Below are 551258 nucleotides of genomic sequence, written 5' to 3'. Positions count from 1 at the left end.
TGTATTCATGATTGACTTTTAACATTAATATGCTCTATTAACACTTTCTTCATCATTTTCTTTAATCTAGACAATCACAAAAAACCAAATAAATCGAATCCTGATCCATAGTTTTTGCTAATTCCTAAAGTACAAATGTTGACTCTGAAAATTAACCAGTCATCTCTAGCCTTTTTTATTTGGCTCCAGGATACTTCTGACAATAGTTGTTTATAATTCAGAATAATTAATAGGTCTGGAGATATTACAAATTTCGAACTGCAAGAGGCCTTACAAGTCAATTAGTCCAACTTGCTTATTTTAAAGACAGAGTGCAGAGAGTTTAAGTGGTTTATCCATGGTCCACAAAAAGGGAAAGAGCAGAGGTTTATCCTAGGCCCTCTGACCCCATAGTTAGTATTCTTTCTGCTTACCACAGTGCCTCACTAGCTCTGGTGGGATCAGAGTTCAAATGTAATAATTGCCTATGGTGCAAGAGGCAGCTAGGTGTTGCAGTGGATAGAGCGTTGGGCCTAGAGTCAGCAAGATTCATCTTCCTGAGTTCAAATCAACTAAGAATGGCAAGCAGGAACCTTAGAAAGAAAGAATCACACTTTTGAGAAAGAACAAATGAATGGCTAAAGATACAGGGTGATTTTCTGTTGATGAGAAGGGTGTGGAAGTAGAGACATTTGAGGAAGAGAAAATCCTAGGGCGTTTTCTCAAGGTTTCCTTGACCATAGTAAATGGGAAGGACAGATCATCTGCTGAGACAGAAGGGATGGACTAGAAGGAAAGGAGATGGTAGAAAAGGTTTATAATACCTGCTATGGCAAACGTGATACAGAATCAATAGGGAATGAATTAAAGCACCCATAAAGGTTCAATTGAAGTTAGATGGCATTAATCTTCTGTGGACACAATCAATAAACTTGTATGGTATTCTACAACAACTCAGGAGCATGGAGATTCTCAAACCCAATTCAGAGGTTCTGATCAACAGTAAAAATATCAGTAACTTAGTATTTCCTATGATCATAACACTGAATTTGAAGTCCAATGACTGTCTAAATTTCAGTTCTATCACTGTTGAGGGGGAAAATCAATAAATCATTTCTTTGTGCCAGCCACTGTACTAGGTACTACGGATACAAAAATAAAGAACATTCAGACAACAAACTTTTTTTTTTCAGAGCAATGAGGGTTAAGTGACTTGCCCAGGGTCACACCAATAGTAAGTGTCAAGGGTCAAGTGGACTTGAACTCAGGTCCTCCTGAATCCAAGGCCAGTGCTTTATCTCCTGCACCACCTAGAGCTGCCCTGACAATAAACATTTTAAGAGCCTACTATGTGTCAAACACTTTGCTAAACATTGGGGATATAAAAAGAGACAAAAGACAGTCCCTGCCCTCAAGGAGCTGACAATCTAGTGGAAAAGACAAATATATACAAATAGTCTATATACAGGATAAATAATTAATAGAGGGGAAGCACTGGAATGAAGAAGGATTGGGAAAGGCTTCCTCTGGAAGAAGGCATTTTAACTGGCCTTTAAATGAAGCTAATAGGTAGAGATGAGGAGCAAGAAAATTCTAGGTAGAAAAATTTCCTTGAGCTGAAACGTGGAATGTCTTGTTCTTAGAAGAGGAAGAAGGCAAGTGTCACTGGATTGAAGCGTAGTAGGTGTAAGTCGACTGCAATGGTAGGAGGGCAGTAGAATAAAATAATTCCTACTCTGAAGGAGCTTACATTCTACTGGGGAGCGGGGAGTGGTATCACAAGGACATAATAAGAATATTCAGAATAAATAAATGTAAGATAGGTAAGTAATTAGGTAATTAGGGAGGGAGAGCAATAACATTTGGAAGGATCAGAAAAGGCTTCATATAAAAGATGGTGCTTGGGCAGCATCTTGAAGGAAGAGAGGAATTCTACAAGCTATGTGTAAAACTACACTTCCAGGCTTGTGGTGCAACCAATGTATAGGCACAGAAATGGGAGACTGGGAAGCCATGTGAGAATAACAGAACAGGTCACCTAATATCTCAGAATATCAGGTTCCTCACTTATAAAATGAGGGGGTTAGACTGGATCACCCTTCCAGCTCCAGACTGATGATTCTAACTGTCTTTGGGCAAGTTTTTTTTTTAAGTGGGGCAATTGGGGTTAAGTGACTTGCCCAGGGTCACACAGCTAGTAAGTGTTAAGTGTCTGAGGCCAGATTTGAACTCAGGTACTCCTGACTCCAGGGCCAGTGCTCTATCCACTGCACCACCTAGCTACCCCTTGGGCAAGTTTTTGAAAAACAGTTTCCTTTTCCAGAAAAATAGGGGATAACAAGGCTTGCATACTTCCATCCAAAGGTTTTGTACTGTGTACGCCTCAGAGCGCTAGATATTTAGAAAGGAAAAGTTTTATTACTACCACATTTTTTACCAGATTTTTGCCACATAGAATAAAGACTACCATTCTCATAGAAACTAACTACTCACTTCTGGCACCTCAAAGCCTCCAACAGGCACCCAAGTCAAGAAAGCCATGATTATTTTCTTTCTCTTCATTATATCAGGTCTCAATTCCTCCCATGGGAATACAGAGCCACATTCTAATGCTAATTCTGTAGGAGGGAACCTAATTTCACTGGGCATCATTTAAAAATAGAACCCTTGTTACATGCTACTTACTATAAAGGTGAAAAAAATTACAGTGGCATTATTAAGCTTTTTCACAGGAAAACTTTCATCCTCAATAAGTTTTCTAGGGAGTGATGGAGTCGGGGTGGGGGGGTGCATCTGCAGAGTCCAAAGACCTGGGATCAAATCTCATGTGTAATTCTTACTATGTTCTGGAGGAAATCCCCATACTGCCCTTGACATAATTTTCCTCACTTCTAAAATGAGGGCAGATTAGACAACCTCTGAGATTTCACCCAACTCTGTATTTATGATGTTGCATTCCTATGACCTTCTATTTTTTACCTGTCATTAAATGAAGTATGTAGAGCAGGTTAAGTTGTTACCTAGGAAAACATGCTAGTTAGTCTGCAAACATTTATCAAAGACTTATGATGTGCTAAGCACTGGAAAGACAAATAAAAAATAACAAATGTGGGGCAATTGAGGTTAAGTGACTTGCCCAGGGTCACACGGCTAGTAAGTGTTAAGTGTCTGAGGCCGGATTTGAACTCAGGTCCTCCTGACTCCAGGGCCGGTGCTCTTTCCACTGCGCCACCTAGCTGCCCCTCATATCTTTTTTTAATCAGAAATCTACTCTGGAAACTGTAACCGTTATTCAACAAGCAATTAGAGCAAATATGTTAAAAATCTGTCCCTTTGCATGGTTGTTATTCTATGGATGCCAATATAAGATGAGTAATCCATTTTTTTTTGGAACAAACACTTATTAAAATCATTTTCCTCAAACAGCCAGCCTTTTATTTTGAATTTTTATTGTATTATCTATAATAATTAGGTATACCTAATAGCAATAGGTTTTATCCATAAGAAAATTTCATGAGAAAGAGTGTGATGTAGATGCTCACAGATGACAGCAACAATGATATAGACAGGATCAAGTGAAATTTAAAGGGGATGGACCCACTGCTAGGTCTGTACCCCAAAGAGAGCATAGAAAAGGGAAAAAGACCCACATGTACAAAAATATTTATGGCAGCTCTCTTTGTGGTGGCCAAGAATTGGAAATCAAGGGAATGCCCTTCAATAGGGTAATGGCTAAACAAATTGTGGTATATGAATGTAATGGAATATTATTGTGCTATAAGAAACAATGAACAGGAGGAGTTCAGAGAAACCTGGAAGGACTTACATGAACTGATGCTGACTGAGAGGAGCAGAACCAGGAGAACATTGTACACAGTAACAGCAACATTGTATGATGAACAATTGGGATAGACTTGGCTCTTCTCAGCAGTGCAACAATACAAAACAGTTTCAAAGAACTTGTGATAGAAAATTTTCTCAACATCTAGAAAAAAGAACTGTGAATTATGAATGCAGATTGAATCATACTATTTATAATTTTGGACTGCTTTTTTATTTTTCTTCTTATTTGAGGTTTTTCTTTTGTGCTCTGATTCTTTTTTCACAAGATGACATGTAGAAATATGTTTGCTGTGACTGTACATATACAACCTATATCAGACTGCTTTCCATCTTGGGGAGGAGGGAGAGAAGGGGGGGAGAAAAGAAAAATTTGGAACTAAAAATCCAGTGTAAACAAATGTAGAAAACTATCCTTATATGTAATATGTGCCTGGAAAATAATAAAACAAAAGGTTTTTTTAAGAAATTTAAAGGGGAAGAGAGAGTTACTGAGTGATGGTAGCAAAGGAAAGAATCAAAAAGTGGCATTGGGGAACAAGGAGATTAAGGATCCAGCGCTCCAACTCCTCTTGGTTCAATGTTTCAGGGTGTGCGAGGTAGCCTCAGAAAGGGAACCAAGAGATGTGGGGACCTCATATGAAAACTAAATTTCAGTTATCCCAAGAAGACGTAAGGAACATGAGAAGAAATCTAGAATGAAGATTTTGGCCAGAGGATATATACATTCATAGATCCACTTTATAGAACTGGAAGGGAGCTTAGAAGTTATTTTGTCTAACTCCCATATTTTGCTGCTAAGGAATCTGAGGACACGAAAAGTAAATACTGGTGCATGCTGCCATTACCATTAACCCCTACTTTTCCTCCTCCCTCATTCCATGCTTGATCCCATGTGAACAAGGTAACTTGACCCCAGGTCAAGCCAATTTGCCAAAGTTAGAAGGTGGGACAAGGAGAGGGGCCAGTTAGCAACAATACCCCATGACTCCAGAGTTCAGGTAAAGGAGAGGACTAGCTAAGATATGAAATCCATCAAATCAAAGAAGTCTCATTGACCCCATCTCTAACCCCTCAAAATCAGCATAAGTGGGACAAAGTCCCATCTTTTGGTCCTAAAGTCAATGAATATCACATAATACTTCCATTATCTAAGGATTACATAGGCAAATAATTTCTTCTTCTGTAAGTTAGACTTTAATTAGAGTAGAGTAGTAACCTCCCTCTAATTGGGTCTGTGAGGCATTGTCCCTGAAGCATCACAAAGTTTCAAGGTTCCTCCATTTCACTTTCTATCAACTTTAAATTACTTCAGGGATTAGAACTTTCCCTTAAAGGAGGATTTAAATTACCTTTGATTCCAGTAGCTGATCCTTTGGAGAATGGAACTGGAACTTGGAAAGGACAAAAATGCATCAGAGAACTAGACTTTCATTTTCTGGAAACTGGCTCAATTTTAATTGAGATCTGCATTGGCGGATAGCTCTGTTATATGCTGATGCATCCTGCCACACTGGTATTTTCTTGATTCATTAACTCACAGAGAATGAAGGCAGAAAATTCATGAGACCAACTACCCTAAAATCTCAAATGGCTTCCCATACAACCACATTATCATCTTCTTAGATGAATATTCTATCAGCGAATCTTGAAGAAAATATCAAAAATATTTACTACATTATACTGATCAATGTTCTATATGCTGGCAAAAACAGTTTCCTAATACTTAGTATTAGAGCCGCTGGAAGTAAAAAAGAAATCTGTTTCTAAACAAGAAGGAAGCTATTTCTTAGACTTAGAGGATAAAGAGGTAAATGAAGCTCCCTCCCTGTTATAATGAATCTTGCATGTTTGGAAATAGAACTCGAGATTATGTGCTCAAAGGGAGATCATACATGGCTGGAGTTATCGCAGGTGTCAAGTCTCCTTCTGCTACACTATTTAAGGAGGAGCATTAAATCTTTTTTTTTTGGGGGGGGGGGAGGCAATTGGGGTTAAGTGACTTGCCCAAGGCCACACAGCTAGTTGTGTCGAGTGTCTGAAGCCAGATTTGAACTCAGGTCCTCCTGAATTCAGGGCTGGTGCTCTATCTACTGCGCCACCTAGCTGCCCCGGAGTATTAAATCTTTCTGCACACTATAGTTACCTGGTTAGTGTGACAAGGACTTCGTTGAAGAAGTAAGACAACCACAATTCTCTGCAATGGTATGGATTTTTTCTCAGATTATTTGAGACTCTGGGTTATGAGGCTTTAGAAAATGGGCCAATTTAGTTTTCATATGTACCTCTCTGATACACAATCAAGTGATAAAAATAGATGTTATTTGTAAAGATTCCTATGGGGACAGATTTTAACTTAAGATACAAACTAAAGCCATTGGTCATAATGACTTCCATTTATATAGTGTTTAATGGATTATAAAATGTATGTACAACAATTATCTCATTTGAGTCTCACAAGAAGTCTTTGAGGCAATTAGTATGTATTTCCTAATTTCTCTTTTACATATAACTACATGTGAATCTGAGGTTTAGAGAAGCACTTAACCCAGGTCACACAGGGAGTACTTGGCAGAGTCTGGATTCTTGACTCCAGTCTCTAAATCCATTTTTGTTTACACTACCTATCCTGCAGGAATACGAAATACCACCTAACATTCTGTTTTACTGATGGAGGAATCATTCCTGCAATTCCTTAAATAATGGGAGCCTCAGTGGTGAAATGACCTCTTGTTAGTAGATATGTCATATCCTGTTATCAATATTAGGGAGACACTATTATCTCTATGTAAAAAATAGTCAGCCACAGTTGCTTTGGATGCTCTTTCATCTATTTTATTATCATAGATGGTAGAAAGAATTTAGAGCTTTTCATATTGAGTTCAACTTTATACTTTACAGGGGAGGAAAATAAGGCCCAGAGAAGGTGATTTGATCTGTCCAATGCTACAAAGCTAATAAATAGATGAACCAGGACTTAGACCCAGGTCTTCTCTGAATCTAATCTGGGTTCTTTCTATTAGAACCTCTATCTGGCCTGATTTATTTAGTCTAAATTTTATTAGTCAAGTTGCCCTCAAAATTATGATCAAATTGAAATTGAAAATGTAAATGTAACATTTCAACTCAGCAATGATATAGGAGTTTTAAACTAGCTCTAACCACACCTCTTTTTTTTAATTATCAGAAATCTATTTTCTCTCCCTCCACCCCCTAACTCACTGAAAAAGAAAAGAAAATAATAAATAAATTATTTGTAACAAATATATTTAATCAAGCAAAATCAATTCCTACAGTGGCTATATACATAATATATATGTATATATACACATATATGTGTACATATATATACATATATGTGTGTGTCTCATTCTTCACCCAAAATCCATGTAATAAATAGCATGTTTCATTATTGGTCTTCTAGAATCATGAATGATCATTGTATTAATCAAAGTCCCTACAGCTATCAAAATAATTCCTTTTTACATCATTGTTATATAAATTGTTCTCCTGCTTCTACTCACTTCATTTTCTTTGGTTTATAAAAGTTCTTGATTTGGGGGGGGGCGGGGCAATGGGGCTTAAGTGACTTGACCAGGGTCACACAGCTAGTGTCAAGTGTCTGAGGCTGGATTTGAACTCAGTTATTCCTGAATCCAAGGCTGGTGCTTTATCCACTGCACCACCTAGCTGCCCCCGAAATTTTTCATTATAATATTGATACCATAGCATAAACTGTTCTTCTGGTTCTGCCAACTTCACTATGGATCAGTTTATATAACTTTCCCTATCTCTTTGCAATAATCTGTTTCCTCCTTTCTTACAGCATTAGTGTGCCAGATATCCTTACACCACAAATTATTTAGATATTCCTCACTTAATGGGTATCTCCTTAATTTCCAGTTTTATTACCCCTACCAAAAAAAAGGCTGCTGTAAATATTTTTGTACATAACACACCTTTCAATATTTCTTTTATATTTTGGGGGTTATTGGCTTAGCAGCCACATAGCTAAATCAAAGGGCATGCATTGTTTAGTAATTTTTCTGTATAATTCCAAATTGCTTTCCAGAATAGTTGTACCTATTCACAGTTCCACCAAAAATGCATTAATGTGCCTGTTTTCCCACAGCCCCTCCAACATTCATCACTTGATTTTTTTTGTTATCTTTGCCACTCTGATGAATATGAGTGAGGTAGGATCTTAGAATTGCTTTAATTTGAATTTCTCTAATTGGTAGTGACTTTTTTTTCAGATAGCTATAGCCTCAGTTTCTTCCTTAAGAACTACTTGATCACATCCTTAGATCAGGGCTTCTTAAACTTTTTCCACTTGTGACCCTTTTCACCTGAGAAATTTATATCCAATCTGGGGTATATAGGTATATAAAATAGGTATACATAACCTGTTACTATTGCCAAATTTTTGCAACCCCCACATTCAGTTACATGACCTTGGATGGGGTTATAACTCACAGTTTAAGAAGCTGGGCCTTAAACTATGTATCCAGTAGGGAATGGCTTTTATTCTTATGAGTTTAAATATATTCTTTATATATCTTGGAAACTTATATATCTTGGAGACATAAATTTCCAGGTAATTGTTTCCCTTTTAAACTTAGCTTTATTGAATATTTTTTTGTACAAAAGAACACTTTTAAATTTTATGCAATCAAAATTTTGTATTTTATCTTCTATGGTCCTCTCTATTACTTGTTTGGTCATGAACTTTTCTCCTCATAGATCTCATAGGAATTGTTTTCTACTTTTCTCTAATTTGTTTATGATGTGACCTTATATCTAACTCATGTACTCATTTGGAGTTTATCTTGGTATTAAGTGTGATCTAGATCCCATTTCTTCCATACTATTATCTAGTTTTCACAAATATTTTTGTCAAATAGAGAGTTCTTAACCCAGTACTAGGATTTTTGTATTTATCAAATACTAGGGTATTAGATATATTTTCTTCTGTATGATGAATAGCTAATCTGTTCCAATAATTGATTTCTCAGTATTTTTAACCAGTAGCAAACTGTTTTAATTACTGCTTTATAATACAGTTTGAGATCTGGCACTGTTTGTCTCCCATTAATACTATTTCTTTATTTTCTTGAGATTCTTGAACATTTTCCCCTCCATATAGATTTTATTATTTTTTTTCCCATTTCTCTTGTTTGATTGAAATCACATAGAATAAGATTTTTTTTCATTTTTTAAGCATAATTCCAAATTGGCTTCCAGAGTAATGGGGCAAATTTACCCCTCTGCCATTTGCACCCTCAAGCAATGAATACTCCCATCTTTGATCACTTTGACAATTTACTGGATGTAAGGTAAACGCTCAAAACTGTTTTGGCTTGCATTTCTCTTATAATTAGTGATGTAAGGAAATCTTCTACACTGTTAATAATTTGCAGTTATTCTTTTTTTTTCTTTTTGGTGAGGCAATGAGAGTTAAGTGACTTGCACAGGGTCACACAGCTAGTAAGTGTCAGGTATCTGAAGCCGGATTTGAGCTCAAGTCCTCCTGACTCCAGGGCTGGTGCTCTATCCACTGCGCCACCTTGCTGCCCCTGCAATTATTCTTTAGATAACTATTTATTCAAGTCTTTTGACAATTTATTCGCTGTAGAATGACTCTTGATGTTATACATTGCAATATATACCCATATTCATACACACAAGATTGCAGTTTACATGATATATCTTGAGGGAGAAAGATACTTACTGACACCTATGGAATAAAACCATCTATTCTCTGTTTGCCTCAGAATCCCTGAGACTGAAAGAGAACTTCAAAAATGAATGAGACCAATCAAACCACTGTGAAAGAATTCATCCTGCTGGGCCTTTCGGGCCACCCAAAGCTGGAGACCATTTTGTTTGTACTGATCCTGTTTATGTATTTGGTAATCTTGCTGGGAAATGGAGTCCTCATCACAGTAACCATCTGTGACTCCCACCTGCACACACCCATGTATTTTTTTCTCAGTAATCTCTCTTTTCTGGATATTTGCTATACAACCTCCTGTGTGCCCCTAATTCTGGACGTCTTCCTCACTCCAAGGAAAATTATTTCCTTCTCCAGCTGTGCAGTACAGATGTTTCTGTCTTTTGGCATGGGAGCAACTGAGTGTATGCTCCTTAGCCTAATGGCTTTTGACCGCTATGTGGCCATCTGCAACCCTCTGAGATATCCTGTCATCATGAACAAGGGTACTTATGTGTCAATGGCATCTGTGTCCTGGGCAGCAGGGGCTGTAGATTCCATAATACAAACATCCCTTGCAGTCCAGTTACCATTTTGTGGTGCCAATGTCATTGACCATTTTACCTGTGAGATTCTGGCCATCCTAAAATTGGCCTGTGGAGATATTAAAATTAATGTTCTTAGCATGATGGTATCAAACCTCATTTTTCTAGTTATTCCTCTGATGTCAATTTCCATCTCTTATATTTTCATCCTTGCCACCATTCTGAGGATCCCTTCAGCAGAGGGGAGACATAAAGCCTTTTCTACCTGCTCAGCCCACCTAACTGTGGTGATTATCTTCTATGGAACAATCTTCTTCATGTATGCAAAACCCAAAGCCAAAGATTCAATTAATGCAGACAAACAAGATATTACAGATATACTCATTTCTCTGTTCTATGGTGTGGTAACACCCATGCTCAATCCCATCATTTATAGCCTAAGGAACAAGGATGTAAAAAGAGCTGTAAAGAATATGTTGAGTCAAAAATGCTTCCCTGAGAAGATGTGAAAGACACCTGAGAAAGCACATTTGGGAAATTTGTATTGATTTTTGTTTTGTTTTTCCTAAATATACCCCCTAAATTCCCCCTTCTCCACTACCATTCCCCAGAGAGCAATGACATATAACAAAGAATATTTTCATAGAAAAAATGAAAAAAGAGGAATTTATCAAGTCTATTCAACAGGATTTTATTTAAAATTTTTAAATTTATGTTCATTAATTATATTTTCGTATGTAATCCTCCTTATTTGCTCTTTAATTCTCTGGCATCTAGACTATATATGCTTCACAAAATTGGTTTGATACAGTATTCTCAATTTTTGAAAATGATTTATGTAGTATTAGTACTAACTTGTCTTTAAAGGTTTGATAAAATTCTCCCATAGTTCCATCAGGACCAGGAAATGTCCCCACCCTCAACTTACCCTTCCTGTACACACATATTTCAAAATTCTTTATTTAACATCTCTTTTTGATCTCCTGTTATGGTTATTTTACAGTTTTTAATGTAATCCTCTTGTTCTATGTTCTTAGTTTCATTAGCATGTAACTACAAACTAGATTCTGACTTTTTTTTATTTCTTTAGATTTTTTTATTTCACCTTGCTCATTTACTGTTTTATTATTTCTTTTCTCAATTTTATTAGTCTTTTTGTGAATAACCACTTTTTTTCCTTTTTTGAAGAACCACTTTTTAGTTCTATTGATAATTTCTATAGTTTTTATTCTAATTTTTCTATTTCAGCTCTAATTTTCAATATCTCTTCTTTATTTCTTATTTTATGTTTGTTTATTGTTTAACTTAATTGTTTAATTTTCTTTTTAAAATGAGTGACAGAGTGGATTAAAAAAATTCTAGTCTGCTGCTTTCAGGAAAAACATCTAAAAGCAAAAATATACAAAAAATGAATATGAGTCTTAAATAAAATTTTCTAAGCATGACATGAATCCAAAAAAGAAGGTTCAACCATACTATCAGCAAAGCAAAAACAAAAACAAAAATACAATGTAAGTAAAGCTAAATAAGGAAATCATATTATTCTGTAAAGAACAATAGGAAATTAAATATCAATTGAACATTTTGAATTTGGAAATTTGAAAAATTAGCTAAATTGCAAGAAGACATAAATAGTAACACAAAAATAGTAGGAGATTTTAATGTCCATGTCTCAGATTTAGACAAATATAACAGAAAAAAGAAAAAAGAAAAATTTTTTAAATTGCTAGAAAAATTAGACCTAAAAGAATTGTGGTATCTTATAAATGGGACCATTAAAGAATTGTGTATTTCTCAGCACCACATGAAACTCTTAGAAAAATTGACTGGGTATTAGGGAAGAGAGATATTCATAAAAAATTATGAAGTTTTTCCATCATTTGACCTGAATCACATAGTCAGTATGTCAAATCTTGCCATTGAATCCAGGTATTTCTGGCTCTGAGTCCTTCATTCTATCTATAACACACCGATGCTATAATTAACTATGCATATATGAGCACATGGAAGGAGCTATGCACACAAAACATGAATAAATTCAAGTTGTAAGGATCCTCAAAGACAATCCAATCTGAATTATATCTGAAACATGTATCCTTTCTGCAATAACAGCAACCAGGGGGCAGCTAGGTGGCGCAGTGGGTAAAGCACTGGCCCTGGATTCAGGAGGACCTGAGATCAAATCTGGCCTCAGACACTTGACACTTACTAGCTGTGTGACCCTGGGCAAATCACTTAACCCTCATTGACCCGCCAAAAAAAAAAAATAACAGCAACCAGACTTCAATTAAAGACTGATTGATAGAAAACTTCAATTTTAGATCTCTCTAATCATTAGGAGAATATAGCTTTATTATTTTGAGTTCAAATCATGCCTTTCTGTACTTTTTAATTTCTGTTCCTCTGAAGTCAAGAAAAATAAAAACTAATTATTCTTCCATATGTGGTTCCTTCAAAATTCTAAAATGAAATCACTCCAAGAGGGATGAGATAGATGTCTTTAATGATTAAATTCTGATGCAGAAATCCCAACTGTTAAAAATGGGATTTTTTAAATAAAAAATAGTAAGCTGTCTAAAGAGACCAAAGTGGACATTGAGGGAATATCCATGACCAGATTACATTTTATAAAATACATACATAAGTGGGGAACAGAATATGGTAGGCCTGTCTGAACGAATTATCCATATACAGTCATCAATTTGTTAGAACAAAGATAAAGATCAATAGCACCTAAGAAGAAATAAAATGCATACATAAGCAGGATGTATATTGGGGAGTCCTTTCTAAATCGATTATCTACATAGAATCAATCCATCATCAACCTGTTAGAATAAAGATAAATGTCAATAACACAGTAGAAGAAATAATTACAAGGTGTCATATAATGAAACATAATATGACCTATTTAAATAAAATATAGATGTTGAAAAGGGTAATACAGAATTTGTTTGTGTATCAACACTCACTTTATATAACTATTTGCTACAGAAGTTGAACTGATGCAAATCAATTACCATAATAAACAAAGAGCAAAATAACTTACAAAGAGTTTTAGCTAGCACTCAGCTGCCCTACCAAGCAGAGACTTCCACAGAAGCCAAGGCAATATTGATTTACAACATAAGCCTTTTAAAAATATTTTTCTCTCTCCCTTTCTCCTTATAAATTGTAATGTGGCTAGGTCATGTTTTACCAAGTTTCTCAAAATGAATGGTCCATCTGTTGATAGAAAATGATCAATTGTTTTTCCCATTGAAATTATAAATATTTACCAAATCAGCATTAAAATAAATACATCCCCTTGGTTATTTTCATAGGGATGACAGATTTCAGATTGTGAGATCCACATGTACTCTAACATTAATTGATCTTAGAACTAAAAGGTCACCAGGGTTTTTTATAAGAAAATAACTCCATAAAGAAACTTCCATTTCATTTTATATAGTAATAGAAGTGGGATAACAACAGGGTCTTCTACCACTTACTGTATTGTAGTCCAAAAGGACTAGAAACTCTATTGGAGTTAGTCTGTAATCCCAGGACAGTAGAGAGTGGGATAGGGGCTACAGATAACACACTGTTAAGTTGAATATACATCATTGACATTTTTCCATCACATAATAAATAAATCTGTGATTTGATACATTTGCTAAATTCTAAGGTATAAATTTTACAATTGGTTCAAACGAGCCAATACATGCTGGCAACAGCACACCTCCAGAAAGGTGGCAGGAAAGTGAGCATCCCAGCAATGGGAAGGCAGTCCCTACAAGAGCAATGCCATGGTATGAGATCCTGCAAGTCCTTGACTCATGTGACTGATGGAGGACCACGAGGCATGGCAATTATAGGTCAGGAAACTTCAATAGAGAGCAAGTGTGCCCCGCCCCATATCCACCCCAAGACAAAACCTTGAGGGAACTTGATGTCTGGGGGCTTGATATCAGCATTAGATGAATCACATAACCCCTAAGAGTAGGTAGAGTAATAGTCACCTTTCCTGGGAGACTGACTGCTAGTATGGGTGAGGAAAGGAGCTCAAGAGGATATATACGAACCACACAGATAAGGAAGCTGACACCAACAGATGTCTAAATGATTGGCCCATAGTCACAAAAGTTGCAAGTAGCAGCACCAGAATTTGATACAAGATTCTCTGATTCTTCTTTTTTTTAGGCAATCAGGGTTAAGTGACTTGTCTAGGGTCACACAGCTAGTAAGTGTCTGAGGCCATATTTGAACTCAAGTAATCCTGACTCTAGGGCCATTGCTCTATCCACTGCACTCCCTATCTGCCTCTCTCTGATTCTTCTAACTCTAAATCCAATACTCCCTATCACATCATGTTGCCCTTCTTTTTACCAGTACAGGAAAATTTGGGAGCAGCTAGGTGGTGTAGTGGATAAAGCACAGAGCCTAAAATTGGGAAGACCTGAGTTCAAATCTCACCTCCAGGCACTTACCAGCTATGTGACCCTACACAAGTCACTTAACCCCAATTGCCTTAAATATTTCGAGCCATTTCCAGTTATCTTGATATCTATCTTGCCACTGGACCCAGATGGCTCTGGAGGAGAGAGTAAGGTTGGTCACCTTACACAGCCCTCCCTCACTTAAAGCCAATTCACTGCAAGTCATGACATCACCCCCAATGTCATGGTCCTCTTTTAGAAGGAAGGACAAACAGCAACAAATAAACAACAAAGGAGAATTCCAGAGAGCACATGGAAAAGGAAGACAGAATGAGAGAAGAAGGGGAAGCCTAGTATTGAGTGCATTATGGAGAGGGGAGAAACAGTATCATTGCATACTACCTCCACAGTACATCCTTCCTGACCCCCAGCCCCTCAACCCCAGCCTCTACTGATCTGATAGTCCCAAGGTCAGGGACAATCAGCCAAAGCTGGAAGGTTGACCAAGGAGAAAGGACAATTGATCACAGCACCTGATGACCCCAGGGGTCAAATGAGGGAGTGGACCAGTATAATATTGGATCCCCCATCCCTGTGTCAGTATCCTCATCTAATACAAAGTTCCAATGTGCTAGTTCTGGATCTTATCCAGAAGTTAAGGAACAATGCTTCCACTTTCAAATTACTCCATAGACACAAAAATAGTTTCTCATTATGTAAGTTCAACTTCAATTAAAACAGAGTAGTAACTTTACTCTAATTAGGTCTGTGAGATCCCTACCTTTCCCTTTCTATAAACTTTAAATTGCCTTAGGGATTATAACTTTCCCTTAATGCAACAAGGGATTTAAATTGCCTTTGGTTCCAATAGTTGATCCTTTGGACAATGGATCTGGAATCTGAAATGGACAGAAACACTGTAGAGAACTGAACTGGAAAGTTTTGTTTTTTCAGGGAATTGGATCGGTTCTAATAGAGATCTGCGCTGGTCAAGAGCTCTGTTGTGTATCTTGTATCCATGTGTTGCCACACTGATTTTTCTTTATTTCATTAACTAACAGAAAATGAAGACAGAAAACTCATAATGCTGAAAATATGAACATTTCCCAAGGCTTCTTCAGCAGGCACTTTTTCAACTTTCTGATATATACTCTCAGTGAAACCTGAAAAAAATAACTGTCACATGTATTTGTCCATAGTATATTGTTCATCACTCCATATGCTGGGGAAAGGATTTTTCTAACTCAGAATATCAGAGCCACTGGAAGTCAGGTAAAAACTTCTTTCTGAGCAAGGAGGATACTATTTCTCAGACTTAGAGGTAAATGGACATCCCTGTTACTCAGTCTTAAATATTTAGAAATAGAACTTTCTGGACTTGTGCACTCATAAGTAGAATATACATTATTTGAGTTGTGCATACCAGAATATTTCTGGTGTCGGGGCAACTAGGTGGCGCAGTGGATAGAGCACCGGCCCTGGAGTCAGGAGGACCTGAGTTCAAATCCGGCCTCAGACATTTAACACTTACTAGCTGTGTGACCCTGGGCAAGTCACTTAACCCCAATTGCCTCACTAAAAAAAAAAAAAGAGAGAGAGAATATTTCTGGTGTCAAATCCCCTTCTCCTACATATTTTAAGAGTTCGTTTAATATTTATGGAGACAACAAATACTTAGTTACAATGATATTGAGTTAGTAAGAAGATCACAATTATCAACAAATGGTGCCTTGTTTCACAAATGTGAGTGATTTTTATTGTTCAGTTGTTTCAATTGTGTCTGACTCTTTGTGATGCCATTTGGGGTTTTCTTGGCAAAGATACTGAAGTGATTTGCCATTTCCTTCTCCAGCTCATTTTACAGATGAGAAAACTAAGGCAAACAGGGTTAAGTGACTTACATAGGGTCACATAGCTGGTAAGTGTCTGAGGCCTTATTTGAACTCAGGTCTTCCTTGCTCGAAGCCTGGTACTTTATCTATTGTGCCAGCTACCTGTCCAATATTAATGATATTCTGATTCAATCTTCTTTGGAACAATCTCCTAAGATAGCTTCCAAATGTACCTCAATTTTGCATAGAGCAAACTAATAAAAATGGGTGGTACTTACAAAGACTAATATCAGGATAGATTCTTATTTAATACATAAACTAAAGTCACTGGCCATAATCACTTCTACTTACATAGCACTTTACAGCTTATAAAGTATGTACAACCATGATCTCCTTTGAACTTTATAACAAGTTTTGTAAACCCTGTTTTATCCCCAACTGTGTGAAACTGAAGTTCAGAGAAGCAAAAGCAATTGAACCCACTCTAGTTCACAACCATAGAACCAGGACTCTGACGCACGTCTCTCTAAAGGCAATCAAATCTTGGAACCACTCTGCATTCTACACTAATAGAGAGGCATGGATCTTACTCTGTTTTGATAACTGAGGAAGAAACTATGATATTGTAATTGATGCAAATATCAATGGTGGTATAATCTCCTATTAATAGAAATAGTCTCTTTTGTTTTAAGTGTATGGATACAATGTGACCTGAAGGTTTATGATGGTCAACTGGCCAACACCTTTAAATATTTTATAATCATGAATTATATGATTTCGAAGGCTCCTTAGAGATTATTGAATTGAATTCTACACTTCGCAGATGAAAAAATAGGATACAAAGAAATTAATTTGATTTTGCCCATGGTCACATGGTCACATAGGGCAAGTCTTTTCTGCCTCCAAAATCTGGGCTCTCTTTATTAAATGATCTATTTGCTCTGAATTGCTTAGTATCTAAGCTCCATTAATGAAGTCATATCCAAAGTAATAATCAAATATACATGTGAATTACTACTTCAACCCAGTTTTGTGTGAACTTTAAACTGGCTCTCCAATAATCAGATATTGGCTTAGCTCTGAAGTCTCTGTTCTAGGATTTCTAAGTAGATCTTCTAATGCTGATTATCATTGCAACAAGGAAATAAGCATGTTTTGTGCTAGAGTATTTTTTAATGTTTAATCTTCTTAATAGTTTTTGTTTTTACATCACGTTTTTTTCTGAATATATGCCCCTTCTAGCCTCTGTTCAGTGACCTATCCCCTGTAACAATGACTTAAAAAGACAAAGAAGTGAGTCAGCAAAACTAGCCAACATATAAACCAAGTTTGAAAGTATATTTGTAAATCCAACGTTCCACACCTGCAAAGAAGGGAGACAGTTGTGCTTTCTTATTTCACTGGCTAAGCAAGAACATTATAAATACATAGTATTCCATTTCTTTTGAAGATTGTCATTCCTTACATTTGCATTGTCTTATTCATTGTGCATATTTTTTCCAGTTCTTTCTCTATGCATCAGTGCACATATCATCTCTTCTATGAAATTGAAATATTGATCATTTTTATTCTGCTGTAATATTTTGTTACATTCATTCACCATTATGTGTCCCCTAATTCTCCAATTACATTCCCTAATTCACAAATAGCACAGCTAGATGGCACAGTGGATAGAGTGCTGTCCCTGAGTTCAAGAGAACTTATCTTTCTCAGTTCAAATAGAGCCCCAGATACCTACTAGCTATGTGTGACCCTGGGCAAGTCACTTAACACTGCCTCATTTTTTCATGTGTAAAATGATCAGGAGAAGGAAAGGCAAACCACTCCCATTATTTTCAATGGGGTCACAAAGAGTCAGCCATGACTGAACAACAATGAAATTCACAAGTAGCTACTTTGTTTTCAGTTCTTTGCTGTTGCAGAAAGGCAGCTGTAGATATTTAGAAGTTCATGGAAATTTCTCTCTCTCTATGACCTCCTTGAATGTGAAATGGAAACTCTGGAAAGAATATAGATATTTGCTTCATTTTAGCTTAATTTTAAATTGCTTCCCAGACAGTTTAGACCAATATGAAGCTCTAATACCCCACCTTACCTCTGCTTCTCAAGCAATGAATATCCCCATCATTTAACATTTTTGCCAATCTGTTGGATATAATATGAAACCTAAGTTTTATTGATTTGCCTTTTCCATACAAATAATGATCTTGTGCACTGTTTGATATGGTTGTTAATAATTGCAAGTCCTTTCACCACTAGGAAATGGATCTTAGTCTCTTATATTGTAATATATTTCCATATTCAAAAAAGGTTAACGGTTTACTGGAGATGTAATCTTGGGAAAAGATAAATACTTACTGGCACTAATACAATAAAACTATGTTCTGTTCTCCTCAGAATCTACACAAGTGAAAGAGAACTTTAAAATGGAGGGAACCAATCAAACCACTGTGACAGAATTTATCCTCTTGGGACTTTCTAACTATCCAAAGCTAGAAACCATTTTCTTTGTGCTGGTCCTGTGGATGTACCTGGTAATCCTGGTGGGCAATGGAGTACTGATCATAGTAACCATCTATGACTCCCACCTGCACACACCCATGTACTTCTTCCTAGGTAATCTCTCCTTCCTGGATATTTGCTACACAACCTCTACTGTGCCCTTAACTCTAGACAGCTTCCTCACTCCAAGGAAAGCCATTTCCTTCTCCAGTTGTGCAGTGCAGATGTTTCTATCCTTTGCCACGGGAGCAACTGAATGTATGCTCCTGAGCATGATGGCATTTGACCGTTATGTGGCTATCTGCAAGCCCCTGAGATATCCTGTCATCATGAGCAAGGGTACTTATGTGTCAATGGCATCTGTGTCCTGGGCAGCAGGAGTTCTTGACTCAGTCGTACAAACATCTCTTGCAGTTCAGTTAACATTTTGTGTGGACATCATTGATCATTTTATTTGTGAGATCTTGGCTGTCCTGAAGTTGGCCTGTGGAGATATTTCCATCAATGTGCTTAGCATGGCAGGATCAAACTTCATCTTTCTAGTTATTCCTCTGATATCAATTTCTATCTCTTACATTTTCATACTTATTGCAATCCTCAAGATTCCTTCTACTAAAGGAAGATACAAAGCCTTTTCTACCTGCTCAGCCCACCTGACTGTGGTGATTATATTCTATGGAACAATCTTCTTCATGTATGCAAAACCCAAATCGAACGATTCTCTTAGAAAAGTCAATGACATCACAGACAAATTTATCACACTGTTCTACAGTGTGGTGACTCCCATGCTCAATCCCATCATTTATAGTTTGAGGAACAAAGATGTTAAGGCAGCTGTGAAGAATATTTTAAATAAAAAAACATTTCACTGAGTCTATGTGATATAGTGTAATGACTTACACCTGAAAATATAGATTTGCTAATGGTTAGATTTTTCTTTTAAAAATTGTTAGTATTTAGAATCATATTGTGGAGTAGGTATTTAAACTCCCTCTTCAAAGTCTCGAGTGTTGAATGATTAAATTAATAATTACTTATCCAAAATTCATGTCTTGAAAGTCATATATCACTTGAATGCAGAAAATCAGATGTCTAACTCTTTCTTCATCTGTAAAATAAGGATAATAATAGCATATACCTCCCAAGGTTACCATGAAGACAGCATTAATTAAGATTTGTAAAGAGCTTTGCAAATCTTAAAGTAATATATAAGTGCTAGCTATTTTTGGTTTTTTTAGGCAAAGGTAGTTATCTAGAGAAAAATGTTAGCAATCCTTTTGCCACTGCTGGGACCATAAAATAATTGGGTAATATTTCATACTCCAAGTGAATGGCAAGACACACAATGGGTTAGCATCAGATCTCAAGGTATGTATATTTGGCAGTTTGATTAAACTAGAAAATTGGCTTGCCAAAGACAGGAGGGGGGTTTTGAGGAGAAACAAGGTTTCTATGCTTCCTCTTACCCTTACTCCTTGAAATTAACCATATTATCCCAAACTTGATGAACTAGAAGCCAGAAATAATGGAGATAAATACTTCCCCCCCCCCCAATTCTTTAAGGAAGATTTGGGGAGAAGGAAATAAAAAACATTTAGTATCTAATGATAAGAAGAGTAAAAGAAATGAAGGACCCATGCTATCCATCCTCTTCTCTATTTCTCTCCCTGATATCCCTCAATAAAATCATGACAGAAGAAGGAATTGTTGAGACAGAAAACTTTGTTGAAACAGAAGATGTTGTGAGAAATGTAATATTTTATATTCTAAAATAATATAAGCGGGCTGGAAATAATAGGAGCACTGGACAGGTTTTGTCTTATTAATGTTCTTTCTAAAGGGTTGTACTTAGGTCTGGAAACATTCCAGTTGCATTCTAATGATGGAAAAATAGAGTGAGACTATTACCTCTGTAAGAATTGATTTGGGGACCCCCATCTTTGGCTAAAATTAGAAAGCCTTGGGGTGCCCCGCATGGCTCCCTGCACCCCCCACCACCCCTGGCATGCAAGCCTCAAGCACGTCAGGCCCTGGGTTCCTCCACCTAGTAGGGATATGCACGGAGACCCTGAGCACTGGCTTGCTCTGCCAGGCAGGAATGTGCATGGAAGCTCCATGCTCCAGCTGGCCTTGGATGCCACCCTGGGAGGTACCAGAAAATTGGCTTGCAGTGTGTGGGCAGTTGGCCCGAGTTTCCTGGGAGAGAAGGGTTTTTTAAGGGGGGATGTAAAGGAGAACAGAGGGAAGGAAGTGACAGAGCGACTAAGAAAGGAGATGGGTGGAGGAGAGGAGATGAGAGGAAGCGCAGGCAATGGTGGTGGTGGCAGTGGCCAGCCACAGCCACAGGTGAGAGACAGAGCAAGGGGATAGTGAATCCAGAGTATCAGGTTCACAGGTCAAATATCTTGCTTTTCTTTGTCATTATTTCTAAGTTTATTCTTATCAATAAACCCTGTTTTTTGCTTTAATTCTTGTTAGTCTGGGAGAAGCAGTTGGAGAGGGGGCAGGCCCTTACAGATTGGCCCACATGGGGTTTAACAAACCTGGGAGATTTTTTAAACCCCCTTTACAGATTAGAAGTTCCAGCCATCCAGGAGTTTATGGACTGGCAAGGCAGATAGGAGCTTACACATCCTTCATTGTGGATATTATACTTCTATTAGCTCAGTCTAAAATGGCATTGAATTTGGGGGATGTCATTTCTTACTCAACAGCATCTCCAAAAAGTGGACATAAAGCCCTTATTATGAGAAATCCAGTGACAAGGAACCCACAACCTGTTAATTCAGAGGAAAGAAACCCCTATGTGGAAGAAAGAAAGGAGGTGTGGTTTTTTTTTCCCAATGGAAAAATGCTTTTCCTTGTACCAGTCATGCTCCAGCCTATCATCGTCTTTTCTAAAGTGTGGCACCTAGTGCAATAAATAATATTCAAGAAAAAATCTGAGTATGGCAGAGTACAGGGGTACTGTTACCTCATATATTATAGGCATTATGTTTCTATCAATGAAGCCCCATATCACATTAGCTTTTCTTACCATATTACTCTCTATAGCATCTCTAATATATATCAAGTCTTCTCTTCCTCAGAATAAAAGGTCATGATTCCTTCAGCATCCACTCATGCTGCATGATTTCAAGCTTTGACTCTGAGCTTTCTGAACAGCTCCATAAAAGCACATTTCCTGAGCTGCTATAGCAAACTATTTGCTAGAATCATTGAGGTTAAATATTCTCTAAGCTGCTTGTTTCCAAGTTAGACAAAAATCTGTTGAGGACCTGGAAAAAGTATAATTCCCATCCATCTTATCTCCTTTTTATGTTCATTTGCACATGAATAGTTAGTTGGGATTTTTGTGTTGGCATTAAAATTCCCCCAAAAAAAGTTATTTAATGTCTTAGTGTTTTATTTGCTTACGGATATAAATGTCCCTCAAATCATAAATGCATATTTTGTCCAATGTATTTTTATCCTATGTAGTTGATAAATACCCACTTTTGTTTCCAAGAAGAAATCTGCATGTGTGGTTTATAAAAGGGCTTCTTAAACTTTTTCCACTCCCAATCCCTTTTCAGAAATTTTTATGCAACCCCAGGTTTATAGGTATACAAATAAGTATATACCACCTTTTACTGTTGCCAATTTTTTGTGACCCCCCCATATTCAGTTACATGACCTTATTTGGGGTCACAACCCACAGTTTCAGAAACTGGAGTTTGGAGAATGCCATCTGCCAATAGCCAACATCAGACATTTTCGACTTTAAAAGTGTAGTTTAATGGAGAACCTGAAGTGCAGGTGTTCTATGAAACATCTTTAGACTAGAAATGATGAGTTTTTAAAATTACATAATAAAAAAGTTTAAATGTAATTCAGAGACTATTTAGTTTGACCATACCCAAAACATGAGTTTTCTTTACGATATCTACAAGTTGTCATCTCTGCCTTGAAGTTTTAAGAATATCACTAATAGGAGACTTGTATTTTGAATAGCTCTACTCATCGCAAACCTTTCTTTTATATTGAGTTAAAGTCTTCCTTTTTGCAACTTACACCGATCCTCTGAGGTCAAGTTAATTCTTCATGCATATATATTTGAAAACTGTAGCCAAGCTCCCCCTGACCCAAGTCTTGCCTTGTCTTCTTTTTTTAACCAGTATAATGCATTTTTGATAATTAGCATTTTATAGTTATAATTTGAGATTTTGTAAGGAAGTCTTCACACATTTTTCACTCCTCTCCCCCCTCCCATAATGTCACTTGGGACTTCTGCATAGTTTCATTTTCATAAATGAATTTGTTATAATTTTATCTAATGAAATATTGCATTGATATTTTTTGCAATAGCATTAAATTCATATTAATGTCAACATATTTTTCCACTGAGGCCCAGGATTCTCAAAAGCTATGTCAATAGATCTATATTTATGTCAGGTTCTACATATCTGGTAAGACATTGAGTTTGATCCCAATAGTCAATAAATACTTATTAAGCAACTACAGAATACATGAGTTAGACATAAAGAGTGACATCATAAGCAAATCAGTGGAACATAGAAAAAATTATCTGTCAGATCTAGGATATGAGAAGAGTTCATGACCAAACAAGACATAGAAAAGTAAATGAGTAATTCTTAATACATAAAATTTAAAAGGTTTTGCACAAATAAAATCAATGAAGCTAAAATTAGAAGGAAAGCAGAAAACTATAAAAATATTTTTGTAACAAATTTTTCTGGTAAAGGTCTCATTTCTAAGGTGTATAGGGAATTGTGCCAAACTTACAAGAATAAAAGTTATTCTCCAATTGATAGTCAAAGGATATGAATAGGCAGCATTCAGAGAAATCCAAATTCTTATAGGACATATGGAAAAATGCTCTAAATCACTAATAATTAGAAAAACACAAGTTAAAACATCTCTAAGGTACCACCTCACACCATCTGATTAGCTAAGATTGCCAAAGAAAAATTACAAATCCTGGAAGGGATGTGTGAAAACAGGTACACGATAGTACTATAGGTAGAGTTGTCAATTAATCCAAACATTCTGGAAAGCAATTTGGAACTATGCTCCTAAAGCTATTAAACCATGCATACTCTTTGACTCAGTGATGCTACTATAAGATTAATACCCCAAAAAGATCAAAGGAAGAGGGAAAGTAAGCCATATGTACAAAAATATTTATAGTATCTCTTTTTATAATGTCAAAGAATTGGAAACTGAAGGGATGCCCATTATTTTGGGGAATGGCTGAAAAAAGCATGGTATATGAATGTGGTAGAGTACTACTATGCTATAAGAAATGATGAAAGGTATGGTTTCAGAAAAAAAGGAAGGATTTATATGAACTGATACAAAGTGAAGTGAGCAGAACCAGAACAATTTCTACAATAACAGCAATATTGTAATCAATTTTGAAAGATTTACTAATTCTAATCAAAACAATGACCACCCACAATTCCAGAGGACTCATAATGAAACATGTTATCCACTTCCCATTAGAGATACGGATTCTAGAATGTTGACTGGAATCTCTGTAGAAAACTTATAGAAGGAATAAATAAGAGCCACATGGAATGGGCAGACAAGGATGTGTTGCAATCTTCATCACTGGAGGGAATATCCACACTGATGAGATCACAGAATCAATGGTGTATTGCAATATTGCTAAAACAAGCACTTCTAAAACTGAATGGAAAAGCAGTGGTGATTGTATACAAAGAATTTTTCTCTGTTCTTAGCGGAAATACTTCTAATGTTTCACTGTTGCATATAATGTTCCCCCTTAATTTCAAATGAATACTTTATATCATGTTAAGAAAAAATTTTCATTATAAGTCTTTTCAGAGCTTTTATTATAAGAGAGATAATCAAAGGGGCAGCTAGGTGGCACAGTGGATAAAGCACCGGCCCTGGATTCAGGAGTACCTGAGTTCAAATCCGGCCTCAGACACTTGACACTTACTAACTGTGTGACCCTAGGTAAGTCACTTAAACCCCATTGCCCCACAAAAAAAAGAGAGGTAATCAAGAAACACCCCCCCAACCCTCATACCTCTCTACACCAGCACCATCAGATGGACTGGACCACAACCCTTAACTCTCTAAGTATGTACCTTGGATCCTTCTTGCAGACAGTCTCCTTGTTAAATGACTTCTGAAATAACAAGTTTCTGGTTCACTCCATGTGTCTCCAGTGCTTCCATAATATGGCACTGAGTTGAAGAGGAGTGGGGACTAAGCATCAAGATATACACACTCAGTAGACTTTTAAAGGAGTAGTGTATTTTTCTCAAAGCTATATTCTGAATCTTTGATATCACATAGCTATCACAGTTTTCTTAATATGGTTTATTTTACTGATTTCTAGGCAAGTAAGAATCCTATAAGTGGAGAATTTTAGCGGTTTCTGTTACCTTTGTAGGAACACTCAGATGCAGAGGAGACTCCAGGATTCACAAAGGGAAGCTTCATTATCAAGATTACCAGAAGCCTTGCTAACAAAATCATGACTCTATTTGTCTCTCCCAGAATACTAACCTTTAGAAGGGCAACTAGGGAAGCTCTGTGTGTGTCTGTGTGTATCTGTGTGTGTGTGTGTGTGTGTCCATGTCTGTGTCTGTGTATTTTTATCCACTGATTATTCTATGTGCTGTCCCAATACTTCATACCTCTCAAAGGCCTGGAACTCAGCCTCCTGATATTACAGGATTAGAGGATGATAAAGTCTTACTGTCTCAGCCTAGTTTAATATCATATGAGACTCTGCTTCATGAAGCTCAGAAGTGATTTGGAAACACAATACATAATAGTATTATTACCAGCATGGATCCCATTCCTCCACCTTCTCATCTCATTAAAGAGCTTGGCCTACATTTTTCACAATGATTGAGTTTGTCAAGATTAGTGTTAGCATTTTTAGATCATGTATTTCATCCTTGAAATCCTCACTAGGATTTTATACATCTAGAACTCCCAACCCCAACCGAGCTTGCTTTCATACTGAAATCATCAAGTGAAAGTTGGAACATACACTATAATTAATAGTAATAACACCTACCATTTATCTAGCACTTTAAAATTTGCCAAGTGCTTTACCACATCAAATTTTACCCTCACAAACCTCTTGGATAAGTGTAATTATTATCCCCATTTTATGAGGAAATGAAGGCAGAGAGAGAGGAGAAGTGATTTGCCCAGATTCACCAAGCTAGTAAATATGTAAGGCCAGATTGAATTCAGGTTTTCCTGTCTCCAGGTCTAACATTCCATCCATTGTGCCATTTAGCTTCCTTGAAGACTAGAATGTCCAACAGAGGCTTCCTAAAAAGGCCTTAGTCAATTAAGTAGGTAGGGAAGAATAAGGTGGAGATGTTTGATCCAGAGGAAGAAAGATAAAAAGCAAGATAAAAAGCAAGACAGAAAGAAAGGTTCCTGCCATGATTACCCTTAGGGGTGAAATGGTTCATGACCCAGTCACAGTGAAAAGGAGGAGAAATCTAAAGATAACTAATCACCGTCCAAATAATCTAAAAAGTCATTTAGAATTATGCTAATGAAGTGACTTAAATGTCAATGTCTTTGACCCAGAGACTCTACCCCAAGGAATTCAAAAACAGAAAGAGCCCATATACACCAACATATGTTCAGCTATATTTTTTTCAGTAGTGGAAAATTGGAACAAAGCACATGATGAATGGTTGGTGGCAGGGAGAGATGGTTAAACAAATTGTGGTACATGAATAAAATAGAATATGACCACACAATAGAAACCAATGAATAGAAAGAATTCAGAAAAATATAAAATATTTATATGAACTGATACAATATAAAGTAATCAAACCTTGGAAAAATTTACACCTGACTACAACAATGGAAATGGAAAGACAACAATAAAAATTAATGAAACTGCATGTTGTGCTATTATAATGGCAGATATAAACCCCAGAGAATAAATGAGAAAATGAATTACTCTTTTCTTTTTAGGGATGGGAGACTATGAGTAAAGAAGATTGCATATTCAGTCAGACTCAGGTCAATTGGTTGGCAAGTTTTACAGAACTGCTTTTTCCCCTATATTTTTTTATCATTTTACAAATTACTTCTCTCTGGGTTGGAAAAGAAATTATGTTTGGAAGTGAAAGTCAGTGAAAATCAAGAATATCAATAATAAAGCTGGAAAAATCATTATTATCCCCAATTATCCCCAATATGTGGTAGGAAGAAGAATAGATTTGGCATATGGATCTGGCTAGATTAGACATGACTAGAACTCAGGTGATATTTTGGTTTCCATAACTTGAGAAGAAAGGCATTCAGGCCACTGTAGACATCATGTTCAAGAAATCCTACTGCTAACTATTTAAGTCACCAACAACTACTTATTTGAAAACTTAAGGCATGTTTCTGTCCTTTGTCATGAGAGCAACTGAGTTTATAACTCCTGAGCATGATGGTATTTGACCACTATGTGGCCATGTGCAAGCTCCTGAGATGCCCACTCCAGAATCATAACATTTATGTGTAAAGGGCTGCTGGATCCTGGACAGCAGAGGGGATCAGCTCTACAATGCAAATCTCTCTTGCAATTAAATTGCCTTTTTTGTTTGTTTGTTTGATTTTTGGTGAGGCAATTGGGGTTAAGTGACTTGCCCAGGGTCACACAGCTTGTAAGTGTCAAGAGTCCAAGGCCGGATTTGAACTCAGGTCCTCCTGAATCCAGGGCCAGTGCACTATCCACTGCGCCACCTAGCTACCCCTAAATTGCCTTTTTAATGAAGATAATGTCATCAATTATTTCCCATGTGAAATCCTGGCTATTCTCAAATGGGCCCATGTACATATCTTACCCAATGTGATTAGCCGCCCTCACTTGTGTATCTGTCCTTCCTCCATTCCCTACCTGAAAAGCCAACACTTGTTTTAAAAAAGAAAAGAAAGTAGGTTAACAAAAAGAACCAATAAATCAATTGTATTTGATATTATGTAACATACTCTACACTCAGAATAACTTCAAAAAGAGGACAATGAATTTTCTCAAGTCTTCACCTAACCAAGCTTGGTCATCATAATTACAATATTCCATTTCTTTTTTCCTTTCCATTGCACTTTTGTAATCATTATTTATGGAGTTTTCCTGGTCCTACTTACTTCACTCTGTATCAGTTTATATGTCTTGCCCTTCTTGCCTGAATTCATCACACTTGTAGGTTCTGATGGCATAAGACTATCCCATTATATTCAGATCCCACTATTTGTTTAGTTATTCCTTGAAGTCTGGGCAACTAAACCCATTCTCTTTTAACTTATTTTTTTAACTTATTTTAAATTATGTAATCTTTCAGGCTTAAATTATATTTAAAAATTACTTTTAAAGAACTATTCTTTTAACAAATTATTTCTTTAGGCACTACAGTTTTAAAATGTCTACTCAAATAATATTAATAAATATCTAATTAAAACACAAGTAGTTTTCATAATTTTATCATGAATTTGATCTTCAATCTTTAATTATAAAGGAATCATACATTTCTGTCACCTGACAATTAGTTTTCATAGTATTTAACATTCAAGTGCCATTAAAATAAATTATATAAAAGACAACCATTTTACTGGGATTTTATTTTAAGGTATACAATATTAAAAATTATATTCTATATCTACAAGGGTCAAAGAGAGAAAAGATTTATGTAGAATTTAATTCTAATTAATACATTAAAAAACCTACTATATACTAGGTAATAAGATACAATCCTTGGGGCAGCTAGGTGGGACAGTGGATAAAGCACTGGCCCTGGATTCAGGAATACCTGGGTTCAAATCTAGCCTCAGACACTTGACACTTATTAGCTGTGTGACCCTGGGCAAATCACTTAACCCTCATTGCCCTGCAAAAAAAAAAAAAAAGATACAATTCTATCTCTTTCAGAGTTCAACTTTCTTTGCCCTCTTTTCTTTCCAAGTGTTCTTGCTGAGAGCTCTCAGACCCATGTACCTCCCTGTTATTTAAGTTAAGTGGGGGGTTTGTAATTTTATATAGGCTTTTATATTGGTCAGATTGGAATAATTAAGGTAAGCAACATGAATAAAATTGAAAAATAATGAAAGAAAAAGACAACTGAAGATGAATTTTTTTTCTTCAGGGTCAAATAATAGAACAATACAGCTCTTTCCATCACTATCCATACTTTGTATACCATAGAAATATGTAACTTCATTAGAAAGTACTTCTTTTTTGTATTCTAAAAAATCTAGGTAAAATATATTTATCGTAGGCCACTATTCTAGTAACCCTATCAAAAACATAAGTGACTTGTATAAACTATTCTTTTTTTAATGATAAACATTTTTATTTAAAGTTTTGAATTCCAAATTCTATCCCTCCTTCCCCTCCTTTCTTGAGACAATAAGTAATCAGATATAGGTAGCAAATTATGTAAAATATTACCATATTTGTCTTTTCGTATAAGAAAACTTGAATAAAAGAAAAAATGAAAGAAAGTAAAAAATAGCATGCTTCAGTCTGTGTTCAATCAATATCAGTTCTTCCTTTGGAGATGAATAGTATGCTTCATCATTAGTCCTTTGAGATTGTCTTGGATCATTGTATTGCTGAGAATAATTGTCATTCACAGTTCTTCATCAAATGATATTGCTGTCACTGCAAACAATGTTCTCCTGGTTCTGCTCACTTCACTATACATCAGTTCATATAAGTTGAGAAAGTACTACATGGGCTAGCTCTAGAGATTGAGTTTGTTGCCTAGAATAGCAGTTGTTAATGAGTGGTAAACCAAACAGGTTCTTTGTTTTGTTGTACAAAACCTTGCTGTTTAAAAGGATTTTTTCTGTTATAAATATTTCTCAAGTTCATCTTTGCATGAATGTTTTTTCTTTCCAGAGGATCAGATATAAGTTGTCTGAATTCACCCAGTAAAGAGCTTTTGACTCAGCAAATTCTTCACTGCTGTCTTCACATTTTTGTTCCTCAGGCTATAGATCAAGGGATTGAGCATGGGAGTCACCACACCATAAAACAAGGAGATTAACTTGTCTGTAATATTCTCTTTGCTTACTCCAAGAGAGTCCTTAGATTTGGGTTTCACATACATAAAGAAAATTGTTCCATAGAAGACAATCACCACAGTCAGGTGGGCTGAACAGGTGGAAAAGGCTTTGCGTCTCCCCTCTGCTGAAGGGATCCTCAGGATGGTGGAAAGGATAAAAACATAAGAAGTAAAAATGAACAGCACTGGTAAAACTAGAAAAATTACATCAGCAACTGTCATGCTAATCACATTAGGTAAGATATCTGCACAGGCCAATTTGAGGACAGTCAGGATTTCACATGTGAAATGATTGATGACATTATCTCCACAAAAGGGCAATCTCATTGCAAGAGAGGTTTGCACTGTAGAGGTGATGCCCCCTGCTATCCATGACCCAGCAGCCATTGACACATATGTACCCTTGTTCATGATAACAGGGTATCTTAGGGGTTTGCAGATTGCCACATAGCGGTCAAATGCCATCATGCTCAGGAGTACACATTCAGTTGCTCCCATAGCAAACGATAGAAACATTTGTACTGCACAGCCAGAAAAGGAAACAATTTTCCTTGGGGTGAGGAAGCTGTCTAGAATTAGGGGCACAGAGGAGGTTGTGTAGCAAATGTCCAGGAAGGAGAGATTTCTAAGGAAGAAGTACATGGGTGTATGCAGGTGGGAATCATAGATAGTTACTATGATGAGGATACCATTGCCCAGAAGGATTACCAGGTACATCCACAAGACCAGTACAAAGAAAATTATCTCCATATTTGGGTGGCCAGACAGGCCCAGCAGGACAAATACTGTTGCAGCGGTTTGATTAGCCCTTTCCATTTTTTTAAAGTTCTCTTTTGCTTTCAATCATCCTGAAGGAAACAGAGCAAAAGAGATTTTGTTATATCAGTGCCATTAAGAATTATTCATTCCCACAGATTGGGGGAGGGGGCAGTAAAAGGCAAAACACTTTTGAGAAAGGATAGGATGAAAGTAGAAAATAGAGTATATATCAAGGGGAGTGAATAGGATGGAGGGTAATACAGTTAGCAATAGTAACTATGAAAGAAATGATGAGCAAGATGCCATCAGAAGGACATAAGAAAAATGCAAACCATCAACAGAGGAAGAACTGATGGTATCTGAATACAGATTGAAGTATAATTGTATTTGTTAGTTCCTCTTTCTAAAGTTATTTTGTCTATTTTCTTTCACAACCTGACTAATGTGAAGATGTTTTGCATGACTACATATGTATGACTTATATTGAGTTGCTTGATTTCTTGGGGATGGTTGAGGAGGGAGGAGGAAGAAAATTTAGAACATAAAGTTTTTTTTAAAAATCAGTGTGGAAAAAATTTGGGGTTTTTTCTTTACATGTAACTTGGGGAAAATTCTAAATAAATCAAATAATGAAGGAAAAAAGAATTACGAATTCCCATTATTATATCTCCATTGTATAACTGTAAACCTACTATTGAATACCACAATATATTTCAACATCTAACACCAGGACTCATTTTCCAATGCATAAATTGGAAGAAACTATTTTCAAAGAAATATTGATCATATATGTATAGCCCATATTAGATTGTTTACCACCTTGGGGAGGGGGGAGGGAAGGGAGGGAAGGAAAAATAGAGATTGGAACAGAAAAATCTAAATAAAAATGTTTAATCTGGAAAAAAAAATTTTTTTAAAGGTGGGAGAGGGGTGTGCTGGGAAGGCTTCAGGAGGTATATATGTATTTATATATACATACATAAATATATATGTCACACATATATGAGTTATTTAGGTATTATTTTTTTTTACTGAGGCAATTAGGGTTAAGTGACTTGCCCAGGGTCACACAGCTAGTAAGTGTTAAGTGTCTGAGGCCAGATTTGAACTCAGGTACTCCTGACTCCAGGGCCAGTGCTCTATCCACTGCACCACCTAGCTGCCCCTAACTATTTTTTATATAATAATTATATTTAAACAAATTTGTCATATATATTATTTACATAATATGTATACATTATTTATAAAACAGTTATTTAAAGATTCAAAATACTAAGTTATATATATTCAGATATATCTAGGTATATCTAAATGTATTAATGTAGAAAATTTACATTATATATGTGTGTAGGCATATATTTATGTTTGATATATGTATAAAATATAAGTATATATCACAAATAAAAATAAAATTTTTAAAATAAATAAATGGAACAAAAAGTAGTATTGAAAACTATAACTATATGGAAGCAAGAAGGAGGCAAGATGATATAGTGTTAGGGAACAGTGTGGTGAGCTTCCATCTACAAACTCCTCCAAACATGTTTAGAAAATGTATCTGACCAAATCTTGATAAAGAAATCCAGAAAAAGTCAAAATGAGTCCTTTGTTCAGCCCAGATTGGCATAAAGAGAAAGACAAGGAGGACTGTGGAAATTAGGGACAAAGTTAGGACAGGAGTGCATCATAGAAGCATACCAGTAACTTAGAAGAATCCATTGATCACCTTCGAAAAGAAACTCTATGATGAAATAATGTGGAGGAAGCTATGTGCCAAGGCAAGAAGAATTCAGAGATACATACTGAGATAGCCCTAGATCTATACACAAAACTTTGCTTAAGCACAAATTCCCTGGAAATTAAAATAGACTAAATAGGAGCTAATGACCTCATGAGGCAACAGGAAATATTAAAACAAGCTAAAAGACCAAAAATAGAGGAAAATGGAAGGTATCCCATAGCAAAAACAACAGACCTAGAAAACAGGTCAAGGATCAAAAATTATGAATCAATGGACTAGTGGTATATGAACGTAAATGGAATACTATTGTGCTGTAAGAAACGATGAGCAAGAGGAGTTCAGAGAAACTTGGAGAGTCTTGCATGGGCTAATGATGAGTGAGATGAACAGAACCAAGAGAACATTGTGCACAGTATCATCAACATTGTGTGTTGATCAACTGTGATAGACTAGATTCTTCTCACCAATCCAATGGTACAAGAAAGTTCCAAAGGACTCATGATGAAAAAGGCTCTCCAAATCCAGAAAAAACAAAAAGAAAAGAAACTGCGGAATATGGACGCTGATTGGACCATACTATCTCTTTTGGTTTTGGTGCTGTTGTTTTTCTTTTTTGAGGTTTTTCCTTCTTGCTCTGATTCTTCTTGTATAACATGACTAATGCAGAAATATGTTTAATGTTATATATCAGATTACCTGCTGTCGAGGGGAGGGAGGGAGAAAAAAAATTTGAAATTGGAAATCTTATCTAAACAAAGGTGAAAACTTTAATTAATTATTTTTTTAAAAAAAGAATCAATGGACTATCTTTTTCCCCCCTTGGCCTTTTAGAATGAGATTTTGGGGGGGGGGGGAGAATGAGGGTTAAGTGACTTGCCCAGGGTCACACAGCTAGTAAGTGTCAAGTGTCTGAGGCCAGATTTGAACTCAGGTCCTCCTGAATCCAGGGCCAGTGCTCTATCCATTGCACCACCTAGCTGCCCCTCATGTAGTTGTATATAAAACAGAGATTATAAAATGAGCCCAGAGTTCTTGTGAGGCTCCAATGAGTTAATGGTTGTACAAAGATTTTACATGTAATAAAGTGCCATGTATGTAGAAAGGATGATGACCTCTGCCTTTAGTTTATATCTTGGCTAAAGGGCTGTTTTGATAAAAAGCCCTTACAAGTAAGATTTGTTGTCATTAACAATAACTCTCATTTATAAAGAGTTTTAGAGTTTGCAGAGTGCTTTGCATATATTGATCTATTTCATCCTCACAACTTTCTAAAATAAGGGTTATTATCCCCATTTTACAAATTTGAAAACTGAGGCACATGGAGATTAAGTGATTTGCCCAGGGTCCCATAGATGATATCTAAGGTAGAATTTAAGCTTAGGTCTTCCTGCCCCCCCCAGTCCCACTAGCTACCATGTCATATTCTGTTCAAAACAGAGGCATTTTTATATATTAAGCTGTTTTTTAAAAGAATAACATGAATCAACACTAATATTGTTCCCAAAAAAAAGTCATATCTTTAGGAAAAATTGTGGTTACTTCACTTCTTTCATACAACTCTGGTCAATTTAAATAAGTAACAATAGTGACCCAAAAATATTTAAGGTACATCCTTAAATATTTAATAGAAAGTGACTTGACACCAGCAATATTCTGACCCAAACAACTCAAACTACATATGATCTACCCCGAGCACATAAGTTCAGAAATGTTTATTTCCAAAGACAGAAGGTTCTACATAACAGTGAGCATTTATTTACCTCTAAGTCTGGGAAATAATCTTCTTGAGTCAGGAGCAGAATATTACTTGACTTCCAGCTGACATGATATTCTGAATCAGAAACTTGCCTCCCACAAGCATACAAGGCAGTGATCAGGATAATGTGGGTGATTTTTGTGTGGTTCTTTTAATTGTTACACTAAAAATAGTATCAAAAATAAAGAAAAAAACCAATAACTGTCTAAAAAGTTCAAAATGCAGTGGTAGAGAAAAATGTCTGAAATTTTCACATTCTTGTGGTCATCAGTTCCTTCCATTCACTATAAGTCAAAGGAATAAAGAAATAAAGACATGAAAGAGTCTGAGTATCAGCCTATACCAGAGCTTTAAGGAATACTGATCCCTCACTTTTAACACTGAGATAATCCACAGGAAAAATAAGACTGTAAAGTTCTGTTCTTTTCAGTATTTCCCTACATTCCAGGTTCTAGATTCATTCTCTAATGTATCAGGTGGTATAGTCACAAAGCAATTTAAAATCCCTTGTTGATTTAAGGAGAGGTTTTAATCCCAGAAGCAATTTAAAGTTTTTGGAAAGTGAAATATGGTATGAGGTTTTTGAAAGTTTCTGATACTTCAGGGACAATATCCCATAGACCCAATTAGAATGAAATTTTGTTATTGCATTCTAATTGAAGTACAACTCACACAAAAAGAAAATAATAATCTGTTGATATTAGAAAGTAGAGGGCAGAGGAGAGGCTGTGACTCTAGATAAACAAGCTCTAGATAAACCTGTCCACTCACTCCCAAATAGTGCCATAAAAAAGAAAGTAGAAGTGTTAGGCATTGACATTAGGTTCAGAGACAGAAGTAGCATGGTATTGACTTTAAGCATGCTTCCACTTGTGATCAACATAGAAAGGGGAAAGAGGAATAGAATTATCAGTGAAGACTGCATGTATGGACTTCTACTCTCTCTCTAGCCCTCCCTATTTTCCTGTATCATCTCTTTCCTAGGTGTTCCCTAAAACTCTCCCCTTTGGTAGGGAAGATCAGCATAGTATAGTCAGAAAAATGAGTAGATTTGGAACAAGAGGAGTCAGATGAGCATGGATCCCATCCTTTTGGAATTGCTGTGTAATTATGGGCAAGTTGCTGAATCTCTCTGGGCCTCAGTTTCCTCATCTGTGAGTAGTAGGAGGAAAACTAGATAACCTCCAAGAACTGTTTAAGCTCTAGTTCTAGCACTGTCTGATCATAAAATAAATTCACTTGATTCCTAGATAGTTTGTTCTCATTTTCTCTCCATTTCGTGGTGCTCACTGAAACCTAGATTTCTCCTGATGATACCACATTTCATAGTACAATCGCCAAGCCTAGTTCACATCCTCTGACACACAGGGCAAAGAGGACTTGGAATGCCCCAGTGCCACTTGCAGACTGTCCATATAGCACCACTACTCAGATATCCAGACCCCTTTAAGGTTCTCTCCATTTTGTCCATGTTCTTTTTGTTGTCATCTGTTCAAATCCAGGGCACTTTCTATCCTCCTTAATAAGAATGAAGTACGGTTCACAGAACCTTTTATACCCCCAACCATGTCTTCCCAACTCTTCAATGTCTCCAACTTCCAAACTGTCTCCAATCTATCTCAACCAAGCTCAGGAGTTTTCATATCATAGACCACTCCATACACCTCAAACCCATCCAGCTGAATTTGCCCCAGTTACTTCTTATTTTGGTTTTGATTAGAACTGCTTATCAACCAAGCTACTTAATTCATGGTAGGTCACTAAGATTTGATCTTCATCTATCAATAAATAGGGGTGACACATACAAAGGTAAATAATGAGACAGTGTAATGTGGTAGGAAGACTACAGGACTTGAATTCAAGAGATCTGTGTTTAAGCTGTGGCTCTGTTACTCATTAGCTATGTGGCCATGAGCCAAATCATTGACTTTTCTCATCCATATGATGGAAATAATACTGGAAGTAACTATTGTGGGGCTGCTGTGGTGATCAAATAAGAAAATGGATGTGAAATCACTTTGGAACTATACTATATATGTGTGTGTGTGTGTAAGTTATTCTTATTTATTGAAATAAACCCCAGTGGCCTCTCTTCTCTTGAATTTCTATACCATTCATCTATCCCTCATACTACAACACTTTCATCTCAACTCTCTGAGCCTCAATTATTCTATTTATAAAACTGTAACTCTTTTACCACCTAACTCACAGGATTGTAGAGTGGAATGCCTTAGTGGACTATATAAAAGTATTATTATGACTATTATCAGTATCAGTACTATTATCATGTTGGTTGTTTTTATAGAAATATTCATTTTTTGTCTCTTCAACTAGACAATAAACTTGAGGGCAAGGACTATTTTTTCTATTTATTTGTATCTACAGTAGCCAGCACATTATTATATATACAATAGATTTGCTATACATGGGCTTATATAAGAGATTCACTTAAAAGAAAAGTTTTAATTCCTAACAAGAATAGTTCTAGTGTATTGGTGGTAAGTCTAAAGCCAGTACTCTTTTAGGTCAGGCTCAATGTTGGGACAAAATAAAATACTCAAGAGAAGCATAAAAATGTAAACATTTTGGGAATGACTTGGATTCTTATGAATTTGATTTAGTTCCCTATATATTTTAGGAAACTAAATCAAATTTATAAGAATCCAAGTCATTCCCCAATTGAGAAATGGTCAAAGGATATGAACAGGCAGTTTTCTGATGAAGAAATCAAACCTATCTATTCCCATATGAAAAAAAAAATGCTCTAAATCACTATTGATTAGAGAGATGCAAATTAAAACAACTCTGAGGTACCTGTCAGATTGGCTAATATGACAAAACAGGAAAATAATAAATGTTGGAGAAGCTGTGGAAAAATTGGAACACTAAGACATTGTTGGTGGAGCTGTGAACTGATCCAACCATTCTGGAGAGCAGTTTGGAATTATGCCCAAAGGGCTATAAAGCTGTACATACCCTTTCACCCAGCAATACAACTGTTGGGTCTTCTTCCCAAGGAGATCATAGAAAAGGGAAAAGGACCCACATGTTCAAAAATATTTATAGCTGCTCTTTTTGTGGTGGCAAAAAATTGGAAATTGAGGGGTTGCCCATCAGTTGGGGAAAGGCTGAACAAGTTGTGGTATATGAATGTAATGGAATTCTATTGTGCTGTGAAAAATGATGAGCAGGAGAAGTTCAGGGAAACCTGGAAGTACTTGCATGGGCTGATGATGAGTGAGATGAGCAGAACCAGAAGAACATTCATTGTACACAGTATCATCAACATTGTGTGTTGACCTACTGTGATGGACTATATTCTTCTCACCAATGCAATGGTACAGGAGGGTTCCAGGGGACTCATGATGGAAGGGGCTCTCCAAATCCAGAAAAAAAAAACTGTGGAATATAGATGCTGATTGAACCATGCTATTTCTTTTCTTTTTGGTGCTGTTGTTTTTCTATTTTGAGGTTTTTCCTTATTGCTCTGATTCTTCTCTTATGGCATGACCGATGCAGAAATATATTTAATGTTGTTATGTATGTGTATATATATATATATATATATATATATATGTGTGTGTGTGTGTATAACATATATATATATATAACATATATTGACATATATTGGATTACTTGCTGTCTGGGGAAGAGGGGGAGGGAGGGGAGGGAAGGAGAAAAATTGGAAATTGGAAATCTTATGTAAACAAATGCTAAAAGCTATCTCTACATGTAACTGGAAAATAATAAAATACTTTTATTTAAAAAAAAGAAAAAATGTAAACATTGAAGAAAAATCATAAGGGACTCAATAAGCTTAAACTGCTTACATTCCTATTCACAACAATGACATATGTAACTCCTAATGACTTTTATCATTACTAGGGCAGTTAGAATGATTCTGTATAGACAGAGGGCACTGGAGTAAGTCGATTATGTTGGGATGATAAAAAAATGTATGTGAAAGAAATAGGGGTGCCCTGGCCTGGGAGAAGGGAAAGGAAGAATGGGGAAAATTATCTTACATAAAAGAGGTGTGCAAGAAAGAACTTTTACAGTGAAGGGGGAAATGGTGGAGGTAGGCATTTTTGAAAACAATAATAATAAAATTGTATTTATTTTATTTTTAATTTGTGAAATAAAACAAGCATTTCCATAATAGTAGAATAAAGAAGATGATTGCACATGAAACTGCAAATCTATTATTTACAACTTTCTATTCTTTTTAAATATAAAATAATCATGTAACTTTTTTCCTTTTTTTTCTTCTCTCCCCCTGCCCTAGAGATGGCTACCATTAGACACAAATATATGTGTGTATATTTATACGCACATATATATACACATACACATACACACATATATACATAAAATCATTCTATACATATTTCTATTTATCTGTTCTTTCTCTGATTTTTTTACTTAATCCCGGTGGTAATAGAAATACACTGGAGTTTATTGATTAGGGGGTGACACAGTCACACTTGCACTTTAGGAAGATCATTTTGATAGCTGAGTGGAAGATGGATGAGAGTGAGGAGAGACTTGAGGAAGGGAGACCAACTAGAAATTATCATTCACTCTCTTTTTCATAACCACTCAAGATGGAGAAATCACTACAACCTGAGACTTTTACTTTCAGATTACTCTATTTAGCAAGTTTTTCTCTTCATTGGTCTGATGGCAATATTAATATATCAATTAATATAATTATATGACACTTTTATTATATGATGTATAATTATATGATGTAATTATTGATATATCAAAAAGAGCTTTTCTATCTATAATAATCTTTCCTGCCTAATAAGGTATTTTTCAGTTACTTTCAGTGATTTTTCAGTTACTTTCCCCCATTAAATTCCATCTTTATTACATCTAAATTTTTTTTTTGATGAGGCAATTGGGGTTAAAAGTGATTTGCCCAGGGTCACACAGCCAGCAAGTGTCAAGTGTCTGAGATTCAATTTGAACTCAGGTCCTCCTAACTCCAGGGCCAGTGCTACATCCACTGCACAACCCAGCTGCCCCACATCCAAATTTTTATAAGATTTTTTCAGTATGGATTCTAGAGACAGGCATTGCATGCACTTTTAATAATTTAAAATAAGGGGGGGGGGCAGCTAGATGGCGCAGTGGATAGAGCTCCGGCCCTGGATTCAGGAGTACCTGAGTTCAAATCTGACCTCAGACACTTACCACTTACTAGCTGTGTGACCCTGGGCAAGTCACTGGGCCCCAATTGCCTCACCAAAAAAAAAAAAAACAATAAGAGGGGGTAGCAAGGTGGCGCAGTGGATAAAGCACTGCCCCTGGATTCAAGAGGACGTGAGTTCAAATCCACCCTCAGACACTTGACACTTGACACTTACTAGCTGTGTGACCCTGGGCAAGTCACTTAACCCTCATTGCCCCCCTAAAAAAATGTAAATAACAAACACAAAGTTTATCACAACGGACAATACTGGCTACAAGGGCAAAAAAATAAACCAAGCTTTTTCTTACCCTTAAAATATTTTCAACTCTTCCACGGGTAAGTTAGTGTAGCTTTTCCTTTGGCCAATAAAGCATCTGTTTATCCTCCTGCCCTTTAATAACCTTTCTGCATTCTCTTTTCTCTGAGGGTTTTCATTGTTGGCAGCTTGCTCAAGTGGAAATAGGAATTAATCTGGTATTAGTTTTATACCTATTTGAAAGTCATACAAATCTATAAACTCCTCTGCCTCTCAGAAAAGAAATTCAACAAGTGCAGTATAAAAGAGCAGTGACAAATAGAATAACATATAGCCACTGTAGATCATTCAACAAGACGTTTTAACAAAAGATGCTCATTATCCAAATCTCTTTTGTGTCAATATGGTGATCAAGGAACAATTTAAATAAGAAGGAAATTCCTGTAGCTTTTTCTACTTGTTAGGGAGAGCAGAAGCTACAACTGGCATAGGGTAAATCCTTTAAAAAATACTTATTGAACTGACTTCACTTCCACTGGTTGGTAGCATGCCTAGAGAGTATGGCAATAAGTTAGTTTCTGTGAATCCCACTAGTCCTTTGGATTTTGTCTTTTTAAGATTAAGAGAACAAGTCCCCATAAGCAAGCTTGTGCCTTTTGAAACTGTCACAGGGAAATTGGAGGGGGGGGGCATTCCTTAGGTATTCCTCTTTAAAGAATTATACCCTCTCACACACAAATCCAATTAGAATAAAATAATCTTTTATTTGGGCACTAGAGAAAGGAGACCAAGTCAAAGACTTCTCTCAAGGGGAGATGGTTCAGAGTCATGATTCTCTAAAACACCTATCTCCTTAAACAGAAGAAAGGTAGATGGGGTTGACTGATGAGGTGACCACCTGACAATGGAAGTTAATTTTGGGTGTGCAGAAAGAAAGGCTTGAATGAGAGGTGGTGGTCAGAACTTCTGGAGTTATCTCTGTGCCCTGGCATCCATCAAACAGCAGCCACACCTACTAGGCTTATCTCCCTTACTTCTTAAGATGTCACAAATTCCTTGATATGGCCCAACCCCATATCAGAAACCATCCTGGAGGTGGGCAATTCTTGAATCTCACTATCATATAAATAGGTTCAAAGAGGGAAATGTGCATGCACTCACACACACACACACACACACACACACACTCAATTGGGTATAGAAATCTCTCTCACCCAAAGAGAAGTAAAAGGCAAAGGAGATAAGAGAAAAATGGGAAAGCATGATAAAAGGAAAGGCAGGTAAATAAAGGCATTGGTCTGGAGCAAAATAGACCTTAGGGAAGACTTAGGATAAACACAGAGAGAAGGACAAACAGAAGAAAATAGGATAAAGGGGAATACACAGTTAGTAATCATAACTGTGAATATGAACAAGATGAATTTACCCATAAAACAGTAGCAGATTGCAGAATGGATTAGAAACCAGAATCCAACAATATATTATTTATAAAAAACATGCCTAATATAGAGAAACATACACAGAGTTAAAATAAGGGGCTGGAGCAGGATCTATTATGCTTCAAGGAAGAGGTAGTAATCATGATCTCAGACAAAGAAAAAGCAAAAATAGACCTAATTAGAAGAGACATGCAGCAAAACTATATCTTGCTAAAAGGCACCACAGACAATGAAGTAATATCAGGGCTAAACATATAAGCTCCAAAAGGTATAACATCCAAATTCCTAAAGAAAAAGTTAAATTAATTTCCCCTCTCAGAGACAGATAAATCTAACCATAAAATAAATAAGAAAGAAGTTAGGGAGATGAATAGAATCTTAGAAAAGTTATATAAGATATACCTCTGGAGAAAACTGAAGGGGAATAGGAAGGAGAATAGTTTTTTCTCAGATGTACATGCCACCTTAACAAAAATTGACCACATATTAGAACACAAAATCTTCACAAATAAATGAAAAAGCAGAATTATTGAATTTACCCTTTCTAGAGCAGAATGTAAAAATTACATTCAATAAAGAACCATGGAAAATAGATTACATATTACTTGGAAACTAAATAATCGAATCCTAAAGAATGAATGTGTCAAAGAACAAATCATAGAAGCAAACAAGAATTTTATTTATATTTATTTTGGGGCTGTGGATATGGGTTTGATTGAGTGTTCTGGAGTCCAGAAAGAAGAGAATCAGATAATTAAAGATTGTTCTCCATTTTGAGAATGAAGTCAATGGAGGAATATTGTTGATAATACCTTACCACATACTTGTGGGACTCATTAATGCCCATCAGAGGAATCATACACTTTCTGCCAAATGTAATAGTTTTTTTGCAGGGCAATGAGGGTTAAGTGACTTGCCTAGGGTCACACAGCTAGTAAGTGCCAAGTGTCTGAGGCTGGATTCGAACTCAGGTCCTCCTGAATCCAGGGCCAGTGCTTTATCCACTGTGCCACCTAGCTGCCCCCCAAATGTAATATCATTTTTGATAGTTTCTAAAACAGTACAGACTCAGATTTAGTCTATCAACAACCTGAATATGGGGACTATGATGCTAGGATGTAGTTTAAGAAGGACCATATGATTTTCTTTTTTTTTTTTTACTTTTCTTTTTTTTTAATTTTATATATAAGGTATTTTATTTTTTCTGTTACATGTAAAGATAGTTCTCAACTTTTGTTTATACAAGCTTTACAATTTCAGATTTTTCTCCCTCCCTCCCCTCCCTCCCCCCTCCCTTAGACAGTCGGTAATCTGATATAGGTTATATCTATATATCTATAGAGATAGAGATAGAGATAGAGATAGAGATAGAGATAGAGATAGAGATAGAGATAGAGATAGAGATAGAGATAGAGATAGAGATATACACACATAGACCATATGATTTTCTAACAGGCCCTTCTACTCAAAAATGTTCCTCACGACAATCGATGCATTTTCTTTGAAAGGTTCAAATTTAGGTTTAATGTCATGTTATTCTCAAGCTACCTCTACTCAGCAATTTGATTGTAATGACCTTTTTACTCCAACACAAGACAAAAGGTTTGCCCCCATAGCAGTTGATATGTGTTCAGTATATGGGATTGTAATGAGAATTAAGTCTGCTACTACAGTAGCCACTATCAAGGCCTTGATAGAACGAATAACTGAATGAGTGAGTGAGTGAGTGAAGAGTGAGTGAGGAGTGAGGAGTGACTGAGTGAGTGAAAAGGCATTTATTATGGCTTACTATCCTTTGACTAACTTCCTAATAATTTTAAGTCACTGAAAGAAGGTGAAAGTGAAGCCTCTTCAAGCTCCCGTAGAAAGTGGCAGCCTTTTGGTAGACACCTCTAAATATTTCAGAATGTGGAATCATCCTCCTTATGGCATTTTTAAGAAAGGAGATGATTGGTGAACTTAGAAGTACTGAATGTGTGATGGTATGACATGAGTCCCAGTATCTACTTAGAGCTTGGGACAGGTTGCATGCAAAAGATCTATGACCTCTTAGCTATTTTAATTCAAATTATATAGATTCAAAGCATAGAGATGATATAGATTGAGATACACTGATTGCTATAATAGTGATGAGGGAAGACTGTGGAAGAATAGGCATTTATACCTGATGTTTCTTGTGTTTTTTCTGGCCATTATTATTGTTTTTACCTTGGAAGACTTATATGAAGTGCCTCTGACTTTACCCTCATATTTTAAAAAATTATTTATATTCTTTTATGTTTATATTGTTGGTATTAATCTCTTTCTCCAGTTGTTGTCATTGTTTTAGTGGTAGAAGGTCCCCTAGAAAATTTTGGTAACTTTACCACCAAAGGATAAGATGTGGCAGGAGCTGGGCTACTCTGAAACTCTACATACTAGCTACCATATTATGTGCTAAGCTAATTCTTTGAAGGGGTTGGAAGGCTATTTGGATGCATGGTCCTTTCAATTATAAAAGGCTTAGCCAAGGAGGGAATTGTGTCAGAGTTTTTTCCTTAGCTTTCACTGCCTCTTGGTCACTTTCATAAGTTCCCAACCTGGTGATTGTAGACAGAATTAACATTTTATATCCCCTTAACTTTGGAGCATATTCTTTTAATTTCTAATCGGTAAAGTGGTTTTTGATTGCCGTTTTCATGTACCATGAACATTGCATTTTAAATCTTATGTTTAAATCTTTCATCTTGCCTGAAATAAGAAGTACATTTAGAGAAAATAAAGTATCAATAAATGGAGACTCTCAGGATCTGTGTTTGATATGGGCTAGGAAAGTGGAAGTGAAGAGGTGAGTACTATATGCATATCTGAGTCCAAGATTAGATCAATACCAACCTTGTCATTAAAACCAGCAATATAAGAGGATGTGGTAATGGCAAAACAAAACAAAACAACCTTGAATATAAAGGATTGAGTTCACTAATAAAAAATAAAAATTATTTAAAAACAGAATCAAAAACATAATTCAATATATGCATCTAAAACATACATGGGTATTGTGAGTGACTATAATAAACTTTGTTATGATTCAGCTAAATATAAAATAAGTAGAAATTAAAAACCTAATTTCTAGCTTCCAGTTAACTCATGAACCGAATGAATAGATGGATGGGTGGATGGATAGATGAATTTAAAAGCATTTATTAAATTGCTCCTATGTGCCAGGCACAGTTCTACTATTGTGTATATTGTGCACTGGAGGAAGACAGAAATGTTAAATAAGATATGATTCCTATCCTTATGGAGAGTGAGGTAATTAAACGAATGAATAGCCATGAACAGGAAAGAAAGCAGCATTAAATATAACCATATGGCAAGCTATCTGCTTTCCTAGATCCTTTCAAATTTAGAGTTCACTTCTTTCTAATATCCGACAGTGATTTATATCTGGTTCTTTATCTCTGTTCACACCACTGGTCAACCCCCTTGATCCTCAAACCTGGTTTTGACATTTAGGATGTCTGTCTCTTCCTGATTCTACTTCAAGTCAATATTTATGAGATAACCTAAGATCAATAGCCTAGGTTTTCATCATCTCAATTTCTTTCCTGTTCTTGAATTAATAGTTCACTATAATAGAAAATGAAAGAATACCCACAATGATCTTTCTTCCCAGTCTCTAGAATTGCCCCTTTATTTTGATTGGCTTTTCCCTCCCCACTACTCAGCCAAATATTTTTGTTTTGTTTTGGATACTTGGTTTTTGTTTTATGATTATCTCAATATAAACATATTCAGTAACATGTCACTAGTGTACACTAGTTAGTGAGAGCAGTTTGGAATATATAATATATTTAAAGAAAACTAGCTGTCTTTCAATTAACATATGTAGTCAGCTGGGCATGGCATCACAAAACTACAATCCCTGATTCCAGGGAGGCTAAGGCTTGAGGATTGCTATAATTCAAGAATTGTGAGCTGCAAAAGGACTAAGTCAGGTGGGTGTCTACACTAAACCCAGCACCACAATGGTAAACCTCAAGACAGGGGACCACTAAGCTACTTGAGTAAAGGCATACTGGCCTAGGCATGAAAAGGAGTAAGTCAAAGCTTCAAAGCCATTTAGTAATGGGATCAGAGCTATGAGTGATGGCTGCATTCTAAGCAGGGATGACATATGGATACCCATACTCATAAAAACAAAAAAAAAACCCCGAATCATATATTTAGAGAAAACAAAGAGATGTCAATAGATATGTGACTAGCACTGCCTTGATAAATTAGATAAGAAGCCATTGTAGCTATCACATTCAAATAGATACTACTAATTTGGTTTAAAGGTTTAATTACATTAAGTATTATGATAATTCTCCCAGAATTCCTATTTACATGAGATATGAATAAAAATGTTTACTAATTTTTAATTTTATTATCATTCTGACGAGAGCTGTTGGGATTTCCTTTAATTCTCTTAAAAAGCTTATCAGGGGGGCAGCTAGGTGGCACGGTGGATAGAGCACCGGCCCTGGATTCAGGAGGACCTGAGTTCAAATCTGGCCTCAGACACAACACTTAATAGCTGTGTGACCCTGGGCAAGTCACTTAACCTTCATTGCCCTGCCAAAAAAAATTTTTTTTAATAAATTTTAAAAATTAAAAATTAAAAAAAATTTAAATCTTATCATAATTTAAATTAATAAAGTTTTTTGGTACTAACTTTTAACCTAATAGGATCTTTGGGACATTATCTCAGCAATATAAAAAGTCCCTCAATTTTATTTATCAGCTTCAAAACCAAATCACTTCAAGGACCAAAATGATCCCAAATAGCAAGAAAAGGTTTTTATTGCCTTTTAGATACAAAACCATGTCTTTAGATATTGCATCTGAAATAAGATATTAAATTATATATTTATAAATGGTGAGCTTGCTATTTCAATAATTACTTGGGAATAAGTCTTTATTCAAATATTTTCAAATCTAATATTATTTCTTCCAGGTGGCATATTTCCACATTTTAACCTTTCTACCTATCACAATTTGACTCATAAAGGAAGTAGAAATTAATATTTAGTTAGTATAGCCAAATGCGTAAAATGCCAAATTGCTTATGAAAAATCACTAAAAGAATGTCTTGTTTGCAATCAGGTATTTAGTTGGCTATTCAGAAACTATTCTACAGTTATAATATTACTTGTAATACCAGGAAATGTATGAGATTATTTCTTCATTTATCTGAATCAGGTTTCTCCTTTCCTCAACCAAAGGAGTCGAGATTTGGGTTTAATGTTCAGATGCTATGTTAAATCTTTTAAAGTATGACAATGCACAGTAGAACTTATAAGAATTCAAATAATGACAGTACTAACATTAACTCTATGAAACAATTTTCTTAGTAAAGACTAGAGCACTGGTTATATATGACTTAAAGAGTGATGCCAAAATGAAAAAGTAAATGCATGTATATTCTTGTATCCCCTGAACTCCTTTGCTTCTATCAGCATATACACCTCATTGTGCACTGGAATTTATTATTTATTTTATAATTTTAACTTTAACAATCTGTGATTTCATTAGTATTGGTACTCCCTCCATTCCTGCAAGTTATAGCTACTCTACATCTTAGTTGATGATCTTTGAGAGTTTTGTGGTTTAAAACTGTTTGTTTACAGTCAAGTAAATTTGAAATCTCCAAAGTTAGCTAAACTACCTCTCAGACAATGGACATACACGTGTCAATGGACCTGAGCTGGAGGTCTGTCCAGATTGGTAAGGCTTGCCAGAATTTGTTCTCATCAGGTATAGTTCTTTAAAACTCAGGGTCATGGATATACATGGATATATATGGATATACAATGATTAATTTAAGTTAGATTTTACTCAAGAAAGAAAAAGCATTAAGTATAACAGACTGATTCCTTGAGAAGTCTACATCCATTTCAATATTTTAATATTCAAATTAATATTTAGAAAAATAAAATGACCAAGTGCCTTCAGCTTCTTTAAAAGTCACTGTGTATCATGGCTAGCTTGTTTGTGAAGAATACTGCACAATAATCATTGAAAGAACAATTGTGGGGCAGCTAGGTGGTGCAGTGGATAGAGCACCGGCCCTGGAGTCATGAGTACCTGAGTTCAAGTCCGGCCTCAGACACTTAACACTTATTAGCTGTGTGACCCTGGGCAAGTCACTTAACCCCAATTGCCTCAGTAAAAAAAAAAAAAAAAATTGAAAAAAAGAAAAAAAAACAAAGAATAATTGTGTCAGAAATTTCTATCATAATTATTTTCTTTAAATCATATTTCATTGTCTAGGTAGTGAGTGATTATCAAAGTAAAATTTTCATTATTTTTCCTGGGGGGGGGGGGTGGGTTTGCTTGTTGTTTTGTTTTAAGGTATAGTTTATCATGTTAATACATGATAATCACAATTAATTGGGAAAATAGAGATTTACAACTTGGTAGTTCTCCATGGTGCTGGAGTCAAACTAGGATTTAATAAATTATGTGCATATGACTGAGACTGAGAAAAACATAGGAAGCAAGGAAGAAGTCACCATCACAATAAACAGATGCCCCGCCAATGATCTTGATAAAACTAACTTTTCAAGAATTTAAATTGCAATAGGATTTATTTTTCTCCTTAAGTCCCTCCTTTCCCCTAACTTCACTGTAGAATAGAAATGATCCTAGTTGATCACAGATTATGAAATACAGGTCTGGGAGGTCCTAACTGCCTAGAAGGAAAGAATATCAATATCAGAAAGTTTTTCACCAGGATAAGATATGATGATGGTGGGGGTGGGGGGTGATGATGATGATGATGATGATGTACTAAGGCATGAAAGGATTGTTTTCTGTATCTTGGGAGGGAATACCCACATTGGTGAAATAATGGATATTTTGAAATATTTTTCAAGTCTTTTAACATAGCATTTGGCTCAATTTAATTGAGATAATTTTTTTTTATTTCTCCCCTAAAATATGCATAACATCTTTATTTCTATGATGATTTACAATTTACAAGTCCCTTTATTCATTCAATATGATCATGACAACAATCCTGTGAAGTAAAAAGAGTAAAGTATCATTATTCTCACTTTAGAAATAAGGTACCAGAGTCAGAAAGATTGTGGCTTACCCAAGGTTAACCAGGTCAGTAATGGAGTGGACTTTTACTCCCAGCTTAATGCCCGTTCCCCTATACCAAAATGTTTCTTGGAACATGTTCCTAAATAGATCATTGACAAAGGTATGAAATAAGCCATTGATCATGCCTTAAAGTATATTTAGGTTTTTTTTAATATCCCTTAAATATTCATCAATGTCATGGGGAAAAAATAAGTTGTTATCTAAGGAGCTTCAGTGGATCCATATGAAAAATACAATGGAGATATTAGAGAAGAAATAGAGGGAATCCAAAATGAGTGAAATAGTATTCTAATGCATTCAACAAGCTTTAATTAAATGCTAACTTTGTACAAAGCACTGTTCTAGGTATTAAAGATACAAAGATGAAAAAGCTATTTCCCTGAAAGAGCCTACATACCTTTGGATGTATTCATTCTGGAATTCAAAATTTTAAAGAATATGATCAAGAAATAATATGAGAATTGACACAAAAGGAAAGGGGTTAGTTTTACTGAAGTCATAAAGAGGAAGGTTATCAGTGTCTGTGACTATAGATAATAAGGGGGTTGAGTGTTGAGATAAAAAAAAATGCTAGGCCCATTTAGCCTAGACAAGAGAAGACTTAGGAGATAAATTGATTGATTGTCTTAAAGTATTTGAAGGGCTATTGTAGAAAAGAGGATTAATTTTATTCTTCTTGCCCCAAGTGGAAAAATTAGAATAATGGTTAGAAACTTCAGAAAAGTCCATTTCAGGTCAGCATAAGGAAAAATTTCCTAAAATTAGAATTAAAAATAAAATGCCCCACCTTGGAAAAGAAAATGAAGGCTAAAGGGGGAAAGGATTATTTTCAATACTGATCCAAAAATATCTATGTTTTAGAAAGCTTAACCAAAATCTAATAATATGGAATTTTAATATGATAAATAGGAAATCTTGTGCTTAGATTTTAAAACTTCACAAACAAAAGATAGGGACAGTTTGATAAGATAGCAGTTCATCTAAAAAGCAATCTGGGATCTTAGTGTAATTCAAGTTCAATATGGCTCAACATTTGTGATATAGCAACCAAAAGAGTCAACAGTAGCTTCAGTTTACTTAAGAGAGGTATCACATCCAAAACTAGGAAAGTGACAGTGCTAACAATATTTTGTCTTGATCAGGCAACATCAAGAATATATTGTTCAGTCTGGGTGCTAAATTTTAAAAAGACATTAATTGACTGGATAATGTTCAGGTGAAGATGACTAAGATGATGAAACTCCTTAGATCATTTTATGCGAGGACTTGTTGAAGGAGCTAGAGGTGTTTGGCTTTGAGAAATGAAGACATGGGGAGCTGGGAGACAGAGGACACAATAGCTATCCACAAGTATTTGAGAATTGTCACATGATGGGGAAAAGATTCAATTTGTTATGATTAGACATTTGTTATGATTAGATGGAAATTAAGGAAAAGTAGATTTGGGGTGGATGACAGGCAAAACTTCTTCATTAGTACACCATTCGAAAGTAGAATGGGTTACCTTGGGAGTTAGAGTGGTTGGTCCTCATAGGACTTCTTTTTTAAAGTATTTTTATTGTAAATTTAATTTATACAAACATTTCCATTTAAGATTTTAAAATAAAAAGGCTTTTTATAAGTGAGAATTTTTCTTATATTTTTAAAAGGACATATAGATACAAAGTGAAATATATATAGAAAGATCTAATATATAATGTATTTCATATAATATACATAATTATAACATTTAATGTAAAATAATGTTATAATAATATATTTATTTTATATATAAATAAACTGTGATATAATGAACATTTATAATAATGTATTAACAAAAAACAAACAAAAATAATGTATTAACAAGCCTGTCATATTTATATTCCCTTCTGAATTTTTTTGTTTTCTTCTGGGCTTCTCAAAAAAATTGTATTAGTGCTTTTATCTTTCTTATCTATCACTACTCACCAACATAGAACCCCTACCTCCCCTAGTAAAGCCTTTCCTTCTAACAAATATGAATGGTTCAGAAAATAAATCAGCATATTAGCCATATCTTAGAATATATATATATATACATACATGTATATGTACATTTGTATACATGTATATGCACATATACGTGTATATGTATATAATTGTTTATCTCAAGACCATTCCTGCTTTGTCAATGGGTGTGAGGTTTGCTTCATCTTCAATCTTTTCAAATCACTATTTTTTCCTCCTTCAGAGTTCTGAGGTATTTTCAAAGTTGTTTTTCTTCATATTATTGTTGTTGTTCTCATCATGTTAATTGTTCTCCTTTGTACTGCCCCTTTCACTTTGTATTAGTGCAAACAAATCTATGCATGTTTCTTTGAATCTATCATTTGTCATGTTTTATGACTCAATAATATTTTGTTAAATTCATAGCCATTCCCCAATTTATTGGTAACTATTTTGTTTCTAACACAATGCCTTGAACATAAGTGCTTAATAAATGAGTATTGACTATTACTACAAAAAGTACTGCTATAAATATCCTTGCACATATATGTATATATCTTTGTACATATGTGTAAACACAGATACATATACATATACATAGTTTAATTATTTGAGGGATATAGTTTGCAAATTATTATTGTCCAAAATGTTTAAACCAATTCACGGGTCTACCAAAAGAATAATAGTATGCCCGTTTGCCCACAAATCTCCAACAATTGTTACTATCCTTTTGTCATCTTTTCCAACCCAATGGATGTAAGCTGGAATCTATTATGATTTTAGTTCCATGACAGTAAGGACTACACTGCTTTTATCTTTCTCCCCCAGCATCTAGCAACATGTAATATGTTGTTTTGTGTGTTTTTTCAAGGAACTCACATTTTATTTTATTTTTGTAAATAGTATTTTCCCCAATTATACATCAAGGCAATTTTTAGCATTCATTTTACAAGATTTTGAGTTCCATATTTTTCTCCTTCTCTCCCTCCGCTCCCCTCTTCCTAAAATGGTAGGCAATTTGATATAGGTTATGTATGTGTTATCATGTAAAACATATTTCCATATTAGTCAGAGCTGTGAAAGAAAAAACAGATCAAAAAAAAAAACAAAAAATATAAAGTAAGTTTAAAAAGTATGCTTTGGGGGCAGCTAAGTGGCACAGTGGATAAAGCACCAGCCCTGGATTCAGGATCACCTGTGTTCAAATCCAGCCTGACACTTGACACTAGCTGTGTGCCCCTGGGCAAGTCACTTAACCCCCATTGCCCCGCAAAAGAGAAAAAAAAAAGTATGCCTTGAAGAGTCTCTCTTATCCAGGTTAAATAACCCCAGTTCCTTCAATTGAGGCTCATATGACATGAACTAAAAATGCATAATATCCAAGTTGATGGAAAGACAGTACATGTGCTTTCAGTAGACAAAAACTTCCTTATATTACAGATCTGAGAGGGGAAAATGTCCTGTCATAAGTTATCATAATAAAATAATGGCTTTTAGCTTAAAGTTCATGATTGGTCTGTAGCTTATCTAAACTTTACATTCCCTCTGCCCCCTGGTCTAAAATAGTATTATAGAATATACTTCAGTACTTAATAAATACTTACTGAATGAATACTAAACTGAACAACTATATTGCAGGCCAGTAGGGTAAAGGTTAACCTGGCCTATCTTTATACCAAAATGCTTTAAAGACATTACTTGAAGAGCCATGTTTTAACCAAAGTAAAAAATGCAATGTCTTAACTTCAATCAGCTATATTTTATAATCACATGACATTTCAAAGTTTGTGAGATGTTTCAATTAATCTATAAATTCATTTCTTTAATTATCTGTTTTCTTGATTTTCAAAAGCAGAGGGGGAAACTTACTTTTGTTCAATAAATATGCTTACTCATCTAAAACATGTGTAATTGCACAAAATGGAAGTCCTAAGATTAAAAAAGAATGGTTTATTACTCTGGATTCTTATACATGATAGAAAAGAAAAAATACAAGTGAACAAATGGAAATAAATGAAGGAATAGATCAGACCATCTACATCACTAGATTTGTTCTCCTGAGAATTTCTTTCTATCCAAGACATGAGAAAATTTTCTTTGTGCTAATCACAGTGATGTACTTGATAATCTGATAATCTTTTTGAGCAAAGTGGCCTTATCACTGTAACTATCTATGACCCCCCCCCAACCTGCCCACACACCCATGTATTTCTGCTCACCTAACTACAGTCACTATACTCTTTGGAACCTGCCCAGGAAAACATAAACCAGAGTGACCTTCAGCAAAGGTGAGACAAAGTTTGGTCACTAGGTGGCGCCTCAGAGCTTTTTCCTTATTGTGTAAATCCATTGGGGGGGGGGGGGGGACTAGACAACTAAACACTGACCCAGAAAGCTAAGGAAGAGAATTTACTAGGCACTTTCTCAGAATTTTTAGCCAGCAGGCACATTATCAAACACCCAGAGTAAGCTTGGGAATTGCCAGGACTGATATCCTTTTTTAGTAAATAGGTTTGGGTCTAAGTCTCACCTGGTGGTTAAAACATTAATAAAATACAAAAAGGTTTATAAAGTGGTGTCCTCATGACATTATCATCCACATTTTGTGAATAATCATAAAGTTGAGCATTTATTAAGTGCTTACTATGTGCCAGGCACTGTACTAAGTGCCAGGGATACAAAGAAAGGCAAAAACATGATTTCTTCCCTCTGAGGGGGAAATGCTCACTCTGAGGGGAGTTATTTGTCCATTTCACTGACCCAGGATTGAGCATCAGGTCTCCTGATTCCAAACACAGTGCCCTTTCCACTACATCCTATGGCAATGTTAGGTGCTTGCTACTTCCAGAACTTTCTATCTCTCTTCTTAAAGAAAAGATACTACAACCTCTTCCTTCCTAGTTGTAGCATTTTTAGCCCTTCTCATTGTGGTGAGTATTTTGTATTATTTATGTATCACTATGAAACGAGAATGATCAGTCAATGCTTTTCCTTTTGTCATTTCTTTTTTGGAAAAGACAAATTTTTCAAGCCGGTAAGATTTGGTTTTATTGCTAACTGATTTAGTTAGCAATTTCTCTCCTATGATTTTTCTGAGCATCCCTACTGCCATTCTTCTTGTATTGTAACCATATGGCAGCTAGATAGCATAATCAATCAGTCAGTCAATAAATTGTGTATAGAGTGCTAGACTTAGGCAAATCACAACTTCTTTCTGTCTCAGTTTCCTAATCTATAAAACTGAGCTAATAACACCTACCTCCCAGAGTTATGAGGTAAAAACAAGAATATGTGCATATATAAGATACTTTGAAAATTTTAAAGTGCTATATAAATGTTAGGTATTATTATTATTACTCTCTGTGGTATTTGTATTGGTGCATACAAATAGGTGGTTTTCTCCCTACAACTTCCTTTTTAGTTTACAACATTTTGGTTAAAATTGCAGGACTCCAGATAAATACATTTTTACCAACCTGTTTCATGTACTTCCTTCATTGGTCAAAAGCCCACCCAAAGAGAAAAAAGGAACTACTTATTTGGGGACATCTTCTGGAAATGTAACAATGTGGAAATCCCCCAACCACCTAATGATCTAATATTAGAAAGTTCCCAACACCTGTGCAAAGATATAATAAAGCAGATGGTCTCATCCACTGTTATAATTACTACTTGCTGAACTTCAATAAGAAACCCTACAGTTTTATCTAAAAGGATTACTTTCACACTCATAAAATTCTCTTCCCCTTGTCTCCTACCCTTGAAGAGGGAACTTTTTCTTATTGTGACAATAAATCTTTCCACTTTTGTTCCAAATAATCTCCTTTTCTTCATTAACTAATGCATTTCTTTCTCTATCTTTCCCTCCCCAGTGAGATGCTTTACTTATCTTGAGTTGCTGAAGAATGATGCTTATTTCTTGTTTACTCTAAGTAGGACTGAAAGATTATAATAGCCTAATCTCTACATGAGTAATTTGAATTTACTATAAGTGTATAACATGTTACTAAATCTCTTTACTTATTGTATGGGAGGGGGAAGGAGGGATAAAATTTGGAACTCAAAAATTTAAATAAAAAATGTTTATTATTTTTTAAATCTATTTTTAAATAAATAAATATCTCTCTTCACTTTCAGTTTAATTTTCTATCCTTTTACCCACAGTGATGGGATAGATGATGTCCTTCGACAATACCCAACACCATGTTGTGGCAGACAGTCTTCTTAACCAGCTACTCATCTCCAAAATCTGCAAATTTTGGTAGTAAACTGCCTAGAACTTAATGAAGCATTTGGTAATAGAAAAAAACAATTAAATTAAATAAAGAATATAGAAATAAAAACAAATGTGTAGGATAGTAATATTTGTTAAAACTCAAATAATAAAACTTTAAAGAAAATAAATCATCTTCAATAAAAAAACTTTTGGAAAATTTGGATACCAATTGGCTCAAAATCAATGTTTACATATACCTCAAAGCATTTACTGTAATAAATTATAATTGGATCAATAATCTGAAGCCTGGCTCCTTAAACTGTGGGAATTGACTCCATATGGTCATAAAAAAATTGACAATAATCAAAGATTATATATACCTATTTTATACTCTATATACCTATAGACCTCAGGTCATGTAAAAATTTCTCAAATGAAAATGGGTCATGAGTGGTAAAAGTTTAAGAAGTCCTAATCTAAAGTATTTTCTTGATCATTTTAATATTGGCAGAAAGGACATAATATATTTTTCTTAATTTCAAGGAGTAAAACATTGTTGAATGGGAAGAAATTATTCAAGATCGATACATTCAGGTATATCAAAAGACAAATATTTTGTCTATAAAAATCTAACTGAAAACAAAAAAAAAAGAAAAGAAAAAGAAAAATTTTTGAGGTAATTTGATTCTGCCACATAGATTCTATAGGAAACTGATACAACTTCATAATACTAAGGCTTATCCCCCCAATGGATAAATTGTCAGTTTTCTGAACAGATAATTTTCAAAAGAGATGGCACAGATTGCAAGAAATCAATTTACTTATATTCTGAGGGGAGAGAGAGAAAAGGAAGAAGGAGGGGAGGGGTAGGCAAAAAGAAAGGGAAGGAGAAGGAAAACAACAGAGCCACAGTACCCATTGGGATAGTAGCAGAAACAACATCTAGTAGGAAAAAGGTCCAGAGGAGCAGGACCACATCACAAACCCCAGAACATTTAAAGTTGTGCTTCAAAGGGTTAGTATATCTTGCCACTGGACCCAAATGGCTCCAAGGGAGAGAGTGAGTTGGTGACCTTACACAGCCCAGACTCATTTCAATCCAATTCACTGCAAGTCATGACAATCCCTTTATGATGTCATGATCCTTTTCAAGAAAGAAGTACAAACAATTCCCTTGTACATCTACTTTTCCCATTGATAGTGTTTATATATGTGGGACAGTGGGACCTTGGGCTGGGTAAGCAGGAGAGGGCAGGGAATGTTTTATTGCTACTTTTCTTACCATGCTATTTTATTAAATGTCTTCTTTGAGAAAATGGTGTCCTCTAGTTGACTAATAAAAGTTAAAAAAATTATTGGAGAGTTATGAGCTAAGGCTTTGAGTGGACACAAGAATAAGGTAGCTAAGTGGTAAAGTGAATAAAGCACTGGTCCCTGGATTCAGAAAGATCTGAGTTCAAATCCAGCTTCAGACATTTCCTTGCTGTGTGATCCTGGGCAACTAAATTAATTTCTCTAAGCCTTAGTTTCCTCATTTGTAAAATGGGGATAATAATAGCATCTACCTCCCAAGGTCCATGTGAAGACACAATGAGTTAATTTTCATAAAGTGCTTTGCCATCCTTGAAGCACTATATAAATGCTAGCAAGCAATTATTCTTATTACTCTTAAAACGTAGAATTAGGTTGATGGTATCCTGGAGAGAAAAGAACTAAAACTGAAACCCTCTGGAGCTGCAGCTTTGTTCACAGTGACAAAAAGTTACAGGACAATGATCCTGCCAAACTGAAGTTCTCCCTCCATCATCTGAATTTAGAGCGTGGTATGGAAAGTATAGTTTGGGAAATGGATGGTGAAATGCAGAGCCTGACTTTGTATAATTTATTCAGCAAATATCCATAGATGTTTTTGTTACAACCAATGTTTTTCAGGGAATTTAATTGTGAGTTTATGATTGTCTGCTCTGTTAAAAACAAAATTTATCAATTAAAAAGTATTATCCCCTTTTAAGAGATGGGGAAATAGAGGTTAGTTGATAATCTGCTAGTTAAATTTCAATTCAAAGATTCCACCTTTCCTGTCATGCTCAGAGTACTTTCCACTGTCCTCACTTGAGAGAACTCAACAAGTTGTATAATTCACCCCGTTTCTTTCATGCCACAAGGTTGTCTGACATGACCTTGAGTGATTTCAGTGAAAGAGATACCAAGTCTTTTTTTTTTTTTTTTTTGAGCCAAAATTAAATAACTTGCCCAGGATTACACAGCTAGTAAGTGTCTGAGGCCACATTTGAACTGAGGTCCTCCTGACTCCAGGACCATTCCTCTATCCACCTAGCGGCCCCTAGAGATACCAAATCTTCCCAAAATATCCTACATAAATGTCTGATTCCCACTTTTCTAGATTATTTCCAGATCGATAATCATAAGAAGCTAGAGGTTCCTTGTCTGTAAAAAAAAAAAAATCCATCTCCTTTTTATCTACTTGCAGTTTTCACTAAATCAACAAACATCAAGGTTTCTACCCTAACTATAGTCCCTGGAAGTAGAGAAGAGGGAAGATAGAGAGTATAGATAAAATATGATCGCTACTCTCAAGAAATATATTGTCTAGGATAGAACAGTTAAAAAGAACACCATACAAAACATTGTAGCAGCACCAAGAAAGCAGGGGCAAGTACTTGTTATAAATCTTACAATGTCTATTTGGCTGGGTTCTCTTGGTCATGGTATAGTTTTTCCTGGTATGTGAAACTGACTTGTGCCTGATCCTTTATCTCATCTTGTCCACTGCTCTGATTGACCTGTTTGATCCTCAGATCTGATTTTGACATTCAGAACATCATTTTCTGTTTCCTCTTCAACATCCAGATTCCTAGCACTAAGAGCAATATTCTATGTTACTGGGATCACAGTTTCCTCCCTGTTCCTGACTACCTGTCGACCATTACAGGCAAGCACACATTACACACCAAAGTCTGACCCAAGTCTCTGGCATCATCAATTAATCTCTGACAACGCCTCTCCTCGTCATCATGTCAAATAAACCTCATTGCTGTTTCTTCAACACCTATGTATTTGTTTTATAAAACAACACTGTGTGCTTAGCAAAATGCTTGGTACATAGTAAGTACTTAATAAATCCTTGTTGATTTTTATGTATGTCTTCATTAAAGCATGTGCAATAAGATATCAGTGTTATCTGAATTATGGAATATTTAAAAATAAATATACCTTTGTTTATTTCCAATAATGTATGTAAACAACTAGTATATGACCAAGAAGTTGCCAAATAAGCATAAGGTTGACCCTCTTTTAACTAGTAAATGAGGATTATTTGCTTTCACATTCAAATGGATATCATTAAGCTGATGGGAAAAGGAAACACACTCTATTAAATGTGTTGATTATTTCCTTCCTCTATCCCCCCTCCCCCCAAATACTCTTTCATAGGCTACAAATAAAGATGTTTACTAATTTGCAATTTGTGATAATTTATACAGGACCTAGGAGAAGTTTCCAGTAATGCTCTTAAGAGGTTTATCAGAGTTACACAACTTAACAAATTTAACTATACTAACATAATTCTAATTGGATCTTTGGGGCATTATCCCAGAAGCATAAAAAGTTCCTAAACTTTATACAATTCAATTTTGAAACTTTAAATCACTTCAGGGACCAAAAACAGTCCCAAAAAACAAGGAAAGATTTAAATTGGCTTTTGTATTCAGTGGTTGATCCTTTGATGATTGCATCTTGAAATATGGAATGAAATTATACATTGAGAAGAGTTGCACTTGAAGCCTTAACAATTCCATGGGACAATCCCTTATTTGAGCATTTATAGATCCAATATTATTATTTCTGCCATGTAGCAGATTAGCAAACTTTAATCTTTCTCTAGTTATTTCACTGATAAAGGTAAGTGGGGATTCAAAGTAATAGGAATTAGAAATTCTCAATTAATTCAGTCATATTTCTAATATTCTATTCAGGCACAATTAACCTATGTGAAGAACACAAATAAGAAAAGTCCAGTGAATTAAGACGTCACATCTGAAAGTCTAGGGTACGTACCCAGGCATCCAGAAAGTGGTTCACAGTATGAAGAGAGAAATACGTAATTACTTAGTCTTTCTATAGAAACAGGCTTTTTTTTCATCTACTATAGCCATCTCAAGTCTTGGATATGATGTTCAAATTATTTTTTAATCTATTAAAAGGTATTGCACCAATGATTATAGATTCAGTTGACAGACAACAACTTAAGGTGCTACATAAATGATATCATTATCATTACTTTTATTGTTGTTATTATGATATTACCTCTGTGGCACTGTTTTTGGAGGACAGGTTCTTTGTGGTCTCCAGCAGTGATGCAAATGTGGAGAATCAAGAAAATTATTCCAGTCTTGGGTGCTGTATGCTGTTTTTGCTCCATCAGTATATGTACTGATTTTTTTATTAACTCATTTTATACATCTCTGTTTTAAGGATTTATGTTTTCAGTTGTATGAATGTGGCTTCCACAATTCCAAATTAGTTGCAACCTAGTAAAGTCTTTAGAATTGCTGAGCTAAGTAATTCATTACCTTACATTCACCTTTGGGCTGAGCTCCCCACCACCACCAAATGCTCCAGCAACAGAGAGCCTGTGACCAGGCCCATGTCAGAAGTCTCTCAAGGTGCTAAAGCTAGCCAAAGCTTGTGTTCAGTCCGCATAGAATTAGAGAACTAGGTCCCCTCCCTGTCATAAAAAAGCATCTGAGTAGTATTTTGGTGGGGCATTCACTTAATAAAAATAAAAAAGAAAGCATCAGGAATAAGAAAGTTATATCTTTTTTAAACGGTGAAGTCCATGATAACATACACCAAAAAAACCCATCTGCAGCACTAAAGAATAGTCAATATGGTTTCCCATGTTCAAGTCTATGCATGTTCCAAACCATCCTTCACATAGCTACAGTGATTTTCCTAAAGTGCAATTCTGACTATATCACTGCCCTACTCAATAAACTCCAATAATTCCCTATTACCTCTAAGATCAATGATAAAATCATCCATTTGCAGTTAAAGCTCTTCACAACCTAATCCTTTCCAGCTTTATTATGCATTACTGTATCCACATACTCTATAGTCTGGACAAACTGACCTTCTTTCTGTTCCTCACAAATGACATTCCATCTTTCATTTCCATGCCTTTGTACTTAAGTGTCTGCCAAGCCTAGTATTATCTCCTACTTCACCTCTGCCTCTTGGAATCCCTGGTTCCCTTCAAGACTCATCTCAGGTGCCACCTTTTGCATGCCACCTTTTCTGCCCTGTCTCCCACCCAATACCATCTGTCAATGCCTTCCCTACCACAAGTTACCTTTCTGTTTTGTTTTGGTTTTTATGGGTTGTTTATACCAATATATGTGTGTCTTGTCTCTAGCATCAGAATGTAAGCTCCTTAAAGAAAGGGACTGTTTCACTTTTGTATTTCTATCCCCTGTGACAAATGTAGTACCTGGTACATAGTAGGCACTTCACAAATGCATGTTAATTGATTTATTGACATGGGATTTTCAGCTATATTTAAAACAATAGTGACTATACTGAATAGGTATGAAACATACTCCTGAGCTGCTGAACCAGATTAAAATGTAACTGGAAAATATCTAACAAAATAAATAAAAATATAATAAAACATAGACATCACATTTTAAAATTAAGTCACTATGAAGCCCGTAGAGATCCTTATATATAGATTAATGGCTGGTTCTATTTATAGAGTTTGACAGCACTGCTCTACTGTACAACTTGTTTATTTGCATAGAAATATCAATCATTCCAAAGAATAATTTTGCCTAGTTAGGTATGGTACTACACACAAAATAATTTTGTCTCTTTGGGTGTGTGATCCCTGCTCCTGGGAAAGCTGAGGCTGATGTTGATGAATCCCTTGATCTCAGAAGCTCTGAGTTGCAGTAGAGCACACTAAATCTGGCACCAATATGGTGAGTCCCAGGAAGCAGGAGGCTGACATAATTCATTACCCCTACTTTACAACTATTGAGATAGCTATATATGGACATGACCTAAGCAATAAATAAGTCTTCTGTCTTCCCAGTACAAGTATCTAAGAAATTTTGGAGAACCTTCCACAATTTGTCTCACCTCATTACCCACCTGTGTGGAATCATAAGGGCACAATAGCTCCAACAGGAAACAAGAAAACATTGATAAGAATTAAAGAATTTCTGTCATTAACTTTTCATCCCCAAATTTTTCAATGTTCTCCCTAAGACCCCAGAAAATTCATAGATATGTCTAGCACATAAAATTTTTTCAGTGGAAAAATAAAACACAGGAACAGAAACAAACAAGGAAGGCCACTTAAGAACACCATATTGAGGGGGGGAACTAAAGCAGTAAGAAATTAATAAGCACCAAAGACAAGAAATGAGTACTAAGGAGCATGTAATATTTTAACTAGTAACTGAAGGCAGCATTTTCAGAGAAAACAGCACATATAGGAAGTGAACAATTTGTTAAGAGGATGATTCCAAGAATGGGTTTCAGATTTATGAACCATAGTTTCAAATTCAGGAATAGTAGGTTCTTGGCCAGGAATGTACTATACCTAACAATGACTGATAAAATTATTTGTTTGGAGGCTTATAAATTTAGTCAAGGAATTCTAAATGGAAAAGGAAGTGAAAAGGAAAAATTGCCTGAATGTATCTCCCATACTAAATACCACAAAAATTAAATACAAGATTGAGGATAAATTATAATAAAAGCCCAGAAAATCCATTATAGAAAAAAATGCAAAAAAGGATCTAGCAACACAATTCATATCTGTATACATGAAGTATGGGGCAATAAGAAAGAAAAATTAGACATCCTAATAAAAGAATACAAATTCAAACTTGTGAGGATCCCTGCACGTTGGCCAGAAAAAGAACAAAATAGATAAAGAAGGGAGGGGCAAAGAAGGATTATATTTTAAGAAGATATGTTCATGTGAGAAAATTCAGGAATAAGGAAAAACGTGGTGGCAAAGATATGGATGAATTTTGACAGAATAAAAACCAGAAGTAATACTGTTACTACAGTATATGCAGTATAGCTGAATAGACAGAGGAAGAGGGTAAATTCAGGAAGTAGATCATAAGCCTGACACAGACAGGATATAGTTGGCTTGGAGAAGGTCAATTATCAGAAATCTTTTGGAGATCTCGTTGCCCAAAACAGAGAAGTTAATTATTTCTTAGCTTCCCTTAATGATAATGTCCTAGTTTAAAAGGTAAGTGAAATAGCATGGGAGCTGGTATCCTAACCCTGATTCTCATCAACAAGGAGAAGCAGGTTGCTGGAGTAGAAAGGATCATTAAAGGACATCTTATAATTTCTAATAGAGAAAAGAAAACCCAGGAATAGAATTGAACACACATATTTTTTGTTGTTGTTTACTCATGACCAGTTCTTTGTAGTCCTATTTGAGGTTTTCTTGGTAAAGACACAACTCATTTTATAGGTGAGGAGCTGAGGCAAACAAGGTTAAGTGACGCCCAAGGTCACAGAGCTAGTAAATGTGTGAAGCCAGATTTGAAGATGAGTCTTCCTCACTTCAAGCCTGACACTATCTACTGTACCACGTAGCTGTCCACTCAACATTTGGGAAGACTCAATTACTAGGATTCAAAGACTGCATAGGTAAGAATGTGTGGTATACAATTCTATAAGGGAAGTCCATGCAGAAAGGAAACAAAGCTTTCAAAAATGAATTTCTGATTTGACAAGGATAGACTCATATGAAATAATGGAGAGCAAAATGAGCAGAACCAAGGGAACATTATATACAATAACAGCAATATTGTTTTAAGAGCAACTCTGAGACAATTCCAAAAGACTCATGATGGAAAATGTTGTCCATATCCAGAGAAAGAACTATGGAGTCTGAATACAGATCAAAGCATACTACTTTCACTTTTTGTTTGTTTTTTGGTATTTTTCTTTCTTTTGGTTTTTCCCTTTTGTTCTTATTCTTCTTTCACAACATGATTAATGTGGAAATTTGTTTAACATGATTGTGCATGTATAACCTTAAAAAAAAGAACAACTTTGAGTGACTAAGTCATTTTGGCTTTTATAAATACCCAAATTAACTATAGAGGACATATGAAGGAAGATGCTTTCTGCAGCCAGAGAAAGAACTGATAAATAGAAGTATGGAAAGAATGATTTTACACACGTATACATATTTGACATACTTATGTCTAATGGTAATCATCTCTAGGGCAGGGGAGAAAAGAGAGAAGAAAAAAGAGGAAAAAAGAAATTCACATGATAACTTTATTATATATTTAAAAGGAATAGCAAGTTGTACATAATAGATTTAGTTTCATGTGCAATGATCTTTTTTTCTACTATGATATGGAAATGCTTGTTTTATTTCACAAATAAAATAAAAAATTTTTAAAAGAATGAATTTCTGTAGATGAAAAGACTCAATTCTGATTAGAAAGATGGAAGTTGGCAAAGAGATTTCAACTCTAGGTTAGGAAAACACCCAGATAATTAGAACTATTTAGAATGGAAGAGATTCCTTGAAAGTTGGTGGTTTTCCTTTCATTGGAAGTTTTCAAGGAAAGGCTGTATGATAGTTTGTCACATATGCTATAGAGGAGAAGATCATTCAGATTGTACTAGATTCCTGTCCCAGCTGCATCTGTCCTTCAGATTTTGCCACCCTGCCTCAGTTGACTTCTCACCATGGAACTAACCTCAGCCCCTGTATTTTTCTCATGCTAGAGCATATCCTTACACTCGTGACCCCTTTCTCCCATTGGTGAGTTCCTCTCAGAACCTTAAGGTTGCATAAGGGCCTTAAACCAGCCATTCTTCTCTTTTGTCTATTGCACTTCTGACTTTTCAGACTGTATCACCATGCCCTGATGTGGGTACCATCCCTTCTCCCCTCATTTTTAGCTTCCTTATGTGCTATTACCCTCCATTAGAATGTAAGCGCTTTGAGGCAAGAGCTGTCTTTCTTTTTACTAGTATTTGTATTTCCAGTGCTAAGCATAATGACAGTGCTTAGCACAAAGTAAATGCTTATTAAAAGCTTATTGTTGATAACCAGATGACCTCTGGGGTCCCTTCCAACTCTGAGAGTCTATGATTCTGAGATTAAAGGTATATATGTTAGTCTTTATAAGCCTGCATTATGGGTCTCCTTTAGGAACTTTTATGGGCTAAAACACTATGAGTTATCTGAAGTCTTAGATAGAAATGAGATAAAGAATCTGTGTCACAAGATGATGACCATCTGCAACCTTGACATCAGATTCACTCCTTTTTTCTCAGGCGTCCCAGTATCAAGAGATCACAGGACCCTAGAAAGTAGATATGAATCTCTGAAAGATTCAGTCTAATGGGTTCAGTAGCTGTCATCAGAATAGACACGGGCAAATGTAAGCAGTCCCTTTGCAACCAACACAATCAGATAGAGAAGAAACACATGTGAAAATGCTAAGGACTCACAATCAAAGGAGACTTCATAGAAAGAAAGCAAAATGGAGGTAAGAGCTCTTATCACTTTCTTTGTTTTAAACATGATAATCAGTCTAGGTTATTTCTTCTGCAGATAGGATAAATTCTGACTAGTATTTATTCCTTACCCAGAACAACTTTCCGTTTTTCATAGAGATTAATCCACTGAATCCATTCCTAATTGCATACAGGTATACATACTCAGGGGCTGGGAAAGAGGGAGATGCCTTTTCACTGTAAATTACTTCATTGTGCAGTTGATAAAAGAGAAGAGCCCTCTTTCTGAGTACCATATTTAGGTCCTAGAGTTTGCCATTATAACAATGCCTGTTGACTAACTGATTTAGTCTTGCATGGTGAGTTAAAAATAGTTATGTCCTTGAGACCCAGTCACATGTGAGTTAGTCAGTATTTTAGTCAGTTAACAAAAACCAATGAGTTCCTGTGATGTAGAGAGCATGTTTCTAGTCATGAGAGGTAAAATATACAAACAAAATAAGCAGTAGATGTTACCCTTTCCTTCAAGGAGTTAAAAATCATCAGTGAGTATAGAAAAGACAAATCCAAAGTGAACTATACCAGGACATATATAACTTATATTTCTGGACATCTGTAGTCTAATTTTTATATGAGGAAAGTGGCAAGCGACTTTTAGAGTGATTGAATATAGGTACAGTTAGTCTGAGAAAAGGACTGGAGGAATTGGTGAAGAACTTTAACACTGTTAATTAGAAGTTGAGATACAATTTACATTAACTTGAAGCCATCAGTGAAGGGACAGAAGCATTAACTAATACAAGGTGAACAAACTTTGCCCTAGGATGCCAAAATTAGCATGATCAGGAAGAGAGATTGTACATCTTCCCCAAAGTATTGCTCCATACCTTACAATCATCTACCACCCATGTACTATGCAGGACAAATGTCCCCTATTTCCTTTCCTGGTCCCAGGCCATGTCCCTTACCAAGGGTTCTGTCACTTGCATGCACCTATCTGGGACTAATTTTTTTTACTAGTATGCCAGAATGACTACCCTAATATCAAGGATGATTTGCATTAGGCCACCAAGACTAAGAACCCATGCAATATGGTTTACTCACAATCAGCTAGCATTGTAGGCATATACCAGCCTTCTCAGTAACAGTCTCAGGGTCTCTGTCTTTCTCTTTCCACCAATTAATTTTGCCCCAGGTACCAGAATGTCTAGTCATCACTCTGTTAAGGGGAACATCATGATAAAAGCAAAGCTAGATGAAAATATTTTTGTGCCTCCAAGATAGTTTAGAATAGGCAATATTAAGGCTGACTAAAAGGTTGTTGTATCAGAGTAGGCATAAAATGGTTAGAGCCTGAGATAGATCTAAGGTTGGAAAAATTGAGACCTGAGAGAGTGAAAGTACCATGTATGTTAATTGGGAAGGGGTGAGTGGTCAGTGTCTAAGGGAAAAAAAGAACATGCTTACCAACTCTACTTTAGACATGCTTAATTTTAGATAGTAGGAATTCATTTGCGAAATATAGTACTTAAGGGAACATAAGGATCAGGTTTGAATGATAGCTAGAGTCATTAATAACAAGGAATAGTTCAAAAATAATGAGGTTCCCAAGGTATCAAAGGTTGAGAGAGGAGGGTAGAAAGAGATTCCTGCCATAGTTAAATAAAAAGCAGTACAAGAGAAACAGAAGTGGATAGTGTCACAGGCATCTCTAGCACTTAACACTTGTTGACGACTCTTTTCTTGATATTTTTCCCTTTGTTTCTGACTTTGCTCTATGATTCTCCTCTCACGAGACAACTTCTCCATCCCCATGATTGGTTCATTGTCTTTTTCTCATATCAAGAGTATGAGTACCCTTAAGATGCTGTGCTTGGACTCTCTCTCTCTCTCTCTCTCTCTCTCTCTCTCTCTCTCTCTCTCTCTCTCTCTCTCTCTCTCTGTTCAATATGTGTATGTGTGTGTTCTTATCTATTCCCATAGCTTCAATTACCATCTCTATACAGGTGACTTTTAAATTTATATGCCTAACCCTGAGCTCTCCTTGAGTTCCAATCATATAATTCCAAGTGTCTTTTGGACACCTGAATATCCTTCTAACACTTCAAAATCAACATGTCCCAAATTGGCCTTTTCATCTTCCCAAAAATATGCCTCTCTTCCCATCTTCTTTATTTATGATGATTATACCACTATCCCTCCAGTTACTTAGGCTCAAAACCTCAGAATTATCCATAACTCTTCCATCTCACTCATACCCACAGTCACCAAATCCAGACAATTCTCCCTCCTTAATACCTCTCAAAACTGCTTTTCCACTTAGTTTGCCACCACCCTATTTTAACAACCTCCTTATTCATCTTTCTTTCTCCAGCATCTTCCATCTCTAATCTATCCTCCCCATAGCTTCCCCCAAAATCTTCCTTGTATATGTCTGACCATGTCATTTCCCTGATCAAAAATATTTAGTGGTTCTCTGTTGCCTATAGTATAAAATGCAAAATTCCTTAGCTTGGAATTTAAGACCCTACAAAATGCAGTTCCAGTTTACCTTTCTAATCCTGTTTCACTACACTAAACCCATCACATATTCTACGTTCTGTCCATATTTTTCTTTGCCCTTTCCCAACACCATACATTTATAGAGAGCATCTGCTATTCCTTGGTTCTCCTTCCACATCACTATCTATTTGAAATCCTCATCTTCCTTCAAGTCCCAACTCAAGTACCACATCCTCCATGAAAATCTATGGTACACCACCCCAACTAAAGTTATTCCTCCTATCTTTAAATTTTCTTTGATTTGATCTCCCTTTTGGCTTTATTACATTCTGTTTCACATTATATTGGTCTGTGTATTTGTCATATCTTCCCTGTTAGCTTCTTGTGGGAAAGGACTGGGTCATGAATTCCATCTCTAGAATTCATTCACTCCTCATGTCTGCTGTACAGAATATCTCCCTACAAAGCTCAGGTCAAGTGCCACTATCCTATCCTGTTCCACAAGTTGCTCCCCCAAATAACTTTTAATTCATTATATATGCACACCCATGGACATATATAGTGAATAAACATGTATATATAGATGTGTGTATGTATGTATGAATATAAAATCTACTTCTCTGGGCTCATGATGTTTCCTCCTAATAGAATATACACTCCTTGATAGCAGGTACTGTTTCATCTTTGGTTTTGTATCCCCAGCACCTATCACAATTCCTGGAATGAAGGAGGCACTTAATGAATATTAATTGATGAATGAATGAATTAATTAATTAATTAGTCATTTTTCTGCTATCTGTTGGCATAATTCTTAAAAGGGTTAGTGAAAACAGCAAATGCAGACCCAGAAATTTCAAACTTCATCCAAATATAAAGCAGTGGTGATCCTGTAATACTGAAAGAATGATATGCTTGGTACTCTGAATTCTTGCAGGTGACAAACAGGAAATAAATGGAAGGAGCAAATGAGACCACCTATGTTACAAGATTTGTTCTCCTAGGACTTTCTGCCCATCCAAAACTTGAGAAAATTTTCTTTGTGCTAATCCTAGTGATGTACTTCATAATTCTTCTGGGAAATGGTATTCTTATCATAGTAACTATCTATGACTCCCACCTGCACACACCCATGTACTTCTTCCTCGGTAATCTCTCCTTCCTGGACATTTGCTATACAACCTCTTCTGTCCCTTTAATTCTAGACAGCTTCCTCACCCCAAGGAAAACAATTTCCTTCTCTGGCTGTACAGTGCAAATGTTTCTATCCTTCGCTATGGGAGCAACTGAGTGTGTCCTCCTGAGCATGATGGCATTTGATCGCTATGTGGCCATCTGCAATCCCCTGAGATATCCCATCATCATGAGCAAAGTTGCCTATGTGCCAATGGCAATGGGATCCTGGATAGCAGGAGCTGTCAACTCAGTTGTGCAGACATCTCTTGCAATGCAATTGCCTTTTTGTGGTGACAATGTCATCAATCATTTCACTTGTGAGATTCTAGCTGTCCTCAAACTGGCCTGTGCAGATATCATAACCAATGTGATTAGCATGGTAGTGGCAAATATGATTTTTCTAGTTATGCCAGTTCTCTTCATTTTTGTTTCCTATGTTTTCATCATTTCCACCATTCTGAGGATCCCTTCTGCAGAAGGAAAACGCAAAGCTTTCTCCACCTGCTCTGCCCATTTGACTGTGGTTATTATATTCTATGGGACCATCCTCTTCATGTATGCAAAACCTAAGTCTAAAGATTCTCTTGGAGTGGATAAACAACAAATATCAGACAAACTCATCTCCCTGTTCTATGGTGTGGTGACTCCCATGCTCAACCCCTTGATCTACAGTCTGAGGAATAAGGATGTGAAAACAGCTGTGAAGAATATGTTAACTCAAAAGCTCTTCACTGAGTGAATATCATCAAATCATAGAACAAGAGAACTAGAAAGAACATTAGAGGTCATCTCATCCAACACATACCCCCTCCACCATTGTTTTTTTTTAACAGATGAAGAATTGAACCTAGAGTGAGGATTAGGGCAAAGGCTTTGGCACCTTGCCCTAAATCTTATAACTACTTTGTAGCTGGTTCTTAACTAGAACATTAAATATATTTAAAAATTCAAAATAAAAACAAGTTGCTTGCAACTAGGAGCTGTTTCATTCTTTGTCTTTGTATCCTCAGCATCTAGTACATTGCCTGACACATAGTAGGTACTTAATAAATACTTGTTAATTGATTGATTTACATCTGAAACCCCAAAAGAAAGAATTTGATATGACATATTTGCCAAAAAGTTTTCATTATGCAAAACTAGAATGTAAAATAATACCATCCTTTCAAAATTCTTTATCTTGATCACAAAATTACAGTTTTAGCACATAGCAAGTAGCATTTGTGCAAAATAGTTAGTAGCTAAAGAGCCACATGCCATCTGAATACAGATGTTTGTATTATTATTTTTAACTCTTCAATAGAATAAATAATAGTATTTTAAAATGAATTTATTTCCCTAGAATGACATTCTCTTATTAGTCATTGTCTTTTTAGGTGTTCTTCAGAAATTCTTACAATTTTTTTTCATTTACTACCTACTGATATTGAACTCTGAAATTTCAACTCCTGTAACTCATGCCTGTGAAACTTAGTCTATCAGTGCCATGCCAGAAAACTGAATCATTTCCACTCGAATTGTCTTAGGAAGATTCTGAAGATTACTTGGCAAGATAAGGTACCAGACACTAAGATCCACTCTTTTGAGCTGAAAAAACAAGCATTCAAACTCTACTGCAGAGAGAACAACTCTGAGGACCTGGCCACATATACCAAATGCCAAACTCACACTTACCCAAAAGACTATTTTATGAATAACTCACACAATGCAAGCACTCACATGATGGTAAGAAGAAACTGTACAAGGGCCATTTTGAAGAACTTTGATATCAACTGTGAGACATGGAAAATGTGGGCACAGGATCTTCCAGTCTGGAGTACCTGAATCAAAGAAGGTGCTGTATGTACTCTATGAGCAGAGCAGAATTAGTACAACAGAAACATGAGATGTGCAAATCTGGATACATCTCTGTCCCAAATGTTTAAATGCACTACTTGGGGTAGAGCCTTCCAAACTCATATTGGACTGTTCATTGACAGCTGAACACACTGTACCCTTACCTCAATATCATGTTGTTGTTTGGCATCTTTGAAAACAAAGGATGAACAATATGTGTGTATGTATGTATGTATGTGTATGTATATATTAGTATGTGTGTATGAGTGTATTATGTATGCATATACATGCCTCATCCCCCACCCTAAAACTATCATCTCACTACCAAGTGGTAGAATTTCATCATCAGTCCCCTAGAATCATGAGTGGTCATTAATCATAGTTCTTACAACTTTAAAAAGGTATTTGTCTTTACATTTATATAATATTTTATTTTTAGTTTTGCTGTGTAGGGACCAATTTTTAATTGGGGAGTGTTAGCTAGGCAGCTCACTACAATATTGGGGCAAGGAAGGAGACAGACAATCTCCCTCAAAACAGAGCAAGATTTATTTAACAAGAACAAACTTAAAAAAACACAAACAGAATCAGTAGGATTAAGGGAAAGGAAATAAAATGGGGAAAGGGAAATTATACAACCTGAACAATACCACTGTCCAGGAATCAGCTGAGAACACACAGCAGCGTCCTGTCGCCTTCCAGCTTCAAGCTAGAATGGCAAAAAACCTCCCTTCTTCCCAGCAGACCCCAGGCTGACCACACACAGCCCCCAGCCAATTGGCTGGCCACTCTGACAGTCACATGACTGCCCTCACTGGGCTTCCAATCATTATAATTTTGCCAGGCCCATGTAAGCATCAGTGAGTAGTGATGATGTGAGGTGTCAGTGCCATGGCGAAAGCTACAACTAGTGGGTGGAGGACTGTGCGGCTTGCGGAGCCCCAGGCCAGTGTGAGTGCCGAGGTTGTCGTTTTTTTAATTCTAGCCAAAAGATGGGGTCATAAAAACCTCAAATAACAATTTTTGCCACCACAAAAAGAGCTATGATAAATATTTCTGTTTATCATGGGTAAAATTTAACAAGTTAAGGTAATTTTTTGACCAAGATAACATTTATTAAAAGGAGCATGTTGCCTGTCAATAAATGAGTACATTTATTTATGCCAAAGACCCCAAACAGATTAAAAACTGCCCTTTTATAGCTTTTGAGAAATAGAAAACAAAGAACAAAACAGGTTTACAAAGCTGAGGTGAAGGAAACAACATGATTGCTTAGAAATTTCATAATGGGGTCTAGCACCAACTCCTTCCTTCCCTGTGACAAAGGAGTATTCATTGTTCAAGTCTACCTTCGAGATTACTGATAATGGCCCAGACTTTTGGACATCAAAACAGACATCCTCAAAGAATAGCTTTGTGGTAGAAAGATTTGTTTCCTTGATCCCTGGCACATAGCAGGCGCTTAATAAATGCTTGTCGATTGATTGGCTGAAGGACAGGTGTAGTTCCAGATATGGCCACAAGGTGAAAACAAAGGATACTATAATGGTACCTGTTTGAATTGACCAAATGATTCATTCAAAACAATTTTTTTATGAAATATTATACCTGACACTGTGGGGATATAGAAATATGAAACAATTCCTCTCCTTGAGGAAATTACAATCTACATTCACAGATAAGAACACATGAAATAAGTGAATGACTAAACTGTATATTTCTATAATGACCAAATCAAACATGTTTTTAATTGACCATCTATCCAAGGCATTGTGCTGAGTGTCATGGGGATACAAAGTATAAAACAAATACCTACATTCAAGGACAAGTTGTGGGGTTAAGATACAGAAAAGAAGTAAAGGAAATTTAAATATAATTTTTAGGGCTGGAAGGAACCATAAAGATTGAAACTCTCATAGTACAATCTTCTCACTTTCCTTGAGGAAAGTGAGATTCTTAAAAGGAAAGTGACTAATTCTACATCACACATAATTGGTGGAAGAGCAGATACTAGACTCCAGATCCAAACATGTTCTGGAATGTTAAGGAACTGGTAACTGCTGGAGTTTTGTATTAGTTATTTTTTGTTGTTGTTGTTCAGTTATTTCAATCATGCCCAACTCTTCATGACCCCATTTGGGGTTTTCTGGGCAAAGGCATTAGTTATTATTTTATGTCTAATCCCTCTGTTGGACAGTAAGCCCCTGGAGGGCAGGGAACATGTCATTTTTTCTTTTTTCCATTTCTAATACCTAATTTAGGATCTTACAGTTAATCTACACTTTATGTTGAAATGAACTGGAATAAGACTGGAGACATAGGTTGAAGTCTGATTATAAAGGGCCTGGAATGGCAAACTAAGAAGCTTAAACTTTATCCCTTAAATAGTGAGGAATCATCGAACAATTCTGGGCACGTTAGAGACATGGTCAGATCTGTATGTTAGGAAGATTAGTCTAGTAGCTGTATGAGTGAACTGCAGCAGAAAGAGACCAGTTGTAAATAGGAAGCTATTACAATCATGTAGGCAGGTAGTGGTCACAAAATAAATGTTTGTGTAGGGGAGTTAGTGGAGTGAAAACTCAGTAAGATAACTGTGTGACATTTCAATATTTGAAGTATCTTCCACCTCAAACTTAACAGCTAAGTGGCCCAGTGAATAGAGTGCAGGGCCTGGAGTAAAGAAGACATCTTCCTGAAGTCAAATATGGCCTCAAACACTTAGAGCAGTATGACCTTGGGCAAGTCATTTAACACTGTTTGCTCCAGTTTCCTAATCTGTAAAATGAGCTGAAGAAAACCCCAAACGGGGTCACGAAAAGTCTGACACAACTGAACAACAATCACCTCAAACGCATTGCAATATATCCATAATTTGAGTTTTCAAGAGTTACTGTGGGTCATCACCCATTAGCCAATCTGAATCTTAGTGAATAAAAGTCCTGAAAGATGATAATATTAGCTGTCATTTACAAAGTGTTTTAGTGTATAAAGTGTTTTTATATGTTATTTGAATCTCCTAAAAAACCATGTTGAAATTCACTATCCATGAGGGTAGGTACTTTGGGGACTGACACTTCCCAGATGAGGAAACTGAATCAAACACATCACTACTGCCAGAAATAAGACTTGAACCTAGGTTTTTCCTGATTCTAAAAGTTCAACACTCTTTTTGCTTTTGCAAACTCCTTGAGAAGTGATAAACCTCTCCAAACTTAGATAGGTTGGTCCTCAGACAAGAGGTCCGCAGTGTGGTTTAGAAGACAAAAAAGTAATGCTAGCCTTGACTGTGTTGAGAAGTAGTGTCCAGAAGGTGGGAGGTCTGGCTATACCCTGCCCAGATCAAACTATATCTGGAATACTATAGTCAATTCTGGGAGATCCACATTTTAGCAAAAACATTGACAAAACAGAACAAAGACATCCTGAAAGATTAGAACTAGGATCGTAAGAGGTTGGAGACCATTCCAGACAAAAAAAGGAATTTGTCCGGAGAGAAAAAAAAAAGTTAAATCAACTGGAGACCTTCCTTCAAATCCTGGGGAAGGATTTTTCAACTTGACCCACAGCGAGTAAAGAACTAGAAGCCATCCTACCAAATTGCAAAGAAACAGATCTCAGATATTTCAGATTTTCAACTCCCTTCAACCCAATGAAAACCCCTTGAGGGAAAGGTTTTGTTTTTCGTTTTATTTGTATTCCCAGCCTTAGCACGGGTTCCTGGTTTAAAGCAAAAGCTTAATAAATGTTTTGTCTCATCAGATTTGTAAATAAGGACTTCCTAACGATCAGAGCCATTCAAAAACAAAGGGGGCTCCAGTGGAAGGGGAGAGTCGCCTGGCCCTCACAGGGTCTTCAGGCCTGGATAACCCAGTCAGGGATGTCATCAGAGGGATCCGTGTTCTGATGCTGGTTGGAGTAATCCTCCTGCCCTTGCCCAACGACTCAAGACATTTTGTGAAATGGAGCATCGGCTTCTCAAAATTAGGGCTGCGGCTCAGATTACGACACTCTCCCAGACCAGTCATGGCACCCCTTCCTCAAGAGCCTGCCACGCCCGCCCGCACTAAAGGTATGTAACTCCCCAGGTCAGTCACAAGGGAAGGAATGGCAGGTGCCCACGTGGGCTCCGGAATGTTCCACACTGAGAAAGCCCCGGCCCTCCCGACGGGGCGGGGAAAGGGACAATCTTCCTTTTCTACGCTTTGTTCTCCTTAGGATTTTGAGAAAAGGTGTGGAGAATTTGGAGTCTTGAAAGGAGGGTGGGGAGAAGCACCGGTGAGCACCGCCCCCAGAGGGGGCTGGAAGAGTTAGCCTTGTTTCCCTACTCCAAGTCCGCTCCTAGAGGAGGAACCCCGCGCCAGTGGCAAAAATGGCGTAGCTGCCGGCCGGAAGAGGGCGTGGTCTGGCGCGCCTTGGGCAGGGGAGGGGCGGGGCTAGACAGTTTAGAGGCGGAGCCTCTCAGGGGGCGCGGCAGTTGGTGGAGCCTCTGTCCCAGTGCTCCCTGGGTCGGGGGTGAGGCTGGTGGTCTTGCTGTTGCAGCTCGGCTGCCCCGATCCGCCCAGGGCCCTGTCGACCTCGCGTCACATTCCAGAGCTGCGGGGTCCGCACGGGATACCCCGACCCCCTAAGTATCCACTCCCGCCGCGCGCCCCTGGGGCCAGCCGTGAATGAAGCTTGGCTCACCTGGCGGTTTGGGGGTTGCCCCTGAGCGGCGGCCGCGCCCCCTTTTGCACTAAACCCGGAGATGGAGGAGGAATCCTCGGAGGAGCCCGGGCCTCCGGCTCCCGACGAGGCTCCCCCAGATCCTAATAGCGGAGATGACCCCATCCCCGCGTCGGAGAAAGGTGCGACGTTCCCGGAGGACTCAGAGGCTCCGCTGCCCAAGCCCGGAAAAGAAGCAAAGGACGGGGCCGCCAAGAAGCTCTGCGGGTATTTGCTTAAATTCGGTGGCAAAGGGCCTATCAAGGGCTGGAAATCCCGCTGGTTCTTCTATGAGGAGAGAAAGTGCCACTTGTTTTACTCCAGGACGGCTCTGGATGCTAATCCCCTGGGGAGTATCGACCTTTCCACTGCTACCTTTGATTGCAAAGTGGAAGCCGAGGAGGGGATTTTTGAGATCAAAACTCCAAGTCGAGTTATTACCCTGAAGGTAAATGGAATTGTTGTTATTGGCTTGCCTTCAAGTCCAGGTAAAATTCCACATTCTACTGGAAGCCTGTCCCGATCCCCCTTAATTCTAGTGTTTTCCCTCTGTTTACTTATAATATATCCTATATATGGCTTGTTTTTACCTCAATCAATAAACATCTATTAAGTGCCTATTATATACGTACTTGTTTTCGAATTGTCCTCCCCATTAGCCTGAGCTCCTAGAGAAATGGGACTATCTTTTACCACTTCCTTTCTATCTCCAGCAGTTATCTAAGTGCTTGGCACTCTATAGGTGCTTAATAACCGTTTATTGACCTATCTTTGATCTGTAAAATTTGGCTTTGGGTATATAACAAAATCAATGCCATGGGTCAAACTTTTTACTTTTTGGAAAGGATTGTTAATAAGAGGACTGTGCATTTCTCTTTCCTAATTAAAAGTGAGACCTCGTGGAGATAAGAGGTGGAGATTGGAATTTTTATTCTTGTCTGCCTTCCTGCCTTTTGTCTCTACCGGAAAGGTACTTCCTGCTGAGAGTCTGTGGGGAAAGCAGAGCTCCTTAGAGCCTTTGATTTCTTTGACTGTCACTGGTAATTTGATTGTTTTCTCTTGATCTTCGCTGCTGCAGTTGTTTAATTTGCATAATGTCCCTCCTGGGAATATTCTGAGGGATATCTGTAGAAGTTTAATTTACCTACGTGACTAGGGTGTGGTGGTTTAGGGATCGGGTGCTCCTTGGGATCAAATTGATTTAGGAGGGGTTCTGATTACGAGAGCTGGGACTCTGAGCACACTCTTTAGATTGGTTATTAAATGGTACTTCAGAGTCATAGTCACTTGCATTTATAGAGGCATTTAGCTGTACAAAGTACTTTAAACTACCCTATGAGATGGCTAGTACAAACTATAATTATTCAATAAAAATCTTTATGGGTACTTCTTTCACAGATGATAACTCCTATGCATTGTAGTAATAATATAATATCGTGAAATAATAATCTTCAAAGAGAGGTGAGGGTTGAAAAATTCAGTTTCCCATTGTCAACCTTATGATAAGCCTCTTAGAAACTTTATCTTGGTCACTTCTCAGACAAGAAACTTTCAATCTGCCCCTTGGCCCTGTATTCAGTCTTTACATCTTGGTTTGGTATATGCCCAAGCTTGGGCTCTGTTGGCTTAGCTTTCAAGAATGCTGGTTCAAGTTTAATGCTAATGCCTTCCTTATATTGATTATCTCTGATTTACCCTACATACTTATTGTTTGGACCTAGTTGTTTTCATGATACCTCCCAGTTAGAAGATGAATAGTAGATACATAATAGGTGCTTATTAAAGTGCTTATTGACTAACTCACTGGCTCACTAGCATACAGTGATCAGACTTTAGAGTAGGAGCTCAAAAAATATACAGATATTATAAACAAAGCTCAGCCTATTAAATGGAGTTTGAACTTAGCTCTTTTGATTATAGGCAATACAATATCCAGGACTCTATCCAGAATGATAGTCCCACTGGGAACCCTGGTCATAGGATCATAAATTTAGAATTTAGGAGTCATCTACTCTAACCTCCCTCATTTTACAGAGGAGAAACTGAGACTCAGAGGTTAAATAATTTGCATAAGGTCACACCACAGCAGAGCCAGAGCATCCTTCGACAAATTCAAATACAATGTTCTTTCTACTTTATCCATCCATACTGCCTTGTGCTTTGTTCCAGGAACCATATTTCAGCAACCAATTCAACACACATTTAAATACCTGGCTATGTTCAAGGCCAGGGACTGACCATATATATAATTTTCCTGGTCAGAAACCTTTAGTGATTTTTCTATTGCCTATAGGATAAAATACAAAATCCTTAGCTTGGCATTTAAGGCCCTCTACATTATGACTCTCATCCACTTTTCCAGCCTTATTTCATGCTACTCCCCATCACAGACTCTTGTATTCCATTTAAACTGGTGTAGTGAAATAAGCACTTTGGAAATAGAAAACATGGACAGAAATCCCACCTCAGTGACATTTTCTGCTTGTATGACCTTAGGCAAGTCACTTAACTTCTCTGGCCCTCAGTTTCTTCCTCTGTAAAATGAAGACATTGGACTACATTGTCATAAATTCCCTTCTACCTCTAGATCTATGGTCCTATACTAGACCTCATTTCTTCACTAACACAAGCCAGTCCCCATGCACTCCTTCCTCAACTCTGCCTCTCAGGTTCATTTTCTTCTTTCAAGGTTCCAATTAGGTTCCAATTCCTCTGTGAAGCCTTCCATCATTCCTCCCCATCCCCTAAAAAACTTATTACTACTTTTTCTACTTTTCATTGTATGACATCTGTTTGTGAATACGTTAACTCCTTCCAGTAGAATGTTCTCTCATGCATGGTAGGGACTGTTTTGTTTTGCTCTTTCTGCCACTAGCAGAGTGCCTGTAGTAGGAGAGGAGAATATAGGGAAGGGAAATGGAAGGAATGCACATTTATTATATTATTATTACATATCTGGGACTCTCTGCCCCATCCCCACCTTCAGAGTGTGAATTTCAGAACTATGTGCCTTACACTGACAGAGAAAAGCTATCACTTAACCACTAGATCTTATAAGGACTATCTGAACTAAAAAGATTGTATATGGAACTAATGTTTATGTCTGAATTTTAAATTATGTGAAAGAGAAACTTTTGTATTCCTGGTAATTTCTGTATATTTTGTGTCTCACCCCACTCTTTTTAAACATAAAATATTAGTTCTGGCAATTCCTCAGTTGACTGGAACCAAACTAAGCAGAAACCCTCTATTTCATACCTGTGTGACCTTGGGCAAGTCACTTACCTTTCTGGGCCTCAATTTCCTTGTTTGTAAAAGGAAGAGTAGGACCAACTAATCTCTGAGGTCCCTTCCAAATCCAACTCTATGATTTTATGTTGGAATTTAAGTTATCCTAAAAAGAGGTAGTTACCATGCCTTTCTCCTGTCTCTTACTGCTTCCTTTAAAGAATATAGAGATAACAAGAACCAGCTTGCTTTACAGGAATCAAGTATTAAATCTAATTTTTGTAACTTCTTAGGCTGTCAACAAACAAACCATGATGTACTGGTTGCAGCAGCTTCAGTTGAAGCGTTGGGAGTATAACAACAGTCAGCCTGGAATCCTGGTCTCAGGGGACACTGATGAAGCTTTGCCTGGAAATGTCTCTCCTCTGCACATCACACTAGGTATCAAAAGATAATTTTTCTTCTGTAGTGTGCCCTTACCTTTTTACCACATTCTACAATTGGACTCTATAATTATGTTGTCATTATAAAAATACTGGGAATTAGGAGAACTCTTGGCAGCAGAAACAGTGCCTACATTTTAAGGCAAGTCAAGTCAACAAGCATTTTTTAGGTTCCTACAAAATATGCTAGGCATTGTGCTAAGCACCGGGATTTTTTGTTGTTGTTTTGTTGTTGGTGGTTTTTTTTAACACAAAAACAGCCCCTGACTTCTGGGAGGCATTCTAATGAAAGAGACAACCTGCAATAACTATGTACAAAGAAGATTGTACCGGATAATTTGGAAATAATCCAAGAAGGAAGGCACTAGCATTAAGGGAAATTAGGAAAGGCTTCTTTCAGAAGGTAGGATTTTAGCTGAAACTTGAAGGAAGCCAGGAAGCAAAGGTGAGGAAGGAAAGTGTACTAGGCATGAAGGACAGCCATTGAAATTGCACAGATTCCAGAGAATGAAAACTTGGAGGAGCAGCAAGGAGACTAATGTCACTGGATCATAATTCAATCCAAAAAACCTTGATTAATTGCCTATAATATGTCAGGCACTGTGCTAAGCTCTACAATTAATAAATAAAAAGACAGTCCCTTGTCCTCAAAGGTCTTATAATCTAATAGTGGGGAGAAAACACAGAAAAGGAGGCTGGGGGTGGGGGTAGGGTGACACATGAGGGGATATCTTGTTCCATGGAGGGTAGTGGATGCAGAGTGACATGAGTATCAATCCCATATCCCAGTCAGAGGACAGAGGGGTGGTGTCTAACAAGGCTTCTATTAGCAGCATGGAGATGAGATTAGAGGAGATGTACTTAACATGGAAGAGGCATCTTTGTGGAAACCAGGCAGAGCAGCAGATGCAGAATAGAAGGGCTCATAAAAGAAGTGTATTGTTGTTTGTCTTTCTAGGAGACAATGGCTTTGGGAGTTGATATCATGACTTGCAATGAATTGGATTTAAGTGAAGAAGGGCAAAGCAAGGTCATTAACTCACTCCTCCAGAGCCATCTGAGTCCATTGGCAAGATATAGATAAGGATGACTGGAGATGGCCCTAGATGTTTAAGGCAATTTGGATTAAGTGACTTGCCCAGGGCCACACAGCTAGTAAGTATCTGAGGTGAGATTGAACTCAGGTTCTCCCAACTTCAGTGCTGGTGCTCTATCCACTGCCATCTAGCTGCTGGGTAATATACCTGTGCTTTAGGCAGAACACTTTGGCAGCTGAGTAGAGGATGGAATTGGGGGGGGGTGGCGGGGAAGGGGCAGGTTTGAGGAAGAAAAACCAATCAGAAGGCTATTACAGTAGTCCAAATGTGCGATGATGAACACCTTCATGTGAGTGGTGGCAGCAGCATCAGAGGAGAGAAGAGACCTTATGTGAGAGATGCTACAAAAGTAGAATCAATGGGACTTACTATTGAAGTCACCCTCTAGGTTGGTGAGAGCACATCCCTTGGATATGTAATAGGTTTATTAGATAGGACAGGATCTTCTTTGTAAAATATAGCCCTGCAGCAGAGCAAAGCCAACTGGCATTTATAAGGATCAACCTATGACCTTGACCTCTTTACCACCATATTCTAGAAGTGATATAAACTTTTTCACTCTAAGAGTTGATGAATTAGAAAGGGGGAAAGAAAACATTGTTATTAACTGTTACTGATAGGCAAAGTCATAGTTCCATATATGATATTAACTTGACATTGTCAGATTGCCACTTGACTCATTGCTGTGTATTTAATTTTATCTTCCTGAGCTTTATAGCCATCTAGAGTTAATTGTGATTTTTCTCATTAGTAAATTTGTAAACCTTTTAACTAATTAGCTGGAGCTTTATCCCACCTCATGAAATATTAGTTATTTAATGAAATGAAAGAAGTCTCAAATCAATAAATATTTATTTAAGCACCTACTATGTGCAGGCACTGTGCTAAGCTCTAGGGAATACAAAGAAAGGCAAAAACTGTCCCTGCTTTCAAGGAGCTCACAATATAACAGAGGAGCTCAAAATCTAATGTAGAATCATCCTTGCCTAATAGTTATTACTCTTAATTATATATAATTAAATAAATATTAAAATTACTGCATGTATACAATTTATTAATGAATGAAAAGATCAATAGACATTTAACTACCTAGAGTGTTTTGGTTATGATCATTGTCACATATCATGACCTCTCAGACTCTTTATAACAATAGTTGACCACTCTTCACTTATTTGGAAACTCAAGTCTTACTTTGGTTCGATCCAGATACTGATCAAAGTCTCTTAAGAATCTTCTTAATATTTCTGTTCAATATTAGTCATTTCTTTGTTTTTTCTTCATTGATCTTAGTTTTTCCAAAGTACACTATACTTACCAGTTCTTCACAGACGTTTCATAGGATTCAGTTCATAAAGTTTCTTTATAACATATCAAAACAAGATAAGGAAGAAGTTCCACATCAGCTTCTTCCTCTTTGTATTCTTCACAGATTCCTCCTACATCATGGGTCAAAGAGAAAATATACACCTCCCTGACTCCACAGGGAGAAGTACTTTACATTAAGTGATGTTCTCAACTTCATAACTGCCAATACAAACATCCCATCCCACTTACTTCTATATTTTTAAAGAGAAGATAATAATTTCCATAGCCTCTGAAAAATAGATATTAGATATGAGTTACGCTAACAACAATGTTATATAAATATTATGTGTTTTTTGAAATTTCCTTTATCAAAAATAGAACATCTTCACTTATTTTACCCCGTTTTCTGTCCTGTTATTTGCAAGTCACCTATCATAAACCCAACAAGGAAGCCTTCTATAGCTTAACACAGAAGTTGGAGAAATTTTCTCACCTGAAAGTGAATCCATTTTCCATGGGCCTACTTCATTCTTAGTTCTTACAAGAAATATAGGAACCCTCCCAGGGGACAAGCTACTCCAACTCTATCAACATATTGTACCATGAAAGAGAATGTTCAGAAAACATGTTATATGTGTTTAAAAGTTAGGGCCTCAAAATAAATTATATATTACTTCGATAACAATAATCATATACTTTTTAATACAAGGAAATATAAATACCTTATCCACAGTCACATAGGAAGTTAGTTTTCAAACACACATGTCAGTTTAAAAGCTTTTTTAGCCTTAGCCACATGTAATTAATATGTTATATTTACATATAGATTTATTTTCAAAATGATTTATATATTTCATTTTATCCCCATAGCGCCTCTGTGAAATAGGTGAGCAAATACTACTCCTATTTTGTAGCTGGAAAATAGGCCATTCTCTTAACTTTCTAAGCTTAAGTAGATACAGCTAGAAGTACTTGATCTACCACTGGCACTTGAGTCTAGGCTTTCTGGCTTGACATCCAGTGGTCTTTCTAATGTATCATGCTGCCTCTCCAATTTTGGTTTCTGGCCATGGTACAGATTATAGCTGCTTGACACTTGAGATGTCCTTTGAGGCTGCCCCATCATCAATTACTTTGAAGTATATTTCCAGTAGTGGTAGTGAATTTGTGGTTACCTGTCCTAAAGCTTTGTGATGAAAAGTGTACATTTGTGAGACAGAAGACTTAGCTGGGGTTAGAAGTTCACAGTGTGGCACTGAACAGAGCAAAGCCATCTGGCTTTTATAAGAACCTACCAATGACCTTGGCCCCTTTACCACCATATTCTAGAATGGGTGTCAATTTTTTCACTCTTAAGAGTTGATGGGTTAGAAAGGGGGAAAAAAAATTTCATCATTGTTATTAAGTAGCAAAGTCATAGTTCCATATGTGATACTAGCTTGACACTGTCAGCTTCTAATGTGCTTGAGCTATGTCCAAAGTTGTATTTGTGCACCTTAAGTCACTCAGGGATCCTCTTACACATGTGCAGGTTGACTGAATTTCAGTATTGTGACTCCTACCTGCATTTCCCCCTTCCCTCACCTAGATTACTTAGCTGCTCTCCTCCAACCCCAACCTAGTGTGTGCTCCAGGCTACTTCTGACACTGATGGGCAGGAGCCAGAGACTAGAAGGAGAAAGAGAGCCAGCCAGGGAAGGCAGCCTCACAGCAGCAGTCTCTTGGCAGCTGTTTCACTGTTGCTATGAGGCCACAGTGTAATGGCATACAAGTGTTGAAAACTAGTTGGGGCCTCCTGACCTCAAGTAGAAAGATAAAAGAAATCTGCAAGAAAAGTGTATCACCTTTTGAATCTAATTTGAAATAGGTTTAAAAACAACTACACACACACATTCATGACCTTTATATAACTACTGGAAAAATGCATATGCAGTTAAACTCTTAAAACAATTTCCTTTTATGACTAAATCCAACTCACTTGAAAATGAGAAGAGAAAACTTTGGAGCTACATAGCATTGGATTGGCATTTAGAGCAAAACTTCATCTGTTTGGGGCAGCTAGGTGTCACAGTGGATAAAGCATCAGCCCTGGATTCAGGAGGACCTGAGTTCAAATGTGGTCTCAGACACTTGACACTTAACTAGCTATTGTGACCCTGAGCAAGTCACTTAACCCCAATTGCCCTGCTCCCCCCCAAAAAAATTTCATTTGATTTTGTTGTTGTTGTTGTTGTGAATCTTTCTAAAGTTTTAAGTCCCTAGAGACTTTCACTAATAAAGATTCTTTTTACTAGGATGTCTCCTTTTTCCCACTTCCTTAACTGTCTCATCTCCTAAATTCCAACCCTGGTTTCATAGACGATTGCGTAATATGTTTGAACAATTCCAGATGATTAGAATGAGACTGGTGACAACTGAAAAGCCTTGAGATAGCTGAGACTTATACTGGAAACTGACTAACCAGAAGAATCAGAATATTCTTAGTTTTCATACCCATTTTTCTACTGTTTTAACAGGCCCCCTTAATTTATGTGTCATTTTACTTAGAACATCCTCATGTAATTGATGTTCTCTTGTACAATATCTAAATAGTATGAAGAGAGTGTATACTGTGTTGCTTTGTCTCATTAAGCCTAATCATAATTATAAACCATACATACATTTAAGGCTTTAGGACATGTTCACAATCCCTTTTAATCTTACTAGGCATTCTAAAGTCATGTAACCTTTCCTTCCTCCCTGTCTCCAAGAAGTCATACTCTAATGCTTCATCCTGATCCGGAGGTGACACAGGGCTCTTGGCAGTTTTACCAGCTTCAAAATTATACCAGTCAGTGTCACAAGTGGGATTTACGCCCTGATCTGCATGCCTCCAGAATCTATCTCTCTCTCCACTAGAGCAGGAATCCCCTCTTCAGGACCCTAGCAAGTGTCTCTCCAGTACCCACTTAAAGACCTCTAGTGCCTAGAATCTCATTTACCTCCTGAGACTGTCCATTTCACTTCTAGTTAGTTCTGATTGTTAGGATTTTTCCTTATTTCAAGTAAAAATGTGCCCAACTGTAGCGATTGTTCTAGTTCTGATCTCTGGAGCCAGACAAAACCATTCTAATCCCTTCTCCACATGACTACCTTTCCCATATTTGAAGGCAGCTACTGTGTCTCCCATAAGTGTACTTAGGAATGGAGTCAGAACGTGATAAGTGGAATAAACAAGGACCTAGAAGAGGGAGAGCTTGTAGCTTGGGTGATCTGGAAAGGCTCCATGAAGGAAGTGGAATTTGGTGGTTGTGCAATGACAGTGAATTAGTCAGATTGTCAGCTCTTACAGGTAGGATTGCATGAGTCTCCTTCCCTTCCCCCCAACCTCATTCTTATACTTAGTTCAGTTGGCCTTCCAAAAACACTATTTCTTCTTATATCATAATATCTTTTTTTTGGGGGGGGGTGGGTTGAGGCAATTGGGGTTAAGTGACTTGCCCAGGGTTACACTAGTGACCTGTGCTAGTAAGTGTCAAGTGTCCAAGGCCGAATTTGAACTCAGGTCCTCCTGACTCCAGGGCCGGTGCTCTATCCACTGCGCCACCTAGCTGCACCTATATCATAATATCTTGAATACTTTCTTATTGCTGCTATTTAGTCCCCTTTGGGTGGATCCCCACTCACTTGCACTTAAATTGTGTGTATATCTCAAGTACATATGTCTGATCTCCTGTAACTAGGAATTTATACCACTTACTCACCTCATCTGTTTTACCTGTCTCTGGCAGAAAAGCCATTTTCATATTTTTCTACTCTTCTCTATGTCTTGCTATACCCTTAAGATTTATGTTGAATTTCAGGTGCCTCTATGTCATGCATGTACAAATATTCCACAAATAGTTGTGAATCAGGGGCTAGCGCTCAGAGGAGGGAGAGGGAGAGTTCACAATTTAAAATAAAAGTATGTGAATTATCTACATTGGTTTAATAATAATAATAATAACTAAAGCCAATGCAACAGATGAGATCAGTGAGAGTGTATGGAGAAACAAGAGAAGGTTAAGAATAAAACCGGGAATGTTTAGATAGGCTTCTGGAGGTCAGGAACACCAGGCTTATTCATTATGTCTCCTCCAGCATCTCGCACAGTGACATAACATATTAGGCATCTAATAAATGTTTGTTGAGTAAATGAATATTGAATGTAGGATGTGCAAGAAAGAATAACAGCCGGATGAACAGAAAGAAGCAACTACCAAAAATGTAAGGGGTTAAAGAGAGTGAGGTAAGAGAAACAAGGGGTTTGAAGTTCTTCCAGGTTCTGATAGTAGGTTTTTACTAGAATCAGGTTTTGACCATAATCTTAATAACAAAGAATTCTTTCTCACCATCACTTCATTCCACAGGTGTTGGATTCCTAGAATAATAGATATGGAGGAATGTGAAAGTAGATCAGAAGTTAGATGCATCTACTGTGCCAATACACATTTAGTGTCAATTAGAGTAGACCAGATGGGAGCATAAAATTTAGTAAAATATTATATGGTTTAGGGAAGCACTGGAAATGGAACGTTTTTCTCAGGAAAGCCATGATAATAAAGGAACAAAGTGTGAGATAAACTTCGCAGTTCCTATGATGAGCTTTAAAAACTTTGCAGTTTTGCAGATAGTAGACAGTGCTAGAGATGGGCTAGAACAGTTCACATAAGCTATTTGGGGAGACTGTGGGAAAAAATGGATTCTATGTGATTATTGAGAGTAGAACCATGGCTTTAGCTTCCAAGGCACTAAAAGCATGGTTGATCAATAAAGAGTCCATGGAGGATCATAGGGTCATAAATCTACAGCTGGAAAGGACCTTGGAGATCCTGTGATCCAATCCCCTTATTTTATAGATGAGGAAGCTGTGACCTAGAAAGTTTAAGTGACTTTCCCATGGTCACTCATATTTAGGAACAGAACAAGGATTAGAGTCAGGACTTGAAGAATGGTTAGTATTTCAAAAGTCAAAAGTAGGAAAAGGGCACCCCAAGCAGAAGGTACAGGAGGAGGACAGAGACAGTAAGTAGTGTCTGGAGTATGTAAAAGGGACAATAAGTAGGAGTTTTTCTTTAGCTTAGTGCATGTAAAAGGTAGTCATAAGACTGGAAATGAAGAGAGGCAACCAGTTATGAAGAGCTTTGATTGACATCCTAAAGATTTTGATTTTATTTGGTAACCAGTGTGAGAAACCACTGATGGGATAGAATGGTCAAGGAAAGGGTGCGTTGTGGGGGGAGGGGGGAATGACTTGCTCAATAATTTTCTGGAACTCGGTGGCGATGTGTCAAAGGCTCATTTATTTTCATTCTCATGAGAATGGACACTTACTTATAAGTGCTACAGCCAGCAAGTGCAGAGTGCAGGTTTACAGGCCCCATTTTAATCCCTAGTCCCTAACTCTAAATGGACCCTCCCCTTGTTCCTTACTGGCCGATTACTTAAGGGTTACAATCTATGGGGAAAGCTAGCTAGCCAGAATGCAGTATTCTTAACCCTAATTTCAATAATTATTCTTTGGGTTCTCAGCTAATGGGGGAGATGACACAGGGACATTTCTTCAATCTTCCCTTATATGGACACAGCCCAGAAGAGGACTTCATTGAGACCAGCTCAGGGCTACTTGAACCATGTGATCTGTTTGCTGGAGGGGAGGGAAGGTGGTCTGAGACCATTGTCCTCAAACAGGTCCAGAGGAGTGTAATTTGAATGGTGACAGTTATATCCTTATTGAGAGGAGACCATTTCCATTTCCTTTCCTCACTCTGTGTGTGTGTGTGTGTGTGTGTGTGTGTGTGTGTGTGTGTGTTTCAAGATTAGGGAAATCTGAGCATGGCTATATAACAAGATGAGAAGGAATCAGTAGAAAGGGAGAGATTCAAGATGCACAAGAAAGAAAGGATGATTGATTGATAAAATAGGAGGAAGTAATAAGAGATAAATGCATAAGTGAATGGGGTTGGCTTTGCCAAGAAATAGGGCTACCCTTTCCTCTGAAACTAGAGGGAGGAAAGAGGAAAAAAAGGTGAAAATACTTAGGATTTTAAAGGTATAACAAGTAAAAGATATCACAAAATATGACCTTGATCTCAGTAAGGGAAATTGATGTCATTGACTGAGCATAAAGGGTAGAGAGAAATTTTAGGCTTGAGAAAAGAATTTAGATTTTGAACTGAGAAAAATAAAATAATAAGATTTCTGAGTAGTAGTGAGTATACAATTGATGTTAAAGTGTTCAAAATAGAGTTCAGTATCTTTCCCACAAAACCTTCCCCTCCTCTAGACTCCCCTGTTTCTGTCAAGAGCACCACCATCTTCCCAGTCTCCCAACCAGATTTCATTTTAGGCTCCTTACTCACACTTACCCAAAGCATCCAGTCTGTTGCCAAACTTTGTGGTTTCTACCCTCACAACAGGTTATCTACATCCCTTTCTTACCATTCACAGTCAACCCCCTGGTCCCGGTCCTTATCACCCCACCCCTGGACCATTGTAGCAGCCTGCTGGTTGGTGTCTCTGCATCAGGTCTCTTCCCACTCCAGTCCATCTCCGCCCAGCTGCCAGTGATTTCCCTGAAGCAGATCTGACTCTGTCCCCCAACTACACAATAAAACTCGGCGGCTCCCTATTATTTCCAGGGTTAAATGAAAGCATCCATTTGGCTTTTGAATCCCTTCCTACCTTTCCAGTTCTATCATGGCTTATTCCCCTCCTCTTAGTAAACTATGCAGCGGTACTGTCCTTCCTGTTCCTCACATATGACTCAACACCTTTTTCCTGCTTGTCTCTATGCTTGGAATGCTCTCTCTCCTCACCTCTACTTCCTGGCTTCTCTAGCTTCTGTCAAGGTTAAGCTGAAATCCCATCTTCTGCCCGAGCCCTTTTCTGGTCCCTTCTTTGCCCCTCATGCCTCCTCTCACTGATCAGCAGTCCCTTCCCTTTGAGATTACCTCCCATTTATGCTGTATACATCTGGCATGTACATAGTTTGTTTGCATGTTTTCTTACCCAGCACTACATGAGCTTCTTGTATTTGTCTTTTTCTCAGTTCTTAGCCCAGAGTAAACACTTAATAAATACTTGATGATGGACTGACAAATTTGTAATAAATGAAATGGGGTCAGTTTTGAGATCGTATCTATCAGCACTCAGCAGCAAGAACCACAAAGTCAAATGAGGGGACTTGAAGAGTTGAAAATGAGCTGAATAGGAATCAAAGAAGGTCAGAGAGATGATGGAGTCCAACTTGATGGCTGGGGAATTTTTTAAGTAGGCCATTTGGTTAAGACTGAGGAAAGGGGATAAGTGAAGCCAGAGTTGGGCGAAGGGAGAAGGAAGGAATTAAAAGGAGAGGATAGACTGGAAGAAGTTGAAGGACTAGAAGTGAGGAGGGCAAGGAGTAGGTTCAGCATGAGGGAGTTGGATGGTAGAGGGATAAGAGAGTGTTGTCTATGCAATTTTTGAATTTGGGATTTTGGAACAGACAGTGCCACATAATGGTCGGGTCTAAAGAGTGGCCCTGCTGGTATACAGCTACAGTAGAGTAGAGATAGAGCTCTTCAAAAGAGGTCAGCTAGTCCAAAGTGTAATTCCCATACACACTGAAGTATGGGAGATTGATAGCCAGGATAGGGAGAAGAAGAGAACTGTGAACCAGGTGCCAGTATCATTGAGGAAAGTCAGGAAGGCAGCTGCAATCCTGAGGATCGGAGGATGTCACCTGATGACATAACCTTTGAAGAGGGAAGTATTCTTTGGGGGGGGGGGCGGGGTGTAGCAATGTGGGAGTATCATTGGGAAGCAGAGTATCCAGACCCCTGCTTCAGGCCTTCATAACCAGGAGGAGTAGGTGGATAGACAGCCTCTCGAAGGAAAGCCAGGCAGATAAAAAATAATTAACATTCAACATGCATCTAAACATGGGCTTTTCAAAGGACTATAACATTGGATCTATTTGTTTCACTTTTCTTTTGTTCTTCTCTGGAACTAGATGATACAGAAACTGATGAATTTTTCTGCCCTGTGAAAACACCAACTGGTCTAGTAGGCATAGCAGCTGCTTCTCAACCTGTTCCAGAGATGCCCACTACCCTCCCAAATATTTCCCTCAAACACCTAGGAACTGAAATACAGTAAGTATTCAGAGAACTGGGATAACTAATCTATAGACTGTTACCTTCTGATACTGCTAAAAACTGTAATACATGTTTATATTAAATGAACTTCACAATTACATCTGGGTGATGGAGCGAACAGAGTGCCAGGCCTAGAGTCAAGAAGATTGGAATTCAAATATTACATCAGACACTTACTAGCTGTGCGACCTTGGGAAAACAACTTAATCTCTGTTTGCTTCAGTTTCCTCATCTGTCAAATGAGGATAATAAGGGGCAGCTAGATGGTGCAGTGGTTAAAGCACTGGCCCTGGATTCAGGAGTACCTGAGTTCAAATCTGTCCTCAGACACTTGACACTTACTAGCTGTGTGACCCTGGGCAAGTCACTTAACCCCCACTGCCCCGCAAAAAAAAAAAAAAAATGAGGATAATAATAACATCTACCATGCAGGGTTGTTGTGAGGATTAAATGAGATCGTAATTGTAAAGTACTTAGCAAAGTGTCTGGCACATAGACACTATCTATCAGCATCATCATCATTGTCGTCATCACTTTCATTTGCTATAGTCACAGAGTTTTTATAATAAATTTTACAAGTAGAAAAACTACCAAAATTACAATGCAGCAAATAAAGCAATAAAAAAATTAAAATGAATAAAATTCGTATTTGGGGGTGAGAAGGCAGAATAGTGCACTGGGCTTGGAATTACAAGATCTGGGTCCAAATTCTCCCATAGAAACCAGCTATGTAAGCATGAATAAATCACTTAACTCAAGGGTTCTTAACCTTGTTTATGTCATTATTCTCAGAATGTTTTCAATTGCATGAAATAAGATACATATAAAGGAGACTGACTACTGAAACAGTTATCAAAATATCAAAAAACAAATTCATGGATGTCAGGTTAAGAACGCCCCTGACTTGATTTCTTAGAGCCTGTTTCATCTTTAAAATGAGAAAGATAATAATTTTACTACCTAACTTACTTGTTATGAGAACACTTTGCAAACCTTAAAGGACTCTATAAAATTGTAAGTTATTATTATTTTCCCTGAACAACCCATCACATCAGTCTTTAAATACTCTCATTCAGTCACTTAACCCCAATTGCCTCACCAAAAAACAAAAAGGGGGGGGTGGGAGGCAGCTGGGTGGCGCAGTGGATAGAGCTCCGGCCCTGGATTCAGGAGGACCTGAGTTCAAATCCGGCCTCAGACACTTAACACTTACTAACTGTGTGACCCTGGGCAAGTCACTTAACCCCAATTGCCTCACCAAAAAAAAAATAAAATACTCTCAATCGTACCTCTGGAGGATTTCAGTATTTCTCTCTTTTGTTGATTTCCATTGCCATCAGCCCAGTTTGGGCCCTCATCATCACTGGCCTGGACTCACACTAAACTTCTAACTGGTCTACCTTCTTTAGGTCACTTTACCTGCCAGTTCATCCAGGCTATCCCCAGTAATCTTCCCAAAGCACCTCTCATCACTGGAAGCACTCTTCCTTTTGCTCTCTCCTCCAGTAATGCTCCATGGCCGACCAAATGAAGTGTAACTTTGGCATTTATGCTTGGCCATAATTTGGCTCTGACCTGCTATTTCAGCCTTATCTTGGAATCAAGAAGATGTGGGTTTGACTACATCAAACACTGACTAGCAATAGAAACATGGAAAATCTCTCTGAGATGCCTCAGTTTACTCATCTGTAAAATGGGGATGATAATACTTGTAGTACCCACCTTACAGGTTCTCATGAGAATCAGATGAAATAGTTGGCCTAAACCAGGGCTTCTTAAACTTTTTCCACTCATGACCCCTTTTTACCCAAGAAAATTTTTATGTGACTCTGGGAATATAGGTATATAGAATAGGTGTACGTAACCTTTTACTGTTGTCAAATTTTTCTCAACTCCCACATTCAGTTATGCCACCCCACTTGGGGTCTTGACCCACAGTTTAAGAAGCTTTGCCCTAAACAATATGACAAACCTTAAAATGTTCTTTGTGGCAGCTAGGAATATTACATAAAATTAGAAATAACTATAGCACTTTATGTGGCTTAGTCGGCAAGCCAAGAGGCCGAGGTTCTAATCCCGGCTGTCCTACTAATTAGCCGCACACACAAAACTGCTGGCCGGGTGGGCTGCAGAGTTAGGTTGCATGTTCTCATCCCAGTTTTGTGTGTGCAGGAAAAACTCTCCCAGGCAGAGTTTTTACACGTCTAGAATCCATTTGTTCTACCACTCTCTACAATGGCTGTTCCATTCTTGTCTCTCCTCAAGCTTCCCACCCTCTCAGCATAAGGACCTTGACTCACACCTCACCAGAAACATTGAGTCCATTTAATGAGCGCTTCCTCTCCTTGTCTCATGTCACTCACATGTATTCCCCCGCAATCTCCTCTTTAACCCATCTCATATGAAGGGGTGGTCCTTTTTTGCCAAAACAAACCTCCCATTGCCTCCCATCTTCTCTAGAAGATTATCTTTGCTGTCATTCCCACTCTCTAGTCTTCAATCTCTTCCCAAGGTATTGGCTCCTTTCCTGCTACCTACAAATATCCTTAGAAAACCCTGTCCTCATCCTGCCATCCCAGCTAGTTATACCTTTCCTCCTCTTCTGTGCTAAACAAATTGAGAAAACCACTGTCTCCACTTCTCACTTTTTTTCTAAACCCTCAGCAGTCTGATTTCTGACCTTATCATTCAACTGAAACAGCTCTGAAAAGTTACCAATGTTCTAACCACCAAATCTGTTTTCAATCCTCAATAGAACAAAACTTTGCCTTGCAGGCTCTTTTACAACAAGGTATCTCCCATCTATTTATCATTCTTAGATGTAACAATGGAAGTAATTCTATTCAGTGACCCTCTCATAATGAACTTCAGGCAGGGCAAAAAATAAGGCTACACAAAGAGGAATTCCCTGTGAATAGTGAAGTCTTCAAGCTATTTCTGTTTGTAAATGACATTGTATTGTTTACATGAAGCCTTGAGACCCTGCAGAGTCTCCAGGGAGGGATCTGTAATTATTCAAAGGACTTAGTCCTAACCATTCAAATGGGGAAGACCAAATGTGGGTCAAGAATGTCTCCTGAATTTCAACATGCATCTGAATGGACACCCCACAGACCTTGTCCAGCAGTATCTATATCTGACAGTACAAATGAACAATGAATTGGGTCCAGAGTTGAAAAGGAGAGTTGACTGGATTGCTTGTGGTAGAGTAAAAAGTACTTTTACTGACTTTAAGCTTCCCAGAAAGCAAAGATCCTTCTTTTCAGTATAAACATTTAGCTGGTGCTTCTTTGTGGCAGTGAGGCTTATAACACTACTGTTTCTGAATAACTAAACAATGATGAAGAAAGAAGAAAATGATGACAAGAAGAGATAGAGACTGGTCACATGATGAGTGAGGGATCATGAGCAGGTGGCCAGAGTACTCATGCTGTCCTCTTCGTGTTGAGAGAAATCAAAAAACGATTTGAACATACTGGTAGACTTCTCTAGGGAGGAGTCACACAGCATAGTTTGTGATCTGTATGTTGTTGGAGAGAACTCTCAAATCAGTGAGATCACAGATTGGACTGCATTTTAGATTTAGATTAGGTTTTTTTTGCATCTAAATAAACATTTTATGAAGTGAAGCAATTAAATATAATTTATAAGAATTATAATTTCAGCAAGGTGATGAGGTTGTACAGTGGATAGAGCACTGGGCCTGGAGTCAGGAAGACCTGAGTTCAAATCTGGCCTCAGACACTTCCTAGGTATATGACCCTGGGAAAGTCATTTCACCCTGCTTGCCTCAGTTTCCTCTTCTGTAAAATGAGCTAGAGAAAGAATGGCAAATCACTCCAAGTATCTCTGCCAAGAAAACCTCAAATGGAGTCACAAAGAGTCAGACACAACGGGAAAAAAAAACCAACAACAAATTTGAATAAATGTTTTAATATGGCTAGGAATTCTATTTGAGTCTTGTGTTTTCATTTCTCATGAAATCAGATTAATAACTCCCCCTTTCAATAAGATGACTCTCAGTCCTCCACTAAAGTGATTCACTGTGGTGTGAAAATGAGCTTGTGTTTTCAAAGATGGCATGGGCAGAATTCCTACCAAGATAGCAAGGCTTTGAATAAAGGCCTATCAATGAAATAATAGTAGCTGAGATGATAGTGATGACAAAGAGAGCTAGCATTTACACAGCATTTTAAAGTTGGTAAAGCACTGTAAAAATAATATCTTATTTAATCTTCACAATATTCCTGAAAGGTAAGTGCTTTTGTTATACCCATTTTACAGATGAGGAAATAGATATAGGTGCAGATGAAGTGACTTTCCCAGAACATAAGGCTTCCAAACTTAGATGATCCTGGATTTGAACTCACCTCTTCCTGACTCCCAGGTCCAGGAACTAGCCTAACTAACTCACTAGGGAAGATACTCATCACCAAAGTTTTGACTACCAAGTGATTTTATTTTGGCTATGTTGTTAATTAAAGCACCTACTAAGTTGTGGAAGGGTTGTGAGCTACATCAGTAGAAGGAATATCGACAGAGATGAAATCATGGACTCCTAAAGTAGTACAGAAGTACGTACATGGTTCCTTCTCCCTCTTTTCCCCTTGGTGCTGTCCTTTGAGGATTCTGCTACCTCTTGGCTGGCAACAAGCCTGCTTTCAGATCCCTTGCAAAGTCCACAGTGATCAAGAAGGGAACCAGAAAGTTCACTGGACATCAGCCAAATCAGTGTATCAAGATCAAGAGGAACTTGGAGAAACCAAGAGTCAGGTAGGGTAAAGTTAATCAAAGGGAAGGTCTCTGGGGTCTTGATGCCTATAATTAGTTATTAAATCAATAAGGGCCCAAAGCATATGCCACCCAGCTGTTCAGGATGCTCCTGATGTGTAACCAGTCTTACTGTGAGGAGATTGTTCAGTGTTTCTTCTAAAAGTCGGGGAGAGAGCACCCTGGTGGGCCATCACAGTCACTCATCCCATTTGTTAGATGGTTCCATAAAGAATCCTAATCTTACTGTTTATTATCTCTATTATTAATCCTAATCATTCTAAAAGTTTGTCCTATTTTTAATTTAAATTGATAGCTTTTGATGCTGTAGATGTTTCTGTGAATTGTTGATCAGTACAGCCATCTCTGTAGTCTGATGATTCATTTATGTTCTTTCATAGCTACATGCAAAGTGAGATCTCCTTTAATGCCATGTTTAAGTAAATCCAGCCAGTGTCAGTAAGGCAATTTAAAAGTGGAACTCACAAAAGAAAAAGAAAGGAAGGAAGAAAAGGAAGGAAATCTTTGGTGATAAGTCACTTCCTCTTAAGCCATTTCTAATAAGCCACAAGAAAACTGGGGCAAGAATGTAAAGGCTAAAGTACTCTGGACAAGAAATGAGCACTTTGCACCCTTGTTCATATCTCCGGAGTGTGTAACTAAGCAAGAACCTATTAATTGATAAATTTCAGCAATCTTAATATATACTTTTGCACAGAGAAACCTCCAGGCAAATATTCATTTATTCAAGAATTCACACATTTATATGCACAGAGTTCATAGTTAACAAGGACGGAGTTCTTTAAGGAAATATAAAACAAAAAATTATTGATGGAGTTGAAACCCCAGATAAATGAGGAAATCGTAAGATCTTGGTGTTTTCATGAGTTATATCACCAGACCTTAGGTAAACTGCATCCCAGGATGCTGAAAGAACTTGAATATATGATTCCTGAGTTGATGAAATTATGGGAGAGGAGCTCTTGTGGAAGGGAATAAGCACTTATATAGCACCTACTGTATATCCCAGTCGTTGTACTAAGCACTTTACAAATATTATCTCATTTGAGCCTCACAGCAAGCCTAAAAGGTAGGTGATATCATTGCCCTCATTTACAGTTGAGGACACTAAAGCAAACAGGTTAAGTTACTTGCTCAGGGGCATGGAACAGATAAGCAAAGTCTACTTGAACTCAGGTCTCCCTGACTCCAGGCCCAGCACTACCTAGATGCCTTGTAGCATATATTTTTATAGGAAGATTTCATAGGATCATTGCTCTCAAGTTGGAAAGGACATCAAAGGCCATATAGTCCAACCCCTCATCCTACAGATGAAAAAACTAAACCCCAGAGAGATTGTCCAGATTCACAGAGGTAGGATTTGAATAAAAAGGGGAATAGCAACTACTATCTAGGATGGTTTCATCAAGAACCATTTCATTGAAAAAAGATGTTAATAAGCTGGAGAGGGTTCATAAGAAGGCAAATTAGAGAAGGTCTCAGCTTCATGCCATATGAGAATCAAAAGAAAGAACTGGGGGGCAGCTAGGTGGCACAGTGGATAAAGCACTGGCCCTGGATTCAGGAGGACCTAAGTTCAAATCTGGCCTCAGACACTTGATATTTACTAGCTGTGTAACCCTGGGCAAGTCACTTAACCCTCATTTCCCACCCACCCCACCCCCCCCAAAAAAGAGAGAAAGAACTGGTTGTTTATCTTGGAGAAGAGAAGATGGGAGTTGGGATAGTAGGGAGAAAACATGATAGCTATCATCAAATATTGGACATGGGCTCGTGAAGAATTGATTTCCTCTGCTGTGCTCCAGAGTACTGAACTACAAACTTGAAACCAGGTCTTATACCTGGCTACTTTAAAATTAGAGCTATCCAAAATTGAAATGGTTTGCCTAGAAGTAGTGAGTTCCCATCAGTGTGGGCATAGGCTTTAGGCATAGGCTGGATAATGATTTGTCAGAGATGCTCTAAAGGGAAAATATCTTCAGTTGTGGGTTGGACTAAATGACCACTGGAGACTCTTCCAATTCAGAGATTCTACGGATTACGCCAGAGCTGTGCTCACATAGATTGCCAATCCCTGATGCTGTCATGATAAAGTGGACAAATTGCAGAATGCTCAACAGTTCCTGTTGTGTGGTGAAACTTTCCAAACTAGATCAACATGTTAGCCATGTCTGAAAACATATGCCTCTTTCCATACTCACAGTCCATCATCTCTCAACTAAGAGACATTAGACATACATGATCATCAATCCTTTGAAGCTCACTTGGTCACTGCAAATTGTTCTCTCAGTTCTCTATGTCCTTCTTTCCACATTAGTTCATGTAAGCCTTAAGTTTTTCTGAATTCTTCACCTTCATTTCTTACAATGCAGTAAGATCCATTATACTGATTTGCCACAATTGGTTCAGTCATCCCCCTGGTTGAAGAGCATCCGCTTTCTTTCCTTCTACTTCTTGGCTACTATAAAATGTGCTGCTATGAATATTTTTGAACATGTGAGACCTTTTCCCTGTAGCGTGTAAAATTGTATGTGGTCGCTTTGACCTACTTGATCTAGTAATTATGAGGGGAAAGGATATACACAGTTTATTGACTTTTATGAATCTAATTGGTATTTTAAGACACCTTTCACACAGTCTAACAAATATTATTAGCACTATCATACTTTTACTACATGTCATCTTATTTCAATGAGATTGGACTTTGATTTGCTCTTGCAGTTATTTATTGCATCAATGTAATAAGTTATACTTCAGTTATTCAGATAGCTAAAATACTTTATTAATGACAATAGCAGACATAAAGTGCTTCAATCAGTTTACTTTCTCTCTTCTGTACCTCAAAATAACAACATAAGGTAAGTTATACAGATATTATTACCTGAGTTTTACTCAAGAGGAAATTACAGCTCACAGGATTTAAGTGACCTGCCTAATATCATACCACTAATGAGCCTAAGGAAAGAGATTTATACCCTTTCTCACCTGGTTTAAAATCCATTGTTCATTGATTCATTAATGTAGAAATTGTTTTTATTTTACTGTTCCATTATTACTAAAATTATTTGGCTGTTTCTCAATAAATCATAGGTAGCAAAGTACAGAAAAACAACTTTTTTAAAGAGGATTCAGATCTGTGATTTTATCAATGTGGGGAGATCCTAGTGTGGAAAATCCTTCTACCAATGATGCAATTTATCCTTTCATTCCTCAGATAGCTAGTATGCCTCAAATCTTTCCCCTTCCATTCTGTCCTCCACTTAGCTGCCAAAGTCATTATCTGAAAACGTTTGTCAGATGATGTCAACTTTTACTTGATGAGTTCCACTCATTCCCCATTACCTCCAGGATCAAATATAAAGTCCTCTGGCATTTAAAGCTCTTTACACCCTGACCCCTTCTTACTGTACAGTCATTACACTTCATTTTAAATCCCCATTACATCACTTTCTTCTGTGCACTCTGTGACCCATCTACACTGACTTCATTGTGGTGCCTTTACATTAGCCATGCCCCATGACTGGAATGCTCTTACTCCTCCCCTCCACCTCCTATATTCCTGAGCTTTCTTCAAGATTCAGCTCAAATTCCATCTTCTGCTGAGGTGGGGGTGGGGGCACGAGGGTTCCTAGTCCCCCTAGCCATTATAGATTTGCCTTCTAATATTAGCTATCATTTTCTTCATGTATCTCAAATATAGCTATTTGTTTATATGTTGTATCACCCATTAGAGTATAAGTTCCTTAAGAGCAAGGGACTATTTTTGCCCTTTTTGTAACAGTGCTTTGCTCAGTATTTTGCTTAGTAAATGCTTGTTGACTGACTAAATGTGACTTTTTCTCTAGGCCATTGGCCCTTAATAGGGAAGAAAAAAGTGCCATGCCATATTGATACTGCCTTTTTCATTCATACTTTTTTTTGGGGGGGGAGTGAGGCAATTCGGGTTAAGTGACTTGCTTGGGGTCACACAGTTAGTAAGTGTCAAATGTCTGAGGCTGCATTTGAACTTAGGTCCCCCTGAATCCAGGGCTGGTACTTTATCCACTGTGCCACCTAGCTGCCCCTCATTCATACATTTTAAAAAATATTTTTGGACCATCTACTCTATATGTTATATTGTTTCTTCCTATGCGCAAGGATCTTGGTTAAATTTGAGACTCACTTCACTTTCCTTTTGTTATTGTTTTGCTTTCAGAAACACAGTGTATAACATCTGTAGCAACAAGCAGTCCAGGGGAAATGGCCGTGTTTCCCAGGGGGATGAATCCCAGAAGTTTGGGGAGAATCAGAATGAGGAACAACACCTACAAGTAGACCCAGGACTTGCTGGTGCTCATCTCTATAAGCTTTCTTTCATGTGTCTGTTTCTTACCTCTTTAGGTTGCAGACAGCACAACTACCTTTACTAGCGTTATTTGGTAGTGGGTCCAAGGGAACCTACAATCAGTCCATCAACAAGCAATTATTCAGTCCTTACTGTATGCCGGGCACTGTTTTCAGGGCTGGGGACACAAAACATGAGCTGTTGTGCACTTTTAGATGAACTCAAGATTTACTTGGTTGGCAATCACTTAAGAAACAGCTCTGTTTTCTTCTGTCGTAGCCTCCCTGGTTTCTTTTGACTCTGTCCAGAAGATCTCAGTGGATTTTTAATGATTATCAAGGTTAATTGAATCCTTTATTTGGATGTTGTTAAGAAAAGGATAAATAGTGCTCTTTGTAAGGGGAGGGGTGATTTAAAATGAGACTTACTTGAAGACAGGAAGAAGAACTGAATGACTTTTATGTATCTATTCAAGTCCAAGGATTTAATGACTTATTAGTGAGAATGTGGGTTACTGATAACCTTCAGTAGAGGTAAGAGGGTTTAGTTTACTTATTCATTCATTATCTATTTATTGTGAAGCTGAGTGTCCTTATTTCTCCCAGACTGGAAGTACAGTGGCTACTCTTGGTCACCAATATGCTACTGATCACAGAAGCTTTAATTTATTCCATTTCTGCCTTGATCCAGTTCACCCCTTTTCATAGGCCCTCCAGATTAGTGCCAGACCTGATTCCTTTAGCCCTTCTATAGCTCAGAACTCCTAAGCAACCCACCAGACTCAGACTCCCCAGCAGCAGGGATTGTAGGTGTGCACCACCATGCCCAGCAGGTTAGCTTCCTTGCAGAACCATTTTAAGCTTCAAGTAAAGCTGGTACTTCTACATAGAAAGATGGGATAGTGGTAAGAAAAGGACTATAAAGGTTATTTAAAGGGCCCTAGACATCACAGGAAAAACTATTGACATGTGGGTTCCATTGCCTACATTATGGAGAAATCTCAATAGTCCAGGATCTTAATAGTGTTTTATAAGCATTGATTCACTCACCATCCTAATGCCCAACGGGAGTTTGGATTAACTTCTTTCTTAATCAGATTAATAGCTGCCTCTCAGCAGTTTATACATAAGAAGTCTATGATTAGAAAAATAACATTTATAATTGTTATTAAAGGGAAGTTACTAGATATTCACATTACATCTCCAACTTAATTTCATACATCTTAACACACAGCTTTCTTACCCACTTGGCCTGAAAAGAGAGTTCCTCAGAGTGCTTGGCACATAATGGGATCCTAATAAATACTTGATGGATTGATCACCTGATTGATCATGTATTTTTCCAGTCCAAGAGATACCAACAGCTTGGGTAGTGGTGGAAAAGGAAGAATTCTTGCCAAAGTACATAAAAGAGGTAGACACATAATTGTCCATGTGGCCAGAGAGCTCAGGTTTAGGATTATGTTCTATTAAATCTATGAAAGGAAGAAAGAATTTTCTAGGCAGTGTGCACCCAGAATAGAGAAGGAAGATTTCTTGGGCAGTGCCAAGAATGGGAGTAGCCTCAAGAATGAGCTTCCCTTTTAATAGAAAAAGTTAAGCAAAACCAGCTGACAAAATGATCATGTTTGACAATGAATGCACCATTCTACATCTGTAATCTCTTAGTTGTCTAAGGAAAGGAGGGAGGTGCTAGTCCTCAGTCTCTTCTCCAAGTCCAAGATTGGCCATGACAGTTTGCCCACAAAGTTGTATCTGTTTTATATATACAACTATATATTTGTGTGTTATCCACTGCCTCCCAGCCCCCTTAGAATATAAACTCCTCAAAGAAGAAAAGTAGCTTTCACAACTATGGATAAGGGAAACATTCGTTACCAAAAAACGGATAGAGCAGATCACAGAAGACAAAATGGACACTTTTGATAAAGTTAAAAAGTAAAATTTTTAAGGTGACTTCCTGGTATCACAGAGCAGAGAGGGAATTTAGAGATCACTTAGTGCAGCCTCTTCATTCTAGAAATGAAGACACTGAGCTCCACAGATAGGAAATTATTTGCCCCAGCCCCATAGCTACTTTTTAAGGTCACTGTCATTGAGGATGACAACCCCCTTTCACATTAAACACCAATTGGTAAAGTACTGCAGCAGAGACAAAATTTTGGTCTAATTTAGAGCATGGGGCTGAAAAGTATGGCTTTTCTTATGTGGTTATTAATATATTTTAATCATGCAGCAGTAGAAGTCAAAGGGCCTATCTAGAACACGCACTTGGCTCTCTGAGATTGCATTTAACAATACTTCAAATAGTTTTTCAAAACTGCAGAAACTCAGTTTAGCCTAAAAATTTTTCATTTCTCATATTTTCTGATCTTCCCCTCCCTTTTCTTCTCATTTCCAGCTTTTCCTTCTCTTTCTTTACATCATTTGATAAAGAAACTGTCACATCTCTCCAGAGCAAATATGTATGTGGGTCCCTATAAAGACTCCTATGAACACAGGAGAATTTTTTTTAATAGAGAGAGACTGTTTTAGCCTTTTAGATTTACTGGCATTATTTTAAGCCTTTGAGAATAAGGGCCTTTTTGTCGACTGTTCAGCAAAAATAGAGAATATCTGGTTACTATCTTCCACTCAACCTTGTATATAGGAAAATACTGTGATTACTAAGTCAATCCAGAGGCTTTTCACAAATGAAATCATCTGTTACTTCAGTTCTTCCTTCTTAGTGCAGGACATTTCAAATAATTTGTTACCTTTCCCTAACCCAGTAGCATATCTTCTGCTTTGTAGTGTTACCCTAGTAGTATTACTAACTTCTAAATGTCCCCTCTTAAACAGGGAAAGAAACAGAGGAATATTCAAGATCTACCCAGAAGTCAGGTCTGACAGCAAATTTTATTCAGAAAGCCAAAAAGCAGAACAGTAATTTCCCTGTCTTTACTGAAGGCTTACGTGAAAAAAATGCTCAGGATAAAGTGGGGGCCCTTCAGCAGCAGGTTCTGATGCTCACAGAGGATTTAAAGTCTCAGAAGGTAAGTTTTAGCTCCATAAATGTCTTTTGGCATATTTGTAACCTTCTAACTTGGTTACCAACAAATAAGTCTGTTACAACAATGTTGAAAGAACATTTTCCCTTGTCTCTCTCTTTACTTGGAATTCTGTCCCTCGTCCCTATACCTACTGAATTCCCACCCAGCCTTTGTAACCCAACTCCAATGTGATCCCTTTCATGAACATGTTCTTTTTCTTCCTAGTCAATTCTGACCTTCCCTCTTTGACCTCACATGACTTTATTTTGTAACTGTCTAATGCATTATCTCTTGGAAGGTTAAAATAGTGCCATGCATAATGTCATATATATAATTAATGATGTCTCTGTACTATCCTCTGGCTAGACTCTAGGTTCCACAAGGGCAGTAACTGTTTTATTCATGCTGAATATCTTCTTTATCACCTAGCACAATGCTCTGTATACTGTATACTTAATAAATATCCCATGAATAAATGAATGACTTCAGCCAAATGAAGGAAAAAATCATTCTAAATTATTTTAAAATCTTATTTCTAAAATATTTGAAAAATTATGTAGTATATTAATACTTCCAGGAATATAAAGTTAATCAGTCACCAAGTATTTATTAAGCACTATCTATATGCCTGACACTGTGAGCAGTGCTGGGAATACAAATGCATTGAACTAAATAATCCCCATTCAAAAGGAAATTCTAAGGATGGAGCACTTGAACAAGGCTTAAAAATGTGTTTTCAAGGACAGGTCCTTTTCAGGAACTGCCTTAATAAGCAGTGTTGTATCCTTATAGAAACCCCTGATGTAGCAGTACCTGGGATATTGCTTACATCCCTGATCACCGACAAACCATAACAGATCTAGGAAAGAAAACAACTTAAAATGCCTAAAGAATCCTAACAATATTGTGACATTTTCATTGCGAAAAAACGGAAAATAGAGTCGTAATTGAAGTATATAAATCACGAAGGGACAGGAACAGACTTCTTCATCAAATCTGAGAATTTGAGAACTATGGGCAACCCCTTGGAAACTGAAGGGGAAGTAGTTTTAAGACAAAAAAAATCTGAAAGAGGAGGATCAGTAAGTCATGTTTTTTCTAATTTTCATATAGTATTCCCATTTCTACATATTCTCATTACTAAGTAAGGATATATAATACTCATAGTTTCTACAAAATAAAGTTTACTACAGTTCACTTCAGTTTTCTTCTTCCTCTGTCAAAGCTTTCCCTCAGAGTCTCAGTGTAGCCTAGAGGTTTTTACAGCACCTGACTGTAAAGCAGTGCTCATCTATACAATATAGAGCCTGGCCTCAACTAATTTTGTGTGTCTGAAGATACACTTACATTAAGTTTATTTTTCATTGCTTTTCATCTGCTACAGAGTCAGTAATAAACATAAATTGTTGTCTCCCAGAGAACGTACAGGCTGAAGATGTCTTAGATAAATTAATGGCAATTGATCTGTACCATGTTTGAAGGGAAAATTATGTCCTCAACCTTAGGAACCTGACATTGTGGAAAACAACACAAATTTCATGCATTTGTTAAAAGACTAAATACTGGATAGTTCATGGGGTCCAACTCAATTTAGCATTTGTCATGTTTATATGTAAAAATTATTTGTAATTAGCATATTTATAGCATGTTTATAAAATGCTTGAAATTTTTTTCTCTTAACCACATAAGCATTCTCTCTAATAACTCATTTATAGTGTTATTTTTTTCTAAAATAATTTTTTCATAGATAATTCAAAACCATGTTTTAATGCTAGTCCTGTCCAGATTGTCACAGATCCTAATAATGAAAGGGTCCCAAGCTTTGCATGAGGAAGATCTGCCTGGTCCTCTCAGAGAATACAGAGAGATCACTAATAAAATGTAGGAGTTACCTGCTTTCTTTACACTCTCTAAAATGCTAGAAAAGATCTATGATGTGAATTAAGTATCACTGTTGCATTCAGCCAGTACCAAGCCCTATGGCAGGGACTCCTGATACAAGGACAAAAACAGGAGTCCCCACCCTTGAGATGTGCGCCTTTTCCTGGAGGGAATATCCTCCTGTACACAGACAAGTAAATGCAAAGTAACTGGAGGGAGAAAGGAATCACTACCGACTGGAGAGACCAGGACAAGCTTCCTCTAGGAGTTGACTGGTCCTCATAAATCTTGTATAGAGCAAGGATTCCAGGGACAGGGAACAAACAGCTAGGCTGGACAAAGTCCCAGAAGCAAGAGATGAAAGGCTGAATAAGGAGAACAGCAAAAAGACAAGCTGGACAGAACAGAATATAAGCGGGACAATTATATGAAATAAGGCTGAAAAGATATGACACAAATCACAACTCCTATTTACCTTTGTCTTTTAAAAAAAAATACTGTTTGTTATATGAGATGGCTTTCTGAGAGGAGGGAAGAAGAATACTGGAGGAAACTATGGTGATAGAAAAAACAATAAAAACGTGCTTTTATTTTTTTTTTCCAGTGAGGCAATTGGGGTTAAGTGACTTGCCCAGGGTCACACAGCTAGTAAGTGTTAAGTGTCTGAGGCCAATAAAAACTCATTTTTAAAAAAGGTGCTATTTAGCAGGTGAGGAGCAAGATCAAGGGGAAGAAAGCTGAGGAACACACTTTTAGACATGTTAGATTTGAAAGTAAGACATCCTGTTGAGATGGTCAATACATAGATGGAAACGTAGAGAGTTAGAGACACAGATTTGAGGGTATCTTCATAGAGGAGATTATTGAAATACCTCTGCCTCAGTTTCCTTATCTGTAAAATGAGAATAATACTCGCCCCTACCTCTCAAGCTTGTGAGATTAAAATGAGATCTTTGTAAAGTTTTTTGCAAATTTTTAGTACTATTGTTATCACCATCATTTCAGAGCTCTTTTTCTTCTACCACGTCAGGAGAAAGGAACATAGAAGTTAAGACCATTCTTTTACTGGGTGGTTAAATTGGGTTTTGTTTTTTGTTTTTTCTAAAAAGTATAATATGACTGTGGTATCCAAGCTGGTTTGGGGAGGAGTTTGGAGTTTAGGAAACCAGTTAGTAGCTCTTATACTAATCAGGTCAGAGGTGATAAACACCTGAACAGTCCTTGCCTGGTCAAAATATGTTCTGAGTTCAAATATGCCAAACTTATTACTCAGTATCAAATTGAATTCGTTCCATGATCAGTGTGTGTGTGTCTGTATGCATGTGTGTGTGCATATGTGTACATGTGTGTGTTGTGTATCTCTGTGTGCACATGTGTGTTTGTGTAGGCACACGTGTATGTGTGAACTTTTCAAGATTAGGGAATTGTTTCAGTCGTGTCCAACTCTTCATGACCCCATTTGGGGTTTTCTTGGCAAAGATACAGGAGGGGTTTGTCATTTCCTTCTCCAGCTCATTTCACACATGAGGAAATTGAGGCAAACAGTGTTAAGTGACTTGCCCAGGGTCAAATAGCTAATAAGTGTCTGAGACTTGATTTGAACTTAGGTCTTCCTGATTCTGGGCCCAGAATTCTATCCACTGTACCACCTAGCTGCCTCTTAGAATTTACTTATTCTCAAAATAAAGATACTCAATAAATGCTCATTAAACAAATGAATGAATTCTTATTATATGAACAGTGTTTTCTATATCGAGAATCTGACTGTACCTTGGCTACTATAGACATTCTTAGTGGTTATGCTGAAAAGGAAGAGACTTGTCTAGAGTCCAATGGATATAAGCAGTTGATATTTTAAATACAAATAATCTAAATCAATGAGAGAATAGAAATCATACCTGTCCCTGACTTCCATCTGTTTAGCCATATGGAAAGCTATTGTGGCTCTGTTGGACATATGTCAATTGAAGGAAATAATTAAACCATGTACCATGCCTAGAGAAAAACATGAATTAACATATGGTTCAGGATATGGATCATCTAATAAGAACGTAGTTCATTGGAGACTACATCTGTTTAGGAAATATGATGAGGTAGTCACTCGGTCTTATTCTTAGTTCCTCAAAACAGTTTCCTGCTCTTCCCTACAGAGACAAATGAAACTCACGATTTCTGGGAATGTATGTTACTGGAGTTCTTTATAAAATATTCACATCAGGGATGTTTGCAAGTGAATTTGCCCTTAACGTGATGTACTCTTCGTGGGCAGGAACTGGATAGCCTAGATTCTATTACACAACTAATCTATGTTCCTTTTTCATTTTAATTTTGGTCTCTCTACTAAAATAATTTGAAAAGCTGTCACTTTTAATCCTACATAGAGATCTGCCTATCTCTGTAATATATGTATAGTATTTTAATAGTTGACTCTCTTCTAGCATTTTTTCCCATTCCTTCCTGTAAAGTAATTGACTTTGAGTAAATGAGTTGAGATCAGAAAATTTGGGTTCAAATCCTGACCCTTTCACCTACGTGAACTTCAGCAAGTTTCTTTACTTCTCTTGGGCCTCAATTTTTCTTCTGTGTAAAAAAAAGGATTTGGACTAGGTGAACTCTAAATCTGTGCCTCTTTAATCCTATTAAAATACTGAAAAGTGATTCACACTCAAGCGTTTTTGCCCCCAAGGAACGTATATTTTTCATATCTATAGTTTTTTTAAGATGAGAGCATTTATTTTAGTTTTAAAACTCTAAACTGAGGACCTCTAGAAAACATTCCTTCTCCTTTTTTACTCCTTTCTGAATACTCTTGTTGAGTGCTTAGATTTGTTCTAAATTAAACCAGAAAATAAGAAGCTGCTAAATGGTTCCATTTTTAGAATTTGTCAGCTGCATAGGGCATTTTTCCCAGGAGAAGATTCCTTCTGTGGCATCAAATGTTACCTGCTTATTATGTTTTGAGCAGATAGGCTAAAAGTAGTCCTCTTTCTGCCAGTTATTGCCACTCGGCACACACAGATAGGCCTCTGCAAGTCTTATCCGAGCTCTAAGAAACTCTAAGGGACCAAGTATCTCTTCTTAATGAACTCCTTTTTCTGCCATATTCTGACTGACAGTCCTATTTTAGGATCTGCTGGAATTTTAATCACTATCAGCCTGCCAATGAAAAGGGTAACCCAGACAAACGAGTCCTTGCAAAGCGTAATAGCAGACATTCTTTGCCTGATTTTTATTGCGTTCAGAAGATTTCGAGTGGTGGTGAAACTGCTGCCTAATCAGATTGCTTCAGTAACTAGGAAATCGTTCCCAGAATTTACATATTACCAAGCCAAACATGATGAAAAAGCTGCCCCTCCCAGTTCCTGAATAATAGTTTCTCCAGAATTGTATTTAAAGTAAGAAACTCAAAATTTTTGGTTTTTGCATAATTAACTCTGGTGGTAGGAAAGGGATATGATGATCCTAATTGTTAGGACCCCATGCTGTTTCCACAAATGTCTGTGCCATTTGGAAAATAACGACAACAATAATGATGAGTAAATTTGTTTTTGCAAACTTAAGTTTACAAAATCTATACTCCACAACAACCTTCTGTGGCAAGTACTACAAATACTGTTATCCCCATTTTCAAAGCCAAGAAACTAAGGCTCAGAGGGGTTTGTTGACCTGCCCATAGTAACACAGTTGGCTTCAGAGGCAGAATTTAAAGTCCCCAAATTTACAGTCCAACATTCTGTCCTCTAGTTCCCATGGCCATGTAATACAACTACACAGCAGAACCCCAGTCCCAACATGGCAATACCTAAGAGTTCATAAACCTTAACGATCTCTCTGATCATAAAGATCTCTAACAAAGGGTATTTTTTTTAATCATAATGCTTTATGAGGCAGCTAGATGGCACAGAGGATAGAGCACTGGCCCTGGAGTCAGGAGTACCTGAGTTCAAATCCGGCCTCAGACACTTAACACTTACTGGCTGTGTGACCCTGGGCAAGTCACTTAACCCCAATTGCCTCACCAAAAAAAAAAAATCATAATACTTTACGTACTATGTCCTCGTCTCAGTGCAGCTGCTTCCCAAGAAACCACATTCAGGGTCACCCAAGCCCTAGACTGATATTCTAAAAGACAAAAAGGAATGTGTTTTGGGGGCAGCTAGATGGCACAATGGATAAAGCACCAGCCCTGGATTCAGGGGGACCTGAGTTCAAATCCAGCCTCAGACATTTGATACTTACTAGCTGTGTGACCCTGGGCAAGTCACTTAACCCTCATTTCTCCACAAAAAAAAAATAAATGTGTTTTACAACCAAGAGAAACTAACCCTGTAAACCTCAGTATGATCAGGTAGGGCCAGGGATAGGTGGAGGGAGAAATGGACTGTTAGTGGACTAGTGAGAAGATTTGTAATCATTTCTATTTTTTAAAAAAATCTGTAGGAATTTTAAAGTACAAATTCAAGAGTCAAGAGAAACCTCGAAAGATATTTATTTGTGCAAAAAGCTATATGATGATATAGTGTTAACTTTTAAAAGGAGAAGAAGAAATAAGTGTCCCTTCTTTATTTTTAGTCTAAGAGAGTGGCCTATAGCCCCAAGAGATTGAGTGATTTGCCCAGGTCAATAAACTCCATATGTGTCAGAGCCAGCCCTTGGATCCATATCTTCCAGGGTCTGGAGCCAGCTCTCTATCTACTATACCACTACAATAAACAGCAAAACAATTAACAATACAAGGTAGCATATACTAAGAGCCAAACAAATGGTACAAAAAATTCATGCTTTAGAAATTCATAAGAGGTTACTATTACTGTTGGCTGGGGTACTTAAAGGGGGCTTCATGAAGGAGTTGAGACTTAGTCTGGACCCTAAAGATAAACCAGATTTATAGAGGACAATGGAAGGCATTCCAATCAAGGGAAATGTGAGAAGGAACATGAATTTTTGTCTGGGAGAGAGAAGTGGCACAAATAATCCTCCTGAACTCTTCTTTATGTTCATTCAGACCCCAGTAGTCTGGTCCTCTTTTTATGCAAATGTATATATATGTATATTCATGTGTGTGTCTGTGTCTGTGTCTGTGTCTGTGCCTGTGTCTGTGTCTGTGTTTTCAGCCAGTCAGTAATATTGTATCTGCCTTCCTTGCCATCCCATCAACATTAGGTGATTCGGTTAGTCATGGTTCTTCCACTAACTGGCTATGAAGTCCTGTGTTAGCCCCGTAATTTTTGATGGACTCAATTTCTTCATATGTAAGTGATCAACTTGAGCACAGGGGAGAAGAATAAGGACTTAGTTGTTAGAATCCAGGACGAGGTGGGAATTGGATTATAAGACATGAGCCTGGTTACTCTGTGAGGTGCAGGTTCAAAGCCTGGGTTGAGGCCAACTAGATCCTGATCTCCCAAAGGACAACTCCAATTTTGTTTTGATGCCCCCTGCCAGGCAAGTATCTCATGTCTGGAATGTGGGTATATGTGGTTATAGTAGAAGGGGTTTGACGCAAGAAGATTTGATTTGCTTTGGGGGTTTTTTACCCCACAGGAACTTGTGAAGATTCTCCATAAAGCTCTTGAAGCAGCCCAACAGGAAAAGCGGGCATGCAGCACCTACCTCACTGCCGCCGAAGATAAAGACCGTCTAGAGCTGGTTCGGCACAAGGTGAGACAAATTGCTGAGCTCAGAAAACATGTGGAAAGCCTCGAACAAGACAAGAAGGCCCTTGAGGAGACCCTGGGCTTGAGGGAGGAGCATATTAAGGAACTACAACAGCATGTACAGCTATTAATGGAAAAGAACCATGCCAAGCAGCAAGTTATCTCCAAGCTCACAGAGAAAGTGACTAAGGATTTCATGGAGCCACCACAGGTAGCAGATGGGCTTGACTCTGGGACCCTCCTAAATCCTCAGGAAAAGGCTGAGTATTTGAAGGTATGTACAAACTCTACTGCATTATAACCCCAAAACAGCAGTGCCCAGCATTTCCCAGCCTATCATATTCCATTTGCCCTATTAGTTTGTTTACTGACCACAGACACATGACTCCTTGGTAGTCTTGGGTTATAAATTAAATAGAGTAAAGCCTCAACTATTCATAATTCTTAGAGATTGAGTTATTCTCAATAGCTGAGTTTTTCAAATAATTACAGACCTTTTCTTTAAATTGAAAAACTTTTTATTAGCTTATTAAAAAAATCTTTCTAAAATCTGCCTTCTTGGAATATACTTGAAACTTAGAAAATAGAATATACTGCATGTAATTTTTTTTCTTAATGATGTAATGACTATAGTGAACCTCAATTATTACACCATGTGATAAAGGTAGCCTGAATATTAGCTTTTCCCTGTATATAGGGTATCCTAGATCAGTTTTAAGGGTTAATATCTTAAAATTACCCTAGGACCTTTGGAATACCCCTATATAATAAATGTTTTCCCAGACTACTGAACTTTGTTGGCTTCAATGTGCATTTCACACTGATGTACTTTGGGGATCACTGTGGATAGAAAGAATTTAAGAGGAGGAAGTTTAATATGAAGGGAAGTTTGTTAATGATAGAAATGAATCCCAGAAGACAAAATGATAAGGGAGGACCGAATAGCATAGGAGGGGAAGGGAAGAAACAGCTAGGGATGAGAAAGCAGAGAGTGGTAGCAGGCAAAGGGAATTTTTCCCTAGGAAGGTGGTGACTGAATCATGTAGATAAGGGTTGGGGGTTTACTAGCAGGTTATCATTTGACTGTTGCTCCCACCCTTAAAGTCCTGTGATGCTATTGAGCAGCATCATTCTTTCAAATACCAAAGGAGGGAAACTGAATGAGGTTTCTGAATTGGTAAATATTGGGTGATTAGGCATATAGGGACCTGTCTAAACATTGGTTCCTCCATCACTGCAACAGCATCCTCCCAGGGTCTGAGCAAGAGCCAAGAAAGAACTTTCTACATCCTAAATTCAGTGATGGACAGTCCAGAGAGTAGGTCTTGGGGCAAGAGGCTTGATGTGAGAGGACAGATATCCCTGTCTGCTTGGGCGCTTGCTGGTAATGGAAGGTGTTGTTGCAGTGACTATGAGGTCCAGAGTAGGTATAGCCTCCATCCATGGCAGTATATTCCTTGAGGGAGAGGCCTTCATGCTAAACCCCTGAGTACCCACTCACTGATCAAACACTGCAGCAGAGTAGTTCCCAGCACTGACAATCAACCAAATAATGAATCAAGTGCTGCTTTGTAGCATTGACTGATTTCCATAGTGTAAATGCTCACACTGAAAATTTAACAATTGGCTCCCACAAGTTGGTCCAAACCAGCCCCAGTGATCTTGGGTAAGTCGCATCACCGGTCCAAACCTCCCTGGGCCTTTATTTCCTCATCTGTAAAATGAGGAAGTTGGACTAGAGGAACCTGGAGCTTTGATCCTAAGACAGCTCTACTTTGTCTTCTGAAGCAATGGTCACTTACTGGGCTTCTTAGTGTGGAGGGGATTCTTGTTCAAGTACAGGGTTGAATCTGATTATCCCATCCCACTCTGAGATTCTATACATTGTGGTTCCTGGTTCCCACCTATGATCATGCTCAGTTCCCATTAGATATGATTATCATCATATATGACTTCCAGTGCTGATCTCTCCCCTTGTTTTTCTTTCTTATCTCTTCTGTTTCCTGTCACTTCTCCTGTGCTTCTCAGCTTTCAAATAAGCAGCCTGGCTTTTTATAGACATCACCAAGCAATCAGAATACTCCTTTCCTTCTGCCCAGAAAACCAACCAATTACAAGAGAATCAGGTATAATAAGGGTCTTCAAGTCTCTATTAAGTTTTCTTCAGGATTCTCCAAAGTTGCCTTTTATCCGCTCAACAGATTTTTTTGATGGAAGGTTGTTGGGGGAAGGAGGGAAAGCTATTATAGAAGGCTGAGGATTCCAAGGGTGCTGATCCCTGATTATTCAAATTTTTACTATATGAGCAAGCAGGTCATGACTCTGAATAAAGCCATGCATGCAAACAATAGCATGTGAACAGCTGCTGTGGGAATTGAAGTGAGAAAATAAGAGAGAAAGGAAAGATGTGGTGGAAGCAGCTTGGGGATGGGGTGGAGGAGGGGAAGGCATGCATCTGATCCCAGGAGACTGCTTCCAGAAGGGCTAGCCTGATTATGGAGTAGGCCCTTTGTTTAAAAAAAGTCTCCAGCAGCAAGTTGTGGTTTAAAGTTAGGGTTAGAAATGTTGCCATTTTTCAGACTTTAGTCCCTTATTGTAGCAAATAGCCAGAAAGGGTCCGGGATGTCTGAATTTACTTAAGTATGCACCTCTGTGCTTTGTGATTAAGGTTACCTACTTAAGTAAAATCTTCTCTTCCTTTGGCTCTTGTTGGCATTTTTTTTTCTATTTTTTTTTTTTGGGTGAGGCAATTGGGGTTAAGTGACTTGCCCAGGGTCACACAGCTAGTAAGTGTTAAGTGTCTGAGGCCGAATTTGAACTCAGGTCCTCCTGACTCCAGGACCCGGTGCTCTATCCACTGTGCCATCTAGCTGCCCCTCTTGTTGGCATTTTAAAAGTAGCCAACTAGCCAGGTCTAGCTCTGCCTCAGGGTGCTGTGGGAAATAATTGAAGGAAAAAAACTTTGTGTAGAATCTAAAACACTTTCTCCCCCCTTCCATTCATTCAACCATTAAACAAACATGTGTTAATCACTTAATAAAGTGCAGAATACTGTGCACAATATACAACTGTATAATATGCAAAGATAAAATGCTATTGGTTCCTCTCAGTCTTCTGTCCTGCTGGACCTTTCAAACAGCTTTGTCTACCACCTAAGGTTTTCTGCTTGCTTCACCACCCTGCTCAGCAGTGAAGAATACTGTTGGCAGGCAGACAGGTTTCTCGTGAACCCCACCCCCACCCTGATCCCTGATCACTTTACCTTCTTATATCATTAATTCTGTTTCTAATTGTTGAGGTTGTATGGTCTGTTTGAGCAAAAAAAAAGATTACTGTTTATGCTGGATATAATAAAAATAGTTATGCAAACTAGTTCTGGATAATGAGTCACCAACCCCATGACACTTCAGTTCATGGGTGGTGGTGGTGATTGTTATTATTGTGTCTAGAATCATCATTCAGAGATGTAGAATTAAGGTTCCCATACAAATATTAACCAAGCTTGAGGCTTAGATAATAAAAATCTGACATAAGGCAGTGTACATGTATAATAAATATGGTGTCTTTTGGTTTGGAACTTCAAGCAGATCTGATGGCTAATATTGGGACCAAGTTTCAGCAGACATCAACATTTGGAAACCTCACTAGTCTTTTAACCATCTCAGATTCCTAAATTCTTTGAAAGTATTCTCATCAGATAATTTGAAATGAAACCTTTTTCCAGTAGTAAAACTTGTAGTAGAACCTTTCTAGCAACATAGGTCCTCAATGGATAACTGAAAGTGACTTAAAATAGATTTTCAGTTGAGAATAATAGAAGTGAAACACTTGAAAGTTAAAATATATCTATTTCATCAGGTCCTTTTGACTGTTCTCTTACATTTTTTGCTAAGTGGGTGTTTAAGAACAAAAACCAATACATATATCATTCTATTCCAGTAACCTTTAATTTTATTTTAAGAGTAAGCTGAACTCTCCCCTTTCAGTACCATCTTTTAAGAAGATATGGGGGGGAGGCGGAGCCAAGATGGCGGAGGAGAGGCTGTGACTCCCACAAGCTCCAGACAAACCCATCCATTCACGCCCAAATAATGAAGTAAAAATCAAAACCCAGAACAGCCTAATGCACATAAGAACAGAGTGAGACTGTTTCTCTGCAAAAGAGGGCAATTCTGATCACCTACTGATCAGGCTGAACAGCTCAGCGCGCGGTCCGGACTCAGCCAGGGACACTGCTTCCAGCGCATGTCAGAGTATTCTGTACCAGCAGCTTCTGAGGCTCCAATCACGGACTGGTGAGGGGGTTCGGCCATAGGCCGGGGTGAAGTGGAGGCCCCAACTCTACTAGAGTTGGGGCAAAGCGCCCTGGGTCTGAACCAGTGGGCTGAATCGAGTGGTGGTGGCCCAGTGGGGGAGGGGTAAAAGCACGCCAAGCTTCTGACCATAGAGAATCAGAGTTCAATCAGACTTCTGTTTCCGGGTCAAAGAGAAAGCGCCTGTGATTACTCACAAGCCAGGCAGGCTGAGAAGAAGCCCAATCACCCCCTGGGCCACGCTGTAGCACGAACAGTGTGTCCTGGAAGCAGCGCTACACTTTAAGGAGTAAAAAGCCAAGAAACAGTAAGCCAGGATGAATAGGCAGAGAAAGCAGAAGACCATCGAAAACTTCTTTGGGGGAAAGGTAGATCACAATACATCCTCAGAAGAAGAAGAAGATAATAATAGGGTCAAAGCTCCAACATCCAAAGCTTCCAAGAAAAATATGAACTGGTCTCAGGCCATGGAAGCTCTCAAAAGGGACTTTGAAGAGAAAGTAGGAGAGATAGAACAAAGATGTAGAGAAAGAGAGGAAGGAATGGAAAGAGAAATGAGAGCAATGCAGGAGAGTCATGAGAAAAAAGTCAACAGTTTGAAAAGCCAAATGGAAAAGGAGATTAAAAAACTGTCTGCTGAAAATAATTGCCTAAGAATTAGGATTGAACAAATGGAAGCTAGTGACCTTATGAGAAACCAAGACACAGTAAAGCAAATCCAATTGAATGAAAAAATAGAGGGCAATGTGAAATATCTCCTTGGAAAAACAGCTGACCTAGAAAATAAATCTAGGAGAGATAACTTGAAAATCATTGGACTACCTGAAAACCATGACCAAAACAAGAGCTTAGACACCATCCTCCAAGAGATTGTGAGGGAAAATTGCCCTGATATTCTAGAAGCAGAAGCTAAAATAGAAATTGAAAGAATCCACCGATCACCTCCTGAAAGAGATCCCAAAAGGAAAAGCTCCAGGAATATTATAGCCAAATTCCAGAACTCCCAGGTCAAGGAGAAAATATTGCAAGCAGCTAGAAAAAAGGAATTTAAATACTGTGGAGCTCCAATAAGGATAAAAAATTAAAAAAAAAAAAAGAAGATATCAGAGCAACTGTCGCCACTATTTTCAAGAGTCTTTTGGTATGATTCTTCCCTTACTGCTTGGAGACTGGTCAATAACCAAATGTCACTGCTTATCCTAAGATTTATAGAGGGGTGTGTGTGTGTGTGTGTCTGTGTCTGTGTCTGTGTCTGTGTGTCTGTGAATATGTGTGTGAATGAAGCCTTCAAATATTTGAAGGGTTATCATGTAGAAGAGAGATTTGAATTTGTGTAGCTAAAGAGGGCAGGACTAAAAGCAATAGATAAATATTTCAGGGAGATCGACTTAGGTTTGCTGGTTGGTAAAACTTCCCAGCCAGAAATGGGGTGGGCCTGCTCAAGAGATAGTGAAATCTCCAACACTGTAGTTCTTTTGTTGTATTTAAAATTTTTTTTTATTCTTGACAAACATCAAGTAAAATGAACATTTCCAGATTCAAAGGAGAACAGAAAAAAGGCATTTTTTATAACCCTATCACTAGCACTTTTTCTTTTCCTTCCACCAATTGGAAAAACAAAAGATTTATAACAAATAGATATAGTTAAGCAAAACAAATGACTACATCAATTGTGTTTTTAAAAAACGTCTTATTTTGCACATGGAGTCCATCATCTCTCCATCAAGGGTGGTGGAAAGCATGCTTCATCATCACCCCCTCTAGAATCATGGTTGCTTTTTGCATTGATCAGAATTTATTATTTTTCAAAGTTGTTTGCCTTTATAGTATTGTTCTTATACTACTTATTCTCCTGGTTCTATTCATTTCATTTTGTATCAATCCCTAAGTCCTTCCAGGTTTCTCTGAACCATCCTTCTCATCACATCTTATATCATAGTTATACTTCGTTGCATTCATATGCCATAATTTGTTCAGCCTTACCCAATTGATGGGCCCTCCCTTAGTTTCTAGTCCTCTTTTACAACAAACAGAACTGCTATAAATGGTTTTTAGTATGTATGAATCATTTCCTTCTTTGGTCTTTTTGGGGCATAGACACAGTACTGATATCTCTGGGTCAAAGGGTATGCATAGTTTAGTGACATCATTACAATCTTGCACATCTCGTAGCAGGGGCTAGATGATCACTATCAGAGACATTATAGAAGATATTCCTGTTCTGGTACAGTTTAGACTAAATTACTTCAAAGCTCCCTTTCACCTCTGGGATTCAGATTTGTGATTTGTTCAGTCCAACTGACTAGGCTTTCCCCAGGTGTGGGATACTGAGTTAAAGCAGAAATAAAAGCATACAATCTGGTAAACTGCCAAGTTTTTTTCTAATAAAACATAACCAGTGGGGAATATGGTATAGTGAGTCAACTAGCATTTAAGTGCCTGTCACACTCCAGGCACCACATTAAGCCCTGGGAATATAAAGAAAGGCAAAAGAAAGACTTTGCTTTCAAGAACCTTCACTCTAATGGGAGAAGTAGTAGAAAGAACCCTGAGTTTAGGTCAGAGAACCTGAATTCAAATCCTGGTTTTGTCACTTAAACTCTCTAGGCCTCAATTCCTTTTCTGTAAAATTAAGGGATTGAATTAAATGACATCTATAATCCCTTCTAATCTCTAATTCTATGAGTAAGGTATTCCACACTTTAGAACATCTATAGGCATACATCAGAGAAAGGCAAGGACTGAAAGGGAAAAGGGGGAAAAAACACCTTTATCTCATAGGAGCCAGCAAAAAGTCCAGAGATTGGAATGGTGAAAATGTTTTGGACTGGGCATTAAAAGTAGTGTGTTAGTGAACATGATTACTACTGAGCTAAAGAGTTAGAAGTTTATTAAAAAAGTAATAAACCTTTAAAAAGTTGGGATATGGTATCAGAGTTTGAATGTCCATATGGTTGTTAGATATTTACAGCTTCATTAAATAGACAAAATACCTTTCTTTCCAGGATGACATAGAAGCCTACAGGACCCAGAACCGATTCCTGAACTCTGAAATCCACCAGGTCACAAAGATCTGGAGAAATGCTGCTGAGAAGGAGAAAGTCCTTTTGATGAAAGTAAGAGTTGCATTCTCCTATAGGCAGCTTTCAATTATCCTGTCACCCTAGGAGCCTCTCTCTGTTCCTCAGCTGCAATCGCTCCTTCTCCCTTAGTAATATCCTCTTCTTCCACCTTGCTTTCCAGACCATCTTGCAAAGTTCGCTTGCATTCTCTATTCCATTGCTACAGCTTTCTCTTTGTTTCCTAAGAACTATTCACTGCCAAATTCTAACCTTAGAGGTGTAACGATTGAAATGACGCCACCTGCTGGAGACTTACTGTAGGAAAGCTCCACCATGAGGAGAAGGCCTCTGAGGGCAAGGCCATGTGGCTTTTCTTTGGCGTCAGGAAGTGACGTTTGCTCGTGGGTACTTAGACAGCCAATCAACTTGAGGAGCCTCCCATTTCTGGGAGGAGGGCACGAAGTAGGAAGTGGACGCTGGCGGAGGGGTTCAGTCTCTTTTGGTTCCTGACCTCGCCATGGTGGGTCAGATGATAGGGTCTCTTAGAAATAGTTAGATTTTTGCCTTTCTTTCTGATCCTAATGCTCTGTAATAAATACTTAAACACTTAAATACTCTTGCTAAAGCTTATAGTTTATTGGCGACCACTCATTAGATTTTAGACAGTATGGCTAGAATTTTAGCCCTTACAGAGGGCATCATATACATGATAAGCCAGCAAAGGAGAAGCAGTCAGACTTCTAGGAAAAGAACCAGGGAACAGAAACTTAGAAAGGAGAAAATGTCCAGAAAAAGACGTTGCTCAGTAGTGTCTAAGGCCAGAGAAGTGTGGGAATCTCTTTGGCTGAACTATGAATGCATGTATCAAGGGGTTGTTGTTGTTGTTGTTACTGTTGTTGTTTTGCTTAGTAGGAGTAATGGCAGGGACAGATTCATTTTTTTAACTTAAAAAAGCATGGGGTTACATAACTTAAATTTGTAGTGTATACAGTTAGCATAGTTGTGTGACTGGTTTCATTCAGCAGTATGGAAGTAGTTTTTGATCAAGGCAAAAATTAGAGGGAATTCAGGGCTAGAATCTTTCAAGGGATGAGCATTTAGAAGCCTAAGGGGCAAAGGACTGAAAAGAAAAGTGTAGAGATGAATTCATTCATTATGGGGTCAAGATTGTCAAAAAAGGAAAACATAGTCAAAGCAGTAGCAATGGCCTGAGAATGTCCTCAGGGATTGAGGGATAAGACATTGTTGTAAGGGGAGAAGTAACTTTAGGAGGATGGAGGTGTGGAGAAAGGTTTAATAATAGAAGTTTATGGTCAAATGGAAGAATGTCAAAGCTTCTTTGTTTTGGTTTGCTTTTAATTTTATTAAGGAAGTGGATCAGTTGTGGGTAATGGTGAAATCCAGGGTGTGACTATCCCTTTGTGGGATTGAGATGAAGTGGAGAAGTCTTAGGACTTGAGGAACTGAGAGTTGAGGGTGCTTGTGGAAGCATCAACATGAATGTCAGCATCCTCTAGTTAAGGGCAGGAGTTGAGGCGAAGAGGAAAGCAGTTAGGTAGGGGCTAAAATCCTTAAGAAAGGAGGAAAAATCACTTGGGTGCTTGTAGACTACAGATGCCATGATCTGTATAAAATGGGGCAGGGGAGGAGTTTTAATGGATTTTTACCAATATTTTTTGTTTTCACATTTTTACTTTAATAACATTTTTAATTAAAATTTTAATCATCTCAACCCTGCTGTCTCAACATGATTTCAGTGACAATAGACAAAGGCAATCCAGGAAAGGCCAAGTCCAGGAACTAAATTGCAGAGGGTCCCCGTTGCCTCCAGAATCAGAAACAGTCTATTATTTGGCTCTCTTAAAGCCCTTCATAATCTGACCTCCTCCTAACTTTGTAGTCTTCATAGAACTTGCTCTCCTCCATGCACACTGCCTTCCAGGGACACAGGCCTCCTTGCTGTTCCTCTCCCATCTTACTACTCCTCCTAACTCCAGGCATTTTCACTAGCTTCCTCCCTCAAATGAAGTTCTGTCCCTCCTCATCTCTACCTCCCTCCTGGTTTCCCTCAAGACTCAGCTCAGATCCCACCTTCTGCAAGAAGCCTTTCCCAGCCCCTCTGAATGCTCCCCTCTGTGATTATCTCCAATTTATATCATAGATATATCTTGTTTGTTATATAGTTGTTTATATGTTGTTTCCCATGTTAGATTGAGAGGTCCTTCACAGCAGGGACTGTTTTTTTTTCTTTCTTTTTATAAGCACTTAACAATGCATGTTGATTTAACTTGAGTGAAGATAATCAAGATTTAACAGTATTTCGATATTAGTATTATGGCTAGGCAAGTTGCTATCCAAATCAGTGATTTTAAGGAAATTGATTTTTTTTTTTTTGGTGAATTGGAAATTCAGAGAGTTCATTAATCTCTGCCTGATAAATCCAAAGAAAACTAGAAGTATAGTTAATGAAAGATTGTGAGCTGATTAGTTTAGAAAGTTAATAACATGTAGGCTACTATTAGAGCGCATTTTAATATAATACTGGAATCCTGAGTTAGGAAGAAAATGGCTTGAAGTTTGCAGTTGCCTATTTCTGATCTGGATTCCAAGTATGACCCCCCTGACCTTCCTACCTTGTCTCCTCTTCCAGTGTGCCTATCTCCAAGCAAAGAATTGTCAAATTGAAAGCAAATACCTCACTGTGTTGCGAAAGCTACAAGACACGTTGCCCAGTGAGGATAGTGAATGTGGGGAGATGTTAAAGAAACTGGTTCATGAAGCTCTACAATGGGATGTAAAGGAGGGAGCAGCTGACTCCATGAAATTGAATCCTATCAGGTGAGAAGGACCATGCTCTGCTCCTTCCTGTCTTTATATCTCAGAAATCCCAAAACAAATCAGACAAATCCTCCCCCATGACCCAAGGTAGACTTTGACAAAGGCAGACTCCTCAGTGGTGGCATCTAGGAAACTGATGCTCTTGTGTGAAGAGCTCCTCAGCCTCTGCCTACCAAAAAAGGCTGGAAGACAATGACCCTACAGGAGCCCGAGGGCTTAGTGTTAGGGATGGTCTGCAGATGGGACTTGACTGAGAACTGGTATTAGCCACTGTCCTTCCATATCTCAAGGACATTAAAGGTGTCAAGTGGACAGATACTAGAACTCTAATAATATGCCCAGAAGTGTGATCAGTGGCACCTGATCTGATGTTAAAAAGAAATTCAAGAATAAAGCACCAGCCCTGGATTCAAGAGGACCTGAGTTCAAATCCGGCCTCAGACACTTGAGACTTACTAGCTGTGTGACCCTGGGCAAGTCACTTAATCCTCATTGCCCCACCAAAAAAAACAAAAAAGAAATTCAAGAATTTCATAGCAAACCAGTTTTTATTTCCCAAAGAGAAGCAGAAATGTATTGGACACAACTAATAGATATACACATTTTAGGGTATGTGTCAGTTGTAAAAGACAGGCCTGGCCTCTGATTTGAATGTTAGCCAGGATCAGGATCCTGGTCTATTCTATAAGCCCTGGGCTGGCAATACTGCACATAGGGAAGCAGTGAGGTACAGTGGAACGACTCCTGACTCTGGACTCTGATCTCCCTTTTGATGCTGCCTGTAGGACTTGGGCAAATCACCTTCCCTCCACGAGCTTGAGTTTTCTTATCTGTAAAATGAGAAGGTTGGACTACAGGGTCTCCGAGGGCTCTTCTAGATCTGGATCTGTGATCCTACACACAGTGAAAGAGCTGCCTATAGACCATGATAATAATACCACAGGTTGAGATAGGATTGCATGTAAACCCACAGAACTGTAGACCTGAAAGGACCCTTGGAATGCAGAACACTGAGTCTTAGAGATGGAAGGGGCTCTAGAGGGTCAAAATTGGAGAGATCCTCTCATCCAACTCACTCATTCTACAGAGTGAGAAACTAAGGCTGGGATGAGAATTCCACTACTCCTTTCATAGCCTTTAGTGATTAGTACCATTGGTCTAGATAATTAATAAATGTATTGTCCTTCTGTCTGGCCCCAAAGACAAGCTTGGGTATGGAAATAGCACTAGTTGCCAAGAACTATGAAAATCACAGAGTTAAAGGTCTATGTTCTTAGTCTTTTGAAATATGTGAAACTATAGCCCTACCTATATAATGATACACTGCCAACTTTGTGTCTTCCCAACAGTGAATATGATGACTACGGATTCATGACTGTCCCTGATTATGAAGTTGAGGACTTAAAACTTCTGGCAAAAATCCAGGCTCTAGAGATAAAATCTAATAATCTCTTGAACCATGAGGCAGTAGAGAAACCCCTTCGTGAGAAATGGAATAGTATTGGGGAACTTATGCCTTCTGCAGACCTGAAGCATCTGATCCGGAGTGGCATCCCCGCTCAGCACCGCCAGCGGGTCTGGAAGTGGATGATAACTCTCCGAGTCAGACCCATCCAAGCAGCCAACCATTATGACATACTCCTCAAAAAGTGTGAAACCATGGAGCACCCAGCCTTTCGGCAGATTGAGTTAGACTTAAATCGCACCTTAACTAACAACAAGCACTTTACAAGCCCCTCTTCTAAATTTATCTCCAAACTCCGAAGAGTACTACTAGCATTCTCCTGGCAGAACCCTACAATTGGCTATTGTCAAGGGCTGAACAGGTGAGCTTATTTGCCCACAAACACTAGTAAGCCCCAAAACACACAGCTGAGTTGAGCTGTACTACTTAGTCCCTTGATTCATAAGAATGTAAAAAATTAACAAGTACTTTTAATAAGAACTCTGAATTCTGATAGATAGTGACTTGAGGGCCCTCACAATCTCTAGGCATTCTCAGCATCAGGTCCCTCTAACTATCTCAAGGAAGCTCGCAAAATTTTTCTCTAAACAGAATTTACTTAAAATCATTAGCTTAGAAATTAGCTTTAAAATTTGAGATACCATTCAAGAGTTTTCAGAAGAAGGTTGCCAGGCATCAGAATAAAAGGCTATCATACTTTCCTAAGTTCATCACTATACTGTATCCTTGTGTAATTACTTCTATTCTTGGTATATGCTTCAAGGAAGCAAAATGCACTGAGGAATGATCTTTGTCCTAAAGCCTTAGGTCATGTGGCAGCATTGAACAGCAGGTAGAGTCTTGGACTTGGAATCAGGAAGACCTAGCTTGGAATATCACTTAATACTTAATAACACCATCACTTAATATCTATATACTCATGAACAAATCATTTCACTGTCAGCTTCCATTTCCTCATCTTTGAAATCAGGATATTAATCTTATTCTCCACACACCCCATTGTGGCAAAGGTGAGATTCAAGATAGACCTTTAAAAAATAGCTGGATTGGGGCAGCTAGGTGGCGCAGTGGATAGAGCACTGTCCCTGGATTCAGGAGGACCTGAGTTCAAATACAGCCTCAGACACTTGACACTTACTAGCTGTGTGACCCTGGGCAAGTCATTTAACCCCCACTGCCCCACAAAAAAAACAAACAAACAAAAAAAAAAAAAACAGCTGAATTGGCAGAAGATGGGGAAGGACATTCCATAAAAGAAAAACAGCATGAACGAAGCTACCAAAAGCAAGAAATAAACATGGAAAATATAGGGACAGTGAGGTCATCAGCCTGACCTGCAGCAGAGGTTTTATATTTAAGTCTAATGAGAAATAAGGGTGCCTGGAAACGGTAGGGCCAGATGATAGGAGCCTTGATCGCCAGGCTAAGGCATGTAGCTTTGATCTGATGGGTATTCACTGTGGCCATTAACAGCAAAAGAACCTGCCCCCCTTCTACAGAATGGGTTAGAGGTCAAAGGAAGACTAGTGGCAATGAGCCCAATTACAAGCTAATCCAGATATAAGATGATCAAGTCTTGGACAAGACAGGGTATTGGCAGTGGATGTGGAGAAGAGGCAGACTGGCAAGTGGCAGGGCTTGGTGACTGGACCTTTAAAATGAAAGAAGGGCTTTGAAGGTCCTTCCCAAGCTTTTGAGTCTTGGTGATAGTGGTAACAGAAATAAGGAAATTGCAAAGGATTTCAGGCCTAGTATGGTTCTCTTTTCTGGAAAGTAAGAAAGGATTGTTACTCCTTTGCCAGAGATCTGAATTCATTAATCCCTGTAAGAGCTCTTTTTAATTTTTTTTAAACTTAATTTAATTTAATTTTAATTTTTAATTTTCCCCATTACATAGGGCTCTTTTTTATTGACTTCCTTTGGCAAGAATTGTTTTGTTTATTACTGTTACTAGGTTTGAAGTTACTCCATTTGGCTTCCTTACCCAGTAAGTTCAAATTAGTAATTTAGTTGGCATGACCCAGGAAGGATTTGTCTAAGGAGATGACTCATAAATGTTATCTTACCATTTTCCATGATGGTCTGCCATATGGTGCCAGAAGTAATAAAGAAATAGGATAGATTTTTCTTTCACTTAGTCATTCAGCAAGTTTTTATTATATCCCTACAATGCACAGTGTTTCTCTTTCTTCAAAAAAGAGGTAGAGGCAACAGCAGGACAAGGCTTAATTTTCTGTAAATAGCAAATAAAAGTGGTAATAATGGGAAGCAAGACAACTTTATATCTAGATTTTATGCTTTATATATTTTTCCAAATTATATTTTCACTTTAATTTTCTGTGCAAATATAGACAATTCTTATTTAGGTATTCATAATTGTACTTTAATAAAGTAGTATTTTTTTAAAATAGAAAACATTTCAAGTATGGGAATATGCGAATTATCTTGAGACATCAGTTATTCATATGCCTGCAATAAAGCTGCTCTTTGGGTAGACAGTAACTTAACTAGCACCACCTAGTGGCAGCTACCAGCATCACTGGCTTAGTGTTTCAAAACGGACTTTATTGGGCTTTTGAGAATGGAGGGTTAGGGTAGGGAGTATAATAACTGAAATTATATAGCTCCTGCTTTGTTCCAGGCATTGCGATTAGAACTTTTCATAGATTATCTCATTTGATATCGCCAATTACAGTTAAGGCAACCAAGGCAAACCGAGCTTACATGACTTGCCTGAAATCACACAACTAGCAGGTGTCCGTGTGCTGATTTGAGCTCAGGTCTTCCCAGTGCCAGGCCTGCACTGTACTACCTTGCTGCCTCGTTCCAAGTGTCCCGTGTGCAAGGCTACTTCTTGGCTATTGTTTGTACATTTAGCACCTTTGGTTTTTTCAGTTGTAAATCTCTTAATCACTGAGTAGATTTGTATTCCATCAGGCCTTCAGTCTCCTAGTGACTCACACACCTACTCCCTTGTCCAGGGCTCCTCTGCTGGAAAACTGGTATTTTTTTCTCCTCCTGATTTGCCTGTTGCCCCATCTCTGTTGGAAAGCTTTCTGTGTAAATATCAAACTCCCAGCCAGTTGTGTCTACCTAAAAGGCAGTATGTAGAGACTTAGTATTGCCACTGTCTTTCTGGCCTCAGTTTCATGTCTGTAAAATGGATGATTTTTAAATATAAATCTAAAATGGAGTCGAGGAGGCAGCATGGTATAGTGGAATGCATGCTATTTTTGGAATGAAAGGACCTGGGTTCAAATTCGAGGTCTACTACTTAATACCTGTGTGACCTTGGGCCAATCATTTAATCTCTCAGGGCCTCATCTTCCTCCATAAAATGAAGAGGTCGAACTAGATGATCCCTTGGGTTCCTTATAGCCCCAAATTCTATGACCCTTCCTTCTTAGCCCCCAAATTCTCTGACTCTAAGGAAATAATGGGAGATCAACAAGTCCTTTCCTGAAATCCAGGCGCAGTTGTATCTAGGGCATTTGCTAATCATGGGAGCCAAAAGGGAGGCTATCTAACCCCCTAGAGACTTGAAGTGATTTCAAGCATCTAATAAATAAACAAGCAACCGTGTGCTCTCACTATCTCTTTACTGTCATTGGGCTTCAGTTCCCTTTTTATGTTCTCCTTGCACCCTTTTGAATCTGGAAACCATTCCTTTCTGCTGAACAAGACAGAAACAACCTAGGTTTTAAGTGGTTTGACTTTCTCCCTCTCATCTGTTAACATTACAGCAGCTTCATCCAAGCAGTTGGTCTCCAACTCCAAACATAGTTCTTTATCCCTTTTGTCTGTTTTTAGCACTTTTACAAGCCTTAGCTCACTTTGACCTTTAATTTCCTTGACCCTGTTTTCACAGATTCTTGCTACTATTTTGTATTCATCCCAGGCAAAGTACTGCAACTACCTTTGTTTGGCATGTTTTAAAAAACATAAATTGTCAGTAGAAAAATTTTAAATTCTCTCATTTTCCCCCAAAACTGAACAGTCTAGTCAGATTTACACAGGTAGAAATCTATAAATATCTCGTTAGTCAATTTTCCAACCTTGCAAGTAATTCTAACCAAAAGAACTGAGTTTTTTTCGTCGATTTAAATTGCCTGGATATGTGTGTGTGTGTGTGTGTGTGTGTGTGTGTACGTACGTACGTACACATACATATATGTATATATACATCTATTTATATGTACATGCATATACTTGTTTTTGTGTATATGAATAGATAGATATGAACCTTCATTTGACTTTGGTTATATATCTCTAGCCTCCAAAACAGAATTGTCACAAACCTATAGTGCATAAATGCTAAACAATAAGTAAAGTCTCCATATCATTTTCCAAGTAACCCCTGGTCAGAGACCAGCTGAAAATTATTCACCCTAACAATACTGCATAACCAGGAGATAACTAACATTTTCTCCCTATTTTGTCCAAAGGAAAGTCACGTCTTGCTCCAGATTGTATCTTGGGGACTGTTGCTCTTTCATTTTTAACATATAGTATTTGTGTTTGTTTCTTCATGATACAGATTGGCAGCCATTGCCCTCTTGATTCTAGAGGAGGAAGAAAGCGCTTTCTGGTGCCTAGTTTGTATTGTTGAGACCATAATGCCAGCAGATTACTACAGCAAAACTTTAATAGCATCTCAGGTGAGTAAGGAGGTCTTAATGGTGCATATTCAACCTAAACTGAACATGTGGATTTTTTTGTCTTCCTTGTTAGGGACCACAGAGCCTTGGGCATGGTAGGGTCCTTTAGTCCTCAGCAGTATCCTTGAATTTTAGAAATTGTGTCCTCAGGCATCAGCCTCCATGTAGGAATCTATATCATTTTCCCCAGAGACTTCCCAGAACCCTTCCCAGGTTTCTCAGACACAATATTTCTGTTATTAGGAAATGGTGGAAAAGTTATAGGACAGCAAGGTAGTGCAATGAATAGAGTGCTGGGCCTGGAGTCAAGAAGATTCATCTTCCTGAGTTTAAATCTGGCCTCAGATAACTTACTAGCTCTGTGACCCTGGGCAAGTCACTTAACCTTGTTTGCCTTATTTCCTCATCTATAAAATTAGCTGGAGAAGGAAATAGCAAACCACTCTAGTATCTTTGCCAAGAAAACCCCAAATGAGGTCACAAAGAGTCAGACACAACTGAAAACAACTGAACAACAACAACAAAAAATTTGAACCGTTTGAGGGAAAGAGGAGGATTGATTTATATACAAAAAATATCACAAATTCAAAGTTAAACTTTAAAAAGTAATCCCACTAAAAGTCAATTACTTTAAACAGCTAAAGTAGGTGAAAACAGATTGGTTCAGAAAATTCAACTGCCATCTCTTACTGCTCACTAACTAGGAGACTTCTGATCAGAAATTAGAAAATGGTAAGGAAAAGAATGGCTGAGCTCTATCAGTTTTAGTGCTCTTAGCCCCCATTTTTTTCACCCTGGAGATGTGGATTTCCCTACTTTTCTAAAGACTAGAACCGAGGTGAGGTAGAGAGAAGGATCAAGAAATACCTGCCTCAGACAGAAGGAAAACACACTTGATTTTTTCCTAGAGGCTTTGATTTTATAGTAGAAATGTTAGAAATCTCAGAAGTCAATTATCCAACATCACCTAATATGCCCAGAAGTTGATTAAAAAAAAAAGAGGTCGTCCCTGGCACAGAAGAAAGGGACTATTGACTAACTTTTCAAAAGATTTTAGCCTATTAAATTATCTCATTTGATCCTCATAAGTTTTTGAAGTAGTTCCCATAAGTATTATATTTCCCATTTTATAAAGAAACTGAGCTTTGGAAAGCTTCAGTGATTTCTCCAAGGTTATACAATGTGAGGGCCAAAATTTAATATACGGAGCATTAATTGGATGATTCGCCAAAATATTAGGGTCCCGGAAATATGAAGGACTTTTAGGTTCAAAGTTCCCGTCCCTCTGAACTGCCCTTTTAGATATTTCTCCCAGGCCAAAAAGAAAGGAGCCTTACAGCTTCTTTTCCACAAAAGGATCAGATTTTATTACTTGGGAATTAATTAAACAACAAAAGTAAAATTAATAAAAAATTGAAGACAAGGAAGTAGGAAAAAGAAAATACAGATAAATTCTCTTAACTCTAAACTTAGCCTATGCAATCCCCAGATCATTTCCAATTAAGCTAATTCAAAGGAATTTAGGGTTTTCCGTGTTCACTCACCAAAACCTGGAAAGTCTGCAGTTGCTCACGCCACCGGAAAAGCAGAAGCCAGAGAGAATGCTAGCATTCTGGAAGCACCTCCACCTCCCCTCAGGGAGCATTCAATCTTCCTCCTCCAAAAGGGGAGGTCCTTCAAAAACTACCTATGGAGAGTTCTCCTTCTGACCTCAGTAGCACACGTAACTTCAGGGTGGGCCAGGTGTGGCCCCTCCCAAATGAGTCAGCTAAAACTCCAATAATTTTTTACCACAAATAATTGTGGGCAGAGGGGAGTTTCAGGGCATCTAGGAGGTCCTTGATAAGGTCCCCATTGGCAATGGCCTTGCCTGAAGATGTAAGAAAGCCCCTCTGCCCTAGCCATTATACAGCAAATAGAAGAAAGTGGTCAAGGCAGTTCTTATCTTCTGACTTCAAGACTAGCACTCCTTCTACAGCTATCGAACCTTGTGGTCCTCTCTCATCTCTTTCTCCCTGTATCTCTCCATATTTCTCACTTGCTTCCCCTCATCTTCTTTTATTTAATGCCCTTTCATTTTCCTTCTCTGGAATTCAAACAGCTCATGAGTTTAATGTTTTAGATTTTTCCTTCAAAAAATGCATTGCCTTTGTGTGTGATATATAAGTGATTTTTTTTCTACTATGGGCCATTGGCTCTTAGTGGGAAAAGATATAAGGACTTTAGTTTCCAACCCATCTATTCCTTTATAATGATAATCTTTGCCATCTGCCTGTTTTACAGGCTCATGTAAGCATTAAAAAAAAAGTATTGCTTTGAACTCCAGAAATGAATGGGCTGAAAAACCATATGGAAATTCAAAATTCACCTAAATTGCTAAATTCCAGTAGATCAGGGACTCTGTTTTGATTATCTTCCTGATCCCACTGGACCTAGCTCATCCCTGAGCATTTTTGTAAGTGCTCAGTGGATGTTTATTGAATGAATACACCATGCAACAACCTGTAAATAAATGAGCCTCAATAGTTCCTCACAAAAAGAAATAACAGACAGAATACAGAAGTATTACATGTCACATGACTCATCTACTATAATAAAAGCTGTTCTGTTCTACTTGACTTTTTTATTAGTGACTTGTACAGCAACATGGGTGGCATACATATTAGATCCACAAATGGCAAGAAGCTGCAAGAGATTCCTAATGCATTGGATGGTTCAGGAGAATCCAAAAAGATCTCACTGGGCTGGAACTACCAGCTAAATGTGTAATATGAAATTGGATATGAATAAGTGTGGAGTCTTGCCCTTTGGTTCACAAAATAGCTATAGCTGGATAAGCTGGAGGACTTATGGCTAGATTACAGTTGGGGGAAAAAAGAAAAACTCTGGAATTTTAGTAGGCCACATTTTCCATGTGAGACAACACATAGGCACATAGACACTATCTATAAAGGGGTCAGAAGCCAAGCATAAAGGGGATGCTATACCAGGATACTTCTTTCTTCTTATTTCAAAAGATTTTCTTGACATGGCTTCTCCCTCTAGCGATCCATGGAGACGTGATCTTTCTTGCAGCGTGGGACCCATGCCATTCTGTGTCTGGGAGCCAACCTTCTGTCCTCACTATATTCAGCTACTCTGGTCCTTGAATGACAGATACACTCTCCACTGCCACCCCAACTTGAATAATTTTCAGCCTGAGTAGGACCTTCTAGAACTTCTATCCTGGTGGCATGGTCCTTAAGAGCCTCCACACTAAAGAGATATCAGAGAAGGACACGAGTGGAGAAAGAAGGACCTAGTAATTCTGAATGCCATGTAGACTGTGAAACTTTAACACCAGCAGGAGTATTTAAGGATCATCCTACACATTCATTTGGCCTAGACTGCATGCTCTGACTGACTACCAATTAAGGCTGACCCTGACATATTAACACTAAGTTGTCTGGTCTCTGACATCTGATCTGTTCTGCAATAAATGCAGCCAACACCTGGATTCCCTCACCATTGCAGCAAAACCTTCCTGTTTTCAAAAGCTTCCCTTTAGAAACCCAAACAACCAGCCACGTTTAAAAAAAAAAAACTCACTGCTTTGGCAATCCATTCATTCAGCAAGCATACATTATACACTGACTAGGCACAAGGGGGAATTTGTGCTTTGGGTAGGTGTAATCACCTCTGAAGAGACTCCCTGCTCTTGAGATAACATGATTCTTTGAAAAGCCTTCATGCCCACTAGGCATTCTGAATACCATCAAAGGAACAATATAGATAGCAGGGCCTTCCCAGAGTTATGGGAGATGGGTAACGTGTAGTTTTTTGGCTCACTCTAGGTAGATCAAAGGGTTCTCCAAGATTTTTTATCAGAGAAGCTTCCCAGGTTGATGGCCCACTTAGAGCAACACAAAATCGACCTGTCACTGATCACCTTCAACTGGTTCCTCGTGATTTTTGTGGACAGCCTTATCAGCGATATACTGCTCAGAATCTGGGATGCCTTCCTGTATGAAGGAATTAAGGTAGGAGCTGCTCTCCTTTGCTACCTCTGGCTTTAAAGTTTTCCTCAATCCGGTGAGCAATAATGAAAGAATTGTTTCATTCACCTCCTCCATCTAGTGCCCACTCGCTTCATCCTTGTTTTCCCTAGGAACTATTTCTAAGAAGTTTTTAATGTACCAACTGCTATGCCATAGTCAGGAAAGTGGCTGACTTTTCCCAGTTCTGCATTCTGCTGCTGTAGCAAGAAAGCCATTCCACTATTCCCTAACAGCCAGATAGATTCACTTTCCTCTGAAGTGACCCAGTGAAAGTATGAAGATTAGGCAACTAGCATTCTCTCTTACCCACTTGGGCCTGTGAGGGTACCTTTAAAATGATGGATGAAACAAGCTTTTCTTCACTTTCCACAATACCCTTTTAAAGTCTGTAGTACAAGAGTTATTTTACAGATGAGAAAACTGAGGCCCAGAGAGGTCAGGGCAAGCCCTTAGTTTCCCAATTAGTGGATATTGGAGCCAGAACTTAAACCTAAGTCTTAAAAGCACATCCACGGGGGCAGCTAGGTGGCGCAGTGCATAAAGCACCGGCCTTGGATTCAGGAAGACCTGAGTTCAAATCCGGCCTCAGACACTTGACACTTAACTAGATATGTGACCTTGGGCAAATCACTTAACCCTCATTGCCCCATCAAAAAACAAAAAGCACGTCCAGTGCTTGTTTCCCCACCAGACGGTGGTACTAAGGCTAACCAGAAGGACTGAAGAAAGATGAGTCAAAGGAGAGACTTATGGCCTCTGATCAAGAAAGGGTAAAAAATAGGCTTTTTTCAGGTCATTTCTTTAGCATCCTTAACCCAAAGAAATGATATTGTGGGGGTTAAGCTCTTTGGAAGAGGAGATTTAAAGCTAAGGAAAGCCATTAGAGACCTTTGTGTCACTCTACTCAGGTAGTTTTCTTCTCTGTGCCTATGTAGTACCTACCTGTGGCCTAGTAGGTAGAACTTTTTTACAAAGTTAGACATAAGATTGTTCTGTTAAGTATTTCCCTACACTTGTTTGTCACTGATATTTCTTAAGACACATTTGAACCTATTTCAGGTGATATTCCGATACGCCCTTGCTATATTTAAGTACAATGAAGAAGCAATACTAAGGATTCATGACAGTCTTGAGATCTACCAATATCTTCGATTCTTCACCAAAACAATATGTAATGGCCGGTAAGAGCTTTAATGTTAACATTCAGTAGATAAGTGTTTGTCAAACACCTGCTCTGAGCCCAGCACTGTGCTAGATGCTGTGGATAGCCCCAAACAGCCCTTGCCCCTAAAGCGTTTCCTTTGTAGTTAAGACTACAAGAGTTTTTAAAAACCACAAAACAAGAAATATAAGGTGGCATACGTATATTAAATGCCAGGGCGTAGCTTATGAGAGCTATGGAAATGGAAATTGGAACCAGATTTTAGAGGGCCAAGAAAGCTAGAAGCTGAAGCTTAGCCTCAACTAACATACCTGGCTAAAAGTAATTTACATTTGATGTCATGGGAAATTGGGAGCCTTTTTTGGGTTCTTAAGCGGGCTAATGGCGTGTGAAATGAAAGTGATACACAATATTGATTGGAGGCGTTAGAGACTAAATAGCCAGGCCTTCCATCAGCCAATCCAACTAACTGATGTGTACCTTCCCCTTGAATCAGTGATAAAGTGGCCATGAGAATCTCCAAAATTTGTAAAAGGATGGGACTACATGCCCACAGTCAGCTTCTGCCACCACCAAAGGCAACAACTGTTGTTTAAAATCAAGGATCCTAAGAATGGTTGACTAATTGACTCCTTCCTATCTAAAAACATTCTGTTCTAGTGTTTTTTTTTCTGTTTTTTTTTGTGGGGCAATGAGGGTTAAGTGACTTGCCCAAGGTTGCACTGCTAGTAAGTGTTGAGTGGAGTATCTGAGACTGGATTTGAACTCAGGTCCTCATGAATCCGGGGTGCTTTATTCACTGCACCACCCAGCTGCCCCTTGTTCTAGTGTTTATAATCTCCCTCCTGCTGCCCAAAGGCCCAGGAAACAGCCATCATAAAAACAGGCCACCAGGCAAATGAGTTTTGAAAAGAAACCTTTTAGACACACTGACATATTGTTGTAAGTGGATATGTGAATTAATCCAACCGTTCTGGAAAGAAAATTGGAATTATGTTTTTAAAAAATGATTAAAATGTCCATTCTCTGTGACTGAGAGGTCCCACTGCTAATCACATACTTCAAAACAGCCAAAGATAGATGTGCCAAAATATTTATAGTAGCACTCTTTGCATTAGCAAAGTGCTGGAAACAAAGTAGATGCCCATCAATTGGAGAATGGGTACACAAATTTTGATACATGAATGTGATACAATATAATTTCAACTTAAGCTATGAATATGAATGAGAATAGAGAGGCAAGCAAAGATTTGATGAACAAATCCAGAGTAAAATAAGCAGAACCAGGAATGCAGTAAACCAAATGACCACAACAATGCTAACATAAAATACAACAAAAAAGTAAAAATTGAACACGGTGCAATTAATAATGACCATGTCTGATCCTCAAGATGACCCCTTTCTTTGCAGGAAGGGGATTTGGGAGGTTTGGGAGTTGGGGGCAAGGCTAGAATGGCTATGGAACATTGCATGGATAGTTGGCCTTGATTGACATTATTTTGTTTTGCTAAACTGCTCCCATACCTGGACTGTACTCCCTCCTTTCCTCCATCCAGCTCCCCTAGATGTTCACCTTAAGTGCTGTTGCCTATATGAGGCCACTCCTGATTTACACACACACACACACACACACACACACACACACACACACACACAAACTATCAATATCTACTCTCAAAAAAACTCCTGATTCTCCCCCCCCCCACACCCTTAGCTATTAGTGCATGGCCTGAAAAATCTATTTTGTACTTGCCTTCTATAAAAAGAGACAGCTTGGTGTAGCAGATAGAGTGCTGGCTTCAAAGCTAAGAAGACCTGGATTCAGGCCCCACTTTGGCCACATGCTGGCTATGTGACCCCGGGCAAATCCCATAACCCCTCAGTAAAAATGTAAGTTACAACAGAAAAGCCAACCTGTACTGGGAGAAGACATTTCCTCACCTGGGAGTTCTCTATACCTGTGAAGTCACAAGACCAAGCCCTGCCCCCAGACTTTGTAGTTAATTATTTTGACAAACAAACTTTCTCCTATCAGAATGTAAGCTGCTGGAGGTCACTGACTGTTTGCTTTTGTCTTTGGATCTCCTAGACCCAACACAGTGCCTTGTATGCAGCCAGTGCTCAGTAAATGCTCACAGATTGCTCTTTCCTCTTCCTCCCTGCCTCCTGGGTTCCATCAGGTCTCAGCAGAAATCTGACCATCAGCAAGAAATCTTTCCCAGTTCTCCTTAATGTTAGTGCTCTTCTTCTGAGATTATCCTCAATTTTCCTTGTATTTCTCTTGTTTCCGCCACCTCAGATGTGAGCTCCTCCAGGGCAGAGGCTGTTTTTGCCTTTCTTTGTGTACCCAGCACTTAACACGTGGAAATCGCTTAATAAATGCTTACTGACTGTAGAGCAGCTTTCCAGAAAGTTCTTTAACAGCATGAAAGCTATGAACCTTCAGTCACAAAGCATTGCCAAAAGAGACCAATTCCATTCCTTATGTTTGTGGAAGGCTCTTCTGCCATTGCATTTCTCAGCCTTCTGTGACTGTGCCCTATGTTAGGGCATGTACTTCAGGGAAATCCTCAATTTATTTCTCTGACTGAGCTCACACTACAATTCAAAATCATATACATACATTAAGAGTCTAATATGTCATTGGAGTTTGATGAAGGCATTCATCCTATCAGCAGTTTCATAAACATGTTCTCATTTTATTAATTTGTTCGTATAAGTTTAAACAATTCCTTCTTGTTTGCCATCACCATTCTCATGAAGAACGTTCAGACTCTGTCCTGCCTTTTCATATTGGCTAAATAATTAACTGACCTTGGGTCCCACCCATCCCTCTCTCTCTTTCACAGTAAACTGATGAATATTGCCTTCAATGACATGAACCCCTTTCCCATGAAGCAACTCAGAAATCGGCGGGCAGTGCACAGGGAAAAGCTTGAGACTGAGCTGAGGGAGCTGGAGCACATCAAAGCAGAATTCCTGAAAGAGAGAGCCATGCAAGGAAGCAAGTCACTGGAAGGTTCCGTGAGTGAGGATGAGGAAGAGACTTAACGAGGAGCTCCTTGATTCACTCGTCTTCTGGCTGGGCAATTTGGTGTGTCATTAGGTTGTTTGGGGTTTTTTCTTTCTCAAAGCTCTTTATGATTTTCTAACCAAAAATGCATCTAAAAAAGGAGTCAATAGCAGCAGGAGAGTGATAAGGATGAGGCCCTTTGAATTCAGGGGATTGCTGGAAACGTTTTCTCCCAGCCATGTTGCCCAGCCCCCTGTTTGCTGCACCCCTCTTTTCGGCCTCAGGATCACTCCACTTCACTCTCTCTACTTTCCAGACAGTGCTTTGGGCACCGTGATCAAAGTCAAATGGGAGTTCTTAGGATCATCAGTTTGGAGCTGGAAGGGACTTTAGTGATGGCATCTGGCCCCTTTTCAAAAAGAGGTTAGTTAACTTGCCCAGCGTCAACGCAAGGAGTGACCAGCAAATTTGATATTTGACTCCAGATCTCATGGTTTTTTCCATTGAATTCAGATCCAACACTGACACTTGTGTGTGTCCCTGAGTAAGTCACTTAGCCTCTCTCAGCTTCAGTTTCCTCTTCTATAAAAAAGAGGGTGATAATAGTGATAGCTTCTACCTCCCAGGGTTCACATGAGGATCCAATGAGATAACAGCACTTTGCAAAGCCTTAAAGTGCTATATAAATAAATACTAACTATTATTGTTGTACCTTGGAATTGGTGTTGTTGTAAACTGGTAGACCTGCTTTCATCATCCAATTGAGCCTGTTCTTGGCCTCATCTCACTATGTTTACTCAAAACTCAGAGCAGAGACCACAGGAAATACCACCTATTGAAGCCTAGTCCATAACCATACTCGCTGTTCCATGCCTACTTCTGAGGACTTGGGGGTGAAGTGGGCCTCACGGAACACTGTGTGTTCTATGACAGGGAAAGCAATTCCATGTCTTCCCACTCCTGCTTCAGCCCCAAAGTTATGTTTAATGTCACATGAAAGGATTTTGTACATTTATTTCTATGCAAAGCTAGTCAGGTAACCTACATTTTATATCTAATGTGATATGCCTGTTTTGATTGTTGAAGCACTTCAATTGATGATTTAATAATCGTTTGCCTACTTAAAAACTGACCTCTTTGGAGAGGAGAAAGATGAGCAAATTTATGATACATGTTTAATAATGTCACATGTTTAATAGAGAAGCACACCTAATACACACAGCTCACCAAAATGATTCTTTGGGGGGGGGGCAATAAGGGTTAAGTGAGCTACTAAGTGTCAAGTGTCTGAGGCTGGATTTGAACTCAGGTCCTCCTGAATCCAGGGCCGGTGCTCTATCCACTGTACCACCTAGCTGCCCTAGAATGATTCTAAATGATAAATTTAACTTCAGTTTTCTTTTTCCTCTGCCCAGGAAAGGTCACTGTGAAACTGTTGGCTAGGATACGTTTTCTGCTCCCTTCAAGTTGTATCAAAATCATTGATTAATACTAATGATCTATATTCAGAATCTTGTGGCTCAGATCTCTCAATCTAGTTCATACTGATCCTCCTAACCTTGTATCCTCCATAAGACATTGTTACAGTCCATTCTAGCCATGAAGCTAAGCCATTGGCCAGGTGAGGCAGGTAAACAGTCTCCTTTGTTAAGTATTTTCTTGGATTGGAAGGCAGATGAATGCTTGCCTGAGTGTCTCTGAGTGTCTTCTGTTGCTTGGGAGCTTCCAGGTGGGTTTAAGCTTTTCAAATAATGATTCATTAGGAGGCCCCTCCTCTCTTAAGTCTTCACTCGCCTGTTGCTCTCATTATACTTGAGAGCATCATAGGACTTTGGGTGCCCTCTTTAGGAGGAGTCATGCATGGCAGACACTGATCACACTGACTCAATCAGTAGAGACCCACACACACACACACACACACACACCCTTAACCTTGTGGGCAGCATACTAAGTGGAAAAGTTCACTTCACCTCTCAGCCTCAGTTTCTGTTCAATGGTCTTTTCAGTCTGGTAAATGGTATTAATAATGCTATCCTGCCTACCTCACAGGGTTGTTGTGAGGAAAGATGAAATGATGGGTGCTCACCATAACTAGAATGTTTGCTATGCAGCCAAGGGCCTGGCCAGTTCAAAAATGGTTTTGCTGATATTTTGCCCTCCCTAACATGTCTATCACCCAAAAAAGATCAGAGAAACTCATCCTGACTTTATCTCCCTAGAAGAGGGCTTGTGTTCCCTAACTACTTGTTGAACTGACCCTGCCTATAGATTCTCATAGAATCATTGGTAAATTTGCCTCTGGAATTCCCAATGCACTTTGCGATAGTTGGCTGAAAAGCTCAGTTACAGCACTAAGTACCCAGGATGTGATGTAACCATTGGAACGTCTCACAAAGCTGGCAGGAACTTTATGAGGTGGCTATAGAAATTTTTTTTCAATAAATCATTTCAACATATAAATCAATACACATAGTCTGGAGACTTCTGATATCCCTTTTTCTGCAAAACAGACTTAAAGAGAGATAGCAAGGGGCAGCTAGGTGGTGCAGTGGATAGAGCACCAGCCCTGGAGTCAGGAGGACCTGCGTTCACATCTGGCCTTAGACACTTAACACTTACTAGCTGTGACCCTGGGCAAGCCACTTAACCCCAATTGCCTCACAAAAAAAAGAGAGAGAGAGAGAGAGAGAGCAAATCAACCATTTGTTGCCAAAAACTAGAATGCTTTTCCCAGAATTTAGAAGCAACTTCCAGTATATAAAAAAAAAAAGCTATGCAATGTGACCTTCTATATACTATAAAATTATAGGCCTGAAAAGGTCTTGTAAAGGTTCTCTTATTCTTCTATCCATAGATAAGACTGCACAGAAATTATCCTAGATAGAATAGCATCAATTCTTTCTAAAAAATTTAAAAGATAGTTTACTCTGGCTTAAAACAGTACTCATATAATAATGATAATTTATTGATCAATCACTTAAGTGTTTATGCAGCATTATGCCTTATGTGCCTTATTTCATATTTGTATCTTCACCAGCACCTATAAGAGTCCCCTCCACATAGTAGGAACATCATAATTATTTGTTGAAGCTGAAGTTATAGTTCCTCCCTTCCAAATGAACTCCAAAGAGAGCTCATGTTCTAGCTGAGGTGTGTCATAGGCTTACAAACACACAATAACCGTGTAATAGCTAAGTACAAATGAAAAACAAGATATATACATTTATTACTTTTTCAAAAGATCTATAATTTTATCATTATGGGTACTCTCTACATTAACATGGATAGCAACCTCTCCTTCCACATTGAGTTTCTACTACCAAAAAAAGGCATCACTTGGTGGCCAACTTTTTGGGGATGTCTCTCTGCACACGGTGAGCCTTGGACATTAAGCCATCACCAATGCCATTCATACTTAAGATTTTTCTAGCTTTGTGGGAGCTGCCAAGATATGCCTAGTGGTGGAGAATACCTTTTTCATGAGCTATATTTTTGTAGTTAGCAGACTTAAAGAAAACTCATTGACAACATGTTATTTGTTTTTAAAACTGATTTGCTCTTTACACCAAATGTTTACATTACACATTAGAGTTTGAAAGGTGGGAGTACAGTATTTATATTACAGAATAAATAAAATATAGCAATTGTTTTCATTATGTTGTTTGTGTTTGTGTTTGTTATTTTCTCCAAAAAAATGACAAGATATCTTATAAAGTTGAACAGATATTTTGTGACAATTCTACTACTAAAAATAGCTTTTCAATCTATTTTATTTTGCACGTGAGTATTTTTTAAATACTGTTGTGTCCCCTGGAAATTCTGCCTAGTGGTATGATATGACCCTGTCCATCCTTCCTCTTCAGCCATGTTTTTGGAAAATGTAGCTGTGAGGTTAAGCTTTTGCTTGGATGCATCCATCTTGAGGCATCATATTTATAGCATTGGTCAACACATACTGGATGGAAAAGTTTTCTCTCTGCCCTCAAGCAAAACTTGGCAATGTTTGAGACACAGGCATGAGGAAACACAGGAGCCAGTTCCAGTGATAACCAAGGAGGAGGCTGAGAGCTGGGACCTCTGGTGGGTTGCTTGTAGTTTTTAGCCATGGGTATTCCTAATTTGTTGACCTCATAATTTGATTGGTAGTTTATAATAGTGACCTGTCTTATTAAAGGGTCCACATAACACTTGTCTCTTGTTCACTCATCATCCCACACAAATGCTTAACATATTGAAACACAGCTTTCCGCACTACCCAGAAGAGGGATCCATACAGCGTTGTACTCAGTTTCCATCGCAACTTTAAAGGGAAACTTCCACAATGTCCGGAGCCCTGGATGTCTTGCAGATGAAGGAAGAGGATGTCCTCAAATTCCTCGCTGCAGGAACCCATTTGGGTGGCACTAATTTGGACTTCCAGATGGAACAGTACATTTACAAAAGGAAGAGTGATGGCATCTACATCATTAATTTGAAGAGAACTTGGGAAAAGCTTCTGCTCGCTGCTCGCACCATTGCTGCCATTGAAAACCCTGCTGATGTTAGTGTTATCTCATTCAGGAACACTGGCCAGCGAGCTGTTCTGAAATGTGTTGCTGCCACTGGCGCTACACCTATTGCTGGACGTTTCACCCCAGGCACCTTCACTAACCAGATTCAGGCAGCTTTCCGGGAACCTCGCCTCTTGGTGGTCACTGATCCTCGGGCAGATCACCAGCCTCTGACTGAAGCATCATATGTTAACCTCCCAACCATTGCATTGTGCAACACAGATTCTCCACTTCGCTATGTAGACATTGCCATTCCATGCAACAACAAGGGAGCTCACTCTGTGGGTCTGATGTGGTGGATGCTGGCCCGTGAAGTCCTACATATGTGTGGTACCATCTCCCGTGAACACCTGTGGGAAGTGATGCCTGATCTTTACTTCTACAGGGATCCAAAGGAGATTGAGAAGGAAGAGCAGGCCGCAGCTGAGAAGGCAGTGACAAAGGAGGAATTTCAGGGTGAATGGACTGCCCCTGCCCCAGAATTCACTGCTGCTCAACCAGAGGTGGCTGATTGGTCTAAGGGAGTGCAGGTGCCATCTGTGCCCATTCAGCAGTTCCCTACTGAAGACTGGAGTGCTCAGCCTGCTACTGAGGACTGGTCTGCAGCTCCTACTGCTCAGGCCACTGAGTGGGTAGGGACTACCACAGAGTGGTCCTAAATTTTATCCCAGGTGCTCTAATAGAGAAAGAAAAGATTCTTAAAGGAAAATAAATCTTGATTTCTTATTTAAAAAACATATTGAAACGCAGGTTAGTCAAAACAACTCAGTCACAAAACAGAAGCTTAAAACAAAATGGAGCTATGCTCACTATACTGCCTCACCTTTAAAAGATTCCTTCCCAATTGGAACACTAATGCATTGTTGGTGGAGCTGTGAACTGATCCAACCATTCTGGAGAGCAATTTGGAATTATGCCCAAAGGGCGATAAAGCTGTGCATACCCTTTGACCCAGCAATTCCACTTTTAGGTCTTTTTCCCAAAGAAATCATGGAAGGGGGAAAGGGACCCACATGTACAAAAGTATTTATAGCTGCTCTTTACGTGGTAGCAAGGAATTGGAAGTTGAGGGGTGCCCATCAATTGGGGAATGGCTGGACAAGTTGTGGTATATGAATACAATGGAATACTATTGTGCTGTAAGAAATGATGAGCAGGAGGAGTTCAGAGAAACCTGGAGGGTCTTACGTGAGCTGGTGATGAGTGAGATGAGCAGAACCAGAAGAACATTGTACACAGTATCATCAACATTGAGTGTTGACCTACTGTGATGGACTATATTCTTCTCACCAATGCAATGGTACAGAAGAGTTCCAGGGAACTCATGATAGAAGAGGATCTCCAAATCCAAGAAAAAAAAAAAAAGAACTGTGGAGTATAGATGCTGATTGAACCATACTATTTCTTTTGTTTTGGGTGCTGTTGTTTTTTTTTTCTATTTTGAGGTTTTACATCACTGCTCTGATTTTTCTCTTGTAACAGGATTAATGCAGAAATAGGATTAATGTTATTATGTGTATATATATATATGTGTGTGTATATATCTATATCTATATAGATATATAGATATAACCTATATCAGATTACCTGCTGTCTAGGGGAGGGGGGAGGGAGAAAAATCTGAAATTGTAAAGCTTGTATAAACAAAAGTTGAGAACTATCTTTACATGTAACGGAAAAAATAAAATACCTTATACATAAAAAAAAAGATTCCTTCCCATAAGAGCTATCTATAATCATGGGGAAATGCTCTAGATCACAATTGAGAAGAAAACTTCAAATTAAAAGAACTCTGAGGTATCACCTCACACCTATCAGAGTGGCAAATATAACAAAAATGGAAAATATTGCATGTTGGAGGGGATGTGGAAAAGCAGGGATGCTAATCCACTGTTGGTGAAGTTGTGAAAAGATCCAACCATTCTGGAGAGAAATTTGGAACTATGCCCAAAAGGCTATTGAACTGTGTATACCGTTTGATCCAGCAGTACCACTTCTAGGTTTATATCCCAAAGACATCCCCAAAAAGAGAAAAACACCTAGTTGTACCAAAATATTTATAGCAGCTCTTTTTGTAGTGGCTAAGAATTGGAAATCAAAGGAATGCCCATCAACTGGGGAATGGCTAAACAAGCTGTGGTATATGATGGTAATGGAATATTATTGTGCTATAAGAAATGACAAACAGGATGATTTCAGAAAGGCCTGGAAAGACATGTATGAAATGATGTATAGTGAAATAAGCAGAACCAAGAGAACATTGTGCACAGAGATAGCAATATTGTTTGATGAAGAACTGTGAATGACTTAACTATTCTCAACAATACAATGATCCGAGATAATCCCAAAGGATAATTGATGAAACATACTATCCACCTCCAAAGAAAGAACTGATATTGATGGAACACAGACTGAAGCATGCTATTTTTCACTTCATTTTTTCTTTTATTCAAGTTTTCTTGTAAAAAATAACTAATATGGTAACATTTTACATAATCGCACATATATAACCCATATCTGATTGCTTACAGCCTCAAGGAGAGGGGTAGGGAAGGAGGGATAAAATTTGGATCTCAAAACTATAAATAAAAATGTTCATTATTTATTTTAAATATTCCTTCCCCAACTCACTGTTAGAAAGGTAGCTGGACACTTAACCCCAATTGCCTCGCTAAAAAAAAAAAAAAAAAAAAAAAAATTTAATTAAAAAAAAAGGTAGCTGGAAAAAAGAAGTGATTGAAATTCTGTAAGGAAGTATTTAGAGATATCAGAGTTGGTCACATGTCTACTACAAGATGGTTGGAATAGAATTTGATCAAATGAAATAATATTTGTAAAGCACTTAGCACAGTGCCTGGCACATGATAGATTATATATAAATATTTTTTTTTAAAGTGTATTGAATGTGTTTCAGCACAAGATCAAAGAAGAACAGGAAATAGGAGTCCCCCTCACCAGTCTTCTCTCCCCTCATATAGCCACTACCCCAGTTCAGACCCTCTTATAGTTTCCTGGACAATTGGCAATCACATTCTACTTGGCAACCCTCCTTCCAGTCTCTCCCCTCTCCAATCCATCCTCCACACAACTGCCATGTGATATTCTAAAGCACAGTTCACACTTGTTACCCCACTGGTCAGGAAACTCAAAGGGTTCCTTCTTGCCTCGAAAAAAAAATCCAAAGTTCTCTGTTTGGCTTTGTAGAATGTTCTCTTTTTTTCAGTGAATTTAACATCAATAAACATGAACATATCAATATACAAACAAAAGAAATTGTATATGAAAGTTTTTGTTCAAGTTCAAATATATTGAAATGTATCAGGAGAACCCTGGGAAGCCTAAAATTGCGTGATAGGGTCATGAGCAGTGGTTAACATAGATGTTTCTGATGTTTCTTTGGCTCAGAGACCTCATTGCTTGGAGGAGGAACAAATGTCATTCCTATGTCTATTTCCATTCCCTATTCCCTGGATTGCCACAGCTGTTTCCAAGCCATAGTAGCTCCTACCTTAACCCTGATCTTGAAGCTTAATGGATGGTCAGTGCCCACTTGCCAGATCTTAAGATGGCCAACAATCCCCACCGGTCTAGCTGCCTGTTGACTGATCCCTGACTCATGCTTGCAAATCAGTTTCTGAAACCTGTCTCATGATTCCCAATACCATTAACCTTCTGTGACTCCTGCAACTTGATGGTTTCTTGAGCTAATAACAGTTCCTGCTTTTCACACTGAATACACAGCAAAGTGATTGTAAGTTCAGAAAACTGACTTGAGTGCCCTAGGCACATACTATATTTCATGAGGGCTCTACTGATTCCTAAAAATTGGATCTTTCAGGTTTCAAGCCCAGGGCTTAATCTACTGAACCATCTAGCTGCACTTCTAGCTGGGGCAAGATAGGGAGACCCCATTTAAAAAAAATACAAAGAGAAATTTCCCATAGAGACAAAAAAAATATTTGTAGAAGTCCATTTTGTAGTAGCAAAGAAGTTGGGGGGAAAGCAATTTCTGTAGATTCAATCAATAAATTGCAGTATTATTTCACTGGAAGAAATTATGAATATGAAGAATACAGAGGAACTTAAAAAGACCAGTATACACTAATACAGAGAAAAGTAACAAGAAAAGGGAAACAATTTGCATAATGGTCCCTCTAATGTGAAGGAAAACATCGGAAGACCAGAACATTCATTAGGGCAATGTGATTGCTCCCTTCTTTGTTAAATTTAACATGCATTTTAAAAAAACAACAACAATCTAACAAAAGTTCATGGTTTCATATGTAATGTACCTTTTTGGTTGATCTTTGTATATTGAAATATGTATGCTTGTTGGCAATTGTTAAATTCATATTTTTTTTTAAATAGAGGAAAAAAGGCTTCAGAACTCTAATCAATGCAGTGACCAGTCATGACTTAAAGAGGACCCAGAGCAGAGAAGGCCCTTCTCTATAGAGAATAGGCTCTCAATAGAGAATGGTGAACCATGGGTTCCTATGTTGAGTCCTACATTGCCAGACATGGCCAGTGGATGGATTTATTTTGCTTAACTATACATCTTTGTTACAAGGGAAAGTTGTCTTGGGGGAAGGGAAATTCTTGGAAATTTATACCACTATTTAATGAACAAAGACTAGCAATGAAACTTTTTTGGGGAGGGCGGGACAATGGGGGTTATGTGATTTGCCCAGGGTCACACGGCTAGTAAGTGTCAAGTGTCTGAGGCCGGATTTGAACTCAGATATTCCTGAATCCAAGGCTGGTGCTTTATCCACTGTGTCACCTAGCTGCCCCCAGCAATGAAACATTTAAAAAAATATTTCGTGAATATCATGACAACACTTGGGCTGGCTATCCATCACTCACTTTTTTTGGGGGGGTGGGGCAATAAGGGTTAAGTGACTTGCCCAGGGTCACACAGCTAGTAAGTGTCAAGTGTCTGAGATCGGATTTGAACTCAGGTCCTTCTGAATCCAGAACCAGTGCTTTTATCCACTGTGCCACCTAGCTGCCCCCATCACTCACTTTCAATACATGACTTCATCTTCCAGTCATACATGAACTTCATTAAGTCTTTTATGCTGATTCTTGCATTTTTGCCCACCAAATATACACTGACTATATGTATGTAAAATATACATATAGATGCATGTAGCAAACATGTATGCATATACCTCTCCCCTACATGTATGAATAACACAGTGCCCTCTACATTCTTGTTGTTCAGTTGTTCGATCATGTCTGATTCTTTGTGACCCTGTATGGGTTTTTCTTGGCAAAGATATTAGAGTAGTTTGCCATTTCCTTCTCCAGTGAAGTATGGCAAACAAAGATTTAAGTGACTTGTCCAGGATCATACAGCTAGTGAATGTCTATGATCAAATTTGAACACAGGTCTTCCTGACTCCAGGTCTAGTGCTCGCTATTCACTAAACCACCTAGCTGCCTCCTAGTGCCATGCACACAGTAGGTACCTAATGTTGATTGAGACTGTTATAAAGTGAGTTATTAATACTGATAAGCCACTGATGCTTAGTAGTTATTTTTAAAAGTTGACAACACAAACTTTAAAAACCCAACAATTTTTGGATTTAAAGTAATGTTTTGTTGACTGAGTGTAGGAGTGATGAGTGATAACCCACGACCTCCATATTCAGCTGGAGTAAGGCCCAAAGAATACCAGATGGCATTTCACTCATGCTAATAAAAATGGAAAACGAGATACTGCAGCATTGGCATTGAACGTTTTTGGCCATTACTGAGCTCTTCTCTCAGTTCATTACTATTATTAACACTGACAGGTCTGAACTCCATAAAGGAAATACTGGGAGCAGAGATGCTCTGTAAGACTTACCAAGGCCCTAGAGAGTAAAGCTTTAATGAGCACCTATGTCCCTGTTCTGTGTTTTTATGCTTTGCTGGATAGGGGCAACTGAACAAAGTTAGCTCCAGGGGTGCATTATTTAAAGAATCTCCCTAAGAATAGGAGCTTCTTGAAGGCCTGGACAGTTTCAGGGCTGGCTTTGTATTCCCAGCACTTAGTAGTCATTTCAGTTGTTTCCAACACCTGCAATTAGGATAAACTTCTACTATGTGAACAGTGCTACCTGAGTCATCATCATATGGCCTGAAGGGTTGTTTCCCAAAAATATGATTGTGTCTAATATTCTATAGCACATGTCTCCCAATTATTCTTGCTCTACTGGGGAAAAAAATAACCCTTTACTGAAGTGAGTTATTAATATAAATATTATTAGTATTATCATTCATCAAAATATCCATAATTTCATTGATATGAGGACCCCTCCACTAACCCAGATATCAAGCTTCCACAACAGAGGTTCTTAATCCTTTTGGTGTAAGGAACCCCTTTGGAAGTCTGGTGAAGTCTCTGGACCGCTTCTCAGAATAATGTTCTTAAATGCATAAAATAAAACACAGGATTGAAAAGAAAATCAAACATAATGAAATAAAGTTATCAAAATAGATATTTTTTGAAGTTCCTGGACCCCAGATTAAGGACATCTGACTTAGAGAATATCTATTTTTTTAAGGGCGTGTCCGTTCTTCTGAACCAAGTTAGCCTGATTCCATTCAGCTTTATGGAAAACTTCCTTAGGCCTGGTACAAAGATGCCCTCTGATTCTTCCAAACTTTCATTTATTTATTTATTTTTGGTGAGGTAATTGGGGTTAAGTGACTTGCTCAGGATCACACAGCTAGTAAGTGTCAAGTGTCTGAGGTCAGATTTGAACTCAGGTCCTCCTGAATCCAGGGCTGGTGCTTTATCCACTGCGCCACCTAGCTGCCCCTGATTCTTCCAAACTTTATGAGGAACTTTCTTTATGCATTCTTCCTAGGCCATGTTAAACTCTCTCTACCAGACACTCCCTCTATGTCTCTTTGCAGAAGAAAAGTGGGGGTTTTTGTCCCACATATCTTGGTCAAGCTGGTGAAGAGATCAAGAGTCATTTCACCTCTAAGCTTCAGTTTTCTGCTCTTTAAATGAGTCTAACCCCCTTCACCCTACCAAAAAAAAAAAAAAAAGCTGAAGAGATTTTCGGCAATTTTTTTTGCAGGGCAATGAGGGTTAAGTGATTTACCCAGAGTCACACAGCTAGTAAGTGTCAAGTGTTTGAGGCCGGATTTGAATTTAGGTCCTCCTGAATCCAGGGCCAGTGCTTTATCCACTGCTAGCTGCCCCTGATCTTAGGCTATTTTGAGACACAAATTCTTCAGAATGAAGGAGGTATTACTATACTGCCCAGATCAGAATAGCACCTGGATTATTGTGTTCACTGGGAACCACATTTTAGAAGGATATTGACAAACGAGGGCATGCCCAGAAGGAAACGAGATTATCGAATTATCTAGATTATCTGAGACCGAACTCCATAAGCATCAACTAAAGGAATATTTTTCCTTTTAAAGAAAAGGCTTAGGGGCAGAGGTATGCTGGTAAATGTTTAACAACCAGTTCTCTGAAAATGCATGACACACTTTTAAGTATAATTTGCATTTTTAACCTTTTCTCCATCTCAACAAAACAATAAATGAAGCCAAGATTTCTAGCATTGTCCAATTTCTGTGGTATAAATGCTCATGTTGAAAATTTAACAATCAGCTCTCTGGAAGCCAGAATGAGCTGGCTCTAGCACACCCCTTGCTAAAAGGGGACATGCCAACTAACTTCAAAATTCTGAAGGGTTCTACTACTTGGGGGGGTGTGACTTTTTAGTTTCTTAGAACTTCATTCTCTTCAATCAGTAAAATGAAAGATTTTGGCTAACTGATCTCTTCAGGGCCTTTTAAGGTCCTAGGTTTCTAGAGTGGTGAACCTTTCCCTACTTAGTCCACATGGCTGTTTTGAGGCTCAAATTAGATGAGGTTCAAATTAAATTGATACATGTGAAAGTCTTTTGAAAGTACTTCATAATGCCTGATCTAAAATTAAGGTATTATTAGAGGTAACTTAATTAGTATTGATGATAATGATAAAAATAATAACAACCGCAACATATAGGCTTCCTTGCAGTTTTATAGCCTGGCTTCTGGGAGAGAACACTAACAGTCTTATTTCTTTCTTTAAAGAACCTGAGACCTTTTTTTTCCTTCAGAATATTTAAAAAGCCAGGTCAACCAGAATATATAGGTTTTATCCATACTGATGCTATTATTGTTCATATTTTTTTTTTGCAGGCAATGGGGGTTAATTGACTTGCCCAGGGTCACACAGCTAGTAAGTGTCAAGTGTCTGAATTCATATGGTTTTGTAGGGGCAGGGATGGGAGAGGCAGAAGCAAAAGCAGAGGGGATTGGGGGGGGGGTGTCAGAAAGGAGTATATTGATGTTGCCCTCAACCTGCAAAATGTCTGGGTTGTATTCCTTTCACCCTTCCTCTGACTACTCTGTACATTTCACCATTCTACCTGATAGCTGTAAAGTGCTTAGCACAATCCCCAGGCAGCTAGGTGATGCAACTCCCTGAAGTTGGGAGGACCTAAATTCAAATCTCATCTCAGACACTGACTAGCTGTGTGACCCTGAGCAAGTCACATAAGCCCGATTACCTTAAACATCTGGGGTCATCTCCAGTTGTCCTGATGCATTTCCTGCCACTGGACCCAGCTGGCTCTGGAGGAGAGAGTGAGGTTACTGACCTTGCACAGCCCTCCCTCATTTAAATCCAATTCACTGTAAGTCATGACATCACCTCCCAATGTCATGATCCTCTTTGAGAAGGAAGGGCAAACAACTGTACAGTAAAGCAGTAAGAGAGATATTGCCTGGGCACCTTGGGTCCTAAGAGGTGGTGGGGATGAGGGATGAGGGATGAGGAGGATAATAGTTTATCCTACAATTGACAGAAGACAAAGAGACTTTCTGATTTTTTTTTTGCTTTGGGTCCCAGTAAAGGTGTTTTCTAAAATGGAAATTGCTTTCTTGCTTTTCACATGAAATCAATTCATGTAAAGTGCCATTTTTTATTATATGCATTGTAGGGTCATAGATACATTACAATATTTTTTTCCTAAACTCATATTTGCTGTTTCTCTGTGAGAGAGGGATAACTTTTAAAAAATCATTTTTTTTTTATTTTGAAGTAATTTATTTTAGATTACCTCGGAGGTCAGGTGGTTAACCACACAAAAACCCCACAATACAGAGTGACATAAAAATGAACTAACCTCCAAGTATGCAGTGCAAAATGCTTCTTTACATCCTTTAATGAAAATTTCCATCCACCCTATTGAAGAAATGAATTGATGTAGTTGAGAATGCAAGAGAGAGAACTGGGAGCAAGGTTAAAACAAGGGAAATGGGTATCTAAATGTGTTGAGATATGCACTCCTCCTAACTTTATTTTAACTTTCAAATTAAAACATACAATGCCCACATAAATGTGCAACATTTGATGTTTTCTGCTATACACTGACTGCTAGTGGAACATACTGATTATCATGATTATTATTAACTTCGTTTTGCTAGAAATTAAGACAGTAGATGTGCCTCTGGGGGAGGCTGTGTGTCAGAGTAAAAGGAAATGAGGCCTTCTCTCTCATCCAAAACCTCTTTTTCTATCACCATCAGATTATTTGACATGAATTGGCCGCACTAGGTACAGTAAGCATCATTTGATTTATGTATGAAAAGTTTATGGGTTGGGTTGGGGTAAAATTGAGGACGACCTTCTCTGACTCTTACTCATAACTTTAAAATATCAACATATGGGCAAAGAGTTTTCCATTGCCTTGGAATGAGTGTGCCATATTTGGGAATTCCATTCAATTCAACATTGGCAGAAGGTGGCGCTAGAGAACTAGGCTGTCAGTCATTTGCTTTTGAGCCTTTGGAAAGACTGAATTGTGCTTGTAAACCCATCCCCTCTCCACTTTTAATGGGTAGAGCTTCCCAATAGCTCATTCTCCTTCAAGGGCCTGGTTCCCCTTTCCAAGTAGCTCTCCTGCAGGGACACCTGACCAGTTTTGCGAAATCCAGCAAAATGACTAGTGTCAGCAAAAAATAAATAAATAAATAAAGATACTGGGAAGATGATGTTCACTTTGCTCTGTTGGGCAAATGTTTTGTCTCACCAGAATAAAGAACATGTTCTCTGCTTCTGGCTTTCTCTTCCCTCTCTCCCTTCCTTCCTCTTCGTTCCTCCCCACTGCCCCCTTTTTCCTCTCCCTCCATTCTTCCCTTCCCCCTCCCTTTCTCTGTCTCTCTATCTCGCCCTCTCTTTTCTCTCACTGTCTTCTCTCTGTGTGTCTCACTTTAAGACAAATAAAATGCACACACAGCTGAGCATTTCTGGTCAACAAATTTTATAGCAGATAAATGAAATTCAAATTGAAAAACAATAGGTAAGAAACAAAAAAATTTGTCTACCTGGCTAACCAGAAAAGGGACAAGTGACTTTAAGAGGAAGAAGGGTCATTGGATCAACCCAGTCTTTTTTTGGTCATGGTGAAGGCAAAGAATAGGTTCAGTGTGAGCAAGGGGGTAGTAGAGCTGAAACAGACCTTTGAGGTTATATGTTAAATGGAGTTCAGTTACCAGAGGGAGGGAAAAAGCATTTATTAAAGACCTACTATGTGCCAGCCACTGTGCCGATTGCTTTATAAATATTATCTCATTTGGCCTTCACAACAACCCTAGAAGGTAGGTGCACTTACTATCATCCCCATTTTGAAGTTGAGGAAACTGAGGCAGACAGGTGACTTGCCCAGGGTCACAAAGCCAGCAAGTATCTGAGACCAGATTTAAACTGAGGTCTTCATGACACAAGGCCCAGTATTCTATCCAATAGAGCCACCCATCTGCCTCTGAGCAGCATAGTATCATGGAGAGATTGCAGAAGCCAAAAGGCATCATGGTCCTATGAAAAGAATGATAGGTCTAGAATCAGTAGAACTGAATTTGAATTTCAGCTCTGCCACCTACTACCTGTGTGAGTCCAGGTGAGCTACGTGACCCCTAGTCCTCATTTATGTCCTCTCTAAAACAAGAGATTGGACTGAACGATACCCAAAGTCCCTTTTGGCTCTAATGCTCTATGATGTTCATGATTATGGTAGGGCTTTGATAGGCAGATAGAGAAGACAGCAGACCTTGGAGTCAGGAACACTGCCTCTGACAGATGGGATATGTGGCTGTATGACAATGGTCTTGCTCAGAACAAGGCCACCAGACCACTTTCTAACCATTTCCAAATCATGCTTGCTGCACTCTCACCATCCTTCTCATCCTCCTCCCACCAGAACTCCTCCTCTGCCCCTGGGACCCTGGGCTCAGATAAGTGAATTTTGCCTCCTCCCCCAGCTCTCTCCTTTATGTGTACCCACCGCAGAATGTAAGTTACTTGAGGTCAAGACTTGCTTGTATTTGTATTTGTATTCTTGGCCCTTAGCAAATGCCTGTCACATAGTAAGTACTTAATAAATACATTTTCATTCATTTATTCATTCATTCATTTAATCTCTCAATATTCCACAGGTAACAAAAACTGTGAATTGTAGAGCAGCTGCTGATTTGGATTGATGGAAATGGAAATGTTGAAAGTTTCCGCCACTAATTAAACTGCATGTTAATTCCCCACCTCAAATCCACACCTCTGCTGCCTCATCTCCCTACCCCCAAGAGGACTTCAAGTGAAAAGAACTTCTTGGAGAGTTTAGGTTTTTGCTAGTGGCGGTTTTTGTTGGTTTTTTTATACAATCCCTTTTTTTCTATTCTTCTTTGTATAGGGAAATGTCCATTTTGTTGATGTCTGTCAAGTCCAAAAAATTTAAATCCTGAAAAAACTTTATATCTAGTGAGGGGAAACCCAAGACCCCCTGAAGAAGCCCATTCCACTTATGAATAGGTCTGATTGTTAAAGTTTATCTCGAAAGTTGGATTGTCTGGTATCCTGGCAGACTTGTTCAAGAGGGGTTTTAGAACAAGGCCTTTGCTAGGGTACCTTTTTTTCTGGCAAAATATGCCACTGGCCTTTGAGAATACCTTCCTAGACTAGCCTTTCATCCTAAAATAAAAATGCAAGAAAGGCTTTCCTGTTTCTAATTTGGCAACCAAAGTGGATTAGATAGAAGGCTGCCCCTATTGATTAGATGGATGCTGTCCAGAGACCAAATACAGGCCTGGAAGCCAGGAGGTAATTTTTCACTAGGACTAAATAAGTTCTATAGAAGAATACTTAAGGTTTTTCTAAGGTCACTCCTATATAGGTCAGCTTTTGGCAAGGAAATAAAGAGAAAATAATTTGAGAGGAAAAAAAAAGTGAGAATGGGTGGCCATACAATCTCTACTAGTAGAATTGGAATCAAATGTTATAGAATATTTTAGAGCAGGTTATTGAACAGTACATTTTTTGATATGTTATCATCATATAGATAGTTGGTGATAGCTTCCCAAAGAACAAACCATGTTTGACTAAACTGATCCTAAAGTCCTTTCTGGCTTTAAAATAATAAAATTCTACCATGGCATGATTTTTTAAAATAAGGTTAACTTATCAAGCATGGAATTGACATAGACAAATATGCCTGAATTTCAGCAAGGTCTTTGATAAAGTACTAGTAGGTTATAAAAAATGTTTCAAAAAGCCAATTTCATAAATACAGGAGTGGGAAGACCTGTTCAGGTGAATAAGATCTTGTTGGTTTTACCATAAGCTTGAACTAAGCTTCCTTAGAGATAATATAGACAAAAGATTTCAGGAACAAGAGTGTAGAGAGAGAAGGCTAAGAATAGAATCTTGAAGATCACCAGCATTAGAAAGTTCCAATGAGGAAGGAAAAGAGGAGGAAGGGAGAAGGAGGATGAGGAGAAAGAGGAAGAGGAGGAAAAGGAGAAGGAAGAGGAAGAGAAAGAGGAGGAGGAGTTGGAGAAGGAGAAATTGGAGACGGTGAAAACACAGAAGCCAAAAGCCAATAGGGCTGAGAGGAAGTCAGTCAACCATGTCAAATGCAGCAAAAAAAGGTGGAGAATGACTGAGGAAAGGATATTGGACTGATAGAAAGGCCCTTGGTGACCTTTGAGAGAGTAGTTTCAGTTGAGCAATACAGATAGAGCATTAGCAAGAGGAGATGGGAAAAAATTTGTGAAGGCTGGAGATTATTGTCAGATTCTCACTGTAGTTTGGTTAGCATCATTATCATTCAGAGTAGAAACATCAGAAACATTTTTCAATCACCAATTGTCTTCTCAGTCTCTTCTTCTCTGGGCTGCACGTTTGACTTTCTTGAATGTCATGGCACTATACATGTTATGGAGAGTATTTTTGTGTTTTTCTGATACTTATGTAGGACATGATATCTAACAGGAAGACTGTTTGTTCTGACTCAAATTCATTAGCACACAAAGCCAAAGAGAATCTTTGGAAAATCAAACCCTAAATTAGTTGTCTGCAATGAGGACTTTGATGCCCACTCACTGTGGTGACTGAGGGCCATCAACAATAAAGAAGTATCAAGAAGATTTGGCCATTCTTTTCACCTCTCTCACTCAGGTCTCCTATGTGAAGGTGCCTGATTTTCCCAGTTAGAGATGCCCTCTGATTCCTCAATTTACCTTCTACTGTTCACATGATATATCCCCTAATAGGAATACTTGAATCATTGAGGTTAACTGTTTCATTTTATCTTTGTATACCTAGCACTTAAAAGATGCTTGTTGAATTTAATTGAATAAGTTCGTAGAATTCATTTCTATACATATCACTCAGATGTTTTCTAGCAAGTCTACTAACTGAGTTTAATTAGGTCATTTTACCTCTTTGAGTTCAACGAAAGAAACAAATTAGAAAATCTCTTACTGTTCAGTCATTTTTCAGTCATGTCCAACTCATCATAATGCCATTTGGGATTTTCTTGGCAAAGATACTAGGATGGTTTGCTATTTCCTTCTCTAGCTCATTTTACAGATGAGGAAACTAAGACAAGCAGGCTTAAGTGACTTGCCCAGAGTTACACAACTAGTAAATGTCTGAGGCTGGATTTGAACTCAGAAAGATGAGTCTTCCTGACTCCAGGCCTGGTACTCTATCTACTGTGCCACATAGCTCTCTAAGGTCTTTTAAATCACTAATATGCTATGAAATCAGACCTTCTGTATTCTATAGTCTTTTCTCCCACCCCCATGTTATTCCCATTCCCTACTACTCAAGTGACAAGAGTGTAAGACTTGAGAATTTCAACCAATGCATGCATGACTAGCCACAATTGCAGAGAAGTAATGATGAAACATGCTACTCATCTCTTGAAAGAGAGATGATGAATTCAAGTGCAGATTAAGATATTTTCAGACACAGTAAGGATATTTGTTTTTCTTGACTATGCATGTTTGTTAAAAGGACTGTTTCTCTCCTTTTTTATTTTCCAATTGAGGGAGAGATTGGAGGGAGAATAATTATAGGATAATTTTTTAAAGGAAGATAGAAAAGATGGCAATTGAGGTATCTTTTTGTTAAAAATGCAAAGAACCAAAGGAAGGACAGAAAAAAGTACAAACAGGACAGTTTTGAAAGCTACAGGTTGAATTTATCATCTACTTAAAAAGAAAAGCAAGCTATTCATAATATACATCTGCAATTTCATGTATATTCTTTTTTACTATGATGTATATGAAAATGGACATTTTATTTGGTATTCATTAAATACAGAATTAATTTTTTAAAGCAAAAATATGATGAAGTATGTGTATTTAAACACTTTCTTTGAGTTGGCTTATCCTCCACTCCATTCTTATAACACTTAGTTCTTAACACTATTCTGGGAATGTGGTAGGAGCTTGATAAATACTCAATTAATTAAATGCTTCTTGAATCTGTCCCCTTGCTTGACCTGAAATAGAATGGAAAGAACAAGCTTGAGTTTGCATGGGGATTTTTGTTTTAACAGTCTGACAAGTTTATGTAAAAATGATATGTGGGATTTATTGAACTGTGAGCTCAATATTAGCCAAAAGTATGATATTTAGCTACATTACAGCGGCAAGGCATGGCTGGAAAAGGGAAATAAATGATGGTCCCTTTGTGGACTCCACTCTGGTCATATCATATCTGAAGTCTTTTTTTAGTCCTGAGTACTATCTTAAGAATGAACACTAATAAGTTGCAAATGTTTCAGAGGAAGATAACCAGACTAATAATAAGTATAATAAGACCATGTCAAATGAGCAGTAGTTGAAAGACTTTTAAGAGGAACCTAAAGAAGAGAAACTTTAGGTAGATACATGGTAAGAGTCATCAGGCATTTCATGACCTATCTTGAAGAACAAGGATTAGAAGCTGGAATGAGACAGATTTAGGCTTCATGTAAGGAAAAACTAACAATTAAGGTTATCAAGAAGTGGAATAAGTTACCTTGGGATATAGTGGGTTCACTCCCATCGGAGGCCAAGCATTAGTTGGGTATGATGGAGAAGGCGTAGATAAAACAAGGTGGCTTCTGAAGTTCCCTCCAAATCCTAGATTCCAGAGGATTCTGGGAAGATAGCCAAGTAGCACAGAAAACTTTCAGCTCTTCAAATTTCCTTCCCCCAAAAAAAGACCGAACATCACCTCAGAGGGAACTAGAGCAGAGGAAATAATCAAAAGTCAGGGTAAAGCAGTTGTTCCCCAAAAACAACTTGAGAAGGCCCCCACCTCTGAGGGTAGAGATTCAGCCTGGGTGAAGTGCAAACACCTCCAGGCCAATTCTGTGGAATCAATAAACAATGAACCCTGGGGACAGTTGGGGTTCATCTAATGAATACTGTGGGGGTCTGGGATAGTTGGATGGCATAATGGATGGCATAGCCCTGAATTTGGGAGGATCTGAGTTCAAATATCACCTCAGACACTTAGTAGCTATGTTTCCTTGGGTAAGTCACAACCCCAATTGCCTTAAATACCAGGACCATCTTCAGTCATCCTGATAGATAGAAAGATAGAAAGATAGATAGATAGATAGATAGATAGATAGATAGATAGATAGATAGATAGATAGATAGATAGATAGATAGATAGATCTTGCCACTGGACCCAAATGACTCTGGAGGAGAGAATGAGGCTGGTAACTTTGCACAGCCCTCCCTCACTTAAATCCAGTTCACTGCAAGTCATGACATCACCTCCTGATGTCATGGTCATCTTTGAAAATGAAGAACAAGCAACAACAGTGAGGGGGTCTGATAGCTGAGTGGGAGAAGATTGAATGACCTTCCACTGTTGAGGGATACCAAGCATAGCTGTGCTGACCATATGTGTCCCAGGCTGGACTGTGGCTATAGAGGAGAAGGAGGAGCTAGCACATACCTGCTGACTGAGGTAGCCATGAAATGGAGATCCTGTTGCTTGTGGGCACTTGCAGGAAAGCAGATTCCCTGGTTTCAGTCCCAGGGCATAGAAGACAAGTGTAGTTTGCAGCCACCAGAGGGACTACAGGGAGCAAGATCATTTGCAGGATAGTGTGTCTGGGGACCCTAGCCATGGCTTAGGAGTGGAGAGGAGAGTCCAAGGTTGAGCCCTAGGATAGACCTTAGAAAAATAACAGTAAAAAGAACCTGAGGTTTGGGGTATCATTCCCCATACCTCAAACTGGACTATAATAATAGCTACTAAAACAAATAAATAAATGAGCTAGTGAGTAAATAAATAAATAGGTGAGTGAATGGGTGAAGAAATAAATAAATAAATTGATGAATGAATGAATTAATAGATAAGTAAATGAATGAATAAATAAATATGAGTAAGCAAAGGGAAAAGAACCCATCCATAGATAGCTACTATGGGGATAGAGAAGATCTGGGTTGATATTCAAAGGAAGATCATGAAGCTAAAAAAATTGTTTTAAGCCACTCCTTTTTCAGAAATATCAAAAGGCCCCGAGCACAAAAAGTTATTTGCATAACTTTAAAAAGGATTTTAAAAATCAAACAAGAGAAATTGAGAAAAAAACAGGAAAAATTTTTTTAAAAATAAGAGCAATCCAAGAAAATCAAGAAAATTATGAAAAGAAAGTCAACTAACTTGAAATAGAGAACCAAAAACTTAAGGAAGAAAATAATTTCTTGAAAACTAGAACTGGGCAAAAGGAAACTAATGGTGTTCTAAGATACCAATAAATAATGAAATCAAAACAATGAAAAAATAGAAGAGAATATGAAACATGTCATCAGAAAAACAACTGATCTGAGAACAGATGGAGGAGAAATAATGTAAGAATAGTCAGACCACCTGAAAATTACAATTAAAACAATTTTATACAATATTACAGGAAATTATCAATGAAAATTGCCCTGAAGTTCTAGAATAAGAAGGCAAAGCAAAAATAGAAAAAAAAATCCACCAATCAACACCTGAAAGAGATCCCAGGAGGAAAAGTTATAGGAATATAGCCTAGTTTCAAAGCTCCCAAGTTAAGGAGAAAATATTAGAAGCAACAAGAAAAAAAAATTTAAATATCATGGAGCTGTGTACAATAAGGATTACACAAGACCTACTACTATGTTGAAGGATAGTAGGTTTTGGAATGCTATATTCTGTAGAGCAAAAGAGTTGGGGTTACAAGTCAGGGTAATTTGCCCATCAAACTTCCCTGAGTGGGGGGGAAATGGGCACTTAATGAACTGGAAGACTTTAAGGTAGTTGTGGGGAAAAAAAGAACAGAACTTAAGGGGAAATTCAACATAATACATCCAGGAGAAATATAAGGTAAACATTAAAAGTCAATTATAAGGGACTCAATAAGGTCAAACTGTTTACTTCTTATATGTAAAAATATTATCAGTATTTATTATCAGTCATAAGGCTGTCATTATTTGGGTAGTTTGAAAAAAAGGCTTCGACTGAACTGAGTGTGATAGGGGGATTCTAAAAAAATTAAAACTGTAGAGAAAAATAAAAAGGAATAATTATCTCATATGAATGAGGCTTAAAGAGTAAAATTGATATTGAAGAAGCTAATGGGGGAGGGTGGGTAGTGTTGGAAGCTAACTCTCATCAGGAATGGGTTAAAGAGGGAACAACATAAATATCTAGAAGGGTATAAACCTCTTCCAAATTCAGAAAGAAATGAGGACAAGGGGATACGGTGAAGGGAGAGGATAAGGGAGGGACTTTGAGGAGGGCAAGGTAGTGGGTAGAAGTAAAGCAGAGAAGTGAGGAGAAATAGGAATAGAGTGAGAAGGATAATGAGAAAAAATAGAAAGGAGGAAAACACAAGTAATTATATCTTAGATTGTGAATGGGACGAATTTAGTCATAAAATAGAAACTGATAGCAGATAAAAAATTTGAATTCAGGGGCAGCTAGGTGGCACAGTGGATACAGCACCAGCCCTGGAGTCAGGAGTACCTGAGTTCAAATCCGGCCTCAGACACTTAACACTTACTAGCTGTGTGACCCTGGGCAAGTCACTTAACCCCAATTGCCTCACTTAAAAAAAAAATTTGAATTCAACAATCTATTGCTTTCAGGAAATGCTATAAAAGTGAGACATACACACAAAGATAAAACAAAGGTCAGGAGTAGCATTTATTATGTAAAAAAAGCAGGAGTAGTATTCATAATCTCAGACAAAGTTAAAGCTAAAATAGATTTAACCAAAAGAGAAAAATAGGGAAACTACACTATGTGTCAGCAATATTATTCAATATGGTTTTAGACCATTTAAAATAACTAGACAGTAAAAAATAATAATAAAATAAAATAACTAGACAGTATAAAATATCTGAAAGTATGCCTGCCAAAACAGACACAAGAACTATAAGAACATAAACAGAAAACACTTTTTAAACAAAATCAGATCTAAATAATTGAAATAATATTTACTGGGGCAGCTAGGTAGTGCAGTGGATAAAGCACTGGCCCTGATTCAGAAGAACCTGAGTTCAAATTTGGCCTTAGACACTAGACACTTACTAGCTGTGTGACCCTGGGCAAGTCACTTAACCCTCATTGCCCCAGGGGAATAAAAGGAAGAAAGAAAAGAAGTAATATTTATTCTTCATGGGTAGGTAAAGCCAATATAACAAAAAATTTGACAATTTTACCTAGCTAATCCATTTAATGTCCTCCCGATTAAATTACTAAAATTATCTTACTGAATTAGAAAAAATAATAACAAAAAGTTCATTTGCAAGAACAAAAGGTCATACTAGTAATGTAGTGTTTGATAAACCCAAAGACTCCAGCTACTGGGATAGGAACTCAGTATTTAACAAAAGCTGCTGGGAAAACTGGAAGATAGTATGGCAGAAATTAGGCATAGACCAACATCTTATACCTTATACTAAAATAAGGTCAAAATGGATACATGATTTAGACATAAGAAGTGATACCATAGGTAAATTAGGAGAGAAATGAATAGTCTACCTTTCAGATCTTTGGAAAGGAAAACAGTTTATGACCAAACAAGAGAGAGAGAATATTATAAAATGCAAAATGATGATTTTGATTACATTAAATTAAAAAATGTTTTATAAACAGAAGCAATGCATCCAAAATTAGAAGGGAGGAAGAAAGCTGAGAAACAATTTTTATGGCCAGTACTTCTGATAAAGGCCTCATTTCTAAAATATATAGGGAAATAAATCAAATTTATAAGAATCCAAGTCATTCCCCAATTGAGAAATGGTCAAAGGATATGAACAGGCAGTTTTCTGATGAAGAAATCAAAGTTATCTATTCCCATATGAAAAAATGCTCTAAATCACTCATGATTAGAGAGATGCAAATTAAAACAATTCTGAGGTACCACCTGACACCTATCAGATTGGCTAAAATGACAAAAAAGGAAAATAATAAATGTTGGAGAAGCTGTGGAAAAATTGGAACACTAATGCATTGTTGGTGGAGCTGTGAACTGATCCAACCATTCTGGAGAGAAATTTGGAATTATGCCCAAAGGGCTGTGAAGCTGTGCATAACCTTTGACCCAGTAATACCACTTTTGGGTCTTTTTCCCAAAGAGATCACGGAAAGGGGAGAAGGACCCACATGTACAAAGATATTTATAGCTGCTCTGTACGTGGTGGCAAGGAATTGGAAGTTGAGGGGATGCCCACCAATTGGGGAATGGCTGCACAAGTTGTGCTATATGAATGTAATGGAATACTGTTGTGCTATAAGAAACAATGAACAGGAGGAGTTCAGAGAAACCTGGAAGGTCTTACGTGGACTGATGATGAGTGAGATGAGCAGAACCAGAAGAACATTCATTGTACACAGTATCATCAACATTGTGTGTTGACCTACTGTGATGGACTATATTCTTCTCACCAATGCAATGGTACAGAAGGGTTCCAGGGAACTCATGATGGAGGAGGATCTCCAAATCCAGGGGGAAAAAAAAAAAGAACTGTGGAGTATAGATGCTGAATGAACCGTACTATTTCTTTTGTTTTTGGTGCTGTTGTATTTCTATTTTGAGGTTTTTCCTCATTGCTCTGATTTTTCTCTTATAACATGACTAATGCAGAAATATATTTAATGTTTTATATATATATAACCTATATCAGATTACCTGCTGTCTATGGGAGGGGGGAGGGAGAAGAGGGAGGGAGAAAAATCTGAAATTGGAAAGCTTGTATAAACAAAAGTTGAGAACTATCTTTACATGTAATGGGAAAAAATAAATAAATAAAATTTTTAAAATTTAAAATTTAAAAAAAATTTTAAATAACAAAAGGTCAGGAACTTCAAAGAAACCAGGAGGAAAGTATGTAAAAGAAGTAGATTCAGTAGTATCAGATCTGTTGAAGAGTAAAATGGATACTTTTGATTACTTTAAATTAAAATGTTATTTTCTATATAAAACCTATGCAGCCAAGAATAGAAGGAATGCAGAAAACTAGGGGAGGAAAGCTGTGATAGATAATCTCTTGGATAAAATGTGATTGGGTTGGAATATTATTGTGGTGTAGGAAAAGATGAGCTGATTGATTTAGAAAAACATGGAAAGATTTGAATTTATGGAGGAAGATGCTATCCACCTTCAGAGAAACAGATGACAAGTGGAAATAAGCACAGTATGGTCTTACATACATATGTATGAGTGTCTATATGTGTGTGTGTGTGTATACATAAACACATGGCTACAATTATGCTCAGATATATCTATCTATGATCTATCTATCTATGCTTGGGGATATATACATATACACATGCATACACATATACACACATATGTACCTATGCTTATATATACATATATATATATGAGCATAATTATATCCTTTTTTAGGGCAGGGGGTGTGTGGGGGAGAGAGAGAGAGAGAGGAAAAAATAAAAAATACACAGCAAAGAAGAAAAGAAAATCTACAAGGAAGCAAAAGAAAAGCTGGGCAGCTTTGAAAACAATATGTAGTATTTATTATATAGGTATTTTTGAAATGAAAATTTATTGTTTTATATTGAATCCTCTCTAATGTTCTTCTGTGTACATGGAAATTTTTTTTTCTTTCTCATTTTGTATTTAAGTCTAAAATAAATTTTTTAATTTATAAAAAAAAAACAAATATGAGATTTTATGATGATTCTTTAGCTTCAAGACTACAGCTGACAAATAATAATACCTGCAATAATGATAATACCTGAAAAACTTTGCTGAATTGGAAGAGTGAACAAAGACAGGCAGGAACTGAGATATAAAGGAGAGCATCTCGTTTAGCACAGAGACTATTGATTCATTTGGGGGAGTATTTTTTTGAGAACCTCCTACCCAACCCTCCTCCATTCTCTGTTCTGTCTCCCTCTACGGCCACCTTCTGTTCTGTTCACACTGGAAGACTGAAACTAGCCTTGGGACCAACATACCCAGAGGCCTCAGAGATGCTACTAACAGTATTCAGGGTCACATCAGGAGAAGCTGCAATTCTCCAATTCAAATAATCAAATAGAATAGCTGGAAACTTTTTTTTTTTTTTAGTGAGGCAATTGGGGTTAAGTGACTTGCCCAGGGTCACACAGCTAGTAAGTGTTAAGTGTCTGAGGCCAGATTTGAACTCAGGTACTCCTGACTCCAGGGCCGGTGCTCTATCCACTGCGCCACCTAGCTGCCCCTTAGCTGGAAACTTTTGCTCAGAGAGGATACAGGCCCCCTCAAATAAAACATGTCTTTAGGATATCTATCTAAAGCGCTCCAGCTCCTCTGTCTCTCTTCTTCCTCCTATTTTGCTGGTCTCAGAGTATGTCCAATCCTGACTACCTTCATCAGAACATGTTATGTGGTGACTGGCCCTTCTCCCTATACTTAACTACTCTGATAGTCATTAGAGGGAGTTGATTGGCTCTGTACCCAAGCACTTTTCCAATCTTAAAACACTACATAAATATATGACTATTGCATTATTATTATTTCTTAATGTAGGTAGAGTTGATAACTGTTCCATTTGAGGAGTTATGAAAAGCTGTGCTCTAAAACCCCCCTCTCGCACTAACAAGTCTGCCAGGGTACCAGACATTCCCACTTTCAAGTTAAACTTTCCAACAATCAGAGCTATCCATAAGCAGAATGGGCTTTCTCAGTGGTTTATGGGTTTCCCCTCACTCGAGATATTTTTTCAAGATTTTAATTTTAAATTTTTTAACTTGACAGGCATCAACAAACTGGACATTTCTCTATACAAAGAAGAATAGAAAAGGGGGGGGTTGTATATGAAACCACCAATCTCTGTTACAAAGCTTGTTAGGTTTTATCTATATAATAAATTCAATCTATTAGTTCCAAAACTGACCTGCTTGTCTGCCTCCCTCCTAACTTTCTTTTGCTCTCTTTGTATATTTTGGAAGCAGTGTAATCACTAGCTTCCTCTCCCCATCCCTATTTTATATTCCTGCCCCCAAAATCCTTACCTTGGAATGAATAAGCATAATTAAGCAAAACATATCCATAAATTGGCCATGTCTGAAAATGTATGTCTCATTCTATACCTCTAGGTCATTACCTCTCAGTACAATTTTTTGGGGGGCGGGGCAATTGGGGTTAAGTGACTTGCCCAGGGTCACACAGCTAGTAAGTGTTAAGTGTCTGAGGCTGGATTTGAACTCAGGTCCTCCTGAATCCAGGGCCGGTGCTTTATCCACTGTGCCACCTAGCAGCCCCTTCTCAGTACATTTTCACTGGCTGTCCCCCACGCCTAAAATGCTCTCCCTCCTCATCTCTTTCTCCTGGTTTCCCTGGTTTCTTTCATGTCCCATACAAAATTCCACTTTTTGAAAGAAGCCTTTCCCAAGCCCCCTTAATGCCAGTTCCTTTCCTTTGTTGATTATCTCCAGTTTATCCCACGTCTTGTCTGTACATAGTTATTTCCCCCATTAGATTATGAGCTCCTTGAGAGCAGGGACTTTTGTCTGTTATCTTTCTTTGTATACCCAGGACCTGGCACATAGCAGGCATTTAATATGTGCTTGCTGACCGAATGACTGACATCTCCATCAAGGAGTAAAAAGCATGTTTCATCATCAGTCTTCTGGAGTCATGGGTGGTCATTGTATTGATAAGAAATTTTAAGTCTTTAAAAGTTGTTTTTCTTTACAATGATATAATAATTACACAAATTTCATCCTTGTTCTACTCACTTCACTCCTGCATCAGTGTGAGCAAGTTTTTCTAGATTTTTCTAAATCTGTGCTTTTTTATCATTTTTATAGCACAATAATATTCCATCATAATCATACATAATTTGTTCAGCCATTGCCCAGCTGATAGGCACACCAATAGTTTCCAGTTGTTTGTTACAATAAAAAATTCACTGGAGATATTTCAGCAAAGGCTAGATGACCTCTTGACTAATACTTTGTAGAGGGGATTCTTTGATATGGATGGAAGTAAAGGTCTCCTGAGGTCCCTTGTAACTGAAATTCTTTTTCTCTGTGTTACTCCTTTGAGCTTAGACCATTGTGTTTCTAAAAGGTCCTTTTAGTATTTATATGTTACCTGGGGAGGATAAGGGTAGGACATTAACCTTTTGGTAACCAATAGTCTCTTTAACACCTTAGAATCAGTTAATTAACCAAATTAGTGTACCTGGGCTAGTAGAGAATAAGGAAATGGGACAAAAGACAGGTTAAGTGTAGACAGTGGGAAGGGGAGACATCAAGAAATTCAATTCAGCAAACACAGTGCCTAGCACATGCTTGATAAATGTTTATTGAATTAAATTGAATCAACAGGACTGAGAAAAGAACCTTGCAGCATGACACTGGAGACTCCTCTCCAGGATGATACTGATTTAGTTACCAACAATATTGGGCACAGCTAATCAACCATTTACCAGTCTTCCTTTTCATACTATCATCTAGCCTGTGTCTCTATATATGGCCATGAAACTAAAGAGATTTTTGTCAGATTCCTCGATGATATTCAGATATACTCTATTGATAGCATTTCCTTTGTCTGTCAGCCTAATAACCTCATCATAAAATAAAATGAAGTCAGTTTGCCCTGGTTTGCTCTTAGCTTCAGTAGCAAAAAATATACTATATTTTGTCTCACTTGATATCAGCCATCAAACAGGGTAATCTCTAGCGTTATATTCATCAAGGAATTTTGTATAAACAGCATGTTCATTAAAAAAGCCTGCAAAGAAAGACTTTAAGGCTGAATGTTATTCTACTGAGTCAAATGCCTTTTTAAAATCAATAAACAATAAATGAATTAGGTTCCAAGTTGCTTTCTAGAATATTGTTGGACCAATTCACACTTCCACCAACCACACCAACTAGCGTGCTTCTTTCCCCACAGTCCTAGTATTTGTCATTCCTTCTTGCCCACCATTCTCTTGCCAATTTGATAGATGGGGGTAGAGTCTCAGAATTTTGGTTAAATTTTCATTTCTCAATTGCCATATTTTTAAATGATCCAAATCACCAACAGAGAAATGCAAATTTAAACAAAGTTCACCTGGGGTGAAGGTGTAAATTCACCCAGCTATTCTAGAAAGCAATTTGGAACCATCCTTTAAAAGTTATTAAACTGTGCATACCATTTAACCCAGTGATACCCCTAAAAAAATCAATGAAAGAGCAAAAATACAAATGTAGAAAAAATATTTATAGCCAATTTTTTGTGGTTGCAATAAACTGGAAACTAAAGGAGTGTCCATGAATTAAGGAATGGCCAAACAAATTTATGATATATGAATGTAGTAGAAAACTACTGTGTTGTAAGAGATGAAGAGGACAGTTTCAGATAACTTGAGAAGACTTATATGGACTGATACAGAGTGAAAAGTACAGAACCAAGAGAAAAATGTATATAATGACACCACTGTAAAAACAAACAACTTTGAAGGATTAAGAACTCTGATCAACAAAATGAGAGAGAAAGGAGAAAAAGAAGGGAGAAGGAAGAGAAAGGGACAGAGAGAGGAGAGAGAGAAGAGAGAGAGGGAGGGGGGAGGCAGTCAATATGAACATTTGTTTTGCTGAATTTATGGATATTTGTTACAAGGATTTTGCTTCAGATTCCCCCCCCCCTCAATAACAGTGACCTGCGGAGCTTAAGGGGGTGGAGGCTATAGGGGAGTTGGAGAGGGAGAGAAATTAGATTTTTGTTCATTGAAAAAAAATAATTAAAATTTTTAAAATTATGTTTCAAATTATGTTTCTACCTCCACACTATCTCTCACTTTTGTTCCTTTCTCTCTACTTCCCAATCACCATTCCAGTTCAGGTTTTTATCACCTCTCCTGAACTACTCTAATAGCCTACTAATTGTTCTCTCTGCTTCCAGGCTCTCTTGTCTCCAATCCATCCCTCACACAGCAGCCAAAGTGGTTCTCCTTAAGCACAGGTCTGACCGCATCATCCTGTGTTCAGTAAACAACAACAGCTTCATACTGCCTCTAGGATAAAATATAAACACCTCTGTTTGGCTTTTGAAACCCTTCATCACTTGTTCCTAACCTATATTTCCAACCTCATTATCCATTGCTCCCCTTCCCACACTCCATGAGCCAGCCAAACTGGTCTCTTTATTCCTTACACACTATACTTCATGTCCCATTCCTCTGTGCCAGGAAGGCACTCCCTTCTGACCTCAGCCTCATCGAATCCCTTGATTCCATCAAGATTCAAGTCGAGTACAGTACCTACTGTCTTCTGCCTAAAGTCTTTCCTAATCTGCCCAACTGTTAGTACCCTCCCTCTCTAAGTACCTTGCAACTCATACACATTTTTGTACTTGTTTTACATATAATTACATATACACATATATGTGTATATATGTATACATACATATATTTTTCTATGTCCCCAGTGGAACTCAAGTTCCTTAAGAGCAAGGACTATTTCATTTTTTATCTTTGTCTTTGTGAAAACCAAGTCCAAAAAGTCAGTCTGCCCTGCCCCTCACAGGTGCAGAGCATTGATCTCCACCAATGAGGAGAGAGTGCCATACCAATGAACTTCAAGACTTGGGTTACATTGGCATTTCTAGCACCCAACACAGTTCATACCACCTTTTAAGCACTCAATAAATATTTATTTGTTGACTGGATAATTGGTCAATCAATTCCTCACCTCTGTGCATTTGCCTAGCAGACACTCTTTCCTTATCTCTGCCTTTCAGAATCTTCATCTTCCTTCATGGTTCAACTAATGTGCTAGGTCCTTGATGAAGCCTTTAAAAAAAAAACCCACCCAAAAATGTTAGTGCTGTCTTTTATTAAATTACCTTGTGCTTACTTATCTTTGTAAGAATTATGTCATCTTATGATACTTTTATAGAACCACCTCCCTCCTTCCCCAGTCATTATATCAAGCATATAACTGAGCACAAAGAGTTGAATGCACTTGAATAGAATTGGATTGGTATACTTCTATTACAGACCTCAGAGGGTAGTGGTAAGGAAAATACTGTACATTGTATAAATGTGATGAACTTTTATTATTTGAATTAGGAAGAACTAAATAGGATTGTGGAAGGGAAGAAAGTATGTTATGACAATAATAAAAATAATTGGTATGTATATCTGTTTTGCCTCCTTACAACAGCCCTGGGGCAGCTAGGTGGTGCAGTGGATAAAGCACTGGCCCTGGAGTCAGGAGGACCTGAGTTCAAATCTCAACTCACACACTTACTAGCCATGGGACCCTGGGCAAGTCACATAAGCCCAACTGCCTTAAACATTCCCCAGTCCTGATATATATTTTGCCACTAGACCCAGATGACTCTGGAGGAGAAAGTAAGGTTGGTGACCTTGCACAGCCCTCCCTCACTTAAATCCAATTCACTGCAAGTCATGACATCGTTTCCCCATATCAGGGTCCCCTTCAAGAATGAAGGACCAAGAACAAGAAAGCTTATAGTGGTCCCAGTGCCCAAAGAGAACCAGGATATGGGTAAATCTGAATGCTATACCTTACACCTATCAAATTGGCTAATATTACAAAAAAGGAAAATAATAAATGTTGGAGAAGCCGTGGAAAAATTGGAACACTAATGCATTGTTGGTGGAGCTGTGAACTGATCCAACCATTCTGGAGAGCAATTTGGAATTATACCCAAAGGACTATAAAGCTGTGCATACCCTTTCACCCAGCAATACCACTGTTGGGTCTTTTTCCCAAAGAGATCATAAAAAAGGGAAAAGGACCCACATGTACAAAAATATTTATAGCTGCTCTTTTTGTGGTGGCAAGGAATTGGAAATTGAGGGGCTGCCCATCAATTGGGGAATGGCTGAACAAGTTGTGGTATATGAATATAATGGAATTCTACTGTGCTGTAAGAAACAATGAGCAGGAGGAGTTCAGAGAAACCTGGAAGGACTTGCATGAACTGATGATGAGTGAGTTGAGCAGAACCAGAAGAACATTGTACACAGTATCATCAACATTATGTGTTGATCAACTGTGATAGACTAGATTCTTCTCACCAATACAATGGTACAAGAAAGTTCCAAAGGACTCATCTAGAAAAGAAAAAAAAGAACTGTGGAATATGGATGCTGATTAAACCATACTATTTCTTTTGGTTTTGGTGCTGTTGTTTTTCTTTTTTGAGGTTTTTTATTTTTGCTCTGATTCTTCTCTTATAACAGGACTAATGCAGAAATATGTTTAATGTTATTGTACATATATAACCTATATAAGATTACCTGCTATCTTTGGGGGGGGAGGGGAAGGAGGGAGAAAAATTTGAAATCAGAAATCTTATAAAAACAAATGTTGAAAACTATCTCTACATATAACTGATAAATAATAAAATACTTTTATTAAAAATGTGAATGCAACCCATCTACAGAGAAAGAAGTGATAGTATCTGAAATAGTTGGAAACACATTTTTTTTTCTTTTCTCTTTTTTTTTTCTTTTTTGGTGAGGCAATTGGGGTTGGGTGGCTTGCCCGGGGTCATGTGGCTGGTGGGTGTTGGGTGTGTGGGGCCGGATTTGGGCTCGGGTGCTCCTGGTTCCAGGGCCGGTGCTCTGTCCGCTGCGCCACCTAGCTGCCCCTGGAAACACATTTTTTAAAAAAATGTTTTTTCTCTTTGACAATTCCTCAATCTGAAGTTTTGGGAGTTTTTTGACTGTTTTTTCCTCACAACCTAGCTAACGTGGGAATGTTTTCCATGACTACTCATGTATAATTTATTTTGAAATGCTTGAGTTCTAGTGGGTGGGGGTGGGAATAGAGGAGGAAGAGAAGGTGGAACAATTTTTTTTTAATTGATGTTAAAATTTGTTTTTACATATATTTTGGAAAATAAAATTCTATTCTTAAAAAAAAATAAAGAAATACTTCCAAAAAAAAATGTGAATGCTGTGGGTCAAATTTCAATATTTAATATATAAAGGTTGGAGAAAGGGGAATGGTGAAGGTATTAACACAGTGTCCCCCCAAAAAATCCCCTTAATGTGAAAGAATTCATAGGCTATATATCCATAGACCATAATAAAGGACAAACAAGCATGATTAGTAAAATTTGTGACATGCTTGTATTTGATTTCTTTAAACTAGTGATCAAAATGTCCTTTTGCCTATGAGAATAGATTACCGAAGCTCTAAGATGGGCCTGGTGGTTCTGAGTATGGTAATTATTGCATTTTCAAAATTCAAATTTAACAAAGATTTATTAACCCCCTATCATGTATTCAGCAGCCATGGTGGAAGGGATATAGATCTGGCCTTGCAACCAGAAAGACTTGTATATGCCTCTGGCTGTGTGACCTGGATCAAGTTATTTCATCTCTTGGTGTATTAAACATCTCTCTAACACTAAAAATTGAAGAGAAAGTGCTGCCCTGAATCAGTGCAGGGGGGTTCCTCATGCAAGAATTTACTATGTCAATGAAATAAATCACGGTAGAGCCCCGATGCTTATCCTTTGATGCTCTAGGCTCTGGGGAGGGTGAATTGGAGTTGGGAATTTGTCGGTCCTGTGATGTGCAAGGGTCTGGGGAGTGGGATGGAGAATGGGGTTATTTTAAAGAGGGTGGCCACGATCCCTCTAAATCATAATACAGAGGACTAGTGGAACCAGAGGGCCAGCCTATAACATCACCTGACTATATGGACCCACCCTGGCCCAGGCCAGAGAACTTTCCCTACAGACTCTGGGTTGGCAGCAGGTTTCCCCGCAGTTTAGCCCCGGGAATGATCCCTGAGACAGTACCCTTTCCCTGCGGCTACAGCAGCTGCTCCAGAGCCAGGGACTCCCTCCCCTTAAGTGCCGCAGACCTTCCCCTCCCCAGGGGAACCAAGGCGGGAGGGGTGCAGAATCAGGATGGAAAAAGAACCATCTGTTGGAAAAGAGAGACTTGGGCAGGGCCCCCGTGGTCACCCCTACGTCACTCGATGCAGGGGGACAGGTTGTTTTAGGTAGGAAGGGGACTAGGATTAGGTGTCTTCCGGTCTCCGCCCTCTGCTCATGAATATGCAGTTTGTCCCTGCAGAGGCTCCTATTTCTGCCTTTCACACAAAAGGAAGGGAATCTCTTATTTTCTCTCCTCCTCTCTCCTTGTTTCTCCACCCACACCCCGTGTCTGCCTGCTTGCTAGTGTACATTGCAGTGCCTCTGTGTGTGTGCGCGCGCGTGAGAGAGAGAGAGAGAGAGAGAGAGAGAGAGAGAGAGAGAGAGAGAGAGAGAGGTTTGCATTGACTGTTAGCAGAATTGTTTTCAGGTGGTTTTTCTGTTGGACCCTCCCAAATCTCTCCTGCTTCCACCGGCAGGGAAAAGCAAGAAATAGTTCAGTCATGATTTATGAATGAATGTGACTCCCTCTGCCAAGGGATATTGTCTCTGGTTTCGAAGAGGGAGAGGCAGGAGATCGACAAAGGGGTGTGAGGACCAGGACGGAAGAAAGGCTGGAGTGGACTCTTATGACTTGGTGGAAAAAATCTAAAATCAGGACTGATTGAGGAGAGAGCTGACCCCGGCTTCTACCCACTCCGTATACCAGGAGTCACTCTGCATGGTCTTCACAAAGGTAAATAAGCCTTCTGGAAAGACTTGGGGATGGAAATGAGGATGGGAATGGGAATGGGAAACATGGTACACCTGTTCAGCATCCCAGGGCCACGAGAGGATGAAGGAGTTCTATATCCACCCTGAGGTTCTTTCTTGCCAGAGATGTTTCTTTTTAATTCTCTAGCTCTAGGAAGAGAGGAAGAACAATGGAGTCAAACTTGCTGGAGGCTTAGATATGATGTTGGGCTTTGGTCATCTTTCTCAAACTTTGAACCTCTCCACTGGGATGCAGCAGCTTTGGGGAGGGCCACACTGCCCTAAGGGAACTTGGGTCCTTCTAGGACAACACCACCATCCGGGCTCTTTCAATTACTCTGCCAGAGAAGGATTTGTGTCCCCTTTGCTCTAAACCAAATCATAGCCAAGATAAATCTGCCTTTTATAATCCATGTATACCATTGGTTGGTCCCTGACTCAGAGGAGCAGGCTTTGCAGTGCGGTTTGTGGTGGTTTTTCGGGTACTATGTGGTTAAATTAAACCACATGTGGCCCTGAATCTGGGGCAGGTTGTTCAGCTACATAAACCCTAGAAAGAGGCTTGCTCCCCAATCCTGAAGTACCGAAGACAAGCCAAGATTCTGCTGATTCTCACTGAAACCCTGGGCCTGGTCTATGATAGTTGCTTTGAGCTGGGGAGAGGGAAGGGTGTTGTTTGGAAAGCGGTCCCTTAGACATTCAGCCCTGGAAGTTGGCTGAGGATAAGAGGGGTGCAGTAGTAAACTGAGGAGGCCTAAGATTAAAATTGTAGAGGTTTGTTGGAGCAGCATATACCTTCTGCTGTGTCACTGTGGCCTGCATTATCAAGGGGAGAGGCCAGGAGAGGGAGTGTGCAGGGAAGCTAATGTGCCCTGTGTAAACTTGGGATGGCTTTTGAATTTCCTTCAGCCAAACACCTTGACTTTAATCTGGGTACTTGTGAGCCAGAGGCAGACAAAGCAAACTAGAAGGTCCCCTTTCCCCTTTATGAAATGAATGCACACTTCTTATCGTTGGTCCATGTTACCCCCTCAAAGATATCCTGGAATTGTGTAAGATCCCACCATATTTAAGTTCTGGCTACATTGATAGGTAGATTGGTAGACTGACAGATGTGTGTGTGTGTGTGTGTGTGTGTGTGTGTGTGTGTTGTATTCTAGAGTCAGGCTTCTCAATTTTCTTGAAATCCATTAACTCACTGGAATGGCTATCATCACCTTCATTACTGTTGTTATTTATTAATAATTTACATTTATGTGGTGCTTTGTACTTTATAAAAAAAAGTTTCATACATTATTCCATTTGTCTGATAGCTTTTGCCATCAGTCTTAAAAGAAAGCTTTGGAAACTCATTTTGGGCTGGGTGGGAGAAAGTCAAGGGAACAGCAAAGAGACCTCTGTTTTCATGCCTTCCTCGATCACCTCCTATCAGCTAAGTCAGATTCCAGCTAAGAATAAAGAGTAAGTTCCTTTAGATCCTTTACCTCACAGATCATGCATGAGTAAGTCAGGCAACAAACTCATGGCTCTATGTCTGGTGTTCTTTCCACAGGGCTCTCTATGATATAGCACAGGTAAACTGAAATTCCATTTTTCTTCCTTCATGCCCCATCACAGAATAAGGATGACAGTCTAGTTAGTTTCTGGAGAAACTCAAGTTGCTTCTGACACAGTTATGCCAGCAGTTAGTAAATGTGGCCTCTTCTGATGGGAACAAAGTTTGGGGCAAGCTCGGTAATAACTCATAGAGTATATGGGGATACATTGACCAATGTTCTGATGACTTTGGTGAGGCTATGCCTTGGCACAAGAAGAATACATAGCTTCCTTGGCCAGGAGTGGCCCAGCTCTATTTGAACACAGACACAGACTAGAAACACTCACCAGGAACTAACTTGTTTTCTTCTCTCACATGAGTAGAGATGGGGGGAAGGGAAGGAGAAGAAACAGAATCTACTCACCCAACAGGAAGCATCTTCTCCATGCTCCCCATGACTCTGGGGGAGAAGCAAAGTTGTTTTTAGGGACTACTTGTGGGGCAGGACTCTGTAGCATGGCTTTTCCCTGCTTTGGTAGATTGTGTATGTTTTTTCCTTATAAAAACAGAGTTTCCCCATTTCACCAGCTTTTCCATGTGGCTTGGCCCTCCCTACACCTTAGGTTTAGTTTTTGCCTCTAAAAAAGGCTAAACACAGAACCTAGAATAAGGGTAGGCAAGGTAGGGGCCTCAGGAAGGAAGTGGGGTCAACAATGAGGCATACCTTCTACAGTGATTTTTTTAAACCCACACAGAATTTATTGATATATTTTGTTTTTATATGACCTAAATTTTCTCCTGTTTCCTTCCCCCTTCCCCTCTTCAAGAGCCATCCTATATAGCAAAAAAATTAGTTTAAAAAATTCAACAAAACTAATCAATACATTAAAAAATTCCAACGTTATATGTAATGTTCCACACCCAGCGATCCCCTCCCCCCTCACCTCTTTGAAGGAGTGGGAAGAAGCACCTTCTTATTTCTTTTCTTTGGGGCCAAACTTGTTCTTTGTAATTTTCAGTATGAATTTTCAATGATTTTGTGATTTTTCTTTCCATTTCCTCTACTATGACTTTTAATAATCAGTCAGATCCTTATTGCCAGAATTCTACTCTCTTTGGCATATAGGTGTTTATTTTGTGAGATATCAAATAACACACATGACAGTGAAGGTTTAAAGACTCTGATGACCAGTAACTGAAAGGGAACATGATTTTCCCGAGACACTCAAGTGCCTTGCCCAGATTTCTCAGTGTACAGGATCCATCTGTTGGTTTAACACTTTTTCCTGATAAACAGGCACTTGGAAAAGTGCAATGGAATTATCATTTCCCTTCTAATAGGTAGAGTGGGTGGAAAAAAATGAATGGAAAGTATTCCTATAACTGAACCAGTGTCATTCTTCTCTTCAAACTTAGAAGTATGCAAGATAACAAACCTATCTCCATGCTCTCCCTCCAAGGAACACAAGAAGTATTGATAAGTCAGAGCTACTCCAAAGGTACAGGAAGATTGACTGGGGGGCTCCAGAAAATTACTTGCTATCTCCCAATCCCCTACCGCTATCTGATACTCCCTTTTGTGGGTACAGGCCTAAGATTGAGCTTGGTTCCAGGATTATTCTGGAGCAGTGCTTTTCCCAGTCTTGAGATTTCCCCAGGATTGAGAGGGGAACAAAGAAAGTTTTGGTATGCTCAGACTTTCCATCAAGTCTGAACCCCATTTGGGGCTTTGGGGGGATGTAGAAAAGAAGTTGAGGGGATTTTAGAGGAAAAAGATAACATACCTTTTGGGAAATTGTGACTCATCATGAAAACCGCCAAAAGATGCCCTACTGTCCACACCTCCCCCTCCCCATCATATATACATGTTTGTTTGTGTTTATTGTTGTTTATCCTTTGTTCTTTTTCTTTTCTTTTTTCTTTTTTAGGCAATTGGGGTTAAGTGATTTGCCCAGGGTCACACAGCTAGTAAGTGTCAAGTGTCTGAGGCCAGATTTAAACTCAGGTCCTCCTGACTCCAGGGCTGGTGCTCTATCCACTGCACCACCTAGCTGCCCCCTATCCTTTGTTCTTGAAGAGGATCAATGGCATAAGGAAAGTGATGTCTTGACTTGCAAGTGAATTGGATTTAAGTAAGGCATGGTTGTGCAAAGTCATCGGCCTCACTCTCTCCTCCAGAGTCACTGGAGTCCAGTGGCAAGACATAGGTCAGGATGACTGGAGATGGTCCCAATGAAGTAAGAGACCTTGAACTCCACCTCCGATGTCAACAAATATTAAATACTGTAGCATCTTACACTAGGAGCTGGTACAGATATAAACGCTAGAAAACATACAATCACTGTCTTCATGGAGACTGCAGTCTAGCAATCTAGCTCACCCTTTCAAGTAGCCTTCAGTATAGAACTGAAACCAGGAATTAAAATATGAACCTCACCTACCAGTCACTATAAAATATTTGGCCTCTGAAATTCTTTCAGGTTGAGGGGAACTTATGGAGAAAGAGGAAAGAAAATTATCCTTCCTCAATTTGTTTTCTGCCACTTCCCTAAACAAACAAGAGAATGCCATCTCCATTTCCTACTTCCTCCCACATCCTCCCCAGCTGACTTGCCACTGGACCAGAACCCATGCCCCAAGGACTTAACCCAAATGAAAATCTTTCAGGGCCCTGCTGGTCTGTTTGATGACCCCCTCTCAGACCCCACTATCTTTTCACTAGCTGCCTTGATGGTGTTTGCATTGCCCCATCTCATTTTCCAGTTCTGGAACAATAATCAAATTAGTAAAGCCATTACTCCTAGAAAGGGTTTGTCAATCTATTCCCACATGGCTTCATTCACCAACCTAGTAATTTTCCAAATCAAAATATCTCTCCTTAGTTAACAATCCCACATATTCATTGCCTCTTTCTATTAAGAGGTAAGCTTCTTGAGGCAGCTAGGTGGCTCAGTGGATAGAGGATCAGTCCTGAACTCAGGAGGATATGAGTTCAAATCCAGCCTCAGACACTTACTAGCTATGTGACCCTGGGGAAGTCACTTAACCTCTACTGCCTTCCCCCAAAAGTAAGCTTCTTAAGGGCAGACACTGTCCTCACTCTTGCTTTTTTATATCCCCACTTTTTAGTACTTGGCACATAGTAAGTGCTTAATAAATGATTTTGTATTCTTTTCATCCATTCATCTCACCTTGCAAATGGCCAAGGTTCTGTTGAGAGGCATGAGAAGGTCAAAAAGCACCCACAGAAAATACAGTGTGAGACTGAGAGAAGAATTCATGTGCTCCTTCTGAGGTCCCTTCACTAATGTTGTTCTTGGGATACTAGTCTAGTAGACAATGGCAGAGGGAAGGGCACTGAAGAGCCTGAAGAGAGATTTCCTTCTTCTTTGTAGGACCAGTGATGGTTCTTCCTTCCAGGATTATGACAGCCCTCTGTGCAATGGTGGGAAGAGATCAAGTGCCTTAGCATACTAGGGTCTGCACAAGTACATTTTAAGTATAGTTCTCACTAAACCACAACTGTTGTTCTTGTGGACTTGAGGTATAAATAGGGGGCATGGGGAAGGACTGCTACATTGTCCTTATCTCTCTGCTCACTATTCACAAATTCTGGTATAACAGACCTAAGAGAGGATATAGCAGAAAGGGGTTCTCTTAAGATTGTCCTGTTCCCTTCCCTTCTCAAGCACTTCAGCAGTACAGTTTAAATGGAGAGGCCAAGGAAAAATGTTTGAGAGTACCTTTTAGTCTATAAAGGAATCCTACTATTAATATGCTAAGTCTTTTGCTTAGAAAAACCCTTTGTCATTCAGCCTATGCTACCACTCACAATTTCTTTTTTCACTCCCTTCATAATAAAAATTCTTTCTAGGTTTTCTTGGATGATCAGATCTTTAAAATGGATTATGACACCTCCTTTGGTTATGAATGATGCCATATAGTATAAGGACCTAGTCTTTCTAGGTGAGTGCTGAAGCCATGACATAATCATTTCCAGAGGGAATGAGAATGTATTTCCAGTATCCTTGGTAGAAATTTTCTAAGGATATGTGTAAGGATAAATTGCATCCATTTAAATCCACTCACCCTTAGATGATTGTACCCCAGATGAAATGCATCCTTTTAATTGAGAGCAGGGAAGCACATGAATAGTTTGGTATGGGTTTGGTTTTTTTTTTTTCATTTTAAACACCAAAAAAAAAAGAGTATTTCCATATAGAAAGCAAATGTAAAAATAGGATTCTATATCTGAGAAAGTATGAATCTCCATTTCATTCTACTTAACCTTAAAAAATTTTAATAAATTCTACATGTTACTTTCAAAACTGTCTTACTTGTCTGTGCTCTCTTCTAAACTTCTGTTCTCTTCTGTGCATTTGAAGAATCATTATAATGGCACTCTTTGATGAGGGGGTGTGGGTGTGGTATCACTATCATCAATGTCTCCTTTCCTAGTACTGCCCCCTACAAGTCCCTCCCCAATTTATTGAAAGAAAGAAACCCTTGTAACAAGTAAACATAGTCAAACAAAATGAATCCACACAGTGGACAAAAATGCATCTTTTTTAGGATGAACATGAGAATCTCATGTTCTAAGAGAACCATCTTAACCAGACAAAAAAATTATAACAACTTTGACCTCCTACAGTGAATTTCTGAGTTAGACTAGACTTCAAACACCAGCCAGCCCAACAAAAATACCCTCTGTAGGATCCCTAACAAGTTGGCAATTGAAGATCATCAGACTGAAGACATCAATGAGGAACTCTGTCTCCTGATACAGACTATTTTCTCACTCTGAACACTAGGATTCTATTTATGCAACCTAAACTAACTAGCATTAGTTCTTTTTTTATTTGGTTACCCTATCACATTGTTGACTGATATTGAGCTTGTAGGCTGCTGGATGCTTTAGAGATAAATTGCAAATTGGTTGTTATCCCCTTATAAATGTGCACTAACTGTATATGCTGTCACCCTAATATAAGCAAATGCAAATGATTTATGTGCTATACTAATCTTGTACCATCTCTCTACCCTTGAGATCTTGCCTAGATTCAGCCACTTGGGCCTGTTTTTAGCACATGGTATATTTTAGCTGTTGAGCTACAGCATTATTTGCTGAAATAATAGCCACAGTGTGGTGGCTAGAGTCAGAACTAGCCTCTCAGTCAATAAGACCTGGGTTCAAGTCTTACCTCTGACACATACAAGTTGTGTGATCCTAAGCAAATCACTCAACCTTTCCGTACCCAGCATAACTCTCTAAGACTCAAGTTGTAGAACAATTGCTGATTGCCATCAATAAAGACGATTTCCTTGATAGGAATTCTCTCCACCAATAAAATCATAGGTATAGACCAGAGTCATCTTTTAATATTATGTATCTAGTGGATAGAATGCTGGGCCTGGAATCAGGAATATTCATCTTCATGAGTTCAAATACGGCCTTAGACACTTAATAGCTGCCTGACCCTGGACCCTGTTTGCCTCAGTTTCCTCATCTGTGAAATGAGCTGGAAAAGGAAGAGGCAAAATACTCCATTATCTCTGCTGAAAAACACTCATCTCCTCCAACCCTCTCATTTTACAGATGAGGAAACTCAGACCCACATAGTTGAAGTGACTTGCCTACATCACACATGAGGTCATAAATGCCAGCCCTAGGACTTGAATCTAAGTCTTTTGACTCCAAATCCCACCCTTAAATTTTTCATAACACTTTATTAGAATCTCTATCTTACTTTATTACACTTCCTTGCATGATAGTTATTTGTGTTTCTCTTTCCGTTCTTTTATCATAAACACCTAGAAAACAGCATAGAATAGGGGTAAGAATGATGGGTTTCATTCTCGGCTCTGATCCCAGCTATGTGGTACTAGATAAATCACTTTATTTCCTCTCTAAGCCTCAGTTTCTTAATCTACAAAATGAAACTTAAAACACTTTGCTGCCGAATTTATTGGTTGTTGTAAGGAAAGCATTTTGTAAACCTTGAGGTACTATAAAAATGTGAGGTGTTATTGTTAATGGATATCTTTTTATTATCTGGGAGCTACCACAAAGCCATGAACATAGTAGGTGCTTATAAATGTTCCTTGAATTGAATTAGGTTGAATTGATTGTTTTGTAGATTGACAGCTCTTAGCCTGTAAACCCTTGAACAGCAGAGTCTGTGTGGTATTTGGGTGCCCTTATATAACAGTGCTCAGCATAAGGACACCATGCATAATCAGTGTCTAGTATTCTGTTATAGCTCTTTTCCCCCTGTTCTCACTTTCCCTCCCAACACCTATCTGGTTGGTGACCTGAGTATAATGATTGCCTACCCAACTACATAGAAGGGCCAGAAGCTAGGAGACCCTAGTTTATCTTCTATTGAATAAGCCATTCAATGTAGTTTTGTTTTAAAGAAAAGAAAAAAAAATTCAAGGAGCTTTGAAGATTGCAGTCATAAGGGGCCCACTGACAGAGGTAAAGCCATGCAAAGTTCCCTTTTGTCTGTCCCTTGGTGTTGTCTCATGGATGCATTTACTGTATTACATTTTGACTCTCTGGAAAGCAAATTAGATGCTCTGCATCTTCCAACAGGGCCCTTTAAGATGAAAAACCTGTGACTGTACAGAAAATGGAGACTGAGAGGTTTTGAGTGTAGTTTGCATGATCATTCTGTGACCCCAATCTTGTTGCTTTTCCACACATTCCTCCCTCTGCCCCCACAACTCCCCTACTTCTACCTTTCTCTTCTCCTCCCCCCCCCCTTCCCTTTTCCATTCAGAGCCAAAGCGTTGCTGGAAACAGGGCCCATTCCACCTGGTTAATTAAGCTTGCAAGGCCTTCCCTGTGACAGCTGCAGAGCCGGTCCCCTTGCAGGGTGAGAGTGAAGGGAATTGTCCCCTTCATCATTAAGGCAGCAACAACAAGCTGTTTGCCAGTCAGGCCCAACAGTGTTGAACAAGCCTCCTGCTGTATGTTTGCTCTGACAACCTCTGAACATGCTCTCACTGATGCGTGTTCATTAAGCAAGTGAATAAGATGAAGCCTTTCCTTGAAGATGCAAAGCACAGCGCTGAGGAATTATCTCTGGCATTGAAATGGTTTCACATCTGGGAACTGAGTTGGTCCCATGAGGCAATGGGAAAACTATTGTGTTGTTGTTAGCATGGAATCCTGGAGATCTGTGTTAGAGCCTAGCTAGGCAAAAAAACAGATTTTTTTTTTAAGCCCCTGCAGCTAATTAGAGTTGAGAGTTATTTTTCCCTAAAGTCTCATCCCGAATACTAAGTTTAAAAAATACACACACACACACACACACACACACACACACACACACACACACACACACACATACACACATACCTGCCTTAATCCACAAGCATTTATTAAGCACTTACTAAGTACCAGGCACTGTGGTTAGAAGAAGGCCTGGACCTATGATTTCCCTGGTTTAGGGAACTATTGCAGAAACATCTACCTGTGCAGGTCAGTATCTTTTCTGCAATTTAGATTCTAAAAGAGTTGTCTAAAATACTGAAAGAAGAAGTGATTTGCCTAGGATTATGTATGTAGATGATAAGGATCAGAAATGGGAATGGAATCAAAGTCTTGCTGGTTTTAAGGCCAGCTCTCTATCCACCACACCAAGTTCCTTTATAAGTACTGGAGTTAGAAACACAAAAATGAAACAGTTCATGTTCTTGTTAAGGGGCCCCCTGAACTTGTCTTCTTGAGTTGCCATATTTTCCAGAAACACTGGACTCCTAGGATGAAGGAGGCCCAAAAAATGTCAAGAAGGAAGCCTCCCCTGAGCTGACATAAGTAGTTATTTGCGCCTCAAGCTGGACTCCCTGTGTGTCCTTGGGAGTCAAGACAGTTGGTTAACACTCTCAAGAAGCCTACGGGGTAAACAACACATAACCATAAGAGTATATATAGAATATATATAATTAATACATGGTATATGGGGAGAGCGATATCCTAGCAGTTGGGGGAAACCAAGACAACTTCATGAGGAAAGTCCCAAACTTTCTGTCTCTTAGGTTCACTTCATTCTTGTCATCTCTTCCTGAACCTATGATACAGGAAGTTTGGGAGTTCCTCCACTCCCCATTTTGAAGGAAGAATAAAATCCAAAGGGAGGGTTTAGGGTTAATTATATTCTGTGTCACCATGACACCTTCTGAGAAGCTAAAGAACTGTGCTGTGTGCTCTGAAGTCATGTAGCCTCCCTCCAGATTAAGGCTGTTCTGATAAAGTTAAGTAAAGCTATTTGGATTTAGGGCCAGAAGACCTGCATTCAGGCCTCCAACTTTTCAATAGAAATGTGTGGTCTGTTTGGGACTTGTCCAAAGGATTTAGTTAATGCAACCATAAGGATAATAAGATCATAGCCTTTCAGCTGAAAGTGACCTCAGAGACCATCTGGCTCAACCCCCTCATTTTACAGGTGAAGGACCTGAGGCCAAAGGAGGTTATAAGTAACAAATAGCAGAATCAGGATTGAACCCAGGTCTTCTATCTCTAGAACCAGTATTTTTTTCTTCCATTTTAAGCTATCTTCTACTTTGATCTGGATTCCAAGGACAGCCGTATGCAAGTGACAAGTAACTATACATAGTTACAACATGATTTTTGTTTTTCTTTCACAATTGAGAGGGGAAGGTGAGAGGGAGACAAAGTGGATTTCTGTTGGTTGAAAAAAAAATAATAAATTTACAACTACAAGGTTAAGGATAAGGAATCTTTTTTCCATCCAAGGTCTCTGACTCACTGAAAGCAAAGTTCATGTAAGTGAAAATCAATGTAATTTAGTTGTGTGGTGGTTTGTTTTGTGTTCTGTTTTTATAGAGAGAGGTATAAAACGTTCTATCCACCCACTTTAAAAATTAAGGACAAGGAACACAAAATTCCATTTACCAAACATAACAAATAACCATATACTTCATCCCTGTGTAATGGTGAGTTAAGAGAGAAGGTAGAAGATGGAAGGGACAGGGAAAAGGAAAAGGGGAAGGGAGAGCTCAAGATACAATGTCCAATTTGTCAAAGCCCTTAGAAACACAATTATCATTTGTTTATTAATTTGACTTTTTAAAATTATTTTAATTATCCATCATTTTTGCCTCCTTCCGATATTCCCTACCCTCCCCCCCAAAAAACAAAAACAAAAACAAAAAACCCTTGCTACAAATAAACAGTCCAGCAAAACAAATTCCAACACTGGCTATATCAAAAAATCTATATCTCATTGTGCATATGCCAGTCACCTCTCTGTCAGGTAACATTCATCATCATTGGCCTTCTGGAATCATGTTTGATTGTTGCATTGTTCAGAATTCTTAAGTCTTTCAAAATCTTTCATTTTTATAGTGTTGTTGTTATAGTATAACTTGATCTCCTGGTTCTGCCCATTTCACTCTACATCTGTTCATTTAAGTCTTCCCAGATTTCTCCGAAACTATCTCTTTCATAATTTCTTATAGCATTATATTATATTATATTATATTACATTATGTTGTGTTGTGTTGTGATATGATGTGATGTGATGTGATGTGATATTATACTTCTTATATTCCGCTACATTCATATACCTTAATTTGTTCAACCATTCCCCAACTGATATATTGTATCCCTTTAGTTTCCAGTTCTTTGCCATTTCAAAAGGAGATACTATTAATTTTTTTGTACATTACAGGAGTTTTTCCTCTTGCTTTGATCACTTTGGGGCATTGAACTAGTAATGGTATCATTTGGTCAAAAGATATGCACAGGTTAATAACTTTGGGGAGCATAGTTACAAATTGCATTCCAGAATTGCTGTACCAATTCATAGCAGTACTAACAGTGTATCAATGTGCCCCTCTAACTTCTTCCTTCATTGTGGCTTTTAAACAATAGCAATAAGAAAAAAAATACTAATGGTTTCTGTAGTACCTACCTCATTGAGTGATTATGAAACTCAGACTATAAGCTCTTTGAAGGCAGGGGCTGGTTTTCTTTTTATCTTTATATTCTCCATTCTCCACCCCCAGCATTTAGCACATTACCTTATTTGTAGATATTTAATAAAAGCTTCTTGGATTGGATAATGTACGTTAAGCTCTTTGCAAACCTTTAAACATGATTTAATTATCAGATATTGCTGTGTACAGACTTGGATTTCAAAGGCTTTTATTTCTTCCTAGTCACTAAGTCTACCTACAGTTCAAGAAAACTGTTACCAAATGGATTGTCCCAAGACTCTGGTCGTGTGATCCAAATGCACGGGCTTATTATGTAAATAAGATGAATCTAGATTATAGTGCATATTTCCACATGTGATTTTTCTATACAAAGTCAATATATAGGGGGCAGCTAGGTGGATAAAGCACTGGCCCTGGATTCAGGAAGACCTGAGTTCAAATACGACCTCAGACACTTGACAATTACTAGCTGTGTGACCTTGGGCACATCACTTAACCCTCATTGCCCTGAAAATTTTTTTTTAAAAAGAAAAAAAAAGACAATATATAGCAGAGATTAATAGTTACCTACTTTTAAAGGTGATACCATAGGGTAAGAATAACAAATACACATTGTTAGCCATATTGAAATATTAGAAGGAAGCATGGTATAGTGGGAAAGGTATTGGATCTGACACCAAAGTACCTGAGTTCAAATCCCAGTTCTATCATTTACTACCCATATGACTTCAAACAAGTCAGTTAAGCTTTTTGAGCCTCAGTTGCTCATCTGGAAAATGAGGTGAAACTACATGGTTTCAAAGGCCTCTTCCAACTGTAAATCTATAATCCTGTGATCTTACTAGCCTCTAACTTTAAAGAGACCAAAAAAAAACCCCTTTATCCTTTCCTTCATTCTTTATTCCACTATCAAGCAAAATTTCCAACTCTTTCCATAATATATTTCAGTACCTGGTACTCTCTTAGGAGATTTCTACATAGCTTTGCAGTGCTTAGAGTCAAAATTTCCCATGCAATCTTTCTCATGCTACCAGTTTTCATTCCCCAACAAAAGAAACTTATCTGCTCCTATTTTCTGATATCCCCAGAAAAGACCTTAGCTCATCTTTCCTTGCGGGTGACCAGAGCGAGCTCCTTGCTTCCTTTCTCTCTCTTTTGGCAAGAGTAAAAAGTCAGGTTTCTGTTCTGCACAACTTGATAAAAATCTAGAAAAGGAAGAGAATGATGACCTGGGTGTGTGGCTACTCTCTCTGCTTCCAGTACCTGGAATTTTCCCAACAGGGTATTACACTATGCCATAGGGGGCAGCAGGAGAGGAATAATGGGCAAGAATTGGAAAAGAAGAGGCAAGATTACTATAGAGAGACAGGATTTGTTGAGCTGAGCTGAGCTGGGATGAAAAGCTCAAGTGAAGACCAGATAGGTTAACTGGATTCAGGGCATACAGAAAGGATGATGGACCAGGGAAACTGTGGATTGCATGACTAGAACCTACAAGACAAAAACACCAGGGGGTAGGAAGTCCACAGGGAATGTGGTGAGAGTGATAAGAGTGTTAGAACCTAAGTTAAAGAATTTGCATTCAGACTTTGCCATTCACCATACTGCAAGTCACTTTAGCTCTGGAATCTCATTTTTCTCATCAGTAGAAAAAGAGAGGTTTGGCATTGGGAAATGTAAGTAAAACAGAATTAAAAACAATACTAACAATAACAATAAATAATTAAAGACAATGAGAGGGCTGGATCAGATGATCTCTGAGGTTCTTTCCAGCTCTAAATTCTATGATTCTATGAAAGTTTAAGCAAAAAGACACCAAGAAATCTTTAGGAACCAAAAGAAAAAAAGGAAGAGCACCACTCTGAGGAGTTATTGGCAGAAAAGAGCTTGATAATTGAGGTACAGGCTTGTCTCATGCCAGCTGTTTCTATAGGATTCCTGGAGAGGGGATCTGAATGTGGATCAGGGCTTGCAAGCAGAGGTCATTAAGGATACCTTACAGGTGTGGAGATAAAAGGACAGAGAAAAAACAGTTCCTTTCTTCTCTTACTGGATATATCCCCACTCATTTTCAAGGTTTGGGTTCATCTAGGTGTACCTGAGAAATTTTATTAGCAGTATGGATGCATCTCCCAAATCTGCCACCCCAAATTATCAGGCATAACCCCCTCCAGTTCACAAATTTTCCAATTGATAATCAAGAACCCCACTCATAAGCCCTACATGAAGAAATAATATAGAAACCTAATCAGTCTTTGAACAAATACATTTTTTTTCTAATTTGACATAGAAATTTTACCCCCTGAAGTGTTGGAAGACTTACCCTAATAATAACTCCTATAGAGTGTTTTAAAGAGTATTAGACTTGGAATCAGAAGAGGTGGGTTCAAATCCAGACTATAACATTGACTATCTGTGTGACCTCAGGCAAATCACTTTCCTTATCTTAATCTATTTCCTCATCTGAATAAGGCAAATACTCATATTTACACTACTTATCAACATTGTTCTGTGGAAAGCATTTTGTAAATCTTAAAATACTATTAAACATAAAGTATATAGGATCAGAGCTAAAAGGTACCTTGGAGGTCCATGAGTTCAACTCTCTCATTTCATAGGTGAAGAAACTGAGGCACAGAGAGGTTAAGTAACTTCCCCAGGGTCACACAGTCAACTAGCATTTATTAGGTGCCTATGTGCCAGGCACTGTGCTAAGTTTGAGGATTAAAAAAACACACACACACACAGTCCCTATTCTCAAAGAGCTCAGTGTAATGGGGGAGGCAACATACAAACAATTATGTACAAATCCTAAATACTCCTGATAAATTAGGGGTAGCCTCAGAGGGAAAGCACTAAGATTAGAGAGGACTGGGAAAGGCTTCTGGCCCAGGGCAGAACTTTAGCTGAAACTTAAAGGAAGCCAAAGAAGCTTGCTAGTAAGTTCCCAAGATAGAATTTGGACCCAAATTTTCCTGACTTCAAGTCTAGTGTGCTCTATACTCTACTTCATCACCTCTATTAACAAGCACTTGACTAGAGAGTCAGGGTGACTGGCTCCAGAGTCAGTCTGGCCTGGGTTCCATTCTGACCATACTATGTGGCCCTGGGTATTTCTCTTCACTTCTCAGTTCCCCAGGCAACACAGTCGTTGCTTAGTCTTGTCCGACTCTTCATGACCCCATGAACCATAGCATGCCAGGCCCTTCTATCCTCCACTATCTCTCAAAGTCTGTCTGTGTTCATGTTTTTTGTTGTTTCCACAATACTATCTATTCATCTCATCCTCTGTCCATTGTCTGCTTTTCCTTTTGCCTTCAATCTTTCCCAGCATCAGGGTCTTTTCCAGTGAGTCCCATCTTCTCATTATGTGGCCAGAGTATTTAAGCTTCATCTTCAATATTTGACCTCCTAGTGAAAAGTCTAAATTAATTTCTTTATGCATGGACTGACTAGCTGTATGACCCTGGGCAAGTCACTTAACCCTCATTGCCCTACCAAAAAAAATGTATGGACTGATTTGATCTCCTTGCTATCTCAGGGACTCTGAAAAGTCCTCCCCAGCACCACAATTCAAAAGCAGTGATTTTGTGGTGCTTGACTTTCCTTAATCTGACTCTCACAGCCATACTTTGTCACTGGAAAAACTATAGCTTTGACTCTACAGACCTTTGTCAGCAAGGCAGTGTCTCTGCTTTTTAGTGTGTTGTCCAGATTTGCCATAGCTTTCCTTCCAAGGAGCAATAGGCTTTTAATTTCATGGCTGCTGTTGCTGTCTGCAGTGATCTTTGAGCCCAAGAATATAAAAGCTGACACTGCTTCCATTTCTTCTCCCTCCATTTGCCAGGAAGTGATAGGAAAAGCTGCCAAGATCTTAGGTTTTGTGGGGGTTTTTTAAATGTTAAGTTTCAAGTCAGCTTTTAAACTTTCCTCTTTCACCCTCATCAAGAAGCTTCTTAATTCCTCTTCACTTTCTTCCATCAGAGTGGTATCATCTACATATCTGAGATTATTGATATTTCTCTTAGCAATCTTAATTCCTGTTTTTGATTCATCCAGCCTGACATTTCACATGATGTACTCTTCATATAAGTTAAATAAATAGACAATATACAGCTTTCTTATATTCCTCCAATCTTAAACCAATCAGTTGTCCCATGGAAGGTTCCAACTATTGCTTCTTTGCCCACATTACAGGTTCCTCAGGAGACAAGTAAAATAATCTGATATTCCCATCTCTTTGAGGACTTGCCACAATTTGTTGTGACCAACACAGTCAAAGGCTTTAGTGTAATCAATGAAGTAGAAGGAGATTTTTTTCTGGAACTGCCTCTCTTTCTCTCTAATCTAGCAAAGGTTGGCAATTTGATCTCTAGTTCCTCTTCCTCTTCAAAAACCAGCCTACTCTTCTGGTAATTCTTGGTTCAGAAAGTGCTGAAGCCTAGCTTGCAAAAGCTTAAGCATAACCTTGCTGCTGTGATGAGAGTAATTGTTTGACAATTTGAATATTCTTTGGCATTGCTCTTCATTGAGATGTAAATTGATCTTTTCCAATCTAGTGGCCACTGTTGAGTTTTCTAAATTTCCTGCCATAGTGAATACAGCAACAGCATCATCTTTTAGGGTTTTAAAGGCAACAATGTGTAATGGTGGAAAAATGGGGTACAGTGTTGGTAGGGGTTGGGGTTCTTGGGAATTCCTCTTTAAAGAATTACACCCTCTTGCACACAAAACTTAGTTAGAATAAGGTGATAGTTTATTTAGGAGCAAGGGAAAGGAAGGGTGGGGGGGAGGGAAACCATGAAAGAAATCCTTGGACTTTTCGTGGGGAGATTTGGCATAAAGCACATGGCTCAGAGGTACCAAATCTCCTCGAACAGGAGACTGGAAGGTACTTTTATAGAGGCCTGATGGGGGTGGACCATCTGCCTGTGGAAAGTTCCTTTAGTGAAGGTGGACCATCCCCCACTGCTGGTAGCTGGGGGAATTGGGTGAAGAGTGGAGGACCATCCCCCACTGGTAGTGACTAAAGGAATTGGGTGAGGGGTGGCTACAGATCCCTCTTCAGAACAAAGGCCTCAGTCACACCCAAACTTATCTCCCCAGGGTAAGGGAGACCAGAATGAAGGGTGGGAATCCGAAGCTAGCTCAGTCCGATTTGGTTCAGCTTATCTCTCTAGGCGTTATCAGTCCTCTGGTTTAGTTTCTCAAGGAGAAGATTCCTTGGTGTGCCCCAGAGAAATTCTGGGGTGCTCTGTGTCCCATGACAAATGTATGCTACAAAATCACAGATTTTACATTAGTAGTAGGAATTTCCTTATCAAGAGTTCCCCATACCAATGAAAATATGGGTCAGGCCCAAAATAAATAAATAACACATTTCCTAATATCCCAATATGAAACACAGTGAAAGTATTATCATCTCACTTTACACCAAGGCTAAGTGATATGCCTCCAAAGATATCCAATCAGTGTCAGAACTAAGCATCAAATCTAGGTATCCTAACTCTGAGTCCAGAGTTTTTTCCACTAAACTGTGGATTGTGTTGTCCAGTCATTTTTCAATTGTGTTCAACTCTTCATGACCCTCTCTGGGGTTTTCTTAGCAAAGATACTGGAATGGTTTGCCATTTCCTTTTCCAGCTCATTTTACAGATGAGGAAACTGAGGCAAATAGGATTAAGGCACTAGCTCAAGGTTGTCTGAGGTCAGATTTGAACTCAAGAAGAGTCTTCTGGACTCAAGGCCCAGTGCTCTATCTACTGTACCACCTAGCTGCCCCAAACTATGGATTATCAATTACTGAAACTATTCCTTGCATCCTGCTACTGAAAGGGCTGAAAACAACAAATATTACCCTGGTTATAGAAGAACAAAGAGCATGTGCTTCTCCTGTCTTGAGGTAGTAGATTTTGGGGAGACAAATAGGTTTGCAAAGTAAAGTCACAAAACCAGGAAAATAAAATATACAATGACCACAACAAGGTACTTGAGAAGAAAAAACTATCAAAAATGAATATTGCAAAATTATAAAGAATAAGCTTAATCCTAAAAGAAAGCTTTCAGAAGACACCTCAGTCTGTTCTTTTGCAAAGGTAGGGAGGGTAGTCCATGGATGAAGAACATTTTACATAATGATGATATATCAATCAGTTTTGCTAAAAAAAAAAACAAAACACCTTTTTTTTCTTCTCTTATTTTTATTTTTTTTTGAAAAATTCTTTATTATAAAGATGCCTCATGGGGAGAAAAAAGGTAGGGAGGACATTGGGAATATATAAGCAATGTAAAAATCAATAAAATCCATTTTTAAAATACTGTATCGATTTAACTCTGAGCTATTTAAAACTTTGAAAAAATTAATGAAAAAAATTAGTAAGTGTTTACTCTTTGCCAGGGATTGTGCCAAGTCCTGGGGATGCATTTTTTTTTAGAGACAGTCTTTGTCCTTAAGGAGCTCAGCTAAGTGGCACAGTGGATATAGCACTGGTCCTGAAATTAGTAGGACCTGAGTTCAAATCTCAGCTCAGACACTTACTAGCTATGTGACTTTGGGCAAGTCACTTAACACTGAATTATTTTAAAACATCTGGGGCCATCTCCAGTCCTCTGGATATACACATACACATATACATGTACATGCACATGCACATACATATACACATACACATACACATGCACATGCACATGCACATGCACATACACATACACATACACATATAAATATAAATATATCTTGCCACTGGACCCAAATGGCTCTGGAGAAGAGAGTGAGGTTGATGACCTTGCATGGCCCTCCTTTACTTATATCCAATTAATTGCAAGTGGTGACATTACCTTGATGTCCTCTTCAAGACCAAATGACAAAAAAGAAATCAAGGGAAAGACATCACATATGGAGAATGGTGAGCTAGGGAGAGGGAGGGAGTTTTATTTTCAGAAGGTGGAAATAGTAGGGAATGGAGGGAAAGCTGTTCAACAGCAGTTAGGCAGATGGTCAGATGACCTGGGGGCATGACTAGATACTACAGGAAGCTGAAGCCTTTCCAATTGATTCTCAGAGGGAAGATCTCTCTTCTAAAAATTATTCATTGGGATCTTCAGACAGTTCAGGGCTAGGTGATTAGAGCTTACTTGGCATGTACTCTAAGTTAGCTAGTTAAGAAAACTTCCTAGTGCTCATAAACATTTCATAACCTTTCCTTTCCTAAGGGGGAAATGGGCAAATTGCAGAAGAGGTCATTAATTAGAGGAGTGAAATTGGCATCCTCATAAATTGATATCTCTCTGATCACTTGTTTGAGACTTGGAATGAATTAGTATAGGGAGAGTAGCCTGTTTTCTCTTTAGATCTCATAGCATACAGGGTGTTATAGATAATGAGACCTAAGAATGAAGAACTTTCATCACTGACCTTACCTCTCATCTATACAAAGTTTGGGGGGGATTTTTAAAAATTACACTAAGACCCAAAAGAAGCATAGGAGCACAGAATATAGAGGCAGATGATTCCTTAGAAATCATCGTGTTCTAATCTCTCATCTTGTAGAAGACAAGACTGAGAGCCAGAGAGGTTAAGTTCCTTGCCCAAGGTCACACAGGTGTCAGAACCTGAAGGAGAATCCAAGTCCTTTGTCCCTAAATCCTTCTGCTTCGTTCACTACAGCTGCCTCAAAACTGTTATTTCTTTTGTCCCTGAAGGGAGAAGGTAGTAATTAGGCAAATGGTCTGAGTAAGATTCAGAGTTAGTGCTCATGGAACCCTAGGGATAGCTTTCCCATTTAGCTTGCCCCAGAGGTGAGGGTGTCAGGGAATCTCAACGAATCGCTACCTCTCCATGTTGGATTTGATATCACTCTCATCTTCCAAGAATGCTAAAAAGCTTGAAGAGGGTTGTTTATAAAATATGGTGATGTGTCTGAATGGGAGATGAGAAAGAACAAATGGGATCATTATTACAGTTCTGTGTGGCTGCCCATCTAGCGTGTTCCAGCTGTCTACAAATTCCCTTCCAGGATGAATGGCAGACAATGGCCTCTTTTAGACCAGGGTTCCAAACAGTGATATAGCCTGCCAAAAGCAAATATTCTGGTCAATAAACATGTTACTTCAAGGGAAAGGTAGTAGAGGATATGGGAATAAGGGAGGCAGAAAATAAGCAGAATCAATAATCCAGGATTGAAACTAAAGGAAGTCACTAAAAGAATATTGAGGGGACAGCTAGGTGGCGCAGTGGATAAAGCATTGGCCCTGGATTCAGGAGGACTGGGCCTCAGACACTTGACACTTACTAGATGTGTGACCCTGGGCAAGTCACTTAACCCTCATTGCCCTGCAAAAAAAAAAACAAAAACAAAAACAAAAAATAATAGTATTTACCTTGCAGGGTTATAGTGAGGATAAAATGAGAGAATATTTTGAATGGTTTTGCAAGTCTTAAAGAGCTATACAAATGCTAGCTATTACATTATTATTATTCTATGTGGATCTTGATCCTCTCTATAATTTCATAAGAACATAGGTTTCAGGATTGCAAGGCTTGAAATATGATATTCCAGAAGGCAAAGGAGTATGGATTGCAACCAAGCATCAACTACCCAGCAAAATTGAGCATTCTCTTTCAGGGAAAAAGATGGACATTCAATGAAATAGGAGACTTTCAAGATTTCCTGATGAAAAGACCAAAACTGAATAGAAAATTCGATCTTAAAATACAAGACTCAAGAGAAGTTTAAAAAGGTAAACAGGGGGAAAAGGTTATTCAATAAGGTTAAACTGTTTACATCCCTACAGGGGAAGATAATACTCATAACTCTTGAGAACTATATCTCTATTTGGGCAGACAGAAGGAATATACATAGAGGGTATAAATATAAATTGTCTTTGATGTGATGATATAAAGAAAATTAAGGGGTGGAAAAAAGGAGCTTATGGGGAGAAGAGGAAATGGGAGGTGGAATGCGTTTAATTACATCATATGAAGAGATGCAAAAAACCTACTACAATAGGGGAAGCTAGGTGGCACAGTGGATAGAGCACCAGCCCTGGATTCAGGAACACCTGAGATCAAATCTGGCCTCAGACCCTTGACACTTACTAGCTGTGTGACCCTGGGCAAGTCACTTAACCCTAGTGACCTCACAAAAACAAACAAACAAACAAAAACCCCAAAACCTACTACAATGGAGGGAAAGAAGGGAGGGGTGAGCATTGTTTCAACCTTACTCTCATCAGATTTGGTTCAAAGAGGGAATAACATATATGTTCATTTGGATAAAGAAATTTACCCTATTCTCTAGGGAAGTAAAAGGGTAAGGGGAAAAGGGAGGGCACTGATCGAAGGGAGGGCAGAAGCAGGGGAGAAAAGGGTAAAGAAAAGGGAGAGGGGCTGATAAAAGGGGGAGCAGATTGGGGGAGGCAGGGGTGAGAAGCAAAACATTGGTGAGGAGGAATAGGGTGAAAGAAGGGGGAAAAATTACAAAGGGGGTAAATAGAATGGAGGGAAATAGACAGTAATAATAACTGTGAATGTGAATGGGATGAACTCTGCCATAAAATGGAAGTGAATAGCAGGGTGGATTAAAAAACAGAATCATACAATATGCTGTTTATAAGAAACACATCTGAAGCAGAGAGATACACACAGAGTAAAGGTAAAAGGTTGGAGCAGAATATATTATGCTTCAGCTGAAGCAAAAAAAAAAAAAAAGCAGGGGTAGCAATCTTTACCTCAGACAAAGCAAAGGCAAAAATAGATCTAGTTAAAAGAGATAAGGAAGGAAACTACATCTTGCTAAAAGGTAAGATAGATAATGAAGTAATATCAATACTAAACAAGTGGTATAGCATCCAAATTCTTAGAGGAGAAGTTAAATTAGTTACAAGAGGAAATAGACAGCAAAACTATACTAGTGAGGGATCTGAATCTTCCCCTCTCAGAATTAGATAAATCTAGCCACAAAATAATTTAAAAAGAAGTTAAAGAGGTGAATAGAATGTTAGAAAAGTTAGATATGATAGGTATCTGGAGAAAAATTAATGGGGATAGAAAGGAATATACCTTTTTCTCAGTGGTACATGGCACATATTAAAAAATTGACCATGTATTAGGGCACAAAAACTTCATAGTCAAATGTAGAAAGACAGAAATAGTAAATGCATCCTCAGATCATGATGAAATAAAAATTGCATGTAATAAAGAGCCATGAAAAGATTGACTGAAAATTAATCGGTACCTAAATAATCTCATTCTAAAGAATTAGTGGGTCAAACAACAAATCATAGAAACAATCCATAACTTCATCCAAGGGAATAACGATAATGAGACAACATACCAAAATCTATGGGATGCAGCCAAAGCAGTGCTTAGAGGAAATCTTCTATCTCTAAATACTTACATGAATAAAAAAGAGAAAGAAGAGATCAATGAATTGGGCATGCAACTTAAAAAGCTAGAAAAAGAACAAATTAAAAATCCCCAACTAAATACTAAATTAGAAATCCTGAAAATCAAAGGAGAAATTAATCAAATTGAAAGCAAGAAAACTATAGAATTAATCAATAAAACTAAGAGGTGGTTTTATGAAAAAAAAACAATAAAATAGATAAACCTTTGGTTAATTTAACTTTAAAAAAAGAAAGAAGAAAACCAAATTACCAGTATCAAAAATGAAAGGGGTGATTTCACCACCAATGAAGTGGAAATTAAAGCAATAATTAGGAACTATTTTACCCAACTGTATGCCAACAAATTTGACAATCTAAATGAAATGGATAAATATTTACAAAAATACAAATTGCCCAGGTTAACTGAAGAGGAAATACAATTCTTAAATAAGCCCATATTAGAAAAAGAAATTGAACAAGCCATGAATGAACTCCCTAAGAACATAGATTTCAAATCAGAAGGAACCACAAAGACCATTTAGCCTAAGCCTCTCATTTGAAAGATGAGGAAACCAAGGTTTGCAGAAACTTAGTCATTTAGCCAGTCATAGCACTAGGAAACAGCCCAGAGATGATCTTCACCACTTGGGAGGCCTTCCTCTGGCGCTTTTAATATTTCATGGATGCTAGCACAGCACTCAAGCTGCCCATCTGTTATCCCTCCTCCTTGCTATATGACCAGTCTATCTCCTTCCCTGGTTATTTTTGTGTTTCATGTCTTATATGACACTGAGTACCATAGAATGATAGATCTAGAGACACAAAGGACCTCAGAGGTCATCTGGTCTTCTCAGGTCATTGGCAGTATTGATTTTTTCTCAAATCATGGGGTTCTGTGACTCATATAGCATCACTAAATCTGGTGTTTTGTTTAAAGGGAATTTTTCTCCGATAAAAGCTGAAACTAATGCTTACACAGATTTTCAAAACTGCCTTGGACAGACCCTTCTTAGCCTTGCCAATTGCTAGGGCCTTGGCCTGTACTCAGTACCCACAATCAGGGTGAGTGACAGATGGTCTTTAACTAGTGAGTATACTGTGGTCAGGCTATTGGCCCATGACTCAGGAAGACAGGTGAAGAAGGAAAGGAAAAAAGGAGTTCTACCATTGGCCATAAAAAACCAGATAAACAAAACTCCAAGCTTAAAGTCTAGCAACCATATATAAATACATCCTATTAACTACTACCACCCCTGCTTACAACCCCACTCCCTACCCCAGAATAACACTAAGGGCAAAGCAGGGGACTGCCCTATCTCCCTCTCAAACAGCTTCCTTAGCTGTGGTTTCTTTTTTCTTTTTTTCCTTTTTTTTTTTTTTTTTTTCAGGGCAATTGGGGTTAAGTGGACTTGCCCAGGGTCACACAGCTAGTAAGTGTCAAGTGTCTGAGGACCCGGATTTGTAACTCAGGTCCTCCTGAATCCAGGGCTGGTGTTTTATCCACTGCGCCACCTGGCTGCCCCTAGGCTGTGGTTTCTTTTCCACTATAAAGCTGCCCTTCATATTTACTTTAACCTGACTTCACCAAGATAGAAATGGAGACAGAAGGATGGCATAGTTTGATTTCCTTAGGCTTAGTGATAATGATGATGATGATTAGTATGAGCCCTCAGTGACTGCTGATGAGATGGATGTTTGATGAGAAGATTACATAATGAAACAACAGCTCAGCACTCTGTAACGATTGGAATGACGCCACCTGCTGGAGACTTACTGTAGAAGAGTTCTGCCCATGAAGCGAAGGTCTTTGAGGGCAAGATGAGGAGTCAGGAAGTGACGCAGGCTAGTGGGAGGAGGAAGGAAGAGACTGGCGCTCAGTCTCGCGCTCTCTTTCCTTTGGACTCTGGTGGAGAGCGGAGCTAGAAATGTGCTCTCCCTTTAATAGATAGGAATCTAGGCCTTTCTCTCTCTCTTTACCAAATTCTTATTCTCCTTAATAAATGCTTAAAAGTCTAACTCTTGCTAAAGCTTATAATTTATTGGCGACCACTCATTAGATATTTTAGACAGACTAGCTAGAATTTTAGCCCTTAACAACTCCCAGTGTTAGGTCAAGGTTGGGAAAGATCAAAGTGGAAGAGGCTGGATCTATAGTATCTGGAGTTATAAGACCCCAGAAGCTATTGTGCAACACTGACCTGATATGATTTCTACCCCCTCTAAATCATTCCTTACCTGATAATAGAGAACTCATTACTTTATACAATGACCCATTCCATTGACGTGAATTATTACAAAAAATATCCTTATATTGAGAAAATACCTTATATTACATTCAATCAAATTTAATTTAATGAGCATTTATTTTTTCTTCTATATGTTAAGCAGTAGAACAGTAATTAGCTGCATTAATTGATATCATTTTTAATTGGTACCAGTGATAACTGTAAAGCATGGAAGAACACAGTATCTGAAGAATTAGTCATCCCCCCAAAAGGGCAATGAAGAGATGTGTGGTGAGCCTGAAATAGGCTGTGGCATATTATCATTGATGAACTGCAGAGGAGAGCAGCTTAAAGACTACTGGAGGAGAGGGGGCAGCTAGGTGGCACAGTGGATAAAGCACTGACCTTGGATTCAGGAGGACCTGAGTTCAAATCGAGCCTCAGACACTTGACACTTACTAGCTGTGTGACTGTGGACAACTCACAACCCTTATTGCCCCACAATTAAAAAAAAAAAAAACTACTTGAGGAAACCAGAAAAGGTCACATAGCAAGAATGAGGGAGAGCCAGTGGAACACCCAAGTACTCCATTGGTACCCAGGCAATATCAGTTGACCCCCATGAAGGCTATATAGGAGAAAGTGGACAAGAGTCACGCACAGGATTAGAGGGGATGGATAGGTTGGTATCTACATCGTTGGATGGAGTGCCAACATTTCTGAGATCACAGATTAATTGAAGTATCCAGTTATCAAAAGAAAAACTCCTTATCTGTAAGTCCAGAACAGACCAGGACATATTCATATATTCATTCATTCATGTATGCATGCATTCAATAAACGCTTATTAGCTTCATAAATTGTTCCTCCCCACCCCCATGCCTGACCTTTTCAGGACCTATGACTTCATTAGTAGGAAAAGCAGACAAAATCATTAGGAATTAGTCCCCAGGGAGCGCAAGCTTCCTCTTATGAGTCTGTCATTGATTTTTTAAACCCATAAATACAGGATTGTAAAATGAGGGGGACTAAAGACCATAAAGGTTTCTTTTAGGTCTGAGTCCTATGATCTTATGATTCAATATTTATTCTTGTCTGCTCTGATCTGTGGGGCTCAATCACCCACTAATGGCAGCTTGTGTTGTTTAGTCATTTTCAGCTATGTTTGACTCTTCATGACCCCGTTTGGGGTTTTCTTGGCAAAGATACTGGAGTGGTTTGCATTCCTTCTTCAGTTCATTTTATAGATGAGGAAACTGAGGCAAACAGGAATAAGTGACTTGCCCAGGGTCACATAGCTAGTAAGTGTCTGTGGCTGGACTTGAATTCAAATCTTCTTACCCCCAGGCCTGGCACTCTATCCACTGCACCACCCAACTGCCCACCATGGCATATAGGTGGTGTCATTGTGCACAGCGAGTCTAGAGTCATGAAGACCTGGATTCAGATGTGATCTTACATGTTTACTGGCTGTGTGACCCTGGGCAAATCACTTAAAATCTCAGTCTCTTCAACTGTAAAATGGGAATAATAATAGCACCTACCCCCAGGGTTATTTTGAGAATCAAATGAGATAATATTTGTTAAGTGCCTGGCACATCACCAACACTTAACAAATGTTTGTTTACTTTCTTCTTTGGGGTCTCAATCCTTTATTTTATCACATCAGTCACCCTTCCTAGTTTTGTGTCATCCACAAATGTGAAAGGATACTTCTGAAGTCATTGATAAAAATGTTAACAGGACAGGGTCAAGGACTGGCCCTTCAAAAAGTCTGTCCTTGACCTGCCAATGGATTCCATACACATCATCTAATCGAAGCAGAGACCCAACCTAGATTGTCTGATGTAGTTAAATGGAAGGTCTTTGTGTGTCCATCCATCTTGATTCTTTGTCATCTATGGAAGGTCTGAACTTCTTTCCCTGTGATGAAACAAGAAATCTACTAACCATAATAAGCCAATTAAGTGTCTCTTTATGCTGAAAACACAACACAACACACACACACCTATTTCTTTCTTCCCATTACAGGCCTCTCTCCACTTGACTGCTTTTGAAGCTAATTCTGTGGTATTTGTTTTTCCTTCTTGGGTGAGTCCTGTCCTCCCCTGCATTGGGCCTTTGCCTTGTGTCAATATATATAAAGGTTCCTCTTACCTGTGTACCATTGCATTTACACAATCACCAACTAGCTGCAAATTAAAACTTAATGTACTTTGACTTTGATACAGTCTGATTTCTGAAAGAGAGCCTAATATTGTTTTAATACCGACATTTGGAAAGACATTTTTAAACCAAAACCTTAGCACAAATGACAATATGACAAGCAAATGGTGGTGCAGTGGATAGAGTGCTGTGCCTGGAGTCATGACTATGAGTCTTTCTAAGTTTAAATGTGGCCTCTAGGGGCAGGTAGGTGGTGCAGTGGATAAAGCACTGGCCCTGGATTCAGGAGTACCTGAGTTCAAATCCGGCCTCAGACACTTAACACTTACTAGCTGTGTGACCCTGGGCAAGTCACTTAACCCCAATTGCCTCACCAAAAAAATTTAAAAAACAAAAACAAAAAATGTGGCCTCTGACACTTAGTAACTGTGTGACCCTGGAAAAGTCCTTCGACCCTGTTTGTTTCAGTTTCCCCATCTATACTATCACTAAAACTATTTTACTATTGTACTGGATAGTGGAGGCCTTTGGAATATCCTTCAGAACATACCAACAGAGATAGGCACCCACAAACTAGAGCCCCCTTTTCCCTTTCCCCATTAAATCAGTCAACAAGCATTTATTCCATTGCTGTTGTGTGGTGGCTCTGTCCTAGGCCCCAGAGATACCATTTGGTTGAAACAGAATTGCTCTTCATAGGAGGCTGAAACCCCACAATATGGGGTGGCAGAAAGAACACTAGACTAGAGATGCTTCTTTCCTTCTAATTTTTTCTTCCCTCCCTCTCTCCTTTGTGACCTTTTATAGTGTAAGTCAATCCAGACAGCTGTACAAATAAAGAAATTCAACTAGATGACACCTTCTAGCTCTAGCATTCTATGTTCTACGGCAGGGGTATCAAACCCAAATCGAAACGGGGACCATTAAACCCTATAGAAGGATCCCAGTGAGCCACCTATTGACTTAGGAAACCACATATTAATATTATGTTTAATTTTATTTGTATTTATATTGTTAAATATGTCCTAACTACATTTTCACTTGCTTTGTTTTTCTTTTTTTGGTGAGGCAGTTGGGGTTAAGTGACTTGCCCAGGGTCACACAGCTAGTGTTAAGTGTCTGAGGCTGCATTTGAATTCAGGTCCTCCTGAGCCCAGGGCCAGTGCTCTATCCACTGTGCCACCTAGCTGCCCCCCAACAACATTTTAATGTGGTTCAGGCTCCAGTGGGGAGTTTTGTGGGCTGCAAAGTGGCCAATGGACTGGTGGACCTCTGCTCTAAGGCACCTACATTTAGTATGTTCTGTTATTCAGTTGGGTAGAGAAATTAGGAAGATCAGAGTTCAAATCTTGCTTCAGACACCAGTGGTGTGATCTTGGACAAGTCACTTAATCTCTGCCTCAGTTTCCTTACATCAAAAATGGAGATAATAATGTCATAATAGGCTGTTGTTCTTTGTTCTCAAAGAGAACCAAAATGGCATTACTATGGTGGAGTCAAGATACAGCTGTGTCTGATGGTGGCTGATCAGACCAGTACAAACTTGGAATGCTCTACCGCGGGTCGGGCACAAATAATCAATGTGAACATCTGGAGTGGAGATGGCTCTAAATCTGCACATCTCATTTTTCTTTTAAGGTGCTGCAATTCTTCTTTGCTCTTAGAGTACGGCGCTTTCTTTGATGCAGGCACACCATGCCAGGCAGTCCTTTGCCAGTGTCCCATGTCATGCGATCAATTCCAAAGTTCTTCAGAGAGACCTTGAGTATAGCTACTTCTGACCACCATGTGAGCACCTGCCCCTTGTGAGTTCCCTGTAAAATACATAATGGACAGGTAGGTGGCACAGTGGATAGAGTGCTGGATCTGAGGTGAGGAAGATTCACCTTCCTGAGTTCAAATCTGGCCTTAGATACTGACTAGCTATATGAATTTCAGTTTAATTTCCATCCCTAGAATGTATATTTCAGATTGATCTGGTCAGGGCAGAATGTAGATGAACTGTCACTTCTTTCATTTTTATTATTGTGTTTCTCATGCCTAAACTTTTTCTGGAGGTCATCTGAAGCTGTTGATTTCTATTGAGCTTTAATCTATCAAAGCAGTTAAGTGGCAAGGTGGGTAGAACTCTGGGCCTGGAGTCATGAGGACCTGACTTTAAATCTGTCCTTAGAAACTTACTAGCTATGTGACCCTGGGGAAGTCACTTAACTCTGTTTGTCTTAGTTTCCTCATCTGTAAAATGAGCTGGAGAAGGAAATGGCAAACCACTCCAGTATTTTTGCCAAGGAAAACCCAAATGGCATCATGAAGAATTGGACTCTACTGAACAACAACATGGTCAAAATATTTCATCAGCAACTTGGCACAGAACTTTTAAAAACCATACTGTGAGGGGCAGCTAGGTGGTGCAGTATATAAAGCACTGGCCCTGGAGTCAGGAGGACCTGAGTTCAAATCCGGCCTCAGACACTTGACACTTACTAGCTGTGTGACCTTGGGCAAGTCACTTAACCCCAACTGCCTCACTTTTTAAAAAGAGCCTACTGTGTGATTCAGTGAAGGGAAAAATTGCAGAGTTGTATAGGAAAAAGGAGACTATATTGGGCCTTAGTGCTCTCCCATGCAGTGTCATACAGAACCTTGAAGAGCAAGAATGAGAAGTTATTAACTGGACTTGATTTCATAGACCTTGGAGATCTTCCTAGGTTGTTTTAGGGGAAAGAATGCCCCCAGAAGAGGGCACAAGGGAGCCTAGAATACAGGAGCTAAGTGACTGCCAGTGAAAAGAGTTGTGACAAACAACTTCAACATTTCATTCTCTGCTCACATATTTATTGCTCTAATTCATAGTTGCGCAACATGAAGGGGTGTGATGGGAGGAAGTGGGGAAAGGAGAGGAGGATGGAGCAAAAGGTTAATATACAAACTTCCTAGGACTTAGCTACTCCATACCTGCCTTAATCAGAAGCATGTAGAATCCTCTGGCAGCAAATATCTACAGCCCTCAGCCCTGGCCTACCCACATATATCCCACAAGTATAACAACAGGTGGAGAATCTCTGTCTTTGAATTAGAGTTCACCCTAATGTCTCTTCTCTGTTAGTGTTGCTCTCTCCAAATGCTTCCAGATGGTAACTGGACTTTGTACATTCCCTTTCTTTATCTTTGAGACATAAACCATGATTTTTATCATAGTTGCTTCACTATATTTAATCTGTCTGGCCTGTGGTGTTTACCCAATCTTTCCATCCTTGTTGACCTATAACACCTGCTAGATCAATCTTGCCTAGCCCAACTCCCATCCCTAGACACTCCTGGTCATTCTTGTCCTGTTGTGTCATGGGGCCTCAGCAGGACAACTGGAGCATTTAATCTGTTCAGATTGAGATGCAATAGATAGAGTGGATAAAATGATGGGCTCTGAATCAAATGACCTGGTTTGGAATCCTACCTCCTACACCTGCTGTGTGATCATGAGCAAGTCACTTTAACTTCTCTAGCCTCAGTTTCCTCATCTGTAAAAGAAAGTGAAAGAGGGAAATATTACTTTTAGTACTACCTTATTGCTTATCTTTACAAGGAAAGAGCTTGGTAAAATGCAAAGTGCTATGTAAGTACCGCTTATTAGTTTTAAAGCACACCCAATTATGGCATAGAGGTGTGTGAAGAGGAAGATGCAGGAAATATATCCTTTCCCCCACATATTTCTCAACTATGAATTGAAGCAATAAATATGTGAGCTGAGAATTCATATGGATAGAATATTAAATCACTCCTACACTGGGTATAACCAAGAACACCATGACGTGGTCCATTGAGCAGAATTCAGTGAGAAAAGATAGCAAAGCCCCTGTTAGGAAGAGATAGGGTTTTGTTTGGGTTTCTTGAAAATTTTATTTTCACAGATTTTCAATCTCCTTTTGTCACAATTCTTTACTCCTAAGCTTTTCCCCAGGACGTGAGCAGCCACCTTTAAAAAAAAGGGGAGTGGTGAACCACCTTCTGTTGCTTATGGACAACTCTGAATCTTATTCAAGTGAAGCTTGGCCCTTGGATTCAAGCCCATCAGTTTGTTCTCCTGCTCTGACCCTCCCTTTTCTGGAAAGGTCAAAGGGCATAGCACTATACAGTACAGGCCTTCTGGAGTACAGGGACATGGGTATGAAAATGGAAACAAACAATCTATATAGAGGATAAATTGGAAATAATCAACAGAGAGAAGAATTAAGTGAGGTTGGAAAAGGCTTCCTGTAGAGGATGGGGTTTTTAGTCAAAAATTAAAGCAAGCCAGGGAAGTCAGTAGGTAGAGTTGAGGAGGGAGAGCGTTCCAGGCATGGAGAGATAACCAGGGAAAATGCTTAGAATCTCAGCCAGTGTCACTGGGATCCTGCCTTTAAATGGCATGGGATAGATAGTCCCCATCCAACTGTGTATAAAGACAGGGGCTCTGTGATTTCCATTTCTACTATTTTAACCATCCTCTTCCAACACTTACCCATTAGGATAAAACAGACTTATTGGGAGGGAAACAAATAACAATGATCAAAAACAAGTTAGGGTAAGAAGGAAGTAACATGGACAAAAAAAAAATTTGGATTTGACTTCAGAAATGGGGGTGGAGGGGAGAGAGGGAGAAGAGTGCCTACTGGCACCCAAGTTCTAACAGAACAGAGGGATGAGCTAAGGAAGGATTCTCCAGCCCACATTTCAAGAATTCTAGGCCTAATGATATCAATGCTGTATCTTCTGCCCTAGGAGAAATCCCTGGGTACTGGAGACTGGACCTTTCTATTGGAGCCACGTTGGCTATGAGTCTTTCCAAACTCATTTAGAGTGTGTTCCCTCCTGTGTTGTAATTATCCTTAAAACTCTTCAGCTCTAGGAATTATTTACTTCTTTTACTCTTCTTGTTGGAGGGCAAATACATGACCTAGATAGTTGTTGGGGAAGCAACTTCAGGAAACCGTGTCAGATCCTTAGTGGCTGACTGGGACCTCCCACCATAGGCTTCAGTGGTGGTGTCCAGTTCACTCTGTGCTTCCTGATAGTACAACCCAGGCAGAGATATTGGCCCCATGGTGAGTTGCATCATAGCCATGTAGCTAGGTATCAAGGAGGGCCCTGAGGTCATTCTTCAAGGGAGTACTTGTGTTTCAAAGCTCCAGAAGATAGGAGTGGAATGTGTGATAGGAACATTGAGAAGTGAAGAAGCCAGCCTTCTGAATGGAATGGGGTCTCAGAGACACAGATGACGTCCAACACTTTCATCCTGTAAAGGTCATCATGCAGGTCATCAGCTAACCATCTCTAGATGCAGTAGTCTGTCGCCATTACTCTTCAAGAAATGGGATTCACACTTTCTGTCCTGGACCTTGCATAATCAGATGTCAGTCTTTTTCTCAGATCCTTCAAGGTGCTGTGTCCTACAGGCATGTGAGGGTCTCTTCCAGTTTTTCATAGCAAATCTCTCCACAAAAAATATGGACAGTTTCACAAAACACTAAACTCCCATAAGCCACCACCCTGAATCACCAGTCACTGCTAGACCCCATGGCCTCTCTCCAACTTTGTTAACTTGGGCTCTGGAGCACTGATCCTCAGCCCTCCAGCATTGCCTTACAAGGAAGTGGGGGCTGGGCTACTCAGAAAACATGGTGGCTGGTGGGAGCATAAGGTGTGGGAGGAAATGACAAGAGCTTACATTCTACTGGGGAAGACTAAGCAAACAGAGGATTAATGACTGGGGAAGGAGTTATGGCATAGGAAGTCACTAAGTTTTTGTCCCAACTTATACAAGGTCACTCCTTGCTCCTTTGGGTACTGGCTATAAAATCCAGCCTAGACTCTGACTTCTCGATTCTTATGGTTTGCTCTCCTAACCTTTTGAAACTCCTAGATTTAGAGACTTCAATCTTTTAAAAATGGAAAAGAACCAACTCAAGGCCAAGGACCAGGCCTCAGAGCAGGAGAATGGCCTCAGACTGAGTGAAAGAATGGCCAGATGAGGCCTAGAGGGAATGAGGCAAAAGAGAAATAGCTAAGGATGATAGACTTTCTTTTCCCATCCCTGCAGTTTTATTTTATGACAGAAAAGGAAAAAGACATATCTTTTTAAATGTCTCTACAGCCAACCAAAGAGCCTTCTCTCCAACACATAGTTATATGAGTAAAACCAGTTATAGAACATCCACACATGCTCCACAGTCTTTCCGTGGTACTTCCTTCACATGAGGCAACTTGGTAGCATTGTAGATAGAGTGCTGGGCCTGGAGCCAGGAGACCCATGTTCAAATCCAGATTCAGACACTTACTGACTTTTTGATCCTGGGCAAGTCACTAAACGTCTACCCATCTCAGTTTCCTCAACTGTGAAATTAGGATAATAATAGTACCTACCTCACAGAGTGGGAATGAAAATCAAATGAGATAATATTTGTAAAGCACTATATGAGGCACTATATAAATGCTATATAAATCCTCCCTTGCTTTACATCCATTCTAATTTTACTAAATGCAGTCTATCAATATGGAGAAAATGCTGTCCCAGTTGCTCTATGCACGCGGGAGACCTCAGTTGCAGTAAGGCACTGGCACAGGGGTAAGATGGTAAATGGCCAGGGTAAAGATGAGATCACATGGTCCAGGGTGAGCCCCTACCAGGCAAGAGTAGGATTGAAAGAACAGGAGTGGCAGCAGGACCTAGGATAGATATGTATGGGATATGGATTTGTGTGCATAGCAATAGGATATGTGTGTATGTCTATATAATATATGTAAGTGTGTATACACGTAGAGGTACATGTATAGGTATGCATACAGCATACAATGAATACATAATATATATTATCGTATCATGTGCATGTATGTGTATATATACAGTTTACATATTTTTATGAGTATGTAAGTATATATTTAAATTCATATACATATACATGTGTGTATGAATTTGTGTATATATACACGCATAGCCCCTTCCCTCACCCAGACACAAGTCACAAGTACATAACCTGGGGCAGCTAGGTGGCACAATGGATAGAGTACTGGCCATGGAGTCAGGAGTACCTGAGTTCAAATCCAGCCTCAGACACTTAACACTTACTAGCTGTGTGACCCTGGGCAAGTCACTTAACCCCAATTGCCTCACTAAAAAAAAAAAATTTTAATTAAAGAAAAAACACAAGTACATAACCTATATTTATGCAGGGAGGAAGGAAGGCTATTTCCCACCAGTTTTGAGTCATCCTTATGCTTTCAAAGGAAGATAGATATAGATATATGTGTGCATGTATATATGAGTATGATATGAAATCTATATTGTAGGGATATAGATATATGTGTGTATAGATACACACACACACACACACACACACACACACATATATATATATATATATATATATATATATATATATATATATATATATATATATATATATATATATATATATATATATATATATATATAAAATATGTCTAGACCCACTTGCTCTTATATAACATGTTGTTGCTGTTCAGTCATGTCCTACTCTTTGTGACCCCATTTGGGATTTATCTTGGCAAAGATTCTGAAGTGGTTTACCATTTCCTTCTTCAGCTCATTTTTCAGATAAGGAACTGAGGCAAATTTTGCCTATAGTTAAATACCTACCACCAGATTTGAACTCACAAAGATGAGTCCTGCTGACTTCAGGCCTAGCACCCTATCCACTGCGCCCCCTAGCTGCCCCCTTCTACTACATACCAAGAAGAATTCTATCTTATAAACTAGTAGGACTATAAATAGCTGAAATTCTTCCATGTTCCCATTAACTACTCAATGTTCCTTTCATATAGACTCTGAAAGGAATGTGGAGGCCAAAACCACTCAGACACACACCCTGATCTGCAAACTAATAGCTGTTTCTAGCCCAGCAGAGAGTAAATGAAGATAATTAATTAGGTTAGCTAATATGTCTCCCTGCCATTATCTATCCCATGTGTTAATGGATTCTGAGATTGTATAACCCTCTGGAGAGAAGGGCAAGTGAAGTCAAGTCAACAGGCATTTATTAAATTCTGACCATGTGCCAGGCACTGTGCTAAGTGCTGCCAATATCAAGAAAGGGAAAAATAGCCCCTTCCCTCAAGGAGCTCAGAGTTGAATGAAAGGACACAACATTCTAACAACCATGTAGAAACAAGATCTCTCTCTCTCTCTCTCTCTCTCTCTCTCTCTCTCTCTAGCTATCTATGCAGATAGATATATGTGTGTATAAATTATATCTATACATATATATGTCTTGATATATATGTGCATATATACACACATATACATAGAGAGAGAGTTGGCAGATATAGGTATAGATATAGCTCTATTTCTATATCAATCTGAAATAATTGCAGATAATCTCAAAGGGAAAGCATTAACATTAAGGAAGACCAAGAAAGGCTTCTTATAGAATGTGAGATTTTTATGAGACCCAAAGGGAAGCCAGGAGGTGGAGATGAGGGAGGAGAGAATTCCAGGCATGGGGGACACCCCTGTCCCTGAAGTGTTATAGACTCTGTACACTAAGAAGCCCTGATTTCATCATCATGGATCCACCCCCACTGACTAGAAGATTGTACCTTTAGAAATTGATCTTCTTGAGTTGTACCTGAAACATCTCTTTAGCTGACAGCCAACCTTTTTGGTGATGAACCTTTCTGAGGTCAGCTAGGCTGGTCCTCAGGACACATGGATGTCTAAGCCCGTACTCAAAGCTTTTCCAACAAGAAACCAGGTCATCTTTACGCCATGATTGTGCCTTAGAGGAGGGTGTTAATAGAATAATAATCAACACTGACAATTTTACAGCTATTTACAATTTGCATAGTGACTTGCGTGCATTATCTCAGCAGAGCCTGACAATTGTAGAAAAGAGTAAGGACCCTGATCCTACTCAACCAATAAGCATTTATTAAGTGTCTTCTAAGCACCAAGCACTGTGCTAGGTGATGGGCATACCAAGCCGAAAATGAAATTGTTCTTGCCCTCAAGGGACTTACATTCAATAAGGGGAAGCAGCATGTACATATATATATATATATATGTTTTATGTATGTATATGCATATATCTAATATACTGTGTATGCACATATACAAAAATAAACACAAAAATACAAGATAATTTAGAGGGAAGGGGGAAATAGTAGTTAGGGAGATCATGAAAGACCTAAAGAAATAAAGGACTTGGAAGTAGTGGGAAACATGGTTATTTTTGTTTTGTTTTGTTTTGTTTTTTGCGGAGCAATGGGGGTTAAGTGACTTGCCCAAGGTCACACAGCTAGTAAGTGTCAAGTGTCTGAGGCCGGATTTGAACTCAGGAACTCCTGAATCCAGGGCTGGTGCTCTATCTATTGCGCCACCTAGCCGCCCCCAAAACGTGGTTATTTTAATGGAGGCCTTCCCTTCCTAACTCCTATAGATATTCTCTGCCTGATTCCAATGGGACATACAGGACCTGTGAGCATCCAGTATCTAGCCACAAACATATGAGTCACTGCTGGTTGAGGCAGTTAGGTGGTACAATAGATAGAGCTCTGGACCTGGAGTCAGAAAGACCTAAGTTCAGAATCAACCTCAGATGCTTAGCTGGGTGACCCTGGACAAGTCACTTCACTTCTGTTTACCTCAATTTCCTTAACTGTTTAAGTATTTTATTTCCTCTTCTGTTAATCTGGGCAATTTATATTTTTGTAAATCTTCACCTATTTCATTTAGATTGTCAAATTTATTGTCATACAGTTGGGCAAAATAGCTCCTAATTATTGCTTTAATTGCCTCTTCATTGGTGGTGAATTCACCCTTTTCATTTTTGATACAGATAATCTGGCATTCTTCATTCTTTTTTATAGTTTATTGTTTTTTCATGAAATCAGCTCTTAGTTTTATTTATTAATTCAATGGTTTTCTTATTTTCAATTTTATTAATCTCTCCTTTGATTTTCAGAATTTCTTATTTAGTATTTATTTGGGTATTTTTAATTTGTTTTTTTCCTAGAGTTTCCTTATCTATAAGATGCGGATTCTAATAGCATCTATTTTCCAGGGTTGTTATGAGGATAAAATGAGATAATAAAGCACTTTGCAAACCTTCAAATTCTATATAAATGCTAATTATTGAGAGCCCATAACTGATTAGTGGATATATTAACAGGGGTCCTGCCCTTCTGCTGCTTCTCTTGTTTTCAGGGAATAACAATAACTCAAAACTGGTAGGGGATACCCTTCCCTAAATGTATATAGGATATGCACTCATGGTTTGTATCCAAGTTGGGGAAAGGGCACCCCACCTGATTCTCGGGTCAATTCTGAATTGCCTTCATGCTTCAAAATTGAAAAGAAGAAGAACATCCAAGGGACAGGTTGCTCCTTTAGTTCATACACAGAGTTCCAGCTCAGTAGCAAATCATAGAGTCTCAACCCAGTGATGAATGAATGAATGAATCATACATAACCATAAGCTGCTCCCCCAACCCCGTACATGATCCACTGGAAGTATGCAGAGAATACCTGCACATGTTAAATGCAATGTAGGGTGGGGAGAAAAGGCCCTTATTAGACTCTGTAGAGAGGATAGAGTTAGATGATAAATGACCTTGAAAGCCAGGCAGAACAGTTTATACTTCACAAGCTAGGGAAGAGGGAGCTATTATAGATTCTAGAGTAGAGAAATGGCATGATGAAAGTGGTATTTTGAGAAAGAATAATCAGATGAGAAATGACAAAAGTAATGAGGATCTGGACAAGTAGTGGTAGAAAGGAGAAAGGAAGAAAGGAGAAAGGAGAAAGGAAGAAAGCTGTATTTAAAGATTAACTGGGCATAGAGAATGGAGGACGGGAAAGTGTCATAGATGACTTTGAGGTTTTGTGTTTCAGTTCCTGAAAAAAGGCTAATATCACTGACTGGGGAAGCAGTCAATTTTTCAGGGAAGATAATGAGTTCAGCTTTTGATGCACAAGAAATTTGAAGTGATAGCCAGATATCCCCAGGAGCGTCCTTATGGTAATTGGTAGAATGAACCTAGAACTGGAGTAAGAGGTCAGGGCTGAAGATGCATATATGTAAATGTGTGTATATATGTACATATGTATATATAGATATATCACTGGCAATGAGGTGATAGTTTAGAATCAAAGACTTTTTGAGGTAGAAGAAACCTTCAACCTTTTCATTTTATGGATGGAGAAATGGAAGCCCAGAAATGTGAAGTGTCCAAGGACACACAAAGTTTCAGATATACACAAAATTTCCTGATGCCTATTCCAATCATTTCACTCATACTATACTTGACACTGCCATAAGAGTAACTAAGTATTCCCAGGGAAAGGGTCGTGTAGTGAGAAGACAAGAGAGCCTAAGTCAGAGTCTTATAGGGCATCTAAATGTAGGAGGCAAGAATCTCTAGACCTTTAAAGAAAAATTGCCTGGGTTTCTCTCTGAATAAAATGCCTCTGTTTATCCATGAACAGTTGCAGAACCAGACTCACCCTAGTAAATGAGGTGGGAAATATTTACCATTTTCCTAATACACTTTCAATTTTTCCATTATTTTATTTCTAGTTCCTCCAATGGCTCTTAGTCCTGGATGCTTTGATTACCTTGAGTTCCAGTGACGTAACTGGAGACTTGAGAAAGGTAAAGTTGTCCTGGTGCCAGGAGCAGGAGTGAGATTGGAACACTAAGAGATTTCATGTCTACCCATGCTTTTCCCCAGAACTCCTTGCTTCAGAGCTCACCTGTTTCATGACTGCTCTACTGTCCCGGGCTGTCTTTGCAAGTAAATGGACTTCAGCTGAGGGGAGCAATATGGCATCTTCCATTGCTAGAGCTAGCATGACCATGAGTTCTTATGTACTGTGTGCCACACACACACTAACATTCTACCTCTTAGGGTAAGGAACAAAGAAGGAGGCAGCAGAGTAAAGGGCACAAGTGAAGGAGTTGGCCTAAGGAGGCAGTTGTAGGAGAGTGGCTTGGATACTGGATCTGAAGTCAAAAGATGCCAGGTCAAATCTCCTATCTTCTACTTGCTACATAAGTGACTGACTATGGGCAAATTTCTTCTTTTCTCTGAGCTTCAGTTTTCTCATCTGTAAATTGAGGAGCTCTAAATAGATGATCCCTAGACTCCCTTTTGTTGTTGCTGCTCACTCGTTCAGTTATGTCTGACTCTTTGTGACCCCATGGACCACATTATCCACAGGGTTTTCTTGGCAAAGATGTCTGGAGTCCTATACAGATCTGAATCCTATGATTCCATAAACTGAAATACCATGAGCTCCAAAGACTCTCATCTTTTTATCTCATGTGTGGAAATGTTTGTCCTCTGCAAACCAGTTTCCACTCTCCAGAGCAGTTCCTATGACACATTTCAGGAGCTGTTATTGTTGTTGTTGTCGTTGTCGTTGAACTATTTTATTTGTCCAACTCTTCATGACCCCATGAACCACAGCACACCAGTCCCTACTATCCTCCACTATCTCTATAAGTCTGTCCAATTTCATGTTGACTGTTTCCATGACACTATCCATCTCATCCTCTGCCGTCCCCTTTTCTTTTTGCCTTCAATCTTTCCCAACATCAGGATCTTTTCCAATGTGTCTTATCTTCTCATTATGTGGCCAAAGTATTTGAGCTTCAGCTTCAGTATTTGACCTTCCAGTGAATAGACTGAATTAATTTTAAGTATTGACCGATTTAATTTCCTTGCTGTCCAAGGGACTCTCAAAAGTCTTCTCCAGCACCACAATTCAAAAGCAGTGATTCTTTGGCTCTTGGCTTTCCTTCTAGTCCAATTCTCACAGCTATACGTTGCTACTGGAAAAACTCTAGCTTTGACCTATGTGGACTTTTGTCAGCAAGGTGATGTCTCTGCTTTTTAGTATGCTATCCAAATTTGCCTTAGCTTTCCTTCTAAGGAGCAAGTGTCTTTTAATTTTATGGCTGCAGTCACTGTCTGCAGTGATCCTTGAGCCCCCCCAAGAATATAAAATCTGACACTGCTTCTATTTCTTCTCCCTCTATTTGCCAGGAAGTGATAGGAACAGTCACCAAGATCTTAGGGTTTTTTTGTTTGGTTGGTTTTTGACGTTAAGCTTCAAACCAGCTTTTATGCTCTCCTCTTTCACCCTCATCAAAAAGCTTCTTAATTCTTCACTTTCCTCTTCAGGAACATAGTTTCCTCCTTTGTTTGCTTTTTTTTTTATCAAGAAAATAATCTCAATTGTTCTGTATTGAGCTGAATGAAAGATATGGTTCAGGGAATCATGGTGGTTTAAAACTTCCTAGAGGGCAGCTAGGTGGCGCAGTGGATAGAGCACCGGCCCTGGAGTCAGGAGGACCTGAGTTCAAATCCAGCCTCAGACACTTAACTAGCTGTGTGACCCTGGGCAAGTCACTTAACCCAATTGCCTCACTAAAAAAAAAAAAAATTAATTAAAAAAAAAAAACTTCCTAGAGATAGCTAAACAGTACAGGGGATAGAGTATCAGGACTGGAACCAGGAAGACCTGAGTTCAAATCCAGCCTCAGACTAGTTATGTGACCCTGGGCAAGTCACTTAACCTCTGTTTGCTTCTGTTTCCTCATCTTTAAAAAATGGGCATTATAATAGCACCTGCCTGCCAGGTAGGTAAGGATCAAATGAAACAATGATTGTAAAGTATCTGGCACATAGTAAGTGTTTTATAAATGTTTTTTATTATTATTATTATTATATTACTCTCTTTGGGTCATTCAGAAATTCCAGAATTGCAAATCCTAATCAAGGGGCTACAAATTCATGTCAAATAATATTTCATGTCAAATCTAATTTCTTTCTTTTTTCATTTGTTTCCCCTTTATTCACATTCATTTTCATTAACTTGGAGGGGCCTTTAGTATTTTTCTTCCCTCACCGTGGTGGTTTCTCTTTTCTCTTCCAATATGAGCTCACAATCTTTCATTGAATAAATGACTTTCTGGAAGTAAATTACTCATCTGTGTGAAGTAAGATTGACCTCTCAAGAGCCCTGGAAGGGGTAAATAACTCAATAACACTCCACCTGATTGATTGCAAAGCTTTTTTTCTCCCAGACAATGAGATGGAATTTGTCCTGTCATTGAATATAGCTTACATGGTTACTTGCAGCAAAGCTGATAAGGACAGAAACATTTGGTGTGGTTACTAGGCAAAGGAGTGAGAATGAAAGAGGGGTATTGTTCTCTCCTGGTGTAATCCAAAGATAACTGGATAGAGTCAGGGGGCCTGGATACTAGTCCATGTTCTGCCACTAACAGTGGGAACTTTGATCTCCCTTCTCAAGGCCTTCATTTCTCCATCTGTAAAATTAGTTGATTCAGCTTGGTGGTGAACTCTAAGATCCCTTCCGGCTTCAAAATTCTACTGCTTCTTGAATTAAGAATGGTTTGGTTCTCATTTGTTGAATCTCTCAGATAGCAAAGTCCTATCATTTGAGAATGTAATGAGAGAGAAGAAAAATAATCCAGTATAGAATTTCTGTGATTGTACAGTCATACATAAAGGGTCATGGTCCTCACACTTTATAACTTTTAAGAATGATCTCCATGAGACCTTTAGGAGAGGAATAGAACCTTAGACATCATTCAGGTATCTGGATTGGCCCCTACCTGCCTTTCTCATCTTTTTACAACTTATATTCCTCCCCAACCCCACCCACCCCACCCAAGACACCCCCATACATACTCTTGGACCCGGTGATTTGGGCCTTCTTGCCATTCCTCCCACTTGACACTCCATCTCCTAATTCCTGGCATTTTCACTGGCTGTCCTTCATACCTGGAATTCCCTCCCTCCTGAGTTCCATCTCCTGACTTCTGGCTTCCTTCAATTCTCAGCTAAAGTCAGCTAAAGTCTAATGAAGCCTTTCTCAGTCCTCCATAATCTGAATGCCCGCCATCACAGATAATCTCCCATTTACCCTGTTGGTACATGACTATTTGCCTCTTGTTTTCTCCACTACACTGTGTGCTCCTTAAGGGCAGGGACTGGTTTTTTGTTTGTTTGTTTGTTTTGGGGTTTGGTTTTGTTTTCAAGTCTTTCTTTGCATCTCTATCACTTAGCACATGCTAAGTGACTAGTAGTTGCTTAATAATTTTTTTTTTTTTTGGTGAGGCAATTGGGGTTAAGTGACTTGCCCAGGGTCACACAGCTAGTAAGTGTTAAGTGTCTGAGATCAGATTTGAATTCAGGTCCTCCTGACTCCTGGGCCAGTGCTCTATCCACTGCACCACCTAGCTTCCCCTTAATAAATATTTTTGACTGACTCAAAATGCGGCAATGGAATTGTTTTAGAACTCTGAAACAAGCATGTTGCTTTCCAATTTAAAGAAACTATCCTGAAATATGTTTGACTACTTCGAAGCATGACTGAGATGACTGAGGGGGTTGGACTAGATGATCTTTAAAGGGGTTTTTTTCCAGTTCTGAATCAGGGTGGCCAGGCCTCTGTCACACCAGGCCAGTCAAGGTTAGGAATGTGAGACTGGGAATAATATAAGAGAGAGTGAACTTTCTCTGATGGAGGAAAATAAAGAGCTTCTGCTCTGTTACAACTGCTGGAAGTCCGCCACTACCCAACCTGTTATACAGGGTATATCCAACACACCACTGGAGTCTTCTTGCTACTAATTTAGCTTGTTATAGTTTTTGTGTCTTGAGAGTAGTTTATACAGGCTAGTTAACTCTGCTCTATTCCATAGCCATAGACTAGGAGAGTAAGTTCTGGGGGTTGATAGAAAGAGTATGGAAAGATTTGGAGTAAGAAAACCTATGTTCACATACCAATTCTGTTGCTTACCTGATATGTGACTTACCAACTCAACTTTACCACAGTACTTGTTTCTTTACTTGTAAATTGGGGGAGTTCAACTAGACTCTAGCTTCTTAAACTGTGGGTCTCAACCCCATATGGGGTCATGTAACTGAATATGGGGGTGGCAAAAATTTGGCAACAGTAAAAGGTTATGTATACCTATTTTATATACCTATATACCCAGAATGGGTAAAAATTTCTCAGGGAAAAAGGGATGGCGAGTGGAAAAAATGTGAGAAGTCCTGAACTAGATAGATAACCTTGGGGGTCCTTTGCAGCTCTGAGTCCTATAATTGTAGGGCAAGATTTGCACTTGTGGTTTTAAAAAATATCCATGTACATTTTTGCTTCAAATCTATTTTGTTTAAATGTTTTATCAATAATAATAATAACTAGTATTTATAAAACACTTAAGGGTTTGCATAGTACTTTACATATTATATAATTTAATAATGATTCATTAAGTTGTAAAGAACATTGTCGTTTTCAAATCACTTTCACATATATCATTATTTCATTTTATCCTCACAACAGTACTGTGAGCTTTTTATTCATTGATTCATTAATTGAATGAACGAAAAAGTGTTTAGACATTTTATTGGGGGCTGGGGTTCAATCAAACAACAATCACTTCTTTAGTGCCTACTCTATGGTAAACACTACAGGTAGATTCAAAGACTAAAAAAGTATCCGTTGCTGGCCTAAAGGAGCTTAGTCTATTGGGAGACTTGAGTCATAAATTCATGAAGTCCTTGAGGATGGTGGCAAGGGAGTTGAAGAATGTTTGCCTGCATAAGGGAAGGCCAACAGACCAATCTTAAAATCAATGCATTGATTCACATGGACATGTACAAGGTAATATAAAATTATACAAAGTGAATAGGTCATTTGCAGGCAGGGGAGCACTAGCAGCTAGGGAAATAATAACATGTTATGTTAAGTAAAAGTAAAGTTCCGTAAAGTAAGCAAAAGTGCCTTAAAATGCCTTAATTGAATTGGAAGGCATGCTAATTAATCCCCCTTCAAGTTAAACAGACCTACTAGAATCACAGCTGTTTTGAATCAGGCAGCCATACCCAAACCTCCAGCAATTTACCTAATTTCAACACTACCTAAAAAGAAATAGGGGCGGCTAGGTGGTGCAGTGGATAAAGTACCGGCCCTAGATTCAGGAGTACCTAAGTTCAAATCCGGTCTCAGACACTTGACACTTACTAGCTGTGTGACCCTAGGCAAGTCTCTTAACCCCCATTGCCCCACCAAAAAAAGGAAAAAAAAGAAATAAACTGTCCCTTGGGGACTGGTCATACAACTCAAACCTATCAAGTGACAATAATGTTTTAGTACTTTTCAACTTGAAAGTGGGGGAAAAAGAATGCTGCTGGCATTTATTCATTCTGCAAACATTTATTAAATACCTACTAAATGAAAAACACTGTTATGGTATGGAGACATAACATAAAGACTTGTTTCCTGCCCCCAAGAAGTTTATAAACTAGTGGAAGAACCAAGACATCCACACAAATAATTGTGAATTAGAATATTGTAAGTGCATAATGATTGGGAGCACAAAGTACTGTGAGATTTAATAATTCAATTCAACAATCCAATCAGTCAATAAACATTTATTAAGTGTCTACTATATATGCCAAGCACTGTGCTAAACCCTGGGCAAATGTTAAAGCTCTGGAGTATACATAGCAATGGGATAAGCACTAGAAATACAAGGATAAAAATAAAATCACATTTGCCCTCCAGGAGTCTACATCCTACTGAGGAAGACAATATGCACACACAGATAAGGAAATCCAAATGATTTGCGGAGGAAAAAGACAACCTGGAGAGAGGCAGAGATCGTGCAAAGTAATTAGGAGGAGGTAGCACCTGAGTGAAGCCTTAAAAAAAGACAAATTCAGAAAAGTGGAATTAGGTCTAAGTGTGTTTCAGGCCTAGGGTACTGCTTGAGTGAATGCATGGAGGCAAGAGAAATATAATCACACTTGGAAATCATGTGTAGTCTAAACTGGCTGGTATATAAAGTATAAGAAGTATGAAATATACCTACAATAAGGCTAGAAAGGTATGAATCAGTGGAGTTGGGTGGGGTGAGGTTTAAATGCCAGTGGATGTTGTTTTTTTATCTGAGTGACAATAAGAAGCCACTAACAGTTTTTTGAGCAAGGGAAGGATACAATCTATGTCTTAGAAAGAGTATTCTAACAGCTACATGGAGGATGAATTAGAGGAGGAAAGATCAATTAACAGGTCATTTCCAGAGACCAGGTAAGAGATGATGAGGGCCTGAATGAGGGTGATAACCACATGAATGGAAGGAAGGGAAAAAAGAGGCGAGAGATGTGGAAGTGAATTGCATGGGAAGCACTGGAGAGGGAAGAATCCAGGATTATTGCAAATTACAAACCTGGACTACCAGAAAGATAGTACTCTCACCACCAATTAGGACATGGAAGGAAGGAAGGAAGGAAGGAAGGAAGGAAGGAAGGAAGGAAGGAAGGAAGGAACAAAAAGCTGATTTAGCAGGAAAAAAAGCTGATTTCTTTGATGATAGGTCCTGTTTTGGACATCCAGGTGTTGATGGCCAGCGAGCAATTAGCAGTGGGTGATGGGGGGGAGAGAGAGAGAGATTAAGGCTAAATATATAGATCTGAGGGTCAAAATCAGATAAGGGAGAGAACATAGTATTTGAGTAGGGCCTTGAAGAATGGGTGAGATGTCACTAGGCAGAAATATCTGAGAGGAAGGAGTGCCAGAATAAGGAAAGTTACCAGTCTGACTTCCTCTTGATTATACTTTCTCCATGGTTCTTCACCCTTTTTAAAAAATTCTGTGTCTGCTGAGATACCTCATTTCACAACCATGATAAGATTTACACATTAAACAGTTCTCTCCATTCCTTTAGCAAAGTCTCCAGTTGGCTTCCTGGGGTTCCCACCAATCTCTACCTGCTTTAAGTCCCAATCTAACTTTATCAGATAATAACCTTCACAACACCTTTAAAGCAAACACATCAAGGCTTATAAACAGAGATGTACCATGATCTCTCTGTAGCATCTGTTTTCTCTTTCCTTTTCTGGCAGCTGTTTTCAATACTTGTAGAAAGCCGTGTCTGGGGAATTAATTAGCTGAACAGTAAAGCATAAAACCATGTCAAGTTGTTGTTGGGGTTTGGGTTTTGTTTTTTTTTTAAAGACATATCTAGTGAGGTAGTGGAGGAGGGACAGGAGAAGGGACTCCTAGTTTTGGAATCAGAGAACATTTGGTTTTGGAAACAAACTCTAAGAAAAAGAAGGAAAGGAAAGGAAAACAACCTCTAACCCTTACTCACTTAGGTGACCCTGGAAAAGTCCCTTTTTTTCCCCTTAGCTTCAAAGAATCAGAGAAAATCAGTCACAAAATACCTGAGGAACCATCCAGCCTTCCTCACTCATGGTTGAAAAAAGAATTCCCACCCAACACACCCCACAACTATGGTGGTCCAGCTGTGAATGGAAGCTCTCCAGTGAGGGAGAAGCCCCTCCTCTGTTTCCCTTATCCCTCCCTCCCAGAGATCAGCCTGACTTCCCTTTTAGGTAGCTCTAATGATTAGGACATTTTGCTTTGCAGCAAACCTACACTTTGCCTTTCTGCAATTTCAGTTGTTTGATTTGTTCCTAGTTCTGCCTTCTGGGGCCAAGGAGAATGCGTCTAATCCTTCTTCCAGACAGTTTTTGAAATACCTGAAGACAGGTATTGAGTTCCCCTAATCTACTCTTTTTCTACCCTTTCTTCTCTTTTTCTCATCTGTAAAAAGAGGGTAGCAATAATGCCTCCAGGACTTATTTCACAGACTTCTTGTGAGAGTCAAATGAGATAATATACATAAAGTACTTTGTAAACCTGAAAGACCACATATATGTGGGTTATTATCAATAGTTTCCAAATAAAATGGTTTCCTTTTATTCACTAATTTGGACAATGGTTAATAAAGTTCTCATAGGTCATGAGCAGGTTGCTTAATCTCTTGGTGTATCTTATAATGAAGGAAAATGGATTGAATAATAAGATGAAACTATTTTCTAATTAAAAATCTGAATCTTGGCCAAGGTAGCGACATTTGGAATCCAATTCCATGAGTCACCAGTGCCTTTCCCCTCCCTCTATAGGACTGCCAGCCACAAAAGCTTCTCATCCAAAATGACTGGCCTTTTTCCCATAAGAGAAAACCAGGTCTCTTAAACTCCAAGCAAGTCCCAACATCATGAATGGAAAATGATTTTCCCAAGCTAAATGTTCTTAAAGTCACTTAGAAAAATGATTCTGGCAGGAATAAATGAGTCTATCAGGGCCCAAACCATGTGGCCATATCAATCAATCAATCATTTGTTAATTATCTACCATGTGCCAGGCACTGTGCTAAACTCTGGGGATACAAAAAGAAGTAAAAGGCAACCCCTGCCCTCAAGAAGCTTACAGTCTAATGGGAGAGACAGCATTCAAACAAATATATACAAAGCAAGCTATACACAGGATAAATGACAACTAATGGACAGTGGTAAGACACTAGAGTTAAGAGGGGTTGAAGATCCAGTAAGAGATGGGATTTAACTGAGACTTAAAAGAAGCCAAGGAGGTAAGTAGACAGAGCAGAAGAGGGAGAGAGTTCCAGGTACTAGGGACAACCAGAGAAAATGTCCAGAGCTAAGAGATCCCCTTGTGTGAAAGGACCAGAGACTTTGTATGCAACATCCTCCCATCTTAACTGAATTCCAGCTGTCCCCCAAGTACCTTCCTACTTTCCTAATAGTAGCTGACATTGGAATACAGGCTTTAATAATTGTGAAGCTTTTCAATGCTCCCATTTGAGTCTCACAACAACCCCATCAGGGACATTATGCCCATCTTTCAGAGGAGGAAACTGAATCTCAGAGAAGTAAATGGCCCCATAGTCAGTAAAATGTGGGAGGCAGGATTTGAACTTTTATCCTCCTCATGCCAAGATCAGTCTTTTGCTTTCAACTTGAAAAGACCTGAGAAAATATACATGTTATTTGATGATTATTAATGTCATCTACTGAATTTCTCCACTCAGAGATGTTAAGTGATTTGCCTGTGGCAATGCAACCAGTAAACAGAAGATGCAGGATTTGAACTCTCAACTTCCTTGACTCCAAAGATGAACTTGAACTCATCTTATGGTAACCTTGAACCTCCTATGGTAGCCTTTTTCTGATCTACTCAGCTTTGAATGCTTCTCCTCAAAATTACCTTGAATTTATTTTGTATCTAATAATAGCTAATGATCACTATCATAATATACAAAATTTATTCTGTGCATATTTTATATACATATTTATATGTGGATATACCATGTCCCTTAACAGAATTAATTAAATGATTAGAACCAGTTCCTTGAACAGAGGGCCTGTTTTGTTCTGGTTATAATTTTCTATCCCTAGCATCTAGCACAGTGTTGTTCAGCCCTTTCAATTGTGTCTGACTCTTCATGACCCCATGGGGGGGTCTTCTTGGAAAAGATACTAGAGTATCTTATTCTGGCACTCCTTGCCATTTCCAGTACCGAGAACATAGAATATGCTTAACAAATGCTTGCTGATTGGTTACATCAGTCTAACCATCTTAAATCTATTTCTAACATTTGACAGGATGGCCAATGATGAACAAGCCAAAAGGGGAAAATTAAAAAACAAACAAACAAAAACACCTTCCCAGACCCCTTAAAACCACAGGACCTTCTGTCAGACTGATTAGAGGGGATCTCTGGCTTTAAGGTGTCTCCAGAGAGGTAAACTGAGCAGTGACTAAGGTGACTAAGCTGTGCAAATAGTATGTTGCTTTGGGTTCTTCCTGGGTCACCTGACTTAGGTGGGGTGGCACACCCTGAGCCTGAGGGCAGAGGGCTTTTCGGTGAAAAGGCCGAAGAGTCTCAGGCAGTTAATATTCTTGCTGGCATGAGGCCAGATCTTTCTGTGGCTTAGAGTGAGTGCTTCCTGCCTTGTCTTTTCTGTTTCTCTCTGTCTGTAAATTCCGTTTGTCTCTACCTGTCTCTCCTCCTACCCTCTATCTTCCTCTCCCTCTCTTTTTCACTCTCTCCCCCTCTCCCCCCACCTCTCCCTCTCTTTCCCCCCTCTACTCCTTTCTCTCCTCTCATTCCCTCTTCTTTTCCTTCTCTCTGTCCCTCTTTTTCCTCTTGTGTCTGTCTCTGTGTCTCTCAGTCTCTGTCTGTCTCTGTCTCTCTGCCTTTGTCTCTTTCTCTCTTGTCTGTATCTTTTTCTATGTCTAGATCTCTGTCTCTGCCTCTCTGTCTCTCTCTTTCTCTGTCTCTCTCTATCTCTCTGTCTCTCTGTCTCTGTCTCTCTCCATCTCTCCCCCCCCCACCCCCCCCCCGCCCCCTCAGTTTAAGTCAATTCACTCAAGCACAATTTCTAGGAGCTTCCCATCCCCTAGGCTAATCACTCCTTTTAGCCAGAGGTATTTGTGATAGAGGAAGAGAACATTTATATTCTTTCTGATTTGAAGCAACCAGTCACAAAGGCTTATAAGAGACTTCTGACCCCTTTACCTGGTGACTGTTCTGGTATGAGGATACTGAAGTACCTGTTATTTACTCTGCAAGAATTCCCTGGAGACTGATTCCTACAGGGACTCCAAGAGCTCTAATGTTTGTTTATTTATTTAGAATTTATACCTGGTCTCATTTGTCCTGCCTGGGTCTGTAAAGTTAGAAGACCCAGCTTCCAATTCTGGCTCTGATTTCTACTAGCAGTTGACCATCGCAAGTCAGTAAGTTTTTTTAAGCCCCAATGTCCACAAGTCAGAAATGGAGATGGGTTGGTGTGAAGAAGACACCTTGTGAATTTTCAAGCATGAGAGAGAGAGAGAGAGAGAGAGAGAGAGTTTTTTTAGAGTTGAATAAAATATCTATTAAAAGGAATATTGAAAAGGTTTTTCAGAACAAAAACTATTCATAGAGCAGGAAAAAAAAGCCAATATTACCAAGTATTTTGGATGAGTAGTCACCACAATTGAGAATTACATTTAGCTCTAAGTTTTCCACAGCAGCCCATGCTGAAATGGAAGCACATTGTGTTACTTAGCTTTTATTGGGTGAGAAAGAGAAGCTTTCAAATTTATACTGAGAGAGAACTATTTACATGGTTCTAAATTCAAGGAGATCTTTATCCTGTGGGCCTTATTTTGTGTGACATAATCAATGATATTTTGGACTGCCAGTTTTGTTAAACACACAGAAATGTTATTTTTATCTGGCTTTTTATATATTTCTGAATATATCTTTCTTCTTTGTCCATGGAGCCATTCCTTATAACAAAATTTTAAAAGAAAGGGAAAAAAGGTCATACAGCAAACCCAATCATACCTACCTCTAGGATTGTGGTAAGAATCAAATGAGATAACATTTATACAGTACGTTTGGCATCCCCCAAGTCCATTTCCTTCCCCCTTCTCCCTCAATCAACACATCAACTATGTCTGACAGTATATGAAATATTACATAAACAAAAGTACACACACACACACACACACACACATACCTCCTTCTGCAAGGGGAAAGTGAGATATGTTTTCTTAATACTCAAAGAAATGTTTATAATGTGGGCATGCCTTATATCAACTCTCCATAGAAGCTGAGGTCATAACATTAAATCCTTACTTAATGAAGACATTTTTGCAAGAATTTAAGATGATACAGCCTGACTTTCTGATGGTCTAACTAAAACAGGAGTTAGAATTTAGAGAAACTAGATGGAGAGTTGACAAGCCCATTATGTGCGCTCTCTCTCTCTCTCTCTCTCTCTCTCTCTCTCTCTCTCTCTCTCTCTCTCTCTCTCTCTCTCAAATATCACATCTCTCAGGTGAGCGTTTGACATATGCTAGATTCTAGTCAGTTCATGGTTGGGGTTTTGAGTGGTGGCCTAATCGCCTTGGTTGTGATTATCCAGTGAGACATATGAAGGTATAGTTGACATTCTGTTTCAAATAAGAGCTTTCTGGGTAGAAGATTGTTAAACAAAGAATAGAGGCATCACAAAAGGTAAAAGTAGATCAATTGCATGAAGTTGAAAAGGTTTTGCATAAACAAATCAAAATGGCAAGAAAAGCTACCAACTGAAGGGAAAATCTTTACATCACATACCTCTGATGAGGGCCTGATATCCAAGGCATATCAGCAACACAGGTATATCAAAGCAAGAGCTATATCCATTCCCCAATGGATAAGTGATAAGAGATATGAAGCAACAGTTCCCAAAAGAATTGCACACTATTAATGTTATGAGGGAGTGATCCAAATCATTAATAAGAGAAAAGTGAATCCAAACTACTTTGAGCTTTTAGTTTCACAACCAGAAAACTGGTAAAGATGGCAAAAGATGAACATAATTGTCATTGGATGCCCTATGGAAAGACAAGTGAACTAAAAATTCAGAATTATACTTTTTTAAAAAGTGATTAAAATTTCTATGTCCTTTGACCCTGAGATCCCACTCTTAGGCATGGCAGTCAAAGACAGCAAGGTCCCAGATAGACTAACGTATCCATAACCACATTAGTGGACAGGAGAGATGGAAGATAACAGCTAGGTGGCACAGTAGAGCGCTGGGCCTAGAAACAAAAAGACTCCTCTTCCTAAGTTCAAATCCAGCCTCAGACACTTATTAGATGTGTGACCCTGGGCAAATCACTTTACCCTGTTTGCCTCAGTTTCCTCATCTGTAAAATGTGCTGGAGAAGGAAATGGCAAACCACTCCAGAACCTTTGCCAAGAAAACTCCAAATGGGGTTGTGAAGAGTTGGACAAGATTGAAAAACAACTGAACAACAAAGTATGCTTGTGTTGGTAAAATAGATTCTTATTGACTGGTGAATGACTAAACAAATTATGGTACATACATGTAACAGAATATTATTGCAATATAAGAAAAGCAGAGTTCAGAGAAGCATAGAAAAACTTATATGAACTGATAGAAAGTGAGGAAAGCAGAAGCAGAAAAACGATATACACCAAGATTATAACAATGTAAATAGAACAACAATAACAACAAACTGAATGCTACATAATTGAAATGCCTAAAATTAGCCTGACAGAAGAGATAAGACACTATATCTCCTTCCTTCCTTTTCAGAGTAGGGGTTTATGGGTTTGGAACATTATATATACTGTGAGAATTAGATATATTGGTGAGATTTTTGGGTGGGGTTTTTTTTTTTTTTGGTCCTGTTTTTCTTTCTTATTTCAGTAACAAGGGAAGTTGCCAACTTATATTTTGTTATAAGAGATAGTTCTCTGGGTAGGGGAAGAGGAAATTTTTGGAAATTAAGGTGATATAAAAACAGAAGATATCAATAAGTATTTTTAAAAGGTGTATGGGGGTGGCTAGGTGGCGCAGTGGATAAAGCACCGGCCCTGGATTCAGGAGGACCTGAGTTCAAATCCGGCCTCAGACACTTGACACTTACTAGCTGTGTGACCCTGGGCAAGTCACTTAACCCCCACTGCCCCACAAAAAAAAAAAAAAAAGGTGTAAAGAAATTATAGGAGTCTGAATTCTAGGTGTGCCCTGGAGATATCTGAGAGTGTGACCAAAATTTTTCTCAAAAAAAGGAATTTTGAATATCCTTAGATAAGTACTTGGTTGAAATGGTGTTGAGACAAAGAGCCCATTGATTTGAAGTTGAAGGACCTGGGTTCAAATCCCTGCTCTGTTATTTACTGTCTGGGTCATCTTTGGAAAGCCAATTAAACTCACTGGTGAAGTTCCAATTTTCTCCTGGGAATGGCTGAAAAAATGCATTGATTTTAGTTCCGGGGTAGTTGATGCTAAGCTGACTTTTCTAGCATTAACCAGCCAGCACTAGTTCAACAGCATCCTGAGCTGGCCCCAAGTTAGAGGTAATCAAACATTCTCATCAACACAAAGGAAAATTCTCATCTTCCTGATCTTTACAGGATGATCCTGGGGATAAAGATGTGAAAGATGACTCTTACATGATAACCAACCAAACCAATTTAGTCCCAGAACACTTTTTATCCTGAAACATAATGATGGAGCCCATACAAAATAGTCCAGGAAACCTGGGAGTATAGAATACTCCAAGAAGAAAAAGGAGTTAAAGAAATTGGGAGCAAAACAGAGGAAATTATACCTGTTTTATCATAAAATGTTTCTCTTCAATTATATTTTTTTCATCTGCCCATGCTTTCAGGTTTTTTTAGAGAAATAATTTTGTTGGCATAAACATTTTTTCATAGGATCTTTATTCATATCAGGTAGGGCTGTACAGAATATAGATCACCAGATTGGAAGGTCATAGTATTTAAAGTTGAAGTGGCCCCTAGATTCAATATAAGCCAGAACTTCCACCATTTTACAGGTGGGGAAACTGAGGCAAAGAGCTACAATAGGTTACAGTATTTGGATAGTAAGCAGCAGAGCCAATATACACACCCAAGTTTCTGGCTCTAAATCTAAATCAGGAACTTCTTCCTTCCAGCATAGTTAGAATTTGACTAGTTATGATTTCCCTGACAACAAATATCTCTTTTCTCATCCTGTCTTCTGTGGTACACAAGGCTCAGGCATAGTTCAAACTAATTCTACTACAGTGTGAGAAATCTTGGTTACTGACTACACTCTTAAAGATGGCCAATGGGTTTCCATTGACCTTTTCTTCTTCATCATCTTCCTCGACCTCTCTGCAGCATTTAATACTGTTGAGTGGTATGTGTTAAAAGCCAGGAATGCTTATTAAGTGCCTGCTATGTGCCAGGTTCTGGGGACACAAAGGTACAAATTAAAGAGCCCATGTCCTCAAGGAGCCCACAATGTATAATTAAACACATTGCTTGTATCCCTTTGAAACTAGTACATAGCTAGAGATATCCTGGTTTGACCCAACCAGGTACAGTTTCTTTTTCTTTCTTTCTTTCTTTCTTTCTTTCATTCTTTCTTTCTTTCTTTCTTTCTTTCTTTCTTTCTTTCTTTCTTTCTTTCTTTCTTTCTTTCTTTCTTTCTTTCAGCGGGGTAATGAGGGTTAAGCGACTTGTCCAAGGTCACACAGCTAGTAAGTGTAAAGTGTCTGAGGTCAGATTTGAACTCAGGTCCTCCTGACTCCAGGGCTGGTGCTTTATCCACTGCGCCACCTAGCTGCCCCCTCAGTTTAAAAAAAAACCAAAAACAAATTTCTATTGATATCTTTTGTGAGGGGGTTTTTTTACATCACAACAAAATGTCTCCTTTTATTCCTTCCCCTCCCCACTTCAAAGAGAGTCATCCTACATAACAAATAATATTTTAAAGGAAAGAAATTTTCAAAGAAAAAAAGCAAAAAAAAAATCAGAAAAACCTATAAAAGTTTTTTTTTTTTTAAGTCTAAAAACATGTGCCATAAACCATACCCATATGCCTTCTACCTCTGCAAAGGAGTAGAGTGAGTGTCTTCCCATGTTTCTTCCTTGGAGACATGCTTTGCTGTTCTATACCTGGCTTGGTAAGTGTCATCAATGTCCTGGTGGACTCTCTTTCCAGGCCAAGAGGACCAGAAAGCAGCTGACAGGCTTGTAGACTGTTAGAGATACAAGGAATCTTAGAATATATCCAGTCTAAGCCCTTCATTTTATAGATGAGGAAACCAAGTCTTAGAGAGGTTATGACTCGATTTCATTTCAATTTTGCAAATTTTTTTCATTTATTATGAACAAAGTATTATATTAAGCACTGGAGAGTCAAAGATCGATACGGCATAGGCCCTGTTCTCAAGAGTCTCATAATGGGGTGGGGGTTGGATGTAGATAACAAACTAAAAAAAAGAAGGATGTGCTAAGTACAAAGGAAAGGTCTCTGCACAGCATTATTAGAAACTTAAGGAGAGAGAGATCATCTTCAGATGGAGGGCAACACAACTATTAATAATATTACTATTCGGGGGCAGTTAGGTGGCGCCATGGATAGAGCACTAGCCCTTGAGTCAGGAGTACCTGAGTTCAAATCCGGCCTCAGACATTTCACACTTACTAGCTGTGTGACCCTGGGCAAGTCACTTAACCCCCATTGCCTCACTTAAAAAAAATTATATTACTATTCGTGGTCATAAGATTTTAAATCCTGACAATTCCATTTTATTTTGATTTTTTTTAAAAACCAAATTAGTTTAAAAAATATTCTTATCATCCAGTTGTTTATTTCTGTGCTTTTGAATCCCTATTCTGAGTACAAGTTTACAAAAGGGTAGAATCTATATATACCCTTGTTTCAACTCAGAAGTTTAACACACACTTGTGTATATGCATGCACAATATACATATATGTACATACATGTGCGTGTGTGTGTATATACACATGTGTATCTGTATGTTGAATATACCTGTGTGTCACATATACACACACATGTGCTCTTGGTGCATAATAAAGATAGGTGGCATGAAATTATTATATTGTTTTTACAGCTTCTTAAATTGCAGTCAAATCAGCACTGCTAAGATACTCAATTCACCAGTTATCTAATTCACACCTACTATGTGCAGAATAGTATACCAGGTGTGCTAGGTGACTTAAGAATTTTAAATATGTGGTCCATAACTTCATAGAGTTTATAGTCTATTGGGAGGGCATGATGTTTACATAAGTAATTATATTATAAAATAATATGTGATAAAGGCATTAAAGAAGGGCTTCAAGCAAACTATTTTGTAACACCCAAGGTAGGGAAAGAACATTCCCAATTGGAAAAGGAATGGGGAATGATACAGAGAGGAGATGGCATCTTTCAAAAGGCTTTAAAGGATGAGTAGGAAGGGAAGTCAGCAGGAATAATCAGAAAAAGGGGACAGCATTCCCAGGATAGGAGCCAGAGTAACCAAAGACAGAGAGAAGAAAAAAAGCAGGCATATTCAGGGCTTACTGGAACTTATTGGTAACTGTGGCTGCCACTGTTATTATTGTTTTTAATTTGCATTGTTGGAATCAATCAGATTATTTGGTGATTGGACAAATCTTGGTATTATGAAACAGCATCATGAAGATATATGAATACTATTTGAGAAATACTCTCAATTTCTGGAAGTTGATATTCACAAATGACTACTTAGGGAGAAAAGATAAGATTTGCAATATGACATGAACTTGGTATTTTGAGAAGCGTACACCATTAGTATTACCATGTTAGATAGCCAATGCTTACTTATTTGAATCCATAGAGTACTAGCAATATATTATGGTCTCCTTCATAATTAAATCTTTTGATCCTATTAAGGACTGAGTGAGGGATTCGACACAGAAAGGGAGACTCTAAAGGGTAGAAATTACAGGGTGGCAGATCTTTGGCTCAGTATAAAACAAAACAAAACAAAACAAGCAAGCAAACAAAAAACCCCAGACAAACGCAATGTTCACCAAGGGCTCATTTCCATCTCCATGTCTTTGCGTAGGTTTCTCATATCTGTAATAATGACCCCTCTCCTCTCTGCCCACCTAAGCCTTCTTCCTTCCTCTTCTCTTATACTTTCCCTTATAGCTCCAGGCCTCACTGATCTCTTCCTTACAATCTGTTAAATGCCTGTAGTTTGTACAGTATGTATGCCACTTAATTATAGACCTTGGATATATAATTTGCTATTGTTCATGCATATTAGTAGTATGGTGCTACAGTGGAAAGAACATTGGACTGGGAATCAGTAGACTTGGATTCCAAGTCAAACTGTGCCAGTAAACTAGTTATGTGACTTTGATTAAGCCATGCACATCACTTCTCTTGGCCTCAGTTTCCTTACTTATAAACAGGAGGAGGTTGATGCATACACTTTGACTTAGCAATATCACTCATAGTTCTATATCCGAAAAGAGATAAAAACAAAAAGAAAAAAAGGAAAAGAACCTATATGCACAAAAATATTTATAACATCTCTTTTCTGATAGCAAAGAATCAGAAATTGAGGGGATGCACATCAATTGAGGAATGGATGAACAAGTTGTGGTATATGATTTTGATGGAATACAATTGTGCTATAAGAAATGATGAGCAGGATGCCCTCAGAAGACCCTGGAAAGACTTACATGAGCTGATGTAAAGTGAAATATACTGTGTACAAAGTAACAGCAATATTGTGAGATGATCAGCTGTAAAAGACTTGGCTATTCTCAGCAATATAATGATCTGAGACAAATCTAAAGGACTTATGATAAAGAAAAAATGATATCAATTCCCAGAGAAAAAACTGATGGTGTCTGAATATAGATTGAAGCATACTTTTTTTTTAAGTGAGGCAATTGGGGTTAAGTGACTTGCCCAGGGTCACACAGCTAGTAAGTGTTAAGTGTCTGAGACCAGATTTGAACTCAGGTACTCCTGACTCCAGGGCTGGTGCTCTATCCACTGTGCCACCTAACTGCCCCTGAAGCATACTTTTAAAAAATTTTTCTTTACTTTTCTTAAGGGTTTTTTTTTGGTCTATGTTTTCTTTCACAACATGACTAATATGGAAATATGTTTTGCATGATTACACATGTATAAGTTATATCAAATTGCTTGCCTTCTCAATCAGGGGGGTGGGGAAAGAGGAAGGGAGAGAATTTGGAACTCAAAGTTTTTAAAATTAATATTAAAAATTGTTTTTACATATAATTGGAAAAGATAAAATACTAAATAAAATTTTTTAAAGAGGGGGTTCGATTAGATGATCTCTAATTTCAGCCTTTGCAGCTTTAAATATATTGGTTTAAAGTCTATGAATTACCTCCCAACTAACTTAATTGTCATGGCCACCCTATAGAATGCTAAGCATACTTATATGCTCAGCAAATACTTGTTTATTGATTATGTCTAAATTCCCACTTTCTGGATCTTCAGCTCACAAAAAGAAATAGCTGAACTTTTAGCTCCTTAAGCATGGCTCCACACTCTCCTTATTTTTACTTGTAACCAAACTGGCACATTCAGGACCATTGACTTATTCAGGATACCTAGGCCCTTGCTGGAAATGCCTTATGTCATTTACTCATAGTGCATCCAGGACAACACTAAGCAGCAGTTTGCAAATTCAGTCAATTCATCCACACCCTCAGAAAAGACTTGGCATCTTCTGCTTCACAGAGCCTTCTTCTTCTTCCATTGAATCAGTGGAGACCTGTCCCTGTGTTCCTGTCCCTGATTGGCTGGGCTGCCAATTATCATTGACTAGCATATTCTGTTATCCATTAAAACAATCACTGGCTGTCCTGATGCTATTTGACTGCAAAGAAGATCAATTGCATGGGTGGCATAACAAGAACAATAAGAGGCAGCATAGGATAGTGGATGAGGAGCTGGCCTAAAAGCCAGGAAGACCTGGATTCAGGTCCCACTTCTGTTATACACTGACTTTGTGACCCTAGGCAGGTCCTTTAATCAAAGGCAACTCTTTAGTGTTATTAAGTTGCAAAGAAGATGCTGACCTAAATTGGTAGAGGGAACCTCACCTTTTTGGTTTACACCACAGCAATGAAGTTCTAATGATGGAATTCCTGACATCCAGAAGCCTTGAGGGGAGGCTGTTCCCTGACACCTTTGAATTGCGTGACCTATTTATGAGTCTGTCTCCTCACGTATGAAGTTAGGACTTTCTAAGTCCTGCTGAGAGATGTACAAATGCAGTCCTGGTCCTGAGTCTCTAAACCCAGCAGAACTACAATCTGTACTGTGAGTTTAAATAAAGAAAAAAAGAAAAAAATTCAAGGCCAAGAGTGACCTAGCAGATCCAGCTACCACCATGGCCTATTCTTCACTGTTTTCTCCAACTTCACTCAGAATTGGGCAGGGCCAAGTATATGGATTTTGTACTAATGATGTCTCATAAATAGTTATTGTCGGGGTAGCTAGGTGGCACAGTGGATAAAGCATGGCCCTGGATTCAGGAGTACCTGAGTTCAAATCCAGCCTCAGACACTTAACACTTACTAGCTGTGTGATCCTGGGCAAATCAGTTAATCCTCATTGCCCCGAAAAAAAGAAAAAAAAATAGTTATTGACCACATCAGATTGTTGAATCATAGATTTAGAGCTGAAAGGACCTCAGAGGTTACTAGTCTAACCCCCTCACTTTACAGATGGGGAAACTGAGATCCAAAGAGATGAGGTAACTTCCTAATTGTCATACAAGTGCTAAGGGGAATTTGAAGAGGGATTTGAATTCAAGTGTTCTGACTCTTTCCTACTAGCTCTATTGGGGGGCAGCTAGGTGGTACAGTGGAAAGAGCACTGGCCCTGAAGTTAGGAGGACCTGAGTTCAAATATCACCTCAGACACTTGCTACCTGTGTGATCCTGGGCAAGTCACTTAACCCCAATTGCCTTAAACATCGAGGGCCATCTCCAATCATCCTGATATATATCTTGCCACTATACCCAGATGGCTTTGGAGGAGAGGGTAAGGTGGCTGACTTTGCACAGCTCTCCCTTACTTAAATATGATTCAGTGCAAGTCATAATGTCACCTGATGTCATGGTCCTCTTTGAGAATGAAGGATAAACAACAACAACTAGCTCTATTTTTTAAAAAATCTTTTGTAACCTATCACAATCAAGAATAAGGTTGAGGAATGGCAAGTGGTGCAGTTTGGTTGGAGTATGGAATCCATTAAAGGGAGTAGTATGAAATAAATCTGGAAAGGCAAGTTGGAGGCAAAATTTTGGAAATCTTTATAAGTTAATTACATAATTTGTATTTTTATTCTATTAGTCATGGGGAACCACTGAAAGGTTTTGAAAAGGGATGGGATATGATCAGACCTCTGAGACAGAAAGATCACTTTGGTAGCTGACTGAAAGATATGTTGAGAAGGGAAAGGGAGAGCAAGAAGCAAAACAATTAGATAGGAGGTTATTATAGGCATCTACATGAGCACAAACTAGGTTGGTGGTTATGGGATTGAAGAGCCCAATGTAGGTTGGGATAGGTCATGGAATTAAAAAGCCCAAATTAAATTTATGGTCATGGGACTGTAAATGAAGAATAGTCACACAAATATGGTGTAAGCAAAATCCACAGGTCTTGGAAACTGATTAAATGAGGGAAAGTTGCAGAAGTTGAGCAAATTGAAGATTAGTCCAGTGTTTTAAGCCTTATCAACTAGGAGAATGAGTGTCATTAACAGAAATTGGGAAACTGGAAGAAGCAGCATTAGAACGATGGAGAATTCCATTTTGGACATACTCCATTATCTTCAAAGTCAAACACTGTGTAGTGGCAAGTACAATGGATTTGGAGTCAGTCAGTCTGAGTTCAGTTCTTTGCTCTGATACTTACTTCCAGTATGAGTCTGTGCAAATCACTTAACTTCTCAGGGCCTCAATGATCTCTAAGGTTCCTTCTAGCTATACATTTTTTGATTTAGGATACAAAGTTGAACCTGAATCACCAACCAGAAGTGGCTACCAGATAATTGGTAATATAGAGCTCAAGGGATGCATTGGGTCTAGAGACTTAGATGATAAGTATATGAGTCATCCACATGGAGGTCAAAACTGAAGTTGGTGGCATGTATACCAATCAACAGGGGCAGCTAGGTGACACAATGGATAAAGCAACCAACCTATAGTAAGGAAGAACTAAGTGCAAATCTGGCGTCAGACACTTACTAGCTGTGTGACCACTTTCCTCATCTGTAAAAATGAGCTGGAGAAGTAATTGACAAGCCACTCCATTATCTTTGCCAAGAAAACTCCAGATGGGGTCACAGAGAGTGAGACATGACTGAAATAACTGAATAATAATAAAAAATGTCAATCAGTCAATAAAGATTTATTAAGTGCCTAATATATGTGCTGAGGATACCCCCTCCAAAAAAACAAACCCAAAAAACAGTCTGTTCTCAAGAAGCTCACAGTCAGATGAAGAAGACAATATGCAAACAACCATATACAAACAAGATAAATACAGGTTAAATTGGGGCTAGCATCATATAGAAGGAACTAAAATTAAGGAGGACTGGGAAAGAGTTCTTACAGAAAGTGAGACTTTAACTGAAATTTGAAGGGAGTCAGAGAATTCAGAGGCAAAGATGAGAGAAACAATTCCAGACATGGGGACAGCCAGAAAAATGCAGATAGAATGTCTGGTTTAAGGAACAGCAAGGGGGCAAGTATCATTTGCAGAATACATGGAGGTATGCTATAATAAGACTGAAAAGATAGGAAGTTTCCAGGTTATGGAGGGCTTTAACAGCCAAATAGAGAATTTTGTATTTGATCATGGAAGTAATAGTGTTATGTTTAAAGTCTAATTGTGATGACTAAAAATCTAATGTATGGTCGCCTTAAATTAGAAGTTTATAGCACCAGTCTTTGGGCATTAAGCATTTATTAAAGTATATCAGAAGTTAGAACAAGAGAGAGAAAGAACATGTGGAGTTCAGAAAGAAAAAGCCTAGCTACCCTGGTGAATCCACCTGGACCTCCAACCAAAAAAGGGGATCCTCGTTTTCCTAGAGTGGAAGCTCCCTGAGGGACCTGAAGAGGAGCAGTCCCCACACACAGCTCCAAGCTAATTGGCTGGTAGCATTGATTGACAGAACTTACAGGCAGTTCTATGAATAGATGTAACTTCCGGATGCCAGGCAGTCTCCGGATGTGAATCACATGCTTTCTCCTCAATGGGGAGCTGCCCTGGTTCTCAAAATGTCTTTCTCAGCAGGGGAGTGGCACCCTGATTCTCACACTACCCCACCGCCATGCTTCATGAAGAAATATCATTTCCTTACATGAAACAATAGGAAGCCACTGGAGTTTATTGAATAGAAGGGTGATGTGATCAGACTTGCCCACTCGGAAGATGAATTGAATTGAGTAGAGAATAGATTGCAGTGAGAAGAGACTTGAGATGGGGAGACCAATCAACAGGCTATTGCAATTGTCCAGTGAGAGAAGATAAGGACCTGTACCAGTGTAGAGGCAATGTCAGGGAAGAGAGATGTTCCAAAGATGAAAATCATAGGACTTGATAACAGATTGAACATGAGGAGTGAGAGGGAATGACAATTTCAGGATGACACTTAGGTGGCAAGCCTGGGTGACTGGGAAAGTGGCAGTATCCTAGACAGTAATAGAGAATTTAGAAAGAGGGGAGAGTTTGGAAGGAGGATACATGTTTATCTTTGGGATATAGCTTGGATGCATCATGTCTCTCTCACCCAATTGACACACATGCTCCATACTAAGAAGTCAGCTTCACAGTCCAGGTATAAAAAGAGCAATGTCTTTTCTAATAATAACCCTCTAAATATTGAAAGACTTTCATGGTTTCCCAACTAAGCTCTGTACCATTTTGAATGTACAACCCGAAGTAAGACAACATCAGTGATGGCAGAGGGTAGACAAGCCTCTCAGACAAAAAGTACTTGAATTACTTTAGAGCAGAGATGTTGAGGTTGGATTTTAGCCTAGAATATATGTGGTAGTTCATCTTGACATGGCTGTCAAGGGGCCCCTAATGAGGACATAGATCACCCCTCTTCTGAATAGAAACAGATTTGCTAGAAAATGAACCAACTATGTTTTCTGAAGATCCCCAATAAATAAGGAGATTTCTTGAGAGGATCGATGTTCGAAGCTTTTCTCTTTTCCACAAGTTCCTCTTGATTTATGGTAACTTGTTTATGTTATTATCATGATGATGCCTCATTGGTCAATAGCAGCCCAAAGCAACCAGGACCTACCTCCTCACTACCCAAGGAAGAACAGTTTGAACCTATCCCTCAAGGGAAGGAACACAGAAAGTAAATTAGGCACATTTTCTGACTGGTGGAATACGCTTTGGAAGGTCCTTTCTGAATCTTGTCTCCTGAAACTAGAAGATAAGATAATTGCAGTGTAATAAATGTTATTGAGTTTTGGTTAGGGTTCAGTAGGCAGATTAAATAGAGTATTCATCCCTTCTTTTGGCATTCTGAGGGTCAAAAATGCACTTGGAATCCCTTAGCTATTTCTAAAATTATCTTGGATTATTATGCCCCCAAAATACATAACTTATATAAGGCCCTTGTAATATATTATCTAGCATTCAAGTGACTGTATTTCAGATAAAGTAACATGGAATATAAGAGGAAAATCTGGTGAATCATATATTATCAGCCAAGGATGAGTTGATGTCTCCCTGAGTAAAAACCAGCAGGGTTTCTGTATTAGGTTTGTATGGCACTTAGGGGGATAAAGGGGAAGATGGAAAGATAAAGAAGGAAAAAAATGAGACACTGGTAACTGGGTAGACCCTAAATGATGCACATAGTCAGACAAATGTTGGATCAGCCACAGAATCCCTTGGGAAGTAAACTTAAAATAATTTAAGGGTTTTGATTCAACAGTTAAGTAAACATCTCTGAAGGAGACAGAACAAGAAAAGTCTCTGGGCTGTACATGCCCCCTACTACTTCTCTTAAGCCTAATTATTCCTGCTACAATGCAGCATTGGGAGAGAAGACTGTGGGAATAAGACTCTTCAATGCTTAAGGTTTACCTCATATTAGCCATGTATGAGACAAGCAAATGAAACAAACTTGTCAAATTTGTACCCCAATTGGTTCAATGTATATTTCCACCTGGAGGCTAAAGCCCAGCTTAAGATAAGGAAGAATGTGTGTCTCAACAAGTTCAGATAGGCATTCTCTTTTCCTCGGCCTATTTATAAAATCCCTCCCATAAGCACTGCCCCCTCACAAGACCAATTCCTTTCAGCAGTGTGCAGGTGCCATTCAATAGTCCACTTTAGCTAAGTCATATCTGAAGATTGGTTCAGTTTCATGGTTGACTCAGTATTGTGTGGTAACTGATAGGAACCATAAAATAATACTTTTTTTCTTAGCGTCCTTAGGTAATTAAAAACGGAATGTTTCAGTTATCTGATGATTCTAAGAGTTTTCATGAGAGTACAGGGAAACCTTTTGGAGGCAGAGCATTAAGATTCTAAGAAGATGGAAGAGGTAAGGAAACAACAGAAGTGGAAGAATTAGAGGCAGAGGCATTAACTAGCCAGTTTTGCTTCTGGGCAAAGCAGTGGGAAAGAGGTAAACCCCAGAACATCTGAAAGCTTTTATGTTATTAAAGGGAGATAGAATTTGGTTGTTTCTCCTCATTCAAGTTCACAAATCTTAAGGTGAGTTTACTGTCACTGCTGCTGCTTAGGGGCTAGGCTGGGCTCACACTAAGGGATGGGTTAGAAGTGAAAGCACTGGACAAAGTTCTGGTGGCCCCACCCTAGTTACAGCTTTGCTCAGGAAAGGATAAAATGTGTTAGCATGGGATATGCTGCAAGGCAAGGCATGTGAAAAGCAAATGTCAATGTAGTCGCTTAGTTTCTTGTGGCTCTTTGGTGATTATAATCAGTCTTCAAGCCCAGCTCATTGGATCTTAGATCAGCACCTGGTGATATGATGACTTCTCCTCCCCAGCCTCCTTCAACCTCCACCCCCACCCCCCTGACTTGAGAATAGTGTGATCAGCTGATGCAGATGAGGTCTTCTCACCACAGTGTCAAGTAAGTCTGCAACTCCCTTGCAACCAACTTCTAGTTCCTCTGTGCTTTCCTTCTCTTCCTCTCTTCACATAGGACAAGTCTAGAGTCTCCTGTTATACATAATAATCTAGCATCAAAGTGTCCTTAGGCATAGGCATGTGGCAGTGAAAGTAAAGGGGACAGGTTTAGTAATCTCTGAAAGTTCTTTGCTCATCAGAAAATAATCCCTGGGGGCAGCTAGGTGGCACAGTGGATAAAGCACCAGCCCTGGATTCAGGAGGACCTGAGTTCAAATCCAGCCTCAGACACTTGACACTTACTAGCTGTGTGACCCTGCACAAGTCACTTAACCCCAATTGCCTCTCACACACACACACAAAACAACAACAACAACAACAACAACAACATAGTGAGAGGCTGGAATAAAGGTTATTACATCTCTGATGAGTTTTTTTTTTAATCCTCTTAGATAAAATGGAAGGCAGAATAGAAAACATGAACCAAGGACAGTGAAAAATACAAATATTAAATGAACCACAAACAATAAGATAGCATTGGTATTAAGAATGGAATAGCCGTTCAGAAATTTAAAGAAAAATTAAAAATGTAAAGGCCTAGACACATGGCTTCATCACTACTGATGTGGAATCTTCTTCCAATGATGAAGATCCACAACTTAATCTGTACTTTATTATTTTATGGGTTTGCCTCAGACACTGAGAAGTTAAATGACCTACCCTCAATCACAATGTTATTATGTGTCAGAAACTGAACTTAAACCTCAATATTCCTGACTCCTAAGCTAGCCTTCCATCCACAGTGTCATACCTATCAGTAGGATATTTCACTCTTCTTGATCAGAACTAGCCAATCATATAATTTTTTTTGCTATGATGAGAGTCATAACCAAAAAGGAATTTTAAAACACTGAACTTGAGAGATACCCAGAAAGAGCTAAGTAGGATTACTGGGGTTTATTTTCTTCTCCAACATGAAAGCACTTTTACAAAAAAACAAAAACACTTTTTTTTTAATTCTAGGACACAGATAAGTCATAAATCATTCTAAAAAGGCAGGAAATGTTAAACACATCCTTTACTAGCTATAACACAATAAAAATGGTCACCAGCAAGGGCAATTTGAACAAAATAATCAAGCCAAACTGAACACTAAAACTGATTTGCAAAATGCGCGAGTCAAATAGAAATTATGTTAAAAATAATTATGATAGCAACACAGCATACCAAATTACATGGGATGCAACTAATGCTGTTTTCAGAGGCAAATTCACATATGTGAATATTTATAACAAAAGAAAGATAAAACCAGTAACCTGAACATGCAGCAAAAAAAATTAGAAAGTCAACAAATTAATAAGCACAAAAGAAATTTTTGAACTCTAAATCAAAATACATGGACTTGAATAAAAATCAAATTAATATATAAAACAGGTTTTTAAAAATAACAATAAAATAGACAAGCTGTTAGGTTTGCTATTTTTTTAATTTGGGGAAGAGTATGTAAAGAACCATATTGCCAAAATGGAAAGCAAGAAGTCGGAAATTACACTGAATAGATGGGAAATAAAGAGAATTTTTAAAATATGTTTTACACAGTTAAATGTCAGAAAAACTTAAATGAAATGAAAGGGTGAATATATAAAAATATAAAATAACCAAACTAACAGAATAGGAAATAGATAACCTAAACAACCTCATCTCAGAAAGAGAAATTAAATAGGTCTTAAATGTAGTTCCATGTTTCAAAAAAACCCCACCAGAATCTGGCTGAATCACAAATTAATTTTTTGTTGTCATTGTTCGGATCTGTGATTCCACTGTGCATGGGGAGCTTCTGGTAAGCAAATTCCCATTACTCATGGAGACTAACATCATTTCTGCAAATTTAAGAGAATTTGATTGTTCATTGACAGATTAACAGTGACAGCCAATTTGTGTAGGAGGTGGGACTTGAACCCAGGTCATCCCAATTCTCCAACTAAACCTTTACTCACTGTGAGACAGCGCCTCAAATATTTAAAGAACAATAATCTCCGTGTTACTTAAATTGTTTCCTGAAAATTAGATGAGAATCTACCAATTTCTACAAGACAAAAATGACTCTCATGCATACTTAGCTATATTCCTATTAGACTGCAAGCTCCTTAAAAGTAAATACTATCTTGGGGGCAGCTAGGTGGCGCAGTGGATAGAGCACTGGCCTTGGATTCAGGAGGACCTGAGTTCAAATCCAGCCTCAGACACTTGACACTTAACTAGCTGTGTGACCCTGGGCAAGTCACTTTAACCCTCAATGCCCTGCCAAAAACAAAAAAAAAAAACAAAAAAGAAAAAAGAAAAGTAAATACTATCTTGTCATTTTTGTATCCCCAGTGCTTAGCACAGCATCTGGAACATAGTAGGTGCTTAATAACTGTTTATTGACTACTAAACAAGGAAAGGACAAAGGACAGAACTATAGATTATTATCAAATATTTATATTATTAAATAAATATTTATGTAAACATATCAAACAAAATACTGGCAAATATATTAAAGCAACATATACAAAAATTATTAGTTATGTCCACACTGGATTTGTGCAAGAAATGCAAGGATAGGATAATATTGGGGGAAAAGCTTTATAAGTATAATATGGGAAAGTCATCAGACATCCAGCTCAGACATGCAACAGCTTAGACAACTTCTGAGGTCCCTCACTACCAACTGTGAGATTTTTTTTTGGTCCTGTGATTCTGCTTTACCTTCCCTTCTAATTTAGTTATCATAGTCTTCAATGCAGCTGTCAGTTTCAAAGCATGAACAATCTCTACTTATTCAACCTGGCAACTGCTGTGGTTGCCTAGCGGACTTCCTGCTGCCTAATAGTGGAATAATAGGGTGATCTATGTAATGAGTCATCCTGGGACATCACAGCTGAAAAAATTGAGCTCCAAAATAGTCATGAGGCATATCAGGAAGAGTACAATCTCATGCCCCTGACAAAATACCTGCCCCCTGACTCAAGGTGAGTACTGAACAACAAGGCCTAAGAAGGAAATTTATTCATATTTGTCACCGGTGCAAATTTCACCTTTTGCCTGAGAACATCCTTTCCAGAAAGATGTCAATTCTGCTGGTCATGATTACCCCAGCACACTTCCTCATGTCATCTAGGGGTTTTCCACCTGTTATCAGAAGTCATTGAAAGTTACTAATAGCTTTTTTTTTTTTTTCCGGTCAGGCAATTGGGGTTAAGTGACTTGCCTAGGGTCACACAGCTAGTAAGTGTTAAGTGTCTGAGGCCGGATTTGAACTCAGGTCCTCCTGACTGCAGGTCAGTACTCTATCCACTGTGCCACCTAGCTGCCCCAGTCATTGAAAGTTACTACAGGATAGAGCACCGGCCCTGGATTCAGGAGTACCTGAGTTCAAATCCGGCCTCAGACACTTAACACTTACTTACTAGCTGTGTGACCCTGGGCAAGTCACTTAACCCCAATTGCCTCACTAAAAAAAAAAAAGGTTACTACAAGTATTGGTAAATGACATTGACCTGATCCAAACTGGTGATATGGAGGCACACTTCTCTATCTCATAATTTATAATCAAAAGTCATTTACTCCAACCGCTTAATTTTTTAGATGAGTAAATTGCAATGTAAATTACTTACCCACAATTACAGGGCTAATAAGGCAAAGAAGTGAAGTTTGAATTAATGTCTTCTGACTGAGAAGTCCAGTGTTCTTTCTCTTATACCTCAGAGTAGGATATCATATACTCTTCTCCACTCACATCACAGAATCACAGAAAATCAGTTGGGAAGGCCCTTAAAGGCCATTCACTCTAGGCCGTGCCTGGACAAAAATCCACTCTAAAACATCCCACAAATGTTCCAACACTCTTTGCTTGTAGGTCTCCAGTGACGAGGGATTTTACTACCTCTTAAGGCTGTTTATTCTACTTTGTTTATCCTTATATCAAACCAAGCATTATTTAATGGAAAGAGAACTGTATTCAAATCCCAGCTACTTACTACTTGTGTGGCCCTGGGTAAGTCAGTTAACCTCTGTGAGTCTCAGTTTCTACATCTGTAATGTGAGGGTATTGTACTAAATAACCTGTAGTTTCTCCTAGCACAAAACAGAGGATCCTATCATCTCTCCTTCCTTCAATACAAAGCTTTTCCCTTGAATGGCACATGTAGTAGGCACTTAATGTCTTTTGATTGATGGATGAATTGATGTGATTTTGTGCTTGGGACTGTATTTTGGGAAGGTGGTTTGAAAGCATCGTTTCCCAGGCAAACAAGGGTGAAGGGAGACACCATCCTCAAATTTCGGCCTGTTGTAATAGGAAGAATTGGGGTATGGGGGATAGGGTGGGAGGGGCTGGCTTTGCCCTCAGCTCCTGCCTTTTGGCTGAAGAGTCTCCAACTGAATACAATTCAGATATCCTCACCCACCAACACGACATTGTTCTTACCAGGATTTTGGAGGAGTCTTATTTCCTAGAGAAATGATCAGCTATAAATCATAAAAGTCAAAAGGAGTGTAATTAAGGTTTCGTATAATGTCTTGGTTTCTTTAACCCAACAGATACTTGTCTCTATGGGGTATCTCCTTTGGAAAATCACAAAATACTAATATTAATTAGAGTTACTAATAGTAGTGGTTTTTTGGTTGGGTTTTTTTTTTTTTTTTGCGGGGCAATGGGGGTTAAGTGACTTGCCCAGGGTCGCACAGCTAGTGTCAAGTGTCCGAGGCTGGATTTGAACTCAGGTACTCCTGAATCCAGGGCCGGTGCTTTATCTACTGCGCCACCTAGCCGCCCCAATAATAGTGTGGGTTTTTTTTTAATTTTTTTATTTTTAGTGAGGCAGTTGGGGTTAAGTGACTTGCCCAGGGTCACACAGCTAGTAAGTGTCAAGTGTCTGAGGCTGGATTTGAACTCAGGTACTCCTGAATCCAGGGCTGGTGCTTTATCCACTGCGCCACCCAGCCACCCCCTCCAATAATAGTGTTTTAAGGTTTGCAAATAACTTTAGCTATATTAGCTTATTTGACCCTCACAATAACCTTTGGAGGTGGTTATTGATATTATCCCCATCTTGCAGATAAGGAAATTGAAACTGATGGAGATTGGATCACTTGGTCAGGGTTACATAGAGAGAAAGTGTCTGAGCCAGGATTTGATCTTAAGCATCCCTGATTCCAAGACAGTCAATCAGCAAACATAGTAAGATTTATCATGGGTTAGGCACTGAAAAATAACAATACTAATTAATAATAATCACAATATGACTCAGCAATACCACTAGTAGGTCTATTTCCAAAGATGACATGGGAAAAAGGAAAAGAACCTATATGTTCTAGAATATTTATGGAAGCTGTATTTTGGTGGCAAAGAACTGAAAATTGCAGGTATGCCCATCAGTTGGGGAATGACTGAACAAGTTGTGGTATGTGATTGTGCTGGAATACTACTGTGCTATAAAAAATAATGAGCTGGATTAACTTAGAAAAACATGGATGAACTTGCACAAAACAATGAAGAGCAAAACAAGCAGAACCAAGAGAAAGTTGTATGGAGTTGCAGAAATATTGTTTTAAGAAGAACTTTGAGTGAATAAGTCATTTCAACTATTATAAATTCCCAAAGGACATATGAAGGAAGACTCTATCTGCATCTAGAGAAAGAACTGATAAATAGAAGTATGTATAGAATGATTTTACAGAAACATATTTGGGTCTAATAGTAGCCATCTGTAGGGCGGGGTTGGGGGGAGGGAAGGGAAGGGAAGGAAAAACAAGGGGAAAAAAAGAAATTTCCATGTTAACTTTATTAAATATTTAAAAGGAAAAGCAATTTGTGCATAATAGATTTGCAGTTTCATATACAATCATCTTTTTTATACTATGTTATAGAACTTCTTGTTTTATTCCATAAACTAAAAATTTTTTAAATTTTATAAAAATCATAATAGCTAACATTTATATAGCATTTATATGCCAGGCACTGTGTTAAGCACTTTACAATTATTGTCTCATTTGATCCTTACAACAACCAAGGTGGGTAGGTGCTATTTTTATCACCATTTTAGAAATACAGAAACTGAGGCAGACAGAGATTAAGTGATTTTCTAGGAGTCACACAGCTGGTAAGTGTATGAAACTGAATTTGAATTCGACTTCCTAACTACAGGCCCAGCATGACTAAAGCACTGGTGATTAAAAGAAAGGCAGAAAGAGTCCCTTATCTCCAAGAGGGAACTTTAATAGAGGAAAACATGTAAATAACTAGGTATGAACAAGATACAGAATAAATAGAAGGTAATCACAGACAAGACATTAGCAAGTAGTGGGACCCCAAAAGGCTTTGGATAGAAAAATTTGACCTGAGTCTTGAAGGAAGCCATGAAAAGTAATGGGTGGGGATGACCAGGAAGAGCATTCCAAGGTTTGGGATGGGCCAGGGCAAAGGCACTGGGATGGGAGGTGTTTGAGGAACAGCAAATAGGCCAGTAAAGCCAAAAATAAAGTTAACTCTATTCAGTATGCCATTCAGCATACTGAATCAAGCATCAAGGATTAATCTCATAAGTAAACTAGACCCCTTTGGCAATCTGATAAAGAATATAGACTTCAAAATATTGTTTTAAATGCATAAAATAAAATATGTAGGATTACTAAGGAAACCAATTCCATTTAAATAAAGATTTTTCCCCCCATCTAAGTTCACAGACCTTAGAAATCTATCTACAGCCTCCTTCTGGATGTATGGTATCCAGGTTAGAAACTTCTGTGCTATGAATTGGGTTGCCTCATCTAACCCAGAGACTGTCTGGGTATCAAGGACTGTTGTTCCGTTGTGATTCATATACCTTCAGAATTGAAGAGAGTGTTTTATAGATAGGGAAAATGAGAGCGAACAGGAAATGACTAACTCATTTGCTCACAGCAAGTCTGAAAGCAAAGCCAGCCCCTTCCCCTGGCCCCCACCCCAACTCTTCCCACCACATCAGGCTGTCATTAGAGGATGGGCTCTCCCTCTCACCCTTATCTGCCTAGGAAACAATGCTATCCTCTCTCTTCTGCAAAACAGCAGCAGCTAGCAAGCAAAACTCCTCTCCTGGGGCTCTTGCTGAACTCACTGCTGTGTCCAGAGGCCATACTGATGAAATACCTATAGAAGCTTCTTTCAGAGACACAGTAAACATATTGACAAGAGCAACACCAACTAAAGCACACTGAAAATAGAGTGGTGGAGATTTCTGATGCTCCAGGGAGCCCAACCTACCACCAAAACACACAGCCACTCCCTCTCTGTAAGGTAAGAGAGGTTCTTTGGGACAGGTCTCCTTCCTCCTCAACTGTGTCATGGTCATCTGGTCCCCTCTGAGATTACCTGCCATCTAGGCAGTATCTTGTACATACCTCATTATTTTTGTGTTGTCTCCCTATTAGAATATAAGCTCTTGGAGAGCACTCTCTTTGCCTTTGTTTGCATCACTAGTAAGATGCTTTTTGTTTTTCTTGACATCACTGGTGCTTGGCATATAGTAAGTGCTTAATAAATGCTTGGCTGATCAGGAAGGTCTGAGATCAAAAAGTGTCTTAAACACTAGCTGTGTGAACTTGGGCAAGTTTTTTAATCTCTCTGAGCCTCAGTCTCCTCAGTTGTAAAATGAAGATATTAATAGCCCCTTCTTCCTAGGGTTGTTGTGAAAATAAGATAAAGCAATATATGTAAAGTGACACTAAAGGAGTCTTTCCTCACAATGACAAAACACCTTTCCATAGATTCACTCCCATTTTTATTGGACAAAAGGGGAACGGATGCCTTTAGGGCTGGAATCCCTGGAGGAGTTGAGAAGAAGGGACCTGGCTGTGAGTTAGTGCCAATCAAAAGCAGTATTTAGGATTGACAAGCTCAAGAAAAGGAGTTGAGAATAGTTATTCCCTTCCTTGCAGAGGTGAGGGACTATGGGTGTGGAATATTGTGCTCACTGTGAGACATGCTCAATGGGTGGGTCAGTTTTGCTACACTTCTTTTTTCTCTCTCTCTTTTTACTTTTCTTACACACAATGTAACAATGACATCACTTTGGGGATGGAGAGAGGTATATTCAGAAATAAGTGTAATATAATTATGGGGCAGCTGGATGACCCAGCGGATAGTCAGAAAGACCTGGCTACGAATCCAAACTCAGACACTTAATAGCTGTGTGACCCTGGACAAGTCACTTAACCCCTGTTGGCTTCAGTTTCCTCATCTATAAAATGGAAATAATCATCACATGGCACTTAGCTCCCTGGTTTATTTTGAGGAGCAAATGAGATAATAGTTGTAAAGCACTTAGCACAGTGCCTGGCTCATAGTAAGCACTATATACATGTTACCTATTATTATTATTATTATATCAATATAAAAAACAAAAACATCAATAAATAAATATTTTTTTAAAAAAAGAAAGACAAATTAAGGGTAAGACTAGGAGAATTAAAATCCTGTTTGAGAAATGAATGGTAAGTTTTTGACAGAGTGATGGTAACCTCAAGAAGGATGTTGCTAGATTCTAAAGGATGGTTTAGAGTGGGGAGAGGTAAAGAAGACCTAGGAAAAAATGATGGGAGAAGTCTATCACTATTATCTCTAGCAGTATAATAAAATGGGGCAGCCTCTGGCCAAAAGATTCCTCTCACTTTTATTTATCTTTCTGCAGCCACCACTTGTGAATTAAAAAAATGGGGGAGAGTTCTCCTGAAAACCCCCCAGGCTTCTGGCCTTTGCCCACTTTATCCTCTCTTCCTTCCCTTCCCCTCCAGTGGTATCCCTCTCTCATTTCCTGTGTGCCAAAGTTCAGAGCATACAAAGTATACCAGCTCTTCTTTACTCTGGTGTGTGGACAACATGGATTTACCACATTCAGCTCGTCTCACTTGCTTCCACATAAGAAAGTTTTCAGGTGTTGAATAATCCTTCCCACAGCCTCCACTCTTCATTCCCATTTCAGTCCAGGAACCCTGTTGCTAGGTCCCACCACTAGAAGTTTACTTTTTCCTGTTCTTAACAAACAGGAAACAACTGTTCTATCCTAGCAGTCATTTCAGAATCAATTCTGTGAACTTAGATCACCAACTGCTTAGAACAAAGGTCAAAGTAATGCAAAATTAGAAGGAAGGCAAAGTTGAGAAGGAGACACTGTATAGTAGTTCCAATCTGAGTTGTTTAGACAAAAAGCCAGACAAAGTGCAAGATTGTTGCCATGATGAGAAGGCCCCATGCATCTCGCCCTATAGCACTTTACCATCAATCAGCTCCTTATTCACCGTTGTGACCCAATTCCTTGTTGTACCGGCCCTTTCTTGTACCATGTTTGCCTAATAAGTGGATACATTATTAAAGGATCTGAACTACATCTATGTTGACATTCTTCCTAAAAAAGGAAACCAAAAGACATAAAAAAGAGGCAGTTCTCCTTGGAGAAGTAAATAAAGTTATCAGGTCATTATCCAGCTGTAGGTGGTATGGGTCCTACCCCCTCACTCCCTATGCTTTACCCATACCAAGGAGATCACAGATCCATCAAAGTATTAAAAAGAAAGGAAAAAGAGATAACATGATGTTCAGCCTTAATCTATAAAAGGATAATAAAAGCACTTAACTAAATAGCATTAATCTACAGATTAATCATATTTCATGTCATACAACAACTTTGGGAGTTACATTAATATGTAGAGCATAGATGTTAGCTGGTAGTATTATTATAAGGTTACTTTGAACTTTACATAAATCAGGTCTGAGAGTAAACATAGTTCTGAAAGTCATGGAATTCACAAGCAAAAAACTATTTTAGCTCAAGGAAACTTACTCATAAATTCAATGTAAAATGTAGCAATTCCCAAGTAGAACTTTGGAACTAAGATGATGAAGGGGCCAACCCAAAGCACTGAGGAGACCAATTAAAAAGTTTTGCTGATAACCCGTGGAGCATTTCCAACATCATCAGAGACCTTAAAGGCACCATTCAACAACAAATTCAAGAAAACATTTTTAAACACCTACTGTGTACAGAATATTGTTCTAGGAACTTGGAGGGACACAATATTTAGATAAGACACAATCTGTCTCGTGGAGGATAGAATCAAAACACAACCCAAAGTAATTTCTTCAGCTAAAACCCTCTTGACAATATAGTATTCACTAGCTGAAGTTGAATTATTTAACTAATTTAAAATGAGTCGCTCTTGTAGGTCATTCTACAGGAGGAAAGAACAAAAGGCAATGGGGAACAAACTGGATTTAAAACATGGAAGCCAGTCCATGATAATTGCTGCTCTCCAGAAGTTAAATCCTGAGTACATTGCAGAAGCACTCTAAATTCCCTTATATTCAATTAACAAAGGGAAAGTTCTGAAATTTTTATCTTTTACTGCTCCCTTTTCCTTATCCTCACATCCAATCAATCACCAAACTTTGTGATTTTTTTCACAATATCCTTTGCATCTTATTATCATTCCCACTATGATTATCCTAGTTCATATCCTCGTCACCTTTTTTCTAGGTTGCCATAATAAGTCCCTAACTGATCTTCTGGACTCAATTCAATTAAGTTCAGCTGTATGCAAGATACTGTACTGGAAACTAAGAATTCAAAAGACAAAAATGAAACAGTCTTTGTATTCAAGGAGGATATATTCTCCAGGGGGTAGAGGGAGGGGGATCACAAGAGACATAGTATATATACAAGTAAGTAAATTCAAACTATATATAAAACAATTTCATGAGGCATAGAATATTAACAACTGAGGGAATCAGGAAAGGCCTCATGTGGAAGATGATACCTATTGCATCTTTTTTTTTTTTTTTAGTGGGCATTTGGGGTTAAGTGACTTGCCCAGGGTCACACAGCTAGTAAGTGTTTAGTGTCTGAGGCCGGATTTGAACTCAGGTACTCCTGACTTCAGGGCCAGTGCTCTATCCACTGTGCCACCCACCTGCCCCCCCTACATTGCATCTTAAAGGATGTTAGGACTTCCAAGAGGTGGAGGTGAGGAGGAAATGTATTATATACATAGGTAACCATCTGTACAAAGTGAGGCAGACAGGAGATGGAATGGTATGTATGAGAAAAATCTAGCAAGCCGGTTTGACTTCAAAGGAGAGTTTGTTCAGAGGAGAAACAGGAAATAAGACTAGAAAGATGGGAAACTGTGGAAGGCCTTAAAGCCAGATTAATGACTTTATATTTTCTGCTAGAGGCAATAGGGAATTACTGAAGTTTGGGGGGGGGCAGTGCAATGGGGGTTAAGTGACTTGCCCAAGGTCACACAGCTAGTAAGTGTCAAGTGTCTGAGGCTGGATTTGAACTCAGGTCCTCCTGAATCTAGGGCCAGTGCTTTATCCACTGTACCACCTAGCTGCCCCAGTAGTGAAGATTTTTGAGAAGGGTAACATGGACAGATATATGCTTTAGAAATATCAATTCAGTAACTGTGGAGAGTGTAGATCATATAGGAAAGAGACTGGAAGTCAGGAGAACAGTTAGGCATCAATCGCTGTATTCCAGGTGAAGGCAATGTGAATCTGCCTTATAATAAAGGCTGTAGGAGTATAGATAGAGGAGGAAGCAAGAAAGTTTGTGAAGGTAGCATCTGAAAGTCTTGGGTTGGGTGAGAGCAGTCATGAATGACTCCAAGGTCACAAAACTGGATGATTGGAAGGATCATTACTGACCTCAACCAAAATAAGGAAGTTTACAATGTTTATTGCATCTCATATCTCTTCCTTCTCATTCTCACTGTTACTAAGCCCTGATCACCTCTTTCCTTGGCTGTTAGAGAAAATTCCTGATATAGTAGCCTCCATTCAACTTAATATTTATTTCATTTATTTTTTCCTCTGTCCAGCATCTTCCCTTACCAATTCATCATAAACACTGCTGCCAGATTAATCTGACCCAAATGCTATTTTCATCCTGTCGTTCCCCTTCTCAAAAACTTTCTCAAAGACAAAAATCTCTTCCATATCTACAAGACAAAGTACAAACTTGTGTAGAAAAAGTAGAGTCAAGGAATCGGAAGCATTCTACAATCTGATTCCAACCTACAAAGTTAAATGTATCTCCTCTTATTCTACTTCCCAAATCCTCCAGTATATCAGTTCAACTAATATTTTACCATCCCTAGAAAACAACCTTTGTTTCACCTCTTCTATAATCTTTGTTTATAGTATTCCCCCTCCTTGGAATCCAATTAAATTAACACATATGTATTGGTTCTCTTATTTTATGCTAGCAATGTTTTCCACCTACCCTCTTCTTGGCCTAATACAAATCTTAACCATCTTTCAAAGTCCAACTTAAATCCGACCCCCTTCTCTGCTCATCCCAATATTCTCTGAAATCATATAGCAATGACTACTTTTATGCCACTTAAAATCTCAGAAGCCCAGAAATGGAAGGGACCCCAGAGGTCTTCTGTATCTGACAATCTCTTCTACAGCACCCCCAACAAATTGTCATCCAGCCTCAGCCTAAAACCTCAAATAGAAGCCTAAAACCACAAGTCAACATCTGCATATCTTCACCTTCCATGCATTGCTCCTGGTCCTCCCCTCTAGACCTAGAGTTCTTAATCTTTTTTGATGTTGTGTACTCCTTTAGCAAAGGCAGCTGCTGGGTGGTGGCAGCGGATAGGGCACCAGGCCCAGACCTTATTAACTTTCTGGTTTTTTTAAATCTCATGATAATTTCTGCTTCAACATGCTGAAAATGTCATGTTCTGTGGTAAAAGATACAAGCTCTTTTAGAAATTGGTTGGGGGGGGGGCAGCTAGGTGGCACAGTGGATAAAGCACCAGCCCTAGATTCAGAAGGACCTGAGTTCAAATCCAGCCTCAGACACTTGACTAGCTGTGTGACCCTGGGCAAGTCACTTAACTCTCATTGCCCCGCAAGGGGAAAAAAAAGAAGAAGTAAAGTAAAATATGTTGTAGGTGACAAGAAATATTACTCAGGGACCCACTCTATTGATATACATGTAATCTTTATCCAAACTATCTTTGGAAAGTCTGGTTCAGAGGGGAAGAATTTGTGTCTTCTAAGAGAGTGAAAAATGACTCCTGATTGAAGAGAGACGGTGGTATGGGTTTTATATTGTTGGAATAGCAATGTAACTGTGCAATTCTACTTTCTTTGGACATTTGGAAGGAAAAAATGTAGAAACATTCGGACCTCAGAGAGCTGATTGGACATTGCAAAAGAAAACCAAAATCTCCCCTGAGGCTAGCAGAAAGCAGTCATCAATAGGAGCTTCTTTTGGAAGAGATTTCAAAGAGACAGCATTTCCTTCCCAGCTACGTGAGAGAAAGAAAAAAAAAGAAAAATAGAAAAAAATGCTGAGAAGCTGCTGGCTGAGCAATAACATCTGTGTCAATCAGAGGAATCTTGCTAAAGCTAGCAGTTGAAAACGTCTTAACAAAAGAAAAACGGCTTCAGGTTTACAAGTTATGTGTCAGCAGAGGGAGGGAATTCTACTCTAAGAAAAGGATTCAGAGTAAGATTAAAAAGTGCTTTTCTAATTAGGGATAAGAGATTATGACATATAATAGTGAAGCTTTTCTGAGAAAGGCACTTACTATTTATTTAGATTTTACTTTAGGAATATCATTTTAAAATATAGTATACTATAATATTACTAATGTTTAACTGAGGTGTTTTTTAATGTCCTAAAATAGGTACCTTTTTTGTACCTATTTGGACCCCTTTGTCAATCTGGTGATGTCTAGGGACCCTTTCTCAGAACAATTTTTTAATGCATAAGATAAAATACATATAATTACAATGGAAACCAATGATATTGAAATTGTTACCAAAATGTTTTTTTTAAACTTCACAGACTCCAAATTAAGAACCCTTGTTTTTAAGGATGGCTCGAAAATCTATCAGTTAATTATATATACTGCTTAATCTAGATTGTTCAAATCTAATACTCCAAACAGTTTCTGGAAGAGAGAAAAGGCCTCTGAGAACTCAATCTAGTCACCTAAATTTATGCTGTAACAACAACAAATTCCCATCCAGACTGGCTAATAACATGCTCTCAGGGATGACCCAAAGGCCAGACCAGACATTTTATTTTCCTGAAGCCATAAAAACTACAACTGATGCCAGGTTACCCATGTCTTTGACTTTGTCCTGTGTTTCAGGATGGATTCATTTTCTTTTTTTTTCTTTCTTTCTTTCTTTCTTTCTTTTTGTGAGGCAATTGGGGTTAAGTGACTTGCCCAGGGTCACACAGCTAGTAAGTGTCAAGTGTCTGAGGTCAGATTTGAACTCAGGTCCTCCTGAATCCAGGGCCAGTGCTCTATCCACTGCACCACCTAGCTGCCTGTGGATTCATTTTCAACAGCTTTTAAGCCAACCATAGCACTATAGTAACTCAAAACTGAGAGAAGCAAGACCTTTGGTGTGGAAGAGGGAGCAAGGAATTTTCTCCCAAATGCAGGAGTTCTAGACAGAGAAGTGAGGTGGTGAGAAATGGAGGCTTGGAAATGTTGATCATTTAAAATCAAGGTTTCTCAAAAACAACACTGGCCATTTTAACCTCGGTCTTCTTCTTCTTCTTCTCTGAGCCTTTTCATTCTCACACATAAGCAAGCCCAGGTCAGAAGAATTCATCAGTAATGTTGACTCAGTTGGTGTTGCCCTCTCCCATATATGTGTGTTTCCAGAAATTGTTTCTCATGCCTGAGAGGCACTCCTTCCTCATCTCTCTGTATTGAGGTTTCTCTCTTCCTTCAGGGTCCAACTCAGGCCACCACCTGCTCCAGGAAGTCTTACCTGATTCCCTCTAGCTCAAAGCAATACCTCCCTTCTTAGTCTCTCACTCTTCTTCCTTCAATGTCTTCTAGACCCTTATTACATTCTGACTTACCTTCAATGTTTGTGTTCTTCCATGAAGCCCCTGCTTTAGCTGTAAGATCCTTGAAGGCAAGAACCAAGTTGCTTTTCATCTTTATATCTTGTTTGGATCTTAGTATAGTGTCCTGTACATAGTAGGTGCTTAATAAATGTTTAAGGATTAAAAACTGAATTTGTGATCTCACTGATGTTTCCTCCCAGATGAGATTAGTCTTAGAAATTGTGATTTGCTGAGAATCACACAGCCAGCAAGTGTCAGAGGCAGGACTTAAACCCAGGTTTTCTTGGTTCAAAGGACAGTACTCTATTCATTTATACAATACTGCATTCACAAATTTTTTGATTTAATTTTTTTCTTACATTTTAAGTTCCAAACTGTCTCTCTCCCTCCCTCCCCAGTCTACACTAGAGAAGGCCACCATTTGACATAGATAGATGATAGATAGATAGATAGACAGAGACAGATAGATATGTGATAGATGATATACCCTGTCAGACAGACATATATACATATATATGTAAAACCATACTATGCAGACTTCTATTTATCAGTTCTTTCTCTGGAAGAAGATAGCCTCTTCCTTAATAGGTCCCTTGTAGTTAATTTGGGTATTTATATTACTCAGAATAGCTTAGTTGTTCAGTTATTCTTCAAACAATATTGCTGTAACTGTGTATGATGCTCTCATGGTTCTGCTCATTTCACTTTGCATTATTCCCTGCAAATATTTCCATGGTTTTCTAAAATCAACCAGCTCATCATTTCTTACAGCAAAATAGTATTCCATAACAATCATATACCACAACTTGTTTAGCCATTTCCCACTTGATGGACATCCCCTCAGTTTTCAATTATTTGCCACCACAAAGAGAACTATTATAAATACTTTAGAATATATAGGTTCATTTATTTTTTGCTGATCACATTGGAAAACAGACTTAATAGTGGTGGGACCAAAGGGTATATACAGTTTTATAACTGGGCATAATTCCATATTGTTCTACAAAATAGTTGAATCAGTTCATAATTCTGTTAACAGTATATCAGTATACCAATTTTTCCACATCTGTCATTTTCCTCTTCTATCATTTTAGCCAATCTGATAGGTATGAGATAATATCTCAAAGTTGTTTTAATTTGCATTTCTCTAATCAATAATGATTTAGATAATTTTTTCATATTTCTATATATAGTTTTGATTCCTTCATTGAAAAACTGCCTGTTCATACCTTTTGGCCATTCATCGATTGGGGAATGACATATTCTTATAAACTTGACAAAGTTCTCTATATATTTCAGGTATGAAATCTTTATCTGAGAAACTGTCCACAAATTTTTCCCCAATTTTCTGCTTTTCTTCTAATCTTGGCTATATTGCTTTTAATCATAGAAAACCTTTTATATTTAATATAATAAAAATTACCCATTTTATATCTCACAATGCTCTCTATCTCTTATTCATTGATGAATTCTCTTATCCATAAGTATGATAGATATGTTCCATGTTTTTGTAATTTACATTTGATATCTCTCTTTATATCTAGATCATGTATCCAATTTTACTTTATCTTGGTAAATGGTCCAAAATGTTGGTCTATACCTAGTTTCTGCCAGATTGCTTTTCGATTTTCCCAACAACTTTTGTTAAATAATGAATTCTTATTCCAAAAGCTTAAATCCTGACATTTGTCAAGCATGAAGTTACTATAATCATTTACTACTATGCATTGTATGTCTACTCTTTTTCACTGATCCACCTTTCTATTTTTTAGCCAGTACCAGATAGTTTTGATAATTACTAATTTATAATGCAGATTAAGATCTGGTACTTTTAAACCTCATTCTTTTACATTTTTTCATTAATTCATTTTATATTCTTCACCTTTTGTTCTTCCAAATGAATTTGATATAATCTTTTCTAGTTCAATAAAATAATTCTTTGACAAATTAATTGTGATGGCATTGAATAAGTAAATTAGTTAAGGTAGACTTAGTTAAGGTAGAGCTATCATTTTATTATATTGACTTTGTCACCCATAAGCAATTACTATTTCTCCAATTATTTAAATCTTACTCTATTTGTATAAAAAATGTTTTTATACACTATGTTCATATAGTTCTTATATTTGTCTTGGTAGTTATACTCCCAAGTATTTTATGCTGTCTAAAATTCTTTAAACTGGGGTATCTCTTACTATTACTTTTTGGACGGTTTTGTTGGTGATATATAGAAATACTGATTATTTATCTGGGTTTATTTTATGTCCTTCTACTTTGCTAAAATTAATAATTGTTAAATTAAAATTATTAATTGTTTCAACTAGTTTTTTTCCAGGTATATCATCATATTGTCTGCTAAAAGAGATAGTTTTGTTACCTCATTGTCCATTCTGATTCCTTCAATTTCTTTTCCTTCTCTTATTGCTATTATTATCATTTCTAGTACAATATTGAATAATATTGATGATAGTGGGCATCTTTATTTCACTCTTGATCTTATTAGAAAGGCTTCTAACTTATCCCTGTTACAAATAATGTTTGCTGGTGGTTTTAGGTAGATGCTTCTTCTCATTTTAAAGAAAAAAACATTTATACCTATGCTTTCCAGTGTTTTTAATTAGGAATGAGTGTTGAATTTTGTCAAAAGTTTTTCTGCTTCTACTGCTATATTATGATTTACTTTTGTTATTGATATAAACAATTTTGTTTATAGATTTCCTTTTTATTTATATAATCCCTGAATTCCTGGAATAAATCCCACATGGTCACAATGTATAATCTTTGTGATTATTGTTTTAGTATCTTAGCTAGGATTTTATTTAGGATTTTTGCATCCATATTCATAATGAAATTGGCCTATAATTTTATTTCTCTGCTTTTACTCTTCCTGTCTTAGGTATCAGCACCAAGGAGTTTAGTATGACTCCTTCTTTGTCTATTGTTCCAAATAATTTATTTAATACTAGAATTATTTGATCTTGAAATGTTTGGTAGAATTCACTTGTAAATCCATCTGGTCCTAGTGCTTTTTTCTTAGGAAGCTCATTTATGGCCTATTCAATTTCATTATCTAAAATTGGTTATTTAGATATTTTGGTTCTTCTTCTGTTAACCTAGGCAGTTCCTATTTTTGTATTTGTATTTGTATTTTGCTTAACTTGTTAAATTTATTGACACATAATTAGGCAAAATAACCCCTAATAATTGCTTTGATTTCATCTTCATTAGTAGTATAGTCACCTTTTTTCATTTTTTATATTAATTATTTGGTTTTCTTCTCTTTCTTTTTTTAATGATATCAACTAATGGTTTATCTATTTTATTGTTTTTTCAAAAACTAAATCCTACTTTCACTTATTAAATTAATGGTTTTCTTACATTCAGTTTTATTAATCTCACCTTTAATTTTTAGGATTTCCAATTTGGGGTTTTTTAATTTGTTCTTTTTCTATGTGCTTTTTTAAAATTGCATACCCAAGTCATTTAATTGCTGCATCTACAAGTTTTTATGGAATTGAATTGAATGTTGCAGGTGCATTCTTCAGGCGCTGATTCTTTAATTATATGAAACACTGCACAATAAGCATTTAGATACTTAAGCTGTTTCATGCTCTATCTAGGTTCTCCAAAGCAATTGCATGGGCAAGACTGAAGGCTGATGGGATTCATACAAGATGCACTAAATCTGACTTTTTCACTTTTTAAAAAAGGTATCATATATTTTCATTCCTCTTCTGATACATATTGGTTAGGTGACACTGGGAAAATCCCTCACCACTCAAGATTCCAGGCAGTTAAGATTAGCAGCTGCAGAAAATGTGCTAATCTCCATTGGATTTCTTCATCTGGAAGTTCCCTATACCAATGACATCTCCATTCCAATCCCTATCCTTATCTGCATTTGGGATTTTTTTTATATTTCTGTGACTTTGGGAAGTAGCTTAGGGAATTAAAGGATAGGAATGTTACCCTCATTTCCATTCACAGGGAAGAATATATTTCTCAACTGTGTCTCCTTCTTCCTATTCTCACTCTCACTGTACTAATTATGGTTTCTTGACTTTGCACCTGATCTGTTATAATAGACTCCTAATTGTTTTCCCTGCCTTCAGTTTCCTCTCTCACTAATCCATCTTACACATGCTGGTGTATTTATCTTCTCAAATCACAACTTTGCTCAAAAACATTCAATGACTTCCCATTGCATACTGAAAAGGCCCATAAGCCTTAGACTGGCATTCAAGGTCCTCAAGGCTTGCTGCCTATTTCCCCTTCCTTGTTCCCCACTACTCTCCTTCATTTCATATATACTTCAGTCGAATTACAGGACATACTTTCTCCAAAAATACACCTTCTTTGTGTCTTTTTCTACTCATGCCTCCTTCAGCTGGAAAGTCTTCCCCATAGCTCTGTCTAATTCCTTCCCATTCTTTAAGAACTAGCCCAAATGCTTCTACCGGACTGTAAGTTTTGTGAGGGAAAAAACATAATTTCATCTATACTTTATATTACACACATACACACATATCTAGCAGAGTCCTCTGTATACAGTAGATGCTTCATAAATGCTTGCTGAATGGATGAATACATACCACCTCAATCATTCCTGGTTGAAAGCAATTTTCCCTTCTCTGAATTCCCTTTAGACTTTCTACCTCTCTTACTGTATTTTCACATTATTCCTTTTACGGGTCCACTTCCCTGAAGTGGAAGCTCTGTGGGGAAGGAAATTAGGTACTATTCTGCTGCCCCATGTGCCCCACCTCAGATCACAGGACCTTGCACTTAGCAAGCTCTTCACCAATCTCTGTTGAATTAATGAATGAAGAACCATCAATATCATATAACTATGAAAATTTAAACTCTTGAGTCCATGTGGAGTAGGAAGCATACCCCTTTAGAGAAGAAGTGTATCTGTCATTCCATGTAGCCTGGAACAAAGCTCCACATGCCCCACTTTAGTTACAGTTCTGCTCCTATTCCATTTTGTGTAACCCAAGTTTTATTCTGTCAAAATAAGGTAAATCAAGGGTTCAGCACCTTCAAATAATTATAAGGCTGTTATGTGGAACAAGCCAGTTTAGTGGCTTAAATGAAATAGTATTGGATAAATGTGGCCTGATTCAGCTATTTTTTTTTTTTGCTTGGCCAATCAGGTAGAGATATCTGAAATCTGACTACCTGGTTATTATCATTTCTAAACATGTTCCTGCCTGAAAGGAAAATGAAATTCCAATTTGGCTTTCCTGATCTTGATTCTGACATTCAGGAATTGATTTGAGATGCAGCTGCTGGTATTTTCCATTATATTTTAGCTTGGCTACTGTGGTGATTACTCATGAGTGGGAGGTATGATAACAGAAGCAGGTCTTTTGGAAAGAATTACTCGACTGTCCCCAAAAGCTGCCATCTCAGCTGCGGTCTAGATACCCAACTATCTGAATGTGCTATGGGTTCTCCCCTTCCTCCCTTGAGCCCTCAAAGGGAGCTCAGGATAATTAGATTTAGAGCTAGAAGAAACTTTAAAGATCGTTAAGTCCGACTTGCTCATATTACACAAGAGAATAGTTGAGTCTGGCATGGATCTTATTAGAATGTTAAAGCCAGAGGGGACATTTGATGTCATTGAATGAAACTTCTTTATTTTATACATGAGGAAACTGAGGTGCACATACAGGCAAGTAAAAGAACCATAAGCTTAACTAAAGTCCCCTGACTTCAAATCTAATTCTCTTTCCACTTTCCTATGTCATCTCCTTATAAGATTTGGATCCAGAAGGGCCTTAGGACATTATCTTACTCAACTGTCTTTTTTTTTATAGAAGAGGAACAAGAAACTCAGTGATAATGACTTATATAAATAGTAAACAACATATCTGAGGTTTGAAGCTAGATCCTTATTTCAAACCCCATGCCTTTTCCACCATACCAAATATGTGAAAAGAATTTCTCTAGTTATGTGATAGTGATACTATCACACCCCTCTGTTTACAAAAAACCATGCTCTGGTCCTTCTGTATGGCTGGGTTACCTCTAGGGAAAAAATGACATGAACACCTGTTGAAAACCAGTGGACTTTCATATAACAACTCATCTCCCCAACAGCCATTGAAACCCTTTAATTTTCAATGACAAAAAAGTACTGGCTTCTAATGTATTAATTCAATCCACTTTTCCCCAATAGGACCAGAACTGTTCATTTTTCGTTCTCATTTCTATAGGTGTGGAATATGGGCATTATATTTACTGAATCGGCTCTCCCTACACAGTGGGAGGACTTCCTTTAGAACTTCTTTCTTTTGGAAAGATTCTGCAGGAATGTCAGATTTTTTTCTTAGATAAAATGATGTAGTGTATGTTTTTATATTCTATATTCAAATGCTTTTAATTTTTCTTTTCTGAAATGCATTTGCTCAACAGTTACAAAAATAATGAACTATCTTTCCTGAGGAAAAAAGAGAGGGAAATAGAACAAGAGGCAATGGTAGAATGGAAGGTGGGCTTCTTCCCATACTCAATAATTGAAGCCAATGCCAATTGATGCAGTTTTACTGGAAGAAGCCATTCTGTCATCCAGACTCAATATTATAGTATCAAAAGAAATTGTAGGGGGCAGCTAGGTAGCACAGTGGATAAAACACCAGCCCTGGATTCAGGAGCACCTGAGTTCAAATCTGGCCTCAGACACTTGATACTTACTAGCTGTGTGACCCTGGGCAAGTCACTTAACCCTCATTGCCTCACAAAAAAAAAAGAAAGAAAAAAAGAAAATGAATCCATCCTGAAACACAGGACAAAGTCAAAGACATTGCCCTACCAAACAAAAAAACAAATTGTAATGAAAAGAGCACTGACTTAGGGTCAGAAGGCTTAGATTCAAATCCTGATTCTTCTACTTACTATGCATCCTTTAGCAAAACATTTTTCTGGCCTACAGACAGCTCAATGAGAAAATTGTGGGATTGGACTCCATGACGTCTAAATCTCTAAATCTTTAAAAACATGTTCTTCCAAATTGGCTCCTAACCTTTTTCTTTTTACCTCCTCAAAACCTCACCCTTATTCTGCACCACTGACTAGTTAGAAATATGGTAACTTCAGCCCTGGAGAGTCTTTGATCAAAAGTGAAATTCCCAAGATACTCTACTGCTCATCTCCATAGAGGCCATTGTTATTGTATTTTTATCCTACTAATAATAGAAATAATAACACCTTTGAGTTTTTCACCTTTCAAAAAAAACATCTGAATCTATTCATTCCTCTCTCTCTCTGGTTTGTTTTCTGGCTTGAACTTTCACTTCTATAGGAATGATTCCAAAATCAATACCTCCCACCCCACAGGATGGGAAGCAATATTAGAATTGAAAGGGATCTTACAGATCATTTGGTGAAGCTAGCTTCTTCATTTTATAGAAGAGAAGATTGAAGCCTAATGAGGAAAAGTATCATTATTGGTAAATTGAGAGGTTGAGCTGTATTTCTAAAAATACACGAATTGATATGGCAGGCAGCATAATTGTAAGACAGGGACTAGAGGAAATGATCCACAGATGAGGAAACTCCTCCTTTCAATGCAGGTCAGAACCTACACTGTAACTTATAGTCCTTTTAAAAATTTATTTTATTTTTAATTTATGGAATAAAACAAGCATTCCCATAACACAGTATGGTTTTTAAAAAGATGATTGAACATAAAACTGCAAATCTATTATGTACAACTTGCTATTCTTTTAAAATATATAATAAAGTTTTCATGCAAATTTCTTTTTTTTCCTTCCCCCGACTTCCCCCACTAAATTATAATCATAGAGAATTGTCCAGAACACTGAAACGTTATGTGTCATAACCCAGGGCCACACAGCACATATCGAAGGCAGGATTTGATCTCAAGTCTTTCTGGCTTCAAAGCCAGCTATCTACTATACCACTGCTTCACTGGGTTTGCCTAAAGGAGAGTTTCAGAGGATGCTTCCTATATCCTAAAGCAGGTCACTCTTATTTAGAACAGCTTCACTGAAGAATTGCATCCACTTTTAGTTATCCAGAATATTCTTTTCATCAGAAGGCTCGACCCTTGTTGCAGGCTAGATCCTTGATGAGACCCTTGTCAACTCAGATAACTCAGGGGTTGCTGTTGTTGTATCCTTCCTCTTGGGCTCCCAGCCGAAGATGCCACAGGCACAGCGTGGGAGAAAATGAAAGAAGAGAACAAGGAAGAGGAAACTTGAAAAACCACATACATATCCCTGAAACCTGCACCAGGGGCTCCTTCTCTAAGGATGGGAAACCAGGAATCATTTCCACTAGTCCAATTCAAGACGCACAACACTAGGATAGATCTGGCCACAAACTCCAACATCATTTTCTTTCTTCAGATCTGGTTCATACTGGATGTGGCCTCTGAGGCATCACAAATCTGTGCCCTGGATCAACATAGACACACCTACATATCATCCTACTCACAGGGTAGAACAGCTAAGTGGCAAAGTGGATAGAGCACTGGCACTGGAGTCAGGAGGACCTGAGTTCAAATCTCACCTCAGACACTTACTAGGTATGTGAGCATGGGCAAGTCACTTGCCCCCAATTGCCTTAAACATCTGGGGCCATCTCCAGTTGTCCTGATGTATATCTTGTCACTGGACCCAGATGACTCTGGAGGAAAGAATGAGGTTGGTGACCTTGCACAGCCCTCCCTCACTTAAATCCAATTTACTGAAAGTTATGACATGACTTCTCAATGTCATGGTCCTCTTAGAGAATGAAAGACAAACAAACAACAACCTACTCACCACAATTAAGGCACTTGGGATTAAAAAAAAAATAAAGCAAGAGCCAGAATCAAACCCTGCAGTTGCCACAGCTACCCTGTTCCTCCAGGTCTCAACCAGCCCTTCCCCTGCACTGATACTTATCAGCCACACACTGCCTAACCACCATCAATAGGCCAGTTTGGTCCAAGATGCATCAGTCACCTCTCATTTCACTCCCTTAAATATCCTGGCAGACGTGCCAGTGTAATTGGCTACCACTCAATTTTGCTTCAGGGAGTGTCCCCCGGGGAATCTCCCAGTGCAACCTGAGGAGTTGACTGTATTTTCTTTCTTTTTGCTCTCCTATCCTTCCTATGATACCGATACAAAGTACTCTTGGCTACTCAATTCAATCAGACAAGGATTTATTAAATATCTACAACATGCAAGTTAATGTGTTAAGTTCTTCCTCTAATCCCATTGCTCTCCATCCAGGAAGAACCAGAGGACTCTCCCACCCCACAAATGCTGCATTATCTACACCTGGATTGATATATTAATGAACTGTCAGAGCTGGGTGGGATTGAGGATTGAAGGCATCAGGTACCATTCCTCATTTTACAGAGCAAGCTGAGACACAGCAAGGTCTTGGGGAGATGGAGAGGAGAAAGATAGATCTGTGTGTGATGTTATCGGTATAGGAACTCTCTGGGAGGAAACTGCCTCTACCAATGAAAATGAACAACTCTTCTGCAATTTATAGTCTTAGAAAGTTTGTTGTTGTTGTTGAGTTGTGTCTGACTCTTCATGACCCCATTTGGGGTTTTCTTAGCAAAGATACTGGAGTGGTTTGCCATTTCCTTCTCCAGCTCATTTTACAGAGGAGAAAACTGAGGCAAGCAGGAGTAAGTGACTTGCCCAGGATCCCACAGCCAATAAATGTCTAAGGCCAGATTTGAACTCAAGTCTTCCTGACTCCAGGCCTGGTGCTCTCTCCACTGTACCTCCTAGGAACATGATCAGAGGCAAAGTCCCTTGATGAGGGTCAGCCAGTCAGTATGTGTCAGAGGTGGGACTCGAACTCAGGTCTCCCTGACTCCTGGATCAGCTCTTTATCCAGTGCTCATAATGCTTCTTCAATGGAGCAGAATAATATAGCCAGTTAGCAGAGCCAGGACCAGGGCTCAAGTCACCTGAATAACTGTCTAGCACATTATAGTGTGCTAATTCTCATTTCTTTTCAGGGAAAAAAGCACCACTCAGATTTGCCAAGGAAAGAGTATGCCTTTGTAAAGGCCTGTGGATAGGAATGATGGACCTCTGGATCATTTATCTCACTGAAGGGTTATACACACTGGGAAAAAAAGATAGAGAATCACTGACTGACACCGATGTGTCCGTCCTGATTGCAGAGTAGCCATCCTATTTTGCAAAAAGCATGGATTCAAGGAGCAAACCATGAAGCAGCTTCAGAAATCCATCACCTGGAAGCTGAAGGATGCCTTTTGGGCACCATTCTGCCTCTTCTTTCACATGCCATGCAATCCGAGGATTTGCCAAAACTTGCTTATTGTTTAAACAAATAATCATAAAAAATTTTTAAAATAAAAAACCATAGTCCTTTGCATTTATATGGTGCTTTCTTCACAACTACCCTGTGATGTAGATGTAGTGAAGGTATTACAATCCCTATTTTATGGAGAGAGAGAATTAAGAGACCAATGACCATACTTCCATAAGTGTCAGATAGGCCTTGACTGAGGTCTCTTGATTCCCAGGCTGGTGCTCTGCCTGTAATTCTATTTTACCCATATGAGATCAAGACAAGTAACCAACCAATCGATCAATCAACAAGCATTTATTAAGCATAGCTATGTTCCAATTAGTGGGAATAATGAATCCCCTGAAGTGGTCTCATTGTTTGAATTCACACTACTCATTTCCTTTGGGCTGGAACCAGTTTCCATATTTTACATAAGTATAACTTGGAATAGTACAAATTTGAATATAAATGTATAGAGAGAAATATACAAATATATATATAGACACAGAGACAGAGAAACAGAGAAAAAGAGAGACAGACACAGAGAGATATGTGCATTCATACAGACACACATACAAGATACATACAGATTAGATGAAAAGTCATCCCAAACAAAGCCAGGACAATTTCTGGAAGCGAGGGAAGGTGCAGCTTTTGGGGAACTCATTCTCCCACGGGCCCTATGCAGGCTCAAGCTTGATCATATCTCTTGCCAAAACACTCCCTGTTCCTGGGCCCTTTGGACCTGGGGGTTTCTGAAGGAAATTCTTTTCCAAGCTTATTTTCAAAAGGATAAAGGAGAAGGCAGAAGAGATCTCCCAGAAGGGAAATCTGAATTAAGTAAGACTGAGACCAATCTGCAGTAATCTGTGCTGGCAGCAGCCTTGGGCATCCGAGAGGAGGCTTGGCAACCGAGGTGAGGCAGGTTAATCAAACAAGGTACAGGCAACAGATTCCCCCAAGGTCACAGGTAAACAGGCCAGGACTAAGGGCTCACGCTGACACACCCACACTGACAGACAGGGTTTCAGGTTCAAATTTCATTGTCGTTTGCTACACACCCACACACAGGCTGGGCTGGGCCAGAAGAGGAAGATACATGGTCCTAAGTTGATTCCTCTTAAGCTCAGGGTGTGTTATTTTCCCTGCATTTGAGAGATGGCCAAGAGGTAGAAACTCAGGGGACCAAACTCTCATCTTTTCTAGAGAACCAAAAACAAGGTAAGTCACAAGAACTGGTGGTGGGTGGAGATAGGGGTAGGAGGTAGACCATCTTTACCTTCTCCCATTGTCCGAGATTCTGCGGTATGTGATTGCTGGGGTTTCAAATGCTCACCAGTGCCAAAGTAGATTTTGTTAACTTTTAGGCAAACAGCCACAAAAGTCATTCCAAGAACATTTAGAAGGCAAGATCAAGACACTGAAAACAATGATCATATTTTGAGTAAAGTGATGAAGATGTTCTCATGTAAAACTCCATATTTTCATCCAGGTTAGTGAGGTGGAGGAAGTAGGGAGTGAACCTCTTTCCCCTTTGGTTACTGACTTTTAATGTAATAACTTTAGAATTATCTGTTAAGACGAGCATTTGGAGTTGGGGGACCTTCTGGGAAGGGAATATGGGGGAGGGCTCTAAAGAAGGAAAGCACAAAACCACAAAGCCATCCAGAAGTGATTGGACTTACAGTGAATTAAAAGGCACTTATTAGATGTGAATGAAAGTCATATGTCCTGAAAATATGGTATTATAGAAAACACTCTGGATTTTGGATGAGAAAATCTGTGTTTGAGTAACAGCTCTAATTAACTATGTAACCTTTGGCAAGTCATTCGACTTTTCTAGTTGTAGTTTTCACTTCTATAAAATAGTGGCAGGAAGGAATGAGAGGCAAGATGATCTCTAAGGTCTCATAGACCCCAGAGATTCCAAATCTATCGGTCTCAATCTTTAATAAAAATTACTATCAGGTAATTATTTCTATAAAGAGAGAAGTTTCAAGTACATTTAAAAACCTGGAAATGATTTGTGAGTTTTCCTTAGAGAAATACTGGAAGGCTTTAAGAGAAAGCAAATGGAGCTCCTGGCTAGGTCTGGAATCTTTCATTGGATGGGATATCTGGTAGGGTGTTGGGGAAAAGGAGGTTAGGTTTCATCATTTATATGAGAATATCTGGGGAGCAGCAGAGTTGAATGCCATTTGCCTTGTTCCTAGTGGAAGAATTGGGTTTTGATTCTAGTCACTGGAGAGTGGAGGGAATGATGGGAGGTGCCTCTAAGGTTGAGGGCTTTTCCTGCATATGAATTGGCTTTTGAAAATTGTATTTCCCCATGCCATGTAAAGAAATAGAACTTGATTTCAGAGAGAATTTCTGAATCAGATGGTACAGGAATCAGAGAATTAAGAATCAGAACCCTGAGTTTCAATGAGGAAGGCAATGAAATCTAATAGTCTTACCTAGAGGATAACCTCTCTGTCCTTTTTCAAGGTATATGCTCTCCAGGGACTCCCTGATCATTCCCTGAAATGCATGTACTCTTTCAATTTTACCATTGATTTAATGTCTTATCTATTTATCTCTTCAATGAACTTATCTGATTATTGCTGCCATGAACTCTCCCATTTCCCAGAAGGAAGAAGTGAGCTACAATTTCATTGGGTGAAAAGGGAAAGTAGTATAGGTGAGAGGCAAAGGAACCCAAGGTGTAAAGGGAAGAAATGAAAGCTCTTGGGGTTTTATTTTACTTATCTCTCCCCCTCCCCATTTCCTTTCCATAATATTAAACCCTTATTGCAATGATGGTTGAAATCATCTGAGTGGGGACATTTCAGGGTAAGAACAGATAACTGATCCAGTGTAATTTACAATCCCAGTTAATGCTCCTTGGGGAAGAGGACTGTGTATCTAGGTACATGTACTATATGCAGGGTCCCTCTGTCCTGTGTCCTGCAGAGGGAGGTGAGCATTTAAAGTTGTAAATAGTGAGGGGGCAAAAATGTAAAGCTCACACCAATTTCTTTTCTTTTTTTTTTTTTTTTTTGCGGGGCAATGGGGGTTAAGTGACTTGCCCAGGGTCACACAGCTAGTAAGTGTTAAGTGTCTGAGGCTGGATTTGAACTCAGGTACTCCTGAATCCAGGGCCAGCGCTTTAACCACTGCGCCATCTAGCTTCCCCCAACCTGTACTTTTTTTTAAATGGGGCAATGAGGGTTAAGTGACCTGCCCAGGGTCACACAGCTAGTAAGTGTCAAGTGTCTGAGGCTGGATTTGAACTCAGGTCCTCCTAAATCCAGGGCGGGTTCTTTATCCACTGCACCACCTAGCTGCCCCCTCACACCAATTTCTAACCCCTCTCTAATGGGCTGTCACACTTTTCTTTAACAGTACTTTCCCAAGTTTCTCCAGTATAACTTCTCTCTGTGTCAGCTAAATTTCCCATTATCCCTGAACAGAGTAATTTAACCCAGAAATATGGGGGTTTCTTGCATTATTTTGAAAATAGTCGTGGGTCCTCCATGTCTGCATATCTCTGCACCCTCCATTTGTACTTACCAGAGCATTACATCTAAACCCCTCTTTCACATACTACACAATGAGATCTTAGAACCATGTGATTTAGATCTAGCAATATAACCTAGCAGGACTTATCCAGTTAGCTACTAACTCCCAGTATCTAACACTCTATAAACTCCAACCTAAGAATTCCTTAAGTTTAAGGTTCTAAGCTATGAGAAATGAACCCATTCTCTACTTTATAAATTCTTTAGGTTTTAAATTCTATGTATTCAGCTTACTTAGAATGAGAGATACTGGTATGCATATGTTCCTTTTCTCTCCCTAAACCTCATCTGTATAATGGGGATAATTATAGCTATACTACCTGCCCCACTATAAGGAAAACCTATTAAAAGCCTTAAAGTGCTGCATAACTGTGAGTTATTAGTATTTTTTATCTCTTTGATTTATGCAGCACTCTTCACACTTGAATCCAATGAACATTTATTATGCACCTGCGGGGGCAGCTAGGTGGCGCAGTGGGTAGAGCACCGGCCCTGGATTCAGGAGGACCTGAGTTCAAATCTGGCCTCAGACACTTAACATTTACTAGCTGTGTGACCCTGGGCAAGTCACTTAACCCCAATTGCCTCACCAAAAAAAAAAAATTATTATGCACCTGCTATGTTCAAGATTCTGTGCTATGTACCAAGGAAATAAAGAGCAAAATGACAGAATTCTTTCCTTCAAGGAACATAGTGTCAACTAGAGAGATACAAGATAGATAGATAGATGATAGATAGATAGATAGATAGATAGATAGATAGATAGATAGATAGATAGATAGATAGATAGATAGATGGATAGATGGATAGATGGATAGATGGATAGATGGAGAGGGGGAGAGGGGAAGAGGGGGAGAGAGATATACACAAAGAGAGAGACAGAGACAGAGAGAGAGAGAGAGAGAGAGAGAGAGAGAGAGGATAATAAGGCAGGAGAAAATACAATTACCTGAGAGAAGAGGAGAAAGGCTTTATGGGAAGAGGTGGTGCCAAAAAGTTTTCAGGGGTGCATATTTAAGGAGAAAGGACAGCTTTTGATAAATGCAGTGGGTAGGAATATCAAGTTCAAGGAACAGCTAGTATCCCAGGTTGGCTAGAATGCAGAGTGAGGGAGATTAATATACAAAAGGCTGGAAAGGTCTATTAATCTAGATTGTAAAAGTCCTTAAATGCCAGTCTGGAGAGTTTTTATTTTGTCATAGAGAAACAATAGGAAGCCACTAAGGGTGTTTGAGTAGGAGGTGACAGATTCAGAAATCTGTTTTGGCAGTTATATGGATAATTGACTGGAAAGGGCAGGGATTAATAGCAGGGAAATCAATTAGAAAACTATGACATTACTGAAGATGAGAAGTCATGAGGTGCTTACCAGCTGGATTAAAAGAACAGAATTGATGTAAGAGTTGTTTCAGTGTGGAAGTACCATGGCTGTGGTGTAGACAGAATCTCTAGGCTGTGGAGTAGATAGGATTATAAACCATTATAAGAGTGTGGAGGTGCTGCCGTGTAGGTAGCTACAATATAAAGATTTCTTCATTTTATGCTTTTCATTGCTGATATGGTTCCTGGCATTCCCGTAACCCTATAAAAAGCTTCCATTCAGACAGCATCCTGTTTTCTCAAACCAGGAAGATTGTGTGATCCATGTTGACCATGTGTCTCCTTTCAAGTTCTGTTTCTGTGGAAAAAAGGGGGAGAAAAGAAAAATTGTTAGTGTTCAATTGAACCAGTAAATTGAATGCAATTAAAAAAAACAACTTCCAATATGTATCCTTACTTTGTGTTTGACAACTATATCCTTACAAGCTAAATATTCGTTTTTAACCCTCTTGCTTGTATTGACTCAGTCCTCTGTACTATCCTACTACCTGAGGCTATGAGAGCCTGTATTCACACAGCCCCTCCAATATTGACAGTTGCCATTTTTTGACATCTTCCTCAATTTGCAAAGAATGAAGTAAAACCTCATATTTGTTCTAATTTGTATTTCTCTTTTCATTCATTATTTGAGACGTGTTTCCAAATGGTTACTGAGTTTTCAATTCCTTTGAAAATTGTCTGTTCCTATCTTTTGATCACTAACCTATTGGAGAATAGCAATTTGTTCTGTCCCATTCACCAATGGTGCCTTCAGAAAGGGAACTCTGATAATTGGAGTAATTTCAAGAAGAGAAAGGTGATTTTGTCTTAACTTAGGGCCACGAATATCAATGGAAATAACTACTACTCTAAAAAAGAAAAGAATTTCAACAATTATGTCTGTGTTTGCCCCATCTTCAAGAAAGCGGCATGTGATCCATCTATCCATCCATCCATCCATCCATCCATCCATCCATCCATCCATCCCATATCTCTCCTTCCTTTTGTGACTAAACTCCTTGAAAAGTCTATTTGCAATAGGTGTCTCTACTTCATTTCCTTTCTTTTTCTTTTCCTTTTTTTTTTGTGTGAGGCAGTTGGGGTTAAATGACTTGCCCAGGGCCACACAGCTAGTAAGTATTAAGTGTCTGAGGTCACATTTGAATTCAGGTCCTCCTGAGTCCAGGGCTGGTGCTCTATTCACTGCACCACCTAGCTGCCCCTACTTCATTTCCTTTCACTTCATAACTCTCTAAGGTCTGGCTTTCAACTTTATCATTCACCTGAAACTGTTCTCTCCAAAATTAATAATAATCTCTTAATTTCTAAATCCAAAGAACTTTTCTCAAACTTTATCCTTCTTGACCTCTCTGTCTAACTCTGACAGTGTTGATCACCCTCTCTTCTTCTTGCTACTCTCTTCCCTCTAAGTTTTTGATACAGTACTTTCTCCTCGTTCTCCTCCTAACCCTCACTACTCTTTCCCAGTACCTTTTGTTGGTTCTTCATCTAGGTCATGCCTACTAGCCATGGGTGTCTCACAGAACTCTATGCTGAACCCCCTTCTCTTTTCTCTATACTATTTCACTTGGTGATCTTAATCAGCCACCATGAATTCAATTATCTATGCTGATGATTCTCAGATCTACTTATCCAGCCTTAAGCCCTCTGTTAACCTTCACTCTCATCTCCCAACTGCCTTTTAGACATCAAAAAGTAGATGTCTTCTAAACATCTCAAACTCAACATGTCTAAAACTGAACTCATTATCTTTTCCCCAAAACCCTCCCCTCTTCCTAATTTCCCTATTACTTTTGAAGGTACCATCATCCTAGTAACTGAGGTTCAGAGTTCTATTAATTGATGTTCCTTAGATCCTCACTCTCACCTCCCTATATCCAATCTGTTGCCAAGGCCTTTGATTTTACCTGTATAATATCTCTTGTACACACCCCCCTTCTCTCCACCATCTGGTACAGGCTCTCGTCATCTCATGCCTGAACTATTATTGCAAGAGCCTACCGGTTGGTCTCCCTGCCTAAAGTCTCTTCCCACAATCAACCCATCCTCCTCTCAACTGTCAAAGTGATCTTCCCAAAGGGCAGATCTGACCATACCGTCTCTCACACGCATTTAATAAAGTCCAGTTGCTCCCTGTCATCTCCAGGATCAAACATAAAATCCTCTATTTGGAAGAGCCTTTCATAATCTTCCTACCACCATCACCTTTCCAGCCTTCTTATAGCTTACACCCTATAATGTACTCTGTGATACAGTAACACTGACTTCCTTTCAGTTCTACAGTATCTCCCAATTCTAGGCATTTTCACCTACTGTCCTGCAAGTCTGGATTGTTTTCCCTCTGTATAGCACCTTCCTTGGCTTCCTCCAAGTCCCAACTAAAATCCCATCTTCTACAGGAAGCCTTCACCAATTCATTGTGGTTCCTTCCCTCTGTTGATTATTTCTAATTTGTCCTGTATATAATTTGTGCATAATTGTTTCCACGTTGTCTCTTCCATTAGACTATGAGCTCCTTGAGAGCAAAGACTGTCTTTTGCCTTTCTTTGTATCGCCTGGAAAATAGTAGGTGTTAAATAAATGTTTGTTGGCTGACTGACAGGAGGATGTGTGGAACGAGTGTGAATATATGGAAGCAGGGAGAACACTAGGTGCTGGAAGGAACCTTAGTGATCGTCTGATATAACTCCTTCATTTTATTAAGTTTTGAATGGCACTGATGTATTTTGCTTATTTATCACAGTAATTTCAGGATATTCTCCTCCTTGTCATTTCTTTCTCCAGGACTGAACCCTCTCATATAACAGAGAAAAAGAGTAGAGCAAAAACAATTAATAAAGTGAGCACATCTCACAATGTATGCAACATTCTATCCTTGTAGTCCCCCACCTCTCTATCCTGAGGTCAAAGCCATACGTTATTATCTGTGTTCTGGGACCAAGAATGGTTATTGCTTAGAACTCAGTCAGCTTCCTTTTACTTTTCATTTCATTTTCTTTATAGTAATCATTGTGTATATTGTTCTTCTTGATGTGCTTGCACATCTTCCCATGTTTCTCTGAATTCCTCATTATTTCTCAATTCTGACCATACAATATACACTCTCTATATCTTGTGTGTACACGGCTTTTTTTAGGGCAATGGGGGTTAAGTGACTTGCCCATGGTCACACAGCTAGTAAGTGTCAAGTGTCTGAAGTCAGATTTGAACTCAGGTACTCCTGAATCCAGGGCCGATGCTCTATCCATATAGCTTCTTTATGTGTTGTCTCCCCCATTAAAAATTTTACTCCTTAAGGTCAGGGGCTGTTTTTGCCTTTCTGTGTATCCCCATTACTTAGAAGGGTATTTGGGGCAGTTAGGTGGCACAGTGGATAAAGCACTGGCCTTGAATTCAGGAGTACCTGAGTTCAAATCTGGCCTCAGACACGTGACACTTACTAGCTGTGTGACCCTGGGCAAGTCACTTAACCCCAATTGCCCCGCAAAAACAAAAACAAAAAAACTTAGCTGGGTATTTGACATATAATGAGTGATGGATGAATGCTTGTTGACTGAATTACTGATAATATCACATTGCATTCATATGTAATAATAACAGCATAGCATAATGGATAGACAGGAAGGCCCAAATCTGACAATGGCTGTGTGATCTTCTTAGTGGGCAACTAAGCCCATAGCTTAGAGAGAAGGTGCCAACCTGGTTTGGTGGTAAGAGTTACCTCCCCTGGGAGTTCCTTATTTCAGTGAAATCATAGTTCCAAATCTTATCTCTGTTTTCCATTCATCTATCACATTTCTACTACTCTCTATTTGAGGTGCAGTCACTATGTTTCTGGTTCTTAGCTATCATAAAAATTACTGTATTTGTTGTTGTACAATCATATGAGTCATGCCTGACTCTTCTTGACCCCACTTGGGGGTTTCTTGGCAAAGATACTGGAGTGGTTGGCCATTTCCTTCTCCAGCTCATTTTACAGATGAGGAAACTGAGGCCCACAGGGTTAAGTGACTTGCCCAGGATCACATAACTAGTAAGTATCTGAGGCAAGATGTGAACTCAAGTTCTCTTGTATGATCTTAAGTGAGGAAAAACCTACTATCCAGGAAGAAAGGCCATTTCATTATTGTACAGCCATAGCTTGTTATGTTAAGGCTAAATCTGACAATTTCTATCCATTTCTCCTTATTTTGTCCTCTGAGGCCAAGTTAAATAAGTTATTTCTTCTACATGACAGCTCTTCAAATAGCTAGTTGCTAGTATATGACATATCTAAGACTAGAATCCAGAAAGTCACCAAAGTTTTGTAAACCAAATGACTTCAAAGTGTGGATCAGATAGCAAAGATGCTCATTTTCAGAAAAGGATATTAGGGGGAAAAGGCAAAACCTCAGATTTATTGAGTCAACTTTTGGCAGATGAGGCTTTGTCTAATTGGTCTCATTTCCTGAGTAATCGATATCAGTAGTTTCTGCTTTCTTGGATACTTCATTCTGATCATCATAGGCTTCTGAGAATTAAAGAATTGATGAGACTGAGACAATCTCATCTCTACTCTTGCAGTATCAGGGTTTCATTTTTTAGTTTTGTTTTGTTTTTTCCTTGATGTGATAGGTTTCCAAACAGACAAGGGTTTGTTGTTGGGTTTTTTTACATGCTGGAAAAAATGGAAAAAGAATCTGAAGACATGAGAAAATTGGATTGATTTCCTCATATTATCATAAGGCCATAGGGTTAGAGTTGGAAGAGACATCTAGTCATAAGATCATGCATGCATTCATTAATCTCAGGGCCATCTAGTACAACCCTATTTATTTCATAGATAAGGAAACTATGTATTGAGTTAAGTGACTTGCCCAGGTTGTAATTACCAGAGCCAAGAAGATTTGAATCCAAGCCATTTGAGTCTAAATCCTGTGCTTTTTTTTTTTTCACCACACTATGTTGCCTCCTAAGAGACTATATGACACACAACAAGGCCTTTATATCATGTCCCATGGCCCATAACAAGTATCACTGACAGGAACTCAGATTTAATTCCTAAACCAAGTTTCCTGAATATATTCTGAATTTCAAGATGGGTCCAAGTTCTGTTTTCCACGTAGGAGTTGTGACTTATCTACAGTGTAGCAGGTGGTACAACTCAGACTGGGAACAAGGCCCTTTTCACTCTGTCCATAACACTGCCCCCACCAGGTTGTTGCCATTCAGTGGTAGCATGGGAGGTTCCCAGGCCACCAGGCTTCTGCTCACTACAAATAATAATGGGAGGGGGTACAGTAGAGAGCCAGCTTCAGAGTAAAGAAAATCAAGATCTCTGTTGTTGTTTTAATCTGAAAAATGAGATTGTTGAACAAATTGAATTCTAACTTTCCTTATAGCTTCACACCTCAGTTTCTTCATCTGTAGATTGGGGGTAATAATAACATTTACATCACAGGGTTATTGTTTTTTTTTTTAATTTTTAGTGAGGCAATTGGGGTTAAGTGACTTGCCCAGGGTCACACAGCTAGTTAAGTGTTAAGTGTCTGAGGCCGGATTTGAACTCAGATACTCCTGATTCCAGGGCCGGTGCTCTATCCACTGCGCCATCTAGCTGCCCCATCACAGGGTTATTGTGAGGATCAAATAAGATAACATATTTAAAGGCTTTGCAAACCTTAAAGCATTTATATAAATGCTAGTTATTATTATTAGAAAATTTATAATCCTGGAGCAGCTAGGTGGCACAGTGGATAAAGCACTGGCCCTGGATTCAACATTGAGTTCAAATCCAGCCTCAGACACTTGACACTTACTAGCTGTGTGACCCTGGGCAAGTCACTTAACCCTCATTGCCCCACAGAAAAAAAAAAATGTGTAATCCTATGTGCCTATGAGCTTTTGAGCTTCCATTACTTTATATGATCTATTTGGGAAAGACAAAACTAATACACATAAAACAATACTGAATTTTTTCCTTTGTATTAAAACACTTGGAAGAATTGAGAAGTGTGCTGAGGGACAGGGAGTTACATGAGTGCCGCTTTGTAAGAAAAACAGAAACCAAAAGCTCTGTCATGTCGAAACTTTGAGAGTCATCTTTGTATTTGTCTCTATATTTAAACTCTTGTTGGTTCCAGAAAGCCCAATAATCAAATGAATCTGTGACTTCACAGGATCACACATTTAGAACTGGAAGGGAGCTTAGAGACCACTGAGTGTACATACACACACACACCAACTTTACAAATGAGGAAACTGAGACACAAATGACTTGCCCAGGATCACACAGCTAGTAGTCATCTCAGGCAGGATTTGAGTCCAAGTCTCTGTGACTCCAGGGTTAGTGAGTGCCATATCTTTTCCATATTTCATCCACTTCTCCCCTCCAGTGATACAGGTTATAACCTATCCATGCTTGTTCATCCCATGTGACCTTGATCTTTGTCCCCCTATGATTCCACCACAGGGACTATGCACAGCATGTAGCAAGCATGCTTAACATGTGCATAAAATGAAAGTAATTTTACATTAGACATTAAGTATGTTGCTTAAGACATAAACCAATAGCGTGGTAGGGTATACTTAAACTCTAAATTTGATTGCCAGAGCTCAGAAAAGGGAAAAGATCAGTAACTGATGGAGGAAGTTTTCATGAGTGATTAGGACTTAATTTGAATCTTCAGAGGAAAGTAGGATATAGACGTGCAAAGAGAAGGGAGGGAGGCCATTCCAAGTGGGAAAAATAAAATTATAGATCTCAAGCTGGAGGAAAGTTAAAAGGCCATCTAATTTAACCTCTTTATTTTACAGATGATGCAACAGGTGCGAGGAAGTTAAGTGATTTGCCCAAGGTCACACAAGCAGTAAGGGACAGAGGAAAGATCTGAACTCAAGGTCTTCAGTGAGGGCTCTTCCTAGCATACTAAACTGCCTCCCTAAAATTTAAAAATAGCCTAGAAGCTGGTGTGTTTGTAGGTCAGTGAGGAGAGGCTTGACTAGAGTGGAAGGCGTGTGATGAGGAGTCATGAGAAGTAAGGTTGAAGAGTGAAACCAGGCTATGATGAACTAGGAAGCGAGAGCTAGTGAAGGATTTTTTATGCTGAAAGCAGCATTTAAGAAAGATTAATCTGGCAATCACATAATGTATTGGAGTAAAAGAGTGGAACGTGGAAGACCTAGCTAGGGGTCACTGCAGTACTTTAAGCACTCTCAGACCAGGGCTCTTTCCACTGCCCTGTCCTACCGACACTTGAATTATTATTATGACTAAGCCCTTCAGACGATCTAACCTGCCAAAGTTCACTGTGTCAACTTGATTTCCCTTAGTGTGCCCGGTGGGAGTTTTAACTGAAGCTAACCAAGATGTGGCAATCAATGGATCAACAAGCAATTGTTAAGTATTAACTGTGTGCTGGGCACTATATATGGCAAATGACAGAAGGGAGATAATCCCTGCCCTCAAGCAGTTTGTACTTTAATGGGAGAGATAATGTATACATGTATAGGAGTATAGAAGAGATGGAGATATAGATGGAGATGTTAACATGGATATGAATACATATATATAGATATATGATGGAGATGGAGATACAGGTGTAGGTATAGATGTAGATATAAATATTGATGTGAATGTGGATATGTATGTACTTATAGATGTAGATACAGATATAAGTGTAGATGTAAACAGACATGGATATAGATATGGATATATGATGTAGATGTAGATATGTGATATATGATAGAGCTATCTCAGTCTCTTATGAGGAACCCCAGATTAGCCTCTGTGGTTAGTAGCAGTGATCAAAAAGAAGGTAGAGTGCTAAGGCCCAAGTCCCCAGAGTTACAGAATCTGAGTTTTTGAGTTAGAAAATAGCTCATAGGTCATATAGTACAGCATATTTTTGAGCAGAAACCAATCACCCAACTCCATCCTACCACACAGAAATGTTATCTTTGTTACATTCATTTCTTTTTCCCCCCAGGGCAATGAGGGTTAAGTGACTTGCCCGAGGTCACATAGCTAGTAAGTGTCAAATGTCTGAGGCCAGATTTCAACTCAGGTTCTGCTGAATCCAGGGCCAGTGCTTTATCCTCTGCACCTCAGAAATATTATCTTTAACAAGTGATCATCCAGCCTCTACTTGAAGACCTCCAGTGATGGGGATCTTACTACCTTCCAAAGTAGCCCATTCACTGCTACTCATTGCTTTAAATTCTGCCTTCTGTTCATATGCTATTTCCTAGTCTCACTATTATCCTTTTTAGATTCTCCCTCTTTAGCCAGAAATTTGCCTGAGGATGATGATTGTTGTCCCTTGTAATCAAAGAGGACCAAAATCGCATCACTATGTTGGGGTGCATGTACAGTGTGTCTGACTGTGGCTGATCAGACCAATACAACTTCAAAGGCTCTACCACAGGCAGGGCACAAATAGTCTGTATGAACATTTGGAGTGGAGATGTCTCTAAATCTGCACATCTCACATTTCTTTTGAGCCAACTGGTGACTGCTGTGAACAGAATTTGTTGCTGCAGTCCATCACTGCAATAGAGAATGTGTGTGGTGGCCTGGCTCATTGGCTTAATGCATTTGGCTCATTGCCACATGATATCATCTGGTTGGCACTAACATGGTCTGGATTGAGCGATGAGTATATATGCCAATGGTACCTTTTAGCAAGGTCTTTGTCCTACTTTAACACTTTAAAAGGACTAGGATTTCACAAGAGTGAATACTTTCTCCTACTCCTTCACCTCTTAGTAGAAGTCTTCATGAGTTTCTGTGACCACCCTGCTAGTAGGTGCTAAATGGCCCTCTTCTCATTTGGCTGGGCTGGTTCACAGTGCATTGCCAAGCCCATTCCCAATCTCTTTCCAGCTTGGTGTGACAAATGAGAGCTTATATTCCACTGCCACTGTCTTTAAGAACCCAAGGGATCCTCTACACTGTAATGTTCCATTAAATTATGTCTTTAGTGGATGACAATAGTACATATGAATTTTATGAAAGTCACTCAAATATGATTGTTGTTGTTAAAAAAGAAAAATAGCACCGACCCTGAAGTCAGGAGGACCTGAGTTCAAATCCGGCCTCAGACACTTGACGCTTATTAGCTGTGTGACCCTAGGCAAGTCACTTAACCCCAATTGCCTCACCAAAAAAAAAAAAATAATAATATTAGCCGATATTTGGTAAGCACCATAAGATTACAAAGCATTTTATAATCTCACAATGCTCTAAGGTATCATTAGACTCATTTTACAAATTAAAAAACTGAGATGCAGAGAGGTTAAGCAAGAATCAACATGGTGTGGTGGAAAGAGGGCTAGGGATTTTTAAGCTTTTGGGAGGGATCATGGACCTCTGGCAATCAGGCGAAGGTTATGGGCCCTATTATCAAAAGAATTCTGTTAAATGTTTAACATAAAATATATAGTATTACAAAGGAAACCAATTCTATCAAAACATAGTTATAAAAATTTTTTAAGGGTCACTGATACTCAGTTAAGAATCCCTTCTTTGGAGCTACAGGACCTGAATTTGAATCCTGACTCTGTGATTCTATCCTATATCGTTTGTATTATCTTAGGCAAGTCATTTAGCCTTTTTGAAGAGTCTTCATTAACTCATCTCTAAAATGAGGGAGTTGGATTCATTTCTGGTTCCTCCCAACTCTAAATCTGTGATTCTATTGATCCTACGCCTTGACCCTAGTCATACAACTTGTGTGAAATATAGGGTTTAAGCACAGGTCTTTCCTGACAAGGCCCAGCCTTCTTGATACACCAAACACTTGCCATGTGGCCAATGTGGAAAACTTAACGGAAACGAATGAGGTCATGTTTCTGGTAAAAGTACAGATAGGTGTGTTGCCCGTGAGCTCTGAGTGGAGCTTGCTACGGCACTGCCTTTTTAGTGTTCCAGTTAATTGGCTCGGGCAACCTGATTACTTGTCCAGACAGTAACCACACAAGATGTCCAAGAGATAATCGTGCATTTCTGAGAGTCTTAGGGCAAAGTCTGCCTCAGACTAACCCATCACTTTGTTAATATGATTTAACCCCACAGATCTGAAAATGCTGTCAAGGTTATCCAAAAAACTACATCAGTTTGAATGACAGCTGCCCATTCTGAATGAAAGCCAAACATAGCCACAGAGGGAAGACAAATTTGCTCCACTCATCCCAAATGATTTTTACCAGTCAGCGTCCATGCCTTTATCTGGGAGACTATGAAACAAAATTACATAGATCCTAAAAATCATTCTTGATGAACAGGTCTTGGGCCATTACAGATCAAAGGGTTTGGCTATAGTGGAAAGTAACAGTGCTTTTCACTTGGAGGCACTTAATAAATGTTGAATCCATATTGTTGTTGAATTTCTGAAACCATTTATTCTGAAAATCTGGAAGGTATTGCACATTACAGCAGTCTTTTGTACATGTCTAGTGTTTGGGGAGTTGGCTCAGAGTGGAAATAAAATAAGAATTGGCCTCCCTTCCTGTTGTAGTTTAAAGCATATTGAAAAGCCAGTGCAAGAATTATTTCTTGCATTTACCTGTAATAACCAAACTTATACTCAGGACCAGTAGGTATTAATGAAGCAAAAGGTGCCATCAAAGGCATGGGAAAATAGGTGTAACCCAGGGAGCAGACCTGTTTGAGCATGTGGGAATTTAAGCCTAGTGTGGCAGAGTAGAAATTGTAGCAGCTAACCCCATTGGAAGCCATATACATTCCAAGTTCAAGTCATCTACAAGGCAGCAACACCAGAGTTGGTTCTGGCTATTCAATACCTTCCCAATCTCAGAAATGAGATTGAGTGGAATGGAATATAAGATCCTTGAGGGCAAACATTATTTCATTTTTGTCTTTGTATTGCTAGCACCTATCAACCCCTAGTACATAGTGTTCAATAGATGTTTCTTGGATTGAAAGCAATATGAGGGGGATAGGTGTAAATTTCAGGGAAGAGGATATACCAGAATTGACCTTGAATTTGATTAAGGCTAGGGTCAGGATGATGCCACTCAGAACATTTTTTAAAAACATATTACTCTCTAGCCTTTCCACTGTCTGAGTTGCAATCTGGTCTTTGGTTAGGTATAACAGAACTGTTACTGGAGGGCATGAGTGAGGTTTTTTGTTTTTGTTTTTGTTTTTTTTTGTTTTTTAGTGAGGCAATTGGGGTTAAGTGACTTGCCCAGGGTCACACAGCTAGTAAGTGTTAAGTGTCAGAGGCCGGATTTGAACTCAGGCATTCCTGACTCCAGTGCGGTGCTCTATCCACTGCGCCACCTAGCTGCCCCAATGAGTGAGGTTTTCTTAGGGGAAGGTGAGTGGTAGTCACATACAAAAACGTGCATGTATACATTTTCCTCAACAAGAGTCTCAATTGCATACAGGAAATGCCTTACTGTAGGGGAATAAAGCCCACAAACAATAATTTACTAATAAAACACAAACATCATTTCCCACAGAGTTAAATAAGAATCATGTCCTACTTATCTGGCCAAGTAGATATTGAATACACATGAGATAATGTCAGCAGAGAGCTTTGGCCCCCATTCAAAGAAAGGATCTGGACTAAATGTTAACCTTTGCATATTATTGATGGCAATTATTACTGTAACAGGTAAAAATCCCACTATAGCAAACATCATGACAAAAGGTTTTTCTATAGAGCAAAGATACTTTTATATTCCTAGTAAGTTATCTGTAGAAATAGTGCTTTGCTGACTAGGTTATAAAGAATGCTTATGGAGAAAAATTCTATACCGTGAATGCTTTCTCTGGTCATTGTCCAGAACCTTTCATGAAAGCATCCAACTCTGTGTGCTTTACCTGCCAGGCAACAAGCTGTAACTATTTAAGTCTTTCATAGTTTACTATCTAGTTACTTACAAGTCCTCCAGGTCTAGAGCAAATACCTCTAAGATTAGATTTTTCGCCTGTTTCTTCTTATTAGGCCACTATTTTCCTTTTTCTCAGACTAGCAATCTTTAAATCATTTTTAACTCGTCTCCCTCCTTTATCCCTTCTATTTTATTATCTCTTTGAAAATGTAATATAAAACTTATTCCTATGTTAGCCATATTTAAAAAGAAAATACAGACCAAAACAAAACAAAACAAATTCAACAAGTTTTAAAAAGTATGCTTTAGGGGCAGCTAGGTGGTGCAGTGAATAGAGCACCAGCCCTGGATTCAGGAGGACCTGAGTTCAAATCCGGAATCAGACACTTAACACTTACTAGCTGTGTGACCCTGGGCAAATCACTTAACCCCAATTGCCTCACACCGCCCCCCAAAAAAGTATGTTTTGATCTGGTTCTGTTCACTTCACTTTAACTCAATTCATGTAAGTCTTTTCAGACTTTTCTGAAAGCATATCATAATCATATACCACAATGTGTTCAGCCGTTCCCTAGTAGATGAGCATCGCCTCAATTTCCAATTCTTTACCACCACAAAATAACTGTTATGAATATCTTTGTACATATAGATCTTTTTTCTTTTTTCTCTGATCACTTTGGGGTACATACCTGTTGGGGGTATTGCTGGGTCAAAGGGTCTGCATAGTTTTATAGCCCTTTGGGCATAGTTCGAAAATTCTTTCCAGAATGATTGATCAGTTCACAACTCTACCAAGAACACGTGTCCCAATTTTCCCACATCCCTTTCAACAATGATCATTTTGTTTTCTGTCATAGTAGTCAATCTGATAGGTTTGAGGTGGTGCCTTGTTGTTTTAATTTGTATTTTTCTAATCAATAGTGATTTGGAACATTTTTTTTCTTATGACTATAGATAGCTTTGATTTCTTCTTCTGAAAACTGTCTTTGACCATTAATCAATTCAGGTTTGACTTGTATTCTTATAAATTTGACTCTATTCTTTACATATTTGAGAAATGAGGCCTTTGTCAGAGAAATTTGCTGTAAAAATGTTTTTCCGGTTTTCTGTTTTCCTTCTAATCTTGACATTGTTTTTTTTGTATAAAATTTTTAATTCAATGTAATCAAAATTATCCATTTTACATACTGTAATGTTCTCACTCTATTGTTTAGTCATAAATCTTTCCCTTACCCATAGATCTGACAGATAAACTATTCCATGCTCCACTAATTTGTTTGCTTATGTTATTATGCTTTATGTCTAATTCATTAATTTATTTTGACTTTATCCTGCTGTACTATATGAGATGTTGGTCTATGCCTATTTTCTGCCAAATTGCTTTCCAGTTTTCCCCCAATTTTTGTCAGATATTGAGTTCTAATCACAAAAACTTGTATCTTTGTGTTTATCAAACAGTACATTACCATGGCTAAGCCACCTTTCTTCACATTTTTCCATTGTTTCCCTTGATATTCTTGACCTTTTCTTCTTCTAGATGAATTTCGTTATTATTTTTTTCTATCTCTATAAGATAATTCTTTGGTAGTTTGATTGGTATGGCACTAAATAAGAAAATTAATTTGGACATCATTGTTATTTTTATTATATTGGTTCAGTCTACCCATGAGCAATTAATATTTCTCCAATCATTAGGTATGTAATGTAGCTGCCCTACATTAATTCTTAAGGGATCTGTGATTTCATTGGTGTGGGCACAGCCCTTCTATGTCTCTGGAGGTTTGGTTTCATGAGTCTCTGTAACCAAATCACTTCATCACCTACTACCTAATTGTGTGAATTTTGTAATTGTGTTCATATAGTTCTTGGGTTTGCCTTGACTGGTAGACTCCCAATTACTGTCTGAAATTATTTTAAATGGAATTTCTCTTTTTATCTGTGCCACTACATTTAAAAGAAAGAGTCCACATAAGATTTTCAATTGATCTTCCCTCTCTGGCAGATGTCATGGAATCCTCAGTATCGAAGCTCAAAGTTTCGCCATGTCTTTGGCAAACCCGCCACCAAAGAGAACTGCTATGACTGTGTGCCCATCACCAGGAGTGTCCACGACAACCACTTCTGTGCTGTTAACCCCCACTTCATTGCTGTCGTGACAGAATGTGCTGGAGGGGGCGCCTTCCTGGTCATTCCAATACATCAGGTAACAAGGCCCATCAATCCTATCAGTGGTTGATGCCACAGCATTATGAACACACGGTGCCCTGACTCTCACTGTTACCCTGAATCTACATTTTTCCTCCAACTCAGGCTCCCTAAAGTCCTCTCCATGTTCTAAGCCAGTCCATTGTGACCTGTTATCCCTCTTTGGCCATAGCAACTTCTCAGGCCTCTAAAGTTACGTTCCATCTACTCAGTTTGTATCATGAATGTGCCTATTTATTTATATACTGTCTCCTCCACCACAATGTAAGGCCCTTGATGGCAGACTGTTCAAGCCTTTCTTTGTCTCCCTGGTGTTTAGCACATAGCTAGCACCTAATAAATGCTTATTAATTAACTGATCCATATGCCATATGGGGATAGCACATTGGGGAGCATTGTCTCTATACATATTCCTAGTCATATAGGGGTAGCTTGATATATGCAGTGGGAAATTCTGTGGTCTAGAACAGTGGAGTCAAACTCAAGAAACACAGGCTACTTATCCAAAATAAGGATCCCTGAGGGCCACATATTGACTTAGTTTTAAGATGTAATGTTATCTCTGTTTTATTCAATTTTTATTTATTTTGTTGAATATTTCCCAACTGCATTTTAATCTGCTTTGGCCTGCATCCAAGAGTGTTTCCAGCTGATGTGGCCTGCAGGCCTTAGGTTTGACACCCCTGGTTTAGAACATGACAGATATTATAGAGAGTGAATTGATTTATGGGCTATTCTGTTCAGGATTCTCTTACCAAAACAAGTTCCAAGTTCAGGGTGGCAGCTAGGTGGCACAGTGGATAAAGCACCGGTCCTGGATTCAGGAGGACCTGAGTTCAAATCTGGTCTTAGACACTTGACACTTACTAGCTGTGTGACCCTGGGCAAGTCACTTAACCCTCATTGCCTCACACACACACACACACACACACACACACACACACACACACAAAGAGACAATATATCAGGGCATGGTTGTTCTCCCTGCTCTCAAACTTAAAGACTAGGTATACTCCCAGGTTCTCCCAGTAGTCATGGCATAGTTCTGTCCTTCAGAAGTTTATCTACTCACCTAGAATTTCTGTACTCCTGAAATAACAGGTCTGGTCCAAACAATTATAGTCATAACATCTAAAAGGCTCTCCCCATAATGATGATGCTATGTATACAAATGAAGATTATTATCTCCATTTTACAGAAAAGGAAACTGAGACTTAGAATATGTGATCACATGGATAGCAAATGCAAGAGATAGAATTTGAACTAAAGTCTTTGGACTCTAGGTTCAGTATTTAGTGAAAACACTAAACAACATTTTTTCAAACTACAAATAAATTTTAATTGATTTTAATGTCCTGGCAGTACTACTTTGGGACTAATGAGTTGCAAAAGGGTACAGCATCCTGTGTGGAAACAAGACTCCCTTTTATTTTTCCTAAACTTAATCAAATTTCCCTGAGCTTCACCTCATCCTAGATTTCCTTGATAAATTAATTAAACATGGAATATAGGCACAAACAATCACTGTCTTTGAAAGACTGTTGAATGAAAAGTACTTTTTATTAAAGTTACAAACTTATATTAATTATTTTTTTTATGAGGCAATTGGGGTTAAGTGACTTGCCTAGGGTCACACAGCTAGTAAGTGTAAAGTGTCTGAGGCCGGATTTGAACTCAGTTCCTCCTGAATCCAGGGCAGGTGCTTTATCCACTGCACCACCTAGCTGCCCTACATTAATTCTTAAGGGATCTGTGATTTCATTGGTGTGGGCACAGCCCTTCTATGTCTCTGGAGGTTTGGTTTCATGAGTCTCTGTAACCAAATCACTTCATCACCTACTACCTAAACTTCAGATGGTAATCCTTGCCACAATTTACTCATCTGGTTCTCAGATTACAGACATAGAGTCTACCACCAGTCAGATCCTTTCCAGCTTGGGAAGATCTGCCCATGCTTGAACTCCAGTGCTATGGTCTTTAAGAACCCCAGGTCAGCATTTAGGTAATAACAACTGGTCATTTGTTTGTATTGTGTTTTCTAATTGCAAAGCACTTTTATATGAATTATCTCAGTGTATCCTCACAACAATCTTATGAGGAAGGTAGTATAACTATTACTCTCTCAGTTTACAGATGATGAAACTGAGACTCAAATGAATTGAGCACTTTGCCCATGGTCGCACAAACTAATAAGCTGGGACTCTGACCCAGCTCTTCTAAAGTATAAAGTGTCTAAAGTAGAGAGTCTTGGGAGGAGCCTCCCCAAAGATAGAGAACCTCAGGAGAAACAGGAAAATTACTGAATGACCCAAAATGAAATTCTGACATCTTCAAGATCAAATCCTTTTCAATTGTTTATTGTAATGAAATGTCTGTTTCTGCCTCACCAGTCTGTTCCCAGCGCCGCCCCCCCTGCAAAAAGCATCTCAAAATAATGTATGTAGTCATACAAAGAATATTCCCTTTTATATGCCTTGCATAGATAGTAACACTTTTAACCTTTAGACAACTCTTTTCTTTAAAAAGAAAAGCATTTTGTAAGATAGAAAAGGCAGGGAGGGGCAGCTAGATGGCACAGTGGTTAAAGCACCGGCCCTGGATTCAGGAGTACCTGAGTTCAAATCCAGCCTCAGACACTTGACACTTACTAGCTGTGTGACCCTGGGCAAGTCACTTAACCCCCTATTGCCTGCAAAAAAAAAAGATAGAAAAGGCAAGTATTATTATCACTATATTACATATGGAACAACTTAGACTAGGAGTTGATTAGTGACTTTCCCATGTTCACACAGTAAGTATCAAAGCTAGGACGTTGTTGTTGCTGTTCAGTTGTTCAGTTGTGCTCAACTCTTTGTGACCCCATGAACCATAGCACTCCAGGTTCTTCTATCCTCCACTATCTCTCTAAGTCTGTCCAAACTCATTTTTGTTGTTTCCATGACACTACCTGTCCATCTTGTCTTCTGTCATCCCCTTTTTTTGGCCTTCAATATTTCCCAACATCAGGGTCTTTTCCAATGAGTCTTGTTTTCTCAGCTTCAGTATTTGACCTTCCAGCCCAAAGCTAGGACTGTAACCCAGAATTTTTCATTTCTGATAGCTTTCCATTATCTCCTCAGAATAGGACAAAGGCAGTTCTGCTTCTAAGTAAAATATCCAGATGCTGGGAGAGTCGGCTGCCCACTTTCCATTTTTACTCTAGATACTCTTGGGAATATCTGGTTTAGCCAGATCTCATGCCAAGCAAAGCAAGGAAACCATGTGTGCTGGTTGAGATAGTTTTCAAATAGTTGAGGGTTTTTTAACTTTATTATCAATCCTAAAGATTCTAAAATAGAGGTAATGATGGAATACATTCCAGGCACGGAAGACAACTTGTACAAAGGTACATAGAGAAGAAAATGGAATGCTTATATTAGGGAACAGAAAGCAAGTCCATTAGGTTGAAGAATAGGGAAATGAAGGGCAGGAATGTGAAACAAGCCCAGAAAGGGAGACTGGAACCAAATGGTGAAAGGTTCTAAATGCCAAGCTAATGTCTCTTTCTTTTCTAGAGACAATATAAAACCACAGATTGTACTTGAGTAGAAGAGTGACATGGTCAGATGCACTTTAGGAATATCAATTTGGCAGCTCTGTGGAGGATGGATTGGAGAAGAGAGAGACTAAAATCTAGAAGTTGATTTGTGAGGCTATTGTACTAATCTATCTAAGAGATGATGAGAGTGGTGGTCGTGTGAGAGGAAGGAAGAGGAAGGATTATAGGATATGTTGTGGAGGTTAAAATGACAAGACTTGGGACAGCTAGGTGGCGCAGTGGATAGAGCACCGGCCCTGGAGTCAGGAGTACCTGAGTTCAAATCCAGCCTCAGACACTTGACACTTACTAGCTGTGTGACCCTGGGCAAGTCACTTGACCCCAATTGCCTCACTAAAAAAAAAAAATGACAGGACTTGAATTATGATCAAACAAGGGGGTAAAGGAGAAAGAAAAGTTAAGGATGATATTAGAATTGCAAACCTGGGTTCTTGAAATCAGCTGGGTTTTTTCCAAAGTAAATCATCCATGCCAGAGACTGTGAGGGGCATGTGTAACCTAGAGAAGTGAAGAAAGGAATTCTAGGCAGGGGAAACCAAAAGGAGAAAAAGCTTTCTGGTGGCATACTTGGAGAAAATAGAAGAGTTTGGGTTCATATAGTGGAGTAAGGAGAGTTAAATTTGTAGAGAATCTCAAATACTAGGCTAAACAGGCTAAACCTTATCCTTTGAACAATGGAGAATAATTAATGGTTTTTTGAACTAGGGAGTAACATGTTCTAAGTGGTGTTTTGGAACAGTATTCCCACAGTACTGTATAAGAAGGATTGTTGTTTGTCCTTTCTTGAAGAGGACCGTGACATCAGGGTGATGTCATGATTTGCAGTGAATTGGATTTTTAAGTAAGGGAGGGGTGTGCAAAGTTACCAGCCTCACTCTCTCCTTCAGAACCATCTGTGTCCAGTGGCAAGACTGGACAACTGGAGATGGCCCTAGATGTTTTAAGGCAATTGGGGTTAAGTGACTTGCCCAGGGTCACACAGCTAGTAAGTGTCTAAGGTCACATTTGAACTCAAGGTCTTCCCAACTTCAGGACCAGTGCTCTATCCACTGTGCCACCTAAATTGCCCCATAACAAGGATAGATGGGGTCAGGGAGGGAAGCTCCAGAAAGGGAGATCAATTGACCTTTGTAATAATCCCAATGTGATTTTGTATGTGATCACAAAACATAAATTATGTAACAACAGAGGCTGTTATTTCTGTACTTTGTTGAATTATACTATGATTGAAAATCATAAACTTCACTATACAACCAACCCTTGGACTGTGGAATCAAATGCTGAGCTCCTAAAATAATTCTCAGAGTGACCCGATGTCCTAGAGTTGGAAAAGAACCTAGACATACTCTAGTCCAAATGCCAACTAAAGAGTTCATCTCCTCTACTGTAGCACTGATGGATAATCATCTAACCTTTGCTTGAAGAAAATACTCACTACATGTCAAAGTAAACTATTCCATTTTTTGAACAACCATTATTGATAAGAAGCAATTGCCTTGGTGCAGTGGATGGAGCACCGGCCCTGGAGTCAGGAGTACCTGAGTTCAAATCTGGCCTCAGACACTTAACACTTACTAGCTGTGTGACCCTGGGCAAGTCACTTAACCCCAATTGCCTCACTAAAAAATTAAAAAAAAAAAACAATTTCCTATTTAAAAAAAAAAAGAAGCAATTGCCTTTATTGAGCCATAACAGGCTTCCCTATAACTGTTACTTGATCCTAACTATGCCCTTTAAATTCACAAAGAACAAGTAATTCCCATTTCACATCATAACCTTTAAAATGTTGAAGACAAGGGGGCAGCTAGGTGCCGCAGTGGATAAAGCACCAGCCCTGGATTCAGGAAGACCTGAGTTCAAATCCAACCTCAGATACTTGACACTTACTAGCTGTGTGACCCCTGGGCAAGTCACTTAACCTTCATTGCCCTGCAAAAAAAAATGTTGAAAACAAATGTCATGTTCCCCCTAAATATTATCTTCTCCAGGTTAAACCTCCCCAGTTTCTTCAATCAATATTGAACATAAAAAGGAAGTAATAAAAATGTCATTGAAATATCTGCTATATATATGAAAAACAACTTAAAGTTGAGAGAAAATATTGAAGTATGATTAAAATACTTCCTTATTAGAAAGAAATCCTTTGTTCTTCCATCTCCCATCAATATTTGCCACATGTCTAAGCAGTCTTTTAGTGTATTTGTTCAAAGGATAAAAGCAAGCTATCCAAATCTTAGAAGATAAAAGCCATATTCTAAAACATACACAGAAAAAAATCAAAAGCAACTTTTTCCTTCAGAAAATACCCATTATATGTAACTAAAACTAAACTGAAGGTAGGCACAAGAATATATATGTATACATATGTATGTATATATATATATATGCAGAATAAATATAAAGAGAATAAATCCAAATAAATTTAAAGTAATTAAATACAAGGTAGTTAAAAAGGGAGTACTCTTGCAGTTGAGAGTATCAAGTCTTTACATAGAAGGTCAAGAGAGGGATTCCATGAGGCAGAGGTATGAATTCCTATTCCAGACTTCAGGAAAGTACAAAGGCATGGAGAAGGGAAATGAATTGTCATGTGTAGTAACGGAGGGTAGGCCAGTTTGGTTAGATTGCAGAATTGGGGAGGGGGCGATAATATCCAATGACACTGAAAAGATAGCATGGGGAAAGGTTGTGAAGGGATTTAAAAGCTGAACATGGGAATTTATAGGTGATTCTAGAGGGAAGAGAAAGCCCCTGGAGTTTATTGAATAGGGGAATGATTTGGTCAGATCTATACTTAAGGAAAATTTCTGCGAGTATTGTCTAGAATGGACTAAAGTGAGTAAAAGAGTGACCAAAGAGAAGTGAAACAAGGAAACTAAGGATTACAGGGTGGGTTGGATATGAGAAATGTCATAGAGATAGAAACGGCAAGATTTGGCAAATGATTGGATATATGGAGTGAGGAAGGGTGATGAGAAAAATAGCAGTACCTTTTCTAGAAATAGCAGAGTTTGGGAAAGGAATGGGTTGGGGGGATAATGAGTTGTTTGGGGAATGTTGAGTTTGAAATATCTCTAGAATATCTGATTTGGAATTTCCAATTAACAATTGATGATGCAGGATTAAAGCTTGGGGGGTGGGGACGGACTGTTGCTAGAAGGATGGATCTGGGAATCACCTGCATTAGAGATGCTAATTAAAACCAAAGGTATGGGGTGGCTAGGTGGCGCAGTGGATAGACCACCGGCCCTGGAGTCAGGAGTACCTGAGTTCAAATCCGACCTCAGACACTTAACACTTACTAGCTGTGTGACCTAGGGCAAGTCACTTAACCCCAATTGCCTCACTAAAAACAAACAAACAAACAAAAAACAACAACAACAAAGGTGTGCTTGAGCCAGCTTGAACTGGATGGTGAAAGCTGATTGTTAAATTTTCAGTGTGAGTATTTACACTTTAGAAATCAGCAAATACTACAAATCAGGGTTTTTGTTGTCTATTGTCTAGACTTTAGAAAATTATGAAGAAAATGTTTAATGCACATTTAACTTAAAAGTGTGACGTGCCTACATTTATTTCTGAGACAGATAGTTATTAAGCATTTACTAGCACACTGCTGATTGAATTCATGGAAACATATGAGGTCGCCAGGAGAAAGAATGTAGAGAAGAGTAGGGAGCAGAGGACAGAACTTTGGGAGACCACTCAAAGTTAAGGTGCATAATTAGGATGGTAAATAAACAAAAGAGATTGAGAAGGAGCTCTTAGATACATAGGAAGAGAACCAGGAAAGAGTAGTGTCATGAAAACCCAGAGAGAAGAGACTATCCAGGTGAAGAAGATGGTCAGCATTGTCAAATGCAGCAGATAGTTTGAGAAAGTCAAGGACTTGGGGGGCAGCTAGGTGGCACAATGGATAAAACACCGGCCCTGGATTCAGGAGGTCCTGTGTTCAAATCCAGCCTCAGGCACTTGACACTTACTAGCTGTGTGACCCTGGGCAAGTCACTTAACTGTCATTGCCCTGCCAAAAAAAAAGAAAGAAAGAAAGAAAGAAAGAAAGAAAGAAAGAAAGAAAGAAAGAAAGAAAGAAAGAAAGAAAGAAAGAAAGAAAGAGAAAGTCAAGGACTGAAAAATATCAGATTTGGCAATTAAGAGATCATTGGTACTTTGAAAAGAGCAGTTTCAGTTACATGTTTGGTCAGAAGCTAGATTGTAACAGAATCTTATTAGCACATGCTTTTAAATATATCAACTGTTTATTCATGCTGGATTTGGAGTCAGAAACACCTGGATTCAAATCCCACTTCTGATACTAGATGTGGGACTCAGGACAAATCATTTAATTTCTCTGAGCATCAGTTTCCTCATCTGTAAAATAGAGTTAATAATAGCAACAACTTCATGGGGTTCTTGTGAGGATCAAATGACATAATATATGTAAACTGCTTTATAAACCTTAATATGAAATGTAAATGTTAGCTAGAATTAGAATTGCTATTTTATCTTCCCCAAGACATTGTTCCAACTGATATATGAGATGAGATGAGATGAGATGAGATGAGATGAGATGAGATGAGATGAGATGAGATGAGATGAGATGAGATGAGATGAGATGAGATGAGATGAGATGAGATGAGATGAGATGGTATGAGATGGTATGAGATGGTATGGTATGATATAACTTGTACTACCAGTATTGATCTTGTCCCCAACACTGGTATTTTAAAGGGTTCCTACTCTGTGAGATTGTCTCCACAAAGTTCTATTGAATTCTCAACTTGATGGAGGGTTTAATTGATGGGTACTACAATCTTTAAGGGTTATTAGCCCATCAAAATATAATTTGTGAGCTTGGCCACATATTATCACATTTTTATGCATAATCTTTTGTAACTAAAGCTATTTTTATTTTATTTTGATTTATTGGAATAAAATAAGCATTTCCATAACATAGTATAATAAAAAGATGTTCCCATGAAACTATAAATCTATTATGTACAACTTACTATTCCTTTTAAATATACAACATCATTATCATGTAAATTTCTTTTTCTTTTTTTCCCTTTTTTCTTTCCCCCCCTCCCCAGAGATGGCCACCAAGAGGCATATATAAATATATGTATATATAATATATGTAGGGGCAGCTAGGTGGCACAGTGGATAGAGCACCGGCCCTGGATTCAGGAAGACCTGAGTTCAAATCCGGCCTCAGACACTTGACACTTACAAGCTGTGTGACCCTGGACAAGTCACTTAACCCCAATTGCCTCACTGAAAAAATATATATATAATATATGTAAAATTATTCTATACACACTTCTATTTATCAGTTTTCTCTGTATGCAGATCACATTTTTATTCATATGCTCTTTGTGGTTAATTTGGGTATTTGTAATAGTCAAAATAACTTAGTCACTCAAAGTCCTTCTTAACACAGTACTGCAATTACTGTATATAATGCTCTCTTAGTTCTGCTCATTTCACTCCTCATTATTTCATGCAAGCCTTTCCATGTTTTTCTAAGATCATTGAGCTCATCATTTCTTATAGCACAGCTGTACTAGAGTACAATCATATACAATCACAATCATATACCACAACTTGTTCAGCCATTCTCCAATTGATAGCCATCCCTGTAATTTCCAGGTCTTTGTCACCACAAAGAGAGCTACTATAAGCATTTTAGAACATATAGGTTCTTTTCCTTTTTCCCTAAACATCTTTAGAAATAGACCTAGGGTCTATTGCTGAGTTAGCCCTTTGATGATCCAAGAACTCTTAATAAAGGTGGATAACTTTAAAAGCCTATCTGATGAGCTTCGATTCCCTTTGTTCCTTTGTTTTGTTTAGATTTGTAACCCTATAGTCACAGATGGCTCCTTCACTCTGGACATGATGTAGCATGGAGTATATTGAACCCCAAGTCAGAGGAGTTGGGTTTCTCATTCCCAGTTCCACCACTTAGAAGCTGGGTGATTTGGGGCAAGTCACTTAATTTCTCTAAACTTCCCATTCCTTTTCTATAAAGAGAAGCATTGAATTAGGTTATCTTTAAGGTCCATTCACTCTTGAAACAGCTGGAGCCTATGATCTATAAAGTAGCGATAATACTATTTAATACTATTTGCAATTCTCAACCAGAGACTGTTGCCAGGATCAAATAAGATAATGTGTGTAAAGTGCTTTGTAATCATGAAGCCCTGTAGAAATATGAGCTGTTGTTATCATAATATAATTATCATATAAAAAGTCCCTATCCCCTCTGGAGATTTCCTTGACAAAGGCATGATTAGGATGGACAGTAGAGGGCACAGAGGTAATTGGTCCAGGCATAGCTCTTGTTCTATAGGCAAGATGAGGGATGAGACAGAAGCCAAAGCAACCTCTTTCTCTTCCTCCCCTTTCCCTAGCCACTGACCCATTGCTAGAATTCCATTCCCCTATACAATTCAAACTTTTTGAGACAGGGTACAGTTTCATTTTCCCCTCTGTATCCCCTGGCATATAGTAGGCACTTAATAAATGCATGTTGATTTATTGTTTGACCCAAAACATTGATTATGTCTTATGAACGGATGTTAGGACCTTATGATATATGTAGCTATGTATGCATTCCTTCTGTTGTTGTTGTTGACTTTTTTTGTTGATTTAAGAAAAAAATTTTGTTAATTTTATTTATTTATTTATTGTTACATTTTAAGTTCCAAACTGTCTCCCTCCCTCCCTACCCTGCACTAGAGAAGGCCACTATTTAATGCAGATTTATAAGCATATATAAATCCATACTATGAATACTTCTTTATGAGTTCTTTCTCTGGGGGTGGATAGCATCTTCCTTCATAGTTCCTTTAGAGGTGATTTGAATATTTATAGTACTCAGAATAACTTGGTTGTTCACAATTATTTTTCAAACAGTATTCCTCTTACCATTTAGTTTTACTTACTTCACTTTTCATTATTTCCTGCAAGTCTTTCCATGTTTTTTCTAAAATCAACCAGCTCATCATTTCTTACCGCACAGTAGTATTCCATCACAATCATATACCACAACTTGTTTAGCCATTCCCCAACTGATGAATGTCCTCTAAATTTCCAGTTCTTTGCTACCACAAAGAGGGCCACTATAAATAGTTTAGAACATATATATTCTTTTCCTTTTTTCCTTGATCACCTTGGGAAATAATAGTGGTATTAATGTTTTAGAATTCTCTGGGCATAATTCCAGATTTCTCTCCAAAATTTTTGGATCAGTTCACAGTTGTACCAATAGTATGTTAGTATACCAATTTTTCTCCATCCCCTTCCACATTTGTCATTTTCCCTCTTATCATTTTAGTCAATCTGATAGGTATGGGATGATATCTCGAAGTCATTTTAATTTGCATTTCTCTAATCAATAATGATTTAGAGCATCTTTTTATTTAAGTATATATAGTTTTGATTTCTTCATTGAAAAACTGTCTCTTCATATCCTTGGAACATTTATCAATTGGGGAGTGACTCATATTCTTATAAATTTGAGATGTTAAACATTTATACAAGAAACTGTCTATAAAGTGGCTATGTGTTTCTAAGTTCTATGTCTTTGGAAAAGATAAGGCTTCCCTGATTCTCAGGAACTCCCCCTCTTCTCCATCCACTACTGATGAATGGAAGGCCTTTAGGAGCAAATAAAGAAAGTAACCTGACTTTCCCTAATCCTCGGTGGTCATGCCATCAATACCTCGTGACTGGGTTCCAGCCCCAGCTTCTCCATCATTCATGTGGCCTGCTGTAATGCCCCAATTTCTCAGTGATAAAAGGACTCCTTCTATTTCAAGTTTCCAGTAGCTGTCAGACAAGATAATAGTCCCTCTGGGGTTCTTTAAACCCTTTACACCATATGGAATACCCATTATGCCCACTAATGCTATATTGTACTAATAGCTTTATTGTGTATCTGAGAAGAGATAGAGATCATTATGGATCTTCCTTGATGTATGTGAGCATTTCATTCTACTGGGAATTAAAATAGTTGGAAGGCTAAAACATTTCTTACTCCCTTTCACATAAAATAGGGATCAGCTATGTAATACTAAGATTAGGAGGAGGGTGGGGCAGGGGATGAGATGTGTTGAGTCAGTATTACTGTTTCCTTTGTGTTTAGCACTAAGAATACTAGTTTTTGCACTTTGGTCCAAAATAACTCCGAGTATTGGAAACTGCAAAAATGTTCTTCCATGGCCCCATCCCTTCTCCCTTCAAAATATGTCTTTAGGGGGCGGCTAGGTGGCGCAGTGGATAGAGCATCGGCCCTGGAGGCAGGAGTACCTGAGTTCAAATCCAGCCTCAGACACTTGACACTTACCAGCAGTGTGACCCTGGGCAAGTCACTTGGCCCCCACTGCCCCGCAAAAAAAAAAAATAAAAAATGTCTTTACCAGGGTTCTTTACATTGAAGATAACCCTGAAGTACATTCTTCCATTCTAATCTCAGGGCCTTCCCTGTTCTTATTCTCAGAAGTAAAGATAGACCTGTATTTATTGACCCAGATTCCAGGGTTTATAATTCAAGGACTCTCAGACTCAAGGTCTAGATTTTTCAAAAAATAAACACTGAAGCTTCCCCTCAACACATCTGGATGGGGGCTAGTGAGATAAGAGTGTCCACAGTAGCATCCGCCATTGCAAACTCTTTCAGCAGCACTCAGTAAAAATGGCTGATTTATATAAGCTTTATCCCCCGTGCATTTTCCTCATCAACCACATAGCATGAGGGTGAAGTGACAGGATGTAACATTTCTGCCATAAATAGCCTTACCCTGATGATGCTTTTAAGGCACTTAGCCACAAACATGCTTGAGTATCCATTGTGCCACTAACATTTTCCAATATCAACACTCACTGCTCAGAAACATCTCCAACCACAAAGTCATGACTGCTGGGTTTAGAGAGGGAAATGTTCTTTTCTCTACCTAGATGGTCACAAAGGAATAGAAGTTATTTGGCAGAGCCTCCATCACTTGAATTATGAATCCCCTTTATTTAAATGTGTTTACATCATTGTAGGGACCAGCTAAGCAGACTTGGGATGATTACTGGGCAAAAACTAAATGGAGGATTTTGTGGTAAGAGGGATGGCATGGGGCAATTGAGTTTATTAGATTTAATAGTAATGATGCTTCTGGATGTGGACAGTAGCCAATAGTGGCAGAATTGAGGACAAAGAAAGAGGCACCTTCTCATTTTTCATTGGCTCCTTTAAAATATGGTCTTTATATGAATGGAGGCACTCAGAACATCATATTTTCTATCTAAATGGACGTGATGTTCAGGAGATATATATGTAGTTCCTCTTTAAGAAAAAACTTACAATGAGTGATCCAGCCATTCTGGAGAACAATTTGGAACTATGCCCAAATGGCTATAAAACTGTGCATACCCTTTGATCCAGCAATACTACTGCTAGGTTTTTATCACAAAGAGATTTTTTTTAAAAAGGAAAAAGGAAAAAATACCTATTTGTACAAAATGTTTATAAAGTTCTTTTTGTGGTGGCTAAGAACTGGAAATCCAAGGGATGCCCTTCAATTGGGGAATGGATGAATAAGCTTTGATATACGATTGTGCTGGAATATTATTATTATGCTATAAGAAACAACAAGCAGGATGATTTCAGAAAAACCTGGACTTCCATGAACTGATGCAGAGTGAAGTGAACACAACCAGGAAAAACATTGTACACAGTAACAGCAGTATTGTTTGATGAAGAACTGTGAATGACTTAGCTATTCTCAGCTATATAATGATCCAAGACAATCCCAAAGGACTAATGATGAAGCATACTATCTGCTTCCAGAGAAAGAATTGATATTGTTTGAATACAGACTGAAGCATGTTTTTCACTTTTTTCCTTTCACTTTTTCTTTTATTCAAGTCTTCTTGTACAAAATGACTAATATAGAAACTTTTTACATGATTGCAACAGGTATAACCTATATCTGATTGCTTACCACCTCAGGGAAGGGGTAGGGGAAGAAGGGAAGGATAGAATTTGGAACTCAAAACTTTTTTTAAATGCCCATTAATTGGGGAATGGTTAAACAAGCTGTGATATATGATGGTGATGGAATATTCTTGTGCTATAAGAAATGACAAGCAGGATGATTTCAGAAAGACCTGGAAAGACTTGTATGAACTGATGTATAGTGGAATGAGCAGAACCAAGAGAACTTTATGCACAGAGACAGCAGTATTGTTTGATGAATTGTGAATGACTTAACTAATCTCAGCAATACAATGATCCAAGACAATCCCAAAGGACTAATGATAAAACATACAATCCACCTCCAAAGAAAGAACTGATATTGATTGAACACAGAGTGAAGCATGCATCACTTTCTTCCATTTTTTTTTATTCAAGTTTTCTTGAACAAAATGACATACGGTAATGTTTTATATAATTGCACATGTATAACCCATATCTGAATGCTTACTGCCTCAGGGAAGGGGGAAGAGAGGGAGGAAAAGAGGGATAAAATTTGGAACTCAAAACTATAAATAAAAATGTTTATTAAAAATTATAGCAAGGAACAAATTAGATAACATATGCAAAGTACTTTGCAAACCTTAAAGCATTATATAAATATTAGATACTATAATTATAAATAAAAATTAATTAAGAAAAAATTTAAATAAGTTTAAAACTTGTTTTAATACATAATTGGTGATAATAAAATTAAAAAGGGAGTAGTAGCAAATGTAAATAAGTTCCCTAAGTTCAAATTTGTGCTCAATTTTTTGAATTTCAAGTTTTTGGAAAAAAAATTTGAAAATTCCCTCTTTGATGGAAAATCAGTCAATTAACAGTGACCCTATATATGCCAGACCCTATATTAGACACTGAGGATAAGAGATAAACCTGAAACAATCCCTGCCCTAAAGTAGTTAATAATCTATCAAGGGAAATAGTATGTACATACATATATATATGAATGTGTGTACACATATACATATGTGTATGAATATATGTATATTACATATATGAAATAAACATATGCAAAAGAAATACAAGTAGACTTTTAGCAGGAGATATGGGCATTTGGAGGGATCAGGGAAATCCCCATGTAGAAGCTGACATTTGGGCCGAGCATTGGAGGAAACTAGGGATTCTAAAAAACTTGCAAGTGAAGGAGCACATTCCAAGCATGGACAGACTACACAAAGACATAAAAACAGGAACTGGATTGTTTGTTGAATGTATAAAGGGGACAGATGTGTAATCAGCCTGGAAGGCACTAGAAGGGTAAGTTGGAGCCAGATTTGTGAAGGACTTTAAATACCAACCATAGTAATTCGTACACACAGTTCTGCTCAAACGCTTGTTTTGAAAACGCGAATTTGTTCCAACACGATTGATGTATAGAGAACGATGTGAGCCCAAATGAGAATTTTGTGTTAGCTTGTGCATTATTTCGTCCTTTGGGAAACAGTGAGAAGAAACAGAAAATAGTACCACTTCACAATTTTTCATAAGATGCAATCTCTCCAACACACTCATTTCCACATGCAAACTTCAGGCCTTTTTCAAGGCAAAGTGCCATGTTTATTATATATTCTGACACAATAGGAACTGTAGGCTGAGAACTGATTTAACCCTCTTCCATCTGTCCACTTTCACCATGACTGAGGTCCAGGCCCCAAGTGGGCCTCACCAAGGTCACTCTCTCACCACAACTATTCAACTTGACCAATTTACATAATGTGAAAACTGGAGCACCAGACAACACTTATTTATCATAGTATTTATAGATTTCTTAACATTTAACATGTATAAAACTGTGCTATCATTTTTATCAGGTTCCTATCTTTCTTTTTTTTTCGTTGTTGTTGTGTCACTGAAGAAGTTTTTTAATGTTGTGACCCTAATCCTATTTTCCCCATAATCCCTGTGGTTTTTTGTTCATTTCTTTGTTTGTTTTTAGTGAGGCAATTAGGGTTAAGTGACTTGCCCAGGGTCACACAGCTAGTAAGTGTTAAGTGTCTGAGGCCAGATTTGAACTCAGGTACTCCTGACTCCAGGGCCGGTGCTCTATCCACTGTGCCACCTAGCTGCCCCCATCCCTGTGGTTTTTTATTGTGCAATTTTGCACACCAAGGAGATTTTTAGGAACACATATGTAGCATTCTAGCACAGAGGTATCAATCAGTGGCCCTTGCCATGTAATACCACATACAGTTTAGTGGTCTAGTTTCTGTTTGAGTTTGACACCACTGTTATAGAAAAACTGACTGCACTTTATTCGGGAAGCAGTCAGGAGTTTTATGGAGGTTTACTGAACAGGAGAGTGACCTGATTATACCTGTGCTTTGGGAATTCACTCTAGCAGTTTTGCAGAGGATAGATTTAGGAGTAGAGAGATACTTGAGGCAGGGAGACCAAAGAGGAAGTTATTGAAATAGCCTAGAGAAGAAGTGACAAGGGCTTGAATAGGTCATTTTGTTATGAGTGTGAGGAAGTGGATAGATTTGAGATTTGTTGTGAAGGCAAAAACCAAAAGAATTGGCAACTGATTAGACATAGGGAGTGAGGGAAATTTGAGTCAAGGAGGTTGTAAGATTGGCTGATTTGAAAAGATGGTGATACTCTAGACAGAGATATTATTGTAGTGGGGCAGCGGGGAGCAACCAAGAAGACCTATAAATATATCTCTATAATTTTTTTATGAGAATACTCCAATTTGTATCAAGGGTATCCACAACCAACCACATCTTCCTGGTCTCACAATTGAAAGAAAGGTATGGAAAATACAAAATCCAGCTGTAATTATTGTTTATTGGTTACAAAAAAAAATTCTTTAAAGGTTCCCCTTCAACTAGTGTCTTGTACATATATCAAAGTCATGCAAGCTTCCTTAATAGATGCAAACACAAAGATAACTTTGTTTAATAAATCCTCCTTAGGTCTGTGCAGCATATTTCATTAGGCTGTGTACCCAGAGAATTTTATATTTAGAAATAAATATTTATTGAATGCTCGACTATAAAAAACATTATTTTATTCATCAAACTAAAGAAACTAAAATATATCTAAACTTATTTTTAAATTAACAAATAAACTTTCAAAATGAGACAGAATAACATAATTTTTTGAGACATGGTGGGGGGTATACCTGATATATCTTGTACACACACTTATAGATCTTCTGAATAGTCAGTAGTAGTAAGAAAAGCTTAAAACAAGGGGCCGTATTTGCCAAAGTTATGCACTAAGGCCATGAAAAATGCCTTGCAGAAGTCTGATGTTTTTCATTTTGTCTTTGAATTCCTGGTCTTTTGCATAGAATAAATACTTAATAAATGGTTGCTGTCTTGAATTTGGATGGTTTAAGTCAAGGATCCTTTAAAATATTGAGATTCTCCAGGTTGTTCCTATGTGCAAAAGATATTGTGTTAATTGAATCAAGCCATGGAATATTATAATGCTTGTGCAGTGAGCGCCACAGTCATTCAAAAGATGTGTTTCCCTACCAACAAATGTGTCATATGCTCCAGACAAAAGACAGGCTCAGAAATATATTGGTAAATGTTTAACAGCCAGCTGTGGGGGTGGGGTAGGGAGAGAATGTGTTCAGGTCACACTTTTATGTTTAATCTGCATTATAAATATTTTCTCCATTGTTTTCTTAAGTGCAGACAGTCAACAAAATAATAAATGAAGCCCTGACTTGTATCATTTCTTACTGATTTCTGGGATGTAAATGTTCAGCTTAAAATTTAACAATCCACCCTCCTGAGCTGGTTCAGCTGGCTTCACCATATTCCTGGAGGGGGCCCACCTTGAAAAATCAAAATCACAGGTGACTCAAAGTACAACGTTACCCAAAATGACAAGGAAATAAAACAATCAGAAAAGGGAAGTAGGTATAGCAAAAGGTAGAAACAACAAATAGGTACCACATTGGTACCTACAAATAGGTACCACATTGGTACCTATAGGATGTCAGAAGGTCTATGTTACATTAGTTAGGCCTTCTACACAGGATATAAGGGAAGAAGTCATACTTTAAAGGACCTTACAAGTGTCTAGTCCAACACCTCCATTCTATGGAGGAGAAAACAGGATCCAACATAGGTTTCCCCTAGGTCATACAACCAGGGCTGGAATTCAAACCCAGGCTTCTGTCTTGAAATATAGTACACTTTCCATAACATCATACTTGAAAAATCCAGCATTTCACAGCAAAAGAAGTTATAGATGGGTTGCAATCTATACTAGTGAGGAAGCTAGGTGGTGCCATGTGCACAGAGCACTGGGCTGGGATGGCCTCAGGCACTTACTAGCTATATGATCCTGGGCAAGTAAGTCACTTAAGCTTTGTTTGCCTTGGAGGCAGCTAGGTGGCTCCATGGATTGAGCACTGGATCTGATCAGAAAGATCTGAGTTCAAATCCAGCCTCAGACACTTGACACTTACTAGCTGTGTGACCCTGAGCAAGTCACCTAACCTATTTGCCTTAGTTCCCTTAACTGTAAAATGGGGGTAATAATAGCACCCACCTCACAGGGTTATGGTTAAAAAGTGCTTTGGGGGAGAGCAGCTAGGTGGCACAGTGGATAAAGCACCAGCCCTGGATTTAGGAGGACCTGAGTTCAAATCTGGCCTCAGACACTTGACACTTACTAGCTATGTGACCCTGGGCAAGTCACTTAACCCTCTTTGCCCTGCAAAAACACACACATACACACACAAAGTGCTTATTACCTGGAACATGTTGTTGCTGTTGTTAAGTCATGTCTGGCTCTTCATGACCCCATTTAGGGTTTACTTGACAAAGATACTGGCCTGGTTTCCCATTTCCTTCAGCTCATTTTACAGATAAGGAAACTGAGGCAAGCAATTAACTGATTTGCCCAGAGTCACGCAGCTAGTAAGTGTCTGAAACAGGATTTTAACTCAGGAGATGAGGTTTTCAGACTCCAGGATTGGCACTCTATCCACTGTGCCACCTAGGTGTCTGCCTGGAACATAGTAGGTACTTAATAAATGCTCTTTTTTTCCTTCTGCTGCCCTTCCCTAGTGGAAGGAAATCACAGAAGCATGACCATAACTAAGTAATGTTGTGCCTGAAGCAAGAATGTGAAGTGGTATCCCCCTGACCCAATGGTTTTAACATGCTAAGGATAACAAAGGCATTGTTTTCTTCAAATGCCTCTTAGCTTTGCACCCACAGTTCTCGTTATGTCTCTTCATGTAAATACAAAAGTCAAAGGCTTTTACAGACTTTAACCCTGTTGCTTATCTTTCATTAATTATTTAATTAATTTCCCGATTCGCCAAACGGAAATACTAATTCTTGCAACCAAGTAACACTAATAATAGCTGATTATTTATATAATACTTGAGGTTTGCAAAGCATTCGGCATCAATTTTCTCTTTTGAACTTCACAAGAACAATGTGGGATAAATGCTACAGGTATTATCCCCATTTTACAAGTGAGGAAAGGGGCAGCTAGGTAGCCCAGTGGATAAAGTGCTGGCCCTGGATTCAGGAGAACCTGAGTTCAAATTCAGCCTCAGATACTTGACACTTACTAGCTGTGTGACCCTGGGCAAGTCACTTAACCCTCATTGCCCTGCCAAAAAAGAAAAAATAAATAAAACAAGTGAGGAAAATAAGGCTCAGAAAGAATAAATGACTTGCCAAGGGTCACACAGCTAGAATTTCTATGATGAAGGATTCTTTTTTTTCTTTTTCTTTTTCTTTTTTTTTGGGGGGGGAGGGGCAATGAGGGTTAAGTGATTTGCCCAGGGTCACACAGATAGTAAGTGTCAAGTGTCTGAGGCCGGATTTGAACTCAGGTCCTCCTGAATCCAGGGCCAGCGCTTTATCCACTGGGCTACCTAGCTGCCCCCTTAATGAAGGATTCAAACTCAGGTCTTCCTGACTTCAAGTAGAGCACTCTGTCCATTAATTATTTATTTATAAGCAACGAAACCATAAATAAGTCATTTAATCCATCTAGGCCTCTGTTTTCTCATCTGTCAAGTAGGGGTGATAATAGCACCTACCTCAAAGGGTTGAGGGGAGGATCAAATGAGATAATGTATGTTCACTTTGCAAAGCTTAAGGAGCTACATAAATACCAGCTTTTACTGTTATTACCTACAGTCCTTGATATTTACCATTTGTTCCAGGACTCTGAGAATACAGGGTTACTTTGGAAGGAACACAATTTTCAAACAGGTCATTAATAGTCAGGGACCAAATTAGCCATCATCCTGCTGTTATTAGTCAGAGGTTCAGAATGCTCAGATTGCATTTATCAAGGACAAAATTTTAAGCATAAATGCAACAATTTCTTTCCAATTATTTGTATCCATGTAGACAACCATACTGGATAATTCAAGACTGAGAAAATAAAATCCACTTAGAGGTCTGAATGCTCTTGTCTTGTAATTATATGAATAATTATGAAAACATCACTTCATTTGATACTGGATAGGTATTATTTATAAGCCTTGAATAGACTGTTCTGATGCCCTGTACTGGTAGGGTTCTGTAAACAGCCATCTTGTGGAAAGAAGTATTATAAATGGCATTTTCTTCCCCACTAGATGGGGAAAATGCTTCCAGGAGAGGTCTGGTCAGGTTCAATGTAGATATTTTTCTTATGCAAAATGAGAAAAAATAAGTAATGATCCCTGGAAACCCTCCTCTTTAAAAGTATTAGTGGAATCAGTGAGGAAATAGCTAGAAGAGAAGCTATGAACCTCCCCCAGTTTAGATAGATATTAAAACAAATATGGTAAAAACCTGAATTAATCAGAAGGCTTAGGGAATACAGTGTTCTGAATAGCTACATTTTCTGATGACGAAATGTTAACCAGAAATTCCTCTTGATTCCAACTCTTCTCATTAAAAATTCTTTCTAAAATGTTCAAGTTTACTTTCTTGAATTAGCAAGAATAGTGAGCAATCATAATTGAATTTTTGATGATCCTGGGAGTCGTAGGGCCTCAGCATCATCATTATGAAGATCAGAAATCATTGAAAAGTAATATAAATGTAGAAGATAGAATAGACTGTGTTGACCAAATCTCTTATTATAAGCTTATTTTGTCATCATTTCCCTCTTACTCATAAAAGTTGAACATGGGGGGGGAAAGTTTCAATTGAATTAGAGAACAAGGAAGGTGATAATCCCAAGGTACTCTTCTCTACTGAGATCACATCTGGGACTCTGTGTTCAGCTTGGGGCTTCCATTTTTAGCAAGAAATTGGCCAACTGAGGACTGCCAGAGAAAGGTGACAGTGATGGTAAGGGACTCAAAACCACACCATATTTGAATCAGTTGAATTCACTGAGATGCTTATTCAAGAGAAGACTTACAAAATACATGATAGCTGTCTTCTAGTATTTGAAGGATTGTCATATGGAGAAATATTTTTTCTTGCTTGGTTCCAATGGGCAAAATTAGGAGCAATAAGTAAAAGTTTAGAGGTACATAGCTACTCCATATTGGAGAAAACTTCCTATCAATAAAAGCTTCCCAAATGTAGAATGGACCTCCTCAGGAGGTAGTAAGTTCACCATCCTTGATGGTCTTCAAGCAGTAGCTTGAACCACCCATTTGAATAGGAATTCCTGCTCATTTATGGGTTAGACTAGATGACCTACCTTTTTGGCCATATCTCATATTACTCACCTCTACATACTCCAACCAAAGTAGATAAAATATCTCTCCCCTACCCTCATCTCAAATATGAACTGTGCTCTCTCATCTCTATGCCTTTGGTCACATAGTTCTCAATATCCAAAATGCCTTCCTTCCTCCTCATCTTACCTATCCTTGAAAGTCAAGTTTAGCCTATCAGACTGTGCATAACCTTTGATCCAGCAATACTATTCCTAGGTTTATATCCAAAAGGCATCCAAAAAAGAGAAAAGGACCTATTTGTACAAGTATATTTATAGCAGCTCTTTTTGTGGTGGCTAAGAATTGGAAATCAAAGGAATGCCTATCAATTGGGGAATGGCTAAACAAGTTGTGGTATATGATTGTAATGGAATATTATTGTGCTACAAGAAATGATAAGCAGGATGACTTAAGAAAAAACCTGGAAAGACTTACATGAACTGATGTATAGTGAAGTGAGCAGAACTAGGAAAAATTAGGAACAGCAATATCAACCCATGAAAGAACTGTGAATGACTTAGCTATTCTCAGCAAAACAATGATCCAAGACAATCCCAAAAAACTAATGATGAAACATACTATCTGCCTCCAGAGAAAGAACTTATATTGATTGAATACAGACTGAAGCATGCTGTTCTTCATTTTCTATCTTTCATTCTTTTTCTTTTATTCAAATCTTCTTGTACAAAATGATAAATATGGAAATGTTTTATGTGATTGCACAGGTATAACATATCTGATTGTTTACTGCCTCAAGGAGCAGGGAGGGGAGGGAGGGAAAGAGGTAGGAATAGAATTTGAAATTCAAAACTTTAAATAAAAATGTTAATTTATAAAGAAAGGAAGCCCAGCTTGAGATCTACCTCTATCAGGAAGTTATTCCTGAATTTCCCTATCAGTTATGACTGGGATATTCTGATTAAAATATTTAACAACTGGCTCTCCAGGGAGGGGAAAAGAAAACTTCACCTTTTAAGTTTATCTTCCATTATTAACAGTTTCTCCATCACTTTTTAGGGTCTAGACAATGAACAAAACTATATTTTCAAGCCCTAATTTGTACTATTTGCTCATTTATGAGAGGTAAATGCTTACACTGAAATTTTAATAGTGGGCTTTCATGGGCGTGTAGGAGCTGGCTTCAGCACACACCTGAAATGACTTTCCCCTTCAGATCTCACATGGCAATCTGTACACCTTTCTAATATATAAATTATTTCTATTTCTGTAACATAAACTATCCCTCTGTAGTACATATACCATGTTTAAATAGTATATATGTATATACTAAATATAAAAACTTGTTTATTTATACTTCTGTAATATAAACTATTATTTAAATTAGTTATATCTATGCTTGTATTTATCCCCCTGCCAATCTATATGTTTCATAAGATTAGGTCTTATTTAAACTTGCTATTTCCCTGAGAACAGCATTCTTTTTTTAAATAGTATTTTTTCCCAACTACATGTCAAGACAATCTTTGGCGTTCATTTTTACAAGATTTTGAGTTCCAAAATTTTCTCTCTTCCTCCTCTCCCCTCTTCCTAAAATGGTAGGCAATTTGTTATAGATTATACATGTGCTATCATGTAAAACATATTTCTATATTAGTCACAGTTAAGAAAGAAGAAACAGGGGGCAGCTAGGTGGTGCAGTAGATAGCTAAAACACCAGCCCTGGATTCAGGAGGACCTGAGTTCAAATCCGGCCTCAGACACATGACACTTGCTAGTTGTGTGACCTTGGGCAAGTCACTTAACCCTCATTGCCCAGTAAAAAACAAACAAAAAAGAAAGAAGAAATAAATCAAAGAGGTAAAACATGTAAAAGGATAAACTAAGTGAAAAAATACACTTTGATCTGCGTTCAGAGTCCATCAGTTCTTTATCTGGATGTGGTTAGCATTTTTCTTTATGAGTCCTTTGCATTTGTCTAGGATCATTGTGTTTCTGGGAAGCACTGAGTCATTCATAGTTGGTTATCACACAGTGTTTCTGATATTATTTACAATGCTTTCCTGGCTTTGCTCATTTCACTTTGCATCAGTTCATACAAAAGTCTTTCCAGGTTTTTCTGAAATCTGCCTGTTCATCATTTCTTATTGCACAACAGTATTCCATTAAATTCATATACAACAGATTGTTCAGCTATTCCCTAATTGATGGGCATCCTCTCAATTTTCAATATTTTGCCACCACAAAAAGGGCTTCTATAAATGTTTTTCCACATGTAGGTCCTTTTCCCATTTTATTATCTCTTTGGGATACAGACCTAGTAGTGGTATTCCTGAATTAAAGGGTATGCCCAGTTTAGTTGCCCTTCAAGAATAGTTCCAAATTGCTCTCCAGAATGTTTGGATCAGTTCACAACTCCACCAACAAAACATTAGTATCCCAATTTTCCCACATCCTCTCCAACATTTATCATTTTCCTTTTTTGTCATATTAGCCAATCTGGTAGGTGTGAGGTGGTATCTCAGAGTTGTTTTAATTTGCATCTCTCTAATGAAAAGTTCTTTAGAGCAAAGCTTCTTAAACTGTATGTCATGATTCCATATGGGGTCACAAATCCAGGGGTCATGAAAAATTGGGCAACAGTAATAGGTTATGTATACCTATTTTATATGCCTATATACCTGGGATCATGTAAATATTTCTCAGGTGAAACGGGGTTGCAAGTAGAAAAAAATTAAGAAGCCCTGATTTAGAGCACTTCTTCATATGTCTATGGGCAGCTAGGTGGCACAGTAGATAGAGCACTGGCCTTGAAGTTGGGAGGACCTGAGTTCAAATATCACCTCAGACACTTACTAGCTTTACAACCCTGGGCAAGTCACCCAATTAACCCCAATTAATTAACCCCAATTGCCTTAAAACATCCAGGGCCATCTCCAGTCGTCCTGATGTATATCTTGCCACTGGACCCAGATGGCTTTGGAGGAGAGAGTGAAGTTGGTGACCTTGCACAGCTCTCTGTCATTTAAATCCAATTCATTGCAAGTCATGACATTACCTCAATGTCATGGTCCTCTTCAAGAACAAAGGACAAGCAACAATAACAACATATGCCTATAGCTTTGATTTCTTCATCTGAAAACTGCCTGTTTATATCCTTTGACCATTTATCAATTGGGTAATGGCTTATATTCCTATAAATTTGATTCAGTCCTCTATATATTTGAGAAATGAGACCTTTATCAGAGATAAATTGTTTGATTTGTATAAAAGCTTTTTAAATTTTATATAATCAAAATTATTTATTTTACATTTCATAATGTTTTATATCTCTTGTTTGGTCATGAACCTATAAATCACTTAACTTTTCCTTTAAGAATTTGGATGGTATGCCACTTGGTGCATATATGTTTAGTACTGATATTATTACTTCATTGTGTATTGTACCTTTTAGCAAGATGTAGTTTCCTTCCTTATCTCTTTTTAATTAGGTCTGCTTTTGCTTTGTCTGAGATCAGAATTGCTACCCCTGCTTTTTTTTACTTCAGCTGAAGCATAATACATTCTGCTCCAGCCCCTTACCTTTACTCTGTGTGTGTCTCAGCTTTAAGTGTGTTTCTTGTAAACAACATATTGTAGGATTCTGGTTTTTGATCCACTCTGCTATCCACTTCTGTTTTATAGGAGAGTTCATCCCATTCACATTCACATTTTTGATTGCTAATTGTGCATTTCCCTCCATCCTATTTTTTATCCTGTTTGTCTTCTCTCCCCTTTCACCCTTTCCCTCCTCAACAGTGTTTTGCTTCTGTCTACCATCTCCCCAAGTCTGCTGTCTCTTCTGTTAGTCCCCACCCTCTATTTAATCTCCTCCCCTCCTGCTTTCCTGTCAAGTAAGATAGATTTATATATTCAACTGATTGTGTATGTTATTCCCTCTTAGAGCCTATACTCAAGAGAGTAGGATTCAAGCAATGCCTATCACCCACCCTCCCATCTTTCCCTCCATTGTAATAAGTTTTTCAATCTTCTTCATGTGAAATAATCTGCCCCATTCTAACTCTCCCTTACTTCTTTTTTTTCTTTTTTCTCTCCCTTACTTCTGCACCCAGTGTACTCCTTTTTCTCATCATTTAATTATTTTTATGTCATTCCCTCAAATTCACCTTATCCCCATACCGTCTGTGTGTGTGTATATTCTTCTAGCTGTACTATTGGTGGTATAATTTTTAAGAATTACAAGCATCATCTTTCCATGCAGGGATGTAAACAGTTCAGCTCCATTGCATCCATTGTTTTTTTCCCCTTTTTCCCTTTCTAGGCTTTTCTTGGGTCTTGATATTGACGATCAAATTTTTTGTTCAGTTCTGATCTTCTCCTTATGAACGCTTGAAATTCTTCTATTTCATTGAATGACCATTTTCCCTTGAAGTATTATGCTTAATTTCACCAGGCAAATGAGTCTTGGTTGTAGTCCTAGCTCCCTTGTCTTCCTGAATATCATGTTCCATCACCTCTGATCCTTTAATGTTGTAGCTACTAAGTCCTATGTAATACTGATTGTGGCTCCCTGTTATTTGAACTGTTTCTTTCTGGTCACTTGCAGTATTTTTCCTTGACCTGATTGATAATTCTGTAGTTTGGCTACAATGTTCCTTGGAGTTTTTATTTTGGGATTTCTTCCCTGAGTTGATCAGTGGATTCTTTCAATGCCTATTTTGCCCTCTGGTTCCAGGATAACAGAGCAGTTTTCCTTGATGATTCCTTGAAAGATTCTGTCCAGCTCCTCCTTTTGATTATGGCTTTCAAATAGTCCAATGATTCTGACATTGTCTTTCCTGTATCTATTTTCCAGGTCAGCTGTTTTTCCATTTTCCATTTTCTTCTATTTTTTCATTCTTTTTAATTTGTTGGATTGATTCTCAAAGAGTTGTTAGCTTCTACTTGCCCAAAGTTACATTTTAAGTAGTTGTTTTCTTCAGTTAGTTTTTGTATTTCCTTTTCCACTTGGCCAATTGTACTTATAAGGAGTTGTTTTCTTCAATGGATTTTTGTATCTCCTTTTCCATTTGACTGATTCTATTTTTTAAAGCAGTTGTTTTCTTTTTCCAAGCTGTTGACTCTTTTTCATAATTCTCTTGCATCAATCTCATTTCTTTTCCTAATTTTTCTTCTACCTCTCTTATATGATTTTTAAGCTCCTTTTGAGTTCTTCCATGAGTTCTTTCTGGGCTTAAGACCATTTCCCATTTTTCTTTGGGGTATTGCCCTTGGGTATTTTGACATTGTTGTCCTCTTCTGAGTTTGTCTTGATCTTTCCTATCACCATAATAACATTCTGTGGTCAGATTCTTTTGTTGTTGTTTGCTCAGATTTTGGGGCCTTTTTAATTTCTTCTGGATTTGAGCTTTGCTTCCAGAGTACAAGGGGCACTGTCTCAGGCTTCTTGTGCCAGGGACTATAGGCCCTGGCTATTTGCTTGGTGCTGCATTGATCTTGCCTTGAAGCCCATGGGAGACCCTCTTGTCTGGTGCTTCACTGAGGGGGTAGGGTAAAGGGTTACTGACACTGCTGGAGGCTGTAGGAGTCTGTCAGATTACCTAGGGTCCTATTGGTGATGTCTGTTGTGTGCTGAGACTGTTGGTGTGTTTTTGCATTTCCCTGAGGATACACTGAAGTCTAGCAGCTAGCAGCTGTTTGCCCTGGGCTAAGATGAAGCACTTGGAGGTTCTCAGAGCTAGAGTCTGCCCATTCCCCCAGCTATGCTGAAGCACATGGAGGGTCTTGGTGTTGGTGTTTGCCTGCTCCATGGCACTAGTACTCAGGATGCTAAGGTGGGACTTGCTGCTGGCTTGCTGAGATGCTTCCTGTCCTGGATTGAGCTCCCCTTTTACCCAAATGAGATAGACCTTTTCTGCTGATCTTCCAAGTTTCTAGGGCTCAAATATTGTTTCATCCCATCTCTTTGCTGGTTCTGCTATTCCAGGATTTGTTTGGGGGCACAATTATATGGTTGTTTGGAGGTAAATATGGGAGAGTTGCAGTGATTTACTGCTTACTCTGCCATCTTGGCTCCTGGAAGTTTCTCTCAAGAACAGCATTCTTTATGTAATACCAACTTATAGCTAGCATCTATATGATGTTTTAAAATTTCCAAAGTTATATATGTATAACCCAGATCTGACTGTTTGCCACAACAAGGAGGGGGAGGGGGAATAGGGAAAGAAGGATAAAAATTGGAACCCAAAACTATAAATAAAAATGCTTATTATAAGATTTCCAAAGCACTACATATTCATGTGTCTATGTGGTATGTCTATACATAGACTTACATACATATATATGTTATCATATATGTTCCTCATAACAACCCTGGTTGTGGGGAAGGTGCTATTATTATAACCATTTTATAGAGCAGGAAACTGAGGCTGAGAAAGGTAAGTTACCCAGGTCACATAGCTAATGTCTAAGGCAGATTTTGAACTTAAGATCCAGATCCAACATTCTTACCCTGTGCCACCTAGCTGCCTAGCAATATCTGTGGTATGAATAAATGGCATTTGCAGTCCCCTTCAGCTCTAGGTTTCTGGGTTGCTGAGTTCCAGCTAAGCATGTTTTCAGTGTTCTAAAATCCTATGAACAAGCTCACTTCAAAAGCAAGACCATCAGTGATGTTGAAACTCCATTCTCCAAAGTTATATGAAAAGGTCTATGGAGATAGTCTCTTTTTTATGTAGATTATACACACCCTAACTCACAAAGATTCCATCTGTTGTTTCTTTTGCAGACAGGAAAGCTTGATCCACATTACCCAAAGGTCTGTGGCCACAAAGGCAACGTTTTGGACATCAAGTGGAACCCTTTTGATGACTTTGTAATAGCCTCCTGTTCTGAAGATGCCACGGTAAATTCTCACCTTTCTGCATCCCACTCTCCCAACACATCTGTGGGAAATGAAAACCAATCCACCTTTAATGTCATACCTGTATCCCTAAGTGCTCCATCTTTCCTGAAAACATCAGCAAAGACAATCTTAAGTAAGTAGAAATCATCAACTGAGAAGGTGGTTGGAATGAGGAAGAAGAAGGTAGACTTCATAGTTTCTCTGCCTATCTCTGGCTCTTAATAAGTTCATCTGAAAATGGGGTTAAGTCGTGATCTGGACCCTGGAGGTATTTTTAGAAATTTACTAGACCAATGGGAAGCAGCATGGCATAGTGGATAGAGATGGCATCAAACCCAAGAAGACCTAGGTTCAAGACCCACTTCTAACACAAACTGGTTATGAGTCCCTAGATATGTCATATAATTTTTTTAGTACTCTAGGCAGCTATAAGTCACAGAGAAGGTGCCAACCTGTACTGGTTAGGGAAGAGGTTCCTCACCAAGGAAGTCCATATATCAACAAATCATGTCTACTTCCTATCACTAACTAGACCAATAAGTTAAAACTATACCTTAAAGTGACAAAAACTTTATTATAAATATGGAAAGCATCCAAAAGGTCATAACTACTGTATTTGAAAATGTCTACAGTGTAAATCAACAAAAATTCCATTATGTGATATCCAGCCTCTATATACAAATGCTCCCCCCTACTCATCCTAGTCACCCTTTAAAGACCAGCCCAAAAATCTGATCTGCTTAGTCTGTGAACTTCCAGTAGAAGTCAAATAAATTTTACTACCCTTTCCTTAACTAAACTGATTTTAAGATGACTTTCCCAGCTCATCCTTTATGTCATTATCAAATCACTAATGAGTCTATCCTGCCATCATCTCTGTCTGTACATTTTTAATTTAGTAAGAGAAGTGTGCACAAAAATTACTAGCAGGAAATAACTCTAAGTGGATGTCCTGAAAGAATTTGCAGATTCCTTTAGCCTTGATGAGGCTAGAATATACTAATGGAATTCCCACTGGGACTGATCTTGCAAGGAATTATTCCCTTAGAAACAAAGAGCTTGACATATAAGACCAATGAGCTCTTTGGGGACATAGAAGTGCCTTGGGCTGTTTCCTCTTTCAAACACTAGGCTCTTAGCTACTTAAGCAATCGTTTCCTCATTGATAAAGGAATCCATATCCAATTCCATGTTAGTGGCAATGACTGCCTTTCTCTTTCCCTACAGAAAGGATATCAATTTGGGAGTGAGCATCTACACCACATAAAGTGACACTGTTGTGTCATCTAAAGTGGCCAATTGATGCTATTCATTTTAGATCCAAGTGTTATGTCTGGGGTCATTCTTCACCCATCGGGCATTCAAAAATTCTCAGTGAATTGAATTATACCTGCTTCTAACTCAACAAAAGGAAAGAAGGAAGAAAAGAAAAGAAAAGCAAAAGTGTAGATATGTATGAAATGTGTAGAATAGAATGTAGGGGTAACTGAAGAATAATATTGATTTTTGTAATTAAGGCAGATGGAACCTGAATCCACCCTGATGATTTTTTAACTTAAGCATTTATTCAGCCTCTTTTTGTTTGTTTTGTTTTGTTTTGATTTTGTGGGGCAACGGGGTTAAGTGACTTGCCCAGGGTCACACAGCTAGTACGTGTAAGTGTCTGAGGCTGGATTTGAACTCAGGTCTTTCTGAATCCAGAGCCGGTGCTTTATCCATTGCACCACCTAGTTGCCCCCTAATCAGCCTCTTTTAATGTATTCATGTAGTCCTTCATAGGGTCTTCATAACTAGTCTTCTAGAGAGCATCCAGATGAGGGCAATCCCAGAAGGAGACCTGCAAGGGCAACCTTCAGACCAAAAGAGAAATCCCCTCCCCCAAGCCTGCTTTGTTAGAATCATGGTATTTTGGAGAAGGGTGGGGGGAGCATGGAGGAAGAAGCAGGAGAATGGAGCAGGAGATATGGAAAAGTACCTTGCACAGTAGGGAAAACTTGCTTGCCACCCACAAGAGTGCAAGAGCTGGTCTGCCTGAACTCTGGGGTAGTGGAGAGCCCTGGTGCCTGTCTGGTCTTAGATTTATAATTCACCAGTTGTCCTGCCAGTGTTGGGGATGGTTGTGAATGATGAGGTATCTCTCATAAATGATTGGCTTTCAGCTTCTAATAAAACATGTTGTTTTGTCCTACCTGCTACTAGATTAAGATATGGGATATTCCAAAACAATTGCTCTCAAGAAACATTACTCTCGCAAAGAAGGAGCTGCTTGGGCATGCGAGGAGGGTTGGACTCCTGGAATGGCACCCAACTGCTGCTGATATTCTCTTTAGCACTGGTTATGATTATAAGGTGAGTCAATCTGAAGGAAAATGCCAATGGAGGAAAATTCCTCTCTCGTCTTTGCCTGGGGACCTTTATCCCAGGCATCATAAATTTTAAAATGTCCAATGTGCAGAATTAGAACAGGATACATGAGGGGAGTTGAAAGAGAAAAGAAAGTAAAATATATTATTTATATGTATAAATATATACATGTAATATATACATATATATGTATGTGTATAGAATCTCACTAGGACCATATCTTGTTACACTGATGTTTCAATATGTCCATAAAAATCCAATAGAATTAGGAGAGTTGGGTTCAAACTCTAATTCTTCCTACTATTTATGTAACCTTGAGCAAGACTCTTAACCTCTCTGGACCTCAGTTCCCTCATTTGTAAAATGAGGGTGTTGGACCAGACAACCTCCTTTTCAATGCTAAAGCTATGATCTTTTTTATTTCTTCCACAACTCTACCCTCTGAGTTTTTTGTTTACTTCATAACAATGGAACCCAATACCTTCCCCAGCCCATTTCCAGATTATTCCACATGGGATTACCGTGTTTCACTACCTTGTTGAATACTGACAATATGTCTGCCATGTCCTGTGTGTGTGTTCATTGTTGGGTGAGTGAATGAGAGTGGGGGGAAAGATGCTAAGAGTCTCATTTCTCTGTTCTCTAGTTAATGATATGGAACCTTGACACAAAAGAGCCTGTAATTCTGAACCCAGTGAAGATAATTGACTTTCACCAAGATGTGATCCTCTCCATGTCATTCAACACAGATGGCAGCCTGCTTGCAACCACCTGTAAGGACAGAAAGATAAGGGTTTTTGACCCCCGCTCAGGAACAGTCTTACAGGTGCAATATGCAACATTATGCTTTTCAATAAGATAAATGTCTTAATGTGTTTTTCCCCCATCAGGGCTGGTTAGAGAACAAATGGCATAATAGTGGATGATGAAGTCACATTAATTCAGAGCAGACCATCATATCTGGTCTCTCATCATAGATTTATGCAATCATTTGGATAGAGACTAGATTGAAATTTACATTTGGGCTCCCTATGAAAACAGCTTTGCTAGGCAAATTAATAATGTAAATAAGACTGCAAGAAGGAAAACACCTTTGAGAACAAAGTGTGTCCTAGTATTCATTTGCATATAGAGAGATGATGTGGCCTTAGAGATAGAATGACATAGAGTACTTTTAGAATCTAGAAGAACTGGATTCAAATGTTGCTTCTGACCCATGCTGGTGAGGTGACCCTGGGCAAATGGCATAACCTCTAAGCACTCTAAGCAACCCTATAAGACTATAAGTTGCAAAAAAGGTGCCAATTTGCATTAGTTGAGGGAATTTCTTCACTTGGGAGCTCACCATACTAATGAAAGGACAGGTCTAGGGCAGCTGGGTGGCACAGTGGATAAAGCACCAGCCCTGGATTCAGGAGGGCCTGAGTTCAATTCTGGCCTCAGATACTTGACCCTTACTAAGTCACTTAACCCCAATTTCCTCACCAAAAACAAACAAAGAAAAAGGACAGGTCTAGACCCTATTCCTTTCCTAATTACATAGAGACAGGTGGCACAGTGGATGGAATGCTGGACCTAGAGTTAGGAAGATATCTACCTAAGTTTAAATCCAGGCTCAGATACTTACTAACTGTGTGACCTTGGACAAGTCACTTAACCCTCTTTGCCTCAGTTTCCTCATCTGTAAAATCAGCTGGAGAAGGAACTGGCAAACCCCTTCAGTTTTTGCCAAGAAAGTCTTAAATGGGGTCACAAAGAGTCGGACACAACTGAAAATGAACAAGAAGAGATAAACCGATTACAAATCATTCTTCTCTGATGGTGAAAAAGGACCTGTAAAAAAAAACCTAGAATCTGAAGTTCAGTGGAAGCATTTTATTTCTTTCTAGGGCCAGGGCTTAGGTTCTGTTCATTTCTTTCTTACCCACTTCACAATCTCAATTTCAAAATGAAAGCTCACTATTGACCTTGATGCTATTGCCTGAACTTGGACTCTCTGAACAAGGGCAAGGGCATCATTCCAGAATTTGTTCTGCCTCTTCTGCTCATAAGAACATTTTGTTCTCTTCTTCCTCCTCTTTCATCTGGTAATGTACAAGTACAGCCTTTTGGTAGCCGAGGGGTTTTGATACTCCAAACAGATACCATCTATTCTTCAAGGAGACTTTCACACGATGAGATGATAGCTGGAAGCACATAAATCCCAAAGTAGGGAACCTGGACATGCTTCAGTAGATGGGGAACAAGCAAAAGATGCTTTATTTTTTATCTCATTCACTTTCATCTTTATTTATGCTACATTTTAAGTAGTTTTTCCATTTGCAAGGTGAATGACCCTATTAGGAACTTTGATTTTTCTGTACCTCTCTAATTGAAATTGCTTCATGTTCTTAAAAATTATAAAAACTGTGTCTCGGGGCAGCTAGGTGGCACAGTGGATAGAGCACCAGCCCTGGAGTCAGGAGGACCTGAGTTCAAATCTGGTCTCAGACACTTAACACTTACTGGCTGTGTGACCCTGGGCAAGTCACTTAGCCCCAATTACCTCACCAAAAAAACCAACAACAACAAAAACAACACCTATGTCTCTTTTTATAAAGTCTATAATTCACAGTTCTGATTCATTTAAACTGGTTTCCCCACCCCCAAGGTAGTACAAATTATGAGGCCAGATAGAGTGCTGGGCCTGGAGTCAGAAAGACTCATTTTTGAGAGTTCAAATCTGTCCTCAGACACTTACTAGCTGTGTAACCCTGGGCAAACTTGACCATGTTTGCCTCAGGTTCTTCATCTATAAAATGAACTGGAGAAGGAAATAGCAAACCACGCCATTATCTTTACCAAGAAAACCCCAAAAGGGGTCACAAAGTTAGACACAACTTTAAAAAAAGGCTAACGACATTGCAAATGAGCAAAGTTTTATTCTACTAGTGAAATGAAGTCATTAAGCTCATTCCTGCATGCCACATTTTAAGATGGACATTGATGGAGTGGATGGAGCACATCCAAAAGAGTGGAAATAAGATGGTGAGGCAGTTCAAAACCACGTCATACAAGGATCTATCAAAAAGACTTAGGGATATTTAGCCCAAAGAAATGAAGACTTATAGGATACACACTTTTTTGTCTTCAGGTATCTAAAGGACCATCATTAAAAATCAGGACTAGCACTGGCCCTGGATTCAGAAGAACCTGAGTTCAAATCCAGCCTCAGACATTTGACACTTACTAGCTGTGTGACCCTGGGCAAGTCACTTAACCCTCATTGCCCTCCCCCCTCCCCCAAAAAAAAATCAGGACTGATTTGTTCTACTTGGCCAGGGTGAGCAGGAAAGGCAGGGATGCAGAGAAATTACAAAGAGGCCAATTTCAATTTGATACAAGGAAAAACTTCCTGACTTTTAGGGCTACCTTAAAGGGCTGCCTCAGGTGTTGAGAATCCCATCACTAGAAGTATTCAAGCAGAAGCTGGAAGACCACTTGTTTAGGATCTCATTGAGGAAAGTATGAATTGAAGGGGATTCAAGGGCATTTTTGCTCTGAAATTCTATTATTATATCTATATCAAAATTTAGATGACAATAATTTTGAAACACCAGATTTATTTTTGTTTTTCATTTGTATAGTACTTCCTATAATATAAAATATTTTTCATATCTAGAATCAGAAATCTTTCCTTCTATAGGAGTATTAGAAATCATATATTCGAAATCTCTCATTTTACAGAGGAAGAAATTGAGGCTCAGAGAGACCCAATTTGGGGAAAGATATGAAAAGTTTCCCTACTCTGAAATTTCAACTCCCAAAATGACATATTTATTGTCATATTCTGAATTTTTTGTCTTTACTGTCCTGCACTAACTTCTTCTGATGCTTCATTGTGCAGTAGCAACAACTTTGAGTTCTTGAGGAATATGCGACAATACAAGTCATGACAGGTCTCATCAAGCAGAAATTACTTTTAAGTACAGGCTTGGTCATTGACTGTATAAGATTAATTCATTAGAATAGATGGGGAGGGGGAAGGGCAAGAGATACAGGAAGAAATTTAAGTAATATAAAAACAAAATATGCCAATCAAATTTGTCTAGTATAATTGCTTACATTTACACTTCATGCTTTGAAAACTACTTGATATAAATTGTTTCATTTTTCTTTCACCTCAATCCTGTAGCTGCTATTGTCCCCATTTTGCAGATGAGAAAACTGAGGCTAGGAGAAGGGAGATGATTTATCCAGTGTCTGGGGAAAGGATTCAAACCTAGGACCTCCTAACTCCAAGTCTAGTACTTTACCCACTAAGCCACACTGACTCATATATAACATTTGAAGACTGTCTGGCAAAGTTTAGAGACATAAATTTGGCTGTAGGGCGATGAATTTTTCAGTGACAACAACCCTCCAATACCTCACATGTGATCTAGGATGTGATAGAGGGGTTATGGTCTACCCTGATTAATGGAAGGTTCACAACAATTAAATCACAGAAACATAAAGTATAAGTCAATATTACAGTTTTACCATTTCTTCTTCGTTACAAATCTAGGGCAACCTGTTTATGTCTATAAGGAATATTTTGCACAAAGTATGAAAATATTTTCAACCATTTGGAGTTCTGATATCCTATCATTGTTGGAGTGATTCCTGCCTCCCAACTCTGTTGTGAGGAAGTTGTGTTTCAGATAAGGGTTGGACTCTGCTGACCCTGAGGTTCCTCCCATTCTAGGATTCCATGAATCTTAAAGAAGCCTAATGCACTCAATGATTAACAATAACTTTAGTTTAAAAATAACTTAAGTCGATTTCCCATCACTTACTATTTATCATCCCCAAGCCATTTTCCTGACTTGTAATAGGAAATTTTTGGATGGGGTATTTGTAATAGTTCTCCCATTGAACCCAGATGGCTCTGGAGGAGAGAGTGAAGGCTGGTGACATTGCACAGCCCTTCCTTACTTAAATTCAATTCATTGCAAGTCATGACATCTGTCATAGTCCCCTCTGAGAACAAAGGACAAACAACAAGAAGTTTTATTCTCACTCAGATGTTCTCCACCTTTTTGTTTATGGATTTCCATGTGGATTTTATCTGATTAAGCTTCCTCGAGCTGACACAGAGGATCTTCAAGAATAATAACATAGAGAAACACTCTACCAGAATATCCCACAAAATTATAACTCATTCCTGTCCACCACTTTGTGGGTAGGTTCATTGAGAGGGGATGATAATCATCGATCCACTCAAATGATGTCCTCATGCTCACATACTTTGTATCTTCTTCTAGGAAGCAAACTACAAGTCCCACAGAGCCAACAAAGTGCTGTTTCTAGGAAATATGAAAAAGCTGCTGTCCACTGGAACATCCCGATGGAACAACAGGCAAATTGTAGTATGGAATGAGGTGAGTCAGTCAACTGTCAAAACATAGGATCAGAGCAAGTCCCAGGCTGGGACTCCTTAGACCTAATTCAAGTTTCTCTTTTCTCTCTCCTCTTGTCCTATTCAGTTGCCTCTACCCTATAAGCTAGATAGAAGACCAAGAGAGATTAGGACTAGACAAATGGCTTGTTGCCTCTACCCTATGCTAGGCTGCCGGATGGCAAGAAGAATAGCCATGAACTCGCATCTAGTAGAGACAGAATTTCCTTCTTCTCTAGTCAATACTCAACTTGCAGACCTCAAGTTATATCCCTATATAACTACGCATGTTGCTTCACTGTGTCTATATTTAGCCATGATATTGTCCATGCAGAATAAATACAGTGAACCCTTTGCTTGTCCTGGTACCTGGGGAAACGATGAATACCTGGGGTATATATCACTATATGTGTGTACATATATGTATGAATGTATGTGTGTGCATATATACATATATCTATACATATATACATATACCTATATATACTTATATGTGGTTATGTTCAGAAGCATAAATCTGAATTAATAGAATAAAGATCTCTATTACAATTATCTGTGTTACAATGATATGTATTACAATTACTGTAAGTCCATTAAATATTGTATTTCTTCAAATGACTCTAACAACCTTACCATACTTTACTAGGCTCAATACTTTTGAGTGAATAAAAACTATTTTTCAGTGTAGTTTTGCATTTGAGGACTCAAGCATGTAACAATTGGAATGATGCCACCTGCTGGAGACTTACTGTAGAAGAGTTCTGCCCATGAAGCGAAGGTCTTTGAGGGCAAGACCAGGAGTCTTTTCTTTGGCATCAGGGAAGTGACGCTGGCTAGTGGGAGGAGGAAGGCAGAGACTGGCACTCGGTCTCGCTCTCTTTCCTGAGGATTCTGGCAGAGAAGGGAGCTAGAAATGCACTCTCCCTTTAATAGAAAGGAATCTAGGCCTTTCTTTCTCTCTTTATCAAATTCTTATTCTCCTTAATAAATGCTTAAAAGTCTAACTCTTGCTAAAGCTTATAATTTATTGGCGACTACTCATTAGATATTTTAGACAGTTTAGCTAGAATTTTACCCCTTAACAAGCATGTCATTAGGGTTATGAGGCAGAGACTCAGAAGAAGTGCCCTATCATCAACTCATCTGGGTTGGTCTCTGGAAGACTATTCTGTGAATAGCCTTCTTGTAACCAATATGGCCCTTACAGAAAACTGACTCTGCCAATCAGTCAATAAGCATTTTTGAAATGTTACTTTTTTTTTTTTTAGTGAGGCAACTGGGGTTAAGTGACTTGCCCAGGGTCACACAGCTAGTAAATGTTAAGTGTCTGAGGCCGGATTTGAACTCAGCTACTCCTGACTCCAGGGCCGGTTCTCTATCCACTGCGCCACCTAGCTGCCCCAATAAGCATTTTTAAGCACCTACTATGTGCCAAGCACTGTGCTAAGTGCTAGTGATATAAAGAAAGGCAAAAGCCACAACCTAAAGTTGCCCCTTAAAAATAACTTTAAGATTTCCAAAATGGTTTTCTTATATTTCCTCCTTTAGTTCTTGCAACAGCCCCTTGATGTAGGTGTGTGTTCTGTTCTGATTCTTTGTGTGTTCTTTAGGTATTTTTCTCCCAGAGGGTTTAAGCTTTGCTGACAAGCAAACCTGAAGCTTACCCTGTCACTTTTTTCTGCCAAGCTCTATATGAGGTCACCTGATCTTCTGTGTTATAGCCTTCTTGATCCAACCCTTGAAGTTCTTTTCCAACACACAAATATAACTGGACATAACTCTACCTTGGACACAGGTTCTTGGTGTTACAGGAGGATCAAAGAGATATGTCAGTCTGACTCCTCTAAGCCTGGTCACAAGATGGACATTTTCCAGGTCTTCCATTAATATGGAGGGTGAACTGCCTACACAAACATAAAAAGTGCCCTGGCTCTATATAGTCAAAACAAGAACCCAGGCCAACTCAAAATGGCTGGACTCTGGTATTTATAGACCTTGGTCTGACCCCTCCTGGCCATCCTTATCATTGCTGAATCCCAACTAAAGTCCATCCCTAAAAGAACTGAGCTTAAAGGCTCCACACAAAGTCACATGATTTCCAAACAAGGCAGCTTTCTTGAGATATCTGATAATATTTCTCCTGGATCACCATCCAGAAAATGTTCCATATCCCTTCCCAGATTCCTAAATATGATTCTATCCCTACAAGCAAAGGGAATTGGAGGGTTATCCATTATTTATTGAGTTTGATCAATGAAGACTAATCACTTCAGACCCAAACCCTCTTTTTCCTTAATAAGAAGATGACTTTCCAAAAATATATTCAAGATATTTGCCCCCAAATTACCATTTCCTATCTCTTTTTTTTAGAATTTTATTTTTCCCAAATTACATGTAAAAACAAATTTTAACATCAATTTTTAAAACTTTGTGTTCCAAATTCTCTTCCTCCCTCCCAACCCCCTCCTTAAGAATTCAAGCAATTTGATATGTGTTATACATGTGTAGTCATGCAAAATATTTCCACATTAGTCAGGTTGTGAAAGAAAACAGATTAAAAAAACTTTAGAAAAATGAACTAAAAAATTTTTGCTTCAATTTGTATTCAGATACCATCAGTTCTTTCTCTAGAGATGGATTGCATTTTTCATAAGTCCTTCAGAGTTGTCTTGGATCGTTGTATTACTGAAAATAACTAAGTTATTCACAGTAGATCATCTTACAATATTGCTGTTATTTTGTATACAGTACATTTCACTTTGCATCAGCTCATGTCTTTCCAGATTTTTCTGATAGCATCCTGCTCATCATTTCTTACAGAACAATAATGTTCCATCATAATTTCATGCCACAATTTGTTCAGCCATTCCCCCAGTTGATGGACATCTCCTCAATTTCAAATTCAACTTTTTGGGTTTTTTATCTCTTTTTGAATACCAACCTAGTAGTGGTATTATTAGGTCAACATTTCTTATCTCTTTTATGCTAACAGATAGGGTTTAGGGTTTTTTTTTCTACACAAACCAGGACTCACTTTCATTTTTAATTTTGTAATTTCCTTATCAGTTTTCAAATAAGACCAGCCCAATGGTTCACACAAGAACTATTGCTCTAGTGCCCAAATATTCATATGTATAGATCAAGTGTTTGCTTTAAGTTTTGTTTACTTAAATTAAAATCAAATTACAAGGATGGAAAGCTTTCTTAGCTATTCCCTTTTGTCCCCACCTGCCAGTGGTTACTGACCTTTGCCTTTCCTTTTATCCTGCTTATAGGTCTTTTCCCTCCTACAGTACCCATCTGTAAGGACGAACCCATTTCTGTTTTTATTTTTTTATTTTAATTTTAATTTTTTAATTTTATACATATATCAAACAGATATAATATACACATACACACATATATGATATATACAATGTAAATTTTCTACATTATTACATTTATATATGCCTAGATATATTCCTTTTTTTTAGGCAATTGGGGTTAAGTGACTTGCCCAGGGTCACACAGCTACTAAGTGTCAAGTGTCAAGTGTCTGAGGCCGGATTTGAACTCAGGTCCTCCTGACTCCAGGGCCAGTGCTCTATCCACTGTACTACCTAGCTGTCCCTACCTAGATATATTCTAATACGTGTAACTTAGTATTTTAAATCCTTAAATAATTGTTTTATAAATAACATATAATATAATATAATATATAATTTAGAAATAATTTATATGACAAATTTGTTTAAATATAATTACCATATAAATAAGACCTAAATAACTCATAAAGGTACAACATATACATTTGTGTGTGTGTGTGTATACACATATACCTCCTGTACCCTTCTCAGTATACCCCACCTCTGCCTTTCCAGATTAAACATTTTTATTTACATTTTTTTGTCCCAATCTCTATCCCTCCTTCTCTCACTCCCCAAGGTGGCAAACAATCTGATATGGGCCATACTTATGTGATCATACACAACATTACCATATTTGTCACTTAATGAAAAAATATGAAAAATAGCATGCTTCAATTTGTTCCATCAATAACAGTTTTTTCCTTGTAGGCAGATAGCATGTTTCATTGACATTCTTTGTCTTGGATTGTCTTGAATCATTGTACTGTTGAAAATATTCAAGTCATTCACAGTTCTTGATCGAACAATATTGCTGTCTCTGTATACAATGTTCTCTTGGTTCTGCTCACTTCTCAATACATCATCTTTCCAGGCTTTTGTGAAGCACTATTTTTTCAAATAATTTATATAGTATTGGGATTAATTGTTCTTTAAAAGTTTGGTAGAATTCACTTGTGAATATATCTGAACCTGGAGATTTTTTCAACTCATTCAACTTCTTCAAAAATTTAGATGCTATACCATTTGGTGCATATATGTATATAATATATCATTGATATGATTTCATTGTCCTTGGTACCTTTCAGCAAAATATAGTTTCCTTCTTTATCTCTTTTAACTAGATCTATTTTTGCTTTTGCTTTGTCTGAAATCATAACAGCTACCCCTGCTTTCTTTGCTTCAGCTGATGCATAATAGATTTTGTTCCAACTCTTTACATTTACCCGTATGTATCATTCTGCTTTAAATCTGCTGACATTTATAGTTATGATGACTGTCTATTTCTCTCCATGCTATTTTTCACCTGTTTATCCTTCCCACTCTGACCCCCGATCCTCTCCTTTCCCACAATTGTTTTACTTATGATAACCACCTTCCCCAATATCCCCTCTCTTGTATCAGTCCCCCCCTCCCCCTTCTATTATCACTGTCCCTATTTGAACAACCTTATAGGGTAATATAGATTTCTATATCAAACTGAGTGTATTTGTTGTTCCCTCTTTGTGCCAATTTTGATGAGAGTAAGGTTTAATCTTTGCCCATGTCCCCTTTCTTCCCCTCCATTATGATAATTTTTATGCCTCTTTGTGTATGTGTGTGTTCTTCCCTCCTACTTCTTCCATGCAATTTCTTTTTAGCCTTTTATTTTGTTTTACATGGTGTTGCATCATCAATGTCACCTTATGATCATACCCTCTGTCTACATATACTTTCTAATCATTCTTATATTACATTTTTTAGACTTATAAATATTATCATCTTAAATATTACCTTATGACCACAAGCTCTTTAAATATACCCCTAATTGTACTAATAATGACTTTTACAATAAAGTTATTGAGACTTACAAATATTATCTTATCATACAGAACTAGAAACAGTGTAACCTTATTAAATTTCTTAGTTTTTCTTGTTTCTTTTTTACCTTTTTATGTTTCACTTGATAACTGTTTTAATACATTAAATTTTGACAAGAATGAAATCAGTCTTACATCTTTCCCCTCCAACCCAACTACACGCACTACTGTTTTAAAATGTAGGGTGTAATTCTGAGCAAAATAAGTGATATAATCATGCTTTGGGGAATATGCTTTGGCAATGGAAATGCCAAGGATTCAGCCCCACCATGGGATATCCATGATGCAGAAGGCAGTACCCATGCTTTTTGAAGATTCTTCCAAATTGAGAATAACTTGCTTGGCTATTCTTGGAGGGGCAGTGTGGAATCATAGAAAATATGCTGGCCTGGTAATTTAAAAATCTAAGTATCACTCCTGTTTTTGCTACTAATCTACTATATGACCTTAGGAAAACTACTTCAACTATTTAGGGCTTGAGTTTCCTCATCTATAAAAATGATGGGGTTGAACTAGATAACCTCTCAAATGCCTTCCAGATCCAATATTTTGTGACTCTATGGATTCAATAAAATGGAAACATCACATTAAACCAAGGAAAGGTGTTTTGTGGTAGTCGTTCCCAAATTGCCAATCCTTGGGAAAATGTTATTAGTCTACCATACTTTTACCACCAAAGGTCCATATTTCTTAAATTTTCTTAAAAACTGGCTCCTCTTCTACTTTACTTCTACTTCTCTCTGGCTTCCAAACCTTTCCCCTTGGGCCCTATGAATCCTTTCTATTGATACTGAATGAGGGAACATTAGTCATGGAAAATTTAGAGATTTTCCCAGTACACTATATAGTCTGGGCTGGGAAACACTGGTTTACAATTAAACAAGTAACTGAATAGTCTTTTTAATTTCTTCTTCCCTCAACAGAATGACCTTTCTGTGCCTTTACTTGAAGAGGACCTGGATGGTTCTTCTGGTGTATTATTCCCCTTCTATGATGCAGACACCAACATGCTCTATGTGGTGGGCAAGGTAAGCTTCGGAATTATGAGAATTAAAACTAAGGCTGTTAAATATGCAATAATATAGAACTTGAATTCTTGGGGGGGGGTATCGAATTGAGTACTGAATTCTTTATTTCATCACTGACCTAAGGCTACAAATGTTTTTTACATCAGAGAAATAAGAAAAAAAGATTATGGAGATACATTTTAAACATCAAGCTTTTAGACTGATGGCTGTATTTCATCAATATGTATAACCTATCCCTAAAATAAATGCAGATCATAACTCCTCAATACTTTAATCTAGACCCTTCATGAGTTGCTGGGGCAAAATATATCCATGATTCAGATTCAGCTACCTAGAGCCTCTATGAACTTCAGTGGAGTTGTCCTTGGAAAGTAGATACATGGCCCATTGAACCTCTCTGCCCTACCAAAAAGCATTTCTAGCTTGGTATAACATAGGTTTTTGCTGGTTTTGCTTCCATGCCATAATGAGTTGTAGAGTAAGAGATTCATAAGCTCAGAGAAGCAGTGAGGTGCAGTGGAAAGTGGATTACACTGGATATGAACTCAGAAGACCTGGGTTCAAATCCTACCTTTGACATTTATTACCTATGTGACCTTGGACATGTCACATAAATTCTCTAAACCTCATTTCCCTCACTTGTAAACTGAAGGTGTCCAATTAGGTGACTTTTAAGATCCCTTCCAACTCAAAAATCTTTGATTTTATTATCTAAACTTTAAAAGTTTAACCAAAAAATTGGCCACAACTCCTTACTTTCCCTTTTGTTATTCACTGTTTCCCTGACACATACCCACTACCACAACTGCTATATTATCTCTGAAATGCAAACTCTAGGAAAAGGAAAAGATACCTAAAAATTTGGGTACAATTACCATTTTTTTGTTAAATGCAGCAATGCCTGGCCTCTACCCTGAAAGAGTGAAGGCTACTGAGAAATAGGAGTGGAGATGAAAAATAAAAAGAGTTTTAAATCTTTATTGTTTCAATTTTATGATTTTTCCTTGCCATTTTAGTTTTCAATTGAACATAAAAATAAATGTAACTGTTTTATTCATATTGTTCCAGATCAAATAAGAAACCATATCTTTTGCTCTTTTCTGTTCTCTTTCACAGGGTGATGGGAATATTCGATACTATGAAATTAGTGCAGACAAACCACATTTGAACTATCTTACAGAATATCGTTCCTATCTTCCTCAAAAGGGAATCGGTGAGTGTGAAAAAGGCACTTTTTTTTAGGATACATGATTTTCTATTTGAATTGATATTGCAGGCTTTATTCACCCATTGTCCGTCTATAGTATATATCCAAGTTATGTATCTTTGGGCTAATGCACTACCTCAGTGGGCTGTCTATCCACCTGTAGATCATAGTCAGGACAATAAGCGTTCTTCTTCCAGTTGGCTTTTCCCCTAAGGATGGTAAATTTTGGTCTCTTTCCAGTTATTCTGAATCTCCCTAATGAGAAAGGTCTTGGAGCATTAATCTCATCAGCACAATGTTAGCTGCAGATAGAAGCAACTGAAGACCTCATTATCTCTAAGCAATTCCTATTCCATTTGGATTCTGCACCAGACATCCTCCTGACAGTGGCAATTATTTGGAGTGCACACTCTCTCCTTATGTTTGACACTGAAGATGATGTAACAAAATTTTCCCTATGGCTACATCTATTGAGTTATATGATCCTCAAGTATGCTTGAATGATGCATTAAAGGTTGAGTACAACCTTTAAGACTGCATTTTGTGCTACTGAATTGAATACTTTATTTGTTTTTTTGTTTTGGGGCTTTTTTGCAGGGCAATGAGGGTTAAGTGACTTGCCCAAGGTCACAGAGCTAATAAGTGTCAAGTGTCTGAGGCCAAATTTGAACTCAGGTCCTCCTGAATCGAGGGCATGTGCTTTATCCACTGTTCCACCTAACTGCCCCCTGAATCAAACACTTTAAAAATGAACAAATGAGGAACTGTAAGGGATCTTGTGGGCTATACCTTTTAGTCAATTGTCAGAGTAAAAATGCAATTTTTGATACTGAACAATTTGCAAAAGCCTACTTCTTTCCTTCTCTTTTTTTTTCTTCAAGAAAGAGAGGCAGTGTGATGTCATAAATAGATTGTTAGACAAACAAGGTCTGTTTGTCCTTCTTTCTTAAAAAGCACCAATGGCATCAGGAAGGTAAAGACTGTTAGACCTACAGTGAGAAAGACATATATTCAAATCTTGCTTTAGACACTTAACTAGTTGTATGACCTTGGGCAAGTCACTTAACTTTCTTTATCTAACAAAATGAGGGATTGAACTCAATGTTCTCTAAGGTCCATTACAGATCTAAATCTATGATCCTGGGATGAATCTTACAAAAATGAGGGAAAAGAATATGAGTCAGGAGTCTTTTTGACCACTTTTTGGGTAATAATGCCAATTCATATATTTTTTTCCAATTCTCCCATATCATACCTTCTTTATGGATATCTTGAAACTTTCCCTCAATGATTTCAAAATGATTTTGTCTCCAGCATGCATGTCTTCATTTGTACTTTGTCTGGTCCCATATTCTGTGTGTGTGTATACATACACACACATACATACACACATATGCACATATATGTGTATATGTGTGGGTATACATAAATATATATATCCATATATATCTTATATGGATATAATATAGCTTAAATACTATATGTTTGTAATGACAAATAGAATACCACCTGCAATTTACAATACTAGTAACTGAAGACAAAAACAATATTAAATAAGAAGCAGCTTTCTTTATTTACCTTGAATGCTAGTACTTGAAGTAAAGTAGATTTAATTAGTGAAGGATGAGAAAACAGATCTGGGAGATTTTTGTGGATAATCTGAGGGGGATCTTGGAATGCTTTCGAGGACTTTAAGGAGTAAGAGAAATTTGCATTAAGCAACAGGGCAGGTTTGCTTAAGCTCCTCCCTTTTGATTGATTGCTATGCTCCTAGAGGGCAGGGATAGTCTTTTGCCTCTTTTTGTATCCACTTAGCACAGTGCTTGGCACATTGTTGTTGTTGTTGAGGTTTTTTTCAGTCATGTCCAACACTTCATGACCCCATTTGGGGTTTCTTGGCAAAGATACTGGAGTGGTTTGACATTTCCTTGTCATTTCAATTCATTTTACAGATGAGGAACTATGGCAAACAGGGTTAAGTGACTTGCCTAGGGTTATACAGCCAGTAAAGTGTCTGAGGCTACATTTGAACTCATGAAGAGGAGTCTTCCTGAATCCAGGCCCTGCACTTTATCCACTGCACCACCTAGCTGCCCCACCTGGCACATAGTAGACACTTTTAAAGTGTTTATTGATTGGGAAAAACAGAGCTTTAAATGTCTGTAAAATGTAAGAGATTAAAGTGGATGGGTAAGCCCATGTGAGAAAGAAATAGAGACAAAAATAAACTGAGTTGTGAAAACCAGGAGGGAATCCAAGAGGGATTGGGCCTAACAGTTCCCACATTGACCTTAAGATGGTGCTATCAGATGGGCTCATAGGCTTTATAGCTAGAAAAGAGAATCATCAGAAAAAGAGCTAGAATGAATCATTAAGGTGAGCCAGTCAAAAGCACCCTTGTTTTAGAGATGAGGAAATTGAGTCCTAGGAAGTAAAAAAAAAAAGTCACTTGTCTGTAGTCAATTGATAGGTTGTAAAGCAGCAGCAGAACCAGGAATCAAATTAAAATCTTTTGATTCCAGATCTAATCTTTTTACTGAGATATACTAGTTCCAATCCAGCCTACTAGCTGTGTGATCCTAAGCAAGTCACTTAAACCCAATTGGCCCCAATAAGAAAGGGGGATCAGAAATTAATGATTATACCGAAAGAAATTCACAACATTTATGGAAGCCTAATTTGGCTAAAAGTCTTGATTCTACCAAGCCTAACATACCCTTCTCTAAACAAACAAAAAAGGAAATCAGTTAGAAGCCCAACTTCTTACAGGGGTTCTTTTTGTATTGTGGACTCCTTTGGGCAGTCTGATGAGGCCTATGGACCCCTACTCAAAAAAATACATTTTTAAACATATAAAATAAAATACACCAAAATATTAAAAATCCTAATTCCTAAACCCCTAAAACCTAAACTCTGGCATTAAAACAACTGGAATGTACTCTAGACACAGCACTAATTTCTAAAATAAATTCCTAAAGACCCAAAATCATTGTCCCACAAACATTTAGCTCAGACCCTCCCCCAAGTGCAATGAATACATCAGTCTTTGTTTCAAGAATCAAAGATAAATTTTTAAAGAATTAAAGTAGAGCTGATTAAGAAGTTGTTAAAATAATGGGAAAGGACTTAGGAGGTTTTTTTGAACAAATGTCAGAAGGGGCCTATAGACTCTCAAAGAACTTGGATGACTCCTCCCACTGTTTATGCAGAAATATGTGGCATGGTTCAAAGTAACTTCAACAGGAAAGCCAACCAATCAACATGTGTTTACTGAAGGCTTAGTTTGTTATGTATCCAACCATGTGCTTCAGTCCATGGGAAAAACCAAAGAAACACAAGGTGTACTCTGTTATAAGTGAACTTGCCAGTCTAGGGTTGTATAGTAGGTAAGATTAGCAGTCACTGGCACATAGGCAGGAGCTTATGAAACTTTGAATTTGATAGAATTATCAAGAGAATCGAGTGTTAAACTATATGATGCTGACTGCAAGTACAATAGGACCTCAGAGGGAAAAATTATTTGGGCTGAAATAACCAGAAAAATCAATGGAGGAGAAGTAAGACTTGTGTAGTAAAATGATGTAATTAATGTAAAGGCCACTGGATTTAGCACCTGAAGACTTGGATTTGAATCCCAATTCTTATTGTTGTTCAGTTGTTTCTCTCATGTTTGAGTCTTCATGAGTCTATTTGGGGTTTTCTTGGCAAAGATCCTAGAGTGGTTTGCCATTTCCTTCTGCAACTTATTTTACAGATGACAAGTGGAGGCAAATAAGGTTAAATGACTTGCCCAGGGTCACCCAGCTCATGTCTGAGGCCAGATTTGAACCCATGAAGATGAGTCTTCCGGATTCAAAGCCCAGCACTCTGCACTGCTCTAGATGCCTCCAAACCCCACTCTAGTACTTACTAGATAGAAATTCACCTCTGAAACTTCTTTCCCTTTATATGACCAAGGTTTTGATGGAAATTATAACATCATCCTCATTACACTGACATGTTTTCATGGAAAGAGCACTATATTTAGAGTCAGAAGATAAAAAAAATCAGTAGCAGCCACTTACTGGCTATCTGAACCTCATTTTCCTTCTCTGTAAAGTAGAAATAATAATAATATTTGTCTTATCATACAGGGTTGTTGAAAGGGTCAGATTTGATGATGAGTCCTTTGTAAATTAAACTGTTCTATACGAATGACTGTCGTTCCCATAAGGTTCTACTTCATTATGCCATCTCTCTGCATCCTTAAAGATTATAGCCACAGATGGTACATTGGAGTAGGTCTGAACCAAGCTGAGAAGGCTTTGAATATATATAGACTGGTGTTAGACCATGCTTTCCATCATTGGAGGATTGACCAACCTAACCAGAGAGGTCATCATTCAAAGGCTGGCCACCAGGCAGCAAACTTTATTAGTCACAATTGGATGAGGCATGGAAGGTCTGTGATCTGCATCAGTGGATAGAGTTCACTCACACTGAGAAATTGAAGTGATGGATCTTTAAATATATCAAAGTATTGTTATAATAGATATGGTGGAGTAGGATAATGGAAGGCCTTAAAAGGCAGGCAGAGGAGTTCATGTAGGTGATGAGGTAGGCCATAGTCACCCAGAAAAGAGTCAGGTAATGATGGATTGAAAGGAGGGACAGATTAAGTCAAGGAGACCAGCTGAGAGACTGTTGTTATAACCCTTATGCAAGGTGAAAAAAACCTAGACTAGCGAGATAGCAGTGGAAATTATGAGGAAGGTGAAACTAAAAGACATTTTAAAGCAAGAAAAGATAGAACTTGGTGACTAATTAGATAGAGGGGATGAAGGAAGGGAATGAATGAAACCAAGGTTTCTAGAATGAGAAGGCTAGAAGAGAGGTGGTGCCATTAACAGAAATGGAAAAGAAGACTTTTTCAGGAAAACTTTTGCTTATTTAGAGATCCTGAACTGTATCTTTTTTTTAACATATTAACATCTAGGCCAGCAGAGAAGCTATTCTTTTTCCTTTGTCTGAATAACACTTATGTGAAGGACAAAAATCACGTTCATTAGCTAATCAATGATTTAACCAGTAGGCTAGGAGTCAGGAACAAAAGAATACATTAAACTTTGGTCCTCCAGACCATACCTTTTCCAAGTTTTTCCAGCCCACCATCCTAAGACACTTTGGCTCTCAAAGAACAATCCACGGATTACTCTGTCAGATACTCAGGATTTGGTTTGCCAGTATTGGTGATGTATCATAGGACTACACATATGTCACTTCAACTCTACATAATTTTTATCCCTATTCTCAGAAAAAATAGGGATAATCTCGAATCATGTTCATGACCTACCTCACAAAGACGGCCAATAGTATCCTGAGGGGAGGAGGTAAAGGGAAGGAAGAAAAGCCATTGGTTGAATTTTCTGGTAAAGACTCACTGAGTAAGAAGTATACAATTTGATTTGACAGACATTAATTTAGCACCTATGAATAAAGCAGTGTGCTACTTACTAGGAATACAAAGGTATATAGAACACAGACCTTGTCCGTGTGAGCTGTCCCCATGTAGGCCCAATGGACCACTGCTGAAGTATTAGTCATTTCCCATGATCTCTTTTTTCTCCATTAGGAATCATGCCAAAGAGGGGTCTGGATGTATCTTCCTGTGAGATATTCAGATTCTACAAACTGATAACCACCAAAGGTCTCATCGAGCCTGTATCAATGATTGTCCCTCGACGGGTAAGTGGCTTCCATGACTAAACAATTACAGGGAAGATAGTTCAACCACAGCAAAACTGTGATGGAAACCCTTAACCATGCCTAACTGTGCCATCAGAGTAGATGTCCCATCCACCACTGTTTCTATGTTGACATGAAGCATATTTTCATTCCTTCCAGATCCTCATACAGCATAATTTCAAGAACCTTCACCATAGTGATTGTCCTCCTTTGGAATGTTCTCCAACTCTACCACATCCTTCCTAAAATGCAGCTCTCAAAACAAAAAACAAAATGGCAGATGTGTTCTAAACAGGATAGAGTATGCAACTATTACCTACATTCTTCTGAATATACTTTTCTTAATGATATCTAGGACCATCATTGTCTCTCAGATCATACTGCTGCCTTGTGTTAAACTTACAGTCCACCAAACCCTCTCCACCCTTCCAGCACCCCTAAGATCTTTTTCAAATGTATTATTATTTTCACACCTTCTCATCTTGTATTTACCAAGTTGAGTTTTGAACATAAGTTTAAGGCATTACTGTTATTCCTGTTAAATTTTGTCTCTTTAGAGTTGTCTCAACATTCTAATCTGTTATATTTTGGGTCCCAATTCTGTCATCCAAAGAATTAGCTGTTCCCTCTAATTTTTGTGTCAGCTAAAAATTTGATAAGAATGCTGTATTTGGCCTTATCAAGGTAGTTGATGAAAATATTAAGTGGCACAAGGACAAATCCTTGTGGCCCTCCATGCCACCTTCTTTCAAGTTGTCCCCAACCCATTAATGATAACTCTTTTGGCCCAGACATTCATCCAGTTCCAAATAAATGTAACTGTACTATTCTTTGTCTCTCCATCTTGTCCACAACAATAACATGAGAGAACTTGTAAAATTTTTTGCTAAAACTAAGTAAGAGACATCTAAAGTATTCCAAAGCTGGGTCAGCAAGGTTGGGGGAAGGAGAGAGAGAGAGTGAGTGTCTGGCATAAACCACACTCTTGTTTTTGTTATCTAAATTTGACAAACACTAATAAACATGTCTACATACAAAGAAAAGAAAAAAAGGATTTCATATGAAGTTGAATCTCTATTCCATCTTGTTTATTTCCTTTTTTGAAGAATATAATAAATTATATAGTTTCTTTTTTATTAATTTTTAAATGAACGGAAATCTGTCTTCTCTCTCCCACCTTCCTCCTCCCCCCTCCCCATTTGAAAGAAAGAAAAAAACTTTTACAAACATGTATAATCAAACAAAACAAATTATGACATTGGCCATGTCAAAAAAAATTCTCAATCTGTACTTCTGTGTGAGGAGATAGGTAGAAAACATTGATTTCAAAGCTCTATCTCCCTCTGAATCTTTTTCTGTTATGTTCTTTGTATTCTTTTATGTGGCATGGACTATTCTATATGAAACCATTCTGGTCCTTTGTGTTCACTGCTTCCTTTTCTGAATGTTCATTTATCAAAAAGTATATTCATTATAAAATTAATAGAATTTTAAATTTTTGCAAGGAATTGAAGTCAAATTCACCACCCTATAGTTTTCAGATTGCACTCATTCTCTTTTCAAAATTCAGGACAACACTTGCCCTTCTCCAGTCCAGTCCCCATGACACCATTCTCCATTCTCCATTCAAAAGTCCCTTGAAGCAATTACATCCAGGATTCTTTCAAAACTTTTGTTCGTTGTTCATCTTGGCCTAGTGATTTGACCTTGTCAAGGACCACTTGGTCCTCTCATCCTATCTTGCTTATCTTGCATATCAACTCACTATTAGCTTTTTTCAATTTCTGTTTATCTTTAGTATCAATTCTTTTTTCAGTTAAGCAAATATTATTTTCCTTGGTAGAGGACACAGAAGCTGCTCCACTTTCATTCAGTCACTTTCTGTCATCCTGTTCACTATGAGCAGCAATCTTATCCCTTTTTTGATCTTCCTTTTTCCCATAAATTAAAATTTTACTTACACTTTTTATTATCTTCATCATTCTTCACCAATTCCAAACCATTCTAAGTTTTAGGACTCCTGAGAATGTTTTAAAAGCAGTTGCCCAGTGGATAGAGCACCAGCCCTGGAGTCAGGAGTACCTGAGTTCAAATCCGACCTCAGACACTTAACACTTACTAGCTGTGTGATCCTGGGCAAGTCACTTAACCCCAATTCCCTCACTAAAAAAAAAATAATAAAAAATTAAAAAATTAAATTTTTTTTTAAAAATCAGTTGCCAAGTTTTGAAATTCATGGTTTGCTAACCTGCCCTTGCTGCCATCATTTGCACATCTTTTAAAATTTAACTTGGTTAAATTTTAACTTGGTTGATGAGTCATCTTTGTACAGATGTTCTTCTCCTTAGAAACCTCCTCCTTCTCCTTCTTCCTCATTGGAATTCTCTTTGTGTCTTCAGAATTATCTTAAAAGCTTCTTGACACTGATAAACTGATTTCTTCTCTAGGATCTTAGGCCACTGCATCTGACCTATCCTTTTTCTGAAACCTTTGAAATCTGTTCTCCAAAAATTCCAAATGAATATTAGACTCTGCCTGGCATACCTATCCTCTATCACAAAATCTAACACGGGGTCAATTCCCCAAAACATTCCCAAAATTTCTACTTTGGAAAAACATTCCAAAAATTTCTATTTTGGAAACCAGTTTATTAATAGGATAATAGATCTGGAGCTGAAAGAGACTTCAGAAGCCCTCTAAGTTAACTCCCCAGAAGAGGAAACTGGAGTCCAAGTGTTGCCATAAATATTTTGGATTTATGAGAACTTTCTTTTAATTAATTACCTCATTTGCATATATGCCTAACAGTAGAATCTTTTGGTCAAAGGGAATAGGCATTTTAGTCACTTCATATGAATAATTCCAAATTACTTTCCAAATTGGTTGTAACAATTCATAGTTCTGAAAACAAAGCATGAGTATATATATATATCTTTCCACAACCTTCCCAACATTATATCTTCTCATATTTCATCATCTTTGTCGATTTGCTGCATGTGAGGTAAAACATCAGGGTTGAATGATGACCTATCGTAACATGGTTGATTTGTTAAGTCTAAATTAAAATACACATATTATAACATCAACATTAAAGAATCAGTCTAACTTTATCAATTTGTATACCAAGAAAATTAAAATACTTTTTTAACCACATATAGTGTCTGTCATCAGTAGCACCTTTAGGTTGTCATTGCCTTGAACACATTACCTCTTTCTGTTTGTTTTTGTAGTCAGAATCATACCAAGAAGATATCTACCCCTTGACAGCCGGAGTCCAGCCAGCTCTGACAGCACAAGAATGGCTGAATGGAATGAATAAAGGTCAGGATTACAGGGATGGATATTTGCCTTCTGGTGCAACAACAAGAAGAATCACTCAATTGCCCAAAAAAAAAAAAAAAGAATAACTCAATTGCTCTATTGTGACTTCAGTTCAAAAACGTTGTGAAATATGGTGTCTTTCATCAAGGCCCAGTGAATTATTGGACCCAAAGCTGACATGAAGCATTTTTCTCTACCTCGGCATTTCCCAAACATGTGTTGTTTGGTGTTATTGTTATTGCTTAGTTGTTTGAGTCATGTCCAAGTCTTCATGACAGCATTTGGGGTTTTCTTTGCAAAGATACTGGAGTGGTTTGGTTTTTCCCTTCCTTCTCCAGTTCATTTTACAAATGAGGAACTGAGACACAAAGGGTTAAGTGACTTGCCCAGAGTCACACAGCTAACAAGTGTCTGAGGCCAAATTTGAATTCAGGAAGATGTCTTCCTGATTCTAGGCCTTGAACTTTATGTGCTACCTAGAGGCCTAAATATACCCACTGTCTTTCCCCAAGATTACTTTGTGGCTGTGACAGATGACTCTGAGGGTGGACTCTGCAACCCATCTAACTACCCCATTTTCAGACGGGTTATGATGAGCTTCGCTTCCCTCCCCTTTTCAAATGGGTTGTGATCTTCATTAAAGAATTCATTTGGGGCTACTAGGTGGCACAATGGATAGAGCACCAGCCCTGGATTCAGGAGGACCTGCGTTCAAATCCGGCCTCAGACACTTAACACTTACTAGTTGTGTGACCCTGGGCAAGTCACTTAACCCCAATTGCCTCACAAAAAAAAAAAGAAGAATTCATTCATTACATTTTGTGCTTCTTCCATACAAAAGGGATTTTTTTCTTTTTAATTTCATTTTTCAGTTAACAAGTATTTCTCTCTTTTCCATCCTCCAATATGAGCTAGTCTGTCTAAAATATCTAATGAATGGTCACCAATAAGTTATAAGCTTTAGCAAGAGTTTAGACTTTTAAGCATTTATTAAGGAGAATAAGAATTTGGTGAAGAGAGAGAAAAAGAGGCCTAGATTCTGCTATCTCGGGTAGTTACAGTTCTTCTGCTCTGCTCTCCACGAGAGTCCTGGCAAAAGAGAGTGACAGATCCAGCCTTGCCCCTTCTTCCTCCCACAAGCAAACGTCACTTCCTGATGCCAAAGAAAAGCCGCATGGCTTGCCCTTAGACGCCTTCTCCTCATGGCAGAGCTTTCCTACAGTAGCTCTCCAGCAGGTGGCATTATTCTAATCGTTACAAATAAAAACAATTTAAAAACCTTATAACAAATATACATAATCAAGCACAACAAATCCCCCATTGTCCACATCCAAAAAAATTACATTATCTTTTCCCCAACACCCAATTATTCTAAATGTCTCTATGAAGAAAATTACTCCAGTCACTAAGGTTCACAAACTTGATGCCTTCCTAGCTGCCTCACTCTCCCTCACCCCACATAGTCAATGAGCCAACAGATCTTATCAGTTCTACCTCCACTTCACTCATATCTGTCCCCCTTCTCTCTTCTCACATACCCATCCCCCTATAATTAAGATCCTCATCACCTCTTGCTTGTACTAATGCAATAACATCCTAATTGGTCTCCCTGACTCATCTTCCCCCTCTTCATCCTACACACAACCGTCAAAGTGAGTTCCTAAAATATAGATCTGGTCACATCATTCACCTACTCAATGAACTTTAGTAGATTGCCTACTGACTCTAGAATAAAATGTGATTTCATCTTTATCTCATCCTTTTAAAAGTTCTATTTGTGTCAGTTTTAATTTATATAATAAAATAGTTGTGCATATACATACAATAGTGCATGAAGAACTTATGAATCTCAACCATATTTATTTCTAAATACATAAATATGCACCTGTTGGTAATGTAGATTCCAAAATTGTTTTCTGTGCAATAAGAAAAGTTTAGAGACCACTGATCTAGTCATTGGATCTAAAGGATTCCATCTCTGTCATCTAAGTTGAACTAATGATGAAAGAGTTTGTTTTAAATATGTTTAGAACTCATGGAGTCCTTGTAAAGGAAACATGTAGTTCATTTTGTACCTTTTTGATAAAAAGCTAAATATTATCACCAACATTGATTCTGGAAAACTAGATTTATAGCTTGAATGTCAAAGAGATCCAGAAACAAAATAGGATAATGAATACACTCTGGTCCAAAGTCATATACTCATAGTCACACAGTTAGTAAGTAGTGGAAGTAGGAGATAAACCCAGACTCCAAGTCCAACATTTGTACCACAGTCCCTTCCTATTTGTTAATACAAAATCCCCTCTTCATCAAAGCTCATTGCAATAGTTGTATTGTTATCAACCAATAGCCAATGTTGTTAGTGAGGTTTTGGTGATAATATGCTTCAGAATTTCTTTCTTCTCTCCCTGTGCTGAACAGGAATACCACCCTGACACAAACACAGCACATCTAGGCTTTTGGGAATAGCCCACTAACAGGCTACCCTTTGGAAACACCAGGATAAATTGTATCATTCCTCTAAATCTGAGGTGTCAAACACCGAGCAGCCACGAGACCCACAACCCTCTCAAGTGTGACCAGAACTAGATGAAAATGTAATTGGGAAATATTTAACAAAATAAATAAAAATACAGTAAATGATGATGTCACGTTTTAAAACTAAGTCAATATGCAGCACGTACAAATCCTTGTGAATGAATTTCTATTTTAATTTGACACCACTGCTCTAAACCCTGAAGTTTGCTCATTGACTCTATGTGTCTGTGAAGATGTGTGAATGGTGTGCTCACTGTCACTTTGTTTTGTAGGGCCATTGCTGGTATCTCTGAGACCAGGGTCGGAACTTATAAACTCTCAACAACAGTTTCCTGAAAGGACAGTATCCAATTCTACACCTCTGGAATCAAATAGGTATCTGGACAGGATAGAAAGGAAAACAACATTTGAGGATGCCAAGAACCCATACAGGTTCCAAGATGAGAGAGGACCAAGAAAAGGAATAGATCAAGCACAAGAGGACAGGAAACCTTGGCTTTCAAATGGTTTTGATCTATTTGAATGTCCTCCACCAAAAACGGAAAATGAGGTGAGATTCTAAGAAAACCAGTCCTTGAAAAGAGGCTTCTCTGGATGCCTAAGATAGGGATCATCAACTCTAAGTAGGAATAAACAATAATGTCTTTGAGGTCTAGACATAGACAAGGTAATAAAGCAGGCAAGGGGAGAGAAGGGAAGGAAAAAGAAAAGAAAAAGAAAGTAAGAAATAATACATAGCTTTGGAAGAAGGTGAAAGAAGAAAGCTAGAGAAAGAGGTAGAAGGAAAGAGAATGTTAATGTGAAAGGAGAAATATATAAATATTGAGGCATATATAATATATAATAGTTTCATATATAATTCTCTTTGCTATTCTTTCTATATTCAAATATTTTTATCTTGCTTGGTGGTATTTGTAAGAAAAAAAGGTAAAACTAAGACCCAGAATGCTTGTCCATGCCACTTTCAGAAATGGAAGCCAGACATCCCAGCTTATTGATGACTAGTGTTTATGTAAACTTTGTTTAAAACCTTCTAGCACCTGCTTATATTTCAAATCTTCAGGTTTCCCTACCTTTGGCCCCTAGTTCTTACTGTTTGTTGTAACCATTGGTTACCCAAAACACACTTAGAGATAATCTATAAGATCAAGGTTCGCTTTTTTTGTTAGCCAATTCAATAAGCCAAATTATTTATAATGGCTTCTGGAATGGTCCCCTTGGAAAAATTACAAACTTCAGAGGATCAGTGGGTCTTTTGGTTTACTTTAAGTTCACTTTGCTTCTTACAAGTGACTATAAATTTCATTTGAAAAACCTTTCAAACCATATCTTCCCTTTCTCTTCTTCTCCCTTTCTCCTTTCCCCAGTCCCTCACTCCCCATCCCCAACGCACCAAGAACACAAAGAGGAAGGCGGATAAGGATTCACTGAAAGGGTTGATCAATAAACTATTCCAGATCCTCTATATACAGTCCCTATTCCTGCCCCTGTTACCATCACTTTAAGCTTTTCTACAGACAGTGGAAGTTAGTCTGTCCAACCACTAGAAGAGAAACCAAGTATGGACAAAACCCAGAGTCCCTTTGTGGCTCAATAACTGAAGAAAGGGGATTTAGTCATTTAAGAACAGCTATGAAACAGCTATATATCATTAAAATGTCCATTTAGATGCAAGTTATGTTAACACACCCTCTTTTTTAAAAATTGGGATGAGGCAGGAAACAATAAAGGATAAAACATTTCAGTAAAAATTAGCATTTCCCCCATACCCAGTGCTTACCTAGTGTTCTGCTGCCCCACATACCTACTCCTCAGTTTTTATACCACAACTATAATAGACCAAATTAATCTATCTGTTGTTTTCCAGCTGCTGCAAATGTTCTATCGACAACAAGAAGAAATTCGGAGACTAAGGGAGCTAGTAAACCAGAGAGAAGTCCAAGTCAAACAGTTGGAACTGGAGATCAAAAATATACACATGAGCTCAGGCACATACTGAGGAGAGAAAGAATCTGTTTTCCTGACCCTCGGAACCCAGAGCAACTCCCAGACAAATATCAAAACCAAACTCCAAATCTCATAAGAATAACTACTGTTTTTATATTTTTGTGGGAAAACAAAAATTTAATTCATTGAAAAATGCCAGTGGTCAATAGTGCCCAATTTTCTACTTGCCTTCTTTTCATAGAGGTTTTTGGATCAAATCATTTAAAATAATACTTTGGCCTTTGGTTCATTATCTCTCTCTCTCTCTTTTTAAAAATAGTCCATAGAAGCAAAAACAAAAAGTGCTATAGCACCTGAAGAAAAAGTCTAGTAGTAACCAAAATCAGAGAGAGAGAGAGAGAGAGAGAGAGAGAGAGAGAGAGAGAGAGAGAGAGAGAGAGAGAGAGAGAGAGAGAGAGAGAGAGAGAGAGCAGTTCTCAGCATGTAGCTATACGCAAATAAGAGAAGGATCACCTGAAGGGGATCTCCTCCTGCAGGGATTCCTTCCACTGCTACAGGCCACAGCCCTTAGTAGAAAATTCCTAGGGAGTTGTCTGAGGAGCATATGGTTAAATGACTTGCCCAGAGTCATCACATAACTAGTAAGTATCAGGGATGGGACTTGACTGCAGGTCTTATTGACTCCAACCCCAACGCTCAATCCATTTTTACCATACTGCCCCTATATAGTGAACAGATAGATTTAAATAAATTTCTTTTTCCCCCTAAAAATACTAGATTTTGTCAAATGTCCTCAAATTAAACTGAATAGCTGGTCCTTGACTTAAAGTCAATTATAGAGATTTTTTCATAGAAATTGAAGAGATTAATTGCCAGTAGATATACAGTTCAGGTTCTAGTTCTGGTCCCAGAATGCAGATAATCAAATCCAAACTGTTCTTTCTTTTAAAAAAATATGAAAAACTCTAAGTCTCCTTGGTACAATACCCCAGCAAAAAACTAAGAATTATTGGAAGTAAAAGTTACTTTTAACCAATGGGTCAAAAATGACTTTTTACTACTCACTATTATTGCAGGGCTACTATTAGTGTTTGGTAACCTGGGTTTATGGATAATGATGGAGAACCTATATAGTTCACCTTCACAGATGTTCTGTAAGCCATCACAAAAATAAGATATAACTGGAAAGATCCAAATGAGTTGTGAGCATCAAGATTGCCATAAAGCATTGCTGCTCATGTCTTTCCCACTGCTCCACTCTGGGCAACCAAGGGCATATAGTAGGTATATAATGTCCTATCTGGTTGTAATTTAAATTGGCATGTCCCCACATCCTGAGAAGCTGGGGCTCACCATTTCTGTGTTTTCACTAGGCCACAACTCCCTAGGCATGCTTTTCTCACCTGAGCAACACTGTCCTGTAAATACTTTAAGATGTTGGAACTTATTTTTATACAAGCATTGTCTGCAAAACATGCCTTACTGCACTGAGGAAAAGGACGAATCATAATCGATTACTGGGAGAGCAGAAATCCATGTTATACTATGTTTTAAACATGTCAACTACAATCTTCTCAAGCAAAATTCATGTGTTGGTGACCAAAATTTCATGTTTAAAAATAGTATGTGGCTTTTCTGAGGTAGACAGAAAGCTTTTTTTCATTTTCTTTTTTTATGTCTAGAATAAATTATTTAAATTATTTGACAGGTAGGGAAAGGGATAGGTAATTTTTACCCAATATTTTTTTAACCAGTCTTTTTTTAATTGTATTTTTCTTTATGTATGTGACCTGATAAGGCTAAAATTAGTCATATCCACAGTGCTGAGCCAATTAGTAAGAGTGCTCGCTGATCTATGTACTTGAAACAATAATAGTTACTTTGATTGTTTACTCATTTACTATCCCATGAACAACTATTGAATAAGCATCTGAGTATAATCTTTGGAATAATACCTCTGTATAAATGTTGAGTTCTAAACACTTTTCCTCCCCTTGCCCTCCAAGCATATTTTGAATTTGTTTTTTAAAAAATGTGTTATACAGGAGATCAAATGACAAAAAATTGGTTTATGCTTTATTAAACTGTGCCTAAAACTATTTAAATGATCATTTTATCATCATTTCTTAAATTCCTTGTATCTTTGTAAAAAAATAGATGTTGTGGAATTGTGCAATGAAAAACAAATGTAACAAAATAATAAATAACTGCCTAGACTTTTACTTTTTAATACATAGTTTTTTTTAAAATAAATATTATGTATTTGATTTGCATAGAGCAAAAATCAAGAAGATTAAAGGAGTGGGATCTGCTGTGAGTTTGGCCAGTCTTTAGTTTATGGAGATAGTATGACATTCTCCTACTAGGCAGAGACTGTACACCCATGTAAATGCATGTGGATCACCCCCCCAAAAAAATTTTGGCCTGCTCATGGAACCTGCCCTTGTGTATTATATGTAAGCTGCTATGTTCCATTTATTTCTAATAAAAACAGATGTTTAAACCTGAAAACAATTGCCACTTGGAATCAAAAATAGCATCTCTTTTACCCTACTTTGCTGTCAAGTGAGATGCCATTTGGGAAGTCTGCCTGCTAAACAGAATGTCAATCTTGAACCTCATGGAAATGAATGGAAGATTTCAAGACTCAAACTCTAGACTTGTCATGATCTATGTAAGATATTTATGTTCAGGGGCAGCTAGGTGGCACAGTGGATAGAGCACCGGCCCTGGAGTCAGGAGGACCTGAGTTCAAATCCGGCCTCAGACACTTGACACTTACTAGCTGTGTGACCCTGGGCAAGTCACTTAACCCCAATTGCCTCACTAAAAAAAAAAAAAAAAGATATTTATGTTCCTCATGAGTTGTTTAAATGTACAAATGCTACTTTGGGATGACATGGATGGCTATGTCTTAGGATCGACCTACCTCTATTTTGTGGGAGGAGAGCCAAGGATATTCCTTACCCATTGAAGAGGAGGGCAGAACAGGCAACAGGAGCACCAAAGGGCTAGGTGCTCTTTTCTCCAGTCTCTGAGAAGGATATGAGGCTAGAATGATATGTATCTGCCACACCCAAATATCTCTGGTCTAGGGAATACTAGTAGTTCATGGTTTGGAAGGAAAGATACTTTCCTTGTCACTCTTAAGGGAGAACATAATCCTTAGCTTATACTTGCCAACTTAGTTCCTTCCCTCCAAACACTGGTTACACAAAGAGAAAATAGAGAGTAAAACCAATTATTCAAGCAAAACAGTAACCAGAAACTGAAGACACTCTACAGATTAATAGACCAGAAAAAAGCAACAATGCAAAAGTGAATGAATGAGCTTCTCTTCTGAGAGTGAGTGTCTTAGCTCAACTGAGAGAGAAGATTCATCTCATCTGAGGAGGTCTATTCTAGCAGTTTCTAGTGAAGCAAGGTTGAAATCAGGAACATTTTAAGAAGCTAACTTCTACTACATATCTGTTACTCTCTCCTTTTATTTCTCCCAAAGAATCTCTGGAACCACATTTTTCTCTCCCTGAAGAATCTCTGGCTCCAACTCAGTAAATCCCTTACACAGCTATGCAGTGTGGTAATAAGCCTCCTCTCCACCATTTAAAAGTCATGTCCCTGGGGCAGCTAGGTGGTACAGTGGATAAAGCACCAGTCCTGGATTCGGGAAGACCTGAGTTCAAATCTGGCCTTAGACACTTGACACTTAACTAGCTGTGTGACCCTGGGCAAGTCACTTAACCCTAATTGCCTCACCAAAATAAATAGATAGCTAGATAGATAAATAAATTTTAAAAAGCCATGTCCCTCTCACAAACAATATGCAAAAACACTTCAGGCTGGGCTGGAAACCCAGTTACATTTGCAAAAAAATGTTTCAGGGAAAGGATATAGTAGGAGATTTTCTTGGAGAAGGATTTTGTGAAGCAGACTGGGCAATTTCCCTTGTGAATCACAATGAAGGGGAAGAATGTGACTCAAAAGTAGTTTTCCCAGAGTCTCTAGTCAGTTCTCATGTTTCACAGAAAGCATTGTCTTATATGTTTCTTACCCAAATATCCTCCTTAACAGGCAGAACCATAGCTTGGAGTTATTGAGGCTGGAGCAAATATAGTTTTGGGGAGGGTGACCTAAGGCAGTGGCCATGCCCCAGAGGACATGGGGAATAGCAGTCCAGAGGACAGTCCAACCACAGGTGCGGTCACACCAGGAGAAGGGCTACCTTTATGGATGGCCACCTCTGGAGATGCAAGCCTGGCAGGTACTCCTGCAGGTGCTACAGCCACAGCTACCAAAGACAAAAAAAAAAGTCCTTGGCATTGTCAAATAGTTCCACATCAGAAACTGATATAATTTTATCAATGGAAATGGCATTAAAGAAGAGACATTAGCATCTGCTTTGCTGCTGTATGCTAAAGTGATTATTATTGTTATTTCAGTTGTGTCCAACTCTTCATGAGCCCTTTTGGGATTTCCTTGGCAAAGATATTAAAGTGGTTTACCATTTCCTTCTCCACCTCATTTTACAGTTGAGGAAACTGAGGTAAACAGGGTTAAGTGACTTACCCAGGGTCACACAGTTAGGAAGTGTCTGAGGCCAGATTTGAACTCAAGTCCACTTGACTCCAGGCCTGTCCACTGTGCAACCTAGCTGCCCTACATGCTAAGGCCTATGAGACTTTTCCATCTGATTTACATATGAAATCTTCCATATGTGTTGTCTCCCCCATTAGAATGTGAGATCCTTGAAATAAGACATTGTCTTACTTTTCAATTTGTATCTCCAGCCCTTAGTATGTGCTTTACACATAATAAGCACTTAGTAAATTAACCTCATACATATCACTGTCAGGCTTTGGAGAAAAGACAAGGCCTAGGAGAACACAACAGACCCAAAAGACTACAAAGTGAAGGGGAAAGAAGGAAACAACTGGAGTAAAAAGGAAAGTCCCCCACCCACCCACCCACGCCTAAAGCATGCCCCTAAGACATCAGGTCCCTTAGGCAAAATTTTTTGGGGGAAGGAATCACATCTGTTCAGTTCGGGGCACCACATGTTAGGAGAGATATTGACAAACTAGAGTATAGTGACAAACTAGAGGTGAGTGACCAAGATCACAATGTAACTATGCCATATGAGTCAATCATATGTTATCCACTCTGCAGTCTGGCATATGGCAATGGAGAGCTGGCCTTGCTGTTAAGAAAACCTGGCTGGGTTCAAGTCCTGACCATCTCACACTGACTGAGTGACTCTAGGAAAATCATTTTGCCTCTCATGTTTTTGGAGGCAGGGCATAAGGAAGAGGGACGTCCTGATTTATAAGGAATCCAGAAGATCTGGGTGCAAGTACTAACTTTGATACATTCTAGCTGTGTGATAATAGGTAAATCACTTAATCTTTCAATGCTCCTAGGCAACCATACTACCATAAGTTGCAAAGAATTGTTGATCTGCAGTAGTGGAAAGGGTTTCCCAACCAACCTGTGCAATCACGGATCCAATATTTACAAACACACATATATTTGTCGGTATGTATATGTGTGTGTGGCCCATATATGTATGTATGTATGTATGTATATGTATATGTGTATGTATGTATGTATATACACGTGTATCTTATATATTTAATATATAATATACATATATACACAGAGCATTATATATGCCTGTATACATACACATATGTATACACACATATACATATACATATATATACACATATATATATATACACACACACACACATATATATATATATATATTCCCTCGCTAAAGTCCTAATCCAATATTGCAGTATGAAGTGAAACTGACCCAAAGTTCTCAGAGTCTGAAAGAGGAGGGCCCAAGCTTTGGAAGTCTTACCAAGTTACAGAGGCTTTGAGTTAGATGCCAGAAATGAACTGTGTCTTTTGGGCAAGGACCTGTCAAGCTGAATGTGTAGAGGCTCATCAATGGAAAGCTGGCTACTAAATTATGTATGGGGAAGGGAGAAACAGCAACTCATGAAACTACTAAAGCAGAAAAGTTATGCTCTTCATCAGTGAAGGGATTACCAATACTGATTTTTTAAAAATACGGCTCTTTTTAAGTACTCAGTTATGACTATTACTATGGTTTATATGTATATATACACATATAGATGGTACATATGATTTATATGTGGTACACCATATATAAACAAGATATATCATACATGCACATGCACATGCACATGCACATGCACATGCACACACATATGTCCATCCTGTAAGGCAGTAAAGTGATACAGTGGATAGCGCACCAGACTTGGAGTCAGAAAGACCTAAGTTTAAATCTGGCTTCAGATACTTACTAGCTATAGGACACTGGGCAATGTGACCCTAGGCAAGTCACTTAACACTGTTTGCCTCTGTTTCTTCATCTATAAAATGAGCTGGAGAAGGAAATGGCAAACCACTCCTGTATCTTTGCCAAGAAAAACTCCAAACCGGGTCATGAAGAGTCAGTCAGGTCTGAACAATAACAACAAAAATAATCTAGAAAGATCTCCTCCTTTGAGATTCTGTTTATATCACCCCATCTAAATCCTTATTGCCATCATCTATGGGCCTCTCCGTGGTCTCCCTCATTTCTCAAGGAATTCAGTACTTGGCTGACAGTCTTCCTCTGTTGCCTTCATACTGGGGGAACTTTAATAAAAATGCTTATACCCCTTTAAACAGCTAGGCCTCACAGTTCATCAACATCCTCTTAACATTCCTTTTTACCTCAGGCAACCAAAGGTCTAAATATGAAGTCCCTCCTGGGCTCCTCTCTGATTCTTAGTCTTCAAGGCTTAAGGCAGATGCCGAATCCCTTTATCAAATTGCTTGCCTTCTCCATGATGGAGAAGGGAGGGTGGGAGAGAAATTGGAACTCAACATTTTAAAGGACTAAGGTTAAAAATTTTTGCGTGTAATTGGGAAAATAAAATATTAACATTACCAAAAAGGGAGGGAGAGAGAGAGAGAGAGAGAGAGAGAGAGAGAGAGAGAGAGAGAAAGAGAGAAAGAAAGAAAGAGAGAGAGAGAAAGAAAGAAAGAAAGAAAGAAAGAAAGAAAGAAAGAAAGAAAGAAAGAAAGAAAGAAAGAAAGAAAGAAAGAAAGAAAGAAAGAAAGAAAGAAAGAAAGAAAGAAAGAAAGAAAGAAAGAAAGAAAGAAAGAAAGAAAGAAAGAAGGAAGAAAGGAAAGGAAGGAAGAAAAAGTTAAGCATCCTTCATTGTTCTGCCAGATTAGTCCCTGCCTCACTTTCTCGTCCGCCCTTTGCTCTGACACACAGCTAGTCTACCAAGAACCGCGCATGCAAAAGTTTCATTTCCTCATTTTGCTCCACCCCAGGGCAAATGGCTATGGCTGCTCCTTCAGCAGCAGCTGTAACGGACCCAGGACTCTGGGAAATCTTCGGGGCCGGGGAAGGGCCGAGTCCCGCACAGTCTGCGGCTCCGCGAAAGTCCGGGGGCTGGTGCGGGCTCCCCGACGGTGCAGAAGCTGGACCAGCAGCCGCCGCAGCCGCAGCTGAGGAGGGAATCCCGGGGCCCGAGCGCGCGCTCACTTGGCTCTGCTCGGAGCACCACAACCGGACGGTCGAGCTGTTCTGCAGCCGCTGCAGACGCTGCGTGTGCGCCCTATGTCCGCTTCTGGGTTCGCACCGCGGCCACCCAGTGCGTTTAGTCCACGAGGAAGTGGCCTTCAAGCAGGTAAGCCGCTTGGGGAGGGATCCTGTAGGGGAAGGAAAGGACAGACAGTGCCAAACAGCGGTGAGGTGAGGTCACAGGTCACTCACTGGGTCTTCCCCTTTCCTCCAACTGCAAGTCTGGGAATGAGAGGAACACCCTTCCCTCTACCCTACTCTCCCCTGCCCTTTTTTGGATAACTCCAAATGAGCCTCCTGCCAAGCACATTTCCGTTGGGTGAGAAATCAAAGCTAGCGGGGAAACTCATCATCCTGTAAGGTAGGGACATTCCTTCTGGCTTTGTTTTAAGCAGTGTGGGGAAGTGAAACCAGTGCTGGGTTTTTTTGTTTGGTTGGTTTGGGTTTTTTTGCAGGACAATGAGGATTAAGTGACTTGCCCAGGGTCACACAGCTAGTAAGTGTCAAGTGTCTGAAACCAGATTTGAACTTGGGTCCTCCTGAATCCAGGGCTGGTGCTTTATCCACTGTACCACCTAGCTGCCCCAGTACTGGTTTTGAAGTAAAGGAACTAGGCTTTAAATGCAGTCTGATACTTATTACCTGTGTGACCTTGGTCAAGTCACTTACTCCCCTATGAGTCTGTTTCCCCTCAAAAGTGAAATGGGGATAATCATACTTATACTACCTGCCTTACTGGGAGAGGGAGGTGCTTTGTAAACCTTCAAACGATGCATAAGTGTGAGCTCAATTCCTTTCACCAGGCACTAAATTGTCTAGTTCATCAGACTGGGTATACAGAGACAAAAAACAAAGGAAGGAAACAGTACATGGCCTCAAAGGACAAACGTTCTACCATGGGGAGCAGAAGGGAGAGAGAAAGAAAGGGAGCAACTATTGGGATAAGTAAATACGAATTAAATCCAAAGAAATTTTGGGGAGGAGAGTGCTACAACTGGAGAGATCAGGAAGAACCTTATCCTGTAGGTAAGAAGTGGCATATGAGCTGAGGGTTGAAGGGAAAGATCTTTGAATTCCAAAAGGCAGAGATGAGGAGTGCAGAGATTATTCAAGGAAATTCCAGGGCAACCTGTGCAAAGAAAGACTTGGGGGCAGCAGTAGAGGCAGTTGCATACAGGAAGCAACTCTTCTTTCCCAATCTCTGTAAGGTTGCCAGGACACAACACCAAATAAACCTACCTGTGCCAGGGCACAACATCAACTGTCTAAAAGGTATTTAAACCGCAGGGCACTGAAGAGATTTTTGAGAAATACTACCTTTTTTTGGAGGCGCAGCCTCTTGCTTGCTTAAAAAAAAGAAAGCTAATTTCCTACATCCAGCCTCACTCAGTAAAATATTATCTAGCCATGCTCCAAAGCTCTGCCCCAGTCTTAAAGCCTCCATGAATCCTTCAGCAATGACTCAGCCCCCCCCCCCCATAAGATACCCTAGAGGTCATCTAGTACAGCTTCCTCATTTTACTGAGGAGGAAACTAAGGATTAGGGAGAGGGAATGATTTGCCCAAAGTCAAATGCCATAAGTGGCAGAACCACAATTAAAACCCAACTCCTCTGACTCTGAAGCCATCTCCTTTCAACTCTTTCACAATATTGATCTTTGTGATACCTGCTTTCTTTTCTAGAGTCACTCACCACTCCTTTATTATCACATTCCACTGTATTGCCAGCACCTAAGAAGTTCATAATAAATGCTGAACATTTCATTGATTGTCAGGAATTGAAATCAAACTCACTGGCCTATAGTTTACTGACTCTTCCCTTGGTGGAAGGGGACTGGGAAGAGATAGGGACAGAATTGGCCCTTTTCCAATTCTATCCCATCTCTCCTCTTCTCCACAATGTTTCAGAGATCATAGACACTGACTCAGCAATTTAGTAACTTGCAAAATAACTCTTCTGGATCTAATTATTACTTTATAATTCAGTTGAATTCAACAAATATTAAGGCCATACTGTGCTAAGCACAGGGTTCAGTTGTTCAGTTGTTTTTTTCAGTCATCTCTAACTCTTTGTGACCCCTTTAGGAGTTTTCATGACAAAGATACTGGAGTAGTTTGCCATTTCATTCTCCAGCTCATTTTACAGATGAGGAAACTGAGGCAAACAGGGTTAATATGACTAGCCCAGAGTCACACAGCTAGTAAGTGTCCAAGGCCAGATTTGAACTCAGGAAGATGAGTCCTCCTGACTCCAGGCCCAGCCCTCTATCCACTGTGCTACCTAGCTACCCCAGGCACAAGGTACATAAAGATAAAAATGAAACAGAATCTGCCTTCAGTGGGCTTTTATTCTACTGTTTCATGTATAGTCCTTTTGCCCTCTTAACTAAGTAAGTTGCTTGGGGGTGGGCAATAAATACTATGCCTTATACTTCTTTGTTGTCTCCACAGTTCACAGTGCACTGTACATTGCAAAAATACAGTGTTGAGGGTGGTGGAAAAGTTGAGGGAGAGGTTTATGGTAGATATAAGTTGACTGCAACATATTTCCAACAATGACTTACATGCAAGAAGTAGATGAAGTGGGGCAGCTAGGTGGCACAGTGGATAGAGCACTGGCCCTGGAGTCAGGAGGACCTGAGTTCAAATCCGGCCTCAGACACTTAACACTTACTAGCTGTGTGACTCTGGGCAAGTCACTTAACCCCAATTGCCTCACTAAAAAAAAAAAAAAAAAAAAGTAGATGAAGTGATAGTATTGAGGAAATGAAAGACATAAGAGGAGGGGTGGAGCAGCATATGGTAAAAGTGAGGGGATGAGGCAGCTAGGTGGCACAGTGGATAAAGCACTGGCCTTGGATTCAGGAGGACCTGAGTTCAAATTTGACCACAGAAACTTGACACTTACTAGCTGTGTGACCCTGGGCAAGTCACTTAACCCTCATTGCCCTGCAAAAAAAAAGTGAGGGGAAAATAGATGGATAACTGGAGTGCTGTGGTACAGCAGAAAGAATACTGAATTTGGAGTAAGAGAACCTGGATTCACACCCCAACTCTGCCCCATACTTCCTGTGTGATGTTAGACAAGTTACTTAACGCTTCTTGGCCTCACTTTTCTGTTTTGTAAAATGAGGGGGGAAAACTAGATGACCTCTGATGCCCCTTCTTCCCTGAAATCTGTGATCCCATGATATCTGTGAAATTGAAAATAACCTGAGGAATCCCCAAGAACAAAGGGAAACAAGGGGAGAACATGGACAAGAATCATCAACCTGCAACAAGGAATGCCCACATCAAATGGATCTTTTAGATCCATTGAAGTATTACAGCTTAATATGCAATATAGAGCCTATGCAGCAAGTGTCTCCCCAGTCCCTGCCAAAATTACCTGGTAATTTTTGTTGTTGTTGAGTCATTTTTCAGGCATATCTGATTCCTCATCACCCCATTTGGGGGTTTCTTGGCAAAGATACTGGAAGAGTTTGCCATTTCCTTCTCCAACTCATTTAACAGATGAGGAAAGTGAGGTGAACAGGGTCAAGTGACTTGTCCAGGGACACACAGCCAGTAAGAGGCTGAATTTGAACTTGTGAAAATGAGTCTTCCTGACTCCAAGACCAGCTTTCTATGCATTGCACCATCTACCACCTTCCTTAGTAATTACTTTGTATACATTTTGTATTTGCTTATATGTATTCATATTATTTCCCTTAATAGAATATAAACTCTCTGAAGGCAAGAACTGTTTCATTTTTGTCTTTGTGTTCCCAGTTCCTAGCACAAAACCCAGCATATAATATGTGCCACTTGCCAGTACTGCCAGTACTGCACATGGATGGATAATGACCACTGGTCTATGTGCCAGCAACTGACACTAACTACTGTTCTCTATGTGTGACAGCTCCTATTTTACAGTGGCCACTATTATCTTTCAGGACTATAGGATTTCTCCTAGGCCCTAAGTGGGGCTGTGAATTATAGCAATTATGAAGGTAATCAGGGGACTATCCATCATATTGCTTCCCTTCAGATAAGAACAAAGAGTTTCATAGAGAATATGGAAGTTTAGGACATTGAAGAAGGAAATTGTATATGATAACTGGAATGAGAGTCTTAGCAATAGGAAAGTAGGGGAGACTGTGTAAGAAAATATAGAAATGGGCATAAGAGAACTGGACAAAAGGGCCCACTTTATTTTGATTTGGCAGAGAAGAGGGAAACAAAGGTGATCAAGCAGTGAAGACTGGACTGGAAGCTGTGAAGAGAGGGGGAAGAAGCTCGAGGAGAGAGAAAGAGATGAGATGTGGTAAAAAAAAAAAAACAATGGGCTAAGATTTTGGCAGCACTATTAAGAGAACAGTGGGCTGAGAGAAGGGGGCTAATTGATAAAATGCTGAAGTCATGGGGAAGGATAATAATAGAAAAGGCCAAAGTCATCTGGAAGGGACACAACCAGAGTCTTCCCTAAAACGTTAGCCAGTTTGCTGGTTCAGTGATAAGAGCCCTGGACACAGAATCCCTCAGGTATTGACTAGCTATGTGACCCCAGACAAGTTACTGAACCTCTCTGGGCTTCAGTCTCCTCATCTGTACAATGAGAGGATTAGACTCAATGGCCTTTAAGGTGTTCTCTACTTCTTTTTTTTTTTTTTAGTGAGGCAATTGGGGTTAAGTGACTTGCCCAGGGTCACACAGCTAGTAAGTGTCAAGTGTCTGAGGCCGGATTTGAACTCAGGTCCTCCTGAAACCAGGGCTGGTGCTTCATCCACTGCGCCACCTAGCTGCCCCCTGCTCTCTACTTCTAAATCTATGATCCCTACAATGGAATGACAGAGAAAGTCATAAACTCTGTAAGAAGTTGTAAGCTTCAGCAAGAGAGAAGAGCTCTGAAGTTTCAACAGTGCTAATGTGCTTTTTCTCAAACACCTTACACAGAAAGACATCGAAAAGTGCTTGAAGCAGCTAGCCTTGAAGAAGAAACAGGAAGATGGCAACATCATCAAAGTCAACAAGGCTGCTGATGATCTGAAGGTAAGAGGAAGCTCCCTTTTCTGCTATTATACAAATGTTTCAAGGCAGCAACTGTAGGACTTATCTAAAAGAAAGATAATACTCTTCTAGTCTGGGCACAGAAATATGGTTCCATTCGGGCATCAGTTTCTCTGAAATAGATCTGGTGCTAAATGGTTGCTACCAAAGAGAAAAAACAATATTGTCAAAAATTCAATGTTGTCGACCATTCTACCCCTGTTCAAACAGATGTTTGCCTAGATTCTTGTTTTTTTTTCGGTTTTTTTTTCAGGGCAATGGGGGTTAAGTGACTTGCCCAGGGTACCACAGCTAGTAAGTGTCTGAGGCGGGGTTTGAACTCAGGTCCTCCTGAATCCAAGGCTAGTGCCTTATCCACTGCGCCACCTAGCTGCCCCATTTGCCTAGATTCTTATCCCAAGATGAAGAATTCTTTGAGGGGTCAGCTAGGTGGAACAGCGGATAAAGCATCAGCCGGGGATTCAGGAGGACCTGAGTTCAAATGTGACCTCAGACACTTGATACTTACTAGCTGTGTGACCCACCCTGGGCAAGTCACTTAATCCTCATTGCCCAGCAAAAAAAAAAAACCACAACAGCCTCTTTGAAGCTCAACAGATGGAAGTCAGGAAATATAAGTAAACAACATATAGAAACTTGTGTCCACCATGGTGGAAACTTGTTTGTTTTCATGGTATAGTGGTAATTGATATTCATAATGTTGACCTGAGCAACATCCTCACATGCCTTCCTTATGAATTCTCAAATATTTAATTATGTCCAGTACCTTGCATATACTTAGTCTCGTATATTTTATTGTATCAACATCAGAAGAGAGACAGCAAGGATAGAGATCTGACCAGGGAGCCAGGAAGACCTACGCTCAGGTCCTAACCCTGACATATACTAGTGTGTGATCTTAGGTAAATCACTTAAACCCTCAATGCACTAGGTGACTCTTTATGAGAGTCTAGCAGAGAAGATGCCAACCTGCATTGGTAGAGGGACTTCCCTCACCCGGGTGTTCCCTATACTACATAAATCACAGATCTAGTCCCTATCTATACCCTAATCCTTAGAAAATTTTGTAACCTGCGTTATGAAATGTACTAGTATGAGAAAGTATTGGCAGAGGGAAGGCAAGGGGTTGGGGAAAACATCCCAAGAAGAGAGGCAACACAGTAATTCAGTTAGGCAACACAGTAATTCAATTTGGCTACAGTTCATGATAGTGGATGAGACAAGAAGGAAATGACTGGAAAAGTTAATAGACTTATTGTGAAAGGTCAAGTGGTACAGAAGAGGAAGTGATAGTCAGGAAAAGCAGGGATCCAAACCTGCCTTTCATACTTACTAGCTGCACAATAGGCAAGTTGCCTAGATGCTTTGTTTGTTGTTGTTGTTTTTGCCTAGAGGCTTTGAACCAATAAACTGGGGACAAAAATACCTATAGTACTTATCCGATAGCATTCTTGTGAGGCTCAAATTAGATTAGAGAATTATATAAATGTCAAGCATGTTTATTATTCTAAAGGTCTTTGAATGCCTATTTAAGGAGTTTGAATTTTATCTGGTAGACAGTAAGGAGCCGCTGAAAGGCAGCTAAGTTGTGTAGTGGATAGAGCACCGGGCTAGGAAGCAAGAAGATTCATCTTCCTCAGTTCAAATCTGGCCTCAGACACTTAATAGCTATGTGACCTCGGGCTAGTCATTTTAACTCTATTTGCTTCAGTTTCCTCATCTGTAAAATGAGCTGGAGAATGAAATGGCAAACCACTCTAGCATATTTGTCAAGAAAACCCCAAAATGGGGTCATTCAGAGTCAGACACAATTGAAACAACTCAAGAATAATAAAAGGAGATGTTGGGGGGGTTGGAGGTTTTTAAGTGAGGAAGTGATATCAGCTGACATTTCTGTAGGGAGATTGTGTGTGTGTGTGTGTGTGTGTGTGTGTGTGTGTGTGTGTGTACAGAGAGAAAGAGAGAGAGAGAGGGAAAGAACCTATAATTTCATTGTTATTATGACTTCCTAGCTACTTTTACTAACGGAAGATACTTTCTCCAGGCCTGAGTTTCCTCATTGTAAAATGAGGGGATTGGACTAGATGACTTCTAAGATTCCTTCCAACTCCAGATCTTTAATCCTTGATCTCCAAAGTTCTTTCCAGCTCCAACATTTTGTGAGACTCTAAGATAACATTTGACTTGGAAGAGGGAAATGAAATTTTAAGGGTTCACAAATGAAGTGTTTCTCATATATACATCAGAATTAAGAGGTTATTACAGCATAATCCAGGTGAGAGATAATAAGACCCTAGATCAGGCCCTTGTCAGGGCATGGGAGAGATGCAAAAGATGGAAAGGGACTTGATGCTTAATTGGGGGAACAGAGGGAGAGATGAAGAAGAGGAAAGAATCAAAGATGACTCATATTTAAAACCTAGAGAATTAGAAAGATGACAGTGTAACAAAAATGCTACAGGAATGTGGTGAGAAAGGGCATGTTTTTTTTAAATTATTGCTATCTTTTGTTTTTACATTGCCCAAATTTTTCCTTGTGTTCCTCACTCCTCCCAGAGAGCCAGCCATCCCACATAATAAAAAATTTGTTTAAAATTTTTTTATTTTAATTTTTTAAATTTTAATGTTTTTAAAAGAAAAATAAGAAAAAACAATTAGCAAACTGATCCATGTGCCAGAGACAAAGAGAAGAGAGCTGACAAATGCAAACAGGATAGAGGTTATATATAATAGACTTGGACTTAGTTCTACAGTGGGAAAGCCTTTACTTGTCTAAGACCTCTCTAGGGAACAAAATGGCCTGAAGAAAAGATATGAGTCCAGGAGAGAAGGGAAGGGGGGAGAGGGAAGGAGGGAAGGAAGGAACGTAACCTCAGAGATGACAACTAACAGAAGTAGTTATGGAAATTAAAGAAGATGGAGAGAGAAATTACTGGACCAAAGCCTTGTGGACAAAAAGGAATTTCTGAACAACCCCAGGCTCCTGGACAAGGCTTCCCAGAGAGAAAAGGACTTCCTGAACAATACAAAATTCTTTTTAAAAAATGTTCAGTTCCAAATCCTGTTCTTACCTCTACACCCTCCCCTTGCCATTGAGAAGGTGAGAAGTATGATATATATTATACACAAAGTCATTCAAAACACATTTTTTTCTATGCTTTTCTTTTTTTTTTAATGTATGAGGTATTTTATTTTTTCCATTACATGTAAAGATAGTTCTCAACTTTTGTTTATACATGCTTTACAATTTCAGATTTTTCTCCCTCCCACCCCTCCCTCCCCCCTCCCCTAGACAGCAGGTAATCTGATATAGGTTATATCTATATATCTCTATACATATACATATAGATATATATGTATATATACACATAATAACATTAATCCTATTTCTGCATTAATCCTGTTACAAGAGAAAGAATCAGAGCAGTGATGCAAAACCTCAAAATAGAAAGAAAAAAAAACCAACAGCACCCAAAACAAAAGAAATAATATGGTTCAATCAGCATCTATACTCCACAGTTCTTTCTTTCTTTTTTTTTCTTGGATTTGGAGATCCTCTTCTATCATGAGTTCCCTGGAACTCTTCTGTACCATTGCATTGGTGAGAAGAATATAGTCCATCACAGTAGGTCAACACTCAATGTTGATGATACTGTGTAAAATGTTCTTCTGGTTCTGCTCATCTCACTCATCATCAGCTCACGTAAGACCCTCCAGGTTTCTCTGAACTCTTCCTGCTCATCATTTCTTACAGCACAATAGTATTCCATTGTATTCATATACCACAACTTGTCCAGCCATTCCCCAATTGATGGGCACCCCCTCAACTTCCAATTCCTTGCTACCACGTAAAGAGCAGCTATAAATATTTTTGTACACGTGGGTCCCTTTCCCCCTTCCATGATTTCTTTGGGCAAAAGACCTAAAAGTGGGATTGCTGGGTCAAAGGGTATGCACAGCTTTATGGCCCTTTGGGCATAATTCCAAATTGCTCTCCAGAATGGTTGGATCAGCTCACAGCTCCACCAACAATGCATTAGTGTTCCAATTTTCCCACAGCCTCTCCAACATTTATTATCTTCCTTTTTTGTCATTTTAGCCAATCTGATAGGTGTCAGGTGGTACCTCAGAGTTGTTTTAATTTGCATCTCTCTAATCATTAGAGATTTAGAGCATTTTTTCATATGGGAATAGATAGCTTTGGTTTCTTCATCAGAAAACTGCCTGTTCATATCCTTTGACCATTTCTCAATTGGGGAATGACTCGGGTTCTTATAAATTTGATTTAATTCCCTATATATTTTAGAGATGAGGCCTTTATCGGAAGCACTGGCCTCAAAAATTGTTTCCCAGCTTTCTGCCTCCCTTCCAATTTTGGATGCATTGCTTCTGTTTGTACAAAATTTTTTTAATTTAATATAATCAAAATCATCCATTTTGCATTTTATAATATACTCTATCTCTTGTTTGGTCAAAAACTGTTTTCCTTTCCAAAGATCTGATAGGTACACTATTCCTTTCTCTCCTAATTTACCTATGGTATCACCTCTTATGTCTAAATCATGTATCCATTTTGACCTTATTTTAGTATAAGGTGTAAGATGTTGGTCTATGCCTAATTTCTGCCATACTATCTTCCAGTTTTCCCAGCAGTTTTTGTCAAATACTGAGTTCCTATTCCAGAAGCTGGAGTCTTTGGGTTTATCAAACACTACATTACTAGTGTCATTAATTACTGCATTTCCTGAGCCTAGCCTATTCCATTGATCTACCACTCTATTTTTTAGCCAGTACCAGATAGTTTTGATGACTGCCGCTTTATAGTAAAGCTCCAGGTTTGGTACCGCTAACCCACCTTCCTGTGAATTTTTTTTCATTATTTCCCTGGATATTCTTGATTTTTTGTTTTTCCAGATGAATTTTGTTATTATTTTTTCTAGCTGTATAAAATAATTTTTAGGTAGTCTGATTGGTATGGCACTGAATAAGTAAATTAATTTAGGCAGTATTGTCATTTTTACTATATTAGCTCTGCCTATCCATGAGCAATTGATATCTTTCCAATTATTTAGATCTGATTTGATTTGTGTGAAGAGTGTTTGGTAGTTGTGTTCATAGAGTTCCTGGGTTTGTCTTGGCAAGTAGACTCCCAAGTATTTTATATTATCTACTGTTACTTTAAATGGAATTTCTCTTTCTATCTCTTGCTGCTGGACTTTGTTGGTCATGTATAGAAATGCTGATGATTTATGTGGATTTATTTTATATCCTGCTACTTTGCTAAAGTTGTTAATTGTTTCAAGTAATTTTTGACTTGATTCTCGAGGATTCCTTAAGTATACCATCATATCATCTGCAAAGAGTGATAGTTTTGTTTCCTCCTTGCCTATTCTAATTCCTTTAATTCCCTTCTCTTCTCTGATTGCTAAAGCTAACATTTCTAGAACAATATTAAATAATAGGGGTGATAATGGACATCCCTGTTTCACCCCTGATCTTATTGGGAAGGCCTCTAATTTATCTCCATTGCATATAATACTTGCTGATGGCTTTAGGTAGATACTGTTTATTATTCTAAGGAAAGCTCCCCCTATTCCTAAACTCTCTAGTGTTTTTATTAGGAATGGGTGCTGTACTTTGTCAAAAGCTTTCTCTGCATCTATTGAGATAATCATATGATTTTGGTTGGTTTTCTTATTGATGTGGTTGATTATGTTAATAGTTTTCCTAATGTTGAACCAGCCCTGCATTCCTGGTATAAATCCCACCTGGTCATAGTGTATTATCCTGGTGATCACTTGCTGTAATCTCCTTGCTAATATCTTATTTAAGATTTTAGCATTCAAAACACATTTTTACATTAGCCATGTTGGGCAAAAAGCAAGAAAGTGAAAAAAATACACTGCAATCTGTACTCAGAGTTCATCATTTCCCTCTCTGGAGGTGGAGAGCATTTTTCATTATTATTCCTGTGGAATTTTCATAGATCATTGTATTGAACAGAATAGATAAGTTTTTCACAGTTGATTATCACTACAATATTGCTGTTACTATGTACAATGTTCTCTTAATTCTGCTCACTTCACTTTGCATCAACTCATATAAATCTTCCCAAGTTTTTCTCCCCATTGTTATTTCTCACAGCACAATAGTATTCTATCACAATCATATACCACAACTTATTCAGCCATTTCCAAATTGGTGGACGTCCCCTCAATTTGTAATTCTTTACCACTACAAAAAGAGCTGCCAAAATTTTTTTTTGTACATATGAGTCCTTTTCCCTTTTCTTTGATCTCTTTTGGATACAGAACTAGTAGCAATATTGTTGAGTCAAAGGGCATGCACAGTTTTATAGCCCTTTGAGCATAGTTCCAAATTGTTCTTCAGAATGTTCGGATCAGTTCACAACAATGTAAAATTCTTGAACTAAGGCTTATTATGTAGAAAAGTCCCAAGATGATGCCAGATTTGTAGACCAAATGGAGGAGCTCTAGAACACAGAGGAAATTGCAGTGATAGACCCATGATATGGGGAAACAAGCCCACCCTTTACTAATATTGTGAGTTAAGTAGACTGCACAGATCTAGGTGATAAGACATCAGTTCTATGTCCCTCCCTCCACCCTCAGTGCTTTCCCAATTTGGAAGAAGAAACCTCAACCTTAGGATACTACTGTAAGTCAGTAGGGATGTAAGTTCCTTGGGAAAGAAGAATGCCAACTGGAGAATGAAGTCAAGTTGTTTTTATTATTTACGGATTTGTCTAAGTACTTTGTGTTATAGATAGGTAGGTAGGTAGATAGATGGATGGATGGTAGATGGACGATAGATAGATAGAGACATGTTATATAATATGCATATATATATTTCAAGCCCATCCTTTATGTGAATTATTATCAGATGGTGTACTCGTATGGGAGATAGGGACCCTTTAACCTTTTCTTAAGAGACCTAGACACAAAGTATATTGTGATGTTTCTTGGGTGAGAGCAAAACAAGCCAAATTCTGATGTTTGTAAAGGAGACCCTAGGTGTGAGCTACAAGCCATAGAGAGTGATTTGTGAAGTACCCTAGGGTTGAATCCAATCCATATAAACCCATCTTGAGAAGTGAGCTATGTGTTACAATAAGATCATAGATTAAGAGCAGAAAGGAACTTGAGGTGACAACCTTCCAGTTTTACAGATCAGGAAAATGAGGTCCACTAAGAGTAACTTGCCCAAGTTTACATAGGTAGTAAATGGCAGAGCTGAAATTTATATCTAGGTCCTCTGATTCCAAATCCAGTACTTTTTCTACCACACCACACTGTCCTCATCAAAAGGTTCTGGAAACATTTGTGGATATGATTTTGAGCCACTTCCTGGAAGAGTATAAGAGATATTACAACTATAGAAGTAAACAAAAGTCACAGTTTTCATAAAGGAAATGAAGGTCAGTTCCACATATCAATTAGCTTGATGTCAGTTCTTAGCAAAATTCTATTATCAAATGGATGGTCTATAAAGCTCTTATAAACAGTGACTCCTAGAAGCCAGCTCTCCTTCTATCTCCATTGATAGATGTTACTCATGAGGCAAGGGTTGGGAGGCAGGACCATGTGGTCAACTTACTACCTGGCAGTTTAAATGGGTGACTAGTGCTGCCCAAGCTGCAAAAAGGATCAAGTTGAAGGCTGTTGAACTCAGTAAACCTAGCCCTTTGAACCTACTCCGCAAATCTTCCTGTTAACTACCAAAGAATTAGCTCTTAGGCTTGTTGCTTGGTGAATACACTTTCTCCTAACCTCTCCCAAAGAGTTTCACTGCCCTTTGGATAGTTTCTATTGACTTAAGGCTCCATGTATTGATAAGTATCTCACTTTCATCATTCCACACTGTGAACAGATCGTAGACTTAATTAACCCATCATGGAAAGCAACTCAGTTACCTGCCCAGCTGGTCCCATACCCATTCCTGACATGAGGGGGAGATAGCAGGGCAGGACCCAAGCTTGGATTCATAAAGAAGAATTAATGTCAAATTAATTTTCTTTATTTTTTTAAACAAGGTTACTACCAATCAATGAAATTATGTAGATGTGCTATTAGCTGGATTTTTTTTTAATTAATAAAGTATTTTATTTTTTTTCCGTTACATGTAAAGATAGTTCTCAACTTTTGTTTATACAAGCTTTACAATTTCAGATTTTTCTCCCTCCCCCCTCCCCTAGACAGCAGGTAATCTGATATAGGTTATATATATATATATATATATATATATATATACACATAATAACATTAAACATATTTGTGCATTACTCATGTTACAAGAGAAAAATCAGAGCAATGATGAAAAACCTCAAAATAGAAAAAAACAACAGCACCAAAAACAAAAGAAATAGTATGGTTCATTCAGCATCTATACTCCGCAGTTCTTTTTTTTTTTTCTTGGATTTGGAGATCCTCTTCCATCATGAGTTCCCTGGAACTCTTCTGTACCATTGCATTGGTGAGAAGAATATAGTCCATCACAGTAGATCAACACTCAATGTTGATGATACTGTGTACAATGTTCTTCTGATTCTGCTCATCTCACTCATCATCAGCTCACACAAGACCCTCCAGGTTTCTCTGAACTCTTCCTGCTCATCATTTCTTACAGCACAATAGTATTCCATTGTATTCATATACCACAACTTGTCCAGCCATTCCCCAATTGATGGGCACCCCCTCAACCTCCAATTCCTTGCCACCACATAAAGAGCAGCTATAAATATTTTTGTACATGTGGGTCCCTTTCCCCTTTCCATGATTTCTTTGGGAAAAAGACCCAAAAGTGGTATTGCTGGGTCAAAGGGTATGCACGGCTTTATCGCCCTTTGGGCATAATTCCAAATTGTATTAGCTGGATTTTTTTAAAAAGAATTTGATAGTTTATTATAATATCCATATGGAAAAGCCAGAGAAATGTGAGCTGTATGAGTTTATAGTTGGGTGGATTCATATCTTATAGCATGACTGTTTTCAAAGAATATTGATTAATTAATTACTTTCAATCTCCATGAAGATTGACCTTAAGACTCTAGCCTAATAAAAAAAGGAAAAAAGAGGGCAGCTAGGTGGCACAGTGGATAAAGCACCGGCCTTGGATTCAGGGGGACCTGAGTTCAACTCCAGCCTCAGACACTTGAAACTTACTAGCTGTGTGACCCTGGGTAAATCACTTAACCCTCATTGCCCAGCAAAGAAAAAAAAAAGACTCTGGCCTTCACTCTGTGCTCTTCAACATTTCTATCATTAACTGAGACAAACAATAATCAGAAGTGACATGTATAAAGGTTTAGTATTTACAAAGTACTTTACATCTGTTATTAGTGGTACAGTGGAAAAAGCACTGGCTCCAGAGTCAGAAAGCCTGGGTTCATATCCCACCTCCGATGCTTCTTATTGACTATGGATAGAGAACTGGCTTTAAGGCCAGGAAGACCTGGGTTCAAGTCCTGCATCTGACATATATTATCTCTGTGACCCCAGAAAGTAACCCAAATTCTCAGTATTTTAGGCAACCCTCTAAGACTAGAGGTTTCAGAGGAGGTGCAGACCGTCATTAATAAAGTGAGTTGTTTCATTTGGAAGTTCCCCCATACCAATGAAATTAAAAATTCAGTCCCTAGCCCTATATTATGACAGAGGTGGCATGCCTCTCCAATTTGCAGATGACATGAAGCTAGGAGACTGAAATGGTGAATGGCAGAGTTAGGGTCCAAAAAGACTTGCACAAAACAAAATGTTGAACTGAATTATAAATCTGATCCTTCCATGAATGTATGATCTCTTAGTTGTGTATGCTCCCTCACCAATGCCAATCATAATACATCCCTATCTTCTTATCCCGTGTGATTCTCATTCACGTCTTTCAATAAATCACCCAAAGAAGGATGTACCCAAGATACTTTAGTCCTTTCTTTGGGGTCTTTTATTGATTCATGGATGCCAATGCAACATTCAGTCTGTGTACCGTTTAATCGTCCTCTTGCTATAGAACCTATTGAACTCTTCTTCAGATCATTTATCTACTTAAAGATATTTTTCATTACACTTCTTATACATAAATCATCATTGAAAGGTCCCATGTTTCAGCCTACTTATACCCACCAGAAATCTCTCCGTTGTTCATCAACTACAATTTTTTTATTATTTGGAGATTGTGGTATTTCTTGATTTATACTCATATGGTAACATCAGGAGGATACTTCTATGCTTAAGTGAATCTTTGATCTTACAAATGGAAGCACTCCCTCCATCAGTGCAGATGACACCCCCTTCATGCTTTTCCATCCTGTGCAGTTCTTCTTTATATTCTCTGATATACTTTCTTTTTTTTGTGTGGGGCAATGAGGGTTAAGTGACTTGTCCAGAGTCACACAGCTAGTAAGTGTCAAGTGTCTGAAGCTGGATTTGAACTCAAGTCCTCCTGAATCCAGGGCCGATGCTTTATCCACTGTGCCACCTAGCTGCCCCCTCTCTCATATACTTTCCAAAAATAATCTACCCAAGGCACTAGAGATCTTCCTCAAATTTTCAACATTCTTTGTGTATCAATACAGCCCTAGAACTGTTCATTTGTTAATCCCCTTCTCTTAATTATGTAATCAGCCTACCTCTGTTTCTAGTCATATATTTCATGAATATTATGTTTCATACCACTTATTGAATATAATTCATCATTGATAATATGTTACAGCCTTTTTATTCCCACCATGCATTTCTCCATTGCCCTTTAGATCATCTGAAACTTTCATTCTTCAAATATTGTAGTGTCCCATGATTTGTACAAAAAAAGTCCATGGTTCCTGCTCTGCAAAAATACCATAATTCTTGAAATGAAACATATAATTGAATAGTGGCTTCTTCTCATCATTATCTTTCTTTTTTGCAGGGCAATGAGGGTTAAGTGACTTGCCTAGGGTCATACAGCTAGTATTTATTAATAAGTGAATATGAGAGGCATTTTCAAAGAAAGAATTGACAGGGTTTGGTGACTAGATCCAGAAAATGAAGAGAGATTAGTCAAAGATAGTTCCTGTTTTGAGCTGGAGTAACTGGGAGAACAGCAATGCCATTTATAGGAAAGACAACTTGAAATAGTGAGCTGTTTTGTAAAAGTAGGTGATGAACTCAATTTTGACCATATTGAGTTATAAGATTCATGAAACCTGAGAATTGGAAAGGACCTTAGAAATCTTTTAATCCAACTCTCTGGTTTTGCAGACTTAAAATGTAGTATTTGAGGCTGAATGAGTTGCCTAAAGTAATATAGTTGATAGGTAGCAAAGCCAGGACTAAAATATAGGCCTCCTGAATTCGATGTAATCCAGTGTTCTTTTCACTACACCAGAATGGAGGAAAATCATGCAATGCTTTTCATATTTTCTAGGACAGGTGGAAAGGTAAGTCAAAGGATCAGCCAACTCTTTGCCACTGGCTATATAAGTTAACACTCATTCCTTCTGTCTCTTTTCCCCTTGTTTCTTTCACCTTCTTTAAATTTCATGATCTAGAGCTACAGGGACCTCAACCCCAAGTTAGTTGTCAGTGATCTCTTGTAACTTCTCTGCTATGGAGAAGGTTTTTTCCCCAAGGTAACCAATTAATCACAAGCTGCTGATGCCTCAGACTAGAAAGCTGGTGACTTGGTCCCCAGGCCCCAGCAAAAGAAGCTCTGGACAGTGCACACCACACCCCAGGAGCAGAACTCAACCTTAAAAAACACAAAAGAGGCTAAAATAAAAATTTAAATATGAGTAAGAAACAAAAAAGAATCCTCACCATTGACAGTTACTAAGGTGACAGGGAGGATCAAAACATAAACTCAGAGGAAGACAACAATGATAAAGCACCTACATATGAAGCCTTAAAGGGAAAAAAGAATTGATCTTGAGACAAAAAAAAAAAAAACCCTGGAAGACCTCAAAAAGGATTTTATAAACCAAATAGGAGAAGTAGAAGAAAAATTGGGAAAATAAATGAGAGTTATGCAAGAGAAAATCAATAGCTTTGAAAAAGAAAATAGTGCCTTAAAAATACAATTGGATAATTGGAAAAGGAGGTGCAAAAGCTGACTGGTGAAAATAATTCCTGAAGAATCAGAATTGGGAAGATGGAAGCTAATGACTCAATGAGACAACAGGAATAAGTAAAGCAGAATCAAAAGAATATAAAAAGAAGAAAATGTAAAATACCTCTTCAGAAAAACAACAGACCTGGAAAATAGATTCAGGAGGGACAATATAAGAATAATCAGACTACCCAAGGACCATGATCAAAAAAGTGCCTACATAGCATATTCCAGGACATTATCAGGGAGAACTGCCCCAATGTCATATAACCAGAGGAAAAAGTAGTAAATGAAAGAATCTACCAATCACCTCCTGAATGAGACTCCAAAAGGAAAACTCCTTTTACTTCCCTATAGGGTAGAGATAAAATTCTATTTCCAATTGAGTGGGTATGTTATTCCCTCTTTGAGCCAAATCAGATGATTTTGTGCCTCTTCATGTGATGTGATTTACCCCATTCTGCCTTCCCTTTCCTCTTCTGTCAGTATAATTCTTTTTCTTACCCCTTAAGAAAACTATAGAATTAATAAATAAAATTAAGAGCTGTTTCTAAGAAGAAAACAATAAAATAAATAAACCTTTGGTTAATTTGATTTTTGAAAAAGAAAAAAGAAAACCAAATCACCAGCATCAAAAATGAAAAGGGTGAACTCACCACCAAACAAAGAGGAAATTAAAGCAATAATTAGGAGCTGTTTTGCCCCACTATATGCCAATAAATTTGTCGATATAAATGAAATGGACAAATATTTACAAAAATATAAACTGCCCAGATTAACAGAAGAGGGAATAAAATCCTTAATTAAGCCCATTTTAGAAAAACAAATTGAACAAGCCATCAATGGACTCTCTAAGAAAAAATCTCCAGGGCCAGATGGATTTGCAAGCGAATTCTACCAAACATTTAAAGAACAATTAATTCCAATACTATACAAACTATTGGGGGAAAATAGTTGAAAATGGAATCTTACCAAATTCCTTTTAAGAGACAAATATGGTGCAGATACCTAAACCAGGAAAAGCAAAAAACAGAAAAAGAAATTATAAACCAATCTCCCTAATGAATATTGATGCAAAAATTCTAAATAGATTATTAGCAAAGAGATTACAGCAATTTATCAACAGGATAATACACTGTGACCAGGTGGGATTTATACCAGGAATGCAGGGCTGGTTCAATATTAGGAAAATTATCAACATAGTTGACTGCATCAATAACAAAACTACCCAAAATCATATGATTATCTCAATAGATGCTGAGAAATCTTTTGACAAAATACAGCTCCTGTCCTAGAACCGCGTGTGTAGCAGCAAGATGGGAAAGTGCCACGGACTGCACACAGCCCAGAAGCTACGCAGCCACTGGGGGGACCAGAAGTGGCACTACAAGCAATACAAGAAGGCGCACCTGAGCACGGTGCTCAAGGCCAACCTCTTCGGGGGTGCTTTGCACTCCTGGAAAAAGTGGGTGTGGAGGCTAAGCAGCCCAATTCTGCCATCAGGAAGTGTGTGAGAGTCCAGCTGATCAAAAACGACAAGAAAATCACCACCTTTGTTCCAAATGATGGCTGTTTGAACTTTATTGAGGAAAATGATGAAGTGTTAGTGACTGGCTTTGGTGGAATGGGCTATGCTGTTGGTGATATTCCTGGAGTTCAATTCAAAGTTGTCAAAGTAGCCAGTGTTTCTCTTCTGGCTTTGTACAAAGGCAAGAGAGACCAAGATCATAAAGTGATTTGTACAATAAATTTTTTTCATTAAAAAAAAATACAGCTCCTGTTCCTATTAAAAACACTGGAGAGGGGCAGCTAGGTGGCATAGTGGATAGAGCACCGGCCCTGGAGTCAGGAGGACCTGAGTTCAAATCCGGCCTCAACACTTACTAGCTGTGTGCCCCTGGGCATGTCACTTAACCCCAATTGCCTTACCAAAAAAAAAAAAAACCCACTGGAGAGCATAGAAATAAATGGAGCTTTCCTTAAGATGATAAACAGTATCTACCATAAACCATCAGCAAGTATTATATGCAGTGGAGCCAAGTTAGAGGCATTCTCAATAAGATCAGGGGTGAAACAATGATGCCCATTATCACCACTATTTTTTTCACTCCTTGCAGATGATATGATGATATACTTGGAGAATCCTAAAAAAATCAACTAAAAAACTACCTGAAACAATTGACAACTTTAGCAAAATTGCAGGATATAAAGTAAACCCACTGGTAGATGGCAAAGATATTGTTTTATATACATATTAACAAAGGCAGGATTATATCATATAGTAATTCCTTGAATGAACGGAGAACATTTAACTCAAAGAAGACAAGACTTAGGATGAACACAATAACTATCCTCAAATATTTAAAGTGCCATGATGGAGTACAGGAATGGAAATTGTTCTCTTTGGTCCTAGAACTAAAAGGATACAAGTGAACAATACAGAGAAGTATTTTTTTCTCTTAGTGGAAAGGGCACTGGGCTTGGAGACAGAGGAAATGGGGTTCAAATTGCACCTGACATTTACTATATGACCATGAGTGAGTACCCTGAGCCTCAGTTTTCCTCATCTATAAAATGATGAAGGAACTATATCATGAAGCTATTGTGAGGATGAAATGAGATAATGCATATAATATAATTTTTTAAAAATAAAATAAAATAAACCCACATAAATCATCAGCATTTCTATATATGATGAACAAAGTCCAGCAGCAAGAGATAGAAAGAGAAATTCCATTTAAAATAACTGTAGACAATATAAAATACTTGGGAGTCTAGGCAAACCCAGGAACTCTATGAACACAATTACAAAACACTTTTCACACAAATAAATTCAGATCTAAACAAATGGAAAATATAAATTGCTCATGGGTAGACCATGCTAATATAATAAAAATGACAATTCTTTCTAAATTAATTTACTTATTCAGTGCCATGCCAACTAAACTACCAAAAAATTATTTCATAGAACTAGAAAAAATAATAAAATTCATCTGGAAGAACAAAAGGTTAAGAATATCAAGGGAATTCATGAAAAAAATGCAAAGGAAGGTGGCCTAGCTATACCAGATCTAAAACTATATTGTAAAGCGCAATAATCAGAACTATTTGGTATTGGCTAAGAAATAGAGAGGTGAATCAGTGGAATAGGTTAAGCACACAAAACACAGCAATAAATGAATCTCCTGTTTGATAAATCCAAAGACTCCAGCTTCTGGGAATAAGAAATCACTATTTGAGAAAAACTGCTGGGAAAACTGAAAAACAGTATGGCAGAAACTAGGCATAGACTAATACACCATGCACCAAAGTAAAGTCAAAATGGGTACATGATTTAGACATAAAGGGTGATACCATACGCAAATTAGAAAAGGAAGGAATAGTTTACTTGTCAGATCTATGGAGAATAGAAGAATTTATGACCAAAGATGAGATAGAGAACATTATGAAATGCAGAGTGGATCATTTTGGCTACATTAAATTAAAAAGGCTTTACACAAACAAAACCAATGCAAACAAATTTAGAAGGAAAGCAGAAAGCTAGGAAACAATTTTTATAGACAGTGCTTCTGATAAAGGCCTCATATCTAAAATATATACAGAACTGAATCAAATATATAAGAATACAAGTCATTCCCCAATTGAGAAATGGTCAAAGGATATGAACAGGCAGTTTTCAGATAAAGAAATTAAAGCTTCCTACAGCCATATGAAAAAATGTTTTCAATCACTACTGCTTAGAGAAATGCAAATTAAAACTACTCTGAGGTACCACCTCACACCTATCCAATTGGCTAATATGGCAAAAAAGGAAAATGAAAAATATTGGAGAAGATGTGGGAAAATTGGAACACTAAAGCACTGTTGGTGAAGCTGTGAACTGATCCAACCATTTTGGAGAACAATTTGGAACCATAGCCAAAAGGCTATAAAATTGTGCATTCCCTTTGACCCAGCAATACCACTACTAGGTCTACATCCCAAAAAGAAAATAAAAAAGGGGAAAAGAGTCACCTGTACAAAAATATTTATAGCTGCTCTTTTTGTGATAGCAAAAAGTTGGAATTGAGGGGATGCCCATCAATTGGGTAATGGCTAAACAAGTTGTGGTATATGATGGTAATGGAACACTCTTATGCTGTAAGAAATGATAAACAGATGGGTTTCAGAAAAATCTGGAAAGACTTACATGCATTAATGCTAAGTAAAATGAGCAGAACCAAGAGAACACTATGTACAGTATCAACAAAATGTGTGTGATAATCGGTTGTGATACTCTTCTCAGCAATACAATGATCCAAGACAATGCCAAAAGATTTACTATGGAAAATGCTCTCCGCATTCAGAAAAGGAACTATGGAGTCTGAATGCAGATTGAAGCATACTATTTTCACCTTTGTTGTTGCTTTTTTGTTATTGTTCTTATTTATGCTTTCTTGCGTTTTTTTCTTTTGTTCTCACTTCTCTTACAACATGATTAATGTGGAAATATGTTTAACATGATTGTAATGTATAACCTATATCAAATTGCTTGCTATCCTTGGGATGGGGGAGGGAAGGGAGCATGAGAGAAAAAGTTGGAACTCAAAAAAATAACTTTACATGTAATTTACATGTATTAAAAAAATTAAGACTTCTCTAAAAAAAAGAAAAAAGGAAATTCTAAATATAAACATCATTATTCAGTCTTTTTTCCACTCAGTTCTCTTTCTTGTCTCTTACATAAAAATGTTGACATACATACACTGACACCTGTGTGTGTATGTGTGTATGTGTGTATGTGTGTGTAGCCTGAAACTTCAGCAAAATATAATTAGGAGAAATGGAGCTAAGCAGCAAGTTAAAATGAAAAAGACCTATGAGATTTAATGAAATAAGAATCATCAGTGTGACTCTTTCTCTCCTCTGGCAATCAATCCCAGACCCCTGAGCAGGAGGGATCAGTGTCATAAATGCTAAGAGCAATGATTCTTAAGCTTTTTTTGTATTATGGACCTTAGAACAGAATAATATTTTTAAATGCATAAAATGCATAGGATTACAAAGGAAGCCAATTCTATTGAAATATAATAATCAAAAAAGATTTAAGTTCATTTTCTTTTTTAAATAAGAGAAAGTACATGAAAAATAAATTTAAAATAAACCCTTAGCAACAACAAAAAAAAAGTTCAAGTACCCCAAGTTAAGAACCCATGGCTTCATGACCTTAGTAAATTCCTTTGATCTCTATGGGCCTCAGTTCTTTCATCTATAAAATTAGCCAGTTTGACTTGAGAATAAGAAGATCCCTTCTGTATCTCACAACTCCTGAGTCTATATGCAGTGTAGAACCCTGCAACCCTGCCCAAGGAGCCACTATCCAAGTTATCAGGATAGGGCAGAAAACAGATGACTCTGAGTATAAACTTATTAACAAAAATGTATTGATGGTAGGAAAAAGAAGTCTTTTATATGTGGTTTTGTGAAGTAGTATAAATGATCATCCCTCCCTCCCCCCAATTCACCTGCTTTGTTAGTTGGGATTTTAGAATCTAAATAGAAGGTATAGAAGGTATTTTAATCAAAGTCTGTCAGATAGATTAAAAAATAAATACATGATTCATTATTTCAGTGAGACAGATGACAGACTTATTTACTCATCTGTCTAATGCTGAAACTTTGAATAGATAGTACATAAACAGGAACGCTTTATTGAGAAACTGGGCAGCTATTAATTAATCAGAGAAGTTATAACATAAAATTGTGTATATATGTAACAGGAACATGTTCATCATCCTCTCTACCTTCCCGACTTTTCCAAGTCTTCTGGGAATTATAACTCCAACCCTCTGGGACATTCTTGTTCTCTATAGGACCAAGGACTAGGCAATACAGCAATTAGTTTGGTTTTGATGGCCTCCCTTTCTTGGGGGAGTAAATGTCCTCTTACCTTTTGTGAATTGGAAGATAGATAAAGAGGACTTGTTTCTTTTTAAGAACCACCTGTGGGTGCAGCTAGGTGGCACAGTGGATAAAGCACTGGCCCTGGATTCAGGAAGACCTGAGTTCAAATTCTTCAGCCTCAGACACTTGACACTTACTACTAGCTGTGTGACCCTGGGCAAGTCACTTAACCCTCATTGCCCCGAAAAAAAAACAAAACACCTGCAACAAAGTCTGAATCTCTTCCACTAGCAAGCCCTTCTTCCCTAGGAGTGAATCTGGACAACCACAACAAAACAAACAAGTACGGGCATTAAAGTTGTCTTCTCTTATCCATTCTTTCATTCATGCATGCATTCATTTATTCGAGAAGAATTTTTTGAGCACCTATGGTCATAGTACCAAGGTTGATGCTGAGGAGGTATACACAAGAAATTACAAAAATACAATCCTTATTTTCTAGAAATACATGGAGAGAGAAGACAAGCCATTTATCCATTCATTTGACAAACACTTATTAAGTGCCTAATATGTGTTATGCATTATGTTAACCACTGGTAGGAGCTGGGGGACATGAAGAAGGACAACGTGGATATAGAGGAAGAAACAATATTAAAAAATAAATAAGGGGGCAGCTAGGTGGCACAGTGGATACAGCACCGGCCCTGGAGTCAGGAGTACCTGAGTTCAAATCCAGCCTCAGACACTTAATACTTACTAGCTGTGTGACCCTGGGCAAGTCACTTAACCCCAATTGCCTCACTAAAAAAATATAGATAGATAGATAGATAAATAAATAAACAAACAAATAAATAAATAAATAAGATGCAGTCTTTGACTTAAATAAACTTACAATTAAGTGGGATAAGATTACACAAGTAAACATAATGTGCATTACGGTATAAAGAATTCTTAAAAGCAAAAGAAAATGCTTTAGAACATATGAAAAGGTTATATAATGATACAGAGTCATAGAGGCTTGATTCTCCCAGGACAAGCAAGTAGATCAGATTCAGGGCAATTAAGAGGTATGTGGTGAACATAAATAAGTTGTAGCATTTTGGCAATGATGACTTAGATATAAGAAACAGCATAAAGGATCTCATCTAAGATATATATAACCAAACATCAAGTCATGGGAGCTATGGATAGTAAATAGTTATTTATTTATTTATTTAAAGTTTTGAGTTCCAGATTTTATCCCTCTCTCATTCCATCCCTCCTTCCCCTTCCCCTCCCTGAGGTGGTAAGCAATCAGATATAGGTTATACATGTGCAATTAATGGATAATCAATAGATTGACAGCATGGGTACTGCACTCTTCCCTATACAATATCTAAAAAAAATTTCAGAGGAAGCCCCTCCTGCCCACCCACTTTGTAAATTGGGTAAGTCCTTTGTGGAAGAATTCTGGAAGGACCTGAGCCAGCAAAATAGTGGCATGTGGAGAGTGGATAGAGATCTGATCTCATAATCTAGAAGACTGGATTCAAATTTTACCTCTGACTGACTGGACAAGTCACTTTATTTCTCACTGTTGCTCACAGGTAATTCTGAAACTATAAATTGTGGAACAGTTGCAAATCTACATTGGGTAGAGAGAGCATCCTCACAGGGAGTTGCCTACAACAAAGGAATTACAGAAATAAACCAAAAAAGCCATAAAAAGAAACAGGAGTGGTCTGAGAGGTATAAAAGGAGCAAAGCTTTTAAAGAAGCCAAGAGAATTAAAAGCATGGGGGTAGAAAGGATAGGTAAAAGGTCAAATGCTGAGGGAAGATCAGGAACAGTCAGGAAGATTAAGAAAAAGTCAATGGATTTGATAATAAAGAGATCCTTATTGATTTTTTTTTTTTGTGGGACAGTGAGGGTTAGTAAGTGACTTGCTCAGGGCCACATAGCTAGTAAGTGTCAAGTGTCTGAGGTCAAATTTGAACTCAGGTCCTCCTGAATCCAGGGCCACTGCTTTATCCACTGCACGACCTAGCTGCCCCAATCATTATTGAATTTTGAGGGAGCAGTTTTAGCAATGGGAAACCAGATTGTAAGTGGTTAAAGGGTAAGCAGGAGCTAAGCAACAGAGGCACCGGATGTTGGCTGCTTTTTGAAGATATTTGGCAGTGAGAGAGTCTATAGTTAGCTCAGTGGGATAAGAAGTATTAATGAAGTTTTTCTTAGAAATGTGACAAGTTTGTAGTAGCACTTTCACTATAGCAAAGAACTGGAAACAAAATGTTTATACATCAAGTGAGGAATGGCTGGGCAAATTGCAATACATGAAATACTCTTGTTCCATAAGATGACAAAAGGCATATATTCAAAGAAACTTGGAAAGACTGGTTTTAACTGATACATAGTTAAATGGATGGAAAACAGGAGAACAGTTCATTCAATTATTACAATATTGTATAGGAAAACAACTTTGAAAGTCTTAAGAACACAAATTAATTCAATGATCAATCACAAGTCTAGAAGACTGATAAGGAAACATGTTTCCCAAATCTTAGTAGAGAGATGATGGACTATAGGGACAGGTTTATAAGACTTACATTTTCAAACATGACCAATGTGTGAATTTATTTTGCTTGATCTTACTTACTTGTTACAAAGGTCTTTCAATTTTTTGGTTGGGAGATAGAGAGATGATAATGATGTAAAAGAAAAAAGAAGAAGAGAAATGAAAGATCATTGATGAAACAATTGAAAATGAACAAAAGAGAGTGGAAAGAAGTTCAAAGGGGGACTCGGAAAGCAGGATAGGGAGGGGCCTACTGTGGTAATTTTAACATATGCTTTAAAAAGCTGTAGGAAATAGAGACACACTGTTCTATATGCAGTCCTCTTTTCTCTGTTCTTTGTATATGAAAATGTACATGTTTGTGGATATTTGTGAACTTCATAATGTCCAGAGATATTTTAAGAGAATTGAGAAGATCTGAACACAGAGGGGTCAGAGAGGGAATCACTAGAACGGAGAAAATTGAAAATTTGTATGAAATGCTTGGAGGAACATGATCCTAGAGGAATGAGGTAGGGAATAGGATCATTAGAACAGCTAGAATAGTTATCTTTAGGCAAGAATGGAGATGCCCTCTTACTCAGAGACAGGAAAGAAGGAAGGAATACCTTAAGAAGTTTTGAGGTTTGAAGGCTCATAAAAGATAACTTTATTTTCCTCAATAATAAAATAGGTGAAGTAATAAGCTATTAGTATGGGGAAGAGAAAGGGGCTGAGTGAAGAGAATTGAAAAGTTCAGGAAGAGTCACTGTGCAAAATGATATAGGAAATTAATACATGTAGGAAAAAGAATTGATAAGAGGCAATAAGAACTCATCAGGAAAAATGAATCATAAATTTGGATGAAATGAACTTGATTTGGGGACTGAGCAGCCCAGGAGCAAGACTAGAAAAGCGGGCAGGAAGGAAGGGAGGGAAGGAGAAAGGAAGGATAGAAGGAAGGAAGGAAGAAAGGAAGGGAGGGAGAGAGGAAGGAAGGGAGGGAGGAAGGAAGGAAGGAAGGAGGATTTATTAAGGGCTTGTTATATGCCAAGCACTGTACTAAGCACTAAGGATACAAATGCAAACAAAAAGATAGTCCCAGCTCTCAAAGAGAAGACATCAGGGTGAGGAGGCTCCAGGCACTGAGGGAAGTTCTAACATGAGACAACATGGCTTGTAAGTCCAGGAGCCAGAAATGAGGCTGGGAAGGGGAAGGTAAGAAATACTCAGAGCTGAAAATTAGTGCAACAAGAATAGCAAGTCAAGGAGAGTGAGGGATTCAAAGGGGGGTGATTGTAGATCAGTTCTCCAGGTATTCTGGGCCCTCTCTGATGAAATTGTTTCCCTTAAGAAGGGAATCTTTACTACCATTCTAACCATAAAGGTTGTTGTTAAGAAGGGAACTTGTTGAAAACAGTAGGGCAGAAACTAGGTATAGACCAATATCTTATACTGTATACCAAGATAAGGTCAAAATGGTATATGATTTAGGCATAAAAAGTTGATAAGATAAACAAATTAGAAGAACAAAAAAATAGTTTACCTGTCAGATCTATGGAGAAGGGAAGAATTTATGACCAAGCAAGAGATAAAGGGCATTACAAGATATAAAATGGATAATTTTGATTATATCAAATATAAAAGGTTTTGCACAAATAAAACCAATACAATCAAAATTAGAAGGAAAGCAGAAAATTAGACAATAATTTTACAGCAAGTGTCTCTCATAAAGGCTTTAGTTCTCAAATATATAAAGAACTGAGTCAAATTTATAAGAATACAAGTCATTCCCTAAATGGTCAAAGGATATGAACAGGCAGTTTTCAGATGAAGAAATTAAAGCTATCTATAGTGATATGGAAAAATGTCCTAAATCACTATTGGTTAGAGAAATGCAAATTAAAACAACTCTGAGGTACCACCTCATACCTATCAAATTGGCTAATATAATAGAAAAGAAAAATGATAAATGTTGGAGGGGATATGGGAATATTGGGACATTAATGCACTGTTGCTAGAGTTGCAGACTGATCCAACCATTCTGGAAAGAAATTTGGAACTCTGCCCAGAGTGCTATAAACTGTGCATACCCTTTGATGTAGCAATACCACTACTAGGTCTATCTCCCAAAGAGATTTTTTAAAGGTGGGGAGGACCTTTTTGTACAAAAATATTTATAGCAGCTCTTTTTGTGGTGGCAAAGAATTGGAAATAAGGGGATGCCCATAAATTGGGGAATGGCTGAACAAGTTGTGGTATATGATTGTAATGGAATACTATTGTACAAGAAATGATGAGCAGAATCATTTCAGAAAAACCTGGAAAGATTTACATGAACAAAATAAAGTGAGCAGAACCAGGAGAGCATCTACACACTAACAGCAATATTGTACAGTGATCAACTATGAATGACTTAGCTATTCTCAGCAGTACAGTCATCCAAGATGATTCCAAAGGATTCATGATGAAAAATGCTATCCACTTCCAGAGAAAGAACTGGTAGAGCCTGAATACAGATCAAAGCATACTATTTTTCACTTTATTTTTTCATTTTTTGTCTGTCTTCTTTCACAATATGACTAATGTGGAAATAGGTTTTGCATGATTGCACATATATAGCATATCAAAATGCTTACCATCTCAGGGAGGGAGGAGGAAATGGAAGGAGGAAGAGAATTTGTAACTCAAAATTTTAAAAAATGAATGTTAAAAACTGTCTTTACTTGGAATTGGGAAAATGTTATTTTTTTTTTAAAGAAGGGAACTTGATGGCTCAGGGAATATTTCTTATTCTCCAGTTTTCAGAGGAGTATTTACCATCCCACCTACTCCTTCTCTTACCTCTGCCCCAACACACACATACACACACACACATATACATATATATGCATATCTATCTATCTATCTATCTATATATATATATATATATATTCACTCCCCGCCTCCCCCCAGTCCCTGGCATAATGCTGGTCAGCCATATATGCATATGACACATTCATGAATTAAAGAATGGATGATCAGTTGGAAATTTTTTAAAATCCTTTTATTTTTAGGAACATTCTGAGGCTACTAAAACCTGGATAACAGGGAAATTTACTGAACTCCGGTTATTACTTGATGAAGAGGAAGTGACTGCAAATAAATTCATTGACAGAAACACCCAACAGGCATTTAGAACATATGACGAGCAAGTGGAATTGTGTCAAGAACGAATTAACAGCATAAACAACCTTTCCAGGAAGATACAAAGAATACACCAACAGCACGATCCTATTCAGTTGCTACAGGTAACAAGAGATTTGTAACACTTAAGTCATCAACCACTAATCTTAGTTTATCATGATTAGTGTTTTTATTTATGTGGAATTTGAAGCACTTTGAGAACCTTATCTTTTTTGGTTTTTTCTTCTCAGTTCATGTGTTGGTTCACACTAGTTCATTTACAGATTCTGTACCACAGTGAGAAAATGGGGTTGCTTGGGATACAGCATAAGACTTCATTTACAATGGATAGTATTATTTGTTGAGGAAGCTTGGATTGCTCCAGACATTATAAAAAGACAGAATTCCTTTTCACCTTGTTCTTGTCCAGTCTTTTTGGTTTTCCCTATTCTTCATGAACCCATGGGCTTCTGTCTATGAGGTTTTCTTAGCAAAGATACCAAAGTGATTTGTCATTTCCTTCTCTAGTGGCAGAGGTTAAGTGACTTGCCCAAGGTCACACAGCAAGGAAGTTTCTGAAGCTGGATTTGGACTCAGGTCTTCCTGACTTTAACTCTAGCACTCTAACAACTGCACCAGCTCCCTCCCCCCTTGCTTTTCACCTACTGGAGTGAATTTAGGAAAACATAAGATACATATTTCAGGGGCAGAACAGGAAAGTAACATTTAATCTACCCATATAGATAAGCATATACCCTACATAGTTTATCTTAAAAGTAGCCAGACAATCTAAAACTTAATCAATCAATGGGCTATGAATATTTGTTAAAAGCATGAATACCTACTTACATTTCCCCTCTTTTCTGACCTTATTGCTATGTGTGTCCTCACAAAAGTAGAATTTCTAGAGAATTGTTCTAAATGTACCTTTATTTGAATCCATCAGCCTCCTTTCATCCAAATGGTGGTGGGTACAGCATGATAGAATCACTTTCAATTATACCTGTAGTAATAGAGAGAAGGGTGATGGAAAGACCTCGTATACTTGTTACCTGTCTATACCTCCAGGGTCTGATTTCTCAGACCTACAGGTTTCCAGTGATTGTAGTAACTTCATCTAGGGGTGATCAAAACCAGAGGTTAAAAACTGGTTCAATGTAGGCAAAATCACATTCACTTTCAATACTACAAACGTTTATTGCCTGCTATGTAGCCAAACTAATATTCAATTCAATAAACATAGTATCACTTGCTATATGTAGTGAAGGAAAGCTATGTGGCACAGTAGATAGAGTACCAAGCCTGGAGTCACGAAGACTCATCTTCCTGAGTTCAAATTCGGCCTCAGATACTTACTAGCTGTGTGACCCTGGGCAAGTCACTTAACCCTGTTTGCCTCACTTTCCTCATCTGTAAAATGAGCTGGAGAAGTAAATAGCAAACCATTCCAGTATCTTTGCCAAGAAAATCCCACAGAGTTGGACATGACTGAAACAATAACAATCATCCTTAATTATTTCTTTCTAGTTCTCTTGAGAAAAAATGGTCTCTGTTTCTTAATGGTTTCTAGAAAAATTTATCTAAAGTACCTTGATACAGCCAGAGGGACAGAAGAGAGAAGAAATACAAATATCAGGGTATAGTGGACATAAAACTGGCCTCAAAGCTAGTAAGACCTGGGTTTAAGTTCCTCCTCTGGTACATACTGGCTGTGTGACTCTGGGCAAATTGTTTAAACTCTCAGTGCCCTAGGCAACTGGGATTAAAAATTGCGGAGAAGGTTTTGATTTGCAGTGGTGATTTTTTTGGGATAGGGAACTCTGGGAAAGGATACTCCCTTTACAAATGTAAATCAGCAACTGATCTGCCACTTAGATTAGAACTTGGTTCTTCCAGACTCCACTTCCAGCATTCTGTCCATTGCAACACTTCCTTGTTCAGTAGAAAGATGTAAATCCATCCAATACTACTTCTACAAATCAAGAATACAATTCTTAACAGAAATTCTAAAAATGAGAGGCACGAGGTATAAAGAGTTGACTTCATAATCAGGAATACCTGGGTTTAAGTCCTGCCTCTGACACTGATTGTATGACCTTAGGCAGGTCACTTAACTAGTTGTTGTCCCAGTCAATTCTTCTATAAGACTGTCAGTTGCAGAATGGATGACTCCAGTGACCTCAATAGCAGGAGCTTCCTCACAAAGTTCCCAACAGCAATTAAATCACTAGTCAAGACAACAAAAATACCCTAAAACCCTAAAGACACAAGACAGGTAAGTAAGAATTCTTGTAAATGAGATGGAATTATATTGTTGATCCTGTAGCCAGTTGGACATTATTTAACATGAGACCTTGTAGGCTTCTCAGCTACAAACCAAATAAAGAGACAGATAAACAGAAAACAAAAACAGAAAAGAAGAGATAGGTGTGCTGTAACTTTATCTTCTGTCCCCCAGGAAGAAAAATCAAAGAGAGAACACAGAAGACATATGGGTCCTTAAATCTTTTCTGCTATTTTTAGTTTACTTGGGTCACATTCTGTAAAATTAACTTTCTCCTCATTAAGAGTCTTGATAGCATGTTACCTCAGCCCCACCAAGGGTTGGAAAAAAATAACCTTTCTATAACCTAGGTCTATGCCGGATTCTAGACAAATGGGGGGAAAGTTTTTATTCTTTTTAAGGGTTAAATTATTTTTTAATCAAAGAGCTCCAACCATATTTTTTAAAGCTTCAATCCAGTCAATGCTTCCCACTTTCCCTAGCCTTGGTATTCTGGCTGAAGCTAAGATGTCTTTAATTATATGATGACTTCTTCCATGAGGCTCCTTGTTGGTTATATGCTATGTTATACTCATACCCACCATGTACTTTTTTCATTATCCTTTGATTGAACCGCAGCTTTAATTCTTTGGATACTGTAGTATTTTATAGCCATATAAGATCACCAGAAGATTACTGATATTAAAAAGATTTTGTTTCAGGGAGAAGCTTGGGGTCATTCAAAGTTATTGCATTATATCCTAAGGGTAATCCTGCCCACTTTGCTCTTCAGATCTGAGCCTTGTTCATTGTTTGTCCACAGTGTCTATCCAAGATGTATGTACTGATGGACCAGCTTGATAGCTTGTCCATTCATCCAGTCATTCTTCATGCACTTGGGTTTTCCTGTGTGAATAATTAAGCTGAACTGTCTTGAATGATTATGCATCTCTTTTAGGAGACCCTTCAATGTTCAAGGGCTTGATTCAATAAACGTATCATAGGATCATAGATTTAGAGCTAGAAAGGGACCTTCATCTCCAACATGGAATTATCTATAGGACCTCGACATCATTAGGAAATCCTTCTAACATCCCAACAGTGTCCTTCCTTTAAAAAAGGTACCTTTGTACACAGTAGCAACAACGTGTGTTGATCAACTGTGATAGACTTGACTCTTCTCAGCAATACAATGGTCCAAGATAATTCCAAAGGACTCATGATGGCAAATGCTCTCCAAATCCAGAAAAAAAAAAAAAGAACTGTGGAATCTGGATGCAGATTGAACCATACTCTACTTTTTTTTGTTTTTCTTTTTTAAAGTTTTTCCCTTTTGCTCTGGTTCTTCTTTCACAGCATGCCTAATGCAGAATTATGTTTGAAATGATTGTATATATATAATATATATATATGTATGTATATATTATATATACATATACATATATATATATATATATATAACCTAAGAAAATAATTTAAAAAAATAAAATTTTAAAAGAAACCTTTGAGGGTCATCTCACTGGGCCTCTCATTTTACACAGGAATCTTCCTTAGCACCAACACTCTCAAGTAAGCATCCACCCTCTGCTTGAACAATTCAATAGGGAGTTTGCTGGAATTCGCAGGCTGAGGCAGCGACTCCATTTAACATTCCTGAGACCGGTAGGTGGACCCGGTCTGGTCATTGCCGACTTCATAGGGACCTCGCTCCTTTCGGCTGGAAGAGGCCCGACCACAATCGTCGGGCTTTCCTCGGGCGCGGAAGCACGTACTGCAGGGCTGACCTCTCCGAGCGCCCAACCGCCTCACCTGCCCCCGCCGCCCTGGTCGGCCCTACCGCGCGGCTTCTTCTCCGCCTCTGCATCGTGGCTCCGTTGAGGAAGGCCTCTAGCCGAACGACCAAGAAGAACGCGGAGCGGGGGAGAAAGCTAGATTCCTTCCTCAAGGATTTTGACGGTGAAGTACAAATTAGATCGAAGCAAATGCAGTCAGATTCCCAGAACCTCATCAAAGAAGTCGACAATCTTTACAACATTGAAATCCTCCGGGTTCCCAAGGCTCTTAGATGAATTGGCTTAACTATTTTGCCCTAGGAAGAAGCAAACAGGCCCTGGAAAAGGCAGCAACAGCTTACCTGGATATCAGAGATAAATAAGCTGACAGCTGAAGCTATTCAGACACCCTTGAAAGCCGTCCAAGCAAAGAAAGCAGCAAAAGTGGCTGAGATGATTAGAGAAGAAGAAGAAATTGAAAATATTAATCTTCAGACTACAAAGGCAAAGAAGTGTCCAACAACCAAGAAGAAGACTCAGTCCATTCGAGCAAATGGCAGGAACAAAAAGTCAAACCAAAATAGTCTTCTTACTCCAGCCATGGGCAGATCAGATTTCTCCATATTAGGACCAGCTCCAGGCATGACACCCAGGTTTGATTCCAGTATCTTCAAGACCCCAGGCCTATGCACCCCCAGCCAGAGAATGGATTTACAACATCTCTGTGAACGGCAGCCCCTTGGCTGATAGCAATGAGGTCTTCCTCACTGTGCCAGTCGGTGGAGGAGAGAGCATGCACTTATTGGCCAGTGATTTACAAAAGATGGATCTGAAAAAAAAAAAAAAGATGGATCTGGCACATCTGGATCCAGAGGCCTTGGGAAACATTAAGAACTTATCTAATAGACTTGCTCAGATTTGTAGTAGCTTACAGACCCAAAAGTGAAGCAGCTGACATTCGTCAAGAAGCCGGAGCCAGTCATGATGGGACTTAACGTGTGCAACTTTGCCATCTCCAAAGGATCTCTTCAGGCTTTGTTCATTTGGGTACACAGTTTTTGTAAAGGGATTGACTGACCTTTTGACTGGTGCAATAGTTGAGATCATAGCAATACACGTGCCTTCTTATCCCCCTTCTACTAAAACCCTCAGGGTAAAACGTTAAGGAACACTGCTATGGCCACAGCCTCTCTCCACCTGCCAAGGCAGCTGGGCAACCTCTAGTACTTCTTCCCCAGTAGAGGCTATTGCAGCAATGGGATCCATAAAGCCATATTGCTACTCCTCCTCACTAAGTCCTATATCCTGCTGTGGCCCAACATCCAGACTCCAGGGATCTCTCAAAGACTTTTCCTTGCTCTCCCTTTCCCTCAGGCATTACCCATGTGCCCCACACTGGGGCTGAGCAGCTAAACCTTGCAGTGGAAGCCAGTATGACAAGAATGGTGGCATCACTTGACTGTTGGGGAGCCCTCTGGCTTGCCTCAAACTGGTTCCACTATTTTTTTCGTTTTGGGGGCCTTAGAGCAGTGGTACCATGTGCCACAAGAACAGGGCTTTGGCTGGATGAGAAATCACAGCAGCTGCATCTTCCTAACGACCACTGCAACAGTAGCCCTTGTGTCTGTCCCCTCTTCCTCCTCTCTGCTGACCATGTTTTGGGAGTTCTTTGTTTATACCTATCCTTGAATAAGTTTTAATGGTCACAAAAAATAGGGGGGTTGCTGTCTCAAAAGGTCAGTCATGGGCAGCTGGGTGGCACAGTGAATAAAGCACTGGCCCTGGATTCGGGAGGACGTGAGTTCAAATCTGGCTTCAGACACATGACACTAGCTGTGTGACCCTGGGCAAATCACTTAACCTTCATTGCCCTGAAGAAAAAAAAAAAAAGGTCAGTCATGCCATTTGGGGACAGCCATTAGTCTTTATATTGAGCCAAAATTAGTCCTCATCCCTTATGGGGATAAGCAGAGTATCTCTAATTCCTTTCCTATGGGACAGCCTCTAAGATAGTTGAAGATAGCCATTTGAAAACCTTTTCTTGTCTTCTCCAGGACAAATTTACTCAGTTCTCTCAGATGTTCCTTATATGTCATACATTTTATCCATAGGTAGATGTAGACATGGAGTAGAGAGTTGTAGAGTTGGATATATCATATATAACAACACATTCTATCCAGTTTTATGTTTTAAATTGTTGTCATCCCTTTTCCATCAGACTGAAAGACTGGGTATGGTATGTTATCATTCTTAGTACCTAGCATAGTGAATTGGAGATGCTTAACTGCTATTTGTTGGCCACGGCATGGCTTTGACTATTCTGAAGCCTCTTCTCTGGATATATTCTAGTTCATTTGGTGGTTCTTTTATCATGTTGTGTCACAATCTAAATGCAATATTACTGATGGGGTTTGTCCAGGTCAAAATAGGCTTCCTTTCTTCAAGCTTCCAGAAAGTGTATAGTTGCAGGTAGATTGTATACTATATTAATACATCTTATTTTCTCATTTGTTATTTTTTTCCCCTTCGAGTTATCATTTTGTTAAGCAGCATGCTGTGCTGGGAAGGGAGCTGGCCTTGAGGTCAGAAGAGCTGGCTGTGTGACCCTGGGCAATTTATTTCATTTCTCTAAGCCTCAGTTCCCTCATCTATGAAATGGGGATAATATTACTAGCAATTTCTTATAGGGTTGCTATAAGTGTTTCATAAACTTTAAAATTTGAGCTCCTGACTAGATTTTTTCAAGTAAAAATTAACCAATTTTATTATATTAAAAACATAATAAATAGAAATGACAGCATAATATAGTTTTATAAATATTATATTATAAATGTAAATATATAAATAACAATATACAAAATACATTAAAGGCATATGCTCATTTTTTTTTGTGCAGGGCAATGAGGGTTAAGTGACTTACCCAGGGTCACACAGCTAGTAAGTGTCAAGTGTCTGAGGTCAGATTTGAACTCAGGTCCTCCCGAATCCAGGGCCAGTGCTTTATCCACTGAGCCACCTAGTTGCCCCCTCATATGCTCATATTTTTAAGCTAATGCTTTTGCTTTCTTTAGTATAAGTGCTCTCTTAATAATAAAAATATAATAGCTGACATTTAGATACAACTTTAAGGTTTGTAAAGAGGTTTACATAGTTTATCTCATTTAAGCCTTTCAGCAACCCTGTAATAGTGAAGGTTTTATTATTCCCATTTTACAGATGTGGAAATTGAGACCTAGAGAGATTAGTTAACTTGTCAATGGTCTTACATCTAGTAAGTGTCAATGGCAGAATTTGAACCCAGGATTGCCTGTCTTCTACTCCAGCACTCTGTCTATTATCCAACACTGCCTCTTCATTGACATAGATAGTAATTGTTTTGCAATTTAGTAGATGATCTCTGGGAGTTGTCATGCCAAAAATACTCATTAGCATTGGAATGCTACCCAACTAACTTCTGAGTGATGGAATCCCTGGTTTTCTTTAAGACTCAGCTGTAAGGGGCAGCCAGCTGGTGCAGTGGATAGAGCACCGGCCCTAGATTCAGGAGGACCTGAGTTCAAATACGGCCTCAGACACTACACTTACTAGCTGTGTGACCCTAGGCAAGTCACTTAACCCTAATTGCCACACACACACACACACACACACAAGACTCAGCTGTAGCCCCACTTCTTGTTCAATTTCTTTTTCTAAAATGGGGTTATTTAAGGATTTTATTTCCTCTTCAGTTAACCTGGGTAATTTGTATTTTTGTAAATATTCATCCATTTCATATAGATTGTCAAATGTATTGGCATACAATTGGGTAAAATAGCTCCTAATTATTGCTTTAATTTCCACTTCATTGGTGGAATTCACCCCTTTCATTTTTGATACTTGTAATTTGGTTTTCTTCGTTATGTTGTGGGGAAAATAGGGTAAGGGGTTTGGGATAGGGGTAGGGGTCCTTAGGAATTCCTCTTTAAAGAATTATATCCTCTTACACACAAATCCAATAGAATAAGATAATAGTTTATTTAAGGGCTGGGGAAGGGAAACCAAGAGAGAAATCCTTGGACTTCTTCTCATGGGGGAGAAGGCATGGCACAGAGCGTGGCTCTGAGATACCAATCTCCTCGAGCAGGAGACAGGCAGATACTTTTATAGAGGTTCGATGGTGGTCCAATGAGGTAATCATCTGACTGTGGAAAGTTCCCCTATTGAGGGAGGACCATCCCCCACTGGTGGTGGCTGGGGGAATTGGGTAAGGGGTGGCTGCGGATCTCTCAAGCCATCTCTCTCCTCCTGCTGCCACAAAGGCAGCAGTCACACCTAATCTTATCTCCCCAGGGGTGAGGGAGACTGGAATGAAGGGTGGTGGGGAGCTAGCTCAGTCCTGATCAGGTTCCACTTATCTCTTTCAGTGTGTCTGTCCTTTGGTTTAGTTTCTCAAGGAGAAGGTTCTTTGATGTACTCCAGAGAACTTCTGGGGTGCTAGGCTCTATAACATTTTTTAAAAATCAAATTAACCAAAGGTTTATCTATTTTATTGACTTTGTAGCCCCACTTCTAGGACGCCTTTCCTAGTCCTTCCTCTTCCACCTGTTTGTAGTGCCAGTCTCTCTACAGTTATATTCCATCTACTCCTATTTCTTTTGTATACTCTGATTTATACAGGTTGTCTCCCCTATTAGAATATAAGCTTCTTGAGGGAAAGGAATATTTTTGTTTTATTGTCTTTGTATCCCAGTATTCAGTATAGTGCCTGGTGAATGGTAAGCTCTTAATAAATGCTTGTTGGGAGCAGCTAGGTTGTGCAGTGGATAAAGTACTGGTCCTGGATTCAGGAGGACCTGAGTTCAAATCCTGCCTCAGACGCTTGACACTTAATAGCTGTGTGACCATGGACAAATCACTTAACCCTCGTTGCCCTGCAAAAATATAAATAAATAAATAAACAAACAAACAAACAAATAAATAAATGCTTGTTGATTGACAGATCAGTGAGCCTCATCACACTTAGCTACATTGCTATTTGAAGGATAGACCTTCTGTACTCCCACTCAAAGCCTTTCCATCTTAGAAGGACCTGTCAACGCTTATACTCTCCTAAAATAGCTTTTTAGAACATGGAATCACTTCCATACCACAGTGAGGTACCATAGTAGGACTTCAATGGAGGGAATCAAAGCTAAATAACATGAAAGTCAGTGGAGGAAATGGGTTTTGGAGTTTTCTTGGTAAGTAGGCATAAAAAGGGCAGTGACCTTTTTTTCCTTTTCACAGATTTGTTTAAATGAAACATAAAATTTATTTTGTTGCCTTTAGGATTATACAGCATCAGAAAAGGAAATGATGCAGCAAATGATTCCTGCAGAATTATGTCATCCAATTCCTGTCACGTTTGAGCATGTGAAGACCTATTATAGGAACTTAGCAACAGCCGTTTTTACCACTCTGAAGATGCCATTAGAAGTCCGCCTTAAAGAAGGTAGATCATTTTTACTTAACCTAATTTCTTTTCAAGCAATCCAGGGTGTTTTTCTTTTCTGACTTACACCAGGTTTCTTTAGCCCAGATAAATCTATCAAACTAATCTTCCTAAAATATTTTCCATCATGACACTCTTCTACTCAAAAAAAAAGTTCAATAGTTTCTAAGAATTACGAGGTTTAGTCCATTTCTCTTACTTTGCATTTAAGGCCCTTCAGAATCTGGTCCCAAACTGTCTTTTTTTTTTTCCAGGCTATTGCTTCTCTAAAGAAATCCTCTGCTCCAGCCCAACTATTCTGGTTACCATCCTCTTTGCTTCTACTCATGCTCTTTTCCATCTTTCTCACTTAGTCATTCATTCATTCGGTAAACATTTATTGAGGTCTGCCAAAGGAGGAAGTATGAATACTAATACTCCTTCATAAGTAGAAATATTAAGATAACTGGAACTTAGAGAATAGTTAGTTACCTAGGTCTCTTCTACTTTTAACAATTCAATTCTTTTTTTTTTTTTTTTAGTGAGGCAGTTGGGGTTAAGTGACTTGCCCAGGGTCACACAGCTAGTAAATGTTAAGTGTCTGAGGCCGGATTTGAACTCAGGTACTCCTGACTCCAGGGCCGGTGCTCTATCCACTACGTCACCTAGCTGCCCCCCCTCAATTCATTTTTTAAGCATTAATTGAGTGACACCAGGGATGTCCAGACAAAAAATGAAAAGAGATGCTGTCCTTAAAGGATTTACATTCTTCTGGTGTTCATAACCTATGAAACACCAATAGTAGGCAAGGATCTGGTATACTTGGGATCAGCTCCTTCTCTGGTTTGTTTGAAATAGTTTTAGAGAACAAAGTAAAAGAGCAACAAGAAGATAAAACCAGAGGGGAAATTAAGTAAATCCTCCTAGGGAGAAGTACCTTGTGGAAAATTTAATGAACAATTGAAACAATGAATTAGCAAAACAAAAAGCCAAACAATGCATAAACATTTGGGGGAAGAGGTAAAAGAAAGTGAAAAGTCTCCAGAAGGTTAATTAATGCAACAACAAGAAACACAAAAGCAAAAATAGATCTACTCCAAGCACTTTTGGAATATTCAACAAACTTAACACAGTGTTCTATACACATTAAGTATAGAGTAAAGGAGAAAAAAAGGAAGGAAGGAACAAAGGAAAGGAAAAGGAAAGGAGGGGGAAAGATGGAAGGAAGGGAAAGAGAAGAGGAGAGAAGGAAATGGGAAAAGAAAAGAGAGAAAAGAGGAAATGATAAAGCGTAAGAGAAGAAAGAGGAAAGAAGAGAATAAAGGAGATGTGAAAAGAAAAGAGGAGAAGAGAGGAAAGGAGATGGGAAAGAAGAGGAGAGGAGATGGGGAAGGGAAGAAGAGATGGGGAAGGGAGAGTAGAAGGGAGAGAAGAGAGGAAAAGGGAAAGGGAAAGGAGAAAGGATGAGGAAGAAGAGAAGGATAGGGAAAGGAGAAAGGAGAGGAGAAAAGAAGAAGAGAGATTATGCCACCTGTTTCTGTAATTTCTCCTTGATCAGGTGCAAAAGCACACATTGCCTAGGTACCACTGACTTAACTCATACTGTTGATCCTAAATTTATTATCTACCTGGGGGAAAAGCTTACTATTCCTACCTCATCTCTAAAACACAGCACCTACCATCTTGCTATCTTGTATGTGCCTAACTATTCTCTTCCACTTGAATTTCTTAGGAACTATCAGTCCTAACTCCTTGTTCCAGTTTCCAAGACTTCCTTTTTGCCTAGAATAGCCTCTCTGCCTGTCACCTGGTACAGACTGAGACTCCCTTCATGTATTGGGACCCATAAATATGCATTTCTTCTCATCCTAACTTCTTCCTCAATCACCCATAACAATAAAGTTAAAATTTACATAAGGAAAAAAACACCACTACAAACTGCCTAGATCAGGTGAATTGTTTTTTCTGAGTGCATAACAAAAGTCTCTTGCAATTTCTTCTAGATACCTGCAGCCAGCTTTCTGTATCTTCCAAGTCAAAACCTGGTACAATGCTAAAAACAACATCTACACCTGAGCGTTCGCTCTTCTTAAAATGTAAGGTAACATTAGTATATAAAGGAACATAGGATAGCATAAGACTATCAACTTTGGTATAAATCTATGAAATATCTTTCTATTTTTACATACAAATTGAGACAGAGTATCCTTTCATCATTTTAAAATGTTTTCCCTGTCAATGCAAAGTATTTTAGTTACATTTTAAAATATTAGTTATCAGGATTGGTCATTGAAAATCAAACAATAGGGGCTGCTAGGTGGTGCAGTGGATAAAGCAGTTGTCCTGGATTTAGGAGGACCTGAGTTCAAATCCAGCCTCAGACACTTGACATTTACTAGCTGTGTGACCTTGGGCAAGTCACTTAACCCTCATTGCCCTACCAAAAAAAAGAAAGAAAGAAAGAAAATCAAACAACATTGGACTACAACACCTCTGCCCCAAAGGATTTTTGAAATCTGAGAAGAAATTTAACAGTGATAAATGCAAAGTCCTGCACTTAGGCTCTAAAAAATCAACTGTACAGGCACAGGATCAGAATGATATGACTTAGAAAATATTCCCCTTGAAATAACAAGCCATTTTGGGGGACACCAAGTGCTATATTAATTAGCAGTGCTACCTAGTAGCCAAAAATCTAATGAAATCTGCATAAATAGAAGTATAGTGTCCAGAATATGGAATGTGATCATCTGAACACATCTGAATACATATGAAAGGCAATGACCAATTCTAAGGGCCACTGTCTTTAGAGGGGACATTGATAAGCCGATTCAAGTTCATAGGTCAGCAATCAGATAAGGAGTGACTCAGAATTATTCTACATGTGAATTGGTTCATTTATCTCATAGTATTCTAAGATGATAGATTATTTAGTCCAATGCATTTTAAAGATAAAGGGATTGAAGTCCAGTAAGGTTACTTGACTGAAAGGAAGCCTGGTGGAAGGGAATGAACCCTAGACTTGGAAGTCAGATATCTGATTATTTTTTTGCTCCTAGGCAAGTCATATAACTTTCTCAGGTTCCTTTTCCTTATCTGTTAAGTGGGAATAAAAACAGAGTGGTTGTGAATAATCAAATTATACGTGTGTGTGTGTGTGTGTGTGTGTGTGAGAGAGTGAGTGAGTGAGAAAGAGAGAGAGAGAGAGATCCAGGATTTAAATCCCTATTCATTGATGATTTATGTTCTTTCCACTATTTCATGCTCCCTTTCATTTGGCATAAGAGATAGCATGATGAGAGACATTAGGCTAAAGACACCCCCCCCACACACACACACACACAAAGTTTAGCTTTCAAAAGAAAAGACATGATGAAAAAGAAAATCAAAGAGAAAAGACAAAGAAGGGATATGATAACTGTCTTCAAATATTTGAAGAGTTTTCATGCTAGAAGGATACCATTTATTTTGCTTGGCCATAGATGGCAGAATGGGAACAATGAGTGGAGATTACAGGAAGGCATTTTTCAGGTCAATATACTATAAAAGAAATCTCCCTAAGAATGAAAACTTGTCCAGAAACAGAATGAGATGCCTCAAGGGGAACAGTAAATTACTGGATTATTCAAAAGAGTGTCAGACACAGTATGACCACTGGTTGGATATTTAACCATTGGTTATGGGATGCTTCAGGTAAAGTTTGGACAAGGTGGTATCTCAGTTCCCTTCTATTAGAATCTACAGTTCTGTGATTAGGGAGCTTAGTCAAGAGTAGAGTAAGTGATATAGAAAGGGGACTTCATACCATGCAATGTAAGCACTATTTGAAAGAACTGAGAAGATGTCACCTAGGAAAGAGAAGGCTTTGGTAAGACAAGACAGCAAGTATTTATCAAGTACTTACTGTATGCCAATCACTGAGCTAAGCACCGGTGATAAAAATATAATACAAGCAAAAAGAAAGACAATTCCTCCTCTCAGGGAGCTTCCATTCTAACAGTGAAGACAACGCATAAGAGGGAGCTGAAAAGGAAGTGGGGAACAGGAAAGAGAAGGTACCCCACAAGGGGAGGGGAGAAGGATGGTGGCAAAGTTCAGATAGTCAGGAGCACACTTAGGAGAGGAATGGCCTGGGCCCATCCCATAAAGAAGCCCCCAAGGAACAAATAACTAATGGAAGAAGGGGACCAACGTGGTGGAGGGATGACTAGCAGCTTAGCTTTTCATAGCTGTTGAGTTTCTGAGTGACTGTTATGTAGAAGAGGTGTTATATTTCTCCTGCTTAGCCTCACAGGGCATATTGCAGCTATGTTCTTCAAAACCTGTCTACCCTTTGTTATACTATCTTGGTAAAGAAGGCTCTAGGTACAATCACTGAACAATTCTAGGTCTTGTAAGAACAAATCCATAGAGCAGACCTGAGATGCCCAGGGAAAGAGAATGTTGTAACACTGTGTGTAGTGTTCAGACCCAGTCCCCTTGGCTATTTATTATAGAAAGGATGGTCACAGATCTAGCAATACTTCTTTGGCCTAAGGTAATTTCTCATATCCCCTGAATACCTACAAAGGTTACTATTTGAAAGAGCCTTAAACTCCATCCTTGTATCATGAAACCTGAGACAAACAGGGAGATCTGGCAGTAATCACAGTCTATCCTTTTATGTTCCTATACTACATATGGGCAACATGAGTTAGAGGACAAGCCTTGGAGTTAGAATGACCTCTGACACTTACTGGTTATGTGACCCTAAAAAAATCATTTAACTTATCAGTACTCTAAGTTGCAGAAGAGTTGATGTGTATTGATAGAGGGAATTTCCCCACCAGGAGTCCTCTGAACTAATGAAATCATAGGTCCAGGCCTAATAATAATCAAGAGAAGAAGGTAGATGAATCTTGTCATTAGTAGAGTGAGTTTTCTCATGTGAAAACTGATGATATCACTGTTCTAGATCCATCCTAAAAAAGTGTACATAGGGTAATGGATAAAAATCATGCCCAAAGAAAAGCCCTAAATCTCTCCAAAAAGATTGTAGAAAATAGATAAACCAGTCCTTAGTAATTACTTTGGTCTACATGATGAAATGACAATAATGAAGAATACGTTAGCCCAGTTTTTAATGTATTGACATAGCTTGAAGTGGGGTGAGAGTCAGGGGCTGAAAGCCCTATCAGCACCAGTGGGTGCTGGATAGAGTCATAGTATATTAGAGTTATAAAGGACCTCACAGATCTGGGACAGTTGAGGAGAAGACTGAGACTTGGGCTAAGTAACTTGCCAGAGGGCATCCTATAAGCAAATTGCAGAACTAAGACTAAAATCCAGGTGTCCAGATTCACATTGTGCTATCTACTTGGAGATAGCATTAGTGGGAGTGAACTTTAAAATATAACTTGATGCCTGCTCTAGTTTATCAATACAAGTTTTTGAAGTCCTTCCAGGCAAAAATATCTGCATAACTATTGAGTGTGAGGATGTCAAGAGGAGGAAGAAGATAAGCAGGAACTTGTTCTATGAATTAATGAGGTCTTTCCTGAGTAGAAGGGGGTTGAAGGGAATTCACGAGTGACACAAATAAGAGAAGCTTCAGAGCTCTGACAGAAACAGAATGTTTTGAATCACTTTTTGTGAAGTATGAAAAATTGCTTAAGAGGGTACACATACCAAGGTTGATATCTTAAGAACCTTAATAATGTCACACTGAATCAGATTCATGGCTCATCTGGCTTAGGATTCTACCTCAAAATGACACCAAAGAAGGGCGGCTAGGTGGCACAGTAGATAAAGTACCAGCCTTGGATTTAGGAGTACCTAAGTTCAAATCCGGCCTCAGACACTTGACACTTACTAGCTGTGTGACCTTGGTCAAGTCACTTAACCCCTATTGCTCCGCAAAAAAAAAAAAAATGACACCAAGGGGCTATAATAAAAGGACATTATTAGGGGCAGCTAGGTGGCACAGTGGATAGAGCACCAGTCCTGGATTCAGGAGAACTTGAGTTCAAATCCAGCCTCAGACAAATGACACTTACTAGCTGTGTGACCCTGGGGCAAGTCACTTAACCCCAGTTGCCTCACCAAAAAAAAAAAAAAAAAAGACATTATTAGAGGCAGTGTGGTGGAGTGGTTAGAGAACCAGCTTTGGAGTCATGAAGACCTGGGTTCAAGTCCTAGCTCTGACATATATTGACTGTGTGATCCTGTGCAAGTCCCTTAACCTTTCAGTGCTACAGACAACTCATCATGACTAAAAATTGCAAAGCAGAAGTCCATCTTGACTCATGAGGAACTTCCTCAGTAGAGGTTTGCTATAGCAATGAAATACAGCTATAATTCAAGAAGAAGATGAAGTAGACAAAGATGAAGGAAACAAAGAAGAAGGAGGACATGGAGAAGGAGATGAAGGAGGAGAAGAAGGAGAAGAAGGAGAAGAAGGAGAAGAAGGAGGAGAAGGAGAAGGAGAAGAAGAGTGGACTTAGTCAATTCACTTAACCTCTCTGATTTTCGGCCTCTTAAATTGTAAAATGAGAGTGGTAATAGCCACTTTAAGAGGCAATGGGACATGGTGTATAGAGTTAGGAAGAGCTTGGGTCAAGCCTCACCTCTGATATATCATGTGACCATAAACAAGTCATTTAACTTCTCAGGGCCACTAGACAATTCTCTAAAACAATAAGTTACAGAATAGTCGATGGAGTTTCCAGAATTAAGGAAATCATAAGTCTAAACCTAATAATAATAGTGAGGAGGAAGTAGAGGAATCCTATAAATTCATAGGGATATTGAGAGGATCTAATGATATCTAGTATGTGAAAATAAATATAAGGTGAAGTGATGTCAACTTGAAAAGGTTAACCCTAAATATGCTGATTTCTCTTAAAATGGATTTCCATGAGTTTGATTTATCCAGTCAAACACTTTTTTTTGAATATTTTAAAAAAATTTTCCCCCCAGCTCTTACCACCATCTCTTGGTGTAATGAATTCCATAAATGAATGCTTGTTCTGTAAAGTTAGGGTTACCTTTATGTGTTCTAAATTTGTCTCTTTATAGCTTGAAGAAGAATCTCTTTCTAGGGCTATGATTACAAGACTTGGTGAATAACATTTATGAATTAAGAGACTTCATGTCCTCTTATATAGTATTCATCTTTCCAAACTTATCTGTTCTCATTCTGCAGAATCTCAGAGTTGGAAAGAACCTCACAGTCCAGCTAATCTAATCACTATCTGGACAAGTCTTTCCTCTATAAAATCAACTCAAAGTGGTCATACATTAAACAAGAAAAAACCCACCACTTCCCAAGGCAGCCTTTTCAATTTCTGGATGACTCTAACTGTCAGAAGTTATTCTTTACATCAATCCTAAATATGCCTTGACAGTTTTCACCAATTAAAACACAGTTTGGTGAAGTAGATGGATTCTGAGCCCTGAAGTCAGACCATGTAGGTTTACTCTCTGTCTCCCTTTAGGCAAGTTGCTTCACTTCCCTTGACCTCAGTTTCCTCATCTCTAAAGGGAGAGGGTTGAACTAGATGTCCTACGAGATCCCTTCTAGCTCTAAATATACCCTATATTCCTAGTTATGCCCTCTGGAGCCAAGCATGGCAAGTCTAATGTCTCTTCTATAGGACTGACCTATAAACTCTTGAAGATAATTATTATTTATTGCCTTACCCCCAAATCCCCATGGCTCGCCCCCCAGGCTAAATATCCCTATTTCCATCAAAAATCCTGGTATAACATGATCACAAGAATCTTCAATGTCCTCGTCTCCCTTTTCTGGTTCTCCAGCTTATCAATATCTATCACAAAATATGGGACCCAGCACTAAGCATAAATGCTCTAGGATGGGGGGGCAGCCAGGTGGCGCAGTGGATAGAGCACCAGCCCTGGAGTCAGGAGTACCTGAGTTCAAATCTGGCCTCAGACACTTAACACTTACCAGCTGTGTGACCCTGGGCAAGTCACTTAACCCCAATTGCCTCACTTTAAAAAATTAAATAAATAAATAAATAAAAATAAGTGCTCTAGGATGGGAAGCGAGGAGGGAGAAGAAAAAAAAAAGCAAATCTCAAAACTTACTAAATCCCTGATGACTACCAACTTCTATACCATTTACATCTACAGTCCCATTTAATAGTGATATCTCTTCATGATTGATGTCTGTAACATATTTAAAGATTCTCATTCATTGAAGGAAGAGCCATTTTTTCTCATATACTGGCAAAAGACAAAAGCATTTAAAAAAACGAAAAATCCTGATGCAATTTAGAAAGGTTTTCAGCACAGCTTGAAGCAAAACCAGATATCCAGTTAACTTAAAATGAACCAGAACATTATTTTTTGAATGTTTCTAATTATTCAGGTGTATTGTTGTTATTGTTGTGGTTGTGGTTGTTGTTGCTATTGTTTTGCTATATTTTGGAAAGAAATCTGCAGTGTTGTTGTCTTTTAAACAGATGCCAGAATCCCAACCCTGGAACCAGATACTATGCATCCCCGGCTACGATTGTCTGATGACCGGTTGACAGTGACCTGTGTTTTGATGAGCAAGATTCAATTATGTAATCCCCAGAGGTTTGATAAACTGTGGCAGGTGCTGAGCCGGGACTCTTTCTTTTCTGGGAGTCATTATTGGGAGGTAGATTTACTCAAGGCTGGGATAGGATGGTGGATAGGGGTGGCGTATTCTTCTATGGAACGCAAAGGAAATTCTGAAGCTAGTCGTTTAGGGTTTAATCGAGAGTCTTGGTGTTTAAAAAGATTTGATCTGGAATACTGGGCATTTCATAATGGAGAAAGGACACGCATAACAATAGATCATGATCCTGAAAGGATTGGAGTTTTTCTAGACTATGAGGCTGGAATTCTCTCTTTTTATGACATAACATGTGGCATGACACATATGCATACATTTCATTCAAGGTTCCAAGAACCACTTTATCCAGCACTGAGGCTATGGGAAGGATCAGTAACCATCCGTAAATTGCCATAGGGCCCTCACTAATCCCAGGAGATGATTGGCCCCCATGTAAGTGATGAAGGGCACAGGAAGAACTCTCTTTGCAGACATATACCTGGTACTGTGATGATAATAATAATGAACAACATTTGTATGACACTTTAAAGTTTGCAAAGTGATGATAAATCTATATATAAATTATTTCATTTGAACCTCACAATAACCCCATGAGGTAGGTACTCTGCATATCATTACCCCATTTTACAGATGAGGAAATTGAGACCCAGTGACTTCCTTGTGGTCACACGGTTAAAGTAAGAGAGGAGAAATTTGAAGTCTCGTCTTCCCAACTCCAAGTTCAGCACTTTATCCCCTGTGCTTTCCTGAGAGTAGGAACCTTAAACCCACTGGCTGTTTTTCAGCCCCCTACCACCCCTTATCCTTTTGTCTAATCAAACATATAATCAGATAAACAAGTCTCTGAAGAAAAACAAAGATTTGAATACTGTTGGCATAAATAGATTCTGTGATATGTTTAAAGCTAACATGAAGTTTGAAGCCATTGCTTTAGGCAACCAGGTTGTAATGGCATATGGGTATGTCAAGTGGAGTAGTAATTCTAGGGAGGCCAGGTAATAATGTTTATTACTACAAACTAGTAGTGATACTAATAATTATTAGCATTAACATTACTAGTAATGTTATTATACTAGGTGGTAATGTCAATACTCTGTAAAAATGTTAGGGCATAAAACAAAGAAAAAAGATTAAAAGAGATTAGACCCATAATATTCAATCCATACTTTACAACTTAGGCCTTGGCAGAATGCAGTGTATTTAGCTTAACCTTGGTCCTGGAATGGCTATCTCACTGCTTTGTGCTGATGTTTTACTCATCTGACCAAATTGCTTATGGAGATAAAAGGAGGCACCAGAAATGCAATATTGTACCAGGACCACCAGTAGTTTGTATAACTGTAGACTAGAAACTAAACAAAAACTAAAATGTAACCAGTTTTAGGTTAAGAGACTCTTGAGTATAGGTCATTCTAATCAGGGATGCTAGGATCTGCCAAGCAGATGAGCAAAATCAGGAAAATTAAGGAAAAATCCTCCCGTAGGAAAGCAAGTACACTGATTTTTTTGTGATGTATGGTTTCTATAAGGGACTTAACAGCTTTTGACCTTTACTCATTCAGGACTACCAACCTGGGCAAACAAATTACAAGACTTGATTCAATAAAGCAAATGATTCTTTCTTGTGTCTTGAAACCTAACATGTCATACTCCTTAGCTCTCTAGGATGGAGAAGTTGCACACATGGGATTTAAGGTTACTATAAAGCTCTATTTAAGATGCCCAAATTTCAGCCTAGCATTTATAAAGAAGGGCCTGAAAAGAAAGAAAAAAAAACACAAATAAGATGAAAAAAATAAATTAAAACTAAACAAAATAAAGAAAAGGAAGGGGAAAAATGAGCTTTCTCTCAGAGGAAAAGTCTAATCTCAAATTAGTTCCCAGAGTATGTGGAGCTCTCCCAACAGGGATTAGGTTCCTAATCTATGGGCCAATTGAAAGACCTCACCACACATGCATGCACACAAACATGCCTAAGTGAAAAGCCAAACTGCCTTGAGTGAAAATTCTAACACATAAGACAATCCCATTTGGGATAACAGTTTCCCCTAATGGATTGTGTACCAGTGTATAGAGCAAGCCAAATAAAGGCCCAGAATGCCTCTACAGGTCCCTACAACACATAGAACTCTCCATTTTCTCCACTGGATCCCTTCAACATTAACAGGACATTCCAAATGAAAGTCCAAACCCATCCAATTATAAGACAAGCATACTAGCTCAAAAAGAAAGCATGCAAAGTGAGATGAGCCCCAAATAGTGTAGGGCTCCAAAAGAGAATTGTGTTCAAGGTTGATGAGAGTCAGTCCTTCAGATCCTGGAAGATGTCCCCAAATGTAACAACTAATTTTACAGGAGCCTGTAGGGTCCCTCTTTCCACTCAGGGCAGCATGCTTTGGCCTCTGACCTATGAAGTCATTTGTGGTCACTGCACTGATCACAGCCTTTGAGTCTTAAAAGATGTTGTTCTTTATGGTGATATAGTTAATGTATAAATTATTCTCAAGGTTCTGCTCAGTTCACTCTTCATCAGTCCCTAACTAGCTATTATTATCATCTGAATCCATCCCTTTTGCCATTTCTTACAGCTCGATAATATTCCATTACATTAATATAGCATAATTTGTTTAATCATTCCCTAATTGATGAGCGCATGCTTTGTTTGAAGTTTATTGTTGCTACCAAAAGTACTGCTATGAATATTTTTATACATATGAGTCCTTTCACTGCTCAACTCTGACAACAAATGACCAAAGAGTCACAAAAGTTTTGCAACCACTGTTAACTCTAAAAATACCAAAGAGCTCACACAGGTTATCACGACTACAGTTAACTGAAAAATAAAATAAAGCAAAATAAAACCAAAGAACTAACAATGATCATAAGCAAAAAAAAATCTTCTTTATTCCATTGGAGGTAGGAAACTAGATGCATGTGCCAGGACCTCCTCTAGTTAGGAGACCCACTTTTGTGTGGGAAAATCTCAATTTGTATATACTGGTGACCATGCAGTGAGTTGTATCCCTGACAATGAGGGGTAATGGCGACAATGAAACAAGTTTGATTCATAGCAGGGCTTCATGACCAGGACATGGGTACTATAAGTACTTGTCCCAGCTCAGAGACCACCTGGTGCTGGTGTGAAACAGTTCTGTGATTTTTCTGTGGCTGAGTTCATCTGGAGGATTAGTGCAAAGAATTGTTGTTTTGCCAAAGCTCAGAGCATAGCTTGCTTCCTGGGCTTCAGCCCTGGAAGATAGGGTGTTTCCTAATACTAAAAAGAAAGGAGTTAAAAGAGAGGGGTGATCTTGGCATGGGGATCCTGATACCCTCTTTGATCTTTTTGAAGTACAGGCTTAATTGTGGCATTGCTGAATCAAAGCATAGGCACAATTTAGTGTGTGTGTGTGGGGGGGGGGTTCAGTATAGTTTTAAATTGCTTTCTATAATAACTAAACCAGTTCACAACTCCAACAATGGTTCATTACAATGCTTAATCTCCCATGTACCCTCCAACAATTGTTTGTTTCCTTTTTTGGTCATCTTTGCCAGTCTGATAAGAGTGTGGTGGGACCCTAGGGTTTTCATTTACATTTCTCTTATTAGTCATTTCATACATTTTTTTTCACATGGTTGTTGAGAGCTTGTTTTCATTCTTTTAAGAACTGCCTGTTTATAACCTTTTACCATTTGTCTATTGGCAAATGATTCTTGTTCTTATAAATTTGAATCAGTTCTCTATGAATCCTTGATATCATACCTTTATCAGAGAAACTTGCTGCCAAGATTTTTTTCTCAGCTGTTTCTCTTCTAATTCTAATTGCATCGATTTTGTTTGTGCTAAAGTTTTTTCAGTTTTATATAATCACAACCGTCCATTTAAATTCCTGGGTTTTTCTTTCTTTTTGGTCAAGTACTTTTCCTCTCCAAATCCTGAGGTAAATTGCAACATACCAAGAAATTCCTCTTAAAGAAAATGGATGCTGCATTTAATATAGGACTCCTTACTGTATATGGCTCCCCCTTGTGACAGAGGAGTCAGTGTTCTCCATAAGAGAACATTTTTAAGCTGGTGTTGAATATGTCCATTCCACACCTGGGAATGATGAGAATTCAACAGAGGTTCTGGCTAAATTCTCTTTAATCCACCTGCCCCAATATTGTAATTATTATAAAATTTGGTAGGTCTGTCTGTGGATGGGAAAAAGTAGTCAAGCTAAACCTCCCCTTTAGTTTCTTTCATTTACCAAGACACCTTTTACTATGTGAAGATGGATATTAGAGGCACCTCCAGAATTCCCATTTCCACCCTCCAGAGCTCCATGAAAGAGGAAGCCTTTTATATAGTCTTTGGTTAACTTTACCACAAGAACAGATTTGTTAAATCCCTGGCCTCCAGAGACAGATACTGAAGAGCAATTAACAAGGAGTAAAAAGCTTCCTAAGGAAAAGTGGGTAAATATCAGTCCAGGAGAGAAAAATAGAGTATGTGCTAGATCAAACCAGAAGTTCACTGGATCATCAGATCATCAGATCTGACAGGTGAGGAAAGAAACAGGATTTACTCACAGCAAATCCAAAATCTAGTCAAGTTAGCACAGATTGTGACTTGAAAAGCCTGTTGCAACTGCAACTGCAATTGCAACAACAGACCAAGCTACTAAGTGGTATTGATACCAGGAATCAGGGAGATAAGTGTTTGTTCTTGTGCTCACCTGCTCAAAACAGTGTTCGTATACAGCAAGAGTGTGCCCCACCTCAAGCACCCCCGGGTCCATGAACTTACTTTTTATGATTTTTTATTTTAAAAACTGTGTTTCAATATAATTCTTCTCCTTTTTAATCCTATGTATTTTATTTTATGTATTTAAAAACATTGTTCAGAGAAAGATTGGCTTCACCAGACCATCAAAAGCATCTGTGGCACAGAAAAGGTTAATACCCCCTCTAATATAGCATCACCATTGCCATAGGTCTCAATGATAAACCTTTATCTCTACCTTGGGAAAGCCCTGAGAGTAACAGAAACTCTTGATGAAGATTTTCTTACACCTTAAATTTACTTAAATATTGTTTCATTAACATTCTAAATTTCTCTCTGGAATTCTGAGGTGTTTGTGGAAGGATATGGCAACAAAGCCCCTCCAAAGTGACAACTTGCCACCTTCACACAAATGGATTGATAGAGGCTTTACTGGTCCACTCTCTCCCATTAGATTGTAAACTCCTTGAAGGTAGGGACTGTCTTTTGCCTCTTTTTGTATCTCCAGCACTTAGCACAGTGCCTGGCACATAGACACTTAATAAATGTTGATTGATTGATTGATAATGAATAATTATGTGAGCATATATGAGTATAAACAGGAATGACCTGGATTATAAACTGTTAAACTCACAATTTGCCTACTGGGAGGTTCCCTAAAAGTCCAGTATCCGGTGTCAGGAATTGTTCTCTAGTGACGGGGGATTGAGCTCAGCCACTGGGCTAAGATATGTAACTCAAGGCTGAATTTGAAACGTATCATCATTCAGATGTCTTAATTGATCCACTCTAAATTTAAGCTATGGAGCAGACTAGTACCCAAACCACACAATCAACCCACATACCTAAAGGATACAGGCCACACAGGCTTCCCACTTCACCTAGGGTCTAGCTTCTTAAACTTTTTCCATTTATGACCCCTTTTCACTGAGAAATTTTTACATGACCCTGAATATAATAAGTATATAAAATAGATATACATAACCTTTTACTGTTGCCAGAATTTTAGTGACCCCCATATTGAGTTACATGACCCCATATAGGGTTGAAACCCCACAGTTTAAGAAGCTAGGTCCTAGGAGATTGAGGGTCAATTACCAAACCCCACAAATAGAAAAAAGCACAGGAGAACACTAGACCACTGCAACAGAATTACCATACTGCTTTGCAAACCTTTCTTGGATGTTTGCTCCCATGTTTTCCTTAACAATTCATTGTGAATATCATCAGACGCCTGAGTGATTCCAACCAAATACTTTACCTGCTAACTCAAATACAGGCAAAATTGACAGAATTTAATCTTCAATACATGGTATTCTATTCCCTCACTGCCAAAAATAGGGTGCTTAACCAGGAAAAGGGTTGGGGCTACATCATAGCTAGCTTTAAGTATTTGGAGACCTATCATGTGGCAGATGCATTCAATTTGTTCTAGTTGGTCCTGGGGACAGAACTAGAAGCAATATTGAGTACCAATTGCAGAGAAGGCAATTTAGGTTAGATGTAAGGGAAAATTACTGAAGAATTAGGGCTATCCTAAGGCAATATGGGCTGCCTTGGGTCCCTTCCCAATTGAGAATTTCAAGGCAAAGGTTAGATGACTACTTGTTAGGAATGTTGTAGTGGGTTTGTTTTGTTTTGTTTTGTTTTGTTTTTGTTGGGGTTTATATATGGGTTGACTAAATGACTCTGAGTTACCTTCAAACTCTGAAATTCTGTTATTCTGCCATTAGAAGAACAATACAGAGCATGTCAAAGCAAGTTATGATTACCACCATCTTTACTTAGGTCCTCCCTTTTATGTAATTTCTCAACCCTAATGGGGTCATCCAATTCTTTGTAGATTATAGGAAAATAAATATCATAAAACCACATCCATATTCCAGTAACACATTTTTGGAACTGTATAAATCAGTTCTTCCTACCTCTAATCTCTTTCCCTTTTTAATCTGTCCTATTCACAGCTATTTCAATCATATTAAATTTAAAACTTTGAGTGGTTCCTCAAATTAAGTCCAGACACTTCAGCTTGTAATTCAAGGTTTCCACAAATATGACTAACCTAATTTACAAGTCTTACTCCTATTACTCATTTCATACAATTCACAAACTAGAGTATTTATTTTTCTCCTACCTCCATGTCTTTACTCATGTTCTTTCTCCCCACCTAGAATTTGTTTCCTTCCCCCACCCCAATCTTTACCTGTCAAAAGCTTATACTTCCTTCAAAATTCTTTGCATGTATGGGCTCTTCCATGATTTTTTTCCTGATCTTTCCAACCACATATTATCTTGCTCTTTTGAACCCCCTTTTTATGGTATTTATCTTACAAGTTTAGGACTAAGGTTAGACAAGGTATGTAGCTAATTCTAGAAGATAGTATAGAAGGGAGGAATTGAGGAATAGGTCTTATATTACTTTTTCCTAATTGCATATATATGGAATTCCAGAAAATGCCACTTTAAATGGCACCACTGCTAACATAAGTCAAGTTGCATTTGATTTAGGGAAAGTGCAAAACCTTGGTTAGATAAGCAATTTAGGCTTGCATAGAATGTAACAAATATGCCATGCCCCCCTTGTCTAGTTCTTTGTGGACTTATCCTCAGATTACAAACTCCTTAATGACAGGAATTATGGTTTATATGTCTTTATATTTCCCATAGCAAGGCAACATGATGTAATTCCATGTGATACCAGCCATGTAGCCAAGAAGGAAAGACTTCTTGGAAGGAAAGACTTCAAGGTCTGCCTCTAACATATGACCCAGGGGAACTCAACCTTTTTAGGTGTTCCAGGAAACTTAAGACTCTAGGTTGCACTACTAGGTCTGTATCTCAAAGCCCCAGAAGTAACAGAAATCTTTATAGGACAAAAAATACTGTAGTGCAAAAATATTTATAGCAAAAATATTATAGCTCTTTTCTGGTGGCAAAGAATTGGAAATTGATGGGATGTTCATCAGTTGGGGAATGGCTGAACAAGTTGTGGTATATAATTGTGATGGAATACTACTGTGCTATAAGAAATGATGAGCAGGATGCTCTCAAAAAACCTGGAAAGACTTTACATGGACTGATTCAAAAGGAAATGAGTAAAACCAGGAGAACGTTGTACACAGTAACAGCAATGTTGTAAGATGATCAATTGTGAACGACTTAGATATTCTCAGTAATACTGAGAATAATCCAAGACAGCTCTGAAGGACTTATGATGAAAAATGCTATCTATCCCCAGAGAAAGGACTGATGGAGTCTGAATACAGATCAAAGCAATTTTTTTTTTACTTCCTTGATTTTTCTTGGTTTTTTTTTCTTGGGGTTTTTTTGTGTTTTTTGTGTTTTTTACCACATAACTAATATGGAAATGTTTTGCGTGACTATACATGTATAACCTATATCAAATTGTTTGTCTTCTTAATGGGGGGAAGGAAGGGAGAACATTTAGAACTCAAAATTTTAACAAATGTTAAAATTTGTTTTTACATGTAACTGAGGAAAAATAAAATACTGAATAAATAATTTTTAAAAAGACTTTAGGTGGCATCACAATTCCAGAGGACTCATGATGAAACATACTGCCCAACCCCTGATAGAGAAGTGATGGTCTCAGAAGGCAGATTAAGACTTTTTTTTTTTTTGACAATGTTGGAATCTGTTTGCTTAGCTATGCATATTTGTAACAGTTTTGTTTTTCTTGGTTTTTCTGTGGCAAGAGTGGGGAAATGGGAAGGAGAGAAAGCCTGTCTTTATTTGAAAATAAAAGCCCTGCTCTAAGGGAGAAGTCAACCTGCATTGGTAGAGGGAGTGCCCTTCACCTAGGAATGTCCCATATCAAGGAAACCACCGATCCAGCCCTTATCTCTATTCCAGTATTTTCCAAAGACCTAAGCAGTATATCGCACATAATAACCATTTAGCAGATTCTTGTATAATTTAATTGATTTAAATTGAACAGAAGAAAGGGAGGGTCCGGGTAGGGAAACTAACAGGCTCCTTTAGGATTTAGTTCGTTCCTCAAACCATGAGGGAAACCACATTATATTTCAATTTTACATTCGGATGCATCTGTAACTGTAACATTTCACATGTATGTATGTGATTGTAAACTGCAAACTCCTACTAATAGACTTTTCAATATGGACTCTCCTTTGTGTATTGTGCAAGCAAATCCAGAAATGAAGGCACTGCTGGATAGAATGTGGTAAATTAAGATATTCAGATTATTCGGGAGTATTTTTCCGGGGGAAAAAAACAAATAAACGCATAATTTAACATCTCATAATTTGCCTGAGCTTCTTCTTCTGAGGAATAATTGAAAACAAGGTAGCTGAAAACATTACCTGAAAGGAAACAATTTGGAGCAAACCTAAATGTTCCTGTTTTTTAATTCATTGAATGTGCAGAAATAATTGTATTTTTTTTAAAAATCAGCTGCCACACATAGAAAATTGCAAATCCTTGAAATGCTTAATTCTTGAAGGCTATTTTCCGCTTTCTTTTCTTGTAATTTTTCCATCACAAAGGCGTTCACAGTGATTTTTTTTTTTTTGCACGATTTTAGGACAAAACCTGGGTAGATTGGCAGGTCTCTCAGCAACCGGTTTTATGCGGTAAATACGCCCCATTCTTTGGTTCCTTTGTGTTCAATCTGAATTTGCTAGGGAGGGATTTAGAAAAAAAGGAGAGAGTATGAGGGAGAGGGAGCCGAGTGGGGAGGGGGGGAGGAGGGGACGGGGGCGGGGGGATAAGGGAGGGGACCTGAGGAGGGGGAAGAAAGGCGAGGGGGCTGCGGCTGAGGCTGCGGCCTGGGGCTGCGGCTGAGGCTGCGTCAGCGTTGCCTAGAGAGAGAGAAAGGCAGACAGAGCCCGGAGCCGGTGCAGCCACCCGGCCGGTACCAGCTCCTCGGCGGGCTCTTTTTCTTCGCTGCCATGCTCCAACTGCCCCTGCTGCCCCTTCTGCACTGCCTGGGCTGCAGCGCCTGGCTGCTGCTGCTGGCGGGGCCCATAGCCTCGTCGGCCAGCCCAGCCGACGACAGCGCCAGGAGAGGGGACCCCTCAAGCTCGGGGAGCGACGAGGTGCAGCGCCAGCCTCACGACTCGACCTACGGCACCTTCGCCAGCGAGTTCTATGACCTTCGCTACCTGTCCGAGGAGGGTGAGGCTGCGGGTCCACGGTGGGGGATGGGGAGGGGTGGGGATATGAAAGAATCTGGAAGCAGGGGATGGGGGGGGATTGGGAGCGAGGGATGGGGGGGGCTAAGAGAAGGAGTTGGGGGCTGGGAGAAGGGGATGGGAGTGGGGAGACCACCCAGAGATCACCAAGGACAATGGCCGGGGGGGGAGGGGGGCGGAGAAGGGACGGGAGAGGGACTGGGATAAGGGGCGAGCTGGCCCCGGGGACTTCTGGCGGGGGGGGAGGGGGGGGAATAGAGAAATGCGCTACCAGGGGAGGGGGGAGGGGAAGAGGGAAAGGAGTAGGTTGGTGATACTGGGGATGAGATGCGCTTGGAGCTCTATCTCTCTCCCCTCTGCCTGTCCCCTTGCTTTCAGAGAAGCTATGGCGGGGGAGAAAGAAATGGAGGATGTCGAGCCTAGAATCCTCTGCAGGATTGGCATGGATTGGTTGTTGTCTGGGCTAGCGACAGAGGTTGAGGAGCTAGCTCTAGCTTCACTGACTGAGCCCCACCCCCTTTCCGCAGCCCCCCCAGAGGGCGGTGCGGGAACCGAGGCCAGGTTCACTGCCAGTGTTCTCCCCAAGCCTCATCCAAGCTGCATTTTCATATCCCTTGCTATCAGGAGCTTTGGGGAAAATATAAAAATCCTATACCTTCCTTTAGCTTTTTAAAACATCCTCTCATTACAGTATTCTTCTAAATATCATGATGTCATTCCTTCTCTCCCCTTAGACATCATATCATGTCATCTTTTCCCATGCTTCCAACCCCATCTCATCCCCTTTCCCATGAATTTTATCCAGCATTTTTACCCACCTTCGGTGTGTCCTGCCATCATTCAGGGCTACCAGCCCCTCCCGCCCCCCGCCTCCCGTGCATCTAGCTGAGATTTCCTTTGTGTGGGTTTTCCCACTAGCCTAGTCTAAGAGAAGATTGCGTCCCTCAAATAGTGAGACCCAGCCTGTCCTCCTTATTGTGTAAAAAGTATATTTACCGTTACAAAGAATATAAGCAAGATTTAATATTTTCCTGAGATCTTGAAAATTCTTCACTTTCTATAAAATATGCGAAAGAAGCAAATTTGAGGCTAAAATATGGGTTGTTGATAACAATAAAGGACATCTATAAACACAAAGAATTATCAAAAACAGGTCCGTTTCTGAAATCAATCAATAAATAGTTAATTTCTATGGATTTAACACACTGCTAGGTGCTTTAGCATATCAAAGAAGTGCACGGTATTGTTCTTACCCACCTAATTAGGGACTGAGATGTACCTATAAAAATGATCTGTGAATATGACAAAATTACAAACATACTATTATGGGGGGAGACCAGAACTGCGACTTCCAAGAAAGAAATTCCCTTTGCTAATTTAGATTAGCAGTATTTCTATAAATTATAATTTTAGTTGCTAAAAAGCTTAAATGAATTGTCCAAACTGATATTTGTATAGTACAGGTAATAGAGAAAAGAACAAAAACATCAGTGTGGACTGGATTAGGAAAGGATTCAAACAGAATGTAGGATTGGAGTGAGATTTATAAACCATTAATTAACAAAGAGGAATGGAAAATTCCTTTCAGGGAGGTAGACCAGCATGAGCAAACACTAGAAGCAGGTACAGTGATGAAGGGGGAGATTGGGGGGGAGGGAGCAGTGTCCAGAATAAGGAGGGGCTCCTGGCTGTTACTTTCGTTTGTGCTACAAAATGGTGGAAAATCATTTGGATATGAATAGGGCCTTGAAAAGGCAAAAGGCGTAGATTGATTGGATGTGGTAAGCAGTTGGAAGCCATTTTAGGTTCTTGTTTAGGGGACTGACATCTACAAAATAGTATTTGAGAAAAAATCATCCTGCAGCAGTATGTGAGCTCAATTGGAGGAAGATGGAGATTGTCATCAGGAATACTAGTTAGGAGGCTATTAAACTATTCTAGCTTCAATTTATTTTTTGGCCATTTATTTTTTTCATGTTTTATTCAAGGGCAAGAGGTACAGGTGATGAGAGAGAATTCCAAGCATAGGGGACAGCTTGTGCAAAGACATGGAGCTGGAATGTCATATATAGGGGACAGCAAGACTAAAATGTAAAGTATTTGAAGGAGGGTGATGTATAATCATCCTGAAAAGATAGGTTGGAACCAGATTATAAAGGACCTTAAATGCCAAACAGATTAACCAGTTCCCTAGGCAACATGGCGAGAAGACAAGCATTTATTAAATGCTAACTACAGCTAGTTCTTGATTAGTATGAATAATGAATCCCCTGAAGTGGTCGCATTATTCTGATTTTGAATTTACAATGCATATTTCAATTGGTACCATTTATCATATTTTGCATAACTATAACTTTTAATAATACAAATTCAAATACATATGACCACTTCTGGTGATTCATTATTTATACTAATCAGGATCTAGCTGTATATGTCAGGGACTGTATTAAGCACTGAGGATACGAATATAAGCAAAAAGAAAGACAATTCCTTCCTCCAATGATCTTATATTCTAATGAAGGAAGACAACACACAAAAGGGAGATGAAAAGGCAGGGAATTGGAAATGAGGGAGAAAGGTAACTGCATGGGACAGGATGAAAAACTAACCAATGGGAGAAGAGGACCAGCAAGGCAGAGAGATATTTCAGGATGAGGAGACCCTAGAGCTAAGGAAAGTTCCAGGGTAAGGTATAGTGACAAAATCTAGAAAGCTAGAATCAGAGAGGGGAGGGCATTTCTTAAGTATCTCCTTTGTGGCAGACACGGTGATAGGCACTAAAGATACAAAGACAGAAATGAAACAGTCCTTACCCTCAAGAGTTTATATTCCACTAGGGCAAACAAATTTGTATATATGTAAGTGTATACAAAATACATACAAAATAAACGAAATTTCATTTCAGGAAAAAGCACAAGCGTCTGATGGGATCAGGAAAAGCATGTGCTAGGAGTTGAAACTTGAACTATGCTTTGATGGTGAATAGGAATTCTAAGAGGTTGAAGTGAGGAAGGAGGACATTCTAGGTTGGACAAATAACCTATGCAAAGGTTTGGCGGTGGGAGTTGGGATGTCAGTTGTGAGGAATAAATTTAAAAAAAGGCTAATTTGGCTGGAATGTAGAATATTTGAAAGAGAATATTATATACTAATCCACCTAGAAAGATAGGGTGGGGCCAGATCATCAGGGAATCTAAGTGCCAAACATAGAAATTTGTAATTGATTCTAGAGTCAAAAGGGAGCCACTGGAGCTTACTGAGAAAGGAAATGACAGGCCCTCACTATTTGGCAACTGTGTGCATGATGGATTGGAGAAGGAAGAGGCTAGATGCTGAGACCAGTTAGGAAGCTAGAACAATAGCCTAGGTGAGAGGTGATGAGGGCCTGGACTGGCATATTTGTGGTCTGAGTGGAAAGGAGATAAGCATGAGAGATGTTGAAGATGTGGCATTCACAAGAACCAACTAAATGATGTTTGAGATTGCTTTAGTATTCTGTTCTAAGAGAAAAGAGGAAGAAACAATGAGCAGGGAAGTAGAACATTACACTACATGTAAACGTTTTTAATTCCACAGCTAAACACAAAAAGATTTGAAAATTTAAAAATAAATAAATAAACCAAATACATGCAGGAAACTCCATTTTAAAAAACATTCATTCTAATTGGAAATAAAAAAAGATAAGCCAAAAATTGCTTAACTGCAGCTAAAACTGCTTTCAGAATGTTTTAATTGCTAATAATAAAAAGGTACATGCAATTATAGTCAGTAGAGTAGGATATAGATTTAGAGATACAAGATAACTATAATAGGCATGCAACCTAACCCCTTCATTTTATTTATTTTTGCACTTAGGCACTTTTAAAAATTATAATAAAATTTTACTTTTTTACTCACCATGCATTTATTTTTCTCTCTTCTACATCTCCCCCCACACCATACTAAGGGTGGCAAAAGAAAAAAAAACACTTTTAATAAATGTACATAGTCAAGCAAAACAAATTTCCACATTGGACATATCCAAAAATGTGTTTCATTCTACACATTAATTTATTACATCTCTCCAGAGGCAGATTGTATTCTTTATCATCGGTCCTCTGGAATCATGATTGGTCATTGCATTAATCATAGTTCTTAAATCTTTCATAATTGTTCATTTTTGAAAGTTTTCTCCTGGTTCTGCTCACCTCACTCTGCATCAGTTTATACAAGTCTTCCCAGATTTCTCTGAACCCATCTCTTTCATCATTTCTTATAGAACAATAGGGATCCATTACATTCGTATGCCATAATTTGTTTAGCTATTCCCCAATTGATCAACCTTCTTATTTTAGAGATGAGGAAATCAAGGACCAGAGAGATGGGGGCATCATGGCATAGTGAAAATAGCAATGGATTTGGGATCATAGCACCTGAGTTCAAATTCTGGCTCTGATCCTTAATGTCTGTGAGACCTAGGGGAAGTCAATTACTCTTTTTTTGGCCTTGATTATATCATTTATAAAATGATGGGGTTAAATTAGATAGCATAGAGGGCAGCTAGGTGGCATAGTGGATAAAGCACCAGCCCTGGATACAGGAGGACCTGAGTTCAAATCCGACCTTAGACATTTGACACTAGCTGTATGACCCTAAGCAAGTCACTTAACCCTCAAAAAAGAGTCAATAAATTAGATAACATATAAGGAGGTCCTTTCCAGTTTTTTATTCTATTGAGAGGATCTATGAAATAGGAAGTATAGATGCTCTGATTCCAAATCACAGAATTTCTGAGTTGGAAAATATCTCAGAGGTCATCTAGTAATTCCTGGACAAGAATTTACTCCAAAACATACCTTATAAATTGTCCAGCAACCTTCCTTGAAGACCTCTAATGAGTAGGAACTCAGTACCTCCCAAGGCAGCCCATTCTACTTGTGAATAGCTCTCATTATTATGACCAAGTTTTTCCTTACATCAAGCCTAAATTTGCTTCAACCCATCACTCCTAATACTGTCTCCTGGAACCACACAGAATGAGTTAAATCTCTTTTCCACATGACAGACTTTCAGATACTTGGATTTAACCATATTGTCCCCTCTCACTCTTCTTAAGCTGTCTCTTCATTAGAAGCCTTCTCATCTTCAGTTCCTTCAACCAGTTCTCTTAGAACAAGAGGCCTTAATCATCATCCTCTGGGATAGTCTCCCATTCACAAATATCCTTTAAATATGATAACTAGGACACTATACTCCAGATGCAGTCTGATCAGTATAGAATACAAAGCAACTATCTAGACACTGTGCCTCTAGATCTCTAAATCTAAACATTGTGGTTCTCAATGCAACCTATGATTGTACTAGCTTTTTTACTTCCCTATCACACTGTTAGTACGTATTGAGCTTATAGTCCATTAAAAAACCCCAAACTTTTTCACATGAACACTTTTTAATTTTGTCTCTCCCATCTTGTATTTGTGAAGTTGATTTTTTAGACCAAAGTGTAAAGACTTTACATTTACTGCATTCCCATGCAGTTTCATGATAGTTATTTATTAGATTCAGTTTATATTCTAACCTGTAGAGCTAGTATGTGTTAAGTGTCTGATGCTGGATTTGAATTCAGGTCCTCTTGAATCCAGGACTGGTACTTTATCTATTGCCCCACTTAGCTGCCCCCTGGGCTCAGACACTTGACACTTACTAGCTGTGTGACCCTGGGCAAGTCACTTAACCCTCATTGCCCTGCCCTCAAAAAACATCTCTTAGAAAAGAAAAGAAATTTACCTCCTTGCATTTAACTCTCTAGATGACCTCATTTACTACCTATAGCTTTTGCATTTGTGTAAATACATCTGTAGCTATGGGTTTAATGTCTGTCCTGTAATTCTTCATTTTACATTGTAACTACTTAATACTTAGTGGCAATGTCTGGATTCCTTCTAGCATGAATCACCTGAAGTGAATAGTAGTCATCTAATTTTAGAAGGCTTGAGAAGTTCTCCACCATCATCTGGCTATATGGAGATAGGAGGAGAATACAGATGATTTCATTATTATTTTCAGGCCAACATAAATCTGCCTTAGGACCCTTTTAGCAAAGAGTCACTAATCCCTCCCACTTGTCTATTTTTCTTGACTCTTCCTCCATCATTCCATGGAAAATATACAGTACCTCTCTCCTCAGAGGGTCTAGCTCTTCAGGAAAAGCCTAATGTCTATCACTTAGCTCTGTGGTCTTTCATTTTCATCTAACATTCTTCTGCCCTTTAGCCACCTGATAAGATTCCCCCTTATCACATTAAAACACTTTCTTTTTTGGTTTTTGAAGCCCTTCTGCCATTTTTAAAATTCACTCACAGTCTGAAGAGTGGAGTCCCACCTTATGTTTTTTTTTTTCTAGGGGGAAAAGCAGCCTACATGTTAGACATAGATAACAGCTACTTGGTAGTGACAGAAAGACAAATAGAGCACATTCTGCAAACCCCCTTGCATATTTCTCCCTACTTTCCATGCTTTCAGGACTTTGTCAAGCTAATAGTTCTTATAGCAAACTTCCTTGTAGAGCTGAAAATAATAATTTTAATAACAAGTGATGATAATGTGACCAAACAGATACTTTCCCCACCTAAAAAAAGTGTGGTGATATAAAGCAGTGGAATAATCTGAAAAGAGACTATGGACACACATGATCAAAAAGGACAGAAGGACATTTTCTTTCCAGAAGTGACTCTTTTTAAAAAGACAATTTTATATATGATTTTGTTTTTACATCATCTATATTTCCAACAATATCACTCCCTACCTTCCTTAGAGGTATCCCTTATAATAAAGGAGGAAAAAAGAGGAAGAAAAAAGGTTTAGCAAAATTAACCAACATATCAGAAAAGTCAGGCATTATATGCAGTATTCCACACATACAATCTCCCCACCCCCAAATCTGCAAAGAAGCAGGGGGAAGTACCTTCTCACATTTCTTCTTCAGCCCAGTGTGGTCATAATAATTACATGGCATGTAGCTTCAGTTGTTTAGTTGTGTGTTTTTCATTTATGTTGTTATAATCATTACATGTACTATATATGTAATATTCAACCATATGTATATGTGTATATGTATACACACACACAATTTTCCTTTTCTGCCTACTTCACCAAAAGTGACTCTAATTAGGAATATAGGGGTAGAGAATAGATTTATTTTTTCATTAGTAGAGGTTTTTCTCAAAGAAATATGTTAGTACTTTGGTGTTTCTGTGATCTCATCAATGTGGGTATTCACTCCAATGTTGCAGATTGCAACCCATTCACATCCTGTGTGACTCATACATATCCTCCCATAAATAGTTCATTAAAGGTTTGTACAACATGCTGGGACCTCCCTCTAGATCTTTTATCAGTATATGACAAGGCACCATGCAGGTTTTCCATCTGTTTTCCCTCACACTCTCTACGTGACCACTCACCTCCTTTTCCAAGGATACATCTCATGGATGATATCCTTTAGGCCACTTCTTACATACAAGTTGTCAGTGGTAATGTGATATAACCTGTTTACAGCCAATATACATCGCTCCTTTGCCCTCCGGGTCACCTGCAGTTTTGACTCTTTGGATATTGTAGTATTCCCTGATTCACCAAAATCTAGCATCACTGTAAAAATCAAGATAATAAAACAGAGGTTTTTGTTTCAGGGAAAAGCTTTTGGTCATTGAATGTACTGGGAAATTTCCCCAAACAGATCTAGTTTATTCTCTTCCTACAATTGAATTCTGGTCCCACCTCATTGTCCATCTGTCATATCTGTCCATGATATACATAGTGATGAACCATGTAAATGGACTATCCATCTAACTGTGTATCATAGACTGAAAATTAGGCATTCTTCATCCACTTGATTTTTCCTATATGGGTTGTTAGACCAAACTTATTTCGAGTGATTGTCAATATTATTTAGGAGACTTTGTAGTGTTCCAGGATGTGATACAATCAGCACAATATCATCCTCAAACAGGAACATCTGGAGGACTTCACCATCTCTAAGGAATCCCTCTTCCACTTGGACTCTTTCCTGGACATAGTCCATGAAAATGGCAAACATTTTTGGTGAGCATATGACTCCCTATTTTGTTCTACACTTGATATTAATAATCAGAGCATTATTTTTAAAAAGTTATTTTGTGGTTACATCTATTAAAGTATCATGTGTGCACTTAACATATGCATAGGAGACATCTTGTTGGTGAAGAGCCTTTAAAATAATTAAATGATTGTCGACAAACAATAAATACAACGGAACTTTTTATTTGCTGCATCTTCCTGTCAAGTGTGTCATGTGGTCTGCTACAGTATATAATTTGCAAAAGCCTGCCTATTCCCATTTCATATTTTCATTCCAGATACCATGGATACATATAAATCATTTTCATGAAAAAATTTTAGTGATGGAAAGTAGGTATATGGATCAGTAGTTATTATCTTCTCAATTGCCCTTCTAGGTAGGCATATTGTCCATATTTTTCCCCAGTCATTGTGTCTTCCCCTTTTTCAAATGTCTTAAGAATTGATCCCTCAGTGCCCTCAAAATTTTACTGCTTCCATCACAGATATCATTTGTATAGTAGGTCTGCACCAACCATTCTTTCCATGTTCATTTTGTTTACTGACATTGCTACTTCTTCATTTATCACATCAGAGATTGTAGTATTAGGGCTCAAATATAGTTGGTCCACTTTCATTAATAAAGAAAATTGTTATAGGAAATTTGACTGTTATTTTCCACTTTTCAGTCATTTTTTGTTCTACCAGTTTCATCTTTAAATACTCTTTGGATGATCTGGATTAATTGGGCCTCACACCAACCTTTCTGAAAATTTGATTTTCCTTCCAATAATTCCAGCTGTTTTATCTGGGGATACTGACATAATCTTCCACTAATTCTTCCTTAAAGTTTAGTGAATGGCATTATATTTTTAAGCAGTATTGCCCTTGGCCACCACATTTCTCTACTTGATAAGGAAACCAGTACTTACTGAATGAGGCTCTTTTAGCCTTTTCATTTTGAAAATTGTTTTGCATCATTTAAATTTTCATAAGAACGAATAATAGCCCATGTCATTGACTTTTTCTTTATCTCTTTCCCATTTTTGATTGAAGAGATCAGATTTTAACCGTTATTAATTGCATGCCATAACTTCTCATCACCTTTTCTGTCAAATACTAATTTTAATCTTTGCACTAGCAGATCAATGGTCTAACTGTATACACAGATGGATGATTTAGAAATGACTCTCTCATTGATATATAATTCCTTGTCTGTTAAGATACAACCATTTCATTGGGGGTGGGAGAAAAGTTTACCATGTCTGATACCTTCTAATTGTCTGCTAGCAGAAATTTTCAATGACATTATTAACCTTATAATTTTGTGAATTTTGCAGGCCTTTGACCTCTTTTGTGTCTAGCCTGAGCCATTTTTTTCAACATATTTTATGTTCTCCTTATGTACATCTTTACATTGAAGTTGCTAAGCATTAATATATACATTGATTTTATTTGAAGGTTCTTACTGAATTTCTCATAGAATTTTCTGCCTCCTCATTTCAGCAATAAATATTGGTAAATAAGCTAAAGTTATCTTCAGTTATCTTCGCTGTCATCTTTTTGTTCATTTCCATCATGAGTACTGCAAGTTCAGATGACTAAATGTCCTATAAAATTATGTTTTTGATGCCTTTGGATGTAATACCTCTCGTTCATTTATTTGCCTCTCCAAGTTCTCCCAGGAGAACTTGTGAGCCATATTCATTTAACTACAACTTCCTTATATCTTTTGGAGTTTTATGATAGTAATATATTGATATGATTAAGTTTCTCCAGGAGCTCGTTGATGTGTTATTCTTTAAACAAGAATCTCCTATCTAAATTACCAATATTTGATATTTTATTACAATATAATTATATTATAATATTTATAGATGGCCTAAAAATTGTGATTCTTAGCACCTTCTATCCTTTTCCTGGCTGTACCACCAAAGTACTGCAGAATCAAAAGGGCCCAAGTCAGGGCTATTTTGCATTTTACTTTGTTTCATGAATTGCCGTGGACAAAGAATTTGTCACCATGTGAACAGCCTATTAGTAATGAGCCTTTATATACTTATCTATGCTGGTCCTCAAATAGAAGACACAGTCTGTCACTGGAACTGTACTCACAGCCCTTTTCCAGCATGACAAACTCTGCCAAAGCTGGCACTCTGCTGTCGTACCCCTCAAAAATGCAATGTTAATATCCATGCCCCAGTGAGATATTGGAGTGAAACAAGACAGAAAAATAATACAGATTATATACAGAATCTTGTTAGCAACAAAATTGTGTTGTTTTAGTCCACCAAAAACAAAGGGCAAGACCATCACTGAATCATAGTTTTATAAACTGAGCTTTTTAAAATGAAACATGGAAACATATATTGCAAGTGAAAACAATGCATACAAAAAAATTGCTGAGATGCAGAATTCTAGATATCATATTAAAATATAATGAGGGGCAGCTAGGTGGCGCAGTGGATAGAGCACCGGCCCTGGAGTCAGGAGTACCTGAGTTCAAATCCGGCCTCAGACACTTAACACACACTTACTAGCTGTGTGACCCTGGACAAGTCACTTAACCCCAATTGCCTCACTAAAAAAAAAAACCATAATGAAAAATGAAAGCTCAATCTGACTCACATATATAATTGTAAAAAGCAGCTCATTTTTTGTTCCTTTCTTTACATGAACAGGATCAGAAAAATAATGATATGTGGGTTTTTTAAAGCTTGATTCTAAGATGATTAGAGAATAAAGGAGGCAGGGAAAGGAAAGGAACTAGAAATTAAAATTCTATTAACACAATAAGAAAAGATAAGAAAACAGGACATCATGGCCCAGGTGGATGACAGTACGAGCTATGCTACACAATAAAACTTGACAAGTAGATTACTGAGTTAAAAAACAAAGTATTATGTGAAGTCTAAGGAGGAAGGTTATAATTGCTGAGCACTAAAGTTGGAGGGAGAGGGGGCAGGGAGAAAGAAAGACTCAAGTGGAACAGGAAAGGCTTCTTGGAAGAGAAGCCCTTGAGCTGGACTTTAAGAGAGGAATAGGAATCTAAAGGACAAAGAGGGAGAAAAAGGACATTCTTGGCCTAGGGAACAAAACGGGCAAAGTCAGAGAGGTAGAAAAAAGCACAAGGTAGTCTAGATTTGCTGAAGCATAGAGCTAAGTGATACCATTTGAAGGTTTGAACTTTACTTGTCAAGCAATAGGGATCCCCTAAAGATATCCGAGCATAGGAATGACATGACCACAGGTGTATTAAGAAAGATTAGTCTGGGGGTGGCTAGGTGGCACAGTAGATAGAGTACTGGCCCTGGAGTCAGGAGTACCTGAGTTCAAATCCGGCCTGAGACACTTAACACTTACTAGCTGTGTGACCCTGGGCAAGTCACTTAACCCCAATTGCCTCACTTAAAAAAAAAAAAAGAAAGAAAGATTAGTCTGGCAGAAAAATTATTCTGACTAATCATGTTCAATTGTTTGAAAATTCATAAGTATGTAAATTTAAGTCATTAAGGGATCATTTCTAGGGATGGATGAAGAGAAAAAAAAATGAGTCAGATGCTAAAATGATCTGGGGAGCTAGCAGGAAGCCTTAAAAGGCAGTAGACAATGGTAGTTAAGCTGTTATGATGATGATAAAGATAAATGGCATGTATTTGCAATGAAAAGTAGAAAGATGAGGAATCTGTGATATAATCAATTAGTGAATCAACAAGCATTTATTATATACAATTTTTGTGCCAGACACTGTGCTAAATGCTCAGAATAAAAGACAAACAAAATCACAGCACCTCCCCTTGAGGAGTTCACATTCACATAAGATTAAGACGATTTCCCCAAACTCCTTCCCCTCAACTCAAAAGGCTACAAGACGGCTGAAATCTTCATGAAATAGAATAGTAGAGGCAGAGGGCTCTTCGGAAAACCCATATTTTTCACTTGAGTGAGGAGATGGAGGAAACCCTTTAAATACAAAAGCCTATGATCTTATGCTGAAAATGAATCAGTTTTTTTGTTTGTTTGTTTTTTTGCAGGGCAATGGGGGTTAAGTGACTTGCCCAGGGTCACACAGCTAGTAAGTGCCAAGTGTCTGAGTACGAATTTGAACTCAGGTACTCCTGAATCTAGGGCTGGTGCTTAATCCACTGCACCACCTAGCCGCCCCCAGTTTATTTCTGACAGACTTATACCACATGATCAGAGTAAAGAATTTTTCTTCCATATCCCTAAGCCACAAAATAATTAAAATTCTTGGGAAAACCTTCGAATTCACTTTGGCTTTTCCAAGTCCCAACTAGATTGGACTTTTCTTTGGCCAACTCTGATTCAGAACCATGACACTTTGAAGATATGAACTGCCTTGGGAAGAACTTTTTTTTTATCTTGGGGATTTCCACATACCTAATTGGCTATGTACAGCTGCTGGGCCATGTGAACAAGTGAAATATTAACTATTACTCTTTATTATTAAAGAGCTATCACATCCCAACTTTAAGAATATGGGGCATTTCATATAATTCAAGTTGCAACAAATAGAGAGGAAGACAAAAAAGGGACCTTCCTATGTTGCTTTTTTTATCCTTGAAGGCAAAAAATGTTCAGTTTTTAAAATACACATAAGCATATATATTTTTATCTAAAATGTATAGAATTCCCTGTAATATCTGGCCCAAAGGAAAGGGTGTCTAGAAAGATGACAGATTTAGCACTTTCCTTATGCTATTTAAAAATGCTCCTCTATCTTGAAGACACTGGATAATTATATAGCAGGATCTGTCCCTGCTTTGTTTAAGTGCACACTTTCCTCTGAGAATGGAATTGGACACAAAACATTCAGTTTCCTAGGAATATCAGAAAGATGAACCTTTACCACTCTACTTCCTTCAGAAGGGCAAAGTACACTGTTCATGGAACCACACCCACACCTTCCCATGTAGCCTTAGCAAGCAGTATCTCCTAAACCCATTTAACAAGGATAAGGACTGTGTCTTCCACAAGAGAAACCTTCACACAAACCTCCATCCTTAGCAAGTGTATTCATTGGCTCTTTTCTGTATGTCTGCCCTCTTTGGGGTATAGCTATAATATGGCAGGACATACTCTGCCTTTAGACACTAGTGCAGGGCCTTTGTGTACAGGTAAATATATTTGTATGTAAGTCTGAGCCAACAAGTGTATGTGTATTCCTTTTGTCTCCCATCCCTGTTATAGGAAGAATTAGGCTAATTAAAGATAGTCTCAGAAGGTCTAAACATTTCTAGAGGTCTATGTGGTGATGTGTAAAAATTATATTTTCAGAATAAATGCTTTTTTTTGCAAAGGCCTTCACTGTACTTATTCTAATGAATATTTATTCTGATTATCCAGGTTATCCTTTCCCTACTGCTCCTCCTGTGGACCCATTTGCCAAAATCAAAGTGGATGACTGTGGAAAGACTAAGGGGTGCTTTAGGTTTGTAGTACCAAAAAATAACTAGGGTTGCAAAATATATTTATTTTTCAAAATATTGTTTCAATTGCATGTAAATTCTATAAATGAATACTTATGACCTATGACTATTTAATATGACTATAATCATATAAAGCAGGGGGGGGGAGTAGAGTATAAAGGATGATTCATCCTATTTTCAAGAAGCTTGAAAGCTATGTGGGGTGAGAAAGACTACCACAATGAACAAATTAGTTAACAGTACACAACACAATAACAGTACACAGAATTAAATTATGAATTGTATGGTATAGGCAATAAGCGTCCAAGGGATCAAGCTTGGTTTTGACCATGTTGAGTTTGAGGGGGGACATACAGGAAGAGAGTTCCAATAAGTAGGTGAAGATATGGGTCTGGAGCTCTGAACATTGGATGGAATGAGAAATCAATGGGCCGGCAGCTAGATGGCGCAGTGGTTAAAGCACCAGCCCTGGATTCAGGAGTACCTGAGTTCAAATCCAGCCTCAGACACTTGACACTTACTAGCTGTGTGACCCTGGGCAAGTCACTTAACCCCCATTGCCTGCCCCCCCCAAAAAAAAAAGAAAGAAAGAAATCAATGGACCAAGGGAGTATTCACACAACACAGGACCTTCTATATAATAAAAACCTCAATAAATATTAGTTAAATTAATTAGTGAACTTAGCAAGGTAGAGGAGAAAGAGAAGTCAGAGAAGGAGCAACAGGGGGGTCAGGAGAAGTATCAGGATAATATATCATGAAAACCAAAGAAGGGGATAGCTAGAGAATGCTCCATAAAGAAGAGAATACTTGATCTGGGCTTTTGGGAGTGATTAGAAGAGGATTTCAGTAGACAGAGAAGAAAGGGAAGGGCATTCAAAGTCAGAGAACAATACAACCAAGGACATGGGAAAGAGAATGACATGTTCAAGAGATAATAAAGAGATTACCCTGACTAGAGCAGAGAGTCCATGTTGTGGAGCAGTATAAGAAATTAGATGGATTGAAAAGGAAGAGACAAATCATGAAGGGTCTTGAAAGCCAAACAGTTTAGATTTGATGCTGTAGGCCAGAGGTATCAAACAGGCCATTTTACAGCCTGCAACACTCCAAGGTGAGGCCTGAACCAGAGTAAAATGTAATTCTTACATCTTAAAATGTAAATTTTACATTTTAATATTTAGCAAATATTAATACAAAATATTGAACAAAATAAATAAAACCATTTCTGTTCAAGTTTGACACCACAGCTGTAGTAGGCAATAGGAAGTGATTGAAGGTTTTTAAGCAGAGAATAGGGAGGAATTGGTGATTGAGTGAATATAGGAAGGAAGAAAAGAGACATATCCAAGATGGTAACAAGATTTCAAACTAGGGTAGCTGGGAGAATAATGGTGTCATTGAATGAGATGAGACATTTGGGGGTAAAAAATGAAATCAATTTTAAGTGTCAAGTTTAAGCCATTCATTCAACAATCCTTTTTTATTATTAGTGAAACAACCAAATGAAAATGTCCAGGAGGCAGTTGGAGATCTGAAGTTGTATCTCAATGAAAAGACAGAACTACAAATATAGATTTGGGAGTTATCAATTTAAAGGGTCTACTTCTAGTTATGAACATGAATGGACTCTGCAAGGAAGAGAGGGAGAGAAGAAAAGAACAGAGCTAATAATAGAGTGCTGAACTTGGAGTCAGGAAGTCCTGGGTTCAAACCCTGCCACAGGCATTTACTAGCTATAATCTAGAAATTGACAAGGCAAGCTCTTATCATCCTGGTGTCTCACATGCCTCATCTGTAAACTGAAGGGGTTGGATTCAGTGGTCTCTGGGATCACTTCCAGCTCTATATCCCATGATCCAATGATGAATACTTAAAAGGGGGCAGGAAGAAGGAAGGAAATAAACATTTCTTAAATGCCTACTATGTGGCAGGCACTGTGCTAAGTGCTTTACAAATATCTTATTTGACCTTCACAACAATCCAAGGAGGTAGATGTCATTATCAACCTCATTTTACAGTTGAGGAAACTGAAGCAGATGGGGATAAAGTGACTTGCCCAGGGTCACACAACTAGTAAGTGTCTGAGGAAGGATTTGAATTCAGTTCTTCCTGACTCCGGGACTAGTGCTCTTAACCACTACAACACCTAGCTGCTTCTAGAGGAAAAGAAAGAGCTAGAGTAGTAAGCAATGAAGAAGTCAGAGAGTTGTGATTAGACCAAGTAAAACAAACCCACTCCCACTTTCACTAGACAGCCTTTTAAGTATTTGAATACCACTATCATATCCATCCTATATCTTCTTTTTTTCAAGCTAAGCATCCCCAATTCTGTCAACTGATCCTCTTATAATGTGGTATCCATTTGTGTACTGCCTTGTAATAGGCTTTAACTTTCATATGCTTAAGTCCAAACATTTGCATAAGGAAATGCTGACTGAACTAATCAGTATCCAAAAGGAAATTCATACTGCAAATTCATCTTGCAAATTGTCATGATCTCTGTGTTTATGTGTGTATATATGTGTATGTGTACATATACATGTGCATATATATACATGCATATATGGGGATCCCTTTGACAGTTAATATATCATATGATATAATACAATTTAACATAAATAAGAAATATGTGTATATGTATCTTCTGATATAACTAACCCCTGCTAACATATATATAAGCTACTAATATATTGCCTGTTAATACATACATATATATGAACAGAATCTCACACACATACACATATATTAGAAAGGAGTAGTTATATCACAAGACCATGCATTAAGTGACTTGCCCAAGGTCACATAATCATTACATGTCAGAGATAGGACCTGGATTCAGATCTTCCTGGCTTGAAGAGTAAGTCTCCACCAGTAAACCATACTCCTCTCTTGCACATATGCATGCATACATACCATATGAGCCAGGTAGAAGACAGTGCACTCGACCTGGAGTCAGGAAGACCTTAGTTCAACTCAAGCTTTAGACAGTTGCTAGCTGTGTGAGTATGGGTAAATCACTTGACCTCTATCTGACTCAGTTTCCTTATATATAAAATGAGGATAATAATACTGCCTACTTTCCAGGTTTGTTGTGAGGATAAAATGAGATAATATTTGTAAAGTGCTTGGAAACCTTAAAAAGCACTATATAAATGCTAAGAGGAGGAGGAAGAAGAGGAGGAGTGGTGGTGGTGGTGGTGGTGGTAGAAGTTGTATAAAGTAGCAAAGTTGAGATGTGACACTGACTCTAAATTTAATTCTTTCCACCTCTCAGTTAGCCAGTTGACATTTTTTCTGACCACAAGAGGGCGATGTTTCCCCTTGTATTTTCCATCTGGTAGTCTTGGAAAAACAACCTTCCTTGGAAACTCTCTTCTTTTGGAGAGCCTTGTTTCTCACCTTCTAGACATTCAATTCTTATGACCTTGCCCCAATATTCTAGCTTCAGTTAACCATAAAACACAAGTTCTTTTCCTAGGTCTTCTGATATCCATATGCAGCTTAGATTTATTAGTCTTTTCTTCTGCCCCTCCCCTTCCACTAGAGCTCCTTGGAATCTCCATGGTATCATCTGCCATTCCTCTTCATCTTTGTTTTTTGTTTGTTTGTTTAGTTATTTTCAGTTGTGTCCAAATCTTCGTTGGAAACCCCTTTTTGGGGATTTTCTTGTTAAAGATCCTGGAGTGGTTTGCCATTTCCTTCTCTGGCTCATTTTACAGATGAGGAAACTGAGGCAAACATTGCTTAAGTGACTTGCTCAGGGTCACACAGCTAGTAGGTGTCTGAGGTCGGATTTGAACTCAGGTCTTCCTGACTCCCGTTCCAGCATTCTGTCCACTTAGCTGCCTAGCTTCCCCCTTCTCATCCTAAATCTCAACAGGTTCAGTACCTGACTTTCTCTCCATTACAATCCCTGTTCTTCTGCTTGGAGATTTCAGTGAAAACAGTGGTGTATCCTTCGCCTCCACCTTCATCAACTTCCTCATTTCCTATGACCTCTATCTTCACCCTTCCCTCAGAATCCAACAGAATAGTCATACATACCTTAAATCTCATAATCCCCTAAAATTGCCATCTTTATGATCTTGAACAATGAAGCTCTCCTGTCTGGTTAAAATCCTCTTTTATTTCTCTTCTACTTTACTCTTCCTAAACTGAACTCTTTCACCTTACCATAATCTCTAGTCCCTCTACTGCACTCTGTTCTCTCAGTATATTACCTCTGCTCTAACCTCTCTTCAAAGTCTTGAAGCTACGGTTGACAATTCAACTATATATCATCTTCTATCCCTGAATTCCTTTCCTCCTTGTCTTACCATCACCCTGTTTCTGCTTCTCAATCCTTGGTCATGGCCCATACAGGCAAATACTAGGGGAGGAAGTTCAGTTGGAGGAAATCTCTGGACACATCTGTAATTATCAGGGCCCACTACATCTTATCAGATCTAGACTGAATCCTTACTGCTACAGGACAATCCTATTCTTCCTTGGTTAACTATTATGCTTCCCTTAGCAATGATCCCATAATGTCTCTTCTCTTTTTAAGACTCTTAGAGAATTTCCTCCTCCAATCCCTTTTAGCATATGAGCTTGCCTCCTATTTTACTGAAAAAAAAAATAGTCATGAGCTCACTCATTGCCCCTTTTCTACCCACACATCAAAACCATTCCTCATTTAACCTAGCCTTTCTTCCTTTATTTCATTTTCTGAAAAGAAAGTAAGCCTTGGGGGCGGTTGGGTGGCGCAGTGCATGAAGCACCACCACTGGATTCAGGAGTTCCTGAGTTCAAATCCGGCCTCGGACAGTTGACACTTACTAGCTGTGTGACCTTGGGCAAGTCACTTAACCCCCACTGCCCTGGAAAAAAAAAAAAGAAAGAAAGAAAGTAAGCCTTATCAAGGCCAACTCCACACCTTATGTTCTTGATACCATCCTCCCTCCTGGGAGGTTTCCCCTTCAATTATTCCCCACTCTTATCTTCAACCTCTCCCTATGATACTGTAATCTCACTACCATATACAAACATGATCCCCTGCCTAAAAATAAAAGAATTTTTAAAATGTATATATTTGGCATGATAAGTCTGAGCAATTCTACCTCTATAATACCTTTCAATCTGTCTCTTTCTCTCCACTCACAAAGCCAGTACCCTACTTCAGGCCCTCATTACGTCTCTCCTAGGCTGCCAAAATAGTTCCTCTTAATTGGTCTGCCTACTTCTAGTCTCTTCTCGATCTCTAACTAATCCTCTAGAGATGTGTCAAATCAATCTTCCCAATACACTGGTATGCTTCCAATGCACCATGTCACACTTTCGCAAGTTTCATTTGTTCCCTATTGAATCTAGGATAAAATACAAACTTCACAACTTAGCATTTAAAACTCCACCAACCTGTCTTTCCAGATTTGCTTCATCTTACTCTACTTCATGTAATCTATCAAATTGGTCTGCTAGCTTTCCTTCAAACTCAGTATTTGATCCCTAGCATGCCATAGTCCCTCTTTATTTCTACAAGACTTAACTGAGATCTCCCCTGGGGCCTTCTCTGCTTATTGCCCACCCATCACTGATGTCCTTGCCTTCAAATTGTACTCCCTTTGCTTTTCTGTGTATATCTTATATCCCTAGCAGTATGTAAGCTCATTGGTGATTAAAATTGTTTGAGTCTAACAAAATTGAATGACAGTCTCAATTTCCTCACTTACCTTGGCACAAATTTAAGGGATTAAATAGCTCCTTTTAAGCATTTCATTTTTAATTCAAAGTTTTTTTGTCCCAGGCCCTTAAATTTTTAGGGCGAGAGGTCTTCTGACTTGTTCATCTTATTTCTACTCTTTGGATCTACTTCACTCTGATTCTACCTTCAAGGCCTACCTAGGACCCAATGCCTGAGGACTTGGGACTTTGAGGCTCATTTTATTTTCTGAAAAAGGCATTTATCCTTAAGCTCCTTTCCAATCCTCCTAAGCTGGCAGCTGTTCTCTAAAACTCCATGTTTTCTCTCTGGGTCCTCTCTGTAGCCTATGTGACCATACTATGTAGAAATGTTGGTGGGAACAGAACAAGGGTCATGATGTGAATCATCTGGAATCAGAAAGTAGTATAGTAAATGCAGTTGTCAGAAGTCAGAGCAGCCTGTAGGCCCATAATACAAATAGGTAAGTCAAAAGCTAAGGAGAATGTAGATGTTCAAGCTCAGTAATTGGCAAGAGAGCAGAAATCCAGAGAGAAACAACAAAAAGCACACTCCCCAGAGTCCAAAAGTATGAATGAAGATGGAGAAGAAAGCACTTTGTAAGCTGTAAAGCACTCCAGAAATTGTGCAATCATGTTTTTTTAATCACACAGTGTTATGGAAATGCCTGTTTTATTCCATAAATTAAAAATAACATTTAAAAGAAAAGCAGAGGAGGGGAGAAGACAAAGGTACCACCTACCATGCTGGACCTTGGTAGAAGTCCTAAATTCAGCCTGGAGAAGAAAGAGGCATGGCTGGCCTGAAAACACCCTCCTTAAAAGGAGATTCTGAGAGGACTCATTCAATCAGAGGAAGAGTATAGTGCACAGGGGTCAGAGGATACTTCTGATATGTGAATTCTAGGCCTGGAATGAGGCTTCAGGACAAAGAGCTGGGCATGGTAGAGGAAGTTCTGATGTAGCCTGGAGAAGAATTATATACAATGATTACGACAATATAAGTGGAAAGACAACAACAAACTGACCAACTCGTGTGTTGTATAATTATAATAACTGGACTTTAGCTCTGGAGAAGAGTTGAAAAACTATGCCTCCTCTCCCTTCAATACAGAGGTTGGGAATTGTTGTGTAGAATATTGGAATATACTGTAAAGAAGTAATAATGTATTGGGTTAGTTTCACTGAATTTCTTTTTTCCCCTTGCTTTTTCAATCTTATTACTAAGAGATGGATCACTGAGTAGAAGAGTAGGGAGGTATTTATTTGGAGATTAATGTGATATAGTGCAGCTAGGTGGTGCAGTGGATAAAGCACAGGCCCTGATTCAGCTAGGACCTGAGTTCAAATCTGACTCAAGACATTTGGCACTGACTAGCTGTGTGACCCTGGGCAAGTCACTTAACCCCAATTGCCTTGCTAAATAAATAAATCAGAAGGGAGAACAGATTAATGTTATATAAAATGAAAGGCAACAGTAAAATAAGATTTTAAAAATTTGCCCCCAGCTACGAAATTACATAAACATTAAGATCTGCATTGGTGAAAGGGACTTTACACACATTGACAAAGGTATAAATCCTTAAAATACTAAAGTCAGTTAAATGGCAAAACCACAGATTGGCAGGTAAAGGCAATGTTTATGTTCAGGTTTTAGAAGAAAATTAAGGACCTATTTTCCTATGTCTCCTAGGTATGGAGGAAACCAGGATGTACTGCAGAAACCTGTGATTATTTCCTTAGTTACCGCATGATAGGAGCTGATGTAGAATTTGAGCTAAGTGCTGACACTTGATGGTTGGGTGGCAGTTGGATTTTCATTCAGACAAGAAAATGGTAAGATTGAAACTGGAGCTGGAAGCATGATTCACTGTATTAATTGCTAGCTTTGCAATTTATGACTGTGTTGTCCAGACTTCATGTTCCTACTATTAAATGTGCAGTATGTCCATTATTTGATTTTTTTGTTGTTGTTGTTATTGTTCATTGTTGGAGTTTTTTTCGCTAGAAATTGAAGGTTTTTAGAATTTTCTTAACTGGCCAATAGCTAGATAAAACCGAGGTGAGTATTTTAAGATTTGACCTGCAAAAAGTAGGTATATTTATTTAAAAGTGTATTTCAGGCAAATTTTCTTTTCATTTCAATGGGATCCATTTGCTGAGCCTTCTCATTGACAAACATTTGGAAATCTTTGAGCTTTCTTCCAGGTCACATTCTTCTCACCTGAGCAGATTTTTCAAGAGCCCTTAGATGGCAAGTCCAAGTCTTAAGCCCTGGCATATTATTGCTCGTACTGCCTGTTTTTATGCAGTGTTTATCCAAGTAAAGCAAAGCTGGTACCTAAGCTCCTTCAGTTGTTGGCTTAAGGAAAATGAGTCATTTTGAGAGGCATTCAGGTTTTGCTCTTTCTTTGCATCCTAAGAGTTTAGCACAATGCCTGACACATAGTAAGTGTTTGATAAATGATTAATTAAAAAAAAACGGGAAGAAGAGAGAGATGACTAAGGAGCTTCATTTTATCAATATTAATAACAATAACTCATGTTTATATCACACACTAGTGTTTATAAAACATTTTATATACATTTCCCATTGATTATCTTCAGCCCCGACTGGGAGGTGTATTATTATACCTATTTACAAATGTAGAAAACTGAGACTCAGAGAAAACTTAAGTCACTTTCCCAGGATCACACAAACTCATAAATGTCTGAGGTAGAATTTCAACCCCAGGTCTTCCTGACTCGAGTCCAGGACTCTCATTTCTGTATGTACCGTGCTACTCTTAACCATGGACTATTCAGTTCAGGAATCCTATGGAGAAGATGACTTGCTGTACCACCCCCAAATTTTTCCCTAATTCTCTTAAGCCACTTCACAACACAAACAATTACTTGATAAATATTTTGCATTAGATAATTAGACGACATGTTGTCTCCCCCAGGAAAAGGTATGCTTCTTGAGGTCAGGGACTGTTTCTCTTTTGTCTTTGATCTCTGTCACTAGCATTAAGATCCAGAGAAAGGAGGAACCAAGCTGGGTAGGGAAGAATTGACTCTGTAGTTCTCATCTTGTCTAAATAGGAGTAGATGTGAAGATTTAGGGCAGCTAGGTAGTGCAGCAGACAGAGTGCCAGGCCTGGAGCCAGGAAGACTCAACTTCCTGAGTTCAAATCTGGCCTCCAATACTTACTACCTGTGTGACTCTGGGCAAGTCACTTAACCCTGTTTGTCTCTATTTCGTCATCTATAAAATGAGCTGGAGAAGGAAATGACAAACCCACTCCAGTATATGACAAAGGAAAACCCCAAATGGGGTCACAAAGAGTCAGATATGACTGAAACAAACTAAACAACAGTGAAAATTCTGCCTCCTACATGTGATGAATGGACTTGCCTAATAGGAACATATTTCAGTATGTTCATGATTAATTATTAAATCCAAACAGTTAGCCCCCCTAAGCATGGAGTCTAAACAGATGGTTTTTTACATAAAGATCACCTGGGAGAGTTATGAGAGTCCTAGCACTAGTTGTAGCTTTTAGAACTACGAAAAGCAGTTAGAGATTATCTAATCTAACCCACTTTATTTTACTTAAAGTGAGATTGAGGCCTAGCCAGTTTTAGTGCTTTGCTCAAGCCCACGTAGTTAGGAAGTAATAGAGCTGGGAGACCATGGTTTCTCTTGAGTGTTTTCCTTTCTACCTCAAGAGTAGGGAGTGGCTAGTTTTTTCTAATTGTGTCCCCTGTGTTTGGCATATGAAAAGTTCTAATAAATATTTTTTCGTTCAATTATTAAAGTACTGCTACATTTCTGTAGCACTTTCTGGTTACTTGAAAATTGTTAGATCTCCTTTGTTTATTTTATTTATTTATTTTTTTTGATCTCCTTTGTTTAAAAGAAAGGGTATTAGACAGAGAGCGTGGAGTGGTTTCTAGTTCTAGCTCAGCTACTTACTTTCTGTGTTTCCTCAGGCAAATCACTTCATCCCTCTAGATTTCAGTTTTCATCAGTAAAATGAATGCTTTGACAAGCTAGTCTATGAGGTCTCTTCCAGCTCTAATTGTGATTATATAATCTAATGATCACATATACTATAAACGTCCCTTCTGACTCTTATCAAGAGTTGTTTGTCTATGGTGTTTTGAGGGATAATTAACATTACCACTCTTCAACCAAAAACCAAGACAAAAAATATGACAAAACAGTTGTCCCAATTCTACTCTTTATTTTCTTCTTACCCCGATTCAGCATGAATGGATAGTTATGTTCCCAGCTGAAATTTCTTTGGGGCAGATCTTTCCAAAGATGCATCTCTGATCTTTTTTTTTTCTTTTAAACTATTTTGATTTTAGGGTGGTGATGATGTCATGGCTTGTGTTCACGATGATAATGGCAGAGTTCGAATACAACACTTTTACAACGTTGGCCAGTGGGCTAAAGAGATCCAGAGAAACCCTGCCAGAGATGAAGAAGGCATCTTTGAAAATAACCGTGTGACCTGCAGATTTAAACGTCCCGTGAATGTTCCCAGAGATGAAACAATAGTGGATCTTCATTTGAGCTGGTATTACTTATTTGCCTGGGGACCAGCAATTCAAGGTAGGCTGATAGTTACTAATACCATAAAGGATTGTTCCCAAAAAACACTCAAGCGATCATTGAGTTCCTAGTATGTGTCCAGGGAAAAAGAATACAAAAGAAATATAAAACACGGACCCTCATCCAGATTCACAGAGTTATTGTTCCTTTAAGACACAGGAGTGGGTAGGACTACCACATGCTGATAAAAGCAGCTTGTTAACCATTCAACCGGGTGATCTTGACAGTGATCTATCCTAAAAGTTCCTGTCTTGTTTCATGGCAACCTTTGGTTCCCAATTTACCCTTTTGTTTGTTTGTCCAAGCTCATCACCTCTTCTTGGCACCATACGATGGACTCAGAATTTCAACATTTGCTGGGGGGCAGCTAGATGGTGCATTGGATAGAGCACTAGTCCTGGATTCAGGAGGACCTGAGTTCAAATCCAGCCTCAGACACTTGATACTTACTGGCATAGAACTCCTGACACCTCAGTTCTCCTCCCTTTGGCTCTCAGACAGACCCTCAAATATTGATGATTGCTAATAAGTTTGGCTCCCCCCACCATTGGATGGAGGCTACATTTTTAAGGAGGTTGGCCTTTAAAGAAAGGAGAAAGCTAGTAAGTGGATAGAAGAAGGAAAAGCTTTTTTTTAATACTGCTAAAGAATTTGGTAACATTTTATTACTATCTTCCTACTGCCAGTGTTACTTTATGATTCAGGTTATGGAATTAGGAGTAATTCAGAATTCACTTTGATATTTATTTAGTCAACACTCTTCATAAAAAAAACCCCATCATAGAGCAACTAAGAATAAGAACCAATTTATCAGTGTTTGTCACTTCCATGTTGTCTAAGTAGTAATGAATTGTGCAATGGATCACAGTATCAGAATTACAATAGTGGTGGACATTGTAAAAGAAGTAAGAAAGAGAGTCAGAAAAAGAGTAAGGAAAAATCCTATCAAGAAAAACTGTTCCAGGGGGCAGCTAGGTGGCGCAATGGATAGAGCACCGGCCCTGGAGTCAGGAGGACCTGAGTTCAAATCCGGCCTCAGACACTTGACACTTACTAGCTGTGTGACCTTGGGCAAGTCACTTAACCCCAATTGCCTCACTAAAAAAAAAAAAAAAGGCTGAAACTCCAAAATTAGAAAATCAGTGGTCGGGATATTCCTAGCGTTTGAGATACCATGACTATAGTTCCTCTACCTCAGTTAAAGACCTTATTTCTCCTATTTAAAAAAAAAGAAAATCAGTGGTCAAGGAAAAGGATTAATGAAGACTAGGTGTATATTGAGAAACCAATTTGAGCACTTATATCTTCTTCCTTGAAATACTTCAAAAGGACCATGGTTTTATGGATGTAAGTACTCACCACACCAATTACATTCAAACGAATAGAAAAACTCCTATCAGAGTGGGAGTAGTGAAAGAAGGCATATAAGAGAAAAAAATTAAACTTGAGCTGCTTCTGGAAGAGTATAGGATTTAAATTAACAAGAGAAGATGGAATGAGCAAGATGAGTGTGAGAAAGATATCTGTTATAACTAGGAGCCAAAATGGGGAATAATAAGGTTGGCAAATGTAAGAGAATGGAATTTCAACCTGAAGGGTTATTTATTATTTGATCTGGTAGGCTATAGGGAGCTGTTGTAAGTTACTAAGCCAGAGAGTGATATGATAGAGGCATTTAAGAGAATTAATCTAGTGATTGTATGTAGGGTGTCCTAGAATAGGTAGGAATTGGAGATAGCAGACCGACTAGAAGGCTGTTGGCACCAGGCACACAATACACCATAAATCTGTGACCAAAAAAAGCTTAACAAACCATGTCCCTGAACCCTGTGCCTACAATGGCCTGCATCTCAAGTTCAGATACTATATAAAGATTCATGAGATCATGTTGGCTGTGTGCTCCTCACCCACTTTTCCTATTTGGGTCCCATAGAAAGTATAGACAGCAACTTGTTAAAAACACAACACATCCAACCTCTCTTCTCATTCCCTCTTATCCTCTTCCCCCAAATCCCCTCAAAAATATATTGTCTCCTAAAAGTTTTCTTCCTGTCCTCAATCTCTGTGTTCATGGGCAAATGCTTCACTGGGCATGTCTGTTCCTATTTCATCAACCCTAGGGGATTCCCTAAGAAAGTAGGGTAAAGGGAAAACCAACACATGGCCCCTCCAATATCCAATTCCAGCACAGTTAAGTCTCCTATTTCTGGCCTACCAATGTTAAGAACAAATCTGTATAGGAGAGATAGAGACTTCTATAGAAGCCAGGGCTGAGGGTTTCTACCTTTTAACATTATCTTTGGGAGAGTTTTTTGTTGTTGTTGTTGTTTTTGTTTTTTTGTTTTTGGAGAGCAATGGGGTTAAGTGACTTGCCCAGGGTCACACAGCTAGTAAGTGTCAAGTGTCTGAGGCCGGATTTGAACTCAGGTACTCCTGAATCCAGGGCCGGTGCATTATCCACTGTGTCACCTACCCGCCCCTGGGAGAGTTTTTAATATTCTTCTTGAAAGTGATCAATTTTTATTAAATTTTGGGGTAAGTTCTATGCCAAGTATAAGTAGAGAGCCCACATAGCCACTTTCCTATTATCTAAAAAAAGTTGTTAGTCAAACTTTTATGCAGTGATCCATTTATGGCACAAAACTAAGCTTCACTCTAGGAATTCCCTAAAGAATGCAATGACAGCAGTGTAGACAATACAAAACACTAAGAAGAACACGAGAGTAAGTCTCTAGCACGCGCTGTAACACCACCCTGGCATATATTCAGTCAGTAAATTATATAGATTTTTTTTTTTTGGCAAGGCAATGAGGGTTAAGTGACTTGCTTAGGGTCCAGATTTGAACTCAGATCCTCCTGAATCCAGGCCCAGTGCTTTATCCACTGTGCCACCTAGCTACCCCAAATTATATAGATTTTTGACTTCTGAGGTCTGGCTATTCAGCCTTTTGTGTTCTGAGAAGCCGCGTATGGTGTCAGGAAGTTTAAATTACTAGAACTGGCAGGACTTAGCATCTAGCCACACAAGGTAAGTGACCAGTTTACCCTAATGACTAAAGTTTGTCCCATAGTAGATGTCTGGTTGGGGGAAGAGTATCAGAAAGTAATGAGAAACCAGCCTCTTCATTCATTTAAATCGTTTCCAGGAGATATTTCATTTAATTCCTGTGATAACTTCATTTCTTTATTATCCAGTCATGGATGTGAGGGTAATCCAAGCTGCTGATGCTCATTTACTTGGCACTGAAGAGTTTAAGATGCCTTGACCGTCCAGGTATTTTTTTAAATCTTTATTTTTTTCCAATCCTTTTCTTTTAAAGGATCTATAACTCGGCATGACATAGATTCACCACCTACATCAGAGCGCGTTGTCAGTATTTACAAGTATGAAGACATTTTTATGCCATCAGCTGCCTATCAAACCTTCTCTTCTCCATTCTGCTTGCTTCTTATTGTCGCACTGACCTTTTACTTATTGATGGGAACCCCATAACCACAGCAGCAAAGCCGAAAGTACATCTTGTGGATTAATTGGAAATTCTTCATTGTGGTGTGTTTTCTAGTAGAATTCAATATAATTGTTTTTTTTTTTTTTAAATTCCTTTTTAGCAACTAAACTTGTCAGAGAAGAAAGTTATCGAGCTTATCTTCTGGGTAGAAGAGGTTTGTGGTAATAATAATACCTTGCATTTATATAGCATTACTTTCTCATAAAAGAATTTTCATATACATTATCTCATTTGTTCTGCACTACAGCCCTGGGAGATATCTAGAGCAAGGATTTTATCACCATTTTACAAATGAGGAAACTGAGACCCAGAGAAATTGTAAGTTGCCCATAGACACACAGCTGGTTCATGAAAGAACCAAGATTTGAAGCAAAGTCTTTGAACAACTCTTTCTTATTGGGTCCACAAAAGTTGCTTAAGAATCATCAGAAAATATACAATAAATTGTTGTGAAGTCACAAGACCATTAAACCATTGACCTTTTATACAAAAAGACTTCCAAAAGTTAGTAGAGAATAAGTGCTTTCAGAATAATGATACTGATGATGAAAAGAAGAAAAGGGATATTACAATGTGCTATTATGGGTCCAAAGCTGCTTCTAAAAATAGGCCACTCTCCTAAAATGAGTCTTTGAAAGGGAAAAAATATATATAAATTGAAATTGAATTTTTTTTTACAAGATTACCATATTGAAAATTATTCTAAAAGTTTTTTACATTTCTTTTCATTCAAATGCAATTTTAAAAATCACTTTAACTGTCAGTTTCTTACTAAGAGACTGGGGGGAAAGTGTGGCTAATATTCAAATGAAAATAGGATATTATTTCATTTCCAGTTCCCCTTCTCAATAGCAAAAAGCAAAATGTTTTGTATTCAGCCCCTGGTTAGACAATAGAAAAATGAAATTATATTTTGGATTAAAAATAGCGATTTAAAAAGTTTGGAATTTGGAAGATCATATAATTACTTTCAGAAACTAGGAAGTTCATTTATAATTACCTTTAAGTGGACAAAAAAGTAGTAATTTTTAGGCCTAAATAACCCTATTGCCAATATCATAACTCATTTCAAGGGTGTCTACTAGATTGAAGTAACTTAAATAGGCATTGTAGGAAACAAACCATCTTAATAGTGTTTCAAGATCCATTGAAGAATAATTCACAATTATGTCTTAGAAACAGTGTTACATGAGAAAAAATAGTGTTTATTTTAGATAGTCATCAGGAAGTAGAACAATTAATGGTGAAAAGAATATGCCAAGAACTATTTCCATTAATTGCTTTGAAGATATATACTTGTGTACTAGACAAGCAATACAATAATAATGATGATGCTTTGACTTTATTTCATATGTGAATGAGAAGTATCTGTGATTTTGTCACCATGGAATTTTCCTCCTAAATATTCCACCCAAAAATATGCATCATACACCACAACCATCTATGACTTGAGATAAATCCTATGGCATTGCCCAAGATACATAGAGTTTATATTACTTGACTAGGGTCATACAGCTAGCAAGTGTCAGAGGAGGGTATTAACCCAGGTCTTCCTGATTCCCAACCTGTCATTTCTACAACACTGTCTTCATATATGAATATATGTAGACATCTGTATTATTATCCCTAAGTACTTCCCATGATCTGTCCTCATTCAATGACTCATTGAGGACATTCAATGTCCTCATTCAAAGGAAAGGTCTTTGTACTGGTAATTTTCATTGTGTCAGTCACACTTCATATTAATGAAGTGCATTTTACTATCTAGACCAAATCAATTTAGTAGTCATCTTGGAATTTATGACATTGGCAAGATCTTCCTATGATGATGTTTTTACAGTTCTTCTGATAATTAAATCTCTTTAAACTGGGTCTAAAATTGTAGGTTATAGGTTACAATATGAGACTACAATATATTTGTTCCCCTATGCCCTTAATAGAAAAGCGAAATGTTTTTAAGATTTTTCTGTTTTCTTTTATGTGTAGACTAATACCTGTGATGTTAGATTGTATAAATGTTACTGCTAACCTGTCTACAGTAGGGAAAAATAATTAGCAAATTCATGAACTTTCCTCCCATTTACATTTCAAAGCAATAAGCTAATTGTTTCATTGACAACTTCTGCTTTAATTACAGGTCACGTGTGTAGAGTTAGGGATGTCACAAGTATGTTTTTGTTTCATACTTGTAAGCCCATCTCAGCTAACAGCTTCATATACTCACATCTGTAACCAATCTATAAATCCATTATTTATTTAAACAAGCCAATAGTTAGTTCTTGATCTTAAAGCATCAACAAAAGGATTGTTTATGAATTTACTAAATGATCTTTCCTACTTTGGACTTTAGCTGGTATTTGAATGTCATGATTGTTCAATGACATGAATTCACAACATAGAGATGTCAAGTAATAACAGTTGAACAACCTCCTGAATTGGAAGATTCCCTGAAGTAACTATACATATTTCAACCGCATTAAACAATCAGTATTTACTAAATTAGAAGGACTAACTACTGACAACTTTTAAAATGCACATAGTATGTCTACACATATTTCATAAGAATTAATGAATTTAAGTCCCACTAGAATCCTCATTTAGTAGGTTTTGGCTTGGGTTTTTTTTTTTCTCCATCTAGCAACTCAGTCTAGGGAGAAAATTGAAAATGAAAGAAAATAAACACATATCAGTAACTTCAAACCAACTTCCAGATTGTTTCCCAAGATTATCTTTGATTCAAACCATTCTCTTACAAGATTTAAAACTATTAAACCTATTAAAATTAAGTACTATTCCCTTGAGGCCCATCAAAATTTTTGATCATTAAAGAAAGACTAAATTCAGAGTATTCTACTTACGTAAGGCAAGAAAGAAGACTAATACATCTTGGAAAGATTGTCAACAAGTATTGAAACAAATGACTTCATCATAAAATGCAAGTAACCAAAACAACTGTTCTCAAAGCCTTCTAGTTAAATGAGAGTTTTCTTTGTTTTTGTTCAGACTTATGACTTCATTGTCAGAGTAAACTACCAGTGAGGAAACTCCCTTTACCAATCCAAATGGGCAATTGCTCTATAATTTAGAGTCTTAATGAGGGGCACAGAGAAGTTATTTGCCCAGGGACACACAGCCAATAGTATGAATCAGGCACAGGACTTGAACCAAGGTATTCCTTACTCTGAGGCCAAATCTAGGATATCTCTATCACCCTGATTCTCTTAATTTATTGAGTTTCATCTCAGAGTACCTAAACAATCTCTAGAATAAAAACCAAACTTGGATTAATAGCTACAAATAGAGAATGGTGATTATCAATTTATTTATTAGCATCCTAGTCACTACCAAGAAGAGTGTGTGAATTTAACTACAAAGTCATCACTCATTCCCTTTTGGGCTAAATATCTATACCCCAAAAAAGTCCAATTGTCCCTAAAATTCTATCAAGCTAAAAATAACTATCTTCTCCAATAAGCAAGCCTTCTGACTTGCAGCAAATATGAGTCTCTTTCTCTCTCTCTGTCTGGGGTACCATTTGAACTCATGCACACTGCAAGATTATAAAATTCACACTCTTTCTCTCTTTGATTGATTCCCCACACTACACTCCAGCTTGTGCTGAGGGGAAAGATCTTCCTTCTTGTTTTCTCTCTGTGCATATTATTACCAATGCAAATAGTTCTTATTTGTAGCCATTTTGTTAATGACATAAAAACTAAGTGAATAATCAGATGACAAATCATCTGAAATCTTACTACCTGGAGCTGCAATGGATAGGAAACAAAATTAACTTATCTCCTCTCCATGCTGTTCCTTCCCTCCCCTTCACTATCAAGGGGCGGGGGAAAATATAAAGTCATAGGATTGTTTTTTGGACTGATAAACATGAGGCAACATATATGGCCAAGAGCAAAGAAAAGAAAAACACAAGTATTAGGGACCAGGTGTATTCGTCTCACCAGCCCCTCTATTATCTGCTGAGTCTATCTCTACTCTACTTTCATCCTTCACTCAAAGATATCATTCTGCCCTACAACTGAGCAATCCAGAAGAGTCCTAGAAAGATGTGTTAGAGGAAATGATCCCAACAGTTCTGTGTGATATTTCTCCTCTCTGACCACTCTGTTGTCTTTTCCTCCCCTGAGGTCTATACAAGGGCAAAGGAAAGACAACAAAAACTTCAGGAATTCTGGATAACTTTCATGGCTTGCTGGCAAAAGAAAAAAAAACCTGTGGGCATGGCAAATCTAGGTTGCATTCTTCCCCAGGGCCAGGAATTTTGTTGCCTCTTTTAAAATCAGTTGAAATATACTTGACCTCTGCAAATATATGTCACAATCATCAAGATAAATATCAGCATTTGAAATAACAAGGATAATTACCGCAGGATCCTGGGTAATCATTCTCACATTCAGTAGGTATAGGACAGTGCAAAGCAATTTCAGTGACTTAATCTCTAAATTATATTCTGAACATATTACATGAACCTATTCTGGTAGTATAAAATAGTCATAGTATACAAGCAAATATCTATAAATAGAGAAAAAAGCTAGAAATAACAATGTAGATAAGTCTGTACCATAATTAAAAATGCATGAGCCTTAGCATATATGCAAATAAGTAGCAAAACAATACCTAGCTAACAGATTTGCTATGCTACATGTATAACATTAGCACATAAACAGCAAAATAATAAAACGGAATCATAACTCAGAACATACAGTAATTAACAAGTGCATAAGTAAACATAAGCAGTTAAAAGCAAGACATTCATTACATGAGCAAACGTTAGTATTATTGTCTGGCTAAATGTATAACCATTTCTCCAGTTTCACAAATGACATCAAGGGTTAGTTTGCTCACAGTTTAGATAGACCTAGCTACCTTATATCCTGCTATTCTTTCTGGCCCTGTACCTGAGCTGGTTAATGGTAATCATCATCATTGCCATGAGATATACAGGTCTGTATTCCTATACTTGAGCGTTTTGAGGATCTAGTCTGTCTATCAGTATTTCTAGGCTCTATGAATTGTCTCTGGACCCTAGAAGTCTCTACTTATTAAGTTCTGAGAAGGAAAGGTACTGTCTCTGGGTTGAATCTTTCCTCATGTTTTCAGTAAGGCAAAGTTACTGAGTTATAATATAGAGTGGCTCCTTCACTGGAAATGCCATTTCATTCCGATCTAATTCAGACCACTTTCGCACAATTGGTAAACAGTTGAGGTAAGCATCTATTATTTCTGTCCTTCTGTTCATCAGTGAAGTCAACTAAATTTTCTATGGATAACAGGTGGTTGTAATGAATTGTTTCTACCAGGCCCCACCCACTCTCCGGAACTATTCTGTAAATAATCAAGTTGTCCAGTGTCTCAACAACTTGGTATGGAAAAACTTTCTGTCAATCTCAACTTGTATGCCTCTTGAACAGCAACATTTCTTGACAAAACTCTTGATAACAAACTTAGCCATCATACTGTCATTCGTTTCTGTCAGCTCTCCCAAGCTGAAGTCATGCCTAGTTTATAGGCTTCCTTCTTCTTCTTAGCTGATAACTATGCTTATTATGAGTGTTTGAATTTCCTTCCTCTTCTGAGACTCCAATAAACAAATCAATAAATAGATATGACTCCTGACCAAACATCAGTAACTATGGTTTACAGATTGTAGCCTTATTTCCTCTGGATGGAGTTGTATGTGTATACCACAAATACTCTATGTTGACTCTATTCCATTTTTTGTTCTGGTTTCAGTGTTCTAACAGGTTCAACATTGTACAACTGAAACATTTGGGCTATGAGTCTCTTTGGGAGATTGTAAGGTATATTTTGACTTCTTGATATTTGTGAATGCTAGCATTTCTTTGAGTAGCCTGCTCTCAAAGTTTTTGCCTTGGTCAGCTGAATCATAGCTAGGAATTCGTACACTGAGAAATAATTCTCCTGTGACAATTTAGCAACCACTGGACGCTTTTGATTCCTGATTGGAATTGCATATTGCCTATGTATGCCTGGTGAAATAATCAGTCACCATGAAGATATAACATGTCTTGTTCTCTTCTTCCAGAAATACAGTCAGTTAAGACAAGTTCCAAAGGTTTGATTGTGCTTATGTTCTTCAAATATGAGGCACAAATCGGTTAGCTTTTCTTTGTGCATAATGAACTCATCTCACATTTCCAAGTAACATCTGCTACCATCTCAGGCCAGTAAAATATGTTTCTTACTCCAGAGTTCTTTCTTGATCTATATGTCCAAAGTCATCATGGTGATAGACAGAGAGTGATATGCACTCGATGGTACAATTTGTTTTTTGGTACCATCTGCATGATTAATAATAGTACAATACAGCATTCCATTATGCAGGTCCAACTTCTATTGTTTCAACAATAAGACAACTTCTAGTGACTGGAATTTAAAGTCCTTTGGCCTCACTTCTATCCTTCTTTGCCTGTATCACTTCTTATAACCCATCATCTATCTGCTTTCACTGGCAGTCTTTTAAAGCAAATTAAGACAAAGCAAGTTCAATGAAACAAGGTTCGTATAAGCCACTTTATACAATGTGAGAAAAGTCCCAAAGTCTTAGCTATATATCGACTTGACAATTGCCCAGCTATCTGGGAATCACATATAGTCCTGCACTCTCCTTAGGTATCACTGTAGCTTTGATGTCATGTGACCCGTAGGAAAGAGCATCCGTGTCCACATTACTCTTCCTTAGCTGTTAGTAAATGCTGTATTTGTAGTTGGCTAGTGCTGCTACCCATCTATGACAAGAAGCATTTACTTGATACTTATATACCATCTTTGAGCTTTTCAGTGACAACCCACTTCAAAGTCAAGAATTTCAACTTATGGCATAAAGAATCTCATTGTCATTGTTTTCTGCTGGTAAATGTACTGGTTCCTAGGGACCATCACTTTCTTAGTACAGAACTGCTCCCAAATACTTCAGTCTTGCATCTGTGTGTAGGACAAAAGGTTTGCCTAGACCTTTATAGGCAACACTTATATATTCATGAGGCAACTGACCCAAATCTTTGATAATTTTTCACATATGTCCTTTCATAGATCTACAAATGACTTCATAGGTTTTAAATCAATTTGACCTTTACTGCCCTTCAGCTTTTGGTTTTCATTGATCACATATGCATGAGTGAGAACATTTAGTAGCTTAGCAATAGCAATATAGTTCTACACAATTTTGCAATAATAAACATTAAACGTCCTCAGATCTCAAAGGTTCTGTGGTGTGCCCAATTCAAGAGCACTTCTTTCTTCTCTGGATCAGTGCTCAGAACCTTATGGAGATACTCTTTGACTTGCACACTTGAGAGAGGCTGTGCAAAACTAGCATTAGTCAATTGACAGCTTCCTTTTGCCATTCCAATACTTGCATCCATCTTTTTCCAGGTTCTTCCCAAAATTAATGAAGTCATCTATATAGACCAAGACTTTCAAGTAATCCATATATGTGACTATTTTCTCCCTAAGCTATTGGAAAGAGTCAGATGCCACTTAGATGTCTTGAGATTTAAAACTGATAAAATTCAGTTTTAATTGTTTAAAGTAAAACAAAATTTAAAATGACAATAATATCTTAAAATAACTGAAATTTTTAAATATATGGAAAAATTAACAACTGAAAAATAAAAGGAAAAAGTCTTCCAAAAACACAGCAAGTAACACTGAACTAAAATGTTCAAAATTTTTTTTAAATTGCAGAGTGAGAGTCCATTTGCTAATTGCTTCTTCACTAAGCTGCTGCTGCCATCTTTTGTAGTTACCATTTTCTGCTGCTTCTCTGCTTAGCTGGACTAAAATTCTGTTCAAATGGAAAAAACAAAATTGCAATGAGAGTCCCAGTGTGTCTTCAGTGATGCTGCACACTCCTATTTAAAGAAAAACAAAGAAGAAAAAACAATTTTAATCCCAGATGTAGCTTTCATATTTATTAACTATCAAGGACAATGCAAGAGTGAAAATCAAGTCACAGAAGTATTCTTTGCCATCCATACATGAAGGGTTATATTCTCCCACAAATTCTGATGAAAATGGGAGAAGAAACAATCCCTGGACGACTCGCTTTGTAAGAGCTTTGTTGTGCATAAAACACCTCTCATGCCCCAGCAATTGACTATGAGTCATAACCCTTCCACTCCAGCTCTGCAGCTGTCTTTCCTTTTTACTTACAAAGCTGCCATTTGCTGCTTCTTTGCGGATCTGTAGCCACATGTTGGAGCTACTGCTCATCTGCTACTGTGGCTGCTGACTCCCTTCTGAGTTGCTGCTGCCATCTGCTATTGCTTCTCTGCTAAGCTGCTGTTATACTTTGCAGCTGTCATCTGCTGCTGGTTCTCTGCTTAGCTTCTGTCGCCCTCTACTATTACTTCTCTGCTTAGCTGATACTTCTATCTACTACTGCTTCTTTGCTAAACTGCTGCCACCATCTGCTATTGCTTCTCTGCTAAGCTACTGGTGCCATCTTCTGCAGCTACCTTCTACTACTTCTCTGCTTAGCTGCTGCCACCACCTGCTGCTGCTTCTCTGCTTAGCTTCCACCTTCATCTGCTACTGCTTCTCCGCTAAGCTCCTGTTGCTATCTTCTGCAGCTATCATCTGCTGCTGCTTCTCTGCTCAGTTGCTGCCACCATCTAGTATTGCTTCTCTGCTTAGCTGCTTCTGCCATCTGCTGCTGCTGCTTCTCTGCTTAGCTGCTTCTGCCATCTGCTGCTGCTTCTCTGCTTAGCTGCTTCTGCCATCTGCTGCTTCTCTGCTTAGCTGCTTCTGCCATCTGCTGCTGCTTCTCTGCTTAGCTTCTTCTGCCATCTGCTTCTGATTCTCTGCTTAGCTGCTTCTGCCATCTGCTTCTGATTCTCTGCTTAGCTGCTTCTGCCATCTGCCGCTGCTTCTTTGCTTAGCTGCTTCTGCCATCTGCTTCTGCTTCTCTGCTTAGCTTCTGACATCATCTGCTGCTGCTTCTCCGCTTAGCTTCTGCCATCAGCTGCTGCTTCTCTGCTTAGCTTCTGCCGCCATCTGCTATTGCTTCTCTGCTTAGCCGCCACTGCCATCTACTATTGCTTCGCTGCAAGCTTCTGCCATCATCATCTGCTGCTGCTTCTCTGCTTAGCTGCTGCCTCCTTCTACTATTGCTTTTCTGCTTAGCTGCTATCACCATCTGCTGGTGTTTCTCTGCTTAGCTCCCACTATCATCTGCTATTACTTCTTCATTAAGCTACTATTGCCATCTACTCTTGCATCTCCACTAAGATGCCGATGCCATCTTCTGGAGGTGTCATCTATTATTGCTTCTCTGCTTAGCTGCTGCCACTTCTCTGCCAAACTGCTGCTGCCATTTTCTTAAGCTATCAGCTCCTACTACTTAGCTGCTGCTACCATCACTTGCTCATTCTCTGCCAAAGTGCTATAGCTATGTGCTGTAGTATCATCTACTGCTGCTCCTCTTACTAAGGGGCTCCTGCCATCTACTGGAGCTGTCACCTGCTCTGCCAAGCTGCTACTACCACCTGCTGAAGCTGCCATCCACTGCTGCTACTCTTCTGAGCTGTTCCTGACAGCTGCTTCTCTCCTGCTGTCATCTACTAGAGCTATCCTCTGCAGCTGCTACTCTATTGACTTGCTGCTATCATTTTCTATCTGCCTCTCTGGCTTTTTCTTCCCCTAGAAGAAAAGAGGAAAGAGTATTAACAACTTTTTTAATAAAACTGCTCCTGGCCAACATGCCTGGGAGCTAATCAACACGTTATCATCACTTTTAAGTCACCATACACCACATTTAGCTAATACTCAGACAGCTGTCAAGACCTTGTTCTTCATTTTTCCTCCTCCACCCAAACCCTCCCCAGGGAAAGGCCCTCAGCCCTTACTACTAGTTGGGTTATCATAAGTGAATTCCTTTCACCTCCCATCATGGCCTCTGACACTGGGCAGCCGGCCCGTTCAAATTACTTAAACTTACCCACACTGGAGGGGTTGGGTGGGACTGGAAACTTGTTTTATATTCTTTCCAGTACAAGTGTCACATTCCTTATACTTAGGGTACTTTACCAACTTCGTTTCATTTCCCACCTCCTTCGCTTCCCTTTCTCCTTCTCTGAGCCGCTTTTGCTTCTCTTTCAGCCTAAGGCCCCCTGTTCTTCCTCCTCCTTCAATTCATGTGTTCAAGTCCCCTTCCTGAATTGTTCTTCAGCTGTAGTCTTTCCCCTCCTTTAGCTTAAGTACCTTATTAAAAAGCCTGCTTCCCTCCCTCATTCCCACATCTGCTCCTAGTCTACACATGTCTCACCCAATGTATGCTCCCAAGAACTCTGAAAAGTACTATCCTATGAGGCATCAACAATTTCTCAAGAACCCTCAGTGCTTGCCACAGAGCCACTGCATTTGTTGATGCTGCCTCCTTCCCCCTCCCCACCATAATGTGGAAGCCCCCGTAACTCCTCTGTGTGTGTGAATGTGAACACATGTACCCTAAGGCTTTTCTCTTGGGAGAGGCAAAGGACTGAATTCCCTTGGAACTACTCAGATTCCTTCAGCATAAATTCTTTCTGTGCATGCCTGCTACTTTTAATTTTTCATGGCTCCTCTCTCAATTTTAGCCAATCAACAGTCACTTCTTCTGTAATTTTGCCTGTTACTAGGAGGACTATCTGCCATCCCTTTACAATTTGATGTTTTTCTTCTATTGTGGGCAGATAACCAAGCTTGTTAGTTTTGTTTATTTAATAACAGTGCATACAGCTCTGAATGACTGACTAAGACAGAATGTGACTTTAATAGTAAGAGTTTGGTATCAGCCACTTCAGGGAATCAGAGACCTTTTTCTAAAATCACAGAGGTGCTCCCAATCATTGAAGTTGATGGAAGTCTGACCTCTAGTTCAATGTTATATTACTCTGCATGGACACTGACAAAAGCCAGGAGTAGATTAGTTATGGAATCTAATAAGATGGTGTATGCAAAGCACTTTGCAAACTCTAAAGTATTCTATAAATGTTAGTTATTATTATTTCAATGGATCTGTGATATCACTGATGGGGATGCTTCCTTTGACACTGAGGATCACAACTTATCCATGCCTTCCCATGCATCTTTTCTCCATATCCTCCCATTTATCTTTCACAGGCTGAAATAGAGAAAGGAAACATAAAGATTCACAACAATTATTCTTTATTTCATGCTTTATTTTTAGTAAAGCACTTTCCTTACAATATCCCTATGAAGTACGTAGTAGATGTCTCATCCTTGTTTAACAAATGAAGAAAATGAAACTCAGAAAGGTTAAGTTACTTGCCTGTTGTCACACCACTAGTAAGTGGAAGAGCTAGGACTCACTGTTCTTTCCGCTACATACGGTATCTAGCAGCAGGGGAAAAAAATGTAATTGATATAACAGGAAAAGAATGAGCTTATTCAAAGCCCAGATGTGAAAGAGAAGAGATCAATATAGTTGTTCACTTCTGCTACTTCCTTCCTCTACTTATCTCCCCCCTCAAAATGTCCTATGATCATCTCTTCAATGTCCTGTGAGAAATGTTCACAGATTTGATGGAAATGTACTTAGAAAAAGGTTTGGAGTATTTAAATAGCTGCTTAATGAGAAGAATTTATAATAGTGAATTTTGTTTGAGCAAATTTCCCAATTTACAAATATTACAATCCCATTCTGTTTACAAGTAATTTTGTGCTTTTGAATGTGAATGGAATCTCACTTGATTTACTGAGGACCTTGTTCTATCCCAAACCCCTGAATCATAGGAACCCAGAATTTTGACATTTACTACTAACATTATCCTTTGTAGCCTAGATGCTATGACTAAACATCACTAGCTTGACCTGATCAATTACCCTGCTTTATAATTCCTTCTAATTCTTCAGTCTTAGAACCATAGTAATTCCAGCCAAGTGTACCACAACTAAAATTTCTAATAGCTTTTCCAGGTTAATGAGACCATTGCTTTGTAAATTGCTGAGTGTGATTGAAATGTGAACGATTATTGTTGTAGCAAAATACAAATTTTGGGTAGACAGCATTATAGGAGGAAACTAGTTCCAGAGGAAAAGTGATATAAACATTTTTCATTACTTTATGGCCGACTTTATAATCAAAATTGATCCACAGATATCCCTTCCTCCCTATGATTCCCATGCCCTAACTCTCTAGTAGGTGCTGGTAGTAACAACTAGTAAGGCACTTCCCTTACTAGTGATACCCAGCAGGTATCTGGCTGAAGACTATTTCTCCCCTGCCCTCACTTGTGGGAAATGGATAAAACTTACAACTACATAAATACAACTGTCTGGAACACAACATTTCCAGCTTGGTAGTCAAAAGATTGCCTACAGGCCCAGAAATTTATTATTTTTCCTAATAATATGTATTTTAAGGCTTCTAACATTGCAGGGAAAAGAAGCCATGTGGAATTGGGACCTATTGCCTAAATCAAGGGTTCTTAATCTTTTTGTTGTCATAAACCCCGTTGGTAGCAAGTGTGTCTTGTCAACCCTTTCTCAAAATAATGTTTTTAAATGTATAAAATAAAATATCTAGGAATACAAAGGAAATAAATTAAAATCATTGCCAAACTATTAAAAATTAAACCCATGTTCATGGAACCAGTGTTAAGAACCTCTGCCCTAGACTAAAACCCTCATGAGCTAATTTCATTATTTCTCAGCTGACAAGCCATTCTGAACTAGGAGTCTTTGAAAGGAAGAGGGGACATTAAGTCCCCACAATAAGTGAACATTAAGTGAAGGTCATCTAGAAAGTAAGCCAGGGAAATGAAAAGACTCCAGATACTGTAGGTCTTAGAGTCAGTCTCCTGGAAAATCTTCCTTCTGCTATTGCTGCTGCATTCTCCACCAATCATTTATATCTCCCCTATTCACTCTCTCAAACTCTCTGGATCTCGCGAGAGATTTGAAAATTACCACTGCAGTAAAAAAACAACAACAACAACAACAAAAGAAACCCTCAGCCTTCCAATTCTGATCTCATAGTAGTTTTGTCTTTCCCCAAGCTGGTAAAAACTACAATTCCCAGCATAGTTAGCAATTTAGTCCCTATGCCAAGACAGCCAGTTCAGAGTTTGACTGAATGATTCAGTCTGACTTGCTCAAGGCCAGCATTTGTTTGGCCTAACACTGGGCTTTATCCCAATTTTAGCTTGGAGACAATTGGACAACACTTCTTTATTTTCTTTAGGGGGTAAATATCGATGTACATTTGTAGGAGAATGGTCTGTGTCTTTAATAAAGTAAAAGAATAATTTGTTCAAATGGATGTCCTAATAGCTATGAAGTAGAGATTTATTCATAAATAAATATGGAGGCTGAGAAAGGAGAATATGCTACAACAAATGGGAATCTGCCTACAGCTGTTTGAATTTCCTATTCAATTTAGGTGTAAAAAGCAATGCCCTCGTACTTGGCCAAAGCATGAGAGCTAAGGGGCTCTTTCAGCCTGAGGACCACAATCATCATTTTCATCATCCAAAATTTATTAAATACCTTCTCTGTGTAAGGAGCTAGACTAGGGGCTAGAGAGTGACTGAGCCCTTCTAGATGAGAAGCTCCCCACCTTGAAGAATCTGACTCTAAAGAACAGAGGACCAGAACTACAATGTGAGATAGTGAAATGACAACTGCACTTGAAGCCAGGAGATCTGGGGTCGTGCCCTAATTCCAACAGTCACTAACTGTGACCTTGGGCAAGTCTCTCAACCTCCTTGGGCTTCAATCTCCTTATCTGCAAAATGGGGGTGATAATTCACTTGCACTAACAACCTCACTGGTTGTGGTTGGAAAAAGTGCTTTGGAGATGTTTAAAGCTCTCATAGAAATGTGAGTCATTAGTATTAAGAGACAGTATAGTGCAGTGTAAGGAGCCCTGGATTGAAGTTGAAAGTCCTCAGTTCTGCTCTGCTATCTTTCCTCTACCATTTACAACCTGTCTGTCTAGCTTCGAACCAGAAGCTTACTTAGCCTCTCTAGACCTCAGCTCCCTATCTGTAAAATAAAGGGGTGGATTGGAGATGATCTCTAAGGACCCTCCCATCTGCAGATCTAGGAATGTATCTTAAGCTTATTGATGAAGGCTATTCACATTCACAGACCCCATACCATTGTCCTGGCTCTAAATGGAAAGAAGCTATGGAAAAACTAGGAAAGAGTCCCAGACAATTGGTTACGACTCCCCCTCTGCTCCTTACTATCTGTGTGATGCTCAGCAGGTCCTGTAACCTCCCTGAGCCTCAATTTCCTCATCTGTCAGTTGGGAATAAAAATACTTAACCTACCTCACAGGGTTGTTGTGAGGGAAGTGCTTTGTAAACTGTGAAGCTGTAGAAACACAAGCCATTGTTATTATTAACTATTTCTATTGCATTAGACTTTTGTTATTTTACCACCTTCAGTATTGTAAGAAATTAACTGTTTAGTCTTTACCATTTTATTATGCTTTTAGTAAATCTAGATTACCTTTAGGATTCTTTTTATTATGCCAGACTGGTTTTAGTATTTTAAGACTGCTTTTTAGTGTTTTAAATCTTACCATTTTGCTCTTAACGCTTTAAGATTGCCTTCTCATGTCTTAGTTTCACTGTCCTAAAGACTATTGTCCTTAAGACTTAATGGTCTTCGTTTTACTGTCCCAAAACTGCTATTTGTATCTTAAAATTTCCTACAGCAAGTGACTTTGAGGTGTTTTAGGCTGTTGTTTTCATTATTAGATCGCTTTGCTTTTAGCCTAGACTTTAATCTGTGACTTAGACCTTAAAGTTCCTCTGTTGCTTTCCCTAAAAGGCTGTTTTGAGTGATCTGCTAAGATGTTAACCTCTCATCCCATCTTACTGCCTTCAATGTTTTCAAATAAAGAATCATTTCTCAAAATCTACGTATGGAACTTTTTATTTATCCTAATTTTAAAAATCAGTAATGGGCCAGGAAAAAAAATAACCAGATGTTCAGGGCTGTGGGATGGAGAGGCATGGAAATTCTGTTCACAGTGTATGAGAAAATTGTAATGGCAAAACTTTGGGGAGGGGAGGATGATAATTATAGCTTGCATTTATGCAGTGTTTTAAGGTTTAGAGAGTCCTTTACAACTCTCAGAAATATTTAAGGGTGCCAAAAAGTATGAAGGGGGCTGGTATAGGAGATCTGGTAGGGGAAGGTTATTATTTGAATGAAGGGAGATTGGAGAGAGTATGTTACCAAAACAGAGGGAGAGAATAAAGGAGTGAGATCAAGTGAGTCTAGGGAAAAAAAAAAAAAAAAACAGGAGAGTACCAGCAGTGGTATCTTGGCTTTGAGTCTCTTCCCCGGCCCAGTGATTTTGATGTGTGGTACAATCTTGGTGTCTGGTACCAGTCTGTGGTATGCTTCACATAGCTACCAAGCCCCTCCCCACAGCATGTGCCTATACAGGGAACCAATATAATTAAAGCTGAAATATATCCACTCTAGTACAGTTTATCTGAATTCCATCAGCTGAGCTTGCCCCGAGTTCTCATTCGTGGAGAAGGACATCTCCACACTGACAGGGTCACTGGATATTTAACAGTAATAAAATAATTGATCTATCAAAGCAGGTATTTTCCTTTGACCCCACACAACCCAAAGACAACACTTCCTTTTGCTGTATTGATTCCTTATAATGCAAACATCAACAACTATTATTTCACCCATGCAGAACCCCAGTGAAGAATATAACTCCTCTTAGTAACATGAATGAGTAAAAGGTCTTCAGCAATTACTATGGTATGCTCTTTGTGGCGACAAAGTAGATGCCCCCCTGGTGAATGACTGAACAAATTATGGTAGATGAATATAACAGACTATTACAGTGCAGTAAAAAATATAAACTATGGCAAATACAGAGAATCAAGAGAAAACATATGAATTGATACAAAGTAAAATGACCAGTACCAAGAAAATAATATATACGATGATTAAAACCACAATAACGGGGGCAGCTAGGTGGCACAGTGGATAGAGCACCTGGCCTGGAGTCAGGAGGACCTGAGTTCAAATCAGGCCTCAGTCACTTAACACTTACTAGCTGTGTGACCCTAGGCAAGTCACTTAACTCCCATAGCCCTGCAAAAAAAAAAAAAAAAGAGTCACTTAGAGGCTCTGAACCACAGCAGAGCTTACAGTAACTGGATATCTACACCAAGTACATCACTAGGATGAGTTGTAGGGTGGGGAAATGGCCACCAAGTTGTCTAAGGAGGGTGAGTGGGATGGGAAGTACACCCACTGACCCCTGTAATAGAGACTCAAGGAGAAAGGAGGCCGAAGCATTGATTTTATTTCTTTCGAAAGAAAGGTGCACCACACTCACTGGGACAACCAGGAGGTGTGACACACCGGGATTAGAAATCAAGCAGTTTTTATACTTTTTACAGACATCTAATTTGAGCAAAATGCGGTAATTGGGTTCAGCAATAAATCATTCTCCTGGAATGTTCAGCGATTACTTATTTTGCAACATTTTCAGTTTCTGCAACAACTTTATCATGTCTACATAATATCTCGGTGCAGACTCTTTGAAACTGTGGTAAAATATGAAAGTTTTTAACAGTCGGTTAGGATAACTGAAAGACGCCAGTTTTTCAAGGACCACCCTTTTGGGGAGGAGATGAACAGTCCGCCTGCTGCGCATGTCAGACTGCCTGCCGGGTACAGTCCACCTGCTGCGCATGTCAGACTGCCTGCCAGGTACAGTCCGCCTGCTGCGCATGTCAGACTGCCTGCCGGGTTTTTTGACTTCCGGGGTGGAGAGAACGAGAGTAGGCCTTTTTGCCTGCTTGGCGGGACTCCTGGCGGCGCGGCACAGACGGTCTCCCTCACTCCAAAGGTGGCCTTTTTGGTTTGGTGAGTTTTTATAAGGAATATAGACTAAGCCTAGATTTAAGACGATTTGTACTGTATTTCTATTTTCCTATCCTTCTAATCAACAACACCTTATATACAATAAAGGCTCTAACTAGAAAACCAGAAGTTTCTTCCATTTACTAGTCTGGGAGATAAATTAAGGGAAAAGTTAAGTAGGGGAGATTTATGATCTAATATCCAATTTTAAATCTCACAGTTTGGCGACCCCGAAGGGACCTTAAGGACCCTCCCACCCTCCCTAGTTTGGCCATAAACCGGCTAATTCGGTGGATTTTCCAAATACCCCCCCCCCACGGACTTTCCCTTTGTCTAATCTCCCTTAAAGACTTTAAGCCTCTAAAAGTCTTGCTTTAAACAGAAAAGCCAGCCCAGTTTAAAGGGCAAGATGCTCGAATATTCTATTATCCCTTTGATTTTTCTCATCGGAATGTATTGGGACAGCATAACGTCCCGACTTAGAGGAATAGTTTACTCAATGGTCCTTCAAAACATTATTGGTTTTTTTCCTCATTCAGGCAGCAAAAAGTTTTTTGTATAATAGTATAAGTGAGAATCTTTGGGAAAATACGTTTAATATAAGTAGAAATTTTATGCCTGCAATTGAAATACCTTTTAATACCACATCCATAGTTCATACGACTAAGGATTTTATTTTTTTTGGTTTTTTTTTGTTTTTGTTATTATCATTGTTATGATATGGGGGAAATTCTCACATATGAAGAGAGTCCTCAAAATGAAATACTCACATATGGAGAGAGACCTCAAAATGAAATTCTCACATATGGAGAGAGACCTCAAAATGAAATTCTCACATATGGAGAGGGACCTCAAAATGGCTGTTTCTACTAGAGATGATCCAAGTTTAGAATCAGATCAGCAGAAACTACTCCCTCTGCAGGAAGCTATAGAACATAGTAAAAAGGGAGTGCCAATTCAAGTCAGAAAATATAGCCCCTTTAGACCAAGTGACTTGAGCGCATGGAAATCTTTCATCCCTAGTTTTGAGAAAAATCCAAACACTGTAATTTCACAGTTAAGGACTATATTTAATGCATATCAACCCAGTTGGGCTGATGTTACTTGCCTTTTGGAAACTTTACTGTCCCCAACTGAGATTACAGATATTATCTCAGCAGGAAATGCCCTTGTTGCGAAAGGTAAGGCCAATGTGGAATGGCCTCTAAAGGATCCAGAGTGGAATTATAATGATGATAGGGATTTCCAAAGATTAAAAGATGCTAGAGAAACACTTCTGAAGGGAATGGAATCTTGCTCTAGAAAACCGGAAAACTGGCAGAAATTTTTAAGCCTACCTCAGGAGGCTAATGAAAGACCAAACAGATTTTATGATAGACTTTGTGAGGCTGCTAGACAGTACACCAGATTGGATCCAGTAGATTTAAGAGATTCCTATATCATTCTCAACACATTTGTTTATAATTCACTGCCAGAAATACGCAGATACTTTCTGAAACAATGTCCAGACTGGAGAAATCTCACAGTAGATAGAATTAAGGAACTTGCAAATTATGTCTTTGACTCACGTGAGGAAGATCCAGATCACCCTAAACAGAGCATTCTGGCACCAGCGATTCCTAGTCAGCCATGTGGACACCGGAGCAAGGACACTAAGGTGTGTTGTTACTGTCGTAAGGAGGGGCATGAATTGAGAGAATGTAGGACTTGGAGAAGAAATTCTAATTCTAATTACAGGCTAAATCAAAATAGAAATAGATCTTTTCGGAGGAATACAGAAAGGCAGTACCAGAATAATGGTAACCAAGGTCCCCCTCAGAAGAGGACACAGGAATGACGGTGTCTTGGGGAGGAATGGAACATAGATAATGAAAGCCATATATTCCCAGATCCGGATTTTTTGAATGCACTTGTGCCAGTCCATTCACCTCCCCAGAGTAATGAACCACATGTCACCTTAAAAGTGGGGGAGACTTATTATGATTGTCTGCTAGACACAGGAGCCTCTAAATCAGTATTAGTAAGCAAACCAGATGCTGGGTGTAGACCTGTAGGATTTTTGAATGTAGTGGGAGTCTCAGGAAAGAGCCAGAGAGTGGCAAAATTGAATCCTCGCATGGTATCTATGGGGCCCTTAACAGTAGAACATTCATTTTTACTCATGCCTGATGCCCCTGTAAATTTATTAGGTCGTGATCTCCTTTGCAAGCTTAGAGCAACCATATCTTGTGCTCCAGATGGGGCTGTCTCCCTACAATTGCCAGAGGATACTGTTCATTTATTACCAATTTTACTTACAGAAGCTCAAGGAACAGCAGGGGAGGTATCCAAAATCCCCTCTGACATTCCTGAGTCTTTATGGGCCTCATCCCCTAATGAGGTGGGGCTCCTTAAGTCTGCCATGCCTTTTACCTTTAAAGTTAAGGGGGGACCACCCCCCTCCATTCCACAGTATCCATTGTCTAGGGAAGCAATAGAAGGGATCACCCCTATAATTGAGGCTTTGAAAAGCCAGGGTATTATTATTCCATGTCATCACTCTCCATGCAATACTCCCATTTTGCCAGTTAAAAAACCCAAGCCTGGGCCAGATGGTAAACCTGTTTATCGTTTTGTGCAAGATCTTAGAGCGATTAATAATTATGTTATTCCTAGACATTCTATAGTCGCAAACCCGGCTACGATAATTTCATCGATTCCCTATGAATCTACATGTTTCACAGTGGTAGACCTTTGCTCTGCCTTTTTCTCCATACCAGTACAGGAGGACTTCCAATATTTATTTGCTTTTACCTGGAAAAATAGACAGTGGACCTGGACTAGACTCCCACAGGGATTTGTAGACAGTCCCACATTATTTTCCCAAATTTTACAGCAGGATCTGGCCTCTATTACCTTTAAGGGCTCCATACTAGTACAATATGTTGATGACTTACTTTTGGCCTCTCCTAATGCTGAAATTTGTCAGGAAGATAGCCGTCACTTACTGCTGGAGCTGCACAAGAGAGGACACAAGGTTTCCAAGACAAAGGTACAATGGTGTTTGCCCCAGGTAGAATATTTAGGATTTCTTTTGGCTGCTGGAACTCGCTCTGTCTCTTCTAAGCGAGTCCAGGCCATTCAACAACTCTCTGCCCCCACTACTAAGAGGCAGTTGAGAGCCATTCTGGGAGCAGCTGGGTACTGTAGACAATGGATACCCTCTTTTGGTGAAATTACTAAACCCCTCATAGCTCTTACAAAAAGTTCTGTTCCAGACATTTTACAGTTGGATCCCCAGCATCTCTCAGCCATAAAAGAATTAAAACGGGCCTTGTTATCAGCACCTGCCCTAGGACTGCCAGATTATAGTAAGCCTTTCACTCTCTTTGTGCATGAACAAAGGGGGGTGGCTTCTGGAGTCCTGACTCAGTCACTGGGGCCTAACCAACGTCCTATAGCCTACTATTCAATTCAGCTGGAATGAACTGTTTTGCTTTATTAGCTTTTACTATCTCCTTTCTGTTATATACTATCTGTAACATGTACTCTCTGCAGAGGCTCTCCCTTTGCAGGACTAATGTCAAAGCGTCGGTTCATGAGGAAAGAAAAAAAAAATCGCCCCTCTGGACAAAGCTTTCCTCTCTTCCTTTTCTGTATTGTTGTTCGCATATTATTAGTCAGCAAAAGTTATTATATTCTTTTTACTGTTCCATCAAGGAAACATTCCATTTCTTGAGGAAGCAAAGGGGGGAAATGTGGTAAAATATGAAAGTTTTTAACAGTCGGTTAGGATAACTGAAAGACGCCAGTTTTTCAAGGACCACCCTTTTGGGGAGGAGATGAACAGTCCGCCTGCTGCGCATGTCAGACTGCCTGCCGGGTACAGTCCGCCTGCTGCGCATGTCAGACTGCCTGCCAGGTACAGTCCGCCTGCTGCGCATGTCAGACTGCCTGCCGGGTTTTTTGACTTCCGGGGTGGAGAGAACGAGAGTAGGCCTTTTTGCCTGCTTGGCGGGACTCCTGGCGGCGCGGCACAGACGGTCTCCCTCACTCCAAAGGTGGCCTTTTTGGTTTGGTGAGTTTTTATAAGGAATATAGACTAAGCCTAGATTTAAGACGATTTGTACTGTATTTCTATTTTCCTATCCTTCTAATCAACAACACCTTATATACAATAAAGGCTCTATCTAGAAAACCAGAAGCTTCTTCCATTTACTAGTCTGGGAGATAAATTAAGGGAAAAGTTAAGTAGGGGAGATTTATGATCTAATATCCAATTTTAAATCTCACAAAACAATTTTTAAGTTGATATGCCTACATTTAAAAAGGGGGATAGTAGCTTCCCATTATTGCCTCTCTCTAGAGAAAAAATAGAGAGAGAGAAATAGGGGGTTCTAAAGGGCTTTAAGACTTTGAGATCAGATCACTAGGCCGAAGGGGGGGCACTTTCCATCTCAGTGGAGGGTCATATCCATATGTCCCTCTCAAGGGTGAACTAAAATAAGTCGAAAGCAGAGCAGGTCAAAACTCCAACATATGGAACAGTATAGGGACTGGATCCATGAATGTTCACTGTACCTCTAGCCTGGGCAAAATAAGAAGACTGAGTCTCAAAAAAGAAAATGCTTTGGTCAAAAAATTAGTCACCAAGAAATCACCAATCTGATGATAAACCTCTAAGAACTTAGCTAGGCTGATACTACTACTGACATGGAGTCCATCACCAAGCTATACGTGAAGCCTCTCAAGTTTAAAAGGACCTGCCAGTGCTTACACTCTATTAGTATAGCATTCAGAAATGCAAGTTCACCTCCATACAATGATGGAGCATCAGAATAGGATTTTAATGTAACATTCATTCCTTAAGAGAAAATAATTTACTTTTACCACCATCAAATAGATCTGACCATTGGCATACAAAAGAATTTAATTCTTAGAAAACAAAGGTTGGAAATCCCATGCTTTGGTCTATTTTTGCCAGTGATATGGTTAGTATTTTTTTTCAGTCACTTGGAGATATATATATATATACATATATATATATATATGTATGTGTGTATATATATGCATATATATACACATATATGTATATGTATATATACATTATATATAATTTATCAAATTTGCAAATGACACAATGCTGAAAGATATCAAATGCATCCTGAATCAGAATATAAAAAGATCTCATAAGACAGGAATGGTGTACTAAAGCTAATAAGGTATGAAATTTTGAAAGAATAAATGCTAATTTTTGCACAAATACACATGGAACAATAAATCTGTTCCAGACTTCATTCGTTCTCTTCCTCCTACAATTTCTCTACTTTTCTAGATCTAGAGAAAATTTAGCTTTCTCTTGAAGACACCTTATCACTACCAAGGGTGAGTTGATAAATGTTTAATAACTAGCTCTCTGAAAAAAAATGTACACACAACATACTTTTTTTCTTTTTCTTTTCTTCTTTTTTTTTTTTTTGGTGGGGCAATGAGGGTTAAGTGACTTGCCCAGGGTCACACAGCTAGCAAGTGTCAAGTGTCTGAGGCTGGATTTGAATTCAAGTCCTCCTGAATTATGGGCCCCTGTTTTATCCACTGTGCCACCTAGCTGCCCCATACACAACATACTTTTAATTTAATCTGCATTATTACCCTTTCTGCAAGTCTATACAATCAATAAAACAACAAATCAAGCCCTGATTTGTAGTGTTTGCCGATTTCCAAGGTATAAATGCTCACAGAGAAAATTTAACAATGAACTCTTGAAATCTTGTAAGAGCTGGCTCTAACACACCACCACTGAGTTATCACCCTCTCCGGGGCCAGCTTTCCTCTCTAACAGCTGTTGATTCACAGGACCAGAAAGAAGACTTGATGTAACTCTCTTCCTCCACTGGTACTTACAGACCTGTTCTGTATAGACCCTATAGCTCAATAATCTCACTCACTTCCTTTGTAGCTCACACTATCCAATTTTATCGTTAATGTGCAATGAAAAGACTACTGGTTTTAGATTCAGAGGCTATGGAGTCAGGGGCAGCTAGGTGGTACAGTGGATAAAGCACCAGCCCTGGATTCAGGAGGACATGAGTTCAAATCCAGCCTCAGACACTTTGACACTTACTAGCTGTGTGACCATGGGCAAGTCACTTAACCCTCATTACCCGGGATAACCAAAAACAAGACAGAGGTTATAGAGTCAAGCTGAAGCTCTGCTATCTACTTACTACCTTTGTGATGCTGAACATCATTTCCCCCTTTCCAGACGTTTCCTCTCTATAAAATGAGTGACATTGGACTGGATCATTTCTAGGGTCCCTTCCAGCTCTAAATCCTATGACCAGATGACCCTGCCACAATCCTTGTCATACCACCTACCCAGGACATTTTGCCCACCCTTCTTCAATGACTTCACCGACAGTTTTACAACCTTCATCTCTAATCCCAAACCCCTGCTATTGTCCTTGGTGGCTGCAGCATACATACTGATAATAACCTTTTCCAATCATTTCCTCACCATGTTGCCTCCATTCCCAGTCATGATCCTCATCTTCCTCCCCAACAACTTTAGACTGTACCTCTCTTTCCCTTGGCTCTAATGGATGAAAACTTACCCTATATTGTCTGAAATCAAGTCTCCAGGTCACTTCTATACCATCTCCACACTATGTTGCTGTGAATTCTGTCCCTTTCCTTTTCGGTTCCCCTTTATATTCCCCTTCCTCCATTAGAATGTTTGCTCTTGAGGGGCAGCTTGGTGGAGCAGTGGATAAAGCACTGGCCCTGGATTCAGGAGGACCTGAGTTCAAATCTGGACTCAGACACTTGACACTTACTAGAATGTTTGCTCTTTGTGGTTTGAAACCATCTTGATTGCTTGTATTTGCACACCTAGCACTTAATACCATTGTTGGTACATAGTACTTAATAAATTTTCAGTTCTATCTATTTATCTATCCTTCTATCTCTATATACATCTTTCTTTCTGTATATCTTTTTTTTTTTTTAGTGAGGCAATTGGGGTTAAGTGACTTGCCCAGGGTCACACAGCTAGTAAGTGTTAAGTGTCTGAGGCTGGCTTTGAATTCAGGTACTCCTGACTCCAGGGCCGGTGTTCTATCCAATGCGCCACCTTGCCACCCCTCTGTATATCTTCTTCTTCTTCTTTTTTTTTTTTTGCTGGGCAGTGAGGGTTAAGTGACTTGCCCAGAGTCACACAGCTAGTAAGTGTCAAGTGTCCGAGCTCAGATTTCAACTCAGGTTCTCCTGAATCCAGGGCTGGTGCTTTATCCACTGCTCCACCTAGCTGCCCCCTGTATATCTTCTTAATGCCCTACCAGTTTGTTTTCAACTGGTGTAACCTCCATTCCTATTCTATATTAGCCACCCCATGGCTGGCTGCCATCACACAAAGCTGTACCTCTTTCAGATCTCAAACTGTGAAATTCCCTTCGCTAATCAAACTTTCCAGTCCTCCTTTATCTCCTCCTTTATGATACAGTCAACCATTTCAACAGTGTACTCTTTTTACCCTTCAATCTGTAATTTTCTCCCTGTAGTCCAATTCCCTCCTTTCTCTTTTATGACCTTGTTTCACTAATCAATCTCTCCCTCCTTCCCTCTCTCCCTCCCTCTCTCCCTCTTTCTCTCCATCTCTCTCTGTCTCTCTCTGTGTGTCTCTGTGTCTCTCTGTCTTTCTCTCTCCTTAAATCTCTTTCTCTTGAATCCTTTCTTTCCATCAACTGGCAGACATGTTAAGGCTTTCCTACCATTTAAAGATCCTTGCCCATTTGGAACTATGCCCAAAGGGCTATAAAACTGTGCATACCCTTTGACCCAGCAATAGCACTACCAGGTCTGTATTCCAAAGACATTTAAAAGAAAAGAAAAGAACCAGGGGCAGCTAGGTAGCACAGTAGATAAAGCACTGGCTCTGGATTCAGGAGGACCTGAGTTCAAATCAGAACTCAGACACTTGACACTTACTACTTGTGTGACCCTGGGCAAGTCACTTAACCCCCATTGCCCCACCAAAAAAAGAAAAAGAAAAAAGAAAAGAACCTATATGTACAAAAATATTTATAGAAGCTCTTTTTTGTGGTGGCAAAGAATTGGAAGTTGAGAGGATGCCCATCAATTGGAGAATGGCTGAACAAGTTGTGGTATATGATTGTGATGGAATACTATCGTACTATTAGAAATGATGAGCAAGATGTTTTCAGAAAAAACTGAAAAGACTTAAAGGAACTGATGAAAAGTGAAATAAAAAGAATCAGGGGAACATTGTACACAGTAACAGCAGCATTGTATAATGATCAACTGTGAATGACTTAGCTATTCTGATCATTACAATGATCCAAGATAATTCCAAAGGATCTATGATAAAAAATGTATACACCTCCCGAGAAAGAACTGATGAAGTCTGAATGCATATAGAAGCATATTTTTTCACTTTATTTTTCTTGGTGTGTTTTTTTGGGGGGTGTTTCTGTGTTTTCTTTTGCAACATAATTAATATGGAAATATGTTTTGTATGTCTGTATAACCTTATATATGTATAATTGCTTGCCTTTTCAATGAGAGGCTAGGGGAGGGAGGCATAGAAATTTGAACTCAAAATTTTTAAAAAGGAATGTTAAAAATTGTTTTTACATGTAACTGGAAAAAAATAAAATATTTAAAATATAAAGAGCCTTGCTTTAACTCTGTTACCCACCTCTAGCTACTGTCCTATCTTTTTTCTGTGGTTTTATATTCAACTTTTTCCTTTCTTGCTCCTTCAAACTTCTTAGACTCACTGAGACTTCACTCCTTTTTTATGACACAGCTTCCCTAGCTATCTCTCCCAGCACTTGGTTGAAACTTTCACAAATACCTTCCCACCTCTCCCACATGATCAACAGTCGTTGGAATACTCCCAGCTCTCCTGCTACAACTCTCACTTAGTAACCTTTCCTCATTTTAGGTCCACGTGATCTCCATCACTCATCCAATCAAGATTCTAATGGCTGTTATCTACTGACCTCCAGGTCATTCTCCTTCCTTCCTCATTGAGTTCAGGGACTGGCTCACTGCTTTTATATCTTCTCCTACTCTGCCCTCCAACTAGGGGACTTCGGCATATATACTGATGATCCTTCAAACATCCCAGCTCTCAGTTCCTCAGTTTACTCATTTCCCATGGCCCTACCTCCTCCATTCCACTTCAGCTACACACAGACATATATTCTTTTTTTATTTTTTGTTTTTTGGGTTGGGCAATGAGGTTTAAGTGACTTGCCCAAGGAAACACAGCTAGTAAGTGTCAAGTGTCTGAGGCCAGATTTGAACCCAGGTCCTCCTGACTCCAGGGCGGGATGCTCTATCCACCTAGCTGCCCCCAGACATATATTCTGGACCTTGCCATGCCCACAAATGTCACATTTCTATGTTCTTGAACATTAAAATTCCTCTGACCATAATCTGCTGTTATTCTACCTTCTGCCTTTTAACTCTTAACCCTGTTCTTTATTCTCATCATGACCTCCAATCCCTCCATGCCTCAATTCTTTCTCAGACCACCAATCCCTGCTCTGTGTACACTATCCTCAATTTCCTCATCTTCTTGGTGAACCAGTTCAACTCTAAACTGTCCTCTTCTCTCAAGCCCCTTGTACCCTTATTATGTTGCTGATTTTGCCTTGGAAAGTCTAGGCTTGGATTACTCCCACCACCTACTGCCTTTGCTTCTACTCATAAGCTACTGAATAATGCTGGAGAAAATCACAAAACCATACTGAGTGGGTCCACTACAAATGTGTGTTACATAACTTCAGTTGGTTCCTCACTGAAGCAAAGCAATTATTTTATACTTCCTTAATCAATTCACTAGCCCACTCTCACTAGAATGGCTTTTCTAAACCTTTTCATCCTCAAACTCCCATGTCTCCTCCTGCCCCCATTGCTTTTAGCTAAGAATGTTGCCTTCATCTTCCACTGAAAAATTGAGGGCCATTCCAATGTGGAACTATACAGAAAGGGCTATAAAAATGTGCATACCCTTTGATCCAGCAATACCACTGGTAGATTTATATCCCAAAGACATCCTCAAAAAATGAGAAAAAGACCTATTTGTACAAAAATATTTATAGTAGCTCTTTCGTGGTAGCTAAGAATTGGACATCAAAGGGATGCCCATCAATTGGGAATGGCTAAACAAGCTGTGGTATATGATTGTGGCTGGAATATTATTGTGCTATAAAGAAATGACAAGAAGGAAGATTTCAGAAAACCTGGAAAGACTTACATGAAGCTGATGTATAGTAAAGTGAACAGAACCAGGATAATGGTGTACACAGAAACAGCAATATTGGTCAATGAAGAACTGTGAATGATTTAGCTATTCTCAGCAATATAATTATCCAAAATAATCTCAAAGACTAATGATAAGCATACATATCCAGAGAAAGAACTGATATTGATTGAACACAGATGGAAGCATGCTGCTTTTTTACTTTCTTTCTCTCATTTTTTCTTTATTCCAGTCTTCTTATACAAAATGACAATTATGGAAATGTTTTACATAATTGTACATGTAAAACCTATATCTGAATATATACCATCTGGGGGGAGAGAGAAAGGGAAAGAAGGAGGGATGGAACTTGAAAACTCAAAACTTTAAATAAAATGTTAATTTTTTAAAAAGAATGGTTCAAAGGGGCATGATTAAGGGGAAATGACCATCATGTAAAAATGAAGGATAACAATAAATGCAAAAATTAATGAATGGGGGCAGCTCGTTTGGTGCAGTGGATAAAGCACCAGCCTTGGATTCAGGAGGACCTGAGTTCAAATCCAGCCTCAGACACTTGACACTAGCTGTGTGACTCTGGGCAAGTCACTTAACCTTCCTTGCCCTACAAAAAAATTAATGAAAAAAGAATGAAAAAATTGAAGCCATTCACTCAACAACTCCCTCATATCCCTTCCTCCTCATCTCATATTATTCAGACTCCTTTATCACTATCTCTTCCTTCATCCCAGTCTCACATGAAGATATAGCCCTTCTCCTTGCCAAGGCAAACCCTTCTATATACACAAATTATCCCTTTGCATATAATCTTCTCCAAAAGATTATTCTAGCCATCATTCTCACTCTCTCACTAATCTTTAATCTCACCCTATTCACTGGCTGATTCCTTACACCTACAATTATGCTCTTGTCTCCCCCTTTCTCAAAACCCTATACTTGATTCATCAATTTCCAATAGCTTTTTTCCTCATCCCTTTCATGGCTAAACTCCTTGAGAAGGCTGTTAACAGGCAGTTGCCTTCACTTCCTTTCCTCTCATTCTCTTTGTAAGTATCTGTATTCTGGCTTCCAACCTCATCATTCAGCTTAAACAACTTTCCCTCTAAAGTTATCACTGATCTCTTAAGTGTCAAATTAAGTCTTCCTCAACCTTCATCCTTCTTGACACTTCTGCAGCCTCTGACCATGTTGATCATACTCTTCAAGATACTCTCTTCTTTCTAGGTTCGCCACCTCCTACCTGTCTAACTAACTGTCCTTCTCAAGCCTCTTTTTCTGGATCTTCATCCAAGTTAATAAGCTTGATAACAATAGGTGTCACCCAGACCTCTTTCCTGATCTTTCTTCTCTTCTCCTTCCTCACTATTTCACTTGGTGACCTCATGAGCTTTCATGGATTCAATTATTATCTTTATGTAGATGATTATCAGATCTGTTTATACAGTCCCAACATATCTCCTGATTTCCAGTCCCACATTTTCAATTGCCTATTAAATATCTTAAACTGGATGTCCTACAGACATCTTAAACTAGACATGTCCAAAACTGAACTCATCTTTCCCTCAAAATTTTCCTCTCTTCCTAACTTTTCTGTTACTATTGAGGGTGCCACAATTCTCTCATTCACTCAAGTTCACAACCTAAATGCTATCCTCGACTCATTCTCACCCCCCTATATATCCAATCTGTTGCCAAGCCTTATCAATCCTGCCTTCAAAACCTCTACATTTATACCCTGATCTCTCTTCTGATACTGCTACCACTCTGGTTCATGCCTTCATTGCCTCACGCCTGGACTGTCTCAACAGTCTTCTGTTTGATCTTCCTGTCTCCAGTTTCTGCCCACCCCAGTCCGTCCTCCATAATTATCAAACTGATTTTCCTAAAATACAGGGTTAACAGAAAAAACCCAAGACCCAAGCTCTAATTTAGATCTGAGCTCTAAGAGGGGCTATAACTTACAGACCCTCAGCTCTAAAAAGGATTAATGGATAACTTAAGACTTGGGCCTTCATTAATACAAGTCAGGGCCTAGGTTCTTGTTACTCACATTAATCACCACTCATAACAAGAACATAAAGAAGCAGATCACAGAGACCCTAACTACAACAAAATCATAGAGACAGGCTATAGAAACCCTAATTGATAAATATTAATACCCAGAAACTAGGCCTGGGAATGAAAAACACAGGGTCACTCTGACCTTGGAAAGTTGAGGTAACATGCACAGAAAAGGCCAAATCTGTCCCCTAGTTCACCTTATGATGCGTAAACCCTGAAAACACACCTCCATGGAAAAAGGTACTGTTAAGGGCTAAAATTCTAGCTAGTCTGCCTAAAATATCTAATGATGTGGTCGCCAATAAATTATAAGCTTTAGCAAGAGTTAGACTTTTTAAGCATTTATTAAGGAGAATAAGAGTTTGGTAAAGAGAGAGAAAAAGGCCTAGATTCCTATCTATTAAAGGGAGAGCACATTTCTAGCTCCCTTCTCCGGCCAGCGTCCAAAGGAAAGAGCCCCAGAGTCAGCGCCAGTCTCTTCCTTCCTCCTCCCACTAGTCTGCGTCACTTCCTCCCGCCAAGAACTCTTCTACAGTAAGTATCCAGCAGGTGGCGTCATTCCAATCGTTACAGTACCCACCTCAGGGTTTGGCCTAGGACTCCAAGAACTCTAAATTAGGATGAGCCCTCCCTTGTACCTCCCTAAAGTGGAGATTATTATAATGAGACTGATAATCAATTAATCCATACTATAAATATAACTGTCTTTCCTTTCCCTATTGGAGAGACACTTCCATGGTATCCTCCCTGTAGGTACTCACAGTATTGCAATAAAACTTGGGAAACTGAGTCACTGAGTCTTGTAATTCTTTGGGAGGCCTCAAGATCAATCTGATCAATTAAACCCAACCCACAGCAATTGGACTGTGTAATTCTTTATCGAGGAATATCTAAGAAACACCACAAATCCCCCATGACAATATGTTCTAAGTTTTTTTGCCCTTACTTGTGTAATTCACTACGGCTAGAATAATCTTCTCCTCTCCTGCCCCATCTGTTGAAATCCTACCAATCCAAGTTAAATGCCACTTCTTCCATGAAGCTTTCCCTGATTCTCCTCCCTGGGGAAAAGATCCTTCCTTTTTCAGTCTTTGACTACCACATTGTCTCTACCTCCCTTTTTTTGGAGGGGGGGCAATGGGGGTTAAGTGACTTGCCCCAGGGGCATACAGCTAGTATGTGTCAAGTGTCTGAGGTCACATTTGAACTCAGGTTTTCCTTAATCCAGGGCCAGTCTTATCCACTGCACCACCTAGCTGTCCCCGTCTCTACCTCTTCTAAGCCTACATCTGGTACCATTCTGTACTATGGTTAATTTGTGTCTGTGGCTTATCAGCCCTATTGCATATTTGGGATTATTTAACTGAGGACTTCAAAGTGAAGTTTAACAAAAACATATTACTAGAAAAATATACAGAGTAAAATGAGTATATTTACAGAAATTATGTCCACAAGAGAAAAAATGAGATCAACTGCTAATGAGAGTAACATAATTTGGTTTCCGATAGTTTAATCAACAGTGCCCTGTCCCAGTAAATGAGCAGAGATAGTTTCTTTTACACAAGAATTCAATACAACATAGCACTAATTAAATAATCCTAGGACACATTCCATTCCTGGAATAGCTGTACCTAGCTTTAAAAACTGTAAAGTAACATTGACAGCCTCCAAAATGAGGCACTATTGCCATCTAACACCATTCAATGTTTTCTTGTTGGGTGATTTAGAAACTGTTTTTTGTTTTGTTTTGTGTTTTTAAATGAGGCAATTGCGGTTAAGTGACTTGCCCAGGGTCACACAGCTAGTAAGTATTAAGTGTCTGAGGCAGAATTTGAACTCAGGTACTCCTGACTCCAGGGCTGGTGCTCTATTATTCACTGCCCACCTAGCTGTTTCTAAAAACAGAACAGCTGGTAGATACTATTGCAATAGTGCTTTCTCTCCTGTAAGTATAGTGCTTCATTCAGCTAATTTATCACAGCCCCCAACCAATTCTTCTGAGACACCAAGTCATGTTATCATCAGAAGGCAAATGGATTGTTTTGATCTGTGAGTTTTTATTAATGCACACTGAAAGGTAATTTGAGACCTGACAAAAGCAAGTATAACAACTCTTCCATGTGACAACCCTTCAGATATTTACAGACCTCAACCATGTCCATTCTAATTCTCTTCTTTTGACAGAATAAGGAGAGGCAACACGAACCAGAGGGAAAAGCACCGAATTGGGACCCAGAAGATCTGAGTTAAAATTCCAGCCATGGTACCTGCTAATTGTGAGACTTTGGGCAAGATACTTCATGTCTCTAGTCCTCATCTGTTTCCTCTCTCATTTCCTCATCTGTAAAATGAAGAAGAGTTGAACTAGATGGCTTCTGATGTCCCCTCCCACCCTAGATCTATGACCCTAGGCCTCTTCTCTGAGATTATCAACCCAAGCCTCATTGGCCATTGTTTGGTCTCTTCATGGCTCAGAAACTCTGAGGGCCTTCCCCTCACTTGGACTTCTTTCTTTCTCCATTTATTCATTTATCTATTTTGACTACCTAAAGGAGGCCATTCTTGTGCCTCCTTTCTCACCTAGCCTTAAATCACTGAACAGGTGTTGCCTCAAACAAACTGAGACCTGGGAAAGACCTTAGCTTTAAAAGGGCCAAGGTCTCCTCCCAGCATCTCTGCCAAGTCCAGTTGTCCTAATCTGTATTTTGTCACTGGATGCAGATGGCTCCAGAGGAGAGAGTGAGGCTGGTGACTTTGCAAAGCCCTACCTCACTTAAATCCAATTCACTGCAAGTCATGACATCACCCTAATGTCATGGTCCTCTTCGGGAATGAAGGACAAACAGCAACAACCTCCCATTTACACCATACATATTTTGTACATACATAGCTGCTTGTGTGTTGCCTCTCCCATCAGAATATGAGCTCCTTGAGGGAAGAACTGTCTTACTTCTCTATTTGTGTAACCAGCCCTTGGGGGGGGGGGTTGTTTGTTGGGGACTTTTTTGCCTCATAGCAAGTGCTTAATATATGTTTTGTCCATTCATTCATGCATAGTTAAGATATTCTTTTATTTATTTTGGGGGGGGCAGGGCAGTGAGGGAGGGGTTAAGTGACTTGCCCAGGGTCACATAACTAGTAAGTGTCAAGTGCCTGAGGCTGGATTTGAACTCAGGTCCTCCTGAATCCAGGGCCAGTGATTTATCCACTGCACCACCTAGCTGCCCCACCCAAGATGTTCTTTTAGAAGAGGAAAACCAATATAAAAAATTGTGTCAGTTGAAAGATGAAATGACTGAGGAAAGAAAGGTTCTATCTTCCAAGCATATTGATTTATTGAATCAATGCATGCCAATTGCCAAAAATTATCGGACCAGGTCCTTTCCTTAAACTTAGGGATGGACCCCAAATATAGGAGGAGACAGTTTTTTATACATTAAAAACAATCAAGGGGGTAGCTAGGTGGCGCAGTGGATAAAGCACTGGCCCTGGATTCAGGAGAACCTGAGTTCAAATCTGGCCTCAGATACTTGACACTTACTAGCTCTATGACCCTGGGCAAGTCACTTAACCCTCATTGCCCCACCCCCCCCAAAAAAATAAAGTAAGACCAAGTAATTCAAAGGAGACAATACGGGGCAGCTAGGTAGCACAGTGGTTAGAGCACTGGCCCTGGAGTCAGGAGGACCTGAGGTCAAATCCGGCCTCAGATACTTGACAACTTACTAGCTGTGTGACCCTGGGAAAGTCACTTAACCCCAATTGCCTCGCCAAAAAAACAAACAAAAAACACCCCCAAAAGGAGACAATACAATATTAGGCTTTCTGGTTGATTTCTAATTGGATGAATTATTAGGGACTTTCCAAGTTGGGAGGGGGAGAGTGAAACAGTACAAATCCCTGAATTCAGAAGAGGCATCCCATTCCGTGCCTCCCCCACCCTGCCCAAGTGTCTGTGAACAATCAGAACAACATAGAAACAATAACAGATTAGTATGGTGCCAGTTTTCAGATAAGACATATGGGTTGCTTGAGATGTACAACTACAAGAAAACTCTTTGCCTCACTATTTGGATCTGAGTTTCTGATCAGCATAACCTAGGTCCTTAATTAAGGGTCTCTAAACAGCAGGTAGAGGTGGTACAAGCTTCCCAGACACACAGAGCTAGTTTTAAACAATGCAACAAGGCCTTCCCACAATTCCCACAACAGAACAAAGTTTTCCACAAGACAGAAGCTAGACTAAACCCATAATTGAACAGAAAGGGAACTGAGCTAGCTCTAGAATTGTATCACAAGATGGAGTCTGTGGTTCACTCAATTCCCACAATTAACCACTTTCTGTTCTCATCCCTTCAACTCTCTCAAAATTTAGAGCCCAATTGCGCCACAGGATACATGAGCTCCCTCATGAGTGTTAACGGCTAAAATTCTAGCTAGTCTGTCTAAAATATTTAATGAGTGGTCGCCAATAAATTATAAGCTTTAGCAAGAGTTAGACTTTTAAGCATTTATTAAGGAGAATAAGAATTTGGTAAAGAGAGAGAAAGGCCTAGATTCCTATCTATTAAAGGGAGAGCACATTTCTAGCTCCCTTCTCCGCCAGCATCCTCCGGAAAGAGCCCCAGACTGAGCGCCGGTCTCTTCCTTCCTCCTCCCACTAGTCTGCGTCACGTCCTGATACCAAAGAAAAGACTCCTGGTCTTGCCCTCAAAGACCTTCGCTTCATGGGCAGAACTCTTCTACAGTTAGTATCCAGCAGGTGGCGTTATTCCAATCATTACAGTCCCCCCTGTTGTTCCTCAAGAAACAAAATGTTTCCTTGACGGAACAGTAAAAACAATATAATAACTATTGCTAACTAATAATATGTGAACAACAATATAGAAAAGGAAGAGAGGAAAGTTTTGTCCAGAGGGGCGATTTTTTGTCCTCATGAACCGACGCTTTGACATTAGTCTTGCAAAGGGAGGGCCTCTGCAGAGAATACATGTTACAGATGGTGTATATTATAACAGAAAGAGAAAAAAAACAACAAAAACAACAAATCAAAACTGTTCATTTAAAGTCTCTGAAAGTCTTTTCTCAGATGTCCTCTAGGTGTAGTCGTGGAATGGAAGTCTTTTCAGGGGTTGATGTGTGGATGCTGGTAATCAGCCAGGAAATTTCCTACAAAATTGAGCTTAACACAACTTTAAAATAGCTTTGTCAATAATCAAATCAAACAATGAAAGTTCTCAAAAACATGTCTAAGGGAATTCAGAATCTTAGTTGTTAACACGTGAAACATACAATAAAACAAAAATGAACCATTCTTTAAAATTATATTATTATTATAGTCCCCCCTTATGGAGGGTAATTGAGAAGACAATTGCTGCAATATTAAGTAATAAAAATAATTTTTATCTTTGTTTTATCACTTTTTGCATCATCTGCCTAATTGTCCTCATGCCATTATGAGAAATTTTAAAATCTAATATAATTGGTAACAGGTGTCAAGGCCAAATTCAACACTGTATTTATCATGACACCTGAGATAATTATGGGGGTTACCATAAAAGAACAGAGAAATGATGGGATATGAGCATTCCCACACTTGAGCAATATGTACTGTCCATGCAGTATGCCAGGCTTAAAATAGGTGGATGGACATATATTCCATCCACCGAACATATTGGAGGAAACTGAGTCAGACTTAATCAGATGCATGGGATTGAGATGTCCATGGCATCAGGCATATAGGAGGGAGCATAGAAGCCAGGTGTAGAAGTGAGATGGGTGGGATGAATACTTCCAGCCATCTGTACAATATTGTGGGGAAAAATAAAATAAAATATTAAACCAAGAGAATCCAAACTCAACATTAGTCAAAAGCCGTTCCCTCGGCCATACCTTGACTTCATGCATGTCTCTCCCCTCATGTGACAGTTCAGTGTCTGCTCTTGCATGTATTCCTCTTGTGATTGGATGGCATCTTGGCCAACTGGCATCTGATAACTCAGAATAAAGGCAATTAATATCTTAAATGATAAGTTCCCATAATCCAAGTCTCATATGGATTTAAAAATTGAGGATAATAAATGATTGCAAAAAATGTGAATACATCTTGACTCAGAACACAATATATAATTATGCAACAATTTCAAATAATACCTTTTTTTTAAACTTAGTATACAATTACTTTTTGAAAAATCTGAACATATTTAAATACAAGTTAAAGCACAACACAATCCCAAAGAAAACTTTTACAAATGTTCCCCTCTTTTTTTTTTTTTTTGGAATATGCTTATCAAAAATAATACTTCTAGAATCAATTTACACTTGCCATGGCAACCAATTTGCCAGGGAAATGCTTTAAAGAGTTTGATCAAATAATCAGTTGAGAAAAATAACAAAAACAAATAACTCAGAATATGGGAGCACAATACTCCTAGAATTAACATTGTATTATGAAATCAAAAACCATCTTGCAATGTTTCAAAATTAGAGATGAATAAATAGAAAAAAAATACACATGGGAACAATAAAAGACAATGAAATTCAAACTAGGGAAATCTAAATGAATATGAACTTAATATTAATAAGAGTATTATAAAATATAAACTTGATCACATGACTATAAAAAACTTTTACAGATATTCTCCTTGTTTTAGAAACTAAGTATAAGATCCAATCTCAAAAGCATGAAAATCTCTATGAAAATAAACCCATACCATTAATTTCAAAATGTATATGTAATGGCATAGAAATCCTATGTAACCTCTGAACTGACCTTAATACTCTGAGTAAAGTTAGAACACTTTTGATTCCGATATCTAAAATCCCCAATACTCATATCAATACCTTGCTGCTTACTTCCACATTTCTGTAAAAATATATACCCTTCCATGGCAAAAGAAGCGGAGTCTTGAACTATGTTGATTGTCATTCTTATTCAGCTTAAGTTTTCTTCTTTAACCCCCTCTATATTGTCTGTCAGGCTTTTCACCATACAAATGCTTTTATAAGATTACTAATTAAAGACAAAAGCAGGTTAGCAAAATTATGAACAAAACGAGCATATCTGGAATTTAAAGGGTTTTCTAAGGTTGTCTCAGAAGCACAGTCAGGCTGGGGAAGGGCTGAGCCTGAAGCTGCAAATGCAGGTAGAAAAAGTTGAGCATGCGCATCAGATCTCTGGACTTCCCAGGCAGGGGAAGCTATGGGCTTGGCCATAGGAGGAGTAGAGGGTGGGGTCTGGAGAGGAGGGGAGGGACCAGCACAATTTGAATCAGACTTGATTTTGAACTCAGGCCTGGATTCCTCTTCCCCCACTTTGCCTCCAGGTGCTAGGGAATTAAAAGCTTCTAGAGGGTGGGTCATTGCCTCCAGGCATGCAAAATTAGAGCAACAATTAGTGTTAGAATTGGGAAAGCTGCAGGAATCTCTTCAGGTTTCTCTGAAAAAGCATGGTTGGGAGAGGGAGAGATATTTCCTTGTGTGAGTAAGTTGCTGGCTCTTTTAACAAAAATAAAAAGAAAAATAGAAAATCCACAAAAACAAAGCATTAACATGATCTTATCTCCCATTTGTCTGGTTAAACAGACTAAAATCAAAAATAGGATAATTAGGGAGTTTAAAAGGTCCATTCGAAAAAATTTAAAGGAAAACACAGCCAGTACACCAGTACTTAGCAGTTAAAGGGAGAGGGAGGGGAAATTTCTTACCCAACTAGAAGATCAGAAGAAGACTGAGGGTTAGCTTTCCTCTTCGTGGTCAGCCATCTGTTAACGGCTAAAATTCTAGCTAGTCTGTCTAAAATATTTAATGAGTGGTCGCCAATAAATTATAAGCTTTAGCAAGAGTTAGACTTTTAAGCATTTATTAAGGAGAATAAGAATTTGGTAAAGAGAGAGAAAGGCCTAGATTCCTATCTATTAAAGGGAGAGCACATTTCTAGCTCCCTTCTCCGCCAGCGTCCTCCGGAAAGAGTCCCAGACTGAGCGCCGGTCTCTTCCTTCCTCCTCCCACTAGTCTGCGTCACGTCCTGATACCAAAGAAAAGACTCCTGGTCTTGCCCTCAAAGACCTTCGCTTCATGGGCAGAACTCTTCTACAGTTAGTATCCAGCAGGTGGCGTTATTCCAATCGTTACATGAGCAAGACTTCTTAACATTTTTTCTGTCTTGGACCCCTTTAGAAGTCTGGTGGAGGCTATGGACCCCTTCTCTGAATAACGTTTTTAAAAGCATAAAATAAAATATGAACAATTAAAAAGGAAACCTATAGAAATAGTTAACAAAATGTTTTTTAAAAACAAGTTCATAGGGGGCAGCTAGGTGGCGCAGCAGAGAAAGCACTGGCCGGAGATTCAGGAGAACCTGAGTTCAAATTTGACCTCAGACACTTGACACTTACTAGCTGTGTGACCCTGAGCAAGTCACTTAACCCTCATTGCCCGGTACAAAACAACAAAACAAAAAAAACAAATTCATAGACCTCAGATTAAGAACCCCTGCTCTAGAACCAGAAAAACACTGTACACAGCAACACTGTGCAATGATCAACTACAATTGACTTAGCTCTTCTCAGAAATACAATGATCCAAGACAATCCTGATGGAAAATGCTATCTGTGGTGAAGTGGATAGAGGGCCCTGGAGTCAGGAGGACCTGAGTTCAAATCCAGATTCAGATACTTGACACTAGTTGTGTGACCCTGGGCAAGTCACTTAACATCAATTGCCTCACGAAAGAAAGAAAGAGAAAGAAAATGCTATCCACATCCAGAGAAAAAATTGATGGAGTCTGAATGCAGATCAAAGCATACGATTTTCACTTTATTTTTTATAGTTTTTTCCTTTTATCCTGTTTCTTCTTTTACAACAAGACTAATATGAAAATGTGTTTTACTTAATTGCATATATAACCTATATCAAATTGCTTATAGTCTTAGGGCAGCAATACAATGGTCCAAGATAACTCCAAAGGACTCGTGATGGAAAATGCTCTCCAAATCCAGAAAAAAAGAACTGTGGAACTAGATGCAGATTGAACCATACTGTTTTTTACTTCTTTTGTTTTTCTTTTTGGAGGTTTTCCCTTTTTGTTCTGATTCTTCTTTCACAATATAACTAATGCAGAAATATGTTTAATGTGATTGTGATGTAGGAGGCAAAAAAGGGCTAATAGAAAAACCCAAGACCCAAGCTCTAATTCAGATATTAGCTCTAAAAGAGAGTCAGACCCCAGTTAACGTATAACTTATACTAGGTTCTTGTACCCACAGAAATCAGTGTCCATAACAGGAACAGAAGGAAAAAGACCATGATGACCTTAGACTAAAATGACAAGGCTATAGAAATTCTAAAGAAAAATGATTATATTTTGAAACTAGCCATGGGAATCAGAAAGAGACATGCACAGAAAAGGCCAAATTTGTCCCCAGATTCACCTTATGACGCATAAACCCCCAAAACACACCTCCACTAAAAAAGGTACCCGCCTTGGGGGTTGGCTTAGGACCCCAGGAACTCCAAATTAGGATAAGCCCTCCCCTGAAACACCCCAAGGTAGAGAATATTATAATGAGACTGATAATCAATTTATCTATACTATAAATATAACTGTCTTTCCTTTCCTTATTAGAGAGATACCTTTCCACTTTTCTGGTTCTCTCCCTGTGGTCACCCACAGTATTGCAATAAAACTTGGGAAACTGGGTCACTGAGTCTTGTAATTCTTTTGGGACAACTCACAATCAATTTGACCCCAAATTCCAGGCCACATCAATTGTACATATATAACCTATATCAGATTGTTTGCTGTCTTGGGGAGGGGGCAGAGAAGGGAGGGAGGGAGAAAAATCTGGAACTAGAAATATTATAAAAACAAATGTTTAAAAATCTCTACATGTAACTAGAAAATAATAAAATACTTTTATGATAAAAAAGAAAGTTTAAACAAACTCTTTTTTTGTTTGTTTTTTGGTTTTGGTTTGGTTTTGCGGGGCAGTTGGGGTTAAGTGACTTGCCCAGGGTCACACGGCTAGTAAGTGTCAAGTGTCTAAGGCCATATTTGAACTCAGGTACTCCTGAATCCAGGGCCAGTACTCTATCCACTGTGCCACCTAGCTGCCCCAGAAAGAAAGTTTAAAAAGAAACCCTGCTCTAAAGCAAGGCTTCTTAAACTTCTTCCACTCATGACCCCTTTTTGCCCAAGAAATTTTTACTTGACCCTAGGTATATAGTTATATAAAATAGGTATACATAACCTTTTACTGTTGCTGAATTTTTTGTGACCCCCACATTCAGTTACACAACCCCATATGGGGTCATCACCCATAGTTTAAGAAGCTAGGGTCTAGAAACTAATACCCAATTTAAAAGCCTAAAATCTTGAGAAAATGAAAACATATAGCTTTAAATATATTCTTAGAGTTAGAAGAAACCTTAAAGATCATCTAATCTGACCATCACATTTTATGGATGACAAAACTGAGTTTCGGAGTACCACCAGTGACCTTGGACAAGTTACTTGACTCATGATAATGCAAGTAGTATCTGTAGCAGGGTTTGAACCTTGGGCTCCAAAGGCCAAGTCTATTATTTATCCATTATGCAATTCTATTTCTTTCTTAGTGCAGTCATCTACATAATTGCAAGCGCAATGTCTTACTTAACTAAACTTCATGCCTCTGTTGGTAGTAGGCCCTTAATTTTTAAAAAAATTTAACTGATTTTAACTGAATTTAACTCCTGATTTGGGCATTTCTAGTCCCCAGTCTGGTTACAGTTCATCTTTCCAGCCTTAGCTCATACTAGCTCTACCCTATGTAGAGCGGTTCTCTATCCTAGTCATACTACCTTAGGGAACCCATTTCCCATTCTTGCTCTGACATCTCTCATGTCCACATCTTTGCTCTCACTGCCTCCCTTACCCAGAATAAACCTCCCTCTTAAAGTCTATACTGTATAGGAGGAACTAGAGTCAGAGGAAGTACGTTTGCATCCCAGTTCTGTGAGTTACTTCCCCTCTGTGGGCCACAGTTTGTTCATCTGTAAAAACAGTAGCTTATATCCACCTCCAGAGAAAGGACTGTGGAGTCTGAATGCAGACCAAAGCATACTATTTTCACTTAAAAAAAATTTTTCTCACAATTTTTCCCTTCTGTTCTGATTTTTCTTTCACAACATGCCTAATGTGGAAATTTGTTTAACATGTTCATACATGTATAACCTATAGCCAGCCGATTGCTTTCTATCTTAGTGAGAGGGACATATGGATATGACCCTCCACTGAGATGGAAAGTGCCCCCCCTTCGGCCTAGTGATCTGATCTCAAAGTCTTAAAGCCCTTTAGAGCCCCCTATTTCTCTCCCTCTATTTTTTTTCTAGAGAGAGGCAATAATGGGAAGCTACTATCCCCCCCTTTCTAAATATAGGCATATCAACTTAAAAATTGTTTCAAAGAGTCTGCACCGAGACATTACGTAGACTTGATAAATTTGTTGCAGAAACTGAAAATGTTGCAAAATAAGTAATCACTGAACATTCCAGGAGAATGATTTATTGCTGAACCCAATTACCGCATTTTGCTCAAATTAGATGTCTGTAAAAAGTATAAAAACTGCTTGATTTCTAATCCCGGTGTGTCACACCTCCTGGTTGTCCCAGTGAGTGTGGTACACCTTTCTTTCAAAAGAAATAAAATCTATGCTTCGGCCTCCTTTCTCCTCCAGTCTCTATTACAGGGGTCAGTGGGTGTACTTCCCATCCCACTCATTAGGGAAGATGAAGGGCAGGGAGGGAGAGAGAATAATTTAGAACTCAAAATCTTAAAAAATGAATGTTGATAACACTGTTGGGTCTGTATCCCAAAGAGATCATAGAAGGGGGAAAGGGACCCACAAGTACAAAGATATTTACAACAGTTCTCTGTGGTGGCAGGGAATCAGAGACCAGGAAGGATGCCCATCAACTAGGGAATGGCTGAACAAGTTGTGGTGTGTGAATGTCATTGAATGCAATTGTGCTTTGGGAAATGGTGGGCAGGAAGATTTCAGAAAAACATATAAAGACTTAGGTGAACTGATGCTGAGTGAAGTGAACAGAGCCAGGAGAGCATTGTACACAGTAACAGTGGCGATGTGTGGTGAATCAACTGTGATGAACTTGGCTCTGCAATGATCCAAAACAATTCCAGGGGACTCATGGTGGAAAGTGCTATCCACATCCAGAAAAGAGAACTATGGAGTCTGAATGCAGATTGAACCATACTATTTTTACTTTTTTGTTGTTTTTTTCTTTTCTTTCTTGAGGTTTTTCCTTTTTGTTCTGGTTCTTCTTTCACAGCATGGAAGTATATTTCATGTGATTGTACATGTATGGCCTAAATTGGGTTGTTTTCTGTCTTGGGGAAGGGGCAGGGAAGGGATTGAGGGACAGAGGGGGATTTGGAGCTCAGGATCTTATAGAAACTGGTGTTGAGGGCTGTTTTTTCATGCAGTTGGAAAGAAATAAAATACTATTAAGATTGGAAAAATGCATGTTGAAAGCTACCTTTATATATAATTGGGAAAAATAAAGTACCATTAAATTAAAAAAATTTTTTAAACAGTAGCTTAGATTAGGTGATCACTAATGTCCTTCCCAGGTCTAAAACTACTATGTTCTTAGCCCTTCTCTTGCTTTAAGGCCCAACTTAGAAGCTATCTTCTCAATGAAACTTAGAAGCTATTTCTTCCATTAAACTATTGCTGGGACAGCTAGGTGGCGCAGTGGATAGAGCACCGGCCCTGGAGTTGGAAGTACCTGAGTTCAAATCCAGCCTCAGACACATAACACTTACTAGCTGTGTGACCCTGGGCAAGTCACTTAACCCCAATTGCCTCACTAAAAAAAAAAGAAAAGAAAAGAAAAAAAAACTATTCCTGTTCCTTCTCCCCCAAATGAAAATGATCTCTTCTTCCTCAAATTTCCCAAAGCCCTTTGCCTGGAAATCTCCTTTCCCTGTGCCAGAATTGTTTGTCTACATATCATTTCTTTAATTTTTTTTCTCAATTTTTGGATTAAATTTTATTTTCTATTCTGCATTCTTTCCCTCACAACATGCCTACTCAGTTGAGGAAAACAAGAAAAATAAAATCCATGATAAACATGTACAGTTTTTAAAAATATTCTTGGTGTGTACATTATTTCAACCCTGTTAGACTGTAAACTTCTTGAGAGTAAATGCTGTCATATCTATCTTGTATATCTTGTATATTTAACATCTAGAACAGTTCCTTGAACATAGGAGGAATTTTACACATGTACGTTGAAATTAAATGAATGTCTTCTTCCTCACTTTTCTGGATCTGTCCCACTGAGAGAGCTCTCATTTTTTCCCATGATATCTCCCTGTCCTCCATTAAAGTCCTACTTCAATGTCTCATAGTGGCAAAGGGGTGACACTGGCTTCTCAAAAACTGTATCAGCCAAGTGGAGCATCTAGGTGGTACTATGATAGAGCACTGGCCCTGAAGTTGGGAGAACCTGAGTTCAAATGTCACCTCAGACACCTACTAGCTGTGTGACCCTGGGCAAAACACAACCCCAATTGCCTTAAATATCCAGGGCCATTTCCAGTGGTCCCGATATGTGTGTATACATACATATACGTATGTACGTGTATACATATGTATATATACATACGTGCGCGTGCGCGTGCGCGCACACACACACACACACACACACATATATATATATAAAATATTGCCACTGGACCCAGATGGCTCTGGAAGAGAGACTGAGGTTGGTGACCTTGCACAGCCCTCCCTCACTTAAATCCAGTTCACTGAAAGCCATGACACCACCCCAATGTCCTGGTCCTCTTCGAGAATGATGAACAAACAATAACAACAGTCAACCAAATATGAGTTTTTGTGAGTTCTACCAAACAAAATAGGTTCTTCGTACAGGTGGGGTGAAAGACTGTCTCTGGTCTGAGAATCAATCTAACTAAGTAGGTAGGGAGAGTACTAACTGGGGAGAATCAGAATGGACATGCAAGCTGAGACTTGAAAAGAGCTTTTCTACTGATCTACTTGGAGCTATCCCAAGTTCTGCTTGGAGAATGAGCTTCCTCCCACTTAACTCTTCATAGACTTCCATCTCCTTTACAACACTGCTCACCACTCCTACCCCAAAGAGGATCTTGTGTGCCTGTTCCCGTCCACTTTAGGCACAACTAGTGGAACAAACAGTCCTAGAGTTTAGATAGGCCCTAAGCAATTTCATTTTCCCTTCAAAAATCCAGTCATTATTATATGCAAAATAAATGCAAAGACACAGCAGTCCTTTCCTGGATCCCCATTCCAACACAAACTCTGTTTGGATATGCATATTTATGAAAAGAGAAACTTTTTTAAAAAAACCAACAAGAAGGACAGTCTACTGTTGCTTTAAGTAAATATTTGCCACTGGGCCACTGGTGTTGGAATGTGCAAAAACAAGAACTAGGAACGAGGCAATTAGCTGTCCTGCCAGGTATTTACTTTGGTCTTTTCCTAGGAGTAAGCACTACCAGAGTAGTGGGAAAAGTGGGGGCTGAGTCTAAGAGACCTGCTATTTTATACCTACAAACAAAGTCAGAAGGTTTGGGGTTCAGTGTTGTTGTTGGTTTTGATGCTATTGTTTGGGATCAAAAGTTCATGGGCTTTAGAGCTGGAACCTTATCCTTATAAGTCATGTTTTCTAATCCCCTCATGAGGACAACTGTCCAGAAGGTGAACTAACTAGTCCAAAGTCACAAAAGCCCTGCCAAGTTAGGAACTCTGGCTCCTAAACCAGTGCTTTTTGAAGCCTTTGCCTAAAGATCCCCAATTTTAATTTTTGCCTTTGTTTGGGGACCCCCAATTTTGATTTTTGCCTAAGGATTCGTAATTTAAAACTTTTGTTACACTTGAATTGTTGCCTAATCAGTTATTCACGACCCATTAGACCATTCATCTCAGAAAATAGGTGAAAGGTCATTTACTCGGGATTAACACATTGCCAGCGCCAATTCCAGATCCCAGGGTAGACAGGTGGACTAGATCTTCCAAAATTTTTGCAAAGCAGCTGCTCCTGGGAGCCCCCAGTGCAAAAGATGTACTGTCCCGCGTGCCTCTAGGGAGGTGTAGTTTCGCTCCATCGTACTCAGGAATCCGAGCACCCTCAGAACTACAAGTCCCAAGAAGCCTCGCGCCCCCCACGATCGGGCCAATACCGTTTCCTGCACCCTCTCCAGAGCTCCCCCGCCGGCGAGCGAGGCGGCGCCACCATGGCTGACAGCCGAGGCGCTGCAGGCGAGGCGACCTCCGGCTCTCCCAGTCCAGCCGAGCTACCGCCGGGCGAGGATCGCGTGGCGGGGGCGGCGGTCGCTCCGGCTCACGGTGGCCTGAACGCAGGGGCAGTGGCCCGGGATCCGCCGCCGCTACCACTGCGGATGCGGGAAGGTCGGACCGGGGGCCCCGCGCCCTCGGAGGCGGGGGGCGGAGTCCCTCCGGGCGGGCTGGCGCTGCGCTTCGACAAGCCCATCAAGCAGGCCTTCTACAACACCGGCGCCGTACTGTTTGTGTGCCTGTGCTGTGGCGCCGCCGTGCTCGTGTACTTCATCCTCGAGGCCTTCCTGCGGCCGCTGCTGTGGGCCGTGCTGTGCGGCACCTTCCTGCATCCCTTCAAGAGCTCCCTGACGCGCTTGGGCCGCCGCTGGCTGCGCCGCCTGCACCGGGCGCACACGCCCATCGTGTTGGCCGCGCTGCTGCTGCCGCTCTGCTTCGCCAACTACGGCGTGGAGGCCCTGGGCGAGCAGGTGCTGAGGCGCCGCCGCCTGCTGCTGCTGCTGGGCGCCGGCATGCCCCTGCTCTACGCCCTCTACCACCTGGGCAGCTACCTGGGCGTGCAAGTGCTGCTGGCCCACGCCTGCATCCTCATCTGCCGGGGGCTGGACTACTTCAGCACCCTGTGGGTGAGTGAGCCAGGGGCCCGCCGAGGCACGCCCCCCCCCCCCGTCCCCTCCCCTACATCCCTGCGCGCAGCGCGCTCCCTTTCCTGGCACCCGGGGCCCCAGGACTGCCCGGAACGCATGCCCTGTGGGGACGCTCTTTCTGTTTGAAGTCCTGTGGTTATCCTTTTCACTTGTAAAAATTGGCATTTCGTGGGGAAGGATCTACAACGGTTCTTAAGTCCTTTGGTTCTCCTTGGCAGTACCCCCTTCTCAAAAACATGCTTAAAATTCCAAAATAAAACCAATTAGTAATAATAGCCAGATAACACCTTAAGGGTTGTCATCACAAACCAACCCTGGGAGGTTATTATCCTATAACTATCCAATTATTCCCTTTTTATTGGTAAGGACACTGAGGCAGACAGAGTCTGATTTTCCTAGTAGTTTAAATTTCAAGAGGACAAAAATCAGTCAGGGTTTGATAATGGTTTCGAACTTAGATCTTCAGACTGCCTCTTATGACAGCCTATTCCACTTTTGGACAGTTCTAAACATTAGGAGAGTTGTTCGTTGTTTTTTTCTCCCCCTGACTTGGACCCTAAATTTGTTTCTTTTGCACTCTGACCTGTTGCTTGTTGGTCCTAGTTCTGCCACTCGGGCCAAAAAGAACAAATCTAATCCCTCCTCCATGTGACAGTCCTTCAAATGTTTGAAGACAGCAGAACAGTTGTTGTCTAACCTACCCCATCTCACATTTGTGATGTGTTTGGGTTTGTTTCTTTCTTGTTTTTCGGTACCCAAGTGCAATAATTTAAATTAATACTTATTGAATTTCATCTTGTTTGTTAGGTTCAGCCCAATGCTCTAGCATCCTTTTGCACCCTGCTTTGGATTTTTTATTCTCAACTTTTAGCAAATTTACATGAGCATATACCATCTGTGCCTTTATCTGAGTCATTGCTAAAAACATTCAACAACAGTTAAACCATCTATGTGACTTTGGATAGGTTCCTTAACCCTTGGGCCACAGTTTTCTCTATGTAAAATAAGGCTCGGATTTTTTGACTTCTGAGGTCCTTTCCAGTACTAGATCTGTAATCTTATCTGCTGATAATCTCAGATTTTGACATCTGAGAATGGGGGTAAGGGGTGAATCTAGTGATCTTGGTCCAAGTTTTCCTCTTCACATTTGTATGTGTCGATGTTTATCATTTTACTTATTTCCCCCACTAATTACAGAATTTCATTATGTAGTATTCCAGTCATTGAAGGGAGACAGCAACAAAACTCAACAACATCTTTTTGCAAGGAGTTTCCATTCTACTGGGGATGTGGGGTAAAGGGATGGGAGGGGGGAGGCAGAGAGAGAAGAACATAAAAGTAAATAGGACACATATACAGAGTACAGTAATGGAGGTTTGGAAAGTCCTGGTGTAGGAAGTGGTACCTGAGCTATGCATTTGAAGAAAGCCAGGAATTCCAAGAGGTGAAGATGAGGAGGAAGGTGGAAGAGGGACTTAAGTGTTTACATTTTAAAATAGTACTTGAATTTTTGCTGATTGTTGAATGTATGGTATAGGAGGATTTCACACAGATGTCTGACAAAATTCTAAGTACATTAATCTTGCCTAAATCTCCCTGGATTTTTTAAAAAACACATTTTTCACAGGTCAGTTAAACTCAGAATAAAATTTATGAATTGAGAATATTCATTAAATAAACTAGTAATACTTAAGAGTTTGGGCAGCTAGGTGGTACAGTCGATAGTGCACTAGGCCTGGAGTCAGGAAGGTATGAGTTCAAGTTTGCCCCTCAGATATTTAGCAGCTTTGTGACTTTGGGCAAGTCATTTAACCCTGTTTCCTCACCTATAAAATGACCTGGAGAAGGAAATGGTAAACTACTCCAGTGTCTTTGCCAAGAAAATCCCAAATAGGGTAACGAAGAATCAATTATGACTCAGGGGGCAGCTAGGTGGCACAGTGGATAAAGCACTGGCCCTGGATTCAGGAGGACCTGAGTTCAAATCTGGCTTCATACACTTGACACGTACTAGCTGTGTGACCCTGGGCAAGTCACTTAACCCTTATTGCCCCGAAAAAAAACCCCAAAACAAACAAACAAAAAATTATGACTGAACAACAACAAAAAACAACAACAACAACAAAACCCTTAAACGTTTACATTATTTTTTTTAAAACCTGCCATAGAGTAATTGTCTCCCTTGGGGGGTGGGGGGGGAGGGAGAAAGACAGAATACACATATATCTCCACTTTTAACATAGTCTGAAAGTCAAGTGATTAAGTTCTTCTGGCAAAGAAATTCTGAAATAAAATATCAACAGAAAAGCTCTAATAAGCCAGATTTTTTTTGCTTTCTCCCTACTAGGAGACAGAGGCCAATGTTGACAGAATATGTGTATCAAAGAATCCATTTTTTAACCCCACTAACTTTTAGGAACATCCTAGATTCTTCCCAAATTCCTATACCTTTTCATATGTCCAGTGCTAAATCATTAAGTAAATTTGTGTTGCACCTGGAGTTGAGGGGGAATGCTCAATAAACTGTTGGTTTATTAAGTTCTTTACTTCCTGTGAAATGAATGACCGGGGACACCACCATATATATAATATGTAATAAACGTTCTCAGGATTTGGAACTAGAAATCACAGGAAACAGGCAGAAAAATAGTTTCTGTGGCAAACCGATTGTAGTATGTGTAAAGAAGATAACTGATGATGTACAATGCATTTAGAAGCCCCACCCCTGAATGTGGTCATCTACTGAATGACACCAAACCTAGAAATAACAGAAAAGATAACACAAATGCTTCTATACCAGTGTAAAAATAAATCTGATAAATGTGTGAATGTTTGGTGGAAAATGAGAGTCTTCATATGGTTAGTGTCAGACACTTGGTAGAAAAGGATAACTCGAGAGCAGTTGTGAAAACAAGCCCTTTCCTCTTTGTATATGAATTCTTGAATATATTCCTTCTGTTATAAGTAGCTTACCTTGTATGTATGTAGTTCTCTTGAAATGAAGTCAGTGAGTATTAGTGGATGGGATGGAGGAAGGTGAACAGATTTCTCAGCTAAACAATCAATGTCAGTATCCTCAAGGGTAGTTAGGTAGAGACCTGATCAGAAGCATTAATGAAGTGTTAGGAAAAACTAGAAATGTCAGTATGCAGATTTTCATAGAAGGTACTCAATGTCTCAAGAGAACCAGACTTCAAATGCTATTTGTAAGTGTGATGGGAATTAGAAACACTAAGAGGGGTAGCTAGGTGGTACAGTGGATAAAGCACCGGACCTGAATTCAGGAGGACCTGAGTTCAAATTTGGGCTCAGACACTTGACACTTACTAGCCGTGTGACCCTGGGCAAGTCACTTAACCAGATAGGTCAACTGCTTTGGATTGCCAGGATAAGCTGAGTGCAACTTGGAGGTAGATGGTAGCTAGATACAGTAGAACTAATGCCAAAGGTAGGTAGTTAAAGGATGATTCAGATTGGCTTCTATTGTACGGAAAGAAGATTCTAAAAACCAAGAGAACTCGAGTACAAACAGCTTCTAATCCAACTTCAAACACCAGGATTTTTATCTTTCTTGCTCTAATCATATTATTTTGTACCACAGAGTCCTTTTTCAGTGTTTTGATAGTTGACCTTGGAGGTTTTATGTTTGTATACAAGTTGACTTTTTACCCCAGAACTTTCTAATCACTTTTTAAAGACCTCTTGCTTTAAATAATAATAATTATTATTATTTATTTATTTTCATGTTCTTTTATTTTTCTTAGTTTTGAATTTCAAATTTTCTGCCTCCCCTCCTCCACTGAAAAGACAAGTGATAAGTCAGTTATACATATGTAATCACATAAAACATATTTCCCTATTAGTCATATTTCCCAAAAAAAGCTAGAAAAAGAAAGTGAGAAAATTATACATTAGTTTGTACTCAGTTCATCATTTCTCTTTCTGGGGATGGATAGCATTTTTTCATTATGAATCCTTTGGAATTGTTTTGAATCATTGTCTTAAAGCCACCAAGTCTTTTACAGGTGATCATCATTACAACATTGCAATTACTGTGCAGAATAAAATCCCAGTTCCTCTGACTTCACTTTGCATCAGTTCATATAGGTTTTGCTATGTTTGCCTGAAGCCATCCCCCTTGTCATTTCTTATAACACAGTAGTACTCCATCACAGTCATATGCCACAACTTGTTCAACTATCCCCTAACTGATTAGCAACCCCTTAATTTCCAATTCTTTGCCACCACAAAAAGAACTGTCACAAATATTTTTGTACAGATAGATCTTTTTCCTTTTTCTTTGATCTCTTTGGGGTACAGACCTAGTAGTCATATTGCTGGGTCAAAATGTATGCACAGTTTTATAGTCCTTTGGGCATAGTTGCAAATTATTCTCCAGAATGGTTGGACCAGTTCACTACTCAACCAGCTGTTTTTGCTTCATCTCCTCCAGCATTTGTCATTTCTGAGTGGTATGTGGTGGTATCTCAGAGATGTTTTAATTTACTCTCCTGATCTATGCTCTGGTCTTTATCCAGGAAGGCCCCTGGTCCCCTGTAGTTTCAAGCACTACTTCTCCTCTTTGCTTTGGAACTGTGATCAAGGTCCCTGATCCTTTGTGACTAACCACCAGCACTCCTCTCTCCTAGGAACTGTGACCCAGAACTGCATATGGGAAGCAGAGTTGCCAATCAGCACCAGTTGTACCCAGTGCCAACAAAGGGTCCTCTGTAATTTCTTTCTGACCAGTTGTCTGACCCCCTTATTGTCTCTGGGCTAAGAGCTCCCAAAGCTGCTACCACACGTATGGGCTCTTAAAGGCCTCTACACTGGTGTCACAGACTTTTCCTGGCGACCTTTTAAGTTTTCTTAGGCCAGAAAAATGTCTTATCCTGACCTTTTGTTGGTTCTGCTGCTCTAAAATTTTATTTGAGGCATTATTTTAAAGTTTGGACAGGTGTGTTGGGAGACTTGAGCTGTGTGGCTGCCCCTAATCCTCCATCTTGGCTCCCCTCGGTCTTCTTGCTTTTCTTTTCTGTTAGTCTTAATGGTATAGGAACACAGTGGATTCCTGGTCAACTTCTATACAGGCACATAGCAAATGTGATTATTAATTATCTATTGAAAGTTCCCTGTAAACCTTAAAGTGTTATATCACTGTGAAGTGGTTATTATTACAGTCATGTACTCTTTATCCCCATGTGTAGCTTTCACTTAAGCACATTGTACTGTGTGCAGTAGATGTTCACAATGCAGAATTTCCGTAAATAATATATCACTTCTGAAAGGAGCTACATGCTTTGGTCTTTAACATCTGCTAGAATTATCCTTTGGGAAAAAAGCCCCTGTTGGTTTGAGTACCATCATAAGATACTCTATGGATTTCTCCCTGAGTGATTTAGGAAAGAGACCTTTTATACAAATCTGTCCTCTATTAAATGTCTTACCAAACAATAGCTAAAAGTTATAGTAGGGCTTTAACTGTGTCCATCTTTCCCAACATGTCTTGAAATATTAATATGTCTGCCACTTTCATTTCCTTTGCCTCACCCCACAAATACAATGTTAACAAATTTTGTCATTTTTACCACTACAACATCTCTCACATCTGTCCCCTTCTATCTAGTTCAGGCCCTCATCATCTCTTATCTGGATTATTGAAGTAGCTTTGTTATTGTCTCCAGTCTCTCTCTTCTCCAGTGTGTTTCCCTCACAGCTTCCAAAATGAATTTCCTGAAACACAGGTCTGACCATGTCACTCCCCTTCACAATAAACTCCAATAGCACCCTACTGACTTGAGGATCAAATATTTCATCTTTAGCTCACCGTTATTAAATTCCTATTTTTATAAGTTTTATAATGCACATAATTAGCACAGCAGAATATGTATATAATTTATTAAAAGTATACACATATTGGGGGGGTGCTCAAAGTTTTTACTGAGAGATAGGCAATTTATAAAGTTTGGAGGCAACAGGTTTAATACAGCAGCCCATTTCTCTAATCCATTTCCTTTCTTCTCAGGTGAAGTGGACTTCCAATTCCTTTTCACACATTAATTTCTCTACTTCTTGCAATCTGGCTTCTGTAACCAAATTTTGGTGAAACTTCTGCAATTGAGAATGACATCCTTATTAGTACTTTTAAATCTTTTTCTCCTCAATCTTCCTACATCATGGTTGTTTAAACCAGATGTGTCAAACATTTCATTTAGTCCAGACCCTACTCTTGAATATTGCAGGAACCAGATTAAAATATAATTGGAAATGGGGGCAGCTAGATGGCGCAGTAGATAGAGCACCGGCCCTGGAGTCATGAGTACCTGAGTTCAAATCCAGTCTCAGACACTTAATACTTAACTAGCTGTGTGACCCTGGGCAAGTCACTTAACCCCAATTGCCTCACTAAATATATATATATATATATATATAATTGGAAAATATTTAACAAAATAAATAAAAATACAATAGGATGGATAATGTTAATATATAGTTTTCTAAGTCCAGCTACATATGCAGCTTCAAGGATCCTGTGTAAGCTTAGTGTCCCCTGTTTCTATTTGACTGCTGCTTTAGACTGTTCTTTCTTTCTTAGTTCCTATGATGTTACATTCTCACAGTTCTTTTTCTAGCTGTATGATTTTTCTTTTTGTCTCCTTTGCTGGCTCCTTTATCTCTGTCAGCTCCCTGAATATAGAAAACTCCAAGGATTTTTGTCCTTGTCCTTCTCTTTCTGTATAGTCTCCTTGACCAATCTCATCTACCCCCGGCCTCAGTTATCATTTGTATGTGATAAAGAATAAAGGGTTTCCCTATTTATCTCATCCTGAGAAAACAATATTCCAGTAGTTAATTATGGTAAATAGATGATGATGATAGCTAGTAATTACATAATTCCTACTGTGTGAAATGCCTTACAAATATTATCTCATTTGATCTTCACAACAATCCAGGGAGGCAGGTGCTATTATTTTCATTTTACAGTTGAGGAAACTGAGGCAAACAAGATAAGTGGCTTACCCAAGATCACATAGCTTCTGGGTTTCTGAGGCTAAATTTGAACTCAACCCTTCCTGACAATAGGTCCTGTGTTCTATCCACTGTGTCACTTAGCTGCCTCAGATGACAGACTAAGGCTTACTAGTTAGGACAAGATCAAAATAAATAATAGGGACACACCAAGCATTTTCTCTTACTTGATACCAACCCTCTCTCTAGTCTTTGCTCTCTCCCTACCTACTGACTCATTCCCTGCTATCTACAAATATGCCCTGGTCTCCCCCATTCTGGAAATATCGTCACTTAAATCTACTGTTCCTACAAGTTAGTGGCCTGTATATCATATTTTCATAACCAACTTTATAAAAAAAAATTAATCTCCTTACCTCCACTTCTTTACTTTCACTAAGTTATTGTTTTGCAATGTGTCTTCTGACCCCAGGTCACTCAAGTGCCTTCCAAAATTACCAGTGATCTCATAATTGTGAAAAACAGTGGCTTTTTCCCAGTCATCATCCTTTTTGACCTCTCTGCAACATTAGACACCACTGATCACTTTCCTGTCTGAGTTGTAATGAGATAAATGTCCTCCTCAATCACCTTTGCTTTATCATTATCCATATCCTATCTGCTTACTGTGGGTGTACTCCAAGGTTCTGATATGTGCCATCACTTTCTATGAATATCTTTTTTGTAATAATCTATTATATTTTATAGTGCTTTCAGGTTTCCAATCCACTTTATATCCATTCTTATGTTTTAATGAGATCTAGATTTCATGAGCACTGTTTCACAGAATAGAATGGTTTTCTTGATTGATAAATCTGTAAAGAAACCCTAATGGCTCCTTCTCCTCTCCTCCCCTCCCCTCCCCTCCCCTCCCCTCCCCTCCCCTCTCCTCCCCTCTCCTCCCCTCCCCTCCCCTCCCCTCTCTTCTTATGTAGAACATGCCCTGTTAAATATAGTGTTTCTAATAATAACGATTAGAACTTAATATTCCTACTAATGAATTAGCTTCTAGTGTTAACAGATTTTAAATTTAAACTAAATAAAGTTTAAAAAAGGGGTTTTTACACCAAAAATTTACATTTTTAAACATCTGACAATTTTCAACCAAAAGGATGATTTTTTCCTTTTTTTAAATAATAAGAGAAGTGTGAAGAACTTTGCTAGAACTACTTCTTCATTTTAACAACCTAATATGTATCAAGAACTACCACACTAGAAGTTCTAAAATACAAAAACTTGAAAGTGTTATATAATGTAGCTATGATTGTGTTTATTTACATTTCCATGTTTTTTCAACCTTATATTTTCTGTTCATTTATTCCTAAAGATCTGGACCTTGGTAGTTGGCTATGTGTTGGCTGTTTTATTCAAGTGGAATGCAAGTACTGAACGCTACTTGAGAGCAGTTTCAATTCCTGTCTGGATTATATTACTTTTCCATTTAGGTGGGTCACTTGTTTTTGATACCAGGAGGTGTGCCATGTAAATTAAAAGCAAATATTTCTAGATTTATTTTAAAATTTAGATTTTTTAAAAATCCTGTTTGATTTTTAGAAATCTTAACTTCTAAGTAAATGCTACATTTTCAATTTTTCATCTTTTAATTTTGTTAGATGTTTGTTTTAGAATTTTATTTGTTTTTTACTATTGAAAAAACAAAGACATATAACCTAAAACAGCACAACATTAAAAATATTTTTAATATATTGCTTTACCATTTCATTTCTCTGTTTTTCTGTAAGACACCTTTGGTAAGTGTTTTTAAATAGTGTTCAAAATTACTTGTAAGGGCCTTACCACAATCATCAAAATATGACTCCCATGTTCTTACTTATTTCTTGGAGAATTTATTCCAGTAGCCCTTTGGGGGTTTTTCATTTTGTTTTTGGCCATGTTGAATTTGGGAGATCGAGGAAGAGAAACAGAGATCTGTACCCTGACAACCCCTTAGTATCTAAACCTTGTACAATAAAGAGAGGAATGGTCGATCTAGTTTATTATCTATGCCCTCACTCTTTTGGGGGAATTCAGAGTAGGGTGGGCTCATCTGAAGTCCCAGAAAATCCAACCAGGTTCCATATTTGAAGGGACAAATAGGAGATTTGACTCCAATTGTTAGCATTTTGGCTCTGATGGAGAATAGCTTTTTATCACTGAGGGATTAGAATACTTTAAATGTAGTAGGGTGTATCCTTTTCTGTTTTTTTTTTCTTTTTTCATTCTGAGTCTTCTAGCGTCAGGATCAGTTTCTTGGGAAAGCTCTGGAATGGATCTGCATTTCTAGAGCTGGGTCAGAGTATTTCACACAGAAGCACACTGTTCACTTTTTTCCCCTCCAAAACCTAGTCTACTGTGTAGAATTTAAAAATTTTTAATTACACACACACACACACACACACACACACACACACACACAGTAACTGTCCATTCAAATCCATTATATTGATTGTTTTAGAGGGCTTATATTTGTTTACCATTTGTTTTCAGCATCTCTGGCAGGCTCCTGGAGGATTCCAGTATTCCTGGTCATAGTTTTTCTGATGTCTGTGGGTACTCTTTATGAAAAACAGAATGAAAAAGTCACCTCTGGTAAGAACTTTTATTTTATTCATAGTAGTATTCTAATAATGTCAAACAAATTGTAGTAAAACAAAAAACTTGCCATATTTTCTGTTGAAAATATTATTTTTAAAAGTTTTTTATTGGTAATGCAAATTCTTTGAGAAATTAACCTTAAAGAATTATATTTCTAAAGCATTCTATCTGTATTTACACAAGTTCATAAAAGTTGTGCTTGCTAGAGAGGGCAACCATTCATGAGGGGTCAGAAATACTCTTTCTTTGTTGCTCAGATTTATAGCAAACAGCCATTTGCAATGCAGCTAACTATGATCTCTGAAACAAGTTTTACCTTAATTTTCAAAATTTATTTCCATCTTTGATGTTGAGAACTTTCCATTCAGGAGTGTCTCCCTCCTCCACCCCAAGGACAACCATCCCTTACAAATGAAAAAAGAGGGGGAAGCTGTTCATTAAAACCAATTGATCAGCTAAGTCTGACTGTATGTTGCTGCACACTCACCATCTCCCGGGTCAGCAAAGAAGAGAGGTCATAGAATCATAAATCTAGAATGAGAAGGGACCTCAGAAGTCATCATTTTCTCATTCTTTCTTTGGGGCTAACCTTTATTATTATAATTACACATGATTCAATTTCAAGGGCATTTTTGGTCTTATCATTGTGTATATTGTTTTCAGGGTTCCCCTTACCTCACTTTGCATCAAGCAATCATGTTTGAATCTAGTGCTTTAGTTCAGTCTCTTGGACTTTATGCTCATTATGATTCTTGTTCTTTTAAGACTCCAAGCCATTTAATCTCTGTTGGAAGATTCTTCCATTTAGCCATTCATTTACCTGCCCACAGTCATTAACATGTTCACAAATAAGTAGTGAAACATTCATGTATCAATAATGCCAAGTTAGCTAGACAATAGCTACCTTCAAGTAGCTGGCACCTTGAAATTAAGTCCAAATGGAATTCTGAGACAATGTAAGCTCTTTGGTCTTCATTTAAAAACTATATATATATAAAGCGTTCTAACAAAAGAAAAAGCGGCTTTAGAAAGCTAACCTAAAATCTCATCTCCTAAAAGAAGCCTTTTCTGATCATTGTTAATTCTAGTGCCTTTCCTCTATTGATTATTTCTGGTTTATCTTGTCTGTAGTTTATTTGTACTCTCTAATTTTATTACATTTATCCTCAGTTCTTCTTTATATATCTGTATGTATCTCTTTATATGTTGATTCCCTATTAGAAAGTAAATTCCTTGAAGGAGATAGTGTCTGGCACACAGTAAGACCTTAACCAATGTTGGTTGATTGAATGAATTCGATTAGAATGCCATAAGAAGGCTATTCTGCTGGTGAGGCATCTGACACTGTTAATGGTGTGTTTCTAGATTATAATCTTGAAAAACCTTTCAAGAAAGGGATCTTCTGTTGTTTCTAGTCATTTGTGAAGCAAAATTGTTCACAACTTTAGATAGGAATATGTCTTGGATGATTAACTAAAAGAAATTTAGCAAAATGTTTTGACATTATGGAAAGGTTTGGTTGCAATGAGACTTCACAATTCTGGTGTTACTAGCAGTGTGTAATACAACTAATAAATGTTCAAGTGAGTGAATTAAGGAAGCAGAAGAAGAAAGAATGGGATTGAATCCTAAAAAAACACAGTAAAATTTTTGTAACATTGGCTTAAATTAAGTAACACCTGCAAAATGGGGCCCAGAGCAGGGGGGTGGCTTCTCTTTCTTCATCTCTGACATATTAGTTTCCTTTACAGCTTCACCATCATTTGAATGCAAACGTTTCTATGAGATTGACTTTTTATTTGTAGGAACGAGTTTTAAGTATTTCTAATTTGAAACAACCTTTCTTTCTTTTTTTTTTTAAAGAGAAATGTATTTCTTTTATAGGGACAGAATTACCTGGTCAGGTGATCTCTATTGCTGCTTCTACGCTGGCCACGTTTGCCATGTCCATTACAGGGTATGAGGCAGGGCAGGAAGAACAGAATTCAACCCAACAACCCACAGGTGACTGAACCGTGTAAGAATATAACATAAAAGCATAACGTCTTATGATCCTGTATGTGGGATTTATAAAATATCTTCCCTTTTCCTGTTACTCCTCCATTTTAAAATCTCTTCTCTTTTCTTCTTAGTCCTAATCTTATGTATGTTTTTTACTTTATTTACTTTTCCTTTTGTTCTATGTCTGCATTCTTATTTGGTTGCCCCCCCTACACCTTCTTTTTTGCTTCTTTTCCTTTTTTTCTCCTTATTTTCTTCATCTTCTTTCTTTCTCCTTTTTATTCTGTCTTGTTAAAAGGTTGCTTAATAAATTATTTCTGAAGTTTTCTTTGATTTCTTTTTTCTCTGGTTTTTCCTTTTTCTTTTTTCTCAGGTTTTTTTCTTCCCACCTGTAGTTTTTTTTTCCTATTGTATTCTTTCATTCCTCGTCTCCTTTGGATTCTTTGTACCTCTACTCTTTTTCCAATTGCTTTTACTCACCTCTTTTTTTTTCTTTATTCCTTTTGATCTGTCCACTCTTGATTTTTTTCCCTCATTTTTTCCCTTCCTTCCATTTCCTATCCCCCACCAACTCTAATCATCTGTTTTGGATGTCTTCCCGTTCCCTGTTTTTCTTTTAGAGTGGGGAAGGGGATTTTACTGTTGATACTTCTGTGCAGCAAGTGATTCTGTTGATACTTAATTCCAGTGAGTTTCCCCAGTGGTTCAGTAGGAACTTTGCCAACACTTTGCTTTAGTTTCTGCTCCCTGGGCTTAAACAGGCATACGCTAGTTCCTCTGTCCAGAACTCTCCAGATCCTTCGTGTTGTGGTTTCCTCTGTAGTCTAGGCCTAACTGCTTATGATAGGGATTAGAGTTTGTCAAGCATCTGGGAGTCATTTATGCCCCAGAAAGCACCAGCAGAAAGTATTTGTCTGAGGGCTATGCAGGAACAAATGAACTCTGACCCCAAAGTGTGCACAGCTGCCTCCCTGGTTATGGAAAGAAATGTCCATTAGCATTAAAGGCATAGACTAAAGGGAGAATATCTTAGATGGTAAGTACAGCAAAGAGGAAGAATCAGCATTGCTCTTCCTGATTCAGGTCAGCTGCCTGCTCCACCAGCTGTCCTCTGACATCTGTATGATAGGGGCAATTCTTAGTCTTGGTCCTTAGTTTTCTCATCTAAAGGAGAGAATTTGATTGGAGGCTTCTGAGGAACTATTATCCTATGATCCTTCCCACTAGTCCCGATTTTGTAATCCTACTTCCCTCCATCTCCTCGGACAGACTTAAAAGGAAGCTTTGACAAGTTCCTAGCACCTAGTGAGCATGAATTTGCTCTGAATTAAAAGGAGTGGCCTCAGAAGGTATTGTGATAGAGGTTACTTTTGGTGAGTGTGAGAAACAAAATCTTCACAGACTGACTTCATAGTGGCGTTATTATATGTGATTGAATGTCAGAGTTCCGTGTCATCATGGTCGCAAAACATAGGAGATGCCCCTCAAAAACCATGCAAGACACATCTTCCTAGTCACTTTCTTGAGATCATTAGCATCAACGCAAATAGAAAAGAAAAGATGAGGAATCCCGGTGCACCAGAGCCTTGTTCTCTTGCAAGAACAAAAGGTCCTACATTGCTTCTTCCTTCTCTTTCTTCACATTCACCTGCTTATAGGTTACAGAATATAGGTTTGTTTAAAGACGATAACAGCAGGATTTCATTGTTGATCCATTAGGGCAAAGGTTCCATGGTTGGCTGTATCTGTTTCATTCTCTCTCATGAAGGTCAGCTACTTGCTTTCCTTCTGATGACAGCCCTTCAAGGAGTAGAGGAAACAGGTGCCTTCTGGGTACCTTCAATAGACCAATAATCAACCTACTCTTTTGTCTTGTGGAAATCTATTCTCTTTACTTATCCCCAGAACATAGGTTTTTTTTAAATTCTAAGAAGGCTTGGGGCAGCTAGGTGGCGCAGTGGATAGAGCACCAGCCCTGGAGTCAGGAGTACCTGAGTTGAAATCCGGCCTCAGGCACTTAATACTTACTAGCTGTGTGGCCCTGGGCAAGTCACTTAACCCCAATTGCCTCACTAAAATTAAAAAATAATAATAAATAAATTCTAAGAAGGCTTGGCTACAATTAGGTTGTTAATAGGGCTAGGCAAGGGTAGTAATAGTAAGGATGGTTTCAGTCAGAGCTGTTTGAGATAACTGTTACTGGTGGGTCAGAGGAGTGGGCAAGGTCAATGCATATGGATTAAGAGTTACCTTAGAGGGGCAGCTAGGTTGTGCAATGGATAAAGCACTGGTCCTGGATTCAGGATGACCTGAGTTCAAATCTGGCCTCAGACACTTCACACTTACTAGCTGTATGACCCTGGGCAAGTCACCAAACCCTCATTGCCCCACCAAAAAAAAAGTTACCGTAGAGTTACTTAACCTAAACATTTTTTCCCTTAGGGAAAGGGCATAGTTAGAAAAACATATTATCATGTTGTATGAAAGGAGAGAAGGTTAGCACTCCCTTTGATAAGGATGGAAGAGGTCCTAGTGGCCTTTACAACACACATATGGTTAAGGCATTGCCACCTACTCTGTGGCATCTAAGAAAAACATATTATCCTTGTATAGATTATACACTAAAACCATACTTTAATTGGTATGCTATATTTGAATGTCTAATCAGAGAGAATCTATTTGGACAATTGATACTTGTGTTACTTTCACTTGTAATAATGTTTTTACCATATTTACATTTAAACTACTTAGAAATTCGTTTTTTTTCATTAAAATTCAGATTTCTTTTTAAAATTCAACCCTAATTTATTTATGTAAGGCATTGTGTAACTGGGAATAAAAAATAAAATGTAAATATTCTCTGCCCTCACAGAGCTTCAACTTGAGAGTAGAGGGACATCTAATGTGTATACACATAAGCAGATATAAAGTCATTATAAAAGGGAGAAAATAATAACAAATGGAGGAATAACTTCTTTCCAGATGTTGAAGACCCTATATGCAAAGGCATGAAAGGATTTAATAATATCTGTAGGATTCAATGTCTTCAGAGAAAACTAATTAAGCTTTTTAATAATTTAATGCTAAATTTTAAACATTTCAAATTATATTTCTGTGTCCTAAGGAATATAAGTACTAAATTAAGAAAACTTTTAATAATTTTACCTTAAATTTTTATGGTCCCTTGTCTCTTAAAAATCAAGTATAATTAAAATAAACTGCTTATTTTAAAAGCAAAAAGAAACCCTATATAATCATTATATGATAAACTGTGAGGTCTTTTAGGATTCCGTTTGTATCAGGCAGATTTGTAAAAAGTTCATATTCCTAATTGCTATTTCAGCTAAACATCTATATCACTAATGTTTGAAAAGCTAGACTAAACAAGACAATATACCCTACTTAGAAATTGAAATCTTGTAAATGAATAAGCCTCTTGGAGGTTGGCTTTGTAAATAAGTATCTATGAAGCGCATTCTCTACCTTGGTATTTACATGTGATAAATTGACAGAAATTTTTAACCATTAATAAATGTTGTATAGGTATAGTAATTTGTTCAGTTTATAATTAATTGTTTACAAAAGTCACAGAGTGGTAGAACCTTAGAAATAATTTTGTCCACCCTTTTTTATTTTACTAATGAGGAGAAAAACCCAGGAAAAATGTGATTTGCTTAAAATTTCATTGTTAGTGGAATAGCCAGCTCTAATTGTCAGATTGTCTGACTTCAGGTAGTATTATTTACACTACACAGAAACATTTAATTGATATTCTTAATATTTTTGTTTGACAGAAGACAAAACAAAACATATCAAGTGAAGATAAAACCAAATGTCAAAAGCTTGGTGCTTATAAATGTTAAAAACATACCAGTGTACTATACCTGGTAGAAATTTATTTTTTATAATTGATATAGCATATATCAGAAATCTTTGTATTTTACAATTTGAATAATGTGTATGTGTTTTCAAAACTTAAAATGGAATAGGTTGATAAGTTGCCCAATAATGGTGTTTAGTAGAAATTAATCATGTATATGATTTTGTTGTTCTTACAGCAACTGCAAATGAAGGAGAACCCCCCCGTACATTTTCTCCTTCTTCCTCCTCCTCCTCCCCATCCCCCACTCTGGGCAGACAAAGGCCTGAGATTGGAACATTTCTTAGAAAGAAGAAAACCAGTGATGTCTACTTTGTCACCCTTGTATGGGCCATCATCATAGTCCAGATCTGGTTGAATTTGTGGATTGTCCAGTTGCTTCCAGTGCCTGTTGCAGGTCATTACATGGTTTATTGCTCTATTTTCCATTTCCAGTTGTACTTCTGTGAGTTTGCAAATAGTATTTGAACATGGAATCAATGTAAAGGATGTCAGAGATCATAGAGAAGCCTAATTATTGGTGCTTATGCACAGTATGCATCATTCACAAGGAATAGGAAAGTGAGCAAATTACCTAGTTTGATATGTTATGAGAACTAACCTTTATTTACTTTCTTTTGTTTTGGTTTTTGGTTTTTGGTTTTTGCAGGGCAATGGGGGTTAAGTGACTTGCCCAGGGTCACACAGCTAGTACGTGTCAAGTGTATGAAGCCAGATTTGAACTCAGGTCCTCCTGAATCCAGGGCCAGTGCTTTATCCACTGCACCACCTAGCCGCCCCCACCTTTATTTACTTTTAAAAGTTACATCCTTTTTTTTGGATAAGATATCAATTCCAGTTTAAGAAGCAATGTCTAACGAATTTTTTAAGCTGAGAAATGTGTTGAATTAAATGTATTCACATACACATACATTGAGTTATATTCCTTTTAGTAGATGTCTGTAAGTATAAATACCAATATTATTTCTACCGTAGCAGCTTGATAACTTTCAGTCAAGCCTTTAGCGCCTTGATTCTTTAAAGAGCAAGGTACAAGTAGCAGGAATTGAACAGGCACCATACCCATATGTTATTTCAGGAGATTCCTAGAAAGCTCTTTGTTGAATCTGGAACCTGGGAGTTCTTGGAATATTATTTTAAAGCTGTGGTTATCACACTCTTCTTCCTGAATGGTCCCAGGAGGCAATGTAATATGGCAGCATAAACATGAAAGACATATTTGCTGCAGAAAGGTCCTACTATTTATTTAGTCCACTAAGAGTAGCCACATTTTGAGCGTGCCTGGTCATCACCCTGAACTGCAGAGTAATCATAGGGACCTTGGGATGATCTTAGGAACAGAGATTGTGAAACCCACCAAGGATTGTAGTTACCTGAAGGGTCTTTTTCAGACTTGGACCAATTCTGAAGACTATGGAAGATTTACCCCAGAGTTTAAAATAATCTGGAGCCTCTTTCTGGCTCAAGCAGGAAAAACTTTATTGGAATTCCTCCACTCAAAAGTCAAGGTTCAGTGCAGAAGACCAAGTCAGGAATCCAAACCTAGATCAAGAAAACAGAAGTCCTTGTCTTGATTTAAGCCCATTAGAGGAACAGATTAATATTAGTTTTAAGAGCAAGTTAGGATAAACAAGATTACCAGAGCTGAGTGACATGGCTTCTGTAAAGAATTAATTCTTAATTGAGGTTTTTATGCCTCGGGGCGCACTGGCCTGGGGCTCCACAAACTGCACCCATTGGTTGTAGCCATTACCATGGCACTGGCACCTCACTTCATCACCACTCCATGAGGCCTACATGGGCCTGGCAAAATTATAATGATCGGAAGCCTAGTGAGGACAGTCACATGACTGTCAGAGTGGCCATCCCATTGGCTGGGGCTGTGTGGGGTTTTTCTGGGATTGGGGGAGGAGAATTGGGCATTCTAGCCGGACCTGGAACAATAGGAGGTCTGCTGCGTACTCTCAGCTAATTCCTGGGCAGTGGTATCTTTTAAGATTGTATAATTTCCCTTTCCCCATTTTATTTCCTTTCCCTTGATCCTACTGATCCTGTTTGTGTTTTGTTGGGTTTTTTTAAGTTCGTTCTTGTTAAAATAAATCCTGTTCTGTTTTGAGGGAGGCTGCCGGTCTCCTTCCTTGCCCCAATATTGCAGTGAGCCGCTTAGCTAACACTCCCCTATTAAAAATTGGTCCCCACACTTCCTTAAGCGTTTAACTACTTTTGGTCCATACATTTTCAATTTCTCTGCTAGGCGTAGATCACAGAACACAGGGAATTAACCCCCACCCCAAAAAGAGTATATGCTAGCTGTGAAACTAAAAATATTCTACAGAGTATGAAATCAAGGTATTTCCATATCTAGAATCCTACATGTTATTTTAGTTACTAAATACCTCAATGTATATAGGAGTTGGAGAAGGTCCAGAAAAGAGCAGCTAAAACATTGAAGTGTTTGTCGGGCTCCATTTGAGGACAAATAAAAAGATGCATCTTCTTCCTTCTGGAAAGATGAAGGCTAGGAGATATGTTGGAAAATACATTTTTCATGTAATTCTGGATTATTGCAAGCAGAAGGCACCTCTTAAATCTTGAATGATGGACATTTAGGGCAAATAGGAAATAAGATGTTCATTTGTTCAGCATCCATTCATTTGTTCAATAAACAATTGCATACAATAAGTAATAATAAACATGTGTAACTTAGTACTTGGAGGTACTAGAAGAAAAATGTATAAACATATTTAGAAGGCTTCAATAAATTAATGGATTTTAGTATTATTCCATAAAAGCAGATCAAGCCTTAATTATAGTAGAGACCAAGTTAATTATTTCTTAGTTTGGCACTTACTATTTCCTGATACTTTCTCATGACTGTCTTCTTATTTTTGAGGAACTCATGTGGCAGAGGACTTAGATTTCTTTTACTTGGCCCTGTGACCAGAGCCAGGAGCCATGAATAAAATTTACAGAAAGATAGATTTGTAGTTTGATTAAAGGGAAGACTTCATATCTAATAGGATATAAAGTGATCCAATTTCGATTACAATCTCCAAAAGTGAAATGGACTTCTTTGGTAGCCAGTGACTTGGAAGTCTTTAACTGTAACCCAGGAGACCCCTTGTCATAATTGTTGTAGAAAGAATTACTTCTCAAGTACAGGTGAGATTAGGATGCTTTTGAAGTCTCTTTATACTTGGAGATTCTGTAGTCATATGACTGCAGCTCAACTCTTGAATAAGATCAAGGATGAGCACTTTTCCCTTTTACTCTTAGTATAATCTTGTAAACATGAGTTTAATTGGTGAAATTTTGTAATAATGGCTCTTTAATTGAAGTTTAGAATTAAATGCTAGGATTTTTGCCTAGAACTACATACTTATGAATGATGGATCTGTGTATCAGCTATCCTTTTGATCCAAGCTGCATACTCTTGCTATTTTTTAAAAATTAAAATTGTTGGGATTTTGGTACAAAATACATTTATATGTTGTATTATATCAGCAAAAATTGTCTCTATATTTATCAGTTTGATTTTAAGGAAAGATCTTTACACATGTAAACAAAGGTTATCTACCACATGATTTGTATTAATTGCTGCCAAAATGATCTGATTGTCATGATTTCTATTTCTGTTAGCAAACCACATTTCTTATAGATGCCCCAAAGTTACTGATATGGGTTCACAAAATATTACTTAGATACATAAGATTTTGTAACATGAAAATAGAATTTTAGAGTTGGAAAGAACCTTTGAGGTCACCAATCGGAAATATCAGAAATGCCTAACTATAGCATGGTCCTATAGCTAATTCCAGTATACTTTTACACTGAGGTTCTAATGTCATAAATCCATTCTTAGAATAATGTTCTTAAATGCATATAATAAAATACAAAGGATTACAAGGGAGGCCAATTATATTGAAATGCAATTTTTTAAAAAAGAAATAAAATTATCACAATTAAAAAAACAAGTTCACAGATTCCAGCTTAAAATGAGCCTCTGATCTAGGGTTGTTCCAGAAGGTGTTTCCCCTTCTCAAACATTGTAGAAGTCTTTAAAATGATTTTAGTGGATTCTGTTAAGTACATGAATGTAGTTATTTCCTTTTCCATGAATCTCTAGGATAAAAGTTAAGGTTATAGTTTATTTTTATTAATCTTCTCACTTTTTATTTTTTAAAATCAATTACAGTCTGGATACTCAAAAAACTTATCATACACTTTGGAGTTGTGGACTTCTTAAAGAAACGTTGCTATGGATGGTGGCAAGTTCTGGAAAAGTTTTTGAAGGATCGGCAAGAAGCTCTCGCACCATGGCCCATTATAGGGCTGGGAAAGTTCATGTTAAAAGTTGATAGCAAGGTACAGTATTTCAAATGTGGGGTGTGTTTGTTGCTGTAGTGTATTGTTGTTAAGACGTTTTAAATAACAACTATTTTGTTATTTGAAAGACAGTTTCAGAGGTACTGCTAAATGAGGTCTGTGTTGAATCAATGTTTTCCTTCTTATAGTCAGTGACTTCACATTTAATTTCTTCTAGGTGTATGTTGAGGGACTCCTCTTTTACAAGGCAGTAAAAAAACCGAGATGGAGTTGTGATATGAATGTTTAATGTCTATAATTACAAAAGAATATGTGATTTATATAAGAAGCATCTTAAAGAAGTCGCAAACCAGAAAAGGATTAATTTAATCGTCTTTCTGTGATAGAATCTTAATACCTATTCTTCAAAGCCCAGAAATAGATGTAGGATTCATTTTTGTTTTGTTTTGTTTTTTTAGTGAGGCAATTAGGGTTAAGTGACTTGCCCAGGGTCACACAGCTAGGAAGTGTTAAGTGTCTGAGGCTGGATTTGAACTCAGGTACTCCTGAGTCCAGGGCCGGTGCTCTATCCACTGCGCCACCTAGCTGCCCCTGTAGGATTCATTTTTAAAAGCATATATTTCACATTTTAAAGAGATTTAATTTTATGCTAAGTATAATGGAAAGAACATCGGACCTGGAGTCAGATGACTTGTCCTGGTTCCTCCATCTATTCTGTGACACTGGAAAGATTGTTGGATTTTATTCCTATGTGAAAGATAATCTCATCCTACTCCCTAATTATTCTTTACTTTCAAACACAGTGGAAGAAACAAAGGCTGAGAGTATTGGACTTTGATTCTCATATCATTATTGGCATATCTGAGACTCATACCCAAATTTCTTGACTCTTAATTTTATCCTCTTAATCTTTTTGAACTTCATTTTATGCATTCATAAAATAAGAATAATAATATTCACAACACCTTCCTGACAAAGTTATAAGGCCAGCATTTGTAAGCAGGAAATAAAGTAGTATATTTATATTATTATTATTATTTTCCACATTATTTCCTCATTTACAGCAAAAAGTTAAAGGAGTTGATTATTATCTTTTAAATCAAAACAGATATTCAGATAATTGGGAATTAAACCATCTATAAATTAAGTTAATCATTGATATTTATGAGTTATTTTTACTTTATTAGGAGGAAGTCTGTCACCAAATACAATAGAAATTGAAATTATATTTCATATAAAATAAATAAGGTAAAATAAATTTACCTAGTTTTAATATTTTCTTCAGTGTCAAATACATAATTAAGTAAACTATTTTCATTATGTGAAGCGCATATATAAATTTAAGATTAAAATGACTTTCAGTTCAATCAGCACTGAAAACCCTTAACACATTTGATTATCAGACCACTCAAAATTCATTATTTACTTTACTTTTCATGAATATTCATGTAGATTTAACCTGAAGAGCTGACATTTAAATCCAGGTCCCCTGATTCCAAATATGAAGTTATTGATACTTAGTAATGTCCAGATTTCCTCCTTCATCTCTTCAGGATGTTTTTGGTTTTTGTTGTTGGTTTTTTTTTGGGTGAGGCAATTGGGGTTAAGTGACTTGCCCAGGGTCACACAGCTAGTAAGTGTTCAGTGTCAGGCCAGATTTGAACTCAGGTCTTCCTGAATCCAGGGTCGGTGCTCTATCCACTGCACCATCTAGCTTCCCCCAGGATGTTTTTTAAAAGTTTTATATTCTAAGCATCATAGCATTTTTAATTAATTAAGCTTACATTATATTCCTTTGCATACTTTTTATAAAAACATGCCTGAAGTCCTTTTCCCTCTCTCCCCCAGCCAGCCCTATAGGAACCAAAGTAGCATTATCTAGATTTGTCTTCTGTTCAGGTTTTTTTAAATGCACGAAGTTATTCAAGATATAGAACAGCAAGTTAAAGCATATCTGTATTTGTAGAAAATGCTTTAAAAATAGAATGTAAACATCAGTTCATAAACTTCTTGGATTATTTTGATCTACTACTTATAAAAATGACCTTGACAAATGTAAGTCTAATCTTTGGGATTTTAAGATAATTGATGAAAAGAAAACTCCTCAAACATTTAATTTATGCTTTGATGATTATTTAATTGTACTAGCAAAATTTTACTATCAATATTCACTTAGTGGAATATGATAGATTTCAGGATGTAAAGATACTGAATTACAAATTTCTCTATTCTTTTTTTTTTAATTCTTTCTTAGTTTCTCTTTGTTCAGGACAATTTTACTCTCATGTTGTGGACAGATTTCTTTATCTTTTCCCTTCATTGCATTCTCTAATAATCTTCTACTGTTCTTCTCTTCTCATTCCCCACCCCCCCATCTCCAAGCTCTGGCATTGGCTTAATAAGAAGGTAAATAAACAAACATATTGGTTTCTACTAATAATGCATTGTGGGGTTTTTTTCCTAACCTTGCTTTTCAAGTCTATTTCCTTCAGAATTCCCAGCTGTCATCATAGTTTTTTGTATAAGCTATGGAAGGTCATAAAATAACCAAATTTGCCATAGTGTTCATGATAACTTTAAAATTAGAGATATGATGAAATCCCCATTCCTAAAGAGCTTAAGAATTTCTTGCTTTGTCATGACTGGCCAGGAGTCCACATCTGCATAATGGTTCACAAATTGGGACTACATTAAAAATATTAAACAACATTTACTGAAAAGGAAACAAATCATAGAAGCCCTCCTGTTGAAGTTAATTTCTTTTCTTAATAAAATAGTCCCTTTATTAAGTGCCTGCTGCATGTCACTCTGCCACACATTGGGTATACAAAGATTAAAGAGTTTCTGCCCTCAAGGAATGTACAGTCTATTGGGGAGGCAACAGGAGCCTAAATATGTCACAGAATCATCTGTTTAGATCCAGAAGGGTCCTCAGAGGCTATCTAGTCCAATTTCCTCATGTCACAGTTAAGGAAACTGAGGCCTAGGAAAGTCAAATGATTTGCCCAAGGTCAAACAGGTTATTAGCATCAGGGACAGGATTGGAATCCAGATCCTTTAGTTCCACAATCAGTAATTCTGCCCCACATAAAACATACAAGTTGTGAATAGGAAGGCACCAATATCTGGAGGGCATCAGGAAAGGCTTCATGTAGAAGTTGATGTTTCAGCTGAATCTTGAAAGAAATTCAGGCATCCAGAGGCAAGTGCATTGGCATGAGGGAAGGCCAGTGCAAAGCAAGGGGACCTCCTGGATCTGCTCACTTCATTCTGCATCAGTTCATACAAGTCTCCCCAATTTTCTCTGAAACCATCCCTTTCATCACTGCTTTTGGCATAATAATATCCCATACATTCGTTTACCATAATTCATTGTTGAGCGCTCAAGGACTTTCACAAACTCTCTTTCCAGCCTCATGATTTGTTGGTTCCCTTCCCACAATCTACCGTTCAGCCAGACTGGCCTTCTCTCTGTTCTTACACAGGAGCCCTTTTCCTCTCTCTCTACATTTGCACTCTCAGTCCCCTATGCCTGAAATGCCTGATTGCCCCTCAGAATTTCTTTCTTCTCTTTAAGTCAAAACTCACACTTTACTTTCTACCAAGACCCACCCCGTCTATCTTGTATTCTGTATGTAGCTCCGTATTATCTCCAGGATCAAATATAAAATCCTCTATTTGGCTTTTTAAAAGCCCCTCGTAGCTTAAAAAACCCTTTTTAAAAGCCTTTTCCTACCTTTCCAGTCTTCTTAGACTTTACTCCCCTCCACATACTCTGTGATCAAGTGACCCTGGCCTCCTTCCTGTTCCTGGACATCTCCCTACTTGAGGCATTTTCCCTGGCTGTTCTCCATGCCTGGAATTCTCTCCCTCCTCATCTCTGCCTCTTGGCTTTCCTGGTTTCTTTTAAGTCTCAGCTAAAACTCCATATTTGGCAAGAACCATTTTCTATCCTTCCTATCTTACTGTTTTTATCCTGTATATATCTTGTTTGTTCATGTTTGTTTGCATGTCTTCAATCTCCTTGAGGACAGGGATTGTCTTTTTTATTCCCAGGGTTTAGCAGTGCTTGCCATATTTAATGTCACTGGTTGATTAGTTATGTAGGCTAAGGGAGAATGAGGAGTCAAAGATGACACCAAGGTTGCAAACCTGTGCCACTAGTAGGTACCATTGTATCTTCAAGAGTGATATCTTTGACAGAAATTGTTGTTGTTTGTCCTTCATTCTTGAAGAAGACCGTGGCATCAAGTTGATGTCATGATTTGCAGTGAATTTGATTTAAGTGAGGGAGGTCTGTGCAAGGTCACCAACTTCACTCTCTCCTCCAGAGCCTCCAGAGTTTGCAGTGGCAAGATATACATCAGGATGACTGGAGATGGCCCCGGATGTTTAAAGCAATTTGGGGTTAAGTGACTTGCCCAGGGTCACACAGCTAGTAAGTGTCTGAGGTGAGATTTTAACTCAGGTCCCAGGGCTGTATCCACTACACCACCTAGCTCTCCCACTATACTCTCATAGGAATTGGTTTAAAGAAGGCATACATTTACACATTCAGTTGTATACAGATACGTAACTTACCTAACAGGGAAATAGAAGGAGAAAGGGATAACAGAAAGGAACAGATAATAAAAGGGAAGGCAAATTAATTTGACAGAAATAGGGAAGTTTAGAAGAAGAGTCAATTGAGATAGAGTGATAGATTCCCTGGAGGTGTGCATGGAGAGAGAAAATGAGATGTTTTGAATATGTTCGAGTTGAGGTACACCATTTGAAATGGCCACCAGGCAGTTGGTGATGCAGAACTTAAATTTATCCAATCCCAAAACAAATACTGAGAGGTAATATTCGAGATAAACACAGCATGACTGTAATACACTTTTTGGAAATACTCTGTCATGTTCCAAAATGGGCATGTTACGCACTGAAAACATTTCTTTCAATTGCAAGTTGAATATACTTGCTTGAAAAAGTGAAGATACCATGAATACTTGAACTTCTGAAGTTTGGGTAGGCAGTAAAAATATTTAATTTATAATTAATCCTAACAGTGTTGACCCATGCCTGAAATCTCTAGGGTTATATTTTCTTCCTCTGCCCAAAATAGCAGTTTGAGGAAACATCAAAGTTGTATTTTTACTTAAAAGTTGTAGGAAATCCTCTACATATTTGTATGTACCTAAATGGTATTTTGAAAAGGTAACTGTTTCCTTTATGGTACAACTTGAAAAGAAGTTGTTTCTAGGATTTTAAAGCAAAGGCTTTTTCTTTCCTTTAATTGGTTTAACAGTTGTACTTGAAGAAAGGTCACAGTTCAAATTAGTTGCCTTGACTAGTTGTGACATTATGGTCTACTATTTATAGTTACTTATGAGTAGCGGCCAAATTATCATTTTTTAAAACTGTCCCCTTTTGCATTTGGTGTGAAGATTCAAAAGTCTTATCAGGAAGCAAATTTACAGGGCAAAATCATCTTCTGTTTGAAATAATGGATAATAATATCCAAAAGGAGCAACTAAATGGGCTAGACTTAATAAAAGCAATTATAGGCTTTAAAGATAAAAATAATTTTTTCCCTAGTTGGACCCAGGTGGAAATAAACATAATCTACTCAGTTTCTGTTTATGTTCCCATCATGTTAACATAATCGGTAGTTTTCTCTTATATTCAACCCACTTTTTCCTGGTTAGTTTCCTTTCTCTACTTTTCCCCAGCTGAGTTGTTACTTCCTGTAGTATCCAAACAAACCAAAACTAAATTTGATTTTTCCAAAGCTCAAAGGACCATTGAGATTAACTGAAAAACTCTGCAAGATTTTATTTGGAATTAGCATCAGACAACATGACTGGCTCTCCTGTTTATGATCTATATGAATGACTCTGAGCAAGTCATAGGGTCACAGACCTAGAGCTGAAAGGAACCAAAGAAGTCATCTAGTCCCATTCCCTCATTTTGGAGTTGAAGAAACTGAGGCCCAGAGAGATGAAATATAGCACAAGCGCCAACTCACAGAACCGAGGTCCCTAACTCCAAATTCAGCTTTTTTTCTATTGTACCCGTCATTTTAACCTCTCTGAGCTTCAGTTTCTTCCTCTGTAAAAATGAAGAGATCATTTCTAAGGTGCATAACCCTGGCACATAGCAGATGCTTATCTAATGAATACTTGTTGATGGATGTCACACCTTGTTCACCATGGGCAAAATCATTAACTTTTCATAGAATTGCATACTTTAGGACCGAAAGGGCTAACTTAGAGGATAATCTGATCTCGTGAGACAGGTAGCATTCATTGCATTGATCAGAGACCTTAAGTCTTTCAAAATTGTTCATTTATACAATGTTGTCATTATCACATAGCTTGTTTTCCTGGTTCTGCTCAATTCACCCTCCATCAGTATGTGTCTTCTCAGGTTTTTCTGAAGCCATCCCTGTCATTGTTTCTCATGACACAATTATACTGTATTCTATTACATTGATATATTAGCCATTCTTCAGTTGATGGGGGTACCCCTTTAGTTTTCAGTTCTTTGCCATCACAAAAAGAGGTGATATAAATATTTTAATGCATTTTGATCTTTTTTGTATCTTTTTCTAAAGGTCCCTTTCATTGATTCCTTCTGTCTGTTGTTTTTGTTTTGATTCCCTTTGTTTGTCTATCTGACTTTCCCCTTCAATTTTCCATTTCTGGTCCTTAGCTAGCTATCCTGTGGCCTATGAACAACTCAGTGATCACAGACTTATTGAATAAAGTTTTATATACCCTATTCTTGTTTTTAAGTATATGAATAAAATGTTTTATAAATCTTAAAAACAACAATAACTCAAATTGTTACTCTTTTACTTTACTAGCTCTTGGTTGTTTTTTTTCCTAGGGGACTATGGTCCTAAGAGGAAAAAAAATTCTTCATCCCCTGTCTAAATACTAAGGTTGGCTATGAGTGGAAATTTTTAAAAATTGAGTTTTTATGAATATTCTAATTGTGTTCATTTTAAAACATCTGTAATTAAGATATATACTCTTTATAGATCATTTATTTCCTGATATACCTATATAATAATTCCCAAGGAATTTATTTTTAACAATACTGTCTAGGAATAGCTAACCTACTGTATTTAAACTAGAAAATGTAATTGTTTTGTTGAATAAACATATACCATAAGTATTCTCAATTTCAGAATGCATAAGTTTATATCAATTTGTATAGCTTCCCTTTTTTGTTAATTTCACAATTTGATACATTTTTAAAAGACCTTCCATATCTTAAATGTTTCTTTATTATCCTACAGTTGCTTTTGTCTTGGGTGTTTTGACAGCATGCACTGGAAATTAATCTTTATGATTTAATGTCATTAACTTTAATAAAATATATTTAAAGATAAGCTTTACTCTCCAGGATAAATGGGGGAAGATCAATGTGTCAATAACCTTCTAATAATAATTAAAGTATTGAGTTTTTTTACTGGTTTTCCATTGTCAAAATTTTTAGAAAAACTTTCCATGAGACTTTGTCGTCACTGTTTTGTTTTTGTAACTCAGGTGGTATACATAAAAGCCCTTTTGGCAAAGTACATGTCAGTAAACCAAATTTAAATGTTACTAATATAACAAATCTATAGAAACAGAACATTACTATTATTACTAATGGAATCACTTTGGTTCACTTGTAAATTTTAAAACACAGTTCAGAATTCTTGAGAATGTAATCTTTCTCCTCAGAATGCCTAGCAATAAAGGAAAAATACCTCCATTTTCTCTGTGTGCAATTATCTTCTTTCTAAAATATTATATATCTTTGTTCAGGAAGGAGAATATAAATTTCACTTGCAAAATTACCCAGAAAATTAGACCCTGAAGGGAATACAGTGTTACTTTTCTGGAACCACCACTCATAAAAGTAATAATTTTGAAATAACCTTTATAGTGAAGATGAGCACAGGATCTTGGTGTGTAAAAAAAGGTGGGATATCAGCAGAAATTTCACATGTATAAGACATTGCCATATTTTTCAGACCTATATAACAAATAATATGTATTATTGTGCAAACTTCAGAAAACTAAGGTATTTTTAGCTTTTCTCATTGAGTAGCATTTTGGGAGAAAGTGATCATAATTAACCCAAAAGAAAAATCAGTTTGTGGATGCCTTTTTTAGTCTATTTTAAAATATTAATTCCTTAGGTTTTAATAAATAAGATTTTCCTACTTGCTTTTCTATGAGATCTAAAAAAGTTATTTTAACACTGAACCTATTTCTTTTAATTTATTTTCTTTGTATTAATTTATGACAACTATGTTTCAGATGGCATAGATAATACTTCTGTAATCTTCAGTGGTTAGATGTGATTTTAGTACTATAATTTTTAAGTTTTTTTTTTTGTGTGTGTGGGGCAATGAGGGTTAAGTGACTTGCCCAGGGTCACACAGCTAGTAAATGTCAAATGTCTGAGGTCATATTTGAACTCAGGTCCTCCTGAATCCAGGGCCAGTGCTTTATCCACTGTACCACCTTGCTGTCCCCCTATAAATAAATATTTATTTAATTTTTTTAAACTAAATTTTAGTAAAGCTTGGCAATGATTCAGGTTTATTTTTAAATTGCCTCTGTGTGTGTTGACAAGGTGTTAATAAAAAGCTAATCTTTAAAAATTAAATATACCAAACTCTCAAATTCTTCATAATAAGAACTCAAGACAAATAAATATAGATGATGTTTAAATTGGATGACATTTTAAAATGAGAATTCTAGAGGGATTTATAAGTTCTGTGGCATATATCTGTAATTTAATTTGCAGAATTGCTTACATTTTAACATTTTTTCATATGCCATATTTTGTAATGCTAAGAATATAGTTTTCTCTTGCATTTGAATAAACAGAATTTGATGGAATATCATTTCGTAAATCCTGTTTTCTACCTTTTCTTTTGCACAGATGATCGTGTGGTTGGAGAAAATGCTAGATAAAATAATCAGCATTTTCATCATATTTTTGCTAGTAATAGGAACCCTTCTTCTGGCCCTACTTCTTACAGCAAAGGTAAAGTACAACCACAAATATTGCTATCAATATACTCCTAAGTGTAATTTTAGTTTGAACCAGAAAAATGATCAATGCATACTAGTAGACACTTAGTAAATGTTTGGATTTAATTTATTTATGTATTAATACAATAAATACCTTTATTATTATCACATTCATAATAGCTTTTAAATGCTTTATGATTTTTCTTATACTGGTCAGGTTGCTTTCTGTTTCCTACTGTCTTTGATCATCCAGGCTCATGATCCAGTTATACTCTGCTAGGGTCTAGCTTTTTTCCCCTGCTAATCCCTGCACAAAGTATTCCCACAAACTGGGTCTTCCTGCTTCTGACCCAAAAAGAGACATAATCTCCCCTAAGACTAGTGGACTAATCCTGCTACCAGGTCCAGCTTCTTCATTGCTCTCATTGAGTTGCACTTGGCACATGAATCCCTATCTCAGCTCTTTACAGGGAGAGATTTACTAGGTTGCAGCTCACATTTAGAAAATATTATTAAATTATTATTCACATTAAAAGAACACTCTCAGGGCAGCTAGGTGGCGCAGTGGATAGAGCACCAGCCCTGGAGTCAGGAGTACCTGAGTTCAAATCCGGCCTCAGACACTTAACACTTACTAGCTGTGTGACCCTGGGAAAGTCACTTAACCCCAATTGCCTCACTTAAAAAAAAAAAAAGAACACTCTCAAGGGGGCAGCTCAGTGGTGCAGTGGATAAAGCACTGGCTCTCAATTCAGGAGGACCTGAATTCAAATCAGGCCTCAGACACTTGACACTTACTAGCTGTGTGACCCTGGGCAAGTCACTTAACCCTCATTGCCCTGCAATAAATAAATAAACAAACAAATCAATCAGTTAATAAATAAATAAAAATAAAAAAATAAAAGAATGCTCTCTCCTTAACTCTGCCAACAGCATGGCTAGACATGACAGATTAAAGATAAAGCTAAGCTTCCTTTACCATGCAAGTGGAAAACTTCTCAGTCATTTTGAGTCATGGAGAGCTGCCAAGGCACTGAGATATTAAATGGCTTGCCAAGTACTATCCACCCCACGTGTGTCAGAAGCAGGATTTGACTCAAGGTCTTTCAGACTCCAAAACTAGCCCTATGTCTTATATGTCACACTGCCTTTATTGTTGAATGGCTAATACAAGCTCCATTCTAAGTTTAAACATTTTTGTTAGTTTTAAAGTTTAAACATTATTTGCTTTTCATTCAAAATCTTTCTTTTTAACTCAGGTGCATCAAGAAAGTGTACACATGATTCAAGTCACAAGCAGCTTAATCAATGAGACTGTTGCCAACCACCCAGAATGGGCAAAGTAAGACTACCTTTCTGAGGTCTGAGGTTTGATAGAGTAGTAGGAATGCTCAGTGAGATTCAGCATTCTTCCATTGATGCGAGCGCCATTATTATTAAAGAACTGAGTAGAATAGACTCCGTTTCATTTAGGAATGCTGATTCAATGACAAAAAATGCTTTCCCCAAAATATCAAGGACTTTGGAAATTTTCACTTCCTATGTAAAAAGTGACCCATTCTATAACTAATAGTTATCCAAGACCTCTCAAAATGTTTTTACTTTGTCCAGAAGGGATAGAGACAGGTCCTAGACTTGAAATTTTGCCTCCTTCTACTAAGGTAGGTCAGCACCTTCTTTGCAACTTCATGCTTAGAGCCTAGAACACTTTGTGATTAGGTGACTTGCCCAGGGTCACATGGAGATAGTGTATGTCAGAGGTGGAACTGAAACCCAGATCTTCTTCACTCCAGAACTGGCCCTACCGCCTCTCTGCAACATCAGCAGGGTCATTTGAATATAAGTACTCTACAAAATTTTATAACAGAACATAGTGACTAGAGAATGGCTTCAGTGTTTTCAAGACCCGGGTGAAGTCCCACCTCTGGCACTTGCTGGCTTTGTGACCCAGCAGATCATTCCTGTTAAGACTGTAGGTTGCATGGAGCAGCTAAGTGGTACAATGGATGGAGTACCAGCCCTGGATTCAGGGGGACCTAAGTTCAAATCCAGCCTCAGACACTTGACACCTACTAGCTGTGTGACCCTGGGCAAGTCACTTAACCCCGATTGCCTCACCAAAAACAAAACAAAACAAACCAAAACCAAAACTGTAGGTTGCAGAACTTGTATCAATATGTACTGGTAGAAGGGGTTTTCTCATCTGAAGCATCCAATACCAATGAGATCATAGGTCTAGTCCTTCCTCCCGCCACGACCCCTCACAAAACAAAAACAGTGAACTCCAGGTTAACACAATTACTTTGTTGCAGTATTCTTGTCATCTGAATTAAGTCTTCTTAGATGCTGCTATCTTTGTTCATCCCACTCCCAGTTCTTTTAAGTCTGTTCAGAAGAACAAGGATATACCCACTAACATCTTCCTCCAGGCATCAACAAAAAAAGCCACCAATTGTTTTTAAAAGGCACTGAATTCAAATACTAATAACCTACAGAAACAGAAATGGCATTTTCTATTACATTTTAGAGTTGTGTAGTACTTGTCAGTTTAATGTAGGGTAATTATAATGTTTTGCTATTACAGCCAATGTTATAAGAAAGATTTTACTTTTTAAAAATTATTTGAGAGTGTAAAGATTGCTTAGCAGTTTATGGATACCTTATCTTCATTTTTAAAAATTTCATAATCCAAAATTTCCAATTTTTTTGAATAATAACTAGCTTTATATAGTACCTACCATGTGCTAGGAACTGTGCTAAGTACTCTACAAATATTATGCCACTTGTTCTTCAAGTAGGTTTATTATCCTGTATAGTTGAAGACCATAAGGGTTAAGTGACTTGCCCAAGGTCACATGGCTGGTAAGTGTCTGAGGCTAGTTTTGAACTCAAGGCTACCTGATTCCAGGCCCAGCACTCGATCTACTGTGCAGTCTTGTTGTCTCTAACTCATTCTAAATGAGTCCTCTGGCAGAATTTATATCTCCCTAACCTATCTCAGTAAATAAAATTAATCAATTCTAGATGACCCAAGAGAAATCCAGGATGACTAAGGTGGGAGTTTTTAGAGAGAGAAAAGTAAAACTTAGAGTGCAGAAGAAAGACCCCTGTAGAAAACTTGGGCCACATCCAGATGACAGGATTAGAATGGAGAAAATTTCATTTCTACCACTGAGATAGCTTATGTGTGTATTCATGACTCTGTTCATTATCTACTGTAAAATATTCTTTAATCTTTTTTCCTTTTTTTTTTTAAACCCAGTTGGCTTCCTGAAGCTCAGGTAGTTCAAAGAGCTCTCAATTCTGCAGCTAATAATGTCTATCAGTATGGACGAGAATGGATAACACATAAGGTATGGACAGGGAGATATATTTTCTTCTGTTCTCTTTTTATTTGCTGTATTTTGGGCAGCTCTTTCCTTTTTTTAAAATGAAATAATGGAAGATACAGTTGTGGGTTGTTTTGTTGTTGGGGGAGGGGCAGTGGGGGTTAAGTGACTTGCCCAGGATCACACAGCTAGTAAGTGTCAAGTGCCTGAGGCCGGATTTGAGCTCAGGTCCTCCTGAATCCAGGACCAGTGCTTTATCCACGAGAATACAGTTTAACCAATTTCTTGGAGAGAATAGAGAATAACTTGAAATTATTTTTCAGTGTTGTTATTGACCATAGTTTAACATTAACGTATTAAATAATATCACAGTGCCCTGATTTGGGCTCCAGTTAGGCCCAGAGATGTCTTGGACTTGGATATTTGTTTTTGAGCCCCCATATTTATTGGATCATTAAGTGCCATCTTGTCATGTGCCTCTAAATGTACTTCACCACACAGGCCAGAAATGGGAATGGTAAGTGGAAATCCTGAAGTCATACTTATTCAACAACTGAATGACAAATAGCAAAAACTACAAAAAGTGGATTCTAAGTCATATCACCAAAGAAACAAATAGTAAAGACTTTAAGATAGCATGGTTGGAAAGCCAGTGTAAGAAGCAAAAGCCATTGCAGAAAGCCAAAGAAAAAGCTTTTAAAAGATTGTTTGAAATGAAAAAATAATCACCCAAAAGAATTTGTTGAGGGGAAGCTAGTGGTGCAGTGGATAAAGCACCGGACTGGAGTCAGGAGGACTTGAGTTCAAATCCGGCCTCAGACACTTGACACTTACTAGCTATGTGACCCTGGACAAGTCACTTAACCCTCATTGCCCTGCAAAAAAAAAAATAATAATAATAAAATAAAAAGGAATTTGTTGAGAGAACCAGCTGTATAACAGACAGTGTCTTAAAGTGAAAATACAAAGAAGTGTTTGCTACTTCTTGATCCCTTAGGGCTTCCAGTACAATAGCAAATACTAGGTGGTCCAGACAAAAGTGATAAAGATTTCACATGAAGGGGGAAAGGGAATGGACATGGTGAGCAAAATTGTCATGTAAACTGTCCTAGAACTGAACAAGGCCTTAAAGAAAGGATAGTACCAAAGTGAGGACAAAAGGTATTTGGCATTTGAGACTCAAGGGCAGTATGAGCAAAGGAAAATGTTGTCCTGTACTCATGTAGGATGAATTCAGTTTAAGTAAATGGTTAATTTAAGGGACTAGCAATGAATAAGGTTACAGAGATAGGTAAGGGCTATGTTGTCCTCTGATGCCAAGATAAGAAGTACAAATTTCCTTCTGTAGGGTGAAAAGGTGAACCTGACATATTAATACAAGCTGATAAAAAAGATTGATTTAATATATGTTACCACAATTTAATGAAATGGAACTCAAAAATTTAATGTGGAAGAAAAAAAATGCACCTATTTAAAAGCAGTCACTCCACGAGCAAATGCTTGTTATTACTAAGTGCCTACTCGTGCCAAGCACTACACATGGGTGTTCAGGGTTCAGTTGTTTTCAGTCGTATCTAACTCTTCATCATCCCATTTGGGGTTTTTTTGGCAAAGATATTGGAGTGGTTTGCCATTTTCTTTTCTAGCTCATTTTACAGATAAGGAAGCTAAGGCAAACAAGGTTAAATCCCTGGGTGCCCGGAATAAAAATACAAAAATAAGACATTCCCTGCCTCAGAGAGCTTACTAATGGGATACAAACCATATGAGGCATCTCAGTGGCACAGTGTATAGAGTGCTGGACTTGGAGTCAAGAAAACTTGAATTTCATCCATCCTTAAACTTAACTAGCTGTGTGACCCTGGGCAAGTCATTCAACCTCCTTCAGCCTCAGTTTCTTTTTTTTTTGTAGCCTCAGTTTCTTAATTGGTAAAATGGAGATATTAATAGCACCTACCTTCCAGGGTTGTTGAGAAAATAAAATGAGATAATATTTGTAAAGTGCTTTGTAAACCATAAATGGATTTTAACTCAAGGCTACCTGATTCTAGACCTAGCACTCTGTCTACTGTGCCATTTTGTTGTCTCAGCAAAAGAAGAAAAAGTTCAACATTTTATATTTTCCCACAGTTTTTATTTTAGATGAGTCCTTTGGCAGAATTGCCATTTCCCTGGTCTGTCTCAGTAACTAAAACTAAACAAGCCTAGATGACCCTAGAGAAATCCAAGATGGAAGTTTTTGGAGAGTAAAATTGGTTATTGTTCATGCTAGAAGGGGACCAAAATGACAGCACTATGTTGGGGTCAGAGTATAGTGTGTCTGACTAGGGCTGATCAGACTAATACTAGCTAAGAAGGCTCTACTACAGGTCCATGTGAACATTTAGAGTGGAGATGTCTTTAAATTTGTGCATCTTGTGTTTCTTCTGAGCTACTGCAATTCTGCTTAGCTTATAAAACTCAGCTCCTTTTAAGTAAAGCTTAGAGTGCAGAAGAAAGACCCCCATGGAAAACCAGATCCAGGAGACAGGGTTAGAATGAACAAGCTTTAACAAATGAAATTATTTTGTGTCAAAGCAGTCATATAACTCAGATACAGATACCCAAGGACATATAGCTAAAATGCCATTGAAAATATATTACTCCAAGGGGCAGCTAGGTGGCACAGTGGATAAAAGCACCGGCCCTGGATTCAGGAGTACCTGAGTTCAAATCTGGCCTTGACACTTACTAGCTGTGTGACCCTGGGCAAGTCACTTAACCCCCATTGCCCCGCCCAAAAAAGAAAAAAGGAAAAGAAGATATATTACTCTTGAAGAGGTTTACAAAAAAAATAGGAATTACTTTTAAACCCTAACAATAATAATCATAATGTGGTCATTCACAGTAACCACAAATGACAAACACCAATACACCATGGAATGAGATTTTTCTATGCAAAGGTAACTGGTTATTTACTTACCCTTGACTTTTTTTAGCAGTTTATTTCATTTATTCATTAGAATAAAGCTAACTATCCTAGATACCTAATGAAATAATAGAAGTAAGCACAAGAATAAAGTAAAAAGAGTGTTGCATTGGAGTTTTAAATTGTAGGGTGTTAATATTTACTGTTTATATGCTTTTTTGAAAATTTTGAGTACCAAAGTTTATTTGGAACATGTAAATAGATGCTAGTAAGTTTTGTTTGCATATTATTGTTTTCTGTAATAATAAACCTGTCTATGTGTCTATTGTAGCTTCATAAGATTTTGGGAGATAAAGTTAATAATACTGCTATGATTGAAAAGCAAGTACTAGAACTCTGGGATAGACTCTATCATTCTTGGTTTGTAAAGGTGAGTACTTGGTGCAACTTACAAATATATGGAATTTTTAGGAAGATAGCTTTCACCTCACTTTAAGGAAAAAAGTCTCTAATAGTTAGAGTGGTCCAAAATGAAAAATGCTACCTGAAAAATGAGTTCCACATCACTAGAAGCATTTGAGACAAGTCACTATGATTATTTGCATAAAATAAACAGTTCCTCCCCTATTACATTCTGTTTATACCCTTCTATTTTTCCCTTATCCCTGATATCATGAAATTTTTAAATTTTATAATGTTAAAAGTGCATCCCCTACCAAGGATCACTGTCTGAAGCCAACCTTTTACCAAATCTTCTTCACAGTTTCCCCTTCCTTTTAATCTATTTATGTTTAACTCTAGACTCACAAACAGAAAATTGTCCATATAATATTACTAAGTGAAAAATAGTGGCACTGAAGTAACTACTAGAATTAAGTATGTGCTTGCTCAACCAGTTTGAACTTGTTGAGGCAAGGAATTATGAGCTATGAATGAACTACAGAATGGAAAAGGGGGTAGTTTTCCCCACTGCTTATGCAGGGATAGCAGAAGCCCTGCTTCTGTAAGCCATTGTGTGTCTTAGTGACCTGGCTGTGATTCTAGAATGGGCTTAGAGAGCAGTAGTGAGGTGCTGGTATTAGGTCCAGCTAACTCCAAAGCAAGGAATTGGGATCTCATGGGTAGGAAGTTGTACCTTTTATCTCATGTGCGGATGGGCCAGGAAGTTAATAAAGCCATTATTGCTGCTTTTTCTTCCAAATGTGGAATGAAAAGAATAGGAATGTTTATCTGCAAGCACTTTTTACATAGAGATTTTGATAATGCCCCTTCTGTTTCTCTACCAAAGTAACATAAGCCTGTATTCTCACTGTTTTACATCCTTCACTGGAACTTCAGATTAAACAATCAGTCAGAAAAGCATTTATTAAGCATCTAAATATCTGCCAGGTACTATGCTAGAGTCTGGGGATAGAAAGACAGAAATGAAACCATCCTTGCCCTCAAGAAGGACACTGAAGGAAACAACATGTTCATATATAAGTATATTTAAAATATTCTCAAGGTAATGCTGGGGAGGAAGACACTAGCAGCTGGGGAGACCAGGACGGGCGTCCTGAAGAAACTTTCCCATGAGCTGAGCTTTGAAGGAAACTAAGGATTCCACAAGGTGGGTGTGAAGAGGGAGTACATTCCAGGCACCAGAGACCACCCCCACAAAGGCACAGAAATGGGAGATGCGTATCATGTATGGGGAACAGACACAAAGCTGGTTTGACCCCAGAGAGAATAAGGAGTCATCAACATTTATTGAGCTGGAGAGAAATTGGAGATGGGAAAGACGAGGCAAGGGGACCAATGGGGACTGTTATAGTTTTCTGAGAAGTGATGAGGGCCTAGACTAGAGTGGTCATATTAGTAAAAACAGAGGTGAGATTTGGCAACTGATAAGATATGTGGTATTAGAGAGAGTAAGGAGTCACTGATGACCCCAGAGTTAGAATCCTAGGTGACCTGGAGAGTTGTGGTGCCCATAACACATACTTGGAAGTTTGGAGGACAGGTAGGCCTTGGAGAAGAGGTTTATGAGCTTTGTTTTGTAAACATTGAAATTGTGATGGACATAGGAAACCCAATTGGAAATGCGCAGGAAGCTTGTTGGAGATGTGGAACTAGAATTCAGAAGAGAGACTAGGTTCTCAATATATACATCTGGAAGCCATTTGTTTACAGATACTAACTAAACTCGTGGCAGCTGATGAGGTAACCAAGGGAGTGTGGAAGAACTGAAGTATGCCCAGGACAGGGCCTTAGCATAGGCTTAATGGAGGATGATTCCGCAAAAGAGAGTGAGGAGTGGAGAGTCAGAGAGAAGAAGAGCCAGCAGTATCCTAAAAACCCAGAGAAGAGAAGGTGGCCAAAGGGCTCAAGAAGAATGAGGCTTGAGATGTGGTAGATGAGAGATAGAGATAAAATGTGTGTTCCCATCCCTTTCTTTTCCTTCCCCCATCATTTCAGTTAGTCACACATCAAGTTACTCACTCCTGCCAACCCAGCCTTCTTATTTCTTTACATGTAATCACCCAAAGTAAAAACTGATAGTTAAAATTTCCCTTCAATTCAACAAGTATTCAAACAATTTTAGTTCAAAGTGTGATGATTTCAAAGAAGGGTAAACAACATGCTCTGAGAAACGTGAGAGGAGGAAATAATTTCTGCCTTGTAGCCAAAGGCTTCAGCTTTTTGGAGGAATTGGCAGCTGACATGGGCACCTTGAAGGAGGAAGGCTCTTCAGCATATGGAGATAGGAATAGTTCATTGCAGGCCTGAGGAATGGAATGAAGAAAGGTAGAAAAACAGAGAACAAGATGAAAAAGGTAAAACAGTCTGATGTGACTAGAATGTAAAATTTGTCATGGGGGAAGAAGTATGAAATAATAGTGGATAGACAGGTTGCTTCCAATTGTGGAGGGCCTTAAATTCCAAGATCAATTTATACTTAGTTCAGTGAACAATGGAGATAGAGTCTCTATTTTTACATATACATATGAACTCAAATGTGTAAATTATACAGATACATACACATGTTCCCATGCACTAGTACTTCTTTCTTCCTGCCTAACTACTAGAATCCTGCCTTTCAGGAAAACATAGAGGGTAATGGCGGTTGAGCAGGTAGCTTCAGTCTTGTCTCAGGGACAGGAACAGTCTCCCCAACTCCATCACCGCTAGGCTTCAACTTCTCAGCCATCTCTGAAACTGCCACAGGGTTGTAGCTGCTATCTCCAGCATTTCTTTCTTACAGTGATGCTGAAGACCTAAAAAGCACATCATTATATACAACTCATATTAAGGCAGTCACTTCTGACCTGACAGTTCTTGGGTAAAAATAGATATATTAAACCCCAAATAGAATAAATATGAGTGAAGTTCCTTTGTCCCCTATAGGAAGTGGTTTGATTACTGGGAGGGTGAAGAGCTGTGGCCCAGAAGTCTTGTGTTCTTATATTTTCCTTGAATCCAAAAGGAATAGAGAGAAACCTGGAAGAGAAATGGGGAAGGGAAGATTAAAAAAGAAATGAAGAAATTGAGGAAAAATAGAGAAACTTAAAAAGTATGAAAGAAGAGGAAGAAAAATGTGGTTGTAAAGTATAAACAGTAATAGTGACTAGCATTTTTATAGTTCTTCAAAGTTTGTAGAGGGCTTCACTTGTTCTCTCCTTTGATGTTCACAGTAAACCCTGAAAGGTAGATGCTCTCATCCCCAGTGACTTGCCTTGGATGACACAACTAGCAAGTGTCTGAGGCAGAATTTGAGTATAGGTCTTCTGACTCCTGGCCCAGCACCCTATCCAGTACACCTCCTTATTGTCAAAAGCAATACAGTTCTTGTGTGTCAGGAGATACAGTCCATTCTTAAATCCAGATATGAGTAAAGCAGGACTTTTCTGTGATCAAAAAAGGTATAGAGAGTTAAAATACAAAAATATAATAGATCTTTGGTCTTTCAGGTGGTAGGTTATTAGTTTCACTTATAATAATTCAAAGTTTTTTACATCTAAATGCTCATTTATGTACATTTAAATATGCTTCTACAAATCCATTACTTTTTTAAAAACCTTAACTTGATTTAATATTCACATTCTGTTTTACTTCATAGAATATAACACATTCTGGAAGGCACAAAGGTCACAAGATGACTATAACTCGTCAGAACAGCTGGCTTGGAGATATTCTGGACTGGCAGGATATTGCTTCCTTTGTTCATGAGAACATTGAGACATTTCTTTCTGTAAGTAATTTTGTTCATTCTAACGTGTATAAATGACTTGTTTCTGTTTATAGAGGCTTTTACGAATTCCGTCACACTTTACCTTCTTGTAGAGGGCATGCCTCTATTGCTAAGGCATTTACATTTTTGAAAGCTGTGGAAGTGTAGTTCCTTTGTCACTTTCTCAACTAGCTGATCTGATCCCAGAGATGTTGTGAGTTGTCCTAGCATATGCAGCATTGCCCTGTTCTTTATAAGAACCTATTTGTTCCTTAGAGATTTGGATTACTGAAATGTGTCTAAACCGATCAGAATATACCTGGTAAACACTTGAAGAGCTATTTCTTGTAGGTCTAATTGCTTGTTCTTCAGAGAGTCAGTAATTACCTCATCCTGGTGATCAGTTCAGAAAATAGTAGTGCTCATCAAATACGTCTCAAGGAGACACCTCCCTATAATGAAAAGAATCAGTATAAAACTGCTTAAACAAAGTTTCTAATTCTGTTTATTTGAGATTACAAAATAAAAAGGTGTGGCACATTTTTTAATTCTCTAAATAGATCAGTTTTGGGGGGTAATGGTGATGGTAATGATGCTTTCTCCTCAAACAGGTATCATAAGAAAAAAGGGGAAGGGAAGAATGTTGGTCTGTTTTGACCCTCAAGGTCAAAATAAGAGTTTATAGATTCATACAGCTAGAGGTGGAAAGGGCCGCCTAGGTTATCTAGTCCAACACCCCCCCCCCCTCATTTTACAGATAAGGAAACGGAGACCTAGGGAGGGTAAGTAATTTGCCCAATGTCACAGATTTGGTGAATATTAAATAGGAATTTGTATTTGGTTTTCTCTTTCATTTTTTATTCTGAACTTTATAAATGCCAGATGAAATGAGTATTTCTGAATAACAGAAAAAAGAGGACTGTATATGAAACTCTGGAGCTTTATTAAGTATAGATTGCTTGTATTTTTAAGTATATATTTGCATATCTTAAAGTGCTGTATAAATGCTAGCTATATAATAAATACAACATATAACTTTCGAAGCTGTCCTGCATATCTGTGATTCCTTCTGTTCTTTTTTTAGGGGAAGTGAACCCTATCCCTAGTTCTCTTCTTATTCCTTTCTACCCCAAAAAAGTTAGGGGGCAAAGAAAAACCCCTTGTAACAAATATGCATAGTCCAGCACATCAGATTCCCACATTGGTCCTATCCATAAACGGATCCAGAAACAGGATTTGAAAATAGGTTCCCTGTCTTGAGATGCAACACTTTTCTTTTCTTTTCTTTTCTTTTTTTTTTTTTCAGGGCAGTGGGGGTTAAGTGACTTGCCCAGGGTCACACAGCTAGTAAGTGTCAAGTGTCTGAGGCCAGATTTTAACTCAGGTACTCCTGAATCCAGGGCCGGTGCTCTATCCACTGTGCCACCTAGCTGCCCCCATCACTTTTCTTTTTACCATGTGACCCTCCATCAAAGCAGCCCATGAAGGAATTTTGCCTTTCTGGAAGGAAAGATAGCTTAGGACAGAGGAAAATATGTTCTAATGAGAATGATGAGCAATACCACAGCTAGGCCAATACCTCAAAGAGAAATATCCATAGGTACAAAAATACTAATCATAGATCTATTTGTTATAGCAAAGAACTAGAAGCTAAGGAGGTACCCATTGACTGGGGAATGACTGAACAGATTATGATGTGATAATATAATGGATATTATTACCTGGAAGAAATGATGAAAGGGACTTTTTCAGAGAAACCTGGAAAGAGTTGTGTAAATTAAAAAATAAGGTAAATAGAACCAGGAAAGTAATTCATATAGTGATGACAGTGCTGTAAAGAAAGAAGTCTTTGAAACACTTAAGAATTTGATGAATGAAATGATCAACCATGACTCCAGTGAAGAAATATGCCACCCACCTCCTTACAGAGAAATGTTGATCTAAAGGTGCAGAAATGAGACATATTTTCAAGACATAACGAATGCGTGGATTTATTTTGATTTACTGTGCATATTTGTTACAAGAGTTTTTGTTTCTTACCTTCCTCAATAATGTCAAGAAAGAAAAGAATTATTGAAGCATTTTTAAAGTACACAGCTGTGAACAGAAGGAAATTCATAAGGAAACATAAGCAAAAAAGTTTTGAAAATAAAATACTAAATTTATTATATACTTAAAAGGGAAAAAACAAACTGCACATAATAGTTAGAATTTCACATACAATCCTCATTATTTGCTCTACTTTATATGTGGGAAACACTCATTTGGTATTTAAGTTCACAACGGTTTAATAAAGAATGTAGACAAAAGTAAAATTTAATTAAATTGCAATTGTTTATTATTAGGTACCCCAAGAGTACCCAAGTATAATTTCAGTTCCTCTAATTCTTGCTCTTAAGAACATTGTCTTTGTCTCTTAGAAATTTCTGTTGTAATCATACCATTTTAAAAGACTTCATTTAAATATTTTGATATATATTTTTAATTTAAAACAATTCTATTTTGATAGGAAATCTTGGTTTTGGCTTGGTTTGTCTGGTTATCATGTGCTAATAAAATACCACCACCATCTGGTGGCACTTCCCTTAGTTGCAGAGATAGTACCAACGGAGAAACTAAACCATTGTGGTTTTTTTCTTTGAATATAATTTTTCTCTCCACATCCAACAGTTAGGGTTAAACTCTCTTGTCAGCAATATTACAAATCTTATTTACATTTTACAGACAGTGATTAAGGTACTTTATAGAAAGTGATCAAATAGTTAGTCAGTGTCACTCAGTAGGTAAAATAGGAATCAAGCCCAAGCTGGGTCGATTTCCTTAACAGTGAATAGTTACATAACTCCTTTTTCAAGGCTACAATTTCTCATTTATGCTGGTTCTAGACAATGACTCTGGACAGTGTTTAAATTCTTATTTAAAGGAAAAGAAGAGAGAACAAGCTGCCTTCGAAGTCCTGCTTTTAGAGATTTCCACGTTGGATTTATTACTCAGACATAGGTGAATTGAAACAGCATTCATTGCTGATAGGGAAGAAAACTATTTCTGTCTGACAAACTAAATAAATTGCTCAAGGATAATTCATGTGTACCAAAAGCTAAACCTATTATTTTCCAAAGAAGACCTGCCTTTTAAAAATTGTCTTCTGCAGTGCCTGTTAAGACTGACTGCTTAAACCAAGCACTTCTCACCTTCTCTCACTAGCTACTGTCAACAGGCAATCACAGCGTCATGAAACATATGTGAAAACCAGGTTTAGTACAAGAGAAATGAACATGCATGAGAAGCCAGTGGGCTTGAAGTTTTTACAGAAGTTTACACTTTTATAATAGCAGGACAAAGAGAGGAAGGGATACTAGGACAGGGCATGACATGGGAGGGGGAACTGAGCATCAAAGGTGTAGGACACCAAAACCATTCCCCACGGGGAGGAGCAGAGTGATGGCAAAAACCCTGTTCTTTTCCCTTGGGAACTGCTAAACTGTGAAGATCAGCAGGGCCCCTTATCTCAGAAGACTCCAGCTGCACAAGCAGTATCCCAACCTGGCACAGATGGCTGGCACCTGTCTTGCCTCCCAAGAAGGCACCAGGAATCCAGCTTGGGGTACAACAGCAAATGACGTCAGCTCTGGGGGAGCTTCATCCTGGCCACAATCAGGGCCTTCTGAATTCTCTGAGACCACTGTTTCTGAAAAATATGGCAATTCAAAAAGACAAGTTCAGGAAGTCCTCTAAACAGTACACATTCATCCCTATAGTGTTCGGGCTGTTACAGGGTGTCTCAAAGGTCTTAGTGCATTTTTAAGCCATTAAAGCTTGAAAGACACTAAGACTTTGGGGACATATTGTATTATGCCCCCTGAGACACTCCTTCAGTTAAGCACCAGAGCAGACGTTTACTTCTTTTCCTTATCCTTTCCTGTAGCTCAGATCTATTACTGTAGAACTCTCTCCGTGTAGGATATGAGTTCATCCTGTAGTTGATATAAGGTTCTAGTAACAGATTATGTGTTTCTGAGGTAGATTTGAAACCCTACATTTTATGAAGAAGTTAATTTGTCTTTTAAAAGTCATCTCAAGGGGCAGCTAGGTGGCGCAGTGGATAGAGCACCGGCCCTGGAGTCATGAGTACCTGAGTTCAAATCCAGCCTCAGACACTTAACACTTATTAGCTGTGTGACCCTGGGCAAGTCACTTAATCCCAATTGCCTCACTTAAAAAAAAAAAAAGTCATCTCAAGTGCAGTCTTGAGGCTGCATTCTTAACTTAGTTTTCCTTAAAACCAGCCCCAAAGTTGAAGTTTCCAGAACAAAGCAAATGCTTCCAGTGAGTAGGAATCTCAGAGAGTTGACCAGAGCACTGACACAGCTAGTTATGTTTCAGAGGAAGAATTTGAACCCAGGTCTCTCTGGCTCTAAGGCGACCTTTCTGTCTGTTGTGGCAGGCTCCTCATAAGCTACAAGGTATCCTAAAGGAATAAGAACTCAAACCCCTGCTATCACTTTTACCATCACCTCCCCTCAGGCCCATTGGGGGAGATTGCTCAGGACTCTGTGCCCAAGAGCCCTAGGAATAGTGGCCTCCATGCTTCCAACCTGGCTCTGTAAAACATTGTTCAGAGGAACAACCCTTCTGGAGAAAGAGCCCAGTATCCCCACTGCTGACTACTGCCACCTGTGGGAAGGTCAAGTAAAGAGCCCCCTTCTCTCCTCTCCCAGCCCCTCTTGGTCCCACTTCAAAAGAAGCCTTTATGCAAAGGAGTAACCCTTGTGGCTATGCAACCTGTAGATTCCATATAAAATTATAAGTGTTGTAGCTCCTTAGCAACCACAGCTCCTGAATATCCAGAAAAGAAAGTGCTCACCACCAAAGTCCTTGGAACTGAAAAATGCTTCAATGTCAGAAACAGATGCAGTTTATCAATGGCTAAATATAATGACTCCTTCCCCATCTCTCACCCATCTCTGTTTGACCTGTCTGGTGCATTTAATGGCATTCCAAATTGTAATATAATTGTTCCCCCCGCCTTTTTTGGTGAGATAATTGGGATTAAGTGACTTGCCCAGGGTCACACAGCTAGTAAGTGTCAAGTGTCTGAGGTCACATTTGAACTCAGGTCCTCCTGAATCCAGGGCTGGTACTCTATCCACTGCGCCACCTAACTGCCCCCTGTAATAGAATTTTGTGTATTTATCCCCCCCACCCCCCACTAAACTGTAAAATTCTTGAGAGGGGAAACTTTTTTCTTCATCTCTGTATCACCATCACCTAGCATGGTTGCATTACATCAAACGATGGTTTTTTTAATTTAATAGAAAAGTCTTTCCTCTCACTTCTCTACTCTGATATCTTCTCAACTCCCTCACCATCAAGAAGCTCTTTTCTGTAGAATAGAATAGGGATATCCTCTCTGCATGCAATTGTAACATTTTACAGCTAGCCTCACAGTGTCTAATAATTCTTGAACATGAGATTTTCCTTTAAAGGCTGGACCTTTTCCTTTTGAATAATATAAATAGAACACAGGAGAAACAATTAGATGTTCCTAGAAGAGTATGGTTTTCTCATATGCAGAAAACACTTTTTGTATCATTTTTGTGTTTTTTGTGGGGTTTTGTAGGGTTTTTTGTGGGGCAGTGAGGGTTAAGTGACTTGCCCAGGGTCACACAGCTAGTAAGTGTCAATTGTCTGAGGTCAGATTTGAACTCAGGTCTTTCTGAATCCAGGGCCAGTGCTTTATCTACTACACCACCTAGCTGCCCCCTATCATTTTTGCTATTTAATAGAAGAATGCTTTCATTAACCCTATAAATTGATTAATTCCATCACCTGCAACTGAAAAGTCTGGTCAATTTGGTAGCCATGACTTTTTTTTCTTTGCAGAAATACGTAGCTAAGAACCAGAAGCATTGTTTTCACCATACACACTTTTTGACACTATCATAACTTGCCATGTTCTTATAAATAAATAACATTTGGATGGAATTTCACCATGAAAAGCATAAGTATATTTTTTGTGTGGGGGGGGCAATGGAGGTTAAGTGACTTGCCCAGGGTCACACAGCTAGTAAGTGTCAAGTGTCTGAGGCTGGATTTGAACTCAGGTACTCCTGAATCCAGGGCCGGTGCTTTATCCACTGTGCCACCTAGCCGCCCCCAAGCATAAGTATTTTAATATAAATTTAAGATTTTAGATAGTTTCTTTATAAAGTCATACAAGGGACAGCTAGGTGGTGCAGTGGATAAGGCACTGGCTCTGGATTCAGGAGGACCTAAGTTCAAATGTGACATCAGACACTTGACACTTACTAGCTGTGTGACTCTGGGCAAGTTACTTAACCCTCATTGCCCTGCCCCAAAAAATAAAAATAAAAAATAAAGTCATGCAGTAAAAATGTTTAGTTGGGTAGTTGTAGACAAGGTTTAGAAACAAATATATTATCTTCTTTCTTCTAGGAGTTCTTTACTCATTGGGAACTTTGGGAAATACCCGTCCATTTTCCAAACCTTTCAGGTCTTTGATATTCCATAAATTAATCTGCATGGTGTGAAACTCTTGAGCCTGGCTTTGTGTCCTTTTAAGGCAGCATTCTTTATATACTATTCTTTCTGTATATTATTTGGTTCAGGCTATTATGAAAGCAATGAAAATCTGTTAGGACATGTTACTCTGGAATGTTGCAGACTACAGGATACCTGCCAGTAGGTTCTAGAAATCCTTTTAATAAACCTACCGAAGAATATTGATTCATTTCTCTTGTTCAGTACTTTAATTAACTACCTATTTTCTGTCATAAGCTTTCACTTTTTTTGTGCTCTTCAGTTATTCCGGTTGTAGCAGAGAGGGTGCTGGTGGTATTTACTATTGTTCTTTAACACATTTTAATTTTTAAGTAGTGAATACTTGAAACCAAGATCCTGAATCTGGGAATTAGGCTGATGTCCAGTAAATTTGTTTTTAAATTTTCATTGTTATTGCCTTCTGGCCATTGTCAGCAAGTAATGGTATGGGTTCCTACAATGTTTTGTTACTTTGATTGTTGTTGTTGTTCAGTTGTTTCAGTCATGCCTGACTCTTATCTGGGGATTTCTTGGCAAATATACTGGAGTGATTTGCCATTTCTTTCACCAGCTCATTTTACAGATGAGGAAATTGAGGCAAACAGTATAAAGTGACTTGCCCAGGGTCATATAGCTAGTAAGCGCCCAACACTGGATATTTTTTTTCCCAACACTGGATTTTTAATTCAAGTCTTCTTGACTCTAGGCCCAGAACTCTATCAACAGCTCTACCTGCTTACCCCTTGTTTTTGGTGCATACGTGGTATATACTTTTTTGTGTATAAGAATTAAGGTCCTTTGTGACATAAATAAGCACACTAATTCAAAATAGTAATTAATTGATTTTATAGGTTTATCTATTTGCTAAAATGTATCTCTGAAAGAATGATTCCTCCTTATTGGTTCCTTTCTATTTAAACTCCATGGTTAAGAATAATATTGAAATCATGGTTTAGAAGTAGGTTTTTTAGAGCCAGTTTCTGCATGGTGTGAAGCTCTTGATTGGCAGCATTCCTCATATGCTGCTTTTTCTGTACATTATTTGGTCCCAGCTATGCTCAAAGCCATGAAAATCTGCTGGTAAATGCCTTCCCCTTTTATATTACCTTGCTCAACTGTGTGTGTGTGTGTGTGTGTGTGTGTGTGTGTGTGTGTGTGTGTGTGTGTGTGTACACATGTGTGTATGCATGTATTCCATGGACAGTCACAGTGCCTGGTACGTGGTAAATGCTTAATAAATTACTTGCTGACTGAATTCAGACATTTGATTTGCTTCTTTTCAGATCCTGGAATCCCTATGGATTGTGATGAGTCGCAATGTGAGCCTGCTTTTTACCACAGTTACAACACTAGTGACTATTCTTTTCTACAGTGGGACGGCCCTCCTCAATTTTGTGCTATCTTTGGTATGTATGTTCCCAACACCTCCTTTATCAGCCTGCACTACTCTTCTTATGCACCTTCTTTTTCTTTCTAAACACATCTGTTTATTTTTTAGAAGAGGCTTTCTTTTCATTTTCTCTACTTCTTCACCTAACTAAAATCTAAAAAGGAAGAAGCCATCAATTTTTAGTTCAGTTTTAGTATGAAAGATTAAACTGCAGATTTAAACAAAGGTTTGCCATTCAAAATTTCTTTTGAAGTCTATTATCTGCTGGAATTTTTCAGGATATTATCCAAATATTTAGAAATCTCTGAATTTTAAAAAATACTGTGGAACTAATTAATTAGTAAAACTTATTATTATTATTATTATTATTATCATTATCCCTATTTACGTACTTTTGCATTATGGCTTTATCAGATTGTACAAGTACTGAGTGGGCCAAAAGTGTGTAGTTAGTAATAGCAAGTACAGCAAACAAAGTCCTTATATGTACAAACTAAGGAAAGGAAAATGACTCTGGCACCTGGCCACTCCTGTGTCCACTGTGTAGGTGGGAAAGTGCTGAAAGGTCTAGGTTGGGATCATGGAGACAAAGGCAATGAGCTGGCAGCGGCTGGTGACACTTGCTGGCCAATTTAGGAAAAAAAATCTATATTTACTGCTAGTCTAAACCATGGAATGGCTCAGAGTGATCTAGTTAATATTCCTAGGAGTCAGAGAAAAAGAGAGTATTCTAAAAGGTCTGAGTGGGTAAAGAGGCCAAGTTAGTTGAGGATACTCAGAAATGTCGTGTTTGAGATTATACCAGGATTCAACACATTGTTAGGGGTGTCAGAGCCAGAATAAAAAAGATGCATAGCTGGGGTAATTTATAAGCCTCAATCTGAAAATTGGTCAGGCAGGGCTTAGGACCTACCCATGAAATTTCCTCAGCAAAAAACAGTTTCCTCTGCCTTTCTTTCCTCTCATCTTTTTTTGTTTTCTTCATCCATTTTGTTTTAACAATAGTATTCCTAGCTTGACTTAAGATGACAGATTTCCTAACAACCTCACCCTACCCTGACAACCATAGTACTTTCCTTACAAAAACAGAAAGTAATGCTACCTGATATAACTGTAAGTGTGTTTTAACATCAGTTTGGATCATTCTAGATGTTCCTGGAGAACCAGTAGTTAAACATTCCTCCCTCTTCACAGTAGGAGTTTTGAACAAAATGTATATTTTGTCAGAATCTGTCACTTAATCAGATATTTTTGCTTTTTTTTCTATTTAAAGACATTTTATTGATGTCATCTGTTTTTATGTCACAGTCATTAAAAAAGATCCAATCCTGTTCTGAACCCCTCCCCCCTCTAGACTGAATCGTCCCTTATAAATAAGGAAATAACCTAATTAATTTGTTTTTCTTGGTTTCATGAGATAGATTTAATCTGGTGAGGGAAGAATCGTTCCCCAAAATGACCATGATATAAGGAAAAAGGCATCAATTAAAATGTTTTGAAATTTTGGTCATCCTATTTGATCTGAAGTCTGTCATCATTTAGTGTTGTCTTTGTGTGTATTATTTAAGGGTGTAAGAATTTGTTGTGATTTGGGGACCCCATCTTTGGCTAAAATTAGAAAGCCTCAGACACGCCCCAGCTCCCTCCACCCAGAAGGGGTATACACATAAAACCTGAGCCCCGCATGGCTCCCTGTGCCAAGCAGGGATACACAAGGAAGCCCCATGCCCCAGCCAGCTTTGGGTGCCACCCCTAGGAGTGCCAACGAATTAGCTTGGGGTGTGTGGGTGGTTGGCCCGGGTTTCCTGTGAGAGAAGGGTTTTTTTTATTCTGGGGGGGTAGAGAAGAGGGAGGGAGGAGACAAGAGGAGATGAAGGGGAGGAGATGAGAAGAAGAGAGGGAAAGAAGAGTTCATGGTGACAGGCGAGAGAATTAAACGTGGACATGCAGGGGGATAGAGAGTTGAACATGAGGCAGCTGAGTTGGGTGGGCGAGTTTACAGGTCATACTTCCTGCTTGTTTTTGTCAATAGACGCTGTTCTTTTTTTGTTTTTCTGAAAGGAGGCTTTTTAATCTCATTTGTTATCAGTCTGGGAGAAATGGTTGGGGTGGGGGGCAGTGTGGAAAAGAGGAGGCTCAGGACCTAGAGGTCCCCCATTGTTTTCTAAGTCCCAATATTGCAGCTAGCCTCCCAATTAACTCTTCCCATATTAAATTTGGCCCTTACAAGGGATTGTCTATTTGCTCTCGGTTCTGCTTTCTTCATTCTGCATCAGGTTATTATACAGGTTTTCCCAATGTGTCTATAAGTTCCTTATGCTTAGTTTTTTTAAGTCAGAATTTATCCTCTGTTATATTCATGATTCACATACCATCGTTTCAGCTACTCCCCAGTCATTCAGTATACTACTTTGTTGTCAGTTTGCTACGAATATTTGGGATGTGTGGGTCCTTTTCTTTTTTCATTGACCTCCTTGGGAAGTATGCCTAGTAGTGGAGTCACTGGGTCAAAGGATAGAAAGAGTTTAGTAATTTTCCTTTTATGATTCTAAATGGTTTTCTAGAATAATTAGATTGGCTTCATCAACAGTATATTATTGTGCCTCTCTTCCTATAGCCCCTCCAAAATTGACAGTTTCCATCTTTGCCAATTTGATGGGAATGTGATATGATGTTCATAATTGTCTTATTTCATAGAATCACAAAATTTGAGATTTGGAAAGGACTTTGTATTTTTTTCCTTTAATAGCTTTGAAAGAAAAGGGGAGTTCATTAGGGTGCTTAATCATCAAAAATCTTTTGAAACATAAAATTTTAAATGGCTTTTACATCATAGACATTTCCAGATTCCCTTAAATAGTGTTTGTTTTCATGTTATTATTTTCATAGTGTTTTCATAAATTCTAATTTGTTTTACAGGTGATTTTCTTGACCACGCTGTTTTATTTATTAAGTTCCAGTGATGAATATTATAAACCAGTGAAGTGGGTAATTAGTTTGACACCACTGTCTCAGCCAGGCCCTTCATCTAACATAGTTGGTCAATCTGTGGAAGAAGCCATAAGGTAGGAAGGCAGTGTCTGCTTTCTCATCACAAAACTGTTTAATCATTTGAAACCCATTTTCTTTTATTTTTGTCTCCTTGTTAATAATCTTGTATTGAGAGTCCCAAAAGGGCAGTTATATGTATAAATATGCTACATTTATAAAATCATTCACTGAACAGAGCACATGAGACATGCAAACTTTAATGGAAAAAAAGGTGGCACAATTCATTTTTCTTTTAGGTCTGTTTTAATTAGTCAAGGAATTAGCTGCTTCTGCCATTAATATTGAAAAATGGGGAGCATTGTATGTATTAGAAGATCATTATATTTTTCTAACTAGAAAATAAAAATACATTTCCAGGAAACAAATAGCACCATAATAAGAGGAAGCCCATTGTTTAACCATTCGTGAGGTAAGAATTAAGTACCTACTATGTACAAGAATATGCCCTAGTTTCTTGAGGTACAGAGACAAAAATGGAAAGTATGCCCTGCTTTCATGGAACTTGGGGGGTGTAAATGGGTCATCTAGTATATTCTTTTGTATTAAGTTCTCATAGACAAATGAGAATCTACCCTGTCTATGAAGAGCTACCAAAAAGAAAGCACCATAACATTCTTTAATAACCCATTTCATGGAATTTCAGAGTTGGAAGGCACTTCAAGAATCCTTAATGTAATATTCCCAATGAGTGGTCATCCATCCTTCCTTAGAAGATCACTGAAAAAGAGGAATTCATGACTTCCTGTGGCTTTCAAGTAGCTCTAACCTTAAGGAAGTATTTCTTTATATTAAACTTATATTCTTCTTTTTGCTGCTTCCACCCCTTTCTTCTCTGTGCCTTCTAAAGCCAAGCAAAGCAAGTTTGGCTTCTCTTCCAAATCTCCAACTATTTGAAAACTACCATTAAGACTTTTCTCAAGTCTTTTCTTCTCTATGATTTTCTTCCTCTTAAGACTTTTCTTCTCTATCATAAAGATCTGCAGTGCCTCCATACATCATGGTCTCCTTCACTATCCTGGTTCTCCTCTTTTGGATGCTCTTCAATTTGTAATATTATTCCTAAAATGCAGCTTCTACAACTGAACACCTCATCATGGATATGATGCCTTTCTTAAAACATAATCAGATTGCATTAACTTTTTTGGCTGCCACATTAACATTTTTGACACATGAAGTTCATTAAAATTTTCAGATATTTTTATTTTATTTATTTATTTTTAGTGGTGCAATGAAGGTTAAGTGACTTACCCATGGTCACATAGCTAGTAAGTGTCACGTGTCTGAGGCCGGATTTGAACTTAGGTCCTCCTGAATCCAGGGCCAGTGCTTTATCTACTGCACCACCTAGCTGCCCCCCAGATATTTTGTTGTTGTTGTTGTTGTTTTGGTTTTTTTTAGTGAGGCAATTGGGGTTAAGTGACTTGCCCAGAGTCACACAGCTAGTAAATGGTAAGTGTCTGAGGCCGGAAATATGCCAGCTTTTTTTCTTTTTTTTAGGCAATTGGGGTTAAGTGACTTACCTAGGGTCACACAGCTAGTAAGTGTTAAGTGTCAGAGGTCAGATTTGAACTCAGGTCCTCCTGACTTCAGGGTCAGTGCTCTATCCACTGCGCCACCTAGCTGCCCCCCCAGGTATTTTTAACATGATTTGTTTGAACCCAGGTATTTAAAGAAATTTACATTTATCTGTCTTCAATTTTACCAGATTCATCCCTGTGTTCTAAGCTCTCAGTATTTTCGATCCTCATTCTGTCATCCTCCATATTCCATGTGCTCTGCATATTTAATAAATATGCCATTAATGCTTATCCAAACCATTGATTTTGAAAAAGTTGATTAGTACAGAGGCAAGGACACTTCTTTACAGACTTTCTCCCAAACTGACTACCCATTTGTGACTACTGAACAGTCACCCATTCATGACTATTGTTTTTAGTCTGGTCATTCAATCAGCTCTGAACTTATCAACCTGTACTTTTTGTCTCACTTTCATCTGTCTTGTCTGTGGGGAAAACACAAAAGACTGTCAAATAGGAAATAAGTGTATTAAAACACAAAAGGTCAATAAAAATTAATTTTAAAATAATGCATTGTAGAATTTTGACTCTAATGGAAGACAAGCTCCCTAGCAAATAGTTTATACAATAGATTCTCATTTTTAAAAATCAGGACATTGTGTTATTACTCTCTTACTTTGAGAAACGTCTTCCTAATATCTAAATCTCTCTTGATATAGTAGTCTCTTCTATTTTTGTATTTATAGGAAAAGAAGAGATAGCCCACATCTTCTATATAATGTTGATTATTGAGTCACCCCTCAGAGTTTTCTTCAACTTAAATAACCTCAATTGTTTTAACTCTTTAGTTATATTTTTCAGTTCTTTGGTTAGCTCTTTTTGTTCTCCTTAAGCCCTCTCTTATTTTTCCACATCCCTCTTAAGTTATGGGAACACAGAACTGGACCTTGGTATTTGCAGTGAGTTTTTTTATCACACCATAATAGGCATCATTACCTTGTCAAACGCTCAAGTTTGCTTTTTTAAAAAATACAGTAACAAATTGATTGGCTTAGTTTCAGTTAAAACTCATAGGTTGTTTTTAGTTATGCCCAAACAAACAACCATCTAGCATTTTTATTATGTTTATCTTTGATCATCGATTTCACTTAAGGTAATTTAAATTCATATTTTATTCTTCAATGAAGAGGCTACCTCTTAGTATGATGTCATCTGAGGACATAATGGTCATGATTTATCTATTGGCATCAATAACAAATAATTTATTGAGCACTTTTGTATAACATACTCTGCCCTCAAGGAACAGAGAGGGATATGGGAGATAGGTAGAAAAGAGAAATAACAATATGAAATAGATGATACTAAATACCAAGTGAGTAATATACTTAGTAAGTACTGTTGGGGTTCAAAGAAGAGAGACACTGGACTTTTAGTGTGGTTAAGGAATGCTTCATGCAGAGACTAGGACTTGTGTTAGACCTTGGAGAAAAGGTAGGACTTAGATAAGCAAAGAGGACAAGAGATCCTTTCAAAGTGAAGGAGCACCATGAACAAAGGCATGGAACTGTGGGAATGCATGACATGTCTGGGGAACAGTGAATAGGCCTGTTTGCCTAAGAAGCAGCTTCATGTAGGGAAATAGGCCACGTTGAAGAGACAGGTAGAGGACATACATTTTATAGAAAGATTCAAATATCAGGCTAAGTACAGTAGACCATTCTATACTGGGGGGGGGGGAGTGAGGAGGTGGGGGGCCAGGGCTTGAAAGCTTGTATTTGTGTGTGATTAAACTACAGTGGGGTTGGGTGCTTAAGTTTGTTCTGGTCATCATGAGGAGTACAGGATGAAGAGACAGAGTTCTTGCTTTCAAAGAATTTGCGATTTAGGATGAAAGATGAGATTACACAATGGTTGTAATACAAGACAATCTCAAGGTTCATTAATAAAGATATAGGGGCGGCTAGGTGGCGCAGTGGATAAAGCACCAGCCCTGGATTCAGGAGTACCTGAGTTCAAATCCGGCCTCAGACACTTGACACTTACTAGCTGTGTGACCCTGGGCAAATCAATTAATCCCCACTGCCCCGCAAAAAAATAAATAAATAAATAAATAAATAATAAAGATATAAACACAATGTTGTGAAAGAGAGGACATCTCTTAGGGTAAATAGAGGTCAGGAAAGGCTTCATAAATGGACCAGTAGGAGTTAGACAGGTAGAGCTGGAGGGTTAAAGCCATTCTTGAAAATTTTTGTGAAAGAGGAATATTTTAAAAGTAGCTGAAAGTGTAGTTATGATCTCCCCCGGCTCTGCCCTCTTATTAATTACCATATCCCACAAGAGATGAGGCAAAAGGACTGGTTGGAAATGTGCAGGGTTACCAAAGTGTTGTATAAAATACAGAAAGAAAAAGGCATCTCATTTCTTCACCAGACTTTGTGGCAACCTTTAGGACAGCTTTACAAGCTCATGACAGCTAATTCCCAGACTGAATGGAACAAAAAGGTCACACTGCTATCAGACCTGCCCAGCAATTGCACATCTCCAGCATCTTTCTGTAATAAGAGTTTATGCGTGACGTGATGAGCCATTAGGTGACAGAGACTGTATCACAAAAATCTTCTATCTGGCACATTTCACAAATATATATTAAACAACTAAAGTATATGCAATTACTTTGGCTCTCCACTAGGATATCTTTATTATAGGTTTTGAATTAGTGATTTGACCATGATTTTCCTTCACAATGTATGGGGGAGGACAAGTTGATATAAATGTTTCTTCTTCAATTGCCTAGTGTGAGGTCTCAAGGTTGACAGAGCCAAACTTCAATAGAACTTTTTTCAGTTCCTTGCTTACATCATAACTGATCCTTGGCAAATCCTCCTTTTGTGTTGTTATTCTGCTCAAGTAAATCTTTTATATGTTGTCACTATTTTTGTTAATCCTGTCAGGAGATGAAGTTGAAAGACTCTTTAGCCCATATACTTAAGTTTGGCATCCCTACCCCCCCACAGCCAGAGAGATGCCCAAAATAGAGAGAAGAAGCTAACCTTGGGTTGATACTTTGCTGTAGTCTGGGTTGATTTTGTACATTTCCATAACAAAAAACTTTATGAGCTTCACAAATAATTTTAGTGAAATGTTTCCTCTATTCATTAAACTGTTGTTACATTCCATAGTTGGGGGAAAATATATGTTTTAGTGAATGAGTTTCTTGTACACTATTAATAATACCAGTTATCTCTGTGCTGTTTTTTCTTTGTTGTATGATTTGACATGAGGGAAAAAAAGAAGGAAAATTATCACCAGGTGACCACCCTGCTTATTAAGAATCTGCCTTTCCACACTTTTGTTGCCAAGTTAGTAAGGAAGTCCATTTCAAGAGAAATCTAATTCTCCTTCATGGAAGTTTGCATGGTACTTTAAGTTGGGGAAGATGGACTATTGAAATAAGACTTTAAACACGTCATGTAGATAATTACCATTTTAATTTCTGCAATATATTGTTTGGCTTATATAATATCATATGTGCATAATCAGTTATTAATTTTAATGTTTCAGTAAAGTGGAAAAATTTGAACTATTTGTAACCCAATACTAATTTAAGTGAAATGAATTATTATTGGGAATTAATTGCATGACCAGACATTAAAAGCTTCCCCCTACCTTAGGCTTTCCATTCTGAAATGCATAGTTATTTTATATACTCACTAATCTCATTGAATCTTAATTTATTCTAATTTTTTAATTGGTAGTTTGCTGAATGATTGAAAATGAGATTCGAATTTGAGTTCATGGATCTCACTGAGTTAGTGGCATGCACATCTTTCCCTGTGCCATTTTCCTTTCCCCTGGAAGCATGTCATTCTCCTAAATGTGCATACCATACCCTTCTTCCCTGATGTTCTCATTCTGCTTGCTCTAGTGGAGATATTGCACATTACTAAGTTGCATGTTGTCACGGCCTTAGTGCAATTTAGTATGTGTGATATTTTCACATGAGTGCATGCACACGGGTATGGCTGTGGCTTAAAATTACTGTAGCTTTTGGTTTTTTGTGGAGGAGGAATTTCCTTATGTGAACCAAATTAAAGCATTGTGTAATATCCTGGCTAATATTTATACTGTACCTTTTGGAGCTTACCAGAAATACATATTACATAATATAAATATTATTGTTAAGACAACATTTTTACTTGAGAAATTGTTTGGGTTTTTTTTTCATTTGTGGGTAACTCAGAGTGCTTAGGTTTTATTATACATTTAGGATTGTTATTCAGGAAATAAGGTTTTTGCTTTCTGTTCAGACCAAATAAAACTTTAATTAAAGAAAAAACTCAGGAAATTTATTATCTACTAAGTAAAGTTTGTATAAATTGAAATGTAAACAACAGGTGTAAAGCAGCAAGGAAATATGCACCAATTCGTTGGAACAAGTACCTCTTCTAACAGAGATAGAATAGTAGAATATAGGAAGATTAATGAAGTAAAATTATTTTTAAATAATCAGACCAGTAAATATAATAGTTTCTTAACCACTTGATTAAAGACAGTGCTAAGAAGAACTTTAGACTATCAAAATATAAGAAAATGTTAGCATGTTTTCTAAAGAAAATAAATTTGTCATCTCATTACTCATTGTTTTTGAGTTTCATGATCCCATTAATGTGGGTAGTCCCTCCAACAATTTAGATCACAACCCATCTACATTTTATTATCTTGTGCCCTCCTTTAAATTCACTGTAGAAGATTTGCCTAGTGTACTAAGAGCCTTCCTTTAGGTTTTTTTAACTTTCCATGAATACATGTGCAGTACTTGGCTTTCCCATCAGCCTTTTCTGACACTTCATTTCCTGAATGATATCTTTGACACTCCTTGCTAGGAATTCATGATTGCAAATGTGCCACAACAGGAAGGCATCACTAGGAATGGTGGGATGTCATGGGGAAAATAGACTTAAGTTTAACATACATATAGTAGAACTTTCTAACAAAGTTATCAGCAAATGAAATGGACTGCCTCATGAAGTATTAAGTTTCCTATTACAAGGAGACAAATTTTGATTCAGTATAAGAATTATCCAACTCTTAAAGAATATCTCACCTGCTGGAAGCCTTTCCTGATGTGTCCTCCTTCATCTCCCTGGTGCTGCTAGTGCCTTCCCCTCTGAGATTGTCTTCCATCCCCTCTGTATTGAACTAGTACATAAAAAGCTATAGACATGTGGTCTCCCCCATTACAATGTGAGCTTCTTAAGGACAGGGACTGACTGATATTGCTTTTCTTTGTATCCTTGGCACTTAGCACAATGCTTAGTACATAGTAAGTGCTTAATAGATGCCCTTTTTTGCCTGACAGCCCAGCAGTGCATTCAGAGTAGGAAAGCGTGAAGGAAAGAAGCATTGTGTAAGTTGTCACCATGTGCCTAGCACTGGAGATACAAATACAAGCAAAAAGAAAAATAGCCCCTACCCGAAACAGGCTTACATTCAAATGGAAGAAGACAACACCGAAAAAGGAGCTTAAAAGGAGGGGGAGGGCTTGGTTTTGAAGTCCAGAGGAAGTCTAGAACTGGGGAGGGAGAAGAATAAGGTCAGGCTGGCTGGGGCCCCTTCCCAAAATGGGTGCTCCAGGAAGCATTCACTAGTGGGAGAGAGTGAGGCAGGCCTTACCCAAGAATATTCCATGGTGAGGGCTCTGAGGGGGGCAAGTTTATCCAAGGTTCAGGAAGTTCCAGGATGAACTAGTGGTGGAGGAAACATGGTTTGGAAGTAAGGAATAGTGCTGGGAGGAGAATGTAAAGAGCCATCTAGACAGAAAATTCAGCGTTCCTCTGTGAGATACAATGTTCCCCATCACAGTGTTCAAGCAATGATTTGCTAATCATTTTTGGCTTTGTTTTTGGTTTTGCAGGGTAATGAGGGTTAAGTGACTTGCCCAGGGTCACACAGCTAGTAAGTGTCAAGTATCTGAGGCAGGATTAGAACTCAGGTCCTCCTGAATCCAAGGCCAGTGCTTTATCCACTGCACCACCTAACTGCCCTTGCTAATCATTTTTTTTTTTTTTTTTTTTTTTTTTTTTTTTTTTAGGCAATGGGGGTTAAGTGACTTGCCCATGGTCACACAGCTAGTAAGTGTCAAGTGTCTGAGGCCGGATTTGAACTCAGGTACTCCTGAATCCTGGGCCGGTGCTTTAACCACTGCGCCATCTAGCTGCCCCCTTGCTAATCATTTTTAAGGAAATTTTAAAGAGAATTCTTTGGGTAGTTTTTTGATACTGATGAGTATTTTCTTTGTTTTACTGATCTCTCTCACTTTAGGTCCTAAATCGAGACTTTATTCCCAAACCAGACCACCCCATGCTATGTTTTAGGGTGGAGTTCTTAAAGACTTTCCCCATTACAATCCATCTTCCACTCAGCTACTAAAGTGATCTTCCGAAAGTTTAGGCTGACCATGTCACACCCTACTCAGTAAATGCCAGTGGCTCCCTATTACATCCAGAATCAAATCTAAGAACCTCTGTTTAGAATTTAAAGCCTTTCATAATGTGACCTTTTTCTTCCTTTGGAGTCTTACATTTTACTCTTCTACCTATTCTACAATCCAGTTACACTAGCTTTCTAACTGTTCCTTCCACACAAAAATCCATCTCCCAACTCCATGGCTTTTCATTGGCTGTACCTCACACCTGGAATGTTCTCCTTCTCCACTTCTACTTCCCATCTTCCCTGGTTTCCTTCAAAACTCAGTTCATATCCCACCTTTAGCAAGGGGCCTTTCCTGGTCCCCTCTCATACCCTATGAGATTAGCTTTCATCTACTCTATAATCTTACACATATTTAGTTGTTTGCATGTTATCTCCCCATTAAAATGTGAACTCCTTGAGGGTAGTGACCATGTTTTTGCCTTTCCTTGTATCCCTAGCACTTAGCAAATTGCCTGGTACATAGTAAGTGCTTAATAAATGCTTATTGACTGACTGATTTCAGTTAATCTACTAAATTTATGAGCAGACTTTGCCTTTTCTATATTCTTTTTTTCTCCACATGATTTTTAGACCTGGCAGACAATTACTTATTGCTTTGTAACCTTAATTCAGTTGAAGTTAGATAATAAAAGGAAGAGATGTTTTAAGTATCGTTCACCTTTTTGCTTGCTATGGGTAATATTGCAGATGGGATCCCTTAGATTCATCTGTGTCACCAGCATCAAGTTACCCACATAAAAATAATTTATTATAGTTTTGGCAATAAAATATCTGCTGGGATGAAAACAAGGTGAGTGAATTATTTAAGTAAATAAGCAACATATTTACTTAATTGGTGATTCATTGTCATTACATCATGGACTATCAGAACTGGAAGAGACCTCATAACAGAAAATCATCTAAAAATATAGAACATAGAAAAAATTAAGAGCAATCTGAATTTTATAAATAAGGAAGCCCAAAGAGCTATGGGAAATGACTTTCTTATGGCCATCTATTTAGCAGGTAATTAATGATAAAGCTAAAATTAGAAACTATGTTATCCCTTCACTGGTTCTTCAGGTCAACTTTTGATTATCCATGTTCATGTTAGAGTACAAAATTACAAACTGTAGAAAACAGAAGAATCCAAAAGTCAAAGGTAACCCAGGTGGTCCTTTTAAGGTAGAAGATTCTAGGAAGACTATAAAGCCTCCTATAGAGAACCAGTTACTGCCAGCTTCTGTTCAGTCCTTTCCTTTAATTTTGTTTTCCATTTCATCATAATAACATGACCTAGACTGTAAGAAAACCTTATGTGAAATTAATAATGACCCATGGACATTCAAAAGGGTAGGTCTTTATGTCTGAGGTCATCTAAGTTTAAGAGCTGACCTCACTATGAGGTAAAGAAGCCAAAAAGTAAGGTAAGAGACAAATTGCAGCAACAGTCTAATAAACATGGATCATTTGGACTTTAGAAAATGGTATCGAGTATTTGGGTAACAATGAGAGTCATCAACCTTTGGCACATGAAAAAAGGAATAATTAAGACTTTCAGTTTTGGAATAAGGTGTCCAGAAACTCGATGTCTAGAAAATCCATTTTATTACATAGAATACAGAAGTTCTTCAATTAAAAGGGGTTATTTTATTTTTCATAGTAATGTGTTTTAATACTCATTAACAATAAGAGTGTTAACCCCAATTTTAATTTTATTTTCCAAGTTATAATGTGACAGTGATTTTATCTCCTGCGTTTTCTTTTTGGTCATTTTAGAGGTGTGTTTGATGCTTCCCTGAAAATGGCTGGGTTCTATGGATTGTATACTTGGTTGACTCACACCATATTTGGAATCAATATTGTCTTCATTCCATCAGGTAACCAACATGCCATAAACTCAATTGTATTGTTTTTAAAGATATTTAGAGCATTTTATAGAATATTGTTACTTTGGTAGGGGCATGTATTATTCCCCAGGTTTGAAGTATTACTTTTTTTTTCTAATTCTAGCTGAGAAGTCTTTGGAGAATTGGACTCAGAATATGTTTTGGCATATATTTTAAAACATTTGTAGTGATTGTCTAACAGCAAATGTTTTTGTAGCCTTGTGATTATGTCCTATAGAATGTTGTTGTTATTGTTATTATTGTTACTTTCTGGGGCTAAGACTCATTATTCCTCTACTGCTACCTGAGCTACCTACACATCTTTTCTGAGTTCCAAGCAATTCCTGGAACCATCTAGCACTCTCTTTATAATTGAACTCTTTTGGGGTTCATCCTACGTGTTATAAAGTTAGAGAAAAAGAAAAAAGATTAAAGAGGTAGGAGACTCAATCAGCAAGCATTTATTAAGCACTCACTATGTGCTAAGTGTTGGGGATATAAAGACAAAAATAAAACATTCCTTATACCAAGGAACTTACATTCTATTGGGGAAAATAGCGTGTGTACACATAAATACATAGGAGGTCATTTGGTGGGGCAAGTGAAGCATAAGCAGTTGAGGGAATCAAGAAAAGCCTCATATAGGAGGTGGCACTTGAACTGAGTTCAAAGGAAACTAAGTATTTTAGGATGTAAAGGGGAAAGTACCATTCATATATGGGGGGACAGACTGCAAATGAATGGGGAACAGGATATCATGTCATATGTCAAGTAGGCCAATCTGACTGACCCATTAGGGTGCAATGGGGATAAATATGTAATATTCCTGGAAAAGCCAGAGCCAGATTGCAAAAGACTTATTTTTTAGGAAAATAAATTTTTATTGATGTCTTTTTTGATATTACCATAGTTTCCTTCATACCCCTCCCTTTAGCCTCCCAGAGATCCATTCTCTATAACAAATATTTTTTAAAACACAAAAAGAAAAAGGGGGGAGGAATCATAACAGCAATACATTGAAAAAGTCTGAGAATATATACAATATACAACATTTGGGAACCTCCCAACTATGCAAAGGGGTGGGGTTGGAGTATCTTCTCATATGTCTTATTTAGAGCCATGCTTGTTATTGATAATTTTGCAACATTTACGTAAGTCTTTCCATGCTATGCAGAGGAGTTTGTATTTTATTCTAGAGATAAGAGAAGGCCATTGGAGTTTGTTTAAACATGGGAGTGACACAGCCAAACTTGGACTTTAGAAACATCACCTCAGTTCATCAGACTGTATTATGGAGGGGAAGGATTTGAGGCTGAGATCCTAGTTAAGAGGCTCTTGCAAAGGCCCAAGCTAGGCTGACAACCTTGAAAGTAGAGAAAAGGACTAATGTAAGAGATGCTGTAGGTTTGGGAAATGAGTGAATATTTGGCATGAAGGGAGAATTGGGGATCCAGAATGACTCCACCATTGTGAAACTAGATAACTAGAAGGATGGTAGTGCTTTTGACATAAATAAGGAAGTTCGGAAGAGATATGGGTTGGGGGAGGAGGGCAGATGAGTTTATTTTGGGGTATATTAAATTTGAAGTGCATATAGGACATCAAGTTGGAAATGTCCAGTGGTCATCTGGTGATATGAGAAACTAGAGTTCAGGAGAGAGGTTACAGTTGTGTGTATATGCATACATGCATTTGAGAGTCATCTGGAAGACAGAGCCTTGGGACTGCATGCAAGCACATGCGTGCACGCGCACGCGCGTGCAAGCATACACACACACACACACACAGAGGGAGTGGAAGAGCAGCCAGATAGTCAGGAAGAGAACCACAAGAGATCATCTTGAAAACATAGAGAGAGAGTACCAGGAGATGAATCAGCTCACTAGTGTCAAGGGCTTCATGCAAAAAAGTCAAGAAAAATGAAGACTGAGAAAAGGCAACTGAGATCGTTGGTCACGTCGGAAAAAGAAGTGTAAGGTGATAAGAGTCATGAAGTCAGAAAGTAGATTATAAGAAGTTTAGAAAGGAAGTAAAGTGAGGCGAGTGAAGCTGGTTGTTTCTGGTGATTTGGCTGTGAAAGGGAGGAGAAAGAATGATCACATGAGGGGACATTAGCTTCGAGAGAGAGTTTTATAAGGATGGAGGAAGCCTGGGCTTTTGTGTGTGGGCAACAGTGAAGTTCTCAATAGATAAGGAGGGGGCAGCTAGGTGGCACAGTGGATAAAGCACCATCCCTGGATTCAGGAGGACCTGAGTTCAAATCCGGCCTCAGACACTTGACACTCACTAGCTGTGTGACCCTGGGTGCCCTACCCCCCAAAAAATACAGATAAGGAGATTGAAGATTAGAGAGAATGAGAAGTGATAGATGTGGATAGGTAGAAGAGCCAATATCAAGGAGTCATCAGAAGAGACAGTAACCAGATTCATAGAACCAAACATTTCAAAAACAAAGATAATATCTCCTGCTTGGGAGCATGCCAGGTTGAGTAGGAACTCTACAGCTAAAATGACACCTTTGTGTTTAGTTTTAGTGTGTCTAGTAGTCACATCATCCTTATAGCCCAGGTCAACTTCTTGTCTAGTTGCAGGCTTTCTTCATTTCCTGAGTCACCTATGTAACCTCAATCAAATCACATAATGTCACTGAGGTTTAATTTCCTTCTCTGTAGAATAAGAAAGTTGGATTAGATGATCTGTAAATTCCCTTACACCTCAGAAACCTGTGAAGCTTAAATTCCAGGTTGGCTTAAAATTTGTTATAAAGGACCAGCACATTCCACCTTCCCAGCTTTAGACTGGCATGGGTAATTTTCAGACTGACTAAAGGCTCTGGAGGGTCCTGGTCTTTTTTTCTGTTCTCTTACATCCCCAGGTAAGTAAAGGCAAGACAGCCCTTGGGGATCACCTTCAAGGGACAATGCCTGGAGCTTACCATGTTCTAAATACATCTTCACTTTTATCAGAAGCAAGTTTTGGGTCACTTGTGAAAGAACAGTGCCTCTAACTTTTTGGCAGCCTCAAGGCCTGGGAAAGAAACTTGGTCATTAGCAATTTGGCCAGGAAAGTGTTCCTGCTACTACTGAAAAGTTGTCATTGTCATTTAATTATGATTGGCACCTCTCTCATTTGTTAAAATTCCCAAAAGTGCTTTTCTCATTGGATTCTTTTAAAAGCCTTTTAAGATGGCCATGGCAAGGAAAGTTGTCCCCATTTTACAGATGAAGAAACGAAGTACTGGAGAAATGACATGACTTGAAGGAGGTGACAGTGCGTTAGTGGCAGGGCTGAGACTAAAATGTAATCCAAGCGTTCTTTCCACTTCACCAGGCTTTGTGTGTGGGAATTCTTCAGTAAACACTATTCCTTCAGTTCACTGAAGCTTGACTTCAGTTAATCAGTTTAACCTTCAGTTATTTTTTTAATCCATTAATCCAGTACACTACATTCCTTGAACATTCCAATGAATTTGGGTTATTTTACTGTATGTGAATTTGGAGGGGGTGTTTTTCCTTTTGCAAAGAATTAACAGTTTTTTGTTTACTATTTTGCTATGGTATGAAGTTTATTTTCTTTTGACTTTTTTAGCGTTAGCAGCGATCCTTGGAGCAGTACCATTTCTGGGAACGTATTGGGCAGCAATACCTGCAGTCTTAGATCTGTGGCTTACTCAGGGAGAAGGATGTAAAGCCATTTTGCTTCTGGTTTTTCACCTCTTACCAACCTACTTTGTAGATACTGCAATCTACTCAGATATATCAGGGTAAGTATTTTACAAAACTAACAGCAATATTAGTTGTAATCATGTCAGTGTCTTCACATTTTTTTTAAAAATTAATTTTGGAGGGTTTTTAGGCTTTCTTACTCTAGCAGCCTTTGTGTTTCTATTGCCATTGCAAAACTTTAGTAAAATCTGACTTCATAAAATAGGGCTATTTATGTTACTGAAGAAACATATTTGGTACATCAATTGGCTGCATATAAATACTGAGTGATGTACAAGAATTGACATAAAAATAATATTCAGGCAATGTATGATGAATCAACAGACCTTTATTAAATGTCTACTCTGTGCCAGGCACTGTATTAGACATTGAATTGGAAAGTGAAGTTAGCCAGTCATGTGCCAAGAGTAAGAAATAACAGAGTGGGCGTTGCAGTTACCAATGAAATGTGAAAAGATCTAGAGGAAAACCTCTAATTTGTTGGGGGGATTCAATAAGGATTCTTGAAAGGAAGGTATAGATATGAATTGCCCAGGTTGAAAAGACAGAGATATGTTATAATCTGCACCACTAGAGTGAATATCCACATCAGTATGATCACAGATCCGTTGAAGAATTAAAGTAAGGAAGTATATAACTGAATGTCAAAATAAATGAAAATTGTAGGCAGACTCATGTTTTAGTTGTATCTTACATGGAGAAAGACAGATTGCTAGATATATACCAAAATGAAGTCAGTGTTTTGTTTCAGAACTTTCCCATTTAAAAAAAAAAGCTTTTTAAAATAAAATATCCATATCTTAAAATAATTTTCCTTGTCCATTCTAATAATTTCAGCTCTTTTGTTGTTGTTTCATTTTGCTCCTGACCTGTGAGGAAGTCCCAGTATAGCAATTCCATTGATGCAGATCAGCAACTAAACTTGCAGTTTTACTGTTGCCCAGGGCAGCAGAAGTTAAGTGGCTTGCCCATGTCACAGAGGCAAGCCCCAAGCGTTCCCTCATTCCATGACTAGCCTTTTATTTGTTACATCACTCTACCTCTCAGTTTCAACATAAACCTTTAATTTTGACATGTAGCAATTCCATTTCAGTCCATATTCTCCTATAACAGTGTACCTTCTAGGGAAAAAAAGAACTGCATTTCTATATCTTTTTTTAAGATTTTTTTTATTCTAAAGTGTTTGTAATTAAGGTTTGGGGAATTTTTTAAGGCAGCAACTTTAAAAAGCAGTTTATGTTAGAAGCCTGTAACAGGTTGTAAAGTCTGCTAGAAACCTGATACAACAAAGGAAACATTTCCTATATTAATTGAACATTGACCAGAGAGGGAAGGTTGATTAGAACTGATGTAATGGGGGGCAGTTAGGCGGCGCAGTGGATAAAGCACTGGCCCTGGATTCAGAAGGACATGAGTTCAAATCCGGCCTCAATAGTAATGCTTCTTACATCCAAGGAATATGAAACAGAGAAAACCACAGGAAGAATCCTTGTCCCCTAAGATAAAGGACAGAAAGAGATGATTATTTAAAAAAAAAAAATTTTTTAAAGCAGGGCAATGAGGGTTAAGTGAGTTGCCCAGGGTCACACAGCTAGTAAGTGTCAAGTGTCTGAGGTCAGATTTGAACTCAGGTCCTTCTGAATCCAGGGCCAGTGCTTTATCCACTGTGCCACCTAGCTGCCCCCCAGAAAGAGATGATTATAGAAGAGTGCTCCAAACTGGTTAGGAAAGCTAAAGAGTCAGATCAATGCCTTGGCTTCCCTCCATTTGGTTAGAAATAGACTAATAGACACTCTTGCTGCTAACTTGCTCTAAAGAAAGATCTGAGCAGGAGAATAGGTCACAGATATCTAGCACACAAGGCCTGGGGAATTTTGATACATTGAGCATAAGAAAGAGAGAGTTAGAAGTTTCTCAAAGTACAAAGAACTAAAGTTGTAGTGATGATTTAAAAGGTAAAATATATTGGAAAAGGATATTTCAATTTTAGCCTGAAATCATATTTCCTCAAACCTTGCTCTTAATTTTGTATCACATTATTTATAATTAGAAAATAATAAATATTTATGCTGTTATTTTACTAAGATATTTAAAATGGGACATCTTTGGCACCATTGGGGAATGAGGCATTTCCCATAAATGAATTTTCTATATAATTGAAATGTACTCTTTTGAGCTCCCTATCTTTTTTTTTTTAATGTTAACCATTTTTGATGGAAATCTTTGTTTTTTTACTCCAGACCTATGACTTTATTAATATTGGGAAATCCCCATAAGGAAATTCCCCCTACTTGTACAGCTAGGCAACTGGTCCATAGCTTTTGGTCTCAATTACCTGGGACTCTGAGAAGTTGTGGCTTGCCCAGGGTCACACAGTATATGACAAAGATGAGACTTGAACACATGACTTCTTGACTCCAAAGTCCAGCAGTTTATCCACTATCTCACTCTAGTTCATGAAAATCTTTATACAAAATGTACATTAGAAACAATTCTGCTTTCTCAAATAGAGTAGACTATAATCTTTTTTTGATACCCCAAAAATTATCATTAAGAACAGTGGCTATTGGCAGCTTGTGCTGCTCAGGGGAAGGTGTTGGAAGAGGGTGGGGGAGGAAGGGAAGGGAAGAGACAAGGAGAAGGAACTAAGTATTTATATAGTACTTACTCTGTGCCAAGCACTGTGTTAAGGGACTTTTTAAAAAAAAACAAATATTATTTTACTTGATCCTTACAACAATCCTGCAAAGTAGGATAACATTCCCCTTTTAAAGTTGAGGAAACTGAAGCAAATGGATAAAGTGACTCGTCCACGGTTACACAGATAGTAAATACCTGAGGCCAGATTTAAATTCAGGCCTTCCTGAGTCCAGGCCCATTGCTTTGTCCACTGTACCACCAGCTGCCCCTACTCTACAGTAATAACTTATTGGTTTATAGCTCCTACTCAAGCTGCTTCAGCCTTTTGTGCTGAAGATCTGATATAAAAATAGCTCACTCTTCTGTGGTGCTTTATGGTTTAAAAAGAACTTTCATCACATCCCTGTGAGGGTAAATAGTGCCAATATTATTATCCTTTTACAGATGAAGACACTAGGGTGCAGAGTGATGCATTCATTGTCTTGTCCTTGGTTCCCTAGGCATTGTCTGTCAAAGCTAAAGCACAGAAAAATGTTTTTCATGGTTCCCTGTTCTCTCTGTGGTCCACTGTTTTTTATTCAGTGTGCTCTGTGTGACTGGCTATTACAATTCATTATCTTATTTTACACACTTTTGTTGGAATAATGTTCCGGGGATGTTGCTCACCTGGGTGATACCATGTTTCCCATTTGAAAGTCCTTGACTCAAAGAGGGAATAACATACACACTCAAGTGGGTATAGTAATATATTTTTCCCTGAGGGAAAGTGGGAGGGGAAGGGGATAAGGTAGGGGAGAGGCAAAGGAAGGGAGGGCAGATTGGGGGAGGGGGCAGTAAAAAGCAAAACACTTTTGAGGAGGGATAGGATAAAAGAAGGTAGAAAATAGAGTAAATATCAAGGGGAGGGAATAGGATGAAGGGTAATACAGTTAGCAATAGTAACTATGAAAGAAATGATGAGCAGGATGGTATCAGAAGGACGTATGAAAATGCACATAATCAACAGAGAAAGAACTGATGGTATCTGAATACAGATTGAAGTATAATTTTATTTGTTAGTTCCTCTTTCTAAAGTCATTTTGTCAGGGAAGCTAGGTGGTACAGTGGATAAAGCACTGGTCCCGGATTCAGGAGGACCTGAGTTCAAATCCCATCGAAGACACTTGACACTTACTAGCTGTGTGACCCTGGGCAAGTCACTTAACCCTCATTGCCCCCCCCCCAAATTATTTTGTCTATTTTCTTTTACAACCTGACTAACGTGAAGTTGTTTTGCATGACTGCACATGTATGACTTACATTGATTTGCTTGATTTCTTAGGAAGGGTTGAGGAAGGAGGGAAGAAGAAAATTTAGAACACAAAGTTTTAAAATACCAATGTGAAAAAATTTGGGTTTTTTTTTACATGTAACTTGGGGAAAATTCTAAATTGAAAGGGTTCTTGATTTGAAGCCAGAGGACCTAGATTCAAATCCACCCTTCACTTAACTTGAGGCAAATCTCAGTTTCTCAGAGCACTTGAGCTTTGTAGTGGTCATTACAGCTTTGAAGACTTTTTTCCACTTTACCTTCAGGTTTTTTTGCTCGATTCTGAATGGTTCCGATTGCCAGAAGTCTGATTACCAAAGAAGTGGGGCAGGAATTTTTTGTTTGTTTTTTAGAGGGACTACTGGGCCTGCAATTTCTTGAGCATAAGAAATTGTAAATGAGTAAACTCCCCCTAATAATATATCTGTTCTTCACTTTACAACCTTGAAGACTTGCCTAATGTGGGTCATTATTGTATCTTTTTCCATTAAAATAACAATGTAATTGTGTTATGCTCACCTGCTAGCCCATGCAACTGTATTCCTTTTTCACCACTGTTTCTCTGGTACCAATGATCCAATCATAGAAATAATGTCTAGGAGCAAATAATCAGTTTCTCTAACACTGACCTTCCCATTCCAACTTATAAAGTTATAATAAACATCATAGACCTCATGGGCATGAAATCTATGGAAATGAACCCAATCAGTTATCTCGTCAACTTGGATATTCCTTCCAACAGTGTACATCACAGCTCATCCTTGATTGTCCCATCCTGTGCAACTCATGCATGTCCTCCTAACCTTATAAAGGCTTTCCTTACTTTCTCCTCAGAGTTCAATTAACTGCATTCATTGGAGGAGTGGAGAGATAATGGTGCTGAGGATTAAACATTTCCTATGCTGTTTTTACAGTGAATTCATGATTTAAATTCTTAAAATTTGTTTTTTATTTCATTTTATTTGAAAAGTAAGATCACATAAGCTTTTTTTTCAAATTGACATGAATTTTTTGCTTTTTTAAATGTTTTATTAAAAAGCAAATTGATATTGAACAGCAGTATAACCAGCTAAACCTGCTTAGTAATTACTGACATTTAGATTCATTTAAGTGCATAAACTATAGTAATTGTATATGTGACCTCCTTAGCATTCTTTCTCATTTACTTTTCCCCTTATGGTTGTAGAGAGTTTGTTTTTTTCTGGTTCGTTTTCTTAGATTATTTTGTATCAATTTTAACAGATTTCCCTGTGTACCTCATACCTGTCAGTCTTAATTGCATTATAGCAGTGGTTCTCAAATTTTTCAAAGCACAGTGTTAATTCCCAAAGGATTTTTTTTCCTTTCTTTGTATCCCCAGTGATTAGTATGCTGCTTGGCATACAGTAGTGTTTAATATATTTATTTATTTATTTGTTTGTTTGTTTGTTTGTTTATTTATTGAATGATTAACTGACCATAGGAATTACAGCACAATATAGAAGAGTCAAGAAACTTATGTATGTATGTGATAACAAGTGTAAGTTCAACACAATTCCAGCACGCCTAGATAAAATTTAATGTACAGGGGCAGCTAGATGGCGCAGTGGATAAAGCACCAGACCTGGATTCAGGAGTACCTGAGTTCAAATCCAGCCTCAGACACTTAACATTTACTAGCTGTGTGACCCTGGGCAAGTCACTTAACCCTCATTGCCCTAAAAAAACAAACAAACAAAAAATTTTATGTACGGCATTTGAGAACCACTGCATTATTATATCTACTGTATAATTCACTACAATTTATTTAACCATTTGGAATTTTAGGTTGCTTCCAATTTTTGTCTGTACAAATAGCATTGCTATGAAAATCTTTGACAGATAGTTCTTTTGTTTTTTATTACACTTTCTGGGTATCTTACAGACCATGATACTATTGTGTCAAAGAATGAGATTTTTTTTTTAATTTTATTTTTATTTTCAGGTCCAAATTTTCTCCCTTCCTCAGCTACCTCCACCACTCACTGAGAAGTCAAGAAATATACCTATTATACATGCAAAACATTTCCTCATTGGCCATTTCTTTTTTTTTTAATTTTTATTTTTTGGTGAGGCAATTGGGGTTAAGTGGCTTGCCCAGGGTCATACAGCTAATAAGTGTCAAGTCAGGTCCTCCTGACTCCAGGGCCGGTGCTGTATCCACTGCTCCACCTAGCTGCCCCTTCATTGGTCATTTAAAAAAAAAAAAGAAGCTATAATTAATTTTGTAACTTATACTATGTAATGTCAGATTTCTGTCCAGAAAGATTTTTAAAAGATTAAGTTAGACCAGTAATAGATAAATGTACCTGTACCTCTACAACCTTGGCAGCATTGCATTTTGTTACTGTTAATCATGTTTGTCCATTTGATGAGTGATGTGATGCCTCAAAATAGTTTTAATTTGCATTGCTCTGATTATTAGTAACGTTGAGCTTTTTTTTGGAGTGATTATCAGCATGGTCTTTTTCCTTTTTAAAAAAATTTGTTTCATATGTTCTAACCATTTATCTGACCAGAAATTGCCATTTTGACTTTTTAACAGTCCCTTAGCTTTTAGATGTCAAGTCTTTAAAATCCATATTTGCCTAGCAAATATAGCCTTTCATGTGTAATCTGTTTGTGTTGTTATTTCAGAGGAGGACATCCTTACTTGACTGGTTTAGCAGTGGCTGGTGGAGCGTACTACTTAGGCCTGGAAGGAGCGATCATTGGCCCCATACTTCTCTGTATCCTCGTAGTTGCTTCTAATATCTATAGTGCCATGTTACTAAGTCCTACTAACTCCATGCCTACCCCAAGTCAGACACTGTGGCCTCTACAGACACAACGGTAAGTTATGATAAAGAAATGTCTCTAAAGTGAATGTGCATGTCAAACTAACGGATGTTCTTCCTCTTTTCCACGAAGTTTGATTTAGTTAAACAGTGAATAAATATTTGAGTGTCTAACACTATATTCAGAGCTATAGAGAATATGAGAAAAAAATATGTAGCCTAGCCCTGTCTTTGAGGAATGTATAGTCTTGGTCTTGTTTGTCTTATTCGGTTGAAGCCAGACAAGAAATCTGTTGTGAGGCTGTTCTAAAATCTCTTAAATGTGTGTCCTGAACTTCATTAAATTATTGAGCATAGAGAGCCCCTGTATGAACAGAAAGCAGTTTGTGAGTTAGAGCTTTAGAGCTAGCTGGCTCTATGTTAAACTCATTGTTTATGGGCAAAAGGAAAGGAGCAATGACATTTCTGTAAAAAGAATGAAAAGAGAAGGAGGCATTCAGATGCAAAAAGCCTTTGTTTTAATTCACACCTGGCCCTTTTGTTGCTTTTGCCTTTCCACAATGATAATAAAATGAGATGTGGCTATTTCCTAGTCACTGCCTTTTTTAACTTGGTCAAAACAAGTGAAATCCTGAAAGCATACCTAAAAATGCTGTTATCTAAGTTTTAGTTTGAAATTAAAATTATTTTACAAAAGATTTTAAGCACTTTACCCATGTAATCTAACCAGAGTTAAAAATTCATTATCCTGCTATCTAGTTAGGTCCTTAACTTCTCAAGGATTAGGCACCCCCACACACATACTTTTTTGCATCTCTGATAAGTACTTTTAGTTTACATAAAAATAAGTGTTTGGGGGTAGAGGGGAGCTGGTGCTAGGTTGAATATTCTGTTCCCTGAGATGAGTTTGAGGCTGGGGGAGGGGTGGTGGTAGTTCAAATTGTTTTCACAGTTTGCTTCCATTTGACTTCAAACTTCTATATTGGTAAAAAGGATGAAAGGCAGTCCAATATATTGGAAGGAGAATTGGAGGGAAAATAGTATTGAACTGATTTTAGTCATGGTTCTACCAGAAATGACATTGAGCAAGAGACTTCCCTCCTCTAGATGTGTTTCCTCTATAGGAGTTGGACTAAGTGACCTCCTTCCAGCTTTAACATTCCATGTTTTATTCACCTACTCTCTATGCTTAACTATAATTAATATTTCCCAAAAGACTGTCAGATGGCCTAGACAAAGTGTTATGTATCTTGTATCAATCTCTTCCTATATCTTTACCTCAAGCAGGATATTTTATATATCTCTTAGACAAATGGAATACCTTTGTTCAATAGCATTAGTATTTTCAAAGGGTGTCAAAGTTAAGAGAGTCTGAAAGTGCCATATCTAGAAGTGCCATTAGTAAGCAAGTGGTCTGATATACAAGTAGGTGTTAATCTAAACTCCCCAAAGCTATGGGCTACCAAAAAAGCCTGATAGAATTTATAAGTAGATTGGCCTTTAGTAGCAGAAATACAACTCTGTTTAAATAAGTTATTTTTTTCCCAAAAAACTATACTATTGGGGCAGCTAGGTGGTGCAGTGGATAGAGCACCGGCCTTGGAGTCAGGAGGACCTGAGTTGAAATCCGGCCTCAGACACTTAACACTTACTAACTGTGTGACCCTGGGCAAGTCACTAAACCCCAATTGCCTCACTAAAAAAATTAAAAAACAATAAAAAAACTATACTATTTCCTAGGGATTTTTCCCCCAGATTGTAAAAATATACAAGGATACAAAATTCACTCAGAAAAGGTTCTTAGAACCATAAATACAAAATCTCTCAGCACCGTGGTCCTTGAGTCCTAGCTTATTTCACCAAACCTGAAGATAGGCAAAGAAATGGAGCTGTGCTGAGAATGCTTGGTGGGGCATTTAGGGGCTGTTAGATAAGTAGCAGTAAGTGTGCTTTCTCCTGCACCAAGAATGACTGCTAAGGGCAAGCTTAGCCTTCCCTAAAGCCACAAGAAGCCATGTACATTATCAGCAATTCTACCCCCAACCACCCAAAAGTTGCCATTTTAATAGTCTTTAGATATGTTTATTACAGGTCTAAAAGGATTATAAAATTTTTAATTTATTCATAATCTGTCAGAGATGGATCTCAATTTTTTTAACAGGTGGGGAAACTGGGCCTTACTGTATATTTTGGTTAGGTAAATATGAATGTAATAACATAAGTATGTTTCTTTCCCTGCTGTTAGATTTTTTTTCTTGAAAAAATAAACAATGTTCCTTTAAGTAAAGACATTTTCTTATGTTACTACTTTCAGAGGAATTTCTGAAGATCCAAAATCATCAGAGTGATATTGCACCAACTTCTTTAAGAAATTCTCCTTCCTATAAATTCAGAACAGCCATGGACTTCTTCAGTCCTTCTAGCTGTAATGATCAAGGAAGGCCAAGTGAGCAGCATTTTGGAAAGAAAATGTTTCTACTGGCCTGCAAATGGAACACTTTGATTTGCAAGAAAGAACAAATGCTGCTGGTGGATTTGTATATTAACATGCAACCTTACAGCAAAGAAACTTGTTTGATGATTATTTTTTAGAAAATTACCTTGAAAAGTTTTAAGTTATACACTAGGGTCATGGCTGTTACCTGCTGAACAGCTGACTTGGATGTTTTCCTCTCTGGTAATCGGTTTTGTTCAAATAGCTTTGAAAAGGGCAAAATCATAGTTGTTTTTTCCTGAAGTGTTTAGGGAGATGAAGGATATATGTGCTTCCAGTAATTTTAAGAGTTCTGAAGTACCTGTTATTAAAAGTGCATATAACATAATTAATTTATTCTGCTTTAAGAAATTTGTTTTAAAATATTTCCATAATCACTTTTCCATGAAGAGTACTTTCAACTTAGAGATTTGCAGCATTCAACTGTGTGAGAAGGAAGGATAGATGATCCTTCCATCCTCTTTCCCTGCCTCCTTGCCATTGTTAAGAAAGAAGAAACTGTTATGAAAACAGCTGACTTGGAATTTAGATTTTACCCCTAAATGACCCAGAAAGACTTCCCTATGTATAAAAATGTAGCCACATTCCTAATATTGAAATGAAGTACTTTTTTTGGCTGCTTTTGCTAGCCCTGCAATTATTTTTAAAAATAGGATGTACGATTATGCATTTTCCCCTATGTTTTAAATGGGGATATCAAGTGCAGCAATGGTTTGATTTCTAAATCTGGTTTTTCTTCACATTTGAAATTCTGCTAACATCATTTATTTATTTTTATTAATAACACCTTGAGTTTATAGGACACATTTAACTTTTTAAAGCATTGTTATTACTGTTACCATTTTCATCCACATAGATTGAGATACAGTATAGCAGGTACTATTGTCCCCATTTTACAAATAAGACTATTACGGTCATGCCTCGTTTTAGGGCTGGAAGGGATTTCAGTTATCTGCTGTCCCCCTTGTTTTAACGATTAGGAAACTGAGGCCCAAAATAGTTTCAATGGCATTCCCAGTCTCTCATATGTAGTAAAGTAGTGGTGTTGACATTTGAATCCAGGTCTTCTGACTTAGAAAAATCTGATGTCCTTTGTGCTATACCACACTGCCTAGTGAATGCTTCAAAATATATCATTTAATTGATGTGGATACTTCCTGCAAATTTAGAACAAAAGCTTCCACACCTTAGTCTATTAAAAGAATCTCATGAGTTATTATGGCCATAAAACTTTAATCAACTAGTAGCCAACTTTCTGGTGATGATGAACCTCTGAATTTAGTTGGGCTTGTCTTTGGTTGCCTAAAACCTTCCAGACTTTGTATTCCATTTACATAGCCTTTGAGAACCAGTGCCATCTCCTTACCATAATGGAGCTTAGGAAGAGGATTTCAAAAAAGGGACATTTGTATAATATTTTAAGTTGGTTTACAAAGACTGTAGTTATTTTTTTTTCTTGCTTCATGATTTACTCAGTATCAGCATTAAGCCAGATTTCAATAGATGACTATTTGGTGGTTTCTTCCACAAAACACTAGATTCTTTAAATTTAATTTGCCAGCTAGATAATATTCGACTGAGGGCAAAAATCACAAAAGGTAATCAATCCTGCTTTAGTACATCAGTCATGAATGGTTTAGACTTCAGGTGAGCTATCAGATAAATGACAGACAAAATAAAGATCATTCAAATAAATATTCCATTTGCTGTCTTGAAATTTCCACAAAACTAGGACATAGAAAATGTCTGTTACATTAAGGACTTTTCTAGAGGTCCCCAGCTATAGGACCAATGCGCTGATCTTTCTGACAGCAGCCCCATTTTCTTTTTGTGCCTCTTCCGTTTACAGCCCATGTGACCTGAGGCAAGTAGCATTACCTCTCAGGGCCTCCATTTCTTCCTGTAAAATCAAGTAATCTAATTAATTAGATGATTCCCTAGGTTTAGATTCAGTGATTCTCTGCTTTTCAGTCGGTACTACTCCCACTTTAAAATGTGATTCAAAATATAGGTCTCCAGTGTTCTTATATCAAGGAAAAGAGAAGAACGGGCTTAAGAGTATTTTGAATTTCCTGGTAAGTTTTTTTAAATAAAAATGATGGCATGTTTGGTACTGATAAAGCAGTTAAGTACTGAAGAAGCAGTTAAACATGCATTTATGCTATTGCAGAAAAGAAACTAATTTTTTTTTAAATAGCCTTAAGTTCCTGATGTGCTCTTTCTCTGAGGTCTATGAATTAGAGCTTTTCAGCTGTTTACTTGGTGCATATAACATACTATGTCAAATGTAGCTCTTGTATTTTTACTCTGAATATAAATATAAATATTGTATATATGTGTATATACACACACACACACACGCACACACACACATACATCTCTACCCTAATGATATGACAGAGTAAATTTAAATCTGCCCAAGGTCTTTTCAATGTTTGTCTACCTTTCACCTTTCATTCTTCATTTACTGAGCCTGTGTGCATGGCCTGGGCTAGAGGCTAAGGAAGATATAAAAATGAATAAGGAATGAACTGCCCTCAAGGAGGTTCTCATCTTAAAGTGGCCTTTGTCTAAGACAAAATTTTAAATTCTACATAAATAGGGTTCAAATAAAAATATTCTGGTCAGTGACTACAGATGATTCTGTAATGGTAATTAACACACATCTGACACATCTGTACCAGAAATCATGCAAAACATTCTTTATTATGACTCTTAAGACTTATTTAATTTCATCTAAATAACAAGTTGCAAATTGAATAAGAAACACAGATGGCAATCGCTGTCCCCATAACATTGGTTATGTTAATTGAACATTTATTAAGAAATAGCATGGCACAGTGGGTAAAGAGCAGGCTTTGAAGTCAGAAAGACCTGGGTTCAAGTCCCACCTTTAGCATTATGCCTGTAAAGACCCTAAGCAAATCACTTAACCTTAGTGTTCTTCACAACTAGATGAGACCATTTAAATTACAAAGAAGGTGCCAACCTGAATTGGTACAGGTAGCTTCCTTACCTGGGAGATCTCTGTACCAGTGAAATCACATGACCAGTCCCTACCGTATGTCTACAGGGCACTGTACTGAGTGTTGGGCTGAGTTCAGAAATGAAAAAAGAAAAAAAAAATCCTACCCTTAAGGAGCTTACAGTCTGGCTAGGATAGAAGCATATATACAGGGAAATGTAATGCAAGTTCTAACAAGATAAACGTGTAGGAGAGCTCTAACACAGGATGAGAGATCGGGGAAGAAGATGATGTATAACCGTTATGTTCATTGCCATAATAAGTAAATGTGGCCTATTTTCTAATATTAAACATTATGTAACTAATAATATATTAGTTACTGTTTTCACAAGACCTTCATTTGCTTTTATTAAAAATCTCTAACTCCTTACAGGAGAGTTGAATAGTTGTGAGACATCATTAATCATAGATAGAGTCCCCATCCCAGTTATGTCATTTTCTTTGTGAGTTTGGGCAAAATGACTTAACCTCTGAGCCTCAGATCCCTCGTCTACAAATTAAGAATAGTCCTAACCTGTCTTACAGGGTTTTCATGAGGCTCAAATGAAAGACTATTTGTAAAAGCACTTTATAAGTTGTAAAGCACCGTACAGATGTATGGTAATATCATCACTGTTGTTGCTGTCGCTGCTGCTGTTGTTGTTACTGCTATTATCATTGCTGTCGTTTGACTCATACAGTCATTATTTCTTGACCATCCAGAAGTACCAAAAATGTATTACCAAGTACTTGCTTTATCCACTATATTACCTTTTATAATAATTCCACATTTATATCTCATGTTACACCAAGCTTCAGAATTACCCACCTATCAGAAGGTATGGGCATGTTCAATACCTAGTTCTTAATATTGGGCTCTTAAGAAAGATTATTCACGTGGCCTTCCCCCTCGGATTTTCCGGGCAGGTTACTTTCTCAAGCAGCCAGAGTTCTGTCCATATTCCAGTCCTAAGCTTCTAATCCCTCTGTGAGCCTGCTAAACCTTAGTAAAACTTGGAGTCACATTCCAATGGAAGTATCTTCTGCCCAGTTCTTTCAAAATGTTTAGGTAATAGCTAATGAGGAGTAACATTTTAATTTTATTTTTAATTAATGTATGATTGTTAATAATGTTTTATCTCTTGAAGTTAATGATTTGAATATATGTTGTATCTAAAACCACTAAGCATCTTGTTTAATATACAAAGAAGGTGATTATCTCCCTGAATTCTCCTATAATCAGACCACATTTGGAGTATTTTATTCAATTCTAGGCACCACATTTAAGCTGGAGAGTGCCTAGGAGAGAGCAGTCAAAATAGTGAGAATGTTCAAAACCAATCAACAAGGGATAAGTAGGGATATTTAGAATTTTTTTCCATATAGAGGAATTTTTTTTTCCATTTAGAGGAAGGATGAGATAGTCTTTTTGGTCACAGAGAGAACTAAGACCAATAAGAGGAATCTCTAAGGAGCAACTCTTTTTTTGTTTGTTTGGTTTTTGTGGGGCAATGAGGGTTAAGTGACTTGGCCAGGGTCACACAGCTATTAAATAGTGTCAAGTGTCTGAAGCTGGGTTTAAACTCAAGTTTTCCTGAATCCAAGGCCGATGTTTTATCTACTGCTCCACCTAGCTGTAAGGAGGCAACTTCTTAACCATTAGAACTGCCCAAACATGAAATGGATTACTTTATTTAATAGTGGGTATCCTGTCACTGTAGGTTTTCGTGAGAAAACTGAATTGCGTCCTCTTTGGAAATGTTCTAGACGAGATTCCGTTTGTAGAAGGGGTTGGGTATTATGACCTCTGAGGCCCCTTCCAACCTAGTTCCTAGCACATACTAAGCCCTTAATAAATGCTTTCTTTACCTAAGTTATTTAAAATAATCAAAATCATTTTAGCCAAAAATACTTCATCTGTTTCCTAATGCCTTTTATCTACCTGAAATAAGTCTTTAATAGGCTTTTGTGAGATATCTATAAAGGAAATGTGAATTAGTGAATCCATTACTGTATCATTAAATCCTTTAATAAATTTCATAGGTTTCACTGGTAACAGTAGTTTAAGTTCAGACTTTCATGTTGATTGTTAGGTCCTTAAGCTATTATGAAGAACAATTTCTTTGTTATATGCAAAGTATTCCATTGAACTGTTGAAGTTTTCAGTAATAATAGTCCTACCATGTGAAGTATACTTGATACTGATTTTATCCGAATTATATACATTAGTTATCTCATTTGTTCCTCACAACAAGTAAGGCAAGTAGCATTATCTCCATTTGATCTCTCCTGACAGACTTTGTGACTTGCCTAAGTGCCAGAACTAGGACCAAAGCCTGCCTCTTTTGATTCCTTGTCCAGTATTGTTCCCCATTATATTCTGCTGTTGCCTTGTCTACCAGTGCACTTATTAATCTAGGGACAGCTGACATTCTACCTCTCCCTCTATCACCACCACAATCCCTGTAATCTTTTTTTACTGGGTTGGGTTTTTTTTTTCTTGAGTAAAATTAATCACTGATTACTTTGGTGTAGTATGATATCTAAAACACCAAATCTAATGGAATTCTTTCTCACTATAAATTACTAAAGCTGAAGATTGCTTCTTACAGTCAATCTCCATTTTTTTCATTTGTATTTTCCTTTTGAAAATTCACATCAATGTAAATTCTTGGGGGTTTTTTGTTTGTTTTGGGGGATTTTTTTGCAGGGCAAGTGAGGGTTAAGTGACTTGCCCAGGATCATACAGCTAGCAAATGTCAAGTGTCTGAGGCTGGATTTGAACTCAGGTCCTCCTGAATCCAGGGCTGGTACTTTTTCCACTGTGCCACCTAGCTGCTCTATCAATGTGAATTCTTAACAGGGATTTTAAAGTAAGAAACATAGAACTCCAGAGGGCATCTAACTATATTAAGCCCATTCATGTCTTCCACGTTAGTGATGTTGTCTCTCTGGTCTTTATCTGAATGATCTTCCAAGTTAGGGAGGTGAGATTTTTATTTTAAATTGTATGATAAGAAAATGTACTAAGTTTTATTTATTGCTGTCTTGTGAGGGAAACAAATGATAGATGTTTGGTTGCGTGCCAGTAAGGTTCTCTCTACTAAATTGGAATAAACTTTAAAAGTAAGGACAAAAGAAAGTTTACAAACATCTTTTAACATGCAACTTTATTTTTAAAATATGGCTAGCTCTGTCTACAGCTGAAGAAAGCCCATTTAAAATGTAGTTCTACCAGAAAACCTGAATCAGATTTAGACACAAGTTTCCACATTTGGAAAAAAAATGCTTAGAATAGGAACTCTTAACCTGAAGTCCATGGGTCTCCAAAGATAGATTTCAGGGGTTCCATGAACTTTTACAGGAGAAAAATTAGATCTTCATTTTTACTAGCCTCTGATTGAAATGTAGAATATCTTTTAATTATGAATTTTAAAAAGTTATTCTGAGATGGAGTCCATAGGCTTCATCAGGCTGTCATAAGGGGTCCACCATCCCCCCAAAATGTCTAGGAACTCCTGGCTTAGGAGTATAACATTACAGATTTTCACAGGTATAGAAGAACCTCATATATCTTAAAGGAACAAATTATATTAACATACTAATAGAATAGTATTTTAGAGCTAGAAGGAATGTCATCATGGGTGCCTTAAAGATTCTCTTAATGTAACCTCTTCATAACAGATGGGAAAACAGAGGCCCACCCATGTGAATACTGTGCATAGTGGTGACAGAATGTTTCCTGTGTAGTGTGACAGAAGCAAACAAAATCTACCACCACCAACCACAATTGGCAGAATTTCTCTTAACTTTGCCCAGGAGAAAGCTATGCATAGGTCACTTGTGTATGTGGTGCTACCTATTTTATATCTGTTTCCAGTTGTCCTTTTTCAGTTTGTTTTTGTTGACATTTTTTAAAGAATTTTTTTATTTCCTAAAATTTTGAACAATTTTGAGAACTCCGGCCCTTTTTAACAAGGTAGGTTTGTGTTCACCCCTGTTTAAGAACAATTCATTTTTATAATCCTTTATGGTTTACAGAGTATTTTTTATGGATATGGTTTCATAACAAGCCCTTGAGTTAGAATAATTCGAGCATAATTTTCCTCATGTTACAGATGAAAAAACAAGAATGGTGAAATAATTTGTTGTCCAAGGTTACTAAGCTAATGAATTGAACTAGAATTGGAATATAGGTGTCTGACTTAATATTTTGTACTTCTTAGACTACATCATGTTGTCTCTCCAGCATACTTTATTCTTTTGTTAAGCTCAAAAAACAAAAGCCCCACAAATGGCATGGAATTCAATCTCAAGTGAAGTTAGTTTGTCAGAATTCCCTATTTTTTGATGACCAAATGTGTGAGAGAGTCCCTGTGTCTATTTTGGGTAAATTTGAAGAAATACTTGTTGTTGTCCATTCCACTGACACTTTTGTATTTCATACTCACATATACCATTTGATTTTGAAACCAAGATATGTAGCAGTAACTGCATATGTAACAACTTGAAAATATCAACTCTGAGTCAACATATTTCAAACAAAGAGGACATGGTCTGAAATTAGAAACAAAAGCAGAATGAAGGTAGCAAAAACATTCTTTCTTGCACAAATGATATTTCTTAGCTTTCAATTCTTTTGACAAGGTGCCAATGTCACTTCTTTGTAAATGGAAACTATATTTTGAAATAAATTTATCAGTGTTAATGTTTAAAATGTGATTAGTGATTTAAATGAAATCTCATCTCTGTATCAAGTGGCAAAAAAGAGCTCCACTCTGATATGATGGTTAATGAAGAAAAACTTAGACAAATGCACCCATCTTCCTGTCCTTTTTAGCCCTGGGTTGGGGTTGGCTTCTCTTGTTCAAAACCCACTCCACCAACACTCTTGCTATATTTAATTATTGGAAATGGCTTTTTTTAACGTAAGAAGAATCTTTTGGAGAAGATGGTTATGAGGATTAAGGAAGTCATGTAGTATAAGGTCTCTGGTGGAAACCATGTAGGAGGGGGAGCCTTGGGGGTAAGGATGAGTTTGGGTCATTTGAAGGGAGGAAACTGATGAAGAGAAGTTGAGTAAGAGACTTCCATTTAAACGTTTCTTGAGTGACTACATGTGTATAGCACTGTGCTATAACTAGGTACCTGAGGAAATATGACATTACCAAACCCTCAAGAAGCACAGACTGTTAGGGGAAAACAAGATAAATTTCAAGTCGAGTCATGGGTCTGCCCCCTGCACCAGTGAAGATTGTACCTCCTTAATGAAATCTCAAGCTAGCTTCCTAGCTTCATTAGCAGGTAACAGTTCTTGGAGGAACTAAAGAATGTCTAGGATGTCAATGGGTATTAGGGGAGAAAGCATTTCAGGGCAGAAATTTGACAAACCATATTCCTTCAACAAGGTAACTAGGTTAGGATAAAACTGTTGATCAAGTACATGCACTTGTTGATCAGGGTGTGTGTGTATCTTGTGCTGCAATGCAGGAGTTAAAGGAACAAAACAAAGAACATAATCCAGGACATTGAATAAAGTGTGGGCAGCTCTTTCAGTACTAGGTCTCAAATTATATGACAAAGCAATAATGACTAAAACAATTTGTACTGGCTTAAAAAAAAGGCAAGCAATGGAACAAATTAAATGCATACTAAAGCAATTGAACATAGGAGCTTAGTGTTTAGTAAACCCAGACTTCAACTACTGGTCTAAGGCCTCTTCTTCTCCTTCTCCTTCTCCTCCCCCTCCTCCTCCTCCTCTCCTCCTTCCTTCTTTTTGCGGAGCAATTGGGGTTAAGTGACTTGCCCAGGGTCACACAGCTAGTACGTGTTAAGTGTCTAAGGTCGCATTTGAACTCAGGTCCTCCTGAATCCAGGGCTGGTGCTTTATCCAC

General features: G+C 38.3%; 11 protein-coding genes, 1 non-coding gene and 1 pseudogene across 14 annotated transcripts; 11 read left to right on the top strand and 2 right to left on the bottom strand.

Annotated features, from left to right (window-relative positions):
* Nucleotides 1–9623: 9623 nt before the first annotated feature.
* LOC122734403 (olfactory receptor 13C7-like) lies at nt 9624–10586 on the top strand. The gene has a single exon (XM_043975212.1). It carries the CDS (start codon nt 9624–9626, stop codon nt 10584–10586), a length of 963 nt encoding a protein of 320 aa, XP_043831147.1.
* Nucleotides 10587–18750: 8164 nt separating this feature from the next.
* LOC122734419 (olfactory receptor 13C8-like) lies at nt 18751–19698 on the top strand. Its single transcript, XM_043975241.1, has one exon. It carries the CDS (start codon nt 18751–18753, stop codon nt 19696–19698), a length of 948 nt encoding a protein of 315 aa, XP_043831176.1.
* Nucleotides 19699–29754: 10056 nt separating this feature from the next.
* Nucleotides 29755–30711, bottom strand: LOC122752729 (olfactory receptor 13C7-like). Its single transcript, XM_043999620.1, has one exon. It carries the CDS (start codon nt 30709–30711, stop codon nt 29755–29757), a length of 957 nt encoding a protein of 318 aa, XP_043855555.1.
* A 36635-nt stretch (nt 30712–67346) lies between these two features.
* On the top strand, nt 67347–68306 carry LOC122736166 (olfactory receptor 13C7-like). Its single transcript, XM_043978239.1, has one exon. The coding sequence runs from the start codon at nt 67347–67349 to the stop codon at nt 68304–68306; it is 960 nt and encodes a 319-aa protein (XP_043834174.1).
* A 5767-nt stretch (nt 68307–74073) lies between these two features.
* Nucleotides 74074–136221, top strand: TBC1D2 (TBC1 domain family member 2). The gene is given in 14 exon segments (XM_043978238.1): nt 74074–74110; nt 74113–74555; nt 77629–77776; nt 88192–88333; nt 97323–97456; nt 100292–100485; nt 107908–108294; nt 115339–115449; nt 118046–118233; nt 119583–120059; nt 124236–124356; nt 128190–128375; nt 129453–129574; nt 132405–136221. Coding segments are annotated over 14 exon segments (2892 nt in total). The 3' UTR covers nt 132607–136221.
* A 653-nt stretch (nt 136222–136874) lies between these two features.
* Nucleotides 136875–137777, top strand: LOC122735210 (40S ribosomal protein SA-like). The gene has a single exon (XM_043976575.1). It carries the CDS (start codon nt 136890–136892, stop codon nt 137775–137777), a length of 888 nt encoding a protein of 295 aa, XP_043832510.1. The 5' UTR covers nt 136875–136889.
* Nucleotides 137778–167026: 29249 nt separating this feature from the next.
* CORO2A (coronin 2A) lies at nt 167027–334769 on the top strand. Of its 2 annotated transcripts, XM_043972338.1 has the most exons (13): nt 167027–167532; nt 193695–193754; nt 275210–275410; nt 303440–303556; nt 305756–305905; nt 306567–306746; nt 311206–311322; nt 317466–317570; nt 318687–318783; nt 324389–324501; nt 327732–327822; nt 330636–330913; nt 332231–334769. In XM_043972338.1, the coding sequence occupies exons 1-13, from the start codon at nt 167518–167520 to the stop codon at nt 332360–332362; spliced, it is 1656 nt and encodes a 551-aa protein (XP_043828273.1). In that variant the 5' UTR covers nt 167027–167517; the 3' UTR covers nt 332363–334769. The 2 variants fall into 2 exon arrangements, with proteins under 2 accessions (XP_043828273.1, XP_043828317.1); XM_043972382.1 differs by lacking the exon at nt 193695–193754.
* LOC122739965 lies at nt 198661–205677 on the bottom strand (annotated as a pseudogene).
* Nucleotides 334770–339674: 4905 nt separating the features above from the next.
* On the top strand, nt 339675–390410 carry TRIM14 (tripartite motif containing 14). The gene is made up of 6 exons (XM_043983199.1): nt 339675–340028; nt 344858–344953; nt 368549–368782; nt 378000–378162; nt 380145–380237; nt 386607–390410. The coding sequence occupies exons 1-6, from the start codon at nt 339675–339677 to the stop codon at nt 387140–387142; spliced, it is 1476 nt and encodes a 491-aa protein (XP_043839134.1). The 3' UTR covers nt 387143–390410.
* LOC122735554 (borealin-like) lies at nt 371756–373638 on the top strand. Its single transcript, XM_043977571.1, is given in 5 exon segments — nt 371756–371830; nt 372525–372981; nt 372984–373062; nt 373064–373387; nt 373389–373638. Coding segments are annotated over 5 exon segments (1185 nt in total).
* A 5873-nt stretch (nt 390411–396283) lies between the features above and the next one.
* FRRS1L (ferric chelate reductase 1 like) lies at nt 396284–438934 on the top strand. Its single transcript, XM_043983215.1, is given in 8 exon segments — nt 396284–396665; nt 410126–410210; nt 410592–410597; nt 417610–417700; nt 417702–417728; nt 417730–417744; nt 420265–420511; nt 423832–438934. Coding segments are annotated over 8 exon segments (870 nt in total). The 5' UTR covers nt 396284–396439; the 3' UTR covers nt 424005–438934.
* Nucleotides 438935–468518: 29584 nt separating this feature from the next.
* Nucleotides 468519–550081, top strand: TMEM245 (transmembrane protein 245). Of its 2 annotated transcripts, XM_044003216.1 has the most exons (18): nt 468519–469214; nt 477571–477688; nt 478731–478832; nt 480723–480842; nt 484898–485116; nt 488915–489084; nt 491428–491451; nt 497977–498081; nt 499328–499410; nt 501331–501421; nt 504637–504735; nt 508405–508536; nt 516360–516482; nt 519386–519531; nt 529288–529388; nt 532986–533160; nt 539727–539921; nt 542181–550081. In XM_044003216.1, the coding sequence occupies exons 1-18, from the start codon at nt 468528–468530 to the stop codon at nt 542212–542214; spliced, it is 2724 nt and encodes a 907-aa protein (XP_043859151.1). In that variant the 5' UTR covers nt 468519–468527; the 3' UTR covers nt 542215–550081. The 2 variants fall into 2 exon arrangements, with proteins under 2 accessions (XP_043859151.1, XP_043859156.1); XM_044003221.1 differs by lacking the exon at nt 491428–491451.
* On the top strand, nt 483313–483440 carry LOC122737813. The gene has a single exon (XR_006354585.1). It is a non-coding gene; the product is annotated as a U6atac minor spliceosomal RNA (small nuclear RNA).
* Nucleotides 550082–551258: the final 1177 nt, after the last annotated feature.

This window comes from Dromiciops gliroides, chromosome 1 (genome assembly GCF_019393635.1).
Source record: "Dromiciops gliroides isolate mDroGli1 chromosome 1, mDroGli1.pri, whole genome shotgun sequence".
NCBI lineage: Eukaryota > Metazoa > Chordata > Mammalia > Microbiotheria > Microbiotheriidae > Dromiciops > Dromiciops gliroides.
Note: the sequence above shows the minus strand (reverse complement) of the source record. Positions and strands in the feature narration are given on the sequence as shown.

Coding starts and splice junctions, on each gene's coding strand:
- LOC122734403 (XM_043975212.1), top strand. CDS start 9,624: ATGAATGAGACCAATCAAACCACTGTGAAAGAATTCATCCTGCTGGGC.
- LOC122734419 (XM_043975241.1), top strand. CDS start 18,751: ATGGAGGGAACCAATCAAACCACTGTGACAGAATTTATCCTCTTGGGA.
- LOC122752729 (XM_043999620.1), bottom strand. CDS start 30,711: ATGGAAAGGGCTAATCAAACCGCTGCAACAGTATTTGTCCTGCTGGGC.
- LOC122736166 (XM_043978239.1), top strand. CDS start 67,347: ATGGAAGGAGCAAATGAGACCACCTATGTTACAAGATTTGTTCTCCTA.
- LOC122735210 (XM_043976575.1), top strand. CDS start 136,890: ATGTCCGGAGCCCTGGATGTCTTGCAGATGAAGGAAGAGGATGTCCTC.
- CORO2A (XM_043972338.1), top strand. Junction 311,323..317,465: donor AAATTGTAGTATGGAATGAG/GTGAGTCAGTCA, acceptor TTCCCTCAACAG/AATGACCTTTCTGTGCCTTT. Junction 324,502..327,731: donor CAATGATTGTCCCTCGACGG/GTAAGTGGCTTC, acceptor TTGTTTTTGTAG/TCAGAATCATACCAAGAAGA.
- TRIM14 (XM_043983199.1), top strand. CDS start 339,675: ATGGCTATGGCTGCTCCTTCAGCAGCAGCTGTAACGGACCCAGGACTC. Junction 344,954..368,548: donor AGGCTGCTGATGATCTGAAG/GTAAGAGGAAGC, acceptor TTTTATTTTTAG/GAACATTCTGAGGCTACTAA. Junction 380,238..386,606: donor GCGTTCGCTCTTCTTAAAAT/GTAAGGTAACAT, acceptor TCTTTTAAACAG/ATGCCAGAATCCCAACCCTG.
- TMEM245 (XM_044003216.1), top strand. CDS start 468,528: ATGGCTGACAGCCGAGGCGCTGCAGGCGAGGCGACCTCCGGCTCTCCC. Junction 508,537..516,359: donor ACATTGAGACATTTCTTTCT/GTAAGTAATTTT, acceptor GCTTCTTTTCAG/ATCCTGGAATCCCTATGGAT. Junction 529,389..532,985: donor TATTGTCTTCATTCCATCAG/GTAACCAACATG, acceptor TGACTTTTTTAG/CGTTAGCAGCGATCCTTGGA.